The sequence below is a fragment of the Amblyomma maculatum genome, chromosome 1, assembly GCF_055883805.1.
Source record: "Amblyomma maculatum isolate TAMU_Amacu chromosome 1, ASM5588380v1, whole genome shotgun sequence".
Lineage (NCBI taxonomy): Eukaryota > Metazoa > Arthropoda > Arachnida > Ixodida > Ixodidae > Amblyomma > Amblyomma maculatum.
The window spans coordinates 247,046,651-247,537,432 of NC_139344.1; the positions used below are offsets into that span (position 1 = coordinate 247,046,651).

The following is a 490,782-nucleotide window of genomic DNA, read 5'->3' on the forward strand; positions in this document are numbered from 1 at the left end:
GCCACATGCAAAGTTGTCAACCGTAGCAGAAAACTTCGCTTTCTTATCTGAGCTTCGAGACGCAACGTCGGTGCAGGGCACACAGAAAAAAAAAAAAAAAAATCTTCAGCGACTACAAGGGGGCTTTATTACACTTTCACGGAGGCGCACGACACAAGTGTTAAATGCTACGTGAACATGCGACACAAAGAATTAACTAGAGCTAGCAGAGCGCCCATCATGTGTTGTTCACTTTGAACATTTGCGCACTGTGGTACAACAGAAAACACTCCAGCCGATACACCCCTTCTACGAGTATACTTATAGGAAGGATGCAATGTTGGGTCTTCCATGTGCGAAGCGAAGAGCACCTGTTGACCACCGCTCGTATTAGCAAATGGGCGCCCTGAATGGAGAAGATTCAGTCTATAGATGACACTGACGACGTTAGAAAATTCCATATTACCTCGTCGCAGACGAGTCTGGAAACAAGTAGTCATCATTTTCCATCACTCTAAACACAGTAACCTATAATATAACTTTTCGAACCTATGACATAAAGGTCACGCGTAGTTTGTTTTTATGCTTTAATTAAACTATATTTTCGTACATGATAAAGGTTGCAACGTCCAACATACAGGGCTACCTGAAATTATTGCCAAGTAATCTTTGCGCAGTAACCTATGAGCAGCATGGTAACCTGTTTGTTGACAAACTAGGAGATGCGCACACGAAGGCGACGTATGCTGCTTGATGCGGGAGAATAAGCTTTTTTAGAGGCCTGCAGCGTGGCTTTTGACCGCAAGGCAGATGCTCTAGTACGTATATTACAAACAGCATCCTCATCACGTGAGCTCTACACTGATGTTTTGGGTTGCAGTTACAATCCGACTAGCACTCTGTAAAATGTCAAAAAAGAAAAAAGTGCTTTGTCCTCTTTAACAGACTCTCGTGTACTGTGAAAGATTTTGCACTATCAACTTAAGTGAGCATGCACAGTCGGTTCTAGCAAAGTTGTTCAGCAGCTGTGCGGCTTCGTGTCACCGCGCGCCACTGAACATTTGGAGCCTTTTAGACATTTGAAGCATAGATAGATGCGCTTCATTGGTACACTGAACGCCGATAACGTTTCAGGAAACTGTCATCCGTCTGCTTGAGTGCCTAAAACAAAACTTCATATACATAACACATATACAAGCGAAACGCGACCAGCGCACTGCACGTCTCGTCTCACCTTTGGCAGACGCAAATGGCTGGCAGAACCGAATGATATTGAGTTATCAGTTCTATACCGAAGCTGCTCCGCAGCTGTTCGGCTTCGCGTTACCACGCACCGCGGCTGGATGATTTGAAGTCTCGCTGAACCCTTGGAGATGCGCTTTCATGTATTAACTGAACGCTGATATAGTTTAAAGGAAACCAACATCCGTCTACATGAATTCCTAAAACAATAGTTCAAATAAAAGCAAAGCATGAAAGCATAACCTGCACCGCAGCCTTTCTCTTTGGCGAACAAGTACTGGGCTGTATCATCTGGCATGAAATCCCCAGGTGTCGGCTAGCACTGATTACTTGAAGCCTTGTAAAAACCCCGGGAAAAGTACCTCCTTTCGATCGCTCGGCGACTGATTGTTCGTACTAGGGATTCTCATTTCCCATCTGACGCCTCAAGGTCTATTCACACTTGCGACTAGATGAAGTCGCGCGACCAGAGGAGAGGAGCTATGTTCACACTTGCGACTGTCGCCTTCTCGAAAAACGAGTTGGAAGTAGGAAAGCTGCAGGGCGATGACAGCGAACGTCGGTAGCAGCCGCTTGCCAGACACTTCAGCTTTTTCAGACGAGAACGCCGACGACGAATAGACGGTGTCAATATAAAATGTTGCGCCTGCGTGAAAAACCCATTTCTCAAAAGTTCATAGTGCTTACCGGATAGTCCGAATATCTTTCCAATCTCCTCCCAGGCCATATCCTTCTCCCTGCCTTTGAATTCCGGATGCCGTTTGTTGAAAAGGTAGGGGTATTCTTTAATTGCATTGAGAAGGTGCTCGATCTAGTACTCCGGGACCTCGCTGATTGGAGAAATGGTTTGCGACTAGTAGTCGCGCGACTAGAAATTCGAGCAGTGACCGATCGGCCCGCGGCAGTCGCTTTTCGACCGATGCGACCATTTGCGACTGTCGCTTTTCGACCAAAACGGTCGCGCGACCGCTGCTAGTCGCAAGTGTGAACGGGCCTTCAGGTGTCGGAATATCTTCACACGGGCATCGCTAGTTTCCTGTAGTTGTGCTACTAGCTGTTGTCTGATTTTGCTTGTTTACCTGTTGCGTCCTGATCGCAACACAGTGATTTAAAAGATGCGCTGTCACATGTACTTTGTGTTCAACACATGCAGATGCTATGTCTAACTTAATTAGCATTATTTTGCTTCGTTAATTTTTGCAAGGAAAAGGACAGTCATTGCTAACTGCGTATTCGTTAATTTTTAGTGTGACGGAGAAAAAAATGGTGCATGGTACAGCATAAGAGAATAGGCATATTATCACCACCACGTGACATCTAGTGGAGGTGCTGGCGCACGAACGCTCCACTGGTGACGGAATAGTCAGCTCCGGTGCCCACTAAGGCGGTAAGCGTGCGACCGTCGACAGCAACTTCGATGTAACTCATTCGCGTCCTCATATTGCATGTTGGCTTCGGTGTTCGATCTCTCTTGTGCTGAGGTCGCGGCCGGGGCACACCATCGTCACTTCGCTGGGCGGTGGTGTCAGCTTGGAGTCTGGTCGCGTCGTCCTGGATGTTGACGTCGTGCGTAGCGATGGTGTCACTTCGAAGTCTGGGTGCGTCGAGGGTGTCTTCATAAGGAGCGTCGGCGTAATAGCGACGTCGTCATGACTCGTCGTCGTCGGCGGAGGATCTTCGTTAGTTCATCGTGAAGCAACATCACCTCCAAAGGTTGCTATATACATTTAGTTTCCCCTACGGGGGCTTGGGGACTTTCCTTCGCACACTGTCATCGTAATTGCGGCCTGGCGACGTAAAGCGGGCCCTGTACGGTGATGGGGACCTGAACCGAAGGCTTGGTTGCGCAAACTCACTGCTATCGATAGTTCTCGGTTTCTTGCGGTCGTTCACTGGGGCGGGGTCGTGGGGCGGCGACTGCAAAACCGCGGAGGCCGACTCGTCGGTACGGGCAGTGGCGTAGAGTGTGGCCGGCCTCACCGCACTGTAAACATAATGGTCGGTTGTTCGCAGTCCTCCAGACGTCGCACTTCCTGGGGCTTGGGGGTCGTTGGTAGGCTTGGCAGGCGGGGGCCAAGAGTGGCTTTCAGGAACAGGACGGTAGCGGCGAGGGCTTGCAAAGTCACGTCAGGACGCAGGACAACGTAATGCAGCAGCGTAATTATATCGCTGTTGTTTCTTGTGCTGGAGCGTCGGCGCTGTCGCTTGAGGAACACCCAGCGCCTGCTGGACTTCTTCACGGACGACGTCCGTTAGCGTCACCACCTGGGGTTGTTGGAATAATGGCAGCAACCGGCGAAGTTCCTCACGGACGATTGTACGGATGAGGTCCCGAAGGCTCTCTCCGCTCGTAGATGCACTGCTGTAGGGGCTTGCGCAGACCGGTTGGAGTGGTCGATCGTAGTGACGCCTCAGGGTGTCAATCGTCTTCTCGATGGTGAATTCTTCACTTTCAAATTCGTCCACAGTTTTCAGCGGATTTCGGACACGTCCTGCAAAAAGCGTCTCTTTAACGCCTCGCATTAGCAATTTAACTTTCTCCTCCTCTGTTATGCTTGGGCTAGCGCGGCGGAAAAGGCGCTTCATTTCCTCGACGTGAGGAGTCAGGACAAACTCGTTAGGGAGCTGGGTTTTGGTCCGAAGAAGCAGTTCTGCTCTATCTTTCCTTACCCCGCTCGTGCACTGTTTCAACAGTTCCTTCGTGAAGCTCTCCCACGTCATCAGCGAGGACTCGTGGTTTCCATACCACGTCCGCGCTGTTCCATACAGAGCAAAGAATACGTTATGAAGCTTCGAGGCGTCGTCCCAATTGTTAAATACGACAACTCTCGCGTACTGGTCCAGCCACTCCTCAGGATCTTGACCCGCGGTGCCGCTGAAAACAGGAGGCTGTTAGCGCTGCTGGACCACGACCGGTACCATAGACTGGGCCATTGTCGACGTTGGGTCCTTCCGGGGTCGAACATAGTCAGGCAACAGACCGTATTCGGTTTGGAGCTCTTGAAGTCGGCGACTAGTTCGGTGGCTTGTAGGCTGATCCCCCAGGGCGACAGGAACAAGGCCGAAGTCTTCCCTTGAAGGGGTAGATTGGATCAAGGGGCAGCATCTCCACTAAATGTCACGTGGTGGTGACAATGCCATTGGCAACAAATGAGGCTTGGTTGCTTTTCGTCAGCCCAAAAAAGAGTTGATTCCTGCGAAGATTGTCTCATCAGAAAGCTAACCCGTAACGCCAGCAGGTATAATGATACCTTAGCTTAAATCTTACGCGGCACTTCGGTATATCAAAGGCCCTTGCCGATATTGCATAATTACAGCCATTTGCAGCTTCCGATATCAAAGCGTCCAGCTAATAGCAACTGCATTCTTTTCCTTCGAGTGAACACGATCTCATTACCAGTGGGAACAAACTGGAACTGCACTCAGTCAAGCGCTCAGTCATGCGCTTGCCATGAAATACTCACTTCATTTGTGCGGTGAGCCAAAGCCTGACGGACAGCCAACTTTCGGATGCAAAGACCCACGCTTATGTGAATGTACTTTGACATAGCTGGTTTGTAAGACAAGCGGAAGCTGCTTTGAATGAAATCATTATTCATACTATATTTCATGCAAATTTATTCTTTCTTAATTTATGTGTGCCTCACAGGTTCTCGATGTCAGAGAACACCCTGTCTTTAACAGGTGTTCGGACGTGTGGGTCTGTCCACTGTATTTTATTTTTTGCTTGCGCACAAAGATTACTGTTCATGCATTAAACGCGAACTTTATGACATAAGTCCCAACGTTTATTTCTATAGTCACTTAGAGTCTCTTATAAAGATTTATTTCATTCGCCTATCAACATTAGTGGCCTACTTCAATGTGACGACTGCTTGTGAGTTTATTCGGATCTTTCAAATGTTAACTCTCAAAGTTGTTCATGGCACATCAGTACAAAAACATGTTTTTTGCTGTTGCAGTTTAGTACTATTTATTAATTTCCATAGCCAATTATTCATAAGGAGGTTGTCAGTAGCTCGAAAGGTGCAGGTGCTCCGATTGCAGGAAGAATAGAGGAATAAATTTTAGTTTGGTTTGGTTTGGTTTATGGGGTTTAACGTCCCAAAGCGACTCAGGCTATGAGAGACGACGTAGTGGAGGGCTCTTAGACCACTTGGGGTTCTTTAACGTGCACTGACATCGCACAGAACACGGGTGTCTTGCTTTTCGCCTCCATCGAAAACGGGATTCGATCCTGCATCCTTGGGCACAGTAGTCGAGCGCCGTAACCACTGTAAAAATTTTTAATTCTGTTAATAACACTCATGACTACTTTCATTTCATTGTACATCAACGTTTCTTCAGGAATGCTTGACTGATTTACAGAATTTACTTCCCGGTAGCGAGTGTTCTCCTGTTCTGATTGAAGTGGGCTCCCATTTAAATGCAACGTCGGTGACTTAGGAGAAGTACTGGAAACAATAGTGGAAATATTTTCATTCAAGGAAGACAGAAACGCACCTTCATCAACGTTGACAAGCATTTATTTGCAAGGCCACTCCAGGCACGCACTTATCAAAGAGGTTTGTGTCTTGGTCATTCTCTGAGTTTCTCTCGAAACCAATGTTTTTATAATTTAAGGTTCAATTTAAATTAAGATTGAAACCTCTAGAAAAATCACGTTGTGTTCTTTACGAATTATAGTTTGCTCTGGTGAGAATCTCAGCCATGCTTTGTACATGAATTGCTGCTCGTGGGCTCAAATGTGACATTCCACAGACCCGACTGCCAAATGACCTTAACTACAGTCAAGGCGCCTCAAGTGTGCTCCTCCCTTGAATGCACTAGTGTTTTTCTCGAAGCGTATACAGCTCGTTCGGCCGAAAAGCCATCGCCGTCACCGTAATTGTAATTGAGAAAAAACCGTGTCGGAAAAAAAATACGCTCGTGTATCAAAATTGCGGCTCAACCGTTCAGGGTGATGTCATACAATTTCGATTCTCATCTAGCGACCTCTTGGTAGTCAGTTTGGGGGATAGTTTTCGTTAGGAAATCGAGCCGACGACATATTAACCTCTGATAAGTGTAGCTGTCCGCTGTCCGCTCAAAAAGTACCTTTGTTTATCTAGGTTAAGCCTAGTTATCCGAGCGTAAGCTCTGTTCACCATGGCTATCAGCCTGACGCCTGCACCGAAGCGTTGATGCACTCGGCCCGGGAGTGAAGGTGCCTCATCCATGGCGAGACCGAGCAACTATAAGCACCGGCGAAGCAGTTGGTAAAACCCTAGCCTAGTCAGGGGGTCAGTGTATGTTAAAGAACGCAAGGTAGTCGAAATTACCGGAGCCCTCCACTACGGCGTCTGTCGGCTCAAGGTCAAGCGCGCAAGTTGGTAGTTACAGAGTGAAGAGTAGAGCTCACGCTCTTAAAGAATATAAAAGCAATCATGGAATGAAAATGCGGTGCTAAGATCACTTAGTGCCTACTCTTAAGGCGAGGCTTAAGCGTCCCTCTCTTGCAGGAAGTGCTTGATAAGTGGTCTGGATCAGCATTGGGAGCCTAGAGCATGCCCTCATTGTCTTCCTACTGGCGTATATCACAAAAAGCCCAGAGTACCTGCCGGCGTTTTCACCGATGCGTGTCCTACTGGAAAAGAATGTGCTGCCAGACATTGAAAGACCTGAAAGACCTGTTCATGCCCTTAAATTCGAGCTTGTGCTGATTTTATGCAGATAAATGTCCTGCTTGAATAGCTCGTTTTCTAAGATCCCGGAGTATATGTTTTCGACCACAGCGACCTTTTTTTCTGAACTGCACTGCACTTGCATATGATGTTGTGTTCAGCGAATGTTGTCAGCTCTATAAGGCTGTTGGTTACAAGTTCCTGTTGACCGCATTATGCTTCTTTCTTGAGGGTTTTGATTCGTCAGAATATTACTATGGCATTTATTGTGCGGACGTGATTTAGGCGATTTGTGCTGTATTGCTTGAAGTCATACTTTCTGAAAACTGCTCGGTGTATGTACGTACCTCATACGCATGACGTTTCGCAAAGATGTTTAAATTGATGGCATTCCTTCTTTAGTTTTGTACTTGGTTGGCGGCCAGTTTTGAAAGCATTCGTGTCATGTGTACTGTTTGTATTCCTGTTCTCAAGATGTGGTCGCATGAGTGTTTTCCAAAAGTGTGATAAAGTCTGTAGTCAAGATATTGCACTTTGACTTTACACCACTTGAATTTTGTGTTCGCAGTGTTTCCTTATTCAACTGTCAAGCTTAACTCACACTTGGTTATGCATGATAAGACCTTTATTTTGTCACTTTCCTTGCACTAGAATTACAGTGCCTATTTTTTTTTTCTTTACATTGTACAAGCAGTAATCTCTGGTGGACAAGCTATTAAAAAAAAAAAAAAGAAGAAGGTTTCGTGTGAGCCTCCTACTTTACTGAACTGCATGTTCCACTTGGTTCTATTTAGACTGCAAACAGTGATGTAATCCTGGCTCATATTTCAAAGTGCCTTGCGCGCTCTTAAGCATAATTTATTGGCACATATACTTGTGGTGGTGCCTGCTTTCTGAAAAACTTTACCAAAAAGGCGCCTCAAATATATGTGAATCATTTAGCGTTTCTTTGATGTAGTCAAGACGAGAGGTTGTGTTTATTTTTTATTTGTATCTACTCTCGGAGATACTGCAGTCAGTGAACATTGAGGCTATCAAGATGATGTTTTTCGCTAGTCTTAATTCTACACCATTCTCTTTCCTGGTCAATGTTCATACCGGTCAAATCGTAATACAGCATAGTTTTGTGTTTCATGACCTTTAAAAATGCCAAAAATATTTTTAATAAATGAACTTTTCAGGCTAACCATTGTGGTATACAAAGGTTACACTTCTTGGAACAAGTAACCTATTCTTTTCTGAAGGCTGTATGCATTTTAAAGGTTACACCGCCTAAACAACGAGTAACCTGCGTATAAAATTGAATTTACCTTTGTCACTGCAACTGTTACAAATGTTACAAGTGCAAAGATTACATTCACATAACCTTTATGTTATAGTTAGACAAAAATGTGAAAATGTGCAGCTTAACAAAGGATACTGCGCTAACAATACTAGAGTGACTGCCCCAGACAGGCAGTGGCCCCGGGTTGGAACCGCGGACCAGGACAATTTTTTTTAACTGCGAAGTTTTTGAAATAGCTATGCAGCTTTCTTTTGTAGCCGCAAGGCTGCGCTTCGCTAATCAGTAATTACTCCCTTATTACAAATCTACTCTACCTTAAAGGCTAGCCTTAAACGTTGGATTAATATCAGTGCTTGATAAGGAGCCGGAGCAACAGGACATGATCGATTTTCTAGTCGCGGACTACTATATAATAATAATAATAATAATAATAATAATAATAATAATAATAATAATAATAATAATAATAATAATAATAATAATAATAATAATAATAATAATAATTGGTTCACAGGAAAGGACAGGCGCAGTAACTGTCAAACTTGTTTCTGTGGACACCTGAACCGCGCCGTAAGGGAAGGGAGGAAGGTAGGACTGAAGGTCGAAAGAGAGGAAGAGGAGCCGTAGTGGTGAGCTTCGGAGTAATTTCTACCACCTGGGGATCTTTAACGTTCGCTGACATCGCACAGCACACGGACGCCTCTTCGTTTCGCCTCCATCGAAACGCAGCCGCCGGTGATGGGGATCGAACCCGGGTACTCCGGCACAATAGTCGGGCATCTTAACCACTGCACCATCGCGGCGGGGCAGTGGTGCAACGGGATGACGTTCCAAAACTTCAGCGCTGTACGGTTCTGCGTCCGTATATATTGTGTGATTTAAGCAAATTGAGGTTACTGTTATCAGCGTGTCTAGTGTGACTTGAAGGAAGCTTCAGAATGGAAGAACTGTACGGTATATCTGCATATATAATAGTGTTTACCAATTTTGTAATCGCGAATTATATCAAAGCACATGATGTTAAGGTCTCTGAAGAGTGGTTCTGATGATGAGTGCCAAGGTACCGATGCCATTATTATTAACGCTCTTTTCTGAAGAGTAATGAGCGGTGCAAGGTATGATGAGTAAGTGAAGCCCCATCACTGGATGCATCATGTGAAATGACAATGAAATATATTGAGATAGACCACACGCAACGTATCAACGCTTAAATGCTTTCTAGATTTAATTAAAGTGACACATGCAAGGGTTAGTTTTTACTCAGTGTCTCTATATGTTAGCAGCCCAATTGATCCATATCTACAGCGCGATAAACGGGACAAGAGAGAAAACATATAACGACAAACATAGCGCTGTGTTTGTCGTTATATGTTTTCTCTCTTGTCCCGTTTATCGCGCTGTAGATATGGAGCATCGTCACCAACTCGCCCAACAACTGACCTTGTCGGAGCCCAATTGAGAGATTCATCTAAGATTATTCCTAAGCACTTGTACTTTACCTTCTCAAGGGCTATTCCTCCGACCTGTAGTGCACATGTTTTATAGGCCCCTGTCTTCTGCTAGAGGCGAAAACTATAAGTTTAGTTTTTATTTTTTTTTTATGTTACGTAAAAGCTTGTTTATTCTAAACCATTCCATTGCAGAACCTCCAGGTCATTATTTGCGATTATTTCTGCTTCTTTTAAGGACTTGTACGTTATGATAAGAGCTGTGTCATCGGCTTATAAAACTGACTGTGCGCTCTGTAGGAAGCTGGTGTATTCGTTTGATGTCAACAAATTATAGCACTCTGTAATAAAGTGTAGTAATCCATCTTACTGTCCTGAGTTCTATATAAATATACGAACGGTCTTAGAGACATATCGGGATTAAGAGACAACATTGAAGTCCACAACACAGATGGTAATGAGACGAGTCGAACACGTCCGTCATTGAGTCGTATTGCAATATGGGTTCAACCATGAACTTATCGCTGTTATGAGGTCATCCATTCTAGCTCCTGACGAACTTTCGGAGAAAGGTATACGTATCTTTATCAGGTACTAAACACACTGAACAATGCATTAGTTGCTACTAACGGTGGATTGTGTTTTAATGCAGGGATGATCGTAAAGGTTATATTTTCACATTTCTTTGTGCATACGTACAGTCGTCCAAATATTTAACTAGCATGCGTGACGGCCGCATTTTCTGTGATTCTGAGCGCTACAGAGGAGTTAACCTGCTAAATGTTCAAGTATAAGCAAAGGCTTGCGAAGCCCTTCCTTAATCTTCACCTTCCGGCAAGTTTTATCCCCCTTAAGTGTGCAGGAGCACAGAAAATGCTGTCGTCACTCACGCAAGTTAAAGATTTAGGCGGTTGTACGTCCGCACCGCGAACAAATGGCTATTTAAAATGGACCTTATACATTTAGAAACAAGTCAAACATATTCTGATTAACTCCAAATCTATGAGTGAGGTTCCTGGTGACCAAAGGAAAGTAACAGATCTGGAAAGGAAATTGGGTTGACTTGGGTGTGGTGGGAATCGAACCCTGCACCTTCGTACTGCGAGGCGGGCACGCTACCAATATATAGGATATACGAAGACTCGTCGGTTCCAGATGAATAAATGCCGACTAGTGGATGCGAGATAGAAACGGGAGGAACCCAATGATGTAGTACGGTTTAACTCTTAAAGGCGAAGCTTAAGCGTCCCCATGATTTATTCAGTATTTTCTTTCACATCTACCTTTTTTAACACCCCTTTTGTGCGCACGCGGCAGTCAGTGGCTATAGCATCGCTAGCGCATTCTTCCCTTGTACCTGCATCAGTGACCTCATCCCGAACGCGTGCCATTGTGTCATTATTAAGTTATGGAAAGCAAATAGTCAAACACAAATGCTTGCGCCGAGACGCCGAAAATAGGCGAGCATTTCAAGCTGCTATATTATCGCTGCTGCCACGTTTATAAGTTGCGTAAAAAAAGAGAGCATAAAGGTTGCTTGCCTATGGATGAGATAAAAACATTGAAAGGCATACATGCCTTGCTGCAGTGGAATATATCCTAGATGTAGCACGGATTAGACCGGATGGGGACTGTTGTGTACGCGAACCGACGCACTGTCACACCGCCTCCTAGCAAACGGACGCACGGCCGCTCCAGCTGCAATGTACACGTGCGAGCCGGCCGCTTCGGAGAGACCAGCAGAGGTCCCCCATGCCTGCGCCGACGACGACGCGCGGGCCAACGGAACCCGTGCCGTGTTGCCTTGGAATTGGACCGTCCTCGGACCATGTGCGCGACCAAGGCACCCAGCCATTATCTGTCGGAAATAAATGTTTTTCCATTCCATTCCTTATATCTGTCTTTTTATATACCTGTATAAGTAAATGAGAGAGGGTGAGGGAATTAACTAAACTTTACGCATTCCTGCGACGACTTGCCAGCGCACGTGTGGCAATCGATTACGTGACAATTATAAAGATAGCAGGCGATTATCTCAAATAGTGTATCCGTTAGCTGGTAATAGAGAGATTTAGCTTGCCGGAGACGTATTGACGTAGTCGTATACTGGTTTACCGGACCCTTCCTGCGTACGCGCATTGACAGGGATGAGTACAATCGCGGCCACTGCGCCTGCGTGAGAGGGGCACGCTAAATCGGTATACGTCTACGTCAGTACGTCTCCGGCAAGCTAAATCTCTCTAATGGCTGCCAAAACACACGTGTCACGTATACCAAACACGAAACAGCATTAGAGATGTAGCATAGCTGAGATTTACTAACATAGGCAAATAACGCACCAGTCAGAGAGCTGCTGCGCGCATGCGCAGTGGTCAGATGGTGACGTGGCCCTGCTACTACGCGTGCGCAGCTGGCCACCGCAATGCTAAATCTCTGCGAAATTATGTATGCAGACATACCAGTGGCCGCGCAGCCGCGTGAAGCGGGTCCATGCTTTACCTTGGGAGATATCGCTACACAAGCCTCATGCTTTGTCCTTGTGATACAGATAAAAAATAAAAACAATAGCGAAAAGCACATTTCTTTTTTTTTTTTTTTTTTCACTGCTAGCTTCCAGGCTACCTGTTCTTAGTCAATGGCGCTCTTGACCGAAAGGCCCTTTATTCAAGTCGCGGTGGCGTGTTGCGACTAATCATGATTTTATGAGTCCGTCTTGCCGTTATTTGGGCGAGAATTGTATATTCATGTAAAATCTCCTTGTACTTTTCAGATGAGCCGAACGTCAGCATCAGCCATAAAACATGACGACCCCGAACGTCAAGCGCATGCTTTGAGAAGGAAAGTGTAAGTTTATCGCTGGTGCACGGGAGGGCTCCTCTCTCTGCCGCCTCCAGCCGGGCCCAGTAGAGATGCTTGACATTTTATGCCATGCGGTTGATAGCGGGCTTGCTGTAAATTTTCGTATGCGATATACGTATACGGAGACGAAAAGGTGCGGGTTCGGAGTTGTCTTCATAGCATGCATTAGGCGCTGCCAACTTATCAACAGAATGATGTGGAGGCGGGCGTGCGGCCCATTTGTGCGGCATGAGAGCGATTGACAAGAGTTCGTGTTGTCCACTCCGGAAGTTGAGAGAGCGTTCCGCTGTTGCCCGGATAGAAATTTGCCGAGCATAGATATGAACGCGTTAATTACCCTCGTGCCCGGGTCCCTACGTGATGATAACGGAGTAACTGCGCCATGAAACGTGCCGCGGAGGAAAAAACGCTCTGCGTGCAATCGGCGCACATGTACCTTGATTTGAGAGCGTATCCCGAGGCTCAGAATAGAGAAATAAATCGCCATAGAGAAGAAGAAAAGCTAATATACAGAAAACACCAAATACCGCTTTTAAAATCCCCTCACAGACTGCTGGTGATGACTAAAGGGACAGCGTAGCCATTATAACAGCTCTCGCCAGAGATGTGACGCTGCTGATACAGCAATGGGTTCATTATCACATTCTCTGACGGCCGTGAATGAACGGAAAGATTCGTGAGCAAACTGATGCAGGCCTCCGCTGAGACGGTGGGAATGCGGGTGGATTTGCTACAGGGTTATTATAATCCGGCGTACGATGGGAACAGTGAGTAAGGAGAGAGAGGAAAGGCAAGCAGCAAGGCTAACCAGACATACGTTCGTTTCCTTTGAACCAGGGGAGGCAAGTACTAAATGGGTGGAAATATGAGAGGAAGAGAGAAAGAAGGAAGCGGCCCAAAGAAACCGCGAGTACATGTTTGAGCATGAAGCATTGCAGACGGCATATGCACTCTCCTTTCTATGCAGTGCTTAGTATGCGCATGAAGTGTACGTGTTGCCTGTGGCACGCTTGCGATATGTAGTGCGAAATTATATTCCGCTGCTGGTGTAGTTTGAGATATTCGCCCTGACAGCTGCAGTAGCCGGCTCCTCTCTGTGAGCACCATATATTCCCCTTCAATGCATGATTTCGCTCTACAAAAGCCATCGAGGGTCGGAGAATGACTTGCAATATCTGCGTTCACTATTCTTTCTCTCATTGCTCTTACCATGTCGCAAGAAATCGTATTTTCTCTCTCCATTCTCGTAGCAGGCATTTCGGCTCAAGGTGCACGCGAAGCATATTTGTGTCTGAAATAACGAAAAGGTGTGCGCAGTCTCTATTTTGTTGAGAATTATTCTCTCTATCTCTCTCTCTCTCTCTCTCTCTGTGTGTGTGTGTGTGTGTGTACGTGTGCGTGTGCGTGTGCGTGTGCGTGTGCGTGCGTGTGTGTGTGTGTGTGTGTGTGTGTGTGTGTGTGTTGTGTGTGTGTGTGTGTGTGTGTGTGTGTGTGTGTGTGTGTGTGTGTGTGTGTGTGTGTGTGTGTGTGTGTGTGTGTGTGTGTGTGTGTGTGTGTGTGTGTGTGTGTGTGTGTGTGTGTGTGTGTGTGTGTGTGTGTGTGTGTGTGTGTGTGTGTGTGTGTGTGTGTGTGTGTGTGTGTGTGTGTGTGTGTGTGTGTGTGTGTGTGTGTGTGTGTGTGTGTGTGTGTGTGTGTGTGTGTGTGTGTGTGTGTGTGTGTGTGTGTGTGTGTGTGTGTGTGTGTGTGTGTGTGTGTGTGTGTGTGTGTGTGTGTGTGTGTGTGTGTGTGTGTGTGTGTGTGTGTGAAAAATCTGCATGAAATTGGCTTTAACAGCAGCGTGGTTTAAAAGTTGCATGCAACGCTTATGCTACGGTCGGTAGTCAGAGAACTGCCGTAGAATGAAAAAAATATATATATGGTTATACCATTCACGGTAATGCTCTAAGCCTGTTTCCGACGGTAGAGCGTTGACTCGCATGAAGAGACACAGTGTGGCATTACAGCACAGCTGTTCAGCGCCCGTTCCTCACTGGGTTGGACGTCAGTGTCATATTAGGCCGTCGACGGAACTAGCGCAGGAGAGCGGCGGTGGCCGCTGCAAATACCCAGACTGTGGTTACAGTGAGAGTGAGAGACGATATCGCAACAGCTGGGCGATGTGATACACACCATGCTGCAGCGGCTTTGGCGAAACGCACCTCCCGAGTAGAAGCTCAGTAGCGGACTGGATATAGGAGGAGTAGTCGAAGAAAGTGTATATGTTGCGATGTCTTTTGAAAGCCAAGGCAACCGAGCCCCTGGCCTCCCTTGTGCACTAAATTCGAACAGGCCATGAAATATCCCGCCCAGCGTTTACTTTAAGGTCATGCTTGTAATACGGCCGAACCGTGCGCGCACAAGTTCGGTCTGTTGCAGCGTCTCGCGCCAGTGTTCTGCGAACTTCCAATGTGGGGCACTTTGCAAGTCAAAATCGAGACCGCTAAGAGCACACCCGATGCACTTCCCACTTGCCTATGGCCCAGATCCGTCATAATATATTGTTAACGAAGCGCAATCGATCCAAGTCCGTCGTTGAACATCTGTAGGAATCATCTGAACTAGCCCGAGAAAAAACGCTGTAGACAAGCTCACCGAACACAGAGGTCGGCACTCATTGTCATTCATCTCCTCACCCTTGCCCCATCGTTATTCCAGCAAAAAAAAAAAAAAAAAAATAAAAAAAAAAAATAAAAAAAATAAAAAATAATAATAATAATAAAATAAATAAAGAGCAGAGTTGCACGCCCGAAACCTCCTCTCTCGTAGTGAATATAGATAGTTTAGCCACGATACCTGTTTCACAAGAGCAAGTAAAATCTCTTTCATCTAAGCGGTCTTTTAGCGAGTTGAAAAACTTTTGTTCAAAAGGAGTTACATAGCAGACACACGGCGCTGGCGATCGCTTTTTAGCGTTTCCTACCAAGGACGCTATCGAAAGCGTGGCGCTACATCTTGAAACAAAACCACTCAGAATAAACCGACGTATCGAAACATATAAATCAAATACGTGTGTTATTACACGTTATTTATAGTAAAGTTAGCTACGGTATGTTCACAAACGTTAAATTAAAGAAGATGGCGCGCATACGCATCGGCGGTTTGCGTCACCACATGATACTTTGAACTGGTTACGAGAGTGCTGCAGAAAAACTACATTATTGTGCCTGGTTAACCTTCTGCAAAGCGTAAAACTCTTTTATAATGCACAAATGTGGCACGAAAATTCACTTTTGCTTCCTTTATTTATTAAAAGATCATCACTAGTGTCCACTGGGCTGGAAGCTAATCCTTTCCAGCCATGAAAGAGATCGGCGATCTCCGCTTACGGAAAAGACCGCTTGTGGAAAGGCGATTGAACACTGTCGTGTGTTCGTTTTTGGGAAAGTGTCTTTTTATTCAGATGCCTTTACAGTGCCCCTGTGACACGGGTAGACGAAACCACCGTTATGCAAATAAAAAGAAAACGCGAGTGAAAGCCGATTCCGCCTCTGTTCGCGCTTGCGATAGCACCGAACTGGCGCATTTTTACTGACTCCAGTGAGACCGGAGTGACAGCGGCGCTCAAGCGCGGCCGGCGCGTTACGTAAAGGCGGCGTGCCGCCGGTGAGCGCGGTCGCGCCGTTGTCAGCTCCGGCGCGTCGCGCGCGCGGAGAGGGGAGGCCGCCGTGCAGCGAAGGCCGCCGCGATCCTGACCTACTTGGCAGCGCCTCAAGCCGCCGCACCGGCCGCTCGCTCGCGCTCGAGGTTCACCGACGTTATTCACTCACTCACTTGCGGCCTCGGCTAGCGTGGCTGTCTTCCGCGTGGCGTGCAGCCCGCTCCAAAACTTCCACCGCGGCCATCCGGCTTCCAAGAACCCCCTCCTCTCGGATTCCGGCTGCCGCAGCTCGCATGTAGAGCGCCGTGCCGGATGGTGGGCGGAGGCGCGCACTCTTCCGTAATCAGACGTAACCGAAAAGGAACGCCTTCTCCTCGCGCTGTGTATATTTCTTTTTTGTGCGTGTGTTTGGGGGGGGAGGAGGGAGACATTTCACCTCCGATTCTGGAACGTTTATTCCCGCTATGATTGGCACCAGAGGTAGACAACCTCATGAGGTTTCAACCTAACATCATGAGGTTGCCCACAAACCAAACCATCCATTTTGCAACCTGCCCCAACAGAACGACGTTGGACGTCTGCCAATCTGCCGTGCAACTGCAGCCTTCAATGAGAAACAAATAAATATGATCATTAGAGCTGTACTTACAGCTACACAACACAGTATTGGGAACCCTGATTAGTGGTGGACAGAGGTGGGCAACCTCATGAGGTTGCACCTCTGATCCTTATAAAGCCAGCGAAGACAGATGCAGGACAAACCAGAGGAGGCACACACCAGCCAGCCTAGCAATGAATGCTCTTCACCTCTGGCCCGCTTCCTGTGGTCGATCTTCAGGCGTATGAATCTGCTGTCCGTTATCCCCCCCCCCCCCCCTCCCCCCCGCTTTAGCTATAGATGCTACGAACACATAACAAAACGGGAACCCAGCTTCATGACACCTCATTAAATGTCCTGGGAAGGCTCGATTATTTCCAATTTCGTCTGTATTACTTTGTCCTTTCTTAGCCTCCTTTACTGTCGTACATTTAAAAGAGAACGAAGGTGCGTGCCTCCTTGCAAAGCATGGGCCGACTGTTGTTGGCCGTCTGCAATGGTGACCTGCGTGAGCCGGCGCGCTCGCCAGACCTCGATGCTCGCTTTCCACTTGACCGCCTTGGTCGAACTGGTTGAAACATGAGGCTGCCCGATTTTTCGCGGCGGCCGCGCTTTGTGTCAGTAGCGAGGAAAACAGCCCATTACCCTTGCGTGCGCAACCCGCTCCGACGAAGGGGGTTCCAAGAGAAGGCGTCTCAAGGCGTCGCGAGGGCATTAAGTAAAACCGAAACAAAGAGGGAGAGAGGGTAAAAACCGAAAGCGGAAGCCGCAGAGGACGACCGGGAAACACATGCAAGCAGAGGCGACGCAGGAAGGTCGCGCCTCGATCCGGCCCTCCTTTCCCAGCGCCCCTCCTCGCGCGCTTGGGTCGGGGGCAAGGAACGGCGCCGCCCAGGCGAGGGCGCCGACGCGGTCCCGCCGGGGTCAACTCCGCAGCGGGCATTGGATCGCGGTGGCACGCACCGAGTTTTTCTCTCTTGCTCGCCGCCAGCGAAACTGTCTACTAGTTAGTAGCTTGTTTCCCTCCTGATTACACGGGTCAATACGGACCAGTTTCGCTGTCTTGGCGTTTGCTAAGCAAAATGCCTGCAGTTGACGTCACATGCTAAAGTTTACCGCGAGCACAATGCAATGACCTCTTTGTCCTCCATTGCGATGCAACAGCAGTACGTCTACCGGCGACGCCGCTGCCTCAGGGCGTTCGCGTCTGATGCGGCAACGATGTGCGCTGCCCAGATGTTGCTGTCATTTTCCCATCTCCTCCTCTCCGAGAGGGTTTCTTGGGAACTAGACACACGAACGCCGACCACAGAGGCAGAATAAAGAGCAAAGCGCTTTCCACGTCCTTCTCGAATGTTCCTGCTCGTTCTCGGTCAGGCAGCAGACTCCATGTAAATAGTAGGGCATTTATACAAGATAGCTATCTGTAAGCTGGTGTTATTAAACGCTAACAGGCGCGCTCAAAATCGGTGTGGTTTGGCAAGAAGTACGACGTCTTCGCGAGCACCTTTCTGTGGCACAGTAACCGCCAAGGTCGACGCAAAGCCTGACCTCGTCTCGGGCCTTTATTGGCCATGTTATCTGTTCCAATCACTTTCACCTAATCTGAGATCTCTGCCTTAGGCTGAGAGAAAGTATTGCATGCCATTTTGGCTCCTGGAACGGCCTCCGTATACAAGACCGTATCAGCGCATTTCATTACCGGTCACTGAATGCATCGTTACGCTCTCACGCAATAAAGTCCACTGCGGTTAACTCAGGTCTGTATTGTCGAAAATCAGAACGCGCTTCAATATGAGCAACGCCATTTTGGCGCTGCTGTCCGCTCACTTGCGCAACCCAAGCGCCAACCATGCGCAACCCAATGCTCAAGCGCCCGTTTGACGTCACAGGGCAGCGACATGCCGATGTCGGCGTGCGATGGGGTATCACAACGCATGGTAGCCGACGGTGGCTTATCTCCACGCTGGCTAAAAGAAAATTATAAATAATAGAGGTGGCTGGTGTCACGTTGTCTGTCAAGTAGAAACTGAGGCCTTGTGGAGGGCTATGCGTTCCCGGTTACGTAATTAGGCAGGAAAATTAAAATTCTGCCGACAGTCACAAGGAAAGAAATGTTCGCCACAAGAACCGTTCAAAATTTAACCATGGTCTGTTTTTGGTGGAGGGGTTGGTTCGGCTTACTTAAAAACAGCATAATACGACACGAAGAAGACGGGGAGGCAAAATACGACGCAAAGCGGTAAGTATACTCTATAGTCATACGTAATAATCACTTTCTTTCATTAGGACCAAACACGCAGACTGAATATTATTACATTGCTACATACTTGCGCGCTGTGTACGCTGCCACGGATGCTGTAGAGGGAACAGCTGAGGATTAACACCCTACCCACCGATATTTTAGCACGCCACCGATCATCGAACCCACTACCACGTGCTGAGAAATATCACGATCCCTAGAAATATCACCCCCGCCGCAAACGCTGCCAAACCAAATGTGTTGCAGTTACAGGGTGTAATTGTTTTTTAAATTAGACGTGTGATAGCTTTAATCGAATCTTAAAGCCAATGACTTCTGCTAAACTTCGATTATTTCTGCAGAATAACTATTGCTGTCATCAGGTGAGAGTGAAAAACAGACTTTTTTCCTTCTACAAAACTATCTACGGAATGCTCCTCCAAATTTCTCTCCCGTGGGAGCTTTAAATCTCACCGAGGTTGGCTAGACGCAGGATATTTTCCAAATCAGGCGCAAGGGCACATTTCCAAATCAAGTGCAAGTGCCTCGCTGTGTAGTACAAACAGCACATGAGCTCTTCTCGGGTAATTTGATCGATTCTGCCCTTCACAGTCAATCTTCGATGGGAACGTTTCGGCTCTTCTAGAGCAGTTATTTTTTTCTTTTTAGGAAAGCAAAAGACGAAGACGAGATATTTGTTCGCGCGTGTCGCAATAGCTTTACCAGCCCAGCGTATTTCAAAACTCGCTCATCCCCAGCAGAGCTTAGCTGGCTCACGACACAGCCAATGGCGCAAGCATCCTCGAAGCTGGCTTTCAACGACAACAGAGGGGGTGGTATAGCCAGGCGCCGGAGCGTAATGTGGGGCACGTTGCGCGGCCAAGGAGAGGAAATGTATGCGGGCCTCGCTGCGGAAAAAGCGAAATATGGCAGAAGCCCACGTTTCGAAACAAGACTTCCACTCGACACATTTCTCTTTCCGCAGGAACTTGACCACAGATATGTGTTTTTCAGACTACTGTAGATCCTTCTTACAACAGCCGAGACGAACGAGTCTGCACTTTATTCCGTCTAGATAAAAACCCGCCGCACTCGACTGCTGTACCTAAGGATGCGGGCCGCGGCGAATCGAGGCTTTCAATTGAGGCGAAATGCAAGGCGCCCGTGTGCTGTGCGATGTCAGTGCACGTTAAAGAACCGCAGGTGGTCGAAATTTCCGCAGTCCTCCACTACGGCGTATCTCATAGCCTGAGTCGTTTTCGGACGTTAAGCCCCATAAACCAAACCAACCAAACCAAACCAAAACTCTCTCCAGCCAAACATTGCAGGCCATACGGCTATAGCTTCGGGTAATTTAGCACAGTGTTCGAGAGTCTGTTCGCAAGAAACAACGAATTCGTGATTTGACGTGCTCTTTAGCAAACTCATCGCTTGGTATTAGTGACACATTCAATTTTAAGTGCGATAAGTTACAACGCAAAATGTTTGGACATGCTATAGATCCACGTCTGTAACAGAAGTGTCCCCCAATACGGTAAAAAAAAAAAAAAAAATCTCGAGATATTAATACATTAAAATAGAAGCTAATAATAAATATAGCTTTCAAAGAAAGGTGCGCATTGCTACAAATGTGCACCTTAATAAATCTTCTCAACTGCAGTTGCACGCAATAATTATTTTCCCCGATTTTTATCAGAAGCATCGACAGAGAATTTTTGCAAAGTGTTTTTTTTTTTTTTGTTAACTGAATTCACTGTATTTGTCTATGGCTATAAGTGTGGTTAAGGGACATAACAGATGTCAAGAGACTCATTACATCTCTATTTTCTTTTCCTTTGCATCAAGGCCACTGAGTGGCCTAGGCAACGAGCTGCTTCATGATGTTGCGTCAACAAGCACCAGGTACCACATATGGAAAAAGAGAGAGAGAGAGAGAGACGTCGAACAGGCCAAAGTTTGGCATTTCACAGCGTGTCGCCGTAGGCACCACGTATCGAAAAAAAAAAAAAAAAAAAAGACGACGAAGCGCAAGTTTGGCATTTCACATTATGTCTCTTTTTTTTTTTTTTTTTTTTCGTGCGCAGATGAACTACCAGGCACTGAAAGGCGACACGGCAGTGACAGCCCTGTCGTTTGGTTCCCGCAGCAGATGAAGACGCCCGATTGGGCAAATAAATTCATGTCAGCACAAACTCAGTTTTTCGCAGGCTATAACTACAAAACAATCAAGGAAGGAACTTCAACGGTCACCACGCTGCCTTCAGCAGCGCGACGTGACCTTTTTCTGAAGCTGAAGCAGCAGCAGCAATACAGAGTATTCCTCACGAGCATATATCAGCTCACTGTGCACTGAAGTAGCAGCTCAAAAGCACGGGAAAAGTGAGGAAGACGCAATAATAAGCTTCAGGAAAGCGACAGCCGCAAGGATAAAAATATGTGCCAAGCTAAAAGCCTTGAGACAGAGCCACACAACGCCTGTGGCGACGTGCGACGTGAGAACGCCGGGGACGTGAATGCAGCCAAAAGCTACGCGACCACTTGGACCAGCGCAGAGTTTATAGCAGCGAGGTCTAGCTGCGTCCGTGACGGACTTTGGCCGAACACAATCCGTGTCCCCCCCCCCCCCCTTTCATATTCGGTTCCAGCGGTGGCTTTTAGCAAGGACGAAAACGATATCTGCCCGGAGGTTTTATCCACGTGAGCGCTTTCGACAAAAGTAAATTGCTATAAAAGTACGATATTGTAACTGAAAATATCAATATTTCTGGGCAAGTACCTCTGTTCGAAAGGAAATCAACCTGCTTAAGGCATACAGTATGGTGAGGCTGCCCAAAAATTAAAAAATAATATGCCTCAGCCCGTGCCACTAAGTATAACGGGTTACCTGATTAAGACAGCGGCCATATGTGAGAAGTTCCGGTTAGCAAGGATCAAGGGCGAAGCACTAAGCAATGATCTTTTTCCACAATAATAACCCTAAAGCCGGCTTGCGCCGGAGTGTGTAGTGCGCTGTCAAAGCGAACGTTGCATGCTCAAATAAAAAAAAAATGAAAAACCGTTTATAGTCAGCAGGGTTGGACCACAGGCGAGGGTCCGCCTCTCCCTCATCCCGACAAACCGCGCTGAACCTCATTTTGCTTTTTTTTTTCGACGACATATATAATAAATACATGGTTAACATGGGACCACCCCGTCCTGCCCGAATCCATCCCTTCGAAGAATGATCCATGAAATCCGTACCTGTCAGTAATACCACCACGAGCCCTGTGTGCTCCTTGGGCTCTAGGCAAGAATTTACACAATGAACATATCATGAAAGGGAATGTACTATGTCGTAACCTCACCGAGACCACTGGAGCTTGTGGATAAATGCGGCGACATATTACGCTCACCTAGCAAAAATCACTTGTTTTAAATGTTATAGATGCAATGACTTGACGAAAATCAGTGAGCTTTTCATTCTCGGACGATGAGAACGACGTACTCGTGCAAAGTATTCGGCTGCCTTTAGACTGCGCCTTGTGCACTGCAAATTTTCGCGCGATGTGTGCTGAAGGCCTTGACGAAAGTTTGCGAATTGTGCTTACGCATTCCATGTGTACTGACAACTTCAGCGAAATTCAAGCACCTTGCAGTTCGTGTGTTATCGCTTGCTCCTTGTTAGGTACATAAAACTCGCCGCGTGCAAACAAAAAGCCGCCTGTCCCACTTCCGCCGGCTGTTCCGAAGGAATGGCTTTCCAAAAAATGCCATCCTGGCTCCGCTCGGGCACAAGGCTGTCTTTTCCGCGCGTGTCTCTGAAACCGAGCCGCCAGTCGAAGCGCCCCGTATACCGTTGCCTCACCGTCTCACTCGGTAATTCATTTTGTCACCCAAGGATATCTTCATCGCGGTGCTCGACGACCTTAAACATTTGCGAGTTGCCTCCGTTTACCTTCGGCAAATACGGGAAGGCAGCAGGGGCGGCTGAAGGTTTCCCACACATTGCGGTCGCTGTGCTGACCCGCGCAGTCAGCATCGTCGATGCTTCCAGAATCGGCGACTCCTGCCGTCCTCAGTGGCACGAGGCCGCCGATTTCGCCGGGACTCACCCGAAAGTTCTACGCCACTGGCAACAGCGCCAAGTGGGAAAGCCTCTGCCAAGCGCGGAACCCTTTCAGGGAACCACAGGCACTCGCTTCACCTTTGTTTTCCTGGCCGGAGACACCGCGGTACTCGGAAGGCGCGTGCAAAGAGTAGGACGGCCAAAGGCCGCGTTCGCCGACGATAAGCAAGGCTCCCTCGGGGGAGAGCTCTTCCCCGCCGCAATTACGGCAATGCATTGAAACATTCTTCTTGGCACGCCTGACAGGGACACCAGCGGGTGACGTATCACGCCGCGGCGGCGGCCAACTGTCAGCGACTGAGGGCCACCGAGAGCGTGGAACCGAGGCCGGGGAAACTGCGTTTCCGGTCCGCCGAGGCGGCAAAAGGGCAGCCACTGCGAACCTTGGGCGGACTTGCTTCCTTCCCTCAGCGCTCTTGACCCGTTTCCGCGCCAGGGCTGCCGCGCTCTTCCCGCTCACGCCTGCAGCCGCGGTCCCGTGGGGAAACGCCGCGCCAAGTGGTGCGCTCACTCTGTGCGCGGCGCATGACCCAATGGAGAACGAATGCAAGTCGAACGGCAGCCTGCGCGATACGAACACTGACCCGTCGGGCATGAAGATCGCAGTGATCGGAGTTACCTAAGGCGGCTGCTACGAGGAAACACTATATTTGCTGGTCAAACACGTTCTGTAGCTACAACGACTACTTTTGGATATGCAGCTGTAGCGAAATAAAAGGATTGAATAAAATAGCGGGGAAAGAAACAATACTGCCTCACAAAATGACAAACGTCAACGAAAAAAAAAATAAAAAAGGTTAGGGCAAATGAATCCTAAACCTACGGATCGCGGTCTAACTACACATGCTGCCGAGCAACCCGCGTGCAGGCGCTGGGATTCGCAAGTGGGCAGGCGCAGCGTACACAACTCCTTGCTCCTGTTTACGCTTCCCATCATTCTGTTGGGCACCACAGACGTCCAAGTATCAACTCTTCTCGACTAACCTCGGGGGCAAAACCCCCTCCGCTCCGGCCACGAGAGTCACGCGTGCGACTGCGTCCGTTAGTCGGCTTTCTCCGGGCCGTCGCTAGAGCATTCGTCACCGGCGCGGCGACGCCACCTCGGCTGCATACATGAGTAGGGCATGAGGCATGGGTCGTTAGCTATTTCGGGGGGCACGAAAACACGGCGCTCTGGGGCCCACGCAGATGCGGCAACGCGAGACTCTGGCACAGTAGCCGCTGCGGGGGATCCAGTGGCCGGATGCTCTGGGCGCCCACGCGTCGTCCTCGCGCAGCCGCCGTGAATCAGCCGCGCCGATTGTTCGTCACGGACAAAGCAACCAACGCAGCGCGGCGGCCCGACAGCGGCGTGATCGGGCGAAGCGGAAACCCTTGAAGTTCAGCCTCGGCTGGCAACGCCTAAGGCGGGCCGGCGCCAAGTCCCGAGGACAGCCCTGGACGCGCTGCCGAGGTCTTCCGTGTGCGAGACCGACCGTGTGCGCCGTGCCCCACTGCAGCCAGGGATGGCAGCGCCCCAGGGGGGCTAGGACGCCGGGGGAATGTTCTCCCATTTCGCCCAACTATTTCTGCTCCCTCGCCTTCGGATACGTCGTTGCATCATATCGAAGGGCTGTTACCCTGCAAACATCAACATTTGATATTACGCTAGCAAGAGAGAAGACGGTTGGCCAGCGACGAGACCTAGATGCTAATGGCATCTTTCTAAACTAACAACAAATATAGAGAAAACTTGGAAAGGGGCAGCACGCCTATGCTCACAATTTTAGATAGGAAGAATGGCACAACCATGGCGAGCAACGTTACCTTTTAATGGGCTGCTTACATCACGGAAGATCAGTGGAGGGCTGGCATTTTTGTGGGCTAATTTTCTGACCCAGTCTCTTTTCAGTTAACGCAAATATCTCCATCGTATTCTTACAAGTCTTCTGCAGACTTCCAGTGGTTCAAAGTCCATTGTTACCGTACTCGCTACTACTGGCGCTAGAAATACCTGAGGTGAACCTGTTCACATTAAACTTCCCTCAATCGTCACGTCGCAAAAGGTGCGACACGAAAAGTTTACGCGTAAATACCTCGCCGCACTCTGAAGCTTGAGGTTTCCGGGATTCTGTTTTCGTCAAATATTTACGTGGAATGCCCCAACGGAGCGCATAAAACATCCCAGAACTGCCAACGAGTACTTCTGAATAAGTGGCTGCTCGTTAACCTGCGATGGCTTGTGAAATAAGCATTTCGATATTCTAGTCAGCTCTTGGAAAAAGGGGGAATTTTGTCAGGCCTGCTCCGACAGATTTCGAAGTTACTATGCACGCAGTGACACACACGCAACGCTCGTCTCATAGCAGCAGAGGTCGTCGCGTGTTGATTGGAATACCTGTTTCGCACACGAGAGCGCAAATTTTTATAGAGTTCACTTTTAGGCAATATCGAGTAATCAGTTTGACCGATAAACTCTTGTCGCAGACCGACAATAACAGATTCGTGAGTTACCTGCTAGTCGCGCAGCCTTACTTCAGCTATCCCGCCCCAGTTGGGGGAGGGGGGAATGCGGTTTACTTTGCCCTGCATAATCACGGAAAGGAAATGTGACTAATCCTAATTGCGATCCTTCCCATCAGAAAGCTGTTTGCTTGCCCAATATGTTTAGGACAATAGGCTTGTTTCTGTCCAATTCAGCGCTGACCCAGAAGTATTCCGGCTGGACGATAACCAATACAGCTGTAGTCTAAACACGTGCGTGTTGCAGACATCCGTTATCACCGCTACCCGGCGCGCGGCTCTGGACTTGACCGATTTCAAGACGGTTTTTTTTTTTTTTTCTTCCGGACGAAAGAAAACAGCCCATTTCATAAGCGAACCAACAGCGTGTTCTCTCACACAGACGTGCAAAGAGGCCAAGCTGTGGTGGCATATATCTCCTGAGCTTGCATACGAGATCGACATCCAATTGTAACAAACATCACGCACTACATACAGTGCATGTGCTAAATTTGTCCAACGGGCGAGAAAAACGAGGATGGAGCGTATGAATCGCCGCTTTCCTAACAATAGTTGTTTACATGTCTGCGGCAGTTTCAGATTGCGCATGTCTTTGCAGCTTGTTATGAAAAACTGAATGCATGAACTGAATACAATTGTAACGGTGACTTACACCGCAGCTGGTATAGCACGTGTCACGATGTGGCGATCCTCAGGGGGTGTGGGAACAGCTGAGCTGCGACATGAATTTTAGCTAGTTTCCTTCCTTCCTTTTTTTTTCATCGGGAAATTGTTTATGAGCACAATTTGGACGAACTAACATTAAACCATAACAATACATATATCAACAAATATTCCCTCGGGACACTTGTAGTTTCATGCTAATTATTATGAAAAATGCGCCTCATCGGTTCTCGGTAGCAGTCCTACTCGGTGCCGGTGCAGCATGAACTTTAAAAGTTTTTTTTGCTGCGAATCGGAAGGTTGGATCATCGATCATCAACAAGTTCATAAGAGCATATCTTACAATTCACCGCTTGATTTGATTCACCGCTAAAGGTGATGTGCAAGAAAGGTCGCGCTTGTTTAAAGCTTTTTATTTTATATTTTCGGAGTTACAGCATCGGAATCGTCGTAGTAAAGACTGCATCAGAGGATAGGACTGGCTATTTTACATTACCCTAGCGTGTGCATCAAGCGGATTGTGTTTATGCAGCCATAATGGGCGCACCTGTAACCTGTGCCTTTACAGCTATAGCGACACTTGTGACCGTTGCGTGAATTATTCAGACATGGTACTAACAAGCGCAGAACACTGAAACGACAAAAGAAGGTAGGAGGGGGATTTTCGCGGCTGTGTCTCATGAAGTACTTTCCTTCGTCTTTCGTGCTTTTCATAACCGCTCGACCATTTTATGGGCCATTCAACGAGCATTAACTATATCCTTCAGTTGCGCATCGCAGCGTCGTTTCATTTCTGTGAACGAAATTCTCTTCTTTACGCGTCGCATAACTTTTTGCCCGATGTGCACATCCTTCGTGAAGGTGTTGACAAGCCAGTGACCGAGAGGCGGACAGGCCGACAACGGAGCTGCCACCGCGCGCGCAGCGAACAAGGAAAGCGCGGCAGATAGCAGCACTTCGGCAAAGCCGCTCAGTAAAGAGAAGTAGCAAAAGAGGTAGAAGAGCACACACTTAAACTCGTGTTGTATTCTCGAACGGCATCGCTGGAACGATTCCATTCGCGCCTCGCCAGCCTTTTGTCACGCGTATAGTCAGCCAGCCAGACACGGTATGCGTGTCTTGCACCGCAGGCCACACTGGCGTGGTGCCGCCGATTACGCCCGTGTCACACGCGCAAGCACTTTCGCTTCCGCCACGATTTCTTCGTGGCATCGGGGAAAAAAAAAAAAAAAAAAAAACGCGAAGCTGCCTATCAGTTGGTAATGTCACCTTGACTCGCGGCCTACGCGAGGATTCTCGCCCAGCACCTCCGTATTTTTTTTTTCTCTCTCTTTCCTCCTTATTTCTTAACCGAATGAAGAAAAAAGCCGAGCTGCGTTAAGTTAGAGGTACAGCACGTCCGCTGGCACGGGCGGCCCTTCGGGACTGCTCGCGACGCACCTGCGCGCCGAACAACCTCGCCAACCAGCCGAGGAAGGACGGACCCTCCCGGCTCTCTACTTTCAGTTTTGCTTCTATTTATTTTCTGCGCCCCCCAAGGTGCGTGGCGAGCGTGCCAGCGCGTTCGAATCGTGTATGTACTACAACGGTGCTCGCGTCATGCGGCGCTTGGAGGAAGGAAGTGGCTAATCCAGTGACGAGATATCAACGATACGGCACGGGCCTTGCCGTTCAAGGGCGATGCTCGACAACTTCCGCTTTCGTTTGCTCCATCGACAAGATCTTCGGAGAAACGACGCCGCGCGCCTGTGAATGGAGCTCCTTCGGAGACTGTTTACTTGGCTTTTCGATGCGGTCTCCGCGAGCGCGGGTGTCGGCGTTCGATAGCGGCAGAAATGTAAGGGGACGTGGTATAAAGACGGTGACGGACGTCACGAAAAGCGGCCAACCGGCGGGCCTGAAGGGCTGCTCAGATCGAGGGAGCTATCTTCACTCTTCTGATGCTCAGGCAGATAGCGTTCAGCTAGGGAAAAAATAAAGAAATGTACGCCAAGAGGTGTAACGAACATACAAGTAAACATGCATATAAACACAAAGCAGGCAGCCTATTTTGATTAGGCCGCCTTGGTATATCCCGTTGTACATCAAAGAGTCATGTGCGGGAAAAAACAAAGAGAGAGAGAGAGAGAGACCTCACGCAGGTAGGAAAGGAAATAAAGGTCCTAGTATGCCGCAAAAAAATAATAATAATTTTGTAAGTTCCGGCTATATTTAATGAAAATGTGCGCTTATTTTCACATAAAAAAAGACTTAAATGAAAGGTTCTTTGCTATGCTGAACATAAATTTTCGCTTCGAAAACTGAGTATGTGGTACTAAACTAGACAAATTCGGATTCTAAATCTTATACTTGACAGTTAAGTTACGGAGTTTGTTTTTTTTTTTTTTTTTTTTTCTTCAAAGCATTTACTACGCTACGCAAGCGGTCACCATGGGCGACATTGCTGCCGTAACTGACAAGGGAAGGTTAAACCCGCCATTCCAAGAATGACATTTACAGTATAGGCCGGTGGTTACGGCGTCCTGCTGATGACCCGATATTTGTAGGTCTGGATCCCAGCCACATTTCGATGGAGGCGAAATGCTGAAATGACCGCGTGCTTGTGCCATGTTAGAGAACACGAGGAGGTCCCAGTTAATCTGACGCAGTCCACACTCGTGTCCCGTGTAGCTCAAGCGAAGTTTCGGGGCGTATAAAATGTATCAAATACTGCAAAATTGCGCTAATATGGCTGGCGCACAATATACTTGTTAGCGCAACACGACAGAGCAAACAATCCTTTTTGAACAGCGGCTTGGTAGCCCCTGTACTAGCTTTCGTTTTATAGCCATCGTGTCAGTTAAGGACTGGCTCACCCGGCAGCGGAGCTGTGTTTCATTCAAAACGAAAACGCCACCGAGCCTGTCAAAATGCGAACGACGTGAACCAGGCCTCGTCATGCTCCCGCGGAGCTTCGCTCAAAAATGAGTCATTGCGCAATGGTTCAAGCACTATTACTCGATGACCGCCTATGCTCGATGTATAGGAGTGATAGTCTTTACAGCCTATCTATGACAGTCAGGCCTAGCACCGCATCTATGTACTCCGATCAGAGTAAACCCTACAGGCGAAGCGCGTGGGCCCATGTCGGAGGACGAAGATACTGCGCGCATTCCGCGCGAGAGGGAAGCGAGGTTTGATGAGTAGTCACTGAGCAGGATGGTTGCCCAAGCTGCGCGTCTTAGCCTTTTATATTTGCGTTTAATTTACTTCTCATAGCAAGATACTGTGTATTTTTGTACATCTAAGAGGACAACATACAGTATGCGCGAGCGAAATGGATGTACAAAAAATTAAGGAACTCAAAGAAATTATATGTATACTCTGTACACAAAGCGTAAGAAAATGCTCCTGTGTATTTATCGCTACCTCTTGTCATTTCTCGTTATAGCTCCCTTCTTCGCAATCCTCTTCCTGTCCCCAAATTTCTGCCGGCCGCGGCTCGGGCGCTTAATATGTTAGATGGCGATTGCAGTGGCCGATAAGATATTTCACTTTTCGTTGGTTTGTTTTTATTAAACCACTTATCTCCGCCACGAAGAAGTTATTTCAGCATGAGAGTTTCAGCATCGATATTTTTGAGAGCACCGAAATCGCACGCTGCATGCTAGCTCCTTAGCTTGCTTGCTTGCAAACATGTTCAGCTATTTAATTAAAAAACTGAATAAACATGAAAACATGCATCTACAGGTACACACGCTCCGAAATATACAACACCAACAATTTTTCTTCGTCCTACCCTCCTCGCAATTTTCTCTTACTACAAATATTCATTGAGTAGACGCCTGATATTTTTGCAGGAGTCCCTCGTCTGGCAGGCAGTTCCAATAATCTGCTTCTTGTGAGACCACCCAGACGGAACAGCATAAGCGGACAATTTGAATCACACCATTTGGCAATCGTATTCTCCATAGAAGCCTTGCAGAATAAACTACAATAATAACAACAGGTTTGCGACATGTTTATTTAAGGACAAATAAGGCAAATGCGCCCTGAGCAAGTGACGCAAATTATTTTCCGATTATATTTATTCTCAGGGAAAAAAGATAGTTATCGTGAGAAACCATTAGATCCGGTATTTCAGGCCGTCGAAAGCGAAAATATGCTAAGCACTGCATACACTTTTCCCGTCTAGGCAGTATCGACCGGAAGCGAGCACGCGGTCACTGCCTGACCTAAAGGCTACAGATCGTGTTATCTGATTTCACACCGCGCCCTTGAGATGCGCGCCCAAAGGACGTTGCGCGGAAAAATAATACAAGGCAGTGGCCTACAAATGATGTTACGTGCGCTGATACTTTTGCACTAGCAGCGTTGTTGTTTTTTTTTTTTCTTTCGATAACTGAACGCCGCCACGCTCACACTCAAAACGCACGCTCGCAAGCATGCCCGCGGGTGGTGCCTTATACGAGCAATTTAATATTCCTGTCCTGTTAGATATGTTCAACACCGGCTTCCTCGGTCATTTATAATCGACACAAGGGTGCCTTCACCGTCAATAGTTGTTTTTTTATACATTTTTATTAGTTTGTAAATATTCCAATCACAAATGGGAGTTTTCCTCGATCATTTATAATTGACACAAGGGTGCCTTCACAGTCAATTGTTTTTTTTTTTTATTATTATTATTAGTCTGTATCCATTCCAATCACAAACGGGAGTTTAGTGACTGAATTTTAAGTTTGCTTCATCTTGTTCGATCCCGAGCGCGGCGGCCACGTTTCGATGGAGGCGAAACGGAGAGGCGTCCGTGTGCTGTGCGATGTCAGCGCAAGTTAAAAATACCCAGGTGGTCAAAATTACTCCGTAGCACTCCACTACGGTTCCTCTTTCTCTCTCTTTCCACTTTCACTTCCACCTTCCTCCCTTCCCTTACGGCGCAGTTCAGGTGTCCAGAGAATCAAGTGTGACAGATACTGCGCCTTTCCCTTCCTGTGAACCAATAAAAAAGCTTTCTTCATTAGCAAGAGAAAAGTTTAAAAAGTAGATGACTTACATTTACATAAAGCATCACGGGAATAATAACAACAATGATAGCTTGTTAGCCGCTTGAAGCGCCAGATACGCAGAGAAGTTTTAGAAGAGCTAGTAATTTACTGAAAAAAAGTTTGTCCAATATAAACTTATTCAATAAAATAGCGCTTAAAACAGAAGAGTTGTGAGTGCGAAAGAGAGCAATTGTAAGGGCCCGCCTTTGGCCAAGTAACACAAAAAGCCGCAGTTGAAAACTGAGTGCGATCTGCCTTTACCTCTGTCTGTGCAGATTACAAGAACCCCCGTCAGGAGTTTATTGCATCTTCTTCTGAAATAGAAAGACATGCATTTACTTTTCGGCAAATAGGGGAGAAGAGAGCTGTCGTAGCCAGACAGCCTGGCATGGGTGCCCCGACACCCTGCCAGTCTACATACAGCACAGCGGAATCCCTGGCTATATATATAGCCAGGGATGGATATATATATATATATATATATATATATATATATATATATATATATATATATATATATATATATATATATATATATATATTAAGCTACGATGCACATTACAACGATACCGTTGAAAGAGGAGGCAAATAATTGACGATTTGAATGTTCTTATTGCTGGATATAGTTAACCCTTCCCGGGTATTTGTGAGTCCTCGATGTACCTCGAGCTTGTGTTCTTGCTAGCGCCATTATGCTTTCGGAGCCTCCTATAGGATAGCCTCGTATCCAGTATTATGCGCATCTTACTTGCAAAGGTACTTTTGTCTCCGCGGGAAAAGCCCGCAGATCGCATGATGAAAACAGCGCTGGCACAGGACGAAGCGAGAACACAATACGGGCGCTTACATAGCAACTGGCTTTTATTTCAGAAATACAGAAATATATATATATACGGCGACCCCGCAAAAAAAGACAAACACAATCAAGCTGCTGCACAAAAAGGTCGCGAAGTAAAAGGCACGAGCTCAGCTCATGAAAAATGAAGCATAGCAAGACATGAACCAGCAAAATGGTGAACGGCAGTAACAAAAAGAGTGAGCGGCTGATAACAAACTAGATGAAAAAAAGAATAACAATATATACTAAAATAAAGTTCAGCTTGCGGCAGGAGCGTATCGAGTATGAAATGAAATGTGATGCAAGTACCTTTTTGATTATTTAATAATAATAAACCACCACCACCAACAGGCGAGTTGAAAAAGACGTGCTCAGTTTGCAAGTTAAACATGAGATCCTTGACATGCGATCACCCGTTCACCCTTGCCGGTTCATCTCTTCTTTTGTTTCATTTCTCATGAGCCGCGCCTGTGCCTTTTACTTCGCCTTCCTTTTATGCATCAACTTTATCCTGTTCGTGTATTTTTTGCGGGTTGCGGTATATATTACTGTATTTCTGAAATAGACGCCAGTTGCTAGTCGGCGCCTGTGTTGCGTACTTGCCTCGTCCTTTGTCAGCGCTGTTTCCACCCATAAACCAACAAATCCAACTCCTCACATCTTCTGGTATTCCTGGCACTCGGTAACCTCGTTTCAATCTAGCTTTATAACGAAAAAAAAAAAAAAAAAAAGAGGCACCGAGCGCATCCGGTTGATTCAAGCAGTATTTTACCATAACTCTCTCATATCGTCGAATAGGTGCTTTACATAGGTTATTATTGGTAGGTCACTATTTTTTTCTCGGCACGCAAAGCCAAGGCAATGTAAATATAACTTGGATTATTTGATCCTCCCCTGTGAAAAAATTGCTAAATATGAGGCTCTATCTGAAAAAAAGAAAAAGCTAGCTTCATGCTGCAGAGTCTGTTAATCTTGTTATGCACAGCTATTTCTAACTTAAAATTAGCTTTTTACGACTTTATCAACTTCTTTCTCCTTTAGTCCGTGGCAATATGCTCTTTCAGACTGCTTAACCCTAAACGGTACTGAGTCCTCAAATACTCAAACTTGACACAAGACGTTTATTTAGTGCTACTGAGGGACAGTGCAAGACGACAGGACAGCGCTGACCAGCAGTCTCATTGTGTTTCCCAGCGGCTCTAGGAACTCTCTTACGTCAGCAGAAACCAGCAAGCTTAACAAAAAGTTTTACTAAGACGAGCCGTGTTGGTTAAAACCTTCTTATTTGTTCTCTTGAACCTTCCTAAACCCACACCTTATGACTGCACTTGAACAAGGAAAGCCTTTCTGTAAGTTTTACGATTCTTTTAGGAGTGATAGAAGAAGCTTTGTGACGAGTTCAAAGGGGCGCTTCATCACGCCACTCTTGAGCTCACTCATAACGTCGGTCTCGCGCTCTTGTTGTTCCCCAACGCGTCTGACAGGGTCAGTCAGGCAGACTGGTTACGACGCATTATGCGGGCAGGACAATAAGTCACAATGCTACAACGTAACTTTTCGTTTCTGTTAGTTTGCGCTACCACGAGCAGCCGCGTTACGTAAATACAAAAGAGAGTTGTGTTTTTGCCACATAACACGGGGGCTTTAGGCCGAGCCAACGCTCAGGAAATATGACCTCGTGACTTTTGTCGTTGGGACGAAAAAATAACTGACACGTACGAATTGAGGCGTGACCTGTCATAATAAAGTGATGAAGTAGTATGTTATATTAAAATGAGCTCTCGGTGGGAACGAGCTAAGGTGTTATAGTTGTGCCGCCGTTTTTGTTGCCGAGATTTCCTGCAAGACTAGAAGAACCGTTGTCAGCTTACATAAGTTTTTGTTGCCGAGATTTCCTACAAGACTGGAACGACTGCTGTCACATTAAATAAGTTAGAAAGATGGTTTGGTGTGCTTTGTGGGGTTTAACGTCTCAAAGCGACTCAGGCTATGAGAGACGCCGTAGTGGAGAACTCTGAAAATTTCGACCACCTGGGGTTGTTTAACGTGCACTGACATCGCACAACACACGGGCGCCTTGCTTTTCGCCTCCATCGAAAAGCAGCCGCCGAGGCCGGGATTCGATCCCACGTCTTTGAGAACAGTAGTCGAGCGCCGTAACCACTGCGCCACCCCGGCGGGGTAAGTTAGGAAGAAGCGGTACGAAAAAGCAACGTAAAAGCAATCCTTTCTCTCGAGTGATAAAACAAGACAGTTTACGTCAAGTTACAAAGAACTATTAAATCAAGGGATGACAAATTTGACCATCGTCGGAGATTGAGCACCAAGGTAGAATGAGCCAGCAGTTTTTACGTATTTACACAGTTGTATTTTTTTTTTCTTCCTTTGGGTCTTCCAGCGCTAGTTGAAGGAATGGGGCGTGCTGACTGAAAACGACACCGACGATGACGACGCGAAAGTGTGGGAGCAAACGTCGTATGAAATACCCACAACATGCATCCGAAATCACCCGCTCAAATTAAAAGGAAAGATAGTTTTCATCGATGGTAAAAATTCAAAAAAAGAAAGGAAGGCTTTGCGGCTTATTTTTTTTCATAGCTGCGCTTTTTTTATTTAGGTCGGCTCGACGTCGGGAAATTACTCTCCACAGAAATGACCAAAATGACAGCTATCCAAGGTTTTGTAGCTCAAAAAATATAGAAAAATAAACTCTCTAAAAATATCCCCGTATGAAGGGCCGATTCTGTATCTCTGAGTTCAGTTCAGTTCAGTCGTTCAGTCGTGTCCGACTCTTCGTGACCCTATGGACCATGTCACGCCACGCTTTCCGGTCTCTCACTATCTTCCTAACATCACATAACTTCATCTGCAGTGCCTCGAGGATGCCATCTAACCATCGCGTTCGCTGCCTACCCCTTCTCCGGCGACCCTCAACCTTTCCCAACATCAAATCTTTCTCCAGCGACTCCTCTCTTCTCATCAGATGACCAAAGTAGCTGAGCTTTAACTTTAGAATTTGACCCTCCAATGAGCAGTCAGGGTTTATGGTCGACAATATCGACTGATTTGATCTTCTGGCAGTCCAAGGAACACTCAAGAGTCTTCGCCAGTACCACAATTCAAACGCGTCAATTCTTCGGCGGTCAGCCTTTTTCACAGTCCAACTCCCGCATCCATACATCACAACTGGAAAGACCATAGCACGAGTTATACGGATCTCGGTTGGCAGACTAATGTCTCTGCTCTTTACTAGGCGGTCAAGGCTAACCATTCCTCTCTTTCCCAGAAGCAGGCGTCTCCTAATTTCATGGCTGCAGTCTCCTTCCGAGGTAATCTTGGAGCCCAAGAAGAGAAAATCTGTCACAGCTTCCACTTCTTGTCCATTGATGTTCCAGGACTTGATAGGGCAAGACGCCATGATCTTTGTCCAGGCTCGTCCAGACCGGCCTTCCTCATGATGCACTCTGCATATAGGTTAAATAGGCAGGGCGACAGTATGCAGCCTTGCCTCACTCCTTTCTCAATCGGAAACCAATCAGTAAGACCATGCCCAGTTCTGACTGTGGCCTCTTGTCCTTCATATAGGTTCCTGAGGAGACAGATGAGGTGAATTGGAACTCCCATCTCTTGGAGAGCTTGCCACAATCTGCTGTGATCTACGCAGTCAAACGCTTTCGCATATTCAATAAAGCAGAAGTAGATGGGTTTCTGGAACTCTCTTGCTTTTCCATGATCCAACGGAGGTTGGCAATTTGGTCTCTAGATCCTCAGCCCTTGCGAAACCCAGCTTGCACGTCCGGAAGCTCCCGATCCACATACTGCTGCAGCCTACCTTGGAGGATTTTTAACATCACCTTGCTAGCATGCGAAATAAGCGCGATCGTGCGGTAGTTGGAACAATCTTTGGCACTGCCTTTCTTTGGAATGGGGATGTAAACTGACCTCCTCCAATCCTGTGGCCACTGCAGGGTTGTCCAAATCTTCTGACATAATGTATGCAGAATGTTAACAGCGTCATGGTTAAGGTTTTGAAGCAACTCAGCTGGAATGCCATCACTTCCGCTGGCTTTCTTCTTAGCAAGGCTGGCTAAGGCCCATTCAACTTCACTCTTCAGGATGCCCGGCTCGAGATCAGTAATCCCAACCGTCCTATGTTGGGTTTGCACATCCAGGTCCTTCTTGTACAGTTCTTCTGTGTATTCCTGCCACCTCTTCTTTATCTCTGAGGCTTCAGTGAGGTCCTTGCCTTGTCTGTCCTTTATCACGCCCAGCTTAGCACAGAAGCTTCCTTTGATATCTTTGATTGTCTTGTACAGAGCTCTTGTGTTCCTTAATTGGCTGTTGTCCTCAACTGCTTGGAACTGTATGTTCAGGAAAGCATTCTTATCTCTCCTTGCTATTTTCTGAAAATCCGCGTTGAGAACCTTGTATCTTTCTCTTTCCCCCATAACTTTTGCCATCCTCCTTTCCTCAGCTATTTGCAAAACCTATTCAGGTAACCAGTTTGCTTTCTTGCATTTCTTTTGCTTTGGAACTACCTTAGTAGCAACTTCTTGTATTATATCACGAACATCAGTCCACATCTCTTCGGGCTCTCTGTCTTCTAGATCTAATTCTTGAAATCGATTCCTCACTTCCACAGCATATTCTAATGGAATTTGATCCAGATCATACCTGAAAGGCCTTCTAGTTTTCTGCGTTTTCCTCAATCGAAGCTTAATTTTGGCAACAAGAAGCTGATGATCGGTGCCACAATCGGCCCCAGGCCTTGTTTTTACTGCTTGTATAGCGCTTCTCCATCTCTGCCGGCAAAGAATATAATCGATCTGATTCCTGTACGGACCGTCCGGTGAAGTCCATGTGTACAGGCGCCTCTTGTGCTCATTTTCAACAGCACAAGAGGCACAAGTATCTCTGAGTACATAACTGCTTTTTGTTCGCACCAAAACGGCCCGTTTAATAGTATCTCGGACTTCACAGAGCAAATTCTGACGTCTTCATGCAACAACCCTCTTCAAAGCTTTGAAATGTAAAGACCAAATAAAAATCACTACCTCAAAAGTGCGAAAAAGGCTTGCGAAGTGGAAGAATAAAAAAAAAAAGCACACACACACAAGGATGTATTCACAATCAACTCAGCAGAAACCAGCATTTATAGCTACGACGTCGCTAGACTGGTGATGGCTGTAGTTGAGGTTATGCAACTAGCATATAATCCACAGCGATTCAAGAATAGTCTATTTCCCAACCATGCTTATAATTCAGTTTGTAGCTCATTCCTACAGCTGACAGTAGACTCAAAGTATCTTGCCAGAAATGCTACGCGTGAGCCCTCATCAGAACTTCGGAGCATTGAAGAACACTCTACGATTGAATAACAATGTACTGAAAACATTTTTACTAGGAGGACTCAAATTTTTTTTTTTTTTTTAAGAAGAAAGTGAACACAAAATTTTCAATGCACAAAAAATAAGTGGCGCTATAACCACCCGAGACATACCAACGGCATTGAACGCAGCTAGTTTGATCGCGTTTTAGTATGCATAACAAGCAGCGAAACAAGAACGCTGCTCTGTAGATTCCATTGCTTACTTTACAAGCAATAAAATAAAGATTCGGTCGTGCTGTCTTATGCTGGGTTCGTAAGGCCAATTAAAACCGTCCTCCGTGGAGTAATATTTATTGCCAGCGTTGCAAGAGTCGTAAATGGTGAGCTTTCATTGGCCGCGATAGGCGACAACAAGTGAAGAAAGGGCCAGCAATACGTGAGCTACATGATCTCGCGTAGGTCTTGAAAGTAAACATTTTTGTCAAGGCTAAAAGTAGTTGCTTATTACGTGGCTAAAGTTCTTCACGCTCTGCTGCATTATAGAGTTTTAAGTTTTACACACGCGCGCGCACACACACACACACACACACACACACACACACACACACACACACACACACACACACACACACACACACACACACACACACACACACACACACACACACACACACACACACACACACACACACACACACACACAAATAATAATAATAATAATAATAATAATAATAATAATAATAATAATAATAATAATAATAATAATAATAATAATAATAATAATAGTAATAATAATAATAATAATAATAATAATATCAGTAAACGTACGCCTAATTCTTTCTTTTTTCAAATTTGGTTCTAACAGGAGAATTCAGTACTGTTCCGATTATGCATCATACTCCGCTGGCTTATTGAGCATAAGTTACGATTGGTAACAAAAAGGAAAATAACGAAGTCTGGGAGCCGAAATTGCGGTGAAACAACCGGTTCCTTGGATCAAGTGGTGCAGTTGTACGTTTTGAGGCATCGCTCCGTTACTTTGGACAAAGGCGCGGTGCAGACCGGGAGGATCCACCAGTTCGACAAGCTGCTCCCGCAATCGCAGCGCCTTCTGCTTACAGACTGTCGTCGCCTCACCAGAGTCGATAGTTGGTTAAAAAGTTTTCGCACGGAATTCAAGGACACTGACTACGTTTGGAACAAGCGCTGTGAACTCGAAACCGTTCAAAGCGTCACGAAAACGCGTCACGTTCTGGCTTCCACGATAGTTCAACAGACACTTACATCGCTGCCTTCATCACGCGGACTACACTTTCCGCGGCCCTCGAGCTCCGGAAGTTCTGCCGCAATAATTTCTCTTTTCAGTCCCAAACATCGCTATTGCGAAGTATTTGCTTTCAGTTCTTTCTGTGAGTGAAGGAGTGCGCAGTGTTCCGGGACTAGCAAGCGAGAAATTCACTTTCATTTATGAGCAGCATATAAAGCTATACCCGAAAAAATGGCAACTAGACAGAAAGGCTTGGTTCCGCTTGCCTATAAGCAAGCGAGGCAAGCGGTGTAAGTGTTCGTGTTCCCCAGCTACTTCTATTTGTTTCTTTTTCTCAATTATTGGCGTTTTCGCGCAGCCCTGTTTTTAGAAACAAGCTTCTATACTTTCGTCTTGTATTGCGGTTGGATAATTTAGCTTTCGCGCTTCCGTCTTTTTTCCTCTTAAAAGGCGATAGTAATCAATATTCCAACCATTGCTCTAAATATGACAATTCGTGCAATAATTACTTGAACTAAAGAGCTCCCTTGCTAACAATCAACATGTCCAGAAAAACTGCATGTGACTTTTGTGAGCTCTGCAGGGGTGCCAGGTATACTGTAAAAAAAAAAAAAAAAAAAAAAAAAAAGAGAAAAAAAAGAAACAGGATTTATTTCACGGATAATAATACTCGGCGAAAAAAAAAGTTGAAATCGCATTCTGAACTTGATATAAAAAAAAGCCTGGCGAACTTTAAAAAAAAAGTCCCAAAATTCGAACCCCAGATATACTGCTCGGAAAATAACACAAGAGAAAAATATTAATTTTCACCAGGTTTGGAAAGTGCTCTCAATGTCAAAATTTCAATATCTTTTTCCTTCGTTCCCGGTTTCTACCTTCTGCCTTCTTTTCTTTGCTCCCTCCTTTCCTTTCTCTCCCTCCCCTTTTATTTCTTCCTTCCTTCCTTGCTTTTTTCCTTGCGTATTTCTCACCTAGCCGCCAACGGAGTGCTCTGAAAAACTAAGAAATTATTAAAAAGAAAATTAAAACATACACGTGAAAGCAGCCATATCCGCCAAGATTTTCTGTGCTCGGTACCGTGCTTTGCTGCTTTGAAATAGCAGCTCCCAGTTATGTTTTTTTTTTAAATTAACGATTCGATCCGCAATTTTGCTGGGCAGTTTGGCAAATAAAATCAGACAGTATCAAGGACAGGCTCGTTGCAGCCAGCATTGCTTAGGCGAGATACAAGTGAGAAAAGCCCCAGGTTCAAGGCAAATGCTTCTGACTTAACAGCACAGTTCATCGTCAAAACATTGTGCCGATCCTTCCCAAGGGTTTCGCGGCATAATTTACGATACTGTGTTCAAACGCGTCTTCATTTATGTCGCTAAGCCATTCGCCTCTCCCAAATGATGGGCATAAATATGATGCTAACATATTATGCGCAGGAGTGTACCTTATTGGCATTCAGGTCCTTGCACGACGGAGGCCGCATTCGCTTTTCAAAAGTGATTGACCAGCCCGCCATGAAGGCCGACGTGTCAATTTACTCAAACGGAGTGGGTTTGCACATCTCTCTCGACTTTTATGTTACCGCGTTCTCATGTGAAGTGTGAGAGAATGTGTTATCCCAAATATCTTGTCCCGAGGCAGCCCGTAATCATCGTTAAAGGAAAAGATAACGGTTAGACAGGGATATAGAAAAAAAAAGTGATGAACTGCAATGTCGATGTAGTTAATTTTTGAGTTCTGAAGCACTGAAATGTTGGCGCAGTCAATCACGAACTCTTTACTGAACTTTTTTATCTCCCGAACGTGGTTATATATATATATATATATATATATATATATATATATATATATATATATATATATATATATATATATATATATATATATAGTTGGATATAGCTCAGTTGGAAGAGCACCGGACGCGATATTCGGAGGTCGTCAGTTCGGTTCCCACCATCGGCACGTTGTTTTTTCTTCTACTTTGCCTTTAATTATCTTTCCCCTGAACAGATTACAATATTAATTTATGTGATTATCGAAGCAAAAATTAAAAAAAAAAAGACAAAGTACAGCTGTGTTCAGGGTAATGGACGGAGTTCATCAGGAGGACGGCCCGGATCTCCCAAGAGTGTGGGTTGGCAGGGTCCTGCATTGCAGGTAGTGTGGTGACTGCGTGGCACGTGGGCAAGTACACTATGTGCGTGTGTTGCCAGGGTAGTCACCACATACTTGACAGCGGGAATGACCAGGGCGTGTAAGTATTTGGACGGAATAGCGCCAACTTTCTCGCGGTCGTAATTTGCGTATTTGGTCTGAATTCGCGTCTGAGAGACGAGTGAACGCTTCGTTATTCGCCCCTATTCACTCCAGCAAGTAGTCCGACACGCGCTGGCTGAAATCAGCACTCGTGGAAAATAAAGAAGGCTACTAAACGGTCCATTCGTTTCGCGCGACGGCGAACGGTCGCGCTCCTTTTTTTAACTCATCACCTCAGCGAGCGTAACTGAGCGAGCATGAAACGAGAGGAACGAACTTCTCCGAAAGAGCCTGTCAGGGTCTGTGCCGCTTCTGCCTTCCCACAGCGGGCGAGCCGGCCTTGCGCCGCCTTCGGCAGCGGGGGGCCCTTGGGGGGGAGTCGAGCGCGGGCGGCAGATGCACTCGCATGAACCGCGGGATGAAAACAGTTTCGAGGTCGGCCGAAGCGCCGAGTCAAGGTTGCCCCACACACCTCTCCTCCCTCCCGGTCCGAGTCTCGTGACGTCAGCGGCTCGCCTGGCGCCGCGCAGGACAAACGCTGAAAAGAGTGAGCCGATTCCAGGAAGAAGAAATAAAACATGAAAACCTCGGCTCTCGCTTTCTCCTCGTGGTTGCTTAGATTCTGTGGTGTCAGAGAGCTGCGCCCAAAGAGGAGGGAGGGGGGGAAATGCAGCGCTCTTCCACAGAGCTGAGCCATTTCTTTTCCAGTAGTGAAGTCGATTTCCACACGAGCGCTAGAGGAGCTGAGCAGACGGTCTGAACGTTGCCGATATTTCACGCTACGAAGCTCGCAGATGTGACGTTCACATACTACCGCTGACTACAGAAATGCTGCGGCGTTAAGTTGCCGCAATCAGAGCTTAACAAGCCACAGACGACGGCCGAAAATGCGTAGGCACACAAACGTCGGTGGGCGACAAGTTTTGCAACTACGCGTTAGTGCCTAATTTAGCCCCTCGCCTCAGGGGGGGTATGAGCACCAGAGCCACTTCAAGTAATGCACGCGCAATCTAGCTGGATATACGCGGGACAGACCACACGCATGATTCTGATTGATCTCGCTGTAAACGACTGGTGCTGCGCAGGCACCTAAATCGCGACCAAAAGTTCATATTTTTGTCGCGCTTTGTCGTACATTAGCGCCGTCACATTCCTAAGACACTATGTATGGTGTGTTCACTTGTCGGTTAAAGTAGGCCCGAAACTTGAAGCGAGGACGGCGTTCCTTCTCAATGCCTAGGCTTAGATTTTGATGTATCTACTTGCAGTCATGTTTGGTAACGCATTCTTAGCTCCGACCTGATAAGTGATTGCTGTTAACACGCGTTAGCATCAGATGCTTTGCACGGCGTGCTGAGACGAAAAAGAGAAATCGAGGTATTCTTCTAGCCTGGATGAGCGCCATTCGATCCAAACCAAAAAAAAAAAGTCTACGTTGCTCGAGTAGGCAAAGTGGTGACATTACATCAAAGGAAGGGCTTAATACGTGTTGCAGGGTGCAGCGGTGGCGTAGCGGTAGAACATCCGCCTCGCATGCAAGAGGACCGGGGTTCAAATCCCGGTGCCGCGCAATTCTCCACCGGATGACAAAAAAAAAAAAAAAAAAAACATCCGCGTGTCGATGGAATTGCATATACAGGTTTGGGGTGCGACCTGATGCCGGTGAACACCTCCGGCAACGCACTCCCTCACCAGAACAGGAGTTGGCCACCCTGGTGCAGTAATTGGCCACAACCTTCTATGATAAGCTCCATAAAACCTCGGCCCTCAGTCACCAGCGGCTGCGGAACAACTGACCACGGCGGCGGTCAGACCTGTAACGCAGCAGGGGGTGCTAAGAAAGCCTGGCTCCGCTGGACAGGCCGCCATTGGAAACTGACCCTGGCAACGTTTAATGCTAGAACCCTAGCTAGTGAAGCTAGTTTAGCAGTGCTGTTAGAGGAACTAGAGGGCATGAAATGGGATGTCATAGGGCTTAGTGAGGTTAGGAGGCCGAATGAGGCATATACTGTACTGAAGGATGGGCATGTACTGTGTTATCGAGGTTTACCAGAGAGGCGACAACTAGGAGTAGGTTTCCTTGTCAATAAGTATATAGCGGATAATATAGATGAATTCTATAGTATTAATGAGAGGGTTGCAGGCATCGTAATTAGGCTTAATAAGCGGTATAAACTGAAGGTTGTACAGGCCTATGCACCTACATGTAGTTATGATGATGACCAGGCAGTTGAAAGCTTCTATGAAGATGTAGAATCGGCAATGCGAAAAGTAAAGACGCAGTATACTGTACTAATTGGCGACTTCAATGCCAAGGTAGGGAAAAAACAGGCAGGAGGCAAGGCAGTAGGTGACTATGGCATTGGTTCTAGGAATAGCAGGGGGGAGTTACTAGTTGAGTTTGCAGAGCGCAATAACTTACGAATCATGAATACCTTCTTTAGCAAACGGAAGAACCGAAAATGGACATGGAAAAGTCCTAACGGAGAGACTAAAAATGAAATCGACTTCATAATGTGTTCAACCCCCGCCATTGTGCAGGATGTAGAGGTAATCGGGAAAGTTCGATGTAGTGACCACAGGATGGTGAGGTCCCGAATTAGCCTAAATCTGAAGAAGGAACGCAATAGATTAGTAAGAAAGAAACCCATCAACGAATTAGCGGTGAGGGGGAGGGCAGAAGAGTTCAGGATCTCGCTACAGAATAGGTATTCAGCTCTAACTGAGGATGGCGACATTACCCTAGAGGCAAGGAACAATAATTTCAGAGATATCATTACTGAGTGCGCGGTAGAAGTAGGCGGTAGGATAGTTAGAGAGGATACCGGTAAGCTGTCTAAGGAGACGAAAGATTTGATTAAGAAACGGCAGAGTATGAAAGCTTCCAATCCAACAGACCAGATCGAATTGGCTGAGATATCAAAGCTAATCAATAAGCGCAAGGTGGCCGATATAAGGAAGTATAACATGGAGAAAATTGAGCATGCTGTAAAGAACGGGGGAAGCCTTAAAGCGGTAAAGAAGAAATGGGCATAGGCAAAAACCAGATGTATGCGATAAAGGACAAGGCGGGCAACGTCATCACTAATATGGACAAGATAGTCAAAGTAGCCGAGGAGTTCTATACAGATCTCTGCAGCAGCCAAAGTAGTCAGGACCGTAATGAGATTGGCGGTAGGGAAAAACAGTCAGACGTTCCACCAGTGACGAAGGACGAGGTCAAGAAAGCACTAGAAACTATGAAAAGGGGGAAATCAGCTGGAGAGGATCAGATAACTACAGATTTGCTGAAGGACGGGGGGGATATATCGTGCTAGAAAAACTGGCCACCCTGTATACGCAGTGCCTGGTGTCATCGACGGTACCGGAAGCATGGAAGAATGCAAACATTATCCTCATTCACAAGAAAGGGGACTCTAAGGACCTTAAAAATTACAGACCAATCAGCTTACTGTCTGTTACGTATAAGGTATTTACTAAGGTAATCGCTAATAGAATCAGGACAACCTTAGACTGCAATCAAGCAAAGGATCAAGCAGGGTTTCGGAAACGGTACTCTACTATCGATCATATCCATACCATCAATCAGGTGATAGAAAAATGCGCGGAATATAACCAGCCCTTATACATAGCATTCATTGATTACGAAAAAGCATTTGACTCAGTTGAAACCTCGGCGGTGATGCAGGCATTGCGAAATCAGGGGGTAGACGAGCCGTACGTGAAAGTGCTGGAAGATATATATAGTGGCTGCACAGCAACCATAGTTCTGCATAAAGAAAGTAACAAAATTCCCATAAAGAAAGGTGTTAGGCAAGGAGACACAATCTCCCCAGTACTATTCACAGCTTGTTTAGAGGAAGTATTCAGAGACTTGGAATGGGAGCAGTTAGGGATAAGGCTAGATGGAGAATACCTCAGTAATCTGCGATTTGCTGATGACATTGCCTTGCTAAGCAACTCGGGAGATGAACTGCAAATAATGATTGATGACCTAGACAGGAAAAGTAGAAAGGTAGGCTTGAAAATCAATATGCAGAAGACTAAGGTAATGTTCAACAGCCTCGGGAAGGAACAGGAGTTTACATTAGGTAGCGAAATACTGGAAGTAGTAGGCGAATATATCTACTTAGGACAGGTAGTAACCGCAGATCCGGACCATGAAAAGGAAATAACAAGAAGAATAAGGTTGGGATGGAGCGCATTTGGCAAGCACTCGCAGATTATGACTAGCAGCTTACCGGTATCGCTCAAGAGGAAAGTATACAACAGTTGCATCTTGCCTGTACTCACCTATGGGGCTGAAACGTGGAGGCTAACCAAGAGAGTTCTACTTAAGTTGAGGACAACCCAGAGGGCTATGGAACGAAAAATGGTAGGGGTAACATTAAGAGATAGAAAGAGTGCAGAGTGGGTCAGAGAAATAACTCAAGTTAACGACATTCTAGTGGAAATTAAGAAGAAGAAATGGACATGGGCAGGACATGTAGTGCGAAGAGAGGATAACCGATGGTCGCTGAGGGTAACAAACTGGATTCCAAGGGAAGGAAAGCGTAGCAGGGGGCGGCAGAAAGTTAGGTGGGCGGATGAGATTAAGAAGTTCGCAGGGGTCAAGTGGATGCAGCTAGCACAGAACCGGGTTAAGTGGAGAGATATGGGAGAGGCCTTCGCCCTGCAGTGGGTATAATCAGGCTGCTGCTGATGCTGATGATGATGAATACGTGTTGAAGGGAAAATGGCTTGACTTTCAGCATGCTCTCTTCAATATAGTGGTAAATGTGATTGTTTCAGCGCGTGCTCGTCGAATCTAGTATGTGAATTTCGTCCGTCCCATCAGCAGTGTTGCTTTGGGCACTTGAATGGCCGTTTGGCCCTGGCTTCCGTAACGTCCCTAGACCGCTGGATGCTAGGGACGTAGCGGACCTCGGCATGCGCCTCGGTTGGGGCAGCGTCGCGCCACAGTGACCTCGTCTCGTAACGTCTGCTCCAAGAGAGAGTGCAAGCTGTGCGGCAACACCTCTTAGCCAGGCAGGGTAGGGCAAGTATTCCGCTGACATTGTCGGTACGTCGGCCGGGGATCTCAGTTTACGGCTCGCACGCAGCACGAGACGCCGCAGATAAAAGAAGAGACAAAGAATAAAAGAGCGGCACGCGGTGGGGAGGATCTCCGCCGCCGCCAAGGTCGGTTAACGGACGGCACTAGGGCGAAAACAACGACGATAGGCGGCGTCCTTTTGCGCCACAGGCAGGCATTTGCGTAACCACGTCCATGGGTGGGTGTGCCTGAGTTGATCAGCTCCTCCGCGAACAAGCGCAATACTGCTTCGGGCTTGGGCAATGCGGAGAAAGTGCACCGAACATTGTTTTTCGTTTCCTCGTTATTTCTTTCTATCTCTCCCATGTGCTTATCTCCCCTCTCATTCCTCCTTTCCCGCTTTCTTTTTTTCGCTCCTGGGTGCGCTAGTTGCGACAACCAGGCATTTCTCAACAATATGAGCGTACTTAGTGTGGGGCCGTACAATGGCCAGACATATACGGCAGCTACCGCCGGTAATCAACGCTCAGAGCAAATGATTTCAAGAAACATTTAGCAACACTCAAACGCAGCCAGCACCGGAGATTAGAACACAGGCAACGAGCAGCGAAGAGAAAGTAATTGGAGCGTGAAGCAACGCGATATTGGTAGAATATGGTGAGCATGGCGAGAGACGGATAATGAATCGTCTAACAGACAGGGCGATAGTATATGACCTGATGAAATCCGTAAAGAGCAGTTGGAGCCAGTGGGGGCGAGCGGAGCGGCAGGGGTCGGTCGCTGCAAGCACGCTAACAAATCCGAATGGACACATCACCGCTCAAGAAAACTAAAGCGAAGACCTAAGTCGCTAAATCGTTCACCAAGCACGCCAGAGACACATAGCAGACAGGGTTCGCACAGTAGCCGGCTGTTAGCACGTTACAACACATTCAAGAAACGATATTTACACAACTGATTTAGATGGCGCTCAGCGGCAGCGTTCATTTGTGTTTTCATAACAATATAGTTTCAGACCCTCCGTACGACCACTGCAACACAGGGAGAATCGCAATTTGCAAATGCGTGAAAGAATGCAGTGAGTGCAGGCGTGATCAGAACAAATGAATTTCGTCATGTGCACTCTCATATAGAGAGCATTTACCAACAAAGCAATGTTTGCGCTGCTTTGCTGGTACCGTGCCTTGACGATATCGAGTAAGAAAGTAAAAACTGTAATGCAACGTTGTCTCTGAAATACTTTCTTTGCCGGCATAATAAGCTATTATCGTCTAAGCAACAATGTGATGAGAAGAGCGAAGGAAGCTCGGTTGAAAGAAAACTTTTCAAGCAAAAAGGGAGAGGGGGATTCTTTGAATGGTTACGGTCACCAGAAGAGGATCTGTTCATTGATGTAATCACCCAGAAACTATCTCAGGAGCCGTTAGAGAAAAAAAAAAATGATCGTGGAGGGACGCCGTCAGCAGGCTATACTTAAACACCCGTTGTTTACAGTTGCGCCAGTGCACGGTGGCATTTTTGTTTACAGAAATGAGTCATACTCGTAAATTATCTCCTGAATTACGTATGCACGCACAGAAAGTGACTGCTTCTGAAGCGCCTTTTTTACTACTTTCAATAAGTTCCATCATTGCTCAAAACGCTTAATGTACGCAATGTAATGCAATGTACGCGCAGATGAGGCAAGCGATGCGAGGCGCCTGCAGCGTCCAATTTAAAGGTGCATAGCCAGCAACGGTCTCCAATATCTGTGTTCAGTAAAGTAAAAGATTATCCTTTTTCCTTATAAAAAGAAACAATAACAAGATGTAATCGCACGCAAGTAAACATGTGCTAAACGTTCCTTGCGCAATTACGACCCCATAAACCTGTGCTTGTCAAATCAGTTATATACATGTCAGATACCAATGTTTGGCGATGGATGAAATCAGGAGAGAGAGAGAATCATGTATTTTGGTACCTCCATGCTGCGGTCGGCCAAAAAAAGGTTTCCTCTCATAAAAAAAAAAAAGGAAAAAAGAAACGAGACGGAACGAAAACATTTCAGAGTGCAGCGTGTGATTATCGAGACATAATATAAGAAATGACAGAACCAAAAACAGCGATTAAAATTGTATTTGAGGTCTGACACACCGAAGTTACACATGTGATATGGGATCAACTTCACCCCCGTGGGGGTCCTTTAATGTGCGCTCACAATTGCGAAGAGTGTGGGCCCCTCGTATACGTTTCGTCTCCGACATAACGCAGGCACCGTGGCTGGGAATCGATCACGTGACCTAGGGCTCAGCGCATGAACGACGGTTGACCACTGAGCCACTGCAGCAGGTCAAGAAACAATGATGGATAAACAATTGTGACTGACAAGCAAAACCAGCAGCACGCAACATATAGATTAACTGTCAGTGGACGAAAAGTGAACAGTAAATGGAGGTGATTTTAAGCCGAAAAAGACGACGCATGACGAGAAGTGACGACTGCAACGCAGGGTTGCGGATTAGCGTCGGCCACCTGGCGTCCTTTAACGTAAACAGAACGTGCGCGGAAAAGTTCTAGCAGGTGACGGCGCGATGTGCGGTTCACCTACCTCTGTTTACGCCTCGTTCCCGAAAGCAGGAAAAACCTCGATCAACCTCTGTCGGCCTTCACCCTTCCTGGGAGTCTGACACTCAGCGCTGCTTTCTGCAAGGCGGTAATTGCAGTTCTCCGCCGCAAAAGCCAGTGGGACATGGAACTTCGAAATATTCCCATATGCACTCACTCGTCTTTCTGTTCCACGTTCGTTATTCACGTGGCTTTATTTATTTATTTTTTTTCCTGTTCAAGGTCGTGCTGTAATATAGCTATAGCTCACTTGATGAATAACTAAGCGCGCGAAAGACGCAGTCACGTTTTATTTTTATTTTTTGGTGCATGAATTTCCCGCCGACTCACGCTTACACCTAGTCGATGAAACGCCTGAATGAGATGAGACGCTCCGCCAGAGCAGCTATCGTGGTTTATCCATTTCATCGGAGAAGGGCTTGCCCGCTTTACCACGAATGGCAGCGACCCTGAAACGCCCTGGGTAGGCCTTAGACATTGCAACCTCCTAGGCACAATAATCTTTCGGCACGTGGCTTTTTGCTAGGCAGTCGAAGACTCCCCCTGACGGGTCACACGATTATGATATGGGCACGCAAAAAGGAGCTCCCTTACGTGACCACGTATGCAGCCGAAACTGTGAAGAATGCATGGAGATACAGATTGGTGCACTTGCCAGTTTTAATATTAGAGCTTGCTACGTTACAGTACTGAGTCGTATCGTTATTTTATTCCGGTACTGAGTGATCGTTTGAATACTTTGAGATTGCAAATAATATAATTACTGCTGTATAAATAGCTGCTACCATCGTCGATGTCTATTATTCAACAAAATGTAAAAGCATGTCGTCGTAAGAATAAACACTGCTTCGATGACTTCAAAGACGGCAAAGTGATTTCGACCCATTAAAACGATAGCGCAAAATGCACAACAAGAGATCAGATGATCCCTGGTTCTGGTAGTTTTTTGAAGCGAAGGCCATAGAATCGTCTACCGAATCTGTGTTGACGCGAAAAACACGTGGTCCGCTTTTCCGCTTTAACTATAGGCCGTGTCGGTAAACCATAAAGCATAGTTTGGAATGGTCAAAAGCTGTATCGTTCCAAGTTTTTTTTTTTTTTTTTTTTTTTTTAGATAACACTCCCCGGTAAGTGAAAAATAAAAAGGCCCTGCGCAGACAGACAAACACTGTTCCCGCCAAGAAAAACGCTCAAAGAAGTCCCGGATCGACACAAAACCCGTGCTACGTAGTTTCCTTCTTACGATCCGCCTCCGCGCTTTTTCTTGTCACAATTTTATGCGATGTCAGTACACATTAAAGAACCCCAGGTGATCGAAATTTTCGGAGCCCTCCACTACGGCGTCTCTCGTAGCCTGAGCCGCTTTGGGATTTTACACTTTCCCTAGACAACGTCAAGTGGTTTCGTGGCCCATGAAGCACTTAATGCTCTCGCGGCAAAAATTTCTTGCTATTCCTGGCCATGTCTGTTAGCGAAAGGCGAAACTAATTGGGAAAATTGCATTTAAAAATATTCTCCCTGTCGATTTAAACTCACGTCCTTATCGGAACGGGGAAATGCCAGTGCAGTGACGTGGTTTCCGGTTTTGGATGCGACTTATTTCCACGATGCAACACGGGTTTTCTTTTATGCGTTACATCAATAACTTGCACTTCTATGCCCATTCACACCCTTATACACACTATATCCACGATATCCGCTATACAAGTGGATGCACCTACCATAGGGCCAGGTTAATAGGAGGAATATCGGAGATGTCCCTTCGCCCAGCATTGCGTATAGTCCGGCTGTTGAAGATGATGATGACACGCTATAACTATCCGTTAGATACTTGATGCGGTGGTAAATACACATGTTAGTCATTCGTAGTTGCCAAGGGCACGTCAGCCAAGGCGCCGCAGCAAAGCATAAGCTGATCTTGCACACCGATAAGTAGGGACTGCTTTACGAACTTGGCCCCAGAATCCGTTTACACGCCGTACTTAGTGGCCGGATATAACAGAGGCTGTAGCCAAAACGACCTCGGCGTCTCATTCCCGCTCAAAAAGGAGGAAAACTGTCAACTAGCTCGTCGCGAAAACAACCGGCGCTTTCACTGCGCGAACGCCAGAAGGCGGCTTGCGTTCGAACGTCTGTTACTTAACTTCGCCAGTGCTTGCGAAACGATGGTGGACTGCAGACGCGTATTTTGCCGCGCTTGTTACATAACGACGCCAGAAATCACTAAAGATTACTGTTAGCACTATAAGGCACTTATAATGCTCGTTTGTGGCTGCCCGAGTTGTTTACGAAACGAAAGCATAGAAGCTTTTATTCGTCACCTCCTGAACTCGAACTTGGCAATGCGTCCGTTCAAATTTGATATTAACACACTTTGTATACGTGTCCACACAGTACGAGGTGCGAAGGCTCTTGAAAGGTAAGCCTTCATACGTGTCTATAAGGAACGACTTAAGCTAATGGGAGGCCAATGTTTCAAGAGCCCTTGCAGTTGACTTCGTTCTGCTGATGCTGACACCAACTTCCCTCTGCTGGTAGTTTCGAGAGGTTTCCCTTTCATGTATTACATACCACACCGATTTCAGAGCTCAACCTCCCCTCCTCCCCTTCCCCTCGACCAACCCAATCTCAATTCCCAACCCTGATGCACAATGTCACCATCGACGTCATGACATCTGCTATTAAACAAATCAACCGGTAGTTCAGCCCGCAGGAGCCCCACGGCGGTCAGCGTTTATTGCGTATACACCAGGTAATGCAAGGCTATCGCAGAACATTATCAGCAGTTTCACGGCATAACTAATGACCGCAGAAACACCGCGGCAGCACACTCGCGCAGACCGTTACGCGAGGGCCGTTAGACGGAACCGGCTGGCGACGTTGCTTGCCGCGAGCCAGCCTCGTGGGAGCAGGTGGCGACGGGGTGCACCGCGCGCGGGCGTCAAGGCGTCTTCGCCCAGTCATCGTCGGCGACGCGAACCGCGTCGCCGTGCTTTCCCGCAGCGCATGATTCTGCCGCCGCGCCACTTGGGCGCCATCGGCCGATCGGGCCAGCCCGGCGCGTGACTCAGCCGCGGCCCGGAGCCAGCCTTTCCAGGGACACGCGCTTAGCTGAGCCCGCAGCAAATTATGTATTACTTCGAGCCTTCGTCAAACAGCGAAACCTATGGGAATCGAGAAACTGCGTTTGCGTCGAGATGGGAACAAATTATTTGAAAATGGCCACATGCACGGATTCGTCTGCATTATCTCACTTATGTTGAATAGCGTATATTCTGCCTAAAAGTGACCACTGGTGTCAGTCACACGCGCTGTAGCGTTGTCTATTTTATGAGATCAAGACGGCGCGACCTGATACAAGTATCATTAGCATCCGGAGACTGCAGAGGGGCCTCACTATTTTTTTCGGAGTTCAAACTAGTTTCGCTCCGTAAACAAACTCTGCCCGGAAAATGACACAAAGCATTACAAGAAGCCTTATAAGCAGTGTTGATGCTATAGTCAAGCGTCAGTCTGTGACGTCAGGCAGATGCGGCGGCGTTGCGATTACAGTGACTTTTGTGGTGTATTCGGCACTTGCTCTGTTTTTGAGCATAATTCTCAATACTTCGGTAAACTGTGGTGCGCCTGGTTCTGCCGCGATGCATGAGAAAGAAAACTGCACCTGTTTGCAAAAGTTTCTTGCGGTCGGATAGAGATGAAAGCGACTGTGGGGTGCGACAAGTAGACCCTTCGGCGATGGATCGTCTTCGCGGCTAGCGGTTCACTTCAGCATTGGAAATTGATCCCTTCATTTGCGGATCTTAATAATCGTGGTTGGTCTTCGGTCACATGCAGCTCATGCACGTTTTATTGTGCTCTCAACGTAAGATGACGCGACATTCCGTGTGCGTGTGATCTTAAGTCGAACGTAGGCTGAGCCTCTGTCTGATCCTGTTCGTCTACTCCCCGAGAATCTGTTCGTACAGAAAACGGAACAAAAACACCCCTGCCAGTCACCTTGAACGGTCACACCTAGCCTCTAAGTGCCATGTCGCCAAAACAACGCGGGACTTGGGAATTAGCCCGACGCGTTTCTCTATTTTCATTTTCGCGAGCTTTAACACTGTGGCTCTTTCATCAGAGATCCTAAAAAGTGACTAAACTCGCTTGAATCTCAACAAAGTCACACAGTGTTATTTCGCAGGTCATCTTAATTTTCACATTAAAGGTCGTTCGGATTCAATCTGACGAACACACAAAATATACATTGTGGGATTCGGGCTTGCTGCGGCTGCCCTTTGCGCGGCCGCCGCCCTCTTCCCAGTTTTCTCCTCGTTCCCTTTCTCCCACCTGAGGCGGCGGAGAGGGGCTCGGACGACTTGTCACTGTCGTTCGGACCACAGCTCCGCCCTGGCGTCCCAGTGGCTGTTCTCATTGGCGCCTTTTGGCGGGAACACGGCACCGCTTCGACGGCCGCGCTTGCGCGACCGTCCGAGCGGAGCTCTGGGAGAGACCCCTCCGAGACATCGCAAGGTGCGTACGCTACTGTTCTTGTCTGCCGGCCTTTGTCCGCGCAGACCAGTGTGTACTCGAGTTCGTCTGCTCCGGGTCGTACCTGAGAGCGCAGCTCGAGCCTGTCGATCGTGATCCAACGATCCGCGACAGGCGTACCTTGCGGTGGTTGCCCACTCTCTCTCAAAGGAGCCCTTTGGTCACTGCGAGAGAGAGAGATCACAGCACGCCCTTGCGTGCTTGCGGCGCGCACTCCGTGTCACTTCGTGCGCGCAGGGGAGCCTTGCTCCTCGCACGCTCCCTTGACACGGTGACTGAGTATGTGCGTTTTGTGTGTGTGTGTGTGTGTGTGTGTGTGTGTGTGTGTGTGTGTGTGTGTGTGTGTGTGTGTGTGTGTGTGTGTGTGTGTGTGTGTGTGTGTGTGTGTGTGTGTGTGTGTGTGTGTGTGTGTGTGTGTGTGTGTGTGTGTGTGTGTGTGTGTGTGTGTGTGTGTACCGCTGGAGGATGGCGTTTCAATAAACGTCTCCTTTGTGAACTTGGAGGTTTGTGTCCTTGCAGCGCAGTGCTCTCCTCCCGATGGAGGTTGAGTGCGCGCTGCGGTGTTTCAGTATGCGCGTGGTGACGGCTGATCGGGGCTTCGGCTCGCGCGATGCTCGAACCCGCGGTGGTTGGTGGCCTATGTCCAAGTAGAAACCACAACATGTACCATACACTCTGATCAAGCAGAATAAGTATGGTACATGATGTTTGAAGTCCAAAGTGAAATCATCTATGAGGGATGAGAAATGAGCAGAATAAGATGACGCGCACTTGAATAACAAATTTCAAAGAGTGAATTGAAATAGCTCCGCAGAGTGAGTGTAATTTTTGCTTGAAGCTCGCGGAGAAATCCGCATTTGCGCTTTTGCACTTCTCCTATAAAGCCAAGAGAGCAAAATGAAGGCAGTCTTGCGGACCTTCATGTTTGTGTTATCCCTTAATGACTTTTACTGATGCCTTAAACGTCTGTTTAATTATAAGCAGAATAAAACAAGTTGGCATCGCACTCGGCGAAGTCACAAAGAACATGTGGGTCGAGTCCTTGTTATTCATAGAAACACGGTATGGACTTAAGTTGCCGGTAATATTGTACTTTCTCTAGAGTGAATGTGCTTGGATAAGCAAAAAGTCCATCAAAAGGTTCGTCATATAAAAAAGGTGCTTCCAGTCGATCATGGCATCGTCCTCCTCCTTGCATGCGCTAGCAGTCGGCGTGGAAGTCGAGGAGTGTAGTTGATTAGTATTTCTCGTATCTTGCGATTTCTAGTTTTATTTTAATTAATCCAGTCACTACCGTACCCACGCTGTTGCTGCCACGGAGAAGGAAGCTGATGCAGCACTCCGCCTAGTGATACGGGAATAGGCTAAAGAAAGTGCAGAACTGCTTTCTATGCATAACAAAAATATTTCTTAGCACAATCGACTCCTACGCTTCGAAATTTTCGCGCGCGCGCGAGTTGGTTTCGGAGGCAGCGTCCTTTAGCGCAGTGTAGATCCGCTGCTTTTTTTGCGTATACACACACACGTCGCTCCGATCGCAGCCCCACCTTTTATTTGCAAACATGACGGTTGTCCATAGGTTTCTTTCATCGGTGCTCGACGCGTTCGTTGTCGCTCTGTACTGCTTTTTTTTTTTTTTATTGACCAGCACTTATAGGAGGTTGTGGAGCCAACCTACTGCCGCCTCTCTCGTCCACGCGGTGTCACGTGACATCACACAACCCGCCGCCCAGTGACCGCTCGACGACATCACCTGCCAACTGCAACCTGCCAGACTACTGACCACTCCTAACACATGGCGAGTTCCACCTGCACAGACCATTCTAATTCAAACGCATTGGTGACAAAATGGAACGTCGCGTTAGTGGTAGATGAAACGGTTATGACGAGAGGAAAGGACCGACCGTCAACGCGACATTTCTTTGTTACTGTCTCCTTTCTCTGTCAAGATTGGGACACACACAGGTATGTTACATCTTACATGTCCGATTTTTTTTTTCAATGTTTTTATTAAGCATACAAAGTCCGACTGGTTCCCATTGTGTGGCCTGCAAAACAAGCAACACCATGCGCGTTCACTGCGCTCTCAGCCTGCTCCGCTGCACAGTTATCTTTACATTTTCAGCAATCGTTTTCATCTCCCCACAAGGTCTTGGAATCAAGTTGCACAATCGCTTCTCATTCCGTCCTCATTACTTCATTGTAAAGTCCGCGCTTGGCGGCTAGCCGAAGCGCCACTAGGTGACTCGGGGCGCTGTCCTTGACTCTTTTAGCAACGGTGACCTTACAGCACGCCTGTCGCTTTCCTCCTCGTTTCCCCCTCCTTTCGGTTTCTCCGTATTTTTCCCCCTTCTTTCGGCGTTTCTGCTCAGCTGGAGACTAGCCTGGTCTACGCCGACGCGTCGTACAGCACGGTCCACCGAAATAACCAATCGTTCGTGGGTCGTTCAATCTCCCTGAAGTCGCAGCAGCGGGCCCGGTACTCAAAAAATCTCATTGGCAACCCGGAGACGAAGAAGAACGATTTTGCGCCGTGCGCTAAGAAACAAAACCGCCGGCGGGAGGCGTGTGGCCAGAAAAAGAAAGCGAAGTGGGGGCCGCATCGATCTGACCATTCCGGAGCAAGGTCGCCCAGCACCGCGCGATCTGGGTCAATGTCAGCACCGACGTCGGAGGCTACACGCGTGCGCCCGCCGCCGCCGGCGACGGCCACGTTTTCCGGAAGCGGCGCGTTGTGTCATGAGCCGATTAGGGCGGTGCTCACTACGGGTGCACGCGGTCGTCGACACCACGCGCACGGCAGCGGCCGGCCGCCATGTTGGAGCGGGAAAAACATGCCACGGACACTTCTGGGGGGGCCCGCAGCCGCGCTTTTGGCTCTTCCGGTGGCAATGAGCCGGCTACTACACGCTGGAAGAGGCCAGGAGCACATTGTGAGATTCCGCAAGGCGTCACCGCTTGGACCTCAACGAGTGGACGCGCTACAGGCCTTGCCCCATATCTCCCACAACCATCAATACCAACTCTTCCATGCTTGTCCTCTAAAGCACCCCCCCCCCTTCTTTTTTTTAAATGAAATAAATAATAATAAATAAACAATAGCAAATATTACACTGTTGGTTGTTGATTTGCGATCAACCCCTGTAGCTTCATCGCATTTAGATGCTTTTGTATTGATAGGTGTACTAACTAGTGTGGGCGATCATTTCAGAAAGCTGACTGTAATAAGCAGCACAACGGCAAAGTAAAGAATTAACGACCTAGTGGGCCCAATTACGCTTCGTTGATGGCCCGAGGTAACCTTGTTGGCCAGAGGAAAACGACTCGTCTACGTGGTGTGCGGGAGACGAACTATATTCGACAGATACCACGGTTGAGACCGCCCACGCGCTTGTCACGTCATGTGGCCAGTTCGGTCAACCTATCCCATTGCTCTTGCTGATGCGTGCAGTAAAGAGGTATGGTATGGTATGGTATGGTATGGTATGGTATGGTATGGTATGGTATGGTATGGTATGGTATGGTATGGTATGGTATGGTATGGTATGTCCGTACACTGTATGTGAGTTGTGTGATACGTAGGCCGTGTACATTCCGGTTTTAACCGTAAAACACCGATAAACATCCGCCGGCAAAAAAAAAAAAGAGGGGAGGGGAGGGGAGAGATTGCGGAATTTGTTGAAACCTAAAAACATCGGTTTTTGGTATATTCATGCTAGCTTCTAGGACCGATTCTTGACGAAAAACTTCCCATTCCCTACCCTTCAAAGTGCAGAAACGGGTAGCAGGCGCGCAAACAAGGAGTCCGAGCGGGAGATGCTCGAGAGCCACGCCGCGCCGGCCGCCAAAACACACCCGCTATAGTCTTCCTTTCTTTACCTATGGACCATTTGCAGAAATCTGTAATTCAGCTTATCTTGAAGCCTTGTTCTCAAACCCAAGGAGCTCGTTCCCAGACGACACTCTCGCATTATTCGTGGAAGCAGTAGGAATATACATGCTAGTTGAGCTGTTAAGGAGGGGAGCTACGCCCCTATGACTGCTTTCAATTTAGCAAGCAACAATGAGGGACCTCTGCTCGAGGCCCAATGTACCTATAGGCACACGACTCCTGATGAGAAATGAATTTTTCATAAATTGTGACTGCGGGGTGGATATGGCAACTGCGCTGTATATATTTTGTTTGAGCAGCGGCTAGCACAGGGCCGGCAGTGGTTTCGCCGCACCGACCGCGACATTAACCAACAAGAAAGACCCGGCCGTGCCGACGGCAGTGGTGTTTCACGATGAGTGGATCAGCAAAGCACCACGTCGGACGCTGCCCCTTCACAACACAATGACGCAGAGACGATGGCGAGGTCGCGGTGTTCATTGTCATAGATCCCGAAAGTAGCTTCTGACACCTTTCGACGAAATTGCTTCAGCGACTAAGTGCCGCCATTGCCGAAGCTTCCTTGCGTGGTACATGCGCTGCTGTAGTAGCCGAGAGCAGTGCGGCCTCCCTTCGAGAGACTCCATAGATTCAGCGTGGCCGCTAATAAGCTGGCAAGCGAAGTGGAAGCCTAAATGTGTCCGTCGGACGCCAACGTTTCTGGTACAGGTCACAAGGAGGCTGCTACTAACGCTACCGTCAGCTTGCAGTAGCCAGAGGACGGCAGGGGGTTTCGCAACAAAGGAAGCGAGGAGGACATTTTGCGGTTATTTGCAATAAATTTGTACCGAACATCAAGCGCATTCAGAAGACGCCATTTCTACTGAAGATTGGGTTCCGCCGGCAAACAGCTGCAAGCTTGATCAGAGGGCGCAGTATAGAGCAGCAATCGCCACATCGCTCAGTGCGAGATATTGTGTGTTGCGCACAACTGAGTATGCGGACTGACCCGGGCTTCGGGAAAAGACGGTCAGTTATCATTACTAAACTCACTTCAACATAATGTCATATTGTTGGAAATTGTATTTTTAAGCTAATAAATTTACTGTACCAGAAGGCAATCTATTAAACGCCTTTGAAAATGTCCGTTGCTTGTCTAGGTACACTCTTCAATATTCCAACAAATGGAACACTTTTTCAGAACAATAACGGTGTTGTCTAAGGCGTTTCAAGTGCCTCGTAGTAGCACGAAAGCTTAACTAGATGTTGCCAAATTACTTAACGGCCCTAACGCGTGAGCATAGCGTAACCGTTATCCTATGAGGAACATCTACAATGAGGCGTGCTTATATCGATGACCTTCCCCAACTTCCTGTTTTCGTGCTTTTCAGCTCCGTCGCATAAGGCGGCATCTCGCTAATCATGAATATGATTTTCCAAGAAGAGAAACGTCGGCTTGAAGTGATTTCTTCTTCTTCCATGGCGCAGGATTCCTATTGCCTTAAGCAGGCTAGCCGTTCGCTGAACGCTACAAGCAAGGCAACTGCGCAGGAACTAAGTCGCGACGCCATCCCGCAGGACTTCTCCGATCGCGCGGAGTGTTTACTCCCGCGTCAACGAACGCTGATTGCGGCATGATCTCCCACGACGGGCATTCCAAGGCGTGCGTTCGCGCCGCGGCACGCCACAGACGCCGGCTCCTCGGGCGGCACGTGCCACCGACCGCCCACCCACGTCCTCTCTTCTCCGCAGTAAACACGGGCTTCGTGCGGCGTGGCGCGCGGGAGATTAGGCGAGCTCTGCCTCCGGCGGAGCTGCGCTCCGCTTCGGAACTCGAACCGCGGGCCCGGAAAGGTCACACGACGTGCGATCGAGCGAAAGCCGCCGCATCCGGCCAGCACGTCTTTTTTTTTTTTTTTTTTCCGCTGTAGCTTTGTACAAAAGGCCCTGCGGTGATCGTCCATTCAGACGATGGCTGTTTTCGGCGAACGCCCAAGCTTTTTTAGCGGAAAGAATTCACAAGGGCAAGTGCGCAAGCAAATTTCGGACCACATTCGCGAGCGCGCTGTCAGCCACGTCGATCAGTCCTACATTCAAAAACGCTTGACGCGCTTTCTAGTACGCCGCTGCATGAAAAGTCGCAATGGGCGCTGCGATCTGGTTAAATTGTCATTTTCGTCGTCTTCTATTCTTCTGTAGTCTAATACAACTCAAGAGCGAACCGGTGAATGCCCTCAACGGAGGCGCTCCAGCCAATGCAGTGGACCGACTGTCATGACGTCCAGATCTTTCCGGACCTACCAACGTAACAGCGCGGGGCTTGCAGATGCAGAAGGATTATCCATGGATTAAGCGGTTTAACCTCGACATCATTACAACCGGTCTACGCCGCTGGCCGGAAGGCCAACGGCGTCATTCTTGAGTTATACCCGACTACAATGGTTTAGCGAGAGTCCCTATGAAAGCTCAGCACGCACTAGGGTCCTGTTCCCACTGCTACAGCGAGCAAGCCCGGGCAATTTTTTCAGGGAACAACGACAAATAAAAAAAGAACAATAGGAAAGTAAGTAACGGCCTCCGCTACGAAATTAGTTCACAGAAACGCGCGCGCAGTTTAATTGAGAGTAAGAAGAAAGGCCAATACATGAACCGAAAGATTAGTGAACATAAGAGAACCTACCAGAAATTTAGGGCAAAAGAAAAAAAGGGTGTGCAGCGTGGACGACGCATTTTTACTGTTGCTTCCACGCTGATTGCGGGCACGCAACGTTATACACTTGGAAACGTTCGTGGCGCTATCGCGGCGATGGGCGGAGCGCGAGAACGTAATGAACCGCAGATGGGGAAAGCTAAATCAATATTGCGCGTGTCTGGGTCAATATTGTTTTTAGATATCACACTGTGGGCGATAGAGATTTAATATAGATTCGGTGATCTGAGAAAAGACGAATACTATCGGACTGACTCACAAAGCATGGGATAACGCTGATGCACCGCACCTCGAGCACTACGCCCTACCTTGTGGCGCACAGCGAACGCTAAGACAATGCCTGATAATGCACTTTTTAATGCCTAAGCAGCACTAGTGTCGCAATGTGGAAACGGTGGCGTATGTCTCTATCCTTGGAGAGGAAAGTCTCCGTCCTTCAGAAGCACCACCCAGCAGACACTTCCATCGCACCTGTGCCAACACTCACCCTCGGTAAGGGTCATCCACCACCCTACCAACCCCCCCCCCCCCCCGCCCCCTGAAGCACCACCCACCACCAACCCACCTACTTACACCTTCCACAGGACCTCCGGCCACTAGAAGCCCACGCCGCAGCGCTGCCACACTTGACACCATACACCTTCCACAAGGCCTCGCCGGCCACTAGCCCACATATTAGCGGAACGTAAAAAAATTACTGCACGATCAGACGTTCGATGCGATAATTCTGCAAAGGCAGTTGGGTTTCCTCCGTGATTGCTAATTGACTGCAAATAGACGTATGCTCTAAAGTTGAGGCTTCACAGATGCGGAATTTCTCTGAGCGGTAAAGGGCCTTGGAGGTGGGTGGCCGCTTCTGGAAGGGGTGGCTAGTGGATGTTGATTCTGGAGAGCATTGTTGGGTAGGTGGTTGTTTCGGAGATGGCATTTCTATGAGAGTGTGAAGGTGGGCGAGGGTTGGATGGTGGAGGTGGATTGAGGGTGGCAATACACAGCAGATAAGTGGGGACAGCCTTAAATTAAGGGTTTGCGGTATAGGGAGATGGCTGGTGGACGGCATGTTAGAAAGTGGCTTCACTCTCCGGAGCTATAGAGATGGACATCATTGTTTTAGCTTTGTGACACTATTACTGCTTACGCAGTAAAAGCGATGGCAAAATCCTACTCCCCACCAGCCACCTCCCCACCTCATGCCCCCTACTTCGGGGGCTGCCTATACTGATAAAACGCCACCCTCGTCCAACCTTCCCACCTCCGTCCTTCAGCAAAATTCTGTCGCACTGGTGCTACCTGGAGCCTAGGCTTAGCGTGAAAGCATCAAAGCAAACATCGAGATTTGTCACCTCAGATGCCTCATAGTGCCTCCCCCTCCTCGTGCATGTCTAACCCAATTTACCGCGAGTATCCTGCCGCCAGCGCTCACAGAAAGGCAGGGGCGGATGTAAAGATTGATTGATTTAACTGATTGATTTATAGGAAGGGAAAGGCGCGGTAACTATCTCACTTGTTTTCTGTGGACACCTCAACCGCGCCGTAAGGGAAGGGAGGAAGGTGGGAGTGAAAGTGGAAAGAGAGGAAGAGGAGCCGTAGTGGAGGGCTACGGAGTAATTTCGACCACCTGGGGATCTTTAACGTGCGCTGACATCGCACAGCACACGGACGCCTCTTCGTTTCGCCTCCATCGAAACGCAGCCGCCGAGGTCGGGTTCGAACCCGGGTACTCCGGCACAGTAGTCGGGCGTCTTACCACTGCACCACCCCGGCGGGGCAGGGACGGATGTAAAGGGAGAAGTGGTGGCATTCACTTCCTCTAAGGGAGACATGTTATATATGAAAAACATGCTGCACCCCGTCCCTTTGATCGACGAAAATACTGAGAAAGGCACAGTTCAAACGGGACCGCCCCTCGAACTGTGCCTCCAAGAATAACCCATACTTTGTGCAATTAATTGTGAATATCACCCCAAGCCCTCCTTTAAGCAGGGTTGGATTTATGGGCCACTCTTAGTTACACGAATACATAAAGCATGAAGTTATACGAACGATAAAGTACGGCTTATTACCCGCAGACAACGGGCTGTTTTGTTTTTTCTGTTTTATTGATTGTGTTTCGAAACTATCGTTGTGTAACCGTTTCCGCGCTTCGCCCCGTCAGCTAAATGATCCATTGAAAATAAATAATAATAACAACAACCAAACTTTTGTCGCATGAGCTACACTATACGCTTTTCAGAGCCGAGTTTCGCGCGGTCATGTCGGAGCCAGAACTACGCATGTGCAGTTAACATGACAACCAGCTGCGTTGTTCCACAGGTGTTTCGCAGCTCCGCCTGGCTAACGAACTTGAGGTATAAAAAGCGCATTTGCTAGTGAGGTGTTCCGTTGGTGAAGAAGTTGATGGTCAGCGCGTGTACTGCTCGCGGCATCTTCGCCGGCTGCGAGAAGCTGCTTTGGATGACCCCGTAATCGTTGCTCGGCGGGAAGAGGCTCGTCAGCGTATCTAAACGAAAGCTAAACCAAGCTAAATGTAGCTATCGTTCCGTATATCCTGACCTAGCCGAGCTAAGCCACCGCCATTTTTTTTTCTTTTTTTTTTTTTTTACAACCGAGAAGCAGGCATACCACGATTTCGCCAGAAATCTCACGTATAGAATAATGACAAAAAGAAAGGAAAGTAGCAAAAGATCAGATCAGATCGTTACTGATGAGGGAGAACAGCTCACACGCCTTGACAGAAAGACGCAGGGAAGGCATGCACGCTCAAGCGCTGTGTCCTTGTGTCATATCTATGTGCTAGCTGTTTCCCACAGTGTACAAACAATTGGCCTGAGATTCTGCTGTAATGAATTAGCTTTGTGTGACGCATCGCCCATAGTCCATGAGTAGCATGACTCACAAAAGAAAGGAAAGTCACAAAAGCCAGAGGGCGAAATTTCGCAGCAGTGTGTAGTTTCTGTACTAAATGAGGAAATATATTTTACTACAGCGATCACTGACGTAAATCCACCGACTAGTTAACGTAACCAAATAAAACGCCATAATGACAAAGAGGTGGGGTCACCTCAAAACACACACACACACACACATGCGAGCGTGGCGCTGTCCACAACGACAAAAATTGGACCCTGGATCATCATATATTCAATTCAATTCAATTCAATTTATTTGCCATCCTGGTACAAATGATGGCGGGAGCCCGGGGTAAAAGCTGCCGTTTGACAGCTTGACAGAGCCACGGGCCCCCACTTTGGCAGCACCACAGTAGTCAGGCATATATAAAAAGCACATGTCATGTGAATTTAAACACAAGGTAAGGAAACATTGAAATAATAAATACAGCTCTTGTCAGTTTACAGTTATCAACGCAAGGTACACAATGAAAACAAGCAGATAGAAGCCCACACTTACGGCGAGTAAAAAAAAGAAAAAAAAAAGGGGGGGGGGGGTTAACTCAGTCATTCTTGTTTCCATATGGCTTTATAATACTGTGCTTTGCTACACCATGCGAGCTTCCTGGCTTAAATTTTCTTCAGCAACCTTTGAAGGCAGTAAGAGGCACGTTCATGCTGATATTTTTCGAGTCTAGTGGAAAAAAAAAAAAAAAAGAGAGAAAAAAAAAAGCTGTCCTGAAACTGAACCACTTTTCTTTCTGCGCATTTCTTTGCTCCTACAGCTTCCCCTGCACCTGAGAGGAAATGGGCGACCAACGGCTCGTAGGGGCACGTCTATATCCGCCAGTGACAAGAGCGTTTATATTGACAGCGTTCAACACAGGTCATTCTCGCGGAAAGTGATCGGCTAGTAACCTTTGCCTCATTCGATTTTATGCTGAACATAGTGGAACAGGCGAGTTGAAGCAGACGGATAACACGTGTAGGAAATGTTCGCACAGGGTCGGTCGGCAAGTTTAGCCCAAAATACCGATGAAACATCACAGGGGCATAAAGAGCAGTCGTTATCTGCACCGTTTCAGCGAAATGTGCCCATCTTTTTATTTTCTTTCTGTTTTCAAATTCCCCTTGACACAGATCGGTGGTGAAGATAAGATGTGCGAAAATGTTCCCGCGACTCTCACCATCATTCCCGAACCAGTAGCGAGTTTTCACGTCAATAAATATATTAAAACAAGGATAGTACATCACTATCAAGGCATATAACGTTAGTATCTGTTCAGGTTATTAATGGGCATGCCCATTCATTCGTCTCTGCGTCCATGCCCATCCATCTTTTACTCTTGGCCAATATACTAGTACTGCTTTGGAGCCTTTTCTAATTTGAGCTCTATTGTCTTGTTTCCATTTTTTGGACTCTTTCATATGGCATTCTCCAATCTTATTACTATTACTTGTTTTTTTCTCTTCACATCGCGTTTTTACTTCATTTAATATACTCATTTTCTTTTTTCATGTTGCCGTAATTCTTTTCCTTTAGCCGCTGAAATATTTTTCTGCATTTTAGGTGTACCTTCTCAGTGTATTTTATGTGCCTTTTAAACATCTTTCGCTTCCCCGATTTGCACATATTTTCTAGCTCTGAATTCGAAGCAACTGTCAAGGTTGTCATCTGTGTTGTTTCGGGTGACTTTGTGCCTCCATTTTTTGTACGCATGGCACTTTCCTAGTATTTTTTTTTTTTTTCGGCTTCGCATATATGATTTTAGGCTTTTGTTCTTGGCTTGCTTGGTCCTTTTCTTTTAGTGTCGTAGTGTGCTCAGCATGATCGCTTTTAAGTAACATTTTCTTTTTATTGGCCCATAATTAATGCATGAGAACATTTTTGGGTTTAGCCTGAGTAGTCTGCTTTTTTTATTTTATTTCATTTTTCTTATTCGGGGACTACTTCTGTTATTTGGAATCTTCGGTTTCTCACTTTGCTTTATTGTGTTTTTGTATACGTTTACTTTTCTTCTTCCTTCCATTTCCTTTAGCAAGAGCTGTTCTCGGGCTAGTTGGTGAATGTCTGCAGAAGCCATGGCAAATTGCGCTAAAGAACATGACACATGAGAGAAGGGACGAGCGCAATATCGCTGGTACTTGCTGTATCTGCATGCTGTGTCGTTGGCCAGTACATGCGTCTTTTTCGCGGTTCGTAGTCCTTATTTATTTTTGCTTATTTCCTTCTTCCATTTCTGTATAATTTTCTCCTTCTTTTCTCAGGTGTTATTGGACTGATTTTTGGTTCTGTTCATTGCTTCGTGCGATTATGTTCTCTTTTCTTCTTCTGCAGGTTTTGCCTGCCATCTCGGAAGTCTTATTCCGTGCCTCATATTTCCAGGAGTTTCTCGTACTATGCGTGCCTTTCTTCTCTTTATTCTTCTTTTCTCCTTTTTCTACTTCGCGGAACTGTATGTCATCACTATGCCATCTTGTTCTTTGTTTACTTTTTTTGTTGTTGTTTTTTTACATTCCTGTTTTTCTTCAACTTACGTTCCTTTATTTTGGGCATTTAGCTTCTATTCGTTTATCTTAAATTGTTTTAAGCCCAGCAAAGCTTTGCTGGTTCGTGCTCCCTCTCTATTTCCTTGACGTTTTTTTTTTTTTTTTAATTTGTATGACAGAACCAATAACTGTATCCGTTAACGTACTCAGTTTTGCACACCTACAGTAATATTCTCCGGAGTAAGTCATAAGTGCCACGCTGCTTTGGAACTGTTTTCGTTCCGATAGAAAGCATGGTTCTCGCGCAAATATTGACGACAAATTTCTAATAAGAAATTTATTTTATATTTCACTAAGCTACAGGAAGAAAAGCGGTCAGTTATTATACCCTGTATTCTTATGAACTGTTTCAAAGTATAGAGATGAGCGGTAATATTAGTATGCAGGTCCGCTCATTTTAGTTGCACTGGTCATTCCACTTGACATTTGGCAGTTCTTATATCTGCCGGTACTGGCGCCTAGAACAGGGCTAGAAGTAAACGCCCACTTTATAGGCCTCAAAGACTCTATATCCTCTAAGGAGAAGACGTGGCATGCGGAGCATAAATACTTACAGTTTATGAGAACAGTAAGTAGGAACACTGTGGGGAATAAAACACGCCAAAGCGGCAACAGCCCACAAGTAATACTGTCGTATAGGGACGTCAGATTAATTAACAGTGTATAGGTGAGAAGACTGGGGCGACCTCTAACCCCACGTCATGATTTTATTTTTAAATCCAGCCTCCATATAGCATCCCGAATTTATTTTTTTTTACAATTATTGCACTTTGCCTAATCGTGAAAGGGCGCAATTAGCACGATGTGTTATCAGTAAAACAATAACAGACATATAGATTTCACGGAGCATTGTCAAAGGAACACCAAGTGTGCCCGCCCTGTTGGAATGGCTCGAGATCTCGAGACCCCGTTATGCAGGGCGGCCCAAGTTGCATGATTTGAGACTATAAGAACATGAAACACAGCATAAAGCACGAATGAAGCAGTGTTGCTGGTGACCGTCTAGAAAAGAGAGGAATATGTTTTAAACCTCAGCACGAAGTCGCAGTTTTATGATGCACTTTTGAGGTGACATCGAAAAGCTTCAAACAGACCGTTGCAGAAGGACAAAATACACCGTGAACGTGAAGTAAGTTACTTTATTAGTAGCAGCTCTATACTACAGAATGTGGTTACGGGCGCCGTGAAGTAGGAAAGCTCGACAGATCTGAAACTCCACGGCAGGACTGCGTTTCGGACCGCATGGCTTAGGTCGCAGACGTGATGCGCCCGAGCTGCGCCACTACAGTGCAGTCGCTACCAGAGCGCGCTAGTGGCCTTGTACTCTGGGGTTTTACTTTTGTTTGTTTTGTTTCGTGAAATTCAACGTCCCAAAGCGACTCAGGCTATGAGCTACGTCGTAGTGGAGGACTCCGGAAATTTCGACCCGCTGAAGTCCTTTAACGTGCACTGACATCGCACACCATACGGGGGCCTTGTTTTCGCCTCCATTTATAAGTGGCAGCCGAGGCCGGGATTCGATCCCGCATCCTTGGGCATATTGGTCGAGCGCCCTAACCACTGCGCCATCCCGGCGGGGCTACTCTTGGGTTTCGTGCACCGCCTCTTGCGAGCGCGGTAAACGTTCAGAGCTGCATTTCTGAAAACTGCTCAGTTGGCTGGTCGTTCTGGCACCCCCTTTTTTTTTTTTACTTTAATAAAGAACTTGCGAATCTCCTGTCGCTTCTTTATTCTCTTTTTATTCTTGGCGTGCGTATATACATTCTGTCCTCTTTTCACGAGTATAAACTTCACCTCGTTAATGAGGTACGCTAAACTGAAGGATGCCAAGAAAGCTTCGACCAGCTGAGGATATTTGATAGGGACCTAAATCGCGTCGCATGGGCTCTCATTCCATTTCACCTCCATCTAGATGCACCGACGCTGCCCAGAATCGAACCCACAAGTCGCTATTGCGCAGCAGCAGAACGCGTACTCCGAATCACTACCATATTGTATAGCACCGTGGACACTGCGATAAGTGCGACCATGGAATAAAATGATAAAGGGATAAGTGCGTCGCAGCTGACGAGGCGAGAAACAGGAGGTCTTTATGCATCTCTTCTGTTAACTAACTTGGTTAACAAACCACGGTGCCACTAGCTCGGTGATGGCTCCGGTGTGCTTCGCAGCTAGTTATGTACTTGAATACCCTGTGTCAATAGCAGCAACTACTTACGCCATTTTCATAACTGACTTGATTGGTCGCTGTAAGAATGGCATATCGCTACACCTATTCTGCACTCACGTCTGCCATCAGCATTCTTCTTAATCACGCAGAACATGACAAGCCTGCACTAGCATCTGTCTTTATGCCGCAATACTGCCTGCCCGCAATGGCAAGTTGCATGCGGATCCTTCACGCTCTCACGAAATATTGCCGCGGAAACAATTGGCAAGTGCCCTGCTATTGCCTCCCTCAAAAGCACAATGTTCGCTGGCCTCGGCTCTCGGTCCGCTGACGGCCTTCTCGTTCGTTGCCCATCTTGCGTCCCTGTGCATACTGCACGGACCAAGGGCATCACCCAAAGGCAGCGGCAATTTGGACAGCAGGCACATCACCCAGCCTGAAAGGACGACGTTCTGGTCACTCTAGGGACTCCTATTCCCTGCAATGACTCCAGCGTCCAGTAATGATGCCATCTCTGCCGCTTTCTTTCCTTGATTTTATGGGCCATTCAGTCGAGCGGCACTCAAAGAGCGAACGACCCGTCGGTATGGCAGGACATCCGCCACAGACGTAAACGCGCGTTCACGGTTTCATCGGCCCCTATCCGTTGTACATATATATATCGCGGTCGGTGTCCGGCTCCTATTCGTGTTCCAAAGCCGGGGCCCAGCAAAACATCGCGCGTTAAATGGCAGACAGAGCGATGCCCGACGGGTCCACAAGCGCGTGAGGGTCGCCTCAAGTTTGCAGTTCAAACTCTTTCTACGAACGGAAATGAGGCTTCAATAGTGGCTTTTTATTACGTTTTTTTTTGCGTTTTTTTTTTTTTTTTTGCATGCTCTGTTACTAGGGCGCAAACAAAACTATGGAGCTGAAGAAAGTAGAGCGAGTGACGAAAATTGTCCGCGCATAAAACTATATGGGCAGCTAATTAAGGATGAGTAGGATTCAAGATCGCTATCCCCATTGTACTCAGTGCACTGAAATCGATGGAAAAGATGTTTAAGAAAATGATGCCTAGAATCATCTCTTCGTATTTCCATTTCATGTATGACTGCAGTTTGTAAAAATCCGCCTGCGACGAAAAGAGATATGCTAAAAGGACAACGAACCAAAGCCTCAATGCTCATTAGTTCAGATAATGAAAATAAAATAATGTTAAAGATGCGGCTTTGTTCTGCACAATACTACTTAAGCCCTCTTCTATAACACTAGCTCTGTTGGCCTCTTAATGTAGGTTAATATTGAGTGTCTTTATATCTGCGCAGCTATCTGCCATGTTATCGCAGTGAAATATATGGGCTCACTCAGCTAGATAGCATTGCCGCCGTCCATAAAATATTACTGCGGGAATCGGCTTAACAGCAATGCCCCCCCCCCCCTCATTTCTGCAATAAAAAAGGTTTGACCTAATGCAACACAATCATCATATGAGAATGGCGGATAATATATATATATATATATAATAGCAGCAGCAGCAGTAACCTTTATGAGCGTTGCCTTTTTTTGTTATCATTATCGGTACACAATACTATGAAACCGTATAAGAGAAGAAATGTGGCTCATTTTAAGGCTTTATATATCCTGTTTTTGATGATGTCGAAAAATGATTCTAGGCGTTTCGTAAAAAATGGGGGTCCGTTTTACACCGCGCTGCGAGGAGCCTCGAATGAAAAGTTCTCCACTTGGCAAGCGTTAGTCACTGAGCCGCGTGGTTCTGCTGATATCTGGAGCCCGTGTTCTTGCTGCCCCGTTCTCCTCGTCGACTCTGCAGCTATTTTATAAAATGACGTTCACTACTGCTTCTCTCATGCAACGTGAACGCCAATGTTCGAGTAAACATGTTTCGAAACTTCCCTTGCTCCGGTGCCGCTGACTATACAACATACATTACAGGTCTTTCCGTATTGCTTTATCGCTTGCTTTTCTTGCTTTCTCTCGTCTGTTTTGTCCCAGCTGGTCCTGCGATGCGACGTGACTCAAACCTAAAGTAAATAAACCACAACGGCACTGGCTGTCGTGAAGTTCTCCAGACGCGGCGTTACTTAATTCGCAGTCTAAATACCATTTTAATAGGCTAGTTTCTTCCCTAGCCTTTCCGGCCAATAAAGCAGCCGAGTCCACGACACGGAGAGCTCAATATGGGACACGTACAAGGGCGAAGCCGGTGGCGATGCTGTTCTCATAACGGTAAGGCAGCGTGTGACGTAATAAGCGTGCGGTTGCCTTGACCGAAAAACGCTGACAGGGTCGCGCGCGTTCGCAGCTGTCCAAACAGACTAAAAATCAGGCAAAGTTTTTTTTTTTTTGCTTGTAATTTTTCGTTCTCTTTTTTTTTTTTTTTTTTTTTTTTATCGTCACGCTCGCCTGGGCCCTATACCAGCGGACGCCATCTCTATCGTCGGTTCGCCCATGACGCGGGACAGCAATGGTGCCGGTTCTTATGCTGGTTAAGACGTTTTTATTTATTACTTTGTACCCTCTTCTGCCGATCAGTCCTTTCCTGTCTTGCCCGCTTAGCGGTGGTTAAGTGGTTAGCGCACTCGGATGTGGGAATTCGATACCGGCCACGGCGTTTCGATGAAGGCGAAACGCAAGGTGCCCGTCCACTGTGTGATGTCAGTGAATGTTAAAGAACCCCAGGTTGCCAAAAATTAATCCTTAATCCGAAGCCGTCCGCTATTACGTCCCTCATAGCCAATGTCATTTTTTGATGCTAAACCCACCACATTATACCATGCCATAGCATATCATACTAACCACTGCCGCAGTAGTCCGGGCTCCCAAATAAATTGAACCAGCTTCCCCGCCAGTCCAATCCTGGTTTGCTGGGTTTAACGTCCCAAAGTAACTCAGGCTATGAGAGACGCCTTAGTGGAAGACTCCGTAAATTTCGACCACCTGGGGTTCTTTAACGTGCACTGACAACGCAACGCAAAATGAATAACAGATGCGCTATACGTTATTCATTTTCTTACTGGTAGCAAATTCGTGACTGGTAAACTGAGTTACGTTATCTGAGGCCACTGTCCTCTGAACGACAAACGTGGTGTATATCTCGCGCAAATAATATACGGCAACCATTGCATTAGCTTAATTGCTGTGCACATTTACTATCATAGTAAATGTGCACAGCAAGTAAGCTAATGGAAATCATAGAATTAATGGAATTAATGGAAATCATGCATACCGCATTTAGCCCTGCGGAAGTCAATATGTATCTTGGGCTACGGTTCTCAAAGCAGTTGGCTAGCTATCTGGCGGTGCTGCGGCGGGCATGGGAAGTTTTGCACACAGTTCTAACATGTCGGCAGTCGTTATGTCGTTATACGTCGTGGTTCAATCTGGACACCAAAACGATGATCTGGCAACAACTTTCATGGTTGACGACGCCTGATGAGTTTCGTGTAACGTGTGCAGGACAAGATCTCGCACTTTATTAGGGACGATTGCACGGTGTTCCCAGTTCACCGGGCCTTGGGCCTAGAATAGCCCAAGTCGTCGATGAAGAGATGGGGATAACAACAGCAAGCGGCCGGGAGACTTCATAAAATCAGCCAACCTTTTCCATTCATTTAATCATTTATTCATCCTTCATCTCATGCCCTTGATGCCCTGAGGCAATAAATATCGATTTAAAATATATATATATATATATATATATATATATATATATATATATATATATATATATATATATATATATATATATATATATATATATAGAGAGAGAGAGAGAGAGAGAGAGAGAGAGCATCTCCGAACTGCTATATGTATACAGTGTTCCGCCCACAGTGAATCCAATGGGCTGGCAGAAAGAGCAGTGTGAAGAATGGCCTAAAGAAGACAAGAGCAGGAAGACTGGGTGACCTCATTTCCAGGCCGCTTTTTAAACATAGGAAGATACCTATTAGTTCGTCAGGGCTCCGCCAAAAGTGCTTCTTCGGTACTGTGTCCTGTCTCGTCTATGCTTCCTCACCCGTCCTTTGGGGCTCAGCTTTGGAGCCAGAAGAACGGATAGCACTCCTTCCTGGAACTGCAGTGCACAAACGTAACTTAGGTTTGAGGCAAAAATGGCTGCTTGTTACATCTACAAGAGGGGGACGTGTGGTCACCATACACGCTCCGGTTGGACTGGGTCACGATCACCAGGAACGCGTACGACATACTACGTCTCCACGTGCTCCACATCATGGCTAAGCGAAGACGTCAACGAATACGTCAACGACGGGACCACACGACAAGGTAGTGAAGTACACGATGTCTCAAGCAGCTACTCCACCCACAGCCGCTGCTGTATCAGTGGCGAGATCGACAGTAGCGCAAGAAAAAATGAGCGGCCAATAACAGGAGCAACATCCAGAGAACGCGTCATTGCAGCCACTTATGCACGCTCGAAACACTGCGGCGTTCTACGCTCAAAGGAAGCCGATGTAGCAACTGCAATGTCACGGGAAAAAGAATGTTGTGATCGTGCTAAGTGCATGTATATTAGTCGAGCCGAATCCATCCGAATGCATGCAGTGGTAGGGCGCTCGACTACTGTGCCCAAAGATACAGGATCGAACCCCAACCTCGGCGGCCGCTTTTCGATGGAGGCGAAAAGCTAGGCGTGTGCTGTGCATGCTAAAAAACCCCAGGTGGTCGAAATTTTCGGAGAAAAATATAAGTAAGAAACAGCTACATCGTTTCGTCCTTTTCGCAAGACGGTAAAGCGGGTATAGCTGTCGTAAGGGAGGGAACAATCAGCCTGCGCATGACCTTTCTTTTTTTTTTTATCTCTCTTTTCTAAAATTAAGTTTAAAATGCCAAGTGTGTGCCCAGGGTAAACCTTCTGAGAGGAAAAAACTGTGCTTCTCATTAGTACTTATGACGTCACCGTTGGCTGAATGTTCGCAATGCGTTGTTTCATACCGCTACTACCTGCACACTCGTGAAAAGCGCCGCAGTCTGTGTGGCCGCGCTGCCGGAGCGAGGTGTCAAGTTCTCGTCGACAGTGACGCATAACTCCGTCACAAGTATTCGACCTTGGACTACTTACGCGTGCTGGGGAAAGAAAAAAAATATATAGAGAGACGAGCCGGGAACGCTATCTCCCCAGCCGCCATCAGATGGGCAGATATTGAGAGAGCCACGCACACTGCTTACGCAACCCAAGCCTGCTTATCGCAGCCGTCGGCGAGCCGAGATCGCGCACGCTTGCACAGTCCGGGGAGAAATTTATTTCCGGTCTAGTAACCGGCCCCCGATTTGTTTTTCCTTGAAAGCATGTATGTACACATTCTCCCCACGAGGCGCCGGCAGGGGGTGTTTTACTTCATTTCCATCCACAACTCAGGTGAATATGCACGGTGAGATTGGTTGATTCGAAACCTTTATTTTTTTCCTCGCCAGGTACTCGCAGACGAACACGTGACGGTCAGCCCGATCGAAGAGCCCGCGATCGAAGAGCCACCCAGATGTTCATCTGGGTGGCTTCCTGTAATCGTGAAATCGTGACAAATTGGACATCAAACCATTGCGTATCTGCCTCTACGAGCAGAAGTCGCCCAGTCCGGTCGACATTCTGAGAAACACAAGAGAAAACGAAAGAGAAAGAAATTACATTAACAAAGAAAAAAAAAATTGAAGGACACCCGTGCGCTGTCGTTCCTCTCAAGTTCCGCTTCCTCACGCTTTTTTCAACGTGACACCTCTTTTAATCACGTCTTTGCACAGCTCAGATATATAATGAGTGTTTTGCGACTAGGAAATATAGGGATGCGTGAACGGAAAAAGACAGTTTTTATAACTAGTAAGGGAGTGGCGCCTTAACGTTCACAAGATTAATATCTTATCGAAATGTGGGTCCCGGCTGGTTGGTAAACCGATGGTTAACATAAAGCGTGCGGAAAAACACGAAGTCGAGAGGATAGATGATCGCTTGAGTGTCTTCTTCACTTTGTGTCTATCTGCGTAGTTTATTTCGGACATTAATATAGTCCTTTGCCGCAACATGTGCATCATGCGTTACAAACCTGCCCGTGTCGGTGAAGCAGCGTACTTTGGAGAATTGCGCTGCGTGAAACTCGAAAGCAACGCGTGATATCCGAGAAAAGGCGTTGCTGCTGCCTCTGTGGAGATACAACTGGCTGCGAATTCTGCAACATACAAAGCGGGAATACCTTCGATCGGGGCAGGATGCTACCGTTATAAATGGCAGAACAAAAAAAAAATTAATTACATAACTACTATCGACATGAAATAAGGATATATGCATAAAAAGAAAGACTGATTTCATTGACTTTTTGCTAGATTTGCATGAAGCGTAACGCATTTTAGTAGCTTCAGGTGACCAAAGGAAAAAGGTCTTTAGGAGTTCTCAGTTACCCAAGACCCTCGTCACAGCAATCAAAGAAATTTGAAAGTATCCCCCCCCCCCCCTTAAGAAAAAAAAAAATCCGGTAACAGTGAGAGGGAGTTTTATTTCTGCAGGCTAAAAATACGAAGAAAAGGAAAGTGGTGGCGAGCGTTTGCACCTGCAGCTATGCAGCGAATTTGCCTGTTCATTAGCTTTCCGCGTTCGTAGCTTGACGCGGGCTTCTCCCTATTGTCGCTCGCGCAGTGCTGCGCGAAGGCACCGCGCCCCGGGCGCGACGAGCGGGAATGCGACCCAGGGCCCACGCAGCAGCCGTAGAGCGCAGAACAGCGGGCGCGATCTGGCGGAAAGCGGCGGCAAGCAGCAGCACCAGCAGCGCACGTGTGGGAGGAAGCGGCGCTGGAGGGCGTGCAAGAAATCAAAAACGAGCTTGGCAAATCCCACTGCCGACCGGGTGGAGAGGCCGGAATGAGAGAGAGAGCCGCCGTCGCGGGGAAGAGACAGAAGAGGAAGCGCGAATCTAGGTCAAGTTCAGGAGAGGGTAGCGCTCGGCGGCGGCGCGCAACACACAATGCGCCGCGCGACCGACAACACTGGCTCTCGCCGCCGCCGGCAACGAAGGGGGAAGGAAAGAGCGGCCAAGCCGCCATGTTCCGCGGGGCGAAACCGAAACGGATAGGAAGAGTTCCGCTTCCACCGGCCTGGTTTCTTCTTTTCCTGCCGCCTCGGGAAGCGCGCGTAACTGCCAGCTCGCTGCGCGCTCCGTTCAAGGTCGCGCCTCTTATCACCTTCCCTCAGACAGCAGCGAGAGAAAGGTGACTCAATTCGACGCTATCTGGGTCGGAACGAACCCGCGGAGGACTCCTGCGGGGACAAACTACGCCGCACGCAATGGTTACGGCAATTAGCGTTGTTATAGCTACTACAGCTTGACATTCACGCTACTGCGCAATAAGTAGACACCGTAATCCACAGGTGGTCTCGCTGATCCAAGGTCGGTTCAGCTGTACCCCGAGAGACTGGCGCGATGAAAAAGCGGTTACGAGAAATTGCATTAACTCGAACGGACAGAGCTTTGTAACGTTGATTTATAGGAATCTGGTATCGATGAGATCAACCAAGTATTCACTTTAAATTACCCCTTCAAAGTGTCCGTCGGTAATAACCTCCGCAAGCCATTCATACAACAATATAGATACAAAAATCAGTTTACAAGGACGTACAGGAGGTTTATCGGCGTCGGTTGTAAATCTGATCATCACCAAGCGTATTATTTATGCAGGTGCATGCATAGATATGCGCTGGAAAACGGTAGCTTGGTCAGAACCAGGCTCGCCACCTGACATTTGATTACAAAGCTCTGTCTAATTCGATACCTTGAACACAGAAGGAACACCTAGTCCCGTTTATCCTGTAGACACAGCACTGTCAGTTATATTCGTTTTATTTTTCGCACTGTGGTCCAATTCTGTCGCGCACTTACACCACGTGGTATCAAGGAGTATAGCAGAAAGTCAAGGTGCCACTAGAACTGCGCGTCTTGAGTGGCAGCAAGCGCTCTCCAACTTGGCAAGCGCTCATCATGGCGGCAAGGGGGCGCGAGCTGGAAGCTAAAATCAAACAGAGCGATCTTTTTTGTTTCTTTTTATCGTATTAGAGCCTGTCTTCCTCAGCACCTTTCCTATTCTCTACATCAATTGCGGGAATCTGCATGCCGTGAGCAATCCAGTGACCGAAGGTAAGTTGTCTGGAATGTCAGGGTTAATAAGCTATAGTTGCGCCGAAGACCATGGATTATGTACTTCGCCCAAATTTCATGGTGAAGTCCGACCCATCGGAAACCACACTTTACTATTTTTTTGATGATTTGTTTCAAGGTGTTCGCTTTCGTCGCTGCGACCAGTGCGAATTCGGAACGTCGCAGCATGAATCAGCTCGTTTAGATTTTATAGCTCCGAACACGCGGCCATGCTCGACTATTCGGTCGCGAAACAAGGCTCGCACTTAGCAACAGCCGAACTCCGCGCTGCTCCGGTTCCAATAGACGTGGCCGCGACGTCACCATAGATCACGCGCACATTATTTTTTTCTCCGTTTGTTCCTCTCGGCGTGTCGCTCAAGGTTTTGGCAGCGCCAAGTTACTACGGCGACCTTGAAGGTCTCGGCGATTCAGCCGCAAGAGACAGCTAGTTAAGGGGAGAAAGGGTGAACAGAAGGGGGGGAGGGGAACGCCAGAGGAGCGAAAGCGCCGAGCAAGACGATACACCTCGTGGCCTTCGAGGCTTCCAAGTTATGTCGCAAGGGGCGCGGAGAGGAAGGGGGACGTTTTGTCGACCGCCCAACTTAGCGGGCCGCATTATGCGTTCGCTGCTCGGCGCTGCATATAACGGTAACTGGTGAACAAACGAGGCGCGGATGCCGCTGCGGGGGCTCGGTGCGCACGCGGGGCAAGCAAGAACCAAGGGCGCCACTAGGAAAAACTAGGGGACGGGAACGTCACCCAGGCGATGACAAAATGACTACTCGGCGCGCAGCTAAAACGCGCGTCTAGAAGGTCACTTTTGCGTAAGAGATAGCGCTGCCTTATGCGGAGGAGCCAGGCGCCACACGGACGGTGCGGCGGATTCGAGCGTCTCCCACACCAACGTTCGAGAGTCGGCCGCGCTGGCTATATTAGTTCCTCGCGCGTCGGTAGAGGTCACCTTTCTGGCATTTCCGCCTTCAACAGAGGACGTGTAAACGCACACCCTGTGAGTACAGAGCAGCGGACAAGCCACATATGGAAGACATATCGCATGCGAGAAAATAACGGAGCTATCTGCTGCAGTTAATGCAAGAAGGCTTGAGGGAATCGCATTGCGGCAGAGAGTACGTCACAACCCCTGCATGGGCGCCACATGTCAGAGGGGCGCCTGGGCCCTGGCTCAATATGGCTTTCCAACGTCTGTCTACAACCGCGATGAGAAAGTGAAAAAGTAGGAACGAGACAGCCGACAAAAAGCGTGATGATTCATTGAGATGCACTGTACGTGCGGGCGCGAGCCGGCAACCGGCATACGGCGTAATAGCGCAACTGCGCCTTAAGACATACATACTGAAAATAAGTCGAGTGGAAACTTTCCCTACAGACACAGGCCAGGCGCGCCCACGATTTCAATACCATCTCGCCGGGAAATTCTATCTTCAAGTAGGACCACTTCCGAGGTAGCGCCAAGGGCGGCGGAAAGGCGCAGAAGGGCGCCCCTCCTTTCCTTATAGGAAATAAACAAGGCGCTCGCGTGACGCACGCCGGCCGCCAGCCAGCCCGCGGCGGCGGCGCACGACACCTTCGCCCTCTCGCCGACGATCGAAGTACCGCACACCGGCGCCGCTCGCTGGCAATTAGGCGGCTCAAGCTCTCGTCACCGTGGGAGCGCCCCTCGAGAACGAACTCGGTGGCATTGAATTCCGGAGAGTAGCCGCTGCTTCCGCGGACATGACCGTGACACAGTTTCGCCCTCCCCCGCCCCGTCGTCGAGCGCCCTGATCGATGGCGTGACGTCGAGCGGGACCGGCGGGGACCCTCGGGCCGTGACCTTTCCCTTTTCGCCGGACGCGACAGCCCAGACCACTCCGCAACTTGTTGCGTGTGACGGGCCCAACCATTTTCCCGCGCTCGCGATCCTCGCGGCACAGAGCCCGAATGCGCGTCTGGCTGCTCGAACAAGGAACGACGCGCCTTTCCTCTGCTCTCTTGCCGTGTATGTTACGCTTCCCTTATGCAATTATGTCTCCCTCGTCGCTGAATAGGCAGAACATGTACCTACAAGTGCTGTTAGTGGACACAGGGATACGACGTGGACGAATGGATACGGAAAAGGGCACGCACGGCGCTGTTATCGGCGGTTACCGTAAATTCTGACTCGGAATAGCTATTCGGTCCTTACTCCCCATCATCTCCTTTTTCATTGACACGCGCATCCTCTTCAGCATCATAACGTTCAGGGCTAGAGACCGCAGCGAAACGGAAGGTAGCTGCCATTTCACATCCTGCAATACACTGCACTTGGCGTGTCGCAGTATCTGAACGACTTATCCCAGGAACCCCGCTTTTCTTAATCCGGCCCTGCGGTTAAAGCTACCTGGTCTATGTGTTCAAACTAGAACATATAAGATATGTAAACAATGGCTGTAATGATCTGCTATAATGGCGTTGTTCTCATAATGCGTGTAATGACATGGCTGTAACAGCTATTTATACCGCAGTGACTCGACGCCGGCTACTGAGCCGAGGACACGGGTTCCATCCCGGACGCTGCGGCTGTGTTTCGACGGAGGCGGAAAGCAGAGGCGTCGATGCGCTGTGCAATGTTGGCGCACGTTAACGAGCCACAAGTGGTTTTAACTAATCCGAAGCCCTCCACTACACGTCCCTCACAGAGAGCATTTTTTTATATATATTGATTGCCACAGTTTACAATTTCACAGTGACTGTAACACGCACCTGCAAACAAGTGACTGTACATATCGTATTTCAACGCGGGGCTCATCACTTATACATACTTGCGTGACATGCACATCGATATGGCATTCAAGTTCGTTAAACTGGCTTCCGCCAGTAGGGCGCGTATGAATTAACGGAACGCTAACAATTACACTGGGTAAACCAACAAACAGTTTCAAAAAACTCCTGAGACAAGGGACGGTTGAAATAGGAAGAAAATATTCTCAGAAACAAACTTTCAGCCGCGACGGATGTCGCTTACAAAAAATGAAAATCGTCCTATTTTCATATTCCCTAATTAACCTTTGAAATTAGTATAGACCGATTTAACGGGTTATTATTACCAATGGCGAATTAGAAGGTTCAGATATGATGACGCCATATGAGATTCTGAAATGAAGTATACTCTAAAGGCTGAAGGAAATGAGGTGCATTTTCCGCAGAAAACAAAAACTGGGTGCATCAGACGCGGGCAACCAGGCACTCTAAGCACTGTGCAAACGCAAAGTTTGCTGATGACGCGTTGCAGTGAGCATGCATGGCGACAAATTCTACCCGCCTGTCCCACTGTACCCCAAACTTCGGATGGCCAGACGTCGCTCTCTGCCCCAACTGTCACTCTGTACTCGTGTAACACTGTCATAAACATCTCCTTATCCCCCCCCCCCCCCCCCCCCTACCCTTCTTTTTCCTGGATCGAGTGATTGACTCATTCACTTGTGTTCAACACATTAACAACGTACTAAGGCGGAGCAGGCACTTTGTACCCTAGCTCTTCCAATGTACCCCGGCATGCGCTGTCTTCGGAGCTCCCAAAAGAGCAGAAAGCTATCTACGACCAGATTTCTTTGCATCAAGCGACGAAGCAAAAGAACGTGCACAACGCGGTACAATGCGGTGCATCCGCGACACACGCCGATAGCGTTCCGCAAAATACAGGTGGGGGCATAAGTAAACGGAGCATGCTTTTCCGTTCAAATTACAATCACGGCTTCTGTATTGTCTAAGTAAAAGCGCACGGGCGTCTACTACCAGTCTGCACCTACCAATACTCCCAGTTTTAACACGTGAAAATTTTTGGAAAGAAATAGCGTGCTCCGTTTACTTTTGTCCGCACCGCGGTACGGTGGGTTGTGCGTCAAAGCTCAATACACAGTACTGCTCACATTTGCTGATCACACTTGCTCATGGGGCAAGAAAGGCTTTTTGCCTTACAATACTAAACTTAGCGCACATAAAACAGTCATGCGACCCACCTTGGAATATGCCGACACAATATGGAGCCCCTATCAAAAGAACTCGAAGTAAATCGTATACATAAACTAGCAGTGCGAGTTGTTCACTCAATTTATCCACGACAGAATGGCGCTAGTAATCTAATCAGTCGGGAAAATGTACACTGTCATGACGCAGAATCATCTCAAGATCACGGTTTTAGAACGAAAGCACTAAACAATTACAGGACTGCGCTTCAATCTACATGGTTAAGAGGAAATGACGAAAGCCACTTTACAGGACTGTTTTCACTAACCGATCGTCATCACTACTACCATCATCAATAACATTATCATCATCATCGCTACTATTATCGTTATCATAAACTGCATCGTTATTGTCATCGCTATCATCCTCACGCTAGACAAGGAGAATTACGATCTGCTTCTGACGAGCCCGGCGTCATAATTTCCGCTCCCCCGCTGCTACTACATGTATATTCTCCTTTTATCTTAATATCACATTCACATGTGATGTAAAGCGATTAAAACGGAGCTTGACAGCTTGATCGGGTGCTGCTTCAGATCATGTGGTAGATTAGTTCTCTATGTATAATGAGTACGTGCGAACCGAAACCACTAAATGAAAACCAAAGTACTGGGCGCACCTAATTCGCATTTTGTCCTAGCCACGCTAAATCAGCCGTGTAGTTGTTTTATACCGCCTGTTCAGGAACCTTAATCTAATAATTTCGCAGTACTTACACCGTCATTTCAGACATTCACATAGAACAAGTCACAGTAAACTTATTTCGTCAACAAGTTAGCCGTGCATCTGTCCACAGGTACTCTGTTTACAGGTTCAATATCATTTAGGAATAATTTGTCTGAGGATGCTGTAAGCTGTACGACAGTATATTCTTAATGCTAGAGAAAGATTAATCGATCGTTTGAAATTCTGAAAGAAAAAGGTAATTAAGAACAATGAATTAACGTTCAGTCCAAACAAAAAAAAGAACATATCGTTGTCATGATGCACAGTTAACTGGCAATGTGATTTTAGAAATTCAGTTCTACACCACTGCGAATAATGAGGCTGTGACTAGCACTTGCCCATAGGGCCTAGGAAAAAAAAAAAAAAAAAAAAAGATAGATAGATTTTGAAAGGTCGCACCGACCCTTCGTGAAGACCATAAACGGAGAGTACTGGCAGTAGTTAATGCGTAAAAACCTTATTGCAGTCGAAAAAGCGTGTTCTATAGGAATGGATAACAGCCTCATATTTCCGGCTCCACTGAACTAAAACTACAGACGTATGATCCCACGCCCTAACACACACGAAAACCGAGGGATACTACCAACTTCCACTAATTTCATTTTTGAATGCCCCTTCCTCCGTAGTCGTAACTGCTGCAGTCTCGCTTCTGAAACACCCTTTCAAACCTCCATGCAATCCATCCTTCTCATCTGGACTTTTGTTGTACCAATTCTCAAAACTCCAGAACCTGTATACGCCCTTGGCCATAATTTCCAACATAGCTTTCGGGGGTTTATGCGTTGACGATCACTTCTGAGCTATGTAATAAACAACCACACTGCGCTCACAAGGATCCATATGTACAACCGTTGTCGTTTCATTTCGGGTAACATTATAGTTCATCAATGCCAAGCGTGCGGTCGTGAGTCGGCCAGATATCTGAGCCCATGGCAACCGCCACAGCATGTCACCTGACGCCATTGTTCGCTACCAATGTTAAGAAATTTAACAAACCGACCCGTTGCTGCCTATACATAGTTGCATGCACTGATGTTCGTGATGCTGGGTGATGAGACCTCGCGGCTGATGTCAGAGAAACGCAGCCACGCCGAGTGTACAGCGTATAATTTGTCCGCAACTAAGTCGCTATACGGCTCCGAGCCTCAAGTTTGGAGGTGCAACGTACAGCAGCGGCGCATCGGAGTGAGGCCAAGTTTTAGAGAGCCGGCAACGGATCCAGTGAAGCCACGTGCGCCGACGCGTTGAGCAGTGCGAAACTCCTTCGTCTTCGTGGAAAGCAGGAAGGCATTTCTACTGCGTTGTGGAGTGCCATAGCAGTTTGTGCAACTTGAAGAACCGGGAACTGCGGTGAAATTTTGCCGCTGTAAGCGCGCATATCAGCAGTTAAGTGCGTCCTTTGCGGCAGCATCAGTTTAATTCGTATCATGTAGCAGTACTAGTAATCGAAGTTGTACCTCTAAGACTGATTCTAAAGCTGGCCTCCTAAGACGAAATCTTGCATATATAGCTGCTTATACAACCGACTCGATCGCTGTTTTTCAAGCTTGGTTTGGTTTGGTTTGTGGGGTTTAACGTCCCAAAGCGACTCAGGCTATGAGAGACGCCGTAGTGGAGGACTCCGGAAATTTCGACCTCCTGGGGTTCTTTAACGTGCACTGACATCGCACAGCACACGGACGCCACTCCGTTTCGCCTCCATCGAAACGCAGTCGCCGTGGCCGGGATTCGATCCCGCTTCCTTGGGCACAGTAGTCGAGCGCCGTAACTACTGCGCCACCCCGGCGCGTTCGGAAGGCAATGCGCGTTTCAGAAAGTAATGTTAAATATGAGAATACCGTATTTAATTAACATGATGAAATTTAAGCTAGCTTGTATTGATGCATTGAAAATTAGCAGCGCAAGAACACGAAACACAGACGAAGAGGCGACAAGTTTGAAGCGATTTGTATGCATCGCTTCTCGTGTTTCCCGCTATGGTTTCCAATTCACGAAGACACCTGGCGACAGTTTTCGGCAGTAGTTAGAGAGTTAGCTTTGCCTGTTAATTGCACCACGATAGCGAAATCAGCAGCGTCAGCTGACTTACGTGGCCTTGTGTACAAGTGGCCGCTATTTAAGAATAGCTAATAACGGTGGGTAAATTAACCATCGATCCATTGTTATTAATTTTCAAAAAAAGCTTTTGCTAAGGCTATTTTTTTTTTTTTTGATAAGTGCTACCATGGCGCACTATTTTTGAGATTTAGTTTATATGTCGCTCAAATTCCTGTTTGCAAGTGAGAATAGCATTCAGTAACAATGCGAAGCCTTCGCACAAAGCGATCGTTTTTACGCGAATCAACGAAATGTTTGGAGCTGCAACAGAAATGTACAATTTAACATCAAGTGCACTTAATCGACATTACACAGTTAAGAAATAAATTTCACCAAGTGCCTATCTCAACCTGCGCACAGGTGTACACGCGCGGACAAAAAAAAATAAAACAACAGTCTAAACTTATGGCGTGTTCTCGCGTAATCGTTATTATGAACTCAGTGACACATATCGTATCCAGGGGACCATATACCTGAAATGTTTCAGCGCGCGCACACGTGAAAGTGCGAGCTAGAATGTCGCAGCGTGTTGAACCTCGCTTACATACTCGCGAGCCATATATGTATATAAAAGTATATAATGCAATCCGAAACTATGTGCATGCGTCAGAAAAGGTGAGGTTAGCCGACTAACACTGATGCCGAGCATATCTAACACTATATAGGTGCCGCGTGCGCAGAAACCCGAACCTGACGCCATGCCACTAGCAGTGGAAGTCTCTTTACTGTCGGAAAACCTCAGAAATTGTAAACTAATTGTCTCGAGATGCACGCCGTATAGGTGATCAGATCGTGCACCTGCGACACACACTTCGCGTGCACGAAGACATCGCTCTCCTGCTTGCTCCACATTATACACATTGGATATCAATCGCTCTCCTTTCCTTTCGCGAGGTTTGCGCACCAAAAATACCCTCCAGGACTATGCATTTTTTTTTTTTAACTGCGTTGCAACCGGTACACAGCGAAGCGCTTCGGCCACATTGATTCCAACTGTATGAAATTTCCGCCGATCAGGGCGCTGACTGCTTGGTCTTGGAGTGCCACCTGGCAGAAGAATTGGGACCCCTATAGGTAGTGGATCAATGAGAACGCTCATACAAAGCATTAGAAAGCTCATCCGATTAAAGGCGCCTACGCAAGGAGGCCAGGCGCGTAATATCCCGTCAGCGTAGAGGAAAAGCAGCGCATTAAGAATGAAAGCGTGCAAGCAACGGTGGACCACTAGTTGAGCCCCTCCACACCCGACGCACCGGTACCCGCGTGACGTCTCGGCGCAAGACCGACCGAATTTTACGTCACGTTACACGTGGCCTCCGACGTCGTAGACGCAGTCCGCGCTGCTTGCGGCTCGCCGCCAAGGCGTGCTTACGAGAAAGGCAGCCCGGCTGCGTGAACAGAGGGAGAGCCACTGGCAACCTTCCGGGAGCAAAAGAGGTAGTACCATGTGGAGGGAGTGACGTAACAAACGAACAAAAAGCGAGTGCAGAGACAAGAACGGCCAGAAAGGCTGCTGCTGCAGCGACAGGGAAAGGGTGTCAAGATGTCGCATTTGAGGCACCTGTGACAAAACAGCGGCGGGAGCGAAAGAAACAGTACATAGCTGGGCGCGGTGATAAGGCTAGAAAGGATTTGATATTAGGGACGTCTGCGCTAACATGTTTACGCTTGGCGCTGCTTCAGCAATATATGGCAGCGCGTAAGCTGACAGTGTAGGTGTGAAACAAGGTGACGTGGAAGGGTTGACCCTTGAGACTATACTGTTGGTCGCGTAAGGGACGCAAACTGCAGTGATAAATGTTTACAGCAACCGAATGGTGGGTGCCTTCGTCTCAAGGGCACGGGTGTGCACTTGTTGACCAGCCAGACAATTTGAAAGCGCCACCGTCCAATTAAAGTCTCCTCGTAAACTGCCGCAAGTATCAGCGCTGCTAAATAGACCACGACGAGCAACAGCCGCAGCGCTAGACGTTTTCCGTAGTATTGAAAGTGCAGCGAGAGCACTGTGAATACAACGCCCTCCCTCACAGCCCATTGACTAAGAGCGAGCCAAAAATGAGCACAGAGGCCCAGAGCAGAACATTTTGCGCAGAATGAAATATGTTTAAAGCACAGCATCCACAAAACGCCTTCGTATAGAAGCTTCACACACTCCGCTATCAGTTACAAACATCCTTGCTCCGCAGCAGCACGCCACTAGCGAGATCACGATGGCATCTGCCACTATTGCACTCTGAGCACGTGTGTGCCGGCGTTTTAAAAGGCTTGACACAATGGTGGCGGCGCCAACTGCGCACAACGCTATGTCCCGGGCAGTCGTGTATACTACGATAACAGGGCGGCTGATGCGTAATGGAACTTGTAAACATAACCGAGGTAAATCGGGGCTCCAGATTCTTTTCTCTTAACTATAAAGCGTATGTGAGGGCGACTGTCACTCCTGTATGCACGGATAAAGACGACATATGGAGGTACTAATTCGTTGCAACGCCGCTAAAGCATTCGCTTGAATCAAAGTGAATTAACGTTCGAGTGACGCGCTAGTGTCCGCTTCTGAAAGCACCATTTGAACGCTCATAACAGCACTACGTCACTATCATGGAGGGCCGATCAACAGGGTCCTAGTCAAAACCAGCCTGCTCGATGATCGATGCGGCAGATGCGGCGCGCGCGGCACCTGAGCGCCTGAGCCACGCAATGGCACCTCGCGGCCCGGAACCCGGCGGCTCCAACAAGGAAGCGGGCGTCCGCTTCCGCGCCGAGCGCCGCCTATGGGGCAGCAAGGAGCGGCGTCCAGGGCCGCGGCTGACGTGACCCGAAAGCGTCCTTGCGACAGCAGGCTATTTCAATGCCAAGGCCGGCGCGACCTTCCCCCATGGCCTCCGCGGAAGGCGCGCGCTAAATGCCGCCGCGCCAGACGCTTCGCCGCTTTCCACCTGGGCTCGCGGCGCGGGCCTGCACCCCGGTGACCCCAGCCGGCGAAAAGAATGCGACAAGCGAACGCGGGTGTGTGCCCCTTTAGCACTAAGCTTCCCAGCGTGCTTCTGCGCAAAATAGACCCTTCCGGGGCAAACACGTTGGCCTCGGCAGCAGCCCGGGGAACCACACACCCGCGTGCAGTTTGCAGGCGGGTGTGTGGCGCCCACCTAGATAACAGGTGTTCAGTGCGTCGGTTTTTACTATGGTCGCCACTGCGAAAAACTAAGGGCCAATTTTAGCCATTTTTCAGTGAGCACTGGTGTCTGTATATGCGCGGCTTACTTTTTTTTTTCTTGCTTTCTTTGGACGTATCAAAACGTGGCCGCATTAACAAGTTATTAAGCCTTTAACTTTGTGCTCAACATCTGAACGCCATAATCAGAAAGCGTTGGATTACCCTACCTCGCTTTTTTTTTTTTTTTTTTTCTTTTTTTTTTTTTTACAATTCACGCTCGGCGCCGCTCGCCATAAGAACGCATAGATGCCACAAGTCTGACCAGAATGAGACGAGCTTGGCGCTGCGCCGGGCACCCGTCATGCACACATGAACTCCCAATAATTGAATAGCGCTTTGACGTGCCGTTAAATTCGCGCCGATATTTTTGAAACCTTGACCTCCGAAAAAATGTGCGCCAAGTTCTACGGTGAGGAAGTTGACGTCGTTGTCAAATGAAAGTATACATCTAGATGGAGATTGAACACCGCTCATCAAGTCCCCGGTTTTATTATTCACTGCGACGGACGGACCCCAACATGAACGCTTAAAACTTAAGTGAATTTGTCAATAAATGCCATTTTTATTCGAGAGAATGGTAATATAATCGGATAAAGTTGAAAAACGAAGCGGCAAATGCGTCTCAAATAAGGCCCGCTAACCAATAAAGTCGACGAATTGACATGACATTGTAGTCAACAAGGCAAGAACAGTATCTGTGGGCCTTAATCGTGGAGATCAATCAATCAATCAATCAATCAATCAATCAGCCTTTTATTTTCTCTGTATTAGAGAAGGAGACAGGACTAAAAGCTCGAAAGCTTGACAGAGGTCCCGCCCCCTTTTTTACAATGGCATTGCATCAGATAAGCGGCAATAAATTCTGCGCTATACATTATAGTAGCACAAAAGAAGATAACACACCTTGAAAAAGAAGCAAAACGTACGAACATAAAAATACATGCAGCGTCATCACACAAACTTGTTCAGAAAAAAATTTCCTAATAACAGTATCTGAATGCTGGAAAGGGTCAAGCATTTCTTTGTTTAATTTATTTAATAGCACTGGCAGTGTGTAAGAGATAGATTGTTCTGAGTAATATGCTCTAGGTGTAGGAACTGACCACATTTCTTTATTTCTGGTTTGTGGAATATGGGTGTTTTTTGCAAGTTCTGCCAAACTACCAACGTAATTTTCATTGCTCCGCGAAGCACTATTGAATCTCATTAAAAGTCTGTATTCGTGTAAAGCGAAGACTGGCAGGATTTCGTATTTTAAAAACAGGTCAGTCGTAGGGGAACAATAAGAAACACCAGCAATGCATCTCACAGCTCTTTTGTGGAGAAGGTGCAACTTGGTCATGTTCGTGATACCAGTGGTACCCCAAACTATAATACAGTATTGTAAGAGAGACAGCACTAAAGAGTTATACACCAACAGCCTAATTTTGACAGGAAGAATTTTGCGCAAGCGCGATATAACTCCGACAGCTGAGGATACTTTAGATCTAATATAATCAACATGATCATTCCAAGTCAAGTGCTTTGAAAATAGCACACCAAGGATTTTGACAGAATCCACTATCTCCACAGGATCACAGTTTAAACATACATTGAGTGGCCTAAACAATACCTTCCCTTTCGGAAAGTACAACACTATTTTGGTCTTTTTAGGATTAATCTTCAGAAAATTTGCTTTTGCCCATGTATTTAATGCATCAATTGTTCTACTTGCTTTTTCTTCAATATCATCTTCTGATTTCCCGGAGATGAACACTGAGTATCATCGGCGTAGGATACAAATGTACTATTAGGTTCACAATGCACAATATCATTTAGATAAATTAAAAATAAAAGCGGACCCAATATGCTTCCCTGGGGAACTCCTGTGCAGATATTCTCTACTGAAGACAAGGAACTTTTAAAGTCTACATACTGTGTTCTATGGGAGAGGTACGATTCCATTACGTCCGTAGGTTTCCATTTTATGTAAGAGAATTTTGTGACTTAATAAATCAAACGCTTTTGTGAAATCTATTCAAATGCCAGCAACTAGCTGCTTATTTTGAAATGTATCTATTATTATTTCTTTTTGGGCAAGTAGCGCTGTTTCTGTAGATCGATTCTTTTTAAAACCGTGCTGAAAGTCAAGAAGAAGATTATGCTTGTTAAAAAATGACAGGACCCTATCATGCAGTAACTTCTCTATTCCTTTAGAGAATACCGGTAATATAGATATAGGGCGGTAATTTTGGATCAAAGATTTGTCACCACTTTTAAAAGATGTCGCGCTAAACTAAACAGAACACAGGATGCACAAGAAAGAGCCTCTTGTATCCATGTGCCTGCTAGCGTGACATCGCAGGGGGCTGGTAGATGCTAGTTCAACCAAGTAATGCCCAGATTAAACACGTCACAGTATCTGCCGACATTCGGCTGGATGGCCTCCTTTGAAATGCAGTTACCGCTTCGGTTCTTGAGTTATAGATAGATGGATTTATTGAAAGGAAAAGGCAGAGAGGTTGGCCGGAATAATTCAAATCTGGCCTGCTACTCTGCACTGGGGAAGGGGAAGGAGAGAAGAAAGAAGGTCATGATGGGTGACGATGTGGGAGAAGGCATATGAAATACATATACAGACACAGTAGCTTGCTTTACAAGCGCGAATCAAGTCCGCTGGCGCACAAAAAACGGCAAAGAGCACGCACTGCCTGAACGCCCTTCCCCTTGTCCTGCCAAGCGCCCAGCAGCAGTTCCTCCGACAGAGGCCTCTTGTCCAAACGCTTCAAGGAAGTTGTTGGCCCTTTGAAAACAAGTGACATTTCGCCCAAAGGCATTTTTATAGGCCACTTTTGGAGGAGGCATTCCATTTCGGCTAAGTACATTTTGAGCCCGTGGAATTCAGCATAATTTCGTTATGCAAAATTTCTAAATTTCCCGGGAAGGGTATAAATATGCCATATTAGCCATATATTTTGGACCAGAGCGCGGCAAACGCTGTGAACACCATACAAAAAAAAAAAAAAGAAACATCTGCATATGTGAATCCAATTGAAAGCAGCATGAAAATGAGCATCCGTAGACGAGAGCACTGGGGTACGTAAGCAAATATATAATTTCAAGCGAACGGTTCATCTTGGATGCTCTTTCGTTAGCAGCTTAATTGCCAGTAAGAAAAAATTCCACCCAACGAAATTGAAAGATCTGGCAAATGGCATGTGCTACAATATGAAGGGCGGATTTACAGGTAATTCGAATCCAGCAATTTTCCTTACAAGTCCATTAAATACACCTTGTTTTTCTGATCCCCTCCCCACTCCCCTTTTCTTAAATTGTTAACATTTTTCACCGTTGGCGACTATCGTAATGATTACCACTTCTCAGCGCACACTCCCCGCGCCCACTAATATATAGAACCCTACTCCCCAATTTCAATTCCCGGGGAAACCCCCTGGTCACAGCCTCCGGCCACAGTGCCAAGCTGACGGTGGCCGACGGCACGAGTGCCAGCAGCACAGATGCGGCTACATGCCACGTGCTCTCTCTCGACTATCCACACTGCGACAGCCCAGGAGCAGCACCGTTGCGGCTTGAGCTCACCGCACGTGACGCCCTTTCGACGCAGTGCCGCGCCTCCAGGAAGTTGCGACATTGCGCAGCAAGACTTTTTCCCACTGGCCCTGTATCGTGAAGAGGGCACGAACGGTCCGCTCTGCTCCCGACCTTGACGTGCACTTTCACCCACGCAACTTGACTCGCCATATGATTAGATAGCAGTCGCTTGTACTACAAGATAATCGCACGCAAACGCGGCAGTCTGGGACGAGTGCCAATATCCTTTTTAGCCGCACGGCACGCGTGACCAAGGTTCAGCGAAACCGCGGGGGGTCACATTTTCTCCGCGCAGTGCTCCGTGAGTATGGCGACCATCCAAACGGATCGCCTGTGCTGTCTCATGAAATATGCACATTGAGCATGCCAGTAGTTCACCAGTCACTCCGCGAGCCCAATAGAGACGCGCAGTCACGTACAGGGCCGCGGGGCGTACTGCGCGTTACGTTACGCCCAAGTCGTAAATGGAGGCAGCCATGAAGAAGGTATTCAAGTGAGCTTTACCCTGCCGCTTACCATGCCTGCCCTGCGTACCACATTCGTTCTGTTTTGTCCGAGAACTGTGAACGGGAAGCGAAACGAAGAACAAGGCGACGGGCTATCGCGAGCAGAAGGGACTCGTCAAGGTTTCTCCTAAAAATATCAAAAAGACGATATAAACCTTGTAGCACAGACGCTCTGTCCCTTTTAAAGCGTAGCCTTGTTTCTGGCTTGAGCGGCGTCGGCGCAACCGGTGAGAAGCTCCAGGGTGGCCTAGGCAGCCACCCTATCACAGTTTGTACCGGCCAACGAGACGCGCAAGATTCTGCACGGCTTCCTGCAACTCGCCATGGTCATCCGGAACACAGATGTCTCGCACAGCCTGATGCCTCGGCCGCGCGTCTGCCCTATTCAAGTGTCGTAAGCCAACCTGGGACACAATATTTTGCTCAGCCTCGGGAAATGACCTCCCATGGCCACGCGCAGCGCGACCGATGCTCACACTTGCAAATGCGACCTGTGGGTCGTTTTCGGTATGTTATCTTGCGTTGACTTCAGCTGACCCGCTGATTGGTTACCAGTTTGCGACGCAGAAAAATCGAGCAGTGGTCGAACGGCCTGCGACAGTCGCTTTTCGACCAATGCGACCATTTGCGACAGTCGCTTTTCGACCAAAACGGTCGCGTGACTTCCGCGAGTCGCAAGTGTGAATGGGCCTTAAAGGTCTATTCACACTATTTCGAGTCGCGAAGGGTACGCGACCGGCAGTCGCATGCGACCAGAGAGCAACGTGCACATTTGCGAATGCGACTTGCGGGTTTTTTTCCACATCGTGTCTACCTTGACTGTTCACCACATAGAGTAAAGCTAACTTACGTTCACGTCAGCTGAGCCGCTGATTGGTTTAACGGTTTGCAACTAGCAGTCGCGCGGCTGGAAATCGAGCAGTGCCCGAACGGCCAGCGACTGTCGCTTTTCGACCGATGCGACCATTTGCGACAGTCGCTTTCCGACCAAAACGGACGCGCGACCCCCCCCCCCCCCCCCCCCCCCCCCCCCCCCCCGAGTCGCAAGTGCGAACTGGCCCTCACTGACGTCTTCGACAGTTTGATGAACTGCAGCGTAATGATCATGACGGGCCCTTTACCGCTATCTTATCCTGCTCTTAAAATCGAAGCTTAAAGGGCCATTGTCCAGGGAAGGCCCTTTTAAGCAAAGGAGCCCAGTGTTTCGATCAGGTACCGGAGATAGTCTGTGCAAAATGCTACAGTGACACGCGCGCCGCAAAGCATCGGAAATACAATTCAAAGCTCTCTCATGCTCTCCTCTGGGAAGCCAGCTTCCCCGTTTCCTGCGCTGGCCCGACGGGCCACAGCAATGACGTACGTATCGTGAACGATGTCCATTGGTCCGTCTCGCTGACTGACGGGAGAAGGATGGGTGTCTACCGCTCGCAGCGCGCTTTTCCCTCGCCACGACCAGACTGAATCCAGCGGCGCGCGCTCCCTCGACCGTTTTTTTTTTTTTTTTTTTTCGCGCTCGCGAAAAGCCAAGCCCCACCTCCCGCCAAACGCGGAGGAGGAAGGGGAATTTGTATTGCAGAGGCTAGACGACCTCGGGCAAGAGAGTGAAAAGCCTTTGCGAGGGAACGGAAGGAGAAGAGGCATGATAGAATCGGGTGATTGCGGTGGCTGTAACTGCGTTATTAGTTACTCTTTTCAAAAACATTTTGCGGCCTTGCGTTCTAGGGGCGAAGTCTCACAGTCACCGGGGAAGAAAATATTTTCGACCGGAGGCTGGACAGTGGGCCTTTAAGTGTGCCCCAAAAATTTTGCTGGCAAATAGAAAATTAGCCACTAGAGTAATGAAAAAAAAAAAATCCAAAACAAATGAATGCGAGCTATCCTTTTTCACGTTCAAAAACGCAGCGACACTACATTGCGCCACAGACCGAAAAGTATAGCACGTTTCCTTGCGCTGTCATTCGTTTCCATAAAATATCGATATGCTGCCAGCTCTCGCTGCTCTACCGGAAGCCGTGGGGACCGCGCCATAGCAGCCGCTATAGAATAGCATAGAAAAACTATTATAACAGATTACCAGGAGGGCTCCCTCGCCATCCCGTCCTTATCAGACTACCGAGATCTCTTGGAACCTGGCGGCTTTGAAGGCTTGTCTGATAGTATTTTTTTTTTTTTTTTTTTTTTTGCTCCTTGAGGTCCTGGCTGCGTATCAAAACCTCCCGACTCCTTACTATTCACTAAAGTTGTGGATTGGGCGCATGCCCACATCATATGGGCTAAGGGGGATCCGGTAAAAACGGCCCCGGAAAAATGTCCCCAGAAAATATCGTCCCGGAAGAAGCGTCCCCGGAAAAAATGTCCCTATTTGCGAAGTAGAAAAAAATGTCCCCGAACGGGTATTGAAGTCTTACGTAGACTGCGTTTCCCCGTGGCGAACTGCAATGACGAATGATGCATGTTAACTTTATTACAGCAGTTTCACCTGTCGGCTTGGAATTGACCACGAACATCGAACTGATGCGGGCATTCATAAAAAAAAAAAAAAATGATGGCAGCGCGGTAATACAGTACACCGCATCGTCTTCGCTTTGCTGGGGAAAGGCGAGCTGACCACCGGCTTTTCCGGGCCAGAAGCTTGGAGCGATTATTTAGGGTGGCCATGGTGCACGGCCTGTTAAGCCTAGTCCTGCTTGCATCATCATCACCCTTATCATTCTACACCATCATCAGAATGGCGATTGAACCTCGTAATCAGAAAGTCTGGGATGTAATTATAATGACATCTGCTTTGGGCGGTTCCACGAGACTACCACTCGCCGATTCGCTTGTACCTTTCTCAGCTGATTAGACCTGTCCTATGATTGCTTAACAAGCTGCGGAGTTCGGAACCACGCAACGTATAAAGAGTCAGATGGCTCTTTCACCATGCTTTTACGCAGTCCTTGTAGACATTTCGGGCGCGCAGAGAACGCTGGTTCCAAATGATGATTACTTTTTACTCAAAGCCAAGAAAGAATGGCAGATTTTTTTTTTTTTTTTTTTTTTCATGCAGTCATGTTTAGGGCAACGTTTTGCCTTGGGGGACGTTTTTTCTTAGTTAACGCTTTTTCAGGGGCGTTTCTTCCGGGGATGTTTTTTCCGGGGCCGTATCTTCCGAGGGACCTTTTTTCCTGGGACGTTTTTACCTATACCCAGGCTAAGGTAGCCTGTTCTCCGAAGGCCCTACGTTTGCCGCCCTTCAAGTGTGGCTGGGTTTGGAAAGCAACTGCTGCTTCCTCCCTCTTGCTGAACTTCTTATGCGGTTCTGGATATTCTCTGCTAATAAATATGTAGAACACTATGGCTGCACTATTATTCGCCTTCACAAAATTTCTCCGATTGGCCGCAAGGTGCCACTGTGACTATTCCCAATAAGCCTTAATTCCCAACTGTTGGTACTAGCCTAGTAACTGTATATATATAAAAGTCCACAGCACTTCCGGTTGGGAATATATATATATATATATATACATATATATATATATATATATATATATATATATATATATATATATATATATATATATATATATATATATATATATTTATATTGCCAACCGGAAGTGCTGTGGACTTTTCGCTGAAATAACGGATGCATGTTTCTCGCTCACGCCACGGACGGCGAAAACACCAAGTTCTCTGCGACGAAAAAGAGCTGCGCTCAAATTTTCCATTACTAAGTGTGTGTGTGTGTGTGTGAGCCAACACTGAGCAAAACAGCCGTCCACCTAAACTGGAGGTTACGTACGCTTTGCAGGTTAGGTGGACGGCAAGTTTGCTCCATGTTGGCTTGCCTTTTTTCCGGGCTACATGGCTCTGTCAACAAGAATGCTCGTCATCTCGGCTCATTCATGCTGCTGCTATAAAGAAATATAAGATTCCCCTTAAACTATCATGCTGCAAAGCGTTTTGTTTATGATTGCAATTATGTGCACATTACAAAAATGGTCCTCAAGAATAGAGTTTTGTCAATTGTCGACAAATAATTATCATCGGACCTCGATTACCGTTCTGAACACACCCATATATATCTGCTCTTAAAGCTACTGTACCCCGCTGTAGAACGCGCATGCATAATTAAACGAGATTGTTTAGCCACGCTAACCTGGCTGCCACCATAAAATTCCCCCAGAGGGACAGATTTAGCAAGGGATGGTCGCCTCCTCTAATACTGTACAATATTAGAACTTTTCTGGAGAACAACACATTGCCCCCACCTCCTTTCATTCAGCAAAAATGTTGGAGAAATGCTGACGCATGCCGAGGGCATTGCCCTCCACGTGCATAGATGAATACAAGCACAGCTACTTTGAATACGGCCCTTTTAGACCATGTCCTGACTGCTGAATTTTATAAGTAACGCAGTGGTGAGAGAATTTTCATTACCAAGTGCTGGTGACCCCAGGGGCAATAACATAGCACTGCTTCCATTTTTGTTTTGCTATTCAGGGCCACTTTGCAAAACCTTTCCACTAGGACTGCCCAGATGCTTTTATTAAATTGACTGCCCTCACCATTTAGTAGCAGTCCTCATTGACGAGGAATATTTTTCACACTGCAAGTAAACGTTTGTGAAATCATGCAATGTTTTTTTTTTTCTTTTTTCTCTACAATAGATTAAAATCGTGATTTTCTTTGAAACCTTCCAATGTTCAGGCAAGCCCTTGCAGTCTACCGAAGTGCTGCAGTGTGCCTACCTGGCCAGTGATGCCACCTAGGCAGGGCACTATATATTTGCTAAGTACAAAAATAAAATCCAATCATTTATGGGACTCTGACCAGCCCTTAATAAGTGAATCTCATTCCAGTATGCCCCTTGTAGCAATATTTTTTTTTTGCATACACTGCCAGCTACTATATGCAAGACTCACTTCCACTTGCACACTGGCGCAATGAAATGAAGACTTGGAACCTTGCCAATAAGGGCCCTAGATATACTACTTGTTGAGAGCAAAGTGAAGCAAGATACAGCACAAAATGAAGAGTTACGTCAGTTTAATGGACAGCTTGCTGCACGGAGATTCAACAAAACTGAAGTAAGCATGTCAATAAATGGACAAAGAACACATATATAGGAACCCTGCTGTTGCACAGACAGCTGAAATCACAGATAACAGTTGCAATGTCATTTCATGCAAAGTGTTTGTGGAAAATAATTAAAACACGTGTTGTGCCCCTTAGGGCTTTAACACAACAAGAGAGGTATGGTGACAAAGCATTAAAATGGCATCGAACATTTCATGCTCGTCGCTAGTTCACCTACGGCTAGAGAGAAAATGTTGTTACTCCCGTCGTTTACCCGCGTTTTCTCAAAAAACTTGCGCTGATGTTCCAGGTACATTTCCAGGTACCCTGTCCTGTTGTTTGGTGCCCTTTGATTTGAGTTGCTCACTTCGAGGTATACTGTTAAAATATCTTGCGGGAGAAGAAATGAAAGCCGATTTGGAGCACTTGATAAGTTAGCCATACTTCATGAGCACAGCGATCAGCAGATATGATTGATATTTTGGCCAATAAATTTTTGCAAGCCCAAGTGATGTTCTGAGCTACAAATCATGCTGTAGCGGAGAACTATGAATTATTTTTAATTGTGCACAATAACCTGAGCTGCTTAGGTGCCATAAGATTCAATACTACAACAATTTCAATGCCTTAAAGCTTTTTAAGGTATGTATATCTCAGTACTTGAACAGGCAGCGAATTTTTTCGCTGCATTTTACTCTTTGTAGCGATTTTTGATAATAAACATGGCTCAATATGAAGTATTTGTTTACAAATGCAAATTAATTTATTATTGAATTTCGTCTAATCTGTTTTGGTTTAATCCCAGTGATGGCTACAACAAACTTTCATATAGGTCACATCAAGGATAAAAAAACTAACACCGCTTGTTTGACGTTCTGATTAACTAATACCAGCCTCCTTCAAGAGGTGGAATCATAATAAGTGAAGCAGCAGCAATTCAGTGAATCCATGTTTTCTTCATGCCTCACATGACATATATGGAACTATGATGTCATAGCCATTGCTCGGTTGCTAAACCAAAAACTGGTCAAAGAAAAAATTCAATTACAATTATTTAGCTGTTGTACGTAAATACTGTGTGGTGATCCAACCTTATGCACCATTAACCAGACCAAAACATGCACCAAAAATATGGAATCTGTACTCCTTTAAACCTTTTCCATTTCACCTCCTTTAGCAGCCCCCATGGACAGGATCAAACTAGAAATGAATTCTGCACATTCGTGAAAGACCCTGACAAGCAAACTATTGAATACTGTCCAGTTGTATGAAATCACTACAAGTCTTGCATGAAGAGACCAACACTGCAATCAAGGGTTGTAATTTTAAACCCAAAACAACTCATACCAAATGGTTATACAGTAGGCCACAAGTTTCACATGGCAGTTCCAGATTGTTTGAGGTACAGAGTTGTGTATGGGCAAGCAATTATGATTTTATGAATCCATCGTAAAGATACAACCTTATTTTGCGATCGAAATTTTTTTAGCTCAAAAACCAATTACAGGGGTTTTACCCCATAGTCAAAAGTAGCTGCTGCGTACATTTTTTCTCCCAGAGGCTAAGGACATCTGAAAGGGCACTATTTCAACACAGTGGACAATGACTGAAGGAATAACACAAGTCCTTAATACTAATTCATATAGACAGCAAAAATCAAACAGGGCAAGAGGGACACAACACATACAGTGCTGAATGTCCAATATAGGTCAACTCAGTTGAGATAAATTCTCAAATATAATAAATAATGAAAGAATCCCCTCCCCCCCCCTTCACATATCCACCTACAACGAACCTCGACAATCTGTGCGCTATACCTATACAACATCCAAACAATGCCTTATAACACCCCCCTCCCCCCCCCCCCCCCCTCCCCCAAGCAATAAAAAATCTTCCCATGCCTTTACGACTGCCTAAGGGACGTGCACATGTGCGTTGCCTTGCAGTCAACTGAAAGGTGTGGGGTGCACTAGTTCGTAAACTTGGTGTCAGCTGCGCCGTGGAATAGGCAAAATATAAGAACTACTGTAGCATGCACTCTGGGTACAGATCTCCTCAGTATTGGTTCCCCATTCATCATGGCACCATTGCTTCGAAGTGAACAGTGTTGCTTTACAGAAGACGGCACAGAGTGGGCAATAACTTAGAATGTTTTGGGTGCATATATAGAACTCGTAACATTAGAAAGCTTTCAATGAGATCTTTCGAGCAATATATAGAACTTTCTCATAACATGCAAAATGTAGCAGTCATTTTGTAGCATGCCACAATTTCTTTGTAACATATCCCACATTAAAAAAAAAAAATCCCATAATTAAGGTGGAGTGTGTACTCCACAGCTAGCTGGGGCACTCTCAAGTGATGAAGGGAAAGCAAAAAAACAAGAACAGAAAACTATATCGAGAATCAGACAAGTACAGTAAAGAAAAAGGGATCATATGAGCTTGCATAGTGTCTGTCTACTGCTCTTGGCCATACTAAGTGGAACAAATGCTCTAGTTGCCACTTTCACTTCGTGAGGCCCTTTAATTCAATTTTCACACAATGGATACCTGGATGCATCTTGCATGCTCCCACATACTTGGGGGAGAGGGGCAAGCCAATTCTCATGGTTTTTCATACTAAAGGAACACATAGGAAAAACTGAAGTTTGCCTGCATTGAAATACTACAATATTCTTAAGACAAAAGATCCTGTGAGCACTGAAAATGGAGCCGTTGTAAGCTAGAAAGGTTCAAGGATGAAATACAGGTGTCGCCATGACTCGTTGATTCCGCAAGTACGTAAACTGCGGTGCATTGACAGTTTTGTTGTTTTCGCATAGATCCCAGACGTTTGGCTATATTGCTATATGTTTATGTTTTAAATGTAACTTTCTTGGCAATGTCTTTCTAGATGGAGCTCTCCTCAGCATGGTGCATATACATTGTGATAATCTATGTGGTATGGGTACAGAACCACACAACATACATACAGTGATCATGAATGATGAAGGATGATAAAAGCAGTAGAAGACACTAAGCATAAAAACAATACAGTAATCCTGATTTAGACTAAAGCAATTAGAAAAAGAAAGAAGAAAAAAAAAAGGATAACGGATTGTGCTCTGGTATATTCAGACCAAAATCTGAGCCCACCAGCATGAGTGGTGCTGGGGTCCAATTGACATGTCAAGGTGCCAATACTAATCACCCCAATAATTAGTTGAGGATACGACAAGACGCTTTTTTGTGTTGTGCTCCGACAATTCCTTTTGTTTTCGTTGCATAGGGATTGAAAGCCATGCAGCCGGCATTCTGCATGTTACTATGGGACCTGGTTTTCCTGGTTCCCCTAATGATTCGGCATTCATATAAAATTTTCTTACAGTCTCATGAAACTTAAGTTAACAAGGTATTCACCAAAGATAATTTTTAAGCCCTTCTCAAAAGAAGAAGTAGCTTTAAGAGTAATTTTCACTATCTTCTGAAAGCTCCATACAAAAAACCTTATATCCGTCTTATGCTGCTTATAGGGTATACTCAGCTAACACTGTGCCAACTAAGTGCCACAGAGGCAGTCACAAATGCCTTCGAAATGATTGTGTGTGCCTTTCAGCTTGCTTTACCAACATGCATGGTTTTATGTTATCTTATTTACTATGGCCAATGCAGCTGCTAGAGCAGCGTTCACCCTCTTTGGCATCAGTTTCTCACATGCATTAGGAGTAATAGCATAGATAACAGCAGCTGTGCTCAAAGCAAATTGGGACCTTTTATCAGTGATACCTCTTTCACTGTGGTCCAGAATAATAATATAGACACGATGGCAAACATACAAAATGAGTGTACAGACAACATGAAACTTATCAATGAAAGCCAATGTCACACATCACAAACGGGGGGGGGGAACAAAAAAAAAAAAAAAAAGACAGCGCTACTGGTCGTGAACTTTCAAAAATGACTCAAATCTCACAAAACAAAAACAAAACAACAACAAAAAAAGAAAACCAAACCACAATCGCGACACATTTCATTACCTTTAATGACACTCCTTGCTATGTCCTAAGAAGGTTCAACTAAAGCTATAAAAATGGAACCCGACGATAGACCGCGACACCGCAAGTGAATTCTGAAGCTTTTGAACAGCTCTGGAAATAGTCTAGGAAGATCACAGACATTCGTAGTTTAACCACCACTCCAAACCTCAGATGTCATTCGGCTCATATGTAATCAATAGGTAGGTCTGTTTACACGGTTATTAAATATGACAGCAACCAAAAACCTTAACCTTAAAAGGTTCATGGAGTTTAACGTCCCAAAGCGACTCAAGCTATGAGAAATGCCGTAGTAGAGGGCTTCGGAAATTTTGACCACCTGGGGATTTTTTAATGTACACTGACATCATAGCACACGGGTGCCCTTTTCACCTCCATTGAAAAGCGGCCGCTACGGCCGGGATTTGATCCCGCATCCTTGGTCACAGTAGCCGAGAGCCATAACCACTACACCACCACGACGGGGCACAAAATGAATGCAATAAATATAAAAACAGTACATTAAAATGGCAACTATATGCAGGCAGTACGAGTACAATATTTTTATTTTTTAAATGAGATGAACATGACACTTTCAAATGGCCACAGGCAGGCATCCCTTTATTGGCCATATCCCACACAGGGACACAAGTTGATAAACAGCTCATTATATATAAAACATGGCAGGCAGTGTATAGCATTGAACTTGTTCAATACTCCTGTCACATTGCCACCTTGGGCTCCCTTGAACTGAATGAATGCAAGACTGTCAGAGTAGCTTCAAGGAAAAGAAGCTAAGGATAAAATAAAAAGCTTCAACAAAGCTTGAAAATAACTTTTCATATATGCCAGCAAGGGCACGATGGGCACCGATCATTTAAAATTTATACAAAGAACTAACACTTTTATAAAACACTTCCACTGAACACTTCCATGTAGCTTCTGTCTGCATAGAACAATACAAATGTTGACTTACGGTTAGAAGGCAGGCGAAACTTCAAAAAAGTAATTCAATTTCTAGTTTTTAAGAGATTTCAAGTTTCTGCCTTCTGTAAACAAGATTCAATACCTCTTTTATGCGAAAGACCTTTTTCAAAACCTCCTGGGTGCTGAATGACCACACATCACCTTTCTAAATCTGCATATACTGGTGATAGTTTGTTAAACGAGTTTCTGCCTCTAAAGAAGTTAGTGGTTTGTGGAAAAACTTTCAAGAACTCCACTAGTAAGAAATTAGGCTATATTAAAGAATTTTTTCTTCTCTGCAACTAGAAGCCACACCTTTAAATTTGGAGAACTGTGAATGTAACAAAAGAATGTACTGACTTTCCTTGCTATCCAGCAAATGGAAGCATAAGAAATAATACGCCAAATATTGAGTCCTTTTTCAAGAATAGAAAAGAACAGAAAACTATACCTAGTTTTTCTCAAATTTTTTGAGGTAGTGGCCAGGATGCAGAAACGAATACAAAACATAACGTGTGTTGCATTATACTGTTCCTCGTTATGCTCCTATGTTATGAAAGCTCAAACTTTTCAGCGTCAGCAAAAGAACTTCGATGATGGTAGCAAAGCAGCTACTATGCCGTCCGCCACTATAAATTTTCCCTATATGCCATTACAGACATTTCCTCTGAGGACATAGTACTGCAATATTTTTTTACGGAAACGTCGTCAATGAGGTGAACCTGTTATCGAGTGTAATAGCGAAAGGCATCAGCCGCAGGAATGACTGCAGACAAAATTTGAAAACATCCCCCATGTGCTCCACGTAGAACCTTGTGTAATAGAAACATGCTAACAGAACTTTCCAATATACTGCTCTCATTCCAAATTCAATAAACAGTGACAGCTGTTGTCCTTAAACCTACTGTCCATAAGCTGATCATTATTAGAAGTATCGATTCTCAAAGGCGATAATGTTAAAATTATTGTGATAAATGTGTGTACGATGCAACCTCCACCCTTTCCCCACATCTAGGCACTGATGATGTTACTTTTTGAAGCACAACCCTTTTGCAGCTGCACATTTGAACGTTCAGGTTTCTCCTTTGCTAGTATTCTTATCACAATAAAAAGTTGAATGCACTTTGTCCTGAGTGCAAGCGTCCATGTTTTCTGCTCTTCAAGAATGCATACTGCCCTGCCCACCTTTAAATTAAAACCAAATCATGGGAGTTCAAAATGGCCATGTGACAGGGGTATAGTAAGTGATATGGCACCATTGAAGTGGCAGTGAAATTTTTGATTGCAAATTTCTTTGGCAAAAGTCATCAAAATATGAGGATGTAAATACTGTCACATTATTATTTGTGCAAAACCAAGTGATTTCTCCAATGACTATCATAAAATTTACTGTCTTAGCAGTTATGATTGTTACAAAAATACATTTCATAACTGTCTCACAATACATGCTGCACTGTAGGGACAGACCTCATGCCCATTTCTAGGAAATCTAGTGGTGCAAACTAGGTACACATGCTTCACACAACAAGTATGTAGTGATTCATAGCGCTTTACCTGCAATCATAGAACATAATACTAGGCTTCACACAACAAGTATGTAGTGATTCATAGCGCTTTACCTGCAATCATAGAACATAATACTAGCTGCAGAAGAAACAACTATTTAGAATCCCAAGCTTGCGAGCTTTGCGTCAAATTCCTTGAGGTAGACAAGCTCTTCATCAAGGGACACATCGAGGAAATCTTCTTCATTGCTGGAGATATCCCGTGCAAGCCGTTCCATTGCTTCACGCTCCTTATCATCATCTTGAGAAAAAATGAATGGCAAGATAATCAGGGGCACTTATCAACAAATTCCTGCATGAACAAGTTCACAGCTACAAAATATGCACAAATCAAATCCCAAATGAATGCATGAATGCTCCTGCTTAGATAGGTCAGCCAGCCTGCGCAACCTGAACATTTTCATCAGTTCAACATATGAACCTGCGCCAACTTATGATAAGCTGCATGGAAAAATGGACTGTTAAAATCAAGGCTTCCGTGACTAAGCGCAAGCATGACTGCACTGAAAAACATCGAGGACGCTTAAGCTTTGCTTTTAGAGTTCAACCCCAATGCTTTGAAGACGATGGATGGATGTAAAAGGCTTTGAATTGGGCAGTGGCTCGCGCCATCTGTTGGGGCAGCGCCATACAATGGAAGGAACTTTCCAGTGAGCGCTGCATCGCAGGTAAGCAAAGCGGAAGTATTCTTTGCTACTCGCGTAACTATTACTCCAGTAATTAATTTCTAATGACGCACCTAAACATTAGCTGACAGTCATACGGCAATGCATAAGGTCCACCTTTATTCGGAAAGAAGCAATGCAGTTCTGCGGCAGAGCGCTTGCGTGCTTGCCTCGCACTGCGCAGGAACCATGTTCAACTCTGCGGGTTTCCGCAAAACTTTTACTATTTCCCAACTTTCTGCTAATTTTCACGTTACAACCACAACACAGATACTGGCTTTTCTGTGACACGGGGCCCTTAACGCTATCACGTTAAAACAGAGTTAAAGGCAAAGCACATGCTGCTTACAAGCCACTGTTACACCTTTCACAACAAAAGGACTATGCTTTTTGTCTGCACCTGGTTTGCTGCTGACAAACACACACTGATCAACTTCAGACTGGTGGTGTTGTGCTTAACTGTTCTCAATAGCATGAAATAGGTTTCCTGCACAAAATTAGTCACCATATGGGCTGCATACGTGAGACAGCAGGAGGATGTCATGCAGCTCACACTCCAGGGCCTAAGAATGGCAGCAGTCAAGTAGTATTTGAATACAGTTGAATCCCGCCACAACGAATACCGCCACAACGAAATTTCCGCGACAACGAATAATTTTTTATTCCCCGCGAGTATCCTATAAGAATTAATGGCCTAAATTTCTCTGCACAACGAACCATTTTTGCAGAGCGTTTCCGCTTCAACGAAATTTTCGCGTTCAAAATCGAAACCGAAACTAGTAAGTCCAAGTCAAATCCAAAGCCACATTAAGCATGAAATCACGTGATTGCAGTTCCGCCATTTTGGCTTTGTGTCGTGGTCGCGTTGTTCACTCGCTGCCTTTCTCTTCGACAACGACGAGTTTTCATCCGCAGGACACGATGGCAACGCAAGTGAAAAAACGCAAAACTCTTTCCCTTGAGCAAAAAGCTCAAATAATCGCCCAAGCAGAAAGCGGAAGGAAGAAAGCGGCAATTGCTGAAGACTTCGGAATTCCTGCAAGTTCGCTGTCAACGATTCTAGGCAATAAGGACAGCGTGAGAATGGCACTTGCTTCAGGCACATCCTCGAAGCACAAAAAGGTGACGCGGCCCCTCCATGAAGAGTTGGACAAAGCAGTGCATGCGTGGTTTGTGGAAGCACGAGCCAGCAACGTCCCCCTGTCTGGAAGCATCGTCCAGCAGAAAGCCTTGAACTATGCATGCCTACTTGGCATTGATGATTTTAAAGCCAGCATTGGCTGGCTAAACCGTTTCAAGGCCCGCCATAACATCGTTGGAAAAGTGTTGTGCGGCAAGTTAATGTCAGCAGACGTGGACGGAGCAGCTGCTTGGAAGGCGAGTAACATGGCCGGAATTTTAAGCAACTTCGCGCCTGCAGACATTTACAACGCCGACGAGACCGGGCTATTCTACGAGATGTTGCCGGCTAGGACGCTCGACTTCAAGGGGCAGCGCTGTCACGGCGGCAAACACAGCAAAAAAACGCATCACAGTGCTGCTTTGCTCAAACATGGATGGCTCGGACAAGCGTCCGCCGTTAGTCATAGGCAAAAGTGCCAAGCCGCGCTGTTTTAAGGGAACTCGTAGCCTACCTGTGCAGTACAAGGCGAACAACAAGTCATGGATGACCCGCGCTATTTTCACCGAGTGGATGATGGCATTCGACCGCGACATGAAGCGGCAGGGCCGTAAAGTTTGCTTGCTTTTGGACAATTGTTCAGCGCATCACTCCGACGAAGTCAAGCTCACTAACACGGAGCTGAGGTTTTTCCCTCCCAATTGCACGTCTGTCTTACAGCCTCTCGATCAGGGCGTGATTCTTAGCCTGAAGCGCGCTTACCGCGGGAGGTTAATTCAGCGGCTGCTTTTTAACACTGAAACCGGCCGAGACACGAAGGTGGACTTGTACGTGGCACTGCAGATTATGTCTGCTGCCTGGAGCACACTGGGGCGCTCAGTAATTGTGAACTGTTTCAGGCACGCCGGATTTGCCGAAGGTCGACCCGTACACTCTGCTGGCCTAACACCAGGCGCTACAGACGACGACGAGAGGCGTCACCGGCTCCGGGGATCGCGGCCGCCTGGAAAACGCTGGGAGAAATAGGAACCGTGCCGCCTAATCTCGAGCTCGACGAATACATCGGCGCTGACGCTTGTGTTGTTGTTCACGAAGATGTGAGTGATGAGCAGATCATAAAAGCTGCCCGGAATGATAAGGACTCTTCCGATGAAGAAGACGACGACGTACAGGAAGCGCCGGCTGCGGCAACCGCCGTACAGGTGATGGACGCTTTTGATGTCATCAGGAATTTCGTTGCTGTCCGAGACGACGATGTTGCAATGGGTTTGCTGACCGAGTGCGAAAATCGCGTGACGGCGTTGCTCGCCGTGAAGCGTAAGCAAACCAAGCTTACAGATTTTTGGCATTAAACGCCTTTGCTGCTGCTTGGGCAATTCTTTCTGCGTTTCACGTCAAATTTTTGCGATAACGAAGTTCCGCGAGAACGAATTTTTTTTCGTGCACCGTGAATTTCGTTATAGCGGGATTCAACTGTAATATGATTGCACATACAATATTTGATTTCATTGGAAAAGGTATCCAATCAGCTGTCAGCAGAACATCTGCACCTATCTTATTTTTTACTAATTTTTAATTTTTCTATTGTCCTTATTGTTGTTATTCTTGTTTTGTTGTTTTCTGGCTCCTCGCTGGTGAGGGACGACATTTTCTCAATGCAGCCCAAAAAGCAATGTCAGTTTGAGACCTGTGCCCTAGTGTCCAACATGAAGACTGCAGGTTAGGATCACAAAATTCTCACCAGCATTCTCACTGTCCCCAAGGAGCTCAGTCAGTGTTGCATTCACGTCACCACTGTTTCTGCAGAGTGCCTCACAGACGACCTCGAAGTCAATGCCAGCCCGAGACAGTGAAGTCCACATGTTCGGGTCGATGCTCTGCTGGGCTATCTCGGCCCATACGTTCTCATTCACTCCTACCACGGACTGTGGTGCTGGAGCTGCAGTCGTGGCTGATCTGCTTGAGGTACTTGAGGTGGGTTGCTGGAGTATCTGTGTTCCAAAAAATAGCATACGACGTTTGGATCATAGAGATCGAACTGCGCTAAAGCGTGAAGCTTCACTGGACATGTGCCTGTCCATGATGATATGAATGCACCAAATATAGATACTATACCCCCATATTTACGCTCGTCGGTTGCAACGCTGCCCCCAAGGTTCTAGAATTCGAACTAAGACCAGAAGCCATTAGAAAGAAGCCGCCACGAATACCACTATAGTGCCCCAACACCATGACATAAGCTACCTGCTTTGCTTGCTCGTAATTTGATAAACTGATGACAATAGCAAGCACAGAAAAAACACTGCTTATTTTATTTTAAAATGTAGCGTCTATTTCAATAACTTGAGGTGTATATTATTTTCAACACATGAACTACCGACCTTATCAGAAAGCAACGTGCAAATGGTGGTAGTAGGTGCTGAGCTTGAAGTAATAATTATCGTAATTAAAAGGTAATGGAAATTAAATAACATAGCCACAGCAGACAAAAACACAAGTGCAAGTTTGATTCCAAGGGCTAAACTGACATGTTATTATTGCAGAGTTCAGCGAAAGAAAAGGGCACCACACGGTCAGAGTGCTGATGGCAGCCTCAGAACTTTCACTGATTCGTCGCAGTATCCAGGACAACACTTTGTTGTGATGCCCATGCAGATATAGACCTACTCAATCAACTAATTGCTTCAAGCTGGTGATGACAGTGAACAAACAGTGCTTAACTAGCAAGTGGAAGGGAGGGTGTTTCCTGGCTAACAGAAGCAAGCAAGCTAGCGGAGCAGTACCTAATATCTCACCACTGCGCTCCTTATCTGACAATACCATCATCACATCACGCCTCTGGCTTGCTTGCTCAGCTTATTTTCAACTTTTGCTGAGCGACTTGTACTCAGCTGCCCGTTAGCGAAACCTTGCTTGCCAAGAATACTGACCTTTTTTCAGGTAAAACCAAATGTCAGAAGTTGAATTTAATGTAACTTTATGGGTTTAAACCAGAGTTCCGCTCCTAAATATATGTTATCACTGTGCAGTCAAAATGAAGCAAAGTTTGTCAGCTTTTTTTTTTTGTACAAGCAGTTCATGTAAGTAACTAACAAACAAATAGTTGTATTAAGAGCTATACCTGCAGGAGAAATTCACACAGATGTAACAAAAAATATAGATGAAGTAAAATTGACCAGCTGCAGGGAAAAAACACCAAATATAAGCTTACTTCTAGAAACTATGTTGGCATCTTCCCAGGGTGTCTAGCAAATCACTATATTCAAAATCTCTGACTTTTCCAGGTTTTCCCTGATTATTTCAGGTCAAATTCCCTGATGAGTGAAGATGCTAAAAAATGTAGCTGCTGATGATAATGAGCATAAAATAATTCACAACAAAAAGCTATTTATTAATCATTCAGCAATCTACAATAATGAAAAGGCTGTCATTAGTGTCAATGGCCGTTAAGAATGTCGAAAGTTTAATGAAAATTAAAGGCGCACTGATGCCAGTCTCAGAGCACGCGAGCCGCCCACCCCGCAAACAGCCGAGCCAATCCAATCTAATATTGAACTTACAATATTGAGCTGTGCGCGTGCACGCTTCGCGGCACAGCTCGGCGATCACTTCTGTGCTGGCCGCTACCAGTGTGGTTATTCCTGCTTTTTCTCGCATACTACTCTCAAGCAGCACTTCCACATATTTTATTGAGTACCCACCTCGTGTGCATATTGGTTCTTCTATTGTGGCAGCTCAGCCAGCTGGCGTCAAAGCAATATATCGCGCCTTGCCTTGTGGTGCGGCCACGCGCTGGCGAGACAGCACACACGTACAAAAAGGGTGCATGAATAATACACCTGCTATGCGCCAGCTTAAAGTGAAAATGTACTATAGAATACCATGCCATTTTTCCTGACTTGGCAAAAATTTCGATGGTTTCCCTGACACCTCACTGATTTTTCCCAGTGCATAAAATTTCCCTGACAATCCCCGGTTGCGCTCTGCGTAAAAAAGACCATACATTATCTGGCCCAATGATAGAATGAAACTGCCGCTCAATCGTTGCAAAAGTCTGAAAACGACACCTTCGAACCACATATGCCTAGCTTTCACGGTTGCTTGTTACAGGGTGTTTCCACGCAAGGTCTAACAAAGCATGGCCAGTCGACCTTTTATATTTAATTCAAAATTTTATATATTGTTGTCTGATGACTAGAAAGAAGATATCTGCAATTAGTTTCGCAGCCAAACATTTTTTCGAGGCACAGGGAATTAATAATGTCGAAGAGGTGGAGTACCGCGCTTATCTTTGCTGTTTTGGCCAACTTTGGTTATGAATTACACAAAATATATTAAAGTTAGGTAGCTGAAAATAAATATATGCAGTTTTTATTTGTATTCAGTTACTTTTTGCTTTTCTGGGTAGTGTATATGTTTTTATAAAGTTTCTTAAAACTGGCCCAGGAAACGAAATTTTACATATCTTGCAGGCCTTTGTCTAAAAAAGAAAAAAAAAAAGTTTATGGCAGAGCAGCAATAACTCCACAATATGTTCTCAGGATACTTAGCTATCAAACCACTAAAGTTTATAGTTTCAATACAAAGATATGATCGCGCTAATTTCAAGAAAACAGCAAACAATTAAAATTTTTGAGGACAGTTAGAAAAAAAAAAAACCCCACCTTTGATATTTTTTAAGCTTTGTCGTCCTATTCTCTCTACTTTTGCTATCAAAATCATTTTAAAAAATTGCATAATTTTGTTGCACTAGTAATTACAGCCACTTCAATAAGGCCACTGCGCAAGGCACAGCGCAGGTCTGAAGATTCTACAACATTTTAAGATTTTGGTATAATGCTGTAACTGGGAGAAATATATTCACAAAAGAGGATTAGAGGCAATGAGGGCCCAGTGTGCGAGGCACTTCTTTCACTTCACCTTCCATGCACGAGTACGCCGCTTCGTCCTCACTGTTCTCCACCCGCAACAATATTGTATCTAGTAATTTTGTGAGTGACACCATATTCAACGATTCGAATCAGTTTTGTACGTGTGGAGTTCCTGATGTACTGTGGCATTGGTCAGCACGCAGACAATTTTTGCAATTCACCTCCACCATAATGTGGATTACACAAAAATATGATAAAGTTCAATGAGGAAGCAACATATTCCAAATAATTTTTAGTGAAATAGAAAAACTGAAGATGATGCAGAACTACCTCGTTAAATGACAGTGTTTCTGGGCTGCAATCGTTTATTCGAATGATTCGACAGCACACATTGCCTTCATACTTTACACTGGCATGAAGTATGAAGAGCAGACTGAACATGCAGCATAAGACTCAGTTTCAGGCTGCCTGACTGCCGTTATCTGAGCAGGTGCTTTCGCTTTTTTTAGTTTTGCGTTGTTTCTTTTTTGCACTCAATACCTCACTCACTGGAGCGCCACGCCACGTTGATGATTTGTACCGATCGTATCTGGCGCAGCGCAGTTTCTCATGTGGCAGCGGCTGTCACCCGTGCAGGTGAAGCGGGCGCTCAAAGCTCCCCAATAGTACCCTCATCTTGCTTCCTTCACCCCCATGTTATCGGAGTCTAGTTGCGGTGCCAAGAAAGGGCGGATAGAATAGCGAAGCTCCAGTGCACATACGTTGAACAGCTGCCCGAAAGGTACTGCTGTTTCGAACTCTGTCATACCAAGAAGTGAAAATGAGCTCTCACTGCACTGCCTCGTAGAACTAACGTCTGAGGTGCACATACCCCCGCACTAATGGCCACTCCGATGACCAACCCGTCTGAAAATTAATGCCCTCAGTTCCCTCAACATCCTTTCCCTACTGCTAGGTTTTAAGTACCTGAAATCCAATCCTGCTTGCATTTTATACACTTAGCGGGCAAGAAGTCGGATCTACAACAATTGCCAACCCTTGCACTTATTGGACTGGCCGTAACTACTAATGCATCAATATTATGCAATGTTTTTGATGATTTTGAGAGCTCAAGTGGAGTCGAATAGGTGGACAAAGTTAAAAGAATATCAAAAATGAGTTTTTTTTAATTGTCCTCGGAAACCTTCATTGTTCGCTGTTTACTTGAAATTAGTGCAATTGTATCTCTGTACTGAAACTTTATTTAAATACTTTATACTTTAGAACCCCGCTACAGTGAGGTCCCAGTTCATCTCCCATAGACAGCTGTAATTCCACCCCCCCCCCCCCCCCCCCTTAAAGACATTTTTGGTAAAATCGGTTATAGTAAAGTGCGCCTGGCCGCAGCGATGACTCCCATGATATGACACCAGAGAGGAAGATGTTTTTGTTTGAAAACAGAAAAATAACACCGAGTGTTCTTTCAAGTGGCTTTACCACCAGGCTTAGCAGGATTCAGGAGAAGCCTACTTTACGGATGCTTTGCAGCCATGAGAGAAAGCACGCAGCGCATGAGAAAAAAAAAAAAAAGCTGTCTGAAAGGTCTGTTAGAAAGTAAGGGAGAGTAAAAGTGCAGCAAGAAATAGGGAAGAAACAGGTAAACATTCACACCACCGTACAGCAAGAGGCAGCGGAGGCAAGAAATGGAGGTGAGTGTGTGCGGTCTTGCAGCACTTGACTGCCACACATGTCTATCATTTATTGCCTTTTAAATGACAGAAACAGCGAAAAGTGACACAGTGTTCATGAAAGGCTTTGGTTTTTCACATGAAATCAAACTTGGTTGCATTCGTAGCCATTGTTCCTCATGCTTAAGAGGTACTTCCACAAGATGTAAAAAATTTTTATAACTGAAAAAAATTGCACGAATAGATTAGAAAGAGAGATAAGAGGTTTTTTTTTTCTTTAAGCAAAAAGACGAAGTGCCAACAAGTGATATAGTAAAGATTTTTGCTGGTCCCAGTGACTTTACTATTAAGGGGTTCTACTATGAGCTTTAGCAGTTTGATAGATAAGTATGCTGAGAGCATAGTGCAGGATTATTGCTGCTCTGCCATAAACTTTTTTTTTAGATAAAGGCATCCAAAGTAGGTTAAAATATCATTTGCTGGGCCGATTTTGAGAAAATTTATAAAAACATCTACACTACTCAGAAAAGCGAAAATTTACTGAATACAAATAAAAACATTCAAATATTTAGTCAGACAATTTTCAGCTACCTAACTTTATTATATTTTGTGTAATTCATATGGCCAAAACAGCAAAGATAAGCGTGGCACCCCACTTCTTTGTCATTATTAATTCCCTGTTCCTGGGAAAAAAAATTTTGGCAGCAAAACAAACTGTGAATCTCTTCTTTTCCCTCATCAGGCAACACTATATAAAATTTTGAAATAAATACAAAAGGTTGGCGAACCATGCTTTCTTTGATCTTACGTGGAAACACCTACAGCTCCAAAAGTTGTTGACACCCTTACGTATTGTGGAGGACTCTAGTTAAGCCTACAATGATTGGTTAGAAGGTGCAGCCTACCAATCTGCAATGGCGGGCTCACAGATTAATGCCCCAAAACTCACAGCCATAGTACTAAATTTCAATGATACCATTGTATCACTGTGCTGCTGGTTCCTGAACTCCCTTAATTTCCTGCAGGGGTCAAGTGGATGCAGCTAGCACAGAACTGGGTTAAGTGGAGAAATATGGGAGAGGCCTTCGCCCTGCAGTGGGTATAGTCAGGCTGATGATGATGATAACTTATTGTAGTTGGTACTACACACCCAACCAGTTGACATGCATTTAAAGAAATAACCCTGCACAGCTAAAATGGGAAACAAAATTATGAATTAGGCATACTTTTATAAGTCTTTCAGCTGCCACTAAAAAATCAACCCCTACTCATGAGAATGGCTCACATGCATATTGAATATCACAGTGCTGTCATGGGGGCTCTTTTTTGAAAACATCAATAACAGAGAAAAAAGCTAAAATTTCATGACTGATGGCATACCTGATCTTGTACTAATGCCATTACACAGTAGGCTGTCACTAGTTCGCTGTTAAGGATCATGGTTTATGAGTTTTAAAGACCCAAAGTGACTCAGGCTATAGATAAAGGGTGAAAAACTTATAAACTTATACATCGATCAAAAAGCTGCTAGCCTAAATTAATGAATACTTAGCTGCAGTGCAGGGAAACATAGAACAATTTGGTTTGGTTTATGATGTTCAACATCACAAAGCGACACGGGCTGTGAGACACGCCGCACTGTGGAGGGCTCCGGAAGCTTCGGCAACCTTGGGTCATTTACATGCACTGACATCGCTCAGCACATGGGCACTTTGCTTTTCACCTCTACCAAAAAGTGGCCGCTGCACCCAGGATTCGATTCCACATCCTTAGGCACAGTGACCAAGCGCCCTAACCACTGCACCATCATGGTGGGGCAACGGAACAATTTAAAACCTAATTTTTTTCATGTGCAGTCTTTTTCCCAATGGTAGACGGCATCTGCAAGCCTCAACATTGAGAACATGATATAATCCAATATATTAACTCTACAAAACTCTTATGGGAGTGACAATTGGCATGCCGCCTAGGTGATGTGAAGTGACAATGTTGAGCACAACGTTAACTAAGATGCCCACATTTTGTTAAAACTGCAATTCGAGCACTAAGGTAGTTCTACAGAAACTACCAATGAAATAGATCATGTCATATCTATCACAAAGAAAGCACATCTGAACAGCCAATGCACTCCAAGCCGGTGGTCGTGCAAATATATGGTGGTGTACACTAATTCGGATGCTATGGGTCTCACATCAGTTAACTGGAACAGGCTCCCGAAGTGAGGCCATGTATAGGTATGACTGGTGCAGCTCGATAAAACAGCCTTACTCAAACCTCAACTGCATGCTACAGAGATGCCTGCAAACCTTATGATGTGTGCACAGCGGCAGGCACGATAAGAAATGAATGGCCTATCTGCAAGAATAGTGCAACCAAATAGTTTCAGCTTTGTTTTCTAGAGCTTTGCAGTATATGGCCTGAGGCGATGGCAGTTGCTGGCCATGCATCAGCCAGCCAACAAAGCCCAGCAGTACGCCATTTTGGATGATGATTGGCGCTGCTTCAAGCTTGCTTCGCTTCAATCTGAGCATTCCTTTCATTCTTCCACTGAGCCAGAACTGTGCACCCATCACGCGCCCCTCGTTCTTTGTGCTTACATGCATGCAGGCAGCTACTTGTAAAGAGGCTTCACCAATACCTCATCAAACAGTGAAGGATACTGCGGAGGCCCTTAACATTTTGAAGCAGTTTTAGCAATTGTTCTGCTGTTCTCATCTCAAAGTAAGGTGGCCACTGTGCAATGTTTAACTACATAAATTTACAATAATGGAAGCACTTCCTGCCAGCGTCTTCGAATCATTAATTCGAAAATCAGACAGCACGTCGTGGTGGTCCAGTGGTTACGACGCTCGACTACTGTGCCCAAGGGTGCGGGATCAGACTGCGGCCACGGCGGCTGCTTTTCGATGGAGGCAAAAGGCAAGGCGCCCGTGTGCTGTGCGATGTCAGTGCACATTAAAGAACCCCACGTGGTCGGAATTTCTGGAGTCCTCCCCTATGACGTCTCTCATAGCCCAAGTCGCTTTGGAACGTTGAACCCCCATAAACAAACTTTTTTTTTGTCCTTGAAATATAAAGTAACGATTTTCACTTTATCACCAACATTTTTTTTCCAATGGCAGCAAGTATTCCGGTGGCAGCTGCGTGCGTGCTTTTTTGGAAGCATTTTACGGAGCAACCAAAATTAAACAAGAGTAGCTGTAATATACTGGAAGAGAAAAAGCTGCCTTAAGTTGATGAGAACAAAAATAACTCCCTGTGCAACACTGGGGCATAGTCATGAAATGCAGTATACTAAATTCTAGACACTCCAGGCACCAGTGCTCCATGTTAGCAGTAACAAGCAAAGTGTGGTGCTACCTCGGGCTTTCTTGACCAACTTAAAAATTAAATTCTTGCCTAGACTAAGAGTTCTGCCCTCAGTATGGCTACTATGTGGCGAGATTTACCAAAATATGCCAATACTTTTGTACTAGTTTCACACAGTAGACTAAAACAGAAAGAAAAATGAAGTTAAGCTTGTTAAAAAAAAAAAAAAAAAGAACTGCTAATATGAGTCAAACAAGTGGCCCCCCCCTTTTTTTTATATCAGCTTGAGAGCGATAGTGGAATGCCGTTTCACCATCTTTGATCTCAAAACTGCCAAGTGGAAGCCATCACCATGTCACCACATAGCCCTGCACCTACTACAGTAGTGAGAGACTGCAGGCAGCACCTTTTTTCCAAGCTATTCCCCTCCTGGGAAAGCTATGTGACTCACCAAGTCACACCTGCACCCACTGGAGAAACCAGCAGATTCCTGTGCAAGGACTATATCAAAAAAGATTTTAACGCATAGCTACATAGGCTAATCAGAGTTATATCAGTGATCAGAGTAAAAAACACGCCAAGTGGGAGCAGTCATGCACACTGATGGCCCAGTCACACTGTCAGCCAAACCACTTTGGAAAGCAAACTAGCGCACTTCAAAGCAAAGACACAGGAAGAGAACGACAACACAGCGCTGTGTTGTCGTTCTCTTACTGTGTCTTTGCTTTGAAGTGCGCTAGTTTGCTTTCCAAGATGATTTACCAACTAGCCCGTTCTTCCACCCTTGCAAGCCAAACCACCACTGTAGCCAGCCAAGCAGTATGAAAATGCGTAACCTATAATTCTGGTTCTAAGAACAAAATGCAATGCCTGCCTACGAAGTGCTCTCTACTAGACTTCTGTTTTGACTGGTGGGTGCCTTCTTCCCATAGGCTGCACAAAAGCTTGCTTATCCTACAGCTCAGCCTGACAGAAAATGTGGCCAACACCTGGTGAGACACCATCTGCCAAAATTATCCTCCAAATATATAGCAGGACCAAACATTGGTAGCAAATGCATATAAAGATGACACACGAAGGAAAACCTGTAGAGCTGAGCATTGATACCTTATGTTTCTCACTTTTTGAGCACCTTTCATCTGTTTATGCCAACTGCAGTAAATATTAATTCCAAAGTCAGGGGACACTATACATCAAGCTCACCTGAATGGCGCCATTAATATCATTGTTTGCTTGCTGCAGGGCACGGCGTACGTTGCTCGGCGGGAAGCCCATTGCCTTTAATGCGTCATAATTTTCCAAGTTAACCCATTCTCCATTGCAGGTCTTCCCCAGACTGCGTTTCCGGAGCTTCAGGTTTCTCTCCTCCAGTTCTTTGTCATGCAGAGCTTTCTTCTCGTCTTGTTGCGTAATGATGTGTTGTACAGCCAGGTCAACATCTCCTCCCACTGCCCGAAGTGCCAAGCGTGCAGTGGATGCGGAGAAGCCCAATGACATTACCTGCAATCAATGTTCCCACTTGTACAATGGATACACAAACAAAAAAAGGAGCACAGCACTGGACTGCCATAACCCCCCTACATACACAACCAACAAAAAAGCCATACGCTACACATTAGCTTTAATACAAAAGTATTGTATGCCCCATTAACACAAAAGCCAGCAGTGGCATCCATAGCACAAAAATCACCAACAAGTGGTAGTTGGCAGGGCAATGATTGGCTGATGCATTGTGACGTCTTCAGACCTTATATCACGGCAGAGTACGCAGGGGCTGCCAACTCGGGGCAATGAATTTGAGATTGGAATCAAACCCACCAGAATCCACGGATCCCGAGCCAGACACGACTCCTAAGCCATGCAGGCATGTTCATACGCTTGCTTAAAGTGGAGCTCAATTTATTATGGCACTCCTGACAATTTGGGTAGCATACATCACGGCCCTCCTCACAAGCATGCTTCCGTCCTGATGATATGGCACGGCACTCGCTGGCAAGTCCCAGCAGCATGACTCAGCCCTTTACAAAGCAATGCAAGGCATAGCGTTTGTACAAAAATTATGCATAGTCATGACTCACAGTTAAGACTGATAGCTGTTATGCAGCAAAGCAAGGCTCGGCACTTTAAATACCACGATTTTTTTGCATTCTGACACATATGCAGTGTTAAGGGTCTTTCTTCAATTTTTTTCACTATGATGTGTTATTTATACAACCATGGTAAAACAGTGTTCGTTCAGCATGCACGAGCCACAAGGCCCATAGCTCAATAGCTGAAAGAAAACCACACCATGTCATGATGTGTCAGTAACAGATTAAGAAAAAAAAAAAAGTTCGCCAGGGTTCACCCCTCAAAAAAGGGTGGACATCTGAGCACCGGGGAGAGGGGAGGACCAGCAGTATAAATCGAATAATGATTGACAACACAGCAGATGTCTCGAGAGAACGACAGCCCAGACGGCCCCACAACTTTTCTTTTCGGACCCATTTCCACCGCATGGCACGAGTCTAAACCTTTTGTTGGCTTTGTTTACATGTCAAGGCTTTGTTAGCACAAGAGTGCACGAGGTTTACGCTTGCTTTGCCCAAATGCGGGTCGCTCGATGGCATAACACCATGGTGAAAAATGGAACGTTTCGAAAGCGTAAAGGTGCTAAACAAGCAGGCATTGTACTAGCGGTAATACTACAAGGAAACGGAAATGCAGCTTTTCAGGAACATAATGAAATCAAGTAAATGAATAAAGCAATTGCCACACTGTAGACACAGTAAAAAAGTAGATAATTCAACCTTTAATAAATAAATAAAAACAAAATAAATTAAAAAAAAATGCTAGAATTATCCTAAAGTTCAAATTAGCAAACAGCCCTAAAAAATGCTGAAAACCATTCTCATCCCAGCAATTTTATTGGTGGTGAATGGTACACTATGATACGCTGTTCTATGACAGACAGATATTGAGCTTCAAATGTGCTCAAAAACAATGCAATCGAAGTAATGTTTGCTGCACTCGACTGCAGTGCAAAGCAAATTAGATCCAATGTCTGTGCATAAATGTATTCTATTTTGATTGAAACATATTGCGATCATCTAGCACTGCACAGCTCAATGAAATTCAGTCAAACCTTATACAGTCTCTGACTGGCGGCGCTGCTGCTACAACTACTGTAGCACACTTTCACCACATGCAAATGTGAAGCCAGTTCCATTACTCAAAAGACAAAGGAAAGGCTGGATTTCCCCAACTAACAGCAAATGCAATAAGAACCACACTTTTTAATTATACTGTTCAGCTAATCCAAGCTGGCAGAAAGTATAATTAGCCAAACACCCAAGAAGCAACCTGGGTTAAATTAGACTTTGTTACTCATGGCTGTTCCCCAGCAAGTCTCAGAGGCATGTATGATGTGCTTTTCAGGTGCATTATGCTTTCTGAAGAATACTGAAACTTTCATGCTTGTTTATAGCCTCCAGCACATGATCTTATAACTGCAACACAATCTGTGACCAGAGTGCATCGGAACTGCCTCACAATCATGTGTAGAATTTTCTGCAACACTTGACATTCTTGTCAGCACTTTGAAAACCTTGCCTCAAGTCCACAACCGCCATTAAATTGAATGCAGCTAAAAGAAATGGCCGTTGTGATCCGGAAAACTTACAAGTGCTACATACTGCTACTGTAACAGCCAAGATGTTTTTATATACAGTGCAGTCCACTTATAACGATACCAGATGTAATAATATAAAAAAAATAACAATCAAATTCTTGGGATCTGTCAGTTTTCCCATTGCCCCTATGTAATAATAAACCAGATATAACGATCGATTATCAGCGGTATGGCGGATACAACAATAGCTTTATCGCTGCCCGACAGATGTTTGCCATGAAAATTTGTCTGAATGCTTGATAAAAAATAAAATACTAGGAGATGACGTTAAAACTCGACATATGAAGCAAAAACGGACCAGCGTGGAGAAATCTGCGAGGATTATTGCGAGCGATGAGGAAATGAGCACTATCATAATCGCAATCACTGCCTGTCGCCGCGTAAAAGGTATGGCCATATCGTCACCACCATCGCCCAATTGTGCATTCTTTCCATTTTCTTTTTTTGGTTTCACATTCCGGATGATGTAGCGGTCTCCCCATTAAAATGGTACAGCTAGTACAGCCAGTATCACCATGACCATCCATGGAAGATAGCGACGACCGCAAAGACAGCACAATAGCTCTCGAGATGAAACGGCAGATTCTTCGAGATATCTGGCAGGGCTTCAAAGTTGGAAGCCTCGCGGAAAAATATGGGCATTTGCACTCTATAATTTTAAAGATTATCAAGGCTGAGAATGTCCTGCAGTTCATTCAGTCGCTAATAGGTTTCATGCACGCGAAAAGGACAGCTGCCAGCGTACGTGCTACTGGAAGCTAAGGTGAATTTCAGACTTTTTTTTAAAGGTATACTGAACAAATATCCAAGAATATTGAGAAAGCACCAGAATTGCATTCTTAAGACATGATTACACTAGTACAGACACATAATTCGGGTTATTTTTGAGCGGATGGCTGCATTTTTGACGTTTTCTGAGCGGCCGTCGGGTCAGAGGCAGCGCGCTCCCGACTGTTAGCCGGCGGGTGTGACGTAACAACTTCCCTCAGACTTCATGGCCCCGCGATCCCGCCGCCGCCGCCACACCTGAAGTTGGTTGACCGTCTACACGCAGTGTCGGTTCCCTCGCGTTGCGCAGTGAACAATAATGCGAAGTGTGGAATTCTTAACACGAGGGAGGTCGAGGGGGACGCGTACGGAGGGCGCGTATTGTGGACAATTGTTTGCGCGCAGGGAGGGAACGATGAATTGTGCGCAGAAACACAAGCAGCAAAAAAACCATGTCTGTTTCTGTGCTTTGTGAGTGCCACGGGGGAAAGGAAAAATGAACAGGTACAACCGGCCGTGATGGGGGTGTTGTGACGTGATATCCGGTTTTGTCAGAGCTTTCATAGAAGCCCACTAGGTGCAGCGATTTGAGAAATGTTCATTAAAATACTTACTTTCCCCTATTTTCTGTTCATAAAGTGGAATGTTTTGGTCACTTCCAATGCGATAGCTACCATCTGCGCTGGAAATTTCGGCAGCAATTTTTTTATTCAGTATCCCTTTAAGTATGCTAAAGTTATTTTATGGTTACTGATGTATCCTGTAATTAAAGTGTTCAGTGCTCTTTACAATGATTAGCATTGTTTAACCCGATTTACTCACTGCTGGTAAGTAGGCAAGCCTACATGTATGGGAAAATATGTGGATGTGCTTTTTGTCACTTTTTCTCTTTTTTTTTTTGAGCCAGTCCAGATTAACGATAATCGATTACAGTAGACTCCCGTTAAGACGAACTCGCTTAAGATGAACCCTCGGTTAAGATGAACAGCGGAGGTTGTTTGTTTGGTTCCCCATAGAGTCAATGCAAAAAAAAATCCGCTTAGGATGAACACTTTCCAATCTCTAATCGGTTAAGATGAATTTTCACGGCTGGCCGCACCCCACCCGCGCAGCTTACTCGACCGTCCGAGCAGCGCTTCAGCGGAAAGAAAGAAAGAAAGAAAGAAAAGAAAAAAAAAAAAAAGCTTTTCAAAGCCACGACCATCCGTGCCGCCGACGCACGCAGAACCAAGCACGTCGGAAATGCGATTCTACGAAGGCGGAAGAGTGCCGCTGCTCGTCCTCTCCCACCGTTCCCCCGCTCACTCCTTTTGTCCCCGCAGTAGGAGTAGGTTCGTGTTTCGCGTCGCGCCAGCTGTTTTGGTACGACCTCAGGCAAGGACGAAACAGAGCGCAAAGAGGAAGAGAGAGAAAGGGAGAAAAAAAAAAAAGCATGCGCGGCCCGGCCAGCAAAACTAGTGAAACGCGGGAAAAAAAAATGGTGAGAAGAAAAAGCAGCCAATGACGTTTCCCAATGGTGATCCCGTGATAGTGTCGTCATGCCAGTGCTACCGAGCTCCACGCCTTTGCTGACCGCCGACGCCTACAAAGCAGTGCACAGATCCATTGTTTGTGGTGGGTGTGCGCGTCGTGTCACGCAATTTTCTACCAGGCTGTATGCTGTCACCTCGTGGTGTGCGCTGTTTGTTTTCGTGCGCGCCGTGTTCACCGTGTTGCTACTATGGCTAGTCTGCCAACAACTTGAAAAAAGCCGCTTGAGCTTCGTGAAAAGGCCGAAGTTTTGACCGAAGCTCGCACCGGCCTGCTTTCAAAGACTGAAATAGCGCGCAAGTTCGGCATCGCGGAAAGTACCGTGAGCGGTATCGTGAAGGACGAAGTGCGGATTACCAGTGCTTTGGAAGATGGTGAGTTTGCGCCGAAGCGGAAGAGGATGCACACAGCTATGCACAAAGACCTTGAAGACGTTCTGCTTGCCTGGGTGACGAGAGCGCGCAGTGCGAATTTGCCAGTGAATGGAGTGCTACTGAAAGCTAAGGCGGAAGAAATTGCCCTGCGACTGAATGTCGAATTAGCGTGCAGCGATGGGTGGCTCGACTGTTTTCGGAAAAGGCATGGACTGGCCTTTCGTTGTGTTGTCGGCGAGGCAGCTGCAGTGGATGAAGCGGTCTGCAGCGATTGGAGGCAGAACAAGATGAATGAACTCATGGACGAATATGACCCTCAAGACATATACAATGTGGATGAAACTGCGCTTTTCTACCAGCTACTCCCAAATAAAACGCTCGCATTAGCTGGTGATGTCTGCGTGGCAGGCAAACGGAGCAAGCTTCGAGTAACGGTCCTCGTGGGCGCAAATATGACTGGGACTGACAAACTAAAGTTGCTGGTGATTGGCAAATCTAAAGCACCACGCTGCTTTAAAAACAAAAACGCTGCCGGTCACGTACATGGCTAATTCAAAAGCGTGACGCAGGCACTTTTCGAGCAGTGGCTTCAAGAGATGGATCGCCACTTCCAGAGACAGAATAGAAAAGTTCTCGTTGTTGACAACTGTCCCGGACACGGCCACGTCGCCGGACTTCATGCCATCCGACTGGAGTTTCTACCAACGAATACAACGGCGAAGCTGCAGCCTATGGACCAGGGAGTAATAAGTAGCTTGAAGAGGCACTATCGTCGCTCTCTGCTGCAAAGGATGCTGATTTGCATGGAGCAGTAAGGAGTACACAGTTAACCTGTTAAGTGCTGTCCACTTACTGACGAGCGCCTGGGAGCAAGCTACTCAAGCCACTATTGGCAACGCCTTCCGCCATGCAGGATTTGTGGCGCTTAGTGATTTGCTCAGTGTAGAATGACTGCGATACTATGAATGAGGATCACACTGCGAACTTGGAGGACAGATGCATTGTTTCTGCGCTGAGCAGTAAGGGTGTGTTCATTGACATCAGTGCATATGTCAGCATTGACGAAAGTGTGGAAACGTGTAGGGCTGACACACTGGACGCTCTGATTGAAGAAGTGCTTGACCTACCATCGGAAACTGCCGCTGAAGATGACAGCTTGAATGTTATGCCTGAATCTGCACTAGTTACCTGTGATGCAGCTGATGCCTGCTTAGACACTTTAGTGCAGTTTTTTGAACAGTGTGAGGGCACTGAAGGGTATCTTCAAAAGTTAAGCGAGATGTCTGCTTTTGTAGCAGGCCGTCGATTTTCACGACACACACAAAAAAAATAACAGACTGGGTAACAGTCAACAATGCCTGATGCCTTACTACTGCAAAGTGTAGTAGACAATCATTAGTCCAACAAATGCTTGTATTGCAGCATATTTTCCTGAAAGGCCATTTTATTCATTTGTTCTCATATACGAGGTATTTGGACACACACTGCATGCTCAAACATCATTTTTGGAAGCACTCCTGATTAGATGAACTTCTGATAAGACGAACAATTTTCATGGTCCCTTGGAGTTCGTCTTAAAGGGAGTCTACTGTATAGTGATTAGATTTTCCTTTTTCCTTTTTCAATATTGTTATAAGTTGACTGCACTGTAGTCAATGGTTTGATGGCATATCGTCATGCCAGGAATCGTGGTTGAACTTCAACCAAGATGTTTCTTTGGAGGAAACAAGTTCATTCCAATAAGCAGGTGTGACCATCAGATTTCAGGTGCAGCCAACGACATGTAGTGCATTGCAGAACTTGTGCATCAGAAAAGCTTTCAGTTGGCAGTTGTTCTGCTGAGTCCAGGGAAGTATTCTTGGCTGTCAGCACCCCAGTGCTACACTTAGAAATGGCTTTTCGTAACAGCCTGGGAAAAGCTTTCTTCCCTCTTCACATCAGAAAGCTAACTTGCCGTCTTTGGTTCTGTCAAGGACCCCTCACTGGAAGAAGCTCATTATTGTTCATTAAAAAGAAAAAAGGAATCAAGACGCATTTGTTTTTGCATACTTCGTACTGTTTAAGAAGCCCTTCCATTCCTCAAATCCATGTTGTTTTATGATATGATTACTAATATTGAATGTCACTGCTGAGCACTGCACTGCAGAACACACAAAGGTGATGGTGAGCATTGTCAAGCCGCCATCACAAGGCCTTTTCTCCCTTCACCTCAAACATGTACATGGTATGATGTTTGGAATAAAATTGTACAATACAATAGGCTTCCAAAGCACCGTCAAGCGGCGCTGCTGCTCCTGACAGGCAGCGCCATCTCCGACAGAAAAATAGAAACTGGGGATACACACGGCGGCACCACCTAGGCATCCCGTGCAAGTTTTCTCCTTTCGCTCGCTCGCTTCCGTGCACGTGCAGACGTCTCGCGCTGCTTTGTCGCACGGGCACACACTGGACGCCGCCGGCGCAGCTCGCTGCCTTCACGGCGTGCGCTTTCTCTCGCACAAGCAAGCGCCTTGACGCACCCCCCCAGGCGCACCGCGACATGCCACCTGTATTCAGTCTTGATTGGGCAACCTGACGCGTATTTTTATGAAGGATACTTAATTATAGGCGGGAAACTTTTTATTCACGTCTGCACTGTAGAGCAGATAACAGACGGGGATGAGTAAATATTGATTGTGAATGCGTCCCACGTTAGCAAAAACGTAGGAAGTGCATCTCGAGGTAAGTCCGCTATGTAATTATATTGTCGTATATAATATGTTTAAAAACTGCTAAAGTATCAGCAGTACTGTGAAATAAAGTGGCCCGCTCGTTGACCATCGTTTTGGCCTGTAGCATGCGATCTATATACGAATGTTTTTTATTATTACGGCGTTACCAAAGAAAATTTTGCAGCAGAAGAATAAGTCTATAGTCCCAAGGAGGTGTTTCTTCAAAGACAAGAACGCTAGCAATCTCATAAGCACATGCATACTTCGTGCGCTGCACGCGACGTAACCGGCTTGCTGGCTCGAAAGGCAGGTGAAATCCAAGCTTGTACTACATTGTGTTTTATTTAGATTCTTATTAAATGGTTGTGCTTCATTTATGATAATATTTGGTCTGCACTCACGAACCCTGTGACGCGAATGGGGTGCTCTGTGCGAGTAGTGTCAGTCGAGCCATAGCTAGGATCACTTTTGTACTGCATTTCCGACATATCTTCGTTATTAATAATATTAATTGGTGCACTTATTGGCCAATTTGCGAAAATCTGTAAAAGCGTCTCAGCAAGGCATGTTTTCCAACGCCGCCCCCACCCCCGAAAAAAAAAAAGGGGGCCTCGTTCCTAGATATTTTCTTGGTCAATCTAAAAATGAAAAGGCAGCTGTGGACACTTAGGGCACATTCACACATCAATCTCAATTGCAGACATTGTATCTGTTGATTTGGTTGCTTTCAGAGCCCTCACAAAGCAGGGAGAGAGCACAGAAAATCGGCAAAACTAGACACGCGGGGACTGAAGAGCAGGATAATCTTCCATCCTCTTCACTTTTTATGCATGGTGTTAAACCACTGTACTTTTTTGATGCCTCTCCAAGCCGTCTTTGTCAACTGTCAACATTTCTGAGTTTACGAAGAAAGGGGAAATCGGCTCTTTTCGTTTCCACAAAGAATGCGAGACTTCTCAGAACGCTGTCATGTGGTTGGAAAACAGGTCTTGTGGACACTCTTGCAAAGGAATCTGCAAAGTTTCACACGTGAAGCTCGTCTTTTGGTGCTTCGCCTACTATTGTTTCCCACGAACAAACGCTACTTATTACATCCGTTTCGCATCAGCGGAAGCGTTTTTGTATCGCCAAATAACCACCAGGCGCAACGCGATCGCCGTGCATGCACAGGAAGCTAGTGGAGCGTCTGCTCCGGCGAAGCCCCACCGTTTCACATTTCGCCACCACGCTAGGAATGCGGTGCTGCCGCCACGCGGCGAAACTTGAACTTTGGTTTCCTATAGTAAGGAGTGGTTCTTTTTCTTCTTAACTGTACGGGGTGGTTATTCCTCCGTTCTTCCTTCCAGCGAAGTACTGCGTCAGTAGAAAGTCTTGCAGGAAAGACAGGGGACTCTTGCCGAGCACCAATATATAGGTTTTATATACAAAGATGATGATTTACAATGGGTATATTCATGACAGCATGATGTCCCACCGGCCGCCCCGTGAACCTCCTCCACAGCTACTAGAGAGAACGATCTGCGTGTCTGGCTCCGGTCGAGACCAAAATCTATCTGTTGCGATGGTGGTAGAGCATCGCGCCCCACACTCTCCCCCCACGTGGAAAAAAAAAAAACATTAATTGTTCCTAAGCCGCAAGCAGGAGGAGTTTCGTCAAACCAGGCAGGTCTACAGCATGTTTTTGCTCTCTCCCTAAAAGGCCCGGGCTGCTAGCAAATGGGCGCGCAGACACTGGGCGTTGTCTGTACTGTGCCACGCCGCGGGGCACCGGCCCTGTCGAGGAAGAAATGCCTTCGCTAACTGCAAGTGTGCTCTTCACAAGCTCAACTCTTTAAAGAAAGCCGCGAAGCGCAAACGTTACTTTCTCTTCTCCCTGAATCAGACATGTAGGTGACCTGCACTCGGCCACAGAGGATGCTTTTTTCCCGCAATCCACAACCGGGTGGAAACGCGACCGTCAACTGATAAGGGAGACCTTGTTCACTTTGGTTGAAAAAAGAAAAAAAGAAAAGAGTACAGAAACGAGCGCCGTCCGGACAAAAGAGCCCGATGCCTTCGCCGTGCGTAGAGCGGCTGTTTCAGTGGTTAGTACGACGCCGGTTAAAATGTAAAGAGGCAAATGAATGGCGCCAATCTTTACAACAATCACACTCATCATTTGCTGCAATGCGTAAGATGTGGCAAGACCTCAGTTCTCGAAGAAGCGCAAGATCAGTGCGAGCTGAAAATTCATGCATTTAACAGTCTATCTCAAGAACAAAGCACACGGAATACGTGTGTAATTTCGATGGTCTGCAGGAGGGGCCAGTAATTTATTTAATAAGCAGCACAAATCTCAGTTCAGTCACGCTGCAAGTAATATAAATATCAATAGTTTAAGGCTTTCTACTTTCTGCAGCAGAAAACATTAGTTCCGCAAACTGAAAATAAAGAGTTCACACAATTCAGAGGGAGACATCAAACAATGTAGGTACCTAGCATTATAGCCCGAACAAGTGTAAATGTGTTTCTCCCCAAGCTTTTCTTGGTAGCTAAAGTGACCTTCACCACTAAGCTTGAGACTCATGAGGACAAGCTCTTAGGAAAAGGAGGGAGGCAAGCCTTCAGGAAAGATGCATGGCATGCCAGTGCAAAGGAGAAATATAGAAAGAAGGGGCTGCAAGTCAATGAGAAAGAGTTGAGTGGAGTATGGAGAGCGAGGAAGCGAACACGGATGCAGGACCTAGCAGATCAAAACACTTTTATTTACTTATATTTATTTACTATCTATTTACTCCATACTGAAGAGCTTGCACAGGCCCAAGCTTGGTGGAAAATACAATACAAATAAAAAATGAATCAATCAATGCAAGCAGGCAGCAAAGAGTCATTCCAGTCATTATAAGTTCAGGAAAAAAGCAAAATCTTGAATATATCCAGCTGTACAAAATAAGGCGTTAGTGAATTCGGATGATTGTATACGGTAAGTCTAGGTGTTGAACGAGACTGATAGGATAATGAGTTAATTGCTAGATCTCCATTAAAATGATGGAAAGTAACAGCAACTGCACCCTCTAAGACATTTAATATTTTGCTCAGCAAAACGGGTCTCAAACAACGCATGCATATTCAAGTTTAGCTCTAATTAGTGAACAATAAGCAAGCAATTTTATGTCAGATAGAGAATTTTTAAGTTTGCCGCAAAAAAATTAATTTATGCACAGCCAAAGAACAGATATCAGCAATGTGTAAATTCCATGATAAATTATTAGCAATTCTGATGCCCAAATACCGTATAAACGAAATGTAGGTCAAGCCTTTTTCTTGAAAAACGCAAACTTCTGTCACCCCTCTGGCAAAATGTGGCGTGCCTGCTCGTGAACAGACAGCCAAAACCATATTGACATCCTGCAGTTCCTAGCATATTTTTTTCCGTCCATGGCATATTTGTCTTCATGTGCGCTCTTCCGTTCCACATACTATAGTATATAATACCTTTTTAGCAATAAATAATGGCATGTGGAAGCAGTGTACAGCTGCTTTCCCCAAAAAGTTGGTGTTGAGTGAAGTGAATGGCAATATGACCGCTCGCTCAACGACAATTGGGCATTAAAAAAAAAAGATGGTGCAGTGGCATGGACAAGCTCAGCTGTTCATGTGCAATATCTAAAGAAATACTGCCTAAGCAAAATGCTTGATGGAACTAGATTCATTGTTATATTCAGCTTTCTTTCACTTCAAGGTAAGGGGGTAGACCTATATATGGTTTATATGGTACTCATATTGCTTTCTTCCCGCAAAGGCGACAAACGTAACGTGTAACTAACGAATAATGGAGCTTTTGGACAAGAAAAGTGAAGAAACACCTACTTTTAGTGTTAACTAGCATTCTCTAGATTTTGCACCAATAAAAAATGGCAAACAAGAGAACCATTTAAATCGACTTGATAGTTTGTAAAAGTGATTTTACAAACAAGCGTATAATCATCGGCAAACAATCTCATTGGCACAGTGAAACTAGTATCTTTTATGTAAAGTAAAAAAATTACAAGGGTTCAACACTGCTGAACCAAATATTGAGCGAAAGCATTATCTGCGGGTGACCGAGCGTTCTTATCTTTTTCTTCTTCCTCAACCCACATATAAAGCCCCGCTTTAACCAAGCCGTATGAACGTGCCTTAGTGGCCTATAGGTGTAACGTGAATGCCAGGGTCCTAGCAGGCCGATTCTGACATAACCGTCCCATGTGAAATGAGAGACCCAAGTCGGCAGCTCCTGCCAGCCCACGTAGGGTGTGACGTCACAGCGTCACGTGGGTAAAACGTGGCTACCAGTCGCGCTACGCTGAAGGCTGGTAGCCTAAAATAGTATTGCTTTCGCAATAAAAAAGCAATGATCCTAGGACACTTCCTCAAGGGTCTCCTGGGTTGACCGAAAAAGCCTGATTGTTGATTATTAATTGCTACGAATTGGTGACAATTGCTTAGTTATCCACGTAATCAAATTTTCTTTACTTGCTATTATTTACATATACTGCTACCCCTTTTTGGGTTATGGCAGGATTGGGGAACAATGAATAACAATAAAAATGCTTGTTGGCAACATTCGGAAGACAGAGCATGCTAACAAAGCAGAGACCTAAACTGGCGGCATAAACGGTTATGCTAGAGAAATCAACTTTCTTAGATATGAGACAGTTGGTAAACTGCGCTAGTACGCTGCGGAGTGAGCCCAAACAATTGCCGGTCCGGCGTGAGTTGATCCCAACGTGGCCACAGCAACCCACCCCCCCAATCAATCATCATCAACAGTAGGAGAATCGGTGTCGGCTGCCTGAAGCTAGCAGTTAGCTCAGCATGAACTTGCAGTTCATGGCTGGTTCAATCACGTCCACAAGTTTTCACATGGAATACAAGTTATTTCAAAACAGGACCTACCTGTGCCAACTTTGCATCATCAAGTTTGAGCCGGGAAATTAGAGCAGCTGCTTTTTGCAAATACTGCCTTGCCTCAACATAATGTCCCTGGTGAAAGGCTACAATGCCTTGCAGGAGGTGTAGGCGGCTGAAGAGGGCGGCTTCCTTATTTGTGTTTCCCTGAAACACGACATCAAGCAATGACAAACGGTAGCGGGCAAGAACACATCGACTACAGCAACTTCAATAATAGAGATAACACTAATCACATTTAAGGTTCGCACATCAAGGTGGACTTGGCCAGAAGCTTATGTTTGTGTATGCAGTTTGCGTTATAACCAGCGTGGGTCTTGACTTGAGAGCTGTGATTCAACAAATCGGTTATGCGCTTGTTTATACTTCCACTCCTCCCATCACGTCATCTATCATGCCCATTTCTCTTTCCCTCCACCAGTGCAGAGTAGCAGGCCGATGTATCATCAGTCAGGCCGACCTCTCAGAATTTACAGGCAAACAAACCTCCCTCCCCGTCTCACTCACATTAAGTGCACTGCCTTCCAGAGTTTATTCTAAAATGTCATCAGAGGACAGGATATTTTCTGGAGTTCGGAGCAAGAAACTTGGATTAATACACTATATCTACTCTATGTAAGAATGTGATCTTTGGGGTCTTAAAATGCAAAGGCTTTATTGCTTTCAGAATAATGCTGTCAACAACACAAACATTTAAGGAGATGTTGCCACCAGATCATTCTTAAAATCAATATTCCCAATAATACCAGACTTGCCACTCTTTACAGCTTAGTACCATATAGATGTGCATATTTTTCAAAGCAACAGTCAAAATGCACTGCTTTCCAGCAAGCACGCAAAATGGTTCAAAGGTCATTCACCATACGAATTGAACATGGGAAGGCATGTTTTTCCCAAAGTGCAATAAAGCCAGACTATCATGCATCCCTGAGACATGTTAGGGAAACAATTTTTTTCTGATACTTAAGAAGCTGATAATTCCTGTTCGAAATGTTTAACTTAAGGCTCTCTGCAGAAATCTGGCTAAAACAAGACTTTGTGGGTGGGGAAGGAATCAGAAAGTGTTCCCATTATTTTATTGTTAAAAATTAAGCAGAGACCAAAACAAATTGCTGCAGGATGCAATATAATCCACCCCAATTTCATTCAACCATTACATCCAGTGGCTCTGAACAAGCCAACAGGCACACAGAATATTTTAAACTTAAACTTTAAGCTTTTCGAATAAATTCAAAGCCATGATGGCATGGGTTAATTCTAAATTAAAGCCAAAATCCCGAGCAATAAATATGTCCCTTAGAGTTCCACTATTTTCGTTTCAGTTGATATGTTTCCCAATGATAAAATTTCGCAGTTCAGAATGTGAACAAACTGTGGCCGTTAAAATAAGTTTAGCTGCTAGTTGCATGTGCACACAAGTGAGCTGGACCTGGGGGCACGCAGCATCAAAGTGCTCTAATGCAACGACAGTCGCCTGCCATGATGACCCTGCAGCGGCCTTGGTGCAAAAAGACAAAGCATAAAAAAAAAAAAAAAACGCTCTAGCATATGAGCATGCAGTTCCTGTGAAAATATGGCATGTAGACAAGTACCGTATTTACACGATTGTAAGTCGACGCCCCCAAATCGGGAAGTCCAAAAAAAAAAAAAAAATGAAGAAGAAGACATACTAGCATTACAAAACGAAAATTTATTGCATTGTCTAGTAGCGAACTAATCATCCTCACTGGATGTGCTGTTGTCATTATCGCTGCTGTGGTCCCACAGCACATCGTCTTCATGTGAAATTCCACACTTTGCAAATGACCGCATCATGACATCGCCTGGTACAGCCGTCCATGCCGAAAGCACCCACCCGCACACGACCACCAGGGAGGCTCTTTTGACGTGCCCAGTTGGCATAAGTTCGCGGCCTTCCGCTGCCAGCCACTCATATTCACGGCGTAGCAAATCCTTGAAGGGCTTGAACGTCTAGGGGTTGCAGCTGCCCCGTCAAACCGCCAGGAATCACAAGCATGTCTGTATGCTCCTTCCGCAGCTCTGCTTTCACCTTGTCGGTAAGATGACCTCTGAAGGAATCAAGCACAAGAAGGTAGGGGATGTGACTTCTAAGTGATGCCCCCGGCCTCAGAAGCCACACCAGAAGACGGTACTACTCCACCACCATGTCCTCGGTCATGTAACCTTTCTCGTTCACGCGCACAACACCTTTCGGGAAGGCTTCTGACGGCATTGTCTTTCTTTTAAAGACAATGTATAGACGAGCTTCGTGCCATCCGCCAAACATGACAACATGATGGTGAACCGCAGCTTCTCATTTCTTGTTGTGAGGAGTTTCATCTGGTGGGCGGCTTCCTTCGTGTTCACCGTCGTGTTGTTCGTCATATCAAGTATACGGGGGTTTGATCAGCATTGCCGATCTGGCTGAGCAAGTACTGTCGCGAGTCTCCAAGTTTGAGAAAGTGCCTATGGAAAGCAAGAACTTTCTCTTTGTATGCGGCAGGCAGCTTCTGGCACACGCTTGTATGCCGACGAAGAGAAAAGCCAGCCCTCTTCATAAATTTAGATGCCCATGCCCTGCTGGCGTTGAAGTCTGTCCTTGGAATCCCTGCTTCCGCAGCGAAGATACGGGCTTGTTGTGTGACCATTTCACATGTCACTGGAAGGAACCAATCCTGTCTCTCAGTAACATAAGCCGCAAGCTTGGGCTCCAGCTACGGGAAACCTCCAGACTTCGGCCCGCAGAAACCTCTTCGCTTAGCATCTCAGCTGAAAGTCTTGCCTTGCTGCCGTTGCTGCTCCCGCACCACTCGTTCAGATACGTCAAATTTTCGGCCTGCCGAGCAGTTGTTAGTCTCTTCTGCATAAATAATCACCACCCTCTTGAAAGCTGCCGTGAATGAGCGCCGCATGCTTTTCGGAGCAAGAGAACTTATGACGATGCAGTCTGTGGCCGGCAATGAATTCAGAAATACGAAGAACCAAAGAACAAGGAATGATGCCTAATTCGTTCAACACCACGTGATCAGCCGGCTCTTTCGTCAACCATAGACACTCCCGGAAGAGCCGCCGCAGCCTCCGCTTATTGGAACAGCGGCCCTTCCATCAACTATCGACACTCCCGTGAGTGCGGCATACGTTACGGTATAGACAAGCGTCAGCCCGTGACGTCAGTGAAGATGCGGCGGCGCTGGCTACAGCAGTGTCTTTCGTGGTGTAGGCAAAAGCTCAGGTCGCCTGCATTGGACGCGCAGCGCTTGCTGTGTTTCGGGCATAATTCCCAATATTCCTGCATGCTGTGGTTTGGTTGGTGGCACCACGAGGCACAAAAGGAAAATAGCACCTGTTTTCACATGTTTCTTGCGGTCAGAAAAGTATGAGAGCGATGGGCAGCAGCGTTGAGCGAAACAAGTAGACTTTTCGGCGACGAATTGCCTTCGCGGCTAACGTGCGTTGCACGTCTGCACTGAAATTTGATCAGTTTGTTTGCAACTCTTAATAGTCGTGACTGCTTTTCGGTCTCACGATGAAAAGCGCAATAACAAATGCCTGCAGCTCGTGCACGTTTTGTTATATATATATCAAGTTAAGAAGTCGCACTGTGAGTTACATATGTGCTTGTGCATATGTTCGTACAGAAAATGTCACAAAAGTTGCTGGGGAGGTAACTGCTGTTAGTTTAAGCACTCACTCCAGCGCGATATTGCAAAACAGGTCTTGTGAAGTAGTTTTCTCTGATATCACTTTCGCGAGTTTCAACAAGTGACTCTACCGGCCCTATAAAAAGCAAGTAAATATTGTTAGGATCCGGACAAGTTCACGCAGCGTCATTTCTCAACACTTTCTTCTTGAAGGTCATCAAGATTTCGACGAACGAATGAAATATCCACGTACAACGTAGCTCTGATTAAGCAGGATATATTTAAGTATGCTATATATGGTATACATGGAATTTAATGTCACAAAGAGTAATCCGCTATGAGGGTGCTAAATAATCAGATAAGATGACGAACTTTTGAATAAACAGTTTAAGAGTATATTACAAAAAAGCTTAACAGATTGTGCAAATTTTGCTGCAAGCGGTCGTGGAGAACGTTGCATTTCTGTTCAAGGTCCTTTCAAAAAAAAAAAAAAAAAAAAAAAAAAAAAAAAAATACGGGCTTTCATGTACATATTAACCTGTGAATGACCTTAGCTACGTCTGCACGATGAAACAGACGTCAAACGTCTTTTTATTGAGCGGAATAACATATATTGGCAGAGCACACCACAGGCGAATATACTAGAAATAATTAAAAGATTGAGTTCTTATTCAGTAAAATTCTGACTTAAGTTGCCAGTACACTGAGCTAGAAATATGATTTCTAGTTGACGCTAGTTGTCGGCAATATATTGTTTTTTAGTGTGGGGTGCTTGGAGTATCAGAAAGCCCGTTAAGAGTTGCCATATGAAAAACACACTTCCACTCATTCATTCGTCGTCGTCCTTGCATGCGCTAGCAGTAGGCACGGGAGTTGAACAATGATGCCTGTTAGTTTTTCATATACATTGCGCTTTCTAGTTTACATTTAACTCAGTCACTACAGTCGCCCACCGTAGCCGCACGCTGCTAAGGCCACGGAGAAGGAAGCCAATTCAGCGCTCTTCGCCAGGTAATTCCAGAAGTAATCGGCTGATAAACTGCCTACACCCCATGTCGCTGCCGATCGCAGCGCCACCTTTGTTTACAAACATGATGCTTGTCTATAGACAGAAGGGATTTATTAACGCGGTGTGTGCAGTGAAAGTTGAAAAAAAAAAAAATGAAAAAGCCTGTTATAGAAGCGTGCAGAATTGCTGAATGCAACGCCTACAGTCGTGTAGTAAACACAAACTTGTAACCCCGCCGTAGCGTCCGTGATGTATTGTTTTTCATACTTTTATTGGCAATGCATACGATTCTAAGCCGACCCCCCAACTTCAGATTTTTAAATTTGAAAAAAAGGTCGACTTACAATCGTGTAGATACGATAATACAGCGGCTTATTCCAAGTGCCTTGGGACAAAGGGGCAAAGCATCTCAGAACTACATGAATGTGCGTTTGCATACAAGCAGTACAGGTCTGGGAATGCAAACAAGGTTGTAACAGTTAACTGTACAACAGCTTCCCCAGAGTGCATTGGTGTGAAGTGGCAAAGCATCCATAAATAGCATCCATATAGTCATTGCCATAAATGAACCAGGTGTTTTGCAAGGTTCCTTTCCCGCCAACAACATTAAGAACCCCTAATTTCGTGGCTTTTAGACAAGGAGTTGATAAGAACTCCTGCCTTGGACTTTAATCAAGACTCTTACGTAGTGGAAATGTCTAAACACCTTTGTACCTCATTCAACAGTTACATTTTTCATAACTGGTGGTTTTGGATCATATATTTTCCAGCATAATAACAATCTTTTCTCACATTCTTTTTAAAATGTATCAATGAGGTTTTACTGTGATACAGATGACCCTTATCAGCCACCACGCCCAAAAATGTATTGCTTTTGTTATAGCGAGCAACCTAGCCATATAGTAGGAGTTCAAAAAAATGTTTCGTCAACATAATAGCATCAACTGTGGTGGACATTTTGAAGAAAGGAAAGACTGCTGAACCAGTGGAATGGCTGATGCCAGATAGTTAACTACAGTAGAACCTCTGTGATACAAATCTCACGGGGTCGCGAAAAAATTCGCATCATCCGAACGTTCATATCATCAAAACGAACGAAAATAAGGATGCAGAAGCATAGGAAAGGCAGTCAAGCATATCTGTTTACGTCCGAGAAGGTTTATTACGGTCGCGCGGTCATAGCTTGCCACTCGCGGCGCACACAGCACGACAGGCAATCGCTACGTCGGCGATGCGCGGGCCGCGTGCCCCCGCGGAATGTATAGCAAGCACGACAAGAGATGGCGATGTGTCAGCCGCGCGGCGCCGCAGACTGCTCGCGATGCGTACAGCGCGACTAGCGGTCGCGAAGTCTACGATGTGCGACCCGTGCACACGCGCCGCCGTGTGCGCCGCCTACTACTACTCACGACCGCACACCGCTGCAAACTTTTTGCGCCGTGGAAAACGATCGCGATGCTGGCGATGCGCGGTCCACCCGCTTTCGCATACTTTTTGCGGCCCATACAACATGACTAGAGATGGCGACATTCGGGCACCGCAAACTGCTCGCGGATCGCGATCGCAGAGCCAGCGATGTCCGGTCTGTGCGCACTCACCGCGTATGGCGCCGCAAGCTACGCCGATTGCGACGTCTGCGGTTTGTGGGTCACGCACCGCTGAAAGGTTCTCGCGGCGTGAGCCAGATCGTGACGTCGACAAAGTGCGGATCACGCGTCACTGCAAACTGCTCGTGATTCGTACGTACAGCGCAACTGGCGATCGCGAACTCAACGATGTGCGGGCAGTGCATAGTGCTCAAGGTTGTGGTAGCAGTTCGCACTTTCATATTATCCTTAGTGGCGCGGGACAGTGTTCAGACCATCAGAAATATTGCACATTGTACACAATGCACTCTGGCCAAGGAATTCCACGAATTCGTATCATCCCGAAATTTGTATGAACCGAATTCCTATCACAGAGATTTTACTGTACATATAGGCACCTCAGTGTAATTCAGGGGTTTGTAGTTGCCTGTGACTGACAGCATCAAAATTTAAGATTTAAAAAAACGAGATTGTCCTTGGTGCTGCAGTGCAAGAAAATCTGCTCTCTGGATGTCTCAAACGAAAACCCCGACACACAGGAGCACAAGTTATCATGCAATGCACACATGGCCTTCAGCCCTGCGGTCTAGTGCCTGCTGTTTCCTTGCCATAAAACTTTGAAGGTGATGAACAGTGTTGCATGGATAACACTACAGTAGACTCGCGATAATTCAAACTCTGATAATTCGTACTTTCGGTTAATTCAAACAAAAATCAAATTTTTGGTTGGTTTCTCATGTTTTCAATGTACTTCAACGCCGCTTAATTCAAACACCGCAATTCGGTTAATTCACACTTTTTGCTTGTCCATACCGGAAAATTATCAATTATCTTTTCCGCCACTGGCGAAAAATCTAACACTACAACAGTGGAAAATGTGAAAATAAGCGCACTATGACTTAAAAAAGAAAAGAAAGTGAAGAAGAGCCTAACAAACAAACGTTCGAAACGAAACAAAAGCCTCCCAAAGGGCGCTGCTCAACCTTTTGTGGCTTGCTAGCCAGTTCAATGAAGAAAATTCGAAATTAAAACAACACTGAACCCTCAAAACTTGTGGAAAAGACTACTGTCTGCCTGCGCTTGTCAAAATTCTCAAAACTGCAGAAAAAAAAAAAAACAGGATGCGAAAATGACACGAGTAGAGTCGGCAGACTGCGAATCATGTGACCACTCGTGCTTTCCTTGGTCGGTTGGCCGCGTCGGTAGCACCCTGTCTCCGAGAGGGAAGTATCGGACGCTCTCTGTGAAAGAAAAATTGGCAGCCATAGAAGAAGTTGAGGCTGGAACGAAGAAGACTGCTGTGGCATTGAAGTATGGGATAACGAAAAGTATGCTGACAGCGATTGTGAAAGCGAAAGACAGCTGCGAAGCAACGCAAGTCGCTTCACTCCTGACAGAAAAAGGCTTAGGGAGTTGGCGCACCCGGAGCTTGAGAAGGCGGTTCTCCTTTGGCTTAAGCGCGCTCGGAGCTCCAACCTACCAGTAAGTGAACCGATATTACAAGAGAAGGCCGAAGAACTGTCCGTGCGCTTTGCAATTGATGATTTCAAGTGTAGTGATGGATGGGTGTCTCGATTCAAGGAGCGACATGGCCTCGCTTTCACAACTAAGTGGAGAAGCGGCAGCGGTGAATGAGGCAGTTACTACAGACAGGCAGCAGACTCGCCTTCAGAGCCTACTGCTTCAATACTCCCAAGCTGATATTTATAATGCCGATGACATGGGACTATTCTTTAAATGCCTGCCTCAGAAAACATTGTGTTGCAAGGGGGAACGTTGTACCGGCGGTAAGCTGAGCAAGGAGCGACTCACAGTCATGGTTTGTGCCAATATGGATGGTAGCCACAAACTTTTGGTTGTGGGCAAATCAAAGCAACTGAGGCGCTTTAAAGGCGTCAAAACTCTACCCGTTTCATATGCAGCAAATTCACATGCGTGGATGACGCAATCTTTGTTTGAAGAGTGGCTGCGGAAACTTGACGTGGTGGTCAAGTGTGAAAAAAGAAGAGCTGATGATTGTTGACAACTGTCCCGTTCACGGTGATGTGGAGGGCTTGGAGACAATTCATCTTGAATTCCTCCCTCCAAACACAACTGCTGTTTTTCAGCCCCTAGATCAGGGGGTGATCAAATGGCTGAAGACCAACTACAGGAAGCTACTCCTTAAGAGGATGCTAATATGCATGGACAATTCCATGTCGTACAGCGTAACATTGTTGTCGTCGGTGGGAATGCTAGCTGACGCATGGAGTGCAGTAACACCAGCAACGATATGGAACTGCTTCCAGCATGCCTTCCGCATACCAGGCCACAGCAGTGATACTTTGCCTGACTGAGCTCAAAATGAAAATGAAGACTGCCTCCAAATGGAGAGCAATGATGCAGGGCTAGTGCTTTCTGCCCTTCAAGCACACAACATAGCTGTTGACCTCAGCGAATTTGCAGCTGCTGACGATAACCTAAGCGTGTGCAGGGAAGACACCCTGGACAACTTGGTAGCTGAGGTGCTGCCAGCACAGCACCGCAGCAAAAGTGAAGATGAGGAATCAGAAAAGCAATCCTCTGTGACAGCAGCACAAGCCTTCAACTACCTTGCCAGGGTCTGGAAATTTCTGACTGCAGCAGAAAATTCTGAAAAAGAACTGGCTGCTCTTACTGGAATCGAGAACTTTGTTCTGAATGCACACTTAAAAAAGAAGCAATCAACAATTAATGATTTCTTTAAACAGTCTAGTCAGCTATAGATTTCCAATAATGTGCACTGTAATCTTGCTCGAGAGTCATATATGCGAGAACTTCCGATAATTCAAACAAAATCGTGGGGTCCCTTCGAGTTTGAATTAATGAGTCTACTGTAGTTCAAGCACTTCCATCACCTTCCTGTGTGCACCACACGTTTTCCTTATTTCACTATAATCACTGTGCATTCCCTGCACTACATGCATATTTGTCTGCACATTTATCCACTAATGCACAGCATGTTTTTGAGGTAGGATATCATGTTAATGATGTTTACATGGAATATGAATGTTTTAAAAGCCCTATGGCTTTCCCAATTTACACTGCACTGGCTCAAACAGCATTATGAAGTCAGGCAAGACCATTGCTCTACAGTGATGCATATGGCTTAATCTCGTTGCAACCAAGTGCACGAGGTGCGCACAAAAAGGTTTGGTTTGATTTATGGGGTTTAAAGTCCCAAAGCGACTCAGGCTACGAGAGACGCCGTAGTGGAGGACTCTGGAAATTTCGACCACCTCGGGTTCTTTAACGTGCACTGACATCGCACAGCACATGGGCGCCTTGCTTTTTGCCTGCATCGAATAGGGGCCGCTGACTCCGGGATTGGATCCCGCATCCTTGGGTGCAGCAGTCAAGCGCCCTAACCACTGCGCCACTGCAGTGGGGCATGTGTACAAAAAGGCTGCAGAGTAACACCGATTCTACAAGCATACCAACGGCAACAAAGAAAGTCATGCAAATTACTGCGTCAAATTTGCAACATGCCTTGATTGCAGAAAGACGCTCCAAATTCTCGCCGTATGAACGACGAAAGCCAGCTTCACATTCCTTCAGTCGTGTGTCTGCGTCGAACAACTGATCCACACTTTGAAGTGTGAGGTAGCACCAGGCAATGTCAAGGCACAGGAGTGCATAGTTGTCCACCTTTCTCAGCAGCTGTGAATTGCAAGTCCTAGAAGAGAGCATTAGCATGTTTAACCTTCCAGACACTACTTTTTACTTCAATACAAAAGAAATGTTTTTCTGCCTACGTGGCACATGCAGGCCTTAAGAGAGAGACAGTTGTTTTCACAGCACAAAATACCAGCTAATTTCTTGCAGGAATGCGCAGAATTTCCCAGAAATGGTCACTGCTCATAGAAATGCAACATAGAAATGCCAATTCTTATGAAGTAAAGACCCAAATAATTGTGGAAACACTTTCCATTTTGAAATTATTGCAAATGGAACTGAAACTGCTGAAAATGCAAGCAAAAAAATGAAGAGAACAAGTCGCGACGGCGTCCCACCACGCCCTACTCCCTGTGCCACTTGAGAACGTCGAATATTCAAGTGAGCGCACCCAGCAAGTCCCAATGAAGTCATCGGCGAGGTTTGCATGCGGGGAATGTCTTGCCCCAACTGGTTGCAAGTTGGTCGCCAGAAGCACTTTTTAAAAATTATTTGTAAATTACAAGCTCCATACAAAGCTTTTAGGTTGACCTGAATACTTACAAAAACCACCCTGCGAGTTTCTTCTATTAGAATATTTACTTAGGCACCGTTTTAGCGTCCGTCAATGCGTACAGTAACACCTTGGTAATTCGGATCGCAAGGGACCGGCAAAAATGTCAGAGTTAACCGAATTCCGGATTATCGAATTTACCATGAAAACAACAGAAGGACATACACATACCTTTATTTCATGAAAAACATTTATTTTATTTGTTATTTTTGTTTGTTTCTTCATCAGAATTTGCACTATTTTTCAGTCCCATCAAGTTGTAGTGCGCATGCTCATTGTCGCATGATCCGACGCAAAATTCCCCAGTACAACGAGAGCCTCGGCGGTCTCTTGCACAGTCCGACATCGGCTGCTCATGACTTTCATCGTCAGAATAATTTCCGTCTTCATCGAGAACTTCCGATAATATGTCGTCATCGATCAGCATGCCAGCGACAGCAACATCGTCGTCGCTTTACTGGAGTGGCGGTCACCATCGTTGTGGAGCGCAACAGGCCCCAAGCACAGTCAAAAAGAGCAACGGGCGCTTATTTTTATGATTCGCGAGCTGTCACCGCCGCATCACAAACCACCGGGACAAAGAAATCAGGCGTGCAGTCACTGCAGCCATCACAGCAACGGGACAGCAGTAGCAGTCATCTGACAGGAAAATACAAAGTCTCGCCGCCTTGACGACGATATACCGTATTTACTCGCATAATGATCGCACCCCTGAATTTTGAGGTCAAAATTCCATTTTTTAAATTCCCCGAGTAATGATCGCACCCCGAACATGGAGTCGTCGCCTGGTGGTTGATCTGCAGTCATCCCGCAGCGAATGCATTCCGACGAGTTCCCAACCTAGTCTAGTAACGGAGTTCCCATGATTCCATGCTTTGCAGCGTTCGCCATTTTGCAATTCGGCAGCGTCGTAGCGTGCTTTGTGTTTTTGTGCAAGTTTACGCCATTTCACCATGGGGCGGTATGCCAGTTACACCGCCGCGTTCAAGCTCAAGGCTGTCGACTATGCACTGGAGCATGGCAACCGCGCTGCTGGTAGGCATTTCGGCGTGGACGAAATGAGGATACGCTATTGGAAGAAGCAGCGCGAGAAGCTGATGGCTACGAACAAGACACGGCGGGCTTTCCGTGGACCTAAAACGGGCAAGTTACCTCGTGTTGAGGAGGCGGTCCTAGAATACGTGAGGGACCTGCGCAAGGATGGTTGTGCAGTGTCATTAGAAATGATACAGACGCAGGCGCGCACAACTGCCAGGAAGCTGGGAATCGCCGCAAAGGATTTCCGCGCTAGCTCCGGTTGGACGACTCGCTTTATGCGACGGAATGGACTTTCCCTGAGGCGGCGGACGTCGTTGTGCCAGCGGCTCCCAGCCGCGTATGAAAGCAAAGTGATAGACTTCCATCACTTCGTCACTAGGCTTCGCGAAAAATGCGGTTACCTCATGTCGCAAATTGGAAACGCCGATCAAACTCCACTGACGTTCGACATGCCCCGGAATACAACTGTGAACGAGAAGGGTGCTCGGAGCGTCCTCGTGAAGACGTCTAGCGCAGAAAAACAGCGATGCACAGTCATGCTTGCTGTGACGGCCGACGGGCGGAAGCTGCCACCATACGTGATCTTCAAACGGAAGACTATTCCGAAGGGAAACTTTCCCCGTGGCATCCATATACGTGCACAGATGAAAGGGTGGATGACTGCAGACCTGATGGTCGACTGGATTAAGACTGTTTGGGGAAGAAGACCAGGAGCATTTCTGCTTCCCTCGCTTCTGGCTTTGGACAGTTTTAGGGGTCACCTTGTGGACAGCGTGCGTGCCAAGCTGAAAGAGCTGCGCACGGACATTGCAGTCATTCCTGGCGGCCTGACTTTGCTGCTGCAGCCTCTCGACGTGTCTTTGAACAAACCGTTCAAGGACAACGTTCGACGACTTTATGCTGAGTGGATGGCGATGGGCCAGCATGATTTGACGCCGAGCGGAAAGATTAAAAGGCCATCCGTGGAGATGCTGTGCTCGTGGATCACAGAAGCGTGGAGCAGTATCCCCGACGAGGTAGTGGCTAAGAGTTTTAAGAAGACAGGCATATCTAACGCTTTGGATGGAACGGAAGATGACTTCCTGTGGGATTGTGAAGATGCTCCCAGCGACGACACTGCCGTTTCCGATGAGTCGTGCAGCAGTGAAAGCGAGGATGGCGAGGATTCAGACTTTGATTAGAGTACTGACGAAAAAAAATAAATGGGCATTGTGCACTCCATGTGATGCTTAATGTGCGTGTTTATTGCGAAGGTAAGCCTTACTCAGCTTTTATTTTTGGTTGTAATCGAGATATATGTTCTAAGACGTCTGACCTGCAACTTGTTTGCGTTTTCGGTGCTAAAAAATTTTTTGTAGAAAATTTACCCCGCGTAATGATCGTACCCCGAAATTTGCGTCAGTATTTTACAAAAAAAAAGTGCGATCATTATGCGAGTAAATACGGTACGAGTTCTCCCTTTGAAGCGCGCGATCACTGGTGCCACTTAGCCACTGCTCACATGATCCGCTATCATCACCTCATTTCGAGCCCTACAGCTTTTTTTTGCTTTTATTATAGTGGCTAGCCGCCGCGGAGTGTAGCAAGCAATCATGCTTGCAGCGGTGGCGCTGTCGTCGACACATCGCGCTCACCCGGCGCACGCGTGCGAGGTAGTTTTGCCAGTTATGTGTTGTTTTTGTGTCGAGAGGCATGTGCTTGACTCTGATGCTTGCACATCATACAAACATGAATAGTTATTCAATCAGCATGCCAAGTCAATTTAAACTGGAGGATAACAAGCTAAGCACTTTACGCAGATGTAGACGCCCAAGCCTCCACCTGAAAACACCGACAAATGGGAAGCTCTTGTCTACAACTTTTGTTCCGAGCTATTTTTACGCGTGAAAGATCAGGACAAGTTTATACATGAATAAGGTGCTGGTATTCTCTCAACTGTGAGCCCGGGTTTCATTAAAAAAAAAGCATGCAGGACAGCACACAAGATTTTATTTCTGTAGCGGAAAAGTAAGTGGGCAAACCCAGCCGCTAAGGGAAGACAAGTGATGTGATACAGCATAAGAGGAGAACAAAAAATTTGCACGCCATGCGTGTAACATCATGTACTCACACAAGTCTCAGTTTAAGGGGAGACACTGGGGTTTGACCTTTTTTCCTTATTTCTTAAGTTACAAGGTTGAAATTTTTATTGCTGATGTAGATTTTTCTGCTGATAACAAATATGTAATTGGATTTTACCTAACTTATATAGATGTGAAGATATTCAATGTGTCATGTTGGACCACCTTGCCCAAAATTAAGGCAACTTGCAATGCAAATACTGGCCTATATTTTACATTTACATGCTCTAGAAGGACCAGGGAATGCAACCATAGCATAGGCATAATTTTAAACCAATCCCCAAAAAAGTTACAGACTTTGGAAATTTCTAGTCTGAAAATGATATTTTCTTGAACCAGATAAATTGGCTGCTATTTATATTTATGCACAAAAATATGTAAATGTATTAGTATGATTGCAGAAAGCATCTCATAAGCTTTCAAATGCAACAAAAATGATGCAAATTGGGCCAGTAGATCTCAAGATATTGTGGGCAAGGGTTGTCAGCGTGGAAAAAAAGTCCATTTTGAGAAAACAAGAAAATAAGTTTTAGAACACCATAAAACTTTATTATGGCCAAAAGCAACCATGGATACGAAAGGGCTGACCTCTAGAATGCACCAGGCATGTAATCACTGTCTTTTACAACTGTGCGCTTTCTTTTCATTGCGCTGCGGAAGCTTTCTGCGCGTGCATGCTTTGCATCAGATGCCACAAGCCGACGCCTATCCTTCTCGGCTGACCTTTCAATGGCTGTAGTGCCATGGTTCACGCTCAGCTGCTGCAAAATGGCTTTGGTAGCGCATTCCTTGCCGGCATTGAATCTAATGACTGCTTCGGCCACAGCAGATTGCACTGCAAACAATGAGGCATGCTTAGTCTTGGGCACCAGGGACCAAATGATGGAATGGAGACTCTCATTTGAGTTTTGGGTCTTTCCCCTTTGGCAGCGCTGCAGCAACTTCTTGTCGGAGAGGCGGATGAAAACAGGCCTCAGTGCAGCTGCGACATACTCTGGCAAATTATAGCGGTGCTTTGGTGGTGGCTCATCTTTAGCCAAAGCCTGGTTATACTTGCACCAGGATTCTTGCCCTTGAGGGCAGAGACTATGGTTTGGCTCTGCATCCGTTGATGTCACATGGCTATATGTAGCAAGCACCGCATTGTGCATTTTGTCAATGTCACCCTGGTGCGTTTTCAGTGCCCAGCCATAGTACATGGTGAGCTTTGTAATGAGCTCACCAGTCAACTTTCCTTTCCCGCTGAGGCTTGGTCCATTTTCTCCCTTCCTTTTATGCACTAGGTTTCTAAGTGCTGTTCCCATCCTCTTGCTGACGTGGTTGGTGCAGTCTTCCTTTTGAATCTGCACATATCCGTACACATTCGCGTCTTGAAGACTGTTGAAGGCGCGGCTGTCACCATCACAAAGCATGGTTACATAGCGCAGTCCATACTTTTCAATTGACCGGCTGAACAGAATCTTGGCTGCTTCAACTTCCATCTCACCTGGTTTGCTGGAGGTGTTTTTCTGGCATTTGTGGCCCGCTTGCCACGCTTCAAAGTTTGGTTCGCCCTCCTTAGGACCAAAGCGGCATCCCAGGCAGAAATTACACAAAACCACAAAATCGAGAACATAGCCCGTAAAAAGCTCAATTACAGTCCCAACACATACATGTGAGGAATGGCCCCGAGTGAGCCACGTTCCATCGAACGACACAGCTATATTTCCCGTGTGTCCAAAGTTCAGGTTTCGGTAGGTAAGTTTCACAGTATCAGCACAGTCAATCATCACTTGTGCGGCAGCGTTCAGAGCAGCAGGGTTTAACTTGCCTTTCAAGTAGTCTTGGTATGTTTTACAGTGCATACCACGCCGCGAAATATTGAGCGCGGAGAAAATGTCATTCAACGCGGTCTGCCCGTTCCCCGTGCTTGCAGCAGCACGCGCGGCGAGAACGTTGACTTCGAAAGGCTTGCAGGTTGCGTTCGTGCCTACCCTAGGCGAGCTCCAAGTGGTTTTCACCTGCCCACAGACTTCACAATTGAGCGCGAGCTTAACAGCAAGCCCAAATTCCAGCTCACCTTTTGCAATGCTTACGGAACCGCCGCACACTTTGCATTTCACGCACTCAAGTAGCTCGTTCACGGAGGTTAGGGTTAGCACAGTGAACGGCGTTCCTGACGCGGGCGCATCTTCGATTGTTGATCCCAAAAGAGACCGCTTTCGCCGAGTGCCTGAAACTGACGAAAGTTCACGCTGTGCCTCCGTTGCGCGATGTTCTAGTTCTGTTCTATCGGCGTCGGACAGAAAAGGCGTGTCTACACGGACGGCTCTCCCGGCTCCGTCGGTTGTTGCAGCATCTTGAGACGACGCCGCAGCAGGGCTCGAAGTGTCGGCGGTCTCCGACGTCGGTGCATCCGGCAGCATTTCGCGTGACTGCTGCCGTTGCGGGCGCGGTTGCCGTCGTTTTTTCTTCTTTCCGAATGCGTGCGCAGTGCGGAACTTTCTATTACCACCAGCCATCGTAGCGTTGTAGCGTGTTCGAGAAAGCTCAATCCAAAATGGCGGACGCGATGGCGTTTTTTTGTATCTTTTTAGCAGACGATTTCGCAGTGTCCAATAGGGAGGCAGGATTCGTAGCACGTGACACAAAAGCGCCAATGCGGTGCGAGTATTCTTTATTTTTTTACTGGCTTGTGGCTCTGCTGTTGCCAGACGCATGCACGGTTTCCCGCTAAAAACGGATAGCAGAGAGCTTTATGCTTCAAACGAAACCAAAATGGTGGCGCTCCGCAGCGGCGTTCTTGTATGGCACGCTTTTGAATTTGACCGTTTTTTCAGTCATTTTCGCGAGGAAAACTGTCACATTGATGACTTTGAAGAGCAATAAGTCAATAAATACTTAACTGACAGTTATAATATTTTATGTATGGGTTCCTCAGAACATCTAGATTCGGAAAAAAAATACTTTGAAAAGTCAATTTTTTGGTCATTTTTCGGCCGCAAACCCCCGTGTCTCCCCTTAAGGTACCGCATTCTCTGCCACTTTACCTGCCTAATTTTGTTTTCTGCTCAAATTTCATTCACTAATAAAGCCCCTGGCTAGTCCCGGATAACTAGAGCACGGGATCAAATAGACAGAGCTAGGCGATTGTTCAATACTGTACTTCTTTTTTTTTTTTTTTTATCTGACCATCATCCTCTATTAATTTTTGTCAAAAAAGCCCTTAAGAATGCTACAATGATTGTCGAGGATATTCTGCGTGCCTTTTCCTCGCTTACAGACCGAGAAAACACAGTATGCAGGGAATGTGGCAGTACAACGCAGGGATTTCATTTCAGTACCAGATACATGTAGTCAATTTCAAGAGTAAAATGGTGACCACTACAGCCTATAGGATAAAAACTCAGGAAATACAGCCACCAGGAAGTACAGTCAATGATCAATGGGCAGAGAACTAATGTTCACTGAGAAAATCCCACAATACATTCCTCATGTAACATGCCTGAGCTTGAGGTGACGCATTTTTTACCTCTTCCCCATCCTTGACTTGTTCTCTGCTTGAGCTATAAAATGAAGCCTTGTGAGAGTATAGAATTTTATGACTGTGTTCGTTACCTTCTTGTTGTGTTTGCCACAGCCAACCATGTTCAGTCTGTTCCTATACGAAGCATGAGATCAAGTCCGTCATGCTGTCTGCTTTTAGCCTGTTGAAGCTAAAACAATGTGTAAATGAGTCCTCCAACTTTGCAATCAGTTCCTGAAGATCTGACGATGGGTACAACAGCCTGCCTTTATCCATCTCCTGCTTTATCTATCTCCTGAATTGCAACCGAGGGCGAAGCAGTGCGTTTGATGCTTGGGGAGTTTTTCCATTGCCATGTTTGCGCTTATGGCACGAGGCTGCACTGCACAAACTAAAGCAAAAATGAAATCATAATATTAGATAGCGCACAAACGCTCAGACAAGCCTCAAAGAACGGCGCGCATAGCCAGTCAACCACAGAAAAGCAATTCGACTGGCGCAGAACGGCGGGAAGAAGAGATCTAAGTTGCAGTGCGCGCGCCACCTGTCGCTAGCATGAATGACTGCGACAGCCTTTCGCATGCGCAGGCCTGCGCGATGCGCTCACCTCCCCATCTAGCCACCATAACTCTGTTTTCGTCTTTGCCGAGCAGCACGCAGACCGACTTGCCTCGCATAGGTTTCCCGTTGCCCGACCGCTGTGGATGCACATCCATGCTGTATCACACGGTAAAGCAGGAAAGTAGGTAGCCCTCATCCTCGGAGTTCTCAGAGCAGATGTGCGGGTAAATGCCTCCGAGATAATGAGCGTCTGCCGCCACTGAATTATACACAGTCTTGCCAGGACCGCGCTGCGAGTTCACCGAATTCCCGTGTTAATGAGATTCGGATAAACGACGTTTTACTGTACTGACACTGCACAATACATGAGTGCCTTGCTTCTTGCCTCCATCAAAAAGCAGCCATCACAGCCAGAATTCGACCTCCTGTCCTTAGGTTCAGCCCCTGAGCATTCCAACCACTGAGCCATAGTGGTGGCGCACATCCATGCTATATCACACGGTAAAGCAGGATGCTTATGCTACCTGTATTTTGATCTTTGGTTTCACTGATTTTATTACAGATTTCACAAGTTAAATATGCGTGCCACCACCCATCTTTTGGTTCAGATACTAAAGAGGCTACACTGCACTGCCATTCACTTCAAAACCGTACCAACCTGTCTTTTTCATAATGTCAAGTTTAAATAGACTGCCAGGAAGATTTTTAAACCTCTCTTTTTTTTTTTTTGCTAATAAATGCATCTTTTGCTGCCAGACAAATCACGTATTTAGGATGAGCCAACCAGAGGATCATTCTTTATAACAAACAGTAGGTGAATGGAATTGTTCTTAGCATTTTTTTGTTTTTTTACACAACCCTCAGTTCATGATGTGTGGTGCAAAACATTGTAGATTTCACACCTCTACCAACCTGAACTCTTTGTCAGCTTCAAGGAGCAGCAACAAAGCCTCACTGTACTTCTTCCGCTTGAGTGCAGTACGACCTTTCTCATGCAACACCATGGCAACCGCCAGTGCCTTCCTTTCTTCGACAGGAAGTGGAATTGGTGTTCCACTTTGGTCAGCAATTTGCATATAATACCTGCTGTCAGGGTCATCTGCAATTAAAGAACAAAATATTGCATAAGAAAAAGTGATGGCATAAACCTTTTAGCCTCAATGCCCTAGCAGTTTATGCCCAGTCTTGGCAAAGTTACTAATTGGCAAGACAAAAGATCTGAACATATAAAACGGTACAAAGTTTGCATGCACATACAAGTACAAAAATATGCCTCATTTAAGTCGGTATCTAGCATAAGCTTCCAAGAAAACAGGTGGCTATCGCTGACAACTATTCTGGCTAGGTTTTCTCTACAATGGTCCTTGCCAAAAAAAAGGAATTAAAAATTTTGTTCAGCAAAATGGAGCACAAGTGATGCTTATGCATGCATTGTGCATGCAGTAAAAATACTACTTCTACTTCTGGTTTATAACACAGCCTGCTCAATGCCACACAACAGAGTGACTGCAAATTTAATTCAATTTATACTGATGCATTTGTGAAATCAGTTACAGTGGACGCGCGCTAAACGAACCCCCATAAACGAAAACACCTCTTAAATGAAACAATTTAAAAAAAAAGTAATTGGTTTCATACACAATCTGTGCAGAGTCGCGCTCGACAATCGAAATCCCATTTTGCTTGCAACTTGGATAAACGAAACCGAAACTGTGCATGAGTCGTCTTTGTTGATGCCAATATCCAGAATCTAATCCAATCCAGTACCTTGCACGCCTTGTTTTTTGTTGTGTGGGCGCCATTTTGCTCTGTTCCGTGACTGTGTTTCGCGACTTCTTTCCGGCGTGTAGTATGGAAGAAGCTGCTAGAAAGCGTCCCCATAATGAGTTGTCTTTAAAAGCCAAAATGAAAATTCTTGATGATGTGAAGTGTGCCAAGGAGTCGAAAACTGCTATCGCGAAAAAGCATGGCGTCCCAAAGTGCATGCTTTCAAGGATTGCGAAGGATCGTGACAAGATTGAAAAAGCATACAACAGCGGCGCTTTCGCCCCCGATAGGAAAAGGATGCGTCTGGCCGAGCATGAGGACCTCGAGAAGGCACTTTTCCTGTGGTTTAAGCGTGCTCGAAGTTCCAATCTTCCAGTGACCGGGCCTATTTTGGAGGAGAAGGCAAGAGACATTGTACTGCAATGGAAATTGAAGACTTCAAATTCAGCGATGGCTGGTTAAGCCGTTTCAAGAAGCGCTACGGCCTTGTTTTCCGCACAATAGCAGGTGAAAATGCCATGGTTGATAACGATGTTTGCTCTGACTGGCAGCAGCAAAAGCTTCAAGACCTACTTGCAATTTACGAGCCGAGCGACGTCTTGAACGTGGACGAAATGGCGCTTTTTTATAAGCTTCTGCCTAACAAGACTCTCAGCTTTAAAGGTGAGAGGTGCACGGGGGGTAAGCACAGTAAGGACTGTGTCACTGTTCTTGTGGGAGCGAACATGGACGGGTCCGAGAAGTTGAAGCTTCTCGTTATCGGGAAAGCAAAGAAACCGCGAGTTTTTAAGGGTGTCAAAAACCTGCGGTTTTATATGAAGCGAATACCAAGGCCTGGATGACGCAGGCCATTTTTGAAACCTGGCTGTGGCAGAGGGACGCAGAGTTTACTAGAAAAGGCAGAAAGGTCGTGTTTTTTGTTGACAATTGCCCCGCGCATGGTGAAGTGCTAGACCCGACTTCAATTCACCTGGAATTCCTTCCCGCGAACACGACAGCCGCACTCCAGCCTATGGACCAGGGCGTGATTCGCAATGTTAAAGTGTTCTTCCATCGCCACGTCCTGAAAAGGATGATGCTGTGTATGGACAGCGGCAAAGAGTACACCGTAGACCTCCTCTCTGTCATCCACATTTTGGCCCACTCGTGGGATGAAGTTACGGCAACAACAATCCAACGTTGCTTTCATCATGCGGGCTTTTCCAAAGCAGTGGCCACTGACCCAGAAGAACCTGATGAAGTTGCTGAAGCACAAGCTGTTTTTAGTGTACTGGCTCCCAAGTATGGCACTGTGACCATGGATGATTATGAAGCTATTGATGATGATGCAGTCACCTGCCGTGAGGACACCTTGACTGACATATTGAAGGAAGTCGACGAAGCCAACGATAATGACAGTGAAGAGGAGACCGAACATCATAATGATCAAAGCTCTCCAGTGTCGACTAATGAGGCTAGCCAAGCAGTTAAAGTACTCCAGCAGTACTTTGAGCGAGAGGGCTGCTTGGAGCACACGTGCAGCCTAGCTAAGATGAATGCCTATTTAGTGAAGCAGCGGCATACCAACCTGAAACAAACTATGTTGCACAGTTTCTTTGGGGGTCACAACCCTTAAACGAAACTGCCAATAAATGAAACAGATTTCCTTGTCCCCGTTGAGTTTTGATTAAAGGGAGTCCACTGTATTTTTTATCAACAAATGGAGAGTTTTGTCCAAATGTGTTAAACTCTGGGAGATTGCATTTGAATCCAACAACATACCTACAGTGGACATGGCATAAAAACAAAGCAAATCAATTGGAATCCACAGGGCAAGGTTATGTGTAGGCACATTTTAGCCCAAGTCATACAAGCAAATGGTAAAAGGTTAGCTTTAAATCATATGAGTAGGTTGAGCTTAAGTAACCAGAAGTGTGATCAGAATTATATGCAATTTTTATTTACGAAAGTATGCATGATATGTTATGTAAACAACTAAACAGCTTAAGACATCACACCTCTTCTCATAATATGAAGCCAAAGTTGTAGTCTAGTGTTAATATACATGGATTACACCAGTGCGAGGCTATCATACTTAAGCCATTACCAGAATTTAGTGTCACTTGCACATTGTTACACTAGTGACAGCTGTCACTTAAAACAACAACAATGCTGCTCACAGATCAAGGGACCACTCTGCCAAAAACTGCCTATAAGGAGCTTTGATTCCAGCTAGCAAGCAAAGCTTTCCAACATTTTGCAAAATTAGCATTGAATGTGAGCCCATGCGTCAGATCCCGTTTGTATGCTCTACCCAGCTGAAAAGCGATGAGAAAGAAAAAGCAAAAACAAAACAAAGCAGAACACAAACACAAACTTTGAACCTGCAGAACTTTGCTTTAATGTATTTTGCTTTAAAGTCTTAAATGTAGTTAGCTTTGCTTTAAAGACAGGTCTACTTTATTTTGCCCCCCTGAACCGCACTTTACGCTTCACTCTGCAGAACATCCCCATAAATTCTACCTCCTTGGGCAAGCAAAAGATCCACCTTTCAAAGCGCCGGTAAAAACCATATTTCCAAAACTTGGTTAGTGTTCCTTCACTGCAGCTGTGAAGTGCTTGTAAAAACGCACTCGTGGAGCTGTAAGACATTCAGTTAGCCCTTTCGGTCATGGTATCCCCTCTAATGTGCACAGAGATATATTATCTCATGTTACTGTGTAGCATGATCAGGAACTATGCGCCAAGATGGACCCCTAGCACATTTAACAAGCTTGCAGGATCTACAATGCATGGCAAAGCAACGTAAAACTGCATTGCTGTGCCATCTGCCATCACAAGGCGTGGTGTCAAGGCTGACAGAACAACCAAGCCAGGCGTACTTCGTGCATGCTCGTCCTTTTTTTGCTATCGGGCATATCTTCGCTCGCATCACTGCCATGCACTTTGAACGCTTGTGGCAGCAGCCGAAAGGAGTGTGGCCACTACCATGCATCTGCTTCAGCCGCTGCGATGAACGACGGAGTTCTCGACCATCTTTTACACGGCGGCCAAATGTATCGATAAATTTTATCTTTCAAAACACATTTCTGGTTGAACATGAACACATCTCTTTTTCCGCCATCGTCCAGTGAGTGCTTTTCACATTTGCGAATGCCTTGGTACACCATCGTCCTCAAAATTAGAACTCGTCATGTAATGTGCAAAACTTCACGTCTGGCTAGGTTATGAAAGCTTGGTCACGCATGCATTTTGCAGCCGAGCATGATCGTAGACAATCATGCTGCAAAATGCTACCTTCTGCCATGAAAAAGCCTGATAAGCCCACAAAAACTTACAGCAGTAAGGTCAAACATGCAAGTTCCCGAATGCGATGCACACAATGAAGAACTCAAATCAGAACAGCTGAAATCAATTATCGACTCTAGTAACTTAATAAATGTTAAAAAAAATGGGGGTGGGGGGGTGGGGGATCACTAAAATTTTCTTTCCATTTCTTACAATAAGAACTGCACGCTTTATACACAATGGCATAACTGCACAACTAAAAAGCATTCCACCACAGTTTTTAATTCACTGATGCCACTACCGGCATTATAGGCAGTGACATACATGGCACGATGTATGATATACAGGCTTAACGTCACCAAGACTCGGGTTATGAGCAATGCCATAGTTGAAAGATTATATAACCCCAACGCTTGTAGACAGACACAGAGCTAGGTCACACACACACACAACTGGGCTGAGGAGCTAAGAATTAATTTTGACTACTTGGGGCTTCTAAAGCCCAGTATGCAGTGAAAGCACAAGTTATGAATCAGTTGAGAAATGTCAACCACTGATTTAAGCCACTGATTTGCTTCGCAAATAACAGCACCTTACATTGGGCGGACGGGAGCAGAGATGCCAAGCAGTGAGGGGCAGTGCAGTAGCACAATGATTGAGGAAATGCATATTCTATCACTGGTATGATCACCACACTCCAACAGCAGAATGTCACGTGTCCACACTTATTTTTTGCGTTCCAGCTAGCCACAGTATGATAATGTAACTTAATGAGGAGCTAACCTCTGTTCCTTGAGCTTCTCTCGGCTAAAAACATGTAGCTGAACTCATGTCCTGAGCAGTAATCAAGGTACCGGCATCAACTAGCCCAGCATTTATTTCCACTGTTGCTAACAGAAAAAAAAAAGAAAGCATAACAGCAAAAATGGCAATCTTAAATTTGCATGTCATGTGACTTCCTTCACACTCACATTTGAAGAGGGAGCAGCAAAACTGCTCTAGACGGCTCTTTGCACAGCGAAGCCACGCTTGTTCTACCACTGGATGACTCCTACCTTTGTCCATCCAACAGAAGGAGACCGCTTTTGTGAGAACACTTTTGAACATGCTCTTGAATGCTCCTGTTTACTCAATGGAATCTGCATTAGAGTACTAGCATTTGTAAGGCTTGGCTTGCTGGAAGCTTTTAAAACTTTCAATTACAAAAAATAACTGCACTGTAACAGGAAACACCAAACAAACAGAAATCTAAAAAAAAAAAAAAAAGCCCATTGAAAGAATGCGTACTGCATACTTGTTTTTAGTAGCAAGAAAAACCAATATACTTGCCTGAATCAACAGAGGACAGAAGGCCAGCATCCTCACGAATCTTGTTCATTTCTACTTCCTGCCTTTCTCGCTCCCTTGACTCGTCAGCAGTCTCCAGAAGGACCAATGCCATTAACTGCCCATTATGCTAACCAGGAAGAACATACAATCAGTGAAAAGAAAAGCAAAAAGTCAAACTAAATGAAAATATAATTTTAGTTACCTTGACTCCTTGCTCTTGCAAGGAACTGCCATCTTGGATCACCCTGCCACCAGAAATTAGTTTTACCTTGGATGGGTCAACTTCGCACAAAGCAGCCACTATTTCTCGCAGCTTCTGGCCAGTTTCTTGCAGCACAATTTCGATTAATTCATATTCTTTTCGAGGTGGCTGAAACATAATTCAAACAGTGATGTAGCGGCAAATGTGCAGTTTAACAAAACCACATTGAAAGTGCAGTTAATGCCCTTGGCTCCATTCAGCTTGCTTGGGTTGACATGAATGATGTCATTTAATAACAAACGGGAAAATAGCATTGTTCTACCTTCCTGTGAGTATCAAGCAAATGTGATGACTTGGCAGTTCTTTAAGGCAAGCAAAGTGAGTGGTGCGCCGGCGAGCCCGCGGGCTATGGATAACATCGACGGCCAGACGTTCTTCACCTTGCATTGACATCGCACAGCACACGGGAGTTTTTACGTTTTGACGGCAACGCAATGCGGCTGCCGCAGCAGGGAACACCACTGACGCCAAGCCACCACAACGGGTAAATAGCGCCAGTTCAGTTGAGTCGTTCAGTCGTGTCAGACTCTTCGTGACCCTATGGACCATGTCACGCCACGCTTTCCGGTCTCTCACTATCTTCCTAACATAAATAGCGCCACTGATTACATATCACTGTGACAACTGTGTATCTGATGGGCTTTGCACTAGCAAACAAATTCTTACGTTCGGATGACAACGCCGTACTAGCCAGACAACGTGGGTAGCGACTGTTAAAAACATTTAGATCATTAAACTAACAAAATTACTTACCTGCCGTTGATTTACAACTCTCACTCTCAAGGTGGCTATGCCAGTACTTTGGTACTTCTTGTTTGCAGCCAGTTTTGCCACAGCATGAGTTCTTAGGTGCCTGAAAACACCCAGCACAACTGCGGGATCCAAGTGCAGTTCTGTTGCGTACCGTATTATCAGTTCCTGAAACATAGGAAAAGGTAAAAAAGGAGCGAGTTGAAAGTAGGAATAACGAGTTTTCTGTGACAATTAGCACTAAAAGAAAATATCAGCAACAAAGAAGCTGCGTGCTCACTTACATCAGGAATTGCACCTTCGCGGTCGTTCACAGTAAAAGGAGGCAACCAAAGCTTGACACTTTCATCGTTGAGCTTTTTCCGAATACGGGCGACGAGCTGCTCCTCCATGGTCGCTGTAACCAAGACCCAACCACGCTAACCGATTCGCAGCTCACGCTAGTGACAGGCTCATAGAGTCTGAGTGCGCAACAAAGCATCCGGCCGAAGCAAAATAAACATGGCGCACAGGCCAAGGTGCTCACCACATGGTCATAGACATGGTCGCGAAACTTGGAACCAAAGGGGGCAGAAACCCATTGGCAGTGACACCAATCGCTTGGAAGGACATCTTCCACTACTAAGTAAAAAACAAAATAACATTTTTACGTTCTTATGTTAATGAAATTTAGCTTATAAATTTCTTTAAAAGAACGCACCATATTTATTTGGCAGTAATTATAGGATTATAGTGCATTATTATAGGTCAGTGTCTTCGTTGGATCGTCACACGGATGGAGGAAATGTATCGTCATATTGGTCATATCGTCATATCGTCACGTCACGTCTTCTGCTTGGCAGCTTGGCTACACTGTAGCTTGGCATTTGGAAGCGGCACACAACTTGAACGTAGTTCAAGGTTTCTAATGTGTCAGACGTAGGCGCAGGTCGTTGTGTTGGCTGCGGTGGTTTTCCGGAGAGTCGTTCCGTCGCAGCAAGTGGCGGCATGCACTGCTCCAACGGCGTCTGCCTGCTTCGCTTTGGAATTTGAACTCGGAAGGTGAGCAAGCGAGCATTTAAATTCATGTTCGTGCGCGCGTGGCATTCTACACAACCTTCCTGCTCATTTTGGTTACTGCGCCGCATTTACCAGCGTTAACTGCATCTGATTTACGTGACTGCATTGAAAGAATACGTCAAAAGAAGTGTTGATAAGTGACGCTGCCGAGACGGTGGTGACGTCTCGCTCCACTGCGCGCCCAGCAGCATGCTGTGAATTCCTCGTTGGCGTTTCTCAGTTCTCGCTTTTGTTGCGCTTTATAATACATTGATAGAATACACTTTCCCCTCTGGCACTTAATAGCACTTTTTATTATAGGGCTAGAATAGAAGTTTAAATAAAGCGCATGAGTTCTAAGTGAATTGTCAATATCGAACAGTAATAGAAGTGTTCATTAGTGTTTCTTCAAACGTCCATTTTTATTTATTGCGCTTATCCATGAGTTTACAGAGGTCAAGGCTCTGTCAATGTATTGTGTTGTGCTCTCTTCTCTTCCGTGTTTGTTCTTTCGCGCTCTAGCATGAACACCTACCGATTCGCCGAACTTCTCATGTTATCGGTCAATGTGTCTACTCGGTTTTCACCTCTGATGTTATGCAGTGTGGCACGCATTTCTTTCAACTGTTTCTAATGTATCTTGCAGCTTCCTGTACTGGCCGCCGTTCTGCCACTAGGAACATCCTCAGCCTCGAAAGAAGTACCAGCTGCTTCAAGAGTGCATCCAGAAACTTCAGCAGTCCACACAACGACGTCGCCAGAGGACCCTGGCCGAGATTGTAAATGATATAAGCACATATGTATCGTCAGATGCTGCCTGGTTGAAGCTCAGCAGCGTTAAACGCTGTAGTTGCCTTTGCAGCAGCTACAACAAAGCATTTAATCTGGAACTTCAGTTTCATCCCAAAAGGACTATAGATAATTTGGACAGTTTTTCACGTGAACATAAGTCAGGACACTGCAGCTCTGGTTGAAGGTGTCTTCTCTTGAAAATAGGTTTTTCCTTAAATATTAGAACTAGTAAGAAACAAAGAGCTTCGTTTTCAGCATTTGAGCGTGCATGCACTAAAATGTTTGATGAGATGTACATTCAGAAAAAGTCCTTCAACACACCCTTCGACACGTTTGAAGGCATCGTGGAATACTGTGCCATGCAGGGGCAGTATCTTTTCGATAAGGCACTGGTGTTTCATTTGATTTCGTTTTATTACCTTAAAGGCCCCTCGCGGGGTATTACATAAGGGGTGGGACGAGCAGAAAAGGTACAAGACAATGCAATATGTGATCACGTACAAAAAATGTTGTTTAGATTGCTAACATATTGGGAACAGCTTCTTGCTTATTTTTGGTGCGTGTGAATGCCTTTCTAGGGCTTTTATTGAGAGGCTTGTGTCTAGAGACAATATTGGTCGAGCCCTTTGATCCACCCTTGATGAAAAAGTACAGCATCCTTGGCAGTGTGCAGCGGTGCTGTATATGATGAAATGCTTTCCTTCTTCACACGTGTTAGGCTTCATTGGTTTGTGAGGCAAATAAAGGCCAAATTTTGTTATGTGGCTGTTCATGCGAAGGCAGCACACAGGCTTTTACAAAGGCTAAATACTTGAGTCTATTCAGATGTCCGACGTTTTATTACGGTAGTTAGTGAAGGGTTGTTTTGCGGCATGCATATATTTCATTAGCATAATACAAGTGTTGATGGAAATCTTAGTGTCTTGGCATGATGTGTGTAAGCTGACTGCTATTTGTAAACAGATCATTCCACCAAATACAATACGCTTTCATGTAATAGCGTATTGGTACAGGGTGCTGCCATTAATTATTGTGGAGGCTCCCATGCGTTCATTTCCATGCGGGCTTCCCTTGTTTGTATCCCCTGATTCTGTGGGCACATAGCTGTGCACAATTTAACTTGTAAATAACTATACATACAAAAAAAGATGTGTTAACAGTACACGCTTTGTTATGTGTATTTTTCATCTTCAAGCTGGGCCGTACTGCTGATGCGACATACTACTTTGTGTTAATTATTGGAGCTGTATATTTCATCTTGTTTTAAGGCCTTCTGTTCCATTTACTGTACCATATTGGTGCTTGATCACGTCCGAGAGCCGACCTTAAACTGCTGCTGCTTTTCCAAAACTCAATTCTGCCTTCGTGTTTTTCGAGGTGTGCAAACACTATGGCGCATTTGTGACTCATCAGGCCACTGCATGCCTGAAGAATGAATGTGGATGTAACTAGCGGTGTAAAGCTGCATGCTTTTACATCACTCGCACAGAAAGGCAAGGCCAACGTTAACTGAGACTGAACGATGCTTGGACAAGTTGTTACAGAATAGACCCTGTTAAACACCAAGTGTTGTCTTAAATTGGCAGTCAAATTTTCTGTCAAACTAAGTTTACACAACAGTCACGGGGTCAGTTTTCTGCTGACTTCGCCCGGCATCGTTCAGTCTTCGTCGTCGTTGGCCTTGTCTTTCGTGTCTACGAGAAAAAAGGTTTGAAATCCGCGCCAAATATATGTCACTGTGACGTGATGTATTTTCTTTTTTTTTTTTTTTTTGTGTTAGTATTTAGAACCATTCTCAGATGGGCTGGTGGTGAGGTGCCGGTGAGGTGCAGTTCCAGTTCTGTGGTTCAGGTGCAGCTGTCACTGCGGGCTTTAGTCGATGGATGGATGGAATATAGGACCATAATACAACATTTTGGGCGAGTTGGTTACATCCCGTGCCGTCTTTGCGCTGTAATAATGAATGAAAGGGATATAGGAGCGTCCCCTTTGAAACAGGGTGGTAGCAGTAGCTATCATGCTCATTTTTCTCCCTATATCTTAATCATTGATTTAGATTCGTTAACTAAACCATCATTCTATTTATTAAATTTTTGTTTCTACATTACTAACATTATGTCACTTCTCTGCTTTTAAGCCACCAATCTTCCAGTAGTTTTTTGCTAGTCTCCGCCACCGGTTTATTCACCCGGCCACTGGTATCTCTAAACCCCAGAGCTTCAGGAACAGTGATTGCGCCTGCATCAACTTCTGGATGGATACCATTACATTTGAGTATAACATGGTCAATTGTTTCACTGGAGTTACCACATACAGCACATACGTCATCTCCATTGTTAGATTTCTTTTTGTAGCTGCGTGTTCTAAGGCACCCTGATCTAGCTTCAAAAAGTAGGGCACTGCCTTTTGAATTATCAAAGAAATCTTCCTTCCTGATCTGCATTTTCCACTTTCGGTATAATTCCACACTCTGTTTCTTTTCCATCGAATTTATCCAATTTTTACCTTCTGTGTTTTTCACCTGTTGCTTAATGCTCTTTATTTCTCCATCCTTGTGACTAGCATACTTACTAGCTAGTTTCCTAGTTCTTTTCCTCCATTGTGAGTCAACGCTTTTTAAGTACAGGTATTTAAATACTTTAGCTGCCCATTTGTTACTGTCCAATTTCCTCAGGCGTCCCTCATATAATATTTTACTCTGAGCTTCCCGTACTTCGAAAGATGCCCAGCCCATATCTCCCTGTACCGCCTCATTTGTAGTTTTGCTGTGGGCACCTAGTGCTAATCGTCCAACGGATCTCTGATTTATTTCTAATGTCATCTGTACCTCTGGTTTTAGGCACAAAATCGCATTTCCGAAAGTAAGTCCGGGCACCATAATTCCTTTCCAAATACCCCTCAAAACCTCATACCTATTGTATCCCCACAATGCCTTATGCTTCATTATCCCGGCATTTCTTCGCCCTTTGGCCTTAAGTGATTGCTCATGCTTTCCAATGTATGCCAATCCTTCATTTACCCATACCCCCAAATATTTATATTCTGCTACTCTAGGTATTTCATGGCCTTGTATTTTAAGACCCTGATCAGTTGAGCCGTTGAAAATCATCAGACCCGACTTAAGGTATGTCACCACCTTTTTGAAAATTTTTTAAAATTTTGACCTTTAAAGTTTTATTTCACACTAACCTTATAAAGCATCGTTTTATATGATATTCAAAAGGAAAAAAGAGTTTAAAGAATGATGCTAGAATTTGTTATTGACAAAAAATGGTTCAAACATGGCTGTTACGCAAACATTCATAACTAGCCAATGGAGTGCAGAAATTCTAAACTTTTTGGCACAGAGTTAGCCAAATAACCAGGCTGTGCAACTAACTAGGATCTTTGCCATCCGATAATTGGGAATCATGTTATACAAAAAATGCCAAAGAAAACAAACAAATGCGTCATTTTTGTTTGCATTCCTTGGCATAAAACATGATTACATCAAAACTTACCATTCGATGTCATTCATCCTAGTTCATTGCACAGGTTAGTAATAGAGAAACGAGCGTGCAAAGTTTCATTGAAAAATGTTCATTCAGTTCATTCACAACAAGAAAGTGCAAGAAATCAAGTTTTGTGAAAAGCACGATTAAAAACAGACGTTAGTAGCGTCATGCACCCCCCTTGCGGAAATTTAAAGAAATATTAAAAAAATACAAACCCTTACAAATTGCCTTTAAAAATCTTTTACATATGAGACTAAAACATAACAGAAAATTTTCAATATGTGGCGTATATTATCGTTGAGTTACCAGTTTCTGTTACCAAACCACATCAGTTTCGGTTTCGGAAATGTTCATCATCTGTTGGAAAGTTATCTATAACTTTTGAACTAAATAAGATATGAACATGATCCTTGCTGCAAAACCTTCTTGAACGTTTGGGGACTCTAAATCTAAAAAAGAAAAAATGTCATTTTTACAAAAAAATGCCTTTTCAAAGGTGGTGACCTACCTTAACTGCGCTAAAACTGAAGCCTAGAGCGTCCCCTTCGTCTCCGCAATACTTAACTAGAGTTTGCAATTCTTCCAGACTCTCAGCTAGCAGCACAATATCGTCTGCATACATCAAACTGGGGAGGCGCTGCTCTACCGCCTTTCCACCTAATCTATATGACAGGTTAAAACCTAGGTTACTGTCTTGTATCCTCCGTTCCAGGTTTATCATATAAAGCATGAACAGCAGCTGTGATAGAGGACAGCCTTGTCTTAATCCTCTGCATATTTTGACATCTTCTGTACTTCTTATCCCTTCCCACGTAATTTCTACTTTGTTATCCCGGTATATTTCCTGTAGGAACTCTATTATCTCATAACCAATGCCTTCTTCTTTTAATATGTTCCACAGGAGTTCCCTGCTTACATTGTCCTATGCCCCGTTTATGTCCAGGAAGGCCAAATACAAAGGTCTATTTTTCACTAGATATTTCGATGCATTGGGTAAGAACGAACAGGCTATCATCTAAGCGCCTACCATTTCTAAAGCAGTTCTGGAGTTCTCCGATTATCTTATTAATTTCTACCCATGCTTGCACCTTTAATTTCACCGCCGGCATGGCTAACCTGTACATAACAGATGTTATGGTAATCGGCCTGTAGGATTTTATGTGCATCCTTTCTCCTTTCCCTTTATAAATCAAATTCATTTTACCCTGCCGCCAGCTGTCCGGAATTCGCTTATTCGTTATGACTGTTTCCAGAGCTTTTAACAACGTTTCCTTACTTTTTGGACTGAGTTCATTAATCAGCTTGATCGGAATTCTATCTATTCCTGTAGATATGTTTTTGGGAATATTTTTTTCTGCCTTTTTCCAGTTTAGATTGGTCAGTTCTAAGCTGCTTTGTATTCTGCTACCTTGTGTTGCTTCCCGAGTTGCAGAGATTACCCTATCGTCTCTCTTAAATGACTCTGCTATAACTGATGTAATGTAGTTCACTGCGTTGTCTCCCTTTAAACAATTTTCCTCGTTATCTTGAATCCGATCCTGCTTTCTTTGATTCTTCTTCCCTAGCCAGCTTATATGGTTCCAGAATTTTCTTGCTCCGCCTCTAGAGGCATCGTGTATGTCAGCTGTCCAGCGATCGGTGGACTGCCTTATTTTACTTTGGACGAGGGCCTGCACCTCAAGTTTCTTTTTTTGATATGATTCCCATTTTTGGTTGATTTCCTCCTGAGATACCTGTGCTTTTTTTGCCTCTCGGTGTTCCCTTGAAGCAACCCGTTGTTGTTCAATAGCTTCCCTGATTTCCTTATTCCACCAGCTCCGTGGCTTCCTCTTTTCATTCCAGCGGTTTGCTACCTTAACCTCCTTAATTTTCCTCCTTATGAGTAGTTCTACCTGTTCATAATCCCAGTCTTCCATGGGGCTTTTCTCTATTGCTTCCTCTATGTCTGTTGCTATCTGTGCTATTTGATTGTCGTTTAATTTTGCGTTTACGTTTTGTCTAAGTTCCATTTCTCTTTTCATCAGGGGCCCCATCCGCAGACTAATATGTTTATGATCACTTCCCAGACTACACTCACCTTTTTCGTCTATTTCCATTTTTGTGACCTCGCTATAAATTTCCTGCGACATTAGACAGTAGCCAATGGTCGTCTGCCTGTTGCGGAATTCCCATGTGATTTGGCCTTCACATTTTGTTTCTCTATTTACTATAACTAGATCGTGTCGCTCACAGAAATCTAGCATTAGTTTCCCGTTACAATCCGTGTATCCATCCAGATCGTCGATGTGGCCGTTCATGTCCCCCAGTAGAATAATATTGGCCCCGTTTCCAAACTGGCTTATATCGTCACTGAGACATTCAACAAGATCCTTGTTTTCTTGCCTGCATTGATGTCCTGTTCCTAAATAAACTACATCTAGCCATGTCCTTATGCCGGCAATTGTTCCTGAAACCCAGATATGTTCTTTACAAGATGATTTAATTCTTTGCCAATTTGTTCCTTGGTGTATCAACATACCTACCCCTCCACCCTTTTTATCCGTTCTCGTTCTGTTGCACCCTTCCCAGACGTAGCCTTCCATAAATGGCGGATCTTCTAGATCCCTGAGATGAGTCTCGCAAAGAGCGTACACACCTATTTTGCCATCCTTCAACTGCTGTTCTGTCTCTAGCCATTTCGCTCTTTTTCTACCTCCTTGCATGTTTATGTAGCTGATCCTAGTGTTAAATTTCTTTTTTGTACTTTTCTTTCTCGACCTACTCCTTGCCATTTTTGGGGGCTCAGCCTCCGTTATTACACTTTCTTCTGCTTCACTTCTACCTCTGTGCACGGAGTCCTCGCGCACCCCCTAAATAAGCTACAGCCCTGCCTGCCAGGCGCCAGCCGATCTCTGCTCCGACCCTTCTGTTAAAATGAATGCCATCTCGCTGAAAAGCCCTACCAAAACCTGCTTTACGCACCTCTCTGTTTACCTCAACCACTTCGAAACGCTTCTCCAGGCTTAACTTCCTTATGTCCTGATTAACTGTCACCACGTCCTTTTCCAGCTTTCCATCACTGCGCGTCAGCAGCGCCACACATTACTGGTGCGGCATTTTCAATCGAGCCTTGTCTGCTTGTTCACGGCCGGTCTCGAGGGAGAGCGCGTTGAGACCGACCGTGGCTTGTTCCCGTTGGCCGCGAGCTGCAAGTTCTCGCGGTGAGGCTATCTATCTCTGTGCCTCGCAAGGCCGCGGACGACAACTTCGTCAAAGTCATTTTTAAGAAATTTCTGGAGTCCTCCGAGGAACCCGACGCCGTGCTTTCCTTCGCGGCAGCACTGCACATCGTGGTTTAGACCGAGGCTGATCGACTGGTTCGGACAGTAACTGAAGCGCCGTTGCTAGATATTTCAGCTTTGAATTCATGGGGCTATTCAGATTGTCTCAAGAGATCTTAGAGGAACTCGCCATTTCCTTGGAGAATGACGCTGGATCGGTCGACGACTGAAAAAAAAAAAAAAATGCCCCTAAGTGGGCCATCGCTATTTACAAGCATCTCGTCGGCAGCGCGCGTCGTCTGCTAGCGCCATCAACATGTGCACCACTTTTCTGCACCTCCTCCTCGGAGGGTGCTGCGATTCTTTGAACCAGAGCGGAACCACGACTGCACCAAAAGCTGCGTTCGATTCAGCCGTGGTTCTCTGCACCACCGGAACCGGTTCGCGGTGCGCTGCACCAAAGCGCTCGATTCATAGCGGTCCCTGCACCTTCGTCCGCGATTGATTTTGGTGCACTCGTGGTGCCGCTCTGGTGCAAAGAACCGCGGCACCCTCCGAGGAGGAGGTGCAGATAAGTGGTGCACGTGTTGACGGCGCTAGCAGACGACGCGCGCTGCCGATGAGATGCTTGTAAACATCTATGACCTTATTAGGGACATTTTTTTCTTGTCATCGACGGATCAGGCGTCATTATCCGGGAAAATGGCGAGTTCCTCTAAGGTATTTGTGGCAACCTGAAATGCCTCCTGAGTTCGAAGCTGAAATATCTAGCAACAACGCTTCAGTTGTACGGGAACTTGGTAAATTGCGGTCTGTCGATCGGTCTCGGTCTGAACCATGATGTAATAACTGTGTTGCCGTGAAGGAAAGCACGGCATCGGGTTCCCTGTCCTCACTGTCGGAGGACTCCAGAAATTCCTTAAAAATGACTTCAACGATGTTGTCGTCCATGGCCTAGCCAGGCACAAAAATGACCGCACCGCGCGAACTAACAGCTTGCGGCCAACGGAAACAAGCGAGCAGACGACAAGGCTCGATTGAAAATGCCGCACCAGTAATGTGTGGCGCTGCTGACGCTAGCAGCACCTGAACTGCCTGAACCACAGAACTGGAACTGCACCTCGCCGGCACCTGACTGGCACCAGCGGAACCTTTTCAGAATTGGTGCCGAGAACCCGTTCTGAATCGAACAGACCAAAATCAATCGCGGACGGTGGTGCAGGGGATGATGTGAATCGAGCGCTTTGGTGCAGTGCACCGTGAACCGGTTCCGGCGGTTGAGAGAACCACGGCTGAATTGAACGCAGCTACAGTAACTCTACGGCGCTCGACTACTGTTCCCAAGGACGCGGGATCGAATCCCGGCCTCGGCAGTAGCTTTTCGATGGAGGCGAAAAGCAAGGCGCCCGTGTGCTGTGCGATGTCAGTGCACGTTAAAGAACCCCAGGTGGTCGAAATTTCCGGAGTCCTCCACTACGGCGTCTCTCATAGCCTGAGTTGCTTTGGGACGTTAAACCCCACAAACCAAACTAAACCTAATGGGATCTATGGAAGTTTCGCTACCATGGGATCTACCTTGGCCAAGGACCATATGGCGCAGCCTAGCCTATGACCTGGCCGCCTACAGTTCCTTGACATTTCACTGTTGTAGAGTAGCTTGCCCACCCCAAAGGCCTGGGACAGGACAGTGTCCTGTCGACGTTTTTCTCTCTTTCTTTCTTTCTTTCTTTCTTTCTTTCTTTCTTTTTTTTTTTTTTCATTCTACTGGCGTAGGGTGATAAGCGCTTGGCCGTCGGAGTGCGGTTTCGAGCTGGAGGAGGGAGAGCATCTAGCCGTCCGCACTCAACAGCACGCATGCTTTCTTCTGTGTATTTTTTTCCCCCTATCAGTAGTGGGGAAAGGTTGAAAGGACAGGCGGGCAGGCTAGCCAACATAGACAGTGTGGTTTCAAACGAGTGATGGCTTGGAGCTGCCCTCGGCAAAGCAGTATGCACGCTCTTCCTTTCTTCTTTTCCCTAGCTGTGAGGTGCTGGTTTAGCCTGAGCGGCAGCGGTGGGATTGCTGAATGAAGATTTGCTGTGCGCGTGTACTTGGCTCAGTCGGCCGCTTTTGCATCTTAAAAGTTGAGCCATAAATGTGTGTGTATGCGTGTGTATGTGCAGTAACGTAATATTGTTTGTCCATAAGCTAAGTAACATCTTGTATAATTCCACAGCTTAATTTCAAACATTACGCGCAAGGTGATCTCATGCAGTTAAAATTATTTGCTTTTTGCCACTACAAAATTGCATATGTTAGTGGGCGCGCGCGTGTGCAAATAACTCATGCGCAAGTACTCAATATATTTGCGGCCCCGCATATGGTCAGTATTCTTGCACGTTTTCATTGTAGTTAGGAAACAAACTCACAATCACTGCAGAGCGCTGCGAAGAAGCAGACTCGATCGCGACTCGAAGTCCCTGCGTCACCTCCAGATCACCGGAAGAAAGAATAAAAGCAAAAGTCTGCGGACGCACAGAATCTGCGCTCACTCAATCCCCCGGGGAAGGAAAATTCTGTTTTTCTGCTGCCCATAGTCATGCAAGCACTGCTTGGAGGCATGGGGGAGGGGAGGACTGTGTTGGAGGAGGAGCCATGGCGTGAACAAAACAAACTGCCGCAAGCGCTTCCTCTTACAAGGAAAAAAAAAAAAAAAAAAAAGAGCCTCCGCGAGATACGCGTACGTGACGTGTAGGCTACGTCGACCATGTGTCACGTGATTGCGCATCGACGATCTGCAAAGTAAGGGGACTGCAGTTTCGCTGGAGAGGATGTTTTTGCAGGTCGATGATGCGCAATCACGTGACACACAGGTGGCGTAGCCTACACGTCACGTACGCGTATCTCGCGGTCTTTTTTTTTTTGCTTGTAAGAGGAAGCGCTCGCGGCAGTTAGTGTTGTCCACGCCATGGCTCCTCCTCCAACACAGTTTTCTTCCCTCCCCCATGGCTCCAAGCAGTAAACAGAATTTTCCTCCCGCGGGGGAATGAGTGAGCGCAGATGTGCGTTCGCAGTCTTTTGCTTTCGTTCTCTTTCTTCCGGTGGTCTGGCGGGGTTAGAGCTGGTATTCGAAGCGACGCAGGGACTTCGAGTCGCGAGTCTGCTTCTTCGCAGCGCGCTGCAGAGATTGTGAGTTTGCTTCCTCACTACAATGAAAACGTGCAAGAGTACTGACCTTATGTGGGGCCTCAAATATATTGAGTACCTGCGCATGAAATATTGGCACGCACGGGGGCCCACACACATGCAGTTTTTTAGTGGCAAAAAGCAAATAACTTTACAGCATCTTGCGGCGCGTAAACGTTGATGTTTGGAATTAAGCTGTGAAGTTATACACGATGTTACTTAGCTTGCGGATACGTCACTACACACACACATATATATATATATATATATATAGTTGTTTTATCTACATAATTGAGGCGTAACTTTTAAGGTGCAAAAGCGGCTGATTGAGCCAAGCAAACGACAGCAAATCTTCAGCACTGCCCCCGCTGCCTCTCAAGCCAAACCAGCCCATACCTCACAGCTAGCGAAAAAGAAGAAAGGAAGCAAGCGTGCTATACTGCTTTACCGAGGGCAGCTCCAAGCCGTCAGTCGTTTGAAACCACGCTGTCTACGTTGGCTAGCCTGCCCACCCCTTTATTGAGGGGCTTTACCCGCCCCTCCTTTCAACCTCTCCCTACTAACAGGAAAGAAAAATACAGAAGATAGCCTGCGGACGGCTAGATGCTCTCCCTCCGCCAGCTCGAAGCCGCGCTCCCACGGCCAAGCGCTTTTCTCACTGCCCCAGTAGAAAAAAAAAAAGAAAAAAAAAACGTCGACAGGACACGCAGAAGTGACGTAGTAGCTCTACGTCACTTTTGTGTCACGTGATTGCGCGTTCACGACCGGCAAAAATACCCTCCCGTTTCGCTGGGGGGCGCTGCAGGCGCTAAAATCCCTTGATAATTTGAAAGTAGCGACACTCTCCTCCGCGCCGCGCTTTCCTCCTCGATTCTCCTCGCGTGGCGGCGGCGAGCGCTGCGCACGACACGCTTTTTTTTCCTTGACGCCCGCCGGCCGGCCGCAGCAGTGAGTGAAGCGCGAGTTTTTGGGCCAGGTCTGCGCTTCAGGAGTGCACAAAATTTTTGAAAAATTGCGAGAAAAGCATTGAGAATGCCGAAAGTAAAGTTCATGAATTGATTGGTTTCTTCTTAGAACTGTTTGAATGGGGAATACTGATATACAAAGCTTTCAGGCGAGTTCTGTGCTACAGACACTTTTTAAGTCTCATGATAAGGTTTTACTTTGTGCACTTAATCTAGTACTGCCTCTGACTGTGTTTGTTTTTTTAGAGCGTGAAATCTGTCACCGCGGTAAAACTTCGGAAAACGATCCAGGCTGGTGCTTTGAACTACAAGATCAGAGAAGGTCAAAGCAGGACTTAGTCTATTTCGCTATACTGTCAAGCTATCTCTCTAAGCATAGCATATGCCACGTGATCAACCATGAGATTGGATTGTTGGTTAATTGTAAATGTATTTCGATCAATTACTGAGCCAAATTAGTTGTAATTTAGTAAATTGCAATTAAAATCTAAATTTTAGCTGCAACATCGAACCGTATACCGTTGGAAAACTTAGGCCAAGTGTAATGGCACTGTGCTAGTTAACGATCCGCGATAATCTGCGTTAATTAGTTAATTTTGTATAAAACCAAATTTTGAGCTGTTCCTTGCTGCTTCGAGGCAAGGAACAGGTTTGCCACGGCAGTCTTGATATGATGCTGATGGAGGAATTAAATAATTTTATGAGTACGCGGCCCCTCACTGACTTCGCGTGTGGTTAAAAGAGCAGGGTACACAGGGAGAAGTGGTGGGCCCTATTGCCGACACAATGAAGTTCTGGGCAAGCATGCTGTGGTCTCATGCGCTATGTAAAAGAGCTTGATTTCATTGAACGCTACAATCAAATAAAAAAATTACACGGTGCACCTAGGGCTTCAACGTGCGGAGAGAAAGCATATAACTGCCAATTCATTAACTATCGCTATCCTATCTATCGCTATATCTGCTAATGCCAGAGACCTATCGTAACTGTCACTATCCGCAACGAACACTATCACCTCACTATCCGGGCCTATTACTATCATTTACTATTATTATCCGTAACAGTCACCATCATTACCTATCGCTATTCATAACCATCACTATTTAATCTGATGCCGCCCCAATGACCCATTGATATACTTCAATTTTCATTGACTTACGTTGTCAGTCATATCTCTATTATCTCATAATATCTGACGAGACAACTATACATTGACTTTTAATTCTTATACTTTCTTGTTTTCTCATGAATGGAGGTGGGAAAAGAGCAAGCCACAGAAATAACTGACTACTATCAGAGCGAGGTTCATGTCTCTGTCGAGGAGGCTTCCTTTACTTCAGGACAGGTCGGTGAGAGAAAATTGATGGAACTGCATTTGGCCTGTTTTTTTTTCGAGTTCGTGTAATATTGGCGGCTCAAACTGGTCTTCTGTGAAATGTAGCTAGAACATAGACCGTTGAGTTAATCACTCAGGCTAGGTGAAAAAAAAATCTTTGCATACAATTGAAATGAGTAATATGTTACAGTGTTAAGAATTGTTGCTCGCAAAATGTTCCCCTATTTTTACATCATAACTATAATCATTATTGATTGTTAAGTTTCGTAAATACAGAAAATTGATGCAATGATTCCGGCTGATTTGACATCGATGGGATAACTTTTCTCGCAATAGATGAATACGCGGAATCGCGGTTTTAGAGCTCCAGCTTTCAAAGCGAAGGTAACCTGCCAACGCCTTGTAGTCATGGTCAAAGTGAAGCGTGTGTGATCATATGAACACCTCCTGCACATTGGCCGTATCCCTGATAAAACGAACGCATATTTTTTAACCTACGCGTGCGTCGAAGCATGGCAACACGAAGAATTGAAAAAAAGAAATTGCCGCACGACCTAACTAGTGCAGATTACCCGCAATACCTCGGGTTTACTTGCCAAAGAGTTTTTCAGGGCCAGCATTAATTGCTCCCGAGTAACCGACGCACACTACAAGTACAAGCTGGAAAGGCTAGCTCCTCTACAAGCCCAAATTTTGATTTTTAGTGAAGGAGGCCAGGGATCCTAGCATAATCGCGACAAATGCAATCGAGAGACTGTAATTTTTCAGTTATCTCTGACAGCAAAAAGCAGATTATAGCGCCCTGTTTCTGACTGTACAGAAGTCGAAGCGTGTTAAATGATGGAGCCTTGGAGCCTCGCAGAATATTCAGCATGCTGCAGAGGACAACCTTATTTTTATACAATGAACATGCTGCCGCCGCAAAAATATTGAGGTGCAAGCAGGAATAAAAAACGCAGCGTCAGGTGACGCGTTATTACGGGGAGTGAGAAAGGCACCCGACGTCGCAAACAACTCTGTTCTTTCTAGGAACAAACGTCTTTCGACTAATCTTGTGAATCCATTGACTCGTGCGCAAGCCGTCACGCTTGCCTTGAGATATCATGAATACCGCATAACCATCTTCAGGCCGCTTGCTGCAGTTGTACGCGCAACAGCACGGCATAGAGCTTGCACGCTGCAATAAAAGTACAGCGCGCAATATTCGCTCGCCGAGACTAGGAGAAAAATGGCGCGAAGGAAAAAGAAAACACAAGGAAAACGCCGGACGCGCGTCGGTTTCCAAGGGCAACGGCAGGGAGACCAATCGTCGCTCAGGAAATCGGGCAGAAAGCCGGCCTTCAGCGAAGAGGCGCGCAAGGGGCGAGGAGGAGGCGAGGAGGTAGCGCGGCGGCGGCAAAGTTCAATCATTGGCGTAACTTTCAAAGTATCAAGGGGTTTTAGCAGGTGCTAATGTTCCTGTATATGCTCTCTAGGGAGCAGAGTTGCGCGACTGACATCCCTGCGCCGCTCTTGGCGATGACGTCAAACGTTCCATTCGAAGGAGGAGTCAACTTGCTAAACGCAACAGGAGGAGCCAACTTTACAGGCGAAACATTTTTCTCGCCGCTTGCAGTGCCGTCAGCTGTCGTCGCATCGGTTTCTACAGTGTGTTCCCACCTATTTTGTGCGCTCTAATGGCATGGCTGTGCATTGCAGAACGTTCTCTTCAAATATGACGGGTTGCAGTGCGCCAAACTGCGCAAACCGCACCGAAAGCGGCAAAGTGTTTTATTCAGTGCCCTGCGGAAGGTTAGTCCTACGTCGGCGACTACAGTGGCTTTTAAGTATGGGCCGCATGAAACAGCCCCGACAGGAGGTCGAATATGCGAGGTAAGTTCTTTTCACTTCATCTGAATGCATCCTTCGCGCTTATTTTCTGTAGAATGGCCTTGTTTATTAACTTTTGGGCGATCCCTAGACACTTTAATTTGCTTGCGCATCTGCCGACTTCATCGCTCGAATTGCTGGCGGTGCACTTGAGAACTGCTCTTTTTCTGAGTGTAAGACACCGCTCTTGCAGTATAATATGCTGACGGTATATAATGCTACATCTCCTGCTTTTACTGACTGTCACCTCATCGTTTCGGGAACCACGTTATTACTTCCCGTGAAATATTTTACTGGCCTTCCTTATATTTCCCCCTAACTTCTGTCTCACTCTAGTATCGCCGAGTCACGAAAGACAGTGAAGTGTAGAATTTAACACGAAGCTAATGTACTTCTGAAAGTAACTAAACAACGCGCTTCATAACTTGCACGAAAACTATCTGTTGTGCTGGCTTTTTCTCTGGCCGGCTGTGGTTTTAACAGGTATAAACTGCATCCTTTTCCGTAATTTTAATGTCTCGATTTTCTTACTTGCGGTTCAGTTGCGTGTCTTTGTTGCCGTTCATTCGCCACTGGGTACTACAGTTATTGTCACCGCGAAGCTGCGGTTAAAATTCTGATCGTAAATTCGCCAGCGGCAACTGTGAAAATTGCGCGGAATGTGGTAATGCATGATCACTGCTATTTTTTGCACACTTCCATAGCGGGGGTCATAGAAAATTGTCATGAATTCATGATTGCACTGTCGCGTCTCTCATAACCTGAGTCCCTTTGAGACGTTAAACCCCACAAACGAACCATGATTGCACTGTGCGTCACCTGTTGCACATCGACCTTCTTTAAATACAAATCTAGTCAACAGTGTTCGTACATGTTTTCTTCTGCACATAATCCTATGCAGGATCATTTCACAGCAGACCAGTTTTAGTGGTCCTACTTCAAAGGAAGGAAACGACTCAAGCTAGATGTTGTGCCTACCATCTTTTCTGGTGAGCGAACCATTTGGAATTTTCAAGCTCGCATTGCCCTTAACTCTCCATTCATTGGGATACCAATAGCGTACTCTTGCATATGCAGGCACGCCTTTGCAGGCACTGGAAAGAAGCATGGCTGTCGCGCCGTCCACACCGACAATAGGTGAATAGATTCAGCTCGATCACGCAATAGCTGTGTCGTGCATGAAAATTGTGAGGTGCACATTTTTCATTCTGCCTTTTTCACCTGAACAGCCAGATCAGTGTGCTGCGCCTGTGACTGCCCAGAACATGCATTCAGTATCAGCATATGAGATCATTTAGTGTCCAGTGCACGATATGAATACTGAACATTAGGATTTTCTTTGTATATTACTAATTCTGCAGGCTTGGAACTAACTCTTCATTCATTGCAATGTCAACAATGTACTCTTGTTGATGCAGACATGCCTTTGCGGGCACTGGAAAACAGCATGGCTGATGAGCTCTCCCCACCGACGTTAGGTTAATACATTCAGCTCGATCATGCAGCACCTGTGACATGCATGAAAATTATGAGGTGCAAAGTTTTCATTCTGCCTTGTTCACCTGAACAGCCATATCAGTGTGCTGCGCTTGTGACTGCCCAGAACATGCATTCAGTATCAGCATATGAGATCTTTTAGTGTCCAGTGGACGATATGAATACTGAAAATTAGGATTTTCTTTGTATAATACTAATTCAGCAGGCTTGGAACTAACTCTTCATTCATTGCAATGTCAACAATGTAGTCTTGTTCATGCAGACATGCCTTTGCAGGCACTGGAAAACAGCATGGCTGATGAGCTGTCCCCACCGACGTTAGGTTAATACATTCAGCTCGATCTCGCAGTAGCTGTGACGTGCATGAAAATTATGAGGTGCAAAGTTTTTATTCTGCCTTTTTCACCTGAACAGCCGTATCGGTGTGCTGCGCTTGTGATGGCTTGTGAGGATGCCATCTAACCATCGCGTTCGCTGCCTACCCCTTCTCCGGTAACCTCAACCTTTCCCAAGATCAAAGCTTTCTCCAGCGACTCCTCTCTTCTCATTAGATAACCAAAGTAGCTAAGCTGTAACTTTAGAATTCGACCCTCCAATGAGCAGTCAGGGTTTATGGTCGACAATATCGACTGATTTGATCTTCTGGCAGACCAAGGAACTTTCAAGAGTCTCCGCCAGCACCACAATTCAAACGCATCAATTCTTTGGCGGTCAGCTTTCTTCACAGACCGACTCTCGCATCCATACATCACAACTGGAAAGACCATAGCACGAATTGGATCTTGGTTGGCAGTCTGATGCCTCTACTCTTTACTAGGCGGTCAAGGTTAGCCATGGCTCTCTTTCCCAAAAGCAGGCGTCTCCTAATTTCATGGCTGCAGTCACATTGCGGGGTGATCTTGGAGCCCAGGAAGAGAAAATCTGTCACGGCTTCCACTTCTTGTCCCTTGATGCTCCAGGACTTGATAGGGCAAGACGCCATGATCTTTGTCTTTTTAATGTTCAGTTTAAGCCCAAACTTCTCACTCTCTTCTTGTACGCGCATTAGAGGTCTCTTGGGTTCCACTTTACTTTCTGTCATTAAAGTGGTATCATCCGCATATCTAAGGTTGTTGATAAGTTTTCCAGCAATATTTACTCCAGCTGAAGACTTGTCCAGACTGGCCTTCCTCATGATGCACTCAGCATATAGGTTAAAAAGGCAGGGTGACAGTATGCAGCCTTGTCTCACTCCTTTCTCAATCAGGAACCCATCTGTGAGACCATGCTCAGTTCGGAATGTGGCCTCTTGTCCTTCATACAGGTTCCTGAGGAGCCAGATGAGATGAATTGGAACTCCTATCTCTTGGAGAGCTTGCCACAATGATCTACGCAGTCAAACGCTTTCGCATAATCAATAAAGCAGAAGTACATGTGTTTCTGGAACTCTCTTGCTTTTTCCATGATCCAGCGAAGGTTTGCAATCTGGTCTCTCGTTCCTCTTCCCTTGCGAAACCCAGCTTGCACGTCCGGAAGCTCCCGATCCACATGCTGCCGCAACCTACCTTGGAGGATTTTCAACATCACCTTGCTAGCATGCGAAATAAGCGCGATCATGCAGTAGTTGGAACAATCTTTGGCACTGGCTTTCTTTGGAATGGGGATGTAAACTGACCTCCTCCAATCCTGTGGCCACTGCAAAGTTGTCCAAATTTGCTGACATACGTTATACAGAATGTTAACGGCGTCATCGTTAAGGTTTTGAAGCAACTCAGCTGGAATGCCATCAATTGCGCTAGCTTTGTTCTTAGCAAGCCTGGCTAAGGCCCATTCAACTTCACTCTCAGGATGCCCGGCTCGAGATCAGTGATCACAACCGTCTTATGTTGGGTTTGCACATCCGGGTCTTCGTTGTACAGTTCTGTGTATTCTCGCCACCTCTTCTTTATCTCTGACGCTTCAGTGAGGACCCTGCCTCGTGTGTTCTTTATCACGCCCAGCTTAGCAGAAAAGCTTCCGTTGATATCTTTGATTGTCTTATACAGAGCTCTTGTGTTCCTCAATTGGCTGTTGTCCTCAAGTGCTTGGCACTGTTGGGTAGCCGACCCTTATTGTGCCACAGATTCTCCTTCTGTCACTTAAACTATTGCACTTCTCGCATTGTGGTTAAGCATGAAGTGTGTCTTCAGGCAACATAATTTTATCTGTGTGCAGGAACCTCGAAAGAAGACCGGGTGCTAGAGCTGGAGTGACCACTCAACCTGGACCTCCTCAAACAGCTTTCAGCTGAAGACACTTAACCAAGTTGAACGTCTTTCCTGGTTTCTCTTATTTTCTTTTATAACAGTGCAGCGCCTACGATTTCCTCCAGCATTGTACTCAAATGATATTTGTATGGCTGACATTGTCTACTTCCCCCTGATGCTGCAACCACCATTTGGCAGCTTAGTCTGAAACTGAAAATAGATGCTCTATATTATTAACCAGCCACACACAAACTCCAATGTGGTGACTCATGCTTACCTTTCAGAAATAACCTTTGTCTTTCTACACCATGCATTATCCCAAATAAAAGAAGTCAGTGAAAACTAGTGTCTACCCCTTTATGGTGTTATGGCCTTTAATGACTACCAGTGTTTCTGCACAGGGCCTGCATGTCCCTCTGAGTGTTCAGCATTACAGTGAAGTGTACAGTGATTGTCAAGTACAATCTCTTTAGCCTCTCTACTTATTCTGCAGTAATGGGGTTATGTAGTGTACCCTTTACAGGAGCACTAGTTGGCTGTATACAATAAAGTTCTAAATACAAGCTGTTTGTAAAGTGTTTTTCTAATCCCTATCTCCTGCACAGAAGTAGGTTGCCAGTCTATGTCTGCATGCTAACTAGATTTGCCTACTTTGTTTAACAGTTCTACTTATCAAAAAGACCTGACGGACCCTCTGATAACAATGGTATTCAGGGGGGGGGGGGGATAGAAATTGAGATGAATATAAAATACAAATTGAATACTACAATTGTAGCATTTTGCGTTATAGTGAATGCAGCCGTTAGAAAAAGAAAAATTCATATATTAAAAACGGAATGATGCTTACAAAAAGCAAGCGACTGGATAAGGGCAGTTTGAACGATCGCAGCATGGAAAATTTTCAGTGGAGGAATGCAAGTCATATATGGTGCTCTAGGTAATATATTGCAAGATAATGGAGCGCGAGCAAGTCTGCGACCTGTGCTATTGGCTCATTTCACCTGTCTGTCAATTGCATTGCTTTAGGCTGCCTGGCTTTGAATGGCGTGCAGCAGGGTTTTGTTGTAAGCTTCGTCTAATATTGCAGACGATCCCTACAGAATCGTGCATTGTAATGTTCTTTCTGCCGGGGGATGCAAAACGTTTCCACGCGAAACTTGCGTAGTATTGTCATTACTTGTATTTTTACATCATTAATGTCATAACTACGAGCTACTGCAACCGTTTCGCCATCTCTGACAGATCATGCTGTGCTAGCATGTTATGCGAATCAGATGAGTTTTCGATGTTATTTCCAGAAAATGCACGATGCGCTTGGCATCAATGCCTGCGCCTTTATACAGCGCAAGGAAAAAGGATGCCTGTAAATAGAGCGCGATGTACATGCCAATAAAAAAAAGTGACCTGCTTTACATCGTCTGCCCCGCTGTGATCACAGCCCCTGTACGCCCAAGGAGTGGCTTTCCCGCAGGGCCCCCCTGTAGACGCAAGGAGCGGCTTTCCCGCAGAGCTTGGAACATAATGGCGGACCTTCGCGCAAGTGAAAAGCGCCCTCTTTGGCGGCGTCCCGATAACTGGCCGGGCAGGCCGGTTCCCCCTCCCATTGAACAGCTGCGCGAGTGGCTCTTGAAACATAAGAGTTCCTTACACTAACTAGAGGGAAAGCTGAGGGCGCTGCACTTCAGCCACCATGGGCGCGCTAAGAATCATGGGCCGGTGTGCTACTTGTTGCGGGACAGTCGGTTTTGCTCGAGTACGTGGAGTGGCGTTACTGCAATGTTTTTTTTTTCGTTATCATCATCATCTGAAGGCGCGTACATAGACCGCGAAAGCTATAGTAGCGAAGGCGCAAAAGCAGACGTCGCCAATAAATGGTTTCTGTTTCCCGAAATGCCACTAAAAACTTCCTTAAGTGATGGCACAACGATAAATATTTTCACAACATTTTTTTATTTCAAAGTTTGCCTATTAAGTGCGAAATATTGGTACTTGTGCTGCTCAAAACTAAGCCAATAGGAGAAAGGGCCATCGCTTATATTGGATAAATCTCACACTGGCATTCTGTTTCTCTCTCTTTTTGCAATTTATAGTCACAATATTCAATCTTAGGACATTATTTACGGTAGAACAACGTTTATCTTTGCATTAGTTTTGGCCAAAAGTTGTAGTTCTGCACTCGGTAGCTCACCGGCCCATGATGCTTTGAGCGCCCATGGTGGCTGAACTGGCCGTCTGGAAACTCCATGTAAACTCCCATAGACGGCAGCACAGCTTTCCCTCTAGGTAAGAGTAAGAAACTCTATGTCTTGAAAGGAGTCAGTTCTGCACGTACTGGGCTGCTACAGATCTGTTTGTGCAGTCGCGTGCTTTCTCCTTGGTGCTTGAACGCTTACACATGCGCATTCTTCCGACACTTAGGAAAACTTGCCAGCGCAAACGCGAAAAGAAAACAAAAAAACTAGTGGATTATGTCCCCTTCGTGAGGCAAATTGATGAAAACGCCATTATGGTAAGGGCGCTTTTAGTGCCGCAAGAAGGCAGTTCACAACGTGGAAAGTAAATCTCTTTTTACATAGTCATCTTCACGATGCAAAATTTTATTCGATGGCTCAGTGTGGTGCACACAATTTCGCTGACTTAATAGCTTGGATTTTGATACTTTTTGTGCTAATAATAATGAAAATTACCTTTAACACAAATTAAGAGTCCTGAAGGCGATATGCGAAGCAGAAGAGAAAGACGAGAATATCCACCGAATATGCCTACCAACTGCTCGATTATGGTTAAAAGAAAAATGTTGTAAACTTGGTTAATAAGTGCCATAGAGAAAAGCGGTTGCTTATTTATTTCATGCTATCACAGCGCACGCGTACCCCCAAGACAACCTATCTGCAGAGCCATCGATCATAAGCGAATGCTGCACTGATGTAGATGACAAACATTCTGACTTTTCACAATTCCTTTTTCGAAACTGCATTCGGCGCCTTTCCCTTCCTGTGAACCAATTTAACTTATTTTTAACATGAACACTCGTCAGTAATAACGAAATGGAGAAATGCTTAACTAAATGTTACGACTCCGTGCAAAAGTTTGGTAAATAAACGTTTCTGCAATAAGTAATGTCATACTTTTTCAATTGGATAGAAGTCTGGTCTAGTTGGAGGCCGTTCATGGTAAAAAATTGTGGGCGTGTCTCCTCTTTCTCTGTACTCGTAAACTGTGCGACAAAGTTTCATCGCGAACACCTTTTTTAGCATTCATGGCTATGCCCTTCAAAGCAGCAGCAAATGCACTTGCAGGGCTGCCATTTTGTGGCACTGCAAGCATGGTGCTGTTTTGTGTTCTTAATAAAAAGAACCAAGAGGGCACCCGCACCCCTGGACACAATAACTTTTCCCCCTCTCTGGGCACCATAGAATGCCAGCCAGACTCCCAGCGACCAGCAACATCTCTCTTGTGCACCTGCGAGTGAGACCGCGCGTGCATACAATGAAGGAGTGGGTGCCAACGGCGCGAGCAGCGCGCGTACCAGTCGGGACGTGGGTGGTTCAACGCGCTCCCCGGCGACGTTCCCGACCAGTAGTTTAGAAATGACCGCCAGAGGAAGGAGGCGGCGCTGGTGTAGTGGGAGTATAGTGCCTAGAATATAGTGGGAGCAAACTTCAAGTGCGCTCCCCTGAGTATAGTGCTCTAGAAGATTGGGCAGTGTGACGACCGGCGCCGGAGAGCGGGCCGCTTTTGCGATGACAAGAACCGACTTCCGCGAGAGGGCGCGACCTGCAACAGGGGTGCCACGTTCGGCGCTCGGCGCGTAGCCGCTGCGGGGACAGCGGAGGTACAGATGAGCGGTGCGGTTCTGTTTGGAGCTATTTTCCAATGCTTCGCCATTGGTGCAGTATTTAATAAAGAGACTACTTATTCCAGGGGCTTAAACTGATCCATGCAATTCCTTTACATCTCTGTGGAGACGCCTTGCACGCTTTGGTATTCCTTCAGAGCTGCGTGCGATGTTTGAATCACTATTTGAATCTCTTTCAACTTTTTTATTCCTGCGGACAGCCACAAATCGTCAGATGAGATATTTGTACGCATTGTTTCTAACGAAGCGCGGACTTTTGTATTCGTTCTTCCCGTAAGGAGCAGTATTATACGCGGAGGAAAACAGTATACGTGAGAATCAATGCTTAATTGAGCTTTATGAGGGCTCTTTGCGAATCTTTTACGAACACCTGCTTATATTTTGCAGCTTCCGCTTATCAATATATGACTGAACGTTTATCCTAAATCACCAGCAATTTGTAATTTATCTCCTTAATATGTGTTCTTTCTGCACCTTAATCAACGCTTACACAAATTACAGTGCTCGAGCAAAATATATTTATTTTTAACCATATAAATTGAAGCATTGCACTGGGTACCGGCGAAAATAAATGAACATATACGCCACTCAAGGATTTATTTTTTGTTAGCGATTAACAAATACATATGTCACGGACAATTGTTTACGTGCCGCTCACGAAAGGCTGAAACAGTTGTACAGATGAAAAAAAAAAAAGTCAAGTACAGCTAGGGCAATGCTTCAAATAAAATACGAAAAATTAAACCAGTCACTTACGAAGGAATGCGGTTATAGTGGGCACTTGAGTGTGGGCGTTTAATAGCATATCAATGGCAGATGTACAGAGCAAATAAAAAAAAAAACACTTATAATTGCGTGTCACCTTGGCAAGTACTGCGGTTCTTGTCGCGCACCGAGAGAAAACGGAAAATGCGAAACAAATGAGGAGCACCTAATAAGCAAGTAATTAATATAAGGTTAAATTCAAATTCGGACACTAATGCGTGTTTATTTTCGAGTGTGTGGTACGAAATATGAGTAATCGAATGTACTAGTTAAAGGACTATAATGGGGCGACTTGGCGACTACTCTTTACAGAGCTAATCAGGCTATAATTGTTTCTCTAAGAAAATTATAACAAGGTTGATATTACACGTGAAATACTTCCAAGGAAATTTAAATATATTTTCCTTTGGGAACTGTCGTCGCGTTTCTTTGACCTAGCAAAAAGCGAAGCCGCAAAAGCACATGAAATTTCATTACTTCAAGTGTAAGCTTTCTGTTCCAAGCAGATAAAATGTTTCAGCTTCAACACTCTACAGGAATGTTGCGAAATATGAATTGCGCACGAGTCCAGAAAGACCACTCGAGTCAAATTGTTGGGCAAACTGTGGCCTAGCTTCGAGCCTATTGCGCAGCTTTTGTTCATGGTGAGAAACCGAGTGCCGGTCTTACAACCTCTTTCGCAGAGTGTTAAAAGCTGATCAAAAATCCCGCCATATAGTAAACTAAACGTTTTGACGTTATAATAATGGTCTAGCGGCAGCGAATTACGCGCATACTACAGCATCTGCGTCCTCTATGCGTCGTTTTTGTTTGTTTTTTTCAAAGCTATTCTTTTTCTTTTTCATTTTGTATGTGCACCAAAACATCCCTAGAGCGATTTTCTGGGGGTAAGAATCACTTGCATATTGCCTGTTGCTTGAGCACGCTGAATAAAAAAAAACTACTTAGAATGAAAACATTTTCTGGGACAATTGAGTTACCGTCAAGCTATAACGCATTGAGATTAAACGCCTTAAGTAAACACGCATCTCCGGGTATTTAAAGCCATCCGTTACAAGAAATTCTAGTTTATTGAAAGAAAAAAAAAGGTTTGTCCTTAGATTAACGTACACTTTCACTAAGTTGTTGACTCCTAAATATCGACAGTCATACCTCTACACGCGTTCGATTGCACGCCCGAATTGTAGCCTAATTGTTTGTGCACTGCTTTCGGCTTCCCATGGCTTCAATTGGTTTTTAAGCTCGGCTGTTTCCGTTTTTCTTTATTGCCTTTCATATGTCTCTATTTTTAATTGTCCGCTTTCTGAGTCGTACGTTTGCCGTGCCGCACAAAAATTTCAACCCTTTCTTCACCTTCATGCTCGCTCTATTCACGATATGCCGCATGCCTCCCACACACCCCTTTCTCTCTCCCTGTTAGGCGACACTTTTTTTTTGTGTGTGGTCTTTACCTCCTACTTCTTCCACGTTTCCAGACCCACTGTGTTCTGTTATTCAATAGCCTGTTTACCTGCTTGTCGTTCGTTGTTCATCTCCTTGCTATCATCTACCTTCAGCGGGATACTCTATATTTAATTCAATCGATCTGCAATGCCCACTTTTCTAGTGTTTTCAGGTGACGCAATGTAGTCGGCATGGTTTGCATGTCAATCAACGGAATATACCATTTTGGACTTAATAATTGGTTACTGATGACCAGCTGTATTTATTCAGCGCTCGAACGCATGTGTTGCACGTTTTGACTTCTTCCTGGCTCCACACCGCCCTCTTTTCACAACGACTACATTCCAAAACGCGAATTAGGTGCTTTAGGTGCTAACTCAAGCTGTACGGCGAATGAACCGTGCTGTGCGAGTCTGAATTCGTGCGCGCGCCCCTCTCCAAGCTGTTTTCTTCGGAGCCCAAGAGCACTCCTAACTACTGTCATGTTGCTTCCCCGAGGTGTTGCCGAGGGCCAAAATGGAAAATATATTAGATGAGCGCTAAAAGTACTGAGCCTCGTTAGTCGGCATATTTGTAAAATGTTGACACTAGCAGGTCGAGACGAGGCACAAGCGAAAAAGAACGTACTGATCCGCCCCGCCGCGCAGCGCGCATACGCGGGCGCCCAGACGGCTGACACACCAGTTGCTGGTGGCGCCCTCTGCGCTGCGGCGCCTCCGTCATCGCAAAAGCGGCCCCACGCTCCCATGCATTTCGCGCGCAGTCGTCACACTGCCCAATATTCTAGAGCACTATACCCTGAGAGAGGTGTAGCATGACGCGGCCGCCAGGGGCAGCACCGGTACTGGGGGCCTGTCTCGTCACTCGTTTCGCTGGCGTTTCTAAGGGCGAGCCTAGGGGTGCGTTCCAATTCTTAACTTCTAGCAACACTGCTTCGTAGACGTCACGTAGACGTCTACAGGTTCGCGTATTGAAACGCGCGCGTCACCTCGCGGCATAAAAGTTGAACTAAAACGTTTGAACGACTATCATAACGCTGTTTTCTTTAAAGCTTTACGACAATGCAGGTGAAAACCACGTTTTTAACGGTTCGCCGATTTTTTGCAGCAACAATATTGCGTGCGTAATCGCCACAACGCAGAGAGACTATTAAATGGTTAACTTGTAGCACACCGTTTTCTCACGCAATGCTCACGAATTGACGGAAGAAAATGTTAGTCCGTTTTTTACTGTTTATTACTGATGCTGAAGTGCACATATCTTCTCAGGTGTCTCATCACACAGCTGTAAGAATGAAAACATGCAAAATACTGTAAACTTGAGAGGATTACGGACAAAAGGTGATAACCGGCTACAGCAAACAAAAAACTTTGTGCCGTGACACCTGTCGTCTGTAGTCACTAGACGAGGAAACCAAAAGACAGCAACTGGATTTAATAATATACAGGCACAGAAAATCAATTCGCAACAAGCCGGCATCGTCAGGCGAGTTCGTTCTTCCGAGATCCGCGGAAGAGTTTGCCACGGCTACTACAGCAATTGATAGAAACACATACGTGCGCCGTACAGCAGCCGTCCTGACTCCCGGCGAGGTGCCTAGAAAGCGACGAGTTCGTCGATAACATCAAGACTAAAGAAGCTCGTCGTCAAGTTAAAAAAGAAGGAGACCAACAGCATCCAACGCACGCTTTCCTCTTAGAGCGCGATACAAGAATCTGCAGTGCTATGAATCTCATGACCATAAAAACAGCTAAATTAGCCTCTAGCTAGCGCACACATTGACGTAACAACTCACGTTTGAAAGATCGTTCATATGTGTATATACTCCGGCGTTCGCAAAGAGCACGACCACCGTACAGCTACTGCAACCACAGCACGCACGACTCGCTAAGCGCGAACTCCTCTATGGTAGTCTGCATCGATGTTGACTTCGGCGAAGCCGTCTTGGCGAGACTGCTTCGCGAGAATTGGAACGCGTCCCAAGATGGCGGCTGCCCGCGTAGCCGTCTAAGTCATGGAGGAAGGAAACAACAAAGTTCTTTCCTTCCTCCATGCGTCTAAGTAGACGTCTACTAGGGGGTATTAGAACGCACACCTAGGACGAGCGCTTGATTTTGAGACATAGGGGCGTTCGCCTGCTTGAAACAATTTTTTTTTGGTTGGAGGTATGCACCTTTATATTTCTGCCCACTTTCTGAGTTATAATTCGACTCGGGGGCCGCACGAATGATTTCTTAATTGCTTTGCGGTTTACGACAAACACGAGTAATACAATACTTCTTGAAAGCACTCCTGTGAGCGGCGCGTAAAAAGCATCCAAAGGAGTGCAAGATGACTATGTGAGCCTTCACAGCTGCCAGCATGTGCAAAGTTTCAGGTACTGCGAACCCCCTTCGGTAGCATTCCTTGCAGTTCTTGGCACCGGTCAGATGCCAATTGCCACACAACTGACACTTTGGGTAACACTGGTGTTCCTCGAGAGGGTTCTGTAGGCCACATCCTAGACATACTGGGTTGTTCGGATGTCACCCGTTAATAATTAGAGGGATTATTAACGATGCGCCCTTAACGGTGCGCACACTCCCAGACACCCTTAGAGTGAGTGGGGGTAGCTGTTCCGGTCACAAAGGAGATGCCCTCGACCTGCGTGGCAAGCTCAGCCGGAATTCAACTACCTTGTAGCACGGCCGCTCGATGGAAGCGCACTAGCGGCCTGCTACGTCGCCCGAAACCGGCGGGAGGCGCCTACTTCCAGTCGCCACCGCCGCGGCGCCACCGTTCGGGGACAGCCGCGCGCGGAGAGCTGCACCTGGCTGCGCTTTGATGGAGGCGTCGGCGTGGTAGAAGCCTTTTATTCTAAGGATATAAGAGCTCCGCTTCACACAATTTGGCAACACGAATTAGTATATGCTCTCATGTAAAAGGTAAACATTCCACACTCAAACACAGTTCCCTATTCTAACCCGTTTCTTCCCCGCACCTGTAATGATTGGAATAACCGGTCTGCATCCCTAACAAGTATAACTGAAGGAAAAAAGTTTGAATCTGCGCTACAAACTTTCTTTCTTGTATAGTATTAAAACTTATTGTATGATTATATGCTTATCTTCATTGTATACTGCTTTTCTTATTGTATATTTATATTGTTATTTGTTTTTACGCCTATGCCGTCTTCCTAAATTACCCATGTACCTCGTTGCTCTTTTTTGTGCTTTGTTTTTCAGATAGTTTTACACTTATTGTATTAACCTTCTGTTTTACATTGAACATCTCATGTGTTCTCATTGTGCCAAAGGTGTCTGGCCATATCACCAACTAAAGTGCCTCTTACCAGGGAGGTTATTTTCCGACTTTCCGCCGACAGAGCGGGCACCGGATTTTCTGTGGAACGCAGCTTTTCATTTTATCGCATCGGCTCAAACAGTCTCAACAGAATAAACAAATGTTGTATGCACAGGCTCCTTTACTTGCAAGGCCGCTCAGACTATATAGCGGCAAAATTGAGAACAAATTGCATGCTTATATAAAACAAAAACCCTTGGTAGCTTTTTCTGATATGTCCTCACAATATAACCTGCGAGAAAAGCTTCTGATGCTACCTCATCGTGTTCATCTGCTTTACAACACATCGTTAAAGTCCTAGTTCACTGGCCAGCTCCCTGGTAACTAAATAGGTTAAACAACGTGACGGGAACACAGGAAAAAGAGGGCGATACAGCTAGCGCGGTTGTGCCGTCTTCTCCTGTGTTCCCGTCACGTTGTTTACACGGTTAACCTATAATTAATCACCAACAGGTCCAATCTGCTGCCCCTTGTAGCAAATTCAATGGCAGCTGATATGGCATTATGCTTCAGCATCTGGGCTTTTTAACCTCAGCGCCGCTTTCATTTCAGAGGAAGCAAGTGCATTTCCACTCCTCGCTGCTGTCTTTGCCTGAATCGAGCTCAGCAGATAAAATTATAGGGTCTCTTAGATGTCTCTTAAGCGGAGGACGGCGAAAGCCTACCCTTCTCCTATTATTTGCCTCTCATCATTTGCCACCGTCCGTCATTTTAAGTCGTCGTTTGACATATTGGTCGTTTTTCAGTCATGACGAGTCTGCCTGTGTAGTCATTGTAGCCCTTATCACTCATAACTAAGCAGGTTACTCATTTAGAATCGGCAGTGGTCATTATTGTCGTCGTTTCACATATTGGTCATTTCGCAGTCATTAACAGTAATGATGAGTCATGCCTAGCTATTATAGTCGTTACCACACATCGCTAAGCACTTTTACGCATTTGTAATCAATTGCGGTTATTATACATGTCGTAGTTTGATATACTGGTCATTACAAATAATTTTAGTCATTATTAACCATTATTAGTCATTAGCATTAGTCATTACTTCTATCAATGTACGACAATGGTGCGACTGGCACACCAGTGCACAGATGTGACGCACAGATAACAGGCACAGCTTCTGCGCATAGATTTTCGCTCCATGAGCCTCGAACGGCTTTCGCCTTAAGAGGACTCCCCTGATGGGGCTGGGGCAGGTAGGTCACCGCCGCTTGCGGCGGGGGCTATCCTGCCACCGAATTTTTATCTGTTTTTTTATCATTGCACCCGCCACCGCTTCGGTGGTGGACGGCGGCTGTTGTTGCGGCGCGCGTCTTTCTTTCCCTCTTCCTTTTCTTTCTTCTCTATTTTCTCTTCTGTCTGCACGAGGCAGCGGAGGTGGCTCAGCTACAGAGCCAGTAGCAGGCCCGCGCATTTTCGTTTTCTTCTTCCTACAGCCACAAAAACAACAAAAGCATCCAGTCTCAACGTTAACGTGCTTGAACACGCACACATAAAAAAGTTTGCGTTTACCACGCAGACGCGAGGCGAACGCGCCCAGAAAGGAAGCAAACCGCGCACTCAGAGCCGGCGACCCCGGCGGCGACGTGTCCCCGAACAGTGGCGGCCTCAGCAGAAATAGCGGGCGAAACTGTAAACTCCCCAAGGACGCGCTTGCCCATTGACGGCGGCGCGACGCAGCAGGCCGCACACAGTGCGTATCCATCGAGCGGCCGTGCTTGTAGTGACAGAAGGGCGTAGCCGTTTGGTACCCAGCTGTAGCCGGTTCAAGCTAGAGTAAGGTTCGGAGTCAGAAGTAACAAAAAAAAACACAATTTAGGCACAGCAAGAGACGATACAAAGGAATACACGAACACTAAAATTGCACAGATGTTCACAAAATACAAACGCTAAGCATGCAATTACAGAGGTATTCAATAACACAGAGGCTTTACAACACAGATCAAACACGAGAGAGTTACAAAAACAAACACCAAATTGTTCACTGGGCACTGTTGCAGTCCGACGCCTCGAGAGTCACGATGTGGCCGCCATGCAAGACGAGCGCCGCTCCCTCACAGGTCCGTGGGCTTGCCAGCAGCGGGTGATCCCCGGGAGTCCAGTTGTCGCACTTGCGAACAAGCCGCAACCACTGACTGACTGACTACTCAAGCGGCGCGGTCTCTTTAAATAGGGCGCGCCGCGTTTGTCTGTTAACACGTGCCAAAGCTAGCGCGCACACACACTTAGCTTCGCTGGTTAGAGCGCTCTCTCTTCCTCCCGTCGAGCCGAGCTTCATCATTGGCTAGGCCCCGTAGAATGTTCTCGAAAGGTCTGGCGCATTCCAGTCCGATGAACCACCGTCATCCCCGGGCAATGGGAAGGAGGGTGACGGCAACGCGTACACGCGCTCTCTCGCGCGGGGAAGGAGGCTTTTCTCTCCACGCGGCGCCGCACGGGCCTCGCGCTGCGCCGGCTTGATAAAAATGTGCGCCGATTTCGTGACATCGGATCAGTACAGACGTCGGCTCGGTGGCCCAAGCTTCCGCAGATACGACACACCTCATACTTCTTGTATAGTACACAGCGGTGCAGCATGCACGAGTAAAGCACGAGTAAATCACGTACCTTGGCACCCTCTCCGTAGTAAAAAGTACGATTACGGATTCCGTCTTAGCCATACGTATAGCGCCGAGAATTTGAGTTTCAGTCGTGTTGAAAGCATCTTTCGATTTCTTCTTGGCTGTGGTCTAACGGAACGCCGTGGATGACCCCTTTTCCGCAGTTCTCCGGAGCCTTGATACGATGACACCTCATAGCTTTTTTTCGACCTTAATTTCTTTTATCAGCAAATAGCGGTCTGCTCTTTTCTTGCTGGGTGTGCTAATCAGAATGGTGTTTTGATTCTCATTCTTGCAAATGGTGTCCATCTGCATTTGTTCGGCACTGAGCGCAACGGCGTTCCATATCCCTACTGAAAAACTGTAAGGAGCAATAACCTCACATTTCCTCACACAATCTCACTCAATTCACATAAGAAATCACGTACAAGTCGCATATAATTGCATAAGTTCTCATAGTTTCTTTTACATTATCATAAATTATGTACGATATTTTATGATAATGATGTGCACCGTATGAGACTCTATGCGATTAAATGAGATTTTATGAGGTTATTGCCCCGTAGAACGTTTGGTTTTTCAGTAGGGATGGCCTCTTGAATTTGCACTCCTCTAAGGAGCCCGAGATGTAGTCCACCTTTCGGGCAAACAACGATTTTAAAGTCTTCCGTAGGCAAACGCAGCTTTTGTGATGTCACCGAGCGTTCTGCCATTTTCCTCCCGACTCGAAGAGCCATCTTGGTTTCCTTGCTGCCTGCCCCACCTCCATCTTGGCTTCCTTGGTTGTCTCTGCTGACATGGTTGCTTCCTCGCTTTCTGTCCCATCCCTGCTGCGGTCCTAGCTCTTCCGGCGAGATGTCCTGGCCATCAACTGCGACGATATTCATCCCAGGGCGAGGCACGGCCGGGCGGGGGCCCAAGCGACTGCGGTCGTCCAATGGCGGATGCCGGCGGCGGCGTTAGGGTTGCCGCGGCCGCCGGAGTGCTAAGACACAATATCTGAAAAACTGTCCACAATCGGGCCACTTGCCGTATCCTGGCGTTCGTGGAGCCCGGATGACCTCCACAGTCGATTCTAGTAAGTCGTGAGCCTGCTGTCGTCGGAAATTTGCGTCCTTCCTTGCTTTTTTCAGAGCTCATATGAATCACGTCCACACTCCTTTCGCCCATAAATAAAACGTTTCTGCTGTGTGTTATACACATTCCCTATCTATATAAAACAACTCCCTGTACTAGAAATATGCAGATAATTCCGGGCACAGGCTGCAGCATGCAGCTGTGTTCAACGTCCCGAATTTCGCTGCTGCACATGGGGTTGGTCCAGTACATAAAATTATACATGTGTTGAATCAACCCATATTTCAACTCATTAAATTCAACACAAAATAATTCTAACTAAAATGTTGAGAATGGTCAACTCCAGCCCGGTGGCCACCTTTTCATTGAAATTCAACTTTGCCTCAAATTCTTCCCACACCCCCTGCCCTAATTGTCCCAATAAAAATTAAAGATGGTATCTTGAGTCTGGCCATAGGGTTTGCTTCGCAGGAAATACTGGAGTGGGTTGCCATTACCTTCTCCAGTGAATCACATTTTGTCAGAACTCTCTGCCGTGACCTGTCTATCTTGGGTGGCCCTACACAGCAGAGCTCACGACTTCATCGAGTTTCGCAAGCCCCTCCGCCACGACAAGGCAGTGACCACTACTGCTGAAGAAGCTGACGTTGAGAAATTTTATGCGGACCTACAATGCATTTTAGACCGCACCCCATCATCGGACGTCGTTTTTCTCATAGGAGACTGGAATGCTAAGGTTGGGAGTGAAGAAATATCCGGAATTATAGGCAAGTTCGGTCTTGGCAAGCCGAATGAAGCTGGGCAGAGGCTAGTAGAGTTTTGTCAAGAAAACAACCTGAACATAGCGAATACTCATTTTCAACAGCACAAGAGGCGCCTGTACACATGAACTTCACCGGACGGTCTGTACAGGAATCAGATCGATTATATTCTTTGCCGGCAGAGATGGAGAAGCGCTATACAAGCAGTAAAAACAAGGCCTGGGGCCGATTGTGGCACCGATCATCAGCTTCTTGTTGCCAAAATTAAGCTTCGATTGAGGAAAACGCAGAAAACTAGAAGGCCTTTCAGGTATGATCTGGATCAAATTCCATTAGAATATGCTGTGGAAGTGAGGAATCGATTTCAAGAATTAGATCTAGAAGACAGAGAGCCCGAAGAGATGTGGACTGATGTTCGTGATATAATACAAGAAGTTGCAACTAAGATAGATCCAAAGCAAAAGAAATGCAAGAAAGCAAACTGGTTATCTGAAGAGGCTTTGCAAATAGCTGAGGAAAGGAGGATGGCAAAAGTTATGGGGGAAAGAGAAAGATACAAGGTTCTCAATGCGGATTTTCAGAAAATAGCAAGGAGAGATAAGAATGCCTTCCTGAACACACAGTGCCAAGCAGTTCAGGACAACAGCCAATTAAGGAACACAAGAGCTCTGTATAAGACAATCAAAGATATCAAAGGAAGCTTCTGTGCTAAGCTGGGCATGATAAAGGACAAACGAGGCAAGGACCTCACTGAAGCCTCAGAGATAAAGAAGAGGTGGCAGGAATACACAGAACTGTAAAAGAAGGACCCGCATGTGCAAACCCAACATAAGATGGTTGTGATTACTGATCTCGAGCCGGGCATCCTGAAGAGTAAGTTGAATGGGCCTTAGCCAGCCTTGCTAAGAACAAAGCTAGCGGAATTGATGGCATTCCAGCTGAGTTGCTTCAAAACCTCAACCATGACGCTGTTAACATTCTGCATACATTATGTCAGAAGATTTGGACAACCCTGCAGTGGCCACAGGATTGGAGGAGGTCAGTTTACATCCCCATTCCAAAGAAAGGCACTGCCAAAGATTGTTCTAACTACCGCACGATCGCGCTTATTTCGCATGCTAGCAAGGTGATGTTGAAAATCCTCCAAGGTAGGCTGCAGCAGTATGTGGATCGGGAGCTTCCGGACGTGCAAGCTGGGTTTCGCAAGGGCAGAGGAACTAGAGACCAAATTGCCAACCTTCGCTGGATCGTGGAATAAGCAAGAGAGTTCCAGAAACCCATCTACTTCTGCTTTATTGATTATGCAAAAGCGTTTGACTGCGTAGATCACAGCAGATTGTGGCAAGCTCTCCAAGAGATGGGAGTTCCAATTCACCTCATCTGTCTCCTCAGGAACCTGTATGAAGGGCAAGAGGCCACAGTCAGAACTGGGCATGGTCTTACTGATTGGTTTCCGATCGAGAAAGGAGTGAGGCAAGGCTGCATACTGTCGCCCTGCCTATTTAACCTATATGCAGAGTGCATCATGAGGAAAGCCGGTCTGGACGAGTCTTCAGCTGGAGTGAAGATTGCTGGAAAATGTATCAACAACCTTAGATATGCGGATGATACCACTTTAATGGCAGAAAGTGAAGTGGAACTCAAGAGACTTCTGATGTGCGTACAAGAAGAGAGTGAGAAGTTTGGGCTTAAACTGAACATTAAAAAGACAAAGATCATGGCGTCTTGCCCTATCAAGTCCTGGAGCATCAATGGACAAGAAGTGGAAGCTGCGACAGATTTTCTCTTCTTGGGCTCCAAGATTACCTCGGAAGGAGACTGCAGCCATGAAATTAGGAGACACCTGCTTCTGGGAAAGAGAGCAATGGTTAGCCTTGACCGCCTAGTAAAGAGCAGAGACATTAGACTGCCAACCAAGATCCGTATAACTCGTGCTATGGTCTTTCCAGTTGTGATGTATGGGTGCGAGAGTTGGACTGTGAAAAAGGCTGACCACCGAAGAATTGACGCGTTTGAATTGTGATGCTGGCGAAGACTCTTGAGAGTTCCTTGGACTGCCAGAAGATCAAATCAGTCGATATTGTCGACCATAAACCCTGACTGCTCATTGGAGGGTCAAATTCTAAAGTTAAAGCTCAGCTACTTTGGTCATCTGATGAGAAGAGAGGAGTCGCTGGAGAAAGATTTGATGTTGGGAAAGGTGGAGGGTCGCCGGAGAAGGGGTAGGCAGCGAACGCGATGGTTAGATGGCATCCTCGAGGCACTGCAGATGAAGTTATGTGATGTTAGGTAGAGACCGGAAAGCGTGGCGTGACATGGTCCATAGGGTCACGAAGAGTCGGACATGACTGAACTGATCTTGAGTCTGCTCAGAACACCAGCAGGAGCTCAGAATTATTTTCAGAACTGGAAATAAAGCATTTTTAGAAGACAACATAATTCCATATGCTTCCTACATGGCCTCTGCAAGACAGGGGCTAGAATTACAAGCTGTGGAAAACCTCCTAACAATGTCCCGATAAGCTCCCAAATACCCCAAACATATCCATGGTGTTATTGTTTGGAACGTCCTGAGGAAGTCACTTCTTGCTTCATTTGGGATGATTTGGGGATTTTTATGGGACTTCGGACTTCCCTAGGGCATCCCAATGTCCCATAATCGGAATCCCCGGAAGTCCCTGGGACGCCCGTGTGTTGTCTGGGATCGCATTCGAGTATAAGGTGTTCAATTCTTTCTGTGGATTTACCACATACTGCACATGTGTCATCTTGGTTAAATTTCATTTTGTAGCTGCAGGTTCTAAGGCACCCTGATCTAGCTTAAAAAGTAGGGCACTGCCTCGAGTTATCAAAGAAAGCTTCCTTCCTGATCTGCCTTTTCCACTTTCGGTATGTTCTACCCTGTTTCTTTTCCATAGCATTTATCCAATTTTTACCTTCTGTGTTTTTCACCTGTTGTTTAACGCTCTTTATTTCTCAGTTCTTGTGACCAGCATATACTTACTGGTTAGTTTCCTAGTTCTTTTCCTTCGTTGTGAGTCAATGTTTTTTTAAGTATAGGTATTTAAACACTTTAGCTGCCCACCTATTATTGTCTAACTTCCTCAGGCGTTCCTCATATAATATTTTACTCTGAGCTTCCCGTGCTTTGAAAGATGCCCAGCCCATGCCTCCCTGTACCGCCTCATTTGTGGTTTTGCCATGGGCACCCAGGGCCAATCGTCCGACGGCTCTCTGATTTATTTCTGATGTCGATTGTACCTCTGCTTTTAGGCACAAAATCGCATTTCCGAAAGCCTAGGCACCATAATTCATTTTCAAATACCCCTCAGCACCTGACCTGTTGTATCCCCATTCCCCACAATGCCCTATGCTTCATTATCCCGGCATCTCTTCGCCCTTTTACATTAAGTGATGGCTCATGCTTTTCAATGTATGTCAATCCTTCGTTTACCCATACCCTGAGACAGGGTATTTATATTCTACCACTCTGGGTATTTATTGGCCTTGTACTTTAAGACACTGATCAGTTGAGCCATTTAAATTATCAGACCCGACTTAACTGCGCTAAAACTGAAGCCTAGAGCATCCCGGCAATACCTAACTAGAGTTTGCAAGTCTACCTGGCTATCTGCTAACACAATATCGTCTGCATACATTAAACTGGCGAGGCGCTGCTCTACGACCTTTCCGCGTAATCTATATGAATGGTTCAAACCTACATTACTTTCTTGTAGCCTCTGTTCCATATTTATCATATAAAGCATGAACAGTACTGGTGATAGAGAACAACCTTGTCTTAATCCTTTGCATACCTTGACGGCGTCCATACTTCTTACCACTTCCCGTCTAATTTCTATTTCGTTATTCTAGTATATTTCCTGTGGGTAATCTGTTATCTCATGACCAGTACTTTCTTTTAGTATGTTCCACAGGGGTTCCCTCAGGTGAGCTCAAGATCGCCAGCGCCACCAAAGAAGTTCACCCTTGCCACATATGAAGGTGTGCGAGGACCCCTCTTTGGCAAGGAAGCTCAAGGTCAGCTGTCGGCAGTGGGCGGCACCTCGAATGGTCGTGTCTCGCTGATTGGACTGCCCGACGTGAACTATTTCCCCATGGCTCCCTAGCTGGGGGAAGCAGTATTTAAAAGGCAGAGCTGTATCCACGAGCTCAGCTCAGCTGTTTTCTCTAATCTGGGCATACTTCATCATACAGAAAGTGTACATAAACCTATTCGCTCTCCTCATCGAGTGTTCCTGCTTCGATCTCGTCTGCTCCTGACCAGTCTGCAGTGATGTCTAGGCCCCCGAACGCCGATCACATCATGGTGCAGAACAAATTTCTAGTTTGTAAGTCATGAAAAACTGCCGCACACAAAGTTAAGAATTTGCTCTCGTCTAAACTTTTCACACGTAAAGTGACAGCAGTTCCCTTGGCAGTGCTGGCAAAGAAGCTAGGCTAGACGCACTGCGGTGAAGACTATCGCACGCGCTACTGCGCCATTTGCTGATCTCGGAGCGAACACTACCAGACGTAGACTGGTATTGGCTCTTCATCGCGGTTACAGCAGCCCAATTAAAGCATCTACCTTCGTCAATGGAGTCTCCGAGGGAAGTGGCGTCGCCTGCACATCCTTTGGGAGCGTGGTCTGGAACTCGCCCGCCGGCATACCTGCGACGGATTCGTCGCCATCTTCAGTCTTGTCGCGTTTGAACGGTGCGGACTACCTGGTCCTTCTGCCCCCCGACTACGTGTTCGGCTATCTGCGGAGTTCGCAGAGTTCCGTCTCGTCCGTTGGCATATCTACGACGGATTTGTTGCCACCTTCAGCCACCCGCCGCGTTCGAGCACGCTACGTGCTGCAAGCAGCCCCATCTGGGCGAGGATTACCTCTGACCTTTCTGCCACGCCGACCACATGTTCGGCTGTCAGCGGAGTTCCACCTCGCTCGTCGGCCTACCTACGTACGACAGATTTGTTACTTCCTTCGGCCAATCGTCGCGTTCGAACGCTACATGCGGCAAGCGGGAGCCCCCTTCTGGGTGAGGGCTAGCTACCCTAGACACCTGACATCTGAACCTGTTTGGCTGTCCGCTCATCAGCGCCCATGGTCACGGCACTACGACAGCCGCTGGCCTGGATAGGAACGGAAGTGGTGGTAACTTTGCTCAATCTCCTGCGACGCGATGCAGCTTACCCGCAGACTCAGTGGGAGCTGGCCTAAGACTTGACGTGTTTACGGGGCTTGACAATGCGAAAATGTAGTTTGCCTTTGTCATAGTTATGGCTAAGAATGAAATAAACGACATTGATATTGGAGACAGGTTGTGACTTTAGCAAGGTTTACTGAATGCCCCGTCAAAAATGATTGATGCAAAGTGCGACAGGCGGGACCAGATAAAGGACAATAAAAGCTGCATAAAGCTGGCAGAGCGCGAAAGGAAACGCCGTCGTCCGCGTTTCTTTTCGCGCTTGGCCAGCTATGCACCCCAACCAACTTGCCCAATTTTCTGCTCTTCTGAATATAGTCTGTATTGCGCAGCTTCTCTCCTGCGTGAAGTGAACCTGCTTCACTTGACGCCGCTGCTACGCTCTTATCGGTCGCTGGCCGATAGAATCGGAACCAGAGCGGCCGAGGACGCAGAAGTTGCAATAGCGCGGGCTTGCATGAGCACGGAAGGGAAATTCGTAATCCTAAATTTAGGTAAAGGCATGAACTCACCCCTACCTGCGCGGATTTAGCACAGCAGAGCATTGCGAGAGCAATCAAGCTAATCTGGACGCCGGCACATGCATCTGTCCCTGGTAATGAGGCTGGACACGAGCTCGCCCGAGGTATTTACCGCCGGACTGGTTCAGAACCCCTCGACCAAGGGAGCGGAGAGAACTGTAGTGTCAGGTCCTCTTAATGGAAGAGCCAAGTGGCCGTCAGCTGGTGGCTTGCAGCGACTTCAGCACGATTTACGGCGCCAAACTGTACATCGGGGTTCACGCTGTGCAGCAGTTTCTCCCAGGTTCAAGTAAGAGAGCTTCTATGAGAGCCTTGGGAGGAGGGTCTTCCGAGCAATCCCGTAGAATGGTTAAGGTCGGCGTTTTCCCTGCACCTATGCAGGATGAGCTTATGCTATCAGGAAATATGTGTGCCCAAACCACTGGGTTGGAGGAGTTGGTCCGTAGTTTCCTCAAGCCAATTCCTTGTGTTGTTAGGGATGTGTGTGGTGGTGTACGTCAGAGCTGATCACAGCACATAAGACAGCCCAGCTACAAGGGAGCGGGCAGCGCATTGTAAAATTTGGCGACTGAACGACACTACAGACTAGAGTACAGGCTGGTGCCACCAGACTCGTCGCTGGATAATAAACAGGAAACTCCAAACATATACATATCCAAACACAGTTCCTGTGAACACTATGTTCCTGGAAATCAGATCAGTGTGCATTGTGAGGGGATCCCTTGAACACATTATCTAGGAATGCTCTTTTTCACTGGGAATAGCACTGAACATCGATAGCAAAGAAGCCTGGGAAGCCCTGCTGCAGAGCTCGGACCTAGAGTCCCAGCAGAAACTCGTCCAAATGGCTGAAGAACAAGACATCCCGGCCAGCATCTAAGGCTGGTGCTACCCCATGGCATCCTTTGCCTGCAGCCAAGGGTGTATAGTGTTGTGTTTAATCAGTCTGGTGCCAATGAAAACGTTCTGTCAAGTACAGGTAGTACAATCGCTGAAAACTGTTTAGTGGCTGCAGGTACAGGTGAAAAACAGTTGCATGTGGGTGGGCCATCTAGCTCTTCAAACATCCAAAGTATGAGGGAAAGGATCATATAAGTACTACTTATGGTGTTGCGGTTAGAGCAGCTGATCGGCCACAGTACTCATTTTTGTCAGAACAGACTTGGACAGAAACAGATATTGAGTAATAACAGCTGTGCAGATCTTGAGCTAATTTATACAACCTATCACATTTACTGCAAGGATGGGTGATGCCACCCATTTTAGTCACAAATAATGAACTTCTCATAAAACTGTAATACAAAGTGAACCTCTAAACAAAAATGTGTATGCTGCAAATAAAAACAACAAAGCCTTGCAGCATGTAGCCATGTTTCCTACATTAATCGTCCTTGGTAGTGCAATTTTAAATGACTTGTTGCTATATTGCCAAAGGATACGGTGTACTGTTACATTTACACAATGTTGGTAAAAAATTAGATGTGCTTGCGACATTAAACAATACAGCAATGTTACCCATGCAACTCCATGCCAATGTTACACATTGAGTATGTGCAATTCAGCGAAATGTACCTCCACAAAATACGCTAAATATATTTGTAATGCCTTGTAATTCGATTTACTTATTAACGGGACAGAACACTGGAATTTAGGTCTCGATTTTGTTTTTCGCCGCAGTGGAAAGATTGATGTCTACAATGTTTGATTCCATAACGGTTTTGTTAGAAACGCTGTAGAAATTTTTACCGGGAATTTTTCAATCAATGCGTGCGCCTGTTTTTATGTAGTCCGATGCTGGAAACCATGAGTAGCGACCGCAATGACAACTGGTGATCGACAAAAAAGACGTACCGAAAAAAAATATAACTTTCACTCGCCAGACAGTAATCAGGCATTTTCTGCAGAGTAACGTCTTTTTCAGTTTCACACTCAATGCTGTTACGGCACAATAATGCACACTCTCGTCGCCGAAAGTTTTAATGGGCACTGTGATTGCTTCATTCACGAAATTGTAAACACTGTGGCGCCATCTAGTGGCAAAACCTGAAAGCATACCTCTCGCGGTGCGAAAGCAGGGGTGTTTTTTTTTTTTTTTTATTTAGGGATGCACTGGAGAGTGCAAAATATAAAATTATGGCAAGCACTCTTCGAAGAAAAAAGAACAATGCGCAGTTACAGATTGGTGACTTAAAAGCAGAGAAGTGACATAATGTTAGTATTGTAGGAACAAAAATTTAATAAATAGAATGATGGTTTAGCTAACCATTCTAAATTAATAATTAAGATATAGGGAGAAAAATGAGCATGATAGCTACTGGTACCACCCCGTTTCAAAGGGGACGCTCCTATATTCCATCCATCCATCCATCCATCCATCCATCCATCCATCCGTCCGTCCATCCATCCGTCCATCCATCCGTCCATCCATCCGTCCATCCATCCGTCCATCCATCCATCCATCCATCCATCCATCCATCCATCCATCCATCCATCCATCCATCCATCCATCCATCCATGCGATTTTCAATCGCAAATTAAAATTGTAAAGCCTCTTTGATATTGTAGTGCTCGATCTACTATACGAGACAAGATCTTTTCATCTCCAAAATCTCGACATATTTTGGCCAGTGTTCTGTCCCTTTAAAGGGCCACTGTCCTGGGAAGGACCTTTTAAGCAAAGGAGCCCAGTGCTTCGATCAAGTACCGGAGATAGTCTGTGTAAAATGTTACAGTGACACGCGCGCCGCAAAGCAACGAAAATACAAATGAAAGCTCTCTCATGCTCTCCTTCGGGAAGCCAGCTTCCCCGTTTCCTGCGCTGGCACGTCGAGCCACAGTTATGTACTTGCCGCGAACGATGTCCATTAGTCCGTCTCGCTGACTGACGGGAGAAGCTAGGATGGGCGTACACCACTAATTGTGTCCACCGCTCGCTGCTGCACGCTTTTCCCTCGCCCGTTTCGTTTTCGCGCACGCAGAGTACCACCATCCCCACCCTCCAGCTCAGAGTCCGCTCTGTGTGCTGAGCAGTTTCTTCTAGGTTCTGCTGGATATTCTTGGGGGGGATTCCAGACGCAGGTTATGCCGGCCTAATGTCGCGGCGGCGGCACTCTTGGCGTCTGGGGAGATGGGACATGGGGACTTCTTTCGCGCAACCTGAAACTTTCACTCCGACGTGAACTCTCGTTTCTCCCTTTCAGGAGAGGTTCGGCGACTCGGCCCAACATCAACGATTCTCCACAAGACGCCCCACCTCCCGCCAAACGCGGAGGAGGAAGGGTAATTTGGCTTACGAAGGCTAGACGATCGAGCAGGAGAGTGAAAAACCTGAGAGGGTACAGAAGGGGAGGGAAGCGCAAAATCGGTTGATTGCGGTGGCTGTAACTCCATTATTAATTACTCTTTTCAAAAACTTCTTGCGGCCTTCGGTTGTGGGGACGAAGCCTCAAAGACACCGCGGAAAAAAAACAATTTGGACCGGAAGGTGGACAGTGGGCCTTTAACATTCAGAACACAACCAACTGAACATCACACTGATAGTTATGACAACATAAAATAATAACTTTGAGTATTACAATAATGTTTCAATGTAATGTATAACACAGTGTAACTTGCATAACAAATATTTTAATGTTCAGCATTACCTAGGTTGCAGAGGTTTTCAGTGGGCATCCCAGGAATGGGCTACTAGCATTCACTTTGCAAGACAAGTAATGCTGAATGGCAATGATACACTGTAGTGCTAATGTAGCATGGTATATAACATGAAACAAATTGCAGCACAAGTCAAGCCAAGACCAGAAATTTATTCAAATTAAAATGTTGATACAAAAACCCGCAGAACCTTGTGCTTAAAAAAAAAAAGAAAGCTTAAAAGACCAAGACAGCAGCACACGCCACAAACAGAATGGAATAAAGATCGTAAAGTACCAAAATTACGTTTGCCCTGAATCAATTTATTGACACACATAAATGTAAAAAAAAAAAAGACCATTGCAATGCAAACCCTTCATAAGCAATAACTTCAATGCTTAAAAATCAACTGGCACCAGTCATGCCTGAGCACTAGAAAACAAGTGAAATTGGTCCAAATGACAAAGCGCAAACATTATCAGCAACTTCATCAAAACTGGCGAAAGCCATATTTTACTGTCGAAGCCCAGATGCCTATTTCCTAGGCTGCTGAATAATAGTGGGTTTAGAGGAGCCAGCCCTATACTCGTGTGATGGCTTTGGCTTATTGTGATAAGCCTGCACTGCCTCCGTAGGAAAGTCAGCGTCACCCTGAAAAGGCCAAAGTACAGACAACAGTGAATATAGCTGTAAAAGTTTTTCCCAGAACAGAAAGAATAATGAACTGTTCCCCGCTGATGCACACTACCGCACCAAGTCTTACAATGGGTACAGATATCACACTTGTCTAGAATGCTCGCTCAGTGCTGTGTGGAAGAAATTAAGCACAATTCTAAAGCAGCTACTGGCTTTTAGTTAAAATACTTATGCTCGAGGGCAGCCGAATAGACCCATGAACAACACAGGCAAGTTCTCCTTGCCAGGTGCAAAGAATCCTTAGTAAAATTTGCTCCCCAGTAGGTAGCTCATGCACTCTTGACAAGTGTGATAGAATCTGTACATCTACCACATTGAGGGAGAAAGCACTGACACCGGAACAAAGCCTGCAACTCCATAGCTGGCTTGCCCCGCTGTGGTGGTGCTGTGGTTAGTGCACTCGACTGCTGTGCCCAAGGATACGGGATCAAATTCAGGCCGCAGTGGCTGCTTTTCGATGGAGGCAAAAAGCAAGGCACCCGTGAGCTGTGTGATGTCAGTGCACGTTAAAGAACCCCGCGTGGCCAAAATTTCCGGAGCCCTCCACGACGGCATCTCTCATAATTTGAGTCACCTTTGGATGTTAAACCCCACAAACCAAACCAATCCATAGCTGGTTTCAAGCCTTAACTCTCAAACACAAGTGTGACGACAAGTAAGGGCAGCTAATACGACTACTACAGTGAACATGAGCAATTAGCATTTAAAAAAAAAAGAGAGAGAGAGAAAAAGAAGAAAAAATAAAGCTGCCTCACATTTGCATCTCTAGCAGTATATTACATAGTCACACATAAGCAGCTCACTTTTCAAATGACTGCTTTCAATATAGGCAACAGCGAAAAAATTGAGTGCACTGATTTGTGACTCAGCACCTATCGTTTTGCAAAACCTTGTTCTAAATTATTTCAAGAATTATTTAAATGATCATAATAAAATTATAATGCATTCGTAACAGCACTATACTCCAAAAACAACTAAGTTCAAAACAAAGAACGTTCCTATATACCCCGGCACTACCAAGGCGCAGTATGGCCTTACTAAGCCGCCTTTTTCTTGTGGATGCTCTGCACATGCGCATCTCTCCGCCTTAAAATGCACTGGCTGAGAACAAAACTACCCATTTCTACGCGTGAGCAGTTGAAGTCTAGGGTCAGATTGTGGGCTAGTTGGTGATCCATGATGCAGGATTGCAGTGCAAGATAAAGACAAAAACCAAGACAAGGCACACGAACCCTCATAAGCCTTTCTATGTTTGTGGTTCCTCTCTCTTTTTTTGCATCGTAACCCTGCACCAGTTCAAGTCAGTGACAGGTACAAGCAGCAGATGGCAGCATGTGTTAGATTTTGTGAAACATGCAGACTGTCATCGCATTGCTACTGCATCGAGCTGAGGCTATGTATCGTTACTAGCACCCCTACATGTTCTACTAGGCCAGCTGCAGCCTCCAGAGTTGCTCCTCACAATGGGCCTCTTCGATTATCTATGTCTCGCAGCCTGTGGGTCGCTGAGCACGTAGCCAGCTGTTTGTTTCTTCTTGGGTCGTTCTGACCACTTCCGGATGTTGCCAGAATGTGTTCGTTTTTTTTTTTGGATGGACGGTTTTGTGTTGCAAGCTGGCAGATAGACTCGCCAGGACAATTTCGTGCTGGCTGCGCAGGGCTTTGCTCAGCGCAGCTAGCAGGCAACAGAGAGGTGACATGGAAGTGGGGAGCGTGCGTGCCTATTTTTACATGGACTAAAAGGACTGCACTACTTTATGCGACATTTTGTTCTATCTCGAGGGCAGCGCAGGCGGCACAGCTACTTGTTTCGGCTGGTCTGCGGTGCACATATCATCCATGGTGTACTTTTGTGTGCATGTAATATCGTATCTCGTCTCGCCATTTGCAAGCACGGACATTTGCTTCATTTATTTATTGCACTCATCAAATTCGGGTCCTAAAAAATATTTAATCTAGCTGTCAAGTCCAGAGTCTCGGCTTATTTTACGGTGTTGTTCGAGGACCTTAATTCTTGAGCGTGGTCACTGATTTCAGCTACCAGTATGAACTCAGGCATTTGCGTTAATGCATCACACATATAGTGTTGAGCGCAATGCATTGAATGTGTGGTCTTATTTTTCCATGCGGTGGAAAGGCGCACATGCTTTTTGAAATGCTTATTAGAAACATTTGAGAAGCACCACATGCATGCATCGTCACTTCTTAATTGATTCGTTGAAAAGAGAATTTTCTGACTGTGGAATTGTCACGCCCTTCCTGCGAGCACTAGTTCTCCACAGCGAAGGCGTAGCATGCGCTGCTTTTGTGCCAGCCCCATTGTGTAATGAATTCAAATCAGATGTATGCAGCCAAATTATGTGATGGTACTGGACTTTCCATGACAAAAACATAAAAGCTGATATATATGCCTATCAATCGAGGTTATGCATATATGAATTCAGGTGGACAGACTACAGTTAGGTATCGGCCCAACCACCAGGATTCCCTTTTTCCCAACATGCACAGCAAAACGTGAGCGCTCGGGGTTCATGGTGTCGCACAGTACACCAAAACTCTGAGAGCAAAGGATGTCATAAAATGAACAATGTGAGCAAAATTCCACAGATATGGTGCCAAATGAAGAACTTTAATGTGTACGTGTGGTTTTGAAGACCTCTTCAAGCTCACGTGTATGCTTCGCAACCCACCAAAGTCCACACGCTTGCTTCACCCCAAAGCACAAGCAGCTATTTGTTCTGCCATTTTCGGTCACCCATGATAACCTCGTGTGTTTTCTTTCAATGCAATAAATTGGTGGACAACATAATCCATGTACACTGGCGTGGACCAGTCAGCGGCAGCTCCACCACATTGCATTTGCCTCTGTGGTTATATTGCCGTCAGCTATGAATTTTCTGGCAGCCAGCAGGCTGCCCAAGGTTGGAAAATCGAAGGATGTGCGACTCTCGTGGCTTGCTGCCACCACATCTTAGAGAGTTGCGTAACGACCACAAACAACGTAACATGGTAACAGCAGAGTGACCAGATATTTACTGCAACATCTGTAACCAACAAGCATGGCCAAAATGTTCACCTCGTTCCCAGCTCATTTCGAGTGAGGTGACGATCATCAGAGCATGAAGCATTCATCATACATGAACTGGCCTGTGATTACAACATCTAAGAGGTAATCTGCTTGCAGGGCATTGTTCTTCATGTACTTGGCCCACAAGTTCGTCGCTGTCATAAACGTTTCCCCCAGGCATTGCTATCGAGAATGTAGATACAGATGCAGTGAGATACCATAAAACCCAGCATATAATATGAGGCGCAGTTCTGAGACAGCAAAATGGAGATTTCCTTTTTCCCATTCTTGTATAATGCAAGCGAGGAAAGCTCTACAAAAGCATTTATTGCATTTAATGGTCACCCCACAAGACATACAAGGTCATCCACTTCTAGCTGTAACACGGTCACTGATTTAAAAGCAACATTGAATCCGACACAGGCGCATATCGAAACAAAACGTTACAAGCACAGAGGGCCCAGAAGTGGTGCTTTGCATGGCCTGCCATGTAGTTTTATTGCCGGGTCGGATGCAATGGTGCTTTGAAAGCAGTAACCAGTATAGCTGGAAGTGAACGACCCTCTGTGCTTGTGTGTCCAACACTACCCTGCGGCAGGCATCGAAAGATGCATGCACCTCCATGAGCCTGGTGCTGTTTGCTGCTCTTCTCGTGCAGACATGCTTAATCAGAGAAGTTCATGATGTGAAAAGCTCACACTTGCCCAGAAATCTTGGAAGCCATGTGGTCCTGTGGTTGCTGTAAACCAATATGACGCTTCCAGCTTGTGTGCTGGATGGCCGAGCATGAGCTGCCGGACAGCATGCGCCATGCTTACACTGGTTCGCATCTCGCACAGTGTACAGGCGCAAAACGTGCATGTCCAGAAACTGTTCTCGAATTCGGGCTTCAGCGACAGTCACCAGTGTATGGTCTCGTACAAGTCCTCTGCCGGAGACATCTTTCCACAGAAACTCCTCTCCAGTTCACCTAAATGCAACTGGTACCACGCATTTCTTGAAAAGGCAACCAACGAGCTTCTTGGGAATGCTGGTCAAACGCCTGCAATCAGACTGCGGTCAGCGTGGCTAAAGAGGCCCGTTTCAGTCATCCTCATCCAGTCCTCATCCAGGTGCGATCATCCTGCTTTCAGTTGCATGTGCACGTGACATACACAGGGTGAAATGTGTCGAAACCGAAACTACCGTAACAGCCAACTGATGCCGTAGCTACATACAGTGTTGGCAAGTCAGCAGTGTTCCTGCTAAACTAGGTGTGTTTATATACCGTTAAGTGGGCAAAAATGTTTTACTGTGGGAGGGAACGTTTTTAGCTGTTTTTTGATCTTGTTGACATCTTTTATTTGCATTTTCGATGATCCAACAATTTTTGTTTAGAACAATGCGAGTTCTATAAATTATGGTCATTTCTGCAAGTGAATGTTGCTGTCAGCGGCATGATGTCAAAGTGGCAAATATACGAATACCCAATACACCTTGAATTGATTTATGCAGCATCTTAATGCAGGACATGCGGTCTGGCAGACTTGTCCCTGTGAAGTATATTGTCACGTAGTGGTGACAACGGCGTCAACGGTTCGGCGATGTGTGAAAAATTTCTGACAAATCGTCAATAATGTCAATAATAAGCGCACAGCCCAAGGAACCTGCGCACGGCTTTCTTGTCAGCAGGCGGTGGAAATTGTGCGATTGCAGCTGTTTTCTCCGCATCTGACCGAACACCATCCTTGCTAACGATGTGACCTAGGAACCGCAGTTCCTTGTAGGCGAAGTGGCCCTTCTCTGGTTTTAACGTTAATCAGCCGTTTCAGGTGGTCTTCAAAGTTTGACAAGAAGACAACGACATCATCCAAGTATACCAGGCAAATCTGCCACTTCAAGCCCGCCAGCACAGTGTCCATTACTTGCTGAAATGTCACTGGTGTGTCTGGTGTGATGAACGCGGTCTTCTCACGATCTCTTTCGTCGACCTCAATTTGCCAATATCCACTCTTCAGGTCCATCGATGAGAAGTACCTTGCATTGAAGAGCCGGTCCAGTGTGTCATCGATGTGGGGAAGTGGGTAGACATCCTTCTTAGTTATGCTATTCAAGCGGCGGTAATCGACGCAGAAGCGAAGTGTGCCGTCTTTCTTCACCAAAACAACTGGTGCCGTCCAGGGGCTGTTGGATGGCTGGATCACGTCATCACACAGCATTTCCTCAACTTGATCGCGTATGGCCTGGCGTTCTTGTGGCGATACACGGTAGGGGCTTTGACGTAGCGGTCAAGTGTTTTTGTCCGTGATGATGCGATGCTTTGCCAAAGGAGTTTGCCGCACCTTCGACGCTGAAGAAAAGCCCTCGCTGTAGTTTTCAAGAAGAGTGCGAATCCAGTCTTGTCTGTCTCGGGGGAGAGCTGGATTAATGTCGAAATTGGGCTGCTTGGCTCAGTCGGGTACATCGTCTTTAAGTTGGCTGGGGAGCACGAACACTTCTCGGGTGTCCGCTAGCTCGTCAAGGAAAGCAATCGTCATGCCCTTGTTCAGGTGCCGGCATTCGTCGGTGAAGTTCGTGACGAGCACATCAGCTTGTCCATGACGGAAACGGACGATGCCTCTTGCGATGCCAAGTCCTCTATCCAGTAACAACTGAGTGTTTCCTTCGAGAACCCCTTCCGTGATTTCGACTTCTGTTGTAACCACAGGGACGAAGACAGTTGATCGTGGCGGTACAGTCAATTCTCCGTCGAGGACGTTGAGAGCGACGTGATGCATCGAAGTTCTCGTAGCAGGTATAGCTTTGTCGGTCGAGAGCTTGATGAGTTTGGATCGGGGGTCAATGATCGCTCGAAGTTCGTTCAGAAAATCCATGCCCAGAATCATATCGTGGGAACAGTGTTGTAGGACAACGAAGCTGGTAGGGTAAGTACGTCCATTTACTGTAACTCTTGCGGTGCATCGCCCCGACGGCGTAATAAGGTTACCACCAGTGGTGCAGATTAGCGGGCCGTCCCAAGTGGTCGTCACTTTCTTGAGCTGGGCGGCGAAAGCTCCACTGATGACAGAGTAGTTGGCACCGGTGTCCACTAGGGCAGTAACCATGCGTCCGTCGACAGCAACCTTAAGTTCGCTTGTTAGCGTCCTAGTATTGCACGTTGGCTTCGGTGTTCAATCTCTGCTTCGACTTGTGCTGAAGTCGTGGACTGGGCACACCGTCGTAACGTCGTTGGGCGGCGATGTCAACTTGAAGTCCGGTCGTGATCTCGTCGACGTTGTCGTCTTATAGATCGGCGATTTTGCTCTATTTAGTTTCCCCTGAGCGGCCTTAGGGACCTTCCGCGCAGACTCTCATCATAGTTATGGCCTGGCGACGCAAAGCGGGCCCTGTACGGCGATGGGGACCTGAACCGACGGCTTCGTGGCACAATCTCACCGCTACGCAGATAGTTGTCGATTTCTTGCGGTCGTTCACCTGGGCGTGGTCGTGGAGCGTCGACTGCAAATCCGCGCAGACCGATTCGTCGGTACGGGCAGTGGCACAGAATGTGGCTGGCCTCACCACAGTGGAAGCATAATGGCCGGTTGTTCGCTGCCCTCCAGGTGTCGCACTTCCTGGGGCTTGGGGGTCGTTGATAGGCTTGGCGGGCGGGGGCCAAGGGGCAGCTTTCAGGAACAGGACGGTAGCGGCGAGGGCATGGAAAGTCATCATGTTGCGGCACAGGGCGACATAATGCAGCAGCGTAGCTCATCGCTGTTGCCTCTTGTGCTGGAACAGTTGCAGCCGTCGCTTGAGGAACGCCCAGCGCCTGCTGCACTTCTTCATGGACGACGTCCACGAGCGTCGCCACCTGGGGTTGTTGCGATGATGGCAGCAATCGGCGGAGTTCCTCTCGCACGATCTCCCTGATGATGTCCTGTAGGTTCTCTCCGCTTGCAGATGCGGTGGGGTAGTGGCTTGAGTAGTCCGGCTGAAGTGGTCGCTTGTAGAGGCAATAGGGGTGTTCAACGTCTTCTCGATGGTCGATGCTTCCCATTCAAATTCATCCACAGTTTTCGGCGGGTTCCGGACAAGTCCTGTAAAAAGCGACTCTTTAACGCCTCGCATTAACAATTTCACTCTCTCATCTTCGGTCATGTTAGGGTCGGCGCGGCGAAACAGGCGCTTCATCTCCTCTATGTATACCAGGACGGGCTCGTTTGGGAGTTGAAGTCTTGATTGGAGGAGAGCCTGAGCTCTTTCCTTTTGAACAGAACTTGCCAAGGCCATCAAAAACTCTGCTTTGAATATCTCCCATTCCTTTAAAGAAGTCTTGTGATTTTTGAACCAAACTTGGGCATGGCCTTTAAGAACAAAGTAGACTTGCCTGAGTTTCGCAGCATAGTTCCAGCCGTTGAATTTTGTCACACGGTTGAAAAGGTCCATCCAGTCTTCTGCACCGTCCATGGAAGCAGGGGGACTCACGGGGTTTGACGATAACAACCGGTGCTGTAGGCTGGGCCATTGTCAGCGTCAATGCCTTCCGAGATCGAATGGGGTCCGGAAGCAGACCGTGTTCAGGTTGGAGCCCTTGAAGCCGGCGACTGGTTCAGTGGCCTGTTGGCTGGTCCTCCAGGGTAACAGGAACAAGGCTGGTGTCTTCGCTTGAAGGATCAAAGGCAGCACCTCCACCATATGTCACGTAGTGGTGACAAGGCCGTTGACACCAAGAAAAGACACAGGCTTGATGGTATTGAAATTAGCTCTTTACTGGGCTGACTTGCGCCCGCAAAAGAACTAAGCAACTTGGCGGCGGCGATAGCAACAAATGTGCTCGTCGATCGTCGAACAAAGAATGCCCGTCGAACTCGTCAATGCTCAATTTAAAGGCTGCTCAGAACAATCTAGATAGCGTCGCAAACTGCTAGTAGCACAGCCTGGAACATTGAGAAACATACGCGAGTGATCGGAATCTTCGAGACAGATCTTGGCGCATCGTTCGCGACAAAGAAAATGATAACGCGTCGTATCGCGACAACGAGCATGAACAAACACGTGATCCAGAATTGATAAGCGCGCCAGAATAACAATGATAAGGCCGCATGCCAGCGGCTGTGGAACAGGAACAAATAAAGATTTAAACAATCCGCGGCAATATGCAGAAGTTTAAAAATGAGTGCCTGTAGAGGCCTAGTCAGCCGCAATGAAAGAAGCACACTCTCGTAAGTGGCAACAGCTGTGGAAACACAGCTATTGAGATGAAATGAACTAGCACAAAGGTGCATCCGACAAAAACCCCTCTTTTGAACTGGCCGAATTTGCTCTCTCCATGTTGTTCCAGTAGAGAAAAAATTCTCAGCTGTGTTTGCATTTGAGCAGTTCTACTATTGCACTTTCAGCCATTCTGTAAAACTGGAAACAGACCACAGACCTTTAAATGGACTGCAGACAAAGGAACTAACAAAAATGTCACCGAGACCACACAGGGTTTTACTCCAGCCTCAGTGCTACAGCACTGTGCTAAGGAAGATGCTGGCTATGGCTGACACACTTTTGCAGTTCCCAAACGCATAGTAATGAATTGTTGGTGTCAATACTGGCTCAAGCATCACCTACTAAGAATAAACAGAACCATTTGAGTATGTTCCCTTGCAGAGTTGTTGACGGTAACGAAAATGAGAACATTCTTACAGACCTTGCAACAAAGCTTGATACTTGATACCATCATACCCCACTGAAGCTCACCAGAAACTTCTCAAATGCAGACAGACTGCACTCCAAAAGTACGAAAATAAGAGCACTCGCACACTTTTGACTTTTTGAGAGGCATCAACCTGCTTAAGTTAAGCACAGGAAAACCTGGCAAAGGGCAGTCATCACTCAAGCTGGTTCCCAACCAAGCTGCTACACAGTGCATAATCATGCTCACCTCAAGCCACGTGCTCGGCTGGCACGTGATGCCAGAAGCCTAGCTGAAGACTACATTGAAGGTGAGCATGAGCCACCAACAAGTGCTGAGGGGAATGAGCTCCCATCATTCCCTTTAAGGTCTTTTCTGAGTTGATAACAATGCCATTTGCCAAAAAGTGTTGGAAAAGTAGGCACAGGCGTTCTTCAGGGGATGAACTTGCCGCGAGAATATCATCCACGTAGGCAAACAGAGTCGAAACGTTTGGCAGTTTGTGCAGCATTGCGAAGCTCCATTGACATTTATAAGAATTAAAACAGTCCGAATCATGTTGTGATTGCTGTTTTGGGGATGTCTTCTGCTAACGGAATTTGGTGATAGGCTCGAACAAGATCTATTTTATAGAAGATGGTTGCACCATGTAGCACCAATGTGAAATCTTGTATGCTTGGCAGTGGGTAGCGATCCGGGGCGGTCTTGCTGTTTAGGAACCTGTACTCCGCATGGTCTCCTTGGCCGGTCGCTGGAGGAGGGTCTGCTGATACTAAGTTCCGTGCTCGAATTCTGCGCGGGCCACCTTGAGTTTATCAGGAGCTAGGCGTTGTGGGCAGAAAACTGGTGGTCCTGATGTTACAATAAAGCGCTGAACGTCGCGGCACACAGGTTGAGTACAATCCGGGGGTGACGTTAACTTGGGGAACTCATTAATCAGGGCTGCGAATGGTTCTCTGGCAACTGTAGAGCACATGAAGGTGCTGCATCAGTAGTTGCGCGCACTGCGATGCCGTGAATGAAGAGTTTAGTTGTAGAGTCAAGCAGGCGCTTTCACTTGGCGTTTACAGGAGTTTGTGCTTGGTCAGAAAGTTGGCACCGATGATGGCATAACCAATGTCAGCGACCAAGAACACCAACCAGAAGACTCCTCTTCGAAGCTCCAGGTTGAGCGTCAAAAAGCACTGCCTGTAGACAGGGATGCGAGTTCCGTTCACAGCTTGTAGGTGGAAAATTGCAGCGGAAGAGCGCTCTGCTTTTGTGGCTGGGAGAATGCTCACCTGGGCCCCAGTGTCAATGAGGAATTTTTGTGCGGTAGTTCAGTCAAAGATGTGGAACAGGCAACACTTTTCTTAGCACTGACCGCTCGTCGCCGCTAGTGGTCAACCAGCTGGTTTTCCGCCCAGGTGCAAGGCAAGAGGCAATGGCAGGCGTTGGTGCCGAAACAGCGATGATAGCAGCACGGTGGAAGAAAGAGAAGTGCTCCGATGGCGCCGCGAGAAGCGGCCGCTTAGCGTGACCTTTACGCATGGCGCGGCCGCCAGGGGCAGCACCGGTACTAGGGGCCTGTCTTGTCACTCGTTTTGCTGGCGTTTCTATGGGCGCGCCTAGGACAGGCGCTTGTTTTTGACACATAGAGGCGTGCGCTTGCTTGAAACAATTTTTTTTTGGTTAGAAGTATGTACCTTTATATTTCTGCCCATTTTCTAGGTTATAACTCGACGCGGGGCCGCACAAATGATTTCTTAATTCATATGCAGCTCTGCGGTTTACGACAAATACGAGTAATACAATATTTCCTTGAAGAACTCCTGTGAGCGGCGTGTAAAAAGCATCCAAAGGAGTGCAAGATGACTATGTGATCCTTCACAGCCGCAAACGTGTACAAAATTTCAGGTACTGTTGCGCTGAAAAAAAAAAAAAATGAACACAGTTACGTTCGCGCACTCTCGCCGTTCTTTTTTCCGGTTGATAGCAAAAACATGCTACTGTCCTGATTTATTGCATTACGGACAATTCTAGAAGGCTTTTGCTGCAACCCAACTGTAAACATGACGCAAAAAATTTAAACAGCGGAACCAGTAGGCGCGCCTTTGCTCATTTATTTTTATTGCCATTACACGTGCGTGTCATGCATTACAGCACAATTTGAAGGTAGGATGCTATAGGGCGATTCCATGTAAGATAAACAAAGGATGGTCAGCCGACCTTATAAATTGATTTTAAAATTTGATATATTGTTGTCCGATGACTGGAAAGAAGATATCTGTAATTGCTTTTCCTGCCAAATTGTTGTTTTTCGGGGCATAGGAAATTAATAATAACGAAGGAGTGGAGTGCCGCGCTTATGTTCTCTATTGTTTTTGACAACTTTGGTTATTGATTACAGAAATTATAATAAGGTTAGGTAGCTGCAAATGGTCTCACTAAAAATATGGATGCTTTTGTTTGTATTCAGATAATTGATTTTTTGGGAAGTGCAGATTTTTTTATTTACATGAACAATAAAGGAGAGGTTGGTGCCGCATAGTGGTTCCGGCTACTCCTTTTCAACAAATTATTAAGAAACACCTAGTTTGTTTTTATGAAATTTCTTAACCTATAATAATTGGTTTTCACAGGAAAGGAAAGGCGTAGTATCTGTCAGAAATGTTCTGTGCACACCTTTAGGGAAGGAAGGAGTGTGGGAGTGAAAGCGGAAAAAGAGAAAAAGGTGCCGCAGTGGAGGGCTAACGAGTAATTTCGACCACCCTGGTATCTTTAACGTGCACTGACATCGCACAGCACATGAATGCCTCTTCTTTTCGCCTCCATCGAAACGCAGCCGCTGGTGGTCGGGATCGAAATAGGGTGCTCCGGCACAGTAGTCAAGAATATCTTTAACACTGCACCACCGCAGCGGGGCGAAATCGGCCCAGGAAATGAAATTTTGCCTATTTTGCAGGCCTTTGTCTCAAACAATGTTTGTGGTAGGGCGGCAATACTTCCACACTATGTTCTCAGCATATTTATCTATCAAACTGCGAAAGCTTATATTTATGTAACGTTTTAATACACAGATGTATGATCGCGCTAATTTCAAGAATACAGCAAACAATGAAAATTTCTGAAGGCAAATAATTTTTCTTATATTTCTTAAACTTTGTCCACCTATTTGCCTTTGCTTAAAACATATCGCATAATTTTGTTGTGCTAGTAATTACGGCCAGTCCAATAACGCTCTTGCGCGAGTCGCAGCGCACGATGCAGGATTCAAGATTCTACGACATTTGTGAATCGCACACTGTTTTTCAACTGTGGCATAATATTGTATTTTGTCATTTATGTCTTGGCGTTGCAAATTAGCTGGCGACACCGTAGTGAATGATTCAGAAATTTGTATGCGTGGTGTGCCTGATGCGCTTGTGGCATCGGGCAGCACAGAGATGTTTTTCGAGCCTTACCTTCACCAAAACACAGATTGCGCAAAAATATGATAAAGCTCAATGAGCAGACAACCTATTCCAAATATTATTAGTGAAATGAAGAAATTGTGGAGGTCATGGAGAAGTGCCTCATTAAAACAGAATGTTTCTTGGCTACAATCGTTTAATTTAATCATTCGACGACGCACATTACCTTCATTCCTGTGCACAGTTTCTTTGTTTCTTTCATGCAGTCCTATGCATGCCTGCATGAAGTGTGAACCGCAGATTGAACGTGTGGCAAAAGCCCCAATCTGACCGTGTGGATGCCGTTGTCTGAGATAGACACGCGCAGTCCTATGCATGCCTGCATGAAGTGTGAACCGCAGATTGAACGTGTGGCAAAAGCCCCAATCTGACCGTGTGGATGCTGTCGTCTGAGATAGACACGCGCATCCGGTTACAGATAGCTTTGCTTTTTTATGTTTGATACTTCACTTTGTCACTGGAGCGCCACGTTCATTCTGATACCATCTGGTGCAGCACAGTTTCTCGTGTGGCAACGGTTGTCGCGCCCCTCGAGGGTAAAGCGGGTGCTCAAACCTCCCCGACAGCGCTTTCATCTTGCTTCCTTCACCGCCATGTAATCGGCGTCTGGTCGCGATGCGAACAAGGGGCGGTAAATAGCGAACCTTCATTTCACATGCGTTGAACAGCTGCCCAAGAGGCATTGCACCGGCGGCATCATGTCATGGAGCTTCTCTTTAATTGGCTAGACGTGCCATCAATCCGCTAGAAGCGCGCCCGGTGCGTGCTCCGGAGCGGCGAGCGCAGCGTGTCGTCTGCTCGAGCAGATGACGCATCTCTGTTAGCTCGGAAATGGAATTATTTGTTTAGTCAGTGTTACGAAAGTTACTATCTGCTCAGAAGTTAGGGTGTAAATATCACAAAATAAATATCTAAGGGTTGGGGTCTTTTAATGCTGATTTAAGTGCGAAGTTATCAATGCGCGCGCCGGTGCTTCATAGGCACGCCAGCAGAACCGGCGGAGAGGATGGCCCCCAGAACATGTGCTGCCCCCAGAACATGTGCTGCCCCTAGCGGCTGCCCTCTCTTCCGGTCACACTAAGCAGCCGTGCGCTCGCTGCAGCGCGACCGCGCCGTCGGAGCACCTCTCTTTCTTCCACCGTGGATAGCAGTATGTTGTGGGGCCTCCGGATTTACTTTGTTCCCGTTCTCCATGCCGGCGAGGCGTTGAGGACAGACGACGTTAGCGTCCATGGTGTCGGTGAGGCTATGAGATTGCTGTTGCTGCGATGAGTTGCTCAAGCTGTGAACAAAGGCGGTCAACTTGAGAAGTGGCAGTGGTAGAGGAAAGATGAGGCAGCTATAGAGTAGTAACAGGAGCGGCCAACCACGACGCTTGTGTGTACGTGCTGACGGTAGCGACGGTAAGGTGTGGTGCGGTGTGGCTCCATCACTTGGCCAGCTAGCACCACCAGTGACGTCAAGCCCATGGTTGCGGCAGTGGCAAGCATCATTTGCACTTTGGATGGTAGGTGCTGTAGGAAAAGTTTGCGCAACACAGTAGTGTACATGAGTGCTCGTCCCGAGGAGCTGCATCATCCGTTGCAAAAGTCGACTTGGCCATTAGCCACCGAGCTCCTTCGCAGAGAGTAGCTGTTGAATTCTGGTCATCCTCTCCAATGCGGCCGTTCTTTGCAATAGTGCTGCCTTGAGCTCATTATAGGGATGTGTCGGGGGACTGGTGCTGAATGAGATGAGGATATCGGCCACCTCCTCTGCAGCTGCTGATGGCAGTGCACTCACCACATGATAAAATTTCTGCTTTGGGACGTGATTCTGTCGAGCTGGAATTGTGATTCCACTTGTATGAACTACACAGCCGGGTTACGTTCCCAGTACGGTGGGAGGAGAACAGTCATAGCACAGACTGCTTCGCTAGACTCATCTAGCGTCGTCTGGCTGGTGCTGGGAGTCTGAGCTTGATTCTGCTCCATTTCAGCTGCATGGATTACATACAGTCTTCGTTAGAGTGGGGAAAGGCGGACAGACTACGTTACTTAGGTGCTCTGAATATCATGTCAGCAACTGTAGGGCACAGTGCGATCCGCAAGACAGGATGAGACAACGTAGGAAGACGTGTGTACGCTTTAACTGTTTATTCTCCAGAGTGACTCTGACAATAAATAGTTATTATATGTTATTTATATAACTATATATTATATAGTTATATATTAGTAACTGAACTATAAACATAAAAATTGCACAAGAGTTTCTTGTTTTTAGCATATATGTTATTCTATTTGCTTATTGTATGCCTTTTTTCTTCAAGTTTCTGCTGTCAGTCATTAGTAAACATTCACTGTTTGTATGATTTGTGTTCTCTGTGCCTGCTCACACGCTTTGTATATTGTTATCGACCCTATATTATAATTTTTACGTATCTAGTGTTCCACCGAGGATGCAGTGCTGATTTACTTGCATTTTCATGCTATTACATTTTCTTGTATATTAATATATATTTAGTCTATCTTTTTTCCCCTCGGTTTGTGTACAGATTGTCACCAGTTCTTTATATTTTTTTTTTTGCAGCATTATTATCACGTTTGTGCATTTTTTGTATGTGTTGTGCACCGCTGCCACTTTTACAGGTGCTGGGACCTCGTCAGGCCAATTGGCCTTTTGTCCCGGCCCCCTCTTTCTGTAGAAAGAAAATAAACTTCTTCATCTTCTTCATCATCAGAGCTGAGCAGCGGCGGAGGGGAGCCCGCAAGGGAGCGCCACCGCTGCGAGGGTGAAAGAGAAAGAAGGAAAGACACAGGAGCATGCGCGGTGCTGTTGGTGGGGTTGCACATGGCCATGGTATGGCACAGTCACACACAGTTGAAACTGCAGCTCCGAACTTGAACTGCGCTGCTACAACTTATTCGAGATAAAATGCGCCGTGTACCTTGCTGTTGTGGATTATCATACCAGATATTCAGAGCTGGCACATGTCACCAGAAGCAGCCATCAACCATTTGAAGAGCATCTTCGCCAGGCACAGCATTTCAAACACCGTGGTATCGGATAACAGGCTACAGTTTGTCTCATTTGCTTTCAAAAATCTTTCAAGTGTGTACAAGTTCAAGCACGCCACAACTAGCCCTCACTTCCTGCAAGCCAATGGCAAAGCTGAATGCATGGTAAGAACGAAAAAGCTAATTTTGAAGAAAGAAGACGATCCTTACATTTCCTTGCTAAACTACCAGAACTCACCAGATCTTACAGGTTACAGTCCAGCACAACTTCTGATGAGCCGCCAAGTGCACTAAAGGATACCTTGCATCCAGTCTCAGTTACAACACAGATTCTTTAGTTCTTCCTGGCAGAAAATGGATGACGAGTACAGAAAAAGGCAGGAATGATACTGCTGTCCAATCTTTGCCCAGACTTTGTGCAGGGAACCAGGTGTGGGTGAAAGATAAGGCTGCTTCCGGAACTGTCCTGTGACCTCCCCTAAGACTATAGACACCAAATTTTTGTGGCAATTTTCTTCTCGTTAATGATGCGTGTGTCATTCCTGTATATCGATACACTCCCAGTTTTCGCTTGCAAACACTAAATAATTTATAACTGAATTTTCTTTTATCACCAGTTTCGGTTTCGATATCCGAGAGATGGCTGCGACATCCCAATCATGTCTTCAAGCGCAGCATGAAAAAACAGCGATATAATCGCTCATTCTTCACTTGTAATGATTCCTGTTTTCAAGGCAGGCTGGCTTTATCATTGTAGTGAATTCAAATGACACAACAATGATTAAATCGCTGCATATTCACCCCTCGCGTGACCTAGACTCGACTGTGACGTCACAGCCATCGCTCGGCTCTTGATACCGAAATCGAAAAAGGTGAGAAAAGAAATTGATTATAAATTATTCAGCAGTAGTAGGCCAATGTGACATAGCGATCCGTGTACAGTAATGCCCTAGGCATCATTACAAATGATAATACACGAACCCCAAAAATGAGGTGTTTATAGTCCTTTAACACCACAGTCCTATTGGGTTCGACAAAGAACGATGCCATTGGTTGGAATAGACGCCACCTGTTCTTACTGCCAGACACAGGAGATAACGATAATGCAACACAGAAAAAAACAAAACATTCCGCGTTACCAGCCAAGACGAATGTCACGTATGAAATTTTCAAGGAACCGTTATTTTTATGAGCTGGTTCCAAATATGGCATTTAATTTCATGTAACACAAGTCCTTGTGAACTTGCACACTGCGTTACGCAAGTTTTTTGTCAAGCATTTAAGGTATTTTGTTCAGAACACTTTTTACATAAAACTGAAAGCCATATGTGGAACCAACACACAAAAATGTCCTTTGTAGATTCCAATACTGACTTCATTAAAACAAGGTTTGTCTAAGACTCTCTTCCCCCCATGTGAATTTGCAGTTAACTTTCAGCACTGGTAACAGGACACCTATACAGTTTGTCAAATGAGGCTAAAATGCAATGCTTAAAATGACTAAATAAGCTATGAAAGATATGAAACCTGATGCTACAGAGCTACAATGACTACTTGAGCAGCCTTACCTTTCTCACAGGATCAAAAGTAGGACAGACAAAAAGTAAATGATCATTGCACGGAACCTGGTTGTGTCAGTTTAGACAAAAGTGGCAAATTAAGGTGGAGACACTTATCTCTACTACCAAAAGACTCAGCCAAACTGTCAAACAAACATGCTTGTGTAACACAAGTACAAGGAAAGCTACATGGCATGTGAAGCTCTTGTGCAATGTTTGCAATCACAATAGCATTACAACCAGAGTTTCTCTGGTTCATATTTGTCAGCTAGCCCTTTCGCTGTCACGAACGTGCCGGTACGTTCTCTATCGTGCATTCAAAACTTCAAAGCTGACGCGCTTGGACAGGCTGCACCATCCATCCAATCTTTCTACAAGTTCATATTTTCGCTTCGTGTTGTGTTGGTACGTATGTACTGAAGACATGATGAATAAACAGCGCTACAGACTGGGACGAAGATCAAGAAGCAAACAGGACGGGCGCTGACTCGCAACTGAAGTTTATTGAAAAAAACACACAGTATAAATATCCAAGCCAAGCCGCACTAAAGCACACATTAAACAAAAACCAAATCATGATGACCCAGCACACACACCACATTTAAGAAACCCAACCTCATTATCTGTTACAGCGATTGACGGTTAACTAACACATTTTTCACCTAATCGCATGACACGCCTGACCTTAATGATTTCCCGGTTAATCTGTGCCGGATGGGCATCCAAAATACCTGTCTGTGTAGATCATTAGAGATTGGTAGAGGCTCTAATCTGGTTGCGCATTGTAAGAGGTGTGATGGCTGCCATCCTTTTCTAACACAGACAGGTATTTTGGATGCCCATCCGGCAGAGATTAACTGGGAAATCATTGAGCCCAGGCATATCATGCGATTAGGTGAAAAATGTGTTAGTGAACTGTCAATTGCTTTAACAGATAATAAGGTTGGGTTTCTTGAACGTGGTGTGTATGCTGGGTCATCATGATTTGGTTTTTGTTAAACGTGTGGTTTAGTGCGGCTTGGCTTGGATATTTACACTGTGTGTTTTTTTTAATAAACTTCAGTTGCGAGTCAGCGCCCGTCCTGTTTGCTTCTTGATCTTCGTCCCAGTCTGTAGCGCTGTTTATTCATCATGTCGCCGTACCAACTCGCCCAAATGTCTCTTCTATTATACTGAAGAGTATGGAGCGACCGCGCCAACCCCGCCACCTTCTTTGCTGAGGGATGCGGTCGCTCCGCGCGCGCTACTCTATTGCGCTAAGCGATCATGCGGCGCGCGTTTCGTGGCACGTGCGTGCGGTTAAGAGTTCAAGGGTTGTTCGGCCATTTGCCGCAGGTTTGCGGGCTTTTATTTTTATTCTGTTGGCGTGTCTGCTACGCCACGTCACGTTCAGGGGCTCGCGCCGTTGCCTCTCCAATGGGTCGACACACGACTCGATCCCTGCTTTCGCTCTCTCTTGTCGCACCCTTGCTTCCGGCTAGCAGCAGCAAAGTAGGTTATTTTAGCCTCTTTCCATCTCCCTCTGTCATCTTGATTTCACAACGTGCCATTTATCTCCATTGTGTGGGCCACCGAAAGTGTGCCCTCTGTGCGTGCGGTTACTTTCGGATGGCTGACCGCGCGGGACCTTTGACTGCAGACTGGAGCGATGGCTCTTTTGATTATAAATACGAGTCGAGTATTGAGCAGTTTTTTTTTCTTATATTATCCTCATTTATCTAATTTATAAACAGGATGATAATGATGATGATGTTAATTCGTAACACCTGCAGAACATGGAAATGTGCATATTCCATTGACTATGTTAGTTGCATAGCAATCATAATAAAAAATAAATCGTTATGCTTGTTCCCTGAAACCAAGCAGACACTGGGGGTGAGTCACGGCCAGAAACGCCTGACAGCGAAAGGGCAAGAGAAAAAATGAACTCATCCTTTTCCCAACATACAGTGACAAGCAACACGACTGCAGAAACTTGGGTGCATTGCCACAAGATAGAAAAAGGAAGCAGTTGCTTCACCTGCACTGCATCACAAGTGCTTGCCTTCCATATCATTTAGAAATTCTGTGGAACCTCCAGGCTTTGGTCAAGTCGTAGGCTCCTACATTATCCATGCCCAGTCATAGGCAGCAAGATCAAAGGATGCCAACCATCGCATTCAGGGTCCCGGCGCGACAGCGGCCACTCGCATGTGCTGCTAGTGGCCGCTGTCCCTAAACAATGTGCTGCAGCACATTGTTTAGGGAGCTATACTTTCCGTGCTGGCATCTCTACAAAGAAACGGCAAGCGTGCTGAAATTTTGTGCCCTCAGTCAGCAATAAAATACTGCAACATTCAAATACGCCTGTAGTTAAACGCCTAATCCTAAGCGAGTAGGAGGTTTCGTGCCACTCCGTACTGTCCAAATTGCTGAATTTCATAACACATAAAGCACGGCATCTGCTCGAGCAGTGATGCAGACGGCACCACACGAGACTCCAATGGTATTTGACAACTTGACAAAGAACTGACGCCAAGAACAATCCTTCGCTGCATAGTCAGCAACTCAGCTGACAGGGGTATACAGTGAAAGCTCGTTAATTCACAACTCGTTAATTCGAAATAGTCATCGTGGTCCGGTCCGCAGTGCATAGAAGTCTATGCGCGTAACAGCTCGTTAATTCACTCAAAAATTGGCGCCGCCACCCATAATTCGAACTGCGCGCCGCCAAGCGGTGCTGTTAAAAACCATCGTTGGAAGCTTTCACGGCAGAACGATAGATGGCACAACCATCGGGGCGCCGCTAGGGTGCTGGAACAAGTACTAAACAGTCTTTCCTGCCGCGACTCCTTCGAGGAACGACGTTTTAGTGTTATCGACCACGGTTTCGTGTTGCATTTCGTGAGCCCTCGTTTTGCACGCCGCTTGTTGTGAGCTTGTGTCCGCGAGATGTGTTTGCGTGGGAAATACTGTGCCAAGACGGTGAAGGAGAAAGTGGCTATTTTACGCGAGGTGGATGAACGGAAGGCCAGCAAAGTGGAAATCGCGAAAAAGCACGGGATTCCACCAAGCACGTTGTCGACGTACGTCCGAAATAGGAAGGCCATCGAGGATGCCTATGAAGCCGAAGATTTCGCCAGCAACAGAAAAAGGCTTCGGTTAGCCAAGTATCCGGAAATTGAGACCGCTGTGATCACGTGGGTGAAAGAAATGAGAAGCGCTGACATTCCACTGAGCGGCCCAATTATCATGGCAAAGGCGGCCGATTTCGCCCTGCGCTTGAATGTGGAAGATTTTGTCGTCTCCGAAGGATGGTTTCACCGCTTTAGAGACAGACATAATCTTGTCTTCCGGGTGTTGTCTGGAGAAGCCAAAGAAGTGGATGCAGAAACTTGTGCCACGTGGCGAAGCGGTGCTCTGCAGCAGTACTTAGAAAGCTACTCGGCACATGATATATTCAATGCTGATGAGACGGCTTTGTTTTATAAGCTCCAGCCCGACAGAACAGTAACATTTAAAGGGGACAGCTGCGCTGGCGGCAAGCGAAGCAAAGAGCGGATTACTGTTCTGGTCGCCGCTAATATGACCGGGACGGAGAAGGTCCCTCTTTTTGTTGTCGGCAAGGCACATAAGCCTAGATGTTTCAAGAACATTAGGACGCTGCCGACGGAATACTCCGCCAACAGCAAGGCGTGGATGACGGGCGAATTGTTTAAAAAATGGCTCTTGAAATTCGATCGGAGGATGGAGCTAGGGAAGCGTCAAGTTCTCCTCATTGTGGATAACTGCTCGGCACACAAAGTCGACGCCGAGCTGAAAGCCACAAGGCTCGTCTTTTTGCCCGCCAACACGACTGCGGCCTTGCAGCCGATGGATCAGGGGGTGATCAGAAACATCAAATGTTTCTATAGGCGCCACATGATCGAGCGCATGACTTTGTGCACTGGAAACCAGAAGACCAGCACCATCACATTGCTCACAGCAATGCACATGTTGGTGCGTGCATGGGAGCAGGTCACGCCGTCCACAATTGCAAACTGCTTCCACCACTGTGGCTTTGCTGCCGGAAGTATGAAAGAAAGTGGCGACGATGGGAGTCCGGAGCCTCTGCCTGCGGCTGTGCGTGCTGTGCTGCAGGACGTCAGTTTTGATGATTACGTTGGAGTAGACAGCGATGCAGCAGTGTGCGGTGCCCTAAGTGATGAGGACATTGTCGCTGAAATTGTTGGGGAGCAGTCTGTCCCAGAAGAGGCAGAAGACGAGAACGACGACGAGGAGCAAGAGCCCGTGCGTCCATCCGCGGCAGAAGTTATGGGAGCGCTGAATGTCGCGCGCCTTTTCTTCAGCTTTGAAGAGGGGGAAGAAGACTCCCTGCGTCGCATTCGCATGCTAGAAGACCGAGTGAGTACGGTAGCCCTCAGAGAGAAGAAACAGAAGATGATAACAGACTTTTTTGCTAAATAAATGTTTTTCGTGCCCTCCGGGCATCAAACGCCTTCATTTTTGCTCACTTTCATTAGTTCGAATTTTGGTTAATTCGAACTGGCCTGGCGGCCCCGTGGAATTTGAATTAACGAGCTTTTACTGTAGTAATGCGCAAGACCGACTCGCGCATTCTCTTGAACTGCAACTGCAGATTCGTTTGATCCGCTGTCTTGAATATTTTGTCCATTTTGGCTACGGTAAGAAGAGTTTAATTATGCATTCACTGGGAACAAGTGCTTTATATATGCGACTTTATGCGACTATGCGCCCTGCAAGAAGGTATCTTCTCCAGTGCTCCTCAAGCTGGAATTCGAAACGCCATGCTATAAACAGATGTGCCTCCAGCCTAAAAAAAAGTTGTCCAGAACATTCAATCATGATATAAGCATCAAAATTAAGCAGTGTGAAGCGCCACTGTAGAAAAATGTCCCTCTAGTGTCATTCTTACTCCTTGCAGCAGTGCCACACGTACAAAGCCTAGCGAGTGAGCCTCGCGATGCCTTCGGACCGCCTCTTCCACCAAACGTTAGGTAGCCCGAATGGGTGGAAGGCCGAGTTGCAAACACCACTTTGCGTCGAGCAACAAAACTAGAAGCTCGCCGCTATGAATGAACGAGTGAGACGCTTCTCCGCAATGAGGCAAGTGCATCGCATAGCAAGTACGGCAAGCACAGATCGCCATCTAGGTAGAAGTACAGCACGTGAAATGGGAGTCTTGCGATACGAGTGCCTAATTGCAGAAAATTGCTCTACCACAGCAAATACCAAGTTTGTGGTATGCCTCACTAAGCGGCACTTGCAACCAGGAGTTTTAGATTTTGAATGGCCGCACCCGAGCGAATGACCGGACATTTTGTGGTATGCCTGACTAAGCGGCACTTGCAACCAGGAGTTTTAGATAATCTTGAATGGCCGCACCTGAGCGAATGACTTGAGCTATGGTCAAGTAAACCTAACGTCAATCATCCGGTAGCAATCTCAAGTAGCAGCCATATTGATGAGTGTCTAGAATGTGCACCTAAGATGCATTAGCTGTATGAATACCATGAATTACAAGAACACAAAGCACTTCTCTAACCAACCAATTAATTTGCATTAGTTTCCGCCCCTAAAGGTTTTTGATATCTTCCCTTCCCCATTATTTGCCTGAGACAAACTAGTCTTCTCCTGCTACGGGACAGTTTGCAGCCAAAGGATTTTTTTTTTTCTAACTTATTTCATTGCCTTTTAATGCTGCTAATACTACCATGAACCCTCCTTTTATCAGAAGGCAAGCTACCAGCTGGTAAACTCAGCCTGTAGAAGCACACATACTAACAGCTTTCCTTGGACCTGCTCACCAAAAGACTGCAACAAGAGAGCCAGCACACATGTTGCACAGTTGTCAGGCTGATGCAAAATGCTCGCACTGCACTCATCTGCAAACGAAGAGACACCTAGCCACACTAGTAGGTTCCGAAGGCAATGTATGCATGAAAGTGGAGTCATGCTGACTGTGAGAAAAGTGGACATGAGTATGATAAGCATGATGTTTTATAGTTTTTTTTGTGTACTTTGCTGCAGACTGCTAGAGTGGTCCATAAAAGTGTGGTGCCAACTGTTCCGAGCATAAGACATAATTAACAAGAAAACGTAGCCTATCTCTATCTTCCAGTCAGACAGTGATCTGCACACCATGGTATTTTTTCCACCTACTTCAACAACATTTAATTCGTTAATATGGCTGTAGACATTTTAGTTTGGATAGGGAATGGCACGACACAGGTGCTTCCAATGAGGTAGTCTTAAAGGGACACTGAAGCAGTTTTCAAATGTTCTATATTTCTGAAATGGATTATTTCTTGATCACGTCTGTGAAGTTAATTTTCGATTGTGCATAAAACACCTGTGCAATCGTAGACTGAGAACGTGCAATTCGAATCTCCCACGCCCCAACCAACTGCTACAGAGGAAAGCAGAGAGAGAAACCTCGCTCTTGCCATCCGGAGCCAGCCGAGGGAGCTTTCGACAGGCGCTGTTCTTCATCTTGTGTGCGTTGTGGACGTACAAAACATGTCAACTTAGTCTTGTGTGCCCGATACAACACTGCTCTGCATGTGTTCGGATGCATGAGCAGCTGTGGCCGCGACGATGTTGTCTTCCATCGTTTCTCGTAATGTCAAAAGCTTGCAGCGTAATGGGACGCTACTGAGAAGAGAGATCAATCCAAGCCAACCAAAGGAAACATTCTACTCGAGGCATTTTTGTGACTCTGACTACGCGCCATTTGTTCCTGATGCGATTTCTATAGGGCTTTGTCAAAAAGGCATGGCTGAACTATGACGCAGTTCCTTCAAATTCCTCACACAAAAGAGTCGTGCTAGTCACCATTCCCTACAACCGCGTTATTAAAGGAAGAAAAGGGAGGTAAGGGCTTGTACTTCTGATTGTAGTTCCATTACTTTATGACTATCCAGGTTTCATTTGTATGTGAACCGCCACGCTTAGCGTTCATTACGATCTGTTCACGAAGTGCAATCTCGCGATAGGATGGGCAGACAGCATCGACGCGTGGTTGCACTCGCGTCTCGTGATTTTTCTTTTTTTTTTGTGCAAAGGTACACACAACGGCTTCTGTGCTAAACATCGAACAACTGTCAGCTGCATGCACTGATGATTCTTTGCGAACGAGCAGATGATTAAGAAGAGCCCACTGCTGTGTCGCAGCTAGGTAATTGTATGTTGTGACAGCTGTGCGTGATCCTTTCCAGCACGGCACATGTCTCATATGTTCGTGAAACCCCTACGGGAGCGTTTTTGGAAGATAAGGTATGCACCGCTCAGCTGAGTATGGGCGCATTCAGGCATGAAGCGCACTGAGCGAGGTTTGGTTCGATGCATCCAAGCAGCAATCATCCATTGTTCATATATGGCCTTGTGATTTTGCACCCTTTGCTGCCTCTCCATTTTACATAGTCATGTCTTGTTAGCGGATGCAAATTTAATTATAAATGAAAGCGACGAGGCTTTTGAAAGGAAACATGTTTCAGAAAATGGTTTTCTCATGAAGGCATCAGTGCAGTGCAGCTGCATCTTGGCTTTCAACATATGTCAGCAGTCAATTCACTAAACTTCTATTGTGAGCATATGATAAAAGGGAAATGTTCTCTACGTCTGCTAAATGTCCCTTAACTCAAGCAGCATTCTCCGCAGGTTTGACGTGGTCTCCAGCACAATAGCTCCATCAATGCCCCGCATGCATCGCCGAGCTTGACAACCGCGCTTCGCTTACTGTTCATTTGTCTGGTGGCAGCTGTGTACTGCTTCACCCTTTCCAAAAATTTCTGCGTTGCCCCAATGTATGACGCTTGGCTCTTAAAGCAGGATTTGGTACATCAGGCTTTGGGCCCTTTTTTCACAACAATGACTTTTCGGGCAGGGCGGAAAACCTGAGACGGAGGCAGCCGGCTAGTGCATTGTTCGCTGCCCTTCCTTCCCAGGAATATGCAAGCAGAGGTCTCACTGAGGGCCATATAATTTCTGTTAATAATGACACACTTTTTTTTCAAAATGCCTTACTCTATACCACAGCAAGTTTTCATGCTAAGCCTAAACTCTCCGCAACGGAAGTGCTGCATAATTAGTGGGTGCATCTGGTATGGACCCATGCGGTGAAACTATAGTCAAAGCCCCGATGGTCATTCGAGTAAAAATGACGTGCCATAATGACTTTCACAAAGCCGCAGAGAGTTGCGATCAGCACGCAGCGCAACGACGGAGACGCATCGGCAGCGTCCCCGGTCCTCAAAATGTCGTCGTACGACGTTTTGGCCAATCACAGGCGGCAGTGCAACCTGTGATGAGCTCCATCACACGGGCTGCATATTTCTGCTGGAAAAAAAGGCTATTTTTGCTTATTTTTCTCCTAATTTCAAACTCATACTCATGTTCGCAGCATGAAAAACTACGAGCTTCTGCTGAAAGCCCCCTTTTTTTGTTGCAAAAAGTGCCTCAGTGTCCCTTTAACAAACCCCTTTTTATTAGGCACAGATAAAGGCGTGCAAAGTTTTTTTTAAAAAAAGTTGGGGAACACTTGACTACATTACATGCTGAGAGTACAACAGCATTAAAGTATTAACACCACTTGGCCTGCTTCTCCTCCTACATCATCGCTGCTAGCTGCACCACATGTAGTGTTGATTCTGGCTCTGTTCCTATCTGATATGTGCAGCTGTCAAATGACACAGACCTTGTCACCATGCTCGACCATGTCACATTATCAGCACACCTGCCAACTTTGCCATGTCACGTAGTCTCATGAAATCGCACATATACGAACAACCACTGAGTAAATTTTATGACAGATAACACTGAACATCACATATTTTATTTTTTTTTCTCCAATAGGGCTTTCTATGCTAGCATTGCAGTATAACATGACAATGTGCTTTATGCATCTAAATGTGTGACAATCTGTGACTTGCAATGTACCGCCAGTGTCACTCATTCAAAAATGCGCCATCGGCAGCCACTGCCATTCACTTTGGAACCAACAAGAAAGTGAAGCTCTGCCGAGGGCACCCCTACCAAACCGTGGATGAGAACGCTGCAATCGCGGCACACTTGAGAGCATGCAGCATATGGTTATGGTTTGGTTAATGGGGTTTAACGTCCCAAAATGGCTCGAGCCATGAGAGACGCCGTAGTGGAGGGCTTTGGAAATTTCAACCATGTGGGGTTCTTTAACGTGCACTGACATTGCACAGCACACGGGGGGCCTTGCTTTTCGCCTCATCGAAAAGCGGCTGCCGAGGGCGGAGTTCAATCCCGCATCCTTGGGCACAGAAGTCTAGTGCTCTAACCACAACCACTGTGCCACCCCGGCGGGATGATTTAATTATTATTTTTTTACTGAATGAGAAGAGATATGCTAAGACTCATCAGACACACTTGGGTCAGACCATTTTAATGGCAGTGAACACATTTCCCTGTTCACACCCAAGCGTTTTAAGCCATACTTTGGCCTTCCAGCGATCATGTTGCGCGTTGTACGTGACTTCTTATCTGCTTCCATTTTTTTTTATCGAGTGTTGCTGTTTGTATGCGATATCGTGAGCATCATTGTTCTTTTCTTTCCCACCTTATCCTGTATTTATGCATTCAATAATCTGCAACCTGTATAATTTGTTTTGTTTGCTGTTATTATTTTATTGTGTGAATTCTGCATTGCATACCTGCCAAACTGAAGATTTCAAAATTCGTAAAACCTTCGCGACAGGGGGGGGGGGGGGGGGGCTGGTTTTTTTTTCCTTTGTTTACTTTCCAAGAATTTATATTTAGCGACACCCTTGCTCGCTCACCCACAAGCAAAATCCGTGTCCCGTAGAGTAATTAGCGAAAACTCCATTGTGTTATTTTTGCAACCCTTTTGTAGTTGCTAACTTCGCCTGCTTCAAAAACTTCTCTGTGTAGGCTTGCTCAAAGCAGGTGACACTCTGGTGTCCCTTCACCATCAGCAGACTTTATAGAGTTTTCTGTTGTGTTCAACTAAAAACGCCGCAAAATGGCATTCTGCACGAACCCCACCGAGGTCGCTGTCACTGCGAACAAAACTTGTCAGGTTCGGCTGGCTGTCCGCGGCTCGCACGTATCCTTGGTGCTTTTTCGAAGCGATGTGGATCTTTATGTCGGACTTGCCACCATGTGAAATGTTAACATCACAGGCACACGTGGTGCAAAATCCGAACTTCTCTCCTTTCTTAGACGGCACGAAGCACGGAAATCCTGCCGCGTACGACTTCAAAAATACTTGGAAGTACTGTCGCGGCTTTGAGCCTGCCATTGCACTGCGAAACCGCTACTACAAAAACTTCAGAGTCACACTGAGTCGGACGCGGCCGCAAATCACGCAAAAACAGAGGCCAACACCAAAGTTGTCCAAACACATGAACAAAGGAACAGCCACTAGCCTGGCGGAGGCGATATCGAGTTTTGGATATGGATTCGTGTTCCCCCGAGTAGACGATAGAAGTCACTACAACGTTTGCAGCTGCTGCTGATGATATCACAAATATGTGTTGCACTCTCGTAGCCGCCAAAGGTACCATAATAGTGTTAACATGGCCTTCGAGATTATCCTTCCGCGCGTGTGGTGTTATCTCGGAGGCCATGATGTTAATAGATGAGCGCACTTTTTTTTTTTTTTCCGGAAATAAAACATTTTCCGTAAAATTTCCCGCAAGATTCGTAAAATCGTAAGACTGGTCAAAATCCGTACATTTTACGGAAAATTCGGAAGAGTTGGCAGGTACGACATTGTAAACATCATTTGCCTTCATAATCTACAATGCCATGTATCCATGTTCTTTCCTCCCCTCCTTTTTTTTTTTTTTGCCAAGTCCCACTCCCCTCTATAATGCCCACCAGGCCAGGAGGGTAACTGAAATAAATAAATAAACGCAACCTAATTAATAAGAGTAGGCAGGCCAGAAATAATACTGGCCAGTGCTTAACATAACTGCTAACAACATTTGCTTAAATTTATTTGAAAGATTGCTTTGCTATTTTTTAAAATCTTTGTCCATTATGGCTGGGACGCTCTGCAATATCTTCACACACAGAGGTTAGCCAGATGTATGAGGACTATGTTAGCCTGCATTGTCATAGACAATATGCGAATCCCAGAGCCTCCCTCCAGTCAACATACCAACAGCACTACATATGTGAACACAAGCTTCATACATACCCTGGTCACTACTCCAGCAATCACAAGTTGCGGCTTAGGGGGGCTGCAAATAAAGAAATGTGCAAATCAAATCAGGTCAACTAATAAAAACAACAATTACATATGTCAAACTGCTCATGTATATACAAAGATGTATAAAATGAAGCACTAAACAAGATCGATATAAATCAACAAGACATGGATGATACACAGCCTGGCAGCACTCGGAAAAAGAAAAAAAAAAAAAAGTCGCACCATCGTAATTCAGAGTACAAGTTGGCAGAAGCTACTTCCTGCAGCAAAGCATTATACAAATTCAGAGTACAAGTTGGCAGAAGCTACTTCCTGCAGCAAAGCATTATACAATTGCTGTGATGACAATGCAGTTTCATATTTAAACACAGCACCAAAAAAAATGAAGTCAGAAAATGAAAGGATGACTCACTACAAGTAGAATTTATTGAAAACACTCATTACACACCACGGCACTTGCATGGAAGCTTAAGGCCACAAAACAAAATTTACTGAGCACCGATAAAAGCCACTTCATGGCTGAATGATGAATAAAATATAATGGAATATATATTGCCCTATTTACTAGAATGTATGCTTTGGCAATAAGCCTGGTCATGTTGTCCTGATGCCAAAACCAAACATTAGTGTCTTTAAACAGTGAAGCAAAGCCACAAACCCAGCCCCAACTTACAAAGCGTGGAGGAGTCACTTCAATTGATGCACAGAGCTATGACAAGGGTTACTAATAATAAGCTGTAAACTTAATTTTATGTCACCATGCATGTCCTATTTATCTTGATTTTCACCAAAAACACAACACAAAAGCTCATACCTTAAATTAACTATTTAAGTTGTCAGAAATACTTTGAAGATGCATAAAAAACACCCATTCCTTTTTGGTCATCCCTACATTCCCAACCACTCATCATCTGGTGCACAGAGGCTATCAAAGCATATGGATAGCTGACAGCTCCAGCCTGTTAACCTGAGGAAAGAATCCTGGCCTTCACTAAAGCATGAAAGCACAACTTACGGCATGCATATATCAGTACCAGTGAAGCAAAGCCACAACCAGTGAAGCAAAGCAACAACAGTGAAGCAAAGCCAGAAACCCAGCCCCAACTTACAAAGCGTATAGGAGTCACTTCAATTGATGCACAGAACTATGACAAGGGTTACTAATAATAAGCTGTAAACTTAATTTTATGTCACCATGCATGTCCTATTTATCTTGTTTTTCGCCAAAAACACAACACAAAAACTCATACCTCAAATTAACTATTTAAGTTATCAGAAATACTTTGAAGATGCATAAAAAACACCCATTCCTTTTTGGTCATCCCTACATTCCCAACCACTCATCATCTGGTGCACAGAGGCTATCAAAGCATATGGATAGCTGACAGCTCCAGCCTGTTAACCTGAGGAAAGAATCCTGGCCTTCACTAAAGCATGAAAGCACAACTTACGGCATGCATATATCAGTACCAGTGAAGCAAAGCCACAACCAGTGAAGCAAAGCAACAACAGTGAAGCAAAGCCAGAAACCCAGCCCCAACTTACAAAGCGTATAGGAGTCACTTCAATTGATGCACAGAACTATGACAAGGGTTACTAATAATAAGCTGTAAACTTAATTTTATGTCACCATGCATGTCCTATTTATCTTGTTTTTCGCCAAAAACACAACACAAAAACTCATACCTCAAATTAACTATTTAAGTTGTCAGAAATACTTTGAAGATGCATAAAAAACACCCATTCCTTTTTGGTCATCCCTACATTCCCAACCATTCATCATCTGGTGCACAGAGGCCATCAAAGCATAGGGATAGCTGACAGCTCCAGTCTGTTAACCTGAGGAAAGAATCCTGGCCTTCACTAAAGCATGAAAGCACAATTTACGGCATTCATATAAAAGTACCGACAAAATCCTCACCAGCTCAGGAGGTGCGAACAAAAAAACTAATAGACATTTGGCTCCCTTTGACTGACTCTCGCACATATACTCTCTTAATTCATTTTAAAAAAAAATCAATTATATTAATCAGTAGATTACCATGTTGGTGAGCTTTAGCACTGCACCTGCTGCCAAGGTCAAACACTCTCCAAACTGAGACCGTGGCAGACATGATGCAGTAGAGCTGGTTTGGTTTGGTTTGTGGGGTTTAACGTCCCAAAGCAATTCAGGCTATGAGAGACGCTGTAGTGGAGGACTCCGGAAATTTCGACCACCTGGGATTTTTTAATGTGCACTGACATCGCACAGAACACGGGTGCCTTGCTTTTCGCCTCCATCGAAAAGTAGCCGCCAAAGCCAGGATTCGATCCCGCGTCCTTGGGAACAGTAGCCGAGCGCCGTAACCACTGTGCCACCCCGGTGGGGCGATGCAGTAGCTTTTTGCTCTAAAATTGCTTTTCCCACTGACCACGCAAGCCTTTGCTTCAGGTTCACAAAATTGCTTCACAACTCTAAAAGCCAACTTCATAAATGTTTACCTTCGCTTTGATTCACAAAATCCAATTTGTCACTCTCCTCGCACACATAGCATAACAAAAATCAGTAGCTTAAACGGATGCCCCAGCTAACAGCCAACCTTGTCCTTCTCTTCCCGCAATCCTCACAAATGCACTAGCCCTCCTAAGTGAAGAAGGCAATAAAACACATTATATATATATATTGTCAGGCATGCGAACAGAAGAGAACAAGGAAGTGCAAAAAAGAGGCTCTCCGGAATAGAAGTGGAAGAAGAGGAAGCTCACTATATCTTGGTTAGCACATCAGGCTAAGGGGCAGAACCACTTTGTAAATAAACCTTAACAGTGTGGTGAAGGTGCTGGGTAGATCACCACGGATTCCTCTCTACCTCGTTCAAGCCGACGACTCGCTGGGCTCCCCCCTTTGACACCCACAATGATTCAAGACGGCGATGCACGGCAGCCAGGTCCAGCGACACCCGCATGGCAGCATTACCGTGAGCCGCGGACCTTTTCTGGCAAGGCTGGCGAAGACGTGGACGACTGGCTCACCAATTACCAGCGGGTGAGCAAGTACAATCGCTGGGATGCCACTGTAATGCTGGCAAATGTTTTTTTCTTGGACTCCACAGCCCTGACATGGTTTGAGAACCATGAAGCGTCCTTAACGAGCTGGGAGCGTTTTGAAGAGGAGATTCGAAATTGTTTCGGGGATACCACGGCAAAACGGAAATGCGCTGAGCAGACTTTATTCCAGCGAGCCCAAGGGCTTGGTGAAACATGCACAATGTACATAGAAGAGGTCCTAAAACTCTGCAAAGCGGTGAATCCGAGAATGTCTGATGAAGACAGAGTTGGCCACCTCTTAAAGGGCATCGCGGTGGACATATATAACTTTTTAATTACAAAAGAAAACTTAGATTCTCCCACGGCCGTGATCAAGCACTGTCGTACGTTCGAAACTTTAAAGCTGCGTCGCATAACCCCGAAATTCGGCCGTCTGCCTAACGTGACCACTGTTGCAAGCGTAGATTCTCACGAGCATTCAAATGAGCCTCTTTTTTGCACTTCCTTGTTCTCTTCTGTTCGCATACCTGACGTTGTAAATAAACCTTAACAATATAAAAGTACCAATTATGTACTACTGTACTCAGTATTAGCTACATCATACTGGCGTGTGCTGGAGTGCCCTCCCTGGTTGTACGGTGGCACTGACTGCAATGAGTTTCTAAATTATTGGGAGACAGTTTGAGTCTGACTGTTACTGGGTGCATATGTCCCCTCCACTTGCTTGCTTGCTTTAACCCTCGCGCTGTTTTTTCCGATGGTGATATCTGTTACAAAATGATAACAGCACCCGCAGCCTGACTTCCAAACTTCATGCTCAGGTTAATTCCCCTTAATTTTTGAAATATACGAAGTTGCAGACTTTCAATTTCAAGCTCCTTTTCAATGCATACAAAAGAAGCAACGGAGACGATATGAGGTTGCAGAAAGGGCCCCACTCTATCCAGATCAAAGTTTATAGATATACTTGAGTTTCGAAACTCCCCTGCCGGAGCCGGGCGCGACTTGCTCCTAGGGGGTGTGAGGGCGCTGCAGTCGACGTTTGCGCCAACGTTTGGCTTGCGTTACTTGCGTCGTGTGGGCAGTGTGTGCGGGTGGCTGTGTTGCCGCAGTTTTTTTCCAGTAGTACAGCTGTCCCAGCTTTGTTTTCATTTTATTCCATGCCTGTGGATGTAAGAATACTTCGTGACTTTCGCTAGACGTCGGCCGTTTTCCTGCGAAGTCGTCAACCTTCCCAGCCGGCTGTCGCGGGCCAGCCGTTTCTTGCGTTGGTTTCTTGACACCAAGAGCTCCGGTTTTCCAGCATGCCGACCTGCTTCGTGCCCGGCTGTACAAGCGGTTACCGAAGTAACCACAAGAAGAGGCGCTTTTTTTCTCCACCATCGGACCCACAGCTTCTTGAGAGGTGGGCTAGAGCGATCCCCCGCGCTGACGAGCTACTCAACAAAACATGCAAAGTGTGCAACGTTCATTTGCAGCCGTCAGATATAGACAAAACGTATAAGCACGTAATAAACGGTGAGGTTGTGGAGATAGAGCGCGGTTCGTGGGCGCTGAAAAGTGGTGCCATTCCTAGGCTATTTTCCAATTTGCCCAGTTACCTGTCTTCAGCACCCAAAAGGCGGCGATCACCGAAGAAGAGGTGCAGAGCTGCGGTACGTGCAGAGCCTGTGGCTTGCCAGTCCCCTCACGAAGAGCCACAGGAGCTTCCTAATGATTTTGATACGACTGACATTGCAAGCATTATCGAGAATGGTACGTCGTTGCAACTGCCTCAAAACTGGCAATTTTTAGTTGTGCAAGAGAAGCCTGAAGACCCTCGGCAAGTGGTTTTTTATGAAGCAGGCATGAAAACACGTGTGTTCTCCATCCTCAAAAGCGTCGTGATAAGGGAGGACCTTACATACCTAATTTCAGGAAACGGAAAACTGCTACAAAGATCGCTTGTCGAAGTGCCGATGCGCGCGCTAAAAGACGTGGAAGCGATAGTGCAAATTGTTCACAACATGAAGTTTTGCCTTGAATGTGCCCAGAGTAATGTCAGTGGTTTCAAAAACTCGTCAAACAGAACTGGAACTGTGTACCACAAGGATTGTACAGTTCTGACAAATGCTGACAAAGGAGTATGTGCCATGTGTGTCAGCATGAACACGGCCGCTCGATGGAAGTGCGCTTCCATCGAGCGGCCGTGGCATGAAGAAGACATTAAAGAGAAAGGCTGCATCAAAACAGCCCAGGAAGAAAGTGCCTCTAGCTGCCAGTGTGCTAAGGAAACGTCTGATTCGAGCCACTGCTGCACGAGAATGCAAGAAAGCAGAAGTAAGTCGGCTTAGTGTTAAGCTAAAAAATGTTTTCACAACTGCCTTAGATGACATTGTGAAAGATTTGCCTGTGCCACCTCAGCTCCAGAGACGACAGCACTGTACTACTTAGCTGGTTACGTTGCTTTTAAGGTAAACAAAACTGCACGTTGCATGGACTGCAAGAAAGATGCAGTGGGCTCTCAAGATGCCCTTCCTCCTGAGGCACTCCTCGTAATTGAGCGTGCACATGTGGCAGGTTGTCTGGTTTATCCATCTAAAAAATTGTTTACGTGTGTGAACACTGTAGAGAATACCATAAGCAAAGCCAGCAAACTAGCTGCATTTGGTGACCTTTTTTGGAAGGTATTGGACAGGCTAACTGAAACTGGAACGAATACTGTTGGCTGCTCACAGCACTGTGATGAATTTACTGCCGAAGTGATACATTTTTATTTAGTCACTCGCATGCACTTTTTTGCACGTGAAAAGTGCCGAGAGAATGACTGTGCAGTGAAGGCACAACGTGAAAGAAAGAAGGCGAAGCTTGTGTGACAGTTCTCGAAGGCTCTTATTTTTTTTTCTTCAAGGATTTCAATAAACTGCTTTTCATTTCGAACATAATTCACCCTGTTCTTGGTGTCACGCTTCTTGGTGCATTGCGCAGATTATATTAGTGTTGTAAAGCATGGAAAAGGCTGCACAGTAAAGGCTACAGAACGAAGGTGGGCTGCGGAGAGCGTCAGCTGCAAAGCATTTGACCTCCGACTTCTACCTCGCCTCGAGGTGCGCGCTTGCGGTAAGCGCAAACGACCGCAACCGGCACCCTAGATGTTAATATGAAATTCTCGTTGTGCATTTTGTCATGTGGGAATGGATATAACAACTACCGTATTTGGAAATAATATAATTTGAGGCGCGTCGCTAGCCACAAGAGCGGAACTTTAATTATAGGAACGAAAACGGACGCAGTCGTCCGCCATCCTACACAGGTGTGACGCGCTTAATGAGCCGCACGGTTTTTTGCGCCGATAAAACATAAGCGTCCCGCGGCTTTGAAGCCGCTGTTTGAAGCAGAATTGTTCTACAAGATGCCACAATGCGTATTATCGCATGGTGGTATCGAAGTGCAGTTTCGAAAGCCACCCTGCTGAAAAACGCACCGAGCGCACTCCACTACGACGAAAGCTGGTAAGCATGATTGTGTACTTCTTCCAACGAAGACAGCAAAGTTTGAACTTTTCGCCGCATGATAAAATTACCGCAAATCGAAAAGGTTAGTAAACAAAATTCAGTTGTACAAGCGATCTAGGAGCTCTCTGTGCTAGCGAAAGGCTGGGTACTAGCAGACGACGCCTGCTTCCATAGCTCAACCTTCGACCGCAGCGCCGCGGTGGCAGGAACCGCGGCGGGCCGGCTTCTCTCTATGGGCACTGCGGGGAGTTTCGAAACTTAAGTATATCTATAAACGTTGATCCAGATAAGTGGGAAACATGACACAATCAGCGCCACTGTACAACCAGGAAGTTCACTCAGGCAAATATGCACGAGGATAGCTCATTCTGAGCGCAATAAGCCTACAGACACCCAACTACAGATGCCTGTTGCACAGCATAAGAAAAGCGGAATTTGCAATCATACAGCACGCTTTATTACACCACCTGGCTAACCTGATGGTCAATTTACTGTGGAGTTGCATAACAAGACCCCAATCTGCATCACCTTACAAAAGACATCCTTTGTCCAGCACTGCGGTTCAGCAAAAGTTTTTAAAAGCATTTTTCAAGATAGCATCTCTAAAGAAAAAAAAAAGTCATACTAAAACAGCGCAAAAAACGAGGACACAACAAAGAGCGCTCGTGTCGTCTCTTTATTGTGTCCTCGTTTTTTGCGCTGTTTTAGTATAGATCGAAACCAATTTGCCCAGCTATCTGTTCAAAATACAAAAAAAAAATCAGTAAAGGTATTGTACTTGCAAGCAGCAAGGATGTTTCAACAAAAAGCACCATTAATACACATGACTTGACTATCTGGAAGTTATTGTGGTCATTTTAAAGCACCCAACTTACCTTACACTGACTGGCTCAACAGTGTCATCTCCATCCTCTTTCTTAAGCTCTGGAGCTTTTTCGTGAGAACTCGCTGGTTTGTGCTGTGTAATTCGCATGCCGCCAGCCTTCACTGCAAACACAAAAAGAAGCTAAAGACAGGAATGCGATGGTACAACACTGTTCTACATCTTTAGATTACACACTTTTTGCATAATCATTTGGCACCTGACAGCCATTGTTACTTATACACCCTAAAAACCCACATAACTAACTATTTGTGCAATCAGTACTGACAGGCTTACGTTTCTCAGTGATGGCACTGAAGCCGTGATAAAGGATTTAAAAAAGTTTGGGATACCAGTAGTATAGACTCTGTCACTCTAGCCCTGATCTACAAAAATACAGTCAAATAGTAACTTTAAATTGCAATAAAACTGCAACTAAATTACACAACAACGCACAGTGATTTATGACTGAAAGGAAGGCTTTACAACAACATTTGATAACTGCTTTTTAGGAGTGTGCATGCAGTACTTTTTTTTTGACAAGCGAAGCTAGAAACAAATTGATATTATAGCGTGTCATTGTGGTCCGGCCGCAGAAGACGATGACAGCCTCATTTGTGGAGATGAACCACAGACACAAGTAAATGTCGGGTCTCCTCAAATATATTTGGCAGGACAAGCTCAGCCAGGTGGGAGCGGGACAGTGCGCCACTGGCATTCAGTTGAGCAACCACGAAATCCAATCTTTGCGTGCTGAGGCTGTCATCTCCTGAGGCCGAACCACAGTGGCACTCTAGTATTTAAAAATGGATGCAGAGCACAAGGATAATTTCTCCTTAGCAGGTATAGGAGTGACCCAAAAACGAAGTGAAGCTTCAACCTCAATTGACACAACACGCTCTAGACGCTTGTACACTGAGACTAAACTCAACACTTGCTGTTCAAGAGGCCAGGGTCAAAGACCACCAAAAGTTAGTTATCAAAGCACTTGAGCAACAGTTTAGGATGAGTTACGGCATGATGCAGAAAAAATCTGGATTATTTGAGCTAATGCATAGTTTCCGCTGAATGCCTCCAAAATAAGTCGTTCACCTGAACGAACACAATATGCATATATGCGAGGCGCTGTTATGTTATTTTAAAGGTGATGAGAGTAACACCATAAAAGCATATGCTCGATGTGTTATGTTCAGCCAGAGACTAAACTAGCAAACAGGGAGTGGAATCACATTGTCACTTGCATCCGTCGTTTTACTACAGTATCAGCTGGCTACTTTCTTCTTGAACTGTAGAGAGACAATCACAAAGCATTGAATAAATGCCCGTGGGATGCACTGTAATGAGAGATTGGTATGGTAACCTGCTTGAGGACCGCCTGAAACTTGCCATCAAGTGAAAATTTGGCTGCTTATACAGTCCTGGCATACCGACGCAGCATCATAATGCACCACAAAAGCAGTTCATTCAATTCTACAGATGATTACAAGCCAGTTTATGGCAATCACTCGACCTAGCACCCAGCAAATGCCACATTTTCGTACCTCTTAGGTGGCACTCGGTCGCAAAATGTTCAGCATGAGCAATGAGGTGCAAGCACTGGTGCACATAAGGCTGAGTGCCAAATGAATTGTTTTCTTCTGGTATCAAGGCAGCAGTGATGCAAGTTACCATGCTAGGCAGCGGATTGAAAAATGATTACATACTTTTCAGCCTAAATGTATTTTTTTTAAACAAAAATAATTAAGATTGCTTCTTCCGCTTGCAATTCTGAGAATTTGAATTTGGATCACCTATTTCACAGCCCTTAAAGGGACAGAACACTGGCCAAAATATGTCATGAGATTATGGTGGAGATTAAAAGATTTTGCCTCATATAATGCAGATCGAGCACTACAATATCAAAGAAGAGAGGCTTTACAATTTTAATTTGCCATTGAAAATCGCATAAAAACAACCGAGGCGCTATCTAGCGGAGAAACCCTAGTACTTTCAGTGTAGCCCCCCACGTGACCACATGTTAGCAAAATATCGTTGATCTTCATAGCTGCACATTGTTCTTTTTTATTCTAGAAGTGCTTGCCATAATTTATTATATTTTGCGCTCTCTCCAGTGCGTCCTTAAATAAAAGCCACCCCTGCTTTCGCACCGCGTGAGGTATGCTTTCAGGCTTTGCCACTAGATGGCGCCACAGTGTTTGCAATTGCTTGAATGAAGCAATGACCGTGCCCACTAAAACTTTCGTCGACGAGGGCGTGCGCTATTGTGTCGTAACAGCATTGAGTGTGAAACTTATAGTGAACTAGAATAATTTCTAGTGGCGCTAACGGAAGGAAAATGGGCGCCTCTTGCCACGGCCGGTCTCGAGGGAGAGAGCGCTTCTCTTAAGAGCGCGCGCTCACTCCTTCGAGACCGGCCGTGCTCTTGCCGGATGCCACTGACTGCTGCTGCTGGCACTGCAGTTACGTTTACCAGGACCGCGTGCCCCTCCGCAAAGGGAAGTCAAGGCTTGGCGCGCCGTGCAGTCTGCACATTCTTGCGATTTTGCCCTCGAACTTTCAGTTCTGCCTTCCATCACAGCAACTAAGACATCTCAGCTCTTCAAAAGCACCATGCGCAGTTCGAAATGGCCAGGATGAAGATCAACTCGCACTGTTTTGCCCCGAGATGCCGAAGCGCGGCTATCCGGGTGCTCATCACCTTTGTTTGCTGCTCCGAGGGACAACAAACATCGCACAAAGTGGAAACGAAGCTTGTGAAGGCAGGAAAAGCCTCTCACAGAAACATTGGCAGTGTGTGAGCATCATTTCGAGCCGCATCTCATCCTGCTGCGTGACTACGCACATATATGATCAATGGCAGAAGTAAGGATATACCGCGTGAAATCCATCACTGGCACCTGATGCGGTGCCTATACACTCTTGCCGGGTTATCTGGCATATATTACTGTCAAACCCGTGTAGCCAAGGCTGGATGTGGGCAATATTGATGTTGCAGAGAGTTGTGCTTAGTGCAGATGCTTGCTATTAAGCCTGTGGCACCAAACGATAGCCGACATATTTTGTACCGTGTGTTCAAGCTAACTTCAGCCAAGTGTTAAAAATAAACCACTTGCTGACAGCCACCAGGCACACCAGGTCTGAACAAAAGGAAGACTTCGGGGAAGAAAGCTTCGACTGTTTGCGTGATCTCGAATACTACCACTGGCTCAATAAAGCAGACAGCTGAGATTAAATTAAATACCGCGTAGTCACGGTATGTCCTTGGATCTCTAGCAGGCACATTTATTTAATCATTTATTCATTCTTCATATCATACCCTACTGATGTCCCAAGACAATAAATATCGATAAAAAAAAACGGTGCAGGCAATTTTTCATTTTGCAGTTCTAATTTACTAAGTATTGCTTTCAAATAAATGTGATTTGCAAAGTTGGGGAGGACCTTCTGAAACCCTCATTTCATTTATTCCCGATAAAGAAAACCTCACGTGCATAGTTTTTCCCACCTCTATAGAAAGCCCGCGAAATAAAAAAAAAAATCACGTGACTGACGCATTCATGCGCTACGATATTGTGGTGCTCCCAACCGTGCATGGTTTGAGTGACAGAAATTAGCTGCGGCTGTGACTCAACAGCCCAGTCTCAGCGTTATACTGGCTATACAGGCTGATAATTTTTGTATTTCGCGGGCTTTCTTTAGAGCTTGGAAAAACGATGAGGCTTTCTTTATCGGAAATAAATGGAATGGAGGTTTTAGAAGGCGCTCTCAAATTCTGCAAACCCAGTTACTGTCTAAAGGCGATAGTTAGTCAATTAGAAAAAATAATTACTAATTACTTAACTTCAAAATTAAAAATTGCCCGGTGTGAGCCAGTTGGCTGGCAGCTGTATACAATTGTGGTCTCGCTATCCTACCTCAAACTAACTGTAATAAAAGCTTTAATTCTTTTTTTTTTTTTTTTGAAAAGAAAAAGATAAGTCACATGTATTAAACTTGGCTAATTTTAAGGACAACAGAGGCCTTTTGTACCCTTCAAGTGATACCAGTTTGTGGCTGACCTTGTGTTTACAACTTGCTTCAGCCTAAATTCAAGCAGACAGCTTGTACTCAGTATGCTACTGGCCAAGCAAACCTGCTAACTTGGGTGCTCTGACGTCAAATTGGTGCAGCTGAAATCACTGCTTAACTACCCGCATGCACTTTTTCACAAAATGCATTAACCAGCGCAATGTCAAGATTCAAAGCACCTGAAGATGAGCAGATGGATGCTCTTAGGACTGTTTGTGTAATCAATAATTTCACAAAACTCATTGTTGATGGCTTTTGTCCCATGCACTCAAATAAAATAAAATAGCAGTGGAGAAGCCTTGTGAAGTACCTAAACAAAACTGCTCTACCCTCCTCATGTATGTATTTTTGGCATATATGTTATGCATATGAGATGATGAAAAGATTTTAGCACCTGGCTTACAGCGATGATTTATAACAGATATTGTTGCTGTGAACAGAGAATAATGGTGACGCCACAGAATATCGCTGGATGATTCGTTTCAAAGCGTAGGATTTGTTTTTTTCATGACCACATTGTCAAAAAAAGAAATATATATATAACAGCCTGAAGCTGCTCCTCACTTTACCAGTTGGCAAATTTCCTAACGCTAAGCAGATATCAAGCTAAAATGAGCATTCCTGGTAACCAGTGGATACCAAATAGCGCAGTGTAATATAATCATCATTATTGGCTAAAGGAAAGTTACTGCGGCGTGGTTGGAGAGATGCGAGAACCCGTGCCTGTGCACGATGCCTGGCCGATCTGCTAACAGTCTGCTGCTGACAGTTGAGTTGGCTCTGTAATAAAGCGGGCTCTGCAGGGCTCAGAAAAATATCCGTCCCGTACAAATGAATGTGCCGTAACGATTTACAGTGCGCGATAACTCGTCCCGCATGAGCTGTAGCAGACGCCAGCGAAATAAGAGCGCTTTCACCCTAGTGCAACGGCGAAAACCCGAATAATGTCGAATGAAACGCCTTCTATCTTGGGTGGAGGTCCACATACGTCGGCATAGGGAAAAAATCACCACTTTTACTGAATAGGCGCACAAAAGCATCGGTACTATGTCGCACTATTGCAAGAAAGCATTGAAAAGTCGACTAGTAGATGTTGCAGTGGCGCCGTATGGCGGCGTCAATGAAAATCGGCGTGCCCGAGCGTCGTCGTTCGCGCCACTAGAAAGTATTCTAGTTCACTATAGTGAAACTGAAAAGGACGTTACTCTACGCAAAAAATGTCAAATTAATGCCTGGCGAGTGAAATTTATATTTGCTTTCGGTACGTCTTTTTTGTCGACCACCAGCATGGAGGAAGGAAACAACTTAGGAGAGGCCCTTGCCATTTCCAATGCATTGGAAAAAGTATGGCGGAAGTGACGTGAAAATTTAGGGTTAGCCAAGTCGGGCCATTAGCAACGGCGACGCTGTTGCTATGAAAACTCGGGCCACTAGCAACAGCGTTGCTAAAGGCCCTAGGTACATGAGCGTCAAGGTCTATGTACAACTGGTCGCGCAACTTGGAAGAAAATGCGTGCAGCTGCCTACTGCCAACGGCATCAACTCGATGATGAGGGTTCCTGCGAACTGTGAGGCAAATTACTAGCGCACAGAAAATAAGATGTGCCAGAACCATGCCAGAACTCCAAAGAACTAGAAAGTAAACATAATATTCGCGCTCAGGAATGAATGCAGTTTTTGTTTCTTGCGTAAGAAAAAACGTGTCACATTTTTAATAATATTTTAACTGTTTCTGGCGGCCTCTCTCGGCCACTTATTAGCCGCTGCGTAGGCCCCGGTTCAACGTTCATTGTTGCGTGCTGCGTACAGAGTGGGTTATCTGTAACAAACAGTCAGTATTTCATTCTGCTGGTTTTGGTAGAGCTTTACAGCAAGGCGAAGACTGTCTGTGCTCGATGAGAAACTGATTGCCGCTGCATGTGCGCATTTCCGGACAATGGGACAATGCTGTGTCACAGCTCAGCGGCTCGGCCCCCCAGGCACGTCGCAAAAGTGGTGGCTTGTTTTACGGTTGCACGTCTGCATGAGCGGCGTGTCGCTGCATGTTTTAATTGAGCAGTGAAGGTGAGATTTTATTGCCCCCGAGACGCGTGTCGCATTGCTCAAAGCCTTCCGTTCCGCTTTCTTTGCTGCGTGTTTTGCTTACTGCGTCGTATTACCGCACCAACGTTCGCTGAACGTGCTTTAGCTGTTATTACAGTGATGTTCCTATTGTCAATGGGATCTTTCTCATGAACATGTTAAATGCTTAAGTTGTAAATTTGTAACCTCACATTGCCTCCTCTCAGTGACAAATGAAGCACGAGTAAAATAATGGAATCTTGAACAGGGCGAGATTTATTGGAGCGAAGCTATATCGTAGATATTTTCACTTCTCAGACGCATTAACCTCCAAATACTAGCAATCCCAATTTGAATTGCTTACCTAAGCTCTTACAGGTTGGCGTTCTAGCGCTAGCGTTAGTTATTCCGTTCGTTTGTTTGTGTTGTTCTTTGACACTGATGCGTGGCGTGACATGGTCCATAGGGTCACGAAGAGTCGGACACGACTGAACGACTGAACTGAACTTGACACTGATATGTACTTTGTTTGTTAGCAAGATCTTTTACTCTTTTATAATCTCACCGCGTCTCGTTTGAAGACCTACGCTCAGGTCATTTTGTTATCACGAGGATTTCATGAAGACGTGACGAATGAGCGGTGGTCGCTTTCCTACACTTGATTTCATTTAAAGATGTCATTGTCGTGAAGCGGCTATGTAAGTAATCGTGAATTAATAAAGCCTGGATTTTTATGCAGCACAGCTTCACTCATTTATGCCCTTAGTGAAATGCCTCAAGCCATGTGATTCTATCCATGTGCTTGCCGAATTCACTTGAAGGCCCTTGTTCACAAACGTGCCCGAAGAAATAGGCCCCAGAATGCGTTTACATGACGCGCGATGAAAGACTAGGCTAACGACGACGAAGGCAGAATGATGCTATGATAAGGTGGTTTAAGATGCCGTAACATTTCAGTTACGTAAAACTTGACAGTAGAAATCCATGTCATGTAAAGTTGGCTGAACAGTTACGGTGTCCATTTCTCTGCCTTATCCGAGCATCGTTCTGCCTCCGTCGTTGTTGGCCATGTTTTTCGTTCATAAGTAAAAAGACAAATTCCCCGCCAAAAGTGCGTCACTGTGACGTCACAAGCAACGTCACGTGTTTGTTTTGCCTCACAGTTCGCAGGGGGCGCCGGGAAACTAAAGCCTCGCTCAGAGTCGACACGCAGGCTTCTATGAGAATTACGCTACCATTTGTTCTTAAAAAAGAAAAAAAAACATTTATAGGAAGGGAAAGGCGCGGTAACTGTCTCACTTGTTCTCTGTGGACACCTCAACCACGCCGTAAGGGAAGGGAGGAAGGTGGGAGTGAAAGTGGAGAGAAAGAGGAGCCGTAGTGGAGGGCTGCGGAGTAATTTCGACCACCTGGGGATCTTTAACGTGCGCTGACATCGCACAGCACACGGACGCCTCTTCATTTTGTCTTCATCGAAACGCAGCCGCCGAGGTCGGGTTCGAACCCGGGTACTCCGGCAGAGTGGTCGGGCGTCTTACCACTGCACCACCCCGGCGGGGCATTTGTTCTTCTACCCAAGACCGACTGAAATACAGACCTGCACAGATAGCACTGCTCCAGCGCGCACCTTCTAGTTCATAGCCTTCGCCGCTAGGGAACGAACACTACGGGTAACCTGGCGCTACTGTAAACCTGTTAATAAGAAGGGTCTATTAGTTCTGTCATTTTTCTTCGTCGTTATAGTTTATTTATCTGCCCACGCTGTAATGCACAAGCACCTGTTCTGCGCATGTGCAGCGAGTAACTGCAGTGCCGTCGCACAAAGCGGAATCGCGGTATGTCTTCTAGCGAGAGAAAAACATTATAAAAATAAACACTCTCCGCTAAAATACAAAAAGGCAAAATTTTAGAAGTATAACTTGGGCAAAGATTTTTTTTTTTTTTTTAATTTGGGTACAGTTTGTTTATATTAATTTGTTATTTGATGATGATGAAAATGACAGTTGAACAGGTCAAGCGAGCGCCCTCAACGATGAGAAAGGTAACGAGAGTTGGCGCACGAGGTCCCATAGGACCCTGTTTTTTGTGCTGGTCTGTATTTCAGTCGGTCTTGCTTCTACCATGTGAGCGTCGCGGAGGGTAAAGGAGGAGGAGAGACGTTGCAGCGTCCGGTCGCGGCGCGGCCGCGCCGAAATGACGTCAGGGCCTCAAAACCGTTATGGAATCGAACATTTTAGACATTAATCTTTCCACTGCGGCGAAAAAAAATAGAGACCTAAATTCCAGTGTTCTGTCTCTTTAAAGAGTTGCCCTTATCAAATTGATTTTATACATTATTCCAATATATATATATATATATATATATATATATATATATATATATATATATATATATATATATATATATATATATATATATATATATATACACATACATACATACATACATACATGTACAACTGTGCCAAACCATTTGCCATGTACAACTATGCAGAATATATGCTGCAAGCAAAATGCCGTATCTGTTTTAGATCACATCTTTTATGTCTGAACAGTTAAATACAGGATGTAAAAATAGGTCAATTTACTATGGGTGAGAAACCTCCAGTGTATTTGGCAGCAGCAAGTTCTGCTGCCGCCGAAAAAAGAAATTGACGTTAATGAAAAATTTGATAACAGAAAAGTTGCCTCTAAAATAAAAAACAACTGCAATCTATGGCTACAAAAGAAACCAGCTCTGTACCGTAACACATTTCAAATATTAGACCTGGTCAAAATTTTTTGTTATATCCTGCTTTTGGGAAACAGATTCTTTTTTTTCTTTTTTTTTCTGTCCAGGTAGTTGCGATTTGGTGGAAAACAATTTTTTGCCATTGTAACAGATGGCAGCTACTGATTCTACTTCTCACTGCAATGGGAACTGCCATTTCCTTGCAAATCGCACCAGATTAAGAAATGGTGAAAAACTCAAGAAATTGATTCTAGCACACAGTAATCCTTGACCGTGCCAAACATAAATTGGGCGAAAATGCGAAAGCGCGCGGTATCTGCATTTGTAGCTTCCAATACGAAATACAACAAGGATTCAAAATGCGCGCAAAATAGACTTGTAGGCATGTCGAGGCATTGTCAACAACTGACGAGCAGTTTCAAGGTCATAGAAGCGCAAACGATATGGCAACATGCTGGTGCAAAACTGGTCTACCACGTGGACAGGCGAGGCTCCAGAGGCCATCTGCCCATCAGAACAGGTTATGCTGAAACACGCGGAGTACAGCGAGGCGCTCGTGCCAGAGGCGTGGTAGAGGATAAATCGGCAAAAAAAAAAAAAAAAAATGTTTATGGGCAAGCGCCAAGGTATATACAGCACTTCCCAGCTGATCAACAGAACGGCGTCCGTTCACGCTATCTTAAAGACTACAAAAAAATGGAATCGCCATCACCGGACATGCGTGGATTCAGTTGCATTGCAATAAGAGCTGAGGTGCGATGCATCCATCGTGCCGTTTTATTTTACAAAATTCTGAGAGACACTCGCAACAAAAGCTGAAAGTACTTGTCATCGGCAATTTGCGCAGCCTACAAGTAAAGGACTGCGTGCACACTGCGCTACTACGTGTCGATTACAGTGACCATATGCACGCGCACAAGAAACCTGCTGGCAAACTATTTTTTTTACCTGCAGGCGGATGGCCACCCTTCAGCTCGGTAGCCTCTTCGAGAGTAGACATATCTTTCACTTTGCTGACAGATGACAAGGTAACTTGCTAAAGACGCTCCGTATTCCCTCGCAGTGACAGTACGGAGACCTCCGACAAACAAACCTACCCTTTATCTCTTTCACTAATGCATTATGGGTACAGGCGCAGCGGGTGCAGCCAGTGCAGCGGGCAGCGGGCACGTAAACAAGTTACTTGTTTGCTTTGCAATCTTTTTAAAAAACAAAATTTTTAATATTTTAAGATGCCGCACAGACGACAGCCTTAGAAAACTGAACTAGTATAACGTGTTAAAAAAAAATTGTCATTTGAATGCAGCGTCTCCTACAAGTAGAAAAAAAAAATAGAATTTGAAGACCTGCCAATACGATCCAAGGCAAGGCGTTGTACAAGCCGTAGGCAGTAAGGGACGTATAATGCGTATAGCGCAAAAGTTCTCTATATAGCGCAAGTAAGGAACGTATAGCGCATACTCATGGGTCTGCTTATAGTGGACTAAAGAATATTGATCTACAACAGTGTAGTGTTGTTGCAGTCATGGTGGATCTACCTTGCCGTAGGCACAAGGGACAGTAAGGCAAGGGTGACCACTTGCAGTAGTGAGGTGTCACGCGCTTTGCGTGGGTATGACTCTTCCTGCGCTTCTCTCTTCCGATTTCAAGTCGCTTGCGTAATGTACTATTTTGCTGTAAACGAGTGAAGCACCGTAACTTTTTAATTTCTCCTTTGCAGCGATCACACAAGTGTGCTTGACCTCGCAGCCGTGATATCGTGGAGAGGCCTGTGGCAAACTTGTGAACAAACACGTGCGCCTCCGTATGATCTCCATGTTGGCTACGAGCAGGACCTTCCTGAGCAAGGCTTTCAAGCCTCAACGACTGTCAGTCCGCTGGACCGCCTATGAAGGGGATGGGAAGACTACAGTGACTGTTCTCAACCAGGAGAGGGGTGACATGCTACTCGTGAACTCATATTCACCGGCTGGGTTCCGCATGAATAACGGTCTGTTTATTGTTGGTCCGGTCGCTCTTTTTCCCAGAAGCGTTCTGCAGTGGAGGGTTCGGTCTGCGTCGGATATCAGCGCAGAGTCATTGTCATTGTTCACATTGCTTGAACCGAAGCTGGATGTTCTGGTTTTAGGTCTTGGTGACGTCAATGATTGTTTAGACATGGAGGTGATTCGATACCTTAGAGAAAAGAAAATCACTGTCGAGATGCATCCTACGGTCACTGCATGCACAACGTTCAACTTTCTGAATGTGGAAGACAGGAACGTAGCTGCCGCAATGATACCACCTGCGCATGTGAGTGCAGGAGACGAATTTTACTTGCAGGCAGGGAGAGAACGGAGAGCCCTTTTGGCAGCCGACTAGGAAATTGTCTATTTAATGCTTCGACCTCTAAGGTCTGTTTCATTCGTTCAATATTGATGACCCACTCTGTATGTTCAGATGTGCAATCAAAATAAATATTTAGTTCATCATTCTTTTTCATCATACTTTCCTTACCGTTATATTTTGCCTCCGGTACTCTTTCACACACCTTTTTAGCCATACATATTTTTTCAGCAGGGTCTGTGTGCATGCAGTGTTTGTTGAGTAGCTGCTGACTTAGAACGTTTTTTATTGTGTTGCAACTTGTATACTCTTGGTGTCAGCAACAAAATTTATACTGGTGGCATTTAAGTAGCAGCTGCATTTGTGCCTGGCTTTACATTACATGTTTTAACTAGTGGCTATTTGATGTTAATTATGATTCAAGCATATGGGAAGTTGAATTTTCCTCAGTGCAGTTTTCTACACGCATGGCAAACGAGCTTCAAACACATTTTAATTGCTTTTGCAGACATAGTTTGTCCTGCGGTTAGAATAACAATTGTAATAGTGAAACTTACCTCTAATTGCAGTAGTGTTGATACAAGGTAAACCGGCTCAGTTCCTGAGGAACTAACTGCACATTTTAAGAAAGGTCTACAGTTTTTACAACCCCTTGAAAGGCCTGAATATCTCAAAATTCTATTAAGGCTTTTGAAAGCTCTTGAAACATCTCTCAGAGTAGCAACATTTGATGCGGTATGTGTGTGGAATATGTGGTTTAATGTCCCAGAGCGACATCAGCTATTAAAATATGCTGTAGTAGAGGGCTTAAGTAATTTTGACCTCCTGGAGTCCTTTAATGTGCTCTATATGCTTTGAAAACCTGGGAGTAAATGGCATATTTCTGCAAGTTGCCATTGAAAGGCATACAAGAACTGTTATATGAGCACACTTTGTGAGCAAATGTCATCGGCCACAACATTGTGAAAAGGAAGTGCCAGCCAGCAACAAGTCATAGTGGGGTGCGAACTGAATCCTTTTGGTATGCCATTGCCTCTGAGCCTTATCTGGTCACCAGAGGAAGCGCAGTTCCCCAACTGTGCCTATGCATTCATAGGAAGAATATCTTTCAAGCACTGGCTTTTGATCTGACTTCTCCTTAAATGCAGTATTGTTGCCTTGCAACCTTTAGTATACTCGCGGACATTTTTTGGGTCTACAACGAAGGCTGGGCAGGAAAGGGAAGGTGATGGGCTTCTGTCCCCATCCCACGGAGAATTCCGTCACCCCACTACATCCCTACAGAGAAATTTATGGTGAAGTGGAGTTTGCAGTAGGCAGTAAATAAAATCTCTGAATGAACCCAACTGGACTGCAAGCTTGCCTCTGTTCAGGGCTTCAACTTGAATGGAAAAGAGGTCACATTACGTGTGCACTGCAAGCTTGCAGTCTGATTGAAACCAGGTGCCTAATCATAGTGGCTAATCATAATCATAATTGCAGTTTGGCTAACCAGCTAACAACTTAGCATGGTTCACCAATTTTCTGATGCCTACTATCACTGGTATTACTGTCTGGAAAAGTGGTTTTCATACTCTTAAAAACATATGCTTGAATATTACTGTCACCCTTTGCTGAAAAACCTTGTTCGTTGCAAGTTAAGTGCATTAACTTCACTGCACAGCTTTTCTTTTCTTTCTTGCACTTTATTGTTGCACTTCTGTGTGTCCAAGCATTCTGTGCATGGGGTGTTGTAATATGTTGAATTATGAGATGCCAAAGTCACCAAGTATTGCATAATTTATACCTAAATTCTGTCCTCTATTTTGATTACAAATAGGGACTACTAAATGTTATGCACTCATGGCTAAGACTCTAATACATATTTGGAAATTATTTTTTACTTTCGAAATTCGAAGTATCAGCTATTTTTTCGTTGCCTTAATGCCTTAATATTAAGCATGAACCAGTGCTGGTGGAATTTTGAGAAAAATTGAGCTGCTGTACGTACATTGCAACAAATCAAACTACTGTGAAAAAGTATATGCTTTTATCAGTGCTGCTTATCAAAAACTAGGCCACACATGTTGTATCGTTAATGTGTTTATCGTGTAAGAAGGGCAGTTTTCGAAATGATTTGACCTGAGTCTGCCTTGTTGGGGTACAGATACAGCACTTGAATGCTTTTATGCTTTGCGCACCCCTGTATTAATGCTGATTTTTTCTGTTCTTGAATTTACAATGCCCTGCAAATTCTCGGCGATCTTAGTAATGGCAACGAGATAAAAGCATTTATGGTGTGAATGAGTATGTACTGCATGTGATCACTATCAAACAACCATTCAATTAATGCAGAAGACGGCCCATGCCGCTCATGTCACTCTACAGGAGTGCCTGTCTATGCATTTGCCGAGAACAGAGTGGCACAACTTATTTTTCAGAGAATTTGGCCAGAATGATAACTAAGGAATTTTATGGTGGTAGTGGAATGAGAGTAATTATACAGTGCCCAGCAGCAAACACCTCAGACTGGACACGGCGATGAAGCTGGGTGGAGAAGTTCATGCTGTTGATTACCGATGAAGCTGGGTGGAGAAGTTCATGCTGTTGATTACCTCTGGATATGAATGTTGCTGTCTTACTTGAAAATTTGTCTCCATAAGAAAGCTGTGAAATTTTGAGATCCCTCTTTCCTGGTCTTACTGTGTGGCTTTAGGGTATAGTTTCTAGACTTGGTCTATAGACTTTTGCAGTGATGGCTTCCTGAGCATTGCCACATTGTTCACTGGGCTGTTGTATGCACTTGGTGCTAGCTCGATGGAAGTAGCAGCGGAGCCAGTTTTGTTTCAGCCCAGAGGGAGGCGTTTAGACATTTAATGATTGTGGATGAAGCACTAAGTTTGTCTCCTCGAGACATAGGGTGACTCATTCAGGACACTTCTGGGTAGCACTGTTGTATTGAGGTAGGTTTTCTTCTCAGGTCGTCTCATAGCTAGAGTTCTTTTTATTAAACTTTTTTTTATTCCCATCTTTTGAAACTATTTTTGTCAAGTTTTTTGTTTGTTTTTTTTTACATTTTTGCTGGTACCCACACCCTAAAGTGTATTGTGCTGCACTTCCTTTTTATTCTCGTCATTCGTCCTCCAGGGTTTTCATTCGCAGACAGACTGAACAGGCATTTCGCCACCTTTTGTAATTTTTTTTTACATTTTGATCTTAAAACTTTTCTTAAATGTCGGCCTTGTGAAGGCAGTTGAAAAGGTCATTTAACTATGCTTACCTATCAAAAAATGGTAAAAGCGTTATGCTAAGCAACGAAGTGACCCTAAACATGCATGTAAAGCTAAGAGCATAACTCTCGTCTCCAGCATTGCGAATTGGAAATGGCATGGTAATAATTTAAGTTCATTGCACGCCTTAGTTTGTAATTAAAAAGCATGCAAAATTTCATTTTTTAAAACGTCGTAGGTGTTCGCATAACAGGAGCATCGAAAAATAAAGTTCTGACAAAAGCAAACAACTTTCAATTGTCCTAGTGGCCTGTATACAAAGTTGCACGTGGCTGAAACCCAGCGGGCTCATAGCTGGTTCCTTGCATACCTCTTGCAAGTTCACCTTTTGCTCATTTTGCAGCTCATCTTTCAGAATTTTTTTCTTATTACTACTAGACTGGGACTCTGCCTTCTTCACATGTTGACAGTCCCTGTTGACAAGCTATTGGAGTATGGTAGCCAGGTTCAATTGCTATTTGCCTTAATATATCTGCTATTCCTGGGTTTCTGTCATTAAAGGGATAGACCGCATCACAGAGACAGAAAAAGGGAATGAACAAACTCATATGGACAGCTGTAGGACTTCGCTTCCGAATCATCCCAATATGACGCTGGCATTTAGAGGTTTCCCCTGCAGACGTTTAAAGTTCATCTGAACATAGTTTGCCATACACTGGCTTCGCTTTGTTGCACATATCATTTGGAAGGCCTCTGCTGTTCGTGTAGTATCCTGTACCCAATGCTTTTGCTCGGTTGAACTCGCACCAACTTTTAGAACCAAGCGGGCACAGGTCGTGTCCGAGTTTCATTGGTTGAGATGCAGTGAAGGTGGCTGAAGAAAAAAAAAAAATCTATGACTTTTGAACTGAATTTGATAGAGACATAATTCTTTCTGCTACATATTTCTCAATGTCAGAAAATTAGCAAGGCATCAAAAACAAGAATTTGGTTGTGCAAAAAAAAAAAGGTGTGCAGAGGAGACAACATACCGTAGGCATAACAGTACATAGTTCGCTAAATTGTATTGTAAGAAAGGCTGCTCGGTGCATGCATGGAAGGTCTTCACTCTGCCTGCTATTGACGGTTGGCGCATTTCCTCTATCTTCTGAAGTTCGCTAGGAGGGTAGTACAGTGTGCGCACTGGAGTTGGTGAGGCACATATAACATGCTTTCAATACTGAACCTGCCACATGGCAGAAGACTGTTTACATGGGTTTTTTTTTGTCTGTGTAAGGCCTGATTTTACTCTTTTCTTGCTCCCCAAACAGATGTTTTAAGAAGGATGACTTCTACCCAAAAATGTAGCATCTACAACACATGGTTTTAAAGTGTATAGGTCTGAGGATTCTATATAAAAATTAGTGAATACTTTGTTCTTGTTTTAAACCTATTCTAATGTTTATTATTTTAAGTTCAAAAAGAAGGTATTTGAAGTACGAGAGCAAGTCACAGATACCAACCAGATGCCTTATTGCAATATTTTTCTCGGGTGGCACCAAAGCTGGAGACGTCCTGATTCAAGGCTGTTGTGCATCTCAAATGATTGCTGTGGTGTTTAATGATGGCTTTCATGTCGTAGAAGGACAGGCAGGACTTGCACAGGTGCAGGATTGTTGTAGATAAAACTGTGGCAAATGAGAAAAGTAATGTTTTTTTTTTTTTTTACTTTATATGTATAGTGAGCAAGTGAGAAAGCAATTATGTGCTACAAAAAAATTAGTACTTATAGCAAATTGTATTTTTCCAAAAAGAAAACGACCAGAGAAAACCCCGAGTTATGGTAGTTTTGTTTGCTCTCATTCCAAAAAATCAGACCTCTGAGCAAAAGGTTTTATGTTTACAGTACAGTACAAGGTTACCACACGGTCATATGCAGCTATTCTTTTCTTTCCAGCAAGGATGCCAGCAGGTGATGACACCTTTTTTTCGGGGTTCTCAATGACAGAAACTAGCACTTAACGAGGTGAAAAATGATTAGGCTTTAAATAAATGGATGTAGAAATCACAGTGATATAATGGGGGCCTTCCAAACATTCAAATGATTTTACAACCAGTGAAGATTGCATGTAGTTTGTATTTGCAATAAGCACTTCTATACTACCTATGAAGATGTCATGTGAAGTGTGTTATTTGCAGTAAACATTTCTCATGAATCACAGAGACCGCGGAAGAAATTTGTCTCAAGTATAGTTTGAGCAGAGGGAATGCCAAGGATCCTATTCTAGTCTCAAAAATATTTTTAGCTTATGGCTTTGCAAGAATATGCAAAATATTGAGCTCATAACAATAAGTTTCTTGCTGTAATATTTGAAAATACAGCCATTGAAATGGAATGCCTGAGTTGCTTTGTTATCAGTGGATTGTGCAAGGACCAGGTGGAGTATGTACTGTCACATGATTGTGTCTATTTTCAGACATAGTATGTGCACCTTAACTACAAAGATTTTGGCCTTGTTTGAAACTATCAGTTCACCCTGTATGTTCACCTCTCGAGTTCTAAAGCTTTTGAAATGATCACTCCACTGGTGTTCAAGTGTGATGCTGTTGCACCACTCTGTGCCTGGAAGTGGCTATTTTGTTGTTGCTATTTCGGAGTGCTATGTTTGATGTGGCCGAAGCACCTAGAGATATAGCATCAACATAGTATGATGTCTGTATTGATTTACATTTGAGTGGTATCCTCAAAGTTGTCATTACCCGATTGCATTACCACGCATACAGACAACACTGTAAGGCTGGATCATTGTTTCGCTTGCTGGAACAAATGGGCAGATTGCAAAGGCCATAGTATTCAACGAAAAAGCATTTGCCAAGTATGTACACCACTTACACTGGTAGCAAAGTTTGGGAAGACTGTCCACTGCACTATTGGTTCTCAGTCCTGCAAGACTGCTTGATATAATGTATGATATATGATATTATATAATGTACTTCTCCAGTATTCGCTCCTGAAGAGAGTTTTCTATCTGGAGCAATTTAAAAATCTTTTAATAATTTTAGTCTTAGCATTAGCATTTTTTTTTTGTAAGTGCAAGCTTTATGTGTAAAAATAAAACTCGAGAGGAATTTCATAGTAGAGAAGGAGCAGGGAGATGAGATTCTTGTAGAACACAAAGCAAAATGAACAAGGGTTGAGGAAAGCTCCAGTGTACTAGCCAACATTTTGAAAAGAGGTCTAAGAGGTCTTCTCTTTGTCTCGGTGATAAAAAGGCAGACAGGTACAGTGTGCTCTTAATAAGTCCTGTTGTCGAAATGTTGCCAAGCGGACTGATGCCTGCCTCAAACTGTTGTTCATTTTGCTTTGTGTTCTTCAATTTGGAGGTATTCAAGAGCACTAAAGAACAAAAGTATTATAATCCTACTGCCATGTCTGCACTCACGTGCAGGATGAAAATCTTGCCTAGCCTAGCCTAGCCAATGTGATTGCTTTCCTAGTCAAATTATAATGGCACCACTGCTTCACAAGGCATTTCCAGTAAGCATATTCTTTTGTGGGTGCTGGTGCCGTGTTTTTGCACTGTCATTTAGCAACTCCTTCTAGTGGCTGTAGCAAAAGCACTGTGTTGATTAATTCATCGTTGCCAATCAAAGTTTACTTGGTATGGCTCTTTATAGTATGCATTTCCTAAGGCGAAAGCCATATTTACCTCGTAAGTGGTGTGAGCAGGAAGCGAAACGAAAAACATAACATGATTTTGTGTCAAACATGGGACGCAACCATCCTTTGTGCAGCATTCAAGGTGGTGTCAAACCATTTCGCTTCCCATTTAGCATCCATCTGCTAGTCAAGTTGGTGGCTAATTTGCAATAGGGATTCGCACCGATGACATATATACCTTTTGTTGTATGCCGTTTAGTGGAAGCGTAGGTGTCCGCCGAGAAGTGAGACAGATACTGCACCTTTCCTTTTCCTAAACCCAAACCAACGCCATGTGACACTTCGCCAAAATCTGTGCTAGTCTCTCAGTGCTAAACTGCCACGCAAAACTATGCCAAACAGCGCTTTCGCATGTCTTAATCAGTTTTTAAGCAGTGTTGAACCTTGGCTAATTTTTATGTCAGTGCAGCTAATGCCTAATGCCTTATTCATTTCATTTCATTTTTATTTGCTCATTTCATCTGAGGGAAGTGAATAAGGAAGTAAAGATAATGTATAGGTGCCTACATATATCCTGACAACTCCTCACGCTGTTCTCCCCGTCACCACACTTGCTATCATTGTTGTATTTAACAGTCTGAGATGTCCTTACCGACAATTTTAAATGTTTCACATGAAAAAAATAATTACATTGTGCAGTTTCACAGTGTTACCCTCTCTTCCCTCATGTAGATAGCGAGTACCTTCTTTTGTAGGTACATCTGGTGCAATGGATTCAGCATGGCAAGAACGCAGTTTGAAAACCAGTGAGAGCAGGACTAACACAGAATAAAGAGAACATGGGACAAGCACTATGCTGTGTGTGTGTGCTGTGCACACAAGACAGCACTTTTCCCGTGGGGCCTTTTATCCGTTTTTTAAAATGCGATTATTTATTAATATGCCCGACTCATTGTCCTTCTACAGCACGTCTCATTTTTCATGGGGTTTTGTTCAGTGTTATAACCAGGGTTTTGAACCGGAACTGAACTGAAAACCGGAGCCGAACTCAAATTTTCACCCAGAATCAGAACCGAACCGGACCGAAATTCTATCCGCCATCTTGGAACTGAACCTGAACCGGAACAAATTGGAGGAACCGTTCTGAACTGGTTCGTTCGTGGTACGGCTTCAGCCCACTTTGGTGGGTGACTTACCTTCATTATTTCTTCTTTTATCGCTGCTTATAAAGCGCTCTCTTCGCTTATTTTCAAAGCACCGATGCACACCGCCAGCATCACAACCATATTGAAAAATTGTCCCTTGCAAAAAGATGACAAGTACAAAGGAAGATATATTGCTATATTGCCACATGCATAGCACCAATTTCTGGTGTCGGGCTATCGTTTCATCCTGAACACAGGCGGCTGCTGCACTGCGCCTCTCATGAAGAAAGTTGCCCCGTTTGAGAGCCTAGCTCCTTAGGCAGTGAAATAATAGTGTATGGTTTGTAAGCCAAGTTACATATTTAGGTGAATAAATATATAACCATGTACAACTCAAAAACGAAATGAAAAATCCAGGTGTGTGTGTTCGGTTCTGGTTCAGGTTCACGCCTTTCGGGTTCGGGTTCGGTTTCCACTCCAGAGACACATTCCGTTCCGGTTCGAACCGGCTTGACCCTACCCAAACCGGTTCAAACGGGTTTCAATGGGTTCAGAAAAAAAAAAAACTTTGGATGCATTTTTTACTCCAATGTTTTAATACCGAGTTTTCTTTACGGTCCCAGTATATAATAAAACCTGAAAATTCATATAGTACTCCATCTATTGTTTTTGTCGTTAGATGTGACGGACTTCATTTGGTTGTACAGACTTTAGAAAAGTGTTTCTAATGAGTGACCGATGATTAAAGCAGGATGGGAGAAAAGAATTATTTTCACTGGCACATAACAAATTATAGCTTTCATGCGCAAAAAGAAATTAAAAAAAAAAAATCTTCCTGGTGCGCTTTCCAGGTAAACAAAATTTCACATGAATTTTAGTTTAGAGCAAAACCTCTACTACTCTATGTAAAACAATGTTCTGTCCGGCTCCCACTTAAGGACTTTGAAATCAGATCAAGGTCGAACCAAGCACACACCCCAAGATTAACGATGTGTATACTATATATGTGACTATATATCAGACAGAACGCGGATGCCTTTCGCGTTTCCATGGAGGTGAAACACAAAAGCACCCACCCATATGTTGTGGCCCAAAAGGTGCTGACAAAAGTCCCCTCCACCACGTATTGAGGTTGGAGTCGTTATAGTATTTACTGGACAACCGATATAATTGTCTCACTCCTGTGGCCGTGATGCGACCACCGTCTTGTTGCGCGTCATGGTTGTCTACATGGGTGTGCTGTATGCCTTCTTTTAGAACCACTTTGAGGCTGGACTGCTATATTTAGTCGCATAATTTACTAGCATCACATGACATCATGGCTGCACACAAATACGTTATGTGCTCAGTAAATGCTGGAAACTTTTTTATTTGCCAGCATAGAAAGATGGAAGGAAGAGGACATTGTCGAGAGTTCTTGGAGTCATCCAGATTTGATGACAAGAGAGGATGTTTTAATGCAGAAAATGCTCTCTCGACGCTGACTTGTGTAGGTGGCACATCAAGTGCTACTGAAGTTAATGAATACTGTTCTGGGTTCTGCAACTTCTCTTCTTCCCAGAATTTCAAAACACTAGAGTCCTTGCTTATTCTGGGCACCTTTTCAATGCGTCGAGCAAGCTCTGTACTCTTTCAATTTTGGGAGACCTGCCGCTTCTCCGAGTCTTTGCAGGCACTCTTCTCTTTCCATAAGAAACGCTTCAAGCTAATCTTCAGCTAGTGAGCTCTTAAGGACCATTTCTGCTGCCACTTGTAGCAGTATTTGATCATCGGCGGCGATCCTATAAAGTCGTTTCTATGTGGTGACCAAATACTGTTTTGCAAGGCACCTTTCCTCACTGATCGTCGTAATGTGATATTGTGGGTCTAAAAGTATGGCTGCACAAAACAAATCGCTTCCCAACAAAATCTCGCGCCTATTACGTGGCAACTGCTATGTTGCTCGCTATGAAGGTGTCAATTTTGGACAACTTTATGCAACATTTCGGCTAGGTACCGTAGAAATCATCTACTGTTGGTTGTTCCCTTTGTAGTTCAACAGTGGCTTTTCAGCTGGCGCCAATTGCACCTGCCGGCATCGCATCGCATGCGGCGGCTATACACGTGCCATGTGACTCATTGCGACGTCGAACGATAAAAAAATGAAATGATTTGCGTGACATTTTTTTAACAGATTCGTCATTTCGTTTTTGAGTTGTACTTGGGGAATTATTTATCCAAGTATGTAACTCAACTCACGAATTATGTGCCAATATTTCACTTCCTGGAAAGTCTATAGAATGGGCAGCTTTCTCGATGAGTGGTGCCATTGCGCAGTGCAGCGGCCACCTGTGTTCGGGATGAAGCCAAAGCCCAACACCAGAGATTGGTACTATGCATATGGCAGTGTAGCTTCCTTTGTTCGTGTCATCTTTATTCAAGGGACGATTTTTTAATATGGTTCTGATGTTTGCGGCATGCAGTGGGGCTTTGGAAATAAGCGAGAAAAGCTCTTTGCAAGCCGCGATAAGTACAAAAATGAAGGCAAGTTGCCAACGAAAGTGGGTCGGAACCATACTGAGAGCTGATTCGGAACGATTCCACCGATTTGTTCTGGCTCGAGTTCAGTTCCAAAGTGACGGAAGAAATTCAGGTTCGGTTCCGGGTGAAAATTCGGGTTTGGTTCTGGTTTTTGGTTCCCATTCCAGTTCGACACCCTGGAAAAGTCTGTTTACAAAATTTCATGCAAATCATTTTATTTTCCTACATTCAATGACGTTGCAATGAGTATCATTGCACATACATAGCAGCCCTTTGTGATGTGACGCCAACAGGTGCAGTTTGGTTGACCAAGACTTCAGAATGCTAAGCCAACACTTTTTCAGGTTTCAGGATTTTTTTGTTTTGTTTTTTTTTTTTTTCTTACTGATGGTAGGAAGGCCGTCTTGGGCAGCAATTTACCTGTCTGTTCTTAAGCTGTATCTGAACTTAGCACAAAGATGATTCCATAAGTCTACTTCTCCTTTTGTCTTCTCTTCCTTCTGTCCCTAATGATGTCTGCTTGTTTTATTTCTCTTGGCAAGTTATCGACTACTGTGCCCAAGGATGCGGGATCGAATCCCGGCTGCGGTGGCTGCTTTTCGATAGAGGCAAAAAGCAAGGTGCCCGTGTGCTGTGCATTGTCAGTGCGCATTAAAAAACCCCAGGTGGTCGAAATTTCTGGAGCCCTCCACGACTGCGCGTCTCTCATAGCCTGAGTCGCTTTGGGACGTTAAACCCCATAAACCATACCTTGACAAGTTAAACTATGTCAAGAATGAAGGTCCAATGTTCAAATGTGGAGACTGAGTGGAGCAAGGAACTGAGTGGAATTACAGGTAGGAGTATTAACTCATAAGATCTATTTGGTGTGCTATCGTTTTGACCAGTACAACTATGGTGTCGAAAAGAAAAATGCATTTCATCGCTTTTCCCACCATCACTGATGCGAATGCCTAAGACAGTCTACAAAGATGGCACTGAAAGTTAGAAGTGCACTATTGAGAGAAAACATAACTATTGAGTAACCTGGTCTGTGGGTTGCGCGGTGACAAGCGAGGTCGGGAAAAAAACCTAGTAAAGCAGGGAGAGGGACAAAGTCAAGCAGACTGACGGAACCTGCTTCCCTACGATGTTGATGCCATCACCTGCCCGTCAAGTTTTGTCAACAGTTTAAATATGCACTTCATAAATATCATGTAGGCAATCATATTCATTCAATGTTTGTGCTCCCACCCCTTATGTAATACCCCCAATGTGGGGTCTTTAAGGTAATAAAGTGAAGTGAAGTGAGCTTAAGAAAAAAAAACAGAGGAGAGAATGGTAGTAATTGTGTGATCGGTGAACTGCATCGTGAGAAACTGAAAGGAAGAAAAGCTCGTGAGGCAGCGGGAAGAAGCTAGCTTGAAGAAGCAATACAGGAAGCAAAAAAGGAGTCTTTATTCCAATGTCACTTGTGTGGACGAGGCCGCTTAAAAAACATAGGGTCCTTGAAACTGTCCCTGTTATCGTTTTTTTTTTCTCAACTCTGAACCGGTTCGGGCAGGGTAGAACTGGAATGGAATGTGTCTCTGGATCTGAAACTGAATCCAAAAAAATTCCAGTTCAAAACCCTGGTTATAATGTTACAATAGTGCTTATCACGTGTGCTTTTCCTCTCATGTTTAGTTTTCTTAGAGCCTTTTTTTTTTTTTTTTCTTTTTCAAATTATGGACCTGTGCCAATACATCCAGCTTGCTGTCTTTCACAGACCTATATGGCTGGACTTTACACTAAGACCAGAAAGAGCATCTGTCATGTTCTGTACACCTGCTTTACATAGGTGCAAGCTCTGCTGCATTCAAGTTTTGGGGCAAATGGTTGCTTGTAGGAATTTTTGTATTTGTTATATCTGTGAGTTCACATTTTGTTCTGTATGCAGGTACCTTTTACAAAGTATTATAATGTGAATAGGAATGAACAGCTATTTATGTTGTGTGGGCAACCGACCAAAGGTATTGGGGCTCTGAAAAGAGTACTAACCTCAGAGACTGGTCTGCTCTTGGTCTTTAGTCTTGGATCCAATCCTGTGCTTCTGCAACATTCTAGAGCCTTATGAGCCCATATCATAACACACCACATCCCTCTGAGCTCATTGCCTGCCCAGTGCTCATTTCACCTGAAACCATTGGCTGCAGCTCGTGACGCCGCTACTAGTCATGTATCAGAGGATTTGAAGTCACTGTCCTGCTTGGTAACCTAGCTGCTCTCAACACAAAAATTCTATTGTTATAGTACTGCTTTAAGCTATGAAAGCAAAGTTTTGCTACAATGACAATTATAAGGTTTGGCAGCTGTTAAGCTGGCAATGAATGATCTTGGGGAATTAATCAGAATCATTGTACTGAAGTGCCCTGCCGCCGTGGTGCAGTGGCTAGGGTGCTCGACTACTGTGCCCAAGCATGCGGTATCGAACTTCAGCCTCGGCAGCCGCTTTTCGATGGAGGCGAAAAGCAAGGCACCCGTGTGTGCTGTGCGATGTTAGTGCACGTTAAAGAACCCCAGGTGGTCGAAATTTCCAGAGACTTCCACTACAGCATCTCATGTCGCTTTGGGACATTAAACCCCGCAAACCAAACCATTGTTCTGAAGTGAGGCCAAAATTTGGTTGGGCCCTTTGTAGGGGCAGGTTGGCAAAGGGGCTGCTATGCTTGTTTGGTGTGGAGCAAAGCCTGATTAGCCACTTGCCTCTGACCATTTATGTTTTAACTTAAGCACATAGAAAAGTGACACTTCGTTCTGTTTTCAGAGTTATTTTGTCGCCCTTTTCTTTCGTTTCCCTGCTGTCTTTAATTCATACAAGAAGATCAACACCTGGGGAAAAATCACACCACTTGCTTATGGAATCAACAGGACAAAAAACTTGAATGTATACTGAAGCCGGTCTTGTGTCAACTAAACTAAAAACAAATTTTCTGAGCATGAAACCACAACATTCTTTATATCAACTATTATGTACATATAAGTGGCACTAACATTGTGCAAGCATTTATTATAGAAGCATGAAGCAGAAGGACAGATTTTCTACACTAGTAGTGCAGGTTTAGATGGTGAGGAACACTATACTGTCACAACAGGATTGTGCAAACGTACATGATGCCAATTGGTCCAGTGTATACTGTTTAATGCACACTTTATATTGTTCATAGCTGCTGAATGCTTTGTTCTTAATACAGATCAGATTTAGACAATGAACTGCATTGTTTAATCTAGGATTCTCACTTTACAAAACATGCTCAAATCAGTGGTAAAGGAGGTCACACTTTAGAACCACATAAATACAACAAGAGGGCACCTGTTGTCCAACGTGAAATAGCTCATAAACAACACATTTTAAGGTTTTTACGAAATGCACAAATGTATGTGAAATAAGTTAAATGATCAAACATTAAGTACAATGCATATTATCACAGGGCAAACTTATGTAGTAATTTTCTCAACTCTCTGCAAATGAATGCAACTCATCGCTACCTCATAAATGGGTTGTATAATGCCACTGCAGACATTGGTACCAAGTTTTATGCATACGAAAGTAGGGATGATGCTTTCACTTGGCAGGCAAGAAATGCAAAACATAATATATAACCACTCAAATGGGTATATAGCTGAAAAGTTTTTCACTGAAGAAAAATGAATTGTGATAAAGCACGCGCATACACATAAAGACAGTGCTATATAACCTAAATAAATTATACGGTCACAACAACATTCTTGCATGACAACAGAGCGCGCACACACACACAAATAAAACAAGACTAATGCTTATTAACTGAAACTGGTCAAGAAGTGAAGGAGCCAAGGGCAAAATATTAAAGGACACCAAAACTGGACCACAGCATGCACTTGAAAGAGCATCGAGTGTGCTGTATAACCACAACATGCAGCATAAACTTTTCTTAGTAGACAACAAATACAATATGTTATAATACTGAAGTGTCACAACAGCAAAAGTAAGAGTAGCCATAAGGCAAGGACTGCGGGCACACAAGTCAAGTGCGCGAGAAAATCTGCACAAAACACTGCCCTCCAATTTCAGCTGACATATTTGCAAGACCAAATCCTTTCACACTGGTGTCAGTACTAGTTTATTACAAAACATTTTTCTGAAACCCTTCAGACTTCCATAATTATGCAAGCTATTACATAGTATGAAATTTTTTTTTGGGTAGGTCTGTATGAATTCCGTACTTTGATTCTTTGCTTTTGTTGTTTGAAGTCAGAAACAAGACAACACTACTCTAGGTACAAACAAGCCAAGAGATATGCCAGAAATAATTCTTAAAAGGAACTGTAACAGACAATGAGAGAACTGAAAGATTTTCTTCAACAAAGGCAAATTAATAGCAATCATATTTTGGAGGCTGCATTTTAATAGAAGTTACCATGCTTCAAGTGACTGAATCGTGTGGAAAGACTTGTCCTGAGGTTGATGGTGCCAATGGGAGTCTGAACGGGAACTTTGATATCCTCAACACTTCCACATATTGGTGGCACTGTCTGAGATGTGAGAAACCACACTTCATAGCCTTGCCTTTATTTGGAGGATATATGTAAACAACATGCATGTGTATACGCCAACAATTGACTTTATCCTTCGCCACCGACCACTGCATCTAAATTACATTAGATTCCCTTCACACCATATTTTCAAACATCTTGACTGAGTGAACATATTCCAGATGACATGCTTCAACCTGGCATGTCACTTAACACACCAGTTATTCTAAATGTTCACATTTCGCCCCAAGGCTATTATCATATCTAAGAATTTTCTTCAGGGAAGGACAACTATGTGTATGCTTCTAACATTAAATGGAGTATTTTTTTCCATACTTCAGTAGCTCTAATTCAGCCCTTGCTGTGACAGCTGGTTTCATGATAGGCTGAAGTCACTACGGTATTACAGCAAGAACATTTTATTATCACATGCCGTGTTGAAAGATTTCGCATCCTAATGAGTGCACATGGTTACAAAAAAGAAAAAAGGAAAGCTTGCATTAAAATTTTATACTGGCATTTGAAAGCAATGAGTGTGATGACTGAATACTTGTTGAGAAGGACCGAGATAACATGCTTAACTGTTAAAACACAGTTAGGGAGCTGCAGATGTTTTAACCCTTTATACGACGGCAGGAAACATTTGTCCCACTAGCTTCAGTACTGACAAATGGACAGTGGTGCACCTATGTAGCATATTGCGTGCTGAATACTACCAAACTATCAAATTAACAATACAGCGCATTTTTCTCTTTTGCTAATAGGCCTGCTTGGTGTTCTGTGTATTTTTACAAGTGTGAGTGTACAACTCAGTGAGGACCGTATTAGTGGGAAAAGGTGAATTTGAATATTGTTCATGGTTTTAGGTTTTACCATCAGCTGGCTGCCTCATAACAGTTCTTGAAGCAATTTTCAGTTATGAAAACTTTATAAACCATGAAAAAGACGGAGGTACAGATATATACCACATTTAAGACTTTTTTGCAAAGTTATTGGTGTTACGGTTGAACTCATTTTTCAATAAAACCAGTGATTAAAACAGCTTTAAAGTGATCTCATCCAGTTGCTAGAGCCATTCTGAGTGCAATTTTGCCATTTGTATGCTTGTGAGACATGCATGCAGCTAATGACCTATAAAGGGTTAAATTTCTCTAAGAAAGCTTCAGTATCACCATGTGAGATACTGTGAAGCTGGCATACCAAACTAACTGTACAAGACAACAAAATAGCTGACATAAATGGAAGCTTGGTACAAAAAAGTTAAAATAGTGCTGCTCAAAAAGTCAACAGAGCAGTGTCATGTTTTTGCAGTGTCCAATGTTGTGGTGACATTCAGTGTAGGCTAGTATACACTAATAAGACTTATCCACCAAATTAGCAGTACAAACAACAGCTGCCACAATAATCTGCTGATTATCAACCCTACACTAATGCTCAACGTTATATATAAGCAAGAGGAGCCATGTGATAAAATTTTCAGGCCTCTCAATACTGATAATTTTGATGGTTTGGAAATATTTTTGAGTAATTTTTTGTGCATATGAAAATCAGTCGTGATGCTAATTAATATGAATAACTCCAGTTAAACACATATGACAAACGTAATAAATATTTTCTTGTACTGAAGCCTAAAGAATACATTCACTAGCATCACCTAGGTGTGTAATAAAACAGAAATGGTGAATACAAAATATCTTGTGGATACTAATCAGATCTCTCAATCACGAGTAGACCATGAAGTTTTAACGAGACGTAACGGCAGAATGGGAACACAGGGCCTATAGAATGAAATGTGACCATAGAATTTGTTGGTTTTGCCTTGCAATGTATTTACAGCTTTCATTTTGGAACTTGCGCAAGACTGAAAAAATGCCACAAGTAAAATGATTACAGAAAATCAATATGCAAATATGAAAAAAAAAAAATGATTTATGGTAGCTCAAATCTTAGCACATATGCTTACAGCTACTTGCAACCACGAACACACATGACATTTGATGAGGTACAATAAGAACAAATAGCACGTAGAACAGTGCAACCACACTGCTTTTGACAGACATAAATATCAACAGGCTCGGAACACGAATAACAAGCTAAGCTGCTCCGAGTCAATTGGACCAGAATGCTGATGCCAATGTCTGAATGCGGTCAGACCTGATGTTTTCGCATTGGACCTGGACACACCTTTGTTGAAATGATAGGAACCAAACAACAGACTATGACTGCCCCACCGAGGCTTGAACGTGCCACTATGTTGTATGCTTAACAGCAGCCATGCCACACAGCCTTCGAATTTAAGCTGCTCAACTGGTTTTCAGAACATAAAATCAGTTTATCAGTATCTGGAAATCAGATGCCAAAAATTGTGCAGATTCACTGTATGGCTAGTTGCCTTTCTTTTCAAGATTCTTCCCTTTTCCAAACAGGCATCACTCTTTGCAGTAGTAATTTAAAGCACTGATTCATGTATGTAATGCCATAACCAATGTGCCAAGCAAAATAATGGTCAAATTTTTGGGGTGGGTTAGTTTGATGGAAACATTGGGGGAAAGTCCAATGACGACAGTCTATGGAATGTCAGTTGTTTATCTTGCACATTCCGTGACCAAGAGTATGCACACTGCCGCCACGCGTCAGGACAACAGAGAAGACTTGTGGTGCGCATCTTACAAATTCCCATCAATAGTGCAGCATTCTACAAAGAATACTAGCACCTGCACTACTTTTGCATCTTGTCAATGCGTTAACTTGCGCTCCAAGTCAAAGCTATAAGCAGGGTACGTATTTGCGCGACTGGATTTAAGGGTGCGCAGTCAAGTGGCGTGGCTGGGGCGGTGCACAGGCCTCGGCGGGGGCAGGGGTTGGAGTGGGGTGAGGGGTATCGCTGACCAGGCAGCTGGCCCATCACGAGACCACGGGGCACTCGCTGGGCGGAACACAGCGATCCCTGTGCCAGACAAGGCCTGGCTTGCACTGGCATCCTGGCTGACACTTTCGTCGGCAGGGCCGCTGCAGATGATAGTTCTTGCACGTCCGCCGACATGGAGGACCGCATGGCGTGTAGTCCGAGCCCCTGGGGCAGTGCATTCCTGCGTGTAGTGGAAGCAAATTCTATATTGGAGGCTTAGGGTATTTTGGAAAGTGGTTGGTGGCTGCAAGTCCTTTCTAGTTGCACCTTCCCCTTCTGAACTGAATGTGGCAAACCTGAATGGTGAGGCAGACCACACTTTCTACAGCAAATGATCGAAACATTTAGTAGTCACCAGCAGGCACCCAACGCTCTGTTCTGGCGTGCCACTCTCCTCCTATCGCACCTCATGCTCTGCTTCAGTGTGCACGGAGCTGGTGCTGGATGCATCAGAAATAATTCAATAAAACACTGCACCAAAACCTGTAGTAGGTGTCTCAACAACATTTAAAACATCTTAACATAGGGAGTTTAAAATAGAAAAAAAATGTCGTGAGTAAACCATCGGTGCAGTAGACATCGATACTAAAAAAGTTAAACCTAATTAATAGTTCATTTTAGGAAAACCAAGGACAAACCGAGAATAATGGATAAACCCATTCCAACTAGCTCAATTGGCAACGCTATATTGATAGCCAATAAATTAAATTCAGAAATCAACTTTTTAATTAACATAGTCTTTAGTCATCAGATACAACATAAGCCTTCGTTCCAAAAAGCAGTCTGCTATTGTGAAACATCAAAACACTGATTTGTCTGCTATTTTGATTGGTTTGGAGATTAATGCAGGATGCCATGGACCATGGACCATGGCCCATTGTTACCAACCACTGCTTTAAACAATTGTGTCCTACCATCGCCATTGGTTCGAATGGAAATTTTGAAACCATCAAGGAGGAAGTTTTATATATCCTCCTTGGAAACCACAGGCAGAAGAGTGGCCTATCAGATTTTGAAATTAAGAAAAATTTATTTTCTAAAGCGCTGCAGCATATGGAAACCCACCTCTTTTTCACGCAAAATGAAGCGGCAGTTATTTGAACTATATGAACTGTACCATGCACGAAGATTTTTTATTTCTTTTTGCTTCAGCGCTGGGTGAAAGGAAAATATGACAGTGGTTTACACAAAGCGTAAGTTTTATGGCCTGAAAGGTAACAGCTGCTTTTGCCCTTCTGGGGATACACATGAATCCCCTGTCCCATTAATTCCGTGCATAATTATCACGCGAGTTTACGCGCGCTGTTAGGGAGGATGCGAGAGGAGGGCACACCTGAAGGATACAGGGGCTTTAGGTTCACCGGCCACCCCGCACTGCCTCCCAGTCTCCCGCCGCGGCTTTCCCTCTCTCATAATGTAAAAAATAGCGCGAAGAACACACGGACAGAAAGGGCGACGCAGACAAGCGCTAAACAAGTGCTTTGACCTGCAAGTTGCTAACACTGGCTGTCAGTTTCGTGTTGCCTACTGCTGATGCATTAGCACTGGCTCTGACATGACTGTGATTTCAAGTGTAGACTGCTAACAGAGCCTCTCTCCTCCCTGGCCTACCCGGGACCTCTCCAGAGACCAAGATGAGCGCGCCTCCCTCCCACGATTCTCTTAAGGAGGTAGGGTAGGGTAAATGGTACATGTTACATTATTTTAGAACCGAGTGCAGATATTTACATCAAATTTCGTGTGCTCACAACAGATGCCCCTGCGTACAATATGGGACACTTTTTTTTAGTTTAGATTGTTTACCTCTCTTTTGGCCCACTCCCAAAATGTCAGGTGTGTTTAATTATTCAATGTACTTTTTCTCTCTAACCAATCAGAGGAATGTAATGATATTTGGCAGTGTTTTTCTAAATACCCATAGGTTATATCTGAACTAAAGAGATGTCATATTCTTTTTGGAGTTTGTTCCCAAACAATAATACCACTGCATGCACAGAGCCAGTGTTATCATTCATATCATCTGCAATTTTTTTTAGTTCAGAATATTTAGGACTGACTATAGTAAATGTGTACAAAGTTTCACTGGAATCCGATGGATACTTTTTGAGAAAAGGTACATTGAATTTGAGGAATTTGCTAAAAACTAAATTTGAGAAAAATGAAGTTTTATGTTTGCATACTTCTTATGCATGCTCAAAAAACCCCAGGAGAATACATTTCACTGCTGACATTCTTGCAGGTGTCTCCACAACCCTTCTTAGAGTTCCTTTTTATCCGTCGTGTTTCCTTACTCTTGGCAGAGTCATACAATTCTGCCCTGTCAACACGCTGTTTGTCCATTCTGTTGAGGGCAATATCACAAAACACACCTGCAACAATTCCAAGAGCCTCCAGAATAGCTTTTCGTGCAGAGTTACCATCATTGTAGTAGGCTACAGCATCATTAGCTGCTGTCCTCAAGGTGTCGGCACTGACAAATGTTGTCTTAGGGCAACGACACCAGATGATTTGGTTCAGCGACTCATTGGTGTTCTGTGTTCGTCCATGAAGACATTTGCTCAGAAGACCTGGATCTGACAACACCTTGAACACTGGCTAGATGACGTCCATCACGGCCTCAGGAAGGTAGCTTTTGTGGGAGTAGGTCTCTTCCCTCAACAAGGCTGCGGTTATACCCACACCATGAAGATGGCACCTTTGGGCAGAGTCCATGGTTGGGCTTGGTATCTGCTGATAACTTATGAAAGTATATTGCCCACACCACTCGTCTCATATTCTCCAGACTGTCTGTATTTCCCCGAATAGCATTGCCATAGTAAACCTGAAAGGAGTCGATGTCCTTTTCTGTGAGGCGTCCTTTCCCGGAAAGTGGTAGACCATCAGTAAGCTTTTTCCCTTCGCATTCTTCTTGATGTTCCTGAGCCTTGTGCCCATTCGCTTCAGGACATGTCCTACACATTCATGTTTTTCTATGGCCTTCTCGTATGGCTGCGAGTCTCTCACAGAAATGTACGCCTTTTCCAGTGTCGGCCGATATTGCTGCTACGACGCCATGTAGTGAAGAATAACTCCGCTTCATCCATGTCCCATCCACTGTGACCGCAGTTTTCATCTCTCCATCAGAGGCGGAAGCCTCTTTCTTCAGTTCGGCAGCTTTTGCCATACTATTACCCAAAGCGATCGTAGATGCACAAAGAAGCCTCGCGTAGTACGATGCAAACTTTGTTGGCGGTGGCGGTAGATTGAGCACAGCACACATGATGCAACCAGATGCAAATCCTTTTCCGCAGGTACGAAAGGCATAAACGAACCTTTGATTTACTTCAAAGACGTTGCCAGCAGTGCGCCTTGATGTCTCAAGCACATTGAGAGCATCGCACTCGCTGCAGGCGCCATTTATGGAGGATGCCAAACCACTTCGCCTGTCAATAGCTTCTTCCAGTATTATTGCTCCCTTGTTGCACTTTGCAAGAGCGAAGTTGATTAGACGGTAGCCAGTCGTACTTGCCCCGTCTACATCGAAGGATTCACCGCTGATCCTCTCACCAAGTTTTGTGAAGCTTGCGCTTTGTCGTGCCGGTTTCTCACTGCCCTTCTTGCTATTACCTTTGAAAGTTCTTTTTCTGCTCCATTTGCTGGACGATCGTGCCATCTTCTGGGCAAGCAATACGTTTGAAACTCGAAACAGACACGACCACGACCGTAATACATTTATTTGCCATACATACCCAAGCAAGAAAAAACCGCGCCATAATGAAAAAAAAAAAAAAACTGCGAAAGACAACGATAAACAAACCGGCCTCACTCCGTCCGCCATTTTTAAAAGCCAGAGCGCGCGGCGCACTTCGGCGCGGCATTTAAACCGTTTTGACTGGGAGCTCGAGGTCGCGCTTCCGCAGGTTTATTCTTCATAGTGCACTCGATATTTCTTGGCCAAAATTGCAAATTCGATTTTTGGGGGGTTTACCCTACCATACCCCCTTAAAGGCCCACTGTCCACCCTCCGGTCGAAAATATTTTCTTCCCCGGTGACTGTGAGACTTCGCCCATAGAACGGAAGGCCGCAAAATGTTTTTGAAAAGAGTAACTAATAAAGCAGTTACAGCCACCGCAATCACCCGATTCTGTCATGCTTCTCTCCTTCCGTTCCCTCGCAAAGGTTTTTCACTCTCCTGCCCGAGATCGTCTAGCCTCCGCAAGACAAATTCCCCTTCCTCCTCCGCGTTTGGCGGGAGGTGGGGCGTGGCACTCCGCGAGCGCGAAAAAAAATAACGGCCGAGGGAGCGCGCGCCGCTGGATTCAGTCTGGCCGTGGCGAGGGAAAAGCGCGCAGCGAGCGGTAGACACCCATCCTTCTCCCATCAGTCAGCGAGACGGATCAATGGACGTCGTTCGCGGTACGTACGTCATTATTGTGGCCTGTCGGGCCAGCGCAGGAAACGGGGAAGCTGGCTTCCCAACGGAGAGCATGAGAGAGCTTTGAATTGTATTTTCGATGCTTTGCGGCGCGCGTGTCACTGTAGCATTTTGCACAGACTATCTCCGGTACCTGATCGAAACACTGGGCTCCTTTGCTTAAAAGGGCCTTCCCTGGACAGTGGCCCTTTAAAGGCCCACTGTCCACCCTCCGGTCGAAAATATTTTCTTCCCCGGTGACTATGAGACTTCGCCCCCAGAACGCAAGGCCGCAAAATGTTTTTGAAAAGAGTAGCTAATACCGCAGTTACAGCCACCCCAATCACCCGATTCTGTCGTGTTTCTCTCCTTCCGTTCCCTCGCAAAGGTTTTTCACTCTCCTACCCGGTCGTCTAGCCTCCGCAAGACAAATTCCCCTTCCTCCTCCGCGTTTGGCGGGAGGTGGGTCGTGGCACTCCGCCTGCGCGAAAGAAAAAAAAAAAAAAAAAAACGGGCGAGGTAGTATGGGCCTCTGGACTCAGTCGGGCCGTGGCGAGGGAAAAGCGCGCAGCGAGCGGTAGACACCCATCCTTCACCCTCAGACAGCGAGACGGACCAATGGACGTCGTTCGCGGGAAGTACGTCATTACTGTGGCTCGACGGGCCAGCGCAGGAAACGGGAAAGCTGGCTTCCCGAAGGAGAGCATGAGAGAGCTTTGATTTGTATTTTTGTTGCTTTGCGGCGCGCGTGTCACTGTAGCATTTTGCACAGACTATCTCCGGTACCTGATCGAAACACTGGGCTCCTTCGCCTAAAAGGTCCTTCTCTGGACAGTGGTCCTTTAAATCTTTTCGACGGGTGAACACGCGCGCGCGCGGTTCAGACTTTCCGCCGGGGAGACCGCAGCCGTCACCTCAATCGCCCGCTCATCCTACGCACTTCCCGCTGCGGGCCGTGAGCGCGAAGCCACGCCAGGTTATCAGAATGCTCTGACCCTTTCGCGTGTGCTTCTACCTTTTGATGGTTTTATTTCACCCCCATACGCAGCGGGACGGGACGTTCGCTCGCTACAGCGATTGTATTTAAATGGTGTATTTTGACATGTACTCGGGCAGAATAAAAGCCTGCTTGAGTACGCAACTCGAGTCCCCTCTGGCCCGAACCCACCGCAGCAGCGACCTCTCGCACCGCGGTGGGTTCTTTCTGCTAGCACGCTGGGGCTAGAAGGTGACTTCCGCGTCTAGCCCCCCGTTGGAGCGTTATTTCACGAGGAATCCCCATATTCTTGGCGCCCGGACGTGGAGCCAGAGGTGTGACAAATCGAGTGTCTGTGTATCTGACTACCGACACACAGACTAGCTATGGTAGTGAGCAGGACTGTCACTTTTAGTCTTTTCTAATACTGCAGTGGTGATTGCACAACGGCAACAAAGTAAAACCACCTAACTGTTGCGAGAGCTCAAGATCTGACACTACCTACTGTGATCTTATAATTTTCTGCTAGAGCAGGTCACACGACTCCACCGCTCTACAGCAGGGTGAAATGCGAACGCTGGTTTGATGGGGCATTCTCTCGTAGTGGTTTGACTTTACCATGCTCTACGGGAGGGCGAACAACGTAGCGTATGCACTTTCGCGAGCGAACGATAGCAGAAGTAACATCACCATCCGTTCTGCCGCGCCCATTAGCCAGTTCGACGCGATAGCTCGCAGCAAGGAGGCTTAGAGAAGGGCGGACTACCCAGTTTCCCTGGCTGCAAATGGTAACCACTTGAATTGCATAAGTGCAGTGGGAAGCCTAGTCAACCGAAGGTAGCTCCAGGAGGAACAACGGTAGGATTCTTTGTTTGTCGACATGTGTTCGACGGACTCTGGGAACCGAGCAGCGCACATAAGGACATGCTGGTATTGTGCCTGTGCGGGCGCTAGAACACAGCTTGCACTGCTGTGAGCGCGTTGTGCCGGCTAAACTCCAATGGCACTTTGCGCAACCATTTTTCCGCACGAGAGGGGTACACACGAGTCCTTCGAGATTGGTAATGCTACGCTGAGACGAGCTATATCGCACTATGTGAGCATCGCTGGGCATACGAGCGGCCCTAAAACTTGATTCAAGTTGTGTCATTTCGCTGCCTTCGCACGGTGAAGTTGCCAAACGGGTATAACAAGTTCGCAACAATGCCACAGTGGCTGCGTCGGGCATACGCCGACTGCGCGATGGAGCTGCATGCGAAGATGTCAGTGGCTTTACACAAAGCGCACCGGAATCCGAGCACTGCTGCGCGGCCCGGGGAGGACGCACTCCCTTCCAGCAGGCAGCTGCAGCGAGAGGCCACGCTCGGCATTAGAGCATCCCACCTCGTTACAACATGCGCCCACGGCAGAAATAACTGACCAACGCGCAGGGAGTAATTTGTCGTGCTGAATATATGACTGGACACTCTGTCGATATTCTGTGCGCCTATCTTGCTTCCAGAGCAAGCATGCGCTTTCTCCGTCGAAAAGATCGAGTCGGGGTGGATTAAAAAAAAAAAAAAGTAAATGGCAAAAAGTAGCTAGGGAAAAGGCAGCCGGGTGGGGAGCCGTGGACGTCACGAAGACCGTTGCGGCATCGAAAGTCAAGACCTTCAAAGAGTGGCCGCGTTCGTGGGCCAGAGCCTACTGTCACCGTCAAATAGATACCATGAAAAAAAAAAAACGGTTTTCTGTCGACCACGGAGCGAGCGAGCTGGAGTTCGTAGAACGGGCGCCTATGTCTACCACAGCGAAGGCTGCTGCAAAGAGAGCGCATTGGCGCCACTCGCGACGACCCGCGGCTGCGGCTTCACCAGCGGGAGCAGCTTGGCACCCCGCTGCGCACTTTTGGCTGCGTCGATGACAGAGGGGAAAATAGGCACGCGAAGAGCGTGGTGGTCCACCAACTGAGGCCTCTCGAAAGCTACGCAAAAGGTCGACGGAGTGCGAAATTGTATTCGCCGCCCTCGCGTCCCCGGCAAGCAACCCTAGGCGACCGACGGTGATGAAGCGGGACCTGCGGTTGCTGCGGTCATCGCACGAGCACCTCTGGCTCCGCGGAAGCCTGCGGTGGTCGTCGGCCCTGCCTTCTTGTCCGGCCCTCATGGCCCTCTGCAGCGGCGCCGGTGGCTGCGAGCTGTCTGCAACTTTTTATAGGTTGGCACTTTTCTTAAATGCATTTAAAAACTAAACGAAATTTAGCCGGCCCCAGTCGACATATCCCTTGGTGAATGCGGCTACTTCTTCGCCGTACGGCAGTTTTAAGGGGGGCAGTGTGGGGATACGGATACATTTGTATCACCTGTCCAATTATAACGGCCGCGCGTAATTATCACGCGAGAGAGGAAGGCACACCAGCCAGCCCGCACTGCCTCCCATTCTCCCGCAGCGACGCCTCCGCGGCTTTCCCTCTCTTCTCCCGGCCTAACCGAGAGACCCCCCCCCCAGAGCCCGAGACGAGCGCGCCTCCCGCGATTCTATCATATCTTTTCGGCGGCTGAACGCGCGCGACAAAGAGCAGGATACATGGAGAGTTTTTACCGCGTCAAGCCAGCGTTTTTCGCTTGACGACGCGCACTTGACGCCCGGCGTCGAAAAACACGCGCCGCCGCTGATCTGGACTTGCCAGATATTTAACGCGCGGGCGGCGCGGCGTCCTCGGCCGACGAGGTATGCGGCGATTTGGCCGCAGAAATGTGATTATATGAAAATAAACGCCTTATCAAGCACAGAATGCCTCTTTATGTGAATATACAGCCTACTCTCGGATCGAAATGTCTTTGTTTCCTCGATGAAGCGAAATGTGTCGAAAAAACCGTGCCGCTGGTATCCGCAGCCGAACGGGCATTCCGAGTCTTCGCTCGTTCAAGCACGCCAAACGCTTGCTACATTTAGCATAGTAGCGTTGGAATGAGCCCTTTCGCGATTTTAACACAATGTACAGTGTCGCTTCTCTATGTACCTCCACTGCGGTTACTTCTGCTCGCTGATGCATTTGCTTTCGCATCGAGAGATCCGCGGAGACGCTCGCGCCGCTACCTCGTTCCATGTATCTCGAGCTGGGCGTCGCGTCGGGGCGGCACTTTTCGACGCGCGAAAATCGTGGAAAAAAACGCCGCAAGTATTCCGGCCGGGGAGACCGCCGCCGTCATCTCAATCGCCCGCTCATCCTCCGCACTTGTCGCTGTGGGTCGTGAGCGCGAAGCCACGCTATAGTGCTCTAGAAGATTGGGCAGTGTGTCGACCGCGCCGCGAAATACATGGGAGCGAGGGGCCGCTTTTGCGATGACGGAGGCGCCGCAGCGCAGAGGGCGCCACCAGCAACTGGTGTGTCAGCCGCCCGGGCGCCCGCGTATGCCCGCTGTGCGGCGGGGCGGATATCGCGCGGACTGTACGTTCTTGTTTGCTTGTGCGTCGTCTCGAGCTGTTCGCGACAAGATTTTACAAATATGCCGGTTAACGGTGCTCAGTACTGTTAGCAATCACCTAATTTATTTTCCATTTTGGCCGTCAGTAACACCCACACCTCGGGGAAGTAACATGACAGGAGTTGGCTCCGAAGAAAACAGCTTGGAGAGGGCCGGCGTACGACTCGCACAGCACGCTTCACTCGCCGTACAGCTTGCTTTAGCATTCCTAAAGCACCTAATTCACGTCCAGAAATGTAGTCGTTTTGAAAAGAGGGCTGTGTGGAGGCAGGATGTATGAAGAAGTGAAACATACAACACGAGCGTTCGAGCGCTGACTAAAAGTGGTCACAGTAACCCCATTATCAAAACAGTCCAAAATGGTATATTCCGTTGTTTTTCACGCCAACTATGCTGACTACAATACGTCACTGAAGCCACAAGAAAAGTCGGCATTCAGTTGGAATGAATTAAATGTGGACTACCCCGCATGGAGGTACAGATGACCTAATTATTCAAGAAAATGTTTCCATTCTAGGTTACGCAAGCCACCGGTAAATGCAAGTCATTGCCTCCAGAAGATCGCTCTAGTCCTGTTTTATGTACATACAAAATAAAAAAAATGAATAGCTTTGAAGAAGAAATAACGACGGAAAATAGAGGACGCAGAGGATATAGGGTACGCTTATTCGCTTCCGCTAGATCATCCTTCTGCGAAAGAGAGGTTGTGAGGCCGGCACGGTTTCTCACCACGAACAAAAATAGCGCCATAGGTTCGAAGCTAGGTCGCAATTTGCTCAAAAATTTGGCTCGGATGTACGGTCCTTTTCGACTGCTTTGCACTTCAGATTTTGCAAACTTCCTGTAAAATGTGAAGATTCAAAAAGTTTACATACTTGGAGCACCAGAAAAGCTCCCACTTGAAGCAATGAAATTTAATACGTTTTTGCGGCTTCGCTCTTTGCGAAGTAAGCGAATCACGACAAGAGTTCCCAAAGGGAAAATAATTAAATTCCCTTGAAAGTATTTCACGTGTAATATCAACCTTGTTAACAATTATAGTCTGGTTAGTACTGCAAAGAGTACCCGCGGCAAGTAGCCCGATTATATATAGTCCGGTAAGCAGTAGTTGCAAGTATATCCGGTCGATTACTCATATTTCATACCACACACTCAAAGAATAAACACGCATTATGTCCGCATTTGATTTCGGCATTATATTAATTGCTTGCGTATTAGGTGCTCGTCATCTTTTTCGCATTTTTCCGCTTTCTCTCGGTGCGCGCCAAGAACTGCATCATACCTGCCAATTCAACGCGTAATTATCAGTGCTTTTGTTTTTGTTTTTTGTTTGTTTGCTCTGTACCATTTGATGCCAGTAAAGCATCCGCACTCAAGTGCCCACTATGAACGTATTACGTATGTGACGGGTTTAATTTTTCATATTTTATTTGAAGTAATGCCCTAGCTGTACTTGACTTTTTTTTTTTTTTTGTTCACCCTTTGGTTAGTGGCACGTCGCAAACAAATGTCAGTGATATACGTAACTGTTAATCATGAACAAAGAATAAATGCTTGAGTCGCGTATACCTTGTTTATTTTTATTTTTTTGCCGGTAAATACCACAGTGCTTTAAATTAGTACGGTAGTGAATAAATGTGTTTTGCTCGCACACTGTATTTGTAATTTCTATACGCGGTGATTAGGGCACATAAAGAACACCGATTAAAGAGATATATTACAGATTACTGACGATTTAGGATAAACGTTGTTATGTATTAATAAGCGCAAGCTGTAAAATGTAAGCAGGTGTTCGTAAATAAGGTTTGTAAAAAATAGGTGTTCCTAAAGAGGCCTTGATTCGCATGTACACTGTTTTTCTCCGCGTGTTAATAGCGCTCCTAGGCAGCAGCCGTTATTCCCTTACGGGAAGAACGAATGCAAAACGCCACGCTTCATTGCAAACGTTCAGTACAAATTGCTCATCAGGACGATTTGTAACTGTCCGCAGGAAGAAATGTTGAGAGTTTCAGATAGTGATTCAAACATCGCGCGCTGCTCCGAAGGACTACCCAAGAGTGCACGATGTCTCCCGATAGACGTAAAAGAATGGCAGGGATCAGTTTAAGCACCTGGAATAAGTAGCCTCTTTATAAATTATCTCACTAATTGCGTAGCGTCTGAAAATCGCTCTAAAGAGAACCGCAACCCTCCTCTGTACCCCCGCTATCCCGCGGCCGCTACGCGCCGAGCGGCGAACGTGGCACCCCTGTTGCACGTCGCGCCCTCTCGCGGGAGTCGGTTCTTGTCATCGCAAAAGCGGCCCGCTCTCCGCCGCCGGTAGTCACACTGCCCAATATTCTAGAGCACTATAGCCACGCCAGGTGATCAGAACGCTTCTCTCACCCTTTTCGCTTTTCTTTCACCCTTTTCGACGTTCGCTCGCTACGGCGCTTGTATTTGAGTGCTGTATGGCAGAATAAAGCCTGCTTGAGTTCGCAACTCGTGTTTGTCCCCTCTGGCCCGAACCTGCCGCAGTGGCGACCTCTCGCGCCGCGGGTTGGGGGCCGCAACTCTTTCTACTAGGGCTGGCGCGCTGAGGCTAGAAGGCGACTTCCGCGTCTAGCCCCCCTTTGGAGCTTTATCATAAGGTACACTAAACAACCATAGTTATGTATATTAGTCTCAGCTAAGCCTAACAGAACGAACTACAATTAGTAAAGGATAATTACAGCCAATGTGCGTTCCGACAGTAATATGCAGTGTTTTGCAACTTTATCGGAACCATTTTGCAAAATTCTCCAATCTCAACTGGAAACACTTTTGCGGTGAATCCATGCAGAAAGCTCGCGCTTTGTTGACTTTGTTGACCCTCCTGTTGTGTAGTGAGTCTTACGGTGGTTCTTACCTAGTTTGGCCCCGCATGATGACAAACCAGCATTGACTGCGACAAGATAGAAGGAGCGGAAAACGAAAACGCAAATTTTCCGGCTAGTGGCAGCTGTGGCGCCATCTAGCATCGTTGCAAAGACGTGCCACCCTTGTTTGGGCGCTTCAGAGCCACGGCGCCTTCCTCCAGCGACGCCAGATAGCGCCACAACTGCCTTTTGCTAGAAACTCTGCATTGGCGCCTTTTGCTCAATCTCGTCGCAGGCGGTTCTGGTTTTTCATCATGCTCGGCCAAAACACGCAAGCCCCACGGTCAAACAAAAGGGTCAAGAGCGCGCAAACTTTGTGAGCGGTTTTAGCGCAAATGAGCCTTCGGTTGAGGTGGAAGAAGTTTGCAAAACGGTTCCGATCAAGTTGCAGAACACTGTGCTTCTGTAATGTGACCGTATATCTCATTAAGCTTAGCTAGGCCTATTAGGCTTAACTAAGCCTAACACACTTATTTAGGCTTTCCACTAGTCATCACTGTCATGTACGCTTGCATGAATTCTGGAAGGCTGCTTTTTTTGCGCAAGACAGTACTAAAACCTTTCCTCGACAAACCAATCACGCCTGTAACAATAGCACTGAAAGGAAATGATGTTCATGGTCGAATATTTAGGGGAAATCCCTGAAATGGAGTAATTTGTAATAAGGGAGTAATTACTCATTGATGCATCCACCCAAGCGCAGCCATACGGCTACAACGGTTCTCAAAAACTTCGTAGTTAGAGAAAAATATCAATGATACTGATGATATTCAATCGCCTACCATCCTCCTGCAAAAATTTTCTGTGTAGCATTAGAGATATCTGCAATTAAGGGCGGCCTCCGCGTTTTCCATATTTTGTAGCGAGAGCTACATTGGCCACTGTCTCGCCATTTCGCCGTGCCTGTCGGTGCCTGTCCGAAGAGCGAAGAAGTCGTGGGAGGCGGTAGCTGGCAGCTGACATGGCCAAGCACTAACTGGGCGTAGGGCTTCCTGACATTACGTTTAGCAGCAGCTGCCAACTCGGGTCTCTCCTTTCATATGGGAGGGTGATATCACAATCAGCCTGCCAAAACCCTTGCATTCACGTTATCCCTAGACCACACAGGCAGGTTCATGCGACTGAGTTAAAGCGGGGATTTATATGTTCGCTGGTAGCTTACAACATCGCGTCATCGCGAAGGTGGGAGTGAAAACATAGAGAAAGAGGTGCCGTAGTGGAGGGTTTCGGACCACCGCGTTATAGAGGCTTTCGCCTCATCGCAACTTAGTGGTCAAAAGTGCCTCCCATGGCATAAATAAAGCTGAAACCATAGAGTAAACTTCTATGTGCAAAAGCCATGTCTTCACTTTCAAGCCGAACCTCAGCGTAGCCATGCAGATAGCTCTCGCGTAACTGCAGGTTTAACCACAAGCTAAACCACAGCTGATTTTTTCCCTCTGAACTCCTGGCCAAACGAGAAAAACGTGCCGAGAAAAACCTGGTATTGCACTTCGCCCACGAATGTGTCACCAAGCCAACCCAGTTCGCTTTTGTACTTTTTTTGTTACTCATCCGCGACCGCTAGAGGGTAGAGGAGTGAGGGGAGAGTTAGACCAGGGCGTTGTTGGCTAGACGCGCCGCGGTCTGCTGCCGACGTACACCCCGTGTTCTTCGCTGCAATCATAACCCTTCCCAGGGACGTCACGTGGGCCTTATGATGCTCAGAAGTGGAATTCGTGTGAAATGCCGGCGCCGGTGATCGCCGCGAGGCGCGGGAATGGTAATTTTAAAATATGACTGGCGTTCAAACCGACTGAACCTATATTACACAGCGGAATTAAGCTCCTTAAGCATGGTCAGAAGTCCTCTATAGGCAACCTGCAATGGAGTTTGCTGAGACTTGTGGTGACACCTGGCGGCCGACGGGAGCTAATACTGTGGGGGCGCAGAAGCTGACGCCGTGTATGTTGCGGCCGCTGTGTTCCTTCTGCGTTCGCGTTTTGTTATCCCAGTGAGTGTGATTTACTCATTTAGTGACTTCAGGGGTCTCGTGCGAGACTTCGGCTACTACGGATGTGAACAAGAATAAAAATAAGCGCAGGGGCGGCGAGAAAGACTGCCACAATCGCGAAGGAAACCCAAGCGTACCGCTTGCTGGGAGAACCTGAAGAGAATGATGAGAGAAGGGGATAGTGGCTGTGAGAGAGTAATGTAACTGAAATTCGTTTTTTTATGGGGCCAGTGGCGTACAGACGCCAAGGAGCTAAAATAAGACCATTGCCCATTGAGCGGAAGAAACGCTATAAACTTCTGACTCGGGAGTCGCACGCTGGTTGGGGCACTCTCCTCAGTACGCGCTCCGCGCTGTAAAATCTGGCGTGTACTAGTATATGCTGTGCAGGATCGAGTGGCATTGTCATTTTAAAGGACGTAATGTCCAAAAAAGCAACAAAGTCGCGCAGCCGCAGCATCGAATTCCAGCCGCGTTTCATCGGAGGCGAAATTTAAAAAAAAAAAAAAAAAAGAAAAATGCTCGTGGATCTGTGAACCGCATTTCTAATGCGGTGTCTATTAGGAACCTCAAAGCCAAAATATGTTCAAAACTTCCAATTACAGATTTGGATAAGCATATTTATCTGTAAAATAGTTCTTAAGGCGCTGAAAAAGTCGAAGTGGCGGAGTGTGGAGGCCCGTGATACTGTGTACGCGGAGCATGGAACTTCATTCTATCGTTCCGCGCCAAACATTTCTTGCACCGACTGCTCAAGCTGCTGAAGAGTTTCTTGTCCCAGTCGATAGACCGTTCCATCATTAGTAGCAACCGTAAAAAATACTAACTCTAGCGACCTCATTTACGGAAGCTTTGCCGTTGAGTACCAGCATTTCCCGCCGGCTTTCCCCAAGCTTGTGGTACGGAGGTATAAAATGCATGCCATTGTTGTTGTTAAGAACTTTATTTTTCCACTGAAATAGGAGGCCCCCTACTCCCCGCCCCCGACACGCAGACCTATGGGACGGAGGCCGGGGCCTCGGTGACCAAAGGCTGCAGTTTTCGTTGATGACGCACGCTACAACCACACAGTGCTTGCAATCGCCACGACATCCGTAGTGGGTACAGCACCATGCCTCCTGTAACCTCCGCAGCACTGTCTAAAGGTGCACCACGAACAAAAATGTTCGTCATGGTATTAAACTGTAAAGCGCAACCGCGAGAAAATCGTTATGCTGCTGTAATCAAACAGCAAGAACAAAAAAAAAAAAAAAAAGAAAAAGAAACGGCGATCAATCTCTTCTCAGGTTCTCTCTGCACTTTCAATGTTTTCATTAATTTATTAATTTCTTAATTCATCATCACATATCCGACTGATGCCTTAAGGCAATGAATTTCATTACAAAAAATTCAAAGTTGTGCGCGCGGGTGTTCCGTCGCGAGCGGCGCACACTTCGCGGTGACGTCGACACAATTCGCGTTCTAAACATGACCATTCTCGAACAGGCGGTGTCCTTTTGCCAGTATTACCCCGCCGGGGTGGTGCAGTGGTTACGGCGCTCGACTACTGTTCCCAAGGACGCGGGATCGAATCCCGGCCTCGGCGGCAGCTTTTCGATGGAGGCGAAAAGCAAGGCGCCCGTGTGCTGTGCGATGTCAGTGCACGATAAAGAACCCCAGGTGTTCGAAATTTCCAGAGTCCTCCACTACGGCGTCTCTCATAGCCTGAGTTGCTTTGGGACGTTAAACCCCACAAACCAAACCACAAACCAAACCAAACCTTTTGCCAGTATTGGTTTTCGGAAGTAGCTCTGAAGGCATTTGATTGCCTTAAAACCGCAGAAAATGAGAGCCGAGATGCTTCCCGCCGTAGAACGGCGAACGCAACCCGACCGCGCCGGCTGCCTCAGATTAGCCGGCACCGCCGTTGGCGGCGCTGAACGCTGCACTCCACTAGCGCCGCCTGGCCACTGCAGGTTGCCTATGGCTGTCTGCGAACGTCAAAGAAACGCAGCCGAAGCACTGGCTCCAGTGCACGACTCCATCGTGGCTGTCTGCGAGCCTCAAGGACACCAGAGCCGGGTCTAGACGACGCGATGATGTCGAGGGCAATTTGAAGGGGGAGGTCCATGGCGAGCCAGGTGGGCAGCGGTGATGGTGGAGGGAAATGGTAGGCAGGAGACTGGAAGGCTGCGCGACATTGTGTCAAACAATGTGGAAATCTGTGCCGATGGGAATAAAGTTTGGCAGGTGTGTGAAGAAGCAGCAGGTACGCGAAGTAGGAGAAGATGCTATAGCGGCGCTGGCACCTGCGCCGCATCTGAGATCAAATCCCAGCGTCAGATGACCTTCAGGAATGGCAGAGCTGACACTCAAAATATCACTGCAAACTATCGGGGCACTTTTAAGGACGCCTAGGTACACACGCTTAGTGGCATTTGCTCTACAAGAGGCACATTTAAGAGCTCTTACTACTAAGATTTCTACAATTCTTATTCTTGTCTGTCCATCCAAAGGGTTTTGGATGGCGGCAGACCACGTGACAATTTCCGCCCGTGACCACCAAGCAAAATCACGAGATGGCGCGCCGCCATATTGATTTTACTCGGTTCGGTGCATGAGTTGATAGGAAAAACGTGGAGGCTCATTTTAATCGCCGATATCTCTAGCGTTACATATACTGGGTCAAAAAATGTTACAGTAGGATGATAGGCGATTCGATATCTATCATGCATAATCGATTTTCCTTACCCTAGGTGTGCACCCTTTCAGTGCCCTTTTAAGACAAAGCGATGACCTCCACGATGGCGAGTCTGTGGTGATGGTGGCGGTGGTGGAAAGGAAAATCTAGGAAAACGTGCGAACAATGGTACTACGTCGAAGTAAAATGCGTGGCAGGATTGCGTAGTGGAAGTTCCTTGTGAGCATCAACGTCTCATTAAACAATATCTCACTCTAATTCATTTCGTTTCTGTTGCTAACTGGCCGTCAGGGCGTGGTTATCAGGGCTAGACGAGTAGCACGTGCTCACCTTCGCAGTTCGTCATGTTCTTCCAGTCGATCTTGATCCCAGCCCTGCTACACTCTCGAGCGTAGGCGTTGAGAGAGTCGCAATAGCACTTGTCCGACGGAAGGCACTCGCACATGTCCAGCATACAAGATCTGTCGAAGAAAAAAGAAAAAAATATATATAAAGGAATAGTAAGGGGTGACTGCGTGACTCCTGTTCAGTATACATTTGCGGCGCAATAAGAGCGAGTTACATGACTGCATTGTACGCGAGTAAAAGCAGCTGGCTGTCGTTTAATAAAGTTTCTTTTTTCTTTTATTCACCCTGCATCAGGGTGAACGGCAGGACTACAGATGGAGCGATAAAATCAGCTTTCTGTATTCGCCACTTCCACGCTGTCAGAGAAGGATCACGCTCTGGCATGGTTAAAGGTTGCAATATGACGTGTCCCTCTCCACGGGGAGTGCTGCCGACAACCTCGCTAGATAGTTGATCTGGGACACACGGCCATTTACAGCACTAGAGTTCCCAAGTCGCGTGCGCGCTTCAGGGTGCTACGTGCAAAAAATTACACTGAGTACCTACTGGACCAAATAAGCGGGTGTGATTGGTTTGCTGCACTATAAACATGAAGAAAAGGGTATATTGCATGCAAAGCAGCAAAACAAACAAATAAGAGCCAGTGATCACACCGTCTCGTTCAAAGCCTCTGGCAAACAAATTTTCAGAATGAAGGTTGTGTAAATTCACTTACTCATCAACTCTTACTTACCTTACAGCCCATATATGCCCCGCGATACAACTGTTTTTCAGACAAGCGGTCGCAGAGGCAATGGCATAGAAACGGCCGCTGTAGTGGCATTTTGGCGGCTTGCTGCTGCCAGTGCAAACCTCACCGAGCGGGTACGCGTTGCATTCGTGTACTGTGAACGACGCGAATGCCCGTGGCACGATTGAATTTACAGCCCTGCGAATATAAGGCTCGCCAACCTGTGCTGCTTTCTTGCCCTCGACGGTTACGGTGTTTCGGCATGGTAATCACGCCCGAAATTATATATATAAAAAAACTTCATTCACCACGGTAACAATCATAAGACTGCCAAGCCACGTCTCAGCCTCAAGATTTTTGTACTACACTCCGTACGTGGTCCGTTCACTTGCAATAAGCCAGGCTTGAGGACGGTTCTCGAGTGCCCTTTCCAACACCGATCCGGTAAGCTGCGCAGCTCTGCGACACGCCTCCAGGTGCAAGCGTCGTCTGCTAAACAGCTTTTGAAACGCGAGTAAAAACTTTCCTAAGAAGCATGAAACTCACTGAGCACATTAAAGGGGCCCTAAAATGCTACCTGCGGTAAGTTTCTAATGCAAGATGTCCATAGAGGTGGTCTTTGTGAATGTTCGTGTCAAATGTCAAAGCCCTGCGTGGAGCCGATAATTTACAAATAATTTTTAAATAGTACTCCTGGTGACCGCTTACAACCCATTTGGGAAACATCCCCGCGCGCAAGCCTCCCACTGACGTCACTGGGGCTGCTGGGCGCGCCCGCTCATTGGACGCTCCCAAGTTACGCGGGACGGGGCGAGGTGGGGCGCCGTCGCGACTTACGTTTCTGTTTCTCGCGCGCCGGCGTGGGCTCAGTGAGGGATACCTTATTGCTCGCGCGCGTTTTATATGTCTTGTAAATGGCTATAGCTATTCATGGGCCCTTTAAACGGCACTATAGCCAAATTCATTATTAATTTGGCTATAGTGCTATAGTTTACCCAACAAAGTATCTTGGGTAAACTATAGCCAAAATCAAATTTCCTCGCAGTTGACCTTAAAGTGGCTCTAAGGCGGTTTTCAAATTTGCTAACCTTCAAGTGTTCTGAAGCAGATCCATAGTTGATCACATCTGTGGAGTCATTTTACTATTACGCCTTAAACACCGCGCGAGCGCAGGAAAAGATCACAGAACTAAACCTTCCCCAAGGGAGCTGTGTCCTATCAACTCGATATGTCATATGGCCCCGTGACATCACAAAACCAACAGACCATTCAATACCGGCCATGTCGGCTCGCAACTGCCACAGGCCAGAGGCATATACGCTCATGATTTGCGCTCAGAACGCCGACAACGCGGAATTGCCTGAACAACGAGGCTTTTGACGCTATCGTGTTAAAACGAATAAAATGCATGCAGCACAGACACCATATATGCAGACCTCATAGAAGAGCGACGAGAAAGCGTAAGTCTAAAATGCTTACTTCTTTAAACTGTCATCTCCCTGACCTCGAGTCATCTGATCGCTGGAAACACCGAAACCGGAGGAGATGACGACACTTATGAAAACGACGCAAACTCGGAATACGGATCCAGTAGGCCTCGAGTCATCTGACTGGTGGAAACACCGAAACCAAAAGTGGTAGCGAAATCTGGTTTCGGTGTTTTCACCAATCAAATGACTCGAGGACAGGGTGATAGCGACGCTTCTGAAAACGACGCAAACTCGGAATGTGGACCCAGCTGACATCGAGTCATCTTAATCTGATTGGTGGAAATGCCGGAACCTGAAGTGGTAGCGACATCTGGCTTCGGTGTTTTCAGCAATCAGATGGCTCGAGGTCAGGGAGATTACGACGCTTCTGAAAACGACGCAAACTCAGAATACGGAACCAAGGACGGAAATGGGAACAACTCTTGGAGCGGACGGTACTTTTGCAAGTGGATTTCTTAATTCTATCTGCCAACCTCCCTTTTCGCCCTTCCCATCTTGAATAGGGCGGATTAATTATAAATTTTTACTAGCTCTAACCTAGTGGATGTGAACAGATGTGAAGGTTCCGGCGAAGGATTACGTGGACGAAGCGACTCGATCGGCGCCTTTTGAGACTCGCACGTTTGAAAGCATTGCAAGCGCGACCACAATCGTTTCAGCCATTTGGTGCAAACACTGCGTTTTAACGCTTAAAAAAATCCAGAACTGGTGCCGCGTTTCAAGAGCGAGTGGATCAATGTTCCCAGAAAATTCATGAGGAGAACGTTGAACCTTTACAACCAACAGCAAATCGAATAGTTTTTCAGGACTGAAGAAGTAGGACCGAGTATCTGCTGAGGCTACAGATAATAATAATAATAATAATAATAATAATAATAATAATAATAATAATAATAATAATAATAATAATAATAATAATAATAATAATAATGACATCGTGCTAGCTGCTTATAGTTTCCGGCAATGTCGTTTCCATAGGGCGAAATAATGTAAAGACACAGGAGTGTAAGTTTATGCGAATGTTCGTGATGGTAAGGGTGAAAGTTCAAGAACCATTTTTTTTTTCTTTGAGATCAACACAAGGGGAATGCGGAACACCAAGCGTTTTTGCGACCATTTTCGAAAAACGGAGACTTATCTTTCGTCCCGCGTTCGCTGCGCTTTATATTTACAACATTTTCAACCAACTCGTTCACAGCTGTAGGCTTGAACTATTTACTTCCGCACACAGTTTTCTTTTTTATTTTTTTGGGCTGGATTACACGACTCTCCGTGAATATGTAAATATTGCCAAAAAGAAGAAGAAGAAAAAAAAAAGAGCAAGCAACGACTCCACAGCCTCCCAGGGAACAACAATTCATGAATCGCATATACACACACAGAAACAACAAAGCGAAGCGCTGCTTCGAGCGTTACTGAGACAAAGCGACAAAAACGAGACGCGGAAAACAGCTAATGGATCTGAAAAGTAGCGCCTGAGTACGTCAGCGACCTTCACGGTGAAATCGCCGGTAGTGACCGCCCGGCGAATAAGGCCGGCGACATTTCGGTGGCCTTGCTTTTAGCGCAGCGTTTTGCAGTCTAGCGAGGACGCCTAAAAGAAGCCACTTCCGTTGCTCTTAGCGACGCCGCATGCGTGCAGGAAACCTCTGCAGGGCTACTTTCTACCGTTCATCTCCGCCCTCTGAAGCACGATAATGCCAACTTTGTGAGTGCTCTCAGGCGTCGTACAGCGCTTTTTAGAGCCGAGGCAGGGACAGGGAGGCATTTTTCGCGTGATTTCTGTGCGTCGAGCTTGCAACTCGTAGAAGGGCAACTAGGCGATTCAGCGTGATCATCTGCGGCGAGATGAGAGTGGTTTGAATATCGTTGCCTTGCAATAGTTTTCGTCTACTTGCCGCCATATTGAGTGTGCTGTTATGAGCTCGGTGGTTCAATTATAGTGTCAGTTCAGTTTTCCCGCCCATGCGCCATCTATATCTGTAAGCTCTGGACCACGGTGCTCTGGACTTCTCCCCACGTGCCCTCTCTCTCCCTCTCTCCTTGTCTCACTGAGATCTCCCTCTTAGAGTTCATTTTACGCGGGTAGTTTCATTTTTCCAACCGCGCTGCATGACTGCAGAAGCACCGCATTTTTACAGTTGCAAGATGCACGGATAAAGTTTATTTTCGTTGTGTTTTGCTACCTACAGCCCCAGATACGTGTCATGGAATAAGCGTGTTGAGCATTACTGCAATCATAACAGTCCTGTTCCGCCCTGTATTCAGTGGTTTTCCAATGGATACAAGCGTTCCCCAGGCCTAGTGCTCGGCTTCTTTGCGGTGAAATTCTAGGGAAAATAGGTCTTTGACCAAACCTCACACAGGCCAAACGCATTAGCGATAGAGCTCCTTAATTTGGCCAGGCTGTCCGTGTGCTATTCGAATCAAGACGCCACGCAGTGCTATGTAATCATTTGCAGCGTCAAATGTATTTGCAGACGATAAAAAAAAAAAAAAAAGCTTTCAAAACCCGATAGTAAACGAAAAAGAAAGGCATTTTAGGGTGTCAAGGTTGTTCCAAAAGTGCAAGCTGCAGGCATCCTCCTGTCCATACTCGTCATTACGCTTCAGTCCTTAAGTTATAACAAATTACAACGGCGTTTATGCAGTATTGGTTGGAGGTTCTTCGGGCCGGAATAGCAGGGGATACGCTAACCTGGCCAAGGGGCGAGCAGGTAAATTCGCTATACGCGCACTTAAAAAAAACAAAAAAAACAAAAAAACATATATTGATGCGTTTAAGAAAGCGGCATTTCAGCTTTGCACGTTGCTGCTGATGATGATGATGACGATGATGAGTTGGGGCTATTCCCTTTATAACGGGCGGGTACGGCATACATATCCTAGCTGGTTAGATAAAAAAAAACGTCAACAAAGGAGGAAAACAGAGAAAGGACAATCACAAAGGAAAGAAAATAGGCAGTGTCCAGAGTTGCGAGACATTATCATCAGCCCAGCACTGCTGACACCATCACCGTCAGCACTTTGTCAGTCGCCGCCCACCACTGGAGCCGCCTCTCTTCGCTTGTCCTCATCCTTGCGAGGGTATTGTCTGCGACATTCCCATAAGACCATCACTGCTGATCACTACACCAATCACCGTCAGCACTTTGTCAGTCGCCGCCCACCACTGGAGCCGCCAGTCCTTGGTTGTCCGCATCCTTGCGAGGGTATTGTCCGCGACATTCCTATCAGACCATCACTGCTGATTACTACACCAATCACCGTCAGTGCTTTGTCAGTCGCCACCACTGGAGCAGCCTGTCTTTGGTTGTCCGCATCCTTGCGAGGGTATTGTCCTGGGCCCGTGTTCCGAGTTTGCGTCGTTATCGAAGTGTCGCTATCTCACGTGATCTCGAGTCATCTGATCGGTGGAAATGCCGGAACATGATGATACCACCTCTTCCGGTTTTGTAGTGGCGACACCCGGTTCCAGCGTTTCGACCAATCAGATGACTCGAGGTCACGTGAGATAGCGACACTTCGATGACGACGTAAACTCGGAATACGGGCCCTGACTTTTGTCGCAGCCAAGACCAAGTGCATCCGTGAAAGTGGTGCCCACTGGATGGGTCAGTCAGAGCCGCGCGCAATGCAAAATCAGGTGCTCAGTAGCCTCCTCTTTCTCCCCGCACGACCGGCAAAGGCCAGCTTGCACCTCCGGGCTTGTGTCGAAGTGTCGACGGTGCACCAGGGTGCGTAGTGCACCCTCGCGCGCCTCGAAGAGGAACTCACTGCCGCCGCTGTTGTCATACAGCCTGGTCACCGTGATGGATGTCTTATGTGACCGATACAGCTGCAATGTGGACTTTCCCTGCATAGCCTTCTGCCACTGGGCAATTTCCTCGTCCTTGACCAGTCACCTCACTGCCTTGGCCCACTTGAGCTCACTGTCCTCTTAGATTGGGTGGACAAAAATGCTAAAATTGCGTCGAAGGATTCGAACACATAAGCACCACCGTGTCCTGATATTTGCGAGATGGATGTAACGAAACACCCGGCGAGCCCACCTTGCATCGTCCATCATGCGCTAGCGCCCTTCGAACGCCAGCTTGCTGGTGGCTTCTCTCGCCTCAAAGGAAGACCATCATATGTCTCCTTGAATGGCTTCCATGATCACGCGTCCATGGCATCCCAGGGTAACTCGACCAACTTCGTGCTGTCCACGCTCCAGCCACCCTCATGTCTTTGTAGATAGGCAGACGACGGCATTGGCGAAAGTGAGGCCTGGAACTTGTACTGCCTTCCACATCTCATGTACCATCATCGGACGGTTACAACCCCACATGCTGCGCCATCGAAGCAGGCTGCTGGCTCTTCGTGAAGCCTGGCGAACATGCTCTTCATGAGGGGCCATGATGTCGTCGGACGTACTGAAGCGTACTCCCAGATACCTATAACCACTGGCTCACGGTATCGCTTCTCCGTTGGGAAGTTTTATCGTTGTGGTCTCGTGTACCCCGGCGAAACACAGTACCGCTGATTTCTTGGCGTTGAAGTCGAGGCCGAGTTGTGATAGTTTGTTAGCAGCCACCGTCAGCAGTTGCTGAACGTTGGCCACATTCTCAGCGAGCAACACCAGAACAGGAGGCCTGTCAGCGTCCATGTGTTCGGTATGCCGTCCGTCCATATATGAAGCGGAAACCGACACCACTGTCAAGAAGCACACATTCCATGCCCGAGACATGCATCATGTACAGTAATGGGGATAGTGGGCATCCTTGTTTAAGACCCATTTGCACCCTCACGGGCTCAGTTCGTGCTCCCGTCAAAGCAGGCAAGCACGGAGCTATTGGTGTATAGCCTGCGAAGGAGGGATATCCAGGCTGTGGGTACATTTAGTTCCACCATGCGATGTATCATGCGGTAAGCTATCGTATTCTTTGGCCACGTCCAAAAGGCATGCCAGGAGACATCGCGTTTCCTTCCGTGCTACCTCTATTGTCTGGCTGAGGGTGAATAGGTTGTCCTCGAGCCGGCGGTTGCGACGAAACCCATTCTGCAGTTCTGTTAGAGCTCCGTGTGATTCCGCCCAGGCGCATAGCCGCTCTTTCACAACATGTGCACACAATCTATAGAGCACGCTCGTAACTGTGAGAGGTCGATAGTCTTTCAGAAGTCTCGAGTGGCCTCCCCGCTTGGGAATCAGGGTCACGCGCCCACACAGTCACTCGACCGGGATGGGGTCCGCATCCATAATTCCATTGTATATATTTAGGCATTCTTGTGTTTCTTTGCCAAAGCATTTCACAAGCCCTGCAGGGATGTCATCCAGCACCTTGGTCCCCATGCGCGACAAGGCCCGGTCAAGAGCCTGCGGGTCACCTGCGTGTCACCACCCGGTTTGGTTGAGGGCTGGCTGCTGATAGAGTCATCGAGGCCTTCTCCTCGTTTAGCGTCGTACAGGTGATGCAGGTGAGCGGTGAGGTGCTCGGCGATATCAAGTACCGGCAGGCCTGTATCCTCGCGCCAAATTTCCGGGGGAGGGGCTTCCGGTCGAGGGTTGCCACATATGCCCAGAATTTTCTCGGGCCGTTCTGTCCCGACTCGGTGATGGATTGGAGTCGGACATGGTCGTGCCACGCGATTTTACCCTGGACCAGTGCCTGCATTGTCCGTTTGCATCGAAGGTATGCATCCCAGGCCTGTTGGCATTCGGTGAAGCGCTCTCTAATGGCTCGGCGATGTAGACGGCTGGCCGTTCTGCATGCAACAAGTGCCGTTTGAAGCTCAACGTCCCACCAGCCTTTGAGGCGTACACCCCCGTGTGAACTGGTGCAAATTTCGTCCTTTTGCATAATGCGCCTTAAGGTGTCAGTGAGGGCATTGTAGCTTATAGGCTTTTGGTGCACCACGCTACGTTCCAGTTCGTCGGCGATAGCGGCAGGTATATCGCTTGACCGGCTTTCGTTTTTCCTGAGGTTTTCGCTTCCACGTTGTCGATGAGATAGTGATCCGTATGCGGTTGTGGTCACTACCTAGGCCCATTTCATCCACGTGTATCTTCCGGACATGCTGTACCAGTCGCTGTGAGGCAAGCGCGTAGTATATGCACTGAGTGGCTATTTCTTGCATACCGCGTGAATATCGCCATCACAGTCGGCGCGGAGATTCAGTAACTGGAGTGATAGCGTCTGTTCGAGGTGCACAACAAGATCTCCACTGAAATCTTGGAAACCGCCCAGTTGCTGGATGTGCCCGTTAAAGTCGCCAACAACACCTCGCGATCAGGCGCCCATCTGCGTACGTCTGCGATCATGCAGTCTAGGATCCGGATGTTGCCCACGTGCTTCCCGCTTGTGACTGCTAGGTAAACAACTCCGATAAGAACTCCGGAAGGCTGCCAGATATCCACATGTGTTCAGTGCAGGGGCACTCCAGTTTAGTCCAGATGCCTTGTCGCCATAACAGTCCGATTCCCCCGCCTTTTCGGTCGTCGCTGCCTCGGTTCCTTCCAGCCCAATGCCATGCAGGATGTATCGGGGGCTCCTCCAAGCTGCGGAGGTGGGTCTCCGTAACGGCGTACAGTGTCGTGTGCTCTTCATCTAGCATTTTATAGAGTTCCGCCCACTTGCCCAATTTTCGTGCTCCACGTGAGTTGAGGCATCTCATGTTTGTGGACTCCTCTTGTGATTTACGGCGGCGGTGTAGCTTGTGGCCTCTTGGACAGAGTTGCCGAACTAAACATTCGTCTGTCGGCTCTCCTGTCCTACTTCCTTTTGCAGAAAGAGATGTAGAGATGAACGGTGCTGCCCGCTTGTACGCCGTGCGTGCTCCATTCGTGAGGCTCGACCGCCGCGCATCCGCTTGGGCGTCCTTCAACGTGACCATTGGAGTCACTGTAGGGCCCTTTGCTGTCCTACACGGTCGCCATTTATCCCTCACATTGCTGGTGTGGCATGATGTGAGCACATAGTGAATGGGGCGCACTGGCTGAGATGAGGGCTTCACTGTTGTGTAGCTGCAGTAGGTCGGCAGAGTTATATTGGTTACTGTTGCTGCTGACACAGTGCGCAGCTCAGCAATCCCATTGCGTGCGTCACAATGCCGGCCATTTCTTGGCAAGCGCATCTTGTATTGCCACTTCGATGAGCTGAACTAAGTTTTGTTGCTTCCTAGACCGGTGCCGCTGTTGGTACTGATCATGTTCCGCCTTTGTTGGGTTGCTTGCTGGTGGAGATCACTTTGGATGTTTCCTGCGCACTCCGGGCCTGCTGCGTTGTCCACTGCTGGCGCTCGTCTGGAGAAGTGCGCTGTTTTGGTACCGCAGTCTTTCTCCTGCTTTCTGCGCCTTGACATAAAAAAGGCCTCGCTACTCTGCTCATGGCCTGGGCGACTGCCTGCTTGCTCTCCGCACTGTAGTGAATCCCAACTTTACGGAGTCGTGGTGCTGGGTCTACATGTGTGAGATCGAAGAAGCGGCTGGTTGATTTGCGGCACCACTTCCTGAGCTTGGCATTAGCAAGTATAGACGACGCCTGGATCTCCCCATCAGGTTCACCAGTTCTGGGATCGAGCAGGCAATGAGGTCTCCCGCACTGCCCGTCCACTTTGACTGCAGGGTCCGTGCAATGGCTTTTGGCTGCCCCTTTAGAACATCCTAGACACCCGTGTGAAGAATGTATTTGACTCGCATATTACGTGCAGCGGTGTCATATTGCTCAGCATAGCTGACCACTTCCTTAATTGTTGCTCGTCTCCCATGGACGCATTCCACAGCTTGTGACATGTCAATCTCCGCCATTGCGGCCGCCGCGACAAATCCTACATTGCTGTCGCCACACTATTACTCTCTCTCCGGGCACATCGGCAGGAGGGCACTGTTTTGTGTTTCGCTCTCGATGTGGTCTTCGAGGCTGTCTATGATTCTGGCACTTAGGCCTATTAGAAGCATTTTCTTTAGTATTTCTAACAATCTGCTCCTCGTTCCGCGACATATCCAGGCGATCCGCAGGTAGCATTTATGGTCAGACTTTCGTCTTGACGTGCGCCTGTTTCAGCCTGGCCGGAGCTATTAGCATATGTGAAACGTTTTCGTACCCTGTTGCAGCATCTGTTCCGACCAGTACTGACTTCGCGCTGTCTAAATTGTCCCATCGTTGCTGCATTTCCTGGATTTTCGCGGTGAGCTCTAGCACTAGTGCTTCTAGTGCCGTCACTCTGTTCTGAAGTGACGCAGCGCTGTGCTCCTGCTGAGGCAGTTTTGCTTCCATCTATGCTAGCTTGGTGCAGATGGTGCACACGAAAGCCCCGACCGGTGCCTCATCCAGGAACACCCAGAAGCCGCATGTATCGCACCTCACATCTGGACTCTCGGACACACAGTGGCGCCATCTTTCGGCAGCGCCCGAGTGACGCGCACTTTGCGGGATAACGCGCGTTGTGCTGTTGCTGTGTTGCGCGTGTCATTGCATTCATTTACTTAATGTGCATTTCCTTCTGGGCCTATTTAAGATAAGGGTAACTTGAAGTATTGGGCACACTCATTAAGTAAGGAAGCCCTTCACTGTTTCAGCGAGCTGTACTCAAAGCGTAGCACGGCAAGTTTTATCTTCGATGACGGCGAGCAAGGACTGCAGTGTTGCTGTTATAGAAGGAACTGAAGCTGACACGTAACCAATAAGAGATAAGTGTCAGTGAATCTCGATAATCAGATTTTTTTTCTGTGAGAGAAGAGGACCTGTCGGGTACCTGAAAAATGTGGAGCGTTTTCGGATAGTGCTGGCGGAAGCGGCACCATTCGAATGCTCCCTTGAATGAAGCGGAGCAAGCTGGACAGTGGGGACGACGCTGAGAAATCCCTGAATGCAACTGTACGGAGGTGTGTTACAAGCCACGAATTCTTGCGCACTGATCGTGATAATTGCCACTCGGACTTCGGGCGGATGTTTGTCTGCCCAGCACAGAGTGTACTTTTGTTGATACTTACCTGAAGAGATTACGGCCTGGCTTATTTGCTTTCTCGGCCATTCGAAATTAGTACTTTGTTACTGTTGAAGTATACCTACCTAAGACGACTCACCATGCAAACCGCTGCGCGTGGCGGCAGAATCGTTTAGCTCGTTTCGGGAAACGCTCGTTGTAGGGCGTCAACGACCTCACTGAGAAAAACAAAAGAAAACTGAGGACTTAATTTTCTATAGCTTTGGGCCTAACGTTCTCCGCTATAGGAGCGTACTGCTCCGTAGAGAAGTCATCATGTTTTTTTCATCCTGCCAGAAATCAGTCTTCGATCGTCAGCTTCACGAGTGATAAAAGCAAAAGCGCAAACGCTCGTGCCGGCCCTTGCGCCGGTATACTCACCCAACTCACGCATGAGAATGACTACTCCTTCCGTATTCGCAGCTTGGTTAACCAAGCTTCTCTGAACTTATTTTTCGGGTAGTGATGGAAGCGTGTCATGTCGCGTACGCCTGGAATTGAGGTGCAGACCAGGAGCAGCAATACTACACCAACCCCAACAACGACGCAAGCTCTAAATATGAAATGTTGGCACTCGCTAACAAGCAAAAGTGCAGAGGAAAACGCGACATTTAGCTTCAAAAACGCACACACTCTACCGAATGACTGCCTCAATAGCTGTAAGGGGAGTCATATGTGACCTCACTTTCTCCTCTAGGTCGACGTTAGCGCCGTTCGCTCCACACTATACATACTAGACTGCACATTTAACTGTTCCAAATTCATAATGGCGTCTCTGTGCTGTGACATATACGAAGGTGTTAGATAGTAAGTTTTTCATTACAGATTGAGCCAAGAGTTTGCCCGTGAATTAAAATTACAAAAATGCGTGCCACAGTTGTGCATTGGCTCATAAGAAAGGAAAGATGCAGCATCTGCCATGCTTCTCCTCGGACGCCTGACCCGCGGAGTAAGGGAAATGAGGAAGGTGGGAGCAAAAGTGAAAAGACAGACAGAGGTGCCGTAGTGGAGGGCTGCGGAGTAATTTCGGCCACCTGCGGATCTCTAACGCACGCCGACATCGATCAACAAATCTCATATCAACAGGGCGTACCATGTGATTAGCTACATTGTAAATTGGTTTATAGAAACAAAAGGCGCAGTATCTATCACACTTCTACGTGGACACCTGAGCCACGCTGTAAGGGAAGAGAGTAAAGTGGGAGTGAAAGTAGAAAGAAAGAAAGAGGTGTCGTAATGGAGAGCTACGGAATAATTTCAACCACCCGGAGAACTTTAACGTGCACTGACATCGCACAACACACGGACGCCTCTCCGTTTCGCCTCCAACGAAACGCAGGCGCCGGCGGTCGGGTTCGAACCCGGGTCGGGTTCAGTAGCCGGACGTCTTAACCACTGAGCCACCGCGGCGGGGTTGTGCCTTCGTGATAAGCAGGCGTTAGTGCAATCAATGGACAGTTTTCAATGAGCTAACGCTCGATATTCGTTTCCGCATCGGCGCGTGTCATTTTTTTTTTTTTTCCCTTTTGCCTTGCTGGCACAGGCTCCGAACCCTCCCATCTGTCTTCGTAATGGTCTATTCTGAGAGGCAGTAGATTTCGTCTGTAGAGCCTTTAACTCCAAAAGAAGATAATGTAGTCGTAAAGAAAGATCAAGTTCCAAAAGTAGAAAGCTGATGTAGAACTGCACATCATTCAAGCACGCCCGGCAGCCAATATTTGACGCAGCATCAACATAGTAATTTAAGATTTAAATCAACGTAGTTGCCATGCTGTCGAATTAATCACGCAAATTTATCAAAAGCAAACCGTTTTAAAATATGCCAGCAGTCCATCTTTGAAGTGTATAAGATCCTGTAGCAATGTTGAACTTGAAGGCAACTACGTTTAAATTTTTATTTATAGATAAGACCCCGCTCACTATGACCCCGATGTATGTTTATTTGTCCGTCCTTCTCGCGCGCATGCGTCTGGCAAGTGGCAGGTGACATGGCCGGGCACTGATTGATCGGCAGGAGCTGCCAACTTGAGCATCACTTCTGTAATGTGAATTGAACCCTTCGGCACCACTGGACCCCTATAGTCAGACACGCCGCTCCTATAGACCACACATGCACGTCCCTATACGTCTTGGTTAAAGCGGAGGTCAGGTGCTGCTTCACATCATGTTTGGTTTGTGGGGTTTAACGTCCCAAAGCGACTCAGGCTATGAGAGACGCCGCAGTGGAGGACTCCAGAAATTTCGACCACCTGGGGTTCTTTAACGTGCACTGACATCGCACAGCACACGGGCGCCTTGCTTCCCATCATGTGGTAGATTAGTTATCTATGTATAATGAGTACGTGCGACCCGAAACCGCTAAATGAAAACCAAAGTGCTGGACGCACCTAATTCGCATTTGGCCTCCTGATTCTAAATTGGCCGTCACTTTTTTTTTTCTTTTTTTTTTTGGGGGGGGGGGGAGGGGGGGGGGGGAGTCATCTCTAGACCAGGCATGCTGTTTTAGCACAATTTTGTGAGTGTGTGTGATGCGCGCAGATTATACTATAGTGCTGCAGACATGAGCCTTTTAAGTATCCATACCGCCTCACCTGAAGTACGGTGTCGGCTCGACGACTCTGTGGCATGCCTTGAATGGGTCCTGCTTGATGTGATTGCAGAGCTTCAAGTTTTGCTGACGCAGGTTCCAGTCCTTAAGTCTGCAGTCCAGGGGATGACTGGCACGTTTCGCTGGTCGAAAGCACTTTCTCCGGCGGCCAACCTAGATGAAAAAAATGATAATAACACGACTGCTTCAGTACTTAAATGTATTTGAATTTAAACCAAGTGTTAAACCTCCACTCGCTGTCAGAAAGCCGGCGTACGCACATCGTATTCCGTCACACGATATTTATTTTTTCTTATGTACTACGCGGCAGAAGGAAAACTTTCCATTCTCCGGCCAAGAAGTCACCGAAAGGCCGCAACGTTTTATTTGTTCAGCGCGGTTTGTACGCAGTAGGTGAATGCGTTTCCAAAGCCAACGAAAAGGTTCATGGGTAAGTCGTCTGCCACAACTTCCTCCTCTCGCTCGCCTGCTTCATGTCAGTCGCTGTGTGATATCGCTTACTCTACTAGCTCATTATGCGAAAGCATAAGCAGCCCTTTGAGGCTTGTTGCCATGTCGCTGCGACACCGGGTTGGTACTCGGTGTGTTGCGTGTTTAAGGCAGCAGTCATGTTGGGCGGGCCTACATTAAGATGCATATTTACGCATGGCGCATGGTCATTGATAATTACTAATTAATTAATTATGGTATTGGTGTGTACGAAAACCATACATAGCGGTGAGAGTATGCATGGCATGGTGAGCCATATGACCAAGCATATCACGAAAGGCGCAATCATGACAGGCATGACATGTCATGACATGCCTGCAATGAGTTGTCATGAAATTAATTAGTAATAAATAATAAGGCGTGCGCAGGCGGTCGTTTCCAGGGTTAGTCGTTTTTGCGCAGAGGCTCGGATGAAACATGCAGTGGTACTCGGTGTTTCTCGCGGGTTCTCACGCACCAGCCAAGAGTTGCCAAAGGCGTTGGGGTCCGAGAGGCGCGTGCCGTTTCTGGACATGAAGTCGTCCTCCTGTTTGTCGTTGTAGTTGCCGCAGAGGCCGCACAGTTTGTTCTTGTACGTAGGGGACACGGACACCTCGACGTAGTTGTCACCGTCCCACACTACTTTGACCCCTGCGAAGACGGACACAACGCACGGCGGTGGTACACAGCCATTACAAAAGCGGCCTCATTTAAACTTCAGAGAACAGAATCCCTGAAAAATCCCCCACCTGACCTTCGCTCGATTCTCCACAGGCAAGCAACATTTTATTTCAGTAATGAAAAAAAAAAAAAAAGAGTTAGCTTTTGCGGGCGACACTGGACGTGTGCCTTTTTGAGGTCGTAATAGTTGCGCTTGAAAAACAATGACGATGCGCAGTTAAAGTTAAACGTCAACAAAGCAAAGAAGCTGGTTTTTTCCTTTTCAGCGCTCATGTGGCGGCATACGCGAAAAGATGATAGGTCACGTTTACCTAGACACAACACATATATTCACTAATGCTAAGCAGCCAGCCTGCGTACATAAGCTCTACGCGTATACGCAAGCAGCAGCGTCATTGTACGCACAGAGTATATAGTCTGCATGGCGACAATATCACTCAGCAGCCAGAGCTACCTTCGTGCCACAATATGTCACACGCACACATACCGGCGCAAAGCTAAAAGACGAAAATAACGAGCTGTGGTCAGCCCTGCCCGGCCCCCGCAGAAATAATTGCAGAAGACGCGTAGTTATCTCAATTATGAGCGGTTAGGGCGGCTGCAACCACCTTGCATGCAATCGCTACACGAACAAAGGAAACACGACTCGCCGCTGCCGTCTCACAACCGTCAGAGGTCCGCTAATGAACTGCGCACAAGGACACGATAATGCCCTTCTACACACACGCGCGCGCAAAAAAAAAAAAAAAAAAAAAAAAAAAGTAGTTTCATTATTTTTGTCTCGTTCTGGTTTGTTTCCCGGACCCTAGACGCCGCGCAGCAGATGTGCGTTTTTCTTTTTTTCGAACGTCGAATAGCGTAGCCTTAAGGGTTGAGTGTGCAGGACGAGTAAGAATGCGTTGATGATGTTGCAACGAGCTCAAAACGGGGATTATGGAAGTAGGAACAAGGGGCACGTCTTGTTCCTACATGTCCATGTCCCTGCATGCAAGTCCTGTAACACTAGGAAAAAGCGCAGCTCGTCGCATAACTAGCGGAGGCGAGGCGGAAGTGAGACGTAGATGTGCCCTTTCCGTTTAAAATACAAATCTTCGAGCCAGACGTTAAACCTCCACGTGGAGGTAAAAGCCACCGGCAGCAGCGAAACCTCTCAAAAAGCTCGATGCTGAATTTGATGTAATGAGCGACTCGTGCAAGCGGCGGGTCCATTTCTGTTGAAAGGAAACGAACAGTGCATGCGCGAATTATAATCTACCTTAACGTCTCAAGCTGATCGGCACAAAACACAAGCCACATTTGCGTAAATGCGACAGGAGCGCGTAGTGTAAACTTTCTGGTTTGTCGCACCCATGTCAACGGGGAATGGGCCAGGAGATCGTGTCGCGCTAATCCGCCAGGCGAGGATCATATTGAGAAGGGCAAGTCGACTACCGCAGTATAGACAGGGGATGCTTAGCCAATCGTAATATGAGGACGCGCGTTCCTGCCTGCGATACAATAGCCCCGCTTCCCAATAACAAAGTACATTATGCAAAAAATGACAATGTATGACAGCTCCGCGGCGTACAACGGGGGTGACGCCACCAACCCACCAGTGGCTGATGCAAACGGGCCACATCGGCTCAGAGGGCCGTCAGGAAATGTTATGCGCGATTCTCGCATCCATGTAAGCACAGCGGCAGATCCCTACAATCTGTTCTCACTTTTAACATGTCGGGATGACGATCCCTCCCTCCCTCCCTCCCTCCCTCCCTCCCTCCCTCCCTTGTCCCAGTGCTTACTTCTTACCTTTGTTTATTCTCACAACAATATTATTGTCCTCCTGGTTGATGTTGAGAACCTGCAGCATCACGTAGGGAAGTTTGACACGTTCCTTCTGGATCCGGACTCGCAGAAATTGTCCCAGCTTCACTTTGACGTCCTTGATCTGAATACAAGGCGGGAAGAAAAAAGAGGGATCATCTCTGCTGCGCAATGACAGAAGGGCGAAATGAGAAGAACCAACCTTGATGACGACAGATTTGGTCCAGGAAAATGACTTGGAATAGCGGATGTCGTTCCACACTTCGATGGAAAATGTGCCGCCAACGCAGTCGGACGCGAGCACGTAGCGGCATGGCCCCTGGTAGTTGAACATTTTTCCGTCGAAGGTCCTGTAGTGCGGGTCTCCATATACAGTACACACGCCGTCCTCTGTAAATTTGGTTTTAAAAAACGAAGTCACATCGTCTTGCAAGCAATGCTCTGACGATGAGCTTGAACCAGTTTCTCCAAAACTGCATTCATATCAGTTCTGTCTCAGTTTCATGCGTTTTAGACGTGCGCCCACTAATATACGACGACAGGATGCGCACGCCTGAAAGTGTAACTACGTATAGGAAAGCTTAAAAGCAAACTGACCCATCCGGTTCAGAATTCAGAGCGTATCCAGCCAAGAATTGAGCGTTAACCCGCTAAGATGCAGACGCATAGCAAAGTGGAGGAAATCGAATGTGCGAGCTCATAGTGTTGCGCCGCTGAGAGTGAAAGCTACTAACTATAAGGTCTGTAACTAGTTAAATACGCGCCACAAATGCATAATAAATCAACTCAAAACTTGCCTACGACTATCTGCATGGCCCATTATGACCCTCTACCGTCTACTAGCGGTGGTCCCTTGTACCTAAGGCAATTGTTCCGATAAGCACTACAGGGTTGCCGATAGGCTATTCCCAATTTTGCAACAGAGCGGTATTTTGGAACACTTGAATCAATAGCCTTCCCCGGCTGCGTAGGCTACATGAAGTAGCCTCTGCAGCGACCTTGCTTGTTCTGTAACGCAACAGCCAAGAGAAGCCAGGTAGCTTTTTACGTTACCGTGTGTACACGTACGCACATCAGCATTTTCGGTTTTCGGATCCTGCTCTTGGTAACATGTAATAATGACAAGCGTGTCGCTCATAGCAGCTTCCATTGCTTATCGGCTGCGCCAATTTCACGACAAACGAAGAGGTGGGCTGGAAGTTGTGTTACCACAAATTAAATGTGGCTTCATAATAGTACGCTAAACACAATATAATACTAGTAGTTTTAAAGACCTTTCCAGCTGATTACAAGTCTTGTAGTGATTACTAATGCATTGTATTTAGCGTACAGCGTCTGCCTTTCTGCATAATGGTATGCAGGGCATGCAAAGGCGAGAGAATAATCTCGTTCCTCTCAAGGAAGAAAATTTGTGTATGCGGCGGGAATTTGTAGTCCTCTAACGAACGGATCGACGGGCGACGCCATAGTTGACACGGGCTGCGGCAGGCCCGAGCTTCGCTGAAGTGTTTGAAGCAGCCAGAAAACCACATGCCCGAAAAGGGTCCCAAAATTATTGCTCATATTTAATAAGCACGCAGTGGGCGTTGAGGGCAAAGGACCATCGCTCGCCCGGTGCGAACTCTTGAGCCCAGGGCTGGCATACCTTCGACGCAGGTCGGGCAGCACTTGCCAGGAGGCGTGACCAGCTTCTTCTTAGGCGGGCAGACGGGCGCGGAGATGCACTCCTCGACGCCGCAGCGGACGACGCCGTGATGGCACGAGCAGGTGGTGCACTTCTTCAGCTTCCACGTCTCCCCATTCTGCGTGGCACGCGGAGTCACATTCATCGTTACATCATTCGCGTACTGCTGTTCTCGTGTGTCAATCGCTTCGCTTGCGCTCGTTTCACGTCACCACCCATCACAAAGTCGTCACATGGCTCGATGACGTCACGCCGTCTTTGCTTACTGACATCGACAACGCTGTGAAAGCTGGTGAACATCCTTGATACAGCACTGCTGTAAACACTATGGGGGCGCTTAATAATCATTATGCGACGACAATATGTTGGAATTATACCTTCTTGCTTTTACGTGCTTCTCATCTTATAATTTCTTATACGTTTTGCCGTAGATTTCCTTGCTCATTAAGGTTTCTTCGCTCAACTTTACCAAGAAAATTGCTGAGGAACTTTGTTTTGCTCTTTGCTGGAGCATTTTTAATTTTTGCTTAGTCATTCACAGTAATTTTAATTTTTACCGAGTCATTCGTAGTCAGTCTAGTTTTTGCCGAGTCATCCTTTGCTGCTTTCATTTATGCTGGCGGCCGCGGTCTTCGATGGAGGCGAAACGGAAGGCGCCCGTGTGCTGTGCGATGTCAGTGCCCGTTGAAGAACCCCAGGTGGTCGAAATTCCCGGAGTCCTCCACTACGGCGTCTTTCATAGCCTGAGTCGCTTTGGGACGTTAAACCCGGTATACCTTATCATTTATGCTGAGTCATTCGTAGTTACTGTCAATTTTACAAAGTCATTTCTTGATTTTTTTTTTTTTTAACTGGAAGGAGAATTGGGGCGGGGGGGGGGGGGGGGGGCGCAAATATATCTTCCATGTACACAACTCCGCACGCCGGCTTTCGTTCACGATGGGAGCTTGTGCTCTAAAGCACTAGAACGGAAGTCTAGAACTGCGCGATTTGCTTTGCAAATCCCGGGCATCAGTGAAAATAAGTAATGGAGGATGATCTCGGTAATGTTAAGTGACCGCAGTGCTGCGCTGTCTATAGCGTACACCATTTATTCTTCGGATTTGCTGCGAAGGAAGCAGGAAGGCATACGACGAGAAATTGTCTTCGCTTAAATGCGGGACTCGGTCGCACGCTGAATCGGCACATGAGCCAACGTTTGAATGCGCGCAGTACTGGCTATTCCAGCCATCCCGTTCCTCTTTCCAGCGAAAGCTGAAAAGGAGGAAGAGCTCTTGACGAAGGAAATGCAGTGGTAGAGAAACGAACGCAGATGCAGTGAAAACATGGAGCTTTCTGCGCTTATGCGCCGAAAACTTAAGCGCTGTAGAGACAGCCGACGCGGAGTAGCCAATTGCACAGAACACATCTGTATAGGCTGAATGCCTGCAGCTTTGAGTACCATCAAAAGTGAACATAACACCGTATGTAAGGTCTGCACATCGATCAAGATTTGGTGAAAAGCTGTCCCGTGGCTTTCATCACTCCACAACGGATGCATTCCAACTTAGCGTTCATTCTCAAGGCGAACAAGCACACACTATACGAAGCAGACATAGCACTAAGGAGGTGGACTGAGATCTCAACAAGACCGAAATGTAGGCCCGGCAACATCGGTTACATTTGATAGAAATATCCCTACATAGCGTTAATATAGCGTATATTAGATATGTTCACAACATGAAGTAATCTCAAGCTAGAAACTTGAGTATAGTGCACATAGCAAAAAGCAGACGACGTTCGTACGTTAGAGCGTTCAGCAACAAATTGTTCGGTGCGCGCATCGATATGTTATACTCACGTATCGCTTCTGCTTGTTGTAGAAGCACATGGCTTTCTTCTCCTCAGGCCTGCGGCACTGGGAGCAGCAGCTGTCGGGGCTGGCCTCCTGATGTTCCGGAGGACACTGTAGCGGCGGGCACACCGTGCGCTGGCAGATGATCGTCCCGTTCTGCGCGCGTTGAGGCGAAGAAGGAATAGGGCACGTGTTTTCATGCTGCCCCGCGCACTACATAAAGCAGTGCACGTTCGCGTAAAAGCGATAAGGAGAAAAAGATAAATTGCCCACCACGCTGCGAGAAAAATGTAGAACAAGTGGCCCCTGTGTACTCTGAGAGTGTATGACGCCCCGGAATAATGGCGCCCTGAGTGGCGTTTTCTAACTACCCGTAACTATAGCGTCGTGCACTAGAGGGGTGCGATATGACCATCGGCTCTTTTAACTGGGTGATTCTCTGTAGAAGCATATCATTTTTGTCTTCTCAGGAGGAATGCTTCGTTTCATAAACATTTCGGACGAGTCAGGAACGGAGGGTCACAATTGAAACGACTGAATCATGTGCCAGTTCTTGTCGCAAGTCGCTTTATGGGAAAATATAAACGCAACGTAAAGAAGGCTGCGATCTCTTTTGCACGGTGCACTCCTCAGGTATTTAATATTTATTGCGTTTTTTGACCCACACATATTGGTGACATGTCCTAGGAATGTCCCGGTGCTTTAAAATGGCGACCATGCGGGCCAATTGGTGCGAATGATAGTGTCACAAGAAGAAGGAGCACACAGGGCAGCACTGACTCACAAGGAGACGAAAACAGGACAGAGCTGTTCAGTGCACTCCGTGTGATTCCGTCTGTTTGGTGTTTGGTGGTACCAATACGTTTGATTCCCTGTGCTTGTAGTTTTTATTACGATGCCGCATGCGCGCCGGCGCTGCATCATCGCTACCTACCTGGCACTCGCAGTTGGTGCACTGGTCGTAAGGCCACGTTGCCTCGTGGTCATAGACGTCGTCTCTCATGCTGCACTGTCCATTCAGGTCGGCAAGCCTCTTGCCACCTGCGAACGGGAAAGCAGAGAAAAGGCAGCTGAGGGCGCATTGTACGTATAATACAGGTGGCTCTTTTAGTCAGGACTGTTACCTGTGCAAGAGGAAAGGGAGGAAAGCACGCGTGAATTGCTGATATGCTTAGACTGTATTGGCATCAATGGTGCGACGGCGCGTCGCTCTACAGGACCAGTCCTTTTGCGTTGTTTCGCCGTCTTAACGGGTACGTTGAAACCAAAGGAGACAGTCCATTTTTCCAACCAATAGCCAAGTTATGTTGCCATCGCTAAACACCGGCATATTATTGAAACTGAACTGTTTCTATACTGAAATGCGCTTTAAAGTCCGACAACACTGCACAAGGCCGGCCCCAAAATAGCTACCGCGCGGCTACTAAAGATAACCGACGTCAGCCAGAATTCAAATCCAAGGGCCCTCGTCTGGGGGAAGAGCGAACAAGAGCGGGTCTTGACATCGCCGCCGCTGCTGCGGTGGTCGCCTCGGGCTCCTTGAACCCGGTCGTGACCGGCGCGCGGACCCCTGGGCGCGCGTGGCCGACTGCTGGGCATGCCACCTGGCCGCGCTCCGCCCTGTCAAGCGCGGTAGCCAATCAGCGCGGGACCCGGCCAGCTCACGGGTGGTCCCGTGCGCTGATCGTAAACTGCGGTGCGCGAGAGACATTCATCCCCAGTGGTCGAACAGACGCACGGCCCTGCAACTCAATCGGCGGCCACCCTCGGCGTGCTATCGGCGCGCTCGTTGCAATTCATATGCGTTTGCGAAAGCGGCCCAAATGACCGACCTCCCGCCGACGGCCGGGGCCGGAGGTCAGCTCGGCGGCGTCCCCGCGGCAAGAATGGACGGTCTCATCACGACCCTAAATTTGCAAGCGCTCTGCCTTGGGATTCCGCCCTCAGCGGCGTGCGTGCGTGGCGTCGCTGGCCGACCCGTAAATTGTGTGTTTTGCCGCCCCCCTTTGTCGTCGTCCCGAGACCCAGCGGGGGCTCGGCCGGCTTGTTATGATTTTGCTTCGACCGCGGTTTCTGCTCTTTTTTTCCGCGCGGGAGATCCCCCTCGAGAGAGAACAAGCAGGCGTAGGACTCGGTTCTCCAATTATCAGCCGCTGAAAACACGAGCGGCAAGCCAAGCTATTTCGGTAGTGCGCGGCCCTTTTCCGTGCGAACGTGAAGAGGCCGTCTGTCGATGATGCTGGCGGGAAGTTTCCGTCCACGTGTATCTCCCAGCCACTCACGCCGCATCCACGGCCAAACACAGCCCTCGAGGCCTCACGAGAGAGGGCAAGGCAGAAAACGGACGCTTTTCGGGCAGTTTCGTATTCAGAAGTTGGCATCTCAAACAGGAATATAGCCAGTAATAAGCGTTGCGGGGCTAGTCGGTTATGCTCGTGTACAAATATAAGCGCAACAAAGACAACACAAAATACACAAGTAGCGCCCCTTTCTGTCCATCTTGTCTGTTGTGTTGTCTTTGTTGCGCTATACCTAAACGACGGTATTTATTTCCTTTAAAAAACTCGAAACTTAAAACCAGTAGTTGTAAGCCCACAAAGCTTCCATTCTACAACACGTAAGTGGGAAAAGCGGGTACACGTGGACAAAACAACAATTTAAACTTAAAACAACTCAAGGTATATTGGGGCCGCATTGTACAGGTATACGTACGTTGCAGGACCTTTCATTTCCGAGGCAACCAGACGAACGTTTTGTACAAATGTCTTTCGCAGTGGGTTCCGCGGTTTGCCCTCTTTTAAAAAACTACTAGGTATGAAACAGATTGCACCCAAGAGTGCTCGAAAATGGAAACAAAGACAGCGGCATAATATTCGGTTTCATTATAGACATAACCTTGGTGATCCAACGGTGACTGAACTTTTCCGTAGCACCTGTAACGGAAGCTTTCGTGATGCCATACTATTTATAGCAAATTACGTAAGCCGTACTTACGTAACAAACAACTTGCGTAACAAAATTACGTAACAAACACTGGTCCATTTTTCTCATGTTTTGCATTTCTGAAGAAAACCAACGTTTTAAATCAAATATAAGATTCATAATAACCTAGGCGCTTAACATAACGGACCTTCTAACCTTGTGCTTGGCACATGATAGCCGAGGTTGCTTATACGCCATAAAACCCCATACAACTAACCACTTTTCTAGTACAGTGATTATTTTTGGGCATAAAGACCAGCTAGGAAGAGAAATAAAGGAAGCACTTCGTATACATATATCCAGAGATACTTGCGCCAGTCACTCATCTACTGTAGTTCATGATCTGCAGAGTGCATACCTCAGTTGATAGCGTTAAAGATGCATTTAAGGAGTGTTTTTCTTCCGCAGGCCAATGTCATTGTTGTTTTATCGCTGTTGGACACATTTCCAATTAACCTTGCTGCCTAGACACCTTGTATTCTGGATTTGTTTTGTGCTTTTTTTATGTATACATTCTGTTTCTTGTAAGAACAAAAAAACTCATTTGAAGTCAGCGTTTGTCCTGTCAGCCTTTCCTTTGCCCGTGTTTGCTGCGCTGTTCTACCACGTTTCAAGAAACCAGCGTTATAATTATTCTCCGCAGGTATAGGCAAAATGGCTCATGAGGAATACCTAAAGTTCCGAAAAATGGACGAATTCTCCGAGTATCCTGTTTTGTGAACTTCAGTAAAAGGTTTGTTGAAAGTTTTGGCGGCATGGACGTGCGCTTTGAACGTGTCACGCTTGATCGGCGTTTTGCACTTGACTGGCGCGAGCGCTGCATCAAACAACGCAGCAGTAAAAATACTATGGGCCCAGCTTCTGGCATGCATTACAGAACGCGAGTGGGGGCGACGTCCGATGTTTTTTTTTTCTGTATTTTCTGAAACACGCATGTAATTTTGTACGCGCAATTTTTGCGGACTTTCAGTTGTTGGAAACTCCATTCATTAACCTTATAGCCAGCTAGCTATTTATACGCCAAACACAAGTTCTTATTCTCGTCAGAATGCCGCAATAAACAAGGATGCTGGCACCCAAGCAGTGGCCAATCACAGCAGCAAACCTGACAGCCAAGGTGGCAGACAATACAGAACAACATCGAGCAACCATGGGGTATTTTAATTACTTATAAATAATTTTAATTAAATAATTTAATTAACGAGGGTATTTTAATTAAAATACCCTCATTCGTTAAGAAATAGCAAAGGTCAACGAAGTGCTCCAAGTGTACTTCTTTCGCCATTACCAATAATTTCGCTTTATTAATCAACTTTTGAACCTCTGCAGTTAGTTTTCATGAAATCCAGCAAATGGCTGAATGACTAAATGAAATACTTATTGACTGATTACTTTCATCAGACGTCCACTGAATTAATGGCTGATTTATTTATTTATGTTTTGACCAATTGACTCATTTATTGACTGATCGATCGATTAATTGATCCACCTCAGCCGAGAACTAGTATACATTAAGTTCGACACCTTCAGGTTGTTCTTTAACAACTGTGAACACTAAAGCGTTTTTTCTGTTTCGCCTCCTTCGAAATATCCATTAGAAAGTTGCAGCGTGTCAGAGTGACTGAAAGGCGAAATTCTCAGATGGGTAGCTGTATTCAGGGCGTCTTTAACTTACCTCAGAGCAGCCATGCTAAACTCCGGAGGTTCCCGAAATTGCGGCCCCCTGCGCCCGCTAAACGGTGACCTCGGTTGCGCAAACTTGGGTGCGCATCAGAGGCCGCCGGTTGAATGTGCTGGGCCGCGAGCCCAATCCAGGCGCTCATGCCGCGTATATATTGAAACTTGCGCTCACTAGCTTCAAAGTTTCGCTTTTCGTGAAAAAAAAAAAAAAAAAAAAAAAAAACGTTTTATAACAAAAGCTATTCACATTCAATGGTTAGACGTCTTCACAGTGTATTCCAGAAATAAAACATCCCCAGGAGCGCCATACGACCGGTGTGCAGCACCGCTTTACTTTTATTTCTGCAAAGTTCGTTTCCCGCGGAGCGTCTCATCCCTCAGTCACATCGAATAATGATGCCCTGTTCGCCTGGTAACGACCTCCTGATATAACCTCTCCGCCGGCAACAGGCGAAGAAGGTCGGCCTCTTCTCGGCAAAGTCAGCGCCAGGCTGGCTGTCCCGCCGGCGCTTTTTCCTTCGCTTTCGAAGCGGACCGCGGTGCACCCTCCTCCTCTGGCGGCGCAGTGCCCAACAGAAGGGCTTTACCCAACAGGTGCATCGCGCGCCAGTGGGCGATGGAAGGAGACGGACGAGCAGCGCCACCGTTTGTTGGCTCGGCTGTTGCCGAGGTGGGGAGCCCCGGCGTCGACTTCTTTAAAGTAAGCAAAGAGTCGCGGGCATCTGCACTTGCTCACGCTAGCGGTCATCGAGTGCCGGTTTCGGAGGCCTGCTCGTTCGCGGCCCGGCGCGCAGCCCTGCGCCGCCGCAAGGACACCGACGGCGAGTCAGTGCGCGCTCGGTGTTGCTGCGACGCACCCAGTGCTGCATCCACCCTCCGAGGACGAAGGCTCGGCCACGCAGTGTCGGAGAGCCTGAGAGCTGAAATAACCGTGCGTTTCGTTCCGCTTCACCTGTCTAGTATTCTGAGGCCTGCATTGACGTACTCGGCAAGTCTGAAGTAATGAAGACCACCACTTCCTATCTGCTGCACGTGAAAACATGATATTGGGCGCCAGCCCCACCACTGGAGCGAACGGCGCTAGCGTCGTTTTTGCGCCGCAAGGAGGATCACGTGACTCCTTGCCGCGGGAGCAAAGCAATAACTTCTGCGTTTTAAAACACACAGATCGTGTTATTCTTTGTATATTTCGATATTGTAATGTTCTCTGTTGTACATTATGATCGTGTGTCACCGTGATAACAGCGCCACGTTAGTTATGTTGCTGTCTGTTATTTTATCAGTTCCAAAGTGCCAGACGCACGCGGCAGAGCTCGATACAAGCTCCGATTTCGATCCCAAAGACAATAAGCTTCAAGAATCATAGTTATTTATGCTGAGAAAGGGCGCAAACACGTTTACATTGTCGTGCGTGCGGCCAGGAGCTGAGGGAGCAAGGTTACGTTCACTGAACTGTCACTAAACTTCTAAGCACCACCTGATGACGTAGGAGCTGCAGCTGAATAACGCCTCAAATGTTCAAGCATTTAAGATAGCCCTGTGTCGTGCAAGACTACTCACTCCCTCTACTCGTCTGCTCTAAAATAGTTCAGGGAACGTTCTAAACAGCGTCGCATCCGCCGACACAAACTGAAAATGACTGGCCCACAGTTGATTTTATACTGCATCGTTATGACAATGAGAAATGCACAGCTTCGCTTCCCTTTCAAGCGGGATAGCGACCTCACCTCAGATTACCGGCGCAGCCGATTCCGTGTTGCAACGTCAGCAACACAAGCGCTGCATGACGGCTGCGATATGTTGGTCACTGCACCATTTTAGCGGCGGACAAAACTCGTTTTATTGAGCTTGTGCGCCCGGTAAAGTGCTCTTTCGCCGGTTAAGTTGATTTATTGACTCATATGGGCTATAAACACGGCCACAAAGCCATAAACGCGAAAACTAAACAGCTGGGACAGCACTGCGGTACGCGCGATTCCCCTTCCGTCCTAACGCGGGCACTACCGAGAGATATGTTACCAAAGTAGGCAGCTTAGAATTGTGGTCCGAGAGCACAGGGGAACGCTAATCACATTTAGCCACTCCCTTCGCCCTTTCAGGGTAGCACTCTGATCACGCGCTGTAGCGCCCCGCTACTCTCTTATCCCTATAACCAAAAGGGCCATCTTATTCTAAAACTCACTAAAGCAGTATGTCCTTGCGCCCAATATTGCGCACACAGTCCTCCACTAGAGGCGCGCGCTCGCACAAGTCGTGCAGTAGTGTACGCCTCAAGTGAGCACGAATTGCCGACGCTGCCTTTCTTTTTGGTAATTTCCTCAGTCACTCTTCCTTCGCTCAACTGCGATTGTAAGCCCTATTTAACCTTTCCTCTTTCCCTCCTTCTCTCTATCTCTCTAACGAAAGCAATAAATTGACAACCTGCAAAGGTACCCTGAACTGATCTGTCCCCACGAAAGACTCAAAACAAGATGTTTTCGGCCCTGAGTGATCATGCGCTCACCGAGACGATTTCTTTGACAAAACTTGCTCCCGAGTCTCTATGGTACTTGCGTTGTTTTTAAGAAAAACATACAACTTCGCACTATCCAGCGCCTTCTTGCCATCTACCATGTATGTAATGGCGAGTGTATCATCGCTGAAAGGGGAATGTCAGAAAACAGTGTCCAATATATTAAAAACAAAAGTCTATATATTTTCGCAAAAAAAAAAAAAAAAAAAACGGAATTATTTTTTTCTCATCTGCGCACGCACGATATGGTATGCATGTTACGCAATTCTGATTTTAGTCATGTATGTGAACTCAGTGTCACTGTTCATACGTGGAAACGTAATACGCGTTAAAGAGAAATTTTTTCCTGAAAAAAATCGCGCTGCACTGAAATTATTCAAAACATGGGAAGACGATCTGAAGCTACTTCGCGCGCTTTTTCAAACTTTAAAGGAAATACAGAAGCTAACGAAGTGATCTTGGAGCCTACATATATTTTCTTTGTTTCGGCTTATTATAGCCTCAAAGTACAGGATTTCGGCCGCTTGATGTTGTGAGTGGTTAATCAATCAAATCTTAACGTTCTCTGAGCAGTCGCCGCACTAGAAGTTCACTATAAAGGTTCCCCGAAGCACTAAACATAAGCTTACTCCATTAATGTCCCGAGGCATTCAAAATTAGAAACAAAGCAGTCTACACCGAGATAGCACAACTTTCGTAGGGTTTAATGGGCCGTTGTACAGCACGGGACCACGTCGCGTGGACGCTCGCAACTATGCTGCTCACTCCGCCGGCGTAGCGTGTCTCGATGCGCGCGCTCTGGAGCGGCGGAGGGGGGCGCGCGCATCGAGACCCCTACGCCGCGCAGCTGGTAGCTCCGCCGCGAGGGACAGCGGCGTGACAGTTCCCTGGCAGGTTCGGTCGCGTATTTTCCGCGTAATTTGCGAAATGACGCCTCACCGTCTGATGCAGTCGTCACGGCCGACGCGATGGCCTTGCACAAGGATACGCCGTGCGAAGAGTGGGAACGGCGAAAACTCGCGACGACTTTGCAGTGAATGCCAGTATGCGATCCTACTCCAAAAAATCAGTGGAATGTCGGCTAATGTTACTGCACGGCCAGAGGAGCGCGCTTTCCGGCGGCACGGACTCGACGGGACCTATCACCCTCCTCAGGGAAACCGAACAACGCGACGGCAGATACGAGACGGAGGAGCCTGCACCTCTGGTTTCTCTCAGATGACTACACGACATAACGAAACAAATAAAAAGCCTCTTTTCCCCATTTGTTTTTTTTTTATTTCTTTTTCCTTCAGTAAAGCTGATGCGCCGAGTGCGTAAGCAAACAAACCGCAGCAAGCGAAACAATGCGTCGGATTATCTTCGCCAGACGACCCTATACACACAAAGCGCCTTTTTTTGCTCGATCATAATGCTCGATGGTTCGATTCTGGGGAACTCGGCGTATCGAACCCGACGGAAAATAATCCTTCAGAGGGCCTAATCTATGGAAATAACGAGATTGCCGCCAACGCACCAGCTCCCTGCATGCGCGGCCAAGGTCAATGGAAATATCCCAGACGAAAGTTTGAACTTGGCGGCCAGACTGAACAACGTTGAAGCACTGGGCTTGCTCTGTGCCGTGCTCAAAATAGGTCGCGCCTCACTCAGATCTTAAAAGGCTGCAGTGAAATGTGCCCATGCATGCATTGTGTCATAGCAGACCGAACTCATCACACAGGGCAGTCACGCGTCGCTTCGTAATAAAAATGTACCTATGTTAGGCTACAAAAAAAAAAAAAAAATGTCCGGTTTGAGTTCTGTTGGTTTTAATGAATGCGTAGTATAGACTATAAGCAGGTTCATGGAGCCAGCACTGAATCGAGGTTCACTACAATGCATATGACAATGTATTAGTCGTAAAACTGTGAGGGCCTGAACACGCGTTCGCTATATTACACCGTTACTCAAGCGCATGCTTCAGCTCCTACAGTTACGCGCGTGGAAAATGGCTTTTCGCTGGGAGAAAACTGCCCTTTGCACGGCACGGCACTCACCTGATCGCCTAGTGCAGACCAGTGAAGCTTAAAAGTTAGGAAGGTTTGGAAGTCCAGCTTAGCGCGCTGACCATACCGAGTTCCCGCAGATGCGCTCCTGTTTTTCGGTGCGCAGCCAGACATTAAAAGCAGTTCATTTGTGCTCTGCAGCGAGTGTCAGAAAGTGCGAAGGTTCATTACCAATCCCGAAAGCAGAGATACCCAAGTGCCTGGAATAATCCACAAGTTCCAAGGACCGCGCTTTGTCCGTACGGCAGATCCATCGAGCGCCGAGCCTCTTCAGAAGCATAGGCTAAGGAGGGAGGAGTTAGGACCTGCAGATTGTCGCCGCTGCGTCGAATAATACAAAGGCGCTGCAGAAAGTGCAGAATTGTTAAGACCCCCTCCTCCCTTCGGCAAAGGCGCGACATGTCGTCCTTAAGAGCCGACAAAAGAGCTGAGCCGCTCGAGTTCGGGCAGGAGGAATGGGACTTTGGAAGAGCCCGTCAATATGAGCAAATTCCTCTCACAAAAAGTTCCTGAGCAGAAGCCGCCTTATCTTTCCGAAGGATTACGCACTAGGGCTCCTTAAATCCCGTGCTCCCCCCCCCACCCCCCCCCCCCCCCCCCTCTTCAATCTCGGGAAAAACGAAACGGTCAGCTAGAAACCGGACGGGGAAGGGTGGAAGAAGAAGAGCAAATGCAGAAACGAGAGTTTCACAAGACCCCGTACTCGGTGTTCGAGATTCCGCTACAATGGCTTGCCCTTTCCAATATAGTTAAGCACTCAATATCTTAAAGCTGAGAGGATTGTCGAGCGGGAAAGATGTTTTACGAGTGCAATTTCTCTCGAACCCAACTTTTTTCCGTTTTTATTGACATGGGCTTAAATGAGATGTTGGTGCCTGACAGCGTTGGCCATGGCGCGCGATTAAAAAGGAACTAGGAAAAGAAGAAAATATGGCCGCCTCTATACTACCGGTGGGGTAGTATTCCGGGATGGTCACAACTGTAATGCACCTCGAGTACTTTTCCACGCCCCGGAACAAATCGTGATTTCGCTTAAAGCTCTCATCTAAATGCACGGCGTCCCCTGGAGGGCAACCATTCCAGAACTTCCGGGCCCTTTCTGCCTGCTCGGCCGGCGACCGACGCTCCGCAGTGAAATCAAGCAACACGCCATTATGGTAAAGGCAGCCAGGGAAGAGGCCGCATAGCGAGTGAAGCCGATATGGCGACGCTGGTTGAATTTGTATGGCCTCGGCCGGGATAGCGGATGGAAGCAACTGCATAGGCCGTGCGGCGAAACCAAATCGCCCGCGTGTATCAACATCGCCGAGCGACCCGGAGAGGCTCATCTCGAATGGCATGCGTGCAGGAAAACCGACGCATATTTTGATTGCGGCCGAGAGAAACGGGCCGACGCCGAAATTACGTTTCCTTGTAAAATGTGACGCCGCAATAATAACAGCAACACAAGCAGCGGCCCCGCGTTTGCTCAGGGCGTCTCCGTTCATTTTCTTGCGCGGCCTCGCGCACAGCTGCGCCCAGCGAAGGCCGGCAAGCGGGGGAGGGACGGAAGCACCCACAATGGGGAAAGCCAACAATGCAGACGGGCCAGACGACGGCGACCCGGGCTCCCATCGTATTATAATGCGTGGCGCAATTTGTCCCGGAAAAGAAGAGCTCGGAGAGCGCGCGCAAAAAAAAAAAAAAAAAAAAAAAAGGCAGGAAACGAGAGGGGCAGTGAAAGAGAAAGCTTGTCTGGCTGAGTTTCGGTCGCCCGGGCGAAAAGGGCAACGATCCACAATGGAGAGAACCACGGCCACCGCCTGTCGTGACACAGTGCGCACTCGGAGACGCGAAGGGGAGGGGGGGAAGGCTCAACCGCGCGCTGCTGCTGCAGTGCGCCAAGGCGCCTCCGCTGGCCGGGCCTGCGCGCGCGGCGGAGGCCGATTGCGTGTGATTTATGAAGTGCCACGAGCGATGTACACAACCCGCCTCGTTTCTCCTGCCTTTGTTTTGTCCCGTCCTCTCGCACTCGAAAATTTTCCGCACTACCGGCAATTCGCCTTTTCTTTATTCTTCCTATCTCTCATTACGTGTCTGCGTCTGCATCTCGATGGATGCGCATCGCTTTTAATGACGCGCTCAGCAGGAATAGGTTCGCCCATCGCGTTTTACGGCCTTTCTTGTACTTTCGTCGCCAAATGCTCGTTTGTATCTCAAATGTCTCTGCACGAAGATACCGACGAGCACTAAAGCTTAGACAGGCGTGCCGGTCCTTGACAGGCGCTCTAACTGAGGGTGGAAAATTAATTAAAGGTCATCAGTAGATCGCGTGTATTAATACTTGTGATGCCTTTGTGTGTGTGTGTGTCTGGCGATATACGTTATGGGCGGCGCATTGTTAAGTTGGATAATGACACTGTCAATTTACTTGTACGCGGTTTGCTTGCTATATGGCAGCAGCGCACCATATAACGTGCAAACCAAGCAGTTCTGTAGTAAGTAATGAAACGGCGCAAGAACACGATCACAGTAAAGAAGATCGACGCACGATTGTCAATTTCAGTCAGGTGGCGTGGCACATTTAGGCTAGCTTCTTCGTTCCTGCATCTCGCCCATTAGCAGAAATAACGACTGCACGAAAATTTCGAACATACTGGAAAGAAACGTTCATTGGTTGTAACAAAATACACAATAGCTGCGATGGCGTTTAGTTTGGGCGTTGGGGGAGTTGACGCAATCCGGTCTAACTGAGACGCATTTGTATGATTGCCTCATATATACTGCTGAAGGCGCTGACCTCGCACGCCGGGGAAAGGAAATTACTCCGCGACAGAAGTGTCTCGTTCCGCGCGGTGCTCGGTCCACACTAAACGGCGGTGCAACAATGACCAAAAAAAGATGAAAAAGAAATTAACGGCGCATTTCATCCTTTCGAAGGTCTCATTTTCGGAGCAATCGGTTTTTGCTACAGCTTTCTCCTTCCTGGTGGACGATATCAAAAAGAGAAAGTTAATGCAGGGCAACAGAAAACCAACACTCGTTGAGGGGCTGCGGATTATTTTGGATCGTACAGCACACGGGCGTCTTTCGCGTTCCGCCTCCGTCGAAATGCAGCCGCTATGCGGCCGAGATCCAACCCCGCACTCAGCAGCTGAACGTCTTAACCAGTGAGCCACCTCAGTGGGTACAAAGTAAACTTTTCACTCCTTATAATATATAAGTTTGACTGCAGGCGCCAAGAAAAGCATCTCTGCATAAACCGCGAAAATCTTTGCTTCACTGGTCGGGTCTGCATGCCTTAGCCTGGAAGGGATCCAAACCTAACTAGAGAGTAGAGCAACCCACTGCCAGAAACGGAGGCGGCCGATGGTTTTACTTGAAATGCTTCAGCGTCCCTTAAATGTCACGTACTGAGGATTTTAGCGGCCCCTGCGAAGTCGTGTTCGCAGCAAGGACCCGAAAGGAAGACCTTCCCGATATATTAAACACGCTGCTACGCAAGATCGCGCGGGTTATCATGTCTGGTTTAGTGAAACATTCAGCATTATGATCCGGGAGGATAATTTGAAGTCTAGCGTCATAGAGTAAGACGCGACAAATGGGGAGCTGAATGCCGCACTGCATGCAGCTGAGTGTGCATTGAAGTGTCCTATCGGGGCGTAGTGAAATATCGCTCGAGCGCAGCGTGCACCGCAGACGCGAATTCACGACGCGCGTCACTGGAAAGCGTCTTTCCAGCGATGCTGCGGCCCGGGGCCAAAAGCGGCTGCTCGAGCTTCGTGGCGTCTTGGCAGAGCGAATCGAACGCGGCGAGTGACGGTGTCTCGCCGGAGCGCGTAAATCAGTCAGGCCGCGGTCTGGTGCTCCAGTTAAACGAACGCGCGGCCCCGCCGCGGGCCCAGACGCAAAACCCAATGAAAGCGCCGTTTGATCCCGCTACCGTCCCCGGGGTTCCCTTTTTCATAATATTTGCTCCGGGCGCCATTAAATATTTCTTTTTTTCCCGGCGGAAGTCCCTTTTAATGAAGACGGGGAAGAAAGAAAAATGAGAATGCGCGCCTTGCCAAGAGAAATAGAGCAAGAAATGCCCCGCGAGGATTTTCCTCACCTCGTCATTTCTGGTTCGTCTCGATCCTCGTCCCAGAAAAGAATGGGGCGGGGGTCGCCCGCGACGGCTCCGGTGGCGAGGATTTCGAATAAATGTTTACGCCCGAAAACCACCGAGCTATAGGCCAGTGTTCTTTTTCTTGCCTGGGCTGCCGCAAAACAAAGGCGGCCGTAAACCCTCCCCCGTACTGTGGCGATTTATACGAGGCAATCGCGCAGAAGCAGGTGCTCCTCTTTCCACCCCTTTCCAATTCCACGCAACTTATTTTTCAGCATTTCTGGCGGCGCGCGCTCTTGACCCCTGGCTTTTGTGTTGCTCGGCCGCCTGAGACTAAACACAGGGTGCAGTCTTGAAACAAATTTGCGGGCCCCCGGCCCATGGGTGTTGACCCAAGGCTCTTGGGCGTGTTGCAACACTGTTGTAGCGTGGCAGCAGCTTGTCTGCGGCCGACGCCACGCGAGCAGCGCCGACCCGCCGCGGTGCCCTCTGCCAAGGAAAACCCCCGTGCCTTGCTGCTGCGTCGTAGTCATTTTGCGCGGTCGCCGCTGGCCACCGGGCGAGCGAGGAGGAGTATCCAACAAACTGTGCATTATGCGAACCCACACGCTAGGGGGCTAAGCGTCGTTCAAGAGCGATGATAACGAACATGCCGATCATCGACCGGTGCGCGCTCCTCTCTCCAATCCGCACGTCACGGCGCGTCCGCCGTCGACACTCCCGAAAGTCCTGGCTCGAAAAAAGGCACATACAACTGCAGTGCTACGCGATAATCGTTTAGAAAAAAAAAAAAAAAAAAAAAACGAATAAAAGTCGTTGCTGCTGTGACGGCACCGCGGCAGTATATTGTACATGCCCGAGCACGAGGGGCATTCATGGCGCGTACAGCCGAGCTCGAGGACTCGGCTCAGTCCCCCGGTTTTGCAGCACACCCGCGTCGACGCTAACGAAACGCTACAATGAAATCGTGAATCGAGCTGAGAGTGCGGTTCAGGAAATAGCTATAGCTTTATGAAGCAGTTCATTAGTGCCCCTAAACAGTGAGCCTGATGACCACGCATCTCAAATCATGCAAAATGATTTTTAACCGCACAATACGTTTCAAAGCATTGGCTCACAATTTACCATACATGCCTTGCACTATCTGCGGCCAATCGATCTGGATCATCTGTCATCAGCTATTGCACGCTGGGCTGTTACAATTGGCGAATGGATGGGCGTGAGTCAGTCGTACACCGTTCTTTCCAGCCCAATGCTTCGAAACTCTGGCTTCGAAAGCAGCAGATGGGACCGGTTAGTTGTGAATTTTATTGAATTATGATATGACAAAAACGGATACTACTAAAACAGGGAGCGGTCTGTATTTACGATCGCCGTTTTTGTCCCCCAGTACGTGCCTTACATTGCCACTGTTATGGCGCTCTAACTGAACAAAATTTGAGGCCCCAATGGCCGCCGCCAGGTGTGGCTTCCACTTCAATGTCGACAAATTGTGAGGTATTTGAGTAGAGCGGATTTTTTACTCAATTCAGGCGAAGGCTAATGCGTTTTGTAGTGCTCACTGAACTGCCAAGTCTGCGGCGACTTGACGACGCTGGTATATCTTACAGGCTGGGGCCAGTGATATCGAACGCATCGGCAATAGTTTTTTAAAGTGGTCATGATGCCGATTTTGGGATATAAACTGTTTATTGCATCTTATTCCTGATGTGACATGCAACTAAACCTCAAAGTTTCAACTGCGTCGGAGCTGCAGATATTTTTAAAACTAGTATTTTCGTTTCTTCGTCAACAGATTGCTAATCTATAGCAACCGGCGAAGCCGGTGACGACATAGGCTGACGCCGCGATGTCTGCTGCACGTTCTGTGCACGAGCAGCGTTACGCGAAGCCGCTGTAATGTCGGCCAAACAGCAGCCATGCCGCTTATCGAAGTTACCGCGATTTGAAATTTTCGTCGATCTCTGTTAACGCTTTTAAGATAGGGAATAGCGGCATCTGTGGGCGGGATTCAGATGCACGTCGGCGCACGAGAAAGAAAGGCGCACGAGCTGACCCGCTCGAACAGCATACACGTATTGCACTCGCCAAGGGCGAGAAAACATTTATTTACACTGAAATAATTTGGGAAAGGGAGGTGCGTATGGCTGTGGCGCTGGGTGGCAGACCCTATTCGGTGACGCCATTGGCCGCCGCCGCTGCCCGAGCTCTCTGTACCAGGGCACGCTGGGCCTCCGAGGTACGAGCTGGACATGACAGCCTCCCAGCCCTCCCTAGTTGGCTGTTTTATAACGTTTATATTTGTATTTTGCTGGCATGCCCACACCATGTGGTATAGATCAGCATATTGCCCGCAGAATTTGCACCTACCCGTGAATGTCGGGTCCATGCGTTTTAGTATGGCGGGATTTAGAAGACACCCGGTTTGGAGCCGTTTAAGGTGGCACAAAGCAACTGCCCGCACTACGCCATCGCGTGGTCGCCGCCGACGTCAAACGCCGCGTAAAGCAGATTAACGAAATAAAGGTGAACAAAAATCACGCGATGAGTTATTTTGTTGAGGGGACGAGGTGCAGTCAAGCTGTGAAAGGTAAATTTTTACCTCGTCCTCACCATGGAAATAGACATCTATCTATATGGGCATCATCGTCACTGCCCATATACTGCAGATCAAAGGACATCCTCTAAACATCTCCAGTTTTTCCATGGAATCCGGCAACGGCCAGCAAATTCAGTCTCCTTCTCGCATCTGACTCTGGAGGGCGTCTCCCCTCTCTCGGATGCCATTGCGTTGCACTAAGAGACCGTCTCCCTCTGCGCACTGCAAACCCCTTTTCTAACCCTGACTATTACATCATTAACTCGAGTTAGTCTACGCCGCTCTCCATCTTTCAACGCTACCCTATCGCCTCCGTTTCTATATCACGGAAAAAGGAAAAATCTTACGGAACACAACGCAGGCAGCAGCAGCAACAGCGAAAAATTCATTTATTCGCAAAGCCCCCAAGCTATAGGAAAGGACGGTCAACACACTACGGTGAACGCACTCAAAGATGCAGGTTGACAATAGCAGAAGGCGTCCAGCAAGGAGGGTCACTTTTCGCGCGACACGTGCGTTCCGTAAACTTTTGAGGCCTGGCTTGCGCAGCCATATCTGCCCTCTGCCCCAGAGCCGCTGTATTGCGCGAGTCAAAGCCGCAGGGGGTCGGTCGCGTTGCCTTCCTTATTTTAAGAAAACAAACGGCCGCCTGTTGGGTTAGCCCTTTGCGTAAGCGCGCGTATAAAAGAGATGCGCCAGAGCGGCGTCGGAGAGGAAAAAAAAAAAAAAGAATACAAAAAAGGCCCTCTCTCAAAAAAGTATTATTTACGGGCACATTTCACGCCGGCCCCCATACACGTATACGGGAGTTTCGCACAACATCGGCGGGAAGATTGCGCGCACAAGCGCACTCTTCAGTTTAGTCCGTCAAGATCCAGGACGAGCTCTGGTGAGAGGTTTACGAGCTCTGAACTCGGGCTAACAAACAATAAAAGCGGCTCAATCCGAGCGTGGCGCTGAGATGACGCAGAGACAACGGCAAAACTCGTGGCGGAGCGAAGAGAACCATGAACAAGGCGTTCTTCGGTGGCGTTCTTCAGACTGGCGTTCTGCGGAGCAGCGACAACGTTAAAGCTACGTATGCGGATGGCCGGAATTACGCAGTGAACTTCAAGCACGCAAATGCTCGGCTGGACAGTGCCCGTGCGAGCGCCTCTCCACGGAACGCAGGGTAAACATGATCGTTACTGACTGCCGTATGCAGATATATGTCGCCGATTGGTCTCTTCCCCTTTCGGCATATATACACTCTTAATCTGGTTCCACATACTAAGTGGAACTTTAAAAAATGTTCCACTTATAAGCGGAACATTTTTAAAATTTCCACTTATAACTGTAACTTAAGTGGAACTGAGTGTAAAAGACACGTATACACCACAGAGAAGGCTTACGAGTTGTTACAAATGCATTCCAGCGGCAGAAACAGGAATGCGGAGAGGGAAGGGAGAGGTCTGTCGACGGCCGGGGATAAATCGTTTGTCTTGAAGGAAAAATAAAATTACAAAAAGCGCACCGAAGAACGAAAATGCCTTCGTAGCCGCGGAGTGCACCGCTTTTCGATCCGGTGCGTAAGAACCGTATTTATTTAGTCATTCCGGGAGTCACTGAATTGTAATCTGAGTGTGTTTATCACCCAGCGCGGGCGAAGCCAAATGCCCTGGCACCAGCCGCGACGTCTCGTTATGCCGGACTCCTCGGCCTTGCCACCTTTTGCAAATGATACCGTAATCTTCACTCCACACTCCCGACACTCTCAGGCGTCCAGGAAGCATAATAAGGGCAATAAAATGAGGTCACTGCCAGCTGGTACAGAGGTAGAGGTTTCAGGGTCTCCCGTCGCTGCCACGGTAAGCGCACGTGCCGTAAGGAGAGCCCTCGAAAGCCTGTCAGCCTTGCCTAATTGAGCCATTCTTCATTTGGACAGCCTAGGTTGAAAGCAAGCTCTCGTACTCCCAGACACTAGGCTCGGCACGCATGCACGCTGGGTCGAGCCCGCCGTATATAATCTACGCTCGGAATCGCCACGCTGTGGCCCCCCCCCCCCCCCCCCCCCCCCCCCGTTACCATCGTCCATCTTTCTTTTATCCTCCCCTCCGTCTTCGCAGCTTTTCAGGTGGAGCAGGATTATGTCATCTCTCAAACAAGGTCATCACAAGTGACCCCCTCCCCCCCAGCACAAACCAGTTTGCTTCCTTAAAAGTGCGCCTATTTGAAGGGTTTCACCTTGGACAGCGCAATTACAGAATTGCGCCAATCCCGATGCGTCCTCTTCGGAGACTTCTTCGTCACACCTCCGCCGAGATAGCGAGGAAAAGTCTTGGCGTTTACAATAAAGATTGCTGATCATGTGAAATCCCGCGCGGAGCTTCCAAACCTGCAATGGGGCACCCGCCGCGGTGCCGGGGAGTGACGCATTTCACCATGCGAAATAATTACAGAATGGTTCCGGGAATTATGAATTGTTTCCACCTTTGCTCGTTGGTTACACACCCATCCCTCTCAAATCCCTGGCACAACAGCTGGCTGATGGACACTGATCATCTCAGCCTTCACGAGCTGACCTTCCCACTACATTCGCATTATGGTGAATACCGCCACCGCAGTTCTCCGGTATACGTACTAGAGACAGTAGTCTAGGGCAGCGTTCAGGTGGACTATATAGTGAAGCTATACTGCATCGCTTCTGGGAAGCCTACGAACGCCAGACTGGGTAAATCGCCAGCAATGCGCCCTCTATAACCAATTTCATCTGACGAGTCTCGGTTCCCTTACAAGCATGTCTCGGTACGATTTCATTCATCAATAATTCGAGATTCTGTCACCACAAGTACGCTGCGAGGCGCCGCAGACAATGCATTATAACTCAAATTTCGGTTTTCTTAGCCCCCGGCCACGTGATGGATCCGTCTTTGCTTCCGCAGGGGGCACTAAAAACTACGCTTGTTCGCTCCTGAGAGGTGCGACCTGACATTGAGGGTGATACGGCGCAGGTCGCGCAGGAAAGTGCGCAGCGCATCGTTCATTTCGCTTGTAACGCCATTCGCATCTGTATAGTACTCACACACTATATATGAAAGGCCGGCGCTAGGACAGCGCGCTTTCTACGTGGTTGCACGCTCAACACGTACCACGACGTTCGCCGATTATATAGCATATTGTTGTCTCTTGCAAAGGCGCATGCGCACCCGCCCTTCGCATCTGTGGGAAATGGCTGTCACGCCCATTGCTGTCCTGTCCTGTGCGGGGACATGCAGCATTCTAAAAGGGACAACTCTTGTGTCCGCCACTTTGCGTTCAAATATATTCCTCCTAGCTAGAAGGAGCTTGTTCGCCGCTTCCTAGACCAGCGGACAAGTTTCTCGGGTCATACAGCTCCGGGGAACGTACTGTTCGGTGTGTGTCACTAGACACTGTCAAATGCCATGCGATGAGAGAAGTTGTCGGCAGATTTGTTCGCGACCGCTGGACATGATGCTTTTCAGCTGCCACGACTGACGAATATTAAGGATGCCGTGCGCTCTATACGTATAGTGTCTGTGCCCAGAAGAACGCGTCACTCAGCAAAAAAAAAAAAAAAAAAAAAAAAGTGAATTTTGCTCCCGCTGTGCCCTTGTGGAATATGCACTGCGTTAAAGCCGACCAATATCGTGGTGTAGCAGCTCGTTATACAAAGCAAATACAACGCCACGCTCGCTTGCTTTTGCAGTGCTCCGAATCGTTTCGCGCGAAATATCTTCGTGCAGACACAACGGTGGCCCCCATTGAGAGAAAATAACGCGGCGCCAACTAAGAGTTCACTCGTTTATCTTTTCAAGTACAGGAGAAAAAGGAAAGCAGTACAAACAAATTCTGTGATCACATTTGGAAAACAGACAACTCTTGTGTACCCTCGAAAGAAAAGCACAAAAGTTGTCTGCAGAGTCCAAGCCTGCGCAGCAACCGCGCCAGAATAAGCGAATGTTCGCTCGATACCTGCGCTTCGTCACGTCGGCCTCCTTTATTCAATATTCACTTCAAAGCCTAAAAATAACAGCGCCTTGATCGGAGCGATGTGTTTGTTATTAAGCGGCGCGCTCGGGGTAAACCCATTATTCGAATATCAAAGCTCTCTTCTCTCTCTGGTTCGTGAGCTGCACCGTTAAAAACACGTAGGCGTTTTGTTTGGACGGGAATGAACTGGCGGTAGAACGAAAGCTTTGAGCACGAAGCAAATTCCACCGAGGACGCACCCGCGGGCTGTATAATATATACTTGCGCTTCGTCGGGAGGTTCGCTTTTATCGAGGTCATAATAAAAGCGACACTCCCGCAGAAAACGATCATGACGCGCGTGCTTTTGGAGACGATCGATATACAGCCATTTTCAGTGGTGAAGAGTCCAGGGGGCTTTCTTCTGGGTCAGCGTTCCAAATCTCTGCATGGTAAAAGCTAGGAACTGTCGTCCTCACCTGAACGAAACCTGTCGGCAAATCCCCCTGGGCTCTTCACATTTCACTAACGCTGTATATACACCCAAGCTTCCCGCGAGCTCACAACGTACTCGGAGCCTTTTGTCTCGTATCACCAGCCCGTCTGCATACGACAGCTTCTGCCAGACGTTGAAACCATGCACGAAGTGTGTGCATGCATATACTTACTGCGGCACTCGGGGCAGCAGGTGCCCGGAGTTTGGGCGATGCGGTTCAGCGGACAGGGCAGCACTGGGCATGACTTTTTGGTACACGTCACGCGTCCATCCTGCGAAGCAAAAGAAGTCTGGGTGTAGGACTGCGTCCAGTTGGCAGCAAGAGTTTACAGGCGCTTGAAAAGAGCGGCTTCTCCTCCAGTTGAAGGGCGCACCTCTGGCTTGATTAGCTCGCATGCAGTGAAACCAACGTCTATGCGTCGTGGAGGTGGGTCGTGAGGCGGTCGAAAGGAAAGGAAAGGAAGGCTTCACTTTTGTGTGTGTGCGTGTGAGACGAGAACAGTTTTGTTGGGCGAGCATGTTCAATAACTGTATAAACAGGCATAAAGCGCTGCACAAGCGATCATAGGAAGAAAGACAAGTATACGCTTCAGGCTTGTGATCGTCGGTACGTGTGTGTGGCGCTTTACAGTTTGCGCCGCGGCATCTGCAGCCTATACTGCGTGTTATCTTTCTAAAAGTAGCTTTGCACGAGTCAGCAGCTTAGGGTTTCAAACTAGTATTGAACCTGTTAATGTTTTGTTCTCACCCATTTAGCTACTGCATTTCGCTCCTTTTTAGAATGGCAAGAGTAAATCGGAACAAGTTTCCTTAAGTCTTTAAATTTTCTCTGCGGCCGTGAGTTAAAAGGCAATCAGTCGACGGCACACACTTAGTAATCGAAGCATGGCGCTGTATTCCGGGATGCCTGACGTAAACAGTTTAGAGAGAAAAATGGCTAACATAGCCGCCTTTGCGGGGCAACATCGCGCTAAAATATCTGCTGTCAGTAGTATTAACGCGCTCGAAAGTATAAGCCAATAAATGCATAAATAAATACATAAATGCGACTCAAAGCAGAGTGATTTTCAGCACAGCCGCCGCTGCTTTGAAATATAAAACGACATAAATTCGGCCTCCGCCATCACGCGGCACAGCAATCACTTTGTATGCACGCAAGAAATGAAAACGCGTACGAAAATCAATCAAGTCCATTTCCTGCTCAAAGCGCGCCTTGTTCGCCGTCATAAATATCGAGCGTCATAAACACAACCAGTGGCCTAACTACACAAGCAAGATCACATCACGCACTTCTAAAGTACGCGGTTATTGATTATCTCGAAAGCGTGGAGGGGGGACAAGGTGGTCGTTATCGTTCTAGGAAAAAAGCAGCGCACCTGCACAAACACGAGGGAGGAAGAGACGAGACACAGCGCTGACTAACAACTGAATATTTTATTCATAGCGGCTCAGTTTAAGTACAACTAGCCAGCTCGGTCCCGAGCATGCCAGCGCTGCGCTGGAATAATGAATGCACTGCTGGATAAGAGGACACTGGTTAAGTTCGAATCAATATCTGGCTTCTCTACTTCCCTGCGTTCAACACTGTCTCCTATGCAGGCGCTGCGCGCGGACCAAGTCCCCATGGGCGTTTCTACACGTTGCGCTTGCCCATAAACGATCCTAAAACCGCGGCACGAACCGGTTAATTAAACGCTAATGTGAACGTCCGTCAGAGTAAGTCGATGCGCGACCACACAAGCTATAACACGAGTCGGTACTATTATAACCGCAGATTTGACGTCATCGCGCGCAACGGTCGAACGCTGCCTTTTTCCATTAGACTGCATAAAAACAAAGCCGGAGTCCCCGAACTCGCACAGTGGAAACGCTTTGTGATGTATTCCGATAGGGGCATGTACATACACATACTTTGGGGAGTGTGCAGAGTGTCAAATGGAAGTTATATACTTTTACGCTACAAAGCCAAATCTCACTGCCGTGAGGAACGCCGTAGTAGAAAGGTCCGGATTAAGTTCGATCACCGGAAATTGTTTGGTTTTTGGACGCCGTAGTAGAGTGCTCCGGAAATTTCAACCGTATACCCGGGGTTCTCTAACGTGCTCTCACATCGCACAGCACCACGGGGCGCCTTACTTTTCGCCGGCCGTCACGGCAGGGATCGAACTCTCGTTCTCTGGATCAGCAGTCGAACGCCCTAAAAACAGAGCCACCGCTACGGTGCTCGACCACCGGAAATATGTCAGCGCGTGCAGAAGTCACGCTATACACGGGAGTTTTACACTACTTCTGCACCCAAAAGCAATAAGAACGCACAAGTGAAAGTGCAGTGAAGACAGAATCTGACGAAACGCTCTCCACACGCTTTCACTGCATTCCCCTGTAATTGCGACAGAGTTTAAGATGTTCACGCACGCCTATACTTTCGAAGCCACCCTGCCTCGTCGCTTTGGGATCACCTTCACCATCTGTATAAGCCAGCTCGACAAGTCAATTCGTGCACGGAGCGCGACACGTGAGAAAGGGCGATGGAAAGACAAGGCGGCCGGACAAACAGACGTGCAACCCGACTGGTCCGCAGGCGTCAATTTCTCGCTGTCCGTGCACCTGCGCACATCTACGGGTTCCAGAAGCAGAGTGTCCTTGCTAGCTTGGATCTATTCCAGCATTCGCGGTCCTCTGTGATAAATGTCCCCTGACGAGGCAGTTTCCGCAGGTGGCGCGCGCAAAGGCGCCCGATATCGAGCCGCCGTAAGGGAACGGAATTCGAAAACCGCGCCTGTGACGCCGCTTGCGTCCACGAACGCAACAGCATCGCGTTGATCCGGAGGCCAATCTAGGGTGGCCATTTCGGTGCAGCGCACCCTTCTGCGGCTCGCTTTATGAAGCATAAACGCACAGCGCCATGCCACACTAATACCGCTGGCCTCCTGCCTCCTCGTTTCATTACAAGTGGCGTCATCGGTGCGACATTCACAACAAACCCACGTGGAAGTACCAGCCGCAGAGGCCTGGTAAAATGTATTTGACTTTGGCGACCCTTGCTTGGAAAAGCTGGAACGCCCGAACTCAGCGCGGTGAGGAGGCTTGAGCCGTTTGCTTCGGACGAGGCATATAAGGCAGCGGAAAACACGTGGATGCTTGTCAGCGCCGTCAGGGCGTGTGAACAGCTCTGTAGCGGGCTTTGCTTTCTTTGCCCGAGAAGCGCCTGTGAAGCGTAATAGGTGTTTCTATTCCAAAGGCGCATTTATTGTCACTGCTCAGTCACATTCTTCGGGTGTTTATTCGCGGTTGTGCATGACGCTTGGTTAGAAGATTACGCTTTTATGATACGTGACAAAGATATATAGATAATTAGGAGAGTTTCAAATTGGGCTAGTTGGTGCGCACATCTGTTCTGTGTCGTCTCCGATTGTGTCCCAGTTCCTACGTAAGCGCAACAATGCACAGGAATATATAGATAAGCTTCGGCCGACGTCCCAATGCCGGTTTTGGGGCAAAGGTGCCAGGGGTGTGAGTTGGGTAATTTCGCTCAAAGCACGTGACGCCATCAGCACAGTGCGCCGAATGGTATGCTAAGATAATAACGCCAAAAGGAAAGAACGTCAATGAGCAATCGCTGCTGCATAAGCGGACACTCACCACTCTTATATGCGAAGGTAATATACTCAGCAAAGACGAAACGTGAGTAGCAATTAATCTTCGTTGCGAGCTGTGCCGCCGAAGGCCCTTAAGCCAAAGCAGCTACATCAATTAGGAGAACCTACTCGATTAGTATGAGCGCCCTGGCAGCTTTATTATTACGTAATAGTAGCTGTTACGAGAGCACTATTATTATGCGTTAAGTTTATACTGCGCTCCGTGCGCAGGCGACGCCAGCGTGGATGCATACTATAGAATAAAACGGACCTCCACCGCAACCGCAAAGCAGCGGTCAAGAAATAGTGAGGAACAGTATTTAAAGCACACAAGGACATGTTTACAACCGTGTGAATGGCGATGTTCATTCTTTCGTGTTCGTGGAGCGCGGACGCACTGCACACATCGACATAATGCATTCTGATGGCGTTAAACGTAACCGTAATCAATATCGTCGTCGAATTAAGAGCGCTTGTGAGCAGGATAGGGTAAGGGAAAGACAGGATCGTTGTGCAAATACACTACGCTGGCGATTTTTCACTAGCCCGCGGACGATGGAGCCTAACAGCCATCGTTTACCGCCGGGGTGCTATCAGAAAGTATTACAGCCAGAAATAGTTTCCTAAGGCAATCATCATAATCATCACAACTCTGGCCATTATTCGGCTTAGATCTACTGTACTGAAAAGGCCTATTCCGTTAACCTGCGATTAGCTCTGTCTCAGGCCAGCAACAGGGCAGTACTACTCTGTTTAATTATGGCTAATGGATTAATTATTTACCCCACATTCCGCATTCTTGAAAAGCTGCCCTGTCTTTACATACGAAACGTTTATCAAGCGTTTGCTAAAACTTAAACGTAGCTTGCAACACACATTTAATTGTTGTGAGACGGAGACATTATTTAGTTTTATTGGTCTTCACCTGCGGTCTCGAAAAGACGGCAGCCCAGCTTCTGGCTCTCTTTCCCCCCATGCAACTTCTTCGCCGCACTTCTTCCCTTTCCTGCTATCTCCTATTATCCCGTTAACAGTGCGAGAAGAGAAAAAAATTAGTTGCAAATAAATATTCCTACCATCCATGGGGAAGAGACAGTACAATCACCAGAAAAAAAAAATTAAAATAGCGCAAGTGTTGTAGAAATTTCCCCTTTTTCTTTCCGCCTTTACCCTCTGCAGCCTGCTCCTTTTTTACTTTTTTTCATCCACCACAGCCCACTGGGTCGCTTGCATGCACTCCAAATGTCATCACAGGTAAGAAAAGAAAAAGCTAGATGGGGGAGGGGGGCACTTACGCTCTGTCCCCAAGGGTATGACGCGATAGCGTTCATAGTTCTAGTGTACAGCAGTTCCTCGTTTGCGTATATTAACTTTTCTGCCGGCTTAATCGTATAATCCTTTTATTTATGCCTGTGTTATCTCACACACACACCTCAGTAAGCTATAGCCATTTATCTAGAAGACCACCCGATATATAGATAAATTCACGCTATAACCAAGCTACATGGACGTGCCTGCTTGGCGTATTTTGCTCGTGATCCGACTCTCATCTCTCATCTCATCTCTCATCTCATCTCTCATCTCATCTCACCCTCCCATCTCTAAGGAGAAGCACGAGTTGGCCACCACTGCCATGCCATATATGGTCTTGGACGTCGCACAATTCGCCGACCAATAAGTCATGCCACCTGCCATGCCCTTGATTTTTCGCTAAGAACGCTGATAACGCCGCTGGATTTTCTGCACAACTTAACGCTATCGCGTTAAAAATTCTCAGACGCTCAGTGCGAATAGTGCGGCTGAGTACGTGTTAGCGTTACTGTTTCCCCCCCGGACGGAGCAGCCGTTGCCGCTCATGGATTCAGACAGTGCAAACAGGCAGCATGGTCCAGGCCATCAGTCATCGTGCGGCACACCCCTCTCCCAACCCCTCTACTATGGTTGCCGATCACGGCTTCCCCCCCACTCTGTCTTCTCCACCCTTACCTCCACGTCTCCTCGCCTTCGAGGCTTCACACGACGCCGCCAAAACACAACTCGTCTAAACCCCAATAAACTGCGCCAGTACTTCATAAAATTGTGAACCACATAGGATGTTATGTCTTGTTCTTTCTGCTGTGCTTCCTTTTGTTTACAATTTTGCGTTCTGTTATTTATGCCAACTGGTGCTACTTACCAAGCTCATTTTGATGAAGATGATGTATCATATAAGGTATTATGTTGCCGCAACTTGTACTTATTTTTGCGTACGGTATATTTTGCTATATACGCACATTTCTTTCTCTCCTTCACAATTATGCCATGTAACGGTCTCCTGGGCCCCGCCAAGCTGCTGACTCAGCTTCTAGCCCAGCAGACCATTCCAATTCTTTCTGGGAAAATAAATAATGGATCGAATCGAATTGACGCACTAAAACGCACTCCGCTGAGCGAGCGGGCGATGTCGGCGGAGAAGCAGGGCAAGATATCCCATACTTTAAACGTTGGAAGCTTGAAAGACAGTTACCGCGTCTTTCCCGTGCTTATAACCTCACTCTGCTCGCAACGCTAGCCGTGAGCCAAGCTCATGCGCCCGCGTGCTATCGCGCCTTCCCTCTCCTTTGGGATTCCTAGCATTCAATCCAGTCTTTGAGCAATTGCGAAAACGACAAGCTCCGAGTTTTGCGTCTCCAGCTGTCGCCAGTAAAACTGTTTGCGCTTCGGTAGCGCGCGCACTGCGGCTACCACGGCGACACTGCGACCACATCTGACGCGTCTCCCTCAAGACGCGTCTTGAGGGAGGCGCGTCTTGAGGGAGAGAATACTCGGTTCCTTTGAGTGCGCGGTGAGGTGTGGGTAGCTAATTAAATACCCCGAGTGAGCCTCTTCTTCGCGGCAGCTGTGAAAACGTGCATGTGTATAAGCTGTCCCGCATTTTCAGCCTCGCTCTGTTACGTCTATTTTGCTCCTCGCGACAGGAGTCTCCGGGGTGCGAAACGATCACATTAACACATTCTGGGAAGCAAGTATCATTAAATGTAAATTGAGCTCCGAAGCTGCGGACAATTATATCATCCGGAGACGTCCTGCGCTGAGCGGGCTAATTGTGGGCGCTGGCAGGCGTCCGGCGTGATGTGCGTCCGACCTGGCGTGCGCTCAGCGCGCTCTTCTCAAGACCCTCCTCTTCCAGCTCCTTTTTTCCTTATTTACCTTTGTAACCAGCGCCTTCCAACAACTCTGTTATTTCCTGGCGAATCAGCGAAAAAAAAAAAAAAGAAAAGAAAAGGAAAACAAACTAAAATGCGTCACCTTTTTCTGTGTGCGCACGGTAATGTGCGTCGCGCGCCCTCTCCCCCTTCCCTTACCCAAGCGCATCTCACGATGAACGACGCTGATCGTGGGGTGAAAAAAATAAAAATAATAAAGACTCTGCCAAGGAACCTCTAGTCGCGGTCGGGCCTGAATCCAGCGCTGCTGGCGTCTCTCCCTGCCATACGTGATCCATTCAAAACAGCGAAACTTCGCAAGTATATAGAATGGAGACATCGCGCTAAGTGAACAGTCATTAGTCGACACACCATCCGCGCATGGTACCGTGTTAGGACAAGATTAGTCGTAGTTGTCGACCACTGAGAGAAAGCTGCTACAAGGGTGGAGAACACGGCTCCGTAGAAAAACGCCTGTGCAACTGGGGCCTTCGGTATATGAAATCGCTTTTACATGCTGCCTGCCCTATCCCTCTTCCTTTTAAGATGGCTACACAGTATGAAAGAGGACTGAACAGGGGTTCAGGGGGAGCCTCAGTTCTCAAGGCCAGCCAACATTTCGACAAGGGGACGGGCGAGTGCGCTTTCCTCTCAGTTGCTATTTCTGCCTCTTGTGGAGAAGAATAAACAACAAACAAACAAAGGTCAAACGAAATTTTAAGTCTGGCGTACTTATTGCTTGCCTCCGGTCTAGAAACATGTGGTTACAAACGCGACAACTTTTACATCAGCACTGCGCTTACTGAATTTCGCGGCAAGAGGTCTTGTCACAGCTGGGAAGCCACAGCACTGCTGCACTTCCAGGTTATGGCAGCGAGTTGAGAGAGATGTTTGTATACAACGCACTCACCTTGCACAGGCAGACGACGCACGGGTCCCGTTCGTCCGAAGGCACGGTGTCTCCTTCGGCATACTGCCTGCCATTCACCGTGCAACCTGCAAGTGCAAGCGGAGGTCATATGGTTTATACCAAATAGCAGGGTCCCCAAACCCTACAACGCCATTTCATTAAAACTGCAAGCGGTTCCAAGACGAAATTGCATCAAGGTGTTCACTGCAACTTGGGTCACTAGGTCAGGTCATTCATGCTGTACGGCCACAAATACTGAGTCACATTAAAAAGCCGTCGGGAGGTCTAAAAAGAAGGAGCGCACAATAAAATATATCCTACTTCATTGTTTGCCCCAGTACTCCTGACCGCACAGCACGAATAAATGGGCTGACCATACTGAGAACTTGATATAGCGACTCTGCGATATTGTCACAGAGGAAATTGAGGTAATTTTGCCAGCTATTCTTCTGGTCGCAACTTTTTGGCTGATTTTAACGTCGACTAGTCTTCCCTGGACCACCATGTATGAATAGATACAGCATTTGCTTTGATCGAAGCAAATGTTCGTTTAATCAGCGTTTATGTACTGGTAATCTACCCGAACATGTTTTCCTTTGTGTATCCTTCCAGGTCGGACCGAACTGAAATGTACAAACTATTGTGTAAATTAAAATACACATGTCAGATCATAAACACTAAAACACCGACATATGCACAAGGCGCCCTGCTCTCTCTCTCTTCTCTGTCTATCTCTATTTCTCACTCACTCACTCACACACACACACGCACACAGAGAGAGAGAGAGAACTGAAGAAGTGGCTTGACGCAAATAAATAAGAACTAAATGAGCAAAAAACTATGTTTGTGCCTTTTCATGCTAAAAATAAGCCTCTCGTTGATGTTCAGCTGTATTGTAATAACACTGACATACTACAAGTAAATTCTCATAAGTTTCTATGAGTATGCTTTCGCAGTGACTTTGGCTGGACCGATCATGTCCCTAATGTGCGGATAAGGCTATCGAGAGCATTCGGAATTATCCAATGATTACGCCACCTTCTTCGATATCATGTCAAGAAACAGCTCTATTTTTCTCTTGTCCATAGTCATCTAGTATACAAACATTTAGTTTGGGGCGCGTGTAGTAAGACTGACTCAGTAAAGTTGTTTACCCTGCAAAAGAAAGCCTTGCGTATGTTGTGGAGAAACTTTGCTAACGATAATAAGATGTTTCATAGTTACAAGTATTACTCTTCTTGATGTATGTTATCAATATTCCTCAGCTCTTTTAGTATACAAAAAAAAAATAAAACAATGACTTCAATTCTTTACTCGCCTTTATCTGAACAGAAATATTCATGCACATAAGCTGCTTGCAGTTTCTCTATAATTAGCTCAAGACCTATCACAATTAATACCTTTGTGTGGGCGAGTCAGTGAAGCATCGTGCAGAACAGGTGTGCAATAAACCAGGACACAAGGAACACATAGAAACAGGACTAGCGCTAGTCCTGTTTCTATGTGTTCCTTGTGTCCTGGTTTATTGCACACCTGTTCTGCACCTAGCACAAATTACGGCACCCAAACTATACTCCGTTTCATACATCAGGTGCAACGCAGCGAAAGCTACGCAAATAATCCGCAAGAAAAAAAAAAGGAGGCGTATCACTACGCGCTCGTTTTGTGGCCGAGTGGTTCCTGCGGAAACGGGCTCTATTCCGAGCATATACGTTTGCAATAACTTGCTTCGCATACCTAGACATCTTCGCAGTGCGGATCTTAGAGAAAAATGCGCACCGAAGAACCATTTTCTCAAAAAGAGATGCGCAGCGCGGAGGGCACCGCCAGCGCCATCTAGTGACACAGCTGGCAAGGTTGCGGGGCAGCGAAAATGCGACACGAACGAAAACGACATGAAAAACATACAAATTCACCGAATCCGCTTCTTTCTCCCTAAAAAAGGTGCTCTTTATGAAGTTGATGGCAAATATAGGATGTATTAAGCTTGCAGACAAAATACCTATTATTTCCTCTCGTCAAGAGCAGGCACTATTTTTCATCGCGGATGCAGAGAGCGCAAACAAGTGCTGTAGCTTTGGCAGCGTTGCACTTGATGTATGAAACGGAGTATAGTGACCATCAAATAACAGTATTATGTAACAAATATCCGGAATTAATTGCTTGTGCACAAGAAATTGTTACTGTTCAACAATGTAAGAAAAAAGTGTTCTAACTTTTAAATGCATTTGCGTAACATGACTATAAGTGTTTGAATGTATGTTTATTGGCTACATGCTTTCCTTTATGCCATAATCTAGCCCAGTTTTGTCCTACTTTTTGTCACTGACAGTGATGAACTGCCATGACATTTTTTTTTTTTTCCTGTGTGAATATGTGTACATGTATTAGTTTTCGCGGTGAGGAGGAAAAAAGCCTCGAACCGGAGCGCGCAGCACCTCTCCTCCTTTCTGGTATGTGGGGACGCAGTGATAGCAGCGGGGGCGCCAGGACATTCTACGAAAAAAGCGCACGCGTTGCGCATTCTTTTGCACACAAAGTGTCTTGAATAGCCGAAAAGTGTCTAAGCTGGTTAGCTGATGGGAGCGATGTGCTACCTTTACAGCCTTTTTTTTAATATTTTTTTTATGCCTTCCATTCCTGATCTTTCTTCTTTTCGCCCCTTTCTTTCCTTCCTTTCCCTGATCGTGTCATTTCCGCCAGCCGCAGTTTATCTGCTAAGAGGTTCCGCTGATAGCAAAAGGAGATAAATAACAGAAGATAAAAGATTATGGTATAGCGCGTGTGTCGCTCTACGCTGTTGCAATTGAAACTCTTTCAATTGGGCGAAGACGAGCAGCCTCTGAATTTCAAGCCCCAACCGAAAGTGTTTCGCCTTGGCAACGTTTTGTGCGAGTTCCGAAGCATTGTGTTTGTCGAGAAGGGACAGGAAAAACTGAATACATGTGCAAAAATGGCAGCCTTTGGCCAACAAACGTGTGATATTTCTTGCGGCAAATATTTACGAGGCGCCGCCTGGGAAAGAAAAACTATTTCGATGCAGTCACCTGACGTTTGTGAAAGTATGAAAGAACATGCCCCACTTAAAGACAACGATACCTCATAAATTGGTTGCCAACTTATTATTTACTACAACAGCGCTACATTGTTTGTTTTTTTTAAACATGCATCTCGTAAGCTTTTGCTGCCGACAATAAACGGGAATTTGGTCATGGGAAAAGCAGCGATTTCTTGAAGTAAGCAAATTTTGCGACCACAAATGAGCTATATAATTGTTGATAAAAGCATCTTTCGCTGATGTTGTTATGAGACATAATTGAAGGTCACTATTCCATAAGTATCAACTGTCTGTTTTCTCTTTCATCTGGATGTCAGCATGACGGCAGCATCAGACAAATTCAGCTAGCGGCCACACAAAGAAATTTCAGGGTAGCAGCTCAAGCGGTAAACAGCATATGAATTATTGGCTGACCCAGCAAATATAGCGCGATTAGCATTGCTCCTAAACACGACATGAAACGGCTACCTTCGCTTTCTTTCATTGCTCATATTGTAACGGTAGCCCGTCTCTAGAAATCATTCAAGGATAAAAAGTAGATCGAAAGCAGCCCTGCTTTGCTTGCTTTACCGCCCTCACGACCAGTGGTGCACCAGCGCCTCTCTGTGCCACATAAAAGTTACACCCTAATTGCAATCAGGCTTGTAGCCTTCGGCCGACTGAATCAGAAACATAAATTTTGGTCATTTCTGACCAAATGGCTTCGCTGCTCCCGAAAAGCATTTTTCTTTCCGCCAGGTACTTTTAGAAAGCAAAAATTTGCGCGCGAATGCTCCTAAATGCCGATGTCCGCTACTTGTCGCCTTTTCCGCGAATGGTATACATACCGCACATACCAGAAGGGAGGTTGTTCTCAACTTGGCCGCGAGATGGCACCACATACACATGGCAGTGGCCATGATAAAACGGTGCTGTTGATGGGGTTCTTGATTTGTGCATTAGTTGATTTGGGTTACTTATAACCGTGGCTGTAACTTGTTTATTTATATTTCGCTGCATAACTTGTATTATTATTATTATTATTATTATTATTATTATTATTATTATTATTATTATTATTATTATTATTATTATTATTATTATTATTATTATTATTATTATTATTATTGCTGTTTGCTTCTGTTCGATCTGTAATTTGGGGATTAGGCCTCGTCAGGAGACATCAGCCTCATTTAGCCTCTCCCCGCGAGCACCATGTAATGTTGTCCGAAATAAGCATGATGATGATGATGAACACAAAAACATCGACATATGCACAAGGCGGCCTGCTCTATCTTTCTCTCTCTGTCTGTCTCACACACACAGACACACGCACGCGCGCGCGCACCTAAAAGAGGTTTTCATTAAAAACTTATATAAGCTCACTCTGGCTCTTATTGCTGTCCGTCAGCCACAGGGAGAGAGGCCTTACTGCCTTGCGGAAGGCAAGATAGCTCTAAAATATTCATGAGTCAGGAATACGAAGCCACGAAACCTTCCCTAACAAACAGCGCAAGCTACTTATTTTACGAGGGACACGGCGTGGCTCAGGAGTGAAAGCAACGAAACTAATACGCAGAACTACTTTCGCAGATGCCCTTGAAATCTGGCCGCCGTGAGAACAAGCACCCGTAATACGATCCGGCACTACAATCACCTCTCTCGCGTGTAGGTGGCGGCTTCTAGTGTCGCCTTCCGAAGACAAGCGGGATGGACAGCCGCGCCAACTGCACCTTCCTCCCACTTCCGCCTAGGAGGCCTCTGTCTTCTGAACGCACTGGGTGGGTAGAACTACCTTTCCCCATCTACTCGCATTTGGCGCACTATTTCGGGCGCAATATTTCGATCCTTTTTCCGAGCGCATCATCCCCATTTCCATACCCAATTTGCATATATCAGATATGTTTGAACGCCGACGTGATGCGCTATTTTCGCATTCAAGAAAACGCGCTTAACGGCGTGGCAGACCATGCAATGGTGTCGGCTCTTTGTCTGATGCAAATCTTATTGGTTTCGTCTTCCCAAAGTATAATGTTTTGCGCGATGGCAGTGAGTGTCGGCTCAAGTCGCAATCATTACATTAAAAATATATATAATAAGCAAAGGCATTGAGCCTGGCCTCGCAGCGTCCTGCTTTCATTTCGCGCGTCAGCCTCAGGGGAGACCTCGAAATGCAGGCTGGCGCACGTTATACGCGAAGCACTGTTTAGTCCACTGCAGACACGCGCACAGTTCCACAAAGTTTCACGTCGTCCTCCATTGACCAGCGAAGCGCAATGTGTCGTGACGCGACGCAGCGTGAAGCACTAGAGCGCGACGCCGACGCGTGTGCGCGCTGTAGTACCCACCGAGGCGCGAGCAGTGCGCGCCCAAGTAGCAACAAAGTCCGGCGCTATGTGCGCCCGCCTCGCAAGGGGGGCGAGGGGAGGCGGCCGCAGGCGGCGCGCGCGCTGCCGCGGGGTTTGCGCGCGGCCCGCCGCCGATGCCGCAAGAGTCGCGCGACAGAAGGACGCGCGCTTTGCGGCGTCGACGCACGCCCAGAGCCGCGCAGGATTTCCTGCCCGCCCCTAATGAAGCGCGCTCAGCCGAGCTTGCGTAACCAATAATCGCCCCGCGTGTCTGCGCGTGTGCCGCGCATGGGTCGGCGCTCTGCCGTCCGGGCCGACCGTTTAATTGGAAACTGGCGCCAGTTGAGGATGTTTACAAGCGACTCTCCGCAGCTGGTCTCGTGCCCAGTGACGACAACGACGCGGTCCACCTCGCACGCTGGCCCGTCCCAGGTACCGTTGGGCCGCGGAGAAAGCGCGCGCACAAAACGAGCCGCTCCCTCCGCGCGCGCGTCGTCGTGGAAGGGCGCGGGTCCTCTGTACATGCATGCGTCCCTCTCGCGCACACGCATACCGCAGAGCCTCGGAACGGCCCACGTCGTTAACCTAGATATCGGGGAATAAACTAGACAAGGTTAACTGCGTTGCATCGAGGTGCGTTAGCAGGCTCTCTCTGCGCTGAATTGTGTGGTGCTGCACCTGTGGCGCAAACCGTGTGGTACTTGGCGTGAGCACCGTTCAAATTCTAAGCTCGTGAACTAGAAAAAAGCGAATTACAAAAAACGCAAGACAAACTTGTTATCCAAATATGAATGAATGAATGAATGAATGAATGAATGAATGAATGAATGAATGAATGAATGTGAGCTGTCTTCCTCCGCTATGCGCGAGTAGGCGTACCGAGTCGGCACGCGGCCGTCTACAGCCCATGACCGAATCTCGCCGTTCCATCACGTGCCATTGTCGTTGCGCAGCACTGGCGTGTGCATGCCGCACGGCGCTTGACGCGTTGGCACCGAGAGTGTCTCACTCGAAAGCCACAGCTACCGCTCAATCAAGCGGTTTCCACGCCTTCGTATTACGCTGACACTAATGAGCCATTACAGCCGCTTGGCTCGCCTCTCGCGGAGAGGCCACCAAGGACCGCACTTGATATTGATGTGGGCAGGAATTGGTGGGAGGATGTTTATCCAAGCGTAATACGCCGGCTTGACAGCGCGCTCTGCCTCACGGATGCTTATATAGTTAAGGGTGAAGAATTAATTCCTCCCGTGCAGGACTCCTGTTCGAGGCACACTTGCGAAACGCCGCGGAGATAAAGAAGTTGTCTTACTACAACCGACGCATTCTCGATGAAGGTGCGGCTGGTTAAAACAGCTTCATAAAATATCTGTCAGAAAATGTAGCCAGTTTCAATCGCGTCTACTCGCAGCAAGCCACGCAATGGTTCCCAATTTCGCTCTGACATCCACTGATCTTGCACACCTGCAAACCCGTTGTTAATGCTGAGGTTGTTCTGGAAGAGTTCTGGACAGCCGACTGGGTTTTGTCTAGTATGTCATCGGTGACCATTCTGCTCATTCCTTCTCAGTCCCCATGTCAAGTGTCCTTATCATCATCAACCCAGCTACTTGCACTGCAGGACCAAGGACTCTGCCATTGGCATCAATGCAATTCGCCTTGTCCTGCGCTTGCTCAAGCCTCCTCATTGCTGCAAACTTTCTAATCTCCCCCCCGCAAGCAAACGCACACACACACACGCAAACACACAGGCAAACACACACGCACGCACACAGGCAAACACACACACACACGCACACGCACGCACACACGCGCACACACGCGCATACACACACACACACTGCTGCGTTTCGGGTCTATTTAAATCAAATGAAACCGTCGGCTGTCTACCCTTCGCATTACATATCAATTTTCTTTTCTTGATTCCGACAAGATTTCTTTTCCGCATATGTTCAAAGGTGTGCGAAACCGAGAAGAAAAAAAAAAAAGAATGGAAAAGGAACTGTTTAATAGACTGAAACATCCTGTAAGCTGTACTGGTGAATGGGAAATATACAGATTGCGGAGCCGAATACGCGTCGAGACGTTTTGAAAGTGTGAGTTGGAGTTCCGGCCGCAAGGGAGCCGGATATGGCACTTGCGAGCGCCCAAGAGCTCTCGCGCATTCCGAGCTGTAACATTTCCAGTCTGGCGACGCCAGTAACAAGTTTTAAGCGATCCGCGCGGAATACGCAATTCTGTGCACGATAGTATAGGAGCCGACGTTGCTTGAGAAGCAGTTCCGAAGTTTTCGCGCCCCACTCTGTCCGAGTAATCCGCAGCGGCAAACCGATATAGAAGCATGAGCTTGATCTCCGCACAAAGCGGTCACGCATTCCTTTAGAGACACGAGAGTTCCGTGGATTCTGTTATTTTTTTGTCCTCTTATCATGGCCGGTCTGAGCCTTTGCCTACTAAAGGCGGAAAAAAGTTGGACGGCGAAGCGGGAGCCTTATGTTTGCGCCCGGTAGTCTGACGAATTACAGTAAGCAATGTGCAGATGGAATTTGCTCCAACGTAGGCACGGACAGTACTATAGTTCTAGAATTATGCCAAGTTTCAGGTTCACGCTAAGCGTTATTCTCCTCTTTCTGTGGGCCTTACGTGTCCGTGCGTTTGTGGTGCCGTCTGTTCGACAAATTCTCATTGACTGCTGTGCACCGCTGAAAGGCCCCTTGCCGCAGCACCTTCTTGGCTTGCACGCGTAATGCTAGTAAGACTGATATATTCCTTGAACGTCCGTTATATTCTTAACAATTACATTTCTATCGATTTAGTTTCGTCTTCAATTAGACACGATGTGTACTTGCTTGTTTTAAATGTCTGTATAAATAAATATTGTTCGTTGGTTTGCGTAAGCAAGCAAGCCATTCCAAGTTCAATAATCCCGACAATATTTTGCGGGCAATACAATACTGCGACTTAATTTTCTTTTTTCGTTTTTTTTTTCCAAAATCTTTTTGCATTTGTCTGCTGCCCTACACTACAGCCCCTTCGCCGTTCATGCCTTCACTCGTTCCATCATCTCTCCCTTGAAGGCGCGGTCCATGCACCCGCCGTTAAGTGAGACAGTCTTAACATACAGCCGTAAGGTACGTGAATGACTACCCGTCGTAAATAAAAGGCCCCGCTTAAGGAAGCCGTGCAAATCTGCCTGTGTAGCCTATATATGATAGTTAAATACAAGTGCACCATACCTGACTATAGGTCACCAGCTCTTTCACAGCAGGCTCCGCATTTACTTATAAATGAGATCTCACCGTATACCTTTTTTTTTTTTTTTTCATATTTGTATGGCGGTGGCACTCTCGTTTAAAATGTCAAACGTATTAACGTAACAGCGATTTATATTATACTATATTATGTCAGAAGTAAAATCGATCAAAAATCGAATTTTCGGTCTCTTCATTTGCGTGGTCCCGAGATGTTTCCGATCTGTGACACATCGGTGAAATTTTTTCGCTTCTCAGGAAAGTGGTATAAGAAGCAGATGCGCGAAGTGTGGATAGCATGTAGTATGAGGAATGAAGTAAGTGTCTCCTCTGCGGCCTCATCAGCTTAACATGTATCGTGTAGCAGCGCTATAGTAATCGCACAAGTTACTTTCTTTTCTTAATCAAGTACCAAATATCTCAGCAGCGATGCACATATCTCACAGCACTAGCCATCCTTTTCGCGAGCACAAGATCACCACCGTAGCGATGTTCGGCTTTCGGAATAAATCTGAAAATATACTGTATTTGTCGCCTTGTCGCTATAACCGTTCTTGACGGTTATAGCGACTGGCAGAGTCTGGGTGAGCCAATGTTCGGCATTATCTGAATGTTAACACGAACTGCCACGCGAAAGCTACGAACGCAGAGGCTTAATACCAATTGAAGCAAACAGTTCTGGACTCTTCGATCGGGAAATAAAGGGCAAATTGTCGAAGAAAAGTTTGCCCAAAAGTTGCGGATACCTAACACGGGGAGGCTGCTCGTCTGAGCGCGTATATAGCCCTATTGAGGTAAAGCTCAGGAGTTTGGAAATAAATCCGTAAATATGCGCCCCAGGGAATCGCACTAGAACGGCAATTTACACGAATCACAAACCACACTTTAGGATCGCAGTAAGTCCGTTAAAAAAACAAAGCCGGGAATTAACATACGGGCCGCAGACAGATATTTCCCCCCATCCCATGCGGTCCACAATAAGACTCGGTTCAAATGCATCGACAAACTAGATTTTCGATGCGTTGGGAGTTCGAGGTAGGCAACCACTTTCAAGCATAATGAATTAGGCCATGATTCTGCAGTCGGCTCCCGATTTGGTACCCGTCATATCGCGCACCAGCGGTTCCGGTACGAAACGGCAGCGTCGAGTACGGAAGGACCCGTCGTCCCAATCGCCGCCGCGTCATCGGCGCGTGCCAGGTGCTCGCGAAAACCGGTCAGCGTCCCGGCCGCTGGTCAGGAGGCATCGGAGCGAGGGGCCCCAGAATCCGGGAGCGCCGCAGGGACAGCGCCCTTCCAGGAGGAGGCGCAGTACCGGCTTCATCGGGTCAAGGATTGCCTTCGCGCTGTGCGCGCGCTTATGAATTATTCCCCCCGCAACGCGCGCGCTCGGGATCGACACGGAACGGCGCGGGTGCCCAGCGCGCGCCTCCGCCAGAGGCGTCAACCCCGGAAACGCGCGCAGAGGAGCACCGCGCGAGATCACGCGGGAGGATCCCGCTCTCGCGCGCCCTGCAGTTAAATGCTTCGCGCTCTGTCGGCGATCAGCAAACGGCTTTCCGCGCACAGCAAAGCGTCGTGGCTCCAACTCCCGCTTCAGCGCCTCAACTGAATCCCCCTAGCTAGCGAGGTCGAAAAAATAAGTCTGAAATATGATGCTCCCCTTTTCTGTGAGCTCATTCCAGCGATCGAACTAAAAATGTCTTCTCGCTACGCGAGTGTACGGCGCCGAGTTTTGCAAATGGGTCGCCAATGCCGGGAATGCTTGCTCCTCTTCCTCCGGTACTAGCTTCGCCAACTGAATTAACACAGAGCGGCTGCTGCTTGCGGGTTCTGACCGCGAGGCCAGCGCGGTAGGCCAGTGGGGCTTCCTTGCGTTCTCAACAGCACACACGGTTAACGCTTTCAGACAGCTGTTTTCATTTTCGCCGAGAATTTTCACTGTCTCAAATGAAATAAGATCGCAAAAAATAAACGGTAGCCAACGGTGATATTATGAAAGAGAACTGAACAAGGGTTGGCGGGGAGACTCAGTTCGCAAGCCAAGCCAACGTTTAGACAAGAGAACCTTGTCTTCGTCTGGGATTCTTAACGACGACATTTGGACCACAAGGCCTGGGCTACAAATAACTGTGTTAGATAAAGCAGTGCATAGCCCGAACCGTGATATATATATATATATATATATATATATATATATATATATATATATATATATATATATATATATATATATATATATATATAGTTGTGCCCTATTATTCCAGCAGGTAAAACGCGCTCCTGGAGCAGAACGCAGGACACGAACTATATATAATCTATATGTATATATACCTGCTGGAATAATAGGGCACAACTAAAATAAAAAAAAAACGCAGTTTCTAACTATGGGACATGCCAACAGGGCGTGTGCATTACTAGGAACCGAAATTAGTTATTGAAATTTGACCATATACTAGACAAGCCAGAGTCATCAAAATTCTTGAGCTTAGAATTTGGTATAACGGTTAGCTTTTTAAGTAACCAGAAAAGCTTCAACAGTGCACTATACTTTCGGACACGAAGGAATTGCTTGTGCCGGTTACTGCAGACTTCAATTGCATCCGACTATAACGGGATGCAGGCACGGATAGCACAAGAGCCGCGCGCTTCGGAAGCTCCTGTCTATTCCCGGCGCAATCTTGCGAGACGCAATCGATAGCAGCCTCCTCCTGTGCGCGAACTGGCTCACGTCTCTGCCGATCACGTTCCGGTCACAGGGCGCCTGCGCGGTCCGAAACAGTCCCGAGTCGTGCTGTCGCCGATCATGTGGCAACCCCCAAGCAGCGAGCTCGAGATGCTGGGCGGCGAACAAGGTGCGCGTAGCACAGTAGCGTCGGGACGCCCCCGCGAAGATGGCCTGCTGTTCCAGGGGATCCCCTGAAGAAGCTACCTCCTCGAGCGTTGAAGGGCCCCCCTGTCAGCGCGCGGCCTAGGCGGGCGCCCGAGAAAGCGGCGCGTGCAGCAGCCGACGAGACACTCGCCGCAACGGCGTGTTTGATCGTGCGGGCCGCGACTGGCCAAGGCAGCCTGCCAAGGGGAGTGAAATAAGGCAAACACTGAGACGGCAAACCGGTTCTCCTCTTGGAAGACGGCGATTAAGGGAAGTTTGGAAGCTGGTGTAACACACGCACGGGACATTTGGCGACTTTAGTTTGTCCGCTGACACCTCCGGTGTGGGACACCTTTCCGATCGGCACCGCACTCTCCTCCCGCCCGCCGTCGCTCCAAGTGCTCACTTTCCGCTCCTCCCACGCACCGAGACGTCATGAGCCTACACGTTGCACAGAACCGCTTTCTGATGCGCCCTCGGCCGGCTGTCGACAGAGTAGCCAGACGACAGGTCTCGCCGACAGACGGGCGGCTTCTCGGTTTCGCAAAGGTTGGAAGCTTGGGGTTTAGAAACCCTTCTTGCCCACAGACCTCGAGCTGTCCGGTGTGGAGAACAAACATACGCCCTTATCCGTCAGCGACCCGCCGCTCACGCAACTGGTGACAATTGAACGTGTAGGGTCGAAGGTCCTTTCATAAGCAATAGTTCCCTTCTCGTTTGGTGTGTCAGCACGCAGCTGTTCCACGCGACGTGTCACAAGAACGTACAATCGTGCAACCCACGCCGTCTTCGCTACCAGCTATACTCTTCATATAGGTTTCAATTTCGCCTAACAACCACGCGATATTAACTCTACTCGGACTGTATTCCTGTGGCATCGTGAGCAAAATCTTTTCGCCAGAGCCGCTTGACACCTGCATAAGAAGTCCAAAAGCTCAGCGATGTTACATGCCATAATTAAGCATTGCCTCAGTTAGACCAGAATCCTCTATTTCTTGAAAAATCTGTCAATTTAGGAATAGAAAACACTCATTTTACCGTAATACCCGCTGACAATGCGACGAGATCAGATATTGGATAAAGGTAATGCACACCAATGACAATTTAAGTTGTTTGTTCAAGACTCCCGTCATTTCGTGTGATCTTCAGCATGCTTGCGCTCCCAAGCGGCTTTTCTTTTATTGCGAAAGCAATACTACTCTAGGTTTGGAGCCTTCAGCGTAGCCTTCACGTATGTCTTACCCACGTGACGCTGTGACGTCACGCCCCACGTGGGCTGGCAGGAGCTGCCAACTTGGGTCTCTCGTTTCACATGGGACAGTTATGTCAGCATCAGCCTGCTAGGACCCTGGCATTCACGTTACCCCTATAGGCCACTAAGGCACGTTCATACGGCTTGGTTAAAGCGGGGCTTTATATGTGGGCTGAGGAAGAAGAAAAAGAGAAGAAGAACGCTCGGTCACCTGCAGCTAATGCTTTCGCTCCATATTTAATTCAGCAGCGTTGAACCCTTGTAATTTTTTTGTTGATGTTGTCAGTGAAGCGGCCACGCGTTCAGATTTCAGCTTGCACGTGAAAGTGCCTGTTTACCCTTGGTTTTGCTCTGACATGCGTACGGAGGGACGCTGATGACGGCGACGTGCAAAGCGCAGAGCGAGAGTTACTGTACCTCCTTAATTTCTTCTATGGGGTCTACTTTGCGTCGGCATTTTTATGATCTCGCGCCGTCTCGTTATGCGTGAAATCAGGCCTTGTGTGCGTTTCAGGCCACTGTGGGATTTCAATGAATGAGTCTGCGTACTTGCTCGCGTCATCTTCCTTGAGTGGACCTATCACTCCATTACTCCCCTAATCTCCCTTATGAGTGGGCGCACGATTCAAACAATTTCTTTGGCTTCTGTGCTACAATTTTTCCCTCCTATCTTCTGACCATTTGATGAATTCGCGGTATAAATGGAACCCAGGTCAGTGCTTTTCACGCCAATGCGAGACGTTTATGACAAATTTCTGGCGAGGGATTCCTCTCGTTAGCTTCTATATCCATAGATCTGGCTGTTCTACCTCAGCCATGTGTTCATTGTGCAATGAACTCGAGACATCTGATAATTTTTGCCTGTTCTTTCGCCGCTTCACCCTTCGCCGAAAACATTTCCTTGAAATTCCTAGTAACAAATTATCTACATATTTGACTATTCCAAATTTACTATCGTCTGGCGCTACTCAGCTGAGTTTCAGCAGAGGGACGGTTCGATCGGCGCGTTCAAGAATTTATTAATGCCTCGGGAAGTATTCCCTGCTCAGTGCGCCGATTCCGCTCTCTCCCCTTCAGTTTCTGACCAAGTGGAAATTAATAGTCTTTTTTGACAGTACGGCTTTTGCCTATATATATATATATATATATATATATCGGACGGTCTGAGTGCTGCGAACTGAAGGTGCGTTCATTGATCCACGCGCACTCTTCATACCTGTGATTTTTCTCTAATTAAACAGCTATGGCACACAGCGCGCACACCCCTGACCACCCATGATGATCGTCATTCTTAAAATTCTCCCAAACTACGTAAAAATTCCCCCTTCACCAAATATTATCGCTTAATTCGCTGAAAGAGATCCGGGACTTAACATAACAGTGACAGCATCTTGTGAATTGCCGAAGAAACCGATTTTTCTCGTGGTAGCTTTTATGTACCGTTCAACGAAAAACATTCGATTGAACTTAATATCGAGAGTTGGACGAAAACTCGTCTGGTAGGGGTGATTCATAAAATGTGATATTGAGACGCCGACCAAAACAAAACAGACGTTTCGGCTCCCATACGGTATCTTTATTCATAGTAAAAACGGGAAGCGAGGCGCAAATCTTATATGCTTGAAAATGGGGCGGCGTGCGTAACCAGTTGTCAGATTTCCACAAGATTTCCACAAAAAAAAAATTTTTTTTTTTCATGAGTAGTCTCTATCGCCTGCATAGATGACGCGACGCAGCTGCCCCAAAACAGGACACCATCTTCAATTCCAGAATCGCGCTGGACTGCAAGTCTTCGCCGCACATGATCGCGCACTCTCTATGAAATGATATATAAAGACAAGCACATTCGCACCCGAAGAGAGCGTTCGGAACACGGGGCATACCTCGGTCAACATTTCCAAAGCGCGGGAATTGCCCTGTGCTGAAATGACCACGGGTCCTGCGCTGGCAACGGCGCCCGAAAATGACGCGTCCAGAATGCGGATGCGGCCGTCCGCTCTCCTTTCACTGGGGTTATGGCGAGAGCGAATAACGTGCGAATATCTGCGAGAACGCGCCATCGGCCGAGATTCGCAACCTCGCTCGCATTCGCCCCGCGACCCTGACAGCGAGGGAGGAAGGTCACTGGACGCTGCACGCACGCATCCCGGGCCGCCTGCCAAGCGCCCGTGCGTGCGGGGACAGAGCGAGTGCCGTGAAACTTCGCACCTTCGCCGCAGCCCGCACTCTCGAAGCCGCGTTCTCCAACGCCGGCGACTGCAGCGACGCTGCAGATGACAAGCGGGATTTAAAGTGCTACGAGAGACGCCGTAGCGGAGAGCTCTGCATTCATTTCGACTATTCTTTAACACGCACAGACATCGCAGAGTACACGGGTCTCGTTCGTTCCGCCTCATGTCCAAGATCGCGCACAAGTTGACTATCATACTGTGTCGATCCAGGGATCGTTCGATTCGCGTTTCTCGGTTCCCTTTCTCGGCGGCCGTGCGTTTGTTGTTGCGCTGAGTTTCCAACCAAAACCAGATGCGGTGCCGTTTCGATCAAATGCGAGCAGAACCCGGGGCTTTGCCGGCTGCTTTGTGTAGGAACACACCGCGGTTCGCGTGCAGCAGCGAGTGACAGACAGCCTGGTGCCGTGACGGCGCTCGTGCCAACGTCGACCCGAGCCTAGTCCTACGTCGGTGTGGTCGCGACAGGCAACAAAGAGGCCGCCGCCGATTTATTTACGATCCCGACCCCCAAGGTTATTAAGAATGGCCGTACAAAGGGAGCGACCCGCTGATTGCCGTCCCCACACGGCGCGCCAAAACACCAAGTTCAGCCGGATAGCGTATCACAATGGGAACTACAGATCTTGACGTCAGCCTGCGCAAATCGGTGGCCGCCGGCTTTGCGCCGCTGCCGTCGTCGGTGCGGCCGACGCTCCCTGCGGCGCCGTCTGGCTACGCCCTCGAGGTCGCAAGCCAATGTTCCGCACGTTTTGCGCCCTTCAAACATCCAAGCTGCGATCGCTTTTTTCGGGAGCACTTACAGTCTTCCACAACCCGTTATTCGAAATATCCCACGCAATAGTCAATCCACATCTCGTTCGCTTTCGGATCTTTCAACTGCACATTTGCAGACTGCCGAGATCAGGGGTAATATGCGCGCATTATGTTAAATAGGAACGAAAATCGAGCACCGAAGCGATGTTGCTACTTAGCATCGCGTTTCGTAGGCACTTTACTTGTTTAATTATGCAGGCAGCCTAATCACCGCACAAGCAAATTCCGCCCGCGCGATGAGAATGTCGCTTCTCGTCGAATCAGCTTGAAATGAACCGGCATTTCCTCCGCTCGCGGAATTACCACTGATTAAATACAGCGCTGACTTTGCGGGTGGGTGGTGAGTTTCTGCCTAACGAGTTGCGCTGCCAGCATTACGACTTGCCGGTTTCGCTAACTCATCAGTAGAAAACGTCATTATACAAGCGAATTTTTGCACATTTCATCCCCGCTTGAATCCATTTTATCCGGTCTACCGAAGCGTCTTAATTCCTTAAGCGTCAGCAAACTTATGCGGTCTCCGACAGTGCTGTAGCAGCTTTATCTCCGACATGTATATTTCGTGTGCTCCTGTGTTTCCAACTGGGTAAGTATACAAGTACTGCCACCGGATGCAAACGTCTGGGTTATTTAACACACGCGCTACTCGATTTGAATCCGAATGCCTGATTAGTTTACTTTTTTTTTTCTTCACTGAAAGTCACTGCATGCGCTTTATGCAATAATGCCTGATGTCTTGTATACCCCATCGGTTACTTTGGCTATCTTACGCGAAGTCAGAGCGGCACAATTAAAATCCATCTTTATTTTATTAAAATGGTCTATCTCCTGTGGAACGCCCTATGAAATCTACGGAATCTCTGGGGAGTAACACGAATAGGCGGTAAATTCTAGTTCACACAGCATTCGCTCTCTATATCACTGTAAAAAAAAAAAAAATGTTGAAAAGTACAGACATTTTCTGGCAGCTTTCCTGCCAGCGATTTTCTGTTCTGCTATGTTTTCTGTTTTTCACTGTTCTGTGATTTTACAGTTTTTTTCCGTTTGCAACTGATAGCAAATTTTTGTAAACTGACAAAAATTTTCGGTTATACGGCACTCTGTTTTTTATTTTTTCTGTTTCTTTTTTGTCGCAGTGAAAAAAAAAATGATGCAAATATATATATTTTCACTCGTCTTTCATTTCGCATGTTTTTCTGCCTATAACAACAATAAAATAGCGTTAAGCGTCAGTCTCTTCAATGAACACCATTTTTAAGGCGAAAGCCTCGCTAACTCCATCTCACGAATATTTCTCGGTGCTGGCGATACTCGATGGCACCCATAAAGTTGGCTGCGCAACAGCCGTTGCCTAGCCACAGAAAAGAGGGAAGTGGTAAAAATGCCCAACAGATGCCACTATAGCAGGGAGCCAACCAACAACGGACCTCAGTGTAGCGCCACTAGTTACCTTCTTTCGAATCGAAATTGTTACGCAGCCAATCGTCGGACAGCGCCTTCGGTGTTTTCATTCAGCAGTTACCTACTACTCCAGTAAAAATCAGTTTGCGGTAGAAAATAGAACAGACGACAAAAATATATCCAATTGTTTGTCTTCCAATCAAGGTTTTTTTTTTTTCTGGGGGGGGGGGGGACTTATTTCGGTCAGTGAAGTATAACAGATATTCTCTATGCGGGGACAGAAATTTGCTTTAAAAATACCTGTAATTTCACACATTTTTTTTTTTACAAAGTAGTTGTGCAGGGGGGGTGGGGGTGGGGGGGGGAGGGGCGTGCTTGGCTTGCGGTAACCTCTCCCCTTGTCGCAGAGGTAACCAAGAATTTCCACCCAGACGTTTAGTTCTGCGCACTTTTGTTTGCTTCGTTACTCTCTTAGTATGTGATATACCCTCTTAGTTGCCACTGCGGAAGACACATAGCCTACTTTTCAAACGAGGACAATTACCTTGCTCATCGTTGCTGAAACAGCATTTCTTTTTTTAAAGCATCAGTGTTAACGCAACTTGGTCGAGCAAGCGAGCCATGAAACCGCGACACAGACTACCACAACTTTGGAGTGTCTTTAAATACACAAAGAGGGACTTGAGAACAGGAAGTCATCAATCGGCGCTCCAGACGAAGGAGGAGGGGGCTGCAAGGGCGAAGACAACGGCTTCCCTCCGGATATGATTAGATGTGTGAGAAGACAGGAGGAGGAGAGCGATTAACTCGTCCACATGGCGGCCCCGCAATCATGACAGCGAGTAATTTGCTTCAAGTCCGCTGAGTATACGCTCCACTAGGGCGCGTCGCTTTAAAGCGAGCTGCAGCGAGTACTGAACAGCAAGCTGAACGCGACCAGTGCGGTTTTCATTGGCCTGTATAACTGCGTTGGCTGGACCGCGTTTACAAAAGGGATCGCGGTCAGGAAAACGGGGAGTACAGTGTACGCCCATTAACATAGCGAGGGACAACGAGGAGCCAAATGCCAGACGTGGTTCCGGCGTACGTGCCTATTATGCGCTTGAGTCTTCATTTAACCAAGGCTGACTTAACTTGAACGACAGGTTAAGTGCTCCCAGAATTAACAATCTACTACCGTACCTTGCCTCCTTTTTCCAATCTCTTCGTATGTACCCGCCGCCGATCTGACGGCGCAACTTAAGGTACCTGTAATGACGCCTTTATTGCCCAAGAGTCTCCTTGTAGTCATTAACCCTTTAGCGGGGAGCTTATTCTGCCGTGTCTTCTCTGGGTGCACATCAGTACGCCGAGCTCAAGTTGATATCGCATAGCGGGATACGCTTCATCCACGCGCCATTACGCAGCGGCATTTATTAAATCAAGACGTGTAGAGGACACTACACATATTCTTTAGTTCAAACTATTATTTGAGATACATGAGAGAACAAGCATTGTTTGGGATAAGCGATAAGTGAAAAAAGTTTTTTAAACAAGTGTGAGAACTGGTTGGTTTGGTTTGTGGGGCTTAACGTCCCAAAGCGACTGAGCCTATGGGCGGACGTCGTAGTAGAAGGGCTCCGGAAATTTAGGAGAGGTTATTTAACGTGCACTTGACATTGCACAACACACGGGCGCCTCCATCGAAAAGCGGCCTCCGTGGCCGGGATTCGATCCCGCACCCTTGCCTTCGGCGGTCGAGCGCCCCAACCAATGCGCCACCGCGGCGGGGCCTGAGAAGTGGTCGAATATTGCGTATTCATTTGCTAGTGATCAGACTTGTATTTCGAAATTAAGCTACGCAAATCTTCGCACACCGCTCATATTGTGAAATGACGTTTCTTGTCACAATAGCAAAGCGGTGTGCTCAACGTTGTCGCTTGAGAGCCCTAAAACGACGCAAGGAGAGCGTCGGACATACTCCCTCTCAGCAAGCCGCTGTTGGCCCCACGGAGGGAAACAAGCCGGCAACCCCGCGAGAGACGCGCCGCGATCGGAAGGCGGCCTGGGCCGCGCGGAACGTTTGTTCGTGACCCGCCACGAGGCCCAGACTTGGCTCCACGTCCAGGCGGGGCTCTAAATCACGGCCTCTCGGCGACGAACACGTGCACGGTTCCATACAGGCAGCGGGGCGCGCGAGACAATGCCCCTGCCGCAGCCAGCTCGCCGGTCAAGGTAGGCAAACATGCCCACGACGCCGTCGCGCACTGGCCCGGGACGGCGGTCGGAAATTGGAGCTGCACACAGAGGGCAGCTGTCGCGTCCAGCGACGCGCGCCTTTAGAGACAAGTGACCCCTCCTTGCTCCAATCAACGCACCGCCGAGAAGGTATGCGCGTCTCTATTTCGCTAACCGCTCCGCTGACGACTGCTGTCTTACGTGAGGCTCGGAGCTGGTGTACTGCACTCCCAGTCACGGAACACAAACTTTGCCGTTACGAATTGCCGCCTTGAAGCGACGAAGACTCCAACAGCGCGACAATGATTATATAAAAAAAAAAAAAAAAAAAAAGTATTCAAAAACGTGCGCGCGTCCCGGCACGTTCAGTCGAAAGAAAAAAAAAAAAAAAAGAAAGAGCCCCTGGTAAACCCTGACATCTGCGAGGCAGGTCTAGTCTAGGCAGGTCACCCCTCCACTGGTGAGAGGAATACTCCTATCTTTCCCGTTCTGGCGATCAGTCTCGCCTTCGCATTGCATCACAAAACAATAATAAAAGGCAAAAAATAACTGTGTACACACAGACTGAATTCATCTACGACTGGACAAATTGCTGGGGGCTTTTATCTGCATGGCAACAAATAAAAGTGTGCTACATAAGACACGAAATTGAGTTTTTGAGTGAAATTACGCAACCATACCTGTGACGATCTTTGCGAAGGAATGGAACTGCAGCAGGCATAACAAAGCAATGCAAGCAGAAATGTAACTGAGCATATTATAATGGATTTTAACCAGCCTCTTAAAAATGAGCAGAGCTGTTCTTTTCCGAGATATGTCCGCGCGTTCAGATTGTTATATACGAAATCTTACAGTGCCTGGAAGAAACGGTATTTCGTCGTCCTAGTCGAACTCGAGTGTCACATTTATACATTAAAAATATATGAGCTTTAAATGAAAAGCAAAATTAAAATCCAATTTATGTTCGCAATGTGGAATCATGGCGCAGCCCTAAAGTTTATGTCGAGGCTGAGCTCACATTGTCCTCCGTACATTAAACTAATACGCTAAACTCTAAACACTAAACTAATACGCGAGTTCACCTACATCAGTAAACTGAAATGAAACGCAGGCTGTTATTCCGGACAGCGAGGCGAATGCTCACGAACGCTCATTGCTTTAAGTACTTTGCCTACAGCCCTTGGTTTACGCGTCAGTCAGCGCCGGAGAGGCTGCATTACAAACCCCTTTCTTCGGTAGAGTACAGCGCGCACTTCTTGCGCAGCGGGGGGGCGGGGGAGGCGAGGGGGAAGCCCGCTGTGGCTGCAGCATCACCGTACTGCGGAGTTCATCGCTTCGTTCCGCCTAGTTTATCCCAAGGCACGCGCCGCTTTTTTAACTTGGCATGCGGCGAGTGTGCTTGGCGCGGAACTCTCCATTCACGGATCCCTTTCACACCCTTCAGCAAGCGCGCACCTTTATCACCCGTAAATCTCGCGTTTATTCCGGCCATAAACTCCCGAGGCTCCCTCGGATGCGTGTGCGTGCGCGCGTCATTACGCGCGCCAGCGGCACAAAGCGCCAAAGTGTTCCTGCCGCTATGGGCACCCGGCTACAACCTGCGCAAACAGGCTGGAAAGTAAACCGATTTTTCAAGGGCGCCTCGCCGGCTGCCGCGGCCTAAGCTCGAGCCACGTGGCAACGACCTCTCCCCCGCTTTCTTCGAAGATGGCGCTCTTCTCCGAGGCTTTCGACGGCCAGCGGGCGAACGACCGGTTGACTCCATCGTAAGATTCGCTCGCCGATCGAATGGAATAAAATAAATTACCGCGCAGGAAAGAACTTATCACTGGCGGTAGCGTTGACACACGCTGTATATATGAAAACCACGCGCATATATAATATGCTTCCCTTTTCAATGCTTCCGTAGGCGCTGATATCGCCGGTTACATCGGTATCGAGGTTACATGTACGGGGTTTATTCAGCCATGTGATCTGCGCGCATTGGGTCTGTGAAATAAGGTTATTTCACGAAATTCTCTTGCCAGAATAGTTTCCTCTTAACTGCGCCCACAAGCAAGCATATTACTTTACACCCAGATGGCGGAATAGGATTTTTTCAGAACAATATGCGCAGTCACAAGTATCAGAAACAACCCATTTCTCGCTTTTTGCTCAGGGTACTAAAAAAAAAAAAAAAAAAAAAAAAAAAAAAAAAAAAAAGAAAGAAAGAAAGAAAGCACTCCCCTATACACATACCATTGCGCCTTCACGCGTTCTTTGAGGAAACGCACCGCGAATGTTTTCACGAACCGTGAGGTTGTTCGTAAATGACTGATTATGCGATGCTCCTGCTTGCTGTATAGACGACTTAGGAAGAAAAATCACTTTTCTGCTCATGTGCTCCCAGAACGAAGCAGTCTTTTTCTCTCTCTCTCTCTCTCTTTGCTCTTCGCTCAAGTTATGCAGGACACCCTGCACAGCAGAGTAATTTCTGCCTCCTAAAGTCTGATAATTCCAAAAATAACGTATTAGCGCATCTCAGCATAATCCTGCGTCACGGTAAATTAATTACTCGGACCTACAGATAACAGAAAAAGGAGGTCGTCTCAGCCAATACACTATACTGCTGAGATAGTATGCGAGAGGCACGGAGTTCGATTCCATCGCCACCGCCGAGTATATGCCTATTTCCTGATGGGCGCAAGAGAAACTGAGCCTTTGACCCGACCTCCAGGAAACAGTGAAGCCTCTTGGTCAAGCTGCCTTTTGCAAAACTGAAAAATGATTACGTTTATGGAAGCCGCGGCAAAAGGGGGTGCGGTTTTGGCAAGCTGTGTCTCACTGCTTTTTCTGTAGCTCCTCTGTCTTTACGTTTATGCAAGGCAGAAATAAATTATTTTGAATTTTAGTTTGGTTTGGTTTGTGTGGTTTAACGTCCCAAAGCGACTCAGGCTATGAGAGACGCCGTAGTGGAGGACTCCGGAAATTTCGACCACCTGGGGTTCTTTAACGTGCACTGACATCGCACAGCACACGGGCGCCTAGCTTTTCGCCTCTACCGAAAAGCGGCCGTCGAGGCCGGGATTCGATCCCGCTTCCTTGGGAACAGTAGTCGAGCGCCGTAACCACTGCGCCACCCTGGCGGGGCATTTCGAATTTTAATTTCAAGAAAATATGGTCGGGAACGGAAAAAAAAAAAAAATTCGATCCCCAGGAAACAATTCAATGCAGCCGAGAAGCCTGTTGCAGGTGTTTCCAGCTTTTCGTCAGCACCAAACTATATCAATACAATACGTAGGCCGAAAACAGCGCTATCTTGGAATATTGCGATCGCTGCCGCTCTATTTTTACTCTTGGGGGATTGACACGGGACACCCCGGAGGAGCCTTCAAAACTGACTCGCCAACAAGAGCGTGCTTTAAGGCTCAAATTGCGGAACCCCCCTGTACCCCCTGCGCGTCGCGTAAGAGGCGAGGCAACATACGAACACCTTCTCCTCCCGCCCCGCGGCCATCTCAGTTTTTATCTCTAATCCTCGCCACAACTTAAAAGAAAGTTCCTCATGCCACGCGATTGGCCCGGGCAGGCTCGAGACACGTGCCGTGCGGCCTCCAAGAGCCACCCGGAGTGATGGAAGCGCCGGCTTCCCCCAATAAATCCAGCCCGATAACCCCGACGCGACGCGGTCAAAATCGGCGCGGCCGGCCGGTCGTGCTGCTGCTGGGCGCCACTCGGCCGGTATCCAGCCGGGTGCGCGAGTCGGGTGCGATGTCGACTCAAGTGCTGCCGGCGTGCCATCGCCACGACAACGGCGTCGTCCGGGCAACAACGCCGCGGGCGTCCGTCAGCTCCGGTATCGCCGGTAGCTGCAAACTTTAGTCTTACAGGCGCCGTCTCGAGAAAGGAAGGCCGGTTGTTGACTGCTTCGCGGGGAGACCACGGGCCCGGGCGACAGCGCACTACGCGTATCGCGACGCGAAACGCGATCGCCCCGAAGCCTGAAAAAAAGAACGCCGCTTCGTCCTTTCTGCTCGCAGGTCACGTAGTGCTGGACACATATATGCGTCGATGCTCAGAAGCTGGAACGGCACCGCTTCCCGTCGCTCAATGCAGGATTGTTCAAACTGCACCCAACACTGCCGAGTCCTCCGTGGCAGATAGAGGACGTTGTGGTGCAAGAGGTTCCTTGCATGTTCTTCTCACCAAAGTGTCACAGTTCGGGATGCACGGTGTTCTCGTTCCCTTCGAAGAGTGTGCGGCCAGGCCGGTAATCGTACTCACGACCTCGATATCGCTAAAGGCGCAGAATCTAAAGAGCTGCTCTAATGAGAGAGGCTAATGCATTCCTCCTCAGTCGCGCGCCCGTCTCTACAGTCAGGTTTTATCAGCTGCGATAAAATGTCTGGTATGCTTCCAACAAACTGTTTTATGGCTGTTACGTGCTTACTCACTCCTCTGTAACTTTACCTGGCTTTTTCTGCCACACAAGCCAACGTCGTTCGAGCAATTTAAACGGAATGGACAATGAACTAGGATGCCAGCCACACAATGTGGTAGAGTTAAAGAAACTCCATTTTTATGCTACGGTGTTATTCGATGCGGAGTAAAGGGCCGTCGTTAGCCCTTCCGGAACAGAAAGGTTGTCCCTGCATAGAATAAAATTAAAAGAAGAAAAGGCATCTGTGCTTAGCATGTTTTGTGCTATCTTTATGCTGAAGAAAGAGCCAGACGCGCGTAATTAAAGAAACGAAACACCGTACTCCGTTGGCAACTTCCCAAGAAGAATGTACCACACCTCGCTGCAGTCCTTGCAAATCGATAACGTTCGCATCGCGAGCAGACTGGACAGTGTCATATAAGTATACATCCCTGTCGTGTGCGCCTGTAATCGCAGCACCAGTGTTCAACACGGCTTCAGTGGTGGGAGCCTTTAGAAAGCCAGCGCAGAAGCTTGCTAAATGCTTCCAAAGGCCGCCGCATTACTTTTCGCCGATGTGTGCGGAGCTCTGAGAACGACAACGGTTAAAAACCACGCTCACCTTCGCAGTAAGGGCAACATTGTCCTTCCGGGGGATTCCGTGGATTCTTGCAGTTCACATGGCAGTAGATCCTTGACTCGGTTATCACACCGGACTACAAAGGATGCAAAGAGAAAAGAAAACAAACAACCCACTGAGCACTGATAACAGCAGGTGCACTCGAAGTCACTTGCAATGAATAACAATGAAAACAATCATAAAGAAAAGAAGATGGAGGGGAGGGGGAGGGGGCGGACCGGGAAGGCGGGAAACTCAGGATACACCCTGCCGGCTGATAATCATTATCGTTCCGTCATAGCCTGAAATTCTACGAAAGGTTGTTTTTTTTTTCTTTCTTTTTTTTTTTTTTTGCGGGCGAATTGGTGGGTGTTAGGACATGTCAATTATTCACCTTGTTTGCGAAACTTTAACAACCGCAGCCAAAATGAAATGACACAGTGAAGCAGTATTGAGAACAGTGCGAAGTTAGTTCGGTTAACGTTTTGTTGCTAGATTTCACCTGCTCAAATGCGCACTCGGACAGCAGCGCTCCACAAGGCCGGTGAGTTGTGCCCCACGGGCGATGCCTCGACAGCCGACGAGTTCTGCAGCGCTGCGGGGCTGGTTCCCTTCACTGACCCGGAAGCCAATGCACTGAAAGTTCTCGAAATTAATTTACCGCCACCATTATAGCGGTCCTCCTCCTCGTCCACGGTGGCATCCGATTCGAAGAGTAAAAATCATTTACCTGTTTTCACCTACGCTACGAAGAAAACAGGCGTACGCATCAATAGTTTATCAATCAAGTCAGACTCGATAACGATTATGTTTAACACCTCCCCGAGAGAAAACGCCGACACAAAAAAGCAGAACTAATTTCTTCTGCAGCCATAATAATCTAAGGCGGTTGTAAATTCTAGCTTTTCTTTTTCTTCATTTAAATCGACTCTACCTTAGGGGTATTTGGGGAGCATTTCCCCAAAATCCTTTCGACCAACATTCTTCCACTCTTCGCACTGTCGCTAACTTCCTGCAGCATTTATTGCTGAAACAAAGCAGAGGTGACATCGCGCGCCAGTAAGGGTGACGCTGCGTCATATGCGGCACGCATGGCGCAGCCATGACACGCACCGGCTTTTGGGGAAAAAGACGCCTAAAGATTTTGCCGGCGAGGCGGTTAACGACCGGTCATTTGTGGGCGGCCCATCTTAATGGCTTCCCCCTAATGGTATAAATCCAATTACACCTCGCGGGCTCGTGTCGATTCGGGCCGCGCACTGCGAGCGGGAAGAGTCTTATCTGATTCGAGGGAGTACTCGGCCGCCCCTCCCGCTGAGGCCCGTCGGGACTCGGACACAACAGCTCAGGGCTTTCAGGGAACAATCTGAAGGCAGATACGTCCCACCATTTGTCACGAGGAGAGGGACCGCCGCGAAGCCATTCAAGGGAATCACCAGCGACGCCCGCACACGCTTGTGCCTCAAGCAGCGACGTCCGAGTGTTTATTTTCCAAAGATAGGCGAAGCCCCCGGGTCCCTCTCAGTCGCATTCCTCGGCTACGCCTCATCACGACTGGAAACTTGTTTTAGAGAAACTCGACACTAAAGCCAAACAAAGAGTCGGCCAGAACGGATGGAGGCAAAGAGGAGGACGGGACTGCACGGCCACTCTCAGGCTGCGCCCCGAGCAAAGTCAAGGCTTTCGCCACGACAGCCGTCTGCCGCGCTTCGCGCATCAGTACAAGTTGCTCCCGAGCAGCGGCTCGTGCCAGCAGTCCGACTTTGCCTTCCATGACTCAATGCAACGCCGAAGCAGGGCACCTTCACAGAATGTGTGGATTTGTCCGTGTGGGATTATTTCATGCCTGAAGAAGACATGCATACAATCCGTGCTCGTACAGCATCTTGAACGACGGTGCTCAGATCTTAGCTCACGAACGCAGCCAAGTACCTATAAGTGGAGACCATAGAACTAATGTTGACCTATTATCGTGACACTGCGGCCAACTGTCATGCAACTGCCAGCAGCGTGCGGTACAAGGGCAGTAATTGCAAGGCGATGGAACGTGGCCTCACGATTAGTCGATGTCACTGGTTCGAAGGCCTGCGCATTCATGGTTTTTTTCCGTCCTCTTCTCGAGTTGTATGCGTCCCTAGGCGCTATTACGGCGAATATTAACACAAGCCATACTGCAACGTGTTACACTCCAAGTAAACAATTTAATAATAATAATAATAATAATAATAATAATAATAATAATAATAATAATAATAATAATAATAATAATAATAATAATAATAATAATAATAATAATAATAATAATAATAATAATAATAATAATAATAACACAGATTTATTCATCAGAACGATGAAAAGGGCAGAGGATAAAAGCTTGAGATGCTTGACTAGCCCTCGGCTCCTACATGTACAAATGCATCAGGGTAACATTAAATACATATTAGTGAACGATATCAAAATAACAAAGATATTTATAAAACCAGGTTATTCGTTAAAACGCAGTAAATGCTTACGAAGGTCACGGATTGGTGTACTAATTATGCCAATATTTTTATGATGTAACGTGCTTAGGTGTTTCGGTAGCTGGAAAGCAATCATTTGTAATCCGTAGTTTGTTCTTGCATTTTAACCTGCCATGGGGAGTGTTGTCTCGTAGGAAAGAGGTTTTCGCTCGACGCTAGACAGGCTAGTGTCCCTAAATAATGAGTATGACGAAGTTGCTCCTTTTTATACCTCAAAAGCAATTCAAAACTATAGATATCAACGATTCTCGTAAAGCCCGCCTCTTCAACGTACTGGCTTACACTCTGGTTGAAATTAAGCACGAACATACATCTTACCATTTTCTTTTGAAGTAGGTAAATTCTTTGAAAATTGTTTAGGGCGGCCGTGCCCCAAACAAGGTGACAATAATTCAGAAGCGACAAAAACAATGATTTATATATGAGTTCTTTTATCTTCCCTGGAAGCATTGTTTTGAGGCGATATAAATGTCCTACGGCTCGAGCGAGTTTGGGCATTATAGTGCCTACATGTTGATCGCATGGTATTGTTTCGTAAAAGATGACTCCGAGCGTTTTAAATTTGTCTGCTATTTCGATCTGTTCTGAATTTAATAATAGTATTTTATTAGTATGTAGAAGTTCGTTCTTTGGTCGGAAGAAAACAGTTTTGCTTTTATTTACATTTATTTTTAACACGTTTCGTTCTGTCCAGATGTTTATTTGGGATAAAGTAATGTTTCTTTTGTCTATTAGGCATCACAATCGTTTGAAGAGAGGAAAATACTAGTGTCATCTGCATAGATAAAAAATGATGCTTGGTCAGTAATGTTTAATATGTCGTTAATATACAAGTTGAAAAGTAAAGGCCCTAATATGCTGCCCTGTGGCATTCCACATTTAATATTATTTAATCTAAACTCAAGCCCGTTAATGCTAGTGTATTGTGCACGGTTCGAAAGATATGATTTAAAAAGTTGCAGTGGAAGGCTTCTAGTTCCATACATTTCCGACTTTCCAATCAGCAATTCGTGGTTTAGAGAGTCAAATGCTGTTCTGAAGTCTATGAGAATTCCTAGTACGATATGCTTCTTTTCAAAACTGTCTAAAATATACTCTTTTTCATGAAGAAGTGCTAGCTCAGTTTATTTGTTCTTACAAAATCCAAATTGCCATCCTGTAATGTTATTTTTTTTTTTTTTATGAATTTTTCTAGCCGGTAAGAAATAAGTTTTTCTAGGCTCTTGGAAAAGATAGGGAGAAGTGAAATCGGTCTGTAGTTTCCAAGAGAATTCTTATCACTTTTCTTGTAAACTACGACTCCTTTAGCCACCTGCATTTGATTATAAAATATACCATTTAAAAATAAGTTAAATAAGTTAAGGACGATGATAGTATGTCTATAACAAAATTAATTGGCCTGATCTGGAAATCTTCCGCGTTACAGCTATTAGAAAGTCCCAAAAATGTCGATACAACATTAGCTTCAGAAACAGAATGAAGGAATAAGCTATGTTCTATGCGATCATTGATGAATGGATAATCAGTATTGTCACAAGGCAAGTTAGTCACACTGTGAGGAAGCTTTGCCATATATGTGAAGAAGCTGTTAAAGGCATTTGACATAGCGGCCCCCATGAGCGCAATATCGCTATATGTTATAGTTTCAATGACATCATCCTTTCTCGGGGGCTTCAGCAGCGAATTTTTTTTTATAACAGGCCCGAATTATTCTCATATCCTTCAAAATATTCACAGAAATACCTTATGTATTTTTTATCTTGTTTCGATGCGCTTTGAACATGACAAACAATTCAGGATCCCTGCATTTAATGAATTTACTGTATAGTTTGTTTTTCTCATTGACTCGCTTTAATAAACCACGTGTAATCCACGGTTTTCTTCTACGTCTCGAACGCCTTTTGGTTATATATGAATAATGCTTTACATACACTTTTAAACTTTTCTAAGTTTCTTTCAGACACACTGAGCAGCATGAGTAAGTCTTGATTTTTTACGACGTTTAGGCTCCTCAACCGCCATAAATATACCAAGGTGGTCACTAATATCGCATAGGGCTACTTCAGACTCAACACGTAAAGCATCATGTTTGCAATAAAAAGATCAAGCATAGTTTCAGTAGCACAATTAAGTAACACGATTTGGTTTAGAAATCACATTTTCACAGTTATTATTTCTGATCGCAACGTTCAAACACCGCGTATGAATACTGTCACACATCATGTCTAGATTCAGGTCAACTCCAAGTATTATGTTTAACTTTTTTATCATTTACAAAAGCAAGAAACTATTCAGTGAAATTAATAAAGTTTTAAATATTGCCATCGGGTGGTCGGTAGATTACAGAGAGAACCATTTCGCCAGTGATTACCGTTAATATTTCATAGTCATTAAAGAAAACAGAATATTGAGCAAGAGTATCACATTTCAGTTCCTCATTGACGAGCAGACACGCCGCCACCACGACGACCGCTGCGTTTAATAAATAAGCTGTTATAGCACGACAAAGTTAATGTATCATCATCAGTCATCCAAGTTTCAATGAACATGATAACATCGCGTTGCTGAAATGAAATGAAGATAACAATACCTCTATTTGAGAAAATTTGTTATTTAGTGACCGCGCATTGTTATGGAAACATAATGCGCGATATTTCGAACCGAGAACGTCTTTCAGTTCCTCGGGAAGCAAGTTGGAAATTTTTTTTTTCTTCTCTGCGTGTATTAACCACACTTCAAGACAGTGACGGCCTAGGTGGCTATCTTGTCAATATTAGATAGGCAGTTTCACCGCTTTCCTTCTTTAGAAATTCTTCCGTGTCTGTACCATGCAAAAAGGAATCCATGGTCATACTTTGCATGTTGCAACAGCTGTCAGTTGCGCTTTGTCAGATTCTTATTCAGATAAATACTGCACTTCTGATCTGTTCGCAGTTCATTCCTGTTCTTAAGCCACTCATCACGCGTGTCTTTATTGGCAAACAAGAATTATGGGGATTTTAGAACCCTTAGCCGCCATTCTGTGCAAGGCATTAACTTCATGTTGGGTCACCACGGGTAGCTTTATCTTTCCCGCTGCCTCATTGATTTTTGATACCAAGTTCTCGCCCGGACAAGTCTGAACCCCATGAATTTCTAGGTTCAAGGATCGGCTGTGCTGTTCTACGGCGTTCAAATCCTCCTTTAACTGGCTTACATCTGCCTGCTGACCCCTGTATACCCTCTCGACTAGCTTTAGGAAGCTCGATTGTTTGGTCTTGTTTGTCGACACGTGCCAGTGGTTGATCATATTTTGATGGCATCATTTCCATCGATGCCTCGAGAACAGCAATGGTAGATTTCAGGCTCAAGAGTTCATTTACTTGTTTAACAAAGTTTGCAAACATGACAGCATCAACACTTTCCTCCTTGTCCTTTTTTTTTTTCTTTAGGCATTTTCCGCGACTTGCCTGAACGACAGTGTGGACACTTACAGCTTTTACGAGCTGCGTCTCCCCTCGTGCGAACAACCGTTTCCACAGCGCTGCACACGCGCCGACATGATAGCTGTAGAAGCACTCAGTGCGGATAACTGATGCATCGTCGGAATCCACCGGTTCTTTGCAGAAGGAGAAAAAAAAAAAAATCACCTGGAGCATCAGCGACAAGGAAGCAACAGAGGCAAACTACGAGAGACGAATTGTACACACCTGCAGAGAGCAGAAGTTGAATGTTGAATGTCAAAGTAACCGCTCATCTTCAATATTTCTCAAGACCTGTCAGATATGAAGTGTATACTGCTCCTCGATTTACTGACTAATGCTTTATGGCCACACGGAGACGAATTAAGGCTCCATCGCCCCTCAGCTGCTACAGAGGTGCGATTACGCTTTTTACAAGGAACCCATTACGGACCCCAGGTCGTCCGTTCCGAACGATGGGCGCGCCCTTTCGGACTCAGCGGACTGAATCGACGCTGGCCCGCACGCCACTGGTCGCCGCAAATGGGCGGCCGGCCGCGATGTTTATAATCAAAGGCCGCCGTGCTTCTTGCGCTAAGCAAACAGGAAAGCCTCCGTCAACGTCACGATCGTCTTGACACGGACAACCGGAATTGGACGCGTGGACCGGCGGTAATAAAAACCAGTTTGGAGCTCTCAAGGCGATAGAATCTCGCCTGGGCGGCCGTTGTCGATTGCTCGGCGGCTGCCGATCAGTGTTGCGCGCGGCAACGCTCACGGGCGCCGCTGCCAACGGCTTCCCCGACTGGCTTCACGCAGCCAGCCCACGTGGCACTCGCGGCCGATGGCCCGGCGCAGAGAGCTAAGCAATGTTTTTGCGAGTAAACGAAAGCGGATGTACTGAAGGGTGATCTGAGGCACTACATGATCGTGCTTCGCACTCACCTGCACCGCCGTCCGCGATAGCAGCGTAGGAGCACAATCATGTATTGGGCGCCAGCGTGACTGGCTCAGATCGCCCTTTCATAGTGCTGAAAACAGCTTGTAGAACGGAGTCGTGCTGTGGAGCAGTAGTAAGGTTCGGAGAGGGGAGGGCGAGAGTTCCCTCAACTTCAATGGACATGGAACTGCGGCGACGAGTTAAGCTCACGCCCCAGAATAAAGCTCAAAGGGCCGTATTTTTTTTTTTTTTTTTTTACACTGACCGTTCACGGTTGACATAAATAAAGGCGAGCAACCCACTTGATCAGAACTGCTGTCCCAGTAAACGAAACTTAAGTGGGAGCGCGTTCACGTCCTCTTCCGCCCAGCTTTTTTTTATCCTTTCCCTAAGTTGTAAGTTGGTGAAAAGTGAATTAAGCTGTCTGGGCAACAGATTAAAACGAGACAGACGAGGTCGCCATACTCAATATTGTGCGCTGTACAGCCTGCCGGTCGATCTTCATGCGCACGCCTGTTGAGCTTACTTGCATAGCGACATATTTCACGCATCCAATCAGTGCAGTGTGTAGGTTCACAACTTAATTGGTGTTCCGCGTGTAATTTTCAGGACGCGTAAGTACAGGGGACATGCACCGCCTGCGCGCAAAGCGACAACTCTTTCGCACTATGGAGCTCCGCGTCACCTCAGGTAGCACAGGCGAGGTAATTTCCTCATGGGGGGAGGTGCATTTCGGTTGAGTTCTTCATTTGCCGCCCTTTTTTCCACTGACAGAGGCTGCGTGCCTGTTTCCCAAACGATGCGACGGGCAAGCTCGCTCGCGCGGTAGCACTGTTTTTGTTTTTGTTTTTCCTCTTCCTTCCTCCTCCTCCTTCTGCCTCACCCCCAGCACTGCGATGACAATCGCGCGGTCGTGGGCTCTCGCACGCGCTCCGAAAGCGCCACTTTTTCTATCGGGATTGCCGGCTTAAAAAGCCCATATAATGCGGCAATTAGGGCAATGAAACGGCGATACGACGCGATATCGGTCGCAAGCGCGCGCGATGCACCCCCCCCCCCCCCCCCTCCCTTCTTTCTCTCGCCGTATTGGGCGACCTCGCGGTGCGCGGTCTCCCTGCCAAGTGGACCATCGCTGCCGCTGGTTCTTGGGCCTCCGTAGACGCGGCTTCCAGTTCGGCCGACACGGCACGCATGCTAAAGAGACGCCCCTCCGATACTGTCTCTTCCTCCAAGCATTCCGCGAGTGCTGGGAATGTTTTCGACGCACACGTCTGTACCCGGCCGGGCTTTGTAGTGGCCGCTTCACCGGGCGACTCTTCTCGCCGCTGTGGGCCGCTCTTCGGCATTTTCGTCCCCGAAAAAGGAGAAAGTCGCCGCCAGCTGTTCTCGCTACCTGCACGCCCTCTTCGACCGCTTATCTCGCGGCTGTTTCCGAGTGCTGGGCCGTCGCCGAGTGCATCGTCTCCGACACACGCTACGTTGTTTACCCAGAGCGTTCTTCAACAAGTTCCTGGGTCTGCTGCTCGCGCCTGCAGGGAGCTTGCCAGAGGCGGAGCTCCTGCTGCCTTCTTCGGACCACTCAAGTTTTAGACGGCGAGCGACTGGCTGTTATGTCCAGCGCCTCACGTTCAACGGCATGGTCCAACGCCTATGAGCTGAATCTCTGCCATATGCGGCATAGCAGCGCCTTGGAGAAAAAAAAAAAAAAAAAAAAAAAAAAAGAGGGGGGAAACAAATTCCTGTCATGAAGGCTGGATAGCAAGAATTATGCTATGCATTTTCGATGAAATCAATCATACATGGTGACTACAGAGATTGCTTCGGTTTGTCTGCTTCTCCAACCCCAACTGGTTCAAATTGAATCACGAAGAACGGAGGGAGATATGACAAGGAAGGCTACAAGAGGCACACATCCGCTAAAAGCACGAAAAAAAAAAAAAAGGAAAACAAGACATCACATATATATATATATATATATATATATATATATATATATATATATATCGCGTTCCTTTTACCCTCTTTCGATTGAATGACTTTGGCAAAATTTGGCAATATGCACACAAAACGACTGAGACGCAGCATTTCTATTTGGCTGTATTTTTGCTCTATAATACTTGTTCATCGCACTTATGGTACATAGATACCTGTTTCTCCGAGCCTATAACAACTCTGTGATTTCGTAAGCCTGAAAACACACACACACACACACACACACACACACACACACACACACACACACACACACACACACACACACACACACACACACACACACACACACACACACACACACACACACACACACACACACACACACACACACACACACACACACACACACACACACACACACACACACACACGCACACACACACACACACAACCATATCCAGACATATTTGCCAAATTCGTTTCCACAGAGAGCATGGTGGAGAAAATGCGAGAGCAATCAGGCGGAGGGCTTGTCCTCGCGTGTGGGTGGCAGCTGGCAGCACTGAACGCTGCACGCGCGCTTCTTACACCAGAATTAATGGCCCGGGTATGCACGATAGCAAATCGGGATGTGCCGAGGCGCTTTCGACGCCAATTGAGGCGCAGCTGCATGTAATGTCTATCCGGGAGAGGACGGACGCCCTTTCGGGCAAGCTTTTCCAAGCACGTAAAGTTGTTTCTGGAAGTTTCGAGCATAAATTTAGCCCATAAAGCCTCCCACTAGCGCGAATCGTGCGTATTATTAGGCACTGGTTGCGCTAAAGAAGAAACGAAAGGGTAGCGCTGTCGTTCGGAAAAAAAAAAAAAAAAAAAATTGTCGCGTTCCGAGCGCAGTTTTAAGAGCGGTTTCAGGTTTGTGCGGCATGAAGAAGCCTTTGCTCTCTTTTCGTCCACGATTGTAAACTTGTTAGCATTCGCCTGGAGATTATTCAAACAAATCTGCAAACCTTTATACAGAAAAATGAAAAAATAGCCACAGGACGAGCACAACAATTTAGATAGTTCTGTCGGGCACATTGTGTGGAAAACATCATCAAGCTAAAGATATTTTCAATGAACCCTCCAATTTTGAAAAACAAACTCTGAAAAGCGAAAAAGTAAGCAGAACATGTTTTTAGCAATTGCAAGACTAGTTTAATGACTGCTGTCTGTCAGCAAAGTACAACTGTACGAACTTCTGGCATTACATTTTCGAGGTTAGCGGCCAAGGGAACAGATAAGCCATAGAGAAATGAGCACATCCCGTATGCCCGCCGGTAGACGCTGCAGCTACAAATTTCTGTCAGGTGAACTCGAATGCGGGAGCTGCGAAGACGCATTATAATCGGTGCACGAGTGTATCGCCCGGATAAGTATGCCTCCTGGTTCATTCTCCGGAGAAATTAAAAGTGTCGAGTGGGAGCCACGCCCTCTGCTCACCTGACAAAAGAACCGGCGGCAGGGGTCTTGGGGGTCAATCCATTCTTCTGAGCTTGCGTATAGGCGGCCCTTGTAGGTGCAGCCTGCGGAAAGAACCGCAAACACCTTTAAAAACAAACGATCCGGAGTACGACTACGTTTTGCTCTACCCATCGGACCAAGTATAAATGCTGGCCCGCAGATTTAAACTTGGTGGAAGGGCCTTGGGTTCATCCCCTCATTTCATCGTTTATTTCATGCATCCTGAAATTGAGATTATACGCGCATTTACCCTGGGGGAAAGTTTCTTGTCTCCTTTTTCCTTTCCCCATAAAATATTTTCTCTCAATTTTTTTTCTTCTTTGAGTACTTTGCTTCGCTGCTTTCATCCCCTGGGGTCCCCCACCTCCTTTCCTAAAGTCTCGGACTCACGACAGCCATTATTATCCTACGCACACACATTACAGCACTTGCGCTTATCAACACAAAGGTTCCCAAACGATCAGATAAAACATAACATTACAATGTAATTTAAGCCGATTACAAACCATATGACTAAACAATCCATTAAACTGCAGGCTGTAGAGCCAGGATCCTCCTCAGCCGAATGTAAATTTTGCGGGCAGAAAGCAGATATGTACCATATGGTATGGGCCTGCCAAGCAAACAGCGCCTTAGACACTAGCCTCAGTCGACGTGAAAAGGATGGAAGGCAGCCGTGTTGGAGCTCGGACCTCGAGAGCCAGCGAGCCCTCGCAGAAAGAGCGAGGGCGGCGGCTTTAGCCAACGGAATCCCGGACTCCAACTGGCAGCAGAGGCCGCCGGCGAAACCAAACCGGCCAGCATCTAATGCGACCATCCCGTGCGGCTGGGCCGCTAAGTCCCCTCCCCCTTACAGGGGGGTGAGACAGAGCGGCCCAGGCGGTGTGGTCCTTCTCTGTTGGACAATAAAAGTTTTCAACAACAACAACAACATCCCGGACTAAGTATCCGACCAACCTTCTCATAATTCTTCTGCCCTTTTTCCTTTCAATGCAACGCTTTGATTATCATCGTCTTCTTTTATGTCAACTGGGCCCTGCAAAACTATATTGGTCCATGCAGGCTCGTTCTCTGCTTAATTGATGTTTATTTCATCTTTTTGTGAACATTTAAAGAGTTCAAGAGGAGAATGGCTACCCGCGCTGAGAAATTTAACATAAGCAATCCACTCTGACCCTCAATTTTTTTTTTATTTCTAAAAAAAAAAAAAAAAAAAAATAGGGCAATCTTCGCCTCACCCCCTAGCACCCTTTCCCATAGTTGCCCACACGATACCTATGTTTTACTGTTCTTCAAATGGATGGCATACGCCTGTCACATGAGGACACTTCTAAGAAGCGACATTCGTTTTTATTGTCATTCGTGAAATGTCCCACGGCAAACTTCACACACACTCGCTGCGGATCGCCAATTGTCTCGAAGTCGGCGTAGTAACGTGAACACAATTTGCACACTGCAAGCGCCTATAGCCTCGACACCGTATGTGATTCGTAAATAGAAATACATTTGATGATGGGAAAAACCCGGTGTTCAAGTCCAGTTAAGTGACCTACGCGCAATAACTTCCTCCGTCACGTTTGTCTCCACGTGCCTACTTTATCGTGTCAGTAAATTCAAGGAAAATGTCTATATTTACAAACTCAGAACGTCTAAAACTATTGCGCACTGTTCAAAATTCTAGCCGCGTATTAATTTTACGGATTGCTAACGGCATACATTCCAAATCGCACACTCATTTCCCGTTCAGCACACTGGCGCGAAAGTTCACTGGCTGGGAGAGAAACTAAACTTGCCGATATGACCACCAGTACAGTAGCTGTGACGGCCACACGATCTGCAACCCGCCTTTTCATTGAAACCGACTTAACACTACCCTCGTTACTATTCACCATGTTACTGCGTAACAACTCCAACGTCCTTATCACTGTTGCTTATTTCTCCATCTTTTCTCATCCGATTACCGTCAACGAACGCCGAGAGCGCCACGAGGCGGAGCGGCTGTGATGCTCCTAAACCGACGCTAACGGGCAAGTAGCTCGCACCGGTCGGGACGTGCAAACCAAAATATGCGCGCTGGCAAGGGCAGGTTCGAAGCAGCGAACTAAACGACCCCCTCTCCCCCCCTTTCCCTCACGCACGCACATAGTGGATACAAATAAGCGCGGGCATTTGGAGCAAGCGTGCTGAGCTGTGCAGTGCGAAAAGCAGATCGGTAAGCACCAAGGCTATATGCAGCAGTGCAGCGCACCGCTTAATCGCACAGAGCGAGAGGGGAATGCCGCGGGTGTGTGTTACCTTTGCAGACGTCGCAGCACTTGTTCCCCTTGGACTCCTGCAGGAAGTAGCAGCCCCTTGGCAGGGGGCAGGTCTCGCGTCCGCACTGGACCACGCTGTTCTGCGAGGGGGCGGAGGAGAAAGCGCGCCACGGGCAGCCGCGTTAATAGCGGGACGCAGCAGTCAAACAAGGGCGTTGTCAAGCGCGAAATACGAGCTGCGGCTCACAAGAGGGGAATTAAGTTGACAGTATAACGTCACCATGCTACTAAAGACTCGCAAAGTGACGCGCTGAAAACGATGTGCAGTACGGTCCACTGTTAAAGGGAACATCACATCAGGCCCCGTTGCTGCCGCGCTTTACTAAGCACTCCCGAGATAGTTAGCGTGAAACAATCGTACAAGGTGCGTGCGCAGTAAGCACTGCCGACTACTCTTCCCGAACATGCACTTGGTACTTGCCAGTGGTTGGCGGCAGGGCTTTGCAAAGTGTTTAGGCCACGCGATCTCATGTTCCCTTTAACAGTGGGCCGTACTGTATACAATCAATGTGCAAGCGTCGAAGCCGATTATAAAAGGGGCTCCACCTGCAGACCCGGTGAGAAAACCGACATTATGAACTTTCTCGTGTGCCATTTTTGTTTAGCTTTTTGTTGCGTGACAGGAAAAGACGTCATAAATTTCGCCGCTCTCAATGTCGGAAGGAATCTTGCAAAAGGAATCAATTAGCGGCTCAAATTTGTAACACCTTGAGACAAGGGTGAGGAAGTTCTCGGGACAACGTGTGGCATGGAAAGGGACCCGTTTCACGCTCGGACTCTCGCACATTTACAACCGCGGCGAGCGTTTTCGCTCCGGTCTCGAATACACTGTTGCAAGTCGCTCCTCGATCGAGCCTGGCTCGCCTTTCCGCACTTTACGCCACGGGCGCGTTTATCGGCGATCTAAACAAAAGCCATTCGACGGTACAAGCGGCCGAAGCGCGACAGGCGGTGCGGCCGATCCCAAACTACACGGACAGCAACGGGCTGCCGATGGCCACGATAGTGGCACGGGGAGCGCGCGTCCTCTCATGCGTGACACAGCGCTGGCGGCAGGCCTGGAAATTGGCCCCGGCGAGGGTCGCGCCCGATCAGATTGCGCGCCGCTCAAGGAACTGGGCGGCGCTGGTCGGACAACTAACTGCCGCTGCTTGCCGCCGCTAGGGCCGTGAGGACCCAAAGGCGCGATGACATGCCGGCCCAATCTTTCACACAACGACCATAGCGGCAGGTAAGTCTCGTCCGGCATACATGTGTAGTCCTCTTCGCCAGACTTGTCCATGTCTGACGTGTCTTGCTTACTAGGAAAAAGAGCTGCACAAGAGGTTGGCTTGAAACCTCTTCAGAGGTGCGTAATGTGCGTAATGACGGAACATGTCAGAAGAAAACTTGAACCGTCATGTGCTTCCAGATGCGCTGTCGTGACGCTGGGGCTACGTCGACCCGGCCTTCACTTGGTAGCGTGCAGAGACTCGGGGTTGAAGTAGGATTGAATCTTCTAAGTTGGTGAAATATGTACAAGCAGGTTTACTGGCACTTTGAGAAAACGTATTTACAGTATTTACATGAATATTTACAAGAAAAAGAAGGGTACATCGGCAAAATGGCAAGCGTTAAGAGTTCATAGCGAGAAGCGACTGGATGAGCCGTTTACCCAGGGCCCAGAGCGACATTTCGTACTCTGCAGCGTCCTTAAAAACCCCCTATGTCCAGCCCCTCTCTGAAGATGCTGACCAACCAAATCCAGGGCACGCCCCTCAGGTATCGGCATCCAATCGAACACATCACTGCACTGATGGTCTGAAGCACTGACTGGTCCGGCATTCATTCGTTGGGCGTGATCACTTGTTGGCGGGAAAAGCTTGGGAACGGCGAGGAGAGGAGGTACATTTCTATTCTTCAGCAAAGAAACCACAGGCTGGTTCTGACAAGGGGTTTTACTTCTCAGAAACCCGAGTGCACGTGGCGCCGCATAGGGCTCCCAACATGGTCCCTTTTCGACAATTGCAAATCTTTCCTGCATTCCCGGGAAATCACTTAATGGCCGTATGAGTCATGCTCCTTTCTTGTCCTGCACGTCAGCGGACATGTCACTCTGTCGTCTCCTTTGGATAGGAGGCATTCATCACTGGAGGATAGCACTTCTCGACTGGAAGGGTGAACAAAAGAAAGAAAGCACTTCCTGCTATTTCCCGCAGGGGGACGTTTCTTTGTGTTTTTCCAGACGTTCTCTTGACAGGGTCAATTTGGCATTTGCAGGTTGTCCACAAAGCAAAACATGCTTACAAAACAGGATTCCTGGAAACAGGCTCACTTAGAGCCATTGGACCATCACCACATATTCACAAAACTTATCCATGCCCACAGGCGAACAATAGAGCGCGCAATTGCGGATGCTTGGTCGTAACAGCCTCCTCCCCCGCCAGAAGAGACTCGGAGGGCAGCAGTCCCAGCTGCTGCATGAAGAGACGACTTAATGGCCTGCACGTGAACGCTTGAAGCTCGCTGTTGCTTGACGCGTTGTCTTGATTGTTGTAGGCCAAATTGCTTGAGCTATCTGAAACTCAACCACATGTCGAAGCAAGCACTCGGCTCCCGTCTGAAGAGACCAGGTTAAAAGAAAACTGCCATTGTTGTTCGAGAAAAGCCCACTCTCAAGACGTTCAGGACCCACGTATTCCTAGAAAACCAAACGTGCTGCTTTACATAGCCACACATATACAAGCGCACGGAAAAAAAAAAACTTGATTATCAATTTCGATACATGGTGAGGAACATCTCGGACCGCTTAGAAAGAGCGGCTAAGCGCGTCCGCATTCCCATTTAACTTCCCCTTTTTGTATCTTATTTCAAAATTGTACTGCTGTAAAATCAAGCTCCACCTAAGAAGGCGACTGTTCTTCGATGTCGCAGTTTGCAGCCAAGCCAGGGGACAATGGTCCGTCTCTACGGTGAATTTGGCCCCTCCAAGATAGCACTGCAATTTTTGAATGGCCCATACAATGCAAGCGCATTCTTTCTCTGACGCGCAATAAGCCCTCTCTCTAGAACTCAGTTTTCTGCTCAAGTAGAGCACGGGGTGCTCATTACCGTCGTCATCTCTCTGGCAGAGAACAGCACCTAACCCTCGATCACTGGCATCACACTGGACCGTGAATTCTCGGCCATAGTCTGGAGCTCGCAATACCGGACGGCTAATCAGCACAGCCTTCAGGTTTACGAAGGAGGCTTCCTTTTGTTCGTCCCAGACTACATTTGTCGGTTCTGTCTTGCGGAGAGCGTCGGTCAGAGGGCTAGCCAAAGCTGAATAGTTAGGGATGTAGTGATTGTAGTACCCAGTCAGACCCAGGAATGCTCGAATTTCCGTCTTTGTGCTCGGCCGCGGGTAGTCTGCTACCGCAGAAATCTTAATCTCGCTGGGTTTCCTGAAACCTTGACCTACATTGTGACCCAAGTAGTCCACGGTCGCCCTTGCCAGGCAACATTTCTCGGCCTTTACGGTTAGTCCAGCTTGACGCAAAAGGCTCAGTACAGCTCTTGGATGTACCATATGGTCCGCCCATGAGTCGGAAAAAACCGCAATGTCGTCTAAATAAGGCACCGCGAATGTTTCACACCCCTTTAAAACCCTATCCATGAGTCGGGAAAAACAAAATGGAGCATTTTTGAGCCCGAAACTCATCATTGTTGGCTGGTAGCTGCCCGTCGGAGTGACGAAAGCCGCGTATCTGCTGGCGCGTTCAGTGAGCGGTACTTGCCAGTATCCTCGAGTAAGGTCCAGCGTAGTCACATATGCCGCTCTACTGACCTGTTCTACTCTCTCCTCAATATTCGGAATAGGATACACTTGATCCCTGGTGAGAGAATTTAGCTTTCGGTAGTCTACCACAGGCCTAGGGTCTTTACCTGGAGCTTCTACTAAGATCATAGGCGAAGCATAATCGCTTTCCGAGGGTTTTATTACTCCCAATTCCAGCATGCGAGTTACTTCCCTATCCAGAATTTCTCTTTGCCTTGGAGAAAATCGGTAGCACCTTGATCGCACTGGCACGTCTGAAGTCAGCTCAATATCGTGCTCAGTCAAATCAGTCCTGCCTGGCCTGTCCACGAAGCAGGCCTCAAACTCTGTTATTAGCTCGCCCAGATCGGACAGCTGGGATTTCTTTAGTTCTCCTCTCTGCTCCGTCTTTTTGTGAAGCTCCTGAGCGTTGCTTCCTTTTCCGCTGAGGCAAATCAAGTTATCCCCCATCTCCTCGGGAAGGTTTAACGTTAGATTTACCACGGCTTCCTTCTGCACATTGTCGTGACGCTGGGGCTATGTCGACCCGGCCTTCACTTGGTAGCGTGCAGAGACTCCGGGTTGAAGAAGGACTGAATCTTCGAAGTTGGTAAAATATGTACAAGCAGGTTTACTGGCACTTTGAGAAAACGTATTTACAAGAATATTTACATGAAGAAGAAGGGTACATCAGCAAAATGACAAGCGTTAAGAGTTCATAGCGAGAAGCGACTGGATGAGCCGTTTACCCAGGGCCCAGAGCGACATTTCGTGCTCTGCAGCGTCCTTAAAAACCCCCTATGTCCAGCCCCTCTCTGAAGATGCTGACCAACCAAATCCAGGGCACGCCCCTCAGGTATCGGCATCCAATCGAACACATCACTGCACTGATGGTCTGAAGCACTGACTGGTCCGGCATTCATTCGTTGGGCGTGATCACTTGTTGGCGGGAAAAGCTTGGGAACGGCGAGGAGAGGAGGTACATTTCTATTCTTCAGCAAAGAAACCACAGGCTGGTTCTGGGGGTTTTACTTCTCAGAAACCCGAGTGCACGTGGCGCCGCATAGGGCTCCCAACATGGTCCCTTTTCGACAATTGCAAATCTTTCCTGCATTCCCGGGAAATCACTTAATGGCCGTATGAGTCATGCTCTTCTCTTGTCCTGCACGTCAGCGGACATGTCACTCTGTCGTCTCCTTTGGATAGGAGGCATTCATCACTGGAGGATAGCACTTCTCGACTGGAAGGGTGAACAAAAGAAAGCACTTCCTGCTATTTCCCGCAGGGGGACGTTTCTTTGTGTTTTTCCAGACGTTCTCTTGACAGGGCCAATTTGGCATTTGCAGGTTGTCCACAAAGCAAAACATGCTTACAAAACAGGATTCCTGGAAACAGGCTCACTTAGAGCCAATGGACCATCACCACATATTCACAAAACTTTTCCATGCCCACAGGCGAACAATAGAGCGCGCAAATGCGGATGCTTGGTCGTAACAGCCTCCTCCCCCGCCAGAAGAGACTCGGAGGGCAGCAGCCGCAGCTGCTGCATGAAGAGACGACTTAATGGCCTGCACGTGAACGCTTGAAGCTCGCTGTTGCATGTCGCGTTGTCTTGATTGTTGTAGGCCAAATTGCTTGAGCTATCTGAAACTCAACCACATGTCGAAGCAAGCACTCGGCTCCCGTCTGAAGAGACCAGGTCAAAAGAAAACTGCCATTGTTGTTCGAGAAAAGCCCACTCTCAAGACGTTCAGGACCCACGTATGCCTCGAAAACCAAACGTGCTGCTTTACATAGTCATCTATATTCAAGCGCACGAAAAAAAAAAAAACCTGATTATCAATTTGGATACATGGTGAGGAACATCTCGGACCGCTTAGAAAGAGCGGCTAAGCGCGTCCGCATTCCCATTTAACTTCCCCTTTTTGTATCTTATTTCAAAATTGTACTGCTGTAAAATCAAGCTCCACCTAAGAAGGCGACTGTTCTTCGATGTCGCAGTTTGCAGCCAAGCCAGGGGACAATGGTCCGTCTCTACGGTGAATTTGGCCCCTCCAAGATAGCACTGCAATTTTTGAATGGCCCATACAATGCAAGCGCATTCCTTCTCTGACGCGCAATAAGCCCTCTCTCTAGAACTCAGTTTTCTGCTCAAGTAGAGCACGGGGTGCTCATTACCGTCGTCATCTCTCTGGCAGAGAACAGCACCTAACCCTCGATCACTGGCATCACACTGGACCGTGAATTCTCGGCCATAGTCTGGAGCTCGCAATACCGGACGGCTAATCAGCACAGCCTTCAGGTTTACGAAGGAGGCTTCCTTTTGTTCGTCCCAGACTACATTTGTCGGTTCTGTCTTGCGGAGAGCGTCGGTCAGAGGGCTAGCCAAAGCTGAATAGTTAGGGATGTAGTGATTGTAGTACCCAGTCAGACCCAGGAATGCTCGAATTTCCGTCTTCGTGCTCGGCCGCGGGTAGTCTGCTACCGCAGAAATCTTAATCTCGCTGGGTTTCCTGAAACCTTGACCTACATTGTGACCCAAGTAGTCCACGGTCGCCCTTGCCAGGCAACATTTCTCGGCCTTTACGGTTAGTCCAGCTTGACGCAAAAGGCTCAGTACAGCTCTTAGATGTACCATATGGTCCGCCCATGAGTCGGAAAAAACCGCAATGTCGTCTAAATAAGGCACCGCGAATGTTTCACACCCCTTTAAAACCCTATCCATGAGTCGGGAAAAACAAAATGGAGCATTTTTGAGCCCGAAACTCATCATTGTTGGCTGGTAGCTGCCCGTCGGAGTGACGAAAGCCGCGTATCTGCTGGCGCGTTCAGTGAGCGGTACTTGCCAGTATCCTCGAGTAAGGTCCAGCGTAGTCACATATGCCGCTCTACTGACCTGTTCTACTCTCTCCTCAATATTCGGAATAGGATACACTTGATCCCTGGTGAGAGAATTTAGCTTTCGGTAGTCTACCACAGGCCTAGGGTCTTTACCTGGAGCTTCTACTAAGATCATAGGCGAAGCATAATCGCTTTCCGAGGGTTTTATTACTCCCAATTCCAGCATGCGAGTTACTTCCCTATCCAGAATTTCTCTTTGCCTTGGAGAAAATCGGTAGCACCTTGATCGCACTGGCACGTCTGAAGTCAGCTCAATATCGTGCTCAGTCAAATCAGTTCTGCCTGGCCTGTCCACGAAGCAGGCCTCAAACTCTGTTATTATCTCGCCCAGATCGGACAGCTGGGATTTCTTTAGTTCTCCTCTCTGCTCCGTCTTTTTGAGAAGCTCCTGAGCGTTGCTTCCTTTTCCGCTGAGGCAAATCAAGTTGTCCCCCATCTCCTCGGGAAGGTTTAACGTTAGATTTACCACGGCTTCCCTCTGCACATAAGGCTTCATAAGATTGCAATGATAAATGCGCACTTCTTTACGCCTACCGGGAATTTTCACTGCGTAGTTAGTGTTAGAAAGCTTTGCAACGACTTCAGCCGGTCCTTCCCACTGTACTTCGAGCTTATTCTGCCTTGAACTTCTCAGCAACATCACCTGGTCCCCGATACAAAACGTCCTTTGACGGGCTGACTTATCATAGTACACCTTGGAACGAGCCTGGGCTGACTTCATGCTGGCCTCAACGAGTTCCTTAGTGTTATGTAAGCGATTCAAGAGGTTCAGAATGAATTCTACTACTGTTGGGTCTTCTCCGCGCCCCTCCCAGGCTTCGCGCACCATTCGCAAAGGTGAGCGCAGTGACCTTCCGTACACCAACTCGGCTGGGCTAAATCCAGTGGATTCGTGCGGCACTGACCGCAAAGCGAAAAGCGCTGCAGGCAGGCAGGTATCCCATTCGCGCTTGTTTTCATAGCACAGTCCCCTCAGGACTCGTTTGAGAACAGAGTGCCATCTTTCTACGCTGTTGCTCTGCGGATGATGGATCGAGCTATGCACTACCTTAATGCCGCATCGCTCGAGAAATGAGGTGGTGAGGACACTCGTGAAAACGCTACCCTGATCACTTTGTACCTCGGAAGGGAATCCAACTCGTGCAAACACTGACAGCAGCGAATCCACTACACTCTCGGACGTCACCTCGCGCAGCGGAACAGCCTCTGGAAACTTTGTGGCTGGGCATAACATAGTGAGGATATAACGGTACCCTGACTCGGTCACAGGAAGTGGCCCAACTATATCTATTACTAACCGGTGAAACGGCTCGGTAATGATTGGTACTAACACCATCGGAGCTTTCCACTTATCTTGCGCCTTTCCAACCCGCTGGCACGTGTCGCATGACCGTACAAAATTTTCCGTGTCCTTAAAACATCCAGGCCAATAGTATTCTTGCAACAGCCTCTGCTTTGTTTTCTTTATTCCAAGGTGACATGACCACGAGCTGCCATGGGAAAGTCGCAGTAAGTCTCCGCGGTACTTTTGGGGAACGACTAATTGGTCCCGCTCTACTCCGCGCTTATCCTTGAATAAGCGATACAGCACTCCCTTTCTCATCTCGAAAGAAATATTGTTTGCTGTCTTAGTGGCGCGGTGGCGCTCCCTTATCTCCTGTATATTGGGATCATTGGCTTGCTCTATAGCTAAGTCCTCTCGGGTTCCACTTAAAAGTCTCGTGAGATTACTAGACACTGGCGGCAAGAGGTTACTCTCAAGAACGTCCTCATTCCGCGTCTCATCAAGCTCACTTTCAAGTTGACTTATCTGAGATGCCTCGCTCTCAAAGTTTTCTGACCTGCTATCTTCCGCATTTACCATTGTTTTAACTGCCGTTTCCTCCGCTGTGGATTTTTCTGGAATGAGCAGTGTAGCTAGTTCTCGCGCCTTTGAACGTGTTAAGGCTTGCACCACTCTGTCTCCGAAAAGGATGCCCCTCTTTCGCAGCAGCATGTCCGATTTGTTGGAGAACAAATACGGATAGCACTTAGGAAGCTTTCCTGAAACGGCAGCCTCGGTTGTTAATTCGCCGAAAGGGCCCTCGATGACCACGTTCGCGATCGGCAAGCACACACTCTGTTCCTCAACTACCTGTCGGATCCATGCACACTGTCCTGTATAGTCGGAAGGCGATACATACGCCGGATGGACAACATCCATCGTTGCGGCCGAATCGCGCAGTACCTTGCAAGGCTTCCCGTTGACTACTAGGTCATGCAGGTAGGGTTCTAAAAGCTGCATATTTTCATCGCAGTCCCTGACATACGAGAAAGCAATCTTTTCTTTCCGGCAGTTGACGGCAATGTGACCCTGCTCATTACACCTAAAGCATGTGAGCGGCTTCCTAGCCTCAAGCTTATTCTTTGTGTTCTGCACGTTGGTCACTTCCCCACTTTTCTCACTGCCGTCCTTTCTAGGGAATTTGCCTGAAGAAACCTTCATTTCTTCGTTTCCAACTCTAGCAAAGTGCCTTTCCTGACGGTTTTTCATACTGAACTTGGGATTGCGGGGCCTATCCACTGCTGGGTTGCTGAATTGTCGGCGCGAAGCATACTCCTCAATAAGTTCGGCAGCTTCAGTTGCCGACTTAATTTCGCCTCGGTCCTGTAACCAATTTCTTTCTTTTTCTGGGAGGCAGTTATAAAACTGCTCCAAAAGAATTTGCTCGACTACAGCGTCCCTATCACTGTAGGAATCTGTGCTCTTTAGCCACTCGCCCAAATTAACTCTTAAATTGTACAGGAATTCAGGGTAACTCTCGTCCCTGGACTTAGTAGCTTTCCGAAAACGTTGTCTGAACGCCTCGGCGCTAAGCCTATACTTTCTCAGAAGGCAAGCTTTGACCTTCTCGTAGTTGTCCGCGTCCTCCTTGCTTAGCCGCGCGACAACCTCCGCTGCCTCGCAGGGCAGAACCGTCAATAATCTCTGAGACCAAGTGTCTCGCTGGAAGGACAGTTTTTCGCAGGTTCGCTCAAAGTTAGCCAGATACAGACCGATATCCCCTGATATCACATATGGCTGCATGTACTTTGACATCTTGAAATCTGCCTCCTTGTTGAGAAGAGGTACCGCTAGCTGGGGACAATTGCCCGACCTCTTGCTCAACTCTAGTTCTAATTTCCGGAGCTCAATTTCTTGGTCCAGCTTTTTTGCTTCTCTTTCACGCTTCTTTTCCTCTTTTTCCCACTCACGTTCGCGCTCCCTTTCCTCTTTTTCCCTCTCAAGTTCACGCTCACGCCTCTTTTCCTCTTTTTCCCGCTCTTTCTGCTCTTTTTCCCGCTCCTTCTGCTGTCTGAGCTGTTCCTTTTTTTGACCGATGAGGTTCCATGCTTCACTGAGCTCCTCATCATCGGCTCCCAAATCTGTGATTGCCTTTATAATCAAAGGTTTTCGTGCCAAACCAGTTGTATCAATTCCCAATTCCTCACACAATTGCAACAGTTCCGGTTTCTGCAGCTTTTGTAGGTCCATGATCGCTCCGAGTGTCGGCTACTTCCAAAACAACAGTGCAAACTACCAAACCTAAAGGCGTTTCCACACTCTCTTTACCAGTTCTAAAATCTAACCCTGTTCTAGAACCTGGTCCACATCAGAAGAAAAGCCAAGCACTCACCCACACATGCGATCGATGTTCCGAGCTGCCCTCTTGTTGGCCGATTGTTGCGCCTGCTTGTTGCTTGAGATGCCACCTCCGATCACCAGATGTTGTGGCTTGTAGCTTCAGATCCACCTCCAATCACCAGATGTTGTGGCTTGTAGATTCAGATCCCAACGCTGGTCACCAGTTGTCGTGACGCTGGGGCTATGTCGACCCGGCCTTCACTTGGTAGCGTGCAGAGACTCCGGGTTGAAGAAGGACTGAATCTTCGAAGTTGGTAAAATATGTACAAGCAGGTTTACTGGCACTTTGAGAAAACGTATTTACAAGAATATTTACATGAAGAAGAAGGGTACATCAGCAAAATGACAAGCGTTAAGAGTTCATAGCGAGAAGCGACTGGATGAGCCGTTTACCCAGGGCCCAGAGCGACATTTCGTGCTCTGCAGCGTCCTTAAAAACCCCCTATGTCCAGCCCCTCTCTGAAGATGCTGACCAACCAAATCCAGGGCACGCCCCTCAGGTATCGGCATCCAATCGAACACATCACTGCACTGATGGTCTGAAGCACTGACTGGTCCGGCATTCATTCGTTGGGCGTGATCACTTGTTGGCGGGAAAAGCTTGGGAACGGCGAGGAGAGGAGGTACATTTCTATTCTTCAGCAAAGAAACCACAGGCTGGTTCTGGGGGTTTTACTTCTCAGAAACCCGAGTGCACGTGGCGCCGCATAGGGCTCCCAACATGGTCCCTTTTCGACAATTGCAAATCTTTCCTGCATTCCCGGGAAATCACTTAATGGCCGTATGAGTCATGCTCTTCTCTTGTCCTGCACGTCAGCGGACATGTCACTCTGTCGTCTCCTTTGGATAGGAGGCATTCATCACTGGAGGATAGCACTTCTCGACTGGAAGGGTGAACAAAAGAAAGCACTTCCTGCTATTTCCCGCAGGGGGACGTTTCTTTGTGTTTTTCCAGACGTTCTCTTGACAGGGCCAATTTGGCATTTGCAGGTTGTCCACAAAGCAAAACATGCTTACAAAACAGGATTCCTGGAAACAGGCTCACTTAGAGCCAATGGACCATCACCACATATTCACAAAACTTTTCCATGCCCACAGGCGAACAATAGAGCGCGCAAATGCGGATGCTTGGTCGTAACAACATAAGGCTTCATAAGATTGCAATGATAAATGCGCACTGCTTTACGCCTATCGGGGATTTTCACTGCGTAGTTAGTGTCAGAAAGCTCTGCAACGACTTTAGCAGGTCCTTCCCACTGTACTTCGAGCTTATTCTTGGGATCATTGGCTTGCTCCATAGCTAAGTCCTCTCGGGTTCCACTTAAAAGTCTCGTGAGATTACTAGACACTGGCGGCAAGAGGTTAATCTCAAGAACTTCCTCATTCCGCGTCTCACCAAGCTCACTTTCAAGTTGACTTATCCGAGATGCCTCGCTCTCAAAGTTTTCTGACCCGCTATCTTCCACATCGACCACTGTTTTAACTGCCGTTTCCTCCGCTGTGGATTTTTCTGGAATGAGCAGTGTAGCTAGTTCTCGCGCCTTTGAACGTGTTAAGGCCTGCACATCTCTGTCTCCGAAAATCAGAAGGCAAGCTTTGACCTTCTCGTAGTTGTCCGCGTCCTCCTTGTTTAGCCGCGCGACAACCTCCGCTGCCTCGCAGGGCAGAACCGTCAATAATCTCTGAGACCACGTGTCTCGCTGGAAGGACAGTTCTTCGCAAGTTCGCTCAAAGTTACCCAGATACAGACCGATATCCCCTGATATCACATATGGCTGCATGTACTTTGACATCTTGAAATCTGCCTCCTTGTTGAGAAGACGTACCGCTAGCTGGGGACAATTGCCCGACCTCTTGCTCAACTCTACTTCTAATTTCCGGAGCTCAATTTCTAGCTCCCGCTTTTTTGCTTCTCTCTCAATTTCACGCTCCCGCCTCTTTTCCTCTTTTTCTCGCTCTTTCTGCTGTATGAGCTGCTCCTCCTTTTTTTGTTCGATGAGGTTCCATGCTTCACTGAGCTCCTCATCATCGGCTCCCAAATCTGTGATTGCCTTTATAATCAAAGGTTTTCGTGCCAAACCACTTGTATCAATTCCCAATTCCTCACACAATAGCAACAGTTCCGGTTTCTGCAGCTTTTGTAGGTCCATGATCGCTCCGAGTGTCGGCTACTTCCAAAACAACAGTGCAAACTACCAAACCTAAAGGCGTTTCAACACTTTTTACCAGTTCTAAAATCTAACCCTGTTCTAGAACCTGGTCCACATCAGAAGAAAAGCCAAGCACTCACCCACACATGCGATCGATGTTCCGAGCTGCCCTCTTGTTGGCCGATTGTTGCGCCTGCTTGTTGCTTGAGATGCCACCTCCGATCACCAGATGTTGTGGCTTGTAGCTTCAGATCCACCTCCAATCACCAGATGTTGTGGCTTGTAGATTCAGATCCCAACGCTGGTCACCAGTCGTTGTGCTTGTAGATTCAGATCCCACCTCCAATCACCAGATGTTGTGGCTTGCAGATTCAGATCCCAACGCTGGGCACCAGTCGTTGTGCTTGTAGATTCAGATCCCACCGCTGATCACCAGTTGTCGTGACGCTGGGGCTACGTCGACCCGGCCTTCACTTGGTAGCGTGCAGAGACTCGGGGTTGAAGTAGGATTGAATCTTCTAAGTTGGTGAAATATGTACAAGCAGGTTTACTGGCACTTTGAGAAAACGTATTTACAGTATTTACATGAATATTTACAAGAAAAAGAAGGGTACATCGGCAAAATGGCAAGCGTTAAGAGTTCATAGCGAGAAGCGACTGGATGAGCCGTTTACCCAGGGCCCAGAGCGACATTTCGTACTCTGCAGCGTCCTTAAAAACCCCCTATGTCCAGCCCCTCTCTGAAGATGCTGACCAACCAAATCCAGGGCACGCCCCTCAGGTATCGGCATCCAATCGAACACATCACTGCACTGATGGTCTGAAGCACTGACTGGTCCGGCATTCATTCGTTGGGCGTGATCACTTGTTGGCGGGAAAAGCTTGGGAACGGCGAGGAGAGGAGGTACATTTCTATTCTTCAGCAAAGAAACCACAGGCTGGTTCTGACAAGGGGTTTTACTTCTCAGAAACCCGAGAGCACGTGGCGCCGCATAGGGCTCCCAACATGGTCCCTTTTCGACAATTGCAAATCTTTCCTGCATTCCCGGGAAATCACTTAATGGCCGTATGAGTCATGCTCCTTTCTTGTCCTGCACGTCAGCGGACATGTCACTCTGTCGTCTCCTTTGGATAGGAGGCATTCATCACTGGAGGATAGCACTTCTCGACTGGAAGGGTGAACAAAAGAAAGAAAGCACTTCCTGCTATTTCCCGCAGGGGGACGTTTCTTTGTGTTTTTCCAGACGTTCTCTTGACAGGGTCAATTTGGCATTTGCAGGTTGTCCACAAAGCAAAACATGCTTACAAAACAGGATTCCTGGAAACAGGCTCACTTAGAGCCATTGGACCATCACCACATATTCACAAAACTTATCCATGCCCACAGGCGAACCATAGAGCGCGCAATTGCGGATGCTTGGTCGTAACAGCGCAGTGTCACATCGTGCAAGGGTGAGCTGCTCGCATGAGTCTCGCTCTATTATTCCGCCGGCCGTATAGCCTTTCCGTAGCCTTTCCCTATGGCCGTAGCGGCCGTAGTGCGAGAGACGGACGAATTCGCCAGTGTCGCCCGCGCAGGCTCAGCTCAGCACACATGAAAGGTCAGGCGTCGGTCAGTATTAAAAACTGGCACCGGGCTTTTCGCAGCGAGCAGCGCAGAGTAAACTTCAAAAAATAAAATAAAATGTGAACTCCCTTTTACACACGAATAGGTTAATTGTCCCAAAACAGCCATTGAGAAGGTATGGAAACAAAAAAAAAATTCTACAAGGACACCTATGAGACTGCTTAAGTGCATGAATGCAAAAACATTGCAGTCCGGCGCGTGAAATGTTTTCGAGTGAGGTCCTCGATATTGAAATTCTTTCTGCTAATATCTCAGCTGCCTCTCCATTTATGGCGTCCGTACACGCATCCGTCTGAATCCACACCAGTCATATATTCTTTCGCCGACGCGGAAGCTAGCCAGTGCAGGAAGTCATGGCGAACAGGAAGAAGGTCTTCCTGACAGACGTGCGTCAAGCACACAACCGCGCTTTGATGCAGCGGGAAGAGCGGGCACGAAGAACGAAGTAGTGAAGACTGCGACTGGATGACACCTGGAGCGACGGAGCGATCGCTCTCGACGCATTCGCGACCAAGGAATCGAAGTGGAAAGTATTCTTTACGAAATCCCTTTCAAATGTACCGTTGCTCTTGACGTGCCTGCGGGCGCACCTTACTCGCGTATTTCTCGTCTCTTCACGTCCTTGTAATCAGCGCTGTTTCCCTCTATGAACTAGCGCGCCAGAATGCCCTCTTACAAGAAAACAAACAAAAATTCTACAATATTAGCATACGGTTGAATGTGACGGGAAATGGCAATATGGTATTCTGAAAACTCTTGGGGTTGGAGTGTTCGCGCGAAGCGTACAAAAAAAAAAAAAAAAAAAAAAAAAGAGCAGCGTTCGCTCACATTTCCATTAATCAACACGGCAACTGTAGCCGCGGGGCGCAATACTGTAGCTTGTTATTATCCCACCCAGTCAGCCCCGGCCCTTGAAGAATCGCATTGTAAGAGAGGGGCAGCGAAGTACATCTCTGCAGACGTCGCATCGTTAATGATCGCGCACTCCCTCTTTCCCTTCTCAACCAATGGGGCAACTGCACGGCGGTGCGATCTCAATCGTTCCGCGTGCATTGGCGGCACGAGCTTATCTCGCCATTTTCTGCTCGCTGCGGCGCGGCGACGTGGACGCGCAGTGTTGGACACATTTGCCGGGCCCGTTTTATATGAGAGCTGCTGTCTGCCGTCAACGAGGGGGCGTGGCGAGCACCGCTAGAAATCTCGCCTTTGCGGTAATAGATAAACAGGAAAAAAAAAAAAAGAAAAACAAAAAAGATGAGGTTTCGTAGCCTGTCGGAGTCCCTTAGTTATTCGCGCATGAGACCGATGGCCTTCGGGTGTGATACAGTACATGGCCTTTCCGGCTGGTGGACCGTAAAAGCCCAATTTACTGCGACTAATATTATGACTCAACGTGCTCGTATTCTTTCAAACTGATTCGGAAATGCCACAGCTTTCTTACAAGCCAAGGATTATATGCCAAAGAATGAAAAATGGTATAAGGTGCCTGCAGTACGCTTCCAATAGGAAGCCGCTCAAGCTATCAGTCATCTACAAATACTGTTTGGTAGATATATTCTGAATTAAAATTTCTTCCTTTCAGCTGCCTATAATGTTCACTGATTAGAATGCACGAAAGAACACAACAGGAGCGCGAAAGGAGCATATATATATATATATATATATATATATATATATATATATATATATACACGCACTTGGCCTCGTTCGCGAAAGCAGTTTCAAGGCTTCGGCGTTTTCAAGACGCCTCAAGCACTAAAAAGAAGAAAAAAAAAAAGTGGGCGCTCATTTTAATCGCATTCGAACGGATGTCGGCTGTTCTCCACACACATACACACACAAAATGACTGATGGCACGAAAGCGCAGATTCATCTCCTTCTGCACGAGAAAGATGACTTTTCCTGGAGGTGCACAATGGCAGGCTCTCTCTGGCTGCCGATAAAAATAATGGCTAAACCCCGTCCACGTGTTCTGATATTTCCGAAACTCGGAGCCGTTGCCGTGCTGACAGGCGTGTTTCGAGTGTATACGTATCTAAGGACGTTATTCGGGTCAGAGCCAGCGCCCGCGATAGAGGGCTGAGCGATATGATGATGCGCGTATAAAACTATGTATGCAATTCTCTTCATCGAAGCTCTTATCCAGCCTCGCCAGTGCAAGGCATGCGCCTCGTTCAGTTGCACAACAACGCGAAAGGAGGCTTGCGAGTGAAAGTGAACGAAATGGGACGAAAGAAAAAAATGCTCTTGAAAAATGAAAAGGAACTGAGGGAAGCAGGGTAACAACAGCTCAGTTATGATTATTTTGTTCTGAAAAGCTAGGTAGAACGCTCTATGGGGCTTTGATTATTTGTAGTGAGATGAAGGACGGCCTGTTGCTTAGTGCGTGCCAGTGATGAAAAATGAGAAAAGTCGGTTTCGCGAGAACAAATGGAGTTTGAATGGTAAAAAAAAAAAAAAAAAAAAAAAAAAAAAAAAAAAAAAAACAAGAGTTTTGTGCTTTGTGGGTGTCCCAAGCAAGACTGCGTACATGCAATGCACTCGTACACACAACACATATCATCGGAAAATCAGCTTTTTCTGGGCAACAATGTTTCACGACAAAAAAAAAAATAATAATATTGAGGTGTCTTTTTGCGGAAACCAGCCTTCGACACTGGCGTTCTCGAAAAAGAAAGATTCCGAAATCGCCTCCTATGCTCAGCCATACAGACTGCTCGCGCACACGAGCTCTTATGCAATAGGACACACGCAACAAAAACAGATGTGCCTCACTGCCAGTCACGCTGATGAAGAATGATCTGGGCGAAAGCATCGTATACTCTATGTTGTTTCCCTACCCTTTTTTCTTCCACGCGTCCGTTCACGCTAGCCGTGACGATCGTATGCAGAAATGCTGATGTATAAGGGAGGCTAACCGCAGCCCCGTTCAACACGTTGCTGGAATTATCCTCGAGCTCTGCCTATACCTCCCCCCTCCAACCCCTTCTTTTCACCAGAGAGAATAGCTATACTCCGTCAACGGCCTTGGACGCCAACTGCATGGCGCCGTAGGTCTTGGTCGGATGCCCTGATTACGAGTCTAGCTTTCACTGAAGTCGCTTAGAAGCCGCGAACACTGTTCTGCAACTTTGTACGCGATTAGGGTGTACGCGATGTTGTGACGTCGTTCTCTACATTTCTCAGGGCAGGCTGCCCTTTCGGCTTTTATGCGCCGTTTTTTAGACTCGCACATCGAGTCGGGGTCCTTATGCATTTAGTCTATTTACTATTTTACCTCACGTCTTAAATACAGCATTAATAGCATTCTTACGCGCTAGCTTGTGAGTATTCGTCAGTTAAGCATTAAATTAACTAGTAGTACCCGTTATGGACGCACCCTATTCGAAATTTCCCGTCAGATTGCACTATCAGGGGTGCGCGACCTCAGATGCTCGGAGGCCATGCAACAAGCGGTGCAGCATATTTCGAAGTCAATTTCTCACCTAATGACTGCCCTAATTGCTTTTTTCACTCTATCGGTGTGTCTGACACTGCTTTGCTTGCGCGGGTTTCTTGTCTAGCCCCTTTGTCTACCCCCTTCTCCGGAGTTTCCGTCGCGTTCATTTTTCACACAGCCCGAATAGTCGCTCAAAGCGTATTAGAATCACTACTTTTTTAATCGCCAAAAAGCTACGATCGTAACAATAATAAATGAAAGGAGGCTTTCGACGCCGAACTTTAGTTTTGCTTAGCATAAAATCCTTTCCCTGAGCTTCGGGCACCATTTCCGAGCGTTCACTCGCGCCAGCATCGAGAGGCTTTCCAGTAATTTGCTCAGATAACGCTTTTTTTTTTTTTTTTTTCTAAAAACAGAGTGTCCGATGTTCTCGATGATAGATAAACCACCGCTCGTCTCGCGTTCGAGAGAGAGGGAGGCAGACAAAATAAATCCCGCAGTTGACGGCTCCGAGCAGAAACAGTCGTCGGGTCAGTCGAGGAGAGGGCGAGAGAGATTTTTCTTCCGCGTCGCGAAGATCAAGATTAAGGGTGGCCGTGTCCCTTGAGTTGCACGGCGGCCGCCCCCTTATAAACTCCCCAGCCGCTCGCAAACGGACCACTTAAATAGAATACTCGGTTGGCGGAATGATTGTGGATGACGGAAAAACTGCAGAGCGCTCCGCGAAAGCAAACAAAGCCGCCGCCTGAAGATGCCACTTTAAACAAACTGCTACAGTGGGCCCGAAAAAGAGCTGCTTTACGACCATTCGAGTCCGAGTGGGGAAGAGCAGCCGGGCCTCGGGTTTCGCGTGACAGATCGGCCCGCCGCCCGGAGATGGGCTCCGGTTGGCCGGCCTAGCTATGGAGTCGTACGCGATCAGACGGTCCAAATGTAATTACGCAGCATGGCGGCGGCTGCGCGAACGTAGGCGGCCATTCCGGACGCTGCCAACGCCCTTCCATCGATACGCGTCGCCAACAACACCTCGGACCGCTAGTGCCGTGGAGTTCCTCAAGAGCGGATTTTGCTCTTGCTCCAGTAGCTCACTCGTATACTATAGCCGCCATGATGGTCACTGCGTCGGTTCTGGGAAACCTCTGCGGGGCCGCAACTGCTCCCGGCGACAGGCTTTCTCGGCACTTCTTGCCATTGCGTGCGATTCCAGTGCGCATATTCGTTTATTTCACACGAGCGGAGGAAGATGGTGCGGCGATTGGACGTCCTTTGGAAGCGCTGCCGGTCCGAACAGAGCCGAGGACGGCCTATCTACCGTCGACTTTTTATTCACCACTCTGCGATGTGGCAATTCAATACTGTGCCCTACTGAGGTCTGTTTTATAACATTTAGTATTGATTTAAGCTCGGAACACTGGAATGCAAGAGTATAGCAGCCGCGTTTTATTTTTTATTTTTTCTTCAACGCGGAATGCTGCACCGTATATGATCGGTATATGACTGCAGCAGCTGTAGTCTTTAACAGAGTCTGCTTATATCGCAAACCTTGCGAAGCAGCCGAGGCCAGACAGGTCGCCAAAGGACGAAATCTGCACATATACCCCATCTGGTGGCGAGATGAACGGCGTCAAACACGGAAATACGAATGTGCGTTCGTGTCGCAGTAACTGCAGCAGCCACTTCTTTTAGATCACTGCGGCAAAGCCCCTTGAGTTCATGTACATCCTTTGTCAAAAGTTGAGGAGTTGCTTTTAAGCCGTATATTATGACTTCTTCAACAATTGTAGAAGTCCTAGCCAAATTGGAGACGGTAGGACGAAAAATTTGCTTACCTTCAGCAAGTTCGTAAACCTGGGAATGCATTACGATCCGCATGCATAGTATGGCTCAGAAGTAGACCCTCTGGGCTCTAAACGTTTGAAAAAAGTTGGCTGTGGTTTACCTTTGGTTAACCCTAGTTGAATTGCGAAAGCAACGGCTGTATGGATACGCTTGTAGTTGTAGCTTGTGGTTAAGTGTTTTATTTGGCTCTATTTTATAGACATCACAAACTGTTCAGGCAACGACTAAGCTTTTATTATTTATACCAATGATGACGCTGCGACGATCAGTGAAGTAGTGGGACTTGGTTTCCACTCTGCTGACGACGTGCTGGTAAAGGCGTTTATTGCAACTAAATATGGGGCAGACTTAAGCTCAGCCTTTAAGGGTATGACGCGATAGCGTAGGCTACCAGCCCACATATAAAGCCCCGCTTGAACCAAGCAGTATAGGCCTATAGGGGTAACGTGAATGCCAGGGTCCTGGCAGGCTGATTCTGACATAACCGTCCCATGTGAAACGAGAGACCCAAGTTGGCCATTTGTGGCTACGGCATACGAGCATACGCGACGAGCCGAGCTGGCTGGCGTATAGTGTTGCTTTCGCAATACAAGACTGCACGTGCGCCTTGAGCTGGAGCGATTGGCAGGCTAGAGGCTCTCATCTCAGCTTTCTCAGGTTCGTCATGATGAATGACGAACACATGACGACATGCTCGTACGTCGATCTTTCTGTCAGAACTATGCCTGGATGCACAAACCCGCAGAGAGCATGCATTTATACCCCGGAAGATACGCTATACCAGCGGATGGCGCCTGTCGCGGTCCTGTGACGACTGCGCGCGCGACGGCATCGCCGCGAGGATGTTTTTCCTCTCGGTCTTATTCTCTTTCCTCCACGGGAAGAAGACATGCCGCCGGTCGTGGGACGTGCGATGGCGTCAGCTGCAACGAAAAACGAATATAGCAAGCGAAGGCGCGCACATATCTGCGGCGAGGAAATGCGCGGACTGCGAGGGGGCTTGTCGGCCGCGTAGAGCGGTGGCAACACTTCTCAGAAGAGCTGGACACGGCGTACACACCCGATGAAGCCTGGTGCGCGCGTCAGCGGCCACGGTGGCGGAGCCCCCCCCCCTCTGTGCAGAACGTTGACGTTGAGCTCGCGCGGCTACGTCTCTTGTGCTCCAGAAGTAACCCAGTGGCGACGCTGGACAGAAACTTCGCTTTCGGCGCTTGGCTGGTCACTGCGGTGTGAGGCCTCACGCGGGAGTTAGTGACGACGTAAGCGCACTCGTCACCGGCAAGTGAGCAGCTGGGAATACATGTATATATTACAAACGTCGACGGCCAATTTTCGTGTCGAGAGTAAGGTTATGCATGAAACTCTCAGGCATTTTATAAGCTAAACACCACATGAGTTGTAACTGTCTACATCACATTTTAGCAGGCTAGTATGTGACAACCATCCATGCGGTCGTTTGCTGGCTGACAGGCGAACCTTCACCTTACCGCCACACTCCTCACCGCGACGCAACTTTGTGACGAATCCATTGGCCTGCAATCGGCGTTTGCATTCGGGGCACTCTCCTGCCGCATTAACATCGTGGAATGCACTTGTCTCATGTCCTTATTTATGATCGTCCAGTCCAAGAAAGCAGCTATATTTTGATAAAGGTGCTATAGCGACACTGAAGGCAAATCTAGGTTGGCCTTTATCAATGGGCCACATCGTTACAGTACTGACAAGAGGCCCACTCACCCCGAAAATTGGACCTTGATAAGCTAGAAAATACTACCTAAAATGCTACATACTGGTATTGCCGCCACGGGCTATTTTCGCAGGCAAACCGCGGTGCGCCTAGAGAGAACTTTGCGTACGAATCCCGGAGGCTACGCATTCACTTCCGAAAGGGGTCACGGAGTCCTTTTAGATATGAACGACATGAGCTTGAATGGAGTGGTGGGAAAATTTACACTGCTTGGCAAGAAATGATGCGCCATCATCAATTGCCGCAGGACAAATTATATATAAAAAAAAGTTCAAGTGAACGTTTAACTATATCATTTGTTGCCGGCGCGATATCAGTAGGAGTGGTTAGTACCTTCACATCGAGGTTTGCGTCCTCCTTTGTCGCATATGTTCGCGGAACCTACACGCCTGTCTGCACATAACCAGACATCTCTTTGGGTCATCTAGCTGGTAGTTAGCTGCTTCCCCGAAGGTGTCCACAGGTGGCGACACGGACGCAGTGAAGTCACTTCCCCTCTGGCGACGTCACTGTCCTCCAGCCATGGAGGAAGGAAAAATCTTAGGAGAGGCCCTGACGTCACTTTTTTGAAGCCGGCTCGGCCACGCCGCGACCGGACGCTGCAATGTCTCTCCTCCTCCTTTACCCTCCGCATCACGTACCTCGGGCCCTTAGCAACGCTGTTGCTAATGGCCCGAGTTTTGATAGCAACAGCGTCGCCGTTGCTAATTGCCCGACTTGGCTAACCCTAAATTTTGACGTCACTTCCGCCACACTTTCTCCCATGCATTGGGAATGGCAAGGGCCTCTCAGTTGTTTCCTTCCTCCATTCCTCCAGCCAAAGGGAGAATTATAGGAGCGACATCGAATTTATTTTTTTTTTTATTTTGCTCACTAGGCGTCTAATGCTATCGCATTCATATGACCAGACAGAGCCAAATAATCAGTTTTCGCCGCGAATACAAGTACACATGAAGTTGTCCTCAGTCTCTAGACGATAAAGTGGGCGTTGCACCTATTCGCTTCTCAGAGTCCATTTTCTGTCTTCACGCGTACTCTGGGGGCTACCTTCGTCTTCATCCTCCTCTTGTTCTAGTTCATCTCCGAAAGACCGGCTACGACGCTCGGTTCTGAGCGTGGCAAATATAAGTAGCCCAAATGACCAGCCGCCTGCGCGATTCTCGTTTCGAGACACGCGGCACGGGCTCTTCCATGGACGACAGATTTCACCAAGCACTGAGTGGCCGCAGCGCAGGCTGCCAGTTCAAGCTACTGAACCCGGCGCTGCAATACTGCAATAACGAGCGCCCTATTCAAAGCGGCCCCTTACATCGCTCACCCTTGAGGAACGGGCTCAATCGCGACAATTTTCTGCCCAAACTTCTTGTTCAAAAACACGACATATCGCGCTTTCACTTTGAGATCAAACGCTTTTTTTTTTTCGTGTTTTCAACTGTGGCTGCGTGTTATCCAACGCAAATCCAGCGCGAGTGCTACGGCAGTACAGGCTGCCGGGTACGTGTGGCAGAGGACATGGCCAATATCCGGACGCCTCGACTTTCTTGGCTTCTTCCGGGGAGGATGATGGGCCGTACATTCTTAATGTGTACAGTCCCGGCCATACCAGTACAGAACACGCCTGGGCGATTTAAAAAAAAAAAAAAAAAAGGAAGAAAAAAAAAAGAACACTGGTCTTGCGTTACCTAGCGAACGTTTGGAATTACCTTCACACAACTCACTACATGCTGCTGGTGAGCTCCCGTGTGAGCTGAAGTAATCATCTTTACGAAACGCGTGAGGAGGTTTCAAGCACCAGAAGCGAGCTCTGTAATACTTCGGCCATACATGTACATGTACAGCCTTTGCCAAAAGTAACCAGGCTGCGTGTACCGCTTCTCAGTCGGGTAGTAGAGAATCCGTACCATTTCTGAAGCTGTGAATCTGTCCAAAGTAAAAACGAGCTCCTGTCCTCACTTCTTAGCAAGTTGTGATCCTCTGGGAAGTCATATCGGCTTTATAATACAAGCGAGAAGCAAAACATGCAGCCCGGTTACTTTTGACAAATCCAGTACATACGTATGTGCGAGTCTTGAGCGTCTACACAGAGCACGACCAAACACGGACGATGAAGTGAGCGTCGTTGCCGAGCGCACTATGAGGATAGGCGATTGGATCGCCTTCCTTTATAGGCGGGCAACCATGTAACTGGGCGATAATCGAGCACGCGTCCGGCTTCCTTGTAAGAGATTTCAAAATGAAGATAAATATGCGGCGTCAACGCATTTATTGGTGCCAGAGCCAAAGGGAGAAAACGGCACGCGCCAATCTTCTCGCGCGTATAGAGTGCAGTTTATGCCTCACGGAGGCAACGCGCAATTAACTTTGATAGGGGGCACAGGATCGAGCGAAATGTCCCGTGCCGAGAGGCGCGGTCACGCACGTGATAGTCTCGTGCTTGCGGAATTCGCCGCCCCGGCGCAGCTGTTGAAACAATTTAAGGAGTCGCTTTATCGGCGTGCTGTAGGTGGCTTTCATTTAGTCGCACACACACACCTTGGCGAAACTCGACCTCACGAGTGCCCTTGGAGGCAAGGCAGAGTCAGTGGGATCCTTGTGACGTCCAACATAAGGCTAATTAGGTACGTTCGTTTGTGGAGCTTTTCACATGCCAAGAATGCGACTTTTTCGCACGATATACTTCCAGAACTTGACCCGATTGGGAAGTCGTTCAGGAGCAAGCGTCACTTCATTTTTTTTTTATTTGCGGTGTTAGCTCCTTATGCAAGCGCAATTGTAAGGGCTTTATCAATAATTAACGACCATTAATGTTTTAATATTTGGTGCTGTGCCCACACTACGGCTCCATTGCCTCGTGGACCTGACCCACTGACTCAGGTAATGTTACATTTCAAACCATGATCATGGCCATATTGTCGCTCCAGCACACAAATCACATGAGTTGGCCCTTACAGTAGCCCTTCTCGGGTCCAGCCATAGCTGAAAGGACTGTACCCCGTCTCAGACTGAAAACATACCCCCCCCCCCTCCCCCTCCCGACAGCGGCCTTGGTGCTTCCCTCTTCGAAATAAATGACTCCCGATCAATCAGTTCGGATACTGGATTATCAGGCTGAAAAATATACAAAGTAAACTCTAAGTGACTTCTGACCGCACACAAATATACCGCTTTGTATCAGCGAAAAAAACAAAACAAGAAAAAAAAAACGGGATTTCACCCTGCGGTCACCGCAAGGTGAATTACCGTTTTTTCTTTTATTTTTTTTTTCCGCAGTGTGGTGAGGTGGCGCGGCGATTCCAAATTTCTCTCGCCCGCACGATGCAGCGAACCCTCTCCCCCTGCTGGCCTCTTTCCCTCAGAGCTACTGCTAATAGTGGGAGGAGGTGAGAGGACCTGGCGTAGCGCACCGGGCCAGAACCACCTAGACTAGGAACCGGGCGGCCCCTCCTTCCCCCTCCACTCTCATCCCGACGGGCAGCATCAGAGGAGACGACGCCGGAGCGTGTGGATGCTGCTACGAGACCGAGAAAGAACATTGGGAGATCCCAATAAACAGCTCGGCCCGCTGGCTGTGCCTCGGCATGTCGTTCTTCCTTGCCACCGCTGTGGCCCGAGCTAGCGGCGAGGCGTTTGTCTCTGAGAGCAGAGCCCGAGCCCCGTGAAAACCCCCACAACCCCTAATAATTAAAAAAATAACAAAAACAATAAACAATTACTTTGTGCTCTGAAATGAATACCGAAAGGAAGCCTGTCGAACTCGCAAAAAATAAAAACTAATTAATCCAATCCTTTTGAAAGCCATCTTTATTTTCTTCTAACATTCCTTCACAGCAGCTTACATAAGTATTTAAACAAAAAGTAATAACCTCAACTTACGCGGAGACGAATGGGCGGCTTGCGTTGTCAATTTTTTATGATCCATGGTATGCAACTATAAAAAAATGGCAAGAATTTCGCGCCATCAGCAACTACAACACCGTCTAGAACAAGACAGGTTTTTCCTTGTAGGTCCGGTCAACGGTCTTCGATATTCTACCGGGTACTATGGAGGTGGCCAGGCCAGACCAAGGACGTCTTGAGGCGTTTCGCTGGTCAAAAGTAAAAAATAAAAACATGGTGTCCGTTCGACTGTATTTGGTCGTCACAAGGCCGATACGCAGTTTCATCGGTACAGTTGCGGCGTGCCGACCGCGTTAATAGAGTCGCGGCTTATGTAAAAAAGAACAAAATCCAGGAAAAGGGGAGGCTTGCGCAACGGTGCGACTCATAGGACTGAAGATACGGCATGCGAATTGCGTACTTGATTCGCGCCTCGCTTTATTTTGTTTTGTTTCCTTTTCCGATCATTTAAGCTTCCGAACATTCACAACTTTCGCTTTCCCTTCTTTAGTTTTCCTGGAGTGGGGTCACTCATTAACATTCGCGACAGCAAAGACTAGCTAGAGGGGGAAAAAAACAAATAAAAAGGAAGGGCGCGCTGTACATTCCCACAGTTCTCAGCGAGCAAATAGCCCATGTTCGACCGGTGCGGCGGCAGAGAGCGCTTCGGTATCGAGGGTTCATGTGGTTCACGTGCCAAGACGTGTCACCCAGTGCCTGCGTCCGGCTCCTGCGGCAGCACTTAGTCAGGGATCCCGAGGCTGTCGGCGGCAAGCCCCGAGGCTCACCGGGAATGGGTGTCGACAGCTGCGGTAGCGCGGCTCCACCCGTTCTTTTTTCTTTGGCCGCCCGCTCAGCGACCGACGCAAGCGAGGCCATTTGCCAAGCGCCCTCTCCTGCTTGTTGGGAGGAGAAGGCGGCGTCACTGCGGCCTAAACGTGACAGAACAGAAACGGGCCCCTTGGCAGCGGAGAGTAAAGTTAACCCGCCCTTTTGAGGAGAGCACTAGTTAACGGCTCCTCCGCTGCACTCTAACGAGCGCGTGCATTGGTTTCCAAAGCACCATTCGCGTTATTTCGAGGATAACTCCGTGCGCGGCAAATGAGGGCAGTTTTTACTTTCGTTGTGTCCAGTCGATAACACGCGGTGTTAGCGGCTTCGCCGGGCATCTGCAAGGACGGTGTTCGCAGTGGGTAGAACTAGAAAGGGACTGTTGCCTGCTCGTCTATAACATTTTTTGCAGTCCTTTAGTGCTTTTGGTAGAGCAACCTTTAAAACGCAGAAATAGAGCAGGAATTCGTTTTTATCCTTTGTCTGCGCCGATTCACATTGGTATTCATTTGTTTCGTTACCACCTTGTAAAGACATCAATTAGAGCGTTTACTTAATTGAAGTGGAAGCTTCACTACGCCAGCCAGCTCGAGCCGTCAGTGTCGGTGGGTGCCTGAAAGAGCGCCAACTCGGGCCTCTCCTTTCATGTGGGAGGGGTGATATTAGAGGGAGCCTGCCACGACATTTGAATTCACGTTACCCCTATGCCACGGGCAGGAGCTGCCAACTCGGGCCTCTCCTTTCATATGGGAGGGGGATATCAGAGTCAGCCTACCAGAACTATTTGCATTCTCGTTACCCCTAGGACACGCAGGCACGTTCATACGGCTTGGTAGAAGCATGACTTTATATGTGGGCTGGTAGCTTACGCTCTCGCGTCATACCCCTAAAGGATGAGCTTAAGTGTCCCCAATAATATAGCGCCCTCCACTGATAGGGCGTGATACAGGAATAATGTAGCAGGAAAAACAAGCTTCCGCTTCCATCCAGGTTTAACCAGAGCTAAATCACAGCTAATTTTTCTTCTGGTGAACTTTTTCCCATAAGGAACATACTTTCTTTATTTTTCACAGTTCTTAATTGAAGCAATCTTCGCTTTCCAGATAAGAAAAAAAATCTGTTCTCGAAGCCCACACCAGCCCTTCGTGCTCAAAGGTCTCCCGAGGGAGGCATTTAATTTTAAACATTTAAACATTTATGATCGTCACAGCAGTGCCAGTGCGTTAAAGAAGCATTTAGGATCGGATTCCTTTCAGCTCCGTCGCACCTTTTTCAGATTAGTCTTCTTAAACGACATCATGAACAAAAAAAATTGCATTGACCGCGATGCTTACCTTGCACCCCCCACATACATTTCCCATAGACGAGAACATATCCGTAAAACACGCGAAATTGCCTGTCGGACATCTGTATTTAAATCAGTTTTTTTCCCACGTACAATAAGTGAATGGAACAGCCTCCCAAATGCAATAGTTTCATTAGATGACAACAGGTTTCCAGCCGCTCTTAAAACACATTTACGGGGACTAACTGCATGATGCATCACTGTGCCATGCACCATAAACTATTGACTGCTCTTCTTATCAACAGAGAGCTTTTGCATGCTACTTTTCCGCTATATATGTATTTTAACTCTTTTATGACTTACACAGCATTTCCCAAGTGTGTTTTACTGTTCTTAGCTGAATTGTTGCTAGGTCTTTTGTTTTTATGAATGTACTGTACATCTATTTCCAGTGCTTTTGCCTCTCCCTTTGCGTACCCCCGTACTCTAATGCCCAGTGAGGCGATTTGTACGTACTCAAATAAATAAATAAATCCCGCGCTAAGTTTCGTTACGTGTTCGACGACCAAACGCGGCGTATTGTGCTTCGCACTGAAACTAATGCCCAGGCACTTTCTGCAAAGAAGAGCCCCGAGATATCGTGATGAGACTACTGAGTGCACTCCCGCAGAGCCTAATCATGAGTCTACCGGATCAGCATTAAGACCACTACTATCTATTTTAGGCGAGCGCGAGAGCAGTCGTCAGAAACAGTACCCGGCAAAGTAAAAAGTGAAGCTCCATCTCTGCGCCGCACTAGACGACAGCGAAGAAGCGAGTTCTCTGGAAACGAGATGTTCGCGTTTTACTTGCACGTGATTGCACTAGACGTAAGAAAATCAATGTTCATTTTCTGCCATTTCCACCAATTAAAACGCAAAGCTCGCACGTGGTCATGCGGCATGGAGCTTGGCCCTCTGCTCCGTTTTCTGTTCCGGCGAACTCGGGCTAACCACGGTTCCCGAGACACTTCCCGTTCTATCAGCGCAGCTAGCGCTGTTATAGGAGGAGCACAGAACAGGGCCGGTGCCACGGCCTTTAGAACCCCCGCCGGGAGGAAGCCCGAGGTATGAAGCAGTCGCCGTCAGAATGACGTCCGACACGTTAAAAACGTCACTTGACGTCGCGGAATGACGTGTAATGACGTCCGCGTTACGTCGGACACGTCAAGATGATATACACCGTCACTTTGGGCCAGGGCTTGTTTGCATCATCGACGACGATGCGCTCATGAAGCGCTCACCTTTCCTCTCGCACAAGGACGGCACTTCATACTCGGCGACGCAGCAAAAGCATTCCGGGGCGCATAAAAATATCAAGTGCTTAAAAAAAAAATACGGGAAAGGGTACACAACCGGTCATTGAGCGCCACTACTTTCAGCTGCATCATGCGACCCGCTCTCGAGGTTCCCTCCGCTTTTCAGCATTCCGAAACAATAGGACATAATTTAACGCAATTTATTTTCACTCATCTCGGAGAAGTGCCAATGCCGCACTCGAAAGAAGAGGACGCGCCGGTCAGCGGCACCCTTGCCCCCGTACATGAGCGCGATGCGCGGCAGCCGGCTCTCGCCCGCGCACCTTTCCCGACGGGCGAACGCCCATAAAAGCGCGCCAGCCACTCGCCGTGTTTCCAGGACCGAGAGCGGCCGATAAGCAAGGGCCTCCCCCGCCGTTCTTAAGGGGCCGCGCGCGTTATCTTGTCGATATCTTTATGCCTCCCCCCCTTACATATATGAAGTCGCCGGATTCCCCGAAATCCCTCTCCTCCGCAAGGCAGCCCGCCGATACATAAACAAGCGCGCGGCCTGTGTTTATAACCTCTGCAGCGAAAGCACTGCCCGTCGCAGCAGAAGAAAGCGGCCGCTCCTGCTGCGTGTTTCGCCTTCATAAAGAGAAATATGCTCGCCGCGGAATCCGCCGGCGGGAATGCCGAGCGCTGGCCCCGATCGCGAGGGACAAAAGCTGACGAAAGACGCCGGTGCATGCATTAGGGCGCGCGACCGGGCGCAGCTGGATGCCGCCGCTAAAGCCCCTCAATGAACTAAAAGTAGCGCCAACATGTGAAGTTTGCCGCCCGCCTCCTCTCCTGCGCTCTCCTTCGTCGTTCGACCCTCTCATTGGCCGAGCGCCGTCACGTGCGCGCGCGCGCTTTTTTTTTGCTGGGCGTGCAGCTTCCTCCTTTCCAGCGGGGCGGGCGGCGCGCGCGCGGCACATATCGCCCTGTGTTTTGCTGCCACGCGGACTGCTACTAAATCGTTCCCGCTGGCTATTTAATTTTTTTTTTTCAAGCATGTTGCGCTCTTTGGCCGGCGGCTGTAGAAGCACGGTGGTGAAGGCGAGTTCAACCAACGCAGACATCGCGTACAAATGGTGTCACGCACTGACAATTGAAAACGGAACCGTTTCAGCGCAAAGTATAAAAAAGAAAACTGCTACCACGCTTCTCAAGTTTCACGGTAGCTTACAATTCAGTCCAACCTGCAAATAAACCACACAGACTGCAGCTTCCGCAGCCTAGTTAATTTTTTTTCAAGCATGTTGCGCACTTTTGTCAACGGCTAACGGACTCAAGGAGGTGAAGGCGAGTTAAATCGACGCCAAAATCGTGTACGTATGGTGACACACCATGGCAGCTGAACACGGCACCGTCTCAACGCCAAATATAAAAAAAAAAATAACTGCTACCTGACTCCCCAAGTTTACCGGTAGCTCACAAGTCAATCAAAGCTGCAAAGACTCCACACAGACTGCAGCTTCCGCCGCCTATAGTTAATTTGATCTGCAGCTGAAGTTGAAAATACATGGAAGACAGCTGCTGCCAAACTTCTCAAGTTTACCGGCAGCTCGCAATCCAGTCAACGCTGCAAAGAAACCATACACAGACTGTTGCAAAATTGTTCCTGTCCGCCGCCTAGTTAGAAATTTTATAAAGCATGCCCCTGAGTTTGGCCAAAGGTGACGAACTACGGACACACGGAGATGACGGCGAGTTGAACCAACGCCGAAATCGCGTACATGTGGTGTAACACGCTCACAGCTGAAACTATTCCGGCGGGAAATCCCTGTCAACATTCGGTAATTATGTTTCAGCAGTGAGTAATATTTTAACCTGAACACATTGCGACAAAATGCAAGGCTCTGGTGAGACCCGGCGCACGGCCGCCTCTATCGGCGCGCGCGCGGCGCCGATCGAGACGGCTGTGAAGGGCGCCTGCTCCGGAGAGCGCGCGCTAGTCGCGCACCCCGTAGGTGGAGCCACGGTCGAAATGCGAGAGTAGGAGCGGCGCCGTCGGAGGAGGAGAGAGGAGATGGCGCTACTTTTAGTTTATTGAGGGGCTTTAGCCGCCGCTATCGGCGGACACCCCTGGTGGAGGAGAGCTCTCTAATGGGTCACTGGCGTAGGCGGCTATCGCCTCCTCGGGTACCGCGTGCGTCACCGTCCTGGGAAGCTCTCGGCTGTCAACGCCCGGCTGTAACATCGGCAAGTAAGTCTAAAAAATTGCCCGAGAGACGTTGGCGCGAAAGTCGCCCTCCGTTAGCCTGAATACCCTTGGTAGTTCTGATTGGGCATTTTTTATACCGGGCGCCTTGATGGAACGGGTGTTGCGTTCTCCTGCTAAACACGGAATAGAACCCACTCCCATTTCGACAGGAGTGCACCACCTTTTAAGCAAGTCACACGGAAAGGCGGGCTGAACACACCCCACAAATTTTCTCTAGCATTACGGCTGCTTTATCCTCCGATCAGGGCGAAAGCAAAACAGCGTATCGTCCCAACCTTCGTTATTGTAACCTTATACTATAGACCCACATCGGGAAAAAAAAAAAAAAGCCAAGGGCATGTCCACTGACACCAATGATTGTACTAACAGCAACGTTGCTGCAGCCTACGTTCTTCGTATTGCGCAATTCATGGCGACGTTTTATGGCTCAAGGGTGGCTTTGGCCAAATGGCACCGTGACACGAGGTACTTCTTTTCTTTTTACTCGATATGTGGTCAATTTAAGTCAAATTTCCTTAGCAATTAATCAGCGAAGACGTGCACCAGGCCAAGGGAAAAGTTTGCATTCATTGCATTCTCGAATGGTTCAAGAGCGCATTACATGGGTACCGAGTCCCGCTTTCCTCGCATGCCAGGCAGATGCCCAAACCATTAGGCCACTGCTGCGGTCATTTTGTATAGGTGTATGTGTGCGCGCAATGAAAAAGAAAGCAGCACATGTCACTGGATGGGCACTTTTAGCAGCGCGCGACTGCTCTGCTTCCGTTGACAGATTGGGAAGGGGACACCCGAAAGTGCCGTGCCCCGGCGACTCCGTGGCAACGGAGAGACTGTCATGTCCACACAAGACCCACCTCAGCTACCGCCTGCCACCTAGCTCGCCGCGACGCGGAGCCGTCGCCGCCACCGTCAGCCTCCACAGATTACGTGAAAGGTGACGTCACATCCAATCCCGCCCCCACAGAGGCCTACGTTATAGTGCTCGAACTACGCTCGAAACGATGCGTGTCAGCATTTTTAGTCACTAACTAATAATGACCTTACAACCACAGGTAGTAGAAAAAAGCCCGGAGCCTTCGCAAACACCGTTCCTAGCAGGTGGCGGTGTTCCTTCGAAGAGGAGGAGGACACGTATGGCCACGAAAATACGGAGCTCGCTTCGTTGTTTTAACTTCTCACGCGTTACGACGATAAAATTCGCACGTGCCCATACCAGACGCATTTTATTGACAATTTATAAAGTACGACCACACTTTCGCTGCACAAAGATACGCGTAATCCGGCTCACTTCCCCCCTTCTATCACCTAAAAGGAGAGCAATGGAAGGTCCGAGTCTCTTAAAACTATCCCTTCTAGCTGTGTTTCGCCTTGCACAATTGTAAATAGAAGCATGCAGGGTTACGATAGATGTTACGAGCGACCAAACACGAATACGGCAATTCCAGTATCGCTGATGCGTTTCTCCTCTCCCAGACGGACATTTCTTCCTGGAAGAGATGCGCTCTCCCTCAGAGGCGATCGCGCAACCCGAGGGTCACCGCGGCGACCGCCACGTGTGCGAAGGAGAGCAGCCGCCGAGGGACGAGCAGGTGTTAAAACAGAAGCGCGGCGGGCTTCCCGGCGTCCGTTTCCCACGTCTCTCCCCCCCGCCCCTCCCGAAAACGCGCGCGCTCCCTCCCCGGGCGGCGGCGCGCCGTAAAACGTAGGCCCCACGGCTCCATTACAGCGCGCCGCGCAGTCTGCGGCGTCGTCTATTTGGCGAGATGAGAAATATGAAGGGCCTCCGGGAGAGCGGCGCGGAAAAGGAGAGCCGGGGGCAGCGGATGCCTCCTCCGCTGGCCGCGAGCATAAATCAGACGCAGACAAAGAGTTACGGAGAGGAATTCCGCGGGTATGTGTCCCTCGGCCGAAAATGGGTCTTCTTTTCTTCTTCTGAGGGGGAATGAAGGGGGGGGGGGGATACGGCTATTACGGCGTTCGCCAACCGACCGTGGAAAGAAGGCTCACGACGGACGGCCACTAAAGGGGCGTATTTTAGCGCAAAGAAAACAGAAAGGAGAGCTTATCGAATTACAACCTCCCAGCATCTATTTAGCGGGCAGCGAACAGGTAATTCGAAGGACGGACGCCTTGGCTTCTTTGCTCCAGCCGAAGAATGGCGCGGTAGTAAATAAAAGACATCGCGGAAATTATTTCCTCCATACCACTCCTGCCCCCCCCCCCCCCCCCCCGCCCCTTTTTTTTCTTCTCTTTCGTTCTTTCTTTCCTTTTTTTTTTTTTCTTTACTGCGCGAGATATGTTTGGAATCGCACTATCGGGCCTTCCTAGTGGCTTCAGTCTACCATTCAAACAAAGATGATTAGGAAACGGTGACCGGCTAAAGAGAAGCGGCAAATCAAATCACAGCCGTGGTCAATCGCCGCCCGGAACTTGACAGCGAACATCAGGTATACGCTACGTGGACTTCACACGCAACCGCAGCAGCCGCTGAGCCATGTTCTGCACCTGTTTTTTGCGCTTTTAGAATTCGTGTCTAACTTGAACTAAAAATCTCACTCTTTCCATCCCTTCGTGTAATATGAATGCACATTCACTTCCTCGGGCCGCACGACGTACGGCAAGACTGCCTTTTCTTTGTTCCTTAGGCTTTTCCCAACTTTCCGCGTATATGCGCTGGGCTTCTGTAAATGTGGGGCGTGGCACAGCCGGCCGATCACTGTACGGCTCAGAGTGGTGCCTGCCACCTGATTTTTCGGCCTTGCTTTTTCGTACACTGCATGGCTTCCCTCCTCTTGCAGAGAGATGATGGCCAGTGGTGGCATTTCTTATTCGCCACAGCGCAACGAACGCACTTAAAATGCAGCAGTGGCTAAAAATATGGACAGTCACAGATGAGAGGTCCAGAAAGAGGGGCACTCAAGTAAACACCGTGTAGAGGTTTTCGCTCTCCTTACGCAACAGCTGGGGCCGCGAGTTGCCGCGGCAGGAGTTACACATGTAGATAATCTGCTAATTCATCGAGTAAGTAATATTACGTTATGCTGTGCAATTATATGATATATGTCAGGTAGGGTTTAACGTTCCGAAGCCTAGGAGGAGTGGCGCCATATGGAGGGCTCTGAATTAATTCTGACCACCTGCTGGACCGACTTCTTGCAGCACACGGGCGCCCTTTGCGTCTCGTCTCGACGGTTTCGAAATAACTGAGCCAATAACGATCTGAATCTCGTCGAAACGTTGCCAAGAAATGTCCGACATTGCGTTTTTTGTTTGTGGTATAAGTTTTGAACTGTTTTCAACGTTACTTGCGTCGCGCACTTGGTCTGCATTGTGTCGACGCGGAAGGCCTTCACGTGCCGAGCCCTGCACCACACCTGATTGCACCGTGGGAATGTTCGCCGTTGCTCGCGACTGTGCACGTCTCTTTGGGCTGCAGTCCTGGTACAACCTCAACGTAGCGAGTGATCAAGAGGAGTAAAGCGACACGAACCGCAGCTGAGCAGTCGAAAAAGGCGCGTGACGTCAGGTAAGATAGCCCTGAATTCTCTGATCCAGAAAGGCAAGCAGGCGCTCCCTCGTTCAACACACGTGCCCTGCCACTGCTGAGCACGGCGTATTGTAGTCCTCCGAAGAGAATGCCATAGCGCGGTGAGAGTATACAACGCGAGCAACATTAACGCTCTCTGCCATCTCGGAACGAGATGGAGAGAGTGATTAATCGTACTGCTCGTGCCAGTGGCTACGCAGAAAGCGGGTCATGTGGCCAGGGACTCTTGAGCACGGCTCTGAGCCCCCAGGAATGCCCCGGGATGTCTTGAGGGGGGGGGGGGGGGGGGGGGGGCGACGATGTCCTCGACCGCCGCGCCATTCCAATTGCTTGCCGCAGCGCGAAATGGCGCCGCGTGCAGACAAAACGCGCTCTCGTGCCGCCTGCAAGGCTCGCGTAAACGCGCTCCCCTCAGTGCAGGGGCACGCCTCGCGCGCATTGCGTCACTGTACGACCCGGCGCGCCGTCGCTTTTCTTTGGCCCGCGAGGAACGAACGCTGCCATGCGGGCAACGAAACGCGTGCACGCCTATGCATGAATGCGAGAGATGTGCATCCGTCGGTGCGAGTCTGTCTCGCTGCATGCCACGGTAAAAGAACGTCGAAATCCGAGCTTAAAATCGAACAGGGAGACGGAGGCGTGCGAAGCGTCTGACGCGTCGAGCGCACTTTTCCATCGTTCTTTGTAGCTTGCGCGCGTACGGCCGCGTAGAGCGTACCATGAGCGCTATGCCGCGACAATTTGCACGCGATCACGCGAGGTATCTTAGATTCGCTGTGGGACTCATTCGCGCCCTCGCGACCGGGCTTCCCTATTTGTACGAACAGGAAGCGAGTCTTCTTCTTTTTTTTTTTTTTTTTTTTTTTTTTTTGAATGCTGGCTCCCGCGTCCCAAGCATGCTAATTCGTCGTGTGAAAAGAACGGCTTCAAACAAGGTGCATTGTTTTGTTTTTCTTTAAAAGGAGGGGGGGGGGGGGGCGGGACGTCCCGTTCCTAAAATAAATTGCGGTGAATTTACTTTCGACCTTAAGACACGTCCTTGCGCAACCTCGGATGAAAAACACAACGCGGGGAATCCATTAACGACAGGTAAGAATGCGAAGCACTAATAGATCCCCCATTATGCCAGAAGCACCCGCGGCAAGCTACCGCCCTTTCCAGCTTTCCGAAAGTGAGCAGTTCGCAATATTATTGTTATTGTTGCCGGTCCCCCAGGGCACGAGTGCGCGCGGCAGTTACAAAGCCTTGGCGCCAGGCCACGCCGAGGTTTCCGTGCGCCGCACATTTACACCTGGGCAAGTGAGGGGAGGATGGCTCTCCTCTCAAGAACCCGAAAACGCCGCTAGCAGCAAAATTCGAGGAAACGTGGAAAAGGCAACAATGTTGCGTCCGAGGCTTCCGGCAATATTTCGCTTCTTCAACAGGCGACCGGAGTCTCCGCGGCGGCGCCCGAGAATGGGGGCCGCGCGTGCCAGCGGCGCTCTGCAGCTGCAAGCAGCGGTGTTTGCGCCAGTGGAACACAATTGCGGACCACTATGCGACGGGCGACGAAAGCGTCCCTCCTTCCTCCTAAATGGCTGGGGGAGGGAGGAGGAGGCGCGTGTCGGCGATGCGAACTCAACCTTGGCTCGGCTGGCGCCACTGACGCGGCCGTAGAACAACACAGGCTGCCTGAAATATTGCAGACCCGCGTATTTGCCGGGCCGCTGCGAGCGACATCTCGTCGCTGCCGGCGCAATTAGGGGCCCCTCGAGGCGACCTCATTAAGGAAAAGACAGCGCGAACATTTCCGCATTGCCGGCACGACCTGCCCCCCGGGCCAGAGCTCTCGGTTCCGGCCTCGACGCAGGTACCGGCGGCTTCGGTCGTTTTAGGAGAGCTGTCGGCGCCCGCTGCAGTGTCCCGCCAATGAGAATTTAAACAGCACGGTTCGAGTCGTCACTGCGCCGCAGATTAAGGCTTTTTTCTCTGACTCGATAAAATGGAGCATGTGCTGATGGAACAGTGTTTTAGTAGAGCGGCTCGCACGAGTCACCGCACCTTGACTTACATACTCGCACGTCTTGCTTCCAAATCAGCGACAGCGTACCCACAAAGAACGATACCTCATAACTGTGCCATATCCGGTACATGAAAACTGTGATAGGAAAACCTGGGGTACACATCCCGAATTGGGAACGCAACTGTACACTCATCACAGCGAAGGACTGAATGAGGAGACAGTCGGACCTGTGATGCAGCGACATGTGCTAAGAATCTGCGGCTTCGGACAGGTCGCAATCCGAAAAGGAGCCCGGAAAGTCTATAGCCCTCTAGTGAGGCCATACTATGTATTGGTCAGGAAGCTAGGAGGCGTTAAACGAAATGTCATCGGCCTTAGTCATATTAGGAGGATATAAAGCGCTTATGATGTTATCATGCTTTATTGGACCGGCGATAGGATCCCGATCAATAAGGATATAGCGGGCAAAACAGAGGAATTCTGCAGAATTACCGAGAGGATGCAGTTATCATAAGTGAGCTTAATAATAGGTAGGAGGGTGAAATTCTAAAGTTAAAGCTCAGCTACTTTGGTCATCTGATGAGAAGAGGGGAGTCGCTGGAGAAAGATTTGATGTTGGGAAAGGTTGAGGGTCGCCGGAGAAGGGGTAGGCAGCGAACGCGATGGTTAGATGGCATCCTCGAGGCACTGCAGATGAAGTAATGTGATGTTAGGAAGATAGTGAGAGACCGGAAAGCGTGGCGTGACATGGTCCATAGGGTCACGAAGAGTCGGACACGACTGAACGACTGAACTGATAATAGGTACACAGTGAAAACAATACTGGCTTGCGCACCTTTGTCAAGTCATGACGAAGACATTCGAAAAATGCTATCAGACGTGAAATCAGCAATGAGTCTAGTAAAAATGCTGTACTGATGGGCGACTTCAATGCCAAGGCAAGAACAAGAGCCTGCTTCTTGTCCAAGGCAAGATGCAGGCTCGAGAGATCATGCAGGCAGCGGGTGATTGCTGCATAGGCACTATAGGGATAGCAAATGGGAGTTGTTAGTAGTGTTCAGCGAACGAAATAATTTACGGATCATGGATACCTTCATTCCGTTAACGAGAGAACCGGAAGTAGATGTGGAACTTCTGAATGGCGAGACTTAAACTGAGATGTGATTTATATCCCGCGTGCATCCGGGCATCGTGCAGGATGTGGGCGTGCTTGGCGCGGCGAGTAGCAGTGATCATATGATGTTAAAGTCTCTGACTAGCCTGGACTTGGAAGTGATAACGTTAACGGAACGAAGAAGCCCACCAACAAGTTGTCGGTTAGAGGAAAAGCTGAGCAATTCTGGACCTTTCTCCAGAAAAGATAGTCTGCTTTGCAGAAGACGACGACATCTCGAATGATAATTTAACAATAGAACAATTGGGTAGTACAGCTGTGGGTGAACAGAATACCGGTAATCTCTCTCAGGAGACAAAAAATATCTAAGAAGCGCCAAAGCACGGAAGAATCTGACTACATAGATAAAATAAAAATGGCAGCGCTGTCAAATTTAATCAATAAACGTAAGATAACCAGTACAGGGAAGTACAACAGGCAGATAATAAAACATGTTCCAAAGAGAGTAGGCAGCCAGAGCGGCAAAAAGGATACTGTATGTATAGGCAAAAACCACATGCAAGCGCAAATAAACAAGGCGATCTATGCCATCACTAATACCGACAATACAGTTTAGGTAGCCGAGTAGTTGTACACAGATCTATACAGTAGCCGAAATAACCAGGATAATAACGGTATCCAAGAAGAACTTTTTTGCTGGGCTAGTTGGTGCAACATTTCAAAAATGGACGAAACGCTAACAAGACATTCACAAGAATGTCTTGTGAGCGCTTCGTCCATTTTTGAAATGATAACGGTAGATGCAGAGGAGTGGACATCCCTCCCGCAACGAAAGAGGAAGAGAAGGAAACCTTAGAGACAATACAAAGGGTGAAAAGCAGTTGGTGAGGAACAGGCAACCACAGATTTGTTGAAATATTGGAAGAACGCTAACATTATCGTTAAGAAATCGGAAGTCAAGGACGTGAAAAATTACCAACCAATCAGCTTACTGTCCACTGAATACAGAGCGTTTACGAAGGTTAATAGAATAGAAGCAACCAAAGACTTAAATCAACCAATATAATGTGGATTAAGAAGAGTGGGGAATAAATGCAAACGGAGAAGACCTTCATAATCTGGGATTGGCTAATGACATTGTCTTGCTATAAGTAACTTAGGGTGCGAACTATTATCAATGGCATAAACAAGTAAAGCAGAATGAGTGAAAATAAACAAACAAACAAACAAACAAACAAAAGCAGTATTCAACACTCCTGGAAGAGAAATTTTGGAAACGGTAAGAAGTATACTTCTATACTTGGAGCAGGCATGCAATGACCGCAGACCACGAGAGGGAAATAACTGGACGATTGGGATGGAGTGCATGTTGCAGGTAATCTCCGATAAGGATTGGTAGTTTACCTCAAGAAAAAATTATATAGTAGCTGCATATAACGATTACCCACCTATAGGACAGAAACGTGGAGGCTAATGAGGACAGCGCAGAGAGCTACGGAACGGAAAATGATAGGCATAACGTTAAGAGACAGCCCCAGACAGGAGAGCTGAATGGGTCAGGGAATAAACGCGAGTTAATGGTATGGACATGTAATGCGAAGGCAATACAGAAACGATGACTACCGAGGGTAACGGAATGGAATCCAAGAGAAGGCAAGCTTAGGAGGGGCGGCAAAAAGCAGAGGGGGGGGGGGGGTGGGGGGGGGGGGGAGTGATAATACGAAAGTTTGCGGGGAATACAGCGGCCGCAGCTGGCACAGGCGAGAGGTAATCCTAGGGATATGGGGAACGGACCTTTGTCCTGCAGTGGGCTTATGGTGTACGACGATGGCTGCTGGCACGTATAATGCTGACTGCTCACGCACAGATAGTAGACGCAATCGTTCTTTACATCACATACTTTCGTGAGGTGTAGTGGAGTTGGAAATCTACAGACGGGACCTGACAAAACAAAAAAAAAAAAAAGAAAAAAAAAAAGAAAGCTGCGCTTGCACGCATTGTATTATATTAATTCGTCTAGGTAACACGACAGCGCGTTTCTTTCTTGACGCAGACTGTCATGGGGCTCTAATTACTTCGCTGCACGTGGAACGCTGAGACTGAAAGGGTATTATCAAACCTTCTCTCAGGAACGCTCTGTCACCCTACCATTAGTAACATTCAAATTCTGCGCCATGAAGAGCTTTTTGTTGCAATATCCCCATCATAAGGAGGATGCTGTGACTGACTGGCGTCAGCCTGCGCTTCAGCTGTTTGACTTGGGCCTGATTCTTGGTTCCTGGAGGCATTTCCGCACATTGTGATGATGTCAAACTTGTCTCTGATTGTTGCACAACATTCACTGTGCGACAAAGGCTGCGAATACACTGGCATTCATTAATTATCGATTCACCCCAGAGCCGTTGTCGACATTCCGTCAGCCTCGAGTTTAATCTTAATAAGCTCCAGATGTCTGTGTACAGTCACTGTAATCAAGAACCTGCCGAGTAGGGTACAGTACTGAGACTAACACAGTTATACAAAAGCCAAAACTTTTCCCTCAACGCATGATGTTTGTCTACAGTCAAACGGCAGGTGTTGCTGTTGCAGTTGCTGTGCTCAGGCGCCTGTCTAACCACACTAAGGTATCCATACTAGTCGAATGGCTTTTATTCACGCAACAGAAAAATGTTCATTGAGCAGATTATTTGCAGTTGGCCACACTCGGAGTCAGAGGAAATTTTATCGCTGATATCGCTGACAGCCACAAAAAAGTGATATGCACACACACACAAAAAAAAAAAAAAAAAAACTGCCCCCCCCCCCTCCCCCCCCCTCCCCCCAGTTTTTTTTTTGTGAACCACAATGGCTCAGTTCGGCACAGTTCCTAGATTTAGTATAGTCTTAAACTCTTTCCGGTTTCCGGTTGTTAGTGAGCGCTGCGCAGAAATCACTGTCATGGGCGCAGCTCCATGAACTTGCAGTATGTGGCTCGAGCAAGCGTCAAGCTTCGCGTGCAGCTTTAGTGCACAGTGAGTCGGAAACAAGAGAAACGAGAGAAGCCCGAGGACACGTATGGACACACGCCGGGAACCACTGCCTACCTGGCACTTACAGGTGATACACTTTGTCGAGATGCCAGGGACGTACGTGATTTGGCCCTCGTTGCCGCACTTGATCGAATCTCCTGCAAAGGGGTGAGAGAGAAAAAGAAACAACGTGAACAGCGCGGCCCGGCATTATATGGCGGGCGCCAGCGAAGGCAGAAAAAAAAGAAAAAAAAAAAAAAGCACCCTCGCACATCACGCCTTGACTGTTCCGTAACTAGCGGCTGGGAGCGATTTGTTGGGCAAGCGACAAGGCCGCGAAAAACTAAATGTCAAGCACCTAAGAGAGGGGCGTGGAACAAACAAAACAGAAAATGATAAGCGGCTTCTAATGAGTCAATAATTGGAGAGCTTTTTAAACGCGCTTGCTTAGAACACACAACTTGGGGCGACGTAAGAAAATGCATAGTCCTTTCGCGTCGGTCATTTCGGGAGGCTGAGAACTTTCGTAAACGCCGTGAGCAGCAAGAACCCGCGGTTTAGTTTTTCTTTCTTGTCTTTCTCCCTCCTTCCTTTCTCTCTCACACACACACACACACACACACACACACACACACACACACACACACACACACACACACACACACACACACACACACACACACACACACACACACACACACACACACACACACACACACACACACACACACACACACACACACACACACACACACACACACACACACACACACACACACACACACACACACTTACTCTCTCTCTTCAGAGGGCGTTGTTGCTATAGCTATGACATCTCGAGCGCAGAACCTCCCCGCGAGTGATTCACTCATGTCACACAGATCACAATCACGGCAAACAGTGGGCGAAAGCCGATGTCACGCACTGCGTGGGGTGAAAAGCAGCGCGCGCTTTCTGAAGCCGCTGTCATCGTGTCGCATGAATCAGGGGAAGCGGCGAATGAGAACAGAAAAAAGAAGGGAAGGTCACGTGAGGATATTAAGGTGGTTCGCGCCGGCAGCAACGGTGAGGAGAGGAGCGCGCGTCGGTGCTCAGGAGCAGACAGCGTGGTGGGGACAAGTCTCAGTGATGCTTATTAAAAGAAATGAGCCGAATTTAGCCCCTACCGAGGCTGGCACATGCCCAGCAGGCAAAAAGCTGCCGCTCGGAGACAGCCCCGAGCGAAGGGAGTGGCCCGGAAGGACTGCCTAATGAGATAACTGGGTTATGGAACTGAAGACGATCGTGCGCAGTCTTTTCTTTGTTTGTTCGCGGTTTATCTGATTACGCGCTGTATACTGAGTAAACAAACGGTGGACTGGAACTGACGACGCCTAGCGTTAGCGATAAGAAGCGCATCTGTTTCGCACCTTGCGGTGTCTGTTGGCTCCTGTGCATACTGAATAGCGTTTACCACCTTCAGCTCTTTCGGACATTGTTTCATAGGTCGCAGCGATTACGTTAGGTGCACTCTGTAGCTGGACTGTGTGCGGGGTAAAGGACATCGCGATGTCATATGTCCCCACTAACCCTCTGGCCAGGCACAATGTAAGCAGTAGCGAGCGGCACAGCTACAGCCCTTCGAAACGGGAAAGTGCAAAATGGCAGGGGGTTCTTACGGAGGGCTCCATCTTTTCTTGGTGTTGTGTAATTGAACATGCTCAAAAATTACAGATGATCACCTCAAGTGTGTTGTGAGCGGCAACAGCAGCGGCTATGTGTACCCTGACCTCGGCTGAGAAATGCCCGTGAATGATGCTTTTTGAGATGGCTCTCGTGTCGCAATTATCACCCCCCCCCCCCCCCCCCCCCACTTCTAAAAGTTAAATAAAAGTAAACACACAACAATCACCGCTGTGGAGCTGTGAGATAAGGAATTAACGAGAGCGCGTCTTCCTTAAGGCACTGCTGCGGAAAGGTCTTTTTGATTTGCTTACGCGCGACCGATATCGAGTGGCCGGTTGTCGCAGCAACTCACTCTCTAATTCTTCTCTCCGCGAACGGCCCTGTCGCCGTTTATTTTCTGCGACGTCGCTCTCAAGCTGGTCAAGTGCCTCTTCAGGCAGGCAGCATGCGACGGCGAATGTAAATGAATTGAAGAAAGGTAGGCTATACAGTTGGCGCCAGTTGAGTGAATAACTCGATTCCCTCAGTTTGCGCGATGACGTCTCATAACCGTGCAGAATGCTTTCAAATCTCTAAGAGCACCTACACGAATAGCTGGAGCGGTTGCGATCAAATTTCGGCAAATGAAAAGGGCGAAAGGAAACGCAAAGTGCAGGACCAGCACGCGCATCTGTAAGGGCGCGCTGTGAGTACCTAACTGCAATCATAGCGCCAAAACAGCGAACCACGCGGGGATCCGTGCCTCGCACCACCATTCCCTTTAGTTCTTGATTACTGACTCGGCATATTGCAACGCAAACAACGGGTGCATTGCTGCGCTCCGAGGAACGTCGGATAACGGGACGTAGTCCACCTCTCCGCAGTGCAACAGCACAGCAAAGTGGAAATTGTATTTCACTGCGGCCTTTGAGACTCTCGACACGGATGAGTGATGCGGGCCATCGCCGCAGTCTCGCAGTTTTTCTCGTGCAGGAGAAGCGTGGCCGCTCGGGGCGCATTCGTTAACATAATGACAGCGCAGCGGCCACTCCGATCCTCCCCGGCCTCCTCCGTGACTGGCAACGCCAAGCGACGGCGGCGAGATTTGCGCGCTTACAACCCGCGGTGGGAACCTTCTTCTCACCTTTTGAGAGAGAGAACCAAGGTCCGGGGCGCGTCTGCGACCGCGGTGATCTACGCGCCGCTAATCGCCAGCCCGCAGAAGACCAGACAATGCGGCCGCGCTGTCGGCGTAATTACACGGGAGGAGCGGTCCAGGTAGGAAAGTGTTTGTTTGAGGGAGCACCGAGCATTGCGAATGCAAATCCCCTCGTAGCAGCGCGGGCGGAGTCCGGCCGCCGCGTATAATGGCCTCCCGCGCAATTATTGCGGCGAAGCGGCTGATCGGCATTAAGGAAAGCGGGCACGTTGGTCGCCGCAAAAGCACGCGTAAAAAACTCCGGGTTTTCCCGAGAGACGTTCTTTCTCCCGCTATAATACTGCATTCGATCGGGACTGCGGCCGCTAAATAACGACGCTCATATATTTATTGCGGCCTGGAATGTGTGATAAACGGCACGCACGGTTATGCGCTTTTCAGCCTCTGGCCGCCCGCTTTACTTGATTCACTGCGATGACGCCGCAGATGGTCTCGTTGATTCATCTGTCGAGAGAATCGCCTGTCTACGGCGGACTCACGCTGCGACTGCTGCTCCGAGGCGACACGTGCCCCTAAGGAAGGATGCTGTTTTGCCCTTGCACTGCTCACTTCATAGTTAAATGGCTCGTTCGGCCTTGTAAAGCCTCGCATGAAGTGCAAATTATCCTGGCATGCCAATATTCATGGACAATGTTGGCGTCGCGACTTGGGATTAATATGTAGTCGCGGGCCACCGGCGGCACCGTACGAAGTCCTGATCTTGTAGCGCGCATTCAATTACGTGTCATGCAAACCCCACGCTCCGCTCTTAAATATTCACTGAGTCACGGAGGAGTGAAAGCGAACATTCTATTCGAGCGCGAAGCTCGGCACTGGCTTCTCGGGGGCCGATAATCCACCGACACGAAAGGTCACCAGCTTCAGCACCGTCGCTGTGTTCAGAAGACGCACTCGAGGGCAATTCCAGGGCTGAGCGACCCTGCATATACACTCCCTAGCAGAGCAGCCACGTCAGCAGCTCCTCGTCTCGCGAGCAAAGCGAGTGAGCGAAGAAAAAGCAAGCAGTGTTTCTTTCTGCACATTCTCGACCGTCTCGCGATATCCGGTAGTGTATCGACTAGAGCGGCTGCTTTTTCTTCGTCACGATCGCTGTAGCTAGTACGGTTCAGTTAACGTCCTCAACCCCCCCTTTCATTTTTAACTTTTACAGCGCCTTATAAAGAACGTCACGAGCGCGAGCGAAAGTTTCCAAGATCGAGAGCGACTGCGAAAAGAAGGCGAGGAACGAAGGGCGACCGCCCGCCTATATACGCCTTGTCGATTTCTCGCACTATCGGCCGAAGAAATAAATGAAGAAGCCGCGAGGGAGTCGCGAGTGTGCGGCATGCAAATCGTGGGCGCATCAGCGCCACGGAACGCGCGAAGCGAGAAAAAGAAGAAAAAAAAACACGGCCAGTGCGTGCGTGTGCGAGCAGTAGAGGAGGAGGAAGAAGAAAAGGACGAGGAGGAGGCGCGCTCCCGCGCCTGCAGCGATACCAATCTGGCGTAAGCGATGGCCTTCGGGCGGCACCGATTACCCTTGAATTATCACCTCGGCACGGAACGGCGCGCGCGCGCACCGTTCCACAGATGCAAGCCCCTTCGCCACTTGGCCCGAGAGAGCGGTGGCAGCGCTACTCGGTCGGCGGACAATTGCCACGACTCGCGCGACAGGTTCCCGCGGGTCCATCCCGCGGCTCGCTGCTCGTCGTCCGGCAGCAGCGCGCGCTTTTCAGAGACGATCCGGTAGCATTGGCCGAAAAATAAAAAGATTAAAAGTGACGAACAAAAAGAGAGAGAGAAAAAAAAAGAGTGTTTGCTTTCGCCGCTTACTCGCAAGCGCTTTTCTGCCGCACTCCTCTCTGTCAAACTCGCCGAAGTGTGTCGTCCTTCTCCCGAGCAAAGCTTTTTCGGCCGCCTCCTCCCCTCTTCTTACGGCCACTCCCGAGGAGGAACGTGATCGGCGTGCTCGACCATCTCCCGTTGCCATCACGATGGCATACAAGGACCGGTAGCACATTGCGCGGGGAATGGGGATTCCGCGGCAGGAGTGGTGCTGGATGGGCGGGCATTTTGCCGCGCAGTTCACCCTCGGGTGTCTTGTCAACAAACGAAGGCTAGGCCCCCTCTAAATGGACCGAGCCGCTCTTCTAGATAAAGCGCGGAGGGAAAGGAGAAAGAGAAAATAAATAAATAAAAGCGAGCGAGGAAATAATAAAGGGGAATATGTAGTGGAGGGTGTATAAATAGTTCGATAAAGCGGCCTTCGATTGCGACGCTGCTCGGCCGTGCTAATGCGCCAACGCTTGTTAACACTTCGCCCACTCAATGCGCCGAGTTTCAACAAACAAAGACTAAATGTGGCTAAATATGCTTCTGTAATATCGTCACAGCGTTTTGTAACGACGTGCCCATGACCTGCACGCTTTATCTTTTTTTTTTTTCTTTTTTTTTTTTTTTAAGCCTCGCGCCTTGGTTGTGCGCAGAGAACAGCGACGCCCTCTTTGCTCTGACAGAATAATCTCTCCAGTAGCAAATGCGAACCTGGTAATTCCGAATAGTTCGTTATGATGAACACGCACAATGCATCCCTTGCTATTATTTTTAGGCCTAAAGCTACCATGCGGATGCAAAACCATGGTCGTAATTATAATGCCCGTTCCACGTTCATATGATTAAAGTTTGCATCTCAATTGCCATTTTTAATTAAGCACCGCCGACTTCGCGACAATAGGGAAAGGTCGGCAGTGGGAAAATACTATTCCTTGTATACGGCCCGACCAATGCCTGAGTTAACTGTATACGCAGGCCGTATCATCACGTCCACATGGTGACCACGCGGGACCAGCTGGTGGGAACCATACTGGCACCAGTAAACAGACGAGATCACAAGAAAGAGTACACGGGACAGCATTGGACATTGTATTTTCTACTGTTGCCGAATAAAAATTGCAAGAAAATGAGAAATGAAAGAAAGAAAATAGCGACATCTGACCCAAGAGGCCCCGCCTACAGTAGCGAGAAAAGAAGAAAGACAAACGCAGCAGAGGTTCTCGGCTTCGGCGATATAATGATTTCTGAGCTTCTTCTGAGTGATATTTAACCGTTAAATAGGTTGCTCGTCCTCTTCAGCGAGATTATAAGTCCAGAATATAAACTGCTCTCTCTTTATAAAGCCCACAACGCCAGTACAACCCATAAGGTTTAGAACACTACTGCCACGGGGTAATACTACGCTTCTAAGCTCGCTCCACGATGATTCTTTGAAAAGCTGATATGTCTTTGAATAGACTGTGATTAATATGAACGGCAACGTCTAGCATGCATTCAGACGACGACGTGCTGATTCAGTATTAGCTTATACTTAACAGTTCCTCTCGCACTTAATCAGAATGAGTTCTCTCCACAACTAGATCATAATTCTAGACTGGCCAAGGTCTGTCGGCGCCAGCCACCGCAACTCCTCATGAGAGTGCTTTTTTGGTACGGGACGCAGGTATTAGTCACCATTCTGAATCACACGCGATGGGTGCGTCGCGGTGGGAAGAACAGTTTAGAAGCTACTTTGATTTACCACCCCGCCAACACAAACTGACATTTTCCGCGAGGGTGGCCGCCCAGTTGAGCCAACGTTCACTCGGGGCCAGTGTGGACAGGCGGCTTCCGGCGCAGAGTTTCGACCCATGTGCACGAAGAATGCAGTTTTAATGTTCAGCCCAACGCATAACAATGAGGGCTAACTTAAATGCGGCGAAAGACGGCCGTAGTAAAGGTACGAATTGCTCGAACCGCGCTATATTCTACATGACGCGGAGAAAAGAAGAAGGCAAAGAAAGAACGTGCGGGTTTCTTTTTGGTAGACGTGTAGCGAGCCCGTAGCGTCGCTCGACGGCGCCACCGCACGTGGGCGGCGCTAGAGGCCGACGCATGCAGTCGAAAGGTGAAAATGCGGAGATCACCGTTGCAAGCTCCTACTGGAGGGGGGGGGGGGGGGGGGAGGGGGGCATGGCGGCGTCTTAGCGCCCTGCAACAACAGCTGCCGAGGCCTTCGCCGCTCGCCAAGAGGGGCGGGCCCGCATTAATTAGATTTCCAGCGCGAAAAGAATCATAATTGCCGACACACAGAAGCGGCGCCATCATTAGATCGCCTCAGCCACCGAAGGCGCGCGCGCGCGCCCGCGAAAAGTGACAGCTGAGTCAGGGTACGAAATCTATACGCGCGCTTTTGGAAGCGCGCGCAGTGTGGGCGTGTCTCTTTGCCGTCGAAGGTATCGGCTTTGAGAGCTAGGACTGTTATGTTTATGGGCTGGACTCACAGCGAAAGAATGCCGTACACTGGTCTTTCAGAGCTGTAAACAACTGCGCAGCTTGCTCACTTCATCTGCTCTCTTAACTACTGAAGGGTCACACAAAGTGTGCCATCAATTCCGGACAGGCTATCAATTTACGTTCCGTTTACCAGTTGCCTCCCACGACTGAGATGATTCGCGTTCCTCACAAAACGATATTAAAACCGGCCCTTTCGTTTTTGCATTATTTATTAAACCTATGACTTCCATCTTACGCTGTATGTGGAAGGTCTCGTCACAGCTGTGCAAAAACATAGTTAGGATCCGTTAGAACCGTCATCGAATGCTATCCGTATAACTGCGAGCACAAGCTGCGACTGTGAAGTCAAATCGAATCCTCCTGAAAACAATCCAAGCGCTTTCGTGCCATTCGTCACACCACAAAGTTCCGGAGGGGTCGGCACAATATATCAAAGGGGCAGTGTCCAATACTGCTGGGAAATGGGATTTAAAATCAGTGGCGAGCACAACTGAATGCGCGCAATTCAAATAGCCAAGGTTTTCCTTTTCAGAGAGGCCGTCGACAAAAAGTAACAAACACGCATCATCTGTCGACAGGAATAATATACCGGGTGTTTCAGCGAACATTTTCAGAAATTCGTAACAATTCCGAGTTCTAAATGGCAAAAAAAAAAAAAAAATAATAATAAAAAGTATATATATACATTTGCACGAGCGAGCTCGCAGTCGCTGGGGCATAGTTTACTGCGAAGTTCTCCTACTTATATGGTTAATTAACTAAACCTCGCTTGTTAACCTTCTAATGTTATTAGAGGCAATTGGGAATTTGAAGAGGAAACTAGACGATGTCATATCAAGTTCTGAAACTACGAAAACTCAATTCCTAAAGCTCTTCAATGCTAGGAGTGAGGGCTGCTGAATGTGCTCTTCATATTTGCTAATCCCCCTTACGGCCTAAAGCAGACGTTTAGTAATTTAGTTAATTACAATCATTTAACTAATTGACAACTTGCGAAACAAAAACTGTCTGTGGTGCGCAAGGCGGCTACCAGCAATACGCAACTGGTTTCTTTCACCTGCTTTAAATTTTTATTTGTTCAGCCTTCGGCTCAAGCTATCTGGGACGTCCGGTGTACTCGGACTGCAGTCGCAAAGATGACTTTAACGAAGATAACATAACGAACACTGGTTCACGACTGTTTATTGTTTGCCGCGCACGCTAATTTCACTTGCAGGAAATGTTGCGAAAATGAGGAACATTACCGAGGAGGCAAGCTTTGCTATGCCGCTCGAGCCAAACCTGCGAGCCATAAGAGGGATATACAAGCTTTGCCAACGTTACGACAGCTACATGCGGCGAGCAAGAAGACAAAAAGTTATCTTTATGACAAAAAAAAAAAAAAGTGTGGGAAGAGAGGGGGGGGGGGGGGGGGCGGCTAGATCAACGCATAGGCTATACTTTGATGGGTGAACGCCTAGGCTACTTAGATGGGTGTTTACTCCTTCGTTCTGGAAGCGCCGACATGCTACACTCAGCGACACGAACATGCAGGTGATATGCAAAAAGAAACTGTGGCCATAATTTCATGGTATACCGTCATTTCAACTGCAGATGCGCACCACTCCGCAGGCAGGCAAACCTCTCAACTGCGAAGGACACAGTATACATTGATACATTCTATGTGGCATTTGTGCCTCCATTTCAAACTCGACGACATGTCATATCATCCGCATGAGCAAGCCGTGACGCTGCAAGCTTAGCGGGCTGGATACGAGAACTGAGCTGTAGGGTCCTCGACGGCCAGAAGACGGCACCACGTGTGAACCGTGGGCGCGCGCGTGAGAGATCATTCGGAATGCGGCGCTCGGACTTATTTCGCTTCGCTCGGGGCGTAGCATATTCGCTGCGCATTTTATCGGTCCGTCTCTTGGCTGGCGAGCGCTGTTCGTCTGTCTGGCGCACCTTGAGAATCACTTACGTCGGGCATATCCAATGAACGGCCTCGAGGACGCTACGGACATACCTTAATTACTTCCGAGCCATTTTTCTCCGGGGGCAAACCATCTGTAAAAGAAAGCTCTCAACGGAGAGAAACGGCTGGGAAGGAGTCGCATACCGACAAGTTCTTTGACAGGTATTCCATCGTCGCGCGCAGAAAAGGTCGACCCTGAAAGCAGAATGGGAGCAATCAGGTACGCGCCCTGACGCCGATGTGACACTGAAAAGGGGGGGACAAGGCCGCGGTGGGGGGCGGCGACAAAGCAACAGCGGAGGCTGCGCCAAGCGCGAATTTCCCGCGCAAGGGCCATCGCGTGATTCCCCTTCGGCTGTTTGGAAACACGAGCAAGCCAAAGCTCCCGGCTTCCGGCTCGACGAATGCAAACTCTGGCCCGAGGGCGCGTATCGACGGGGCGAGAAAAACAGGCCGCGCCGGAAGGGCAGTGAGGTTAGAACCGATGCCGCCGAAGGAAGCCCAGAAACAAACTACGCCGCTCGCACCGGACGCCGTCGAACGCCGCGTCGTCGTCCCTCGACGATTCATTCACCCTCTCAAAGAGCTCATAACACTCTCTTGTTGCTTCCTGTTCGGCGCCCCGTGTGTGCGATGAGCATGCACAAAACCACGGCGCTCTCCCACGCTCGCACCTGCGGCCGAAACTGAGGCACCTCCGTGGTTCCCGCACCGGACTCTGGGCTCGCAGCGACAGGGCACTCCTCTACGTACCGCCGATGAAATGCAAGCGTGAAACCAAATGAACGACTGGAAACGACTGAAATTAAGTAAAGTTTCCGAAATGCTGAAGTGTACTGTACTGGTGAGATAGATATTTGATTGTTAGAGCTATATCGGCGGCTAATGCGGTGTCACAACTGTGGAAGAAGAGCCGGGGCTCAGAAATCTCAGCGACAGAACAAGCCAATATATTACCGTTTTGGGGCAAACCGATCGAGTAAAAAAAAACACTACAACATCCTTATGCATTTATTCACGTTGTCCTTCTTAGCTTTTATTTCTTTTAATCATTATTGAGCCTGTCACTCTACTATCGACGCGAATAAAACCGCACTTTATGCCAGCGGGCAAGCTGGCAGCGTGACAACAACACATCGTTTTGAATATCACGCCGATAACGCTGTTTGTTTGGACTATCGAACACTTGGCTACCTCACATGCGTCGTTTCAGACCACACAGAAACATAACTACTCATCACCGGAGCACCGCTCAAAAGTGCGAAATACCTCCTCATTAACTTCGAAACGTTAATGGCAATCACACTAATAACAAAACTCTCAGGCGTTCGTTTGCGTCGGTCTGAACCTCATTATTTTTCTCGCATGGTATTTTTATTTGCAAGCGCATGAAATACTGCATGAACACAAGGCTCGGGTCTTTGAACACAAGGCGAATAACGCGCTTTTTTTTTTTTTTTTATCAATAGAGGAGTAACGCTGGCATCTTGCATGAGGCAAGCATGGTGTGGCTGTCATGGTGCCGGAGTGGCCTCACGAACTTCTCCCACTAGTGTGCTATGCGGGCTGACCATTTTTTTTTTTTTTTGGCCGCCATGCCGTCCTAGGTTAGCGCCGTCGGATGAAGAAGTCCAGCGCGAGGAATGAAGCGGGCACGCTCGTCGCGGCCCCGCTCAGGCAGCTGGCATGATTTGAATCGTTATGTAATGTGAGTTAAGTTTCACGGTGTTGAAAGCGAGCGCACTCCGCAGCCACTAAGGGGCTAGGCGTTTAGACGAAGGCAGTAAAAGAGAAATACAAAGAGAGAAAAAAGGAAGAGCGAGAGGAGGGAAGTAAGAGGGGAGAAATGCCGCAATGAGCGTGAAGCGCGATATTGCTAAATCCAAATGGGTGGTGCTTTAACGACGCAGTATGGGGGTCAACCGCAGGATGTGGCTTTCCACTTTCCTCACACCACCGCCACTATAGAAACGAGGCGCTTGATGACCGATGCACTTCCAGCAGAGATCGCGTGCCTGCATGTGTAGACAGCGACGGCGAAGAGACGACGATGACAAAGAGTGGCACTTTTTGATGACTCCCATTTCCGAGCGTGTACCAGTGTACGAGCTCGGAACGCGTCAGACGTCTCCTGAATAGCGCACATCAAAATTTATTGCCAATTAAGCGCATAATGCTCCCGGAGACGCGACACAAGGAGACACCGCGGAGGGGACCGGCGGCGGCGACCCAAATAATCAGCCCCCGCAGAGGGAATCAACTGCGCTGACGTAAGAGTGTCCCGGTTGCGCGTATACCATAATGGGGTCTGCGCGGATCGGGCGCTCTCTGCGCTAACCATAACTCCATTTGGTCGACGTGGCCCAAAGGGAGAGCAGCAGGCCGGAGGCGAGCCGACCAAAAATGGGGCGATATGACAAACACCCGGAGCGCCTTATTGTGACGTTATCGAAGACCGGCTAAGGAAAAAGAAAAAAAAAAAATAAGCTCGCTTCCGCGTTATCCAACTCCGGCGCGGGTTAGGGCACACACCATGCTAGCGGGTTAGCGTCGGCGTCGATCGGTTTTCTTGCGGGAACCACCATTAAGGTTATTACCGTCTCGGCAAACATCTCGCGGCAAAAGACAAACAGGCGCCTTCTCTGCTCGCACCGCGTTGCCCTTCGTACGACGGCCGCGTCCTCTACAAGAGCGCTCGGAAGGCGCCACCAGGGATCGCACTGCATGCTTGACGGTGTTTATGAAAGTGCGCAACGTCTGCGCCTCCTCTGCGCCCCCCGTTTATTGCTGCTCTTCTGGCCTGCGCGTCTTTGCATCGGCTTCGTGAACTTCCGCACATTGCCGCACTTTTGTCAAGTCTCTGAATTCGCGGAACACGGCGTTCGCAGGGAACACTGTTTAGTACGCTCAAAACTGCGTCAAGAGGCCGCTAATCGCGTGTAGGGAAGAGTCGCACATTCGATACTGTCAGATGCAGAAACTAATTGTAGGGCAGGGGGAGTAAATATGTCCCTCGCGAGTCTTCGCACGGCGTCGGAAACCTTCCATTGGGAGCTGTTCTGATGGGGTCCCGTTGCTGACATATATGCGACTCATTTTTCAGCTCTCACAGGCAGTTCACTGCAAGAATTACGACGAAAACGCAGTGCCACGCAACGAGGCCCTTATTAATCATTACGTCACTAAATTAGATGCCCGCCTCATTGGAGGCGCCTTATGCCTGTTTAGGGTAATGTCACGGAAAGTGTATACCGCATCCGTCTGCGAGCAATGAAGTTTGACAGCCCATTTTGCTGTTCTGGCGACTGCGCATGATCTTGGGGCAAGTAATTGTCAGGCGTCATGAATTTGATTTCGGCTACCGTACGGAATTTTCCACCTCACCAACGGAATGGCTCAACGCCAGCCTGGTATATTTCTTTAAATTCGCTTCCCACATAAAGCCTCTTAATGGCTCACAGTCCCCAGAAGTCGTTCGCCCCCCGTAAGTAGAACAACAACAACAAAAAAAGGAAATAAAGCGCATCGTCATACCACGACCAAGACACTGGAATGCGAGAGAACGTGTCCCTCTGTTAAATTATATATAAAAAAAAACGCTCCTATAAGCCGCACTTTTTTTAGCCGACTTGGTCTCCAGGCTCATTGAAAGGGACGTGACACACGCCGCGGCTCTTTATCTAACATAATTCCCGGCGGCGACGGCTGTCTGTCTTTAAAGTAGCCAATAAAGCTGATTGCATCTGGCACAATATAATTTGGTCATCGCCGTCTCAAGGCCCCCCGTCGCGCGGCTGCTGCTGCTGCTGCTGAAAACGACAGGCGAGTGGTCAACGCGGGCGGGAGGCCAGCGACGCATCAGCGATGACGAGACAAGTAAGAAAGTAAAGGAGACACGCTGGCCCCCGAGGGCAACGCGGAGCAAACAAAGCGAACAGGAAGCTCGCTCAGAAATGGCCGCAGGCCCTCTCAGAGCAGCTCTCGCGCGAGTCACGTGCCCGTACATAGCCTCGCTACCTGAAGAAAACGAACGAAAGGACATCGAAGGAAGTAAGTCGAAGAGAAGGTGCCGGAGGCTAATGAGAGGGGGCAGGAACGCAGCTGCGGGCGACCCTCGACCCTAGCGAGCCGACTCACGCCGTCGGCGCGCACCAGCGGCCAAGAGACACCGCGTGAAAAGGTGCCGACCGCGGGCCTTTTTTTGCGTGCAGCCTTCGCTTCGAGGCGACAAACAAGCAGCGCCGGAACCCCTTCGGCAAACAGGTGGCAGAGAGAGAGTTCCGCCCTTGAGCCTCATCATCCCAAGCTTCGCCTGTTTTCCGAGCCGGGCTGGCAGTGCACGGCGTTTGCTTAACCCCGGGCCATTATTTCTGTCGTCCTACTTGGCTGATTCCGCGCCGTGTTTGAGACACTCGGGTGCCGCGCGAAACCTCTCGGGAGTAGGCCAATCAAGGCCTGCACCCACGCGCCTCTAGAGCCCTGCCGCGAAGCTGTCGGCGTAGCGCCGTCTGATACAAGTGTGACCACAATGCGCTTGCCCCCTCACGCCTACATGGTGCGCGCCATGTCTCTTCTCCGAGAACTATTATTGTTCAGCTTCCTCCGCACGGGCGACACAGCCTTGTCGCCTTGAACCTTCTTTGCTAACAAGTCTGCACTGCACCCCTCTGTCTCGCGGGAAATGATGCGATACCTGACAAGCTGACATTTGGCCACGCCATTCGGGGAGTCCGGAGTAACAGATGCACATTTAGACTTTGTCATTGCAAAATTAAAGCCCCAACCACATTTCAGCTCTGACGGGTGCACCAAAGTACCAGCCCCAAATCAATGTATACGGTATTAAACGCGAGAAAAAAAAAAAAAAAAAACGTGGAAAGAAAGTGATATACCGATCACCAGCAGTCCGCGCTCGAAAACTGGCTTTACATCAGCGGAATTTGTTGACCTCTGTGCGTGTTTGTATATGAATACAGAATTGTCTTCCTGGGGCTTTTAGTGCAGTGTCATGGCGTACGCAGAACGTATATGACGCGTGGAAAACATGGACAGCATCCAACGTGTTACGCACTTTGAATGGCCAAGGCCATTTAGTTTACGTTCAGACAATCCAATTTAGAAGTGGTAAAAAGAAAACAGACAGAATCTAACTGCGAGCTCTCAGGGCGACCGCCCAGGAAGCGGCGAATGCGCCAGCGACCGCGTCACTGAAGCGTGGCGAGGCGCGTGCGCGCTCACGTCGCACGCACGCACGTGTCTGGAGATCGGTGCTTTATCTTAAACGCGGGTAGAGGCAGGCAGTTCGATTGAGAAGAAAAATAAAGCCAGTCAGAAATACGGAAAAAGCGGCCGCACTGCGCGGCGTTCGTCCAAGACGGCCGCCGGGGAGGGCTAACTAAGGCGGTGGAAGTCGAAGGCCGCATTCCAATCCCACCTCGGTAGTCTCGGTGTGGAAAGTGGCGCGTCATTTGAAGCGACTCAAGCGGCGGCTCTGCGCTGGCACGCGGCCGACACGTGACCGCCATCCGTACACGCGATCACGATCTAACTGTAGCCGCTGCTCTTGGACGTTCATGCGGGTGAGCGTACAGAACTTGCGCTGTCAGAGGTCTCTGCAGTTGCAAGGCTAACCCGAATTAGATGTTAGCAGGGTGATCGCAAGTGAAGATGCCAATTAGTAGTTCATGCCATCTGACAGGTTTCGAGGTCGCCACTGCTACTGCACTACTTTCAGCGTTGCATTCTTTTTTTTTTGAGAGTGCAGCGTCACTTCATTTTACGAACTTCTCTGCATCAAGACAAATGCGCGTGGGCTATTTGGCATTGCATTCTCAAAAACGTTATCTATATAGGCCTACGTATGTGTCTCAGTAAAGTCAAAGTAGTAGGATCAGCAAAATCAAACCCAGAAGGATTTCTGAATACAAAGCTGGCTCCCGCTATTAAAAAAAATTACGAGGGACTTTAGCGACTAAAGTATTGAAAGGCGAAAGCCTGAGAAGCCTCATCTTGTCTAGCGTTCCTGCCATCTGTAATCCCACACTTGAACGCGCGCCAAGGAACGCCACGCGACAGGAGCGATGGCGCACCATCCAAACGCACACTTATCGGAGAAAGTGTGACAGGTACTGCGCCTTTCCTCCAGAAGTCTCATCTTGTATAGCGTTCCTGCCATCTGTAATCCCACACTTCAGCGCGCCAAGGAACGCCACGCGACAGCCGCCGCAAAAGCGGGACGCACTTTGTCCACGAGAGTATGAGCCATTAAAGGCTTTCGCCTTAAAATTAGAGGCTCTGCGTACCCTTCCTGTCCTATAATTTGCCTCCCATCGTTAGCCTCTTGTCAGCATTCGTTGCAGTGCTACATATAATTATAGTTGGTTTACAGGAAAGGACAGGCGCCGTATCTATCACACTTTCTCCGGCAAGTGCGAGTTTGGACAGTACACCATCGCTCCTGTCGGGTGGCGTTCCTTGGCGCGCGTTCAAGTGTGGCATTGCAGATGGCAGGGACGCATCCCGCCTCGGCCAATCAGAACGCCGCAAAAGCGGGGCACACTTTGTCTACGGCAGCATGAGCCATTAAAGGGCAACTCCGGGGGTTTTTTGACATTCGAATATTGTAGTGAAACTTTTACCACAGGTTCTTCTCTCCGTCCTGACGCATTCTACAAAATTTGGGTGCCGTACGATAATCCGTTCACGCGCAATACGGCTTTAAAATATGCCGTTTTCATGGCTTAAGTTGAGAGTATTTCTGCGGGCAACACTGAGTTTCTGACATCACAAACAGTATACAGGCGTTAATGTCTACTTCCCGCGTGGTTATGAAATTGTGAGGTTTATATTGAACTACCTCAGACACTTTATGCAGTGCGTCATGATTTCCATACTTTATTTTCACCATCCAACGCACGTACGAGTGTTTTTCTAATACTGAGTGTGACGTCACCATTTCGTCAAATGGGACGTCGTTTCTGGCCGTGAAATCAGTTTCGGTTTCGATCTGCTGTTTTTATTTTTTAAAAATACTTCTAATTGTAATTTTGGAAAACGGTTTTTTGTGTTGGAGTCAGGACGTGCCGAAGAATGTAATTCAATTAAAAACACAAAATGATGAAAAAACCACCGGAGTTGCCCTTTAAAGGCTTTCGCCTTAATAGATGGATGTCCATCAGGTCAGCTCAAAACTAGACACGCAAGTCCTGCGACAGGGTCACAAATTGCGCACTGAACATTGTGAACTTGCTCTGTAGCTACGAGATGAGATTGATCTTCTCGAGGGTGCTCACCGAGGCGTATGAACGATTTCCTCTTCGTTGCACATCGCAGTTGGTTACGTAAATTGCAGTTACGTGCTGGAGCAAAAAAAAAAAAGTTACAGGGACGCTTAATTATGGCTATACTGTAAGAAGGCGTCATCAATACGTTTTCTTCTTGCTTATAATTGCTGAGTTACTCGTGATATATATATATATATATATATATATATATATATATATATATATATATATATATATATATTAATGACATAAGGGCAGCTTCGGCCAATGGGAGCCATATCACAAGTTTTATTTTGTTATGACTGAAGGTGGGAGGTCCAGGACTAAGCATTACTTACGTTGAGTGGTGACCCCACCTGTGCGTAATTTTCAGAGTGCACACATATTGACTAGAAGCTGCCTCAGTGGGTAAGATGTTGGGCCCATCGCGTTCACTGCAAGTATTTCTCTCCAACCCTTTGAAAACTGCCCTTCAGACTACTACATTTCCATAATTTAGCAGGCCAGGGGAAGAAAGCCCGTGCACCTATTGCATCATCGTTGGGTGCTCACAGGTGGCTCTGGAGTTCGAATTCCGAAGCTCACGAACGCGAGGTGGATGCTCATAGGCCGCCACTGCGGTGCGGTGCCGAGTTGTTCTTAGTCATTTTCATACTTGAGGAGACGTTCGCAGACATTTCCTTTTTGTTTTCGCTGAGTCAATTTCGGAGGGGAGGGCTCCTCTTCACAAGTATAGAGAAGAGGCCGCCTATGTACACAAAACTACGCCGTACGCTTCACGATGAGGCTTCCGATGCTAACGCGTTAAAAGATAAAATAGCTGTTCGTTTCTTTTCCGGGAGATGAACAGTCGATCGCCCAACTTGCTTTTTCACCTTTGATCTCACCGAAAGCGCTTATTCAAGGCGCATCTCACTATCAACACAGCTAGTCGAGCCACGCTACTCGCTTAGTTACGTTTTCACCGCAGATTCAAAACCATGCAGTTAATCCTTTCCAAAAATACCCACTGACCAGAAAACCCCATTACTTGGGCACGAATTCAACAAAAACGGTCGTGCCCAAAACTGCCGAATGTCACCGACTGGCGCGCTTAAGTGTGCTCGTGCGTGCTGCCAACGGAGTGGACCGAGTGAGCGGGTGTCTCACGAGCACCTTGAAAAGAATCGTTGAACTTGGCCTACAGGTTACGTTGGAATTAAATAACAATAAATTACGGCGCGCGCAGGTGTGCTAGACGCGTTTGCGCAGACACTATTCACATGAGATGTGGTAATGCAGACTCGCCCACGGGGCAAGCGTGCACGCGAAGCCGCGGGCGCCAGACGCGCACGCCCGCCCGCCGGTGGTGTCGAGCCGAATAAAGACCGGGCGCGCGAACTGTCCCCCTCACACCGGAGCCTGGATCATATAGTTTCGCCTACCTAATTTATTCACAAATATCCCATTTTTCTAGGTGAATAATGATACGCGAGGAGGCGCGCAGTGGGCAACGGAAAAGAAGAAGCCTTTATGGCGCAACTCGGGTAAAACGTTCTGCATATACTCTATGAACTGTACACGCATATACGTATGTATACACTGTAGTGAGTGCGGCGGCGATTTATGTGCCTGTCATCGCGGGCACGAATGAAAAAAAAAAGAAAAGTAGTCGTAGGTGTAGACCAACAAACCATATATCGTTAAAATCGCGAGGCTCAAAGCGTGAGACGCCGCGAAGTGGGCATGAAAGTAAAGCTCTTGCGTGCCGTCTGTATACCTCGCTGCCTATTGTGTGCGAGGCTCGGAAGCAGCCCGGCGTGACAGATGAAGACGGAGAGCGGATTGCTAACGGGACGGACGTTGGGACACGACCCGAAAGGCGTCGCCGCGAAAGAAAGACATAGTAGGCGGCCGCGAACAAGATGAACCTGTGCATTGCGAAAAGTTCATCCTTTCTTGTTCCTCTCCGCTCGAAGCCTGGGCGCGCTACACTCAGACGAAAATAATCTCTCGTACGATAAGGTCAACAAAATAAAATAAAATTGAAAAAACGGTGTTTTAGGAGGGCAGGCAGCGTGAAGAGGCTGCCTAACTTTGTAACATCGCCATTCAGCGACGCAAGTTTTGAAGGCTTGTGCTTTCTGTCATTCTGGTCAAATCGTCTGCATATATCTGATCTGGCGTGACCGACAACAGCTACAGGGAGTTGTGTGCAGACTGCTTCACTCATGAAACTACTGTCGTCGATCGAAAGCTGTCGCAGGGCCCGAGTGCCGCAGTTTTTTTAGCAACGCACTATTGGGTACTGCCCGGCAAGGGGAAGATGGAGAGGAATCAACGCAGGCCTTTGGAAGAAGCTGAAAGTGAAGGCAGCCCAGCACAGGAGGTAGTTGAGAACACACATTGGAAAGAACAACCCCACATCGCAATTGGGATAAGATAATTATTCTGAGCCACAGGCCACCTGTTAAAAAAAAAAAAAAAACTGAAAGAAGGGTTCACTGATGAAATAGGCTTGGGCTCTTTAGAGACTTAGAACGGCGCTCAGTTTCAGTAATGAACTTCAGGTCACTTATAAATAAGGACACATTTAAGCGACGGTACCATTTCTTGCCGGGCGTACACGTTTATACGCCTCATCCGCCAAAGATGCCAGACAACAAGAAACACGCTCCACGACACGTCTGAAGGTTCTACCAAGCCCGGCTCTCTGCTGCCCGATGACGTTGGTCGAGGAAAAGAGGAAAGAGAGAGGGCGGGAAGAGAGTCGCGGGTGTTGACAGCCACAAATCGCGGCTTCCCTTTTCAGAAAGATGTCCACGCGCTCGGCGCAGCCGCTCGCGCAAGGAGCCGGCGGCTTTATGCCTGTGCCAGACGCGAACTGAAACGCGCGTCGGTTGGCTGCTGCTCCTCTGCAGGACCCGAGTGGCGGGAGCGCTCTGCATTCCACCAATCCCCGAGCGGCCCACGGAACCTGCTGCAAAGTCGCGATATTACGCCCCTAGGCCTCCACTACGGCAGGAACACCCCGGTGCATCGGACTAACCGCTGTCTGGCAAACAGCGTAGAGTCTTGCTACATGTTTATCTGCACAAAAGAGGGGACATCGAAAAACATGTGGAAGGGATAGGACCGACATACTTCCCGCGCAATTCGTTCGGTACACAAACTCCGCTTTCAACTGCGGTGAAGAATTGTTACCCCTCTGATACCAGCCTCTGATAGTCCTATTCTGGATTAGCCCACGGAAAAGCTAGGTGTACAATGTTTGGCCTTTATATTTTTTGTTCATTCTGGCGCAAGTTTCCAAAACACGCCCTGTGAATGCATCAACGAAGAACATACTTCGTATGTATGTTCGATTTGGCGCTCATAAAAGTTCCTGTAATGTGTTGTTTTCACTCGCTTCGAAGCCTTCGCAATTAAACTCGGCAACTGCCTGCTTCCACCTACGAGGCTGACTGAGAAGGAAGGCGATGAGACCAATTCACAGAAAAGCGCTATAACTTCAAATATATATTTTTTTTTGGTAAATCAAAATTACTACTACGGAGATCTAGTTCGTGCAAAATAGAGAATAGAGCTAAGAGACAAACCAAAGAAGGAATTCATAAAGCCCGCTCGTAAAGCGTGACATAGAAACAGTGCCTGAAGCAAAAAAAAAAAAAAAAAAAGGCTTCAGACGTTTTATGGGCTTACGGTCATGACTACTTTGAAAAACAAGTGAGCTGCTAGCGAACAGCCCGTACATAGTGTGAAGTTTTTATTAACTTAACCCCCCCGCCCTCCTGCACCCTTTAAGGGCGTCTGCACGCGCACAAAACTACTCAACTACTCCCTTGTCCATCGACCCCCCCCCCCCCCCACGCACGCACGCACGCACGCACGCACGCACGCACGCACGCACGCACGCACGCACACACACACACACACACACACACACACACACACACACACACACACACACACACACACACACACACACACACACACACACACACACACACACACACACACACACACACACACACACACACACACACACACACACACACACACACACACACACACACACACACACACACACACACACACACCACAGTGCTGTGAGATTTCAAAATCGCCGTTGCAAGGGGTAGCGTATACGCTGTCTTTAATCAGTAGGCGGTGGTTCTTCTGAGGTCAAGGAGAAATCCGCGCAGGGGCGACGACAGCGGCTACTGGTATTTACGACACATCGGCGGCGGAAAAGCCACGAGACAAATTCGATTGACTCGTTTGTCCTCTCCATGGTTCACTCAGTTTACTACAAGGACGGAGAAAGGGGGAATGGAACGACGCCGTTTTTAGCTTGGCGCAAATGTCCGATACACTGGACTAAAAAAGCACAAAACGAAGAGATAAAAGGCGAGGCTTTCGAGAGGTTGTTCAAATATTTGGCTGAACTCCATCCATACACTTATCCAGCACAGTACGCCAAGCGATTCTTTTTTTCTCGTCGATTCGTACTATAGTCACCATAAATACGCCGAGCCCTAATCGCATTTTTAAACTGCTGTGCGAATCGCTTTCCTATAATAAAAGCGGCAGTGATAAAATTCAGCGTGATAGCTCGCAAATTGCGGCAGCGGCTTCCTCTGAGAGCAGCCGACTCGATTAACGCTCTCCTCTATTTTTCTAGTTAGCGGACGATAAGGAGAGCCGTAAAGATCCTCCCCGAGCTTTGTTACAACACAGCGAATGCCTACTTGCTATGCGACTGCTTTCATTTAGACTATCTCGCCGTGTCTCCAAGTATTTGCCCCTCCGCATGCTCGCGCATAATAAAGCGCCGAGACGCGTTTCATACATATTCACGAGGGGCCTTATGCAAGCCCATTATCTTGCGCCGCACATTCGTCGCCTCGGCTTAGCACACACCACCTATCAGCGGATAACGCTCCGAGGCAGACTAAAGATGCGCCGCGGCACCTAATTACAATGGTCGATCGCTGGCAACAGGCGACAAGGTAACGCGACAGCACCTTTCCGCGGTGCGACCCGCGACATAAATCTTACGGCCGCTGTCTCTCGAGAGGACGACGCTAAAGGAGGCTCAGGAAAGGTCAGCTGATTCCGCACTGGAGGCGCGCGACCGCATGCGCACTGCATAGAGACGGGGCCGGCTCCGGTTGCTGAATAGGTGCCCCAGCTCCACTTGATTCAGCCGCGATTTCGCTGGAGACGCACGGGACTCCTTTGCTCAGAAACCTAGTTCCTCCATATTGCCCCGAGCCATTGGAGTCTTTATTTGTTCTTTTTTATAAACTAACATTTCCCCGCTAAGTGCATTCTTAACGGGAAATGATAGGTGAACGGTGTGAGAGAAATGACAACATCCTTCCCCCCCTCCCCCCATTTTTTTTTAGGCCTTCTCAGCATAGCGTAAGGCCGGGACTTAGATAATTACAGCGGCTACCATTCCAACGAGCCGGGGACTTAAAACGTGCCGCATGGCGTTCGCTCAGTGGTGCAGTGGGCGTCTGTCGTCCTGACTTGATCCAAAAGAAGACTTGTTTTCATTACGTGCTTCAAATGCGTGAGCTCATCGAAATTTGCATCACCCGTGCTTTCACACGCTTTTGCACTCAGTGACACAAACAGACGTCGCGGCGCTCCGCGCGCGCATAGGGCCTGCAGCCGGTTTCGCGCGCACCTCTGCCCTCTTCCCGGCGCTATTAAAGTCGCGGGACTCATCTGGTCTGAGAGACCGGCTCGCCTCCCACGCCGCCAGACGAGCAGTGCGCGCGACTCCACCCAAGCGCTTGCCTGCGCGGCATCCGGAAGCGGTCGACGGTGCCTGCATCAGAATGGCTCGCGACGCACGTGCCCCTGCGTCCGAGGCTCGGCCCAAACGAGGCGGTGGGCCGCTCGCAGCCGTCGGCGGTTAAGCAACGACAGCAAAAAAACACAAAGAACCGGCCTTTTGAGGAGAGAGGGTTACGCAGACGTGCTTGCGCAGTCTTTGATAATGATGAGCCGTGTCGCGGATTCTCCGGTGCGACCGAGCGTTGCTCGCGGCTCGCCCGCTCCCCTTCGCGGCGCGGACTTGCCGTTCCGAGCACTGGCCTTCCGATAAACGCGGTCAACAAATGCTTGTTTCGTAGCCAAGGAAGTAAATAGAATATCGAGGCCGTCTCCTCGCAATGTGATAGGGTGAAGTGTGATGGAGTGAGCAGAGCGAGCCAAGGAAACCAGAAGAGGGGGAGCGGGGGTAACAAGGTTCTTTCCGCGCTACAGCAGGTTTAGTTTAAATAACACGTGTTCTGCTTCTGATTATTCAGTCGACGCGACAAGAGCGGGGCGGTAGGTGAAGGCGTAGTCGAGTGGATAACTGAAGCCCCATGTCGCGTCGCGTTTTCGCCACAGCTGTACTCACGCTAACACCCCCCCCCCCTTCCCCTCTACACACATACACACACACACGCGCGCACATACGCACACATAGAAAAGAAAATGAGGAATCGAAGTTCATCTACCTGGCTTCAAGAGAGTGGAAACCGCAAGAGAGAGCCAGGAGGCGAGGAACAGCGCACAGGAAGGGGAGGGTCCTGCGCAACACAAACATGAACCCAGTGAGCCTGAGGAGAGATAGCACAACATCATTAGCAACCGTCACAATAATGACAACGCCTTCGCAGATAACATGAGTATATATATATATATATATATATATATATATATATATATATATATATATATATATATATATATATATATATATATATATATATATATATATATATATATATATAAAATCACGGTTAGATCACTCTACAAGTTCAAGAAACGTTCGTCAAACAAGCTAGCCCGACAGGTTCACAAAAAAACTTGCATTTTCTTTTCAACAGATTATGCAATACTGGTTCACTCAATTACTTCCCAAGACTGAGCTGCGCATCTAGCGGCGCTGTCAAGATCTCCGTGCTGCAGAGGTATACTGAACGGAAGCAGCATTTGTGAGAGCAGCTTTTATGAGAGCTCATTTGTGAACGCAGATCCGTGAGAACATTACAACACATGCGCACATTTTATGCTCGTAATTAGACTCATGCCCACACCCTCGGAAGCAAACTGCCGTACTTACTTTCGCACGGCGGCACACCTAATGCGTTCATTTTTTTTTTCCCCTTGCGTTAAACAGCCGTTCGCACATGGAGAAAAGTATCGTTTGGTTAATCGGGTCGAATGTGTCAAATCAACTCAGGCTATTATAGGCGCCGTAGCGGAGGGCTCCGGATAATTTCTATCTGCTGAGGTCCTTAACCTACGCTGATATCGTACAGTATATGAACGCCTTAAGTTTTTCCTCCATCGAAGCAATGCCGTCGCAGGCGGGATCGAACACGGGAGGAGACGCTTCTCAGCCGTCGAGTGCCCTAACCACTGAACTACCGCGGTGGGGCGCAGAAAAGTGTGTTCGCACCTTTCGCTCATATTCCCGCAGGTGGTCAAAACGCGAACGGGCTCAAATGATGGTAGAGAAAAAGAAAGGGACACAAGTACCAGTTGATAGGGATTATAAAGTAGATAGCTTAGGCGGAGCAGCCATCAAACGTCTTCTAGTGGTGATTAGTATTTTTGCAAAGACTTGCAAAGGCTTCAACTGACGATGCGGTCAAAGTGTCCTCGAGAGCACCCAGTTCGCGTTGCTTTGAGGTGAGGCCCACGGAGCCCGCGCGAAAGATTCCTCGAAGAGAGGAAAGGGGAGGGGGGGGGGGACACATCTTTTACACTCCGTTTCGGTCGCAAAACCTGAGCCTATACAGAGCTGTTCGACAGGCACGCCCTCGGTCCCGCACCGGAATGCGCTGCACTGGCCGCTAGTGCAGCGCTTGACAACTCAATCCTGCAGTGTTTGGCTTCTCCTCAAGGACACTGGGCTTGCCGTGCTGCACGCTTTCCAGTGTTGTGCCGCACGCTGGCGCCCTGTATCGGCAGCGCGGCGAATCGGAGGCAGCAGGAGGCAGAAGCCGCCGCCGACAGCGCCGCGCGTGGAACGGCCCGATCGCCTATGCATGTGTTAAGCGGGCACGCGGGGCAAGACAACAATACTTAAGCGTGACCGCAACTTGCAGGATTCAGCCGTGGTTAAGGCTCCCATGTAAAAAAAAAAAAAAAAGAAAAAAAAAAAAGGATATGTACAGAGATCGCAAAGTTTGCGATAACCAGGATTAGCAAGTTAGCCGCAGTTTAGTTTGCAGTGCAGCTGTATGTGCAACACAATTAGCGATTGCCTAAGTTGCCTTAACCATGGTTAAGTATTTCCATGCAAGTAAAAAACATCACTTGTGCAACTTCAAATGCTCTTAAGAGGTCCAGTTACTACCCAAGGTAGCGTCGCAAAGCCGCTATACTGCATAGTATGTACCAATATATCCAAGTCATTGAAATCACGGAAAGCAAAATGAAACGTTATTGCTTCATTTATGGTGGTGTTAGTGAAAAAATACATATGGAGCTCCTTCTACTTCCCTAATCATAACCACCATAAAATGAGCGGAAGCGTTTTTTTATGCTCTCCTCGGTTGCAGTGTCTGTAGGATACATTTGCATATATTTCTCCTGACGAACCATTAACCTCATTATCTTTATTTGCTCATGACGGTTTTATATGAAGCTAGATGACCTGTGTAATACTTGTAGAGCATGCTCGCATGTGCAACATAACGTGAGATGCCATGTTCGTTTTCTTTTTTTTTTTTTTCTGCCGTTGTACCAAGGTGGAACCAGGAGGAAGTGTCTCACTTCTTTTATGTGCAAATACATGAGTTTGTTGTTATGAACAAAGTAATTACAGCAGAACTAAATTTGATTTCTGAACTTTTGAGGACGACAAACTCGCGGACAAACACGCATGCGCGTATACAGTACATCCCGAGAAAAATTTCCTGCTCCATCACCCTCCAGTGGATAATTAATAATAAAGCTGTTAGGCTGTTTAATCATTAGGGCTAGAATTTGCGAGAATTGGAAAGAAATATAGAATAAAAAAGCAGCGGCAACTTCCCCGCAAGGACGCCCCTCAGCCAATGTTGTGAAACTTCGCGGTTGTTGCGCTGTGATGACCGGTTGTGATACTTCGCGGTTGATTTCTTGGCGCCTTCTAGCGCTACACCGCAGGCGGCTGGTACGACGTCATGGCGGTCAGCCAAAGCCACTGATTGGAGGGCCTGTTTTGAGGGAAATCTGTCGCTTCATTCTTTATTCGACTGCATATTTAAGCGGCGCGAGGAGCCCCCTTCTATGAGACGCATCGACAATATGGAGGCTTCCTCAATTACTCGTGGCTAGCACTATGACTCTTTTTTATATAAATGTACTTATTGTAAAAGACCCTTGACGGGTTAGCGGCAGGTGGTTGCGTTAAAAAGCAGCCGAGGAGTGCCTAGCTTATACTGGCGCATAGACCGTTGCATTTGTCAAATTACACTAACAGTTCATGTCGTTCTGTGAGCTGAAGCGATAATCATTCATATATTTGTGCTCTTTATGAAACGTGTGGCATTACAGGGTTAAGCAGCCCTGCAATTTACAGCATGTTTTGTGTTATCATGGCCAGCTTTTATAATTCGTTTTCCGTTGTGTTAGCAGCACACGAATGCGCATGCGGCGTTCAAGAATAGCACCCAACAAAGGAGACAACGAATAGGGCAACAAACACTGTCCCCGGTCAACGGCGTACGTTACGCGAACATCTCGCGTCGACCGCAGAGATCATTGAAATTCGTCCTCGTGTAAAAACTAAACAAAAGAGAGCAGCGATTCCCGCCTGACTAATGTGGTCCTGAAGTGGAATGGAGCAGTAAAGGTAACGATAAATAGAACATCATGTTTTGAAAGTAAATAAAACAAACTGTTTTCAAACTAGCTACTAACTATTCTGAAATAAAATGCGACTAAAAATGACGTAGGCTGCAGTGAGCGATCTTCTTTATTATATGTACGGAGCTGCTGCACTCGGATGCCAAAGCTCTCTTGCCATGAATTCCACCTTGTTTGTTATAGTGCCAGAAAGGAGCCAACAGAAAGCCACCGAAGGCGATGAGTGACGATAAAGAACACACTGAAGCCTTGGAATAGAGCTAGGAAGACCTGGATAGGTAAGTTGGTAACAGCGTGCTTTAAAATAGGAACACGAAGTTTTTCACCTCGTATTTTGCATTCGTGTCGTCCTTGTTCTGAACGCGCTTAAGATCAGCGTGACGCACATTTAACTTTGCCTCTGAGGATCCCTGATATGTTTTGCACGAAGCGTAAACTCAATTTCGTGGGAATCGCAGAGCGGAACTAAACGCTTTCAGGTGCCAGCGGCGCTTCGTGGCGCAGAGACAAGCGCGCAATTCTGACCGTCGCGGAAGTGCGCGCATATGTGTGGGTGTCCTTGCAACGGGTACCGCACAAGCGCGCCGCCGCCAGGCTGTGGGCGGCGCAGTCCCACACAGGAGACCTTCTTCGAGGCAAACTTGAGTCCATGAATACCCAGAGGGGGACCCTTTGGACAAAATGTCACGGCACGAATATACTACGCCGGACATCGCGGCCGTTGGGCTCACTCCCGCCCAGAGCAAAGAAGCCAGCGAACTCGACTGGCGCGGTTCCAACGTGTCAATCAACGCGCTTGCCCGCGAGCACCACTTAGGCACACAGTGGCGCACAGCTAGTCACTCCGCGAGCTTGTCTCCAGAGCCGCCGCGGCGGGAATGTTGCGGCACGCGACGCGGTCCACCGAAGAAAAGCGGCAACACAATGCGAGACGAGATGCGCCCCCACAAAGGCCCCGCTGCTCTGGATACCCGTCGAGGCGCGCCGAGAACTAAACCAAGATGGGCGTATAAGTTGCGACGCCGGTCCAATCCTGTCGATTTCCGCCGGCGAGAAAAAGATGGATGCGACCGAGGGCTATTCACCCGCTCGCGCCTCGCCTCAGGGGAAAGAAAAACAAAAAAACACAAGGGGGGCTAGAAAAGTATCCACCACATTATAGGCACTATAGCCACATTCTGAGAAGTTGGCACTCGCACCGGAACTGAGCGGCACGCGGGGGCGAGTCGCTCTTGCCTTGCTGAAGCGCTGCGGCGTATGTGCGGGCACACGCACGCTCTTACGTTTCCCCGTTCTAAGATGAACGAACTATTTCTGATAGCTGGGACCTGTGAACGGCTCTAGCTTTTGATTACGGGCCAAAACAGTGCGCATGAACTTCTGGGATAAAATGTCTTCGTTAAGAAACTGTCCCATGTTATGATTTCATCTGACAGCACTGTATTGCTTACGCCTTCCTAAGAATAGAGAAAAGGAAGAAAAAAAATCATAGTAAACGGCCTAGTGTAAGAAAAAACTCGCTTTGTTTTGGACCCAGCAAACAGCCGTCTTGCCATTTAATCGTCCCGCGTTTCTTGAATGTCTAATATGTTCTCTGAGCAACTATTAACCTACGACTATCGTACCTCACGTGGCGAGTAACGAACGAGGGGAGCGCTGTGGTGATATTCACCAACAATCTCGCAGTCGCAGTTCGAGCAGTGACGCGTAATCGTGCTCGCGCGTCATCCCTTGTTGACGAGCCAAGAGAGGCGCGGTGACTAACGGGGCGGCGGACAGCGGCCAGATGGTGCAAAACCCTGCAGCCGGCGAGCCGTGCGGACCGGCATATGTCCCGCAGAAGTGCCAGAAAGGGCCTCGAGATGTTAATCGCGCAACTTGGTGAGACCGCGGATGACAGGGCACAGATGCCGCGAGGCGAACGTGCAACTGTGCGGACGACGCAGTTCCTGAGTGACCCAACCTTCTCATTGGGCGTATTATTTACTCCCTAGCGGCGTTTATAGGGAAGTTCGAGGAAGGGATAAGCCCCGAGTACGCCGCACATCCTCGTCAAACAAGAGCCCGTGTTGAGTTCGTGAGCAGTAACGAAAATATATTTTCTCAAGTACGAGTGTTCCCATGAACGTACGCAAAAAAAAAAAAAAAAAAGGTAAAATAATTAGGGGGAGGGGGTCACGGGAGGGGGGGGGGGGGGGAGGTTCGCCGTAGGACCTTCCTCCATGTACTACAAGGTCTCTATGCTGTCAGATGTACGCAAAAGGATCTCATGACGCACGCTTAAATACATTTAAGTCAAGATTATATCAAAATTCTTACGCGCATTATAAGATACACGCGGTCTAAGGAGGATCACACACGATGCTGTCTTTCTTGAACGTGCTCGACGCTGCTAAAATATGCTTGCAAAATTAGGGTGAAAGAGAATACAAAGCTACAAGAACAAGCCAACTTCGAGCGGTGGAAGCCTTATGCCAGTTTTACAGCTCTCCTCACATGGTGCTGCAACATCGTTTCCATGTAGGGACTCACTAATGTAAGATTTCAATTTCCAGTTTTCACCCGCGGTTCTGATCTCACCCGCACATAGAACTGTGCAGCTTCATTTTGATTAAAAAAAAAAAAAAAAGACCGACACGAGTCGCCGGGACAGGAAACTCAGTACGCAAGCGGATAAGCATGAGAAAACGGACGATGATGGCCTCCGCCTTACTCCATCCTCGCGCACGGGTAATAAAGCCTGCAAGCAGTTTTACTGCATGCTATTCAAGTCGAAACGCCTGCGCGGACCGCTGCGTTTCTTTAACGGTTGCTGCTCTACAAATAAGGCGACGCTGAGATGGCCGTTACCGCAACAAAAAGCGGGCATCACCGACACGGCTATTTATACACAATCGCAAACATGCCGCCTGAGTTACGCGCAGTAATTTCGTCGTCAAAGGTTTTTTTTTTCCTTTACTTATCTCCTTCAATGTCCTCGCTGTCGCGGTTGCGACGTCGTGTTCGGCGTAAATTTCAGAGCTGCCAGCGTAAAAGGCGAGGATGTCGCACGCCGTGAAATCTGGCACTGTGTCAGATCGGTAAAGCGTGGCATTTAGCGGCTCGCTACTGCGTCTTTTTTTTTTTTTTTTCTTGCCGGCTCCGTAGAATTCCGCCCCATAGTAGCAGCCTTGTCTGGATGCTGGTCGGCTGGCAACTGCGTCAAAAGACAGGAAGCGCCTCCGGCTACGAAGCCACGCTCCCGCACCGCTGACCGAAAAAAAAACAACTGCGATTTACTCCCTCGCGCCCAGGCTCGTGCTCTATTTAGTGACGCTCCTATTAGTGCGTATTATTTCTTTTTTATCTCGCACGCTTGAAATCATTCAGGCCAGCGCAATGCCACTAACTGCCGCATCGCTTAAAGCATGCGCGGCAACTAAGTTCGTGTGCACCCCGTTCTAGTTCACATTTCAAATAATATCGCACTAAAAAACGATGCTGACGTAAGGCTACGAAGAGGGCAGAAATGTGGAGCATACTTGATCATCGGATACAAAAAACAGAAGGACTTAGGCAATCAAAACGCGTACTCGATGGTGTGCTTCATTCGCATTACTTGTTATTTATTTATTCGTACAAACTGCGTCCCTGCTCCTAGACATAACATTGGAACAATGCTTACGAGTCTTGTTTAATTAGGGGAACACTTTCTATGAATTATTTTAACTAACTCGAATACATGTATATTAGTATTTTAGAGCACCGAATACATCAGCGTGTAGAATTATTTTCCCTGCGTTTTGCGCCATTTCTCAATAAATAAACGATCTGGTTAGGTTTATCTTATTTCGCATCATCATGATGGTGCGTTTACGTTCGTCATAGTCTCTCTCTCTCACGTAACAAGAACTTGGGCATTGCTTCTAGTCGACTATAGGCTGCAACTAAAAGCTGAGTTGTATACATCGCGAGCGAAACTACTGGCTTGCCAGCCGTTCAAAAAATATGTGAGGAAGCCGATCCCAGCAAGCGCGCGAAAAGCTTTCGCAATAAGCGAAGCCACGTTCGTTCGATTCGCTCTATGAGACAGATGTACGCAGTGAAAACAAAACGCGGCGTCACAGCAAGAGCTGAGCGCCACACGCCCGGCCCAGGGCACGGAGAGACGAAGCGCGAGGAGAGGCTCCGGCGAGCTACAAAGCTTCCTTCCTGTTTCCGTCTTGTTATCAGTCAAGGTTCTCGGATGTGGTTCAATAAGCGGCGGCCTTGGGCGCTCTAAAGGTTGTGGCGGCTCCTCGTATCGTACGCACCAGCCCCTCCTTGTCAGCAGTGATCACTGACGTTCCTTATCGGTGACAGCGGTGTATACAGTTTGAATGAACGCCTAATTGCCGCGTTACCGATGTGAGGAGGCAAGAGCGCGCTAAATCAGTTTCACGAAGCTCGTTACACATCGCCGTACAGCGTTCAGTACGCTCTTCATGAAGCTTTATTAGGCAGCGGCGTTGTAAGTAATGAGCAAGCATTCGGTCTTTTTTTTTTTTTTTTTCCTCATCTACTTAAGACATATTACTATGTGTGGAAATTCGCTATAAGGAGAATCGGGATTTTATTGCTAATTTCGCAATGCTCATAAGAAGTGTCGCGTTTTGAGCCGCAATGGGGCAACGTGGCTTGGCAATCCCATTTTTTTTTTTTTTTTCACGAACTACATCACAGATTGCGCAGTGTTTCCTATATCGTAAAAAAGAGAGCAGCGCAACTATGACGCTAATAAAACACGGGTCAGACTCCGTCGATTCGCTACCGAACGAGAATTTCGTCAAACTGGCGGCGCAAGCAGCGCCAGCCAGTGCCGCGATGTTTCGCTTCGAGCGGGATGGCTTTGTTGTCGCTCCGGCGGCGTTCGTTAATACGGTGCTTACGCGCGCTGGAAATATTGCTCGTATACCAGCTCGGAGAGCACTTTATCCTCCCCCAGTGGTATAGCGAAGAAAAGAAAGAGGAAGGCTGTCGCGCGGCTCTGCGCCATAAACGCGCCAGTAAAGCCGCGCGCAAAGGAAGCGAACTACTTCATACGCCTACCATGTCGCCTTGCTGCGATCGGCGAGTTATTGCGCAGGCCGGCATTTTACTTTTTTATCACCAGTCCTCTATATTGTGTATCATACGTGTTGCACTGCCGCAACCGAGACGAGATTCGGTACGCAAGGACGGCCGAAGCGAGTGCGATTGCCTTGGCTATTTTCTTCTGCGTTCATTCGTGCAAAGCCGCCGCCACCTACCCCACTGGGAGACGCAAGGACGCCAGCGACGCGAACATCCGATCTTCATTACACCGGCGTCACACACGCGACAACGCGGAGCTGCTGCCACAATGTAGCATGTACTTACATACATATATGCAGGCTATTGCTGTAACGAGGAAAGAGAAGATAGAGAAAAGGGTGTGTACGGAGGGGGGCGGAATGCGAGCGACATGAAATGGCCGGAGGGATTATTCTTTTCGCCCTCTAAGCCAGTGCCGCTTGGTGAACCAGAATAAATGAGACTACATCGATCGTCGTACAAGAGGCTCCAGCCCCTGCAGTGTCGCCGCTGGCCGAGCTAAGCCCAGATCAGTGGAAGGCGACTCTGGCCTTCGTGATTCGCAACGCTTGAGCGAGTTGATGCTGCGTTGTCATCAAGGGTGAGCCACATAGTCGCGTTTTATACAGGCACCAAGCATTTAAGCTTTCCCACGTACCGTGGGCCGCCACTAATATGGGTGCGAGCGCGTGTGCATGTCACGGCTGCGTGTGTGCGAACGAATTCAACATTTACCGAAAATAAGGAAAGCATTTCGAATGTTCTTTTTTATTCTTTAATTTGTGGTTGTCCGGCGGTAAACTGAACATGTAGTAAATTCATAACTTTAAGATAGTAGATCAATTAACTCGTTCGCCCATCAGCTCGTCAACTGGCGTTCGATCACGTTCCAACAATCGCGATAATACAGGACGCACTAGCTCCCAAGATACGGACGAGAGTGGCTGCCAAGGTTAGTTACACGCAGCGTTTGTACCTCTGAGAGCAGAAGACTGAAAGCCCATGCCGCAGCTCAGTTGGTAGGGCTAAATTCTCAGGGCGTGGTTCGGATCCCGCTGGCGACATGTAGTTGTTTTCTGACTTTACTCTTTAGTCAATTATCTCAGATCTATCATAAAATTACTACTAATTCCCCACTAATTAGCACCACAAATTAAGGAGAACAGCAAACATTCCCCACGATTTCCCTTCATATGCATGCCATAACCATCAACTCATAACCCTGCCATTGTTCGTATGAATCCACGGGCGTCGGCAGGGGGAAGCAAAGGGTTATAAATAGTTCGCAGGGGTCAAGTGGATGCAGCTGGCATAGGGCCCGTTTAATTAGAGTAGTCTGGGAGAGGCGTTCGCCCTGCATCGGGCATAATCCGACTGATGATGATGATGAATGTTGTTGGATTCTAAATGGCAGAAGTTACGGAATGGTACATGGGGTTTGACGCTCGAAAGCTACCTCAGCCATGAGGGACGCCCTATACGGGGGCGGATTCATCTCTACCACCTGGGGTTGTTTAGCGTGCACGGAGAACACACAGTACCAGGACGCTTTGCTGTTCGCCGATATATTGGAACGCGGCCGGCATCGAACCTGCGTAGTGGGGCTCAGCAGTCCATCACCTTAACACTGAGCCACCGCGGCAGGGAGAATATGTTATTATTACGAATACACTTTGTGGCAACAAGCAAGCTAATAATTGCCCAGAATAACAGCCTGTGAAGCGAGTTGGTGCATGATACCCAGAACAGCGGCGCAACGTAGACAAACACGAGGAGAGAAGCACAACACAGGCGCACACTGCCAACAGTATAACATAAAACGGAACCCGAACTTTCTCTTTCACACCCAAGCCCAACTTCCTACTCTACAGCCAAGTACATTCCACTCTCACACCTCTTCTTTCCCAAGCAGGCATGGCTGCCCGACAAAAAAAGAAATAAAATAAATAAATAAATTATTGCCCCCCCCCCCCCCTCATTTCTTTTTTTTTTTTTTTTTCAGCGAGACACGTCAAGGAGCGACTTTTTATCGCTGTTGCTTGATCTGGACGCCGTTTTTGGACACTGTATAAAGATATGTAGCGTTTCTTGAAGACGGAGTCCACTGCAGCTCGCTAGGCAGTTTTCTCATTCGTTGGAGGAAACAGAAGCCGGCTATAAAGTCGAAAGCTGACGTAAATTATGGCATGATGGTCGAAGCGCGACTGTTTCCCCGCTTTGCGGCCCGACCTATTCTTGTGTTCTTTTGCCTTGTACCCTTGGAATTAACCCAAAAGCTAAGATTCCACTTGCACGCACGCACAAATGGGCGGACGAAAGAGATCTCCGCTGCAACAATGAAAAACTTGAAAGTTGCACTATACAAGGAACAGGAAACCAAGAAACAGCCTGGTTCCCAACAGCTGCGAAACCCAAATCTAATCTCAGTTGCGTGAATGATTTCTTATCAGTGAAGCAGAGTAGCAGGCCAGATTTGAATTATTCGGGCCAACCTCTCTGCCTCTTTCAATAAATCCATCTATCTTATCAGTGAAGTGAAATTTCAGCAGACCAGTGTAGGGGCACGTAACAGAGTACGAAGCGCTTCGTACTGCGCCCCGTCCCGGCGTTGTTTCGCATTTACACCTGTTTTCTTGTTTCAACTCACCTCGCGCATCAACCTTTCTGCTAAAGACTATCAACATATGTCTCGGGGAGCTACTTGGGGCTCTTTCTGGAGTAAATTTAAATGGAGTAATTTCTCGCCGCGTGTGTTCGCGAACACTCAAGACCACCCACCGGTCCATGCGCCTCCGTTACCTAGCGCACGCCACGCGTAGCGTTCGCATAACAGGATCCCCGCAGTACTTGTTTTGTTTCGTCGGGGATGTTATAACACGCTAGGATTTCCGGCGCGACGATTTGCCCACGCGTGTCGTGAGTGTCGCCCACCTAGCTCGTCCAACGGGCAGTCAAGACAGGACGCGCGTCACTTAATCGCAGCCCGCTGGAGGATGTTTGTTTCAAACCACACGTATGCCATTGCGCGCTGACGCGTCAAACATGCACGGCTGCGCACCAGCGGTGCACTGCTCCGGACCAAGCACTGACAGCGCCTGCACTGGTGCCGAGGGATATTGATTGGGCGAAAATCATCCCTTCGTGGATTTTTTTCTTCTGTCTCCGCAACGTTCGTATCCGCGTATAGCCTCGTGCTAGGCGAAGCTCTGAACAGGATTCGATGTCGCAGGAGTGGGCCACGCACGTCTGCACTGTTCCCTATTCAAGGCGCAAACAATGAGGTGAATCACTAGAGCGTTGAAGCGAAGAGTTCGTATGCAGCACGCAGCGCAGGAAGTTCACTCGGTTGTGTTGTCGCAGTTCATTACGAGCGATCGACGCAATTCCCTTCTCCAACCAGCGGCGGCGGGAACGCGCCGTTTACAATGGCGATTGTCGGGCGGCGAATTTGGCGCAGGCAGCCAGGAAGTTGCGCGCACAGCCGGCCGCGGAATCCGGCACCCTCGGCGAGAGCCGGCCGGAGAAACTGCGCCACACCGCGAGTGGAGAGGAGCAGTCAGTGGCCGGCCGAAGATGAATCTTCGTCATCCAGCGACGGGGGCCGCATTTTTTATTGGTCAGCATCGAAATCACGTTTCGGGCCTGCTAGATTAGGTTTCGGGGAAGAAGAGACAAGCGGCGGCCCGATAGGCGAGGAGCCGGCCCCGTCGGCTGAGGAATCCGCGCTAGGAGGAATGTCCTTTTCCCCCGCTGCTATCTCTTCCCGCGTTTCGCTCGCCACAAAGGCGGGCGAGTGTGTTTTGGGGGCCGCTGCTACCCTCCCGTTTGCCCAGCGGGTCTGTTCGCATTCCAGTCAAGGACGTCGGCGCGGAGTGAACCCTGCTGCAATCTCTCGACTCGGACCCTCGTTGCAACCACGTAGAAGTCTTCCGAGGCCGGGTGTCTGCGTTCAGTCGTACTTGGCGATTAAAACCGGCCGCAATGAAGGCGAACGAAATTGCGTTCAGTCCACGGATTAGCCTCACGTGCAGCGTTATGGAAGATCCTTGTATGTTTCTTTTTTGTTTTGTTTTCTGTTTCGCTGCCGGATTATTGTCTAGCAGGCAGAGGTGTAGCTGATATTTTTTTTTCATACGCATTCTGAGGTGACACCAAGCGCTTTTTTCTTCTTCGCTCGCAAGCAGCATTCGCCGACAAAGGTCACGGAGTGAGGCCGGGGTTAGGTAGCCTAATGATGTACGCAAGAGCGCGCGCTCCACTCACATCCGCTGTGCGTTACGTGTTCGCAAATGATGATGCGCTTCAAGGCGGCGGCGGCTCACGATGAATTCTCTCTCTCCCATCGAGCACGTGCATCCTTTTCTTGCATGAGTAAATGAGTGAACAGTCAACCACATACGCAAACAGGGTGCTCCTCTGTCTACTGTGGATGGTGGCCGGAAACATTAGTCGCACGCGAAGGATTTCTGCACCATCGTCTTTTCTTGCAGTGAGACCGCTTAGTTTTCGCTCCATTCAACGTGAGGCGGGGTGAACGTCGAGTAAAATCATGCAGCTTAGCCAGGCGAGTCAAGAAAGCTCGCCTGTGGGTGACGCGCGGGTACGGCTGTTACGTCGTCGCACAGGAAAGTCGGTCGCGGACCAAGCTTCGTTCCGCGAATTTCCGTAACGCATGCCGGCGGCCGTGGCGACGATAGTTTATCGGTGCCGGTCGCATTGGTGCGTGAGGATAAGGTGACACGTGGGGACACCCGGCTCCGCGACCGCGCGCAGTAACGGCCGAGATTGCGGCGTGAACGGGAGCAAGGCGCCTTAGGCGCTAGCTGGCGGGGCCCGCGGATCGTGCCAGGGCGAACAACCGGGTTTCCTCACTCCGTATTTTTACTCGCCGCCGCGTTCCGGGGGCGGCATTGTTTCTGGGACGCACAAGGTTGGCTTCTGCCGCGACAGAACCTGCCCTTCACCCAGTGGCGCAAAGACGAGCTCGGGCTCCCCGTGGTCTCTCTTCTCCTCCTCACGACGGCCCGCAGATAAGCCCCTCGCGTGCGCGCCTCCAAGAAGGGGAACCTCTTTCGCCGTTGTTTATGACGCCTGCGTCGACAACTTAGGTGCAGCGCACAGCCTTTCGCGCTCGGTGGATTTTACCCTCACTCTCTCGAAGGCGGGCTCCAGTCTGGAGCGATCGCCCGAGAGAGGGCGGAAAGTACGTGACACCCTTTTCTCGCGAACGAAAGCAAGAACGCTCACTGGCGTGCTTCTGAAGAGCACAGATAGTGGCTCTGTGGTATGCGGCTTGCAGTTATAACACGCGGGCGAAGGAATGCATACCAGCAGGCGCGTCACTCGGAGGTACGAGATGTTTGTAACGTTATCAAGGCAAGCAGTAACGAGGTAAAATGCTCTTTCATCGTGACAAAAATGTCGACGCTCTATGCGCTGTAATCAATCTGGCATGCATCTCTACCAGCTCGGCCAAAATTTTACCTTTCCGCAGGGAGGACACAACGGATAGGATGGAGAAAAAAAAACTTGGCCGCAAATATCTCAGCAACACAGTGTAACGCTGCATACGGCATGCACAGATCGAGAGGAGAGAAAGACCCGTTGAGATGTGCGCATTCCGGCCTGTTCGTGAACGCGAGAGGAAGCATTTATGACAAGTGATGCTTATATCTGATACCTCGTCATCGAAACCGGTCCTGCTAGCGCGCGGACAGCGGAAAGTGAAATAATAATAATAAAAAAAGAAGAAATTAAGGCTGCAGGAGCATGAACATCGCACTGTGGCGTTATTCCTCCACAGCCGCTATTTCGCGTTAGCGAATTTTACAGCCACCGTTACTTCGTTCTCGCGGACTAATCGCGCGCAAATAAAGGCGATTCGAAGAGCAACTCCAATCGTCGCCAGCGCGGCAGATTTGTTCATTCCAGCTTTCTCCGGATGCTACACAAAAGGAAGCGCTCGACTTTATCGGTCGTTGGCATGTGAAGAGACCGCCTCCCTGCCAAATTTCAAGCGTGCTGAATTCGGGAGCGCGCGACGGTCTTTTCCCGTTCTGCCGCCATCATGTGTTGGCGCCTTCGTCCGCTCTGCAACGACACCCTGTTATTCTGATATGAAGCCGCTATCTCGCAGCGTCATCTCAGTGAAAGAAACCTCTCCGAGCATGGGAGTGTCCTGATAAGCGAATAATCGGCCAAGGTGCTATCATGTTTAGCCAGGGGCTTCTGCACGATGAGAGGCGCGTTTCTGTTTATACATCTCCACCGCAGCACACAAGGCGCGCTTTATAAGAGACGTAAGTGGACATCTGCGTTACGGAATGCCTCGGGCATGTTGATTGATCGCTCGAGCGCAGAGCACTCTTGCCAGAGCAGGAAGCTAAAGCTCCGTCCTCTCTGGTCGAAACAAGAGAAAAATAAACACGTGACTCACCAGGCGCTTTAAATAATTCATCACACTTATGTATTCCAAGCAAAAAAAAAAAAAAAAAAGAAAGAGAGAGCTAGTGAGAAGAGTGGGCAGCGGCCAAAGGATGAGCAGCCGCCACTGGCCACAGTGTCACTTCGGGCTGGCCTCTCGTTTGCGACACAGGCCCCTGGTTTCGTCAGCTCAGGAAGACTGCCGCTAAACGCCAACAAATGACGCACAGTCTGGGGAGGCAAAACTATTTTGCAACTGACATTACGAACGAGAAACAAGAAAAGTGGAGGCCACACTGTCGCTGATGTGCTGCGCTACTTTTTTTCCCCCTGAAGCTTTTCACGGCGCGGAGGGAGTGAAATTGCTGCATTCACAGAGAGACAAAATGCACAGCGGGAAAGTGGGCGCGTTGCTCACGCTGAAACAGAGAGTAAGATAAAAAGACAGACAGGAAGGGTGGGGGACATAGCGACAGGGCCCGATGCCCTGTCGCGCCTAAGGAGGCCGACGTGAAGTGCAACGCCGCGTAGTGACCGATGGGGGAGACAATCGGCCGGGGCGCTCCCTTAGCCCTGCACTGTTGCGTGTTTACCATTCGGAGTCGCCTTTTCGTGACAGAAGGCCGCGGTCGATTTAGTCCCTCTCTCGGTCGCCCTCAACGGGCCGCCGCCAAGTCGAGCAGAAATACCTCGCCGCCGGCTCACAACAAACTCGACCGCACTGGCAGAGTGATTCTCCCGATTCCAAAGAAAGAAAGGGGGGACACGAAAAGAAAAGACTCCCAACGTCAGCGAGCCAAAAATATCGCCCTTGCAGGCGAAGCCGCGCGCGTAGGCATGCGGTCGGAAAGTCATTGTGAAAGAGCCCGCGCGCGTAATGATGCGGCCAAGGGGCGACGCCGGAAGAGCGCGCCCCCCGACGACGGTGCCGCTGACGCTCGCGCGGCTTGTCACCGGTGACTTCATCGGGGCCGATAAGCGAGAGCAGCTCCTGACGGGCGCACCGCTAAGACGATTCCTCACTTTTTATTTGCATCCAGAAACTCGAATTTAGCAGTCGGACCGCGATCCCAGCTTTCGATGCGCTTCGCTTGGTTTGTTTATTTGTGACAACAGTGCGCTCGATGAAACGGGCTGTGTTTCCCAAAGCTCTCTGTGAGACTGGCGATGTCATTGCAAAACCCAAGTGGAATCGTTTAGAGTAATTTTATGAGGGCTGGAGCTACTCGTTTGGCTCGATTTAGTAGTCCCCAAATTAGCTGACGGCAGGGATAACATAGATTGATAGATGTGTTTATTGAATAGAAAGGAGGTCGGCTGGGAAGTTGAATATCTGGCCCGTTACTCTGCGCTGGGGAAGGGGAGAAGAAAGAGGGTCGTGATGGGTCACGGTGTGGTGAAAAGAGGTACGAGACAAATACATATGCACAGTAACTTGTCTCACAAGCGCGAATCCAGTCCCGCGTCGCCCAAGAAACGAAAAAGAGCCCGCATTGGCTGTAAAGCTCTCCATTTGACCGGCCAAACACCTAGTAATAAATCCTTCGAGAGGCCTGCTGTCCAAACGCATCAAGGAAGCATTATCTTTTCGTGCGCATACACTGGGCACATCGCTAATACAAGCTGACAGTCTCCGTAATGCCACAAGTGGAACATTCCGAGCAGTCCGCCTGTCTAATTAAATGCAATTATTAAACGCAGCATGCATGAAGGTGTGGAATTCCATGCCGAACTGAAAATAACAGTGTCCGACCTATTCTTCTGAGACCGGTGTTTCGGGCGTCACGAATTGAAGCCAGTATAATTACAACATTATAGACTTAACGGAATAGCAGTGGAAGACCCAGCTGTCAAGTCCCAGCCTAGATGACCACCGTAGTCGCGTCAACCGCATTAGACACGTGGCTCGGGTCCACGGCTTCCTGGACTGAGGAGGCTATCAACCTGGGGCGAATATCGCGCCTGTTCTTAATAAAAGTTTATGTCTCTCTCTCTCTCTCTCCTTGCCGTGTTATTTAAGGTGAGCGAAGGCATCTCTAGTTTTTTAATCAAATCCAAAATCTTGGGTATGACCAAACGGTCCAACCAAGCGTTGATTTATTCTGCAGCGTGAAGCTGCAATAGAAAATCAATAATAATAATAATAATAATAATAATAATAATAATAATAATAATAATAATAATAATAATAATAATAATAATAATAATAATAATAATAATAATAATAACAACAATAATAATAATAATTAGTTCACCGAAAATGAAAGGCGCAGTATCTGTCACACTTGTTCTGTGGACACCTGAACCGCGCCGTAAGGAAAGGGCGGAAGGTGGAAGTGAAAGTGGAGAGAGAGTAGAAAATCAATTCAGTGGCCATTTAAGAGATGTACTTAATGCGTTGCACAGTGATTCTGTTCACGGCAGCCAGTGATTCTGTTCACGGCAGCCAGTGAACCCCTCCTGTATCACTTCTTTGCACCCTTTGACAGTTTTCAAAATAAGTAAGCAATGCTACATAACTCGCACTAAAGGCAGATGCGAAAGCAATAACGTCATTTTAATCTCCAAACGTAAACATGGGAGCGTCGTCTGCCCCCATTCGTACCTCCGGGTGCAAAACATGTAATCGCTGTAGCTACCCGCAAAAAAAGCATAAGCCTATGTCAAACCACCCAAAATGTTACCACTTACAAAGGTAACAAAAAATGAAAGGGTCATAATTTTTTTGGAACAACGCTAACGACTCCATCAGAAAGGAGAGTTCAGATTAGTAAAGCGTGATCTTTCGTGCGTCAGTGCGGAAGTCGCCGACGAAACAAAAATCAAAGCCCTGTCTCTAGTGAACTGACGTCCATACACTAGCGTGTCCCTTTCATTTCCCATACAGTGTAGCGTTTCCGCTTGGATGTCAGCGCAAGCAGCGTAGATCGCTACGAATATCCGTGTCAGTTCGCAGTTGTTTCGACATCAAACGGGCTCCCGGCAGTTGTCTTTGCATTCGCCGCGCTGCGTCACAGAGTGTGACGGAAGTGAGTGTGCACGAAACACCGTTGTTGTGACATGCGAGAGTGTGACACACGCGGTGGGTGTTCGCGCCCATGGCATTTGCGAAAGGACTCTGGGTTTCTTACTCTCACAACGATGCCGAGCCTGTCTGCCGTATGCAGCCATAAGTGTGCAAATTTATGCCAAATAAAATTCCTCAAATTGCGCACGATCGGAGACACCGCGAAACAATCCAAAAATTGGTTGACTTTAAAAAAAAAGAAATAACGTCCCAAAACGCAGCCTCGGAGCGCGTGGTCATTAGCGAGGGCGCCAGGGCCTGAGAAAGCTAGCCACTAGTATGGACTGGCATATTTTTTTTCCCCAATTTTTTCCTTTACTATGCAAAAAAAGATCCTTTTTTTTTTTTTTTTTTTCATTTTGAATCAGGAATGCTCATATGGAACATTTGTCATGGACGGCGTCTTCAAGCGCAAGATTGCTTGGATTTCGTTTGGCTTTACTCAGCACTCAGCTAAGATTTCTTAATTAAATTTTTCTTACCTTCACCTCCTTGCAAGGTTAGAAGTTGGTATTGGGTCATGATGAAACCCACACAAACCTCTTACCTAAGTGAGTGAAGTCAAATTCCACAATGTGTTGTTATGTGCATCAAAAACACTGCTTTGCTGGTCCAAATTTCCTGTTGTATTTAACGCATTAGGCTTTTAAAAATGGCACGAAAATAAACCTAACCTTACAGCACAGAAAGGATACGAACTGACTCTAAACACAATAGAGCTCGTTAAGTTATGAAATACATGAAAACCGAAATCTACTTACTGAGTATTCTTTAGTAGTTTTATTTACGCTGTTTGCGAAGGTGATAGTGCACGTGCAAATATTTTCTGTTCTTTTAGTTGTTAGTACGAACATAACTAGGTCTCGCTAGGCTGTTCCGGTTGTAATGTCTTAAAGAAATGATATGCTTCTGTGGACCCTACATGGAAAAAAAAAATGAAGAGAAAACAACTTGCAAGGGCTCCACTGCTGCGGCCTCTCCATGCGGGTACCTCCCCCCTTCCACACCACCCCTTTCTCCTCTGAAGAGCCACCGTTCGTCACCCTTACTTTTGTTTTTACAGAAGCACAGCGAAAGGGAGCAGTCTGCGTTGTCGAAAGGAACTAACGCGTCCTTTTGCGCCGTTAACGCAAAGACTGGTTTAGAGACGGCAGCGGAAATAAGTACGCAGCGTGTAAAAATAAAAAAGGCCGATGCATGCATCGAAGATGCTGCAGATGCAAGCGTCTGCCTGTCGCTCCTCCGAGCGCGAACTTGGACTACATTTGGAACGAAAGCCGCCACGCAACAGCGCTGGGACTGCTGATGCACGTTACCCAGCGGTTATTTGCAGCGGCGGCCTTGGGGGTGCACTGGCGGGGAGCGCTGTCGACAGGCGGCGTGGCGCCGTTAGCGGTGCACCGTTGGTCCTCTAACGGCGGAGGCACGCGCCGTTCAACGTCCGGCCGCGAAACAAAGCGGGCGCACCATGACCCTGTGGGTTGCGACCGGACCAGCGGCGTCTGGCGGCGTGTACCGGTTGTCGGCCGGCGGAAACCCGTCCCGAGAGAGGAATCGAGAGCCGCTCGCTGGTTCTGGACGAAAAGACCCCCGGGGGGAGTTCCAGGATTTCACCTTGAAACGGGGTGAAGGTCGTCCACCGCAAGGCCGCGGGCCCACCACTGGGCGGAATGCAATCTGGCCGACTTCGAGGGCCGCATGCGCGCGGCACGCGCCGCGCTCGGACATTGCCGCTATCCCGGAAGCGCTGCCCCGGTAATTGCGTCGATCTCAGTCACGCCTCGCGGACAACGACGCCAAGCGCGCCGCTCGGTGACGGGCCTTGAAGTGACAACCTGGCCGCGCAATCTGCGTATACGCATCCCCGTTGACACTCCGGCCACGTCCCGAGCCGCTGTATCCGTGCACTGAGAACGAAAGTTGCTCCAGATGCATTGCATTCTTGAGGTAAAAGGATGGTTCTTTCGGCGCAGCGGACACAAAGGAGCAGAAAGAAAATCCAGGACCTGTTCTGCAGGCGCCCCGAGTACGGCAGCGCCCGGACCAGCCTCCGGGCAATAGGAAGCAACTCGAGAACACCACAATGGAAATAGACGATTGGGCTGATTATGGGAGAAAAATGCGACCGCACGCGCCACGAGAAAAAAACGACCACAACGGGCGAGGGAGCCCGATTCGTATTGCACTCGGCGCTTTTTTCTGCTGCTCCCTTTGACTCGTTTTGCTCGTACTCATTTGTTGTTTTTTTTTTTCTCACTCTTTTACAACCACGAAGGACGCGGCCTCGATTCCAATGTCTTTTTCGCTCTCCCTGCATTGTTCCTCCTCCAGCGGGGTGCAGTCGCTGGCGGGACGGTCGCGTCATGACTTTAATGAGCCTCCGGCAGAGACGTGCGGACATGTACGCCCTCTGTCAGATTTGAATGTCTTCCCTGGTCGCTTGCGCAACGCCCCTGGCTGCTGCGCTGTTTTCTCCTAACCTTCCCAGTCGGAAGAGATCTTCCGAGCACGCTAACGAGGCACAGTTCGTGCACCTAGATAGCCTCACAAGCAGCACAGCTCTGTACCGCCGGTTAGTCGCGAGTTTCCACTTCTGTGGCGTTCCACTGCTCTGGGACCAAATGATTGGAAGAATGGGCCAAAGTTCATGCTCACCAAAAACACGTTAGTCATGGCCGCTCTGGTTAAGTTAAAATGGGTAACATGGTGGAGCTGCACGCTGCACGCGTGGTGAGTGCTCGCTGATGCACTGATCATTTCAGAGAAGGGTCAGTGTTCTAGTTTGCCAATCGCGGTACTCTCTTAGTCTGAAAGCTATAGACGCATCTTCAACGTCTCCATCTTTTCCACATATCTGCGCCGAAAAGACTGAAAGATTGAACAGAAAAAAAAATTTAAAAAGAAAGTCTGAACAACTTCCTCGGCCTCCAAGATAATGCGAGCCTAGGTATGTGCTTCGCGGTCGCACCGGTTACCCTAAATTATAACGGAGCCCGCACTGCCCGTGAAGGAAGTTAGGAGGCGAAACGTGCTGTCAGTTTGTACATTTGATATCAATGCTGGCAAAAGGGGACGAGTTCGCTTTTACATCTCATGTGTTATGCAACAGACCAAACCGAAATTCTTAGCGTGAGCATTTCTCACTGAAAGTCTGAAAAGAAAAGAGAAAGAAACCGTGCGGGCACGCTGGAAATTTTCCGCACACGTAACCCCCAGCCGATCGGCGTATAAGCTTCGGCTCTTACGCGAGTGATCATTAATTGCGAAGCCGTGCTTTGGCACCCGTGGCGACGCGTGTCAACGATATCATCCAGCAGGCCTCTCTCCCTCGATATGAGCTGCGCTGTGCGGCGGTTTTGCTACTCATCTTCTACACATGGTCGGACTCGCAACGCAATCCCCGAGTGCTGTTCCTTGCGTATTGCCGCCTTTGAAAGCAAGCTCTATCTATAAGGCTTGCTGCCCCCTCCCTATCCCACCAGTCACATTGCGTTCAAAACGCGATCAGCATTGGCATTTTCCCCTCGATTCATTGGGTAACAAGATAGGTCCATTTGGAATCTTCGAAATGTTTGTAGGGTGTGTTGTAGGGGTGTGCTTATTAAGTCGACACAGAGGACCCAGCCACTCAGGAGGAACTCGCAGCGGAGCGTCAGGCGTAGCGAATCACACAGACAGCAACCAACTTCTTCGTCCTCGAGTGCACCAGAGCGCTATGCATGCCAGTGGCTATGATGACGATTACCACACTACATTAGCGATACGTAGTGTTTAATTTTATTGAAATGAAAACGCAAAAATAAGGAGAGAAAAAAACTGTACCAACGGCGGCATCTGTAATCGAGCACCGAGTCACCTAATCTGTGGCGGCGGAAATAGGGAGAGTGGAGAGCAAGAGGAAATAAAAGAGGTGAGCGAGGAAAGAAAGGCCAGGGTAAGGGTATAGCTGGAAGGTTTTTGGGGATCCTTAAAAATATAAAGGCACCCATCAGTGGGCGCGGTAATGTCAGTTTTAGGAACACAAAAAAGTGTCCTTATATATGTACTTATAACATATCCGTGGCCTCGTGACAACGTAAAAGTAAATCAAAAGTACATAATAGCCCCTACGTTGCTTTGCGATTAATTGATTTAATCGAGCAGATATACTTTAACCGAAAAGTATATTGTAATACTGTGCATTAAGCAACGTCTCTGTCATTGATGCTATTTTCCTTCTCGGAGAGCTCGGATTACACCTCATTCGATTTATTATAAGCACAATCGCAAAATTTTGGTGAGACAAAGCCGGGTCATATAAGCGAATATACAAGTGACCGTAACCGCTACAAAGTTTGCGAGACCTCCAGGTTACACCGGTTAACAAATTTCAAAATCCAATTGTCAAAAAAAAAAAAAAAAATGGCAGCACTCCGGATCATTCAAATCCGGCTATGAGTTCATTGTTAGTTTGAATGAAAGCCGACTTTAGGTCACCCGAATATTGCGCCAGTTTTTTTACTGCTATAGAAGAAATTAACAGACACGCGCACGAAAAATATTTTAGCAACCTGCAACGCCACGGTCACGCTCTTGTTTTCACATGGCGGTGTTTCCTTGTAAAGCATTTTTTCAAACCTACTCGGAGAACGTGTCGTGTCATTCGTCCTGTCTGACATTACAAATGAAAAGCTGGATTGTACAAAATACAAGAAAAGTGAGAAAGTAATCAAATGAAATTATGACGCAGACACTTCTTTCTCAACAATGAGACAGAAAACAGACAGAGCATTCAATTCTCGAACAGTATATGTAAGCAAAACGACTCGAATAATTCAGTTCGGGTTCTAAAGTAGGGTACTGCGGCAGTTATATTGCTGGGGCCTGTGATGTGGGTGAAAATGCATTTTTTCTATTTGAATAACAGTTCTGTTAAAGTAAATATTCTTACGTTGTATAAGCTATTACTTATCAATTCTAAAGACTCATCGTTATAGCTACTTTGCGCTGGTCACACTGATTTGCTCGCAACAGTCGATCTCTCGTGCCGCTGCTTCCCAGCAAAGGAAATTTCGTTCCAATGTAATGCTCAGCGTCTTGTATTCCTTTTGGTGACGGGTTGTAAAACTCAATAAAATGCGTAGAAGTGGCAGCCTCCTCAAAGCGGTCTTCTCTGCCGCGAGGGCGGTGTGCGACACCTTGGCGAAGCTTCTGACGCAGGCGGAACATGCTCGCGCTCCCGCAGTGGCCGATCTTTATATTCGATACCGTGCTCTTTTCGGATCCAAGACATGTGCGGGGGGACTTCATAACGACAAAACCTGCTCACGCCTGAGTTGCGGGCGAACGAGGCGCTCCAGGAATGCGGCGCGTTTTGCTTCTTTTATTTTACCCCTGATTTCAGGAGGAAGTCCGCGTCCTTACTTTTTGTCTATCCTTTTCTTTATGCTCTCCCTTTCTTGATTTGTTTCAGCGTATAGTGGAATATATCTTCTTTTTGTTTGTTATTCTTATTGCCGTCATGAGAGAGCATAGCGCTTGTCCCCTGGAATTTTAATTTATTTTAATGTTTACTTTTCGGATCAGTTATACTGCGGAACGTTTTTCTTTTTTTTTTTTTTTTTTTTTTTTTGCACACGCCGACACCAAAAATGTGGTGTTCTCGGCAAATGACGAAGGCGGAACTTTGTTTGCGCAGATGAAGCCTGCAAGCTGTTCCGATCAAAGATTTGCTACGTTCAGAAGCCGTGACTACATATGTCCGCTCTTATTTTGCTATCACAGTGATTTTTAATGTTTTCTTTTTCTTTTTCTGCTCCGACAGAAAGGAATGAAACGCGGTACTCTTCGGTATTACAGCAGTGTAAGGATAGCCGCAAAGCGCGCAGGCGCGTGCTTCGAAGGTGTTTTTCTTCGCGTCTGGTTTTTCCCACGCTTTGAATACGTGCAGATTCAGACTTCTCGAAGTCTCCTTCATAATGCAACGCCTTGAGCACACAGTGTAAACCCACGGGCTGCAGTGCGCTCTTCTAAATAGCTTGAACCTAAGCACATAGACGAATGAATGTGCATATTAACGCGATAGCGTCAGCGGCTGCCGTTGTCAGCGAAAAATCCCGAGCAGGGCACTGGCAGGTGACATGGCCGAGCACTGACTGAACGTAGAGTTTGCCTGACGTCACGTCTGGCAGGAGTTGCCAATTCGGGTCTCTCCTTTCACATGGGAGGGTGATGATAGAATCAGCCTAACAGGACCATTACATTCACGTTACCCACGAATGCGCATTCATACGGATTGGTTAAACCGAGGCTTTATATGTGGGCTGGTTGCCTACACTATCGCTTCATACTCTTAAAGACAGAGTTTAAGTGTCCCCAAATTTTTCTTTTTGTTTGCCAAAGGCGATGATTAAAAAGGCGGGGGTCAGCTTGAGAACTAAGTTATTTAACTTTTTGTTTTTATGCAAATACATAGTTTAGATATGTATTTAAAGTGAGAGCTATCAGAGGCAATGCAAGAACACTAGAGTCGATGTAATGATAGTTATCTCTGTGAAAGAGGCTGAGATAGCTACAGCAGACCCAAAAAATTAGGAATATACAAAGACGAACAATATGAACGAAGCACTTAGCTCAAACTCAAAATCAAAGCGGAACTTTTTTTTTTTCAAGGTTGCATGAAACCTGCGTAGTCATTTAAGGAATCTTGAGTCTAGGAGAGAAATAAGGGAGACACATAAGCTCCGCCCTAAGGGTATGAAGCGACAGATGCCTGTCCTACTCTCTAATTACCCATATACTCATCAGCATAATAACATTTCACACGAAAGAAAACAGGCAATACATATCAACCGCCGCTCGTTTCTAAGCCGTACCTTGCGTGCCTTGCATGCATTTCAGCCTGTCTGGATAGCGAACCAAATAGCCGTGAGTTCGAATCCTTTCCTAAAGCCTGAAATTTGTGGCATTTTCCTTCAAAAATCACGCGGCTGTCCCGTCACGAGCCTCTCTACCAATTGGGAGGTTTTTGCGAGGACGGTCGGATGCCGACGGCACAACGCCAGGTTCTTCGGTTTACTGGAGCCTTAAAGTCTCGCTTTAAAACTGATGTGACAAAAAAAAAATAAAAATAAAAGTACCCTTCTCGCAGCAAAACGTCGAGCTGGGCTTGTTGGTTCATAATTTTAAAGGAATTTTTTGCAGCGCTACAGGAAGACCCAGAAAGACACAGAGAGGAGAAGAAGCGCAGGGCGGCGAAGTAGCGCCGTCCTGTGCTTTTTATCGTCTCTGTATCGTCCCGTGGGGCGGCAAAAAAATTCTGTAAAAAAAATACGCTTCCCGCTGGTCCTTAGGAGTGCGCGTGCACACGCAAATATAAAAGACAAAGAAAGGTGCGGATAGTTTTTACTTTCTTCTTCTATTTACTTGATGACTTCATCTTGACAGGCCCAGACACTCTAGAACTTCCAGAAGTTCGCAGCAGTGCTACATTTACTTTGAAATATTGTAGACGTTATAAGACACTGAAGACAGGAAAGATTTACGCATAAAAGCGGAAACTTGCGCAACAAAACCGAAAAGACGTGCAAGCCGCCCCATAAAGTGTATATCACCCCGATAAACTGTCCTGCTACTGTTGCTCAATCCTTGTTATTTTTTTCCTTTCCCTCTGAAGCAGGCTCTTTCCAGCGTGAAACGGGCTCGTAGAGTTGCGAGCAGGGCATAAATTCCCCTGGCGCCCTTCTATTCTCGTTCCACGCAGCAACTCATCGAAGGCTGCGAGCAGTGCTCGAGGAAGCCCAGTGCTTGGAAAACTGCGTAATTCAAGCGCATCCCTCAAAGCGAAGAGATCATTCGGGCTACATTGCATAATGTCGCTCGCAGTTTGAATCTTGCCGAGGTTACCCTTACCACGAGCCCGGTCGGCGTGGCGTGCGCGGAGTTAGCCCTGTGCACCCTTCCCCCCCCCCCCCTTCCCCGCTCGCCGACACACACACACACACACACACACACACACACACACACACACACACACACACACACACACACACACACACACACACACACACACACACACACACACACACACACACACACACACACACACACACACACACACACACACACACACACACACACACACACACACACACACACACACACACACACACACACACGCGCACGCACACACACACACGCACACACACAGACACACACGCACGCACGCACGCACGCTCGCTCGCTCGCTCGCTCACTCACTCACTCACTCACTCACTCACTCACTCACTCACTCACTCACTCACTCACTCACTCACTCACTCACTCACTCACTCACTCACTCACTCACTCACTCACTCACTCACTCACTCACTCACTCACTCACTCACTCACTCACTCACACACACATTTCTCGAAGTATGCAGGAGAACGGGCCGCGGTCCGAGCGGCAAGGTTGGCAAGCTCGGCCGCGGCCTTGTTTTTAGCGAGGCAGCGCCAGCAGCCGAGAGGCCAGGGACCGAAATAAGAATGCGAGCGCAGTGCGTCCCGAAAGCATCAATTTGTCGCTCGCGGTCGCGGCGCGAGACAGTTCTGCCCCGCGCAGCAGCCTTCACTCATTTCTCCCCGTGTCTGCGCCGGCAGAAAGGTTTTTCCGGCCGCTTAAGTTGGGAGGAGAGCCCACCACATCGGAAGCCGCACAGTAAAGACCAACGAGCACATTCGCTTGGGCCAGTGACTACTATATACCCTCTTGGGTAACGCGACAGTTGCTGCGTTTAAACAGTCATGTTGCACATTCCGCGACACGCGCGCATGTTCGCTAATTTCTTCAAAGCATCATCCACTTGTGGCCGCCTCTGCCGAATGCTCTCTGAATGGCGTATAATCGAAGTGTAAAACCGCACAACTAGATAGCATCCCCTCTTTAACGGGGTGGTGAGAAGAGCCACGTGGCTTCGAATACGTCCAGTACGTTCGAATGGCGCAGGAGATGAACTGCGCCGCCTAGCGGAAAAAGAATGTTTGCGAGAACTGGTAAAAACATAATTAAGAGCCCTGAACATTGTTGCTTCAGTGGAGCAATCGGCTAGTGCTCTGCCTTTAAACTCAAATGACAGGAATTCGAATTGCACTTCGCATGTGCGTTTCTTATTAAGGTGTCTTGCCTTTAGGTTGCGTTTTCAGACGCTGTTAGGTTAAAACAGCGTTTTAATCCCGTCAAATAATTATTTTCATTTGAGCGATAACTACTGCCAACCAATAACTTAAAAATAGTCCAGTGATGTTTCTGATCTCTTATTTGGCATTCCGAGGTGTTTCAAAGACAAAAATCACCTGCTTAAAATGCACTCAGACGACCCGGAAGTTGTGCACAGCACCCTTTACAGTTGAAAAACACGCTCAGCGAAAAATTTACAAGCAAGCATTCTTAGAGGTTTTAAGTTGCCGTCCAAAACCCTCCCAGACAACCGGAGAGGTTGGTGCGCTGTACAGTTTGCAGATCAGAAATGCGCCTCCGAATGACCGGCGGTATCCATTATCGAATCTCGCCCGTGCCAGCAAAAATTCTTAAAAAAAAAAAAAAAAAAAGAAATGCTCTGATTGGAGCATGCTGTGTGCGAGCTATGACCTTCGCCAACTGTACCAGGGCTGCGAAGCAGGGGATATTATAACAAAAAAGACACGCTGTAGTGGCCTCTCATGGATCCGGCGTCCTGCTCCAGACGCCATGATCATCGGGCCACTGAACCATGACGTCCATGACTAGTGCTTGTGAGCATCACGACCGGCTCCTGCTCGTCGGGTGCTCTGCCCTCGCCGTATGGTGCAGTGAGTGATCCTGTCGCGCGCGCGCGCGTGTGTGTGCGTGCGTGTGTGTGCGCGTTTTTTTTTTTTTTTTTTTTTTTGGGGGGGGGTATTTGCATTGTTTGCACAGAGGCTGCAAATTTACATTCTACTACATGAATATTAAGCTCTCCTTCTATATATGATAACGCGCACAAGGCTTTGCAGTATACCTCCAACGAGGGGGGTAAGGAAGATCAAGCAAGAAAATGCATACGGCAGTGCGTCCGGGCTTGAGCTGCCGCGGGCACAGGAAGATACGCACTTGACTTCACGTATGAAGAGGTCATTCGCAACGGCGGCGATGATCGTGGCATTTGCGTACCTTGATTGCGCAAGCTTTGTTTTACTCGGTGAGAGGTAGCTTCTGATATCAATGCAAGGTGGCATGTTCGGAACGTAAAGGTGAGGACGAAAAGAAAAAAAAAACGTTAATTACTATTAGCCCCAAGGAACCAAGATTGCCGTCCGCGCCTGCATGTGTCTTAGCCTGAGGCCGCCAAACCTGGCGGCCCCGTTCTGCGCGGCCAAGTGAAGAAGTACAGACGGGGGAGCTGAAGAATTCTTTCGCAGTGTTCACACCCCTTCGAGTGCCATTGGTGTCAGGTGCTTCGCAGCAGACAACAATCGTTAGCTGTCTTGGCAAACAGCACCACGTCACCGGTAAAAGCGCGCAGCATCGGTATGCAGCGACGAACAGGATTTGAGGAACGCCCTGCAGAACAGCTGCGCCGATTGAGATAGAGACCGACTGCTCTCTATTGCTCTTTTTTTTTTCTTTTTTTTTTTTTTTATCCAAGCAGCCTTTTCCGCTCTGGTCCGATACCTGGCGTCCAGAGAGCGCGATCTAGCCCGTCTCCGAGGAGCTGCTATAATTGTACGAGCGTTTTCCGTCAACCCGCTTTTCCTCTCGCGCGGGAAAGGCCGGCGCAGATTGTATATAGGTGGCACGCAGGGAGACACAGAGAGAGGACGCCAAGCGCCCGGAGCAGGCGGCGGTCGCGCGCGGCCGGACCACCCCAGCTCGCGGCGGCGTCAGCTGCCGCTATTTAGATTAGCCGACGCGGCATACCAGCACGCGCCGGGGCGCTCTTCGCTAATCCGTGCTCCGCATGGCAAAAACCGCATCTGCGGAAAAGGCCACGTTTACCGCGCGTTCTACGAAAAAATAAAGGGGGCGCCAGCTGCCGCGATGTGAGCTAATTTCCAGAAAAAAAAAAAGGGGGACCGTCGCGCCGGGAAAGCGGTCGCGGTGCGGCACCACCTCCGCAGCACTGCGTAGCGATGGAAACCAGAAGCCGGAAGAAAGGGTACAATGGAGACACAGACCCAGCGTTTCCTTTAGGCGCACCGGCGACGATCATCAAAGAGAGACGGAGCCGCTGTCAAACGAGCGCACCGGCGCTGTGACGTGGACAGGAAGAGCGCAACCAGACTGCTGCCGCCGCCGACGGTTGTTAGCGCCCGGAGGTTGCGGATCATTTTCTAGGGGATATAGAGAAGAAAGCGGCGCTGCCTGCGTCGGTTCCCACAGTTCGGCGCGTATCACGTGAGAGGACCGCGATGTCTCCGAGCCGTTCGTGGCACCGCATGGAGACAGCGCTGGAACCCGACCACGCGGCGGCACTTCCCTGCCACCAGAGTACAGCAATACCGACACCGGAAGTGCGCAGACGAAGCAGCCTACGTGCACCAGTGCGCGCAGGTTCTGGGTCTGGGCATGCAAGACGTGTATTGCATGGGCGGATACGAAAGGAAGAAACAAAAAAGGCAGGTGAGGCGACAGGCTTGGGAAATTTCCGGGATACTGTAGCCGTTGCTGACGTAGGCAGAAAGCCTGTTAGAAGAAGCCCTTGTCCGGTGTGGGCTCGGGTGATGGGGGCGAGGTGGCCATGCTGCCAGGGAAGGACGAAAAGAGAGAAGCGCCCTTTTCATCGGCAAGGTAGGAGGTGTAACTTTTCCTAGCTTGTCCTCGCTAGGAAAAGCAAAACAGAAAGAAGCGGGACGCTGACAATAATAAGAAAAGGACAGTCGGGTAGTCATATTCCAACCCAGTACCTCTTGCGCGCACGAGGCTGATGCTCCATCGCTGTGATGGCAACGGCAGGAATCATTTGTACATGGCTAGTCTCATGACAGAAGCGAGCAAGTGGTAATTCGGCGAGATGAGAGGGGACCCCAACGCGAGAAAAACAAAATACTCCCGACTCGCTGCACGGAGTAGCCAATCGAGGTCAAGCGCGCCACTCTGTAGACGACGACCCGGGCCGTGTCCGGCCAGACTCTTCCTTGTCGCTCGACGCCGACTGAAGGAAAACAAGCTGCCACAGTCGCGCCTGCATGCGGCAAAACTGAGGGGTCCACGCCATCCGAGGATAAGACAGTCCAAAAGCGGGAAGCCAATTTGGGCCAACGAAGAGCCTGCCGCGGGTAATTGTAGCCGCTGCCGAAGAACATCGCCCGCTTTTCGCCACCAAATAAGTAAGCGAATGAGCGTGAAGTAGCTGGCTCTTCGTTTTCGTCGCTGGCTCTGCGCAACAGGTGAACGGAAAAAATGATTTCTTCAATTTAAAAAGCACATAATAAGCGCGTATAAACATATTTATGATCCCACTGTGTGTGTGTGTGTGTGTGTGTGTGTGTGTGTGTGTGTGTGTGTGTGTGTGTGTGTGTGTGTGTGTGTGTGTGTGTGTGTGTGTGTGTGTGTGTGTGTGTGTGTGTGTGTGTGTGTGTGTGTGTGTGTGTGTGTGTGTGTGTGCGTGCGTGCGTGCGTGCGTGTGCGCGCGTGCGTGCGTGTGCGCGTGTGCGTGCGTATGTTTAAGATGTTAGTGCATGTCCCACAACATGCAGTCAATGCGCTGGTGATGCTCCTGTATATTTCCTCCTTTTTGTATTTGCACCGGCTCCTGTACTTCACTGTTCTTTTCACGGAGACAGATGATTCAAGAGCAGTAGCGTGCTTTAGAAAAGGGCGCACAGAATTAAGGGAAACGTGGGATATCACATCAAGGTAACACAATCCGCCAACGCGAGCTTTCAATAAGATACAGATACAAAAGAGTGGAGGAAGCCAGGAAGGGGAAGGGGGGGGGGGGGGGGGAGATCAGACGTCGCCTCAAGAGTAGACGCGAAGGCGGTCTAAACCCACTCCGCCGCGGTGGCGCAGTGGTTAGGGCATTTGACTGCTGTACCCAAGCAAGCGGGATCGAATCCCGGCCGCGGCGACCGCTTTTCGTTGGAGGCGAAAAGCTAGTCACCCGTGTGCTGTGCGATGTCAGTGCACGTTATAGAACCCCAGGTGGTCGAAATTTCCGCAGTCCTCCACTACGGCGTCTCTCATAGCCTGAGTCGCTTTGGTAAGTTAAACCAACCTAAACCGATTTAACACCGCCTTTTCATTGCACTTAAAAAAAAAAAAATATCGTTTAAGTCGATTTATGGGGAAAGAAAGGCGCAGTATCAGTGATCACTTCTCGGTGGACGCTTATAAATAACGGAATACAATTAAGAGTTACATATGTCGTTCTTCTGAATCCAGCTAAATGTATGCATGGATGTCAAATGGGAAGAGAAATGGTATGACACCATCATAATCCTGCATAAAGAACAATGACTTCACAATTTGAATGCGAAACCGCGCATGTATTTCCTTTCACCGCCTATAGGGGCGCCACTAAAAGCCGCCTAGCGGTCGTTTTCAAAAGTCTTTCTGGGACACGAGTTGCGCTTTCTCATGCGTCGCTACGAGAATTGGCGATGTTTGCAGGAGCGATTTTTTTTTTTTTTTCAGCTCCTGCCGATTTTTTCTATGCCGACTTGGAGTATAAAGTTACGGTTGGCCTTTGTGTAGGGGCGAAAACATTGATGATGCTGCAACCGTCTGGGCGAAACTAATGCGTACAGGCGCCAGGTGCCTCCTACAAACAAGCGCTAAATGACGAGCTGCATTTTTGAACCCTGCTTTTCTGTGGATATGCTGCATCGACAGATCAACAGAATAATTGCTGCTTTTTTTTTTCATTTACCCTGGCTTTACTTCGCAAGCTCTTTTAATATCTGGTGATGGTGACGCGCCTCGATCCAATATGTGAGACATTCTGCGCCACCGCCGTTACACCGTGCCAGCACCGCTCTCTTAAGGCATATCGCTTCATCGGCCGAATTCACATGACTTTAATGCAATGTCGCTAACTGTCCCGTATCGCAGAAAACTCGGCGTCGTCGTCGTTCGCCGTGAACGGAAAATCTCGATGGTAAATTCAGCAGTTTAAAATGTTCAGTTTAACGCTAAATTTGTCAAGGAAGTTCCGTAATTGAAGGAAGGTAACTAAGCGGAAATGAAAACCGAGTCATCTTTGAGTGGGGGTGTAAGTCGAACCCAGGACTTTCGTGTTTCGAGACAGGCACACGTTCATAGGTCGCGAAGCTTGCTGGCTGTTTCGAGATAAATAAAGGTAGACCTACGACCTACTCAATTTGCGATGCGCGAACGGAGTCCGACAGCGCAGTCGCGTTCTGGTACTAATAGGCGATGCTTAGAATAAGCGCCCAGATGTTTAAAACATCCCTCACGGGAGCCAGGTCCGCATGGGCATCATGCACAATTTTATGAAAAGAATAGTACTCTTTTCTTTTTTTTTTTCTTTTTTGCTCCTCTGTGATGTGATGCTTTCCGGTATAGTGGTGCATTAGTTATGTTTTATGTATTTTCTTCTAGCGTTTCTCTTACTGGGCCTTTTTGTTTTGTCTAGGCTATAGCTTTATTTCTCTGCCTCTCTCCCTTGTGTCTGGTTTATCGGCACTTTCTCTCATTTTTTTTTTCTGTTTCATTCTTCTGCTCCTTACTATAGTTTTTTTTTTCTCGTTGTGCATTTTTGTGAACCTACCATTTCGCTGCCGTAGGAGACTGCCAAGCTGCATCCCCCCCCGTTTTATTTATTTCCCACTTCTATTTGTTGTGGATTATCCTGCTTACTTTTTCCTCCGGTCTTTCTTTTTTTCTCCTGTTTTTATGTTCTGTAAGTCTTTCTTTATCACCGCACTTTGTCACATTTCGTATATCCGTTGAGGTTGAGGTTGTTGCCGACTACAGGTGGGATTAGCCTGGCGGCTTCTGCCTGCAATTTGTAAATTAGTTGTTTTGCTGCTATTCCTTGCTTTTCCGATTTTGTTTCCTGTTTTTGTCTTGTTTTTAAGCTGGATGCTACCTTCTGGAGGTCCTTTTCCTTCTTTTTTCGACCAGCGTAGACCATCTTGCGACTCAGACCTCGTTTTCTTTTTCTTTTGTTCATTGTTGTTTATAATATATATTATTTTTATTTCACTGCTTACAAAGAGCTTTTTTTTTTTCATTCGCGAGCTTTTTCTTCTTTTTATTTATTTTTTAATTGGCTTCAAGCCCGGTAAAGCTTTTGCTGGTACGGGCCTCCTCTGCTTACTCATTTCATTTTTTTTTTGTTTTACGTTGGCGCATCATAGCCAGAGTTGCTTCTGCGCCATAAAACTACATATAACTAACAAATAACTACCTAGTTTTTTATGTTTTCTGTTGTTTCAGGTGACAAATAAAATGGCTAAAATGGGCTTAGCCGTAACGATGGATTGGATCGCGGCGATGACACGTTTTATAGCCTATACAGACGGAAATGGGTGAAACGCGACAAAACGAGCGCTAGCAATCTTCGCTTCGTGGAGCTTGTGCTCTTAGGTAAAAGGACAAGATATTTAGAGATGCTGCTCGTAACATTGGCTTGAAGCATGTCGTTTATCATATCCGTCTTTACTTTGCACTCAGGACCTATTAATGCCTTCAAAAATTAAGTGCTATAAAAATATGCAGCACTGCGCTAAATAAATGAACTATTAAAGTTTGGTTAATATGAGACAATAATGACAAGCGATCTGTTAACGCGAAGTGAACTCGAACAGTACGCTCTAGGTCGTATTGCTTGCCAAGCTGGGACGAGTGTTTTTTTTTTATAGTGCAATTTTTATAACTTTTGAACATTTACCCGAGGAAAAAACTATCGCTGGAGATGTCCCGTAGTTTGTGTCAGTGTCACAGTGCATTGGCAGCGGATGCTGTTTATGTAACGATGCAAGCGTCACAGGAAAACGAACTCATGACGCGACGACTGCATAGAAACACATAGCTAGCAGACAATGAGGCCGGCTCCGCTCCCGGATTCACTTATCAACTCCGCCACGAGTGGTGTGGCCGTCGTTTTGCACGAAGCGTATAGAGGGTACGGCAAAGGCTTCACTGCCGAACGAGACCTATACGTTATGGCGTAAAAGAACAAAGGGAGGGAGGTTAGCTATAGGAACGCTCAGCTGGCTACCCTCAAAGTGGGAAAAGGGATATAGAGAGAAAATGGGAAATAAGAGTGGAATATCAAACCAGTGTCGCAAGGTTTCGCACGCTATTACTGATATAGATACAGAAGCCCATTGAAAGATCATAGGGTGGAACTGAGGCCCGAGACTTTTAAGAATACCAAAAGCGCTTTCAATGCTTTTTTTCTTCTTTTTTTTTTTTTTTTCTGAGACGTAAGTCTAATCCAAGGGCTTAGAATCCTGGCTTCGGTAAGGGGACGCAGGCACAAGGGGCGCAGCGTGGCCGTCAGGTCAACAAGCTCACAGCAAAATTGAGTACACTCACAAAGTGTTCAGTAGACTCATCGCACCCGCTGGGGAGTCTGCCATGAGATGAGGTGGGAATATATATTTGTGAACGCCACTCCTAGCCACAGGCGACGCAAGGGTAGAGGCTGGATGGCAATCGCAGTTTAAGTAAGAAGATATAGCTCAGACCATGACCCTGATTTCATGTTTTGGGAAACCTCTCGCAGATGTCTCTCCGCTTCGGCTCTTGTCAGTGGTATTCCGACAATGTTGGCACTACAGTGGGCCGACGATCAAGCTGCACCATCAGCTAAGTAGTTTCCGACAATGCATGTTGGCCAATGGAAGATGAGACCTTCTTCCAGTGCTCGGCATTGTACATGCCTCACCTCTGCGTCTAGTTGCTCGTGGTTTCCGTGGCATAAGGAGAAACGGAGACGTTGCAGGTAGGGTTTGAAATAGCAGTGTTTTCTGGCAGATGTAATGATTCCGCCCCTGGACGAGTTGTTTTATTTGAAATTATTTGGCCGATACTGACCTGTCTCACTGGAATGACTACAACGCAAGCTGAACTCGTAGACGAGACCGAGTCATACCCTATATATAACGATCACTATACACGGCGGTGTCAACGTCTGGAAAGACTGCATAAAAATACGCCCCTCGTGCGAGCTCTAAAACAGAAAATGCGGCACTTGTTTTCTGCAGGAGAACCTCCTGTCCTCTCACATTAGGCGCCATTGTTTTAGCCTTTTCAGTTGTGAGTGCCGCAAGGGTTTAAAAATACCGAAACAAAGCTCTTACCACTGCGCACTGGCCGGGCATCGTCGGTTTTCAAGCACCGGTACAACGAGAATACATAATTCATGAGGCGCGATGGGGATGGATGGCTTCCCTATCAGCAATGTGTGGAGAGTGATAAATGTTGCATCATGGCGTAAAATGCCTGCCAAGGTATTCAATAAGCTAAAGTTTACGAAAGAGCTCAGAATGTGCGCATTGTGTATTTTGTTTCCCTTTTTTTTTTGCAGGTTTTTTTAGTGTTTTTTTTTCTTCTTTTTTTTTTTTGCTCGTGAAAAGCAAAACACTTATCAACAAACTTCACCGTAAGAGTCGCATGCACGCCACTTTGATGCAGCAGGCTGCATGTTGCTTGGAAAGTGTTCTTGGCTGTCTCAAACGCCACGATTCCACTTCTGCGGGTGCGAGTGTCCAGCCACACAGTATAATACATATCATTTACAGTCGCCTTTTCTGAACACGTTCGTATCTGCCTTACGGTACAAGAAATAGAGCAGAAGCCCGCCAGAATGTCGATATCGTGTTTCTCCTTTCAAGCGAGGCGCAGATAGAAGCATTATGCGTCGCTGGCTTTCCCTGATGCGATACAAGAATTTATGATACTTATTACTCACGTATGCCTTTAAACATCCACTGCCATTGTACACGGGCTGCGCACAGATACGAATCCGTTTAGACGGATGTGCTACAAGCGCTCCACTCTGGTACAACTTGTTACAAGCGCGGTTGGCGCTTTTTCAAGCGGACACTCCTTTCTCTGGCTATCGGGAACCACATGAAGGTGCATATGCATGAGCTTTAAAGTCGGATGCCATTTCTGCGCTTTTGGCGTCTGCCAAAGTCATGCTTTATAATGAGATAACATTGTATGAACTTGTGAAAGCTCTCCATAGAGCGTTCTAACAGAAAATTATGCACTAATTGCAATCAGAACCGAGATTATCTGAGGACGCATACGTTATGCATCCGGCAGGACTCATCGATACCAAGAACAGAATGATTCGCCTCCGCCCTTGGCCACTCGCCCATGGTTAGCAAAACTCACGAACTGAATGCGCGGCCATCAGAATGCCTAAAAGCGGCGCCATTGTGGGACTCATGCACTGGTGCGCAGTTGTGTATAACTAAAATGAACGTACTAGTTTGAAGGAGCTGAGTACCTTTTTCACCTAGTACGGGCGTCGAATTCCCAAGATCGAGTGACGTCATTTCAGCAGCGGTTTCGCCAGCTTAAAGCTCGCTTCGGCTAACGGTAGCGCTCGGCGCGCCTCTTTCTATGCACCTCTGCTCCTTCCAGTTCCGCATACCCCAACCATTTGCACGCTCGCCTGTTTGTGCTCGTGTATGTTTCGCTAAGTCAAGCTGGCTCAGGACACCCGCAGCCTGCCTTTCATGTTTCAGTGTAATATCCCTGTAATGGCAGCAGCGACCAGCGCCCGACGTAATATTTAAACTCTTGCAGGATCTAGAACATCCCATTTGGGACTGCCATGTTGCAGCCTGGCGACAGCGCCACTGCGGGGCCCTGCACACTTCCTGACCAGACTGCACTCGAGGGAGCTGCCGGCTTGTGCCCGCGGACGGCAGCTGGGCCTCAGGACACCCTCTGGCTATGCAGCAGCGTCCTCGAAATCCACCAGTGACGTCATCGAGTGGCAGCATAATCGCGGAACTCGGGCGAGCGCCCCCGGGAGGAGGCCTGCGCCGCCGACGGCAAGGGACGCCCAGGGGCGGCCGACTCCAGGCAGCAGCGCCAAACCGGTCGACAACTTGGCCGCTGTTGCTGCAGCCGCCCTTTTGCGCCAGGAGAGCAACGCCCGACCGCATGCTTACCCGTAATTGGTCACCGATAATGGCGCCCACCGCCGCAAGACACGCGCACCCCCCGGCGGCCAGGTGGCCCCGCGTCCAGGCTCCGGGGCCGAAGAGCGAGCGCATCCTTGAAGGCCGCAGAAAACAAATCCGCCCGTTGCTTGCGTCCGGTCCTCCCTTTCTGAAGTTCGTGACAGTGCGCGCCCGCTCGCTTATCTTAGCTCACTGCGACGTGAAATCGATATCTGCATGCGTGTTTGTACAGTGCTGAAAAAGGGGCATAGCGGATTTTTTTTTTCTTTTTTTACCCGCACGCCTTCCCTAGAATTCCAGGGAAAAGACAGAGCAATTAAGGGAAAAAGAGTAATCGACGTAGCAAGTTTATGCAGCAGTTCGCTTCGCTCCCGATGGTGATGTGGTAAAGCAATCCACGTGGAAGCCGCAACGAGACAGTTCCATAATGTGGTTCTCGGGTTTGTGTCTTAAAGCAACGATACTGAAAGCACGACTAAAATGTTACGTCACTATACAATGATTTTCACAGCATTCGATTTGTGACACACTGATGCGCGATTAGATGAGTAGTAAAATTCTGCATCGATTCCAAGTTCATTACGTTATAGCTTGGTCATTTTCCGATATACTGCAAAGAATCTTTTCGCAGCATTTCGCAGCGTTGCCCGCTCCTGCCGTCAGTGCGGTTCCGTATCATAATTAAGCTCTGCCGTAGGCAGGCGCACGCCAATATGACGCGTGCACCAGTTACACAAAGTGCACAACGACGTTTCGCAAAGGTCAATGGCAACGCCCTCCCTCCCTACGCTTCAACCGAGCCTGACTAGCGATTAGGCTGCGAAGAAAAAGCGAGTAACGGCGCCACGGGCGTGCCAGGAGGAACAAGGAGGCTCGCTTGTGCTCTCATGCACCAATGGGTGGCTCGGGGAGCGCCTCGCGCACACTGCGCATGCATCACCGCTCCAACCATGTCTAGGGAGGACACAACAGATTAACAGTGTGCTGCGGGCGTCTCCGGCATGCAGCGTACAAACCAAGCGCTGAATGAGGAGCATACCGTCCCAGACGCGGAAGGCGCCGCCGGACGGACGCGCGCCTGCCTGCTGGCTGCCCGAGTTTCTCACCCATGGTTTCGAGACTGCCTCCGTCGCCGGCCTTCCAGTAGTTGTCAAGCTCTGTCGTAAATTTTGATGCCTTCCACGCGGCCAGAAACGTTTTTCAGGAAAAAAAAAAAAAGAAAAACGGTGATACTTCTTTGATTTCGTAGATGAATTGGGGGGGGGGGGGGGGGGGCACTCCTATCCTTCGATACGTGCCTGTTGCACGTTAAATGCGACAAAAGAGGAAGTTTGGACGTCCCTGGCTTACCGATCACAGCCGGCGCCGATCGGAAGACTACAACAAAGCATCTCCGTTTCTCGAAGACGTGCCTGAAAAATGCACTTAGTACTGAAAAGTGCCACATGTCCAGCGTCTTCGGGCAGTCAAGTAAGCGCCGTCTGATCTGCCGGCAGGCCTAAAAAAATGAGTGCGCAGGACCACTGCCGCGGAGGGGCACAAATAATGACAGGCGCGCTACGGTGCCAACAGCTCGGCCGAGGTGTGCCGCAAGCAGCTCGATGTGGATATCGCTAGTTGCGAGCACCGCTAGCGCGTGCTGTGCGCGCGCGTAATAGTGGGCCTCGCTTCGAGTCGATAGCTCCATATTTCACGCGCCGGAGCGGCCTCAAAAAGTCTCGAGAGTGGGACAAGGCAGAAGTAATGATCGCGCGGCTCTCTTGAGCTGACATGCAGTGCGCGCGCGCAATTTTGACACGGCTACGACCTCTTTATTGGAGCTAAAGATAAACGGGCGACGAAGAACAGGTGGCTTCGCCCGTAGGTTGGTGTAGAAGCCGGGACAGCGAAAACTAGCGCGTCGCGTGGAAGCTGCGGCACTCGGTTCGCCGCCACGTTTTCTGACGCCCGGAATCGCAATAATCGCAATCTTGGTAAAGATCAATCCAGGCGGTGCCTGCTCTTCCGCGGCACGCCCGTTTCCCCAAGCCGTGAGGGGTGCGGCAAAGTAGATTGACATTCGTTCCGCCTTAGTTGCTGCGCAGTGGAATGGCTCGCATTTTCACTCCCTGCCATATATCACACGAAGAAAACGAAGAAACTCGGACATTCTATAGCGCGGTGTGTTAGCTGTGCGGCTACAGAAGTAAGGAAAAGCAGGGGAACTCGCCAACGGTCGCCATACACGGGGAAGGCCGCCGCGCTGCCTGCGTCACTTGCAGTCACCGATGGAGCAAACGGGACAATGAGGCTCCGGGCGGGGCCCCCTCCGCGGGGCGGTGGTTCGAAGACACAGAGCGAGAGTCCCGGAAGGCATCCCGCTCTGCAGAGAAGTCGGCTGCCGTCCATAGACGTCGACCGGAAGTCTCGCCATTACGAGTGGAGAGTCACATGTCATTAAAAAGCCGCTTCTCGCCGGCGGCAAACAAACAGCGAGCACGTCGCGCCGGCGATCGCCCTTTGAGCTGAGCGCGAGAGAGGCGCCGCAAGTGATTGTTAGCGGCGCGGCAGTGGCCACCGCGGGTAAGTCCGTGTTCCGAGCATCTCGCCGCCTGGGGTCACGCACCTCCCCCTGTGGTCCTCCATAGCACGCGCGCGTCTGCTGCCATTCCGAGAACCGAGCCACCTGAAAGGAGCATCATCACTGTACCGGTGGCCCGCCCCCTACCCCTCGCGGCACGTACCGGGGCCTCCGAGCGCGCGCCGAGGGTCGGTTGCTCGCCGCGGGGGACGTGGGTTCATTGTGGCCTGCCATTGACGCCGGCCGGAGGCCCACAAGCGCGCAGTCGGCGAGCCCAAAGAGTGACTCGGCGATACACTTTCTTCGGGCGCGCTCTTTCACGCCACTGTTAGCTCTCGAGACACATCCTCGACGGCTGCTGTGGAGCTGGCCTTTTTTCCTTTGCTCCCCTCCTTGTTGAAGGGTGTCGGTCAACAACTGCGCGAGCTTTCTGCTGGTCCCATGCGGGGCCTCATTATCTACTCTTCGAGAGCGACACCGTACCGAGAGTTACGAGCAGGGTCCGGTGAATAGGAGCTACATTCTCAAGCGACAATGAACACAACGCTCGCAGTCGTCGCCCTCTACCTGCCGGCGCGTAGGACCCCAGCGGCGTGTTTGCTTTTTTTTTTTTTTTTCTTTCTCATTCCTCACACCGCCATCCTATATACACATCGGCTTATTCTCTTACAATGCGGTCAGTAAAAAGAAGGCGACGTCCTCAAAACCGATCGCAGCTACTACCGCGCCCACAACCTCGAGATCTAAGCGGGTCTATATCTCGGCGCTGCTTATCAACATCACGTTGTCGGTTCTCTGGGTGTTACAGCTTTCGGCTGGCGCCAAGCCCATCTCCCGAATCACCCTCGAGCGATATCTGCACTGTTCACGTATTGCATAAGAAAACGCCAAGCTGCCGTGGAGTCTTGACAAAAGCAAGGCGATCTTGCGCGGCTCTTGTTTCTCGCAACGTTGCTCCGGGGGCTTTGTGAGCTGTCCCTCCTGGAGCAACTTACGGAATTGAAGGAAAGCGGGCTTGGTAGCTTTTGTAAATGTTTAATGGTTTATCCCTGCTCTTTCTCGCTGTCACACTCCTCTGTATCTATTCTCTTTCACTTTTTTCCCGCATCTACGGTGACATAACTGCAGATACGCCTTCCACTGGATTTTTGCGGCAGTTTTGACTACTCACTGGGAGTGCGGTACAAATTTTACAAGTAAATTTTTGCCACTAATCTGAAGCTTAGACCAGTATCTTGCAATATTGCACAGCTGCATCACAATTAAACGGCGTCCTAGAAAGCTGGACTAGCAAACACTGAATAGGGGTATGCATCGAAACCGCCAATGTAGACAGGGATTTCGCGTTTCCTCCGTGCCAGGAAAATGCTACAGAAGACCGAGACCTTCAAGTTTTCCTTTCCACTCCAGAAAAACCGAGTATCAATGCGGAGGAAATATTGCAGGGCCGTTTTAGAAAACCGGTGTGGATACCGGGCGGTACACATGACTGAACACAGCACCTCACGAATAAACCTGACAGTACGTATACAGAAGTTGCTTATGTACCTGTTAGAAGCTGTTCGTAAGACAAAAAGAAAAACGGCGATTAAAATAAAAAAAAAAAGGTTTTATTCAATCTGCAATGCTTCTCAGCGTAATCAAAATTTCGCCGCTAGAATAACAAAAAGTTGCTAAACTGAATACTTGCTTTATACAAGTAAAGTTGATGCTGACGCGGCCTCACATATACCGACCGCCACGTAGAAAATTTCGCGAGAGATGATAGTACGCTAAAACGCTCTAACCAGTCACGTAGACAATTTGATAGCGTCAGCCTGCCTTGCTGTCGCAGAATTAACTTTATGGACGAACAACTCGGCGCTGCCTGTATTCATGTAGGAACAGTTCGCGCATAGTGCATCTTCACACATGATAACAGCGGAAGTTGGGAATGACGCCCCCGGGGTGGCGCAGTGGTTTGGCGCTCGACTACTGTGCCCAGGGACGCGGGATCGAATCCCGGCCTCGGCGGCAGCTTTCCGATCGAAGCAAAAAGCAAGGCGCCCGTGTGCTGTGCGATGTCAGTGCACGTTAAAGAACCCGGTGGTTGAAATTTCCGGGGTCCTCCACTACGGCGTCTCTAATAGCCTGAGCCGCTTTGGGACGTTAAACCCCGCAAACCAAACCAAGTTGGGGATGTAGCTTTGAGCGCGTCGAAAAACTTTCGATTCGTGCAAAGCGAAGCCCCCGGGCAAGGTCGGAGAGATGTCGGGGGGCGTTTCCTTCTCTGGGTTTGCCTAATAAGAGACTGCAGCGCGCGAAGGCTTCCCGGTACAAAAGAGCGCCGAACGAGGCTACCCGGGAGGCGGTTTCCAGTCACTGCATGCGTCGAGTAGGCGGTTCTGAGGTTGGGTCCCGGAAACGTTGGACGGCCTCTACGGCCCCTGGAGAGATTGACGCGCAGTGTGAAATCCCTCGCGCGGCGGCGACACGCGGCTGATGCGCTGTTCATTCGAGAAGCAATGTACACATGCGCGGCGGACCTTGGCGGGCGCGTGCACAATGGTCACGGCGCCGCCTTGTTTACCCGCGTGGGGCCCTGAACGAGCGGAGAGAATGTGTCCCAAGGGGTCTTGCTCACCTTGACGAGAGGGCCGCTATCATTTTGTTCACATCTCAATTAGTAATACTAGCCCCCGTCCTCTTCAGCCGCGTCATTACCGCCTGTTGCGTTCGCTAACTTTCACGACTCCATCCTTCATTACTCATAGTCTGCTTACGGCACAAAGACAAGGAAGTGCAAAAGCCAGGCTCGTTACGAGCGCCGCTCCTTAGGTGAACCACGCATTCCGCGGCGATGCGGATTAAATGGGGCGCCCGGCGGGCCGGCGCGCACTGTGGATGGCGCATCGCCCATGATGAATCGCAGCCGCATCGGGGGAGCGCAAGAAACGGAGCAGTAAAACGCGCGGGATTAGCAACTTGAGGCGCTTTGAAAACTGACCCCCCTCTGGCGGGTCGCCAGCGGGGCCTATGTCTCCGGCAGAGAGCGAGCCACATTGCCCCCTCCTCGCCACTAGGGGGAAGCGGAGGACGATCCTGATCACCTCGCGCGCCCAATTCGATACTGCACGCGAGCGTGCTCGATTATCGTAACGACGCGCGCCGGATTGGTTACAAGAGGCACGTTGCGCACCTGAGCAACGGCGAAATTGACCCAGGCAATGGACCTCGCACGCCTCTGCCGGCCTTGCGTATAAAGCGAGTCGCACGACTCCGCTTCGCTCATTCCGTTTGCGGCTTCCTTTGTAAATTTGTTCTCCCTCCGCTTTCTCAGAACCTCGAAATAAATGATGGTTCTGACACTGCGCTCTCGACAGCCTGCGCGAAATATATGTACCGGGTATATCGCTCTGCCGTTGCCCAAAGGTCTGCTTTGTCTTTCTTAAATGCCGCTTCGATAAACCGACCCCCAGCTTCAAACTGTATTCGTTAACGTGAATTGAATGTTGCCCAAGAGCAGACACAAATTTATCCTTCAAGGCTCTGCGTTATCAAGGTTGTGGGTGCTGGTTAGACGACAATGGATCTATGGCCTGTAATAGCCAACGTCTCCTTGTCATCGCTGGCAGCGCGAGAGATTTGAACTATAGAACCGCTTGGCATTCCGAAAGAGAACAAGGTCATAGAACTCCTCCGTCTGACCTTGCGCGTTCGTGGCGCTGCTGTGGTCTTCAAGGATTTCCCTCGCGTGTTTGCGCTTTTCGAACGCCAGTGGATGTTCACTGCCCAATACGGCTGGCCGATCACAAACGCGTACCTGTTAACCACTGTATATTTCTGGCACGACAAAGTGCTTGTCTGTTGGATGGAACTCCTTGTTCTAACTGTTCACGGTAGCCTTTCGTTCGAGTTGAGTTGCCCTATAAGCCTATATGCAAGTTGTTCACGTTCCCACAGTCATGAAAACGATAAAGAAATTTCGGCATCGTTCTCGAAGAAGCAGATTAAAGAGACCTTTTATATTCGCTGTGATGCAAGACCCTACGTTAAACTCCACACGGTAATCGTAGCTTTTGTCAAACACATACTTATGCCCGTACTGTGTACCTGTCGCGATCACTGTCCGGGCCACCTTTTTTGTTTCCCAGAAAAATATTCCTTGCTCCATACAAAGATATATGCAATAAATACGGCTTCCCCTTCCTTGCATGCAACAGAGCCGGCAGATTTGTCCCCTCGCATATCTTCCAAAAACGAACTAAACGTACATAGATGCTTCATTGTAGCCTCCTCCTTTTAAACCGAGCGAACTTAGTTTCATTGTGCTTTATGGGCATTTCCTCTTATGCGCGATCAAGTTCAACATCCCGCCCGTCATAAAGAGATTTGAATAATTTACGAGGACTTTATTTGGCTGACGGGGGCACGGACTCGAGGTGTTAATAAGTACCTGTCGCTCGGCTAAGTCGGCCTTCAGCGGACTCTTCGTGAAGCGGCCACGTGCTGAATGAAGCGCTGCGCGGAGCAGCCACGCCTGCTAGCGGCGGCCATATAATCGTGATTTATGAACGGCCTCGCCCAGATAGCAAAAAGGGGGCATGAAAAGTGTCGCGTAGCAAGATATCGCTCGGGGGTTTCCTTCGCTGTGCAACACGGTTGAGGCTCACACGAGCAAGAACAGCCCAAAATCCAGTGTTGTCGAACGAGTTCCGCGATTCTTTAAAACCGTCCAGCACCAGCCTCGACTGATTCAACCTGTAACCTGTGTCCCGTGTGACAGCAGGCTTGCTCCTTCACGATCTCCAGGAGGGGTGGAGTCGTCACCAGGAAGCGAGGCAGGGACATTGAATGCGCGGCAAAAAATAGACTACGGCTCATATAACGCCAACATGCGCGGCCTTTGTCTCAGAAGGACAGCGGTAAATATAGATCAGTTGCTTATTCACCTCCGATTTGAGATAGCTTCAGCACTCGTGCAGTGAAAAAATGTCTTCAAAAGTAAAGAATGCGAGATGTGGAACAAACGCGAGTCTTAACGGAAAGAGGAGGGGCGAATGGAGAGCGGAAGGGACAACCGCGTTAATTATACGCAAAAATTTCGGCTCGACCTCGTTTACTTGTTTCCCCGTGCCAAGCCAGGCGGCGGAAAGCGTCGCTCAAGGGAGGGAGAGGCTGAACGTGCGGCCAATTGTTTTTTGTTGGCTCGCGCTGAATTACCCCCCCCCCCCCCCCCCACTCCTCCCTCTACCCCAAGCAACCCGTTTGGCGCATTCGTTAGCGTCCGTGCGCGAAACGCGGGCCTGCAGGGGATGCTCGCCGGGCGCCAATCTTGGAAGGATCTGGCATGCAAGGTTTGCGTGCAAACCGAATGCCTCTTCTGCCCACTCGTTTCTCTTTCGCTTTCGATGCCGTGCGTGCTCGGCCCTGCCGGGGGTAACGCGTGTCAATAACTGCACTTGCCAAGAGAACAGGCGTGGCTACTTCTCTATTACGGCGCGGACCCTCGCCGTCGGCGCGAGCAGATGTCACGAAATAACGCGCGCGTATTATACACATCCAGAGCTGGGAGCGGCCCTCCCTATCGAGGTCGCGCACGAGGCATTCCTCGCGGGCACGCAGAGGGGAGTGCGCACTGCCCTCCCCCAGGCGCCGATAACGGAGGTAAGGCACGCGCCCGCCCTTTTCCCCGCTACCGTTGTGGCCACCGGCGGTCCCCTGCGCATCTGGTCAGCAGCGTCCGCTGCTGGACAACTCACGTTTCGATAGATGCTGTTCCGCTCCTTTGCTAGTTCCGACACGAGCTCTACGGTATGCGAGCAGTCACTGCTCACACAAGATGGCACCCATTACGGCTGTGCAGAAGCATACGAAAAACCTACAGAAAAATTTCTCTTGTTACGACAGAAGTTCTGTGCGGTTTTTGACAGGAAAGCGGTTAACATCAGAATTTTCTGTAGTTACAATAGAAAAGTACTACATAACTACAAACAACATAAAACTGCTACAGAACTACAAAAATGTACTACACAACTACACAAAAATCTGACGATCACGACAAAACTACAGAATATTTTGTCGTATTTTTGCCACGGTTCCATAGTTGTTAATTTTTTTTTCGACTTGGATGGTCTGCGTTGGATGAAATCCTCGCCTAAGATGCAGTTTAAGTAACGATAGCAACACTTCATCATTCAACCTTTACTTTAAAATTATTTCATGTGCATTGCTGCCATCGATGTTCAAAGTTCCCAAACCCATGAAAGGATTAGATCCTTTTCGCAGTCGCATGCTCGACTCACGTCATTCATGAAAGCCTAGCCAGCCTACTAAATGTCCAATGCGGCGGAGCAGAGAGAATGTAGCGTTAAATTGGATGAGAATGAAACGTTAGCGTTTCAAAACCGCAGACGTCAATTTCTTGCGGTGGAGGCAGTCGCGTGTGTCGTGATTGAAGACGGCGTTTTCGTTGCCAAAGCTCGCGCTCCTGACTGACGTTCTCGCCAGCCGGCTGCGTGCAAACATTATTCGCAAGAAACGAAACTTGGCAGGCACTATGAGGAAGCGCGGGCGTTGTGGAGGAAGATGCGAAGAAGGAAAACAATGCCTCCCCAATCCCATGCAGTCGAAAACTTCCCACCATTCCCTAGACAAGAGAAGTAGAAACAGCTTGCACAAGTACGGATTATCTTCGTAATTAATGTCAACTTTCTCAAGTGATGTCTTTTTCATTCCGTTCTTACTGATTATATTCTTAAAGTTCCAACCACAAGTTAGGCAGTTGTCCCGCCGGAATGCTTCATTTTACAAATTCCCTACAATAAACAAAACAAAGCTCAACTATAGCTGTGGCAAACCTTTGCGCCTCAGAAACTGAAAACTCCTCCTCCGGTAAACTATCGACGTTCATGATGTCATTTCACTATAGCCATGTTATATTGAAGCTAGCTTATTCTTTTATAACTACGAGAGCTCACTGTGGCCACATCGAAGCAGGGGTGGCAAAAAAAGAAGAAGTTGTGGTTAAGCTCTGGTTAAACCTAGTTGAATTGTGAAAGCAACGGCGGAATCTTCTTTTGCCTGCTACATTATCCTTACGTGCCTGCGTGTCGTAGGGGTAACGAGAATGCAAACGGTTTTTTATGAGGCTGATTTTTTTATGAGGTACCATGGATACGGACACGGCACACAGCGACGAGCGGTTAAACCTGGCGTAGTTAGACCTAGTTAGGCGTAGTTAGCGGTTAGACCTGGCGTAGTATTGCTTTCGCAATAAAACATGTCCTGTGTAGTTAATAGGTCCGCCAGTATTTTTTTTTTTTTTCACGGCATATATAAAGTGCTCCAATGAGCGTGCACACACACAAGCTCATCGCAATTCTGGTGCTGGTTCTTGTTCCATTTTAGAATGAAAGGACCGGTCATTCGGGCTGCCGGCATTAGTTCCTACCAGTCTATAGGTCCATTTCAGGTGCAACTCCACAGTGAAGGGGTGCTTCTACCCGGAGTTAGCGAAATGTGTAATCATTCCCGACGCGTTTATTTGCTCAGTAGAAAGCTTGTTTCCTCTTTTGAGGACCGTCGCCATCCCAGGCCCCCTTTCTTTTTTTTGTACCCGCGTCCTCTCGACGGCTTTTCATCCGGGATGAAGGGGCCGTGCCTTTTACTCCGAGTCGCTATTGGGGCCTCCCATTGAGCCCGAAACTCGTATCCAGTTCTGTCCGCACTCGTTTCATCTTGTCGAATAGCCCTTTTCACCAGACCAGAGATCCCTGTTAACGAGACGCCCGTGCCTCCCTCTTCGACCTCTCCCTTCCGCCTTTCTTTTTACCCCGCCTTCGCTTCTGTCGCGTCCATCGAGTCAGCAGCGCAGTTCCCCAATATACTGCGAGATGAATCGCGGTTTCGTGGCGGTTCCCGTCCTGTTTCTTTCCTCTGGGCGCCGAGCAAAAGAGGGACAGCGTCTCCTCGCCGGCCCAGTGATAATCGAGGCAGCTAAAAAAGAAATGCCAACAGACCCATTAAAGGTGCGCGATGAGAAGCTATTAGGGGCCGCTTCCGCCATGGCCGAGCTGACAGTCATTTACTCAGTCACATTAATCGCCCGGAACGCGCGGCACTCTGCGAGGCGGCGGGTGTTATACCGGGATCCCCGATAGGCAGCCGCCTCCGAACAAGGCTCGTGGTGCATATGCTAATAATTGCCGCATATGGGTCGCATCGCAAGGCCGCTCGAAGCCCGAGGCAGGAAGAAAAAACAGAAGCCGCGTACCGGGCCCCCGTCGTCAGTGAGGCAGCCCGGCGCTGCGTCGGGCTGCCCGAGGAGAGGCGAGTGGCAGTCCGCGAGGACGGCCTGCTGCCGGCCGACATTCAACAGGAGTGGAGGAAGCGCGGCCCCGTCAACCAAACTCTGCCCGGAGGAGTAAAACCCAACGCGCTTGGCTAAGTCTCGTGACTGACAGTAGACTCTTTTCGCCCTCTTTTAAGTACTGTCAATGCAAAATCAAACGGCTTATAACTAAATGTCAAACACACTTGTTTTAACAAGAGCGTCATGAAGGCGTCGGCTGATTTTAGTTTTACGTCTTCGTCCGCCAGCAGATACGCGTTGCTATTCGCAGCACACTTCAAATCTTGCCCGGATGGCGTAATCATCAGCTTCCATCAACTACGGTGTGTAAATAAATAAGACTAATCGGTTGAATAATTGGATCACTTAGATACCGTACAAAGTAGATTGACAGCTAAAGATTTGATGGTGATGGCAGAATGAAAATTTCTTCTCAAAAAAAAAAAAAAAAAAAAAAAAAAGCGGTCACATCCGCACCGTATTTGAAATCTTGCCAGGGTGACGTAATCGTGAGTTTCCATCGACAACTGGGGTGAAAATCAATCAATCTTATTGATTGATTAATAGGCTGACTGACATACCGCGCCAGCTGGACAACAGCTGAAGTAATTCTTTGATGGTATTGGCAGTCGAGCAAAGCGTAAATTAAGGTGTGGTTTTATTTTGCCCTCCAAAACATATACTTTGCATTCACCTTCTGTTAAACTCTGGCATTAGCGACTTCAATAACATTGTCTGATCGTTCTTCGTGGTGGCTTTGAGCGGAGAGGTCCGTTTTCAGAGGATTTAAGTTTTTAGTTTTGGCAACCTTCTCAGAAATCTTTTCTTTAACTTCCAGAAGACATATTACACTTGGATGACTGCTACTTCAAACATGCGTTCTTCTTCTTCTTCTTCCTTCTTTTTTTTTTTTTTTTTTTTTTGTAGCCCATAATTTTTCGTCGTCACTTATGCATTGGTGATTTCAGGAATGCTTTTTTCATCCTTCGTGATAACGTAGTACGAAAGGTTGAGCTTTTAGGGGATGCATCCGCATTATTCTCCAAACAACATATTAAGAGGCTACGTATCTTTTTTTTTCTCAGGAATAATAAACCGTGCGTAAAAAAATGTTTCTGTACATTTCAGTCAATGCCTTTTGCATTGCTGGAACTGGTATAAATATCCTAAGTCACTTTTTTTTTTTACGACTTAAAGAAGAAGCCTTCATCGGTGGAAATTTTATAGCAGTGCGAATGAAAAAAAAAAGAAAAAAGAAAAAAATCTGTTACAATTTTCTTTTTTTTTTTTTTTTTTTGCTTGAAGTACATAAGTTTAACCCTGGTTATGTAACATAAACGATCTTGTACAAGATTTTAAAACTCTGCATCCTGCATATTTTAAGAAAAGGTACGAAAGTGAAAAAGCAAAAACAATGCCAGAGAGAATGCGCTTGCATTAGAGCTCGAAGGTTACTATACCTTTAGAGCTCTAATGCAAGCTGCACCCGTGTAGAAGATTGCTAGCAAATTGTATAGCGACTGTTGTACAGCTAATCCTTGAAATTCATTTTCGAAGTGTCATCCTATACGTGAACAAGTAATGTGAGGACAGACTTAACAGCTCCGTGCTAATCCGTGCTAAGTATAGCGCAATTGAAGGAAATGGGTACATTGAGACCTTACATTCCGATTACATAAAGAAAATAAAAGTTCCCTCGATCAATAAGAGAGTATTCCCCTTTGAGAAATTTTATTAGCGTTATCGTATACGGCATTACTTTCGTATTATAGTTCACACGCTAAGGCGAAATATCCAGCTGGGAACAAAGCGGTAAAGTTCATCTCTCACATCATCTCAGTAGCCTGACAGCTACAATATATATATAATTTTTTGTTTTTGCTATATCCGGATGAGTTGAGTTAAATCCAATAACTCAAACTAATAAAGCGAGGTCAGACGCTACTGCTGACAAAAAAAAAAATAAAGAAAGAAAGAAAGAAACGCGCAACATCCCACGACGTTGTACTGCCGAGTACAAAATGTGGCGTACATGCGCTGGGGAAAGTGGTGTCCATTTCTTTCGCATATAGAGGGCACGTAGCTAAACAGGCTGACAGTTCTAGTAAATGTATGTCTTTTTGCATAGATTAATCAAAAATTTTCTTGCACAGAACGTTAGGCATACTGAATTCGTTGGAAGCCTATGCAACAGGTTTAAGTAGGTCTTTTTTAGCTGTTTGTTTTCAACCGAGTGGAGCATAGTTGCCCTGTCGCGTGAAGCGTATGTACACAAACATTCCATAGTCTTCAAAAGTGTAGTGTTGGCCAGTGGATTTGGTCAGTTCTTTAGAGATGACTCACATAATGGCCACGTGACTCTCGCAACTGCCCACCGCTCTGTTTTACAGTGGCCGCGGCCGCTCAGTTTCTTTCCCGTCTGCTCACCCCACGCAAGAAGAGCGCAGTATTGCTGAAGATTGCTGCGGCGAGAAAAGGATTTCAGGTGACAACGCTATAGTAATTCGCACGCCTCGCGGAACAACAATAGCCCGAGTGTTTACTCTTGCTGGAGTGTTTTGAAGGAGGAGTGCCGCGCACAATATCTCGGAAAAGATGTGAGAAAGAGCTTGCACGAGTCGTTTCCTCCTGTCCGTAATCGCAGATGTACTATGCGAAATTGGAGCCCGTACGCGGATTCCGGTGTCGAGTGCGTCATACGTGCACAGATAGCGCGAGATAGCGTCCCATTCAGGCACGCCTGTAGGCGCGCGGGCAGAGCGTCGGCGGCAGCGATGAAAAGGTCTTCGTCCGAGGTGTCAAAGATTCCAGGTAACGGGAGTCGACCTCGAAAGCTCTCTGTCAAACCACAGATAAGCCTGGCAAAGGTGGCTATGGATGTACGGGCCATAGTTTTCAAGTCCCGACGTGCAAAAAAGGACGCAATGGACAGAGGGTCTGTTTTCGCTACAGTTGATTACACAAAAAGTAAGAGTTTGATAATAAAACCTCTCGTGTTTCTGTAATTCGGCGCACGCGTAAAATCACTTCTCTCAAACGGGGATATGTAAATACAACTGTAACAAAGCTGGCAACGGAACAGCAATCTTCCACATGCTACCGGAAAACAGGATTAAATCTTTATCTATAGGGAAGGATGGACATTTAGGGAGGGAGAGCACATCGCAGACCTGTTACTCAGCACTGGGGTAAGTGAAATACGAAAACGGAAAGATTGAAGATGCCAGGTAATATACACGAGTGCCTAATTTATTCCTTGAAAAATTTGTTTTTTCAATAAAAGAGAGATGAAAGCCTTACGCTCATTCATAATGTAAACAGCACAAACTACAAGGGACACAGAATGAGCGCTGACTCACACCTAAAGGATTATTAGCCTTCATGTATAACTTCCATGGTTTTCATGTTCTTTCCTTTGATTGTTCCTTTATAGCGTTTAGCGAATAAACCTTTAGTTGCGAGTCAGTGCTCGTCTTGCGTCTCTTCTTCTTTTGTTGTTCCTTGTAGTTTACGCTGTTTAGGCTACATAATGAATATCTACCAACTCGCACAATTCAACGTTCAGGCCTATCTTAAAAACAAATAATTAATTACCTATCTTTATCTATTCAACGCTTTACCATGTTGCAAACATTTGTATTTTGTTCAGGCCTGTACGAGCAGGAAAACTGCGTTAATGCACCACACAGAAATCAAATATCCGACAGACGCAGCACCTGTTTACACAGGTGTTGCGTCCTCGGCTATGCTCTAATAACAGAGAGAACACATCTCGCAAAATGTAGCTGTAACGTATCAGTATCGGAAGCGACTTGAAGAGAAAGTAGATACTTGCCTGTGATAAGAAATACAAATAGGCAATTAATTACGAATACGCACTGGTTAAACGGTAAACTGACCGGTCTTTTCACGGTCGCGAGAACGAGATACTTGTTTTCTAATCAGGAGAAAATCGATAGCGGCGAGCTCGGACCACTGACTCACCGTCAGTGGTATATTTATGGGATTTCCGGTTAGCGGTACGTGATAGCAAGGGCCGTTTTGTCAAGCTCTATTGTTCTGGGACATGCAACACAAAAAGTGATGGCTTGCAAGTCCAAACTCGTCTAATCGTCAGCTTATCGTGCCAAACATTGCAACATAAAAAGGTCGCGAGCGAAACTAATTACTGGTGCATACAGTAGCCTGGCGTGCCTGACAAAAAACACATACAAGTGTGCAGCTTGTTCGCGTCATTGTTCTCGAGCACCTTCGAATTTCGCCGCGTGATTTGCAACGCGTAATGTACCGAGGCAGACGATAACATGCGCTCGACACCGCAGCATACGTTTTCGTGGTATTGCGTGTTATCGCTGAATGGACTTCGAGTCAGAGTCACTCGAATGAATTCTTCGACCTACTAATGCTGTCGCCACGTCGAAGTCGGGAACTTTGTTTCGGCTCACAGAGGCCGTTTCGGTCGGTCTTGGCGACTCGGAACATTGGACAAACCCCAAGGCGCGATTGTCACCCGCTTACCAAGTTTTTAAAGGTGTTATCTCTAACAATGCTTTATCGCCTTCACAGCCTTAATGATTGAGCAGTCATGGGCAGTTGTAATAGGGAATCGCAGGGAATGAAAGAGAACGAACATACAAACTGGCGACGCCGTAATGCAGTGAGCTATATATGCGCCATGAATGATCATTTGATCCCGTGGTGACTTTTGACACTACGTCTCAGATTGCATCAGATCAAAACTACTACTCCTGTCGAAATTTTGGAAACAGCGCACCTGGCATCACGCAAGCTCGGAGCCAAAAAATTAGTCAAGAGTGACTAACTGCAGCCCTTTGTTGTGAATGGCTGACCCGTGGGTCGCTATTTGCTGCTGATGCCCCCTTGCAGTTAGCCCCTAGGGAAAATATGGGTACTTTGTGAGAACTATCGGCTACCGCAACGCAGGTAGTCCCCAAATGTTTAACCGCGGCAGCACTTCAAGCACTTTTTGTCTCAGTTCGGGCCATCGTCACTAGCTTAGAGCGCTCGAGAGGCCTTGAGGATCCATTTGTCCCGCAGCCTCCTCAAATCGTTTCGTCTAGCTGCGTCATTCAACAGTACCGCTCAGCGGCACATACGGATAGACATTCAAGCGGCAGTATATACACGCTTGCACCATTAGCGAACGCTACCTTCCTTTCAACGTTCACACGTCTGATATACAAAGTTAGAAAAATGTTCTTCTTATATAGGCCACTGGACTCTAGAAATGGCGATCACTAGTAGTAAAGAACTTTACTGGAAAAAAGAGTAGAAAGCTCTATCTCATATGCGTAAACATCGTCAGCGAAGGAAGCAGTGAAGCAGAGTTATGGAAGACGGGAGAAGAGAGGAATAGACACATGAAGCGCATGTGTCTGCTCCTTTCTTGTCCCGTCTTCCATAGAGCTGCTTCACCCTCTTCTTCAACATATACCAGCCAGCCCGTATTCGCCCTTCCTGTTCGACAGAGACTTTTTTTTTAATTTTGAGCCCCGCAAGTTGCAAAGCTGCGACATCCGCTGGCCCACTTCGATCAAAAAGCGGAACTACACGAAATGCGTAATATGATTGCGCTTGAGAGACAGATTCCTCAAAGGAACCTCTGCCATGGACGCACACAGTTTTGTTCGCTTCCTCGCTCAGAAAAAGGCAGTACAAGTGATTATAACGAGCCTGAATTCATAAAGCACTATTGGGGCGAATACTAGTACCCCCTCGCTCATTTTCTTTTACGAGAGCAAAATGTACGACTTATTAAGTAAACCATATTATATATTGCGTTATGTAATAGTTTATATTTTTGTACGGTCGGACTAGACTGAGCTCGTTAAACTGATTGAGCTCGTTGTAAGGAGCCACTGGTATACGTAGAGCACGGCGAAGCGTATATGGGTATTACGCTTGAAAGGCTACATCGAAAAAGTATGCCAACGCATGTGGGTTGCGATTCGAAAAACTCCGTTCATGCAACTATAGGTCCGTGATTGTCGTTAGCGCAGCTCTGGTGGGCTATCGCAAACGGTCATTGTCCTAAGCCGGCCAATCACGCAGCTCGTCTAAATGAGATAAACTTGCCCTACTGGCGCGGGACGCCTCAAGCGGCCGTGTTAAGACGCTTTTCCTTGGAAAAACTGAAGTGCTTGAAATCGTGAAACGAAGGCTCGTTCGTCCCTCTGTCATCGTAGCCAAGCAACGCTCCAAGGAAAGAAAGGATGCGAAAGCACTTAAGAGGGGAAAAAAGGGAAGCGTACTCTAATCCTTCGTTGTGTTCAGCCGCTGTGCTGATACGGGACCCCTTTGTCAAACCAAACTGGCGCAGTGTGGTGGTGCAGAGAACGCAGAGGACAAGACGGGCGAACGCACATTACAGACCAGGCATTCAATCGGAGGAGACCGACAGAAAGCGAAAGGGCGAGGCCCATTGTCCGGACCAGTCCATTGATCCCAATCGCGGTAATCCTCGCGAGTCGCTTCCGTGGCGCGCTGGGGCCGCCGGGCCGGAGGTCAGGTCGGCTCGGCGGCGGCCAGCGCTGCTATTAGCCCCCCCCTCCCCCCCCCCCCCCCTTCCCTTCCCTCATGACGAGCGGGGAATCCTAAGAGGCCCGCGCGAACGTGAAAAGCGCGCCCACAAAACCCAGGAGAGCCGAATTAATTCTCGCGTTACACGGGCCACCCAATCATTGGGTCTACGCGCGGGGTCATTTATTCCGATAAAGGCTGTTGTCGTCCCCGCGAACATCCGCGCTCGCCGCCTGGCGTCCGGCGACGCGCACTCGTGAGTTACGCTTGTTTCCCATTTTCGCCCGGCCTGCATGCACAAACGAGCGCCAATGGGTGCGCCCAAGGGAGACGGAAACGGAACGCAGCGACACGGGAAATCGCAGCACCGACGCGAGCGATCTGGCGGACCAGTCGCGTGGATTATGTGCGCACTTCGAATAATACCTTTCGGCTTTGGGTCCACGATTACCTACGTGCGCGCGTGTCGACGGCAAAAAACGATTGTCAGTTTTGCGAGGTACCAACGACGGTCGAGAACGCCGCCCCATGTTCCGTATTTGCCTCGCGGTGCGGTCCTTTCGGCGCCAACAGTTTACCTGCTCTTAATAACACTGCCTTCTGTCACTTTGCGCTCAGAACAACCATACATTCGCTCTGGTAAATGAAGCTATACGAAAAGGCGTATAAGGGTTAACGTCCACAGTGACACGCCCTTAGAAAATCTAGTGGACATGGTCAATTCGTATATCAGCGCCTTGCGTCTTCTAACGCTGTTTCCTAACGCGTGTCATAAGTAAAAAACAAAACAAAAAGCATAGAAGCGTTTTACTGATGCCAGTCATTCACTCGGTGCGATAACGTATGACAGCGTGCACGGCTGTGGTAATAGGTTTTGTTAAACGCCCGTAAGCTGCACATGAACAATGAGAGACGCTGTAGTGGAGGGTTTCGGATTAATTTCAACCACCCGGGGTCCTTTAACCAGCCCTGACAAGATATTTTCCACTGCTATATATACTCCCGGTGCCCCGCGTGAAAAGGCTGCATGCCTATAGGGGGCGTCGAAAAAGACTTCTGGCTTCAAAACGCAGCTGATCTCGGACATGCGTGTCAACTAAACCTACTCCTTTCAACGCTCGCCACTCATGTTCTGCTTTTCTCGACAGATAAAAGGAGTCGCGGCCAAGTCAAGTGCCTGTCCAAGTGCTATGCGAGAGCGCGGGCACATTTCGACGTCTCTCTGCTGATCGTAAGACGTCATCTGTGAGGCTAGCGAAGCGCTGAAAAAAACCATCTATTTACAAAGCTCGAATGCGGAGGAAAGGGGTAGCGTGCGATTCACACAAGTCGGCAACGAACGCACGCCGATTACACGATCACAGAGCGTCGAAAATTCCTTCACTGCGCGAAACTATAGCGAACAGAGAATTCAGGTGCTTCGAGAATGCAGAAACTTTTGACAGTGCTGTTAACTACACGCGAATATGTCGTTGGATGTATCCTAACAGGCGCATAGTAATAAGCAACTGTTAGCATTTATTGAGCCCATTAAATCAAGGTTCGAACTTCTGCAGTGGTGCAGGCGTCACGGTGTATGAAGAGTATACAGTGTATATACGCTGACTTGGTGCGCTGCGAAGGCTGATTGAAACTTTCCCATCATGATTTCAGCTCAGGAGGTTTCTTGCTATGAGCTACTTGCCCACGCGGCGCCCCTATAAGCTTCGTTTTAGGACCAGATTCGAGCGAGTTTGTGAAAACCGAGCTGACGCGTTACAGGCACGGCAAGGGCATGTGGAGGCTCTTCGAATTCTCTCCAGCTCTCCCGAACGAACCTTCGTCTGTTCTCTGGTATGTTTTGGAAGAACGGGCGGAAATCTACGCCGCGCATCTTTCGTAATCAAGGCGCGGAGAGATTTCTCCGGCTCCCGTTACAAGCACTCCATAACAGACGTGTTGCAAGCCGCTTCGCGCCCACAGAGCGCCCCGGCCGCCTGACCGTCTTCTCAGCGGTGTCAGTTAATAACCTCCCTCGGCTACCCGTACAAAGAATTGCGAACTAAGGAAATCGGCAGTGTACGCAGTAAATGAACGCAAGGAGAACCTCCTGAATCGCACTATACGCGATCAACGTCAATCCTTAAGAAACGCGACGGGCATATATTTGCAGCAGACAAAATATGTGATGACCAGGAACGTGCACTCATGCACCAAAATGCGCGATATGTGCGCGTGATTCGTTTAGAGTTTGTCCGCCGCCATTTTTCTTGTGTGTCCCATTTGCACAGATCTGGCCTTATATATTTCAGCGACTTGCGCTGTACTATATACCTATATACGAGCATGCCCTCAGGACATTTCGTTATGGCTCCCCTTTTTTCCACAACCTCGGGCGGTGTTGGTTCACCAGCAAATATTTTATCGGGAGTAGTATCTCCGCGCACGGTCAGCGCGAAATTAATGGGTCCTTGTATTTACACTTTCTCTGCAGACTGCCAGAGCTCGGTAAGAGGCGGAGAGCGGAACAGGTGCTCGTTTAGTTTACGATCCCTCTTGTTTGGGACAGCTATTTGTTTTTGCTTGCGTGGTGTCTGTTCAGCCCAGACACGTTTCACCGCAAGAGCTTCTCGTGATCGCCACTCCGAGCTTCGGTGCAGAGCGCGGGAATCGACGGGCCATCAAATTTCGGGGCGGCCGCTTTTGAGCCAGATCCGGTGTTTCACCGCGGCGTCCGTGCGCGACCGCTCGCTGGCACGCACTCAAGCTTACGGGCGCGTGGCACGAATATAGCAAAACCCGAACGGGGTGCAGATTAGCCGCGGTCAAGCTCACAACACGCCCTAAAGTTAGAGTATCAGCCTTCCGCGTTTCTCGGCCGGGCATTTATCGGACTGGTTGTGTGTAACATTGGCAAACCTGTTGTACGCATACTAATCCTCTCAGGCTGTTTCCGAGAAGAGATGTTAGACTTTCCTTTATTGTTTTATTTTTTTTTTTTCGCTTCTCTTTGCGTCCTTTTTCGTTCGTGCCCTCCGAGAAAAGGCTTCGCCTCCAGTTGCAACAGGTTGTCGTCGTCGGTGCCCGCAAACGTGACGAAATAGCTCAACAAAGGGCGCGTGCAAAGGCACTCCGCAGTCTCGAAGAGGTGCTAGTCAAGCTCGGTAGAGCAGGGTCCAGCAGTCGACGCGACCTAACAACGCTGTTCACAAAGTGAACACTGCGAAACAACCATGCAGAATTAACTGTCTGGCCTCAAAAGCAGCGGCTCGCACATGGCGCTTGCTTTGCTCGAGAGTACTTCAATTAAAGTGGACATTTTCTGCTTAAATAGAACAAGGGTGAGTGTCTCCATAAGCCTGGCATAAAATTTCTGTCACTGGAAAATTAAATCGATGCAAAGAATAAAAAGAAGCTTGTCAGTAAAAAGTATATTTAGGTGAATTTTTTGAAACAGCGCTCTCCAGTGCGCAGGACATTGACGTCGGCAAGAATTAGTGGGCGCGTTTTAGTGTGAGAAGGCGCTTCAGATTGAGGCCAATTAATATGTGGGAAAGGCGGACGTACGACGACCCGCCTTAGAGACATTGGACTGCGCCGTCAATGCTTTGCTTATCGCGCAGTCGTAAATCCAGTCTGTCAGCGCTTTAAGTGCAATTTGGAGGTTTCTTGCCGCTAGCGGTCGGCGATTAGTTATCCGTGCCAAGAACAGAGAAAAGACAGAAAGAGCGCGTCTCGGCCATGATTCAATACCAAGAGGAAACTTATGCATTGCAGCGGCGGTGGGACCCACTCTTTAAGAAGGCCGCTCAGTCACTCTATATCAGCGAGAAATCTCCTTGCGGCGAATAATATTGTCTCTTCGGGAAAAGCGAACGAAACATACTATACCACTTTTTTGCGGACGGCATTGCGCTCTAGCGATCTTTGACTTTGTCACTGTGTTCACTGCAACGCAATCGATTCGGTAATTGCTGTTGAGAATTAGCCATGAATTAGCATCGCAACACAGTCGATTATTTATTGCTTTCTTTACCACCGACATGACTTTCGGGCTGTATGAGGCGGGTATATCTAGGTACAGTCCTAAACGTTACACTGTGTCCGTTAAATGCGTACCAAACAAAGGACATTGCAGAGGGATTTATCAACCGTACAATGAAATGCTAACGTACAATTAAATTCGTGCTGGTGGACAGTGTTAGGGCTGCGGATAGTTTGGCACTCGCAGTGCTTGCTCACCAGACAGAAACAAAGCAGTTAAAAGAAATAGCCCAGAAAACTTCTCTCTGGGCTCACATAAAATAAATCGTGTTAATTAGGTGGGTCTGTTAGGAGATATATTCCATGAACAATTCTGATAGCTATATACTATATGTATGATGCACTTCTAGAATGAAGGAAATCAGTACCATGTCCCCGTCGAAGTACTTGCGTGGTGAATTCCGCATAATTATGTCAATATATAGGCTCACCTGCGAGCTTAAGATTAGGTGAGGGCTGTGAAGTAACTTGGACCCACTGACCACCCCTTTGTTTCGTTTTTTTTTTTTTTATCTCATCCGAAATAAATGCGCCCCTCCCCAAACATTGCAGGGCTCTTTAGATGTCGTTTAATATTAACAAAAGTTTATTCACCTGGAAACAGAGTGAATTCAAACGTAGAGTTTTAACTAATAAATCGGCGATTGGTATAGATGCGTACTTTCATTGACCAGGCCCCTGTTCTTTTAGCGCGCTGCAGTTTCTAAATGCCGTTGAAGAACGAGAAACGAGCTCGAACGGTCATATGTGTGGGGTGTTCGCTTCCTTGCTACTGCGCCAGCATCAGTGCAAACGGTCACTCGCGTCTCATTTCGCATTACTTCACGCGCATTCTCTCCTCCAAATCACGTCTCAGAGAACAGGGAAGTGGTGCGACGGGCTGTGCCCAGTTGGGTCGCGAGGAGATAGTGCGCGCGCGAGAAGACCGCCCCGTGCACGCTAGCGCAAAACATCAACAAGACGGCGGCGAAAGCATCTCTGCGTGCATCTCCGGGTCCCGTCGAGGACGGCTGCGTTTGTTGACAAGCCGGCGGCGCTCAATCAGGGACCGCGGATCCGACGACGCGGCACGCGAGCGCTCGCCGCGCCTCCGATCGCCCGCAAGGAAGCAAAAAAAAAGTGCCGGCGAGCGGGATTGTGTGAGGGAAAATGCGTGCACACCGAGGGACACACAGGTAGGTTCGACCGCGATACAAGAGGCAAGTTGCCGGCAACTCGGGAGCGTGTAATTTTTTTACACTTCATCTTCGGAACCGCGAGTTTCGGTTGCTAAGATAGCAGACGACGCGGGGAGGTCAGCCGCGAGCGGTTCGCACCAGTCACGGTCGCAGCCGGGGTCAACCCCGGGGCTGTGGCAGTGTTATTTCTATCCAAGGTGGGGGGCTCACCTCTAAGATTCGGATTGGAAAATGCGTCGACGAGCGCAGCGGTGGTTGCCAGCAGGAGGAGCAGAAGCGCCGGCCGCATGGTCTCGCACGGAGTGGCTGCTGCGCTCGGTCGGGGCGCAGTCCATGCGCACACACAGCAGAGACGTGGGGAGCACAAGTTGCACGGCCGCTCGCTGGCGGGGAGCCACGTGAACGCTGCCGGACCGATGGGCTGCTCGCCGTCTCCCTGCTTTGCGCCGATGCCGCGACGCGAGGGGCTCAAATAAGCGACGCGGGCGACGCCCCGCGGATGATCTCGGCAACTGGGCTCCCGCTAGCTTCGCCGCTGCTCCTCCCGCTGGGACTCGGCGGCGGAGGAGAGGCCGCTTCTCACCTGTGGCTGCGGCGGCGGTGCCCGCAGGCATCTTCTCCCTCCCGCGCTCAGGTGGGGTGCTGGCGCCCCGCGGCACAGCATCTCCCATGCCGCAGCTCCGCGATTATGAATGCATATTTCTCTTACGCTCGCATATGCACGAACCCAGCTTCCGCGAAGGCAGGCAAATAAGAAAATAAAAGGCCACAGGACGAAGAGCCGTCTTTCCCGTAAGTTACGCTGTGTCTAATTGGTTTGTTGCGCTTACATGCGGCATGAGACGGAGAGCTCCTGCTTCCGCAGTTTTCCTTCTCGAAATAAAATAACCTGAAGTGCAAAAAAAGAAAAATATGATGGAAAGGGCATGAAACTGAAGCTGAGTGTAGGCAAGTGACAAATGTTCTACTTTGAATTATTGGTTAAAACATTTCACGCCGTCTATCGCTAGTTATCGCCACTTAGCCAACTCGTGTCATACGAAGGCCGGCTTAAGGCGATTGCGAAAAGTGATATGAAAACAATGTTATTTGACTTGACGAAAACGTAGCAGAAGAAGAGAAATCATGTTTACAGTGCCTTTAAACGACCAGGATTCATATGGGTACATATGAAGGGTGAATATGTACCATCATTTTGCTTTCAGGGAACGTCCAAAGCGTATCCAAACCCATATAAGGCATACAAAGAGGGCTCACCCGAGATCCTTATCAGCGGTGCGCCGTGCTAGGATATGCAAACGCGCAAGAAAGATGTAAGGCCCTCTCGCCTGTAATTGCCCAAAACGACCGCGAACAATGATTGATTGCGTGACTGACTGATTGCGTTTTAATAACTTAGGAGGATGTCGAAACAGGCATACACAAAGCGAGGTGCAAAAACAATAAAGCATTAGGCAAACGCAGTTTATTTTTATTAAATATCATTAAACAGCCTGGCAAGATTAAGGAAAACAAACAGTCCGAGGAGAATATCAGTACTAATTGTCATATATGTTTCATGACACAGTTAAAAATTACCTGTGGTTTATCTTGTGGTCAAACCTGGAGTTACGCGAGAGCTATCTGCATGGCTACGCTTAGGTTTAGCTTGAAAGTAAAGACATGACTTTTGCACATATATTAGTTTACTTTATGGTTTCAGCTTTATTTATTCCATAGGGGGCACTATTGACCACTAAAGTGCGATAAGGAGAAAGCATCTGTTGCGCGGCGGTCCGAAGCCCCCCACTACGGCACCTCTTTCTCTCTGTTTTCACTCCCCCCCTTCGGGATGACGCGATAGCGTAAGCTACCAGCCAACATATAAAGCTCCGCTTTAACCGAGCCGTATGAACGTGCCTGCGTGTCCCAGGGATAACGTGAATGCAAGGGTTTTGGCAGGCTGATTGTGATAACACCCTCCCATATGAAAGGAGAGGCCCGAGTTGGCAGCTCCTGCCAAACGTAATGTCAGGAAGCCCTATGTCCAGTTAGTGCTTGGCCATGTCAGCTGCCAGCTACCGCTTCCCACGACTTCTTTCTTCGCTCTTCGGATAGGCACCGGACAGGCACGGCGAAATGGCGAGACTGGTGCCAATGTAGCCCTCGCTACAAAAGATGACGGCATTACGTGCAACTTAGGTAACTCCTAGCCATGCTACCTCGAAGCCAGGGTCAGGCCAAATTGAAGGCATGACTATAATAAAGGTTCGAGCTTTGACATTCAATGCTAATATTGCGCCGCCCCGCGAAAGGTAAGAATGAAGAAGAGTGAGAATACCAATAAAACATCGACAGTGGTATCAGAGAGCAGTCAGCTGTCGTGGTGGAATTCCAAACAAGTGCCCTAGTATCTGTAGCGCAACGAAGGGAGGGCCAAAAAGAACAACATACTGAAGGTGATTATGGATGCGCGTCATCGTTCACATGCATACTGCTTGATTTAGTTTTCGTCAGAGGGGAGAGAAGTGGCTGCAGCTAATGTTTTATTTTTGCCAATTGATCTCCCGCACGAGAAAGCTATATACTAACAGAACTTCCCATTTTGATCGTTTTTTTATGAGTGTGGGAACTGATTGTTTATTTTTGAGTGGAAGGCTATACAAGTCCACAAAATTTCCAGTCACTAAATCAGCAACTAAATAAGTCAGTCACACGATGTAGTTGTTAGTCAGGTCAGTCAAGTGAATGAAGCCATCCTAGCCGGTGAGTAAAATCGGTAAGCCAGTCAACTGAGGCAGTCGTGATCGAGTCAGGTGCCAGACATGTTAGCCAAGTATCCCGTCAGCCAGACATTCAAGCCAGTCAGTCAAGAGACCAAGTCGGTCAACGAAGTCTGCAGTTAAGTCAAGTCAGCCGTTCAGGGGAGTAGGGTGAGTCTAGTGAGTTGATATGTTACTCTGTGCAGCAAATCACTCATCTTGTTGACAGCCACTTATTCAACTGAGTCAAATAAATCATTCAGTCAGCCAGTCTAGTGATGTATGTCAGTCGGTCAGGTGGACAAAATGAGTGAGTGAGTCAGTCATTCATTCAAATGAGTCATGTGGCATTGTAGAAAGGTTTAACGCCTTCTTTTAACTTTCTCGCAGGACTCGGATCTGGAATCCAAATGGTGACAGAGGAGTGTTTATTATATATTACGTGTGATTATGTGTGACTGACTTATGAACAATATTTATTATTTAAGTGGTGCTACGGTGGAGCAATTGCCGACAGAACCCGCAAGACTAATTCCACGTGTCGTCAGCAACAACCTCAAACTCATATCAGTAAGTCAACGACTTATTAGCAAAGTCACTCAGTCCATCAAGTCAGTGTAGTCAGTCAGTCGGCGAGGAGAGTTATCAGTTAGTCAAGCAATTCAGTTCGGGTATTCAACTCAGCCACCTAAGTCAGTTACGTCAGTAAAAAACGTCTACAAAAACGCTCATAAAGAATTATTTCCTTTTCAGGGAGCTCTCAGTGTAGCACATACCTGTACAAGCCTCTTCGTGTTCTGCCACTAAATGCACTGTACGAATTCGAAATTGTTCAGATCATTCACAGAATCGTAGTAACTAATGATCCACTTCCCATCACTTTGTTTAAAATTCCGTTACTGAACACAAGAGATGTCACATACCAAAATTTTAATTACCTCCATGTCAGAACATGTGCGTAAAAATGCTCGTAGAATTTAACGGCGCTTTTATTTGGAATTCTTTGCCACTAAATATAAAACAAGCCCCTAATTTTACTCCTGCCTTAAAGAGGTTCTTCTTTCAGAAAATATTGTGAGTGATGTGTAACTTTATATTTATTTTTGCATAAACTATGCATGTTATGAATTATTGTGTTATGGATTGTATATCTTGTTTCATTTCTTCGCGCGCTGCATTTATTTTGTATCCTACGTTGATTATGGACCCGTTACTAGCCAATGGCTATGGGTCCATCAATGTTTGTTTGTATTTTGCAAAATACGCAATAAAGAAGTGATGAATGAATGAATGAAAGATGGTCAGTCATTCAAATCATGTAGTCACAGTAAGGGCCAGTCAGTAAAGTGCCACTTCGCCAGTCAAGTCATTCAGCTGAGTCAAATCACTCAGTTAACTTGTCGATTGGTCATAATATCAGTCATTCAATTTAAGCAAGTCAGGCAGGTGAAGCATATAAGTCAGTCAACCACCTCAGTGAAGTCGGCCATTTCAGTAGTCCAGTCAAATAAATCGGCGAGGTCTTTAAAGTTAGTCGCTAATTCAGGCGAGTCAAGTCAGTCATTTGACCTGCTGGCTCGTTTGACAGCAGGTCGAGTGAATGGGTCAATTGAGCCATGCCATCCTATCAGTCAGTCAGTCAGTCAGTCAGTCAGTCAGTCAGTCAGTCAGTCAGTCAGTCAGTCAGTCAGTCAGTCAGTCAGTCAGTCAGTCAGTCAGTCAGTCAGTCAGTCAGTCAGTCAGTCAGTCAGTCGGTCGGTCGGTCGGTCGGTCGGTCAGTCAGTCAGTCAGTCAGTCAGTCAGTCAGTCAGTCAGTCAGTCAGTCAGTCAGTCAGTCGGTCGGTCGGTAAGTCAGTCCGTCGGTCGGTTGGTCGGTCGTTCGGTCGGTCGGTCAGTCGGTCGATCGGTCGGTGATAATGTACATTGAACTCCAAGTGAGGTAGTTCGGCTTACAACATTTGCTATGTGCTGTACGTGAGTACGCACACGCAACTTAACATAAGAAATCGGTCTCGGATGATGGGGGGGGGGGGGGGGGGGGGGGGGGGGGGGGGGAGTGTACCAGCGACCTCTGGTCATTGAAACCGTAACGGGGTGACACTTCCGAGGGCCGTGGCGATAAATTACTAAATTGGTTTAGAGGAAAGGAGAGCCGCACTTATCTGTCACACTTCTCGGTGGACACCTGCACCGCGTGTAAGAGAGGGGAAGGAGGTGGGAGTCGAATAAGAAAGAGAGAAGTAGGTGCTGTAGTGGAGGGCTCCGGAATGATTTCGATCAGCTGGGGATCTTTAACGTGCACTGACATCGCACAGAACACGGAAGCCTTTGCGTTTCGCCTCCATCGAAACGCGTCCGCCGCGGTTGACATTGAGCCCGGGTACTCCGGCACAGTAGCCGAGCGTCTTAACCACTGAGTCACAGTGGATGGCGTGTGTGGACTACTTCGTACTTAGGATAGAATCCGACCCCCGAGTGCCTATGACCCACGAGGAACTACTTTAGACTTGGTGTTTTCGAACTTTGCTAATCGCGGGAGAAATCTGAAAGCACACAAAATTGGTTCCATCGCAAACTATTTCAGCGACCACCACGCAGTGTTTGTAATGATCAAAAGGTATTTTCTTTATGTAGATGTTGAAATCTTAGAAGAAGAAAGCGATGAAAGTGGTGAGTGTCGATGTTTGACCAAGCAAAAAAAAAAAAAAGATGTAATGGAATGTATTTCGATGAAGAATATTACTGTTCGAAGATGTTCCATGAGCGTGTTTTAAACACTATGCAGAAAATGAGCAAATGACATAACAAAGCATACAAGGTGTGATATTTAGAAAACATGCTTTAATCATTAAAACATAAAAACTTACACTCTTGAATTTCAAGCCTATCGGCGGTGGCGGAAGCGTTTTTTTTTTTTTTTTTTTTTTTTAATATCATTCGAGCGAGCTACGATACCAATGCCGAGTGTTTTAAAGCGATAGCGTTAAATGCTCCGTTGGGCAGAAAATCTGGCATTGTAAGCGATAACTCACGGGCATGTCTCTGGCAGTTGGTAGTTTGCAGCTGACATGGCGGTGC

At 47.4% G+C, this 490,782-nt stretch overlaps 5 protein-coding genes, 1 long non-coding RNA gene and 1 pseudogene across 8 annotated transcripts; 2 read left to right on the plus strand and 5 right to left on the minus strand.

Annotated features, from left to right (window-relative positions):
- Positions 1–99,195: 99,195 nt before the first annotated feature.
- On the minus strand, positions 99,196–152,481 carry LOC146206159 (NEDD8 ultimate buster 1-like). Of its 3 annotated transcripts, none has more exons than XM_084590792.1 (11): positions 152,401–152,481; positions 152,159–152,271; positions 151,878–152,042; positions 151,065–151,232; positions 150,863–150,989; positions 145,412–145,598; positions 136,537–136,723; positions 126,782–126,940; positions 114,015–114,311; positions 104,706–104,955; positions 99,196–101,420 (listed from the first exon to the last, which is right to left on the minus strand). In XM_084590792.1, the coding sequence occupies exons 2-11, from the start codon at positions 152,264–152,266 to the stop codon at positions 101,278–101,280; spliced, it is 1,791 nt and encodes a 596-aa protein (XP_084446918.1). In that variant the 5' UTR covers positions 152,267–152,271; positions 152,401–152,481; the 3' UTR covers positions 99,196–101,277. The 3 variants fall into 3 exon arrangements, with proteins under 3 accessions (XP_084446918.1, XP_084446917.1, XP_084446916.1); XM_084590791.1 differs by lacking the exon at positions 152,401–152,481 and having other exon boundaries at positions 99,196–101,168; positions 101,234–101,420; positions 152,159–152,394; XM_084590790.1 differs by lacking the exon at positions 152,401–152,481 and having other exon boundaries at positions 152,159–152,394.
- On the minus strand, positions 140,787–142,627 carry LOC146206160 (uncharacterized). The gene has a single exon (XM_084590788.1). It carries the CDS (start codon positions 142,275–142,277, stop codon positions 141,024–141,026), a length of 1,254 nt encoding a protein of 417 aa, XP_084446914.1. The 5' UTR covers positions 142,278–142,627; the 3' UTR covers positions 140,787–141,023.
- A 15,017-nt stretch (positions 152,482–167,498) lies between the features above and the next one.
- LOC146206161 (uncharacterized) lies at positions 167,499–172,030 on the plus strand. The gene is made up of 4 exons (XR_014703242.1): positions 167,499–167,796; positions 168,695–168,782; positions 168,871–168,930; positions 171,484–172,030. It is a non-coding gene; the product is annotated as an uncharacterized LOC146206161 (long non-coding RNA).
- A 22,849-nt stretch (positions 172,031–194,879) lies between these two features.
- LOC146206162 (death-associated protein 1) lies at positions 194,880–240,713 on the minus strand. The gene is made up of 4 exons (XM_084590793.1): positions 240,529–240,713; positions 230,734–230,845; positions 223,326–223,368; positions 194,880–195,377 (listed from the first exon to the last, which is right to left on the minus strand). The coding sequence occupies exons 1-4, from the start codon at positions 240,578–240,580 to the stop codon at positions 195,261–195,263; spliced, it is 324 nt and encodes a 107-aa protein (XP_084446919.1). The 5' UTR covers positions 240,581–240,713; the 3' UTR covers positions 194,880–195,260.
- A 652-nt stretch (positions 240,714–241,365) lies between these two features.
- LOC146206163 (NADH dehydrogenase [ubiquinone] 1 alpha subcomplex assembly factor 3) lies at positions 241,366–245,404 on the plus strand. The gene has a single exon (XM_084590794.1). The coding sequence runs from the start codon at positions 241,387–241,389 to the stop codon at positions 241,939–241,941; it is 555 nt and encodes a 184-aa protein (XP_084446920.1). The 5' UTR covers positions 241,366–241,386; the 3' UTR covers positions 241,942–245,404.
- A 9,884-nt stretch (positions 245,405–255,288) lies between these two features.
- cv-2 (crosveinless 2-secreting protein) lies at positions 255,289–485,388 on the minus strand. The gene is made up of 17 exons (XM_084590795.1): positions 485,174–485,388; positions 425,333–425,404; positions 402,500–402,582; positions 362,052–362,151; positions 359,736–359,818; positions 349,423–349,516; positions 324,980–325,065; positions 317,419–317,518; positions 297,812–297,918; positions 296,884–297,033; positions 295,005–295,161; positions 293,562–293,749; positions 293,345–293,483; positions 291,354–291,526; positions 290,391–290,560; positions 276,598–276,728; positions 255,289–260,041 (listed from the first exon to the last, which is right to left on the minus strand). Exons 1-17 carry the CDS (start codon positions 485,250–485,252, stop codon positions 259,857–259,859), a joined length of 2,097 nt encoding a protein of 698 aa, XP_084446921.1. The 5' UTR covers positions 485,253–485,388; the 3' UTR covers positions 255,289–259,856.
- LOC146206165 (uncharacterized) lies at positions 262,054–267,375 on the minus strand (annotated as a pseudogene).
- Positions 485,389–490,782: the final 5,394 nt, after the last annotated feature.

What these genes read in the sequence shown, in the direction of transcription:
- LOC146206160 (XM_084590788.1), bottom strand. Translation starts at nt 142,277, where the DNA reads ATGCACTGTAAAACATACCAAGACTACTTGAAAGGCAAGTTAAACCCT.
- LOC146206159 (XM_084590792.1), bottom strand. Translation starts at nt 152,266, where the DNA reads ATGGAGGAGCAGCTCGTCGCCCGTATTCGGAAAAAGCTCAACGATGAA. An exon ending in GAGTTGTAAATCAACGGCAG is followed by an intron (nt 151,233 to 151,877) that starts GTAAGTAATTTT and finishes ATTATGTTTCAG; the next exon opens with CCACCTCGAAAAGAATATGA. An exon ending in ATGATGCAAAGTTGGCACAG is followed by an intron (nt 114,312 to 126,781) that starts GTAGGTCCTGTT and finishes CATTGATTGCAG; the next exon opens with GTAATGTCATTGGGCTTCTC.
- LOC146206162 (XM_084590793.1), bottom strand. Translation starts at nt 240,580, where the DNA reads ATGTCTACTCTCGAAGAGGCTACCGAGCTGAAGGGTGGCCATCCGCCT. An exon ending in GGGTGGCCATCCGCCTGCAG is followed by an intron (nt 230,846 to 240,528) that starts GTAAAAAAAATA and finishes TTGTGTTTGCAG; the next exon opens with TGAAGGCTGGCGGCATGCGA. An exon ending in TTGCTGGAGTAGTGACCAGG is followed by an intron (nt 195,378 to 223,325) that starts GTATGTATGAAG and finishes TGGCCTTTTCAG; the next exon opens with GGTGACGCTGACTTTCCTAC.
- LOC146206163 (XM_084590794.1), top strand. Translation starts at nt 241,387, where the DNA reads ATGATCTCCATGTTGGCTACGAGCAGGACCTTCCTGAGCAAGGCTTTC.
- cv-2 (XM_084590795.1), bottom strand. Translation starts at nt 485,252, where the DNA reads ATGCGGCCGGCGCTTCTGCTCCTCCTGCTGGCAACCACCGCTGCGCTC. An exon ending in CTGCTGCCCCGAGTGCCGCA is followed by an intron (nt 297,919 to 317,418) that starts GTAAGTATATGC and finishes TCCCGTTCGCAG; the next exon opens with GTGGCAAGAGGCTTGCCGAC. An exon ending in GAACATGACGAACTGCGAAG is followed by an intron (nt 260,042 to 276,597) that starts GTGAGCACGTGC and finishes CACTACACGCAG; the next exon opens with GAATGCACTGCCCCAGGGGC.